Source organism: Lynx rufus, unplaced genomic scaffold (assembly GCF_022079265.1).
Source record: "Lynx rufus isolate CCGP_SWC_20201006 ecotype Redwood Valley unplaced genomic scaffold, mLynRuf1.p SCAF_22, whole genome shotgun sequence".
NCBI classification, from domain to species: domain Eukaryota; kingdom Metazoa; phylum Chordata; class Mammalia; order Carnivora; family Felidae; genus Lynx; species Lynx rufus.
This window is the reverse complement of record NW_025814837.1, coordinates 5,303,054-5,735,114: the sequence shown is the minus strand read 5'-3', so window position 1 is coordinate 5,735,114 and position 432,061 is coordinate 5,303,054. Positions and strand designations below refer to the sequence as shown.

Genomic DNA, 432,061 nt, shown 5'->3' with positions numbered 1-432,061 from the left:
TTTAAAAAAAGTTTTAAAATGTTTTATTTTTGAGAAAGAATGAGAATGGCAGGGTGGGGGGGGTGGCGCAGAGAAAGAGAGGGAGACACAGAATCCAAAGTAGGCTCCAGGCTCTGGGCTGCCAGAACAGAGCCCGACACGGGGCTCGAACCAATAGCAGGATCATGACCTGAGTCGAAGTTGGAAGCTTAACTGACTGAGCCATCTGAAATTGGCACCCCGAGATCGACAGCTTCCTAAACCAACCAAGGATTGGGTTAAATTAAACTTTATAAGGTTATATTTATGAAAAAATGATGTATTAAGACAAATTTTTAAATGTCTTGTACTTGACTGAATTCTTCCTGCTTTTAATGGATTAATACTTTTCCCCATTAAAAAAAATGGTCTAAAATATAATTTGTGGAGATAATAATTAAGGCCACAGTAGTGTTTTAGAATCAGTAAAGGAAAATAGTTCTTAGTAAAGTTGCTCAATAAGGCTATATTCTGGAATCCCAATACTCTGTTCTAGAACCTGTGTGTGGCCATGGTCTAGAGCTATCCATGGGAGATGTGCCTCAGGAACCTCCAGACACATAAATGCAATCTATGCCTCCACCTCTATCCCAAGGGATAACCTTATTTACAAAGTTTAAAAGTGGACAGTTGGGAACTGGAGCTGTGGTAAAGGTAAGCAGTTTTTCCAGAGGTTTAATCTTGTCCCGAATAGATGATCCCTCATTTGCAACTTTTGATCCCTTGGTTGGACTTGAACTAAGAATTCTGAGGGCTGTCTGTGTCCCTGCTCTGGTTGGTCTCCAAGCTATCCTTTGCCAGGCTTTCTGCTGTGAAGAGGTAACCGATCTCCAAAATAATGGCAGGTACTTTGAGAAACGTTTCTTATTTCTGGGCTCAGGAGAGTGTTCTCAAATCAGGCCCACCTGTTCCCTGTAAGGGCAGAGATGAGCTGTTCAAAGATGCAGAAACCTGCTCTTTCGTTTCCATCCGCTTTCGGGGACAGACGCTGTGTAGACGCTGAGAGGCTGAGCTGCCCTGGGCCCTTTGACCAGCACGTGAGGCAAAGCCCAGAAGGTGCACAGTCCACTGTGCAGCCAGGGCAACAGCCCCCTTTCCAGGGTGTGCAGTGGCATGCTGGCGCATCCCTGGTGTTCACCGTGAGCCAGGAGTTATAAAAAGAGCATACAAAGTAGGAAAGGATGTGAGGATGCTGTGTCTTAAAGTGTCTCCAGGTAATGTGCGCAGAGCAGAGTACGGTATAAAGGGGCTTTGCGGCAAAATCATTCTGTGAATCGTAAGGTGAAAATAAGTCATGCGTGGTCTAGGACAGGGCTGCTCTGGAGAACTTCCTGTGGTGGCAGAAATTTCTATACCCCATTCTGTGTGGTAGCCACTAGACGAACGTGGTTACTCAACCTATGTGGGTAGAGACATGAGGAGTGGAATTTTAAATTTAAATGGCTACATGTGGTTAATCACTAGTGTATTAAAGAGCACGGATATGAGAGAAAACACATTTGTATATATATACTCTATATACTCATTTTATATAAAGGAGAATTTTTGTAAAATTTACGTGTAAAACTGCTTTGGACTATGTTTACTCCAAAAACTTCAAACAGCGTCTACAGATCTAGGTCTACCCACTGCCCACGTTGTGTTCCAAGCCTTGGGATTTCTTGTCCTCAGAGAATGCCATGTGATTGGTATTCAGTGTGGTCCCCTGACAGATCTGCCTAGATGCACACTCTCCTCTGAGTCTACATCGGAGCTGTATGAACTTGTCATACATGCTGTGGCCCAACACACCCATCTCTGACAACTGCTAAACCCACTTTTGCAATAAAGCTTTATAAAGCACCGCTTCAGTTCCTGTGGTGCCTGTCTTCACCCTGTCGCCCTCTGGCTGGTCCTCACTACTGCATCTCACCCGTATCATCTGGAAGTCTGCTCACAACAGGTTTTATCCATGTCAAACTAGCCGGTTGGATACTGAAGACCACCAGTTAGATGGTCTTTCATTCTGTGTGCTACATGTACCAAGGGAAGGTACTGGGCAAGGCCTGGGGACTAGGTGATGTAAAAAAAAACTTAAGAATGGGTAATCACAAAGACTACATTTCTGAAACTACAAACCAAGGCACATTGGTAAAAGATTTTCAGCCACAGCCAGTGAGTGGCAAGAGGCAGTCTGGGAGATACTGTTTGGATGCCAAAACCTTTGCAGTGTATCAGCAACAGACTTCGTGATGGCCAGGTCTTCTGACAGAAGCGGTCTATGAGCTGAACTGGAGTGTCCGGCCTCTAAAGTAGTAGCTGCCTTTTCACAATTTGCATAAGCATTGAAATAAATTAGCATTTGCACTTTTTTTTTTAACTTGCTTTGCTTGGTTGTCTGTTCCCACTGGTCTATCCTGATTTAAATATGAGGTAACTCAATATTTTAGCACAAAATCATGTATTAACTGAAGTTCAATCCTTTTTAATGGTTCACGGAGTTGCACACCAAGCAGCATGGCTTCCCTCAGTAACACAGTCCCTGTCTCAACAACCACCAAAGACAGGAAACGAGGCAAGATGACCTGAGATTACTTGAGTGGTACTGGCATGTGGCGTTCCACTCCGGAGAGGGCTCTCCTGGTGGACTAGGGCTTCATGGAGAGCTCCGACGTGGAGGAGACTGGAACAGAGCCTTGGGAGGAAGAGCAGGGACATCTGGCCAGCACTGGCAGGTAGGAAACTATATAGTCATGGAAGGAGAACCATGGTAGTGTTTTAGAAGGAAAGTGAGTGGATCAGGAGGCAGAGCCAGATGGTGCATGTAGAAAGTTAATGGCTGGGAAGAAAGGTTGGAGTCATATTATAAAGGAAGAAGGGAAAAAGACTATTCTGAGTTCTCATCTATTGTCTGATTTAATCTTCACAATAGCTCCATAATGGAGGCTGTGGACTAGCCAGGGAATGCTTAGCTAGAAAAACAATGCAGTCTGGGTTAGCTTAAACCAAAGAAGAAAATGCATCACAAGACCCCAAGGGTTAGAGTGTAGTCAATTTAAATTGGTATCTACCCACTGTCCAGTCACCTGTGATCAAGGGTGGGGGAGGGGGACCGAATTCTACACAAATACGGCTACTAGGGATGCCATGTGAGTGGATACCGTATTGAATAGAAAACAATATATATCATAATCCTTAGAGGAATTGTGAAAATGTAATGCAAAAAACTGTAACTTAGAATTATGTAAAAAAATTAAAATTGGAAGGGTAAAGACTAGATATATAGATAAACATGCTTGGTCATAAGAATTGTTGAGACCAAGTGATGTGTACATGGGATTCATTATTCTGCATATCTTGGTAAATGTTTACAATTCTCCTTAATAAAAAGTTAAAAAAATACATAGTTCACACAGGGTCCCTTGGTCCTTCTGTTCTAATCATTGTACATGCTTTACTAGATTAAAAACAGACTTGAAGTTCTTTTCCATGCAAGGAAGACACAACCACCTAGACTCATTAAGTAGAAAGTTTCAGACTCGGTAAGCATTATTGTCAGAATTCCAGCTGACTACAAGTCCTGATGTCTGTATTTCCTTGCAATTTTGATTTAGTGGGTCTGGAAAGGGATTTGAGTGTCTTCTCTCCTAGTGACTCCTTCCAACTCCAGTGACACTGATGCATGTTCAAGTTTGGGGAGCACAGCTTCAAGGGATTCTATGGATTATTATATGCAAGTCATAATATCCTTGGTTTGGGTCCTTCCCTGCTATAGGACTCAAGCAGTGTGATGATGTGGTACTTTAAGCACAATCTTAACTACATCAATGCATTATATGGCATCCTGCCATTCATTCTCATTTTGTGATTCCAGCATAGTGTCTTTTTCTTGGGCAACTGATTTATAGAGCCTACTGCCATTTTATCTCCCATGTAGCACACTCAGCTTACATGTTGTCTGAAGTCTTTCCCCAGGAATGCTCCTACCTTCCTTTACCAGGGCAGCAGCACAGAGGGCCCTGCACTCAATGGGCCACACCCTTGGTTTAATGCTCTCCTGTTGTCTGAAGTTCTTAATGTTGTTTCTGAACTTGTGTTTTGTAAGGGCAGTATGTGCCCACTGTTCCTCACCAACCCACTCAGAGCCTTCGTGATGTCTGTATGCACAAAATTCCAGCAGACCCGTGATGCAGGAGTTGAGAGGAGATGCAAAGTAAATATAAGCAAGTCATTCCTACAACTAAGTGGGGCCCCGAGAGCCCTAAGAGGCCACACTATTTAAACCAGACTTTGATTTGAACGCAAAAAGAAGGTAATAGCATTCTAAGCAGCATGAATGACCATGGAACCCTGTCATATCCTTTTTTACTCATGTTACTTTTTTTTTAAAGTTTTTATTGTACTCATGTCATTAGCCATTTACTCACTTCATTAGCCATCCACTTATGCTGAGTATGATGACAAGAAAAAACGAAAAACAAAAGGCAGCCCATAGTTCTTTCAGTCCTTCCTTACTCATTAGTAAGCTGAAAGAATAAGAATGTGTACATACGGAGAAGTGAATAATTGAGATAGGTTTTTTTGTTTTGTTTTGTTTTGGCAGTGTTTCCAGTGTTCTAGTAAGGACAAAATACATATACGTACAATATGTGCACATAAACTATGAAATGCAAATTATCTAATTTTGATGATTCTACATGAGTTCACTGCCCTTCTAGTTGTAGTTTAAAACTGGAATTGCATAATACAAAGATGAATAAAGTTAATGCTAATAATTTAGAATTTAAATTTTTTGTTACTTAGAACAGTATTAAGTAGAAAATAAAAATCCACCATAACAAGATGTGAGAGACCATGGAAGAAAGGGAGAACATTTCAGTGCCTTTAATGGTACTATTTTCCTAATTTCTGGACATCTTCTGTGCTGGGTCCTACACATCAGCTAGCTGCCCAAGTCTTCATGCTCTCCTTTCCTCACCAGAACCCCCATCCTCTGCTATATCCTAAGAGGGCTCCTGCTGATGTGAAGGGCTCTGCTGCCCTCCTGGGTCTTCTGCTGCCTCACCTGTGGAAAGCAGAACGGGGCCAGGCCTGACTTCAAAGTACCTCAGGGGACTCAACAAGCACTAGAGGAAGGGTGCTTGCCACAGGAGAGGATGACAGGACTTCTCAATCCCCTTCTGACCCTGACTTGTTTTGGAGTAGCAGCCACAGGCTGGAATCACTTATCTGGTGCTATTGGTTCTCCCTTTGGTTTGATCGGTTTTGGAAGAAAAATATTTCTAAAAGACTAAGACTTCAGCTCTCATCCTTGACAGCTTGGTCCCTCTTTGTCCCTTTCTGCCACTCCATGAATTGTTGGAAGCAGTTAGAAGGCAGAGCAGGTGGAAAGCTCTTGTCAACAGTGGTTTTACCAAAATTCTTTATGAAGAGTCCTGTAGACAATACTTGGGAGTTTTTGTTTTTAAACGGTTCAAGTACAGCAGATCACTTCCTCTTAAAAAAAAATTATAGCAATCTGAAAAGGGAGCAGAGAATTACTTATGAAAAATAAAAAGAACATGTACAATTGTATCCTCAAGAATTTTCATGGACCATTATGACCCATCAAATTAAGGTATCCACATTTTCTAACAAAAATGAACCAAGAAAGGGCAGCATGAAAATATTCTAACGCAGTGCTGCCCAACAGAACTTTCTGTGATGATGGAAATGTTCCATTATCTCTGTGTTGTCTAATACGGAATCTACTAGTCATATGAATACTCACAACATGGCTAATGCAATTGAGGAACTGAATTTTTCATATAAACAGCCACATGTGGCTAGTGGTTACTAACTGAAGAATACAGTTCTAATGTCTCATGGGTCAAAACCAGCGATTTCCTCAGGGGGCCTTCTCTAATCACGGCTGAGGGATGCAGAGGAGTGGGGGTGGGGAGAGGGGAAAGCCCTGAACAGATTATTTAGCTACTTAGTAAGTTCTGAAGCTCTCCACAGCTTTTGGAGGCTGGGGGTGAGGAAAGGACTCTGGGGGAGACCTGAGAATGCCCTTGAACTCCTGGCTAATGCCAACAGGAGTAAAAAGACTAGGATTTGGCTCACTTAGACGACAAAGAGGCCTGTGGTGCCACACACAGAATCGGAGGCTTGGGCCATCTGTGCATGGAAATCATCGCTGTGGGGCTGGCAGGGATGTGGAGGTGCTCATTTGCGGACAGGGTTTCCAGGACTAAAAGAGGATTTAGAGGTGGAAGGAGGACCTGAGGGCCCTTTCTGGCCACCTGCAGGCTGGACAGGCCCTTTCTTTTTGGGGCTTAAGGTCTTGTTCTTGCTCTTGAACACTTTGCTGGGATCCAGCTTGTTCACGAAGGAGTTGGTCTCTTCTGCGAGTAGGTTTGTGTTGTAGGTGATGGGTTTATACATGTTGAACCATTGCTGTAAGGCAGAATTGGGAAAGCGGTCACAATTCAAAGGAGAAATGCCACTGTTTATGCTTTTTAGTGGGGACCCAGGGGACAGAGGGCTGGGGAGATGGGGCAAAGAGAGCAAATGGCTTTCTGAAAAACTGCCTTGAAAATCTGTTAGTACTTCCTTTAAGTGAAAGTGATGGCACACACATTGCTTCAGGAGGTCTCATAACCTTTACAATAAATGCAGCGCGAGGACTAAGAATGTAAGTAAACATCCTTCCTTCTGATCTAGTGAGCCCTGAGTGTGGGATGTTAGGTCCCAGATCATCAGTGTTCTTCTAATTGTTCTGTCCTCAAACCAGCCACTGCCCATCAGGTAGACTGGGCAGTGCCTTCCTCACACGGAAGGTGCATAACAGAGGCCAGTAGCAGGCCTTGGCTGAAGGCAGGTGCCTGTTGGTACTGTCTTCCCCTTCTGGGCAAAGAGCATCACATTTATTGATGTCACAGGGTTGACTGGATGATGCTGTTATGCGACATTTGAGCAAAGTGGGGCCCACCAGATGAATACATACATGGAGCTGAATCCCTCATTTATTGCCACCCAGCCTAAGTTCTTCCGGGCACACCAGGCGGCATATGAGCATTACCTGGCGATCATATGTTTGAAGTGTTGCCCAGATGTGTAATATAAACGAGGCACATCCATACAGTGGAATATTCTGTATCACTAAAAAGGACAGCTCTGTATGTACTGTAGGAAGTGAGCTCCAAGATGGAATGTTAAGTGAAAAGAAGGTTGCAGAACGATGTGAAAGGTGTATTATTGCAGTTGTGATTTAGAAAAAAAGGAACCAAAAATCGTATGCATGCATGCATACTTTCTAGGCAGTAAAGTGTCCTGTGAAAGGCACAAGAAAAGGGGAACAGTGGCTGCCTCTGGGGAAGGCTGGGAGGCTGGAGAATCTGGGAGTAAGAGACTGACTTTTCACTTTTCCTGTATCTACATACTATGCAAAACAACTTGACCTAAGCCCTCAATAAAATTTAATTAGAAAGTAAACTCCCAGGTGATCCTGAGGATCAATCAAGTTTGGGAACCACTTAGTTCAGTATAAAGTGAGGCTGTCTACCTACACTGGAATCATCTGCCTTGCATTATGAAGATGCAGGTTCTTGGGCTCCATCCCGGGTCTTCTGAATCAGACAGGGAAACTGAGAATCTACAACGTAAGCATCTCAGTAGATTCTGATAGTCCAGTTTGAGATGATAGGTGTCCCTCCCTTACCTTGGCCTGTGGGCTAATGCCGTAGCTGGTGAAGGCGTACTGCCACTGTGGCAGGCCCAGGTGTGTGATGAGCAGGCGATAGTAAGCGGTAAAGGTATCTGTGAGAAAATGCCAGTATAACGCTCTGTCCAGGAACCAAATCTCAGCGTCTTGCGCCAATGCTGAAATAGCAGACAAAAGAAACGAATGCATGGTGTAACACTTTTCTCCTTTTTTTTTTTTTTTTTAAATCTTTTATTTTTGAGAGAGAGAGACAGAGCGTGAGCAGGGGAGGGGCAGAGAGAGAGGGGAGACACAGAATCCGAAGCAGGCTCTAGGTTCCGAGCTGTCAACACAGAGCCCCATGTGGGGCTCGAAGTCACGGACTGCAAGATCATGACCTGAGCTGTAGTCGGACGCCCAACCGACTGAGCCACCCAGGCACCCCACACTTTTCTCCTTTTATCTGTAACGTCAAAAAAAAAAAAAAAATTCCAATACTTCAAGGATGTAAAATTAAAGTTCCCTCCCCCCAACCTCCCAGGCCTATGCTCCAGTGGCCACTGTTAGGCATTTCATCGGTATTGTTTTTTACAGATTCCTGATCAGTCAGCCGACTGCCCTGTGTGCTTGGCACTGGCCTTCTGTGCACTCAGGCTCTCCATTCAGCCACCCCTGCTCCAGTGGGACATACTGTGATCTCAGCTTTCCTGATGGAAGCAGACTCTGAATGGCTCTGGTCTTCTGAAGAGGTCTCCATCAGGAATCTGAGGGGCTGTGAGCAGCCACTACGGAGGAGCCCAACTAGCACCCGTCCTGGATCCCACCTGTGCTGCTGCGAGAGGTCCCGGCTGAACTGAAGCAGGCACTATCGCACCAGCTCCCACCTCATTTGCTTCTGACACTCCACTCTTCCTACTGCAGACCTCTAATCTAGTGCATCTCCTGTCTAATGGACTTAATGTCTCCCTAAGTGGCCCCAACCCTCCAGCCTCTTCCTTTTCCAAGACTGCTTGTGGTCACATACACTTGCATCTCAATTCTGCCATTCTTCTATTGAACAACCTTGACTTCACACTGTCAAACTCCTGCCAAGCTCTGCATGAAGGGGAACAACTGGCCTCTGGCTTCATCTCCTCCCCATCCACAAGATGAACCAGGCAGCCCAATGAACTGAAGTTATCTGTCACTCCTTCCAAATCAGTTGCACTTTCCCATGGTGTAACTTTACTGTGTGTCTTTGCCTGGATGCTTCCTTTACCTCACAACTCCTCTTGTACCACACCTTCCCATAACCCAATATGTAGATGGAAGGCTACTTTGCAAAGATGGCCCCTCTTTTCTCCAGGGGCAAAATCCTGACGTCTGTATCTTCTCACCCCTACCAGGCAGAGAGCTACTAGAAGAGGGCTCGGCCTTGTCTACAGTCCCTAAGCCAGGGCCTGAACTGCTGTTGGGGGCAGGGGCAGATAATAGCTGCTTCAACAGAGGCTGGAGGCTTTTACTCTGGATTTCTCATCTGAGGTCTTTAGCTTGAGGTTTACTAATTCAGGTTTTTAGTGCTGTCAACTTGCCTATGTATAGAAGTATACTAGAAGGATAATGCTTTTCCTGGATGCTTTCCTAATGTGTGAGCCTGCTAGAGGAGCCTATAAACAGAATGACCATTTCTTTTACTTTTTACTTGCTTAGTATCCTACTCCCACTATTTTGTAGTAACTCACAAATGATGACAGCTTAAAAAGACTCTAGTGATTGGCCTAGAAGGAGATGCTCAGGGAGGAACAAAGGGGATTTCTCAGTCTTGGCATCTCCAAGAGACCCAGTGGTATCTCATTTGTCCAGAGAGGAGTGTGCCTTTTGTGTGAGGACTGGAGAGCAGGGTCATCCATGCCACACCCAACGGCAGCCCCATGCTTCTCGCTGATTCTTACCTGGCTTCCCTCTTTTGTAGACAAGGCAAACTTTCCCATTCCCATCGCAAGGATCCAGCTCAAATATCACACTTCGAGAATCAAAGTGAGGCTTCTCTGGCTGGTTCTCATTGGCTGCAAATCCAGAAGTTAATGGTCATGTTCAAACATACTCAACTCAAATACATACTTACTTGTCCAGTTTTGCTAGGGTGAGGAAAAAAAAAAAAACAAAAATGGAAAAAACCTTATCTCAGACATAGTCTTTAAAAAAAAATATTACAGAAAAAGAGAAAGCAGGTGTGCATATGTGGAGGGGAGGGGCAGAGAGACAGGGAGAGAGAACCCCAAGCAGGCTCTGCGTTCACAGAGCAGGGCCCAACATGGGGCTTGATCCCACAAACCAGTGAGATCATGACCTGAGCTGAAATCAAGAGTCAGATGTTTAACCGACTGAGCCACCCAGATGCTCCTCTCAGACATATTCTTAACGACTGTTTCCAATGTGGGCCAAATGAATTCTATACTCTAAATGCCCAGGATTGTATCCATGGTTCAAGCCTTCTGTCTGGGCTTCTCCATCACCAAAAGACAGTATCACGCAATCTGGGGGAAGGTGGCACAAGGAAAACAACCTGAACTTGCTGAGAATGGGAATACATAAAGCCTAAGTAATCTGGCCTGATGTTGACACAACTGTTCTTTTCCCCAGATAACTGCTTTCTCCTCATTTATAGCACTTTTTAAAAAAATTTTTTTAATTTTAGAGCAAGTGCATGTGAGCAGGGGGCAGAGAGAGAGAATTTTTAAAAAATTTTTTGAAGTTTATTAAGAGAGCGAGCAGGGAGGAGCAGAGGGAGAGAGAAAGAATCTCAAGCAGGCTCTGAGGTGTCAGCAAAGAGCCTGACATAGGGCTCAAACCCACAAACCGTGAGATGACCTGAGCTGAAATCAAGAGTTGAACGCTCAACTGATTAAACTACCCAGGCGCCCCTCTATGATCTTTTGATTAGAATCTCCTTTCCTCTGTCTAAAATGCATGTTTATAATATTTAATGTTATTTTGTAATTAGTGCTAAGTCTGGCTCAATTAGAAATACTATTTTTTTACTTATACATATAGCCATACATATAATTTTATTTTATTTTATTTTATTATTTTTTTTTTTTAATTTTTTTTTTTCAACGTTTATTGATTTTTGGGACAGAGAGAGACAGAGCATGAACGGGGGAGGGGCAGAGAGAGAGGGAGACACAGAATCGGAAACAGGCTCCAGGCTCTGAGCCATCAGCCCAGAGCCTGACGCGGGGCTCGAACTCCCGGACCGCGAGATCGTGACCTGGCTGAAGTCGGACGCTTAACCGACTGCGCCACCCAGGCGCCCCACATATAATTTTATACAAATGTGTTTATATTGCTAACTAAAAATTTTTTAATAATTAAAAATTTTTTAATAATTAAAAATTATTTCTTAAAAAATTTTTAAATTTACATCCAAGTTAGTTGGCATATAGTGCAACAATAATTTCAGGAGCAGATTCCTTAATGCCCCTTATCCATTTAGTCCATCCCCCATCCCACAACCCCTCCAGTAACCCTCTGTTCTCCATATTTATGAGTCTCTTATGTTTTGTCCCCCTCCCTGTTTTTATATTATTTTTCTTTCCCTTCCCTTATGTTCATCTGTTTTGTATCTTAAAGTCCTCACATGGGTGAAGTCATATGATATTTGTCTTTCACTGATTTTGCTTAGCATAATATCCTCTAGTTCCATCCTTGTAATTGCAAATGGCAAGATTTCATTCTTTTTGATTGCCAAGTAATACTCCATTCTATATATATGCCACATCTTCTTTATTCATCCATCGATGGACATCGGGCTCTTTCCATACTTTGGCTATTGTTGATAGTGCTGCTATAAACATTAGGGTGCATGTGTCCCTTTGAAACAGCATACCTGTATCCCTTGATTAAATACCTACTAGTGCAATTGCTGTAGTTCTATTTTTAGTTCTATTTTTAATTTTTTGAGGAACCTCCATACTGTTTTCCAGAGTGGCTGCACCAGTTTGCATTCCCACCAGCAGTGCGAAAGAGATCCTCTTTCTCCACATCCTCGCCAACATCTGTTGTTGCCTGAGTTATTAATGTTAGCCATTCTGACAGGTGTGAGGTGGTTTCTCATTGTGGTTTTGATTTGTATTTCCCTGATGCTGACAGTGATTTGATCATTTTTTCATGTGACGGTTGGCCATCTGGATATCTTCTTTGGAGAAGTACCTATTCATGTCTTTTGCCCATTTCTTCACTGGATTATTTGTTTTTGGGTGTTGAGTTTGGTAAGTTCTTTACAGATTTTGGATACTAACCCTTTATCTGATATGTCGTTTGCAAATATCTTCTCCCATTCCATCAGTTGCCTTTTGGTTTTGCTGATTGTTTCCTTCACTGTGCAGAAGTTTTTATTTTGATGAGGTCCCAATAGTTCATTTTTGCTTTTGTTTCCCTTGCCTCTGGAGATGTGTTGAGTAAGAAGTTGCTGCGGCCAAGGTCAAAGAGGTTTTTGCCTGCTTTCTCTTCGAGGATTTTGATGGCTTCCTGTCTTACATTTAGGTCTTTCATCCACTTTGAGTTTATTTTTGTGTATGGGGTAAGAAAGTGATCCAGGTTCATTTTTCTGCATGTTGCTGTCCAGTTTTCCCAGCATCACTTGCTGAAGAGACTATCTTTATTCCATTGGATATTCTTTCCTGCTTTGTCAAAGATTAGTTGGCCATGTGTTTGTGGGTCCATTTCTGGGTTCTCTATTATGTCCCATTGATCTGAGTGTCTTTTTTTGTGCCAAAACTAAAAAAATTTTAAACATGGCTTTCCTCTCTCCTAGAGGTTATACTTTCATACTCTTTTTGATCAATTCACGGAGTACAACAAGTTCTGCCTGGCTTCCCCTCTCTATGCTGTAGGCTGGAAAACTCTCTTGAAGTAATAAGCTGAGGTTCCCTTTCTTTATTTCCATCTTTCAGGCTCATTGTCCTCCACTGCCTGATGGTCAGTGTCTTGAAATCCATTTTTATATATCTATGTATCTCCAGGTTGGAGGATAAATCAGGTCTGTTACTCCATCTTGGGTGAAATCTAAAGTCCAGATTGTAGGGTCCCACCAAGTTTCAGCAGCCCTGACTGATGATGATCAAGGTCTGTCCTCTGGAGAAAAGTAATAAAAATACGAAACTCACTCAGTGTGGTTCCCTTCTGCCATTTATAGATGCCACTCCAGTTTTTAAAGCTTTCCCAGAGGAGGGGTGCCTCCTGGGCGGCTGAGCGTCTGACTTTGGCTCAGGTCATGATCTCCTGGTTCATGAATTCGAGCCCTGCATCAGGCTCACTGCTGTTGGCACCAGAACTGTCAGCGCAGAGCCTGCTTTGGATCTTCTGTCCCCCTCGCCTTCTGCCCACTCCCGCTTGTGTGTGTGTGTGTGTTTTTTTTTTTTTAAAAAAGGGGCACCTGGGTGGCTCAGCTGGTTGAACGTCTGGCTTTGGCTCAGGTCATGATCTCCTGGTTCTTGAGTTCAAGACCCACATTGGGCTCCATGCTGACAGCTCAGAGCCTGGAGCCTGCTTTGGATTCTGTGTATCCTTCTCTCCCTGCCCCTCCCCCATTTGTGTTCTGTCTCTCTCTCTCTCAAAAATAAACAAATGTTAAAGAAAAAAAAAAAGAAAAAGCTTTCGCAGAGTAGTCTTGGTATGGTAAAATGTACTCTGCCATTACCAAGAGGTCAATATTTGAGTCTTGCTTCCTTTTTTGCCAAATAAACAGTGTCACCTATTTTCAGTTCCTCACCGAAATTTTAGTTCGGTTTTATCTTCGTGTGTACATTAGCATATTGTTGTGCCCAATAATTTCACTCTTGGGAGTACCAGTGGATCTCTTTTTTGTTACCTGTTATCTGTGCTAGTTCTTGTTCATGGCGTTGTGTTTCTTCATGTGTGTATTTTTTAAAGTAATTATTTTTTGAAAAATTATGTATAAAACAGTTTGAGGTCTAAGGTAATGTTATCTTCCTCTAGGGTAGAATTTTCTTTTTATGTAAGAGCTTTACTGAGATATAATTCACGTACCATACCACTTATTTAAACTATACAATTCAATGGTTTTTTTAGTATATTTACAGTTATGCAACCATTAAGACAATCCATTGTAGAACATTTCTCTAGAGTGAATTTGTTTGTTTCTGCTAGGCCCCTGAGGAGCTTAGTAATCTGGAATCAATTTAGTCTAGTTTTGGGATTTAACATGTTCTGGGACACACATAGGACTTACACGTGAGCTTCAGTCCATGTGAAAAATGGTTACTTTCAGTTCATTCAGTCTCCTCTGGTACTGCTCCTCATGGTGCCAACCTGAAAAGCAGGGTAGTTTTTATGGGTGCCAACTTTTCTAAGTCTTGGACTCTGTTTTATTCCCCTGGCTTCAAGACGAGTCCAATTCACAGCTTTCCAGCATCCTTAGTGCCTGTTTGAAAAGGGCAATGTACCCCAGGCAAAAGCAACTCCAAATGCTGCATCTCTTCCCTGGATTTCTGTCTTCTGGATGTTGATCTGATATTACCTCATCATCTTGTTAGCTCTCTGGTAAACATTTTAGGAAGATGGTTTTTGTATTTTGGTCTGACTTCTCAGTTTTCTTTAGCAGGAAGGCTCTCGTTAATTACCTGTCTGCCATTACCAGAAGAGGAAGTCTTTTCATCAGTTTAGCTCTGCTCCTAAAAATAACATAGATGAGCTTTGCTTTTTATATTGACAGTCTTTGGTTTTCAAAAGAGAAATTTAGGGGCACCTGGGTGGCTCAGTTGGTTAAGTATCTGACTTCGGCTCAGGTCATGATCTCACAGTTTGTGAATTTAAGCCCTGTGTCGGGCTCTGTGCTGACATCTCAGAGCCTGGAGCCTGTTTCGGATTCTGTGTCTCCCAATCTCTCTCTGCCCCCCTCCTCACCCCCACTTGTGCTCTCTCTTGCTCAAAAATAAATAAATGAACATTAAAAAAAAAAAGGGAAACTTAATCCCAGAACATTTAATATCGTGATTGATCTGTCTTTATTTCTCTTAATGTTTTGTTTCCTAATTTATGTTTCTTCTTTTCCCTCATTTTTACTCATGTGATTCAATATTATTAGGTTGGTGATACTACTATACATTTTTATTTCTATATTAGTTACTTTCCTTATTTTCACTTGTTTGTATTATTAGATTCATAGGACTCTACCCTTATTTGAAAATAGACCATTATCTCCCCTAATCAAGTGTGGTATGCAGAATTCCAAGATGGCTCCCAGGATTCCTGCTCCTTAATATACAGACCTTTCATGACCTCCTGCCCTTGAGTATAGTCAGGACCTGTGACTATGTTGTAGACGTTCCCTTGATTATGTTACAAGATAGGAGACTGTTGTAGCAGACTGGAGAGACATTTTCCTGCTAGCTGAGAAGTACTCTGCCATGTTTTGAGAGGGTCATGTGGCTATAATCTGAGGGCAGCCTAACAGAGTTGAGACTGATCCCTGGCTAACAGCCAGCAACAAACAGGGACCTGAGTCCCACAGCTGTAAGAAACTGAGTACGGCCAACCACTAGTGGGCTTGGAAGAGGTCACTGTGCCATAAATGAGATCACAGCACCAGCTGACACCTTGATTTTAGCCTGGTAAGTAAGACCCTAAGTAGAGAACTCTACTTATGTGTTCTCTTATGAATTCTTGATTCATGAAACTGTTAGATAATAATCTATTATACAAAAATAGAAAATTCAAACACCAAGACACTCTTGTTTTCCCCAGCAAGGTGTACTATTTCTTCCCTATACTAGGAGGATACCGTCTACTTTCTGCTTCTTTTCCTCCTTTGTCCTACATTTTCTACTAGTAGGGACCCCAGGAACATTCTCTATATTAATTGCTAGGGCTGCTGTAACTAAGTACCAAAGTGAATGGCTTTAACAACAGATATTTGTAGTCTCACAATTCTGAAGGCCACAAGTTCAAGATCAAGGTGTTGGCAGAGTTGGTTCCTTTTGATGGCTATGGGGGAAGAATCTGTTCCATGTTTCTCCCCTAGCTTATGGTAGTTTACTGGCAATTTAGCTTTCCTTAGTGTGTGGAAATACTACCCCAACTCTGCCTTCATCTTCAAATGGCATTCTTCCTATGTCTTCAAGGACACCAGTCGTATTGAATTGGGGTCCACCCTACTCCCATACAACCTCATCTTAACTACTTAGATCTGTAATAACCCTATTTCCAAACAATGTCACGTTCTGAGCTAGGAGTTAGGAATTCAGTATCAATTTGGGGGGGCATAATTTAACCCGTAACACTGTTACATCTTCCCTCTTTCCTTTCTTTTAGGTTTAGCTGAGACAGTACACAGTTGACCCTTGAAAACGATCTGAACTTCATGCGTCCACCTATATATGGATTTTTTACAGTACTATAAATGTATTTTCTCTTCCTTGTGATTTCCTTAATATTTACTCTTCTCTAGCTTAATTTATTATAGGAGTACATTTACAAATAACATACAAAACATGTATTTATTGATTGTTATTGGTAAGGCTTCCAGTCAACAGTAGACTATTAGTAATTAAGTTTTGGGGGAGTCAAAAGTTATAAGGGGAGTTTTGACTATATGGAGGGTCACGGCCCCTAAGTTTCTGCATTGCTCAAATATCAACTATAGGTTTTATAATATTCCTTGCACTGCGTCTGTCCCCTTTTCCAAGAGTTCTTACGTAAGAGCTATGGAACACATTCCTAGACATTAAGATTCCTAGACACCTCTTTCAGAGGAGGTTTGCTGATCCCTTGTTTCCTTCCCTTTTTATATCCATATCTTGGGACCTCCAGTCAGTTGCATTTGTCTTTTGGTTAGAGTACTGATGTCCCTGAAGTTTTACACATCCTTACATGTTTGGTCTATATATGTGGGCCTTTTGATGTTTACTCCTTGTCTCTCTGTAACCCGTATATGCTTTCTCTACTTTCCACTGCTGCAAGAAGTCTGATGTCAGTCTGATTATTATTTCTTCATAAGTACCTTAAATTTTTTGCCTAGAAGCCTATAATTCTTTCCCATATTATGTAACGCCTAGGTGTCTCTTTTCTCATGAATTCAATTTCACTCTCAGAGAGCCCTTTCAATCTGCAGAGAAATTTTCTTGTATCAGTGTTTACTGGCTTTCTATCTAGTGTTTTTCTCTTTCTTGAGCATCTGTAATACCAATGGAAGGTCTTCTGGAGCTATTTTCTACTTCTCTTACCCTTCCACCGTTTTCTTCATAATTTTCCCCTTTTAAATACATCTTGCACTCGGTTTATCATGCTATTAACTCAAATCTCAATAATGTTTATATTCTTCAATTCATCAATTGTTTGAGAATCTTTACTGTTCTTCTATAGGAATCCTTTGTGCTGTCTTAATGTCTTTATTCTGATTCTTGTTTTTACTTAGGTTTTCATCTGTATCCTCTAGCAGTTTTATTTCTCTGGTTGTGTTTCCCGATACATCTTTCTTTCTGACTGGCCTCTTTCTGAATACTAAGTACCCTGAAAAGAGTCAGTATTTTTCCAATTAGGTTTTTTGTTTTTCTAATCTTACCTCATTGTAAGTATGTATGTATGTATGTATGTATTTATTTATTTATTTATTTATTTATGAATGAGAGTGAGTGAGAGAACGCACACATGAGTGAGCACAAGCAAGGGAGAAGAGGGAGAGAAAGAATCTTAAGAAATCTCCACAGCTCAGCACAGAGCCTGATGTGTGGCTCGAGCTCATGGTCATGAGATCATGATCTGAGCTGAGAGAAAGAATCTTAAGAAATCTCCACAGCTCAGCACAGAGCCTGATGTGGGGCTCGAGCTCATGGTCATGAGATCATGATCTGAGCTGAAATCACAAGTTGGATTTTAACTGACTGAGCCACCCAGGCACTTCTCCAATTAGACTTAGGTCTAGGGGAGCCTGGTAGCTCAGTCAGTTAAGCATCTGACTTTGGCTCAGGTCATGATCTCATGGCTCATGAGTTCAAGCCCCACATTCTGCTGTCAACATGAAGCCCATTTGGGATCCTCTGTCTCCCTCTCTTTGACCCTCCCCCACATGTTCTCCAGCTCTGTCTCAAAAGTAATAAATATTAATTTTGTTTGTTTTAAATAAGACTTGGCTCTAACTGCTGGACTATCCTAAAAGGCGTGAACCTAGAAGGTGCCCCAACGCCAACTAGGTATGTAGGACATACCCTATCTCTATGGGTATGTAGGACAATGTGGTCTCTCTCCCTAGCTGTGTCCTTTGCTGAGGGCTCTTGAGATCCTCTCTGGTATCCAGTTCACCTCTATTCTTCCAACTTCAAAGGCGGGGAAGACTCAGTCTACTTATTTAACAACTTCTTTGCCTTCAGGGGTTCAAAAGCCCCAGCACACATAAGAAGGAGATGTGACCTTTCCTCTCTTGAGAACTACATACATCTCTTGAGTGGCAGGCTCTTCCCAGTTTTTGCTTCTGAATTCCTCTAGTACAGGCATAAATTGCTTTGTTGTGCTTTGAACGTTTGTGGCAACCTGTTGAGCAAGTCTACTGTTATCATTTTTCAAACAGCATTTGTTCACTTTGTGTCTGTGTTACATTTTGGTAATTTGTGCGATATTTCAATCTTTTGTATTATTATATTTGTTATGATGATCTTTGATCAGTGACTTTTAAAGTCTGAACCCATTCTTACTCCTTCCTCCCCGCACATTCTAGGTATATGGGGTCATATTTTACATTGTTTTATTCTGCGAATCCTTGACTGATTTTTATGGGTATGTTACTTTTATTGCTATTGTGTTTTTACTTCTCATATTTTTTACTTATTCTTTCCTTCCCAAAGAGTGTCCTTTAATATTTCTTGTAGGGCTGGTTTAACGGTCACGAACGCCTTTTGTTTTTGTCTATGTGAGAAAGTCTTTTTCTCTCCTTCTATTCTGAATGATAGCCTTGCTGGTGAGAGTATTCTTGGCTGCACATTTTATCCTTTCAGCACTTTGAATATACGATGCCACTCCATACTGGTCTGCAAAGTGTCTGCTGAATAATCTGCATATAGCATTGTGGGGTTTTTCTTATATGGAACTGTTTTCTTTTCTCTTGCTGCTTTTAAAATATTTTCTTTATCGGGATGGCTAGGTGGCTCAGATGCATAAGCGAACGACTCTTGATTTTGGTCAGGTCATGATCTCACGGTCATGACACTGAGCCCCACGTTGGGCTCCATGCTGGGCGGGAAGCCTGCTTAAGATTTTTTCTCTTTCCTTCTCTGCCCCTTTCCTGCTCATGCTCTCTCTCTCTCTCTCAAAAAATTGTTTTTTCTTTATAACTACTTTTGCCATTTTAATTACTATGTGTCTTGGTGTGGATCTCCTTGGGTTGATTTCTGGGGGAGATCTTTGTGCTTCCTGGATCTGAATATCTGTTTCCTTCCCTAGACAAGGGAAGTTTTCAGCTACAATTTCTTCAAATAAATTTTCTGCTCCCTTTTCTCTCTCTCCTTCTTGTTGGATCTCTATAACATGAATGTTCTTACAACTTGATGGAGTCACTGAGTTCCCTAAGTCTATTCTCACTTTGCATAATTCTTTTTTATACCATTGTTTAGCCTGATGGCTTTCCTTTACTCTGTCTTCCAGGTCATTAATTAATTCCTTTGCTTCCTCTAGTCTATTCATTCCATTAAGTGCATTTTAAATTTCACTGTGTTCTTCATCTCTGATTCTTTTTTATCTTTGTGTTAAGGGTCTCACTGTTGTTCTTCACTCCTTTCTCAAGTCCAGTAAGTATCTTTATGACCATTACTTTAAATTCTCTATTAGGCATACTACTTATATCTGTTTCAATTTGGTCTCTTTCACTGGGGACATATTCCTCGGTCTCATTTTGTCTAACTCTGTATCTGTTTCTGTGTGTTAGGAAAGTCAGCTATGTCTCTTGCTCTTCAAAGTAATGGCATTATGAAGAAGCATTCCTGCAGTGCCCTACAGTACAGTGTCCCCTGTTCACCAGGACCTGGCGCTTCAGGTATGTTTCTTATATGTGTTGTGTGTGTCCTGTTGTGTCCTAGGTACCTTTTCCTTCAGTGCAGTCATCTGCAGAAGCTCTCTTGGCCTACTGTGGGCAGTGTTTGGTCTCCAGCCAGGGTAGAGGTGTGTTTTAACAAGGTATGCACCAGTCTGCTTGCAAAATGAGACCTGCTGCCACTGCTTCTCTGCCAAGTGTGCATGGGCAGGGCACTCAGCCTTAACAAGGCACCCCTCAGCCTTCTGCAGGGCCTGCTACAGCTGCTGTCATAGTCGCTGCTGCAGAGACAGAGGCCCTGCAAAATGCAGGGATGGGGAGATACAGTGCTGGTGAGGTTTGCACTGATTTTGATGTTATTATTGTAATTGTTATGAAACACACCTGCAGAAGGCAGCAAACGATTAACGTATGTGTTCTGACTGTACCACTGGCTATTATTCCCCCATCTCTCTTCCTCTCCTCAGGCTTCTCTGTTCTGTGAGACACAACAATAATGAAATTAGACCAATCAGTAACCCTACAATGAATGGCCTTTGAAGGTTCAAGTGAAAGGAAGAGTCGCATGACTCTCACTTTAAATCAAATGCTAGAAATGATTAAGCTTTGTGAGGAAGGCATGTTGAAAGCCAAGACAGGCCGAATGCTAGGCTTCTTGTGCCAAACAGCCCAGTCATAAGTGCGAAGGAAATTAAAAGTGCTACTCTGGTGAACACCTGAATGATAAGGAAGTAAAACAGCTTATTGCTGATACGGAGAAAGTTTTAGTGATCTAGATAGAAGATCAAACCAGCCATCACATTCTCTTCAGGCAAAGTCTAATCCAGATCAAGACGTTAACTCTCTTTAATTCTATGGCTGACAGGTGAGGAAGCTGCAGAAGAAAAGTCTGAAGCTAGCAGAGGTTAGTTCATGAGGTCTGAGGAAAGAAGCTGTCTCTATAACATAAAAGTGCAAGGCAAAATAGCAAGTTATCCAGAAGATCTAGCTAAGATAATTAATGAAGGTGCTGGCTAAATAGCAGGTTTTCAACGTAGACCAAACATCCTTCTATTAGAAGAAGACACCACCTAGGACCTTCAAAGCCTCAAAGGACAGGCTTACTCTCTTTGAAAGGACTACTGTAGCTGGTGACTTGGTGGAAGCCAATGCTCACTGACCATTCTGAAAATCCTAGGGCCCTTAAGAATTATGCTAAATCATCTCTGCCTTGCTCTAAAAATAGAACAACAAAGCTTGGATGAAAGTACATATTGAATATTTTAACCCCATTGTTGAGACCAACTGTTCAGAAAAAAAGATTACTCTCAAAATATCACTGTTTATGGACAATGCACTTGGTCCATCTGATGGAGATGTACCATGAGATTGATGTTCTCATGCTTGCTAACACAACATCCATACTGCAACGCATGGATCAAGAAGTCATTTCAAGTTTTAATGTTTAAGAAACTGAAACAGTCTGGAACTGTGCACCCGTGGGATCTCCTAGGGATGCCTATGCTAGTGTCCAACTGCCAATGCAGTTGTTGCAGAAAGCCTTGCATCGGTTTTCCAGTGAGAGAATGGCCTTAAATGCACCCAAGGCCTTGGCATTGGAGACACTAGTTACCTGCTCAATATTCATTCTCCCTCTCTTTCTTAAACTCCAATTCTGTTTGAGGAGACAATGCTGAACAGGTAAACATACTCACTTCCTCAGATTCCCTTGCAACTATGGATAACATTTTGACTCTCTTCTAGCCAGTGGCTTCAGGAGATTGAGAAAACTACTGTTTTCCTGATAAAACGGGAGAGATTCTGCCAAAAGACAGTTTTAGTTGTTGCTTTGCTTTTTACTCTTTTTTTTCCTGTCTGGAACATAGACTGGAAGCTAGGAAGTAGAGCCCACATTCCTCAATGATGAGGATGAAAGCCATATCCAAAGGTGGGTGGAAGAAGCCAGAGGGAGACTTTATCATTGACTTTCTCAAACAGCTGCACCAGCCTAGTTCCAGATTTCTTGTTATGAAAAAAATAAACTCCTATTTAGTTTAGATGTTGTAAGGGGTCTCTGATACATGCAGCCAAATCGATTCTGACAAAGTTCTCACTTATGCCCAGTTGCTCCTAGCTTTTAGCAGCAATTTAAATCAGGAATGGCAAAGAGCCTGGGGAGGAAGGGAGCTGCATTTAGATTCCATGTTCCCTGAAAGCTCCTGACACAGAAATGTTGAGTGAAGTTGATCTTTAACATTCATTCATTTACTAGGCATACATTAAGTGCCAACTCTGTGCCAGTCACTGAAGCGAGTGCTGGAAACAAAACAAAAATCTCAACCCTGGCATTTCTTCATGAAAATTTCCTTTGTTGATACAGGCTGTTTTCTTACCTCACTCCCATGGTCCTAAGAAGTCATACAGGGGAAAGGTTTTGGTTTGGGGAGAGTACTATAATGCCACAGCGTCTTCCTACCGTTTTCAACATTACAGAAGGAAACAAACACGTTAATTTCTAACTCAGAGCAGAGGTTCCTTCAGGTACCTTCAAGTGCATCATCCTCCAGGTCTGCCAGAGTTGGTGCATTAGGGAGTGAATACACAGAAGACTGGTTGAGTTGAGTCAGTTTTGAGATGCTGTTAATAACCATACTGCCCAGTGGAATGGTGTGCTCTAGGGAAACATTAGCAAAGAGAAAAAGCCTTGTTACCGTATCATCATAAGGACTTCTGCTTGAGTAACTTAAGCCCAACTGTTGTTTGATTCCAGGGCTGAGGAATCTGATGGAAAGGAAGGAAGAGGATCAGTGGACTATATGCCCCAGAGCAACAACCTTTCATGCAAAAAAAAAAAAAAAAAAAAAAAAAAAAAAAAAAAAGGGCAACAAATCATGGGTGAAGAGACCCCCCCACTCCACACATTGGAACAGAGTATTAAAGGACTTTACAAAGGGGATGCTCAAAAGAACTCGGAAATCTGGGCTAGGGACCCTGTTTGAAGAGCAAAGGACCTAAAAAGGTTTTTGCTCTCTTTCCCTTGCATGAAGGGTTATACTTCTCTTCTTCTAAGCTTTCCACAATGGAAGATAGCTCTCTATGTGTCATTTTTCCTTACTTATTGCAGAGAACTTGGTGGCGTTCTTGCCTGATTCTAGTCTTCTGGGATTAGGCTGTAAATAAGAAACAGGCAAACACATATCTTCCTTAACAATTATACAGCATCCTCGTCATATAGGATACTAGACACTGGATGGCACACGAAGACCTAGAAATCTGACTGCTGAAAAAACTGAAGGCAGTAAAACAGCTGGTATACAGACCACGGGAAGTCCAAGCAGGACAGACCAAGAGGTAAACCTCAGAAGCTGCCTCTGCTGCCTTCTCTGTTGTTGACTTTAGCTCTCCAGGAAAGGACGGAAATGGGGACAGAACTGGGGATTGCATAAGACGACTAGGATTAGGAGAATTAAATTAGATATTAGAATAATGAACAGGGACTTGTTCATGAAAACTTCATGAAACTTTTGTCCGAGGGCACTTGTGAAGGGGCTAGTCTGTCTTCATGATGTGGGCAAGGGAAAATCTGTCCGTCGGTCTAGTCTCTGTCCATTCTCTCTCTCACTCCAGACTGCAAAGGCCATGGCCATGCTACAAAGAAGGGCTCTGATGCTGGTGACAAGAATGGTTTCAGGCCAATGGAGGAAATAATTCAAAGCTAAAAGTTCATGTTAACTGCTCAATAATAAGCTATAAAAAGTGCCTCTGGTCAGGTGAGAGAGAGAGAAAGAGAGAGAGACGACTTTGAGAATCACCAAAAGGAACTCAGGAGGTGGAGGAAACGAAGGACAGAAGTCAGGTCTGCAGATCCGCTGTGCAATAAAAATTCTGCATTCTTAGTGACAGCACGGGGAGGTGCAGGATGCTTCCTGAGGATGAAAGTAGATATGGGGAGGTGGTTGGAGTCCAGAGGCAATAAAGGCCTCTTCTGGCCAGGAAAGTCTGTGGAAGGAATGGCTAGAACAGGGTTTCCTGGCTTATGAAATTTTACAGGAGTCGTCACTTAATGTGCGTCATCGCCTTTCATGTGTACGTAGTATCTGTACTACTAAGTTATGAGTTCCCACATCTACAACACGAATGTCTGTCCTAGACACATTTAATACTTAGGATGACAACTAGAGAAGTAAGGTGGTTGGTAACTTATGCTGGGGAGATGTGGAGAGAAGTTTAAGATCTGGTGTGAGGGACACAGTTCTTGAGATCATTGCCAATCTGGGAATGAAGGAAATTGCCCCTCTTATTTCATCTTTTTTTTTTGAGAGGGAAGAAGGAGGGAGAGAATCTTAAGTAACATGCTGAGATCATTACCTGAGCTGAGATTTAAAGTTGGACATTTAACCGACTGAGCCACCCATGTGCCCCAGGGAGTTGCCCATCTTAGGACCATCAGTGGCTGTTCCTTCCCTCACTCTGGAGGAGACTGCTCTGAGGTGCAGCCTTCAGAGACCTTAAGTTTGAAGTAGTACAAGAATTTTGTGTAGTGATTAATGTTTTTCACCTGCTCGTACCAAAAGGAAGCCTCTAGATTGAGTTTCCAGTTAAGTACCAGCTAGACTCTGGCATAGTGGGTGGTGGGTAAAACGATGATATGTATTGGCTTTGGGAGAGAATCACACTTTCAGAGAACTCCCGAAAACTATCGAGATACCCAATCTCTCAGCCAGGGAAATGTTACCCTATAGCAAGAAGGTTGTCTCACCATCCAGCTTTACACTCCATGTCATGTGGAAGCCGTTGGTCATCAGGTAAAAATTCTTCACATCCTCAGGTAGCGTGCAGTTATTTTTCTAGAATCACAAAGCAGCTGAGTGTTAGGGCAGAAAAAGGGCACAAGGCTATGCCCCAAAGCAAATGGGGATACTACTTACCATGTTTCAGATACCCCAAATAGGAAGATTCTGATAATTATCTACAAACTTGATTACTGAGTTCAAGATGGCAACACCAGAGGCCCTGAACTCACCTTCTCCCACAGACACACCAAACCCACAGCTACTTATTGAACAACTTCTTCTGAAAGAAAATCAGAAATTGACTTAGCAACTCCTACACACTGGGTGAATGAGAAAAACCCCACATGGAAATGCGTAAGAGGCTGAGACACAATTCACCATAAACCCCACCACTGGTGCAGCAACACACAATCAGGAGAGAACCCGATCTACCCTCTAAAGAGTGACAGGTTTGAACTCCGTATCTGGCACACCAACTTTTAAGGTCTGCATGTGAGAGGTGAACTCCCCAACATCTAGCTTTGTAAGCCAAAGGGCTTGCTCCACAAGACCCACAAGGCTACAGAAACTGAAGAATAGTTGTCCAAGGGCTCATGCATGCGGGTTTACCAGCCCAGGGTCTAGCGCAGAGGCAGTCGACTGAAAAGTACCCAGACTTCCAGTCTTTCTGTGTAAGAGGCTTATTTGCTTATCTGACAGCATCAGCCTGAGTGGCAGTTACCTAATTTAGCACACATCTAGGGGCTGACAAAAATACTCTCTAGAGAATGGGGTGGCTGGCTGTCACCATCTTCATGTTCTCTGCCTTGCTCCAGGTCAGCAGTATCTCCCAGAAAGAGCTTATGCATCCAACTGATGCAGTGGCTTTTGCACTGACTGCCCAAGGGACACATCCCTTGATTACTTGGCTCTGGCGGCCAACAGGCTTAGGTTTCCAGGTCTCACAGGACCGCAACAAAGAAACCGTTCTGAATCGGCTATCCCACCATGGTACGGTATAGAGGCAGCACACTGAAAAGCTCAGTCTTTCCATGAAAGACGCTGATTTGTCGATCTCCAAAAACCGTGGCCTAAGGGTCTCTCCTCTGCACAGACTTGGGAGGCCAGCGGGCACCATGTTCGCATGCACTACCCCTCTGCCATGCTCCAGGTCACCAGTGTCTCCGTGAAAGCACCTATGTATATGTATGGCACCCCAGCTATTTTGGCTGTCGCCCAAAGGACACAGTACTCAATAGCCTGGCTCTGGTAGCCAGCAGGGCTTGTGCTTATGGGTTCAATGGGATGGTAAGCAAACAGTTTATGACTGGCTATCCACCCGGGGCGCAGTGTAGAGGGAACAGAGAAAAACAGCCAGTTTATACTCTTTCCCTGAAGGATGTATACAGTTGACCCTTAAACACAGGTTTCAAATGTGCAGGTCCACGTATATAGACTTTTTTCCCCGATACAGTACTGTAAATGTATTTTCTAATTTCTTAAATATGATTTTTTTTTCTTTAGCTTTATTGTAGGAATACAGTGTATAATACATAAAACACACAAAAATATATGTTAATTGACTGTATGTTTTCAATAAGGCTTCTTCTCAACAGTTTTGGGGAGTCAAGTTATATGTAGATTTTCCACTTTGCAGACAGGTTGGTACTCTTAACCCCCTCATTGTTCAAGGGTCAACTGTATTTACATACTTTAAAAGCTGCTGCCTGAGGGCCCAGCTTCCAATCAGCTTTATCTAGGTGTTGAGAGAGATCCTCCCCTTTGGAACACTACAAGTCTGGGCAAACCCTTAACCATTGGGAGTTATTAAGGACAAAGAAGCCTGCCTACACAATCACATCAGGTTTGGGAGACAACAAAGAACAAGGGCACAGTAGAACAAAGTTCATCTCCTACATTAGACCTTGCCTTTAAGACTGGAAGAGGTGGCTGTTTTACCTAATACACAGAAACCAAGGAAGAAAAAAAGAAGAGAGTAATAGTACATTCCAAACAAAAGAACATAAGACCTCAGAAAGACCATAATGAAATGGAGATAAGCGATTTACCTAACAGTTCAAAATAACACTCATAAATATGTTCACTTTGAGCTCAAAAGAGGAATGCATGAACAAAGTGAAAATTTCAACAAAGAGTTGTACAATATAAAAGTAACACATGATGGGGCGCCTGGGTGGCTCAGTCGGTTAAGCATCCGACTTTGGCTCGGGTCATGATCTCACAGTTCATGGGTTCGAGCCCCGCATTGGGCTCTGTGTTGACAGCTCAGAGCTTGGAACCTGTTTCAGATTCTGTGTCTTCCTCTCTCTCTGCCCCTCCCCCACTCGCGCTCTGTCTCCCTCTGTCTCAAAAATAAACAAACATTAAAAAAAAAATTAGAAAAAAAAAGTAACACATGAAATCACAGAGCTGAGGAATACAATGATTGAACCAAAAAATACACTAGTGAGGTTCCACAGCAGACTAAGTGAAGTGCAAGAAGGGACAGTGAGCTCAAAGACAGAGTAGTGGAACTCATTTAATCAGAGCAGCAAAAGGGTGGGGGGTGGGGAGAAAGAAAGAAAGAAAAAAAAACATTTAAAAGAGGTGAAGATACCTTAAAGGACTTATGAAAGAACACAGAGCAGACTAGTATTAGACAAAAGGGTCCTGGAAGGAGGAGAGAGAGAGAATGCGGAAGAAAAATTACTTGAAGAAATAATGGCTGAAAACTTCTCCAACCTGGAGAAGGAAACACATCATAAATCCAGGAAGTGCAGAGTTCCAAATAAGTTGAATCCAGAGCCCCACCCCAAGACAAATAATTGTCTAAGGAAAAGCAGCATCTTAAAGGTAGCAAGAGAAGGGGCACCTGGGTAGCTCAGTTGGTTAAGCTTCTGACTTTAGCTCAGGTCATGATCTCATCATAGTTCATGGTTCGAGCCCTGTGTTGGGCTCTCTGCTATGAGCACAGAGCCTGCTTCAGATCTTCTGTCCCCCTCTTTCTCTGCCCCTCCCTCGCTGGGGCAAAAAAAAAAAAAAAAAAAGGCACCAAGAGAAAAATAAGTTTTTAACATACAAGGGAACCCTACAAAAGACTATGAGATTTTCTCAGCAAAAACTTTGCAGGCCAGAATGGAATGGCACAATACATTCTAAGTGCTGAAAGAAAGAAACTGCCTACCAAGAATACTCTATCCAGCAAAACTATTCTTCAGAATTTAAGTAGAGATAAAAAATTTTCCTGACTAGCAAAAGCTATAGGCATTCACCACCACCACACTGGCCTTACAAGAAACGTTAAAGAGATGGGGTGCCTGGGTGGCTCAATCGGTTGAGTGTCCGACTTCAGCTCAGGTCACGATCTCACAGTTTGTGAGTTCAAGCCCCGTTGTCGGGCTCTTTGCTGACAGCTTGGAGTCTAGAGCCTGTTTCAGATTCTGTGTCTCCCTCTCTCTCCGCCCCTCTCCCACTCATGCTCTGTCTCTCTCTCAAAAATAAATAAACATTTAAAAAAAAAAAAAGAAATTTTAAAGAGACATCCTTAAGTGGAAAAGCCACAATGAGAAGTATGAAAGAAAAAAAATCTCACTGGTATCAGCAACCATATACTGAAGATAGTACATCAACTACTTATAAAGCTAGTATGAAGGCTAAAAAGCAACAGTAGTAAAAGCAACTATATCTACAATAACTAAAGGATAAACAAAATATTGTGAAATATGACATAAAAAATATACAACGTGGGGGGAGATTGTAAAGATGCAATGCTTGTAGAATGTGTCTGAATTTAAGTAACCATCAACTTAAAACAGACTGCTAGATACAGAGGGTATTAAACAGGAGCCTCACGATAACCACAAACTAAAAACCTTTGATATATAAAAATAAAGAGATAGAAATCCAAACATAATACTGAAGAAAATCATCATATCACAAGAACAGGAAAGGAACAAAATAGAATTATAAAACAATCAGAAAAGTGTGGCAATAAGTAAACACCTATCAACAATTACTGTAGAGGAACTTGGGAAGATGGTGGAGTAGGAGGACCCTGAGCTCACCCTTCCCACGTTTACAACTAGGTATCATCCACATGTAAGTCATTAAACTAGAGAGCAATTCAAAGGCTGGCAGAACAAACTCCAAAACAAAAAAAGCTGCATCTGAAAGGTTAGGAAGGTGAGATAGGCAAGGGATGTTGACAAGGGAGAGGGAGCTGTGGGCCCTTGTACCAGGGAGCTCATACGGGAAGACAAATCCTCTTAACATTTATTTGGCTTTGAAAACCAGAGAGGCTGAATTGTGTGAGTTTGTATAACCAGTAGGACTTGGAGCCTGGAGCTTTAGAAATCAGCTGACTCAGCATTGGGGGAGTGGAGACACAAAGGCAAGTGACAGCTGGGTTCCTGCCCTTAAAGACACAGCAGCCAGCACAGACAGGCAATATAAAGACAGCAGTTTATGCAACACCAGGGGAAAATGGGAGACATATCTGTTCATAGGGATTTCAGAGTGCGTTGGGGGACTTCTCTGAAAATGAGGGAACTGGCAGGTGCCATTTTTCTCCCCCCTTCCCCAGCATAAACACAGGGCCATCTGTGGGAGGCAGGGCTGCACAGACACTAGCTACACACTAGCTACCTAACGTGTAAGCGGTGCACCATGCCAATGAGTTCTCCTGAGGACTTGCCCACTCTAAGCCTGCTACCGTTGGCCCTGTGCTCAGGGCAAAGTTTGTAAAACTTGTTCATGCCCCACCAAGCTGCTGGGTTCACAGCTGCCACCATACACCCTACCCAGTTCTGCACACCCCCAGCTAGTGTCACTCACCAGGCTGCACCCAGCCATCCTCAGGCACTGCGCCCAGCTTCTGGCCCCAAGCTGACCAGGCATGCAGGTCCTAGCTGCCACAGTGCTTGTACAAATCTGGTGTAAAACTAGTGGCCCAGCGCAAACTTTGGTAACACCACAGTGACCCCAGCGCAGCCCACAACAGGCAGAGAGTCAGTGTAGATGACTGTACTGTAAGGAAAAGTGATGAAGACACAACTGCAGGAGATAAGCAACACACATAGGACGCTCTCTTGAAGTGCCAAGATCAGATGAACAGCACAGAGAACACTGCAGGACACTCCAGGACCTCTTCTTCATAAAGTCACTACTTTCAAAAGCAGAAGACATAGCTGACCTTCTTAATACACAGAAACAGACACAGAAAAGCAGATAAAATGAGGAGAAAGAGAAATGTAACCCAAATGAAAGAACAACACAAGGCCATGGCCAGAGATCTAAGTGAAATAGATATAAGTATCATTCTGTGATATAGTGAAATAGATATAAGTATCAGAGAATTTAAAGCAATGGTCATAAGGATTCTCACTGGACTTGGGAAAAGAGTGGAGGATATAAGTGAGACCCTTAACACAGAGATAAGGAACAACATTGCAGAGATAAAGGGCTCGATAAACAAAATGAGAAATATACTTGACAAATGAACAGCAGGCTGGAAGAAGCAGAGAAATAAATTAATGACCGAGGACACAGAGTAATGAAAAGTAACCTAAACAAATGAGAAAAAAACGCAAAACAAGAACAGAGAGCTCTGTGACTCAATCACAAGTAATAACATTAGTATTACAGGAGTCCTTGAAGAAGACAGAGAAAAAGGGGAAGATAATTTTTTTTGAAGAAATAACATCTAAAAACTTCCCTAATCTGGGGAAGGAAACAAATATCCAGATCCAGGAGGCAGAGAAAACCCCCATCAAGATCAACAAAAACAGTTACCCAACAAGACATAATTAAATTAGCAAAACATAGTGATAAAGAAAGAAAAAAAAAAAAGCGTATTAGTCCACAAAAGACAGTTAACATATAAGGGAAAACACATAAGTCTAGGAGGGAAGTTTTCAGCAGAAATTTTCCAAGAAGGAAAGGAGTGGCATTGGAAGTGCTGAATAGGAAAAATCTGCAGCCAAGAATAGTTGGTCCAGTGAGGCTATTATTCAGAATAGAAGCACAGTTTCCCAGACAAATAAAAACTAAAGGAGTTCCTGACCACCAAACCAGCCCTGCAAGAAATATTAAAGGGGACTCTTTGAGTGGAAAGGAGAGACCAAAGTGACAGTATAAAGGTAGAAAACACAGCAGTAAAAATGAATATTGCTATAAAAAAAATCATTCAAGGAATTCACAAGATAAAATACAATGACATATACCTAAAACATGGGGAGGAGAAGAGTAAAGAATGGGTTCAAACGTAAACAACCATCAACTTAATATACACTGGTATATGCAGAAGAGGTTACATATAAACCCAATGGTAACCATGTATCAAAGCACAAAGACAAAGAATGCAAAGCACAAAGAGAAAGATATCCAAATATATCAGTAAAGAAAATGAACAAAACACAAAAGAAAGACAAGGATCAGAGAAAATCTTCAGAAACCACAAAACAAGTTAAGGGGATAATCCAATAAGAAGCTAAAACAGTTGCAAATATGCATCCACTACTGGAACACACAGTTAAGAACAAACATAAAGGAACTAATCAATAATAATACAACAATTGTAGAGGATTTTAACACCCTACTTACATCAATGGACAGATCATCTAAACAGAAAATCAACAAGGAAACAATGGCTTTGAATGACACTCTAGAACAGATGGATTTAGCACATATAGTCAGAACATTCCATCGAAAAACAGCAGAAAACACATACTTTTCAAATGCACATGGATCATTCTCCAGAATAGATCACATATTAGTCCACAAAACGACCTCAACAAATTCAAGAAGATCGAAATCATACCATGCATATTTTCTGACCACAACGCTATGAATACAGAGGTCAATCACAAAAAAAAAAAAAAAAAAAAAGGAAAGACCACAGATATATGTAGGTTAAAAACATGCTACTAAACAACGAATGGGTCAACAAAGAAATCAAGAAGAAATGAAAAAATACATGGAAATAAATGAAAATGAAAACACAACAGTCCAAAACCCCTGGATGCAGCAAAAGCAATTCCAAGAGGGAAGCTTATAGCAATACAGGTCTACCTCACGAGGCAAGAAAAATCCCAAATAAACACCCTAACCCTACACCTAAAGGAACTAGAAAAAGAACAAACAAAACCTAAAACCAGCAGAAGCAAATAATAAAGACTAGAGAAGAAATAAATGATATAGAAATTAAAAATAACAGAACAAAGAAACCAGGAGCTGTTTCTTTGAAAAACATCAATATAATTGACAAACCCATCAAAAAAGAAAGACTCAAATAAATAAAATCACAAATGAGAGAAGAGAAATTAACAACCCAATCATAATAGAATATTATGAAAAAGTACATGCCAACAAACTGGACAACCCAGAAGAAATGGATAATCTTCTAGAAACACATAAACTATCAAAACTAACATGGGAAGGAACAGAAAATTTAAACAGACCAATAACCAGCAAAGCAATTGAATCAGTAATCAAAAAAATTTCCAATAATCAAAAGTCCAGGACCAGAGGGCTTCACATTGAATTCTACCAAACATTTAAAACATTTAAAGAACAGTTAATACCTATTCTATTCAAACCATACCAAAAAACAGAAAAGAAAGAAAACTTCTTTTTAAAAAAAAAATTTTTTTTTCAACGTTTATTTATTTTTTTTGGGACAGAGAGAGACAGAGCATGAACGGGGGAGGGGCAGAGAGAGAGGGAGACACAGAATCGGAAACAGGCTCCAGGCTCTGAGCCATCAGCCCAGAGCCTGACGCGGGGCTTGAACTCACAGACCGCGAGATCGTGACCTGGCTAAAGTCGGACGCTTAACCGACTGCGCCACCCAGGCGCCCCAGAAAACTTCTAAATTCATTCTCAAAGCCAACATTACCCTCATATCAAAACCAAATAAAGACATCACTAAAAAAAAGAACTACAGGTCAACATCCCTGATGAACATAGATGCAAAAATCCTCAATAAAATAGTAGCAAACCAAATCCAACAAAATATTTAAAAAAAAAAAAAAAGTGAGGGGTGCCGGGTAGCTCAGCTGGTTGAGCGTCTGACTTCAGCTCAGGTCATGATCTCACAGCTTGTGAGTTCGAGCCCTGCATCAGGCTCTGTGCTGACAGCTCGGAGCCTGGAGCCTGCTTCAGATTCTGTGCCTCCCTCTCTCTCTGCCCCAACCCACTCGCATTCTGTCTCTCTCTCAAAAATAAACACTAAAAAGAATTAAAAAAAAAAAGTGATACACCATCTCAAATAAGATTTAACCTGGGCTAAAAAGGTGGTTCAATATTTGCACATCAATCAACCTGATATATCAGTCAGAGAAAGGATAAGAACCATATGGTCATTTCAAAAGACACAGAAAAAGGATTTGACAAAGTAAAACATCCAATCATATGATAAAAACACTCAACAAAGCAGATTTAGAGAGAACATACCTCAATATAATAAAGAGCATATATGAAAACTCCACAGCTAACATCATCCTTAATGGGAAAACTGAGAGCTTTCCCCCTAAGGTCAGGAACAAGACAAGATGTCCACTTTCACCACTTTTATTCAGCATAGTACTGGAAGTCCTAGCCACAGCAATCAGACAACAAAAATAAATAAAGGTCATCCAAATTGGTAAGGAAGAAGTAAAACTTTCACTATTTGCAGATAACATGATACTCCATAGAGAAAACCTGAACGACTCCATCAAAAAAACTGCTAGAACTCATAAATGAATTCAATAAAGTCACAGGATACAAAATCAACGCATAGAATTCTGTTGCATTTCTGTACACCAATAATGAAGCAGCAGAAAGAGAAATTAAGAAAACAATCTTATTTCCAATTGCACCAAAAAATAGCAAGATACTGGAGTAAACCTAACCAATGAAGTGAATAACCTGTACTCTGAAAACTAAAAACACTGATGAAAGAAACTGCAGGCAACACAAAGAAATGGAAAAAGATTCCATGCTCACAGATTGGAGGAACAAATATTGTTAATACCTCTATCACCCCGAACAATCTACACATTTAATGCAATCCGTATCAAAATACCAGCAGCATTTTTCACAGAACTAGAACAAACAATCCTAAGATTTGAACATAGCTACAAAAGGCCCCGAAGAGCCAAACAATCCTGAAAAAGAAAAAGCAAACCTGGAGGCATCATAATTCCAGACCTCAAGTGTTATTATTACAAAGCTGTAGGGTTCAAAACAGCATGGTAGTGTTATGGAAATAGACACATAGATCAATAGAACAGAGAATCCAGAAATAAATCTACAACTATACAGTCAATAAATCTTCAACAAAGCAGGAAAAAATATCCAATGAGAAAAAGTCTCTTCAACAAATGGTGATGGGAAAATTGGACAGCAACATGTGAAAGGAAAAAAAAAAACAAAACTGGACCACTTTCTTACACCATACACAAGAACAAATTCAAAATGGATTAAAGACCTAAAAGTGAGATCTGAAACCATAAAAAAAAAAATCCTAGAAGAGAACAAAGGCAGTAATCTCTCTGACATAGGCCATAGCAATTTTTATTGTCTCCCGAGGCAAGGGAAATAAAAACAAAAACAAATTATTGGGACTGCATCAGAGTAAAAAGCATCTGCACAGCAAAGGAAACAATCAACAAAACTAAAAGGCTACCTACAGAATGGGAGAAAATATTTGCAAATGATATATTCAATAATGGGTTAGTATCCCTAATATATAAAGAATTTATAAAACTTAACACCCAAAAAACACTACAAGGAGATCAGCACCTAAGTGGCTTAGTCATTTCAGCTCAGGTCTTGATCTCAGGGTCATGAGTTCAAGTCCCACGTTGGGCTGTGTGCTGGGCATGAAGCCTACTTTCAAAACAAACAAACAAACAAACAAACAAACGAAACCCCAAAAAACCCCACAAGGACATATCACCTTATAAGCGTCAGAATAGCTAAAATCAACAACACAAGAAACAAGAAGTGTTGGCGAGGAAAAAGGAACCCTTGTGCACTTGGAAATGCAAACTGGTACAGCCACTGTGGACTGTGGAAAATAGTATGGAGGTTCGTCAAAAAGTTAAAACAGAACTAACCTACAATCTAGCAATCATACTACCTAAAGAATACAAAAACACTAACTCAAAGGGATACATGCACCCCTATGTTTAAAGCAGCATTATTATAATAGCTAAGACATAGCAGCCCCAAGTGTCCATCAGTTGATGAATGGATAAAGATGTAGTGTACAGTAATATTATTCAGCCATAAAAAAACACAAAATCTTTCCATATGCAACAACATAAGTAGAGTTAGAGAACAGAAAGTATCATGCTAAGCCAAATGAGTCCAAGAAAGACAAACACCATATAATTTCACTTATATGTGGAATTTAACAAACAAAACAAATGAGCAAAGGGGGAAAAAAGAGACAAATCAAGAAAAAGATTCTTATTTATAGAACAAACTGATGGTTACCAGAGGGGAGGGAGATGGGATGATGGGTTAAACAGGTGATGAGGATTAAGGAGTGCACCTGTGAGGAACAATGGGTGATGTATGCAATTGTTCAACCACTATATTATACACTTGAAACTAATGTAACACCGTATGTTAACTAACTGGATTTAAAATAAAACCTTTACAAAATAATTACTTTAAATATAAATGAACTAAATGTTTTAAGTAAAAGACACGGTAGCTGAAAGGATTAAAAAAAAAAAAAAGGACTCATGTATATGCTGCCTACACGAGACTTATTTCAGACCTAAGGACACCCACAGGCTGAAAGTGAAGGGATGGGAAAAGATATTCCAAATCAATGGAAGTGACAATAAAAGTTGAGGTAGCAATACTTGTATGAGAGAAAACAGACTTTAAAACAGACTGGAAAAAGAGACAAAGAAGGATTACGTAATGATAAAGGGGTCAATACAACATGAAGATCTAACAATCGTAAATACCATGTGCCCAGAATAGGAGCAACTAAACATGTCAAGCAAATATTAACACAGCTAAAAGGAAAAATGGACAAAAATACAGTAATATTAGGGATTTTAACACCCACATATATCAGTGGATACATCATCCAGACAGAAAATCAATAAAACAGTGGCCTTCAATGACACATTAGACCCGATTGATTTAATAGATATATATACAGAACATTCCATCTAAAAACAGGAGAATACACATTCTTTTCAATGCATATGGACCATTCTTCAGGACAGATCACATGTTAAGCCATGAAACAAATCTCAATAAATTTAGGAAGGCTGAAATCCTATCGAGCATCTTTTCAAACAACTGTGGTATGAAACTAGTAATAGTAAGGAAAAAAAACTGGAAAAAAAACCCCACAAACATGAGGAAGGCTAAACAACAAGCTACTAAACAACCAATGGGTCAATAAAGAACTCAAAGAGGAAATCAAAAAATACTGTGACTAATAAAAATGAATACACAACATTCCAAAATATATGATGTAGCTAAAGTTGCTCTTAGAAGGCAGTTTATAGTGATATAGACCTAACTCAGGAAACAAGAAAAAAATCTCTAATAAACAGTCTAACTTTACACCTAAAGGAACTAGAATAAGCAGAACAAATGAAGGCCAAAGTTAGTAGAAGGAAGGAAATAATGAAGATCAAAGCTGAAATTAATGAAATAGGCTAAAAAGAAAAAAAATAAAAAAGATAAATGAAACTAAGACCTAATTCTTTGAAAAGATAAATAAAATTGATAAACTTTTAGTGAGACTCATCAAGAAAAAAGAGAGAGGGCTCAAATAAAAACAACAATGAAAAAAATTACAACTGACACCACAGAAATGCAAAGGATTATAAAATACTGCTACAAAAAATTATATGCCAGCAAATTGGACAATGTAGAAGAAATGGATATATTCCTAGGAACATACAATCTTCCTAGACTGAATCAGGATGACAGAAAATCTAACAATTACTAGCAATAAAATTGAATCAGTAACAAAAATCCTCACCATAAACAAAAATCCCAGACCAGATGGCTTTGCAGGTGAATGAGAACACTCAAAGAAGAGTTAATACTTAATACCTATCCTTCTCAAACTATTCCAAAAACATGAAAAAGAACACTTCCTAACTCATTCTACAAGACCCTGACACCTAAATCATATAAAATCCCTGATGAACATAGATGCAAAAATCCTTGACAAAATATAAGCAAACTGAATTCAACGATATATTTAAAGGATCATATACCACGATCGTGTAAAGGATCATATACCACCATCATATAGAATTTACTCCAGGGATGAAAGGATAGTTTGGTATCCATAAATCAACCAATGAGTTATATATACCACATTAACAAAATGAAGGATAAAACTCATATGATCATCTCAATATTTGCAGAAGCAGCCCTTGACATAATTCAATATTCATTTATGATACAAATTCTCAATGAAATGGCCATATATAACAAATGCACAGCAAATATCATACTAAGGAGGAAAAAGCTGAAAGCTTTTCCTCTAAACTCAGGAATGAGACAAGAATGCCAATTCTTGCCACTTTTATTCAACATAATTCTTGAAATCTGACAACAGAAGAAATAAAAAGCATCTAAATTGGTTAAGAACTAAGTAAAACTGAACTATTTGCAAATGACATGATACTCCATACAAAACCCCAAAGACTGCACCTAAAAAACTATTAGAAACAATTAATTCAGTAAGATTACAAAATACAAAATTAACAAAAAAAAAATGTGTTGTTTTTCTATACACTACTACCAATCTATCAGAAAGAGAAATTGAGAAAACAATCCCATCTACAATTATGTCAAAAAGAATACCTAAAAATAAATTTAACAAAGGAGGTGAAAGATCTGTACTCTGAAAACTATGTAACACTGATTTAAAAAACTGAAGATGACACAAATTAATGGAAAGACATACGAGGCTAATGGATTAGAAGAATTAATATTGTTAAAATGTCCATACTACCCAAAGAAACCTACAGATTCAGTGCAATCTCTATAAAAACACCAATGGCATTTTACAGAACTAAAACAAACAATCCTAAAATTTGTATGGAACCACAAAAGACCCCAAAGAGCCACAGCAATCTTGAGAAATAACAAAGTTGGAGGTATCACACTCCTTGATTTCAAACTATGCTACAAAGCTACAGTAATCAAAACAATATTGTACAGTCAAGAAACACACATATAGACCAACAGAACAGAAAGCCCAGAAATAGACCAATTCCTGTATGGTCAATTAATCTACAACAAAGGAGGCAAGAATATACAATGGGGAAAAGACAGTCTCTTCAATAAATGGTGCTGGGAAAACTAACAGCTATAGGCAAAAGAATGAAACTGAACCACTTTCTTACACCATACAAAAAATTTACCTCAAAATGGATTAAAGACTTAAATATAAGACCTGAAGCCATAAAACTCCTAAAAGAAAACACATGTAGTAAACTCTTGGACATCGTTCTCAGCCATAATTTTTTGGATCTGTCTCCTCAGGCAAGAGCAGAAAGAGCAAAAATAAACAAGACTCCATCAAACTAAAAAGCATTTGCACAACAAGGGAAAACATCAGCAAAAAAAGGCAACATACTGACTAGGAGATAATATTTGCATACGATACATCTAAAAAGGGGTTAATATCCAAAATCTATTAAAAAAATTTCACACAATAAACACCAAAACCTCCCAAATAATCCAATTAAAAATGGGCAGAAGACCTAAATAGACATTTCTCCAAAGTAGACATACAGATGGCCAACAGACACATAAAAAGATGCTCAACATCACTAATCATCAGAGAACTGCAAATCGAAACCACAATGAGATCACCTCACACTAATCAGAATGGCCAGTATAAAAAAGATAAAACATGTTGGTGAGGACGTGGAAAAAAAAGAGCCCTGTGCAGTGTTCGTGAAAATGAACACTAGCGTAGTCGGAAAACAGTATGAAGGTTCCTCAAAAAATTAAAAACAGAACTATAATATGATCCAGCAATTCCTCTTCTGGGTATTTAGCTGAAGAAAATGAAGACCCTAATGCAAAACTCGTAAGTTCACAGCAGCATTGTTTACAACAGTCAACACATAGAAGCACCCTAAGTGTTAATCAGTAGACGAATGGATAAAGAAGATGTGGTGTGTGTGTGTGTGTACACACACACACACACACACACACACACCACGCACAATGGAATACTTTTTTTAATGTTTATTTTTGAGAGAGAGAGAGAGTGTGAGCGGGGTAGGGACAGGGAAAGAGCCAGACAGAGGATCTGAAGCGGGCTCTGTGCTGACAGATGGTGCAGGGCTCGAACTCACAAACCATGAGATCATGACATGTGCCAAAGTCAGATGTCTAACAGACTGAGCCACGCAGGCGCCCCTATACAATGGAATATTATTGAGCCACAGCAAAGAATGAAATCTTACCATTTTGAAGAAAATAGACAGACCTAGAGGGTAATTATATTAAGTGAAAATAAATCAGAGAAAGACAAATGCCATATGATTTCACTTACATATGGAATCTAAAAAAATAAAACAAAATGAACAAACAAAACAGAAACAGATCCTAAATACAGAGAACAACTGGTAGTTGCCAGAGGGAAGGGAAGTGAGGGATGTATAAAACAGGTGAGAGAGATTAAGAAGTACAACTTCCAGGTGTAACATAAATAAATCACAGGGATGTAAAACACAGCAAGAGAATATAGTCAGTAACACTGTAGTAACTTTTTATGGTGACAGATGGTAAAAGGACTTATTGTGGTGATCATCTCGTAAATGTATATAAATTTCAAATCACTGCATTGTACACCTTAAACTAACATAATGCTGTTTGTCAGCTATTAAAGAAAAAAAAAATGGCTGAGTGGGTTAAGAAACAAGACCCAACTATATGCTGCTTATATGAGACTAACTTCAGCTTTAAGGACACATACAGACTGAAACTGAAGGGATGGAAAAAGACAGTTCATGAAAATGGGAACCAAAAAAAGCAGGAGTAGCTGTATCAGACAAAAACACACTTTAAGACAGAGATTGTAATAGGAGACAAAGAAGATCATTATTTTTGTTTTTATTACAAAAAAAATTTTTTTAATGTTTATTCATTTTTGAGAGAGAGAGAGAGAGCGAGCGAGCGAGCATGAGCGGGGAAGGGCAGAGAGAGGGAGACACCGAATCTGAAGCAAGCTCCAGGCTCCAAGCTGTCAGCACAGAGCCTGCTGCAGGGCTTGAACTCACGAGCCATGAGATCATGACCTGAGCTGAAGTCAGATGCTCAACCGACTGAGCCACCCAGGCACCCCAAAGAAGATCATTATTTAATGACAAAGGGGTCAATCCAACAAGAGGATATCACATTTATAAATATTTATGCACCAAATAAAGGAGCACTTAAATATATGAATCAAATTATTAACAGAACTAAAGGGAGTAGACAGAAATACAAATAATAATATGGGGGCTTCAATACCCTACTTTTATTGATGGATAGATTATGCAGACAGAAAATCAATAAAGACAATGAATTTAAATGAACATTAGACCAGATGAACAACAGACACAGAAAATTCCATCCAAAAGCAGAATACACATTTTTCTCAAGCACACATGGAACATTCTTCAGGACAGATCATATGTTAGCCCCAAAACAAGTCTTAATAAATTTAAGAAGATTGAAATCATATCAAGTATCTTTCTAATCACAATGGTATGAAACTAGAAATCAATTAGAAAAAGAAAACTGGAAAATTCACAAATATGTAGAGATTAAACAACTTAGAACCACCAATAGCTCAAAAGGGATACTCAAAAGAGAAATAAAAAATAGCTTAAGACAAATGAAATTGGAAATACAAGATGCCCAAATTTAGGGATTTAGCACAAAAAGTTCTTTTTTTTTTAAAGTTTTATTTATTTTTGAGAGACGAGAGAGCACGTACAATGGGGGGAGGGGCAGAGAGAGGAGAGAGAGAGAATCCCACTATCAGTGCAGAAACTGATGTGGGGCTCAAACCCACGAACCGTGAGATCATGGCCTGAGGTGAAGTTCAGCGCTTAACCAACTAGGCCACCCAGGTGCCCCTACTTAGCACAAGAGGTACTATGAGGGAAGTTCATAGTGATAAATCCCTACATTATGAAATAAGAAAGTCCTCAAATAGGCAATCAAACTTTACATCTCAAGGTACTGGAAAAATAAGAACTAAACCAAAATTAAAAGAAGGAAATAACACAGATCAGAGCAGAAATAAATGAAATAAAGACTAAAAAGACACAAGATCAGTGAAACTAAGAGCTATTTTTTTTAAAGTAAACAAAATAGATAAGCCTTTAGCTAGATTCCCCAAGAAAAAGAGAGAACTCAAATCAGAATTGAAAAAGAAGACGTTACAAGAGATACCACAGAAATTAGAAAAACTAATGCAAACAATTATACACCAACAAATTGGAAAACGTAGAAGAAATGAACAAATTGCTAGAAACATACAACCTACCAAGACTGAATCATGAAGAAATAGAAAATCTGAATAAGCAAATTACTAGTATGGAAATTGAATCAGCAATCAAAAACTTCGAAACAAAAGTCTGGGGCCAGATGGCTTCATAATTGAGTTCTACCAAACATTTAACTAATTATTAATACGAATCTTTCTCAAACTCTTCCAAAACATATGAGAAAGAAACACTTCAAAACTCATATTATGAGGCTGGAATTACCTTGATACCAAAACTAGACACAAGCACTATAAGAAAAGAAAATTATAGGTGCCCCTCGGTGGCTCAGTTGATTAAGCATCCAGCTCTCGATTTTGGCTCAGGTCATGATCTCATGGTTTGTGAGTTCAACCCCATGTAGGGCTCCACACTGACAGCACAGAGCCTGCTTGGGATTCTCTCTCTCCCTCTCTCTATCCCTCCCCCGCTCACTCACACTCTCTCAAAATAAATAAACTTAAAAAAAATTACAGGCCAATAACCATGATGAACATTGATGCAAAAATCCTCAACAAAATATTAGCAAATTGAAATTAACAATACATGAAAATGACCATACACCATGATGAAGTGGGATTATTCCAGTGATGCAAGGATGGTTCAACATTCTTGAAATGACCATACACCATGATGAAGTGGGATTATTCCACTGATGCAAGGATGGTTCAACATTCACCACTCAATGTGATACACCATATTAACAAAATGAGGATAAAAATCATACAACCACCTCAAAGGATGCAGAAAAGGCATTTGACAAAATTTAATATATACTCATGGCAAAAACTTTCAACAAACTGGATACCCACAGCAAATATCATACTCAAAGAGAAGCTAAAAGCTTTCCCTTTAAGATCAGGAACAAGATAATGATGGCCACTCTTGATACAGTGCTCGAAGTCACAGCCAGAAAAATCAGGCAAGAAAAAGCAATAAAAGGCATCCAAATCAGAAAGGCAGAAACAAAAGTCTCTATTTACAGATGACCTATTATTTAGAGAAAACTCTAAAGACTCCACCAAAAAAACCTCTTTGAACTAAAAAACAAATTCAGTAAACTTGCAGGATGCAAAATCAATATACAAAAACCTGTTGTGTTTCTATACACTAATAACCAACTATCAGAAAGAGAAATTAAAACAAACTTATTTACAACTATATCAAAAAGAATACAATACCTAGGATAAATTTAACCAAGGAGGTGAGACCTATACACTGAAAATTTTAAGACACTGATGAAAGAAACAAAAGAAAATGCAAACAAATGAAAAGATATTGTGTTCATGGATTGGAAGAACAGTATTAAAATGTCTATACTATTCACAGAAATCTACAGATTCAATGTAATCCCTACCAAATTCCAATGGTGTTTTCCACAGAAACAGTAAAAAACAATCAAACCTAAAGTCTGAGTAGAATCACAGAAGACCCCAAGGAGCCAAAGCAATCTTAAGAAGAACAAAGCTAAAGGCATTACAATTCCTGATTTGAAGCTGCACTACAAAGCTATTATAATTAAAACTGTGTGGTATTAGCATGAAAACAAACACATAGATTGAGCACAATAGCCCAGAAATAAACCCATGCATACATGGTCAATTAATTTCTGACAAAGGAGCCAAGAAAATACAATGCAGAAAGGATAGTTTCTTCAATAAATGGTGTTAGGAAAACTGGTTAATTCTTTCTTTTTAATATTTATTTACTAAGAGAAAGAGCACTCATGAGCTAGCAGGGGAGGAACACACACACACACACACACACACACACACACACACACACAGAGAGAGAGAGAGAGAGAGAGAGAGAGAGAGAGAGAGAGAGAATCAGAGAGAATTCCAAACAGGTTCCATGCTGTCAGCACAGAGCCCAATGGGGGCTCAATCTCATGAACTGCGACATCATGACCTGAGCCAAAATCAAGAGTCGGATGCTTAACTGACTGAGCAACACAGATGCCCCAAAATTCGGCCACTATCTTAAAACATACACAATAATCAACTCAACAAAGATTACAGAGTTGAATGTAAGACCTGAAAACCATAAAACTCCTAGAACAAACCATATAGGGTGAACCCCTTGACATTAGTGTTAGCAATTTTTTTTTTCCTCTTTGGCACCAGAATCAAAGGCAAGAAAAGCAAAAATAAACAAATAAGTGGGATAGATCACTTGTTATGTACAGCAAAGAAAACCACCAACACAATGAAAAGGTAACCTAGTAAATGGGAGAAAATATTTGCAAATCACTTACCTGATAAGCGGTCAAAATCTAAAATCTATAAAGAACTCATAAAACTCAACAGAAAAAACAATCCAATTTACAAATGGGTTTAGAAATTACATAGACATTTTCCCAAAAAACACAAATGAGCAAAAGTATATGAAAAGGTGCTCAACATCATTAATCATGAGGGAAATGCAAATTGAAACCACAATGAGGTATCACCTCATACCTGTTAGAATGGCCATTATCAAAAAAGACAAGAGGCACATGGGTGGCTCAGTCTGTTAAGCATCTTCAGCTCAGGTCATGATCTCATGGCTCATGAGTTCAAGCCCCACATCAGGCTCATTGCTGTCAGCACACAGCCCACTTCAGATCCTGTCTCCCTCTCTCTGCCCCTCCCCAGGTCTCACTCGCTCTCTCTCTCAAAAATAAATAAACATTAAAAAAAAAAAAAAAGACAAGTGTTGGTGAGGATGTGGGGAAAAGGGGATGCTTGTGCACTGCTGGTGGAAATATAAATTGGTGCAGTCACTACGGAAAACCGTGGAGGCTCCTCAAAAAATTAAAAATAGGAACTACCATATGATGCAGCAATTCCATTTCTGGGTATTTAAATAAAGAAAACAAAAACACTAATTCAAAAAGATCTATGTATCCCTGTTTCACTATAGCACTATTTACACTAGCCAAGATATGGAAAAAACCCAAGTGTCCCCCAATGGATGAATAAAGAATGTATGGTAAACACACACATGCACACACATGCACACACACACACACACACACATAATGGAATACTATTTGTCCATAAAAAGAATGAAATTTTGCCATCTGTGACAACATGGATGGACCTCAAGGACATTATGATAAGTGAAATAAGCCAAATACTGTATGATTTCACTTTTATGTGGAATCTAAACAACCAACCAACCAAGCTCAGAGCTACAAAGTACAGACTGGTGGTTGCCAGAGGCAGGGGTTAGGAGTGGGCAAAAGTGGGTTCAAAAGTACAAATTCCCAGTTATAAATAAGTCTTGGGGATATAATATACAGCAAGGTGACTATAACAATACTGTACTGTGTATTTGCAAGTTGCTCATAGAGTAAATCTTAAAAGTTCTCATCGTAAGAAAATAAAACTTAAAATTATGTATGGTGATGGATGTTAAGTAAATTTGCTGCGGCAATCATTCAAAACATACACATATATCAAACCATTATATTATACACCTAAAACCAATACAATGTCGTATGTCAATTATATCTCAATAACACTGAAAACAAAAACAATTCTATTAGAGAGGCAGAGTCTGCAGAGCAGAGTTACCAGTTTGATCTCTTTTTTGCCTCACCAGATAAGGCAGAGTAGTGTCTGCTCTGCTGTGACTGCCTTGGTGGAGAGGGAGGGGGAAGGGGCAGAAGAAGCTGAGGCGGCGGCTTAGGGAAACAAAGTGTGAGAGGAGGTTCTAAGCAAAGTTCTGATGATGCTGGAGGAAAATAATCCCTGGCATAAATTCCAGACCCATTCTCATAAATTATTTTCTGAAACAAATCATTGGATAAATGAGAACATCTTCAAAGTGAAGAGTATATACTTCTAGAACATTTAATGTAATGAACCAAATGATTCTGAAAGTTCTTAGAAAGTAAAAATGTATAACAAGACATGAACAAGTACTTCATATGGACAGCAAATCATCTAGTCTGGTGGTGGAAAGAACAAAGGAATAGCTTAGTATCTTTTCAGGAGGTACTAGGAACATGCCCTAAATTCTAAGTAACTCACATCTGTGCACATGACAGACCAGTCTTCTCTAGCCAATCAAGCCCTCGGAGTGTACAGAAGGATGGGTTCAGTTCCTTTCCTGGCACCCTCAGGCAGACTTCTCGTCATCACATAGAGGGGCAATATATTAGCAACTCTATCCAAAACTTTTTGCTTTTTAGACCCCTCTGAGATGTGATACTGAACACTTCTTATAAGTCATGTTGCTGGTTACTTTAGGCAGGTGATGTGTGGGCAAATTAGAGTCTAGCAGGACAATCTGAGTTTACTTCCCAATTCTGCCACTAGCTGAGTAACTCTGAGTGTCACTTAAACTCTGTGAACCCAGGTTCAAGAATAAGCTCCAAGAGAGTCTAAAAGACACCAGAGGCAGGAGAGGGTGTAAGCTTGGCAGGAAGAGAGAAGACTAGGTAATTAAAATTTTAGGACATAACATCTTCAAGAACCATAGGTGAGGAGCAAATTTCAACCTTGCCGGTAATTTTAAGCAGTACTTTTAAATTATTAAATGCACAACAGCTGTCATTTTAATGAAATGGGTTTTTCATTTTCCTGATCTAACAACTAAAATATGCATTGTGATCAGTTTTTGTTTGATCTCTTCACCATCTAGTTCCCAGTCTCACAGATGTGTAACCTAAGGGATTCTCTGACTCCTTGGCTAACTTACTTATTTTCATACTTAGTAAGCTGTCTGGAATTAGGGCTTCCTCCCAGTGCCTCCTGAATGGCACATCCTATGTGCTCTCAGGAAAAGCATGCACACAGAATGCCTTTCTTCCATCCCCAGAACCCTAGCCCAGGAAGTCTACAGTTGTCGGTGTTCTGACAAAATCCTTGTTCCTTCTGTCACCCCCAAAGTCCAGCATCTACTCTGAGATTTTGGTCACTAGTGCCATCTAGTGGTGGAAACGTGGAAACTACTGTCTATCTGACCTAACGGGGATCCCAAGAAATCCAAGCCCATCTTTAAGTTAGGCTGGAGAATTCCACTAGTAATGATTATAACATTTATTATAATATCTATTTTGCTCAAGGAAGAAATTTTGGTATTATTTTATACCATCATTTAAAAAATTATTCAGGATTCATAAACATAAAAATCAGTGAAATCAAAATCAAATATTTACTACATTCAGATATTAACATAAACCTACAAAATGTCAAGTAGTGTTCATGAAAATCTTAAGCCCACACTGACATTCGTCCATGAATCACCGTGGGTCCTGGCTCTGCTGCGTCCTTGCTGCAGATGTCACCACCAGGAAGCCTGCACTGTAGCTGGTCCTGAAGCTCTTCACTCCCTTCCTTCTGAGCGGGGCTGTCAGGGTGCCACTTTTATGTGGATCCTCTACCCTGACCAGCAACTCAGAGCTACTGACATTTCCATTTCTCTCCTGACCAATCTGGAAAGAGATGGCTCTTCTTTAGGTAACAATCTGCCAACTTCAGAGGGCTTCTCCACACCAGGTTCATGTGTCTTATTTTGCGGGGCGCAGCAGGGAGGAAGAAGATTGGCAGAAAGTGAATGTAAAAGGGGAAGGTATGAGGATTGGAAGGATTTGGGGAGAAAGTCAAGAAAGGAGAATCATACTGCTGATCAGTGTCTGAAATTATCAGGTTGCATCAGTGTGGTACTGCTACTCTGTGTAGCCCAAGGCTGATTCTGTCACATGGTTCCTGGTTTTCATTCTTTTCTTCTCCAGAGGAGGCTATCTGCAGTAGCCTCTTTAGGCTATGCCAGAAAGAGGCTACCACAAGCGGTATCACTGCTTTATCAGTTGAAGGACTTGAGGCACTCCGCTATTTGGGGAACTATCAGCTTCTTTCCCAGACCTTCATTTTCGTTCCTGAGCACTGCCTGAGCCTTGAGGGAAGGGCTAGTAAGAGCTGTCCACTTTCTCCTGCTCACCTTCTCTACTGTGGGAATCTTGTACCCCTCTGCTCCCTCCCTTTCAGAGGCCACTTTACCGGGGAAGCGGGCTGGGCAGCAGATGCAGGATGAGGCAGGCAAAGGGGCGAGGGCCAGAAATTAATGTTTCTGCAGGTGCCTGTCCATCCTGGGCAGGCTCTCCGTGCCCGTCTGCAACCTCAGCAGAGGAAGAATTGCCCGGGAGGTCCATCGTGCTAAAATCAAACTGGAAACCTGAGGCAATGAGGACAGCTGCATCTAACAGAAACTCTTCTCAGGAAGGATGTCCCATGTAGTCAAAGGAGTATCTGTTGGGGTTGTGGAGGGATAGGGAGAGGCCTGCAGGAGAATTCTCAAATATATTCTCAACACCCTGCCTAAAGAGAGTGGGAGGGCCTGGTGAACTGGAATCTTTTGTCTTGGTGGGTGGTGTATGAAAAGTTGGGTCTGAGTTGCTTAAAACTCAGAGGAGAAGCAACATATTCTTCCCCAAACCCTTTCCACATACAACCATCAAGTGTTCCTCTAAAGACATGTGATGAAAAAGATACCTAAATATCAACCTGTCTGGGGCACCACGTTTTGGTGAACCTCTGTATAAGGTAAGACATCAGCCAACACAACTTTCAAATGGCAATGCCCCCAGCTTAACAAGTCAGCAGGTTTCTACAGATGGAGGCATTTGTGGGGGAAGCCCCTGCACCTGAGGCCTCCTTGCTTCTGAGATGTTGGCTGCAGCAGCTGGACTCTCAGGGCTTATGGAAAAGGCGACAGGTCACCTTGGGGAGGCTCTATAGTCTTTGTAACCTTTTTTTTTTTTTTTAATCTAATTCACTCATTCCGCACTTTTATTAAGTGTTATGGAATAAATACTGTGCTGGGCACTAAAAACAGAAAGGAATAAGGCCAGGTACAGAGGCGGCTGTGGCAGATACATAGGCTGCTGATTCAAATCCATCTTCCTCTGTGACAAGCCCTGACTTTGTCTAAGATGGCCACGTGCCCGGCTCAGTACTTAAGGCCCTCCTCCACAACAAGTGTGGGGCATTAACTGTAAGCCCAAGTCCAATGAGGGAGGTTCTAGGAAAACTTTCCTTCCCCTGTTAAAAGGTGACAGATGTGGCTGGAACCTCCCTTACCTCATCTTCCTGCCCTGAGCCTACAGGTGGCAGGTGTGGCTGCAGCAGTCATTTGGCTGCATAAAGGAACAGGCTGAATTAGTGATAATGGCTTAACATGTTAAGGCTGATGAGGGGCGCCTGGGTGGCGCAGTCGGTTAAGCGTCCGACTTCAGCCAGGTCACGATCTCGCGGTCCGTGAGTTCGAGCCCCGCGTCGGGCTCTGGGCTGATGGCTCAGAGCCTGGAGCCTGTTTCCGATTCTGTGTCTCCCTCTCTCTCTGCCCCTCCCCCGTTCATGCTCTGTCTCTCTCTGTCCCCTAAAAAATAAACTTTAAAAAAAAAAAATAAGGCTGATGAACCTACTGTAACTGTCCATCTAAGTCCTGTTATGGAAGAAATATTAATTCCTATGTGTTTAAGCTGTTCTTAGTTTAGTATTATATTTCCGTGAGCCAAACACATTTCTTTTTTTTTTTTATTTTTTTTAAAAATTTTTTTTTTCAACGTTTATTTATTTTTGGGACAGAGAGAGACAGAGCATGAACGGGCGAGGGGCAGAGAGAGAGGGAGACACAGAATCGGAAACAGGCTCCAGGCTCTGAGCCAAACACATTTCTAATTTCTGCAGAGACAAATATGTAACAGGTAAGTGTTGTGGAGACAGGGGTAGAGGGTGGTGCCACAGACTCTACAGAGACAGCTGGGTAGACAAAGGACTGGTGGATGGACAGAAATGCAGGAGATGTCACATGAGAGGAATATGGGTTTAGCAGCGCAGGGGTCCCTGGTGATTTGTGAGAGCGGTGTCCAGGGAATGGTGGTGGAGAAATACAGGCTGTGGAAGTGAGAAGACTGACTGGAAAGTGAAGGACGGGGATAGTAATTTAGACCAGGGGTTAGCAAATTGTGGCCCCCTGAATATCTCCACCCTGCCACCCGTTTTTGTAAATGTTTTATTGGGACCCAGTCACACCTGTGCATTTCAGCACTGCCCATGGCTGCTTTTAGTGCTACCATGGCAAAGATGAATAGTTGAGGCAGAATACAGCCCCAGAATCTAAAATAGTTACTATTAGATCCTTAAACACACACACACACACACACACACACACACACACACACACACACACGCTGACCCCTGATTTAGACAATTTTTCTACATGCTTGGCTGTGCAAACAAAGGAACAAATGGTCAAGTAGCCAGAGGGAGACACAAGGTTACAGGTTTTGTTTTTAATTTTAAAGAGATGGGAAGGCCCTCTAGGAGAGCTGCCAGTGCAGCGGGAAGAAGTGAAGCACTGGAGAGGGACAGACTAACCCACAGAGAAAACAGAGGGGCTCCCAGGGCGGAGAGGGGGCATGAGGTGAGGGGCTCCCTGGTGACAAGGTGTCACAGCCTGCTCCCTCCCACCAGGGATGCTTACAATAGATTCATAGCAGGGCATGTGAGGGACAGATCCGCAAGAAGGTTCAGAACCCACTCTCTGTAGACTGTAGAAAAAGCGAGCCTAAAAGGAGAGGAGATATTCTGCCAAATCATTTGGTCTCTGCGGGCCATAGTTTCACCACCAGTAAATTGAATTTTTATCTGGGGATTGGAAAGTATAACCAATCAAGAATTGTAAAGCACTCTGCAGCCATGAAATGTCACTGGAATACTTAATAATAGAAGTCTCCTGACACCAGGATGCTGTGAGTATCAGGAGGCAGGTGCTTTCACAGGCCTGAGAGATGAAAAGCCCAGTACAGACATTAGGTCTTACTAACTACCATCATTACAGAAGGCAGGCAGCACACACAGTGAACATGAATCATATAACTACACAAACCAGGCAGACTGAAACTGCTTTTTAAGGAACAAAAACGGGTGCAATACATTAAAACAGAAAGAGGTGGTTTTCCTATTCCTCTAACCTGAGGAGACTGCCACAGGTATGTGGTCATTTAAGTTTTAGTTTTCAGCCTTTTCCTCCTGTGTTTTCACCAAAGAATCACAAAATATTAGAACTGGATGAGTCCTTCAATAACACTTATTTCAAAACACTTATACATGATGAATATGAGACCCAGAGAAAGTGTATTATCTAGCCAAGGGCCTAGTGCGGCTATGAGACTCCTTTCTACTTCAGGCTGTTTTTGCCTAGTCAGTGCCTCCACAGCCTTACTCCTGTATCTTATCTCCATGGGCTTCCCCCAGGACTGCATTTGCCCAGAGGGGCAGGGCAGCTGTAGGGAGCCTCTTCTTGGAGGGCCTCTACAGCCCCGGTATATTCACGCAGCTATGGACAGCAGGTCTACTGCGTGGCAGTTGGGCCCTGGCTGGGGTGTCTCTAAGCAGGTAAGTCTCTAGAGTCAGTCCCCCAGAGAAGTGGAAACTATCAGCCCTTGAGGGCCCTCCCACTCCTCGGGTATAGGCACTTTCTGGAACAGGCACAAGTCAGGGGGCCCTGCCAAGCCTGATCCTATGGAAAAATGCTCTTCAGTAACCACTTGGGTAAATAAGTGGGGTAAGGGAGTTTCAGATCCGCTCAAGACTTCTGCCCTCCAATGCTTAAATGACAAAAGTAGGTATCAACAACACATAAAGCACTGTGTCTATTTTGAATGAATAAATTATTACATTTCTAGATATGTCGCCTCAGACAAGGGAAACAAAAGCGAAAATAAACTATCATCTACACCAGCATAAAATGGTTTTGCACAGCAAAGAAAGCCATCAACAAAACAAAAAGGCAACCTACTGAATGGGAGAGCTTATTCGTAAATGGTATACCAAATAAGGGGTTAACATCCAAAATATATAAAGTACTTATACAACATCAAAAACACAAACAATCCAATTACAAAACAGGCAAAGAACCTGAAAAGACACTTTCCCAAAGATGTACGGTTGGCCAACAGACATGAAAAGATGCCCAACATCACTAACCATCAGAGAAATGCAAATCAACACTATGATCAGATAATCACCTCACACCTGTCAGAATGGCTAGAACCAAAAACACAAGAAACAACAAGTGTTGGTGAGGATGTGGAGAAAAAGGAACCCTCCCTTGGTGCCCTGTTGGTAGGAATGTAAATTGGTACAGCCACTGTGGAACAGTATGGAGAGTCCTCACAAAATTAAAAATGGAACCACCCAACAATCCACTAAACCCACAACTGGGTATTTACCCAAAGAAAATGAAAACACTAATTCAAAAAGATATAGGCACCCATGTTTGCTGAAGGATTATTTAAAATAGCCAAGATATGAAAGCCAAGATGAATGAAGGGGTGCCTGGGTGGCTCAGTTGGTTAAGTGTCCAAATCTCGATTTTGGTTCAGGTCATGATAGCATGGTTTGTGAGACTGAACCCCCTTTTAGGTTCTCTGCTGATGGCACAGAGCCTGCTTGGGATTCTCTTTCTCCTCTCTCTGTCCCTCCCCCACTTGCACATGCGTGCTATCTCTCTCAAAATAAATAAACATTAAAAAAATGAACGGATGAAGAAGATGTAGTATATATGCACAATGGAGTATGACTCAGCCATATAAAAAGAATGAAAAAAGAATGAGATCACGCCACTTGCGACAACACACATGGACCTTGAAGGTTATTGTATTAAGTGAAATAAGTCAGAGAAAGATAAATACCATATCATTTCACTTATATGGGGAATCTAAAAAATAAAACAAGCAAAGAAAAAGTAAAAACAGACCCATAAACGCGAAGAACAAACTGATGGTTTCTGGGAGTGGGCAAGGTATGAGCAAAAGTGGTTATGGGGAGAGGGAGGTACAGACTCCCAGTTATGGAATGAGTAAGTCATGGGGATGAAAAGTACAGCAGAGAATACAGTCAGTGGTATTGTAATAGCGTTGTATGGTGACAGATAGTAGGTACATGTGTGGTGAGCATAGCCTAACGTACCAATTTGTCGAATCACTATGTTGTACACCTGAAACTAATGTACATTGTATGTCAACTATGCTTCAAAAAAAAAATTATTACAAAAACCTGTTCTTACACTTTTTAGGGTTATGAATCCCTTTCAGAATTGGAAGACACAGCTCTGCAGAAAAAGGTACACATTAGTAAATTTGACATACATTTCAAGAAGTCCCAATTCCCATTTTTGGACTCTTAGGGGGTCCCTAGACCATGCTATTCATTGCTCACCTCCACCCACCCACACAACTAAAAGTATAGTAATAGTGATTATCTCTACGTGGTAAAGTCGTAGAGGATTTTTCATTTTTTATCTTTTTTTAATTTCCAAATGTTCTATAGTGACTATGTTTTGTCCAGCACAACCAGAAAAAAAAATGTGCTAGACAAAAACAGAATCTTAAAAACAAAAGCACATACCCAAAACTCTTCTATTGTCTGTGTCCATACATTAGCTTTTAAGTATCTATCCAACAAGCCTCCAGAAAGCTCAGCCATGGAACTGCACAAGTGAATTTCTATGCTGCTGATCCTAATACTGTTTGTACTTTAAATATGGCATATTTTACTGTAATTAAGTCTAGGATATTTCAAGTAAAGCACTCAATGGAAAATTCCAAATCACTGTATCTTATTATTCCAGGTGCTTTCACAGAAATTACCCCAATTGAGTATGTTTGAAGAAAATGTTCCATTGACTGTCTCAGTTAGCTAAAAATCTCTTTCTCTCATGCTTACCCATTATGCCTTTCAGATCTCTGAGGGCGATTTATCCATTCCCCTTAATGTCACTCTAAGCTCAAGGGAACCCAATAAAGATGCATTGTCCAGGGGGGGCAAATTAAATCTAAATGAGATCAGCTATAGACTCCAGACCTAAAAAGCAGCCATGGAAGGCATGCTCCCAATGAATAAAGTACAGCATAAGTTAAACTAGGACAAATGAATAGTCGTCTTAGAGAGTTCTGAAGAATATCTGGTATAAGACACAAAGAAGAATATGCCTCAGAAATTACTTCATTAAATAAGTGACACAATATGATACCACCTCAATGGTGTTCCACCTAGGACAAGGCATTCCTGCCCTCTCATCCTCCCATCCAGGTCAACGAACTCAGGCTTCCAAGCCAGGAATCTCCTTCTCTTTGGCAGACAGGAAAACACCAGGATCTCACTCACAAAAAAGCACTCTGAAGCACTCCCTAAAGGGCTGCCTTAGGCCTATAAAGGATCAGAGGGCTGAAACAATGTCAACAAGGCCAGGCTGGCACAGTTGCACCAGAAGCAGGCTCTCCCTGATCAGCCAGCAAGAGTTCAGCAGATATACACTGTTCTAAATTTCCTTTTCTATTGTGAACTATGAGTGGAAATGGGGGCTGGGGCTAAGCGAGCCCATGAGAAGTTGGGAGTGCTGACTGAGCGGAGGTCCTAGAAACTTTAACTACCAGTTACTGAGCTGCCAAAGAAGGTGCCACTGGCTCAGTCCATGGAGGGTGAGCCCTGCTGGCAGGGACTGAACATGCACACATACCGTGGGATGCTTTGCTGCCCAGGGGAAGGCTGCCATAGTGGTGCCCTCCATTATGAGGGCAGTCTGCCAGAGCAGACATGGTCATGCTTAGATAAGGCAGGTAACTCTAAGTTCAAATTCAGGCTCTGCCACTTGGTAGCTCTGTGATCCAGGACAAACTCTTTAGCCTGCACGGACCTCACTTTCTTCATTGGTAACATGAAGATATCAATATCTACCCTGCAGGGTTATTATGAGGATTAACTAAAATAAATTATATGATGTGTGTTAGTAGGCACTTATTAAATGGTAGGTTAATTTTTCTCCCTGGTCAAATCCATTTGCTATTCCTCAGACACAGTGACTTTTCCAAAGCAGAAATCTGAACTTCCCAGTTCCGTACTTAAAACATTTCAATGGCTCTCCTTTGCTCTCTTAATAAAGAGCAAACTCCTTTGAATGGAAAGACCAAAAGTGATAGTATAGAAGTAGGAAATAAAAAAGCAGTAAAAATGGATATTGCTATAAAAAAATCAGTCAAGGAACTCACAAAAAAGGTTATAAAATATAATAATATGTATTGAAAATGTAGGGAGGAGAGGAGAAAAGAATGGGTTCAAACTTGAACGACCATCAACTTAAAACAGACTGCTATAGGCAGAAGAGGTTATATATAAACCCCATGGTAATCATCTATAAAAAAAAACCACTGATAAATCTGCAAAGAATAAAGACAAAGAAATCCAAATATATCATTAAAGAAAATCATCAAACGATGAAAGAAAGAAAGGATAAGAGAAAATCTTCAGAAACACAGAAAATCTTCAGAAAATGTCAATAAATACATTTCTATCAATAATTACTTTGAATGTAAATTGACTAAACACTCCAATCAAAAGACACAGGGCGACAGAATGGATTAAAAACCAAGATCCATCTATATGCTATCTGCAAGAGACTCGTTTTAGACTTAAAGACACTTGCAGATTGAAAGTGAGGATATGGAAAAACATCTATCATGCAAGTGGATGTCAAAAGATAGCCACACTAGCAATACTTACATCGGACAAAATAGACTTTAAAACAAAGACTGTAACAAGAGACAAAGAAAGACACTATATAATCATAAAGATTACAACCCAACAAGAAGATATAACAATTGTAAATATTTATGCACCCAACAGAGAAACACCCAAATACATAAAAGAGCTAATTACAAACTTAAAGGAAGTAATCAATAATAATATAATAACAGTAGCAGACTTTCACGTCCCACTTACAACAATGGACAGATCATCTAAACATAAAATCAACAAGGAAACAATGGCTTTGAATGACACACTAGAACAGATGGATTTAACAGATACATTCAGAACATTCCATCCTAAAACAGCAGAATACACATTCTTTTCAAGTGCACACAGATCATTCTCCAGAATAGAGCACATTAGTCTAGGAAACAAACCTCAACAAATTCAAGAAGATGAAAATCATACCATGCATATTTCCTGACCACAATGCTATGAAACTAGAAGTCGACCACAAAAAAAAATCTGGAGAAACCACAAATACATAAAGGTTAAAAGACATGCTACTGAACAATGAATTGGTCAACCAGGAAATGAAAGAAGAGATAAGTACATGGAAACAAATGAAAATGAAAACATAATGGTCCAAAACCTCTGGATGCAGCAAAAGTGGTTCTAAGAGGGAAGTTTATAGCAATACAGGCTTACCTCAAGAAGCAGGAAAAAGCCCAAATAAACACTCTAACTTTATATGAAAGTGTTTATATTAAACACTCTAACAAAACCTAAAACTAGCAGAAAGAAATAAATACTAGAGCAGAAATAAATGATACAGAAGGTAAACAAACAAACTAAAAAAAAAAAAAAAAACCCCAGTAAGACAGATCAAAGAAATCAAGAGCTATTTCTTTGAAGAAAATCAATAAAACTGACAAACCTGTATTCAGGTTTATCAGGAAAAAAAAAGAGAAAGAACTCAAATCACAAACAAGGGAGGGGAAATAACAACCAATCCCACAGAAATACAATAAGAGAATAAAATGAAAAACCATATACTAACAAATTGGATGACCTAAAAGAAGTGGATAAATTTCTAGAAACATATAAACTACCAACACTGAAACAGGAATAGAAAATTTGAACAGACCAGCAAAGAAACTGAATTATTAATCAAAGAACTCCCAATAATCAAAATTCCAGGACCAGAGGGTTTCACAAGTGAATTCTACCATTTAAACACTTAATACCCATTCCTCTCAAACTATTGCAAAAAACAGAAAAGAAAGGAAAACTTCCAAATTCATCCTGTGAGGCCAGCATTACCCTGACATCCAAACCAGATAGAGACACCACTGAAAAAGAGAACTACAGGCCAACATCCCTGATTAACATAGATGCAAAAATCCTCAAAAAAATATTAGCAAAGCAATCCAGCAATACATTAAAAAAATCATTCACTAGGATCAGGTAGAATTTATTCCTGGATTGCAAGAGTAGTTTGCAATGTTTACAAATCAATCAACCTGATACATTACATCATTAACAGAAAGGATAAGAACCATATGATCATTTTGAAAGACACAGAAGCAGTATTTGACAACGCCAAACATCCATTCACGATAAAAACCCTCAACAAAGTGAGGGAATATACCTCAACATAAAAAAAGGTCACATATGAAAACTCCACAGCTAACATCATCCTTAATGGGAAAAAAGATTTTTCCCCTAAGGTCAGGAAGAAGACAAAGATGTCTACTCTCACCACTTTTATTCTACATAGTACTGGAAGTTCTAGCCAAGTAATCTGACAACAAAAAGAAATACAAGGCATCCAAATTGGTAAAGTAGTAAAATCACTATTTGCAGATAACCTGATACTCCATATATAAAACCCAAAAGATGACAGCAAAAAAACTTCTACAACTGATAATTCAGTAAAGCCACAGGACACAAAATCAATGCACAGAATTCTGTTGCATTTCTATATACCAATAATGATGCAGCAGAAAGAGAAATTAATTAAAAAATACCATTTCCAACTGCACCCAAAATAATAAGATACCTAGGAACAAACCTAACCAAAGAGGTGAAAAAACCTGTACTCCAAAAAGTATAAAACACTAATAAAAGAAATGAAGACAACACAAAGAAATAGAAAGACAGTCCATGCTCATGGATTGGAAAAACAAATATTGTTAAAATGTCTATACTACCCAAAGCAATCTACAGATTTAATGCAATCATATCAAAATACCAACAGCATTTTTCACAGAACTAGAACAAACAATCCTAAAATTCATAGAGAACTACAAAAGACCCTAAGTAGTCAAAGCAGTCTTAAAAAAGAGTGAAGCTGGAGGCATCATAATTCTGGTCTTCAAGTTATATTGCAAAGCTGTAGTAATCAAAACAGTATGGTACTGGCACAAAAATAGGCACATATATCAACAGAACAGAGAACCCAGAAATAAACACACAACTGTATGGTGAATAAATCTTCAACAAAGTAGGAAAGAATATCCGATGCAAAAAAGACAGTCTCTTCAACGAATGGTTCTGAAAAAACTGGTTGGCAATGTGTCAAAGAAAAAACTGCACCACTTTCTTATAGTATACACAAAAATAAATTCAAAATGTATTAAAGACCTAAGTGTGAGATGTGAAACCTAAAAATCTCAGAAGAGAACATAGTAAGTAAAGTAACATCTTTGACATCAGTCATAGCAACTTTTTTCTAGATATGTCTCTTGAAGCAAGGGAAATAAAAGAAAAATAACCTATCGGATAGACTACATGAAAATAAAATGCTTCCTACACCGCAAAGGAAACGATCACCAAACTAAAAGGCAATTGACAAAATGGGAGAAAATATTTGTAAATGATGTATCTAATAAAAGGTTAATATCCCAAATATATAAAGAACTTATAAAATTCAATACCCAAAAAACCAATAATCCAATTAGAAAAATGGGTAGAAGACATGTACAGACATGGTCACCAAAACATGAAAAGATACTCAAATCATCACTATGACAGTCTCACTCCTCAGTATGGCTAAAATCAATAACACAACACAAGAAACGAAGAGGTGCAGGGGAGGGTGTGGAGAGAAAGGAACACTTGGGTACTGGTGGTGGGAATGTATACTGGTGCAGCCATGGTGGAAAACAGTACGGAAGTTCCTCAAAAAGTTAAAAATAGCACTAGCCTGTGATCCAGCCATCGCACTACTGGGTATTTACTCAAAGAATGCACAAACACTAATTCAAAGGGACACATGCAACCCTATGTTTATACAGCAGCATTATTTACAACAGCCAAGATATGGAAGCAGTCCAAGTCTCCATGGACTGATGAATGGATAAAGAAGATGTGGTATATAAATACAATGGAATATTATTTGGCCATAAAAAAGATGAAATCTTGCCATTTGCAAGGACATGGATGTAGCTAGAGTATCATGCGAAGTGAAATAAGTGAGTCAGAGAAAGACAAATACCATATGATTTCACTCATATATGGAATTCAAGAAACAAAACAAAGAAGCAAAGGGAAATATGAGGGAGGAGGGAGGGAGGGAGGGAGGGAGGGAGAGGGAGAGGGAGAGGGAGAGGGAGAGGGAGAGGGAGAGGGAGAGGGAGAGGGAGAGAGAAAGAAATAGTCTTAATTATAGAGAACTGATAGCTACCAGAGGGGAGGGAGCTGGGGAATGGGTTAAATAGGTGATGAGGATTAAAAAGTGCACTTGTCATGATGAGCAGGGTGATGATGTATGGAACTGTTCAATTACTACATTGTACACCTGCAATTAATATAACATTGTATGTCAACTAACTGGAATTAAAATTAAAACTTAAAAAGAAAAATAAAGCACAAACTCATGATGATTTAAGAAGCCTGCATGTCCTGGTCCTTACCAATCTCTCTCCCTTGCTCTCTTGTGCACCAGCCACAGGGACCTTCTTTATGCTCTTAGAAAACTTAATCCTTCCCATTTCAAAGCCTTCCCACAGGTTGAAAGTCCCTTCTCAGAGCCCATCTGTCTGGTTAACAACTCCACATAACTTCTTTAGGAAAAACCTTTCTTAACCTCAAACTAGGTCAGTCCTCCTGACAATGCTCCCTTTACCTCTCTCTCACTGTGCTAAGTCTGCTTGGTAATTATATTCATAACGATCTACACTATGTCTTACACAGTAACATTAAGAGGTAAGGAACCGTTTTTTGATTACCACTGAATCCCCAGGAATCAACACCAACCACAATGCCTGGCCCAGTTTAGGAGCTTAAAACTTCTACTGAACAAATGAATAAAAGTTCAGAGGAGCGTTGGAGAAGCAGTAGCTATTAATCTGGTTAAGTACTTCCCTGTAACACTTATCCACATTCTGCTCAGCATGCTTATTAATATTTAATTTTTCCTTTCCTTCCTGAATTTTTAGCTTTGTTGTATACAACTATGAATGTTCCACTGCCTCCAAATGATAGTGAGGCTCACAGGAGATGCTCCAGGCTGAGGAAATGGTATGGAACTGAAAGGAATGTTAAATGGCCTGAACATAAAAGAGAAAATTGAACTCTTCCTTGAAGGCAGCTGTGGCCTGAGATAAGAACAGGTTTCCTGCCCTAATTTTTCCTTCTTTAGGGTCACTGAAGTTGACCTCTCTTTGTGGGGATGTAAGGATTCAAAAGGGCAACACTTACTTGTTCCCATGAGGAAATCATATGACGTTCAGCAGGAGGCTTTTCTATGATAGTCACGTCTGTCACACCTGGGGAAGATTCTGGAAGAGGAAAAAGAGTCTGTAGAGCTGCAATAGGCCCGCTCTTATATATTTCAATACTAGAGGCTGACTAACTGTTGATGAGTACTCTAGGAATATCAGATTCCTCTGAGCAGCATTTATTACCCATGTGATAAAAACAGGAAGAGGGGTGCTTGGGTGGCTTAGTCGGTTAAGCATTTGACTCTTGGTTTCAGCTTAGGTCATGATCTCACAGTTCATGTGTTTGAGCACCACATTGGACTCCGCGCTGTCAGCATGGGATTCTCTCTCCCTCTCTCTCTGCCCCTCTTGGGTTCTCTCTCTCTCTCTCTCTCTCAAAATAAATAAATAAACTTAAGAACACAAAAAACAAAACAGGAAGAATTGCTCAGTCTTTTGAAGGCACTCAGTCCCACAACCTAGGACCATGGAGTCAACCTGGCCGAAAGGACATCATCGAATACCCCCTACACCCAGTCACAGCTTAGTAATTCAGCTGTTGAACAAAAATCAGAGATTCTATGTTCCTAGTGATTTCATACTGAACATCTCAGTGAGCTGAATTTATGCACTTATGACATGGTCAAAAGGAATAAGGAAAAGCACCCCAATAAACTTTTACAAGATACAACACTTGTTTGCTAATTTTTCTTCCAAATAAAACTCATCTTCTACTCTATGAGATCCAGGGTTTAGTAGGCTAACATTATGGAAAATGGACTCTATCCAGAAATATACTGAAAACCAAATAAATCATGTCTCTAAATCTTTAAAGCAGGAAAAGGTCTTTAAATCTCTTTGTGGAGATATGTTCCATCATTCATTCTGAGGTAAAAGAGAAGCCACCTGAGTTGGAATACAACAGATTTTAAGACCTCCTACATTCTCCACTTGTCTGTATTTACCCATACTCAGGATCTTTAAGTCCTTAATCTCAGACACAAAATCTTTTATCAGTGGAACTGTGTTCCTTACAAAAAAATACACTTTTGAAGTCCTAATCGCCAGTACCTCAGACCATGACTTTATTTGCATATGAGGTCATTGACTACGTGATTAGTTAAGATGAGGTCCCACTGGAGTAGGGTGGATCCCAAATCCAGTATGACGATGTCCTTATAAAAAGAATGCTTTGTGGAGAGACGCACAGAGGGAAGAGGGCCACATGAAGGTGGAGAATTGGAGTGACACATCCATAATACACGGAACACTGAGAACTGCCAGCAAACCAGCAGAAGCTAGAAAGAGGCAAAACGAGTTCTTCCCCTCCAGGCTTCAGAATGAGCATGACACTGCCAACTCTTTGGGTTCAGGCTTTTGGCCTCCAGAATTGTGAGAATTTATTGTTCTAAGCTACCTGCTTTGTGGTACTTTTATGACAGCCCTAGCGAACAAAGCCTCTGCTCTTTTCTCTTTGCCATACTGCACACACTGTCCCCAATGTCACCACTATTTTAGGCCACGGACACTGCAAGTGTCGACGCAATCAAAGCCACAAACTCTGTGTGCCTGAGCCACCCTCAGCATACCACCAAAGGACCTTGTCCATACCTCGGCTTGCTTCTTATCTGATCTTTTCAGTTCTCCCTGTGATCTGGAGGATAAGGCCCTTACTATACTGGTCTGGTCTTATCTCCTTCCACCCTCTAGTCCAAACTCTCTGTTCCAGTGGGTCAGTTCCCTCATTGCCTCCACCCCTCTGTCCCCCACCCCCCAAACTAAATCTGCACTCATCTTTGATTATGCTGTATCCCTTTCCTATTATACACACCCAAATATGTCCATGTGTCTCTCCACCTACGCAAGTCCTACTCACACTCCAAGGCCATGCTGAAGTTCCACCTTCTCCATGAAACCATTTTGGATGTTTTTTTTTCCCTGATATCCTAACCCATCACATGCAGGGTTGGGGTCACATATGTTTATACTTAAGTATATTCTATTTTGAACCATATCTTGGTTATTTACTAGGAGTAAATACTGTAATCAGGGAATGTATTCAAATGAATTTTTAAAATTTCTTAGAATATGACAGAGACTTCTAAACTAGTTTAATGTGTAAAATGGTTCCTGGGCCCAATCCCTCCGACATTTTTGTGGGGAGATTTTCTCATACCAAGAAGCAATTCTCGGATACCCCGATGTCCCACAAGGAGATGGCATCAGATCCCAATGTTTATGGGTTCAGTCTGTAAGACCTTCCCCACTTCAGACACCAGACACAAGTTCACGTTGTCACCTGTGCTTCTGACTGATCTGCAAAAGACTGGGGGTTCTCATGACCCCCTCTTCTCATACTTCAGACACCAGTCAAAAGCCCAGACTAGCTATAAATCAGGAGGTTCCTCAGACCCCCTCCTCAAGTTGCATTAATTTGCTACAGTGGCTCACAGAACTCAGAGAAACATTTTCCTTACTAGATTCCTGGTTTATTATAAAAGGATATAACCCAGGTACAGCCAGATGAAGAGATGCTTAGGACAAGGTATGTGGGAAGGGTCACAGAGTTCCATGCCTTCTCCAGGCAGGCCACTGTCTCCAAATCTCCAGGTGTTCACCAACCTGGAAGTTTCGGGTTTTTATGGAGGCTTCATTACACAGGCATGATTAAATCATTGGCTGTTGCTGTATCCCAAGATATGAACTTTGTGACAACTTAGAGGAAACTATGATGCATAGAAAGGGTACTAGCATAATTACAGAATCAGTGAACCACACTGTGATATTCTGACCTCTAAGAAATATATATTTGCTCACTCAGATAACAGCTGACCCTTGAACAAAGCAGGATTAGGGCTGCTCACTGCCTGAAGGTCAGGGGATGGGACTGAAAATGCCAATCCTCTAATTCCATGTTTGGATCCACTGGTAACTAGTGCTCATCCTTAAGTGCTTTCCAAAAATCACCTCATTAACATAATGAAAAATCTTTACCACTCTTAACACTTATGAAATTACAAGGGTTTTAAGAGCTGTAAACCAGGAACTGTGGACTAAGACAAAATATACAGGTGACCCTGGACCAATATGGGTTTGAACTGCATCGGTCCACCTGAACACTTACTTTTTTGAATAAATACAATATGGTACTATAAATGTATTTTCTTTTCCTTATGGTTTTGTTAACTTTTTTTTCTAGCTTACTTTAAAGTACAGAATACAATACACACAACATACAAAATACGTGTTAATTGACTGTTTATGTTATCGGTAAGATTTCTGGTGAACTGTAGGCTACTAGTTACATTTTTTGTGGAGTTAAAAAGTTATATGCTGATGTTTTACTGCACTGTTGGGGGTGGAGGACTGAGGAGCCCTAATCCCGCTTTGTTCAAGCTTTCACCTGAGTGAGCAAATATATATTTCTTATAAGTCAGCATATCACAATGTGGTTCACTGATTCTGTAATTATGCTAGTGCCCTTTCTACGCATCAGAGTTTCCTCCAAGTTGTCACAAAGTTCAAATCTTGGGATACAGCAACAGCCCAATAAAGGAGGCTGAGAATGCTGGACTCCACATATTCTAGTCTTGCTTTATACATTCACCACTTGTGTGACCTTAGATGAGTCTTCACTTGTCTTAGCATTCAGAGAGACAAGACTTATAAGAATATTTCCCTTGATAATGGAAGCTGAAGAAGCAGAGATAACGGTGCTTTGGAAACATAAAAACTACCATATACACAATTTTTTTTTCTGCTTTCCGGTCAATGTTCTTTCTAAGATACTGTGAAGCACAGTACTAAGGTGGAAAAACACTGTGAGCTTTAAGCCGTCACACTTGGGGTAAGTCCTTGCTATGCCCCTGACTGATTAGGATGGAAGATGCTGTCTCGCCCTTCAGGGGTGGCCCATTTGGTAAATGTTCCCACCAAAGGTAAGACAGTGAATAATAAATGTTATTACTGACACTTTATAGCGAGGACAAGAGGGTGAGGATAGGCCACTCCAAGTGGCTAGGCTGACTTCATGTATGGGTCTAGTTAAGAGTTTATGTACAAACCTCATTGTGTGCCCCTTAGCAAAGCCCTTTAGCAATTAACCTATGCAAATGCAGACTCTAGCTTTAATCAGTCTTAGCAGACTATTACTCCAACTGCAGTAAAACAGCACAATACAGAATTCTTTGTCAACAATCCACTGGTTGCATAATGATGTCATCTAACTACACCCAGGAGGCAGTCTAGTGGGTAGGGTTGCTGGAGGACACATATTTCATATAAACCAGTATAAGCACCTGACATTAAGCTTTTGATTGCCAACCCACCCATTTCAAATACATTCATCTTACATAAATAAATTGCCAGCTATATGACACAGCTACAATCTAAACAATCAGGAACCAGGGCACCCCACTCATTAAGTTCCCCTTTTAAAAAGCCCTGAGTAACTGGGGTAACTGATGGTTTGACTGACCTTGCCTTTCTCCTCCCATGCCCAAATTCCCACACCTAAATTTTAAATTCACCAATAAAGAGTGATTCTGTGAAACCCTGGCCTCCCCACCCTTGGGCCCCAATAAAAGATACAGGTCTGCTCCTCATCCCCGCCATCGGGCTGTGTGGCCCTCAGGCCTGGCATGTGCCCTCTAGGACCTGTGCACAATAAATCCTTTCTTCAAAGTTCCCTAACTGTTGTCGCTGAGGTGCAGCTTGCAAGCATAGTAAGAACCACAGGTGCCAGTCCAGGTGCAACATTAACACTGGCTCCAGTCAGGAAAATGTGGGGGCTCATCACCAATCCTACATGCCCAGGTGAGTGCCTGAGGCATTCCTAGCCGATAGCATCACTATGAATAGGCTGAGACAGACAAGCACACAATGATTCAGTGGGTAACAGGTTCAGGTTCAGGGTCTACAAGGCTTAGACAGAACTGCTGTGATGCTATTACAGATGAGGGTATGAAACTGAATAAAAGAAACTTCATTTAAAATGGAGTCAGGAGGCCAAAAGAGGGAGCCTGCAAGGTCTACCACTCTGTCAACTTCACACTTCAACAGGAAGAGAAGTACCCTGCATTCCCAAGAAGCCTTTGTTACTCTAGTAGGAGGAAAGAATTTCTCCTTGCCCAGCAACAACCCAGCCAATGAAAAACCATCACTACTCTGAACTCTCACTGTCCGCCAATGAACTACCTTCAAAGCAGCCCCTTCAATTCCTTCCTTTTTCTCTGTTTCTCGTCTTTCATTTCTATACTTGCCTCCTGTTTGCCACAGCTTGTATGTCTAGAATTGCAATTCTCTGCTATTCCCCCTCCCTCCCAAAAAATCATTTTGCTGATAAAATAACTGGCTGTTTTACTTTTAGGGCCAAAAAGGACATATGATACTTTAAACACCTCCAGGATAGGCCAATTGGTCAATATGCTGGCTTTAGAAACCATCCTATAATAAATTGTTTAAGATGTACCCACTGTAGGGACTTCGTTATACAATACAAACAGCACTGGTGGGGAGGAGGTGCTGAGGATGGAGAAGAGAGGGATATAAAATAAATTTCATTTGTACAATGCTCTATTTCAGGGAAGTAGTATAAATTATCGTTTAATCTTTCAATGATCTTGTAAAGCAGGTATCATTACTCTCATTTTTTAAAAATGCTTTTATTCCTTTTTTTTTTTTTTTTGAGAGAGAGTGAGTGAGTGGGGAGTGGGGTGCAGAGAGAGGGAGAGATCCCAATCAGGCTCCACACTGACAGTGCAGAACCTGATGTGGTTCTTGAACCCACAAACCATAAGATCATGACCTGAGCCAAAACTAAGAGTTGGACACTTAACTGACTGAGCCACCCAGGTGCCCCTACTCTTATTATTATGTTTTTTAAAGATAAGGAAACAGGATGAGAAACATTAAATAATTTCATAGAACTAAATCTCTAACCACAACTGCAACATGAAGCCTAATGCTTTTTCTACCATGTTGTCTTAGCTAATTCCGACATGGGATGGGAGGGAGCTTTCCCCAAACCACCAAGCAATTCTCAGACATCAGCTTGGTTTCCTACAATTCAACTCAATTCTGACATCATCTACCTAGAGACAGCATCCACAGGCTAAGGGCTCAGTCCCACAAAACTGCCTTCTACTTCAGATGCCAGTTCCAAAGCCAAGTTGTTATTTGTGCTTCTGACTGACTATAAATAAGAGGTTCCCCCTTATTGAATCTCTTCTTTGGTTCAATTAGTTTTGCTAGAGCGACTCACAGAACTTAAGAAACCTATTTTCTTAACAGATTACAAAGGATGTTATAAATCAACAGTGAGATAAAGAAATGCATAAGGCAAGGTCCCAAACACAGGAGCTTCTGTCCTCATGTGTCTGGGGCCCGACACAATGGCAAGTGGAAGACTTCTGGGTCATTAACCCGGAAGCTCTGCAAGCCTGCTCCTTTTGGACTTTTATGGAGGCTTCATTACATGGGCATGATTGAGGAAATCCCTGACCACTAGCAATTCATTCAATCTCTAGCCCCTCACCCTTCCCTGGAAATCAGGGACCAGAACCAAAAGTTCTAACCCTCTAATCATAGTTGGTTGTCCAGGCCACCAGCCCCCATCCTTATTAGGTTACCTAGGGGCTTTCCAGAAGGTACATTAACATAACAAAGGACAGCTTTTTATCACTCTCCTCACTTAGAAAATTCTAAAGGTCTTAGAAAGTCTGCTAGAACCAGGAAGACTAAATATGTATTTCTTATTATAAATGACAATATCACAGATAGCCGAAAGCATTATGAAGATGTTTAGAAAGCAATAGCAATAACAAGCTGTCCTTGGTCTATTAAGATGTGACAGGATAAGTACTATCTGATGAGACATAGTTATCCCCACTCTCCGGCCTTTGTGATCAATGGCAAGCATTTGTGAGCAGCCTGGCTAGAATAACCTGTATGGCAGAGTAAGGAAATATTAAACAGCATGCATATGAAACTCAGGTCTTTAGACCCAATAGTCCACTCCAGGTAACTATGTGACATGCCACAGATGAAAACTCTCTGTGGTAGCTTATTCCAAAGACAGGTGTTATCAGTTCCTTCCTTTCCTGCCAGCCCATACCAGGAGAAGTCTATTTCTCCACCTTCTTGAATTTGGGGTTGGCCTGTGACGGCTTTGAGCAATAAAATACAGCAAAGAGATGCTGTGCCAGTTTGGACTTAGATAGGACTGGCAGTTTTCCTCTTCCTCTCTGTGCCCTGAGGGACCACACAATGAATCCAAGCTACTCTTTCGAAGAGAGAATGTTGAGAAGCACTGAGAGGCCAGAAATGAGTGCAAAAGCCATCTTGGACTTCCAGCCTAGCCGAACTTTCAAATAATTCCAGTCCCAGCTGCCATCTAATTGCAACCACTGGAGAAACCCAAAATGAGAACTATCTCAGCTGAGCCCAGTCAACTGGGAGAAACAGTAAATTGCTTATTCCAAGCCACTATGTTTTGGGGTGGTTTGCCACCCAGCAATAGATAACTGGGACACACACCCTAACAGAAAACAAATCTCTAAGCCAACATCTCTGATGTAATTAATGAGGACCTGCTATGTCCTCAGCTTGGGAGACTTACTGCCAGAGATTAGGAATTTAAGTAGAAGACACTGTCTCAAGAAATACTGCCTAAACATTACAAACATGAAACGGAAGTGAAAACTTTAAGACAATATATATGTTAAACTGAGTGATACAGACCCTAAGGGCCTCAGGAGTTAAAGACAGAGAGGGAGGTAGATAAAGACTGAAAAAGTGACTGGCTCACTGAACACCTACTCCTGCTCCCTCCTAGTGTGCTTTCCTGTATTTTAGAGATTTGACAGCTAAAGGCTAGATTTCTCAGATTCCCCTGCAGCTAGGCTCCCTCAGGAGACCCATATTCCTGCATGGAAACTCACTCTCCTACAGATTGGGAGGAGGAGAGGCAGAAGGCAAATGTGAGATTGGATCTTCTCACAAACAGAGCTGCAAAAGGCACTTCTCAAGTCTGCAGCTTCGTTAGCACACTAGCTGTAGGTACTTCCCTCTTAGCACCCCCCTTCTGCAGGATGGTTCTCAACCTGGAGTCCACTCCCGTTAGCTCTCCCAGTGATTTTGTGAGCTAATGTCCCTTCATCGATCCACTGCTGCCTGACTAGCTAAAGGGTTTTTCTAGCCTTAAATTAGCTAGAGTGTATTCCATGGTCTGCGACCAAGAACTCTGACACACAGTCTGCATTTGTGGATTCAGAGGTGACTTTTCAGGAGAGGCAAAGGTGTACAGGTCAGAGAAAGTGGTCATTTACATGACTTAAAAATTGTGGCCACAGAGCTGAAGTATGAGAGATTCTGGAATCCAAGATGTGATGATAAAGGTCTTTTATTTTTTAGACATTAAAGGTCTTTAGAGCCAGAAGAGAAAAAATAATGCAGAAATCTCTCTGACTAAATACGAATATTCAAAGGGAATAACTGAAGAGTGTTAATCTATTATGCAAATCAAAGAATAAGGTAAGGATGTACCTGAAACCACGGCTTGAAGGTAGGGTGTGTGGAGCACGGGGAAGTGGGGTGGGGTTAATTGCACAGAAAAAAATTAACAGCCAACGTGATGTAAATGTCTTTAGAAGGATCAGCTTGCAGGGTTCAACTTTGGTCGTACCTGGGAATTTGGCCTTTGGATGTATTCAATATTGACAAGGCTAGTTTGCCCACCTTTGGCTAACCTACTAAACGTCGCTATCTTTCTAGGAGTCTACAATTTCACTAGCTGTGGCTGATTGTTTTGCCTATGTGACCAGCCCCAACAAAAATCCCTGGAATTTGAGTCTTTAGTTTGTCATAATCATCATTGGTACCTTAATCTTTCACTCTCATCCCACTTTTGTTTTATCTTTGTATGTATTTATGTATGTCTGCACGTGTATGAAAATGCTGCTCACCATCAGTCATTTTGCTTAGGTTTTCCTTATCTATGTGTGATTTCATAAAAGTCACCCTCTAGTAACTTCCTCTGAAAGGGCACATGGGTACAGAAACCTAAGTTCTTTTATCTGAAAGATAGTTCGGCTGGTTATAAAATCCTTGGTTCACATCTTCTTTCATTGAATTTTCTAAAAACACTGTTTTATTCTTACCTTGCTTGGTATGCTGGTTTTTGAGGTCTGATGCTGGTCTAATTCTTTTGACTTTGTAAGTTATTTGTGTTTTTGCTTTGAGGCCTTGAGGATTTCATCTTTATTTCTGATCTTACTTTTACTAGTGTATTCTTAAAGTTGATAGTTCTTGGGGCGCCTGGGTGGCTCAGTCGGTTAAGCATCCGACTTCGGCTCAGGTCACAATCTCACGGTCCGTGAGTTCGAGCCCCGCATTGGGCTCTGGGCTGATGGCCCAGAGCCTGGGGCCTGCTTCTGATTCTGTGTCTCCCTCTCTCTCTGCCCCTCCCCCGTTCATGCTCTGTCTCTCTCTGTCTCAAAAATAAATAAACGTTAAAAAAAAAATTAAAAAAAAAAAGTTGATAGTTCTTGGTTAATTTTTTCCAGGTATTCAGGAAGCCCTTTCAGAATCAGATCTTTTCCCATTTTTGGAAAGTTTTTAATATAATTTTAAATATTATTTCTGTTCCACTATTTTGTTTTTGCTCTTCACAGACTCTAATAATATGAATAGCATTCCTTATTTGCATATCTTCCATTTCCCCTTCCTACTTGACCCTTTTACTTTTTTATGTCACTTTCTTGGTTGTTTTCCTATTTTTCTTCAATGCTCTAGACTAAATTCATTTCAATCTAGTCTCCTTATGATACCTTATAATTTACCCTTTATTTAGAACTTTGTTTCCTTCAAATTATAGTCTGAGTTTATTCAACTCTTTTTTCATTTTCCCTCCTTTTTTCCCCCTCTATTTCTGTTCTTAGTTTTTGAGTGTCTGATTCTGGGTAGTTTTTCATATCCTCAGATGCTTGTTTATGTATTTTAATTCTGTCTGGAGTTTAGACTTGCTGTTTTCTTCTGCTTCATACTTGTTTTTTGGGAAAAAGTATCAGTTGAAAGAGAACAGAAAACCCAGAAATAAATGCACAATTAAATGGTCAATTAATCTTTGACAAAGGAGGAATGAATATACAATGGGAAAAAGACAGTTTCTTGAACAAATGGTGTTGGGAAAACTGGACAACATGCAAAAGAATGAAACCGGACCACTTTCTTTCACCACATAAAAGAATAAACTCAAAGTGGATTAAAGATCTAAATGTAACACCCGTGGGCACCTGGGTGGCTCAGTCAGTTAAGTGTCCAACTTCGGCTCAGGTCATAATTTCACAGTTCGTGGGTTTGAGCCCCACATCACACTCTGTGCTGACAGCTCAGGGCCTGGAACCCGCTTCCAGATTCTGTGTCTCCCTCTTTCTCTGCCCCTCTCCCACTCGCACTTTCTCTCTCTCTCAAAAATAAACAAACATTAAAAAAAATAAATGTGAGACCTGAAACTATAAAATCCTTGAAGAAAGCACAGGCTGTAATCTCTCTGGCATAGGCTGTGGCAACATTTTTATAGATATGTCTCCTGAGGTAAGGGAAATAAAAGCAAAAGCAAACTACTGGGACTACATCAAAATAAAAAGTTTCTGCACAATGAAGGAATCAATCAGTCCCAACCTATGGACTAGAAGACGATATTTGCAAATGACACCAGATAAAGGATCAATATCCAAAATATGTAAATAACTTATATAACTCAATACTCAGAAACAATCCAATCATGGGCAGAAGACATGAATAGAGATTTCGCTAAAGACAACAGACAAATGGCCAACAGACACATGAAAAGATGCTCATTATTACTTATCATCAGGGAAATGCAAATCAAAACTATAATCAGGTATCACCTTATACCTGTCAGAATGGCTAAAATCAACAACAAAGAAAGAAGGTGTGGGTGAAGCTGTGGATAAAAAAGATCCCTCTTCCACTGTTTGTGGGAATGCAATCTGGTACAGACAGTATGGAAAACAGTATGTTCCTTAAAAAATTAAAAATTGAACTACCCTGCAATCCAGTAATTGCACTACTGGGCATTTACCCAAAGAATACAAAAATGCTAATTCAAAGAGATACATGCACCTCCACGTTTACTGAAGCATTATTTACGATAGCCAAGACACGGAAGCAGCCCAAGTGATTGTCCATCCATTGATGAATGGATAGAGATGACATGACATACATATGTGTATATATATATGTGTGTATATATATGTGTATATATATACACATATATATGTGTATATATATTTACATACATATATATGTATACATATAAAACACCTAATGGAATGTTCAGCCATAAAAAATGAAACGCTGCCATTTGCAATAACATGGATAGAAGAAAATAAGTTTGTCAGAGACAGACAAATGCTCTATGATTTCACCCATGTGTGGAATTTAAGAAACAAACAAGCAAAAGGGAAAAATAAGAGAGGCAAACCAACAGACTGTTAGCTATAGAGAAATAACTTATGGTTGCCAGGTGGGAGGTGGATAGCGGAATGGGGGAAATTGGCATGGGGATTAAAGAGTACACTTATCATGATGAACATAAGTAAATAAATGAATTAAATAAAATGATAAAAAAAGAATTACAAAAAAAAGTAGAGAAGTTTAGGATGGAGAAATATAGATTATATAGATGAACCTTGAGTAACACAGAGGTTAGGTGTTGGGATGCTGACCACCCCCCCCCCCACGAAGTTGAAAATCTGTGTATAACCTTTGACTCTAAAAACTTAACTACTAATAGCCTACTATGGGAAACCTTACTGATAACATAAAGTCAATTAACACATATTTTGTATGTTATATGTATTATATACTGTATTCTTAAAATAAACTAGGAAAAAGAAAATGTTAAGAAAATCATAAGAAAGAGAAAATACATTTAAACTACTGTACTATAGAAAATCCAGGTATAAATGAACCACATAGTTCAAATCTGTGTTGTTCAAAGGTCAGCTGTAATTGATCTTGTTGCATCTCATGCAGATCATTTTTCACACTGTATGTATAATCATCTGTTATCAAATGTAACATTTGCCTACTCCAGGTTCCACTGAGTAGGAAAACATTTTGTCATCATAAAAAAAAATTTTTTTCCCTCAGTTGATTGTTTACCATTTCATTTCCTGACTTCAGCATTAATTCTCTACGGGTTCTACTTTTCTCTTGTCCATTTTGTGAAACTGTGGTGTTTAACAAGATGTCTACTTTAATGACACTGTTTCCAGTCAGTTGAAGCAAAGTCCAGATATTTTAGCAGGTTTTTTGTGTATAGGGGAGTGATGTGAGCTTTCCTTCTTCTTTGTCCTCTTATTATCAATTGTCAAAAAAACTCTTCCATTTTGCACATATTCTTCTCTAGAATACATGCACTTGGAATACGGTCCCTTTAAATTGTATGGCCGACCCTTTAGACAGCGCCTACTTTGAAGTCACTTTACTGCAGCCCTACTCTGTTCTACCACTTGTTACTGTTGCACTTTCAGATTGGGGCGGGTTTTAATCTTTCTGTCGTTCCAACTAGCCTCTTTTGCTGGCATCCTTTCTGGGTCTGCCTTTGCTTGCCACAGAATCTTCTAGCAATGAGCAACTGGTACTGGAACAGTGCTGGGATTTGTTGTTGTTTTCTGTTTTTACTCATAGTTATTTTGCACTTTTGGCATTCTCTATCTTTAAATAATGTTGGGTTTGGAACTGGATAGAATTGTCATAGTTATGGACATTTCACACAACATTTAGGGAGCAGATTTTGGTATGGTACTTTGCTTACCTCACACCCACCACGGATGTCAGCCAGCTTGTTTTTTTAAAATCCTCTTAATATGTTTTTAAAACAAAAGCCAAATGTGAAAAAATAAAAATATAATTGATATTTGACTTATGATTAACCGAAATTATGAGGTTGTGGTTAAATTTACAAAGAGCATTACACTGTTGATGGGAGACCAGCTTCACTATAAATTTAATTACCAGAGTAGTTTAATTCCTTAGGTAGGTTTTGCCTTGTGTTACCAGATGTGTCAGACATCTGAAATGCTTAATAACAGATAGAATATACTAAATGTAGAAATTAAACTTGAAATGTTGACAGTTACTTCATTATTTAGGGCTTTAAACTGAACTGACAGCTTAAGGGAAATTTAGCCGGCCTGACTTGAATAGATTAATCAAAAGAAAGTAACTTTTTAAATGAGGAGATAGGATATGGTTGTGCTTGAAGATTAGATTTCTCCTTGCCCAATTCTACAACTTCATTCCTAAAGCTCACCATTTCTCCCAAACATATGATAGTGTTTCATGTCTCACTGCGCATTTACCGTAGACACTGGGGAACCCCAGGGAGAACAAGACAAAGTTCCTAGACTTGTGGACTTCTATTAAAGAAGAGACCAGCAAATGAAAAAAGCAACCAAGTAAGCAGTTCCAAGTAGTGACAAAGCCACAAGGATTAAAAATATATATATAAAAGATAAGGGAAGACAATGATAGAGAAGGGCGTTACTAGAATTACATTCAGGGAAGGCCTCTCTGAGGTACTGATATTTGATGCGATTTGAATGAAGTGAGGGAAAGGCATTTAGAAGAAGATGGGGGGGGGTGCGGGAGGCAGGAGGGAGAAGGGGAGGGTCTAGAAGAGGCCTTGAAGCAGGAACAAGCTTGGTGAGTTTAAGATACACACAAGGAGGCCACTGCGGCTGAAAGAGTAAAAATAAAGTCAGAAAGAGAGGAGAGTAGCTCAAAAACAGACTTGTGGGTCACAGTACAGAATTTGAATTTTATTAAAGCTGAGATGGGAAGGCATCAAAGCATGACATTTGGCCTGCATCGGCTTTTTCCTCCTTGGTTATCTGGCCAGCTTCAATTTGTCTTTCAAAATCTAGCATCATCTCCTGTAGGCCATATTTCTTAACTCCCCAGGTAAGGTCAATCACCTCCTCCTGTGTGCTACTTCTGAGCAATAATAGATTACTACTGGCCGCCTCTCACATTTCTAGTGGTACCTAGGCTGTTGATTTTTACCTAGGTTGTGTTTTGCTTCCCCTCCCCCCCACCCCATCTTTGTAATCCTTGAGTCTAACACAGTGGCGGGTGCTAAGTAAAGGTTCCATAAAGGAAAAACTAACCCTTTCAGTGGCACAAGCCTGGACTCCTTCCAACCACTTGGGGTGCGGTACCCGGCGGCGCATGGGAGTTGTTGCCCTGGAAGGCTGCACGCACAGTTCCCCAGCTCTCTGCTACCAGAGGAAGGGCTTGCGTTTCAAGGATACTTCCTTGGCCAAGAATGCCTCTCCGGAAACCCAACGGCCCCTCAGTCAGGTGCCTGCTGTCTCCCTTTGCACGCCTTTGCTCGTCCTTCCCGGGCCCTGGGTTGGGGAGTGGGAGGGGGGTGGAACCTTCAAGCTTCCCAGCTCTGCGTCCTCACACTACCGGCAAACGCTCCGTTGGCCTAGTCACGCACCGGGACCCCTCTCTTCCTTAACAACGGAAGTTACAGCAGCGGTGCCCACTGGCACACAGGGTCCGCGTCGCGCCGCCCCTCCTTGCTTCTAGTGTACATCCTCTGGTCCCGCAGTCGCCCCCCACGGAACCCAGCCCCACTCACCTAGAATGCGGGTGATGCCCAGGGTCAGCTTCTCCAGGTGCGGCTTGCTGCAGCCTGGGGGCGGCGTCTCCTCCATGACTCGCGTCCCGGCTCCGCGCGCTGCGGGGGCAGCAGCGGGGACGCAGCGGGCGAGCGGGGTGGGCGGGACGGCTGGACGCCGCCCCAGAAGCTCGGCAGTCCAGTTCACGGCACGCCGGGAGTTGTAGTGCTCGGCTCCTGAGAGCGCGGCGAGGCGGAGATGGGGGGCCCCGGCTGCTCTGGGAGTGGTGGTTCCGTGCGGCGCTCGTACCCGTGGCCCCGGCGGTCGCGCCACACCACGCCGCCTGGACAGAGCGACTCCTCCGCCCGGGCCCTTCCGCCCCGCCGGGGCCGGTCGCGCAAGCGGGGGCGGGCCTCTGTGCCGTGCGGCCAATCCGGCCTGGGCCTGGAGGCTGGGGCGGGGCGGCCCCGGCGCGACGCCCCGAGTGGCGGTTGTTTCAAGATGGCGGACGTGGCGGGCCCCTCCCGCCCCGGCGCGGCGGCGTTCTGGAGCCGGGACTGTATCCTTTGCCCGCCTGGCAGGGGGCGCCGGCGCCCTCCACCGCGCGGCGAGAGGTCGCGTGGGACTGAGTGGAGGGGCGACGCTCGATGCTACCTCTGGGGGCGGGGCCGTCCTTTCCGGCCGTCGTGTAGGTGCCGGGCTTTCCCCTGACTTGGGTGTTAGGTAGCTGGGAGCCAGATTCTGTCTCCAGGCTGGAGACTCAGCACTGAGGTTTTCCAGCCCTCCTTGGCGGTGAGCTTTGGAAAGATGGCCTAGAATCTTGGTCCAGCCAGGGGCTGGGAGGGTCCCTCTGACCGTGGTGACCTCGGGCCGGCTGAATCTCTGCGGAGGAGGGGTAGGGTGTGGGCTGGACAGGGAGCCTTTTTGTCTTGGTTTAGGACTGTCCTTGGTCTGCGTTGTTAGGAGCAAGTCAGGACCTTGTCGGACTTCGAAGGCCTGTCAGTGATGATTTACTTTGTTGCTGGGATTTTCGGAGAGGTTGGGGCTGGACGTGGTCTGGTGGTACTGGTTACGTTGCAAGTCTTTGCTGCTGGAAGTAGTGTTGATTTTCTTGTGGACTGTGAGTCCCCACTGGCAGGATTGAAGTTTTTGAGTTGTTTTGGGGTGGAGAAGCTGTGGAGCTTTACCGCTGTGGTGGTGTTCCCAGTTAAGTAACTGATGAGACGTGTGACAGACTGATTCTTTCTTGGGTTTGGATAGACGGTGCCCGCCTGATTTTTGGTCCTAGTAAGTTACATCACGTTAGAGAAGTGTTACATGAAGAGAGGGCAGTCCGTGTACTGAGTGCCTGCAGAGGCAAGTCTTTTTGTCTGTTTGCTAGGATTGATGATAGAGCATTGTTTGAGGCATTGCTGTTAACTTTGGCAGAATCATTTTCTGCACGTTCTACTTAGCTCCCTGTGAAACTTACAAAATTATATTATCAGTTTTACTGATTGAGTTATAGAACTAGGATTACAGTGTCATGTGTAGAGAGGGATATTTTTGCATTCCTTGCTCAGTGTTTAATACTTTGTAAACATAATTACCACTTGTCTCTGATAGGTGGGTGACAAGTAAAATCATGCACGTATCCTGTGGATGAAAACACACTAGTGCACTGTGCAAATTAAATATTTTTTTTTTTCTTATCAGGAAGGATGCAAAGAGAATATGTGCATTGGGAACTGGGCTGAATTAGGAAGTCAGGAAATTGGGATGAGTCTTTCTCATGGAACACTATGCCTGCAATGGATACTTGAAGGTTAGCAGCTTCTAAGGTGCTTTTTTTAGTGTAGTCATTTTCATAACTACTTATGTGGTTTCAGTGGTTATTCCTTAACTTTCTCTATGACCAAGGGAATTGTTCTCATCGGTATAAGTGGTGTGTGTGTGGGGGGGGGGGGGGGGCAGTGTATTGCTGTTCCACTAAGTTAATAGGTAAATAAACAAACTGTATTCTTGGTCTAAGCAGCCCTGTATGCTCACTTAGTCATATAGTTATTATTCCTTATTTCACATAGAAGTCCTATATTCTCTCTTTTCTCTCTTTTCACCCTTACTCTGAAAATTAATGTAAAATACTTATCTTCTCATTGAAAGTGAGTAGTAGAAATCAAATGGGGAAGATAGTGGTGATTAAATTTGATAGAAATTCCGTAATTTGAAATGAATTGCAAGGTTACTAGTATTACCTATTTCCCTCACCTATTGCATAAAATTCCCAGTTATCATCCAGCCTCAGATGTTTTCATTTTAAATCTCCATAGGACACAAAAGCAATGTCAAATATAAATTTGCTACTGAATCTTTGCTAAAAAGTATAAGGATAGTTATGAATCATTTGGTTTAATCATGTGTCTGTGGATCTTTATTACACTAATGACTTCCTAGACCACCTCATAGGCTTTATATAGAAGTTTCAATAGAAAAAAACAAAAAGAATGTATGTATAATCTGGTATTCTTTTCACACTGTTAAAAGAAAGTTTTTCAATGCTTTGCCTAAACAATTAGAGAAATGTGACTAGGAAATTTCCTGGTCCTAGATGTTTCTGTCATGTGAGGACAGATCATCTGTGACTGAACATCACCTTTTTTTTTTTTTTTTTTTTTTTTTTTTTTTTTACTGTTCTTATGAGTTCTGCATCTCCTGCACAGTATGATTCAGCAGTAATGTTTGGCACAAGGTATGTCTTTATACCTACTGTGTAAACAGTGAGTATCCCATGTTGTCATTTTATGGGTTAAATCTACAAGTAAAATATGCCCCTTCAGCCATAAACTGTTTTTCTTCAGTATAGTTCCTGGTAGTGTCAAAAGAAATTAATGTTTCTGCAGTATCTAAATTTGATTGGGTAATACACTCCAATGTTTTATCATTAACTGTATTTTTTTTTTAACATTTATTTATTTTTGAGACAGAGAGAGACAGAGCATGAACGGGGGAGGGTCAGAGAGAGAGAGGGAGACACAGAATCTGAAACAGACTCCAGGCTCTGAGCTGTCAGCACAGAGCCCGATGCGGGGCTTGAACTCACGGACAGCGAGATCACGACCTGAGCTGAAGTCGGACGCTTAACCGACTGAGCCACCCAGGCGCCCCTCATTAACTGTATTTTTAACTTGATATTAACAAATATGAACTGTAAGGGACTTGGTCAAAACATTGCAGTAGCTATAATCTCTGCCATTGAATATTCAATTACAGATAGAGACTTTATGTTGATGTTAAGAGAATATACTAGCCAGGAAAGTCATTTGGGTCAATGATAATTACATACATATACGTGTGTTGCTGGTAAGTGAAACTAAAAAAGGTTAGATTAGGCTGTGCAACACCAAGTTTATTTTCTTCAGCTTTTGTTGATCTGAGATAGATATGCTCCTTCCTCTGTACTTTTGGTTTCTAATTACTGCTTTAATTCTGGGGATTTGGAGTTTGGTACTAGCATTAAGGATGCTTTATAATTTGCTGTACTTGTCTTAGTAAAGAACTTCCAAAGAAGCTGAAGTAGAACTGAGGTGGCACATAGAACCCAGTAAGAGGTCCAGTAGACATTTGGTATATACTGTGTCTCTTTGACTTTTCCTGTGAAATATGTTTGTATATTTTTCAGACTTTGTATTTGAAGAAAGTAAGTTATATGGGTTCTTGAATGAAGATAGATTACCAATGATTACAAAGGATAGGTTGGATGGAGGCAATTTCAAATATTTTTATGTTTATTTTTTTAAAACCCATGTTAAGGTTAATTTAGCATTTTTATATTTGAAAAGATATTTAGCATGAATGTGGCTAATGGGTTTTGCCTGCATATTTTGACATTTTCCTCTACCCTTCAAGGTAATTCTGGCTGGTCTAAGAATTAAAATGACATGAGATAGATTAAGAGGAGAAAATCAAATTTAATTACGTATATATGGGGAATCTATATATCTGTGTGAGGTTCCAAAGACAAGCGAAATGAGGTATATATGTCATCCCAAACTAAGGGGAAGGGAATAGGGATCTGGGACTTTAAAGGCAAGGAAAGCAATTCACAGGAAGGTGAAAAGGGATAAATGTTTGGTAAACAAATGTTTCCTGGGCCATATAGAAACAATGGGACATAGAAAGGAATTTAACAAACAGACTGCTAAATTCCTTCCTATCTACCACTCCTAGTTTATGTTATACATAGTTATTTATGGTGATTCTCTCTTCTGGGAGCAGGTCCTACATCTAAATTCTTTTAGGCAATTAGTGGCAGGGACAAGGATTCTTCATGAGTCTTTTGGGCCTTGATTGTTTTCTGGTCAAAATAATCCACATGCCAAAGTGGACATTTGGGGTGATCAGTTCTGAATCCCTACAGGATAGAAAGACAACACGGAAAAGTTGTTAGTTCTTTATAGAATTAAATATCACTTTAATTCTTTCATAGATGGTTCACTACGAGCTGGGCATTTGACATTAGGGGATATAACATTGAACAAAACCAGGGGAAAAATCCTCCTCCACTTGGTGCTTACGTTTTTGTGAGATGAGATGAGGTCATGAATAAGTAAAACATGTTGTATGCCCAATGATTATAGGTGACATATAAAGAAAAAGCAGGAAAAGGGTAGCTATCATGGGCGTCTTTTGTTTGATTTTATTCCAGTACCACATTGTTTTGATTACTATAGCTTTGTAATATAGTTTGAAATCATAAAGCATGATATCCGTAGCTTTGTTTTTCTTAAGATTGGTTTCGCTGTTTAGGGCCTTTTGTGGTTCCATAGAAATTTTAGGATTGTTTGTTCTATTCCTATGAAAAATCACATTGGAATTTTGATAGAGATTGCACCGAATCTGTAGATTGCTTTGGTATAGACATTTTTAACAATATTAATTATTACACTTTATAACCATGGAATACGTTTCTGTTTGTGTCTTCAATTTCTTTAATGTCTTACAGTGTTCAGTGTATAGGTCTTTCACCTGCTTGTTTAAATTTTAAATTCTTAGGTATTGTATTCTTTTTGGATGCAGTTGTAAATGGGATTGTTTTCTTCTTTTTCTGTTTCTATTCATGTAGAGAAACATGACAGATTTTTTATACTGATTTTGCATCTTGCAACTTTGTCGAATTCATTTATTCTTATGGTTTTATTTGTAGTCTTTAGGGTTTTCTATATGTAATATGTCATCTGCAAATAAAGCTTATGAAAGATCTCTACAGTTTGCTTTTCCTAAAAAGGAAACAGTTATTAGCTCAGAGTAAGGATGTGGGAGGTGGCATCAGGTTTGAGAGAAGATACTTGATGAGCTTCCAAATCATGATGCAGCTGACTTGGTTCCTCAGTGGCTGGTCTGTTCCAGCTGTGAGCAGTCTTCTTCATGAATGTTCTAGGGAAGTCTAGTGTGTTTCCCAGGATTCAGTTATGTTAGTCTTTCCATAGGTTGTCTTTGGAGAATATTCTGCAAATTCATCATTACTGTATCTTCTAATTGAAGACGTTGCCAAATGGAGCTTGTCCTGAATCATCTTGAATATTTTTCCCTTGGGTACCTTCCCATGTGGGTATCTCTAACAGCAGATTATTTATTGAGAACCTATGTGCACTAGTCCCAAGGGATATAAAAAAAACGACTTGGTTTTTGCTGTTGAAGAGGCTGCATAATTTAATTTTGTAAGGCTTTTTTTAGATTGGGTGTCAGTAATTTGTAAATTTTCTCTCTGTGCCCGTGTTAGCTGCTGTCAATTTCCTTAGACTAGTGGGGTCTGATTTTGTTTGTTTACTTGTCTTCTGTGCCCCTTAACATTTCTGAGCTCCATACCTGATGTCTGAGAGGATTTGAAGTGTAGAGGCACTAGTTATCAGCGCAAATCTTGAATCTGTGGCAGTATTTGTGTGCTGCTGCAGAGAGCTGTTGGAAATCACCTGGCGGCTCACATAGTAGCACCCCCTTTGTATTCCTAAATTCCTATGGGGATTCTGAGCACTTAACAATCAGCCTCCTTGAAAAGATTCCATAGCTAGGAGTGACCCTGAACTGATGTATATTGACTTTTTTTAACATGTTGTTAAATCTACTATTTTACTCCAGCCTTTGCCTGGAAGGAAATTTTTAATAATTGATTTGTCTAGAAATCTCGGAGAAGAAAGCATTTTATGAAAGAACAGAAAACAGGAATTTTGTAGGTCATTTGGAAAAAATTGTTTACACACTTACTTCCCGGAAGTGTAATCGAAGGTTATCAAATTGTGGACTTATCTGGATTTAGATATAGTTCTGAATAAGATTTTGTTTCTTAAAGAAAGCTTTCTTATTATATTGGTTCTATAACACTATTATGATCTTAGCCTTTCTAAATTTTTCCTTTTGAAATTCAAAATAGTTCTTTTTGTCTTCAATTTCTTCCACTTGTTAAATCATAGGGCTTCTGGGACATTTCATGAATGCACTGCAGAAGAATAAAACCTTTTTGTGTTTGCATGATGGACTTGCCCTCAAACAGTGTTTGTTCTTCAGAGCTAAAGCTCATTTTGAAATTATTTATTCATGCCTAAAATAACTTGTCCGTTCTCCAATAATAAGCAAACTGGTGCATTTAACTCCTTGCTTACAAAAGGAAAGGTAATGAAAGGAACTTCACAGCAGAATTTATTATTCCAAGATATCTCACTTGGAAATAAGCATGGGTGAAAGTTTTATGGAAGAAGACCTCCCAAAAATTTCACAAAACATATAGTGGGACTATGTAAAGACGAACTTTAAAAGATTAAGTTTACTACATTTTATTTCAGTTGCATTGCTTTCTAATTTTGTTTTTAAAAGCTAGTTATAAATTCCCAGGTCAAAAGAAATTAGAAATTATAACAGAAATACAGAACAGAGGCAGCATTTGGATATTGGACGATCTTTTTTTAGTATTTTCCTTCATGTCCTTCTTCACAGTTTCTGATGAAGAGCAATCAGTAGTGTATGTTCCAGGTATGGTTTTCTGTACTAATTTCGTAAGCTTCCTTTGCTTCTTAAGTGTTAGGAGAAAATAAAACAGTAGGACCATTTTGCCGATATAACTAGATGCAGAACAATTCATTGGAAAGTAATTAAAAAAAAACACAACTTGGTTTGACCTATAGGTTTCAAACCTATAAGGTTTGAAATACTGCCTTATTTTATGGGCTGGTCAGGCAAGTAAGCTTTAGATGAACTTGTAGAACATTTCATTTCATCTCTTAAAAAGCAAGAGATTCTTATTTTTTTATATTACAAATAATAGACTAAATTTTATAGTTCAAAGAAAAATGTGAAAACTTCTTGATACAGGGTTTATGTGATAGACTCCTTAAAGCTTACCGGTTATTACTAAATGAGTGTTAAACTGAACCACTGAAGGTACTCTGACTATGTGAAAAATCAGATTTTTAATTTCCCCTACATTAAGGTATATATTGACTGTATCTTAAGATTTATAAGTTTTAATGTGACTTATGAATTTCCACATCACCTTTTAAAAATATTTAAATTGAACCTTAAATGTATTCAAAACATAATCTTTCCATGGTTCATTATTTATTAAGAGGTTTAAAATGAAGTTTATAAAGTAGAATTTTCCCTGTGGGGTCCCATAAGGAGGGATATTGGAGAAGTGCTTACTGGGGGGGCGAGTTTAAGAGAATAAGGTATAATTTTAGTATCTTGTTTGATGGAAATCCTTAGGAATTTCTACGGAAGGAAATGCCAGATCAAGACACAAGTTGAGTCCAAAAGCTGATGTCAAACTTAAGACTTCCAAGGTTACTGCTGCTTCAGTCTCCATAGAGTCTTTAAAAGGTGCAGGAGACTCGGTAGATGAACAGGTCAGTAATTTCCCTTTTTTTCCCTTACTCTTCAATCTTTATAAATGCTGACCAATATCTGATAGATATATAAATGCTGACCAATATCTGATAGATAAGGGTAGAAGAGTCCTTGAAAGAACGTTAGATAATCTACAAGCAATCTTAAAAGGTACAGAGGATTCTGGGATACTTTACATGGTATGAATATAAAGTATGTAGATTACTCAAAGGTTTTGATGTAAAATGTTTAGGTTTGCCTTCAGGCTTAGTTAAGTAAAATTTATTATCTTGGTATGTCTCAAAAGACCTACATCCTGATATATGTGAAGTTAGTAAATCAAATTGACAATGAATTTTTCTTTTATTAAGTGTCCTTTATATTTTTGTTCATGTGAATTTGTTAGGTGATGGTAGATAAACCTCTATATATAAGAAAGAAATTTTGTTAAAAGAAAATTTCCCCTACATTATTATTATTTCCTTTACTTTAAAAATATCATAAAGACTCTTTACAGCCCAGTCATTGATTCCTCCTTCATTGTTGCCTTTGTAATAGTATCTGTACATTCCTTTGCTGTAGACTCTTACCTGATAGGTTTATTTTATTTTACTTTTTGTTACATTTTGTCTCCCCAGCCAGAGGGTAAGTCAGGGTTTGGCAATGTATCACCTATAGGCCTAATTTCCTTGCTGCCTATTTTGTGAGTAAAGGTGTATTGGAATACACGCACACTTATTCTTTCAATATTATTGCTCCTTTTGTATTATAATGATAGAGTTGCTACCATAGTGTCTACCCACAAAGCCAAAATATTTACTATCGAACCCCTTTAGAGAAGGGGTTCCCAGTTCAGTTCTTGAGTACATTTCCAATATCTAGTTTGTTGCTGATCGTTATGTTTAGAAATCTATAGGATTTACCTGGGATGAGCCCAAAAGCCCTACTTGTGTTACTTGTATCCTCATTGTACCCACTCTACAATGAGATGTGAATAGTAGTTGAATTTGCAAGTTCTTATTAAAAGTTGAAAGTGTTTTTTTCATGTGATGATTTGTGCATTTTATACTGAACAATTGCCTGCTTTTGGATTAAGTCCATATTTTGGGAGGGCTTATTAACTATAATTCTTTTTTGGGCTATTTCACTGGCTTTGGGAATTATAGTATACATCTTTAGCTTAGCACAGCCTATTTTTTTTGATGTTTATTTATTTATGTTGTGTGTGCACATGTGTAAGTGGGGGAGGGCAGAGAGAGAGGGCAAGAGAATCCCAAGCAGGCTCCATACTGTCGGCATGGAGCCCTATGCAGGGCTCCATCTCTTGAACTGTGAGATCATGACCTGACCCAAAATCAAGAGTCAGACACTTAACCCACTGAGCCACCCAGGTGCCCCTATCACAGCCTATTTTAAGTTATAGTTTCCACTTCACCTAGAATTTTGAGGACCTTTCAGCAGTCTATGTCCTGACTTTTGTGATATTGTCATACATTTTACTTCTATAGGTAAAACCCCCCGATACATTGTTATTCCTTTTGCTTAGTCAGCGGTCTTTTTTTTTTTTATATTGATATATAATTTACATATCATAAAATTTACCCTTTCAAAATGTATAATTCATTGGGTTTTTGGGTGTTTTGTTGTTGTTGTTGTTTTGTTTCATTTTTGTATATTTACAGAGTTGTGGATCCATCACCTCAGTCTAATTCTGGAACATTTTCATCATCCCAGAAAGAAACTCCATTATGTATTAGCAGTCACTTCCCATTCCCTATTCATCTTAGCCCCTAGCAACCACTAATCTACTTTAGTCTCTATAGATTTGTCTATTCTGGGCATTTCATGTAAATGGAATCCTATAATATGTGACCTTTTGTGGCTGGCTACATTCACTTAGCATAATGATTTCAAGGTTTATCTATGCTGTATCATGTATTATTACTTCATTACTTTTTATGGCTGAATATATATTTTGTTTATCCATTCACCAGTTGAAGGACTTTTGGGCTGTTAGGCTTTTTGGCTATATGAATAACATTACTATGAACATTCACATACAAGGTTTTGTGTGGATATATGTTTTCACTTCTCTTGGATATTTACCTAGAAGTAAAATTGCTGGGTCAAATCGTAATTCTATGTTTAACCTTTGCATGAACTGCCAAAGTGGCTATACCATTTTACATTCTACCAACGATGTTTGGGGATTACAGTCTCTTCACATTCTTGCCAACATTTTATAGCTATTCTTTTTATTACAACCCTCCTAGTGAGTATGAAGTGGTATCTCATTGTGGTTTTGATTTGTATTTCCCTAATGACTAATAATAATCATTTCTTTATGCTTCTTGGCCATTTGTGTATGTTCTTTAGAGAGATGTCCATTCAGAAACTTTTCATTTGGGCTGTCATCTTACTGAGGAAGTTAAAAGAGTTCTTTATAAATTCCATCTTCGAGTCCCTATTTGTACATCTATGAACTACAAATAGTTTCTCCCATTCTGTGCATTCTTTCACTTTCTTATTGGTGACCTTTGAAGCATGAAAGTTTTAATTTTGAAGTCCAGTTTATCATTTGTTTTCATTTGTTGTCTGTGCTTTCCTGTCATATCTAAAAAATCAATACCTAATCCAAGTTCTCAAGGATTTACAACAATATTTTCTTCTAAGAGTTTTATTATTTGAGATGCTACATTTAGTCTTTGATCCATTTTGATTTAATTTTTGTATATAGTGACCCACATTCATTCTGTTGCATATGGATATCCAGTTGCCCCAGCATCATTTGTTGAAAAGATTATTCTTTTCCCTCTGATCATCCTGGCACCCTTGTGAAAATCTCCTACCATGTAATGTAAGTGTTTATTTGTGGGCTCTCAATTCTATTCCATTGCTTTACATTTCTATTTTTCTGCCAATACAAGCTAATTACTGTTTGGAATTATGTATTGGAATCAGGAAATGTAAGTCCTCTGAGTTCTTCTTTTTTAAGATTTTAGCTATTCTGGGCCCTTGAATTTCTGTAGGGATCATAGAATCAATTTGGCAATTTCTGCACTAAGGTCAGCCTGAATTTTGATAGCAATTGCAATGAATCTTTAGATAAATTTGGAGAGTACTCTCAACTTAATATCAAGTCTTCTAGTACTTGAATATGGTATGTGAGATACCTTTTCATTTATTTAGTTCTTCAGTGTCTTTCAGCAATGTTTTACAGTTTTAAAGTGTACATATCTTTTGTTAAATTGTTAAATTTATTTCTAAAGATCCCTTCTGTTAAATTTATTTCTAAAGATTAAGTGTTTAATACTTTTTGATGCTATTTTTTGGGGGGAGTTGGGGAGAGCGGCGGGAGGGGCAGAGGGAGAGGGAGAATCTTAAACCGGCTCCACACCCAGCACAGGAGCCTGACACAGGGCTCAGTCTTACAAACCGTGAGTTCACGACCTGAGCTGAAATCAAGAGTCAGGCGTTCAACTGACTGAGCCACTCAGGCGCCCCTTGATTCTAGTATTAATGGAATTATTTTCTTAATTTCATTTTTGGATTATTTGTCGCTAGTGTATGGAAATAGAATTGATTTTGTCTCTTGGTTTTGTATCCTGCAACCTTTCTAAATTCACTTACTAGTTTCGATCTAATAGTTCTTAAGGTGAATTTCTTACAGTTTTTTATATGTGTGATTATGCCATCTGTGAACAGAGATAGTTTGACATCTCCCTTTCCAGTTTGGATTTCTTTTATTTCAATTGTGTTTCACTTTCGTTTTTACTGGTTATAGAATTTGAGTTGACAGTTTTTTTTCTTTCAGTACTTTAATAATATTATTGCATATATTTACTGGTTTGCACTGTTTTTGAGGGGGAAGTCTGCCGTCACCCTTGCTTCTGTTCTTCTGCATTTAATATGTGTGAGTTTAAACTCTGGCTACTTTTAAGATTTTTGTTTTCTCCCTGGTTTCAAGCAATTTGATTATAGTATACCTTGACTAATTTTCTAAATATGTCTTTTGGTTGTGGTTTGTTGGGCCTTTTCGATTTGACAGTTTATAGTTTTCATAAAATTGGGAAAATTTTCAGCCATTACATATTAAGATATTACTGTGTCTCCCCTGCCCCCCCCCCACCCCCCCCCGCCTTATGAGGACCTCAGTTACACAGAGGACTCCAGTAGGCCACTTAAGCTTACCCCACAGCTTTCTGCTCATTTTTTCCTTCAGTTTGTTGTTGCTATTGTTCTGTGTTTATCTATGGATAGTTTATATTGCTTTGTCTTCAAATTTATTAATCAACTTCTGAAGTGTCTAATCTACCACTTATCTCATTCAGTGTATTTTTTATATAAGCCCATGTTTTTATCTCTAGAAATTCAATCTGAGTCTTTTGTTTTTATTTATGTATTTCATGTCTACTTAACAGGCTTGGTCTTCTAGTTGCTTGAGCATATGGAATATAGTAACTTTTAAAGTTCTTGTTTATAGTTCTGTCATCTGAGTCCTTTATGGGGAGATTTCAACTGAGTCCATTTTCGAATTCTGTATTGTATTTTTCTGCCTCATTACCTGCCTGCTTGTTTTTTATTGGATACCACCAAACAAAGTGAAGCATACCTTTTTTTGAGTTTTGAATATTTTGTGTTTCTATAAATAATCTTGAGCTGTTTTTCTGGGACTGAGTTAAGTTATTTAGAAGTAGTTTGATCTTTCTGAAGCTTGGGTTTAAGATTTTAAAGATGACACCAGAGCAGCTTTTAATATAGGGCTAATTTTGCCTACTGTAGGCAGTACCTTTCTGAGTATTCTTGCTTTTGCCCCTTGAATTATAAGATTTTCCACTCTGGCTGGTGGGAGCATGAGCTATTCCTGGCACTGTATTAGCTGCAAAAATTATTCTCACATTGAGTTGTTCTTTCCCTGGATTTTGGTGGGTCCCCTCATAAACGTATGCTGATCAGTACTCAGTGGTTGATGTGCAGGGACCCCTCTGCAGATCCCTGGAGCTCACTTTCTGTGCAGCTCTGTCTTCTCCAGTACTCGGCCCTGCAAACGCTAGACACCTTGGCCTTCGTGGATGCCTAGCTCTGTCTTCTCAACTTGGGGAGATTGCTGGGCTTCGTTTGCGTTTCCCACATTGCACATTGGAAACTCCAGAGGCAGTTGAGTTAAGATAATGGTATGCCTCATCTTATTTGGTTCCCCTCTTTCAGAGATCACTTTCCTGTGCTGCCTGCTAGCCAGTGTTTGAGAACTGCTTTTTGATATATTTGGTCAGATTTTTTGGTTGTTTTAGGCATTGGAATAAGTTGGTTCCTGTCACTCCTTTTTGCCTGGAAGGTGGAATGTAGGTGTATGGGATGTATTTTGTCTCAAAACTAGAAATGATGTGTGTGTGTGTGTGTGTGTGTGTGTGTGTGTGTATGTATGTGTGTGTATGCATTTTTTTTTCCCCTCAAAACTAGGAAGATGTGTGCATTTTTCCTTGGAGAACATGACGGCTTGTGGTTTTTCTATATGTGTTCTCGTGATCTTTGGTGTCCAAAAGCTAGGCCCTTAATTCATTAACAGTTTCAAAATGGCAATGGTGTCAGTTCAAGTTTTCTGGGAAGTAGGTGCTATGATGAAAGTAGAAGTGGCAGAGATTCAGTGGAGGAAAAGCTGATATAGAATAGAGAGTAAAGCGAACAGGGATACACAAGGAGAGCCTTAGGATTTTACTCTACATCTGGCATCAGTGAGAGAACAAAGAAAGAAGAAATATTGACTAGGAAAAACCTCAGACTTCGTAATGCTTTGCAGTGTGAGGCAGTGTCTGACAGGCTAATGGGGAACCCCAGAGCACATGTTGTTCTTTAAGGATGCCCTGGCAGGCAGAAATGGTTCAGTTCTAGCATCTCTGCCATTCCCAGTCATTGGCATTGGCGTGAACACCACAGTGGATCTGAAGGTGTGGCAGGAGTTAGGTGAGGCACTTAGCCAACTATACTGTTTGCAGCAGGTTCTCTCTCTCTTTGAGAAGCCACATTGTTTTACTCTTCACAGTAAAATCCACTACTCATCGGCAGTTATTACGTGTATCGTGTTAAGGTCAGTTCATTTTTCCATACCGACAGTCTATTGGTCTGCACCCGTGAGTGAGAAGACCATTCTTCTCCCCACTGCATTGCAGTGATGCCTTTGTAAACCACGCGGCTGTAGAGGTATGTCCTTCCCGTATTCTGTCATCTTCTTTGGTAATACCTATTCTGGACTTTGTGTTTATCATTCTTTTCTTTTCTTTTCTTTTCTTTTCCTTTCTTTTCTTTTCTTTTCTTTTCTTTTCTTTTCTTTTCTTTTCTTTTCAAGTTTACTTATTTATTTTTGAGAGAGGGAGAGTGAGCAGGGGAGGGCAGAGAGACAGGGAGAGAATCCCAACCTGGTTCCCTTGAGGTGAAATCAAGAGTTGGACATTTAACTGACTGATTGACCCAGGTGCCCCATCATTCTTTTGTTTTTCTATGTCAGGAGTTGACAAACTTTTTCTGTAAAGGGCCAGATGGTAAATATTTAGCCTCTGTGAGCCATGTGGTCTCTGTCTCACTTACTGAACTCTGCCACTGTAGTGTGAAGAGAGTCAATGTGTAAATTAACATACATGGCTATGTTCTAATAAACCCTTATTTACAAAAATAGGCAGTGAACCAGATTTGGCTTGCAGCTGTAGTTTACCAACCCTTGTCCTATATAGTCTAATACATAATTGTTTTTTAAACAATGTTCAGTGTTATATGTATTTGGAACTTTATATAAATGAGCTAATACTATGTTGCATCATTTGCTTTTTTTGCTTAATATTAATGTTCATGAAATTTACTTATGTTATATAATTATGTCATTTATTTTCACTGATATTTCAATCAGAGTTTAGTCAGTTATTTTAACTGAGCATGTTTAATATAAAGACCCGCTGAATTGGTGCTGGAAAATTGCAAAGGCAAACAGACCTCATCAAGATTTCATGTAGGCAGTAACTGCAAGAAACAGTTCCCATCTCTCGGGCTAGGAAAACAGCCAGAGCAAGTTGCAGTTATTAACACCTAGAAGCTTGACGGAGGGGCCCGTGAGAGCTGGAACCTGGACTTCGGATGAGGGGGAACCAGCCTCAGTGGTACTGCTGTCCCTGAGGAGACATGCTAAAGGCTGGTTCTGCCAGGGCTGGCAAAATTGTGAACCGCAGCCTGCTGTGCCTGCCAGGGTACACACTGGGCCCGGGGCAGGGCAGAACATGGGTGGGAACAGGACGCCAATAGGGACGACAGTGTCTTTTCTTCTGACAACCTCTGGTCTCCCTCTCATTCTTCCTGTTCGCAGATTTTAACAGAGAGCCATGTGGCAAAGAAGTAAGGTTTCTGACTCTCAGCCTCAGCATCACAAAGCAGAGCCTGGAAGGGTGGGTTTGAAGATGGAAGCCAATTAATAGTATAACAACCCGTGCCTATGGAATTCCATTGTATACATATGCTACAGTTTGTTCTTTAGTTGACAACATTTGTGTTTTCAAGTGCGTTAAACACAATGCTGCTGAGGTTCTTGCCCACGTGCAGGGGTTTCTCTTGTTTATTCTACTCACAGCACCGCTACTCAGATGTCTTCCCAGATGTCTTCTCATGTGTTTTCAGCAACTTCTTCCATTGCCAAATGGAGTGACTTCTTTCACATTCTGTGTAGTTTTTTTGTTCCTTACCACTCTTATCCCCAAACTCTTCTTGAAACGTTTCTTTTTCTCCCACAATATTATATCCTTCTGATTCTCATCTTGTCCTTTCAAATACCAATTTTAATTTATTATCTTGGATTTGTAGATAATTTTAAAAAACTAATATTTTTTCTTAATTTTAAGGAAAATTTAGAACATAGAAAAGTATAAAGAAAATAATAAAAATCTAAACATCATCCATGATACAGTATGGCTGAAGTTTTTTAAAAAAAATTTTAACGTTTATTAATTTTTGAGAGAGAGAAAGAGAGTGCGTGAGCAAGCATGGGAGGGGCAGAGAGAGAGGGAGACACAGAATCTGAAGCAGGCTCCAGGCTCTGAGCTGTCAGCGCAGAGCCTGACATAGGGCTCACCCTCAGGGACTGCGAGATCACGACCTGGGCCGAAGTTGGACACTTAATCAACTGAGCCACCCAGGCGCCCCCACAGTATGGCTGAAGTTTAAATCTTTTATATTTGTCTCTGACTTGGGAGCCAGACCCACATTTCCAACTTCTTGCCTAAACATTTCTGTATGACTGTCCTCCTGGCATCTTGAGTTGACCAAAACCAAACTCATTTCATTTTTTTTTACCATCTCCTTGATCTAATTTCCTTTTTCTCCCCATCTATGACTATCAGTATTTCCCATCTGAGACTATGAGTATTTCCAGGATTCATTTTAGAGGTCTTGGATTACCCTTGGCTACCTGAAGAAATTGGACTAATCTACTTTGTGGTTGTCCAAATGCCAAAGTTTCCTTCCATTTACATGTTACCTCTAGTTTCCTTGTGGTTCCCTAAGTTTCATTGCTTTAAAGATGTTCACGTGCAAGTACTTGATGTTCAAGTACTGGGAGAACTTCTTATAGCGCAAGAGAGGGAGGAGATAGTTCAGTGGTTGAGAGCACATACTCATTCTGCTACTTTAACTGTTGGTATCCTAGGCAAGATATGTACCCTCGCTGTTAATAGAAATAATACCTACCTAATAGCACTGTTGTGAAAGTGAGATGGATTAGTAAGTGTAAAATACTTACAGTGTTCCTGACATGCAGTAAGCACGAGGTATGTGTTAGCTACTTTTATTATTCTTTGGTCTAGTACCCAGTGCAATGAACTTTAGGATATACTGAGAGGTTAGAAACTGGTGCCTCTGCTGCCAACCTTAGTGTGCTTTCAAGCAGCCTAGGGGCTGTGATGTAGGAAAGGTTCTCAGTAACTTCCAGTAGGTGTTTGTTTTGTGACATTCACCAAGGGAACATTGTTTCCTTAATATTCCCTAATATTTAAGCAGGGAAATTTCTGCCTTTTGAGTTCTTCCTGTGTGCTTTTCTGTGTAAACATTATGATGTCCCCTGCTGGACAGACAGTTCCTTAGCCTGTTTTGAGTTCATAGTAGGTTTGAATGAAACAGGTAATGAGTGTACCACCAGAGAAAAGATATCTGAGAAATTTTTTACCTCCTGGGCTAATTTTAAGAGACTTCTCATAGAGTCTTAAAAATTGTTTTTAGCCAAAGTTTAACCAAAAGATTTTTCTGTTTTGTATTAGAATTTCTGCAAGGGAGGAATAAAGAGTGCATCATTGAAGGATTTATGTCTCGAAGACAAAAGACGCATTGCAAATTTAATTAAAGAACTGGCCAGGTGAGATAAAATCTTATATGAAATGTATTATTATATAAGACAATTTTTTGAAAATAGAAACCGAAAATATGGTTTGATGTCATTGTATCATTGATCTTATGAAAGCAAAGACTTAGAAAAAAAGGTATTCTGTGGCCCCAAAAAAAGAAAAGTAGGAAAAAAGTAAAGAAAGAAAAACCAGAACAAACCACTTTCCAATTTACGTTTTCTTGTGTATTTAATTTCCCAAATTGTTTGGTGCACATATGTGCAGTGGTCCTCTATCACAAGGGAAAATGTAGGAGTTTAGCGCTGCTGTTGATATAGGTTGGTATGTTGTAATCAGTGTCATAGCAACTACCTTTGGTTTTGGTTTAGCATCTGACCAGAAATGAGCATTGACTTTACTGTAGTTCATCACAAGAATATCTATGGTCATTCTGCTAACTCCTGATGCTTTCAGGATTCAAAGTAAGGGATTTTGAATTTCGAGAATGATAGTTTGTAACTATTCGGTTTTAATATTTCAGTTTATTAATGATATGTATGAAGCATATCTACTTGGAGTGACTTAGTTGTCAACACACACATCCAGTTTTGGGGTCTTAAAATACTTAATAAATGAAAATGTATATAGAGGAATGTATTAATACAAATTGTAGAAGTCAAATTTAAGGAAAGGCCATACCTAAAAATTGATTAAAATAGTACTATTTTTGTCTTTGAATTGCATGTTTGGAAATAGATCTTTTCCGTCTTTACTTTTAATTAAAGATGACTGTATGAAGTGTTTCAAAATGTCAAGGCCATAAAATAATGTTTGTGGAAGCTTTTCTAAAAAGACTGAAGTTAAAAAATTACCTTACTAGGAGTGCCTGGCTGGCTCGTTGGTTGAGCATCTGACTCTTGGTTTTGATTCAGGTCATGATTTTGTGTTTTGTGGTATCAAGTCCTGCATCGGGCTCTGTGCTGACAGTGCAGAGCCTGCTTGGGATTCTCTCTCCCTCTGTGCCCCTCCCCCACTTGGCTGTCTGTCTCTCTCTTTCTCTCTCTCTCTCTCTCTCAAAATAAATAAGTAAACTTAAAAAAATAATTACCTTATCAAATCATGTAATTGCAGTTATAAAGGATAACATCAGTGATGTTTTGGGGGCTAGGATATAGGGTGTGAGAATTCAGAGTACATACCTTACTCTGAATTTGATGTCCCACCTGAGATAAGCGGTAATTTTTTTCACTAGAGTTCTTTGGCTGTTTTAGTCCCCCAAGTAGAGTTTTCATCAACTTCAAATAGTGTTCTTTGTGTTGGGAAAACATTAGTTAACCCTCCATACTTGCAGATGACCTTTTCACAAAACTTTTTACCACTTAGATGGCTGTGGCTATCCTTACATACACTTGATGGCGCTGAAAACTATTACCATTAGTTTGATTCCATGTATTAATGGTCCTGAGTTGCCATTGTTGTCCTAAGTGATCCATTTTAACATTTATTTATTTTTGAGAGACAGAGACAGAGCGCGAGTGGGAGAGGGGCAGGGAGAGAGAGACACACAGAATCCGAAGCAGGCTCCAGGCTCCGAGCTGTCAGCACAGAGCCTGACACGGGGCTCGAACCCATGAACCATGAGATCATGACCTGAGCCGAAGCCAGAAGCTTAACTGACAGAGCCACTCAGGCGCACCCTTAGTGATCCATTTTATTTCAGTTGCCAGGCTTGGAGAATACCTGAAATATTAGAGCATATTGTTTTGGTTTCAGCAACCTTCTGCTTTCCAGGAAAATGCTGGTTTCTTGGTAGAGGGTCAGTATGTTACTACAGGGTATTAGTATAAATTTGCTTATATTGCTAGAAAACTCCATTATTACTGTATTTACCATTAATGTACAGATACGTGGGAATAACGTGTTCTAGGTTTCTTGAGTTTGCTACGTTTCCTCTATTGGATATTTCAGTCTACTTGTTTCTACTCATACTGCCCAAACCATTTTCACTTGCTTTTACAAGACTCATTTATATTGAAGTGGGGAAGTGCCATATTCCTTAAACACTGGCAACAAAACATTCCTACCTTTTGTATTCTTTTATCTTTGGATTTTTAGCTTGGTTTCAAATAGCTGGTTTCCTGTTGTCATTAAATACAATCATTTGTCTTTCATCTTGAGAAATAAAATACTCCTCTGACCGCATATTTCCTTTCAGCTACTACCTTCTTTGTACACCACAACATAGCCTCCTTCCTAGAGTCTATAGTATTATTTTCTTTTATTGATTTATTTATTTATTATTTATTTATTTTTAATGTTTATTTTTGAGAGAGAGAGAGTGAAAGACTGTGAGTGGGGGAGGGGCAGAGAGAACCAGAGACACAGAATTCAAAGCAGACGTCAGGCTCTGAACTGTCAGCACTGAGCCCTGCGTGGGGCTTGAACTTGTGAACTGTGAGATCATGACCTGAGTGGAAGTTGGATGCTTAACTGACTGAGCCACCTAGGTACCCCTAGTCTATAGTATAATTTTCTACCTGTTGCATTTCATTCCCTCCTCAAGCTTATTTATTTATTTTAAAATGTATAGAAGTGCAACTTATATTCAATAATATGTATGCATTTTTTGATACATATACGTTTTAAGTGTATATTTCAGTGAGTTTTAGCAAATGTAAGGTCATTTTTAAAAGTTACGTTGAGACCTTTTACAGTCTGTTTCTTCCTTCCAGACAGCCATTAATGTGATTTCTGTCATCATTGCTTAGTTTTACTTGTTCTGACATGCCACGTAAATGGCCAGACAGTATGTACCCTCTTGTGTCTGGCTTTTTTTTCCTTCTGCGAGATGATTTTGTGTGTATAGTAAAATGTACATAAAATTTATCAGCTTAACCATTTTTAAGTCTGTAGTGGTATTAAGTACATTCATATTGTTGTGCAGTCATCTCCACAATCCCATTTCCAGAACTTTTTCATCATTCAAACCCTGTATCCATTAAAAATAACTCCTCACCCTCCCTTCACCCCAACTGTTTGGTAACCACTGTTCCATGTGTGTCTGTGAATTTGACTCTACGAGTGGAATCATAGAATATTTGTCCTTTTATATCTGGCTTATTTCAGAGGGTGATATTTTTGAGGTTTTTTTTTTTTTCAATTTGTTGTGTGCAGGAGTAGTACTTTTTTTTTTTTTTTTTTTTATTGAGTAGTCTTCATTGCTGGCCTGTACTTTAATTTGCTTAGCTATTCATCTGTTAATACACATTTGAGTGGTTTGAGTTTTTGCCTTTTATGAATGAAGCTTCTATGACATTCACGTACAAGTGTTTGTGTGGATATGATGTTTTAACTTTTCTTCTGTGAATAATTACATACAGAATTGCCCAGTTATATCTTAAGTGTACATTTAGCCTTATAAGAAATTGTCAAACTGTTTTCTAATGTGGTTGTGTTATTTCAACACTTCCACTAGCAACTGATGAGAATTCCATCATTCAGCATATTTACTAACTGTTGGTATCGTCATTTCTTTCAATTTTAGCCATTCTAATGGGTATAGTGATCTCTCCTTGTGGAGTTAATTTGTGTTGTCCTAAGATTAATAGTATTCTATTAATGGCTATTCTTCTTTCAGGTGTCTGTTAAAATCTTCGCCTGTTTTTTTTGACCCACCCCATTCTCTTCTTGATACTGATATGTTCTTTATATACTGTGGATGCAAGTTGTCAAATATGTGGTTTTCTCCCCAACCTGCTTTCTGGTTTTCTTAGTGTTTTCTTTTGTAAAGGAAGAGTTTTTATTTCATCAATTTTTTCTTTTGTTGTTCATGTCTTTAGTGTTCTATCTAAAAGATCTTGCCCGTCCCAAGATGATTTTTTTCCTTTGTTAGAAAAGACTACCCTTTCTGCAGGATTACCTTTGCCTCCTTGTCAAAAATCAGTTGACCATACATGCATGATCTGTTCTGGGCTTTTCATTCCATTCCATTGATCTTTGTGTTGCCCTTATGCCAATACCGAATTGACTTGATTACTGTAATTTTATAGTAAGTCTTGAAATCAGGTAAGTCCTACAGTTTTGTTCTTTTTGAAAACTAGTTTGGCTTTTTGAAGTCCTTTGCATTTCACTGTAAATTTTAGAATTAGCTTTTCAATTTTTAAAAGAAAGTTGCCTCCTAAATTTTGTTTAGAGCGTATTTATTTGTAGATCAAATTGAGGAAAATTGACATCTTTACGTTATTGAGACTTTCGGTCTGTGATAGGTCATATTTCTCCATTAATTTGGATTTTCTTAATTTTTTTCTGTAGTGATTTGTAGTTTTCATGGTACAGGTTATAATATATGCACATATGTTGTTCTTAGGTATTTTATGTTTTTGATACTATTGGAGATGTTGTAATTAAAAATTTTTATTTTACATTTAATTTTTAATTTTATATAATTTCTTATATGATAACACAGAATCTTTTAAAGTTTATTCATTCTGAGAGAGAGAAAGAGAGAGAGCACACATGCACAGGAGCAGACACAGAGAGAGAGGAGAGAGAATCCTAAGCAGGCTCTGCTGTTAGCACAGAGCCCCATGTGGAGCCGGAACCGAGGAACCTTGAGATCATGACCTGAGCCAAAATCAAGAATTGGATGTGTAAAGATCAATTGAACCACCCAGGCACACCAGAATTAGTGTTTTAAATATTGACTTGGTCTCCTTCAAAAATTTTTTAAATGTTTATTTTGAAAAAGAGAGCAAGTGAGCAAGTGCACACATGCAAGCAAGGTAGGGGCGAAAAGAGAGAGGCTCTGTGCTGTTCAGTGCAGAGCCAGACGCAGGGGGCTCCATCTCACAAACTGTGATCGTAACCTGAGACGAAATCCAGAGTTAGATGCCTAACTGACTGAGCCACCCAGGTGCCCCCTCCTTCAGACTTTTTAATTTATTTTTTATGATAGTTTTTTTTGGCATAAGACTTTGGATTTTCTATATTCAGGATCATGTCATCTACAAATAAAAACAATTTTATTTTTTCCTTTCTATTTGTAGATACTTTGTTTCTTTTTCTTGCCCTTTTGCATTGGCTAGAACCTGTGCTACAATGTTGAATGAAAATGGATGTCTTTGTCTTCTTGTTCCTGATCTTAAGTCTTTCATCATTAATTTCAATGTAAGCTGTAGGATTTAAAAAAAAAAAATTTAAGTATTTATTTATTTTTTCTGATAGACAAAGTGCGAGTGAGGGAGGGGCAGAGAGAGAGAGGGAGACACAGAATCTGAAGCAGGTTCCAGGCTCTGAGCTGTCAGCACAGAGCCCTACCTGGGGCTTGAAACCCATGAACCTCAAGAACATGAACTGAGCCCAAGTTGGACACTCAACTGACTGAGTCACCCAGGCGCCCCCAAGCTGTAGGATTTTTGTAGATGTTCTTTATCAGGCCCAAGAAATTTATTTTTGTTCCTAGTTTGCTGAGAGTTGTTTTTTTAATCATAAATAGGAGTAGAACTTTGTCAAATGATTTTTCTTTATTAGCTAATAGTATGATATTTTTTTTCTTTAACTGTTAATGTAGTAAATTACATTGATTGTTTTTTTGAATGTTTAATTTACTTTAATTAACAGATGTATGATTTGCATATAATTTCGCCTTATGTGGGTGTTTTGTTTTTTTTTTTACTTCTTGGTTGTGTCCTCTGAAGCACAAAAGATATTACTACCGATGAAGTCTAAATTCTCTATTTTTTTTCTTGTCAGTTGTGCTTTCAGTGTCATATCTAAGTATTATTGCTGTATCAAAGATCATGAAGATTTAACCCTATGTTTTCTTCTATGCATTTTATGGTTTTAGCTCTTATATTTGGGCCTTTGGTCCATTTTTATTTAATTTTTGTGTATGGTAAGGGGTAGTGTTTCGACTTTTTTTTTTCTTTCTTTTTTTGCATATGGAAATCCATTTGTCCCAGCATTATTTGTTGGAGAGACTGTTCTTTTCCCATTTGATGGTCTTGGCACAACTGTCAAAATTTGATTGACCAAAAGTACACCAGTTTATTTCTGGACTCTGAGTACTTTTTCACTGCTCTATATGTCTATTCTAATGCTAATACCACACTGTTTCAATTAGTGTATCTTTGTAGTAAGCATGAAATACAAGACCTCCAACTTTGTTCTTCCTTTTGAAGATGACTTGAGCTGTCCTGGGTCCTTTGCAATTCCATATGAATTACAAGATCAGCATTTCCACTTCTGGGAAAAAAAAAAGGCACTTGAGATTTTGATAGCATTATATTAAATCTGTAGATCACTTTGGGGAATATTGCCATGTTAACAATATTAAGTGTTCCAGTCCACAAACGTGAAATGTCTTTCAATATTTAAGTCTTTAATTTCTTTTAGCAATGCTTTGTAGTTTTCACTGTACAAGCCTTTCACTTTTTTATTTAAATTTATTTTTAAGAATTTTGTTTTAGGTGTTCTTATAAATAGAATTGTTCTCTTAATATTCCTTTCAGATTGTTTGTTGCTGTGTATAGAAATACAAGAGGTTTACATGTTAATCTTGTACCCTGAAACAGTTACATTTGTTTATTAGCTCTAATAGGTTTTTTTGTGGGTTCTCTGTGGATTTTCTTTTTTTTTTAATTTTTTTTTTTTTCAACGTTTATTTATTTTTGGGACAGAGAGAGACAGAGCATGAACGGGGGAGGGGCAGAGAGAGAGGGAGACACAGAATCGGAAACAGGCTCCAGGCTCTGAGCCATCAGCCCAGAGCCCGACGCGGGGCTCAAACTCACAGACCGCGAGATCGTGACCTGGCTGAAGTCGGACGCTTAACCGACTGCGCCACCCAGGCGCCCCTCTGTGGATTTTCTGTATATAGAATCAATCATGTCATCCACAAACAGAGATGGTTCTACTTCTTTTCCAGTTTGGGTGCCTCTTATTTCTTTTTCCTCTGGCTTGAAGCCAGCATATTGTTGAATAGAGCGGTAGAAGCAGGCATTCTTGTCTTGTTCCTGAACTTAGTGGGAAAGCTTTCATTTTTTCATCATTGGGATAACATGTTAGCTGTGAGTTTTTCCTAGATTGCCTTTATCATGTTAAGGAAATTTCCTTCCATTCCTAGTTTGAGTTTTGGGGGAATTTTTTCAAATGCTTTTTCTGTGTCAGTTGATATGAACACATATTTTTGTAGGTTTGTTTGTCAAATATGTGTTGATTGATTTTCTTTTCTTTTTTAAGTTTATTTATTTATTTTGAGAGAGATAGAGACAGCATGAGTGGGGGAGGGACCGAGAGAGAGGGAGACAGAGAATCCCAAGCAGGTTCCACACTGTCAGTGCAGTGACTAATGCAGGGCTTGAACCCATGAAACCACAAGATCATGACCTGAGCCAAAACCAAGAGTTGGCCACTTAACTGACTGAGCCACCCAGTTGGTAGATTTGTGTTAAACCTGATTGATAGTCTTAGGTTAAAACATCCTCGCATTTTTGGGATAAACGTCAGTTAGTTGGTCATGTTTATAAACCTTTTAATATATTTTTGGATTTGGTTTGCTGACTTTTTTTTTTTTTTTGAGCATTTTTTTTTTAATTTTTTATTTTTTTCAACATTTATTTATTTTTGGGACAGAGAGAGACAGAGCATGAACGGGGGAGGGGCAGAGAGAGAGGGAGACACAGAATCGGAAACAGGCTCCAGGCTCTGAGCCATCAGCCCAGAGCCCGACGCGGGGCTCGAACTCACGGACCGCGAGATCGTGACCTGGCTGAAGTCGGACGCTTAACCGACTGCGCCACCCAGGCGCCCCTTTTTTGAGCATTTTTGAATCTCTATTCATAGGGGATCTTGGTCTGTAGTTTTATTTTCTCATAGTTTCCTTGTCTAGCTTAGGTTATCAGGTACTACTTACCTCATTCTCTGAGACCAGTGGTTCTTTGGATGAATTTGAGAAGGATTGGTATTAATTCTTCTTTAAATATTGACTAGGAAGGGCACCTGGGTGGCTCATTTGGTTGAGCATCTGACTTTGGCCCAGGTCATGATTTCACGGTTCATGAATTCAAGCCCCATGTTGGGCTCTTTGCTGACAACTTGGAGCCTGAAGCCTGCTTCGGGTTCTGTGTCTCCCTCTCTCTCTGCCCCTCCCTGACTCCTTCTCTGTCTCTATCTCTCTCAAAAATAAAATAAAACATTAAAAGAATTAAAAATAAATAAATATTGGGTAGGAAAAAAATAAATATTTGGTAGAGTTCATCCTCGAAGCCATCTGGTTCTTAGCTTGTCTTTGTAGAGTAGTTTTTGATTACTGTTTATATCTCCTTACTTGTTAAAGGTTTATTTAGATCCTACATTTATTCTTGAGTAAGTGCTGGTAATTTTTGTGTTTTTAGAAATGTTAATTTTATATAGGTTGTCCAATGCCTAGGACATAAAATTGTTTGTACTGTTCTCTTACAATCCTTTTTACTTCTGTATAGTTAGAAGTAATGTCCCTATTTCATTTCTAATTTTATTTACATCATCTTTCATTTATCAGTCTAAGCTAAAAATTTTTAAATTTTGTTGATCTTTTCAAAGAACCAACTTTTGGTTTTATAGATACTCTATTATATTTCTATTCTCTATTATATTTATCTTTGCTCTTTATTATTTTCTGCCTTTTGCTAGGTTTTGGTTTTAGTTTCTAGTCCTTAAGGTGTAAAGTTAAGTTACTGACTTGAAATCTCTCTCGTTTTTTAATGTAGGCATTTGTGCTATAATTTATAGCACAAATTTGTATGAGCACTGCTTTTGATGGACCCCATAGATTTTGATATGTTGTATTTTCATTTTCATTCAAGTACTTTCTAATTTTCCTTATGATTTTTCCTTTTATCCATTTAAAAGAGTGTGTTGTTTGATTTCCATGTATTTATGAATTTTCCACTTTTCTTTCCCTTATTGACTTTGGGCTTTATTCCATTGTGGTGAAAAAGGTACTTTGCATGCTTTGAGTATTTTTAAATATTTTGAGAGTTGTTTTGTGAGCTAATGTATGATTTATTCTGGAGAATGTTCCATGTGCACTCGAGAAGAATGTTGATTCAACTGTTGTTTGGTGGAATGTTCTTTATATGTCTTTTAAGTCTAGTTGACTTATAGTGTTGTTCAAGTTCCTCTTTTTATTATTGATCATCTTGCATCTAGATGTTCTATTTGTTATTGATAGTGGGTTATTGAAGTCTCCAACTATTAGTGAACTGTATTCCTCATCAGTTGTGTCAGTACTTTCTTCATATATTTGGTAACTCTGGTGTGTTCATTTTTATAATTTTAATATATTCTTGAGGACTTGACCCTTTTATGAGTATATGACATCTATCTCTTTGTCTTGTAACATTTTTTGTTTTGAACTCTTATTTTGTTTGATATTAGTATAGCCAACTCAGCTCTCTTTCTATTTGAAAGATACTTGCATGGAATATCTTTTTCCATATTTTAGCTTTCAATCTTTATGTCTTTTAATTTAAAATGAGTCTCTTAGAGGCAACTTATAGTTACATTGTGTGTGTGTGTGTGTGTGTGTGTGTGTGTGTGTGTGTAAGTTTATTTATTTATTTTGAGAGAGAGAGAGTGCAAGCAGGGTAGGGGCAGAGAGAGGGAGAGAGAGAATCCCAAGCAGGCTATGCACTGTCAGCATGCGGTCCAGTGTGGGGCTTGAGCTCACAAACCATGAGATCATGACCTGAGCTGAAATCAAGACTTGGTCACTTAACAAGCTGAGCCCCCCAGGTGCCCCTGTTGGATTTTAAAAATCCATTTTCTAGGGGTGCCTGGGTGGCTCAGTCAGTTGAGCATCCAGCTTCGGCTCAGGTCATGATTTCATGGTTCATGTGTTCAAACCCAACGTCAGGCTTTGCACTGACAGTGTGGAACCTGTTTCAGATTCTGTCTCCCTCTCTCTCTGTCCCTCTCCTGCTCACACTCATTCTGTCTCAAAAATAAATATTAAAAATAATTGTTTTTAAATCCATCTTCCCAATTGCTTTCATTGGTGAGCATAATCCATGTACATTTGAAGTAATTTCTTATAATGAAGTACCATTTTGCCATTATGTACATATATGTTTTATATGTAATACGAATGTGAAAAATGCTTCCTGTTTTTGGTTTCTTTGTTACTCCATTGGTGCTTTTTTTGTTTTGTTTGATCGTGTGTGTGTGTGTGTGTGTGTGTGTGCGCGCGCGCACCATTTTGACTGGGTCTTTTGTTTCTTTTTTTTGTAAAATTTTTAATTATTTTCTTAATGGTTACCTTGGGGATTACAGTTAACACCCTAAATTTGTAACAATTTAATTTGAATTCATCTAACTTAGCTTAAGTGATACATAAAAATTCTATCTCTATACAACTGTGTTACCCAATATTTAAGTTGTTACTTTTAGCAATTACATCTTTATGCATTGTATGCTTCTTTTGGGCTAAATTGTGACACCCCCCCACCCAAATTCATATTGAAATGAATATTGAAATGAGAACCCCCAGTTTTCAGAGTGTGACTGTATTTGAAGGTGGGGCCTTTAAAAGTGGTAGTTAAGGTAAAATGAGGTCACACTGTGATTGGGAACTTATGCATTTCACTACTTAAGTTTTGTCAATTTTTTCCTTATATATTTGATGCTGTGGTTATTAGTTGTACTCAGTTATAGTTTGCATTTTCCTGTTTAAATGAACCTGTGGTCATTCTGGGGATTTGTAATATGCATTCTTGACTAATCACAATCTAATATTAATTGGTATTTTTAGCTATTCTAAACAGTTCAAGAACTTTAGAACTTAAGAACTTTAATATCATTTTCCTCTCTTGATTATGTGCCATTTGTAATGTGTCATAATCCTGTACATGTTTATATATATGTTTTTATATATTTAATTTATATACATTTTAATTCAATGTAATATGATCATTATTCTTTTGTATTATTTTGAAATAATTTTAGGCCTACAGAAAACTTGCCTAAATAGTACAGTATTGGAGGAATGAGAAACGGGTGGTGACTGCTAACGAATGCAAGGTTTCTTATGGCAAAGTTGAAAATGTTTTAAAATTAGATTATGGTGATAGTTGTAGAAACTCTGTAAATATATGAAAAGCCATTGAATTGTACACTGTAAGTGGGTTACCTTGTTATATGTAACTTATATTCAGTAAAGCTCTTCAAAAAAATCTATGATGGGTTCTAATACATTTCATCTAGATAGCTTTAAAGTTAACCTGGGTGGCTGAGTCAGTTGAGCATCTGACTCTTGATTTTCACTTAGGTCTTGATCCTGAAGTCGTGGGATTGAGCCCCACATCAGGCTCCATGCTCAGTATGGAGCCTGCTTAAGATTATCTCTCTCTCTTACTCTGCCTCTCTCCCCTGCTTGCACTTGCTCTCTCTCTGGAAAAAAATAAATAAATTATAAAAAAATAAACTTAATATCTTGAATAACTATATTGCTATGATCACAAATTAACATTGGTACAATAGTATTAATTAACTGTAGTTTATTCAGATTTCTTAAGCTTGCCTACTAATTTTTTCTTCCTGTTCCAGTATCACATTTTATATTCAGTTTTCATGTTTCCTTATTCTCCTCCCATTTGTGGCAATACGTTAGTTTTTCTTTGCTTCCCATGACCTCAGATATTTTGTAGGATTTCAGGGTTTTTTTTTTTCATGTTTTCTCATAATAGATTGCATTATGATTTATTATAGTGTGGGTATATGATGTTGATGTGTTGGTGCTGGTGCTGGTGCTTTTAACTATGGTAATGTCGTTGATGTAGCGTGTACTAGGTTTCTCTGAAAAGTTGCATTGTTTTCTGTAATTAATGAATAAATTGGAGGAGGTCAATGGGGACTATTGAAATCCACTGTTTTTTGGGTTTTTTTGTTTTTTGTTTTTTCCTGAAACTTTTACCCACTATTATAAGCACCCATCAAAGGGACTTCACTGCAACAATCATTGCTGTGATGTTCTAATGATTACTTCATGTTTAACCTATTTGTTTTTCATTTATTACTTGGAATAATTCTTCTTTTTTTTTTTAAATTTTTTTTTTTCAACGTTTATTTATTTTTGGGACAGAGAGAGACAGAGCATGAACGGGGGAGGGGCAGAGAGAGAGGGAGACACAGCATCGGAAACCAGGCTCCAGGCTCTGAGCCATCAGCCCAGAGCCCGACGCGGGGCTCGAACTCACGGACCGCGAGATCGTGACCTGGCTGAAGTCGGACGCTTAACCGACTGCGCCACCCAGGCACCCCATGGAATAATTCTTCTTTAAGGATGAGCTGTCACTTCTCCTATATTTATTTATTTACTTACTTCAGTATTTATTTTGTTGTTTATTTTTATCAGTATCAGATTCATGGACATTTATTTTATTCTAGTCCAGGACTCACAGAAACAAAAATAGAATAGCAAGGTGATGCATTTTCTAAAAGAAACAAAGAGTTTTTTGGAGGTAATTGTGGATTCACCTGTAGTAGTAAGAAATAATACAGACTGAAAGCCCATGTCCCCTCTCCAGTTTTCACCAATGGTAGTATTTTGATTAACCATAGCACAATATTACAACCAAGAAATTGACATTGACAGGATCCATCAATCTTGTATAGGTTTCACATGTGCTCACTTGTGTGTGTAGTTAGGTTTATGTAATTTTATCACATGTAGGTTTGTGTACCATCATCAGAGTAAGGATACAAAATGGTTTGTTTACAAAAACCACTCATGTTGTCTTTTTATAGACATAGCTAATTTGTCTTCCCACCACCCTTCCCTAATCCTTAGCAACCACTAATTTACTCTCCATCTCTATAATGTTGTCATTTCAAGAATGCTATAAAAATGGGATCATACAGTATGCTACCTTTTGAGATTAGCTTCCCCCCCACCCCCCGCACTTAAGCGTAATTCCTTTTAGATCCATCCACATTCTTGCATGTATCAATAGTTTGTTCCTTTTATTGCTAAATATATTCCATGGGGGATGTACCACAGTTTAACCATTTGCCTGTTGAAGGATATTTGGTTTCTTTCCAGTTTCTGGGTTTTTTTATTTTTGTTGTTTTTTGAAGATTTTAATTTTTTGTAAATAATCTCTACACCCCACCTGGGACTCAAATTTACAACCCTGAGATCAGGAGTCTCATGCTCCACCCACTGAGCCAGCCAGGAGCCCCTTCTTTCTAGTTTTTGACTGTTACAAATGAAGTTGCTATGAATTAGATTTTTGTGTGAGTATAACATTTTCATTTCTTTGGGATTTTGTGTAATAAATGCATATTTAGTTTTGTAAGAAACTGTCTTCAAAAGTGGTTTACCATCGTACTTTCCCACCAGCAATGCAAGAGACATCTAAGTCCTCAGCATTCTTGCCAGCATTTGTTATAATTATTTTTATTTTAGTCATTCTTAGAGGTATTTAATGTTATCTCATTGTGGTTTTAATTTGTATTCCTCTAATGACCATTGATGACCACTTATGTTGGACATTGCAGTGCTATGTATATAGGAGTGATAAGAGCAGACATCCTTCCTGATTTTAGGTGGAAAGCGTTCAGTCTGTCATTAAGTATAATGTTAAGTGTAGAATTTTTGTAGGTATTCTTTATAAATTTGAGGAAATTCCCCTCTATTCCTCATTTTATAAGAATTTTTGTTATGATTGCATGCTAGATTTTTGTCAAACATTTAATTTCCTATGAATTTTCTTGAAGAGTTAGCTGTTGATAGGGTGGATCTTATTAATTGATATTTGAATGTGAACCTGTTTTGCATACCTGTAATAAATCTTACTTGTTATCCTTGTTTTTATCCAGTTCTAGTTTGTTTTTCTATTATTTTGTTTGGAATTTTTACATCAAGGTTCATGAGACGCATTGGGCTGTAGCTTTCTTTCCTTTCTTTTTTTCTCTTTCTTTCTTTCTTTCTTTTTTTTTTTTTTTACTGGCATAGTCTGGCTTTAGTATCATGGTAACACTATCCTTATAAAATGAGTTAAGTATTCTCTCCCTTTCTGTTTTCCAGAAGAAACTATAAAATTGATGTTAATTATTCTTTAAATATTTGATTGAATTCTCCATTGAAACTTTCCAGGCTGGGAGGTGTAGTTTTAAAGAGTTTTTTAATTACAAATTTAATTTCTTTAATGGTTACAAGATTATTTAGGTTGTCTGTTTCATCTTAGTTGAGTTTTAGGGGCTTGTAGTTTTCCAGAATTGTTCCATTTCTTTGGAGTTGCCAAATTTATGAACATAAAGTTGTTTGTAGTATTCTATTCTATTATCCTTTTAATGACTGCATAGTGCTTCACTTATGATAGTGCTGATTTGTACCTTCTCTTTTAGTCGGTCAGGCCAGCTTTATCAGTTTTACTGATATTTGTCTAGATAATCAGCATTATGTTTCATTGAGTTTATCTATTTTTTGTGTTTTCAATTTTATTGATTTTTGCTCTTATTTCCTTCTCTCTTGTTGCTTTGGATCTATTTTGTTCTTTTTCTAGGTTCTTAAACTAGAAACATAGGAATATAGAGACCATTCCTCTTTTACTGTCAGCATGTAGTTCTATAATCTTCCCTCTCATTACAGAATATGCATTCTACATAGATTTTGTTTTCATTTGCATTCAGTATGTATATATTTTAAAAATTACCTTTGAGACTTCCTTTTTGACCCATGGCTTTATTTAGAACAGGATTTTATAATTTCCAAGTGTTCCAAGTGGAGATTTTCCTCTTATCTTTCTATTATTGATTTCTAGTTTGGTCCTATTCTGGCCAGAACTTTAAATTAGAAAAAAAAATTATTTCATGACCCAAGGTATGGTTGATATTCATAAATGTTTGTGAGTACTTGAGAAAATGTTATTATAACTTTCCTAGCTGACATTGGGCAATCTGGTTTCATATTTAATATGTTTAATTTCTTGTTGTTGTTTAATTACCTCCATGTAACTAATCCTCCCCCTCTGCTGCTACTCATTCTGGACAGAAGCCTTCTTTATCCTGCTTGAGCTCTTACTCCCCATTCTAGTTCACCAGTCCCCCTCTCATGGATGCCCTCTTCTCCCTGCTTATATTTTAGCACACCAGTCTGCCTTAATGCCTTCCTCACTCCATTCTGGTTCTGAGTCTTCATGTTGGGCTGTCCCCACTATTTAGATATCCTGTTTCATCTGCTTAGGCCTTGACACCCACACCAGGCTCCCCCTTTGCAGTTGTGTTCTTCTAACCCTTCTCTGGCTCTGACCTCCATGTTGGTCTTCTCCCTTGTGTAGATACCCTCCTCACCCACCCTCAGGCTCTGACATTCTACCAGCTTGCCCCTTCTTGAGGATAACCCTTCTCGTTCTGCCTGAGCTCCGATACTATAAGTGTATGTCTTCCTCATCTTCCTTGGACCCTGATAATCTACTAAAAGTTAACCGTTTTTGTGTGTTCTCTTCACTCTTTGTGGGCTATTCTATACTAACACCTACTCTCAAGCCCTGCATAGACCCTTCCTCACCACACTTGGGCTCTGAATCTCCATGGGGGTCCTTCCTACCGTCTTACAAGGATACGCACCTCAAATGCTTATACCCATGCCTGGCAGCTCTTCCACATAGATGCTCTTCTCATTTCACTGAGGCTATAACACCCATGCTGGATTACCTGTCATGTGTTGACGCCCTTCTCAATCTGCTTGGCCACTGACATCCTACTGGGCAGACCTTGTGCACAGTGTGTCCTCCTTGTGCACAGTGTGTCCTTGTGTCCTCCGGATCTCACTCTGATTCTGACTCTGCCCCACGTCAATTAATTGTTCAGGAAGAAGAAGGAAAGTGGAAAATGAAGAAGAAAAAGGGAAAATTAAAGCTCAACCTTCATTTGAGAAGAGAAAAAAGTTTTCTCTTTGAGTAAAGGATAGTTAGATATATTTCCTTGTTCATAAATAAACACACTGTTTTAAATTTGTTGTATACTTTGCTTTCCAAATCATGTCATATAAGGTTAAGACATCTGTTTCTTTTCTGTCCTATGTACCTTCTCTGGTACATGGCTTTTTTAACTAAGAGACTTTTGAATAAATAGAAAATGATTTAAAGAGTATTAATAGGGGATTATTAGGAGGCTGAAGTTTTAAAAGTTGTTTTCATTCAAGGTTTTCCAGTAAAAATTAGGTATAAAGAATGAAGATTGCTTCAGTTGTGATAAAGGTCAAACCAAATGCAGAAAGTGTCATAAGATTTGGAAAACCTTATGTAGTCCTATGATCTATTTAAGTATAGCATATTTAAAGAATTTCAGATATTACGCAGATCTATTAACATTAACTTAGGGGAGAAGTCACTGAGAGTGTTTTAGCACCTCAAACTGATCATTAACAGCATATTTTCAAAATCACGTTCACTAGCTCTCAGCACAATATACAAAACGAATAGCATGTTTTTCAATTACAAGGTGACATACAATATAAAGGTAAAATGATACTGTAGCTTCTTTAAAGTGGTGCCTTTGAGGTGAAAAGCACCCTTTAAAAAGCATAGGCTTTTTTTTTTTTTTTTTTAAATAAACACATGGCCTCAACTTTAAAAATGTTAGTGGAAAATCCTATGTGTTTAAATTCCAAGACTGGCTTATCGATATCTTGGAGGGATCCATTAAACATCTAGCTGTGAGGTCCTTTATAGTCAATATCTTTGTTGGTGCTATGGATGAAAGAATCAAGAAGATGCCTATAAGATTTATTGATATTTTTAAACAAGAATAAATGTTAATAGAAGATATAAATAAAATTCAGAGTTGGCATAATAGGTTGGAAAATGGATTCATTCAAACAGGATAAAAGACAGTAGTGACAAGTACAGGTTATTATATGTCTAAGGATAAAAATAAATTAGAAATTCATTTTAGAGACAGACTCACTGGTTAGGCCCAGTACATAAAGAAAAATACATGGTTCATAGTTAAATTTAACCTGAACATGAACAAGCAATATTGTGCTACTTGGCAAGGAAACAAGTAGATTAAAAAAGAGAAAAAACTGGTGTAAGTTTTTAATAATCTTTAGATGTGTCCTTAATAATCTGTATATGCACAGGGAACTTTTTCACTTGTGTTAAGTACACTGATAAAAGAATAGAATAAAAATACAAATCCAAATTTACAAGCTATTGGAAAATAGATACCACAGAGATAAATTAGGAGTGTTATGAATTATTTAGTTTGTGGAGGAGAGCGTAAGACATGACTTGATATATGGGTTTCAAGTAAATGAAGGGGTTTCCCTGAGGTGTCCGGCATTGATTTACATTTGCAGAAGGATAAGTGGAATATTGATTGATCTTTCTAGGAGGTATTAGGATAAGAGAGAATTTTTTTTGGTTCAAGATTGCTGAATTAAGTGACCTCAGAAAGTCTTTTACAGTAGAATTAATGAATTGTTTGCATAGATGGGAAAAGGAGTGTCATTTTATGGGGACTTGAAAAATGAATGGCTTTGCAAAATATTGTAGTTTCTGCTGAAAGATGGTGACAGTTCTTTATATATGGATATGCATTTTTTTATTGAAACTTTTTAAGATGGGGAGGGGTACCATAGACTAATGCAGAAACTACACTGTCCCATAGTCTTTAAAGGAAAAAAAAGTTTAAAAATAATCTTGGCTACAATTGCAGTTTTTGATGTATATGAGCCATGTTCTAAGAAGCCTAAAAAACCCCCCTCTATTTCATGTCCTATGCCTACAGTGTCGAATAATGCATGGTTCCCCAGTGCATACTTGTGCACTAACTCATTTGAGGACAGGGTTCTTTTTTAAGCTCAGATACTTTGATTTTTCCCAGAGGACAGTTTGCTATTTCTACTTGACATTTCTTAGAAGAAAAATAGAAAGTGTAGCGCCATTAGTTTCCCATTGTAAAATGAGTAGATCATTATTATTTTATATTTATTCTGGTCTTTTATTTTTTGAAACTAATCATAATTTTTTGGTCGTAATTAAATGTACATTGCAGTATAATAAGAAAATTAGACTTTAATTTTTCAGGGGCTTTTATGCTTTCCTGTTTGAAGCCTCTGTGAATTTTTTTTTTTTTTTTGCATAAATAGTATTTATGTTGGATGGTATAATGTTTCAAGACGAGATAAGGAACTTTTCACTTTAGGTAGAAAGGCAGTCTTTGAACTTCAATGTATCGTGACCCTGCATAACAGTTAGTATGCCAAAATTCATTTTCACATTGTCTATTCTGAACTCTACAATTCAAAGAATGTTTTTTAAGTGACTAGCATACACTCGACAGTCTTTTTAATGGTTCTTCTGGCCAGATACTGCTTCCTAAAAGAGGTTAATTTTTCTATAGCATTCTTTCCCCTTATGCATGGCATAATGTTATATGCATCAGTTTATCTTTTAACATTAATAAATATTATAGTTCTGTGGGTTATAATTTAATACTGTGGTCATTTATGTTGTTAAAGTTTTTCCATCTTTGAAAATTGGGAGGGCATGTTAGTAAAATAAGAGCATTAAAAAATAAACTGAGGCATACTACATTTTTAAGACTCAGTTTTAGCAAAAATCAATTCAAATCAGGCAGCCTAGAACCAGAAGTATTAGGAACCCTCCACCAATAGGAGCTAGGGGAGAGACTTTTACAGAGAACAGGTGGAAGCAGTCAGGGAAAGTATTTGCCAGGCGTTAAGACGAGCCATTGCCTTATTTGGGAATGGCTAGGTGGCTGTTCCATCCAGATGGATTGTTCTTAGGTTTTGATTTCTTAACCTTGAGGCATTATAGGTGTAAGTTTTGGTTTGCTTACTTAGGCCGGTAAGGCATTAAAGCCACCTCAGTCTAACTGCCTCCTGTTGAATAAAAGCAAAATGAAATAAATATGTAAGTACATATAAATGATTATGTAGGTAGGTCTAAGTGACTGTAGAGGATGTTGCTCCTAACCTTATATTATAAATGGAAAAAAAGAAGAGGCAAGGAAAGAAAGCAAGAAAGGTGAAACCAATGTGAAACAAACTCAGGACATTTCTTGAAACAATCAAAGAGCTCAATTTGCAAAGCAACCATAACCTGAAATCTCAAGAGAGACATGTGCGTACAGGGAAAGATGAAGTGTGAGCACTAGCTTACCTGGGACAGACACAGCTGGCAGTGGGTAAGGACACTTCAGCTGCAATAGGTAACAAATTGATGGAGAGCAAATGTGGGCAGGAGAGAGTGGGGAGCCCTCTGGAGCAGCAAATATAGATGGAGCTTGAACTGTCTTGCAGACGTTTTCTCCATAAGCCCTACTTGATGAGCGCCCTGATAAAGCATTTCTCTTGGTGTCGGCCTGGGAGAGGGGAACAACGGTTGCTATGGAAAGGACACAAATGTGTCCTAGGTCCTGCTTTTGTATCTCTCCTATGTAGCAAAACCGATAAGGTCAGAAAGGGGGAGTACCATAAACTGTAGTCCTTAGGGCACTTGTAGAAACCACTGAAGCTGGGGGTGGGGGAAAATAACCTCAGGGGATTACAGGGTTACATCTCAGAATTGCAGTTTCAGAACTACAATATAGAGGAGAGAGAGGAACACTTTAAAACCGGCTAACATTCCTATTAGCACAGCTCTAATTAGAATAATGGAGAACTCCACCCCAACCCAGATCCCCACCAACAGGCTAACCAGTGTCTAGTAACTAGTTGAATAGTGATGAGAAAGAAACTCACAAAACACAAACCCCCTAGGATGGAAGACACAGAGCCGAGGGTACAGCAGACACTGAGAAAAACATCTGGTCCACGTGAAAAGAAGTTATACCTAGGGGAATTTGAAGCCTCTGCTGCTTGGAGGGTAGCCATTGCAACAGTAAACATCAAAACTGCCTAACTTCTGATTAAATAAACAATTCCTGCACTGAAAACCTAACCAAAGGGAAGGTCTGCCCATTTTCAAGTATAGAAATTATTTGCCTCAGTCTTTACTGACCTCTCCAAGATATCCAGATGTCAATAAAATTATGAGCATTTGAAAAGACCAGGGAAAATGTGAAAAGAGGCAAAGCAACAGAAGCAGATGCAGTTGGAATGATCTGATGAGGAATTTAAAATAACTGATTAATATGTTAAAATCTGTATTGTCTATGGCTGCCTAACATTATCACAAAATATTAGCCATTTAAAATACTAGAGATCTTTTTTCTTTCTTTCTTTCTTTTTTTTTTAAATAGAGACCCTATTGTTTGAGAGGTTTGGCGAGGCCCAGTCTTAATCTTTTCAAAGTGCCTTTTGTATGACTCTCTTGCATCAATTTTGATCTTTCTAAAGTCTTAACAAGTTACACCCCTGACTTTATCTCTACAGCTTGTTTTTCCAGGTAGTGTCTTGGATTTGAAATTTATTTTGAATACGTGTCTTACTTTTAGCATGTTTGCTATTTGGAAAGGTTGAGAAATCCTGATTCATTTTGGTTTAATATTGTTTTGCCTTGAATTTATCTTTTCTCCTTCCAATTCACCATAAGCACCAGGAAGAAACTAGGCAGCACCTTCAATACTTGGAAATCTCCTTGGATATTTTTGTGGCCCACTTCATTAGGCCCATTTCCTGCTTTCCACATTACTAAAAATGTCGGTACACTCCCTGCTACCATATGCAATGCTTCCCCTTTCTTCAATTTCCAGTAATATCTTTCTGACACTGTTTTTTTCAGTTCCTTACTGGCTGTTGGCCGAAGGCCTCCCTCCATTCCTTGTTTCAAAGGCTTCTCCATGTGGTAGTTTATGACTAGGCAACTGGCTTCTACCAGAGTGAGCAAGAGTAATCAAGACAGAAGTCCCTATCTTTTGTAATCTAATCTCAGAAGTGACATCCAGTCAGAGAGTCACTAGGTCCATTCAAGGGGAAGGGATTAAACAAGGATATGAATACCAGGAGATGGGATCACTGGGACCCATTTTACAGGCTAGCTACCATAATAACATTGTGATTTTCCTAAATTTACTTGTGCTAATATATTTTCCATAGATTCCTTAATATTTTCTACACACACACACACACATACATACATACATACATATTATCTGCACATAAAAATTTACTTCTTTCTTTCTTTGCATTTTACTTTCTTTTCTTAACCTTATTGGACTGGCTAAGAGCTCCAGTCAGTATTAAATAGAAGGAGTAATAGCTGACATTCTTGTTTTAAGTACAAGGTTAGGGATAGCGTTCTTTTTTCCATCCTTATAGCTATAATAACTATAGGTTTTTATAGATGCTCTTTATTAGATTGAAGAAATTCCGTCAGTCCCTAGATTGTAGAGGTTTTTATTGTGAATAGGTTGAATTTTGACAAGTGCTTCCCTGCATTTATAGATGAGCATTTAAGATTTCTCCTTTATTCTCTTAACATGGTGAATTACATCAATTTTCAACTCTTACAGAAGTCTTGCTTTCCTGGGACAAACTCTACTTGGATGTATTATCTTTCTGGATCTTTGGATTTGCTTTGCTAATAATTGTTTTGGGTTTTTTTTCCAGCTATATTTATTAGATAGATTGGACCCTAATTTTTGTTTTCTATGTCTTTGCCAGATTTTAGTATTAAGATTAGAGCCACTTCATGAAATGAGTATATACTTGAACTAAAAAGAAGTGACTAGTGAGTGGCGGGCCTGGGTAGCTGTTGGTTAAGCTGTCTCTTGATTTCAGCTCAGGTCATGGTCTCATGGTTTGTGAGATAGGCCCCCACTTGGGCTCTGCGCTGACAGTGCAGGGCCTGCTTGGGATTCTCTCTCTCCTTCTCTCTGCCCCTCCCTAGCTCACATGTGTATGTGCACGCACGTGTGTATGTGTGTGTGTGTGTGTGTGTGCGAGTGTTCTCTCAAAATAAATGAATAAAGATTAAAAAAAAGTAACAAATGACTATTAGAATGCTAACTTTTTTGAGGTGCACATTTAAACATGAATATAAATGATCAGATATCCCACCATTTCAGGCATTATATAATTATACCATCTTTTATGCTTTGTTCCTTGGAAAATGTGTTTTATTCTTAGCATTTTAAAAACAATATGCATTTTTATTATTTAGCTGACCCATTTATCACTTGATGTAGACATTTGGGTTGTTTCTATTTTTTGGCTCTTATGAATAATAGCTATAAACATTTGTATAAAAGTTTTATGTGAACATGTATTTTCATTTCTCTTGGGTGTATTAGGAGCGGAATTGCTGAGTCATATGGTAACTCTATGTTTAACTTTTTGAGGAGCTGCCAGACTACTTTCCAAAGTGGCTGCATCATTTTACATTCCTACCTGCAATCTATGAGGGTTCCAGTTTCTCCACAGCTTTGTCAACATTTGTTATTATCTGTCTTTTCAATTATGTTTTCGTAGTGGTTTTGAAGTGCTGTCTAATTGTTTTGATTTGCATTTATCTAACGGCTAATGATGTTGAACAACTTTTCATGTCCTTTTTGGCTATTTGTGTTTCTTCTTTGAAGCAGTGTCTATTCAGATGCTTTAAATTGGGTTGTCTTTTGGGGTGCCTGGGTGGCTCAGTCAGTTAAGCATCCGACTTCAGCTCAGGTCATGATATCATGGTTCGTGGGTTCAAGCCCTGTGTCAGGCTCTGTGCTGACAGCTCAGAGCCTGGAACCTGCTTTGGATTCTGTGTCTCCGTCTCTCTCTCTCCTCCTCCCCCACTCATGCTCTGTCTCTCTCTGAAAAATAAATAAACATTAAAAGTTTTTTTCAAAATAAATTGGGTTGTCTTTTTAGTGTTGAGGTTTTGGAGTTTTTTATGTACTGTATTCAGGTCCCTTATCAGATATATTATTTTGAAAATTTTTATCCATTCTGTGCATTGTTTTTCACTTTTTTGATGGGGTCATTTGAAACACAAAAGTTTTTAATTTTGATGAAGTCTGTTTTTCTTTTGTAGATTGTTTTTTGATGTCCTACATATCTTAGAAGCCATTGCCTAATCCAAGATCACAAAGATGTATACATTTTTTTCTTCCAGGAGTTTATAGTTTTAGCTCTTACATTTTAGTCTTTGATTCAGGAAGTGTTAATTTTTTTATGTGGCATGAGGTAAAGGCCCAATTTTATTCTTTTGCGTGTGGATAGGAAGTTGTACCAGCGCCATTTGTTGAAAAGACTATTCTTTCTCTTCGATTTTGTTGGTATCCTGGTTGAAAAATCAAGGTACCATATTGAAGGTGAATATTTATTTATATTCCATTGTTCTCTGCGTCCATCTTCATGCAAGTACTACACTGTCATGATTACTACAGTTTTGTACTAAGTTTTAAATTTGGAAAGTATGGGTTCTCCGTGTTTTTCTCCTTTTTCAGGAATATTTTAGATATTCTGGGTCCCTTTCATTTCCAGATGACTTCTGTAGTTGGGTCAGCTTGTCAATTTTTGCAAGTAAGCCAGCTGAGATTTTGAAAAAGATGGAGTTGAATCTGAAGGTTAATCCTAACAATATTGTCTTCTAGTCATGAACATGGAATGTCTTTCCATTTATTTAGGTCTTTAATTATTTTAATAATGTTTTTTAGTTTTCAGTGAACAAGTATTGAAAAATCCTGCTGAATTTATTCCTTTATACTTGATTTTTCTTGACGCAAATGTAGACGGAATTGTTTCCTTGATTTCTTTTGGGAGTTACTTACTTCTAGTATATAAACATATATTTGATTTTTGTACATTGATCATGTATCCTGTAACCCTGCTGAACTCCTTCATTAATTTTTGTAGTGTTTTAGTGGACTTCTTAGATTTTCTATATATAGAAGCATGTCATGTGCAATAGAGATGGTTTTACTACTTTTAGGATATAGATGCTTTTTATTTCTTTTTTCCTAATTAATTTCCCTAGCTATAATCTCTAGTACAACATGAACTGAAGTGGTGAGAGCAGACATCTTTGTCTTATTCGTGATCATAGAGGGAAAGCATTCAGTCTTTTCCAATTAGATATGGTATATTAGATGTGGGCTTTTCATAAATAGTATATTTTTAGGTTGAGGAAGTTCCCTTGTCTTTCTGTTTTTTTGAGTATTTTTTTAATCATGAATCATGGTTGGATTTTTTCGAGCACTTTTCCACATCTACTTAGATAATCATATGGGTTTTGTTTAATGTATTGATATGGTGTATTAAATTAATTGATATTTGAGTGTTAAACCAACTTTTAATTCCTGGGATCAATCCCATTTGGCCATGATGTATAATCTTTTTGTTATGTTTCTGGATTCTGTTTGCTAGTATTTTGTTGAGGATTTGTGCATCTATGTTCATTTGATATTACTCGTTGTTCTCAGAGCCCTTTTGACATAGCTTGGTATGTCTCTGATTTCTTAAAGCACCTGTGTTCCTTCAGACGGTACATTTAAAATAACAGCCAACGTACCTGAGTGGCTCAGTCAGTTAAGTGTCCACTTTCTGCTCAGGCCATGATCTCATGGTTCATGAGTTCGAGCCCCACATCAAGCTCTGCACTGACAGTGCGGAGCCTGCTTTGGATCTTCTATCCTCCTCTCTCTCAACCCCTCCTCACCCATCCCTCTCAAAAGTAAACAAACATTTAAAAATTACTTTAATAAATAAAAAAATAAAATAACAGCCAAATGTTAAAATTTGTAAAGATGGCCTTAAGGTAATTGCACTGAAATATGTTTAATGATGATAGCTTTTTTCCCCACTCTGTGTTTACTTCAGTTTGAAAACAGTATGTCTCTTTCTGTTTGCCAGATGTCCTATGAAATCTGTTCTTTCCTTCTCTAAAGCTTACCAGGTTGATATACAGAATTTATAAATTAGAACCCACATCCCCAGCTTCCAAACACAAGACATTAAACAGGGCAAGAAATTTATCTGGTTGACCATTCGATGAGCTGTAATTCTCTTTAAAATAGGAGCTTTGTTGCCTTGACCTTGTCTTTCACATTAGTGTAAAAGTACCCATTCCTGGAGAATACGGAAGAACACCAAGGTTATGCAAAACCATAAAATAAATCTTTTACTAAAAAATCAGCTTTTAGAAAATGAGGAATAGATGAGTGTGGGAAAACTTTTTATATTAAAACAGAAAATATTGTTTTATATGGGAAAATACAAAATATGCAGCGATGTTTAAGCTAAAATGTAAGACTTCGAAGAAATTAAGTACTTTTGGCACAATTTTCAGTTCAACCGTGAAGAATATGAAGGGTAATGAATATCCTTCATTATCTAAGGATATAAATTATTTTCTATTGATAAAAGTACATTTTGTGGAGGTTTAAAAAAATTTTTTTAATGTTTATTTATTTGTGAGAGAGAGAGATAGAGTGTGAACAGGGGAGGGGCAGAGAGAGAGGGAGAGAGAGGGAGACATAGAAGCCAAAACAGGCTCCAGGCTCTGGCTGTCAGCACAGCCTGATGTGGGGCTGGAACTCAGGAATAGTGAGATCACGACCTGAGCTGAAGTTGGACTCTTAACCAACTGAGCCACCCAGGTGCCCCTATTTTGTGGAAGTTTTTAAGGAATACTCTGAGGTGTTAAATAAATGCCAAAAATGGTGATTTCTTCATGAACAGACTGTTGTCCTCCTTGTTAATAATTAACAAACCACACTGGGACTATTCTCTTGTCCAGTTGTAACTTTTTAATCCTATTAGTCAAATATTTCCCTTCCCTATGTTTAGATTCACATTTTCTTAATTAACTTATTGCTATACTCCACATGAGATAAAGGATTAGGTCTTTTTATGTTACTTTGTGGTCTGTGAATGCTTTGATGAAAAATGTAGATCATGATACCAGATGTTTTCTTGTATGTATTCCTCAAGGGAAATATTATTGAACATAAATTAAACAAGAAGACAGATTTCAGAGTGGGTATCAAATCTGGAGGCTGTTTTATTGGTAATTCCTCTGCATTTAAAGGTTGTATTAATATATGTGCTCATATTAACTAGGCTAATAGGCCACAAAGAAGCCATACATATCTTTAGATAGGCCTAGAGAAGAAGTGTTGTCCTTTGTGCTTAACACAGCTTAAGTTTATAGTCTTCCAGAGCATAATAATTGCTAAAGAGTAGTCTTATCATAGCAGCAAACAGAAAAGATTAAAATGAAAAAGCCCTGTTTAAGTAGTATAGAAACACATTTTATCAAACATACTCCTACATTTCGAAGAGTGATTTTTCTGCATAGAGTACCTTAAGTTTTGGGGAAAGCTTATTGTGGACTCTGGCATTATGAGACATATGTATAAGCATTTCTGCCTTTACTGATCCTTAGACTTTTCATGGATCTCCTTCAGATCTGACAAAGGAAGTAAGTAAATGTTGGTAAATACCTATATGTTCTGACCTGGCAGGCTCTAGAGATAATGTCTTTGTTTAGTTTAATGTTAAGGTAAATTTGGCATTCTACCTTTTTTTTTTTTAAACTGTTTTTATGACTCTCGTACATTACTTGCTGAAAAGACAAATCTTTGGGCTGTTCTTTATATTTGTATGACTTTTATGAATAGTCTTGAAATGATAGAGAACCATTGTTAGGTTTCTTTTGGGTACCCTGTAACTGACTAAAGTTACTTTGATTATTTTTTTTTCTATAGTAGGCTTTGAGTAAATTTTTAATAAGTAAAAAAATAAATATTTGCTTATCTACTTATGAATTTTCCTCTTTAGTCTTGTTTAAGATTTTACCAATCTAAATAGGGAGAGATTTTGCTACATATTTTCTCACCTTGACAGTTTTTGTTCTCTCCTTACAATATATAGCATCACTTAATCCATCTTTTTTTTCTTAAGTTTATTTATTTTTTAATCTCTACACCCAGTGTGGGGCTCAAACTCATGATCCTGAGATCAAGAGTTGCATGCTCTTCCAACTGAGCCAGCCAGGTGCCCCTGATCTTTATCTTATGCATAATCCTACAGTTTCATCAGTTCTTATGTTTTGCACTATCCTTATGCCAAATTTTGCATGTTTATACTTTTTAATATTTCTCTTAATCTACTTTCTCTCATCCTATGGCTATAACTTTTGCCTAGATTATAGTATTGTATTCCTTGTACCTTGACCAAATGTTTGAGAACTTCTTTCTTATTCCTTTACAAATGCTCTCCATGTTTATGAAGGACACATATACAGTATCAGGATATTTAGAGTATAGCGAAGGAAATAATAGAACTTTAGCTCAAGAGAATTTTAAAAAATGCCTGATCTAGTCTAGCTTTTTTTCTTTATGAGGAAGAATAATGATGTTCAGAGAAATAAGCACAGTTTTCCAATGTCTCATGTATACATGATTTTCTACTTTATACCTTGGGAGTTTACCTGATTTGGAACCGTTTTTTGTCAAAAATGTTTCAGAACCTGGTTGACAGATTGAAAATTTGGGTGGTAGAAATAGTTAATGGTTCAAATGTTTGACAATTCTAGAAAAACTGAGAGGTGGCGGGGTTACTGTGAAAGATAGTGCAAGTGTGCTTGACAGTGACGACAACAAAGGGGAAGGCCCTGGAAAGGGATGGCAACAATGGAGGCAAGTTAACCTGAGACCAGAGGATAAATCATCATCTTGTGTATATTTGTTTAGTTGTCTGGATTCCTTGTACTTGTAATCAATTTTAGAGATTACCCTCATAGAAGGAAGGGCCTGAATCCCATTCATGGGCCCAATAGTATGCTGAGCATGAATAATAGGAGTTGGGAAAATGATTTTAATGTCATGATGAGGAAAAAGAAATAAACCTATTTTTTTGTACACTATTGTGTGTCGTGCACTTTCACACAAATTATTCAAAGATGAGATGCAATCAACTCAAACATTCAAAATTCTAATTTTCATTCTGTTATCTCATTGATTTCAAGTAGAGCAGGGGTCTAGAAGGAAGTAAATTTAGGAGCTCAAAGGAATCCCTGTGGATCTCACTTACACATATTGCTGTATGATCTTGTAGGATAAATGTTTTGGAGGAATAAGCACCAGTAGCAGAACTCAGGGCTAACATCTCTGTGCACAGAGTAACATGAAAATTAGGGCTGTCGTTTTAAGATAAGTTTTCACTGCCCCTCCCCCACACCTGCTGTGTGTGTCTCTCTCAAAAATGAATAAACATTTAAAAAAATTTTTTTAAAAAGGGGGTGGGGGCGGTTCCTGGGTGGCTCAGTCGGTTAAGCATCCAACTTCTGCTCAGGTCATGATCTCAAGGTTTGTGGGTGCGAGCCCTGTGCTCGAGCTCTGTGCTGACAGCTCAAAGCCTGGAGCCCACTTCAGATTCTGTGTCTCTCTCTTTCCCTCTGCCCCTATGCCACTCCTGCTCTGTTTCTCTCTCTCTCTCTCTCTCTCTCTCTCTCAAAAATAAACAAACATTAAAAAAAAACTAAGATAAGTTTTAATGTTGTTGCTGATTAATTGGGGTTTTTAAATGATTTCCTCCCTCTGCTCTTGTCAGAAACCATCACCTCTTTCTGGTAGCATTGAGTTGGAATACTTTTCAGTTAAACATTAAGGATACAGATTTTTTTTGGTCAGTTTTTTTTTTAACACTTTTTAATTCTTTTTGTACTAAGAATAATTGTAATGTAAACCTTTTTTTTAAGTTAATACCCTCTTTTTATTCCAGTCTACTTATTTATATGCTACTGAGGAATGCAAGGTATCAGTTCCAAGGAAAAGAGTAAAATTGCCTATGTATATTTAATGAAGTGTTTAAGAGATATATAGATTGTTTATTTCATTGACAGGATTTATATAAAAATATTAAAAAGATCCGAATCAAAATAAAGTGATTGTGCCTGTTTTGATAAGAAATGAAACTGTGTTTTAAAAATTGAATATTTTTCTGTCCTGGTTGCAACTGGGAGCCTATTTTCTATTTAGGACTTTCCACATTTAAGATACTTCTGATGACTGGGAACATTTTTGATATAAAAAATCATGTTCATATTTTATTACAAAGGTATGCACGATTGCCTCATGAAAGGTTAATTTAAAAAAACAAAAAAGAAAAAGCAAAGAGTATCCCTGAAGATACTGAAGAGTATCCCTGAAGAGTATCCCTGAAGAAATCAGCACACTTCTGGAAGAAATCTAGTTTTGGTAAATGACAGCTATATGCACATATTTTATCTCATCCTCACAGGCATTTTCTTTCCATTTTTGTATTTCTTTCAGAGTAAGTGAAGAAAAGGAAGTGACAGAAGAACGACTCCGAGCTGAGCAGGAATCATTTGAGAAGAAGATCAGGCAGTTGGAGGAACAGAATGAACTGATCATCAAAGAAAGGGAAGATATCCTTTTTGAAAGTCCTCTTTTTTAATGTGCAGAGAGTTTGACTCTTTCATGAAGAAAACGTAAAACTCCAGAGAAATAATTGTTCTAATTTATAACAGGGAATAAATCTGCATGGGCTGCCATTTTTAGGCAATCAAAATGACACTTAACAGCATGTGCTGTTGCTTCCTTTGTGCTTGATACGGCCACCCAGCTGTTCTGCTGCTGCTGTTACACTGCGGAGCACAGATTTGTCAACTAAAAAAGACAATAAGATGTTTGGGCTTTAAAATGTAGTGTTGGAACTTTCCTAAATTCTGTTCCACTACTGCAGTTGAGCCTGAAACCTCTTTGTGTTTGGTATTCTTTCCAGCTAAAGCTTTGGCAGCCCTAAGGAATTCTACTCTGAAATCATAAAAATAATAAATAATGATAAAAAAATCCATTGTAATTTGTAGGTGTTATAATTGATAGGTGTTTACACTATAGCATAACATCACCAAAATTCTCATGGAGGAGAAGACTATCGGGTCTAGAACTAGAGAGAGGTGTGTGTGTGTGTGTGTGTGTGTGTATGTGTGTGTGTGTGTGTGTGTGTGTGTGTGTGTGTGTGTGTGTAATATAAATACTGCATTATTTGTAAGATACTAAAATAACTTTCAACTTAAGAATTGTACTTTAGGGAATATGTGAGTTAAAATAAGCATATTTCTGAAGTTTCTTTCGACTGGGTGGAATTACTTATCTTTAGGTGTTTTTGCAGTGGCGTTGATATATAAGAGAAGTGACTGTCCCTAAAACTAGGCTGATGGATCAGCCAGCTAACCTAGTATATGACTACTTGAAGGGACCAGTGTCCTTCCTGTCAATATCATCAGTAACTTGATCATTAATAATTATTTCAAAGACTCTTCAAGTGTCAAAAATAATCATATATGGACAGTAACTGTACCCTTGTGAATAGCAGGGAAATAGAAGTGTGAAGATAAATTAATTCACTGGGGGAAAAGCATAAAAATGTAACTGTAAAAGCTGAGTTCTTAACTTCTGTTCTTCTAACAGTGGGAATACATCATTAGAAATTAATCAGAATTATCAGATTTGATTTGCTGAGTAGAGCATTTTTAAGTTTATTTCCCCACAATCTAGTGGTATACTTTTTCCAGTTATTTATTTTCTGTTTCTTTAGCATTTGCATAATCATCTTGGCTTTTCTCTTTTCTTTGCCTTCATTGACTTTATTGTACCTAGGCTGTCAACTCAGGCTCGACCCTCTTTTGTGATTTTCCTCCTGCTACTTTTCTCTCCCTGGTTAAAGTTAGTGCCATTTGGTCAGAATTTATAACAAACTGTGCTCAGCCACTTTGGGTCCTTCACTTCTTGCAAGGAGTAGTGACTCAGGACTTCCAAGAAAAGGTAGATTAGGAATATTTTCATTTGTAACAAAAATTCACTTTACAGGGTCTGTTTTTTCCCATGTAACCACTCTGGAGATAAGTGGCTTCTGGCATTGTTTCAGTGGCTTAAAATTTTCAGCACTGGATCTCTACAGTTCTCTTAGCTTCTTCTAATGGTTGCAGAATGTCAGCTTGTAGAATGTTTGCTCTAATTCCAGATATCAGAGTTGCTCTAAGGCAGGGAGAAAGTGAGGAGGAAGGAATTCTGGCAGTTGTGACTCCAGCTCCTTTTTTAAAAAAATGTAAAATCTTTCTCAGGGTACTGCCCCTGGTGCCCCCTCACCTCCCCTCCCTCCCGCCCCCACCACCGGCAGTCTTTCATGAGATATTTATTGTCCTGAACTTTATTATATGGCCATGCTAAGCTGCGAGAAGGGCTGAGAAAGTAAGCATTTAACCTGTCCAGTTTATAGAGTGAAAGGCAGCAAGGGAGAAGGGGAATTGGGCATGAAGTCAGCCTTCAACTCTATCTGGTAACGGAATAAGGGAAACAGAAACCACTTTATATCTAGTAGGGGGGAGATGATGATGCCTTGGCCTTCCTGGAACAACAACAACAACAAAATCAGTATTGTGTCCAGTGGAATTGGGGTGAGTTGGGGAAATAAGGTGAGAAAGGGAATCAAGGTGAGAAGGTTTGAAAGCCTGACCTCAGTTAGGGCCTCATTTATCTGGTAATATGCTTAACCAAATGTGTGGCTTTCTGAAAAGTAAAATCTAATTTTGGTGGACTATTATATTTTAGCACTCTTTGGATCAAGATTAATTTAGTGCTTAAGTCTAAACTCAGCATGGCTATGAGTGTTTTTTTTTCGTCAGCCTAAGTAGTAAGATACCTCAGGTGATTGTAGTAGCACAATATGTCCTATTTTTCCCATGACTTAGCTCAGGGGTCAGTTAACTACTGCCATGGGCCAAATCCAGTAGGTGCCAGCTAAATCCAGCCCTGCCCATTCATTTATGTATTATGTATGGCTGCTCTTACGGCTCCAGCTGCAAGCTGGGTGGGTGCAACGAAGACCCTGTGGCCCGCATAGCCTAAAATATTTATTTCTGGTTCTCTACAGAAAAGCTTGCTGGGGCACCTGGGTAGCTCAGTCGGTTGAGTGTCTGACTCTTGACTTCAGCCCAGGTCATGATCTTGGGGTTGCTGAGTTTGAGCCCAGTGTCAGTGCAGAGACTGCTAGGAATTCTCTTTCTCTCCCTCTTTCTCTGCCCCTCCCCTGCTCACTCTCTTTCTCTCAAAATAAATAAATAAACCTAAAAAATTTTTTTGCTGACCTCTGATCTGTCTGATAACCTAAAAAGGAAAGGAAAAGGCATGTAAATAAGTCCAAGACTTAGACAGATGTCATAGTTGGATCTATAAAAAGGATTTGACTTGAGCATTTATTATTGCGAATGAAGATTGGAGCAAATGTTAGACCATTATCAAAAATCAGAATGGTTTAGTTAATATAATTGGTTTAAGATTTTTTGAATCACCAAAAGATAAGGTGGTATTTGTAGTTGTCAAAGAAGGGAGAAAGGAAGACATGATTGTTTTGTTTTGTTTTGTTTTGTTTTAATACAAATTGATGGAAGAATTACAGGAAACATCATATACATGGTAATTCAGTATGAAAAGTTGAGATAATTTAAGACCTTGAAAGTTTTGACCTTCATATATCCTGAGGTTTTATGTTATTTACTAATACTCTTTGTTTTTAAAATTTTTTTATTTTTTATTTTTTATAATTTACATCCAAATTAGTTAGCATTTGGTGCAATAATGATTTCAGGAGTAGATTCCTTAGTGCCCCTTACCCATTTAGCCCGTCCCCCCTCCCACAACCCCTCCAGTAACCCTCAGTTTGTTCTCCATATTTATGAGTCTCTTCTGTTTTGTCCCCCTCCCTGTTTTTATATTATTTTTGTTTCCCTTCCCTTATGTTCATCTGTTTGTCTCTTAAAGTCCTCATATGAGTGAAGTCATATGATTTTTGTCTTTCTCTGACTGACTAACTTGGGAAGATATGATTTAAAAACAGCGACACCCATGGTTTTTATTCCAAGTAGATTGCTCAGGTGCCAAATCTCCTTTACCAGCATAAACCTGTCAAAGGTTAATATGGACAATTTTACAGTACATAAAACCCTATGAAACTTAGAAACATAAAACAAGGTTATAACTTAAAACAATATAACTTTAACTACAGATACATTTACCTATCATACATGAATAATTCAGACTCTTTCATATACATGAAATCATATAATTTTAGATCATTTTGCAGTCTGTTTCTGTGTTAGGAACTATATGAATTCTTATTTTTGGAATTTTAAAATGTGTTCTACTAAATTTATAGGGCTTTTGTCTTAAAAGTTCTAATAACTTGATTTATGGCATTATATGAACACAGACCCTTAGTGAAAAAGAGAAAAGATATTTTACATTGTTTGCATTTGGACCAGGCTTTTGAAGGATTTGCTCTTATAGTAAATAGAGAATTTATTACTAAAACATAAAAATTTTTGTAATTTTTAGTCTTTGAACAAAGCTTATTTCCTGAGAACTTATCTGTGTAAATGAATATGCCATTTACAAAGTCAAGCAGCCTGATGAACCTAGTAGATTCCTGCCTCACTAAATGGGTATGAAGGGAGAGATAAATCTGAAATTCAGAGAGAAATATGTCCGGTAGGAATAGTTCTGACGCATGTTAACACATAATAGTATAAGACATAGAGAATGTAGGCATTAGAAAAGTTGATTAATATCTGAGCTAATTATATTTTCAGAACATATGTCTCAGGTCAGGATGATATCAAAAGCTTACAGAAGGAAAGTCAAATCTGATGTTTGCTGTTTTAACTGGTGTAGCGAGGGAAGTGATAGAGAAGAAAGCACAGTGGCTTTAGAGACAAAATCCTGCTTTAGTGTTGGTTAGCTGTCTGACCTTGGGAAAGCTACTGAACTCAGTTCTGAGTCTCTGTTTCCTTCTATAATATGTGCATAGCTAATAATGCTTTCTCATTTCTTTGTCCTTCTTCACTGAGGTTCTGATGGCTTTCATCAGGTTATGCAAGTGTCTAGGCTGTTTCGAGGCCTATTAGCAGAGTGACAGTGATTTGTTCTCTCCTTTATCTTCTAATGTCTGTGAAAGATGTAATGTCTCTGTACCACTTAGACCTGTCGGGTCCTCATTGGGAGGAAACCAGGTTTGATTTTCCTCTCCCAGAAACCAGACAGAAATTTTTTTCTCTTCCTGACCTGTTACCGTTATCTCTCCGATTAGGACTTAGTAAATTGAAGAGGTCTTTAGAGGTCTTTATAGCTCAGATCCTTGAGCCCATTGCATGGGTGATCATTTTAGAAACCTTGCTCTAGGAAGAAGTAATTTTTTTTAACTTTTTTTTTAATGTTTATTTTAGAGAGAGAGCGCGTGTGCGCAAGCGAGTGGGGGAAGGGCAGAGAGAGAGGGAGACAGAATCCCAAGCAGGCGACAGGCTCTGAGCTGTCAGCACAGAGCCTGACATAGAGCTCAAATCCACAAACCATGAGATCTCGACCTGAGTCGCAGTTGGATGCCCAACCGACTGAGCTACCCAGGCATCCTGTAGGAAAAAAGATTTTTAAATAACTAACCTTAACTTTTTTGAGGAATGTTTTAGAATGAACCAAGGGTCTTAGTATGTGTGCGCTGAAAATAGATTGGAGAAAATTCATAAGAATTTTATCTAATTATTTAAAAAGAAATCGCTGGTTTGAATAATGGTAATACTTGAGAGGTACCCAAAGCTTCCTATTTAATTATACATCTCCGCTACAGGAGCCAGACTAGCATGATCTGCCATGGTGATCTGTTGGATTTTGCCAAGGATAGGAAATGTACTGTAGGAAGCTCTATCCTAGATCTGGGTGCAGTGCTGTTGGGTGGGTAGGGAGGGTAGGGAAGGATAGTAGAAAGAAGTTTCATGAGAAAGGAAATACGTTTCAAAAGAAAGATAAGTTTCTCCTTTCAAATTGACTTTTCTGGCCCATTATAAGAGAAGACAGAAGATGCTTTAGTCTTAGAAATGGTTTTGGGAGGATAAAAATTCTAACCTTAAAATGAGGATTATAGCAGAGGAGGGGGTGCTGGTGTTTGGTAGTGTCATATACAAATACAGCTAAAGTACATTGCCATACACCTTATCAGCTCTGGTGAATCTTGGCCTTTCTGTTTTCAATAAGTTGTGGGTTTTTGTTTTTTATGTTTACAAATTGAATTCTCTGATGACAGAATATATTCTGTGTACTTGGATAAAGTCAGTGTATTCAAGTTAACAATTCCTAGACAGTATTATTTTACTAATCTAATAATTATCTCTAATACTGTGGAAGTTGTGCTTCTTGAGGCCATTTTATTTTCTCCCTGATGCTGTATAAAGTTAACAGGTTTTGGACCATTATTATTGTATATTGCCCTGGAATGTCATTAAAATCATGATAACAGATTAAATAACTCTTTCTATTTGTATTATAGAAAAATAAGCATGCTTAAGGAAAGAACTGATTATTACTAGCATTGTTGTTGCCTAAACTGCTCTTAAAGATTATTTTGTTCTCTTAAAAATACTTGGATATTAATGTAGACTACAGAGAGGAATTGAGGATAAATGTTTACAGAATGTTTAAAATTTATAAAACTTTATCCATATATTTAAATTTCATTCCAGTAAGCCTTTAGGTGTTAAGTTACTGTGTGGTAGTGAGTTGTATTTACACTTTACTTGTCTGGAACTCATCCAAGAATAAAAATAATAAGTACTCCTCACCTGCTGTGGTCCCCTTTGTATGCACTTCTCTTGTATGAGCTGTCATGTGGATAATAATAAACTCATTATCTGGTGTCTAGTTTATAAGTCCAGTGCAGATTAAAAGCAGAAAATTAGAAGTAAGGTTTGGAGCTACAGTGAGAATCTTTAAGCTGACAGGGGACTCCACGGGAAAACTATTAAAAACCACCTAAGAACTGAAAATGCGTATCAGTCCAGAACTCTTTCCACCTCGATATATCGCAAGGCCTTCATAAATTAAGTGCAGGGCAGTAGTTAACATTCATAGTGATGATCCTGAGGCATCGAAACAATAACATTAAATTACTTTTATCCCCTGTTACTTTTTAGTACTTCTAGTACTTCTTTTAGTAAGACCTCTAACTTTTATATATTGGTTTCCTATTTACAGAGCACTTTCTTGTATACTTTTTAATCTTTACAATAACACAGTTAGGTGAGGCAGATACTCTTATTCTCATTTTACAGGTAAAGATACTGGTCTGGAGAGGTAATTGAAACAGCCCATTGCAGTTATGAGTGAAATCTTTTGGCATCCCGTGGCTTTCCCTTACACCAAATCATTTCTGCAGCAATGAATGATACAAATATCAATAAACCTTGTTTTTCTAGCCTGCTTTGCAGTTAAAGCACAGTTTTACAAAAATTTGTAATACATTTTACAGTGCTTTGCTCTTCAAAGTTGGTTAAATTTTTTTTTTGTTTTTTGGTACTTAACCTAAAATTATCCAGAAATCCAGAAATGTAGAATGTTCCTGAGATTTTCTTGTGTCTTGGTTTTTCTGTTCAGTCACCAAGCCTTTATCATTTCCTTCTGAAATTCTGAGCCCATTGTTTTTTGCTGTTGTTTTGAACGCTTCACTGCGTGCCTCCTCCATTACTCTATAGTATCCTTTCATCTCTGTCTCTGTTCTCCAGCCCTTTACCTAACTTCATCCCATCATGGCTGCTGGGCTAGTCTTTCTTAAGGACTATTTTTATTGCATCACTTGCCTTCAAATCCCTTTCCATGGCTTCTTATGGCCCAAAGTATCAAAGGCACGCTCTTAATTTTAACGTTTAAACACTCAGTTACTGATATCACATAATATATGTGACCTTCATTTTTATGACTCCCTTCCTTGTGTGGTCCATACATATTAGGAAAGCCTCATTGGGTTTTTTTTTTTTCTTTATTTCAGTTATTTCTATTTCTGTGTCATTGTTCCTTTTAGTCAGATTCTTCTTCAATAACTCTTTAAGACATTTTCTCTGACAATTTTTTAATAGTATTTGGCTTTTAGAATTCTTTAAGAATTCCTACCTGTACTAACTGCCCTAACTTGTGTATCTTATCCTTCTTTGAGCAACTGTGGTGTTCTTGCAGTGCTACTGGATTTTGAATAAGAAAGCTTACATCAGAGTCTTGGATCAGCTACTTTATACCTTTGTGTCTTTATACAAGTCATTGAACGCAGGAGCATTTCAATGGCATTTTATGGGAATCAGGCACTTTACAATGACTTTAAGTCTAAGACTTAAGTCTGAGTAGGGGTGAGAAAGTAAAAGTTGTGAATAAAAGGAGATGTTGTCCAGCCAAAGGGGTATCTAAATTTGAAGGAATGTTTTTTAGTTTGTTTTAAGGCTGGAAGAGAATTTTGAGCATATTTATGTGTCAAAACAAATGTGCCAGCAAATGATTAAGACCTGCTTTCCATCTTATAGTACCTTTTCTGATTTTTAGTTCTGTGAAAATGAAACAAATCTTAAATTCTGATAAATTTATCCAGTTGCTAAATTTACATGCTTTGGGGTATTGAGATATGAGATTGTGCTTTTCAGTCTCTTTGCCCTCTATTCTGGGTTTAGCAAGGTTCATTTGTTTATGTATGTATATATTTTAGTATTAGCTGTGGACAGAATTGTGTCCCTCCAACATTCATATATGTAAGTCCTAACCCCATCAATGGGACTGTGTCTGGAGATGGGGTTTTTAGGAGGTAATTAAAGTTAAATGAGGTCATACGGGTCAGGCCTAATCCAATAGGACTATGGCCTTATAAGAAGAGGAGGAGAGATCTCTCTCTTTCTCTCTGGCCCCCTCACCCCCACCCTGCACCTTATGAGGATACAGCAAGAAGGTGGCCAAGAAGAGAGCTGTCACCAAAAACCAAACCCTGCAGGGCCTTATTGGACTTGCCAGGCTCTCAAACTGTGAGAAAGTAAAGCTCTATTGTTTAAGCCACTTAGTTTGTGATATTTTGTCATTCCAGCCTAAGCAGATTTAGACAGTATTTAACATGTACTTAGTTCTCTGTTAATTTTATTCTTTATTCTATAAAGTATAAGGTGAAAAGGCCTTTCAGTGTATCTGTACAAGAGTAGTGTTTCTAAACATTATTATGTTTTCAGATATCATTCTCTAATCATTCTCCCTTATTTTTATTCCCCTGGTTGGGCGTTAATGCACTTTGAAAAATAATTTTTAAAATATTATTTTGTATTATTTTTTAATGATATTTGCTTTTAGGGATTTCTTTACCTTATTATTGTCTGAGATCCTTTTAGTATCTGTAGTGTACCAATTTTATAATGAAACAAAAGCTTTACTTTCCCAGTTAGATTTTGATAGTGTTTTTATTTCCTTGGCATGTTGAAGGCTCCAGATGTGGAGCCTTAGGACCCTGGAGAGCAACTGCTTTGTTGCTTTATAGTGAGTAACACTATGATTCAAACAAGTGTGTACTGGGGCTTGAAAGCTGCCCTTGAGACTAAGGGATTCATTTGTTTTTGATGCCCACAGGTAAATAAGCTCAGCGGACTGAAATACAATATACAAATATACAAATATATGTATAAATATAAATATACATACAAATATACAAATATAAATACAAATATATGTATTTACATCTCTTTAATTAAAAAAGTTTTTTCGGTGATAGTTCTGCACTGGATGAATAGTACTAAATCTAGCATCATTTAAAATTACTTTGGGAAGTTTCAGTAGTTCTTGAATGAAGAATAGACTTTCAGTAAATCAATCTCATAATTATTATTATTTGGAAGAGTTCATTATTTTGTTTAGTCTTTTACATTACTGATCTTTGAAGGGCTATTCTGACGTAATCTCTTCAGCTAGATCCATTTGCCATACTACAGTTAGTAATTGCCTTAGACTTGAAGAATGTAATTAATGACTTTATTATTAAGGAGTAGCAAATGTGTCTTAGCGTTCTTTAGTGTGGCCTTCATTTATGAATGCTTAAATGATTCAGATGGAAATATCCTCACTTCGGTTAGAGACTTATACAGTAACATTTCCTTTTTTATTTTGATAGTTATGCCTAAGATTCTGCATTTCCAGCTCTAAGTTTTCAGAAGTAATAGCAGTAATTATTGTATAATCATGTAATGATCAGAAGTTAACTGAGTATCTGAAATAGATCTCCCTATAGATAAGATGGTGAGGATTGATGCTTTCTCTCAATTTTATTATCTTTTGCTAATACAGAAATACCAATCTGTTGATCTATTTTTTTGAATCCTCAGGCTTGTGAAGAGCACAGCCAAATGGAGAAATAGTTCTTTGTGTCCAGTCTTAATTAGTCCTCGAATTTCTAAATAAATGTAGCCTAGAAAATCCAAATATCTAAAGATAATATTTGTTGTGTTCCTGTTGATCAGGTTTTTTTTTTTAATTACTTTTTTTTTTTTTTTTTTTTTACTTTAGAGAGAGCATGCTTCAGTGGAGGGGAGGGGAAGGGAGGGAGGCAGGGGGAGAGAGAGAGAGAGAGAGAGAGAGAGAGAATGAATCTTAAGCAGGCTCCTTGCTCAGCACAGAGCTGGACACAGGGCTCAATCCCACAACCCTGGGATCATGACCTGAGCCAAAATCAAGAGTCAGATGCTCAACAGAGTGAACCACCCAGGTGCCCCATGTTGGTTAGTTTTTCAAATAGTTTTTATGATATGTGTATTTTATTTTGGGGCCATAGCCTATAAAACCTTTTTCCATACAAAAACTGATAAACACAGGAAAAGTGGCCAGAGGAAAAGGAGAAAATAAGAGCTGAAACAAACAAAAGGTTAGACATAGTAATTGCCCTAGAGAAAATTTGCGATAGAGACAGTTTGACAATAGAGAAAAGAACCTATGGCTATGGTGACAGAATAGCTATTAGTCTAATGCAGGGAAAAGTTGCCAAATAGCCACCTCTATCTCACCTTAATAACTCCAAGGCATCAGTGTTAAAAGCACAAGAACTAGTTAAGCAGTCTATAGAGGCAAAGGAAATAAGAGGAAGTTTCCATATGATGGTGAGTATAATCATTGGGTGATAGCACAGCATATTCTTCATATGGTACTATATAGTAATTTGAGATAGCTGAGAAGTGCTTTATGCTCCTATGGCAGCTTTTTTTCTTAAAAAATATCATATGAAAAGTCCTTTTTGTAAACTCTCAGTTAATTAGAGACCAGAAGTCTCAAATATGACTTATCTCAATGTGTATATCAGGAACACTGTAGTATTTTGGAAAGAGCACTAGAATCCTACAACTTGAAATCTTGACTTAATTTTGCCTTAAAGTAGTTGTTTGGCCTTGGATAAACCTCTGCAAGTCTTAATTTCATCAGATATAACATGTGAATAATATCTGAACTATTTACCACATGAAGTGATCATATTTTAGCAAATTTTTTTCAAAATTTTTTTTTCAAAACTATAAATGTTCTATAAAAATATAAGGTCTACAAAAATATTTCCTTGCCCTGAAAAAGTTTACAACATAAATGGATATAAAGCCATGGTTGACAAATCTTTCAAATACTATCTTTTATTTCAGATATTATTTTCTATTTGAAGATTTTTTTTTTCCTTTCAGAGTCCATATTCAAACTTCTGTTGCCCAGAGAGTAACTAGGTTTCTAATTTTTGAAGAGACGATATATATTTTGAAGCAAAATGTTTTTGGCTATATGAGGGAATATCCTTTAAAAATTTTAAAGCACTTTTAAGAAAGCTTATTGCCAAGAGAAATCAGGTAGGAATTGCTAAGGAATCTCCAAGGCATAGGAGAGATCTCAAGGAAAAGAAATCAGAAGCAAAGCTGAAAAGGCTAGGACTGGATGGAGCGTAGTTAAGGGTGTTTTATGAATCTGGGTCAGTATTAAGCTTTTTTGTCTATAACAGAAAATGCCAGGGGCGTCTGGGTGGCTCAGTCAGTTAAGTGTCCAACTTCTGCTCAGATCATGATCTTGCAGTTGGTGGGTTCAAGCCCGGTGTTGGGCTGTGTGCTGACAGCTCAGAGCTTGGAGCCTGCTTCAGATTCTCTGTCTCCCTCTCTCTCTAACCCTTCCCTGCTTGTGCTCTCTGTCTCTCTATCTCTCAAAGATAAATAAACATTAAAAAAATTTAAAATGCCAGGGGCTCTTGGGTGGCTCATTCAGTTAAGCATCATGATCTCACGGTTTGTGAATTTGAGCCCTGCGTTGGGCTCTGTGCTGACAGCTATGAGCCTGGAGCCTCCTTCAGATTCTGTGTGTGTCTCTCAGTCCCTCCCCCGCTCACGTTCTGTCTCTCTCAAAAAGACGAATAAACATTTTTTAAAAAATTCAAAGTAAGGTAATCAAAACAAGATATGTATTTGTTTATTTTTCATGTAAAAGAACATCTGAGTTTGGGCAATTTTAGACAGGTACAACAACTCCGTACGTTTTAGGGAGCCACACTTGTTAACTTGATGTTCCAAGTTCAGCTCTCATGTAGGCATTCTAGTCAGCATGAAGGAGTCCACTAGTTTTGAAAAGTTCGTACTCAATTTAGTTTTAGTTTTAATTTTCAGTTGTTGGAGTTAGAAATACAATTGCTTTTTGTATATCGATTTTGTATCCTTTGACCTTGTTAAATTGTCACTTGTTCATTTTAATAATTGTTTTACAGATTCCTTAGGGTTTTTTAATTCAAACAATGTGCCATCTGCAAATAAAAACAATTTTAGTTCTTTCTAATCTTCATGCCTTTTATTCTTTTTCTTGCTTTATAGCAGTACCTCTGGTTAGGTATTTAATAGAAGTGATGACCAAGAACATTCTTGCTTTGTTTTATATCTTAGGGGGAAATATATATTTCATCCTTAAGATTGATATTAGCTATAGATTTTTAATAAATGCCTTTTACCACAAGGAATAATTTTTGTTTTCTTCCTAGTTTGCTAAGAGGTTGTTTTTTGTCTTTTTTTAGTCGTGAATGGGCATTGATTATACCTAGCACTCGAACAGTCTCACATATTTATTTATTTTCTATTTCCCTTATGGGACATCATTTCTGTCTTGTGCACTATTTTTATTTTTTTATTTGAGAGAGGCACATGAGTGGGAGAGAGGGTCAGAGGGAGAGAGAAAGAGAGAGAGAGAGAGAGAGAGAGAGAGAGAGAATATCTTAAGCAGGCTCCATGCTTAGTGTGGCGCCCAGCATGGGACTCAATCCCATGACCCTGGGATCATGACCAGAGCCAAAATCGAGAGTCAGACACTCAACCAACTGAGGCACCCAGGCGCCCCTGTCTTGTACACTATTGTACACTGAGAATCTAGTACAATACCTGGTACTCAGTCTGTACTCACAAAATAATGGTTACATGAATGAGTTGTTATTCCTGAGTTACTGGATCAGACTCTTGAGAGAAAACTTCTACTTCATTGCTGGAGCAGCACAGTCATAGCACTCTACCACCACCTAGTGATACTGTATCTAAATTGTAGTAAAAGCTTCTTAGGAGATGAATAAACATGTGAGAGCCGAAACCACAAACGCTTGGACTGATGTGACTCTTACACTGTTGAAATAAACATATGCTCACTGTATATACCAAGACTGTGTCTGAGAGTTAGCAAATCTTTTCACATGTAGGAGGTACCAAAGTGTTTTATGTTTTTCTGGATGCTAGAAAAGGACGAAGGATCACTCTAATTACATATGTTAAAGAAATAGAATAAATTCTGAAAGTTGACACAAGTAGAGTGAGAGCAAAGGCATTTCCAAATTTGTATTCCTGCCCTGTCAGCATTTACTTGCTGTTAGGTGCTAGCTAAACTTGAATTTTAAACTACAAGGCTTTTCCAGTTTCTTAATTTCTTGTACTAAATATTTAATATATCGCCAGAAAGTCCATCTTGTGGCCAAAAAGGAAATTTTAGGTTTGTTCTTAAAAATCCAATACCTTAGTTCCACAGAATTCACTGAGGCATAAATGTCGAACTGATTTATCTGCTTCATCAGAGAGCATCTTGGAATGAAACCATCTGTCCACTCTACTGGTATGACTACCCCTGTGTATTTTCATCTCTTAACCTCCCTTTAAAAAAATGGACCAGGTGCCACAATTTAAGTATTAAAAATTTTCTTATTGATGTTTAATGATCAGTCTTTTAAAACATTGATATTTTTACATACAGGTTAGCTCTTCTTATCAAAATACCCTAGGGTGGTGATGTTGGGAGTACTGTTTCAGTAATAAAGATTATAGTGTGGATAAGTTCCCCACAAGGCCCCATGATGGTAATACCCCTAGATTTTGTCTTTAAAGAAAACTGCTGAGAGGCAATAATTTTTTTTTTGTATGTGTCCCATTTTCATTAATGCATGGTAATTGATGGAGTTGCAGTGACTTGTAGCAGTAATGAGTTCTAAACATAATAATGCACTCTTTTCTAATAAGTGAGCACTGCTGGGGTTTAAAAGCATACTAAATCAGTTGCTTTAGTATGAATTTATTAGTTTTTTTCAGCATTAGCTTTAATAGTAGTTATTTACATAAGCGTACATCCCATTAACCGCCATCAGGGCTGGAAAACATGCTGAACTGTTCATATTTTCATATAATTATTGAACATAATGGTTTCATTTGCATTTCTAAACAGTGATGTTTCTGTCAGCCTTGGAAATAGTGTCTTTACGCAGTCCCTATTTCACATCCACTTATTTGACATCGTTAAATTTTATGCTAATGTGCTTCCCTAGAATATCATCAGTAGGACAGATGCTTGTGCTTTAATATACAAATCAGGGATGCTTTTCCATCCCCCAAATGGTGAAGGAAATTTAAAAAAAATCTGCACTTTTAGATATAGAGTCTGTCTCCATATAAATAGGTTTACGAAATAAAACTTTCAGGATTAAATGTTATAATCTGGTTTTCTCTTCAAAATGCGTCGTTCATTACAAATAGCTATCTACCTGACTAGGGTTAGTTTTGTTGTCTTGACTGAGGAGATGATTCTTAGTAAAGATCTTGTTGCTTATGAATATTTAGAATTCTGCTTCTGCAGTGTTGATCTTGAGATGCACGTTTTTCGGTGCCTTTGAATTTATCAGACCACAGTGTTAGCTCTGAAAGTATTCTCTACAATTTTGTTCCTTTAGTTTCTTAACTTGGATCATAATACCAATGGTGGAAACTGTTACATTAATGCTCTTGGGTATCTAAGCTTTTGTATGCATTTAGGAAATGTCCAGTGTGAAAAAAAATGAGTCACTTGATGGGGAAGGGTACAGGATGGGAGGCCAAGAGCATGTCATTGAGGTAACATAACTAATAGGGAAGGATAGGTTTTATGGAAAAAAACAAAAATAAAAAAACCTTGCCTTTTGGACTATGTGTACTGTCGGCTTTTGTTTCTGCAGCATTTGTGGATGGTTTTGTGAATGTTGTCAATCAGATGGCGGGAAAATTTGAAATCATCAATAAAGCAAAGAATTGTTTTGGGAGTTGACTCAGGTCTTTTTGGTGCCCACTACGAAGGTACCGCCACTTTTTGGTCTTTTGGAGCCCCTATTTTTCTTGTGTTCTGACAGCTCGCAGCAGCAGTTTGCTGTGGACTCTTAGTGGACCTGCTATGCCAGAGCTGACTTTGCAAAGTTCAAAATGCAAGGCTGGCAATCTGGCAAGATAGGGTATAGAAACAGCTTTAAGAGTATTCTTGCCCCAAATTACTTGCTAAAAATATATTAGAACTGATATAGCATAAAACTGATACAGCATAAAAGGATTTTTTGCATAGAAATGTTATTTGGCTTAACAGGTCAAGAGGCAACTGAAATTTTTGCAAGGACTTCTGTTCTTTGGGGGATTGCCAGGAAGAAATATGGTAAGGATTGTGAAGAAACTACAACAGAGGTGAAGTTTCATAGCCATTCATTTTTACCCCAACTTCTTCATGAATTTTCTATACCATCTCTTAAATAGTCTGAGATTAGTACTTCTCACCGTGATGGGATCTTCTGAACTATCGTATTGAAAACATTGGCCATACCCTTCTATCCAGGGGAAATGTAGCCTTCATTGTTGCTAGATGGACGTATGTGAAAATTTGTTTAAAATGCTGAAAATTTAGCCTCACTTATTATAAGCAAGGCAATAGTTTCAGCTATTCATAAAACTATTTGTGATTACATTCTTCAGTGACAGATTTTTTTGGTTGGGTGCAGTTTGCCATAAAACTAGAAATACATTCCCTGTTGCCAAAACATACCATTTATCTTTTCCTCTTTGTCCCCATTTCTTTCTTTTCTGGAAAGAGGTTTAATGTTGAGATGAAAATTTCATCTGCCTTTTCAGTTTTAAAGTGCCATAATATTTAATCTGACAACTAGTAGAACTTCTACTACCTTCAAGGCAGCAAAAGAAGTGTGTTTTAAGTGCCTTGTGATTGGTTTCCAACCCCTACTTAGAGGATAAAATAATTCTAAATTTTGGTTTTGGACAGGTTTTTGGTAGGTTTCTTGTAAAGTTAAAAATTTGAGAAAATTCAGGTATCTTCCATAAAGTGTCAAGTGGTTGGGAAGACATTATATGTTTGTTTATACTTATTTTCTCCTTTGTGGCTGGGGAACACCATTACCACCTCTCTTTTAGAGATGATGAAAGTGCTTAGAAATAACCCCCAAGCATGTGAGACACCTGAGCACCACCTGTCCTGCAAAGCTGCAGGGACTCTCGGGCATTCACTGCGGGACACCTGTTCAAAGAAACTTTAGGGTGTTTGATTTCTCACTACATAGATTTTCTGTATTTTTTCATCATTAGCTAGGACAGCACTTTTAGAATTTTCTAGCCTCTGGATATAGTTACAAATATGTATCTGTTAATCTTTCCTCAACTCTATGACTAGTGCTAGCATTTGAGGAACTAGGGAGAGCCAAGGGAATAGTTGGTAATTAATGCCTTATTCAATTATAGATGTCTACCTTATTTTTTCCTGGTTTTAAAAACAGTACATGTGCTTTATAAAACATTTTGGAAGATTCAGAATATTGCTTGCTCCTTGAAACCATCAGTATACATCCCATTTGTCTCTTTGCAGGTCACCATTTCCTCATGGCTTGAGGAGCGACCTGGGTGCAAGTAGGTCTAATTTGACATCACCATCACCATGAACCGCTAGCATTTTCAGCTCTCTTGCCTTTAATTTTGTATCAATTAATTATACTCTTTAAAAGTGAAAATATTAAACATCTCTTTTAGACACAACAGAAAAGTAGCCAGAAGATGTTGAATGGCATCTATTTATAGTAATAACTTGCCAGTTTGGTTGTCTAATGGTATTTGAGAAAGTTCTCTGCTCAGTTTTGTGATTATGCTTAGGTCTTTCCAGTGAGGAAGGGGAGAGAGGACTCAAAAGAAATAGAAATCTGGAATTTATGTGATTTTAGATGAAATGTTGGGAAAATAAAATTTTCATGGAGCTCATTTAGTGCTTAGAACACCTCTGCTTTGCTAAGCCAGGTAGTTAGTTAGATAGCCCTGGGATGTGTGTAAATGACCGACCTCTCAAAACTTCAAGTTCCATCTCTGAAAAATTAAAAATTAAGATAATTATAGTATTTACTTCAAAAAGTTATTTTGAAGATTAAATGAAATAAGGTGTATTGTATGCTTTGTATACCATGACTGACCACATTAGAATCACTAGAAACAGTGTTATGTTTTTATCTGTTATTGACTTTGTAGAAGCAGGCAAAACTAAGGAGACCCTCGCTTCCTTTACTCACTTTATTCCCATCTTCTAGTCCCTTGCCATTTCGAGGGCACCCCATTGTTTTGTATTGTCAACATCACTAGGAACACCCAGGAGGACTTGTCAGAAATGCAGAGTCTTGGGCTTTGTGCCAGACTTTATTTTTTCAGAATCTGCATTTTAATAAGATCTCTGTATATTACACACTGTTTGTACTAATTCCTTGCAAAACGAGTGTTTTGTGTAAGAGAGATGGGCAGTGGAGCTTTTATTCTCTCATCTAGGTTCTCACTTCTGAATATATAGCTTCAGATAGGATGGAAGGTGTATGTGAGAGGAGTGTATTCGGTAAACCTGTCTTCTTCTATAAGATGGATTTCCTACAGTGTCATATGTGTGATGCAAAGCTTCTGTATCCATATTGATTTTTCATCTGCCTGTTCTATCAGTTATTGAGAAAAGGAAATTGAAATCTCTGAGTAAAATTGTGGATCTGTCTCTCCTTGGAATTCTTTTAGCTGTTGTATTGTGTATTTGGAAGATCTGTTTTTAAGTGTATAAAAATGTGAGATTGTTATCTCTTTCTGATGAATTGACCCCTTTATAGTTATGAAATGACTTTTTTTTTTTTTTAATCCCTGGTGGTAGTGTTTGCTCTAAACTCTACATTGCCTAATGTTTATTGAGCTACTCCAGCTTCTTTTGATTAGTGTTAGCATGGCATATCTTTCTGTATATTTTAACTTTTACCCCAATTGTTTCTTTTTATTTAAAGCACATTTCTTGTAGCCAGCATATAGGTGAATCCTGCTTTTTTATCCAATTTAAAATCCATATCTCTTCATTGGGGTATTTAGACAGTCTACATTTTGTGTGATTCTTGACTCAGTTAAGTGTGAGTTTATCATTTTGCAGTTTGTCCCATTTGATCTTTGCTCCTCTTTTCCCTTTTTCTGCCTTCTTTGGGATTAATTGAATCTTTAAAAACTTATCTTCTATCTCTTTTGTTGGCTTATTAGCTATCACTCTAGTTTTATTTTGGTATGTAATGGTTGCTGCAAGGTGTTTATATTCACCTTTAATAATAGTCAACCTTAGAGCGATATTTATAATACCACTTCAGCTGACTTAGAATAGTATAGTCTTATTTCTTCCTGATGTTTGTTTACTTATCAAGATACATCTTAATTTTATACCCACACCTTACTATTTTTGTTAAATAACCAGTTATCTTTAAGGGAGATTTAAATAGCAAGAAAAATATCTTACATATTTACCATGTGGTTACCACTTTCAATGCTCTTCATGAAGTCTGTATTTCTGTTACCACATCCGTTTGTCCGTCAGACTTCCAGTAACAGTTGTGGTTATGAATTCTTTGTTTTTGTTTTAATTTTTTTTTAATTAAGTAGGCTTCATGCCCAACATGGGGCTTGAACTCACAACCCTGAGATCAAGAGTCACATGCCCTACTGACTTAGCCAGCCAAGTGCCCCTGGATTCTTTGTTTTTGAACTTATGAAAAAGTTTTTGAAGTTTTTTTTTTCCCTTCAGTAACTTAGAAATGTCACTCTACTGTCATCACACTGTCATTTCTGCTTGAGAACAATGGTTGCCTTTAGTCTTCACACCTTACTTTTCACCTATAGGCATAGCTTACTCACTGTATCTCATATATGCAAACCATGAGGTGAGAGGTGAGATAACATCTCATCATTGTTGATAAGTATTCATCTATGTTTTCACAGGGCTTAATACTCCATTACTCTTTATCAGTTAACAGCACTCTATTATATGGATGTACCACAGTTTGTTAATCTACTCATTTATTAAAGGATATCTTGGTTGCTTCTGGTTTGGGGAAATTCTGAAAAAAACCATTATAAACATTCACATGCAAAGGTTTTGGGTGGACATAAGTTTCAAATCATTTAGGTAAATACCCGGGAAAATGATTGCTGGGTTGTATGGTAAAACTGTGTTTAGATTTGCAAGGTGCTGCTAAATCCTCTCCCAAAGTGGCTACAAGATTTTACATTCCCACCAGGAGTGAATAAGAGTCCTTCTTGCTCTGCATTCTCACCAGCAGTAATCATTATCAATTTTTTGGATTTTAGCCAATCTAATAGGTATGTAGTAATGGTTTATTGTGATTTTTAATTTGCCTTTCTCTAATGACATTTGATTTTGGTCATATTTTCATATGCTAATTGACCACCTGTCTTATGTTCTTTGGTGAAATATCTGTTCATATCTTTTGCCTATTTTTAAATTGGATTATTTGTTTTCTTATTGTTGAGTTTAGAACATTTTATATATATTCTGGATACAAGTCTTTTATCAGATATTTGATTTGATTTGCAAATGTTTTCTCCCAGTCCAGTCTATGGCTGTCTTTTCATTCCCTTAATAGTGGCTTTCACAGAACAAATGTTTCTAATTATGCTAAAATCCATTGTTACCAATTTTTTTTTCTTTCATGGTTCATGCTGTTGATGTATCTAGAAATTCATCATCAGATCCATGGTTATGCATATTTTCTCCTATGTTTTCTTTGAAAAGTTTTGCCACTTTGTTTTACAGTTAGGTTTATAATCCCCCTTGAGTTAATTTTTTAAGGTTTAAAGTCTGTCTTGACTCAGTTTTGTGTTTTTGAATTTTTTTTTTTTTTGCATATGGATATTCATTTGTTTCAGTGCCATTTGTTGAGATCTCAAAGCTATCTTTTTACTAGTGAGTTACATTTGCCCCTTTGCTAAAAATTAGTTGAATGTAGGGACACCTGGGTGGCTCAGTTGGTTGAGAGTCCAGCTTCAGCTCAGGTCATGATCTTGCAGTTGGTAAGTTCGAGCCTCGCATTGGGCCCTGTGCTGACAGCTTGGAACCTGAAGCCTGCTTCAAATCCTATGTCTCCTCCTCTCTCTGCCCTTCCCCCACTTGTGCTCTGTCTGTCTGTCTCTCTCTCTTAATAAATAAACTTTAAAAAAAAGTAGTTGACTGTATTTGTGTCATTCTGTTTGTAGGCTCTCTGTTCTGTTGATTTATGGGTTGATTCTTTCACCAATTCACAGTTTTGATTACTGAAGCTTTATAATATTAAAATCTTATGATGAGTCCTCCAACTTTGTTATTTTTCAGAATTGTTTTGGCCATTCTAGTTCCCTTTTTTCCACATCAGTTTAGAATCATCTTATTGATACTTACAAAAAAAGTTTACTGGGATTTTGATGGGATTGTGTTGAATGTATATATCAGACTGGAAAGGATACGCATCTTAACAATATTGAATTTTCCAATTTATGAACATGGTACATCTCTCAATTCATTTAGATCTGATTTTCTTTTTTTTCCTCTTAGTGTTTTGTAGTTTTCATCTATGGATCTTGCACATGTTTTGTCAGACTTTACTTAAGTAATTTTTTGGTACTAATTTGTATTAACTTTTAAAATATTTTCAGATTATACATTTTCATTGCTAGTATAAAGGAATGTGATGGACTTCAGTATGTTGATCTTGTGTCCTGTAACTACTAAACTTACTGACCAGTTTTATGAATTTTTTTTTTTTTTGGTAGAGTCTTTGGAATTTTTCACATTGGCAATCATATTGTCTAAAAAGAAGGATATGTTGACTTTCTCTTGATACACTTTTTATTTCTTTTACCTGCTTTACTGCACTAACTAGTTTACTGGGTTTACTGCACTAATATGATGTTAAATAAAAGTGGTGCTGGAGGACATTATTACATTCTCCAGATCTTAGTGGGAAAACTTTTAGTTTTTCACCATTAATTATGATTTAACCTATAGCACTTTTTTCTTTTCTTTTTTTTTTTTTATTGAGGTGGAGTTGACACAGAATGTTACATTAGTTTTGGATGTACAACATAGTGATGTGACAAGTCTATGTGCTATGTTCACTGCAAGTGTAGCTACCTTCTGTCACCATACAACACTATTACAGTACTATTGACTATATTCCTTTATGCAGTGCCTTTTATTTTTAAGTAGGCTGCACGACCAGCATGGAACCAAACATGGGGATTGAACTCATCGTCCTGCTTAATCAGCTGAGCCACCCAGGCATCCCTATGCTCTACTTTTTATCCCATGACTTCTTCATGCCTTAAGGGAAGCCTGTATCTCCCACTCCTCCTCTCCCATTTTTCCCATCTCTCTACTTCTCTCCCTCTTAAAACCATTAGTTTTCTGTGTTTATGAGTCTCTTTCTGCTTTTTGTCTGGTTGGTTGGTTTTGTTTTTTAGATTCCACATGTAAGTGGAATCATATGGTATTTGCCTTTCTCTGATTTATCTCACTTAGCATAACACCCTCTAGGTTCATCCATGTGGTTGCAAATGGCAAGATCTCATATGTTTTTGTGGCTGAGTAATATTCCCCTGTGTGTGTGTGTGTGTGTGTGTGTGTGTGTGTGTGTGTGTACCACATTTCTATCTGTTCATTTATTGATGGATACTTAGGTTGCTTCAATACATGGCTTTTGTAAATAATGCTGCAATAAACATAAAGATGCATATGTCTTTTCAAGTTAGTGCTTTCCTTTTTTGTTGGGGGGGGCGGTGGGGAGTGGGTAAATACCCAGTAGTGGAATTACTAGGTCATATTGTATGTCTATTTTTAGTTTTTTGAGGAACCTCCTTACTGTTTTCCAGAGTGGCTGCACCAATTTACATTCCCACCAAGAGTACACAAGGGTTCTTTTTGCTCCATATCCCTGCCAGCGTTTGTTATTTCCTATCTTTTTGATTCTAGCCATTCTGACAGGTGTGAGGTGATATCTCATCATGATTTTGATTTGTATTTCCCTGATGATTAGTGATGTTAAGCATCTTTTCATGTGTCTGTTGGCCATCTTTATGTCTTCTTTGGAGAAATGTTTATTCAAGTCCAAGGAATTACTGTCCAAAAAATTACTGGCTATGTTTTCTTCTACAATTTTTATGGTTTCAGGTTGTACATTTAGGTCCTTAATCCATTTTGAGGTTATTTTTCTGTATGATGTAAGAAAGTGGTCCAGTTTTCATTCTTCTGCATGTAGCTGTCCAGTTTTTTCCCAGCATCAGTTATTGAAGTGATTGTCTTTCCCCCATTGATTATTCTTGTCTCCTTTGTTGTAGATTAATTGACCATATAAGCATGGGTTTAATTTTGGGCTTTTTATCCTGTTCTATTCATCTATATGTCATTTTTTTTTTGTGCCAGTACCATACTATTTTGATTATTACAGCTTTGTAGTATACTTTGCAATCTGAGATTGTGATACCTCTGGCTTTATTCTTTTTTCTCAAGAAAACTTCGGCTATTTGAGGTCTTTTGTGGTTCCATACAAATCTTAGGATTATTTGTTCTAGTTCTTTGAAAAATGCTGTTGAAATTTTGACAAGGATTGCATTGAATCTATACATTGCTTTAGGTAGCATCGACATTTTAATAATATTCTTCCATTCCATGAGTATGGAATTTCTTTCCATTTGTTTGTGTGGTCTTCAATTTCTTTCATAAGCTATAGGTTTAACATATACACCCTTCATTAGGTTAAAGCAGTTTCCCTCTATTTCTAGTTTGCTGATAGTTCTTATCACAAATGGATGTTGCATTTTGTAGGAGGCTCTTTCTATGTCAAGCGATATGATCATATAGTGTTTCTTATTTACTATATGGTGAGTTATATTGATTTTTGAATGTTGAAGCAGTTTTGGATTTTTGGGCTGAACCCCATGTGGTGTGATGTATTATACTTTTATATGTTGCTGGATTTTATTAGCTAATATATTATTCAAGATTTTTGTTTATAAGAGATACTGGTCTGCAGTTATTTGTTTTTGTCTTGTAATGTCTTCATCTGGCTTAGTATCAGTGTGATACTGGTCTTAAAGAATGAACTGGAAACACTTCTGTTCCTCACTTTAGTTCCTGCAACAGTGTATAGAATGAGTTTTACTCTTTTTCCCCTTAAATTTCTGTTAGAATTCACTCATTAAGTTATCTGAGCTTGAAGTGGTTTTTGTTTGTTTGGTGCTGGATGTTGTTGTTGTTGTTGTTTTTCCTTTCTGATAGGAACATTTTAACTACAAATTCAAGTTTTATCAACGTGGGACCATTCAGGTTATCTATTTCTTTTTGAGTAAGCTTTGATGGTTTGTGTTTTTCAAGGATTTTGTCCATCTCATCTATGTTTTCAAATTTATATGCATGAATTTGGAGTATTACAGTACTGAGTATCAATGGTTTTTTGAATTATGTTCATTTTAATTTGGAATAAAGTCAGCAAATTTCTTTCCTCCTCTTTGGAATATACTTAAAAAGGGATGTGCAAAAAAATATGGTTGTTTCCTCCTTATGGAGAAATTGCTGTTTGTCATTTCTTGAACTTGAGCCTAATAGCTTAACTTAAGAGTGACAGTTGTTCTTAAGACAGCAAAGTAATTTGTTTTCATTTATTGTATCAATTTACAAACAATTTGTGTGGAAACCATAGATACTTTTTTATAGCCGATTCTGACCATATTTTTGCAGACTTGGGAGAGTGTATGTCAGTTGTGAATATATTAAATGAGATTACAAGACAGAATTTGCATCTGTATGAATCCAGGATAGTGGGTTAATTATTATTTATGTATAAAAATTGCCAATTATTTATAATAGTATATTAGATTTAAATTGAGCAGCTTCTCCCTTTTTATACAGTATCGTGACATCAACTTTATTGCCAGTGTAAGTTCAAAAAAGTATCCCTATTTCTAAAGCTAAATTGAAGTAGACTTTATTATCCACATAGACTGAACCAGAGTCTGTGTGTGTGGTAGATTTGGCCCTAGTTCTTTACCCATTTCTAAATCCACTTTCCATGTGACTTTACAGTTATATATATTTACCTTCCTGTTGATTTGGGATATAATCATATTATTATGATCAAATAGAATGAGTCAAAAGTGAAAGATAGTATGCCATTTTCAAACCTGGTCATTGAAAAAAACGGCCTTGAGGGGCACCAGGCTGGCTTAGTTGGTAGAGCGTGTGACTCTTGATCTCAGGGTTGTGAGTTCGAGCCCCACATTGGGTATAGAGATTGCTTAATAAAATATTTCTTTTCTTTTTTTCTTTTAATTTTTTTTAATTGTTTTAATGTTTATTTAATTTGGGGAGACGGTGAGACAGAGTGAGGGAGGGGCAGAGAGAGAGGGAGACACAGAATCTGAAACAGGCTCCAGGCTCTGAGCTGTCAGCACAGAGTCCGACGTGAGGCTTGAACCCATGAAGTGTGGGATCATGACCTGGGCCGAAGTCAGGAGCTTAACCAACTGAGCCCCCCAGGCGCCCTCTTTTTTTTTTTTTTTTTAAATGGGCCTTGAATGTTTTCTCTTATCTTACTGCATTTCTGTCACTGGCATGAGAAACATTCTCAGGAGGATGAAAAGTCTTTGGAAGCAGTCTACCCTTTATTGCCCAGGGTGAATATATCACGCGTTATCAGTACCCCAGAAGAGTCCCCTCGTGGCTCCTTCCAATTACTACCACCTCCCCCCACCAGTGGTGGCTTTTATAAACCGTAGCTTACTTTTTACCCTCTTGCCTTGCAGATTCCCAGTTGTTTGGCAGAAATCTTGAGGGAAAATCAACAACATGTTGAGGCTTCAGAAATCTACCAAAAGCTCCACTGGTTTTGTATTCTATTTTATATTCAAAAAATGCTTTCTATAATAGTTTAGTTTATAAAAATTGCTAGAATCAATTTACAGTATAATTCCCGGGACTCCTGGGTAGCTCAGTCAGTTAAGTGTTCAACTTCGGCTCAGGTCACGATCTCACGGTTCGTGAGTTTGAGCCCCACGTTGGGCTCTGTGCTGACAACTTGGAGCCTGGAGCCTGCTTCGGATTCTGTGTCTCCCTCTCTCTCTGCCCCTCCCCTGCTCACGCTCTGTCTCTCTCTCTCAAAAATAAGTAAATGTTAAAAGAAAATTTACAGTGTAAGTCCCAAAATCTTGGCATTTTTAGCCTGTTTTCCTACCTCTTTCAAGACAATGTTGTATTTAGGAATTAGAATTGTGGCCGTGAATCCTTGTTAGCCATTAAGGAGATATGGCATTCTTCTTTCAAAATACTTAGCTTACCAAGGCAGAAGAGAAGAGTTAGACTTTCTATTAAAACTGGTAGTGAGTGTTTAAACCAAAAATGGCTTTGGTCATTTGTCAACCAGAATTCCTATTTTCTTTTTAATTCTCTATTATTTTATTGTGACCTTGTACAAAAACCTTACACGTATTTTATCTACTGTTTAAAATTGCTCTATTTTTTTGCAAAGCAAGCCATCTGCTCTTAAAGCATCTAGGCAAGAAACACAGACTCAAAGAAAGAAATTGCATGAAACTGTGTAGTATAGTGGTTGAAAAGAGAAGTAAGACCTATTTGGATTCAACATTAGGATATGTTCCAATTAAGCTGCATGAATTTGGTCAAATTATTTTTTAAGCCTCATATACCCCCTATGTGGTATGTGTATCTGTGTAACAGATTTTACCTCATGTGATTATTAAGAAGGTTATATGTGATAACAAATGCATTTAAAGACTTAATATAGTGCCTGTGCATAGTAAACACTCACAAAGAGCTCTTTGATGATATTATTATTGTTAATTACTCCTATTACTGTTACTAAATATTTCACTGGAAATAGGAAAATCTAAGCAATTTTAAGGCTTTATTAAAAATACTCTTTCTATGCTTTATGAATTTTAGAATTTAATATCTTATAGATTACTACTATGACCTTGTGAAACAGTTTTTTTCCCTTCACATCTCTGTTAATCTTTTAGTTAAATGTGTCTGTTTATATGAATTTTTTCGAAGTATTCATTTTCTATAGCTACTGCAACAAGTTGTCATGGACTTAGCAATGTAACACGGCACAGATTTATTATCTTATAGTTCTGGAGGTCAGTTCAAAAATCAGTCTCAGTGGGCTAAAATTACGGTGTCAGCAGTGCTGAGATCCTTTGGAGGTTCTAGGAGAGAACCCTCCCCCACCTTTCTTAGTTTCTAGAGTCTGCCAGTATTCCTTGGCTTCTGGCCCAGTGATAATTCAACCTCTTTTTCTGTCATCATAGATCTTTCTCTGGCTCTGACTCCTTTCCATGAGGACGCCTGTGGATATATTGGGCATGCCCAAATAATCCAGGGTAATCTTACTATTTCAAGATCCTTAATTTAATCATATATACAAAGTCACTTTTTCTAGGTAATGTGACATATTCACAGGAATTTGGGATAAGGACATAGAAATCTTTGAGTGTACCATTATTCTGCCTACCACCAACCTTCCTGCAGCCCCCAGAACTTCATTCCTGTCCCACATGTAAAATACATTCACCCCATCCCAACATTCTAAAAGTCTAAACCCATTACAATATCAACTTTAAAAATTTTTTCTAAATCCTTTCAGCTCAAAAATTCAAATCTCATCATCTAGATGAGGTATGGGTGAGGTTCTGTGTATGATTTGTCTTCAAGCACAAATCCTATCCATCTGTGAACTTGTGGAATTGAAGAAACAAATTATCTGCTCCCAAAAGACAGTGGTGGGACAGGAGTAAGATACAAGTTACAAACATTCTCATTCAAAAAGGGAGAAAAATGGAGTTACCAGTTCCTGGCAGGCAATTTTGAAACCCAGCCTGGCCAGCTCCATTAGGTTTCAGTACCTGGGAAAGATACTCTCTGATGTGAGGTTCTGCTCTTGCAGACTCATGGCTCTTTAAATCATTCTTCCTTTTTCATGAAGCCTAGTACGTGTTCACAGTTGAGTAGTTTCATCAGCCTGATTCCAGCTTATGGTATTTGTCCTCTTTTATTTTGTCCTCTCTCTGTCCCTAGCTGGAACAGAGCTAACAGTGTTTCTGTTTTTTGGTTTTTTTGTTTTGTTTTGTTTTTTTAACATTCTCCAGAACCTTGTGGTTTTCCTATGTATGTCTTGGGGATTCCTTCTGTTATCTAGGGGCTCCTTCATAAATCTTTCCTGAATGATCCCATCTCTGTATCTGGGTTCTGCCTCAATGGCTGGAGTCTGTGAGTCACATGCCTAATCTATTCCAAGATCCTTCTGTGTGTTTGAGTATTCTGACTTTTTGATCTTCCCAAGGCACTATGGAAAGGTTGCCTAGCATGTTTTAGGGCAAAGTCCCCTTTGCTATTTAATGTAACATAGTCACAGGTTTTTGGGATTAAGATATGGTCATCTTTGTGGAGATGGGCATTATTAGGCCTACCATAGTATTGTTCTTGTTTCTCAAAGAATTTTTTTTTTTTTTTAATTTCAGGTACATCCCTAATAATACACTCCTTCCCCCCCCCCACACACACATATGTATGTATATAGGTATTTGCAACCAAATAGTGTTGCAGTAACTGTTATTCATTAGGGAAATACACATATTTTGGATATATCATCTTGGGCTTCTGACCAATTATAATTTGTTTTTAACACAGTAGAAATGACTTCTGTCAGGCCATCTGTACTTCTAATCTAAATTAAATGGTATATTTCTCATTTCCTATGTCATTTATGCATGCATTTGCATTATCTGGTTTTAAAATATTTTTATAAGTTACATGAGGTACATGTGATTTATTTAACTACATTTTAGGCTCTTCAGTTTAAAATGTCATTTTGACATGTCTCAGTTTAACTTTCTTTTTGTTTTATCTGGTACTGTACTCAGTAGAATGAATTCTCATTGACAGACTCACTTTTATATTTTGTTTTAATTTATCTATTTTCATCTAATATTACTTTCCAAAATCTTATTAGATAGTACAAAATTACTGTCAAATGTTCTGAAGCTTCCCATTGGTCTCTTCAAATCCATCTTATTTTATAAATATCTGGCAGAATATTTTTTCTTTTGTATTTTTGTGCTTCAGCATTGGTTATTCTAGGAAGTTTATAGATATTTTTTGACATTTTTTCCATTGTTGATTATCAACACTGAAATACCTTTTTAAAACTCAATACCATTTCAGTATCTAATGCATTTTCAGTCTTTAATCTTATTTTGAAGTTGTAAGTTGTTATTCAGTAGTGGATGTTCACTGCAATGATTTTAGGGAGAGTTGTTACAATTTTTAAGGGGCACAGTAAAGTTGTATCATCAATTATTTTTTTATATTTTTTTAATTATTATTTTTTAGAAACATACATTAATGCTAAAAACTTTAAGAACAGTTTCTTAGTTTTGTATGCACTGAATTGGGAAACAATTTGTCATTTTTATAGTTGTAAACACTGTGTCACCTCTGTTAGTAGTTTCCGCCAAAGATTGATGATATATATTTAGTTATCTCTATGATGTGATTTTGAGAAAAGAAGGAAGTATAATAAGGCTCTTTTATTTTTTTTATTTTTATTGTTTTTCATGTTTATTTATATTTGAGTGAGAGAGAGTACGCATGTGCAAGCAGGGGAGGGGCAGAGAGAGAGAGAGAGAGAGAGAGAGAGACAGACAGACAGACAAACAGACAGACAGAATCCGAAGCAAGCTCCAGGCTGTGAGCTGTCAGCACAGAGCCTGAAACGGGGCCCAAATTCACGAGCTGTGAGATCATGACCTGAGTCCAAATCGGATGCTTAACCGACTGAGCCACCCAGGTGCTCCTAATAAGGCTCTTTTAATAGCCATGTATCAAGATGATCTGTAATGATAAGAATAAATAATGGTGAAGTAGAAAAGAATAGTGACTTATTATATTCATGTTTATAGGTCAGAAAGCTGCAATTCACGGAGGTTGTGTAACTTGGTCCATCAATTAGTAAGTAGTCCCAACAGTTTGGATACAACTGTCCCTGAAGTTCTAGCTATCCCTGAAGTTCTAGCTCTTGCTATCCCTGAAGTTCTAGCTCTATTCAATTACTGGTGACACTTTTATGCTAGAGAAGCAGTTGGTTTTGAGACGAAAACTAAAATAAGTTACATAAATTATGTATTGTATTGAAATAGGGTGGCCTAACTGATTTATAAATATATATAGTTTTTCACGCCTCAGGTAATTTGCTTATATGCTTAAGTTTCCTCTAATTTCCAGTATCATTGCAGAGATTAATGTTTAAGTGGCAGTCTTTGCCATATCGACAGCACCATATATAATCTTTCCAACTTGTACAAATAGTCACTTCATATATTTAAGAGGTTAAAAGTCAGTTGACACAGTTTCAAATACTTTATTGGCTTATTTTTATTTACGCACAACCTGGCTATTTGTCTTTGCATTAGCTGACTCCGTGTTATACAGCCATCTTATCCTAAAACAAGTCTTGTCTTCAGTTCAATCATTCCATTTCCTTTTATTTGTTCATGTTGTTGTCTATCTTCAGTGCTACAGCAGTCTTCACTATCAAGCTAAGTTCCTCCAATGCTAGCTAAGGAAATTAATCTTTTGTAACTCACCCTATTCGGAGATGTCCTTTACCTTATTTTAAAATTCTTTATTAATTACTTATAAATATTTATACTATATAGTGTGTACTTTTAAATAGCTTTACCTGAGAAAACTTCTCTACTTTGTTTTTAAGTGTATATTTTTCTTTTACTGGTTACTCAGTAAATTTTCACATAGGTGTTTAACCGAAGTCTAAAGTTAGTATCTTTACTCTTCATGCATAGAACACATTAATTCTATTAACTGCACTACTCCAATTTATATGTTGCCATTGTTTTGTATTTAAGTTAGGGGTTTTTAAAAGAGCTCTTTGAGTATAGCTTAAAAAAAGAAACACCACAGATTATTTCTTGTATCTCAGACCTTCTACCTGGCATCACTTACCTTCTTTTTCAAGTATATTCTTTAGCATTTCTTTTTGTGAGGATTTCCGGGTTTCATCTATACTTCTTTTTGTCTAAAAATGTTTGTGTTTTCGCTTCATTCTTAAGATTCTAAGTCGGTGGTTACATTTTGCCAGCTCATTGAAGACATACCATTCTACTCTCTTCTGGCTTTCATTTTTGTTCTCTAGAGCCATCTGTTTGCATACTTCTCAGTCCTCTTCTTTATATGTGTTTTGTTCTGTGGTTTAATTCTGATGATTCTAGTTATGAATTTCTTTCTGTTTACCCTGCTTAGGAGTCATCTGTTATCTTGAGTCTGTAGATTTGTGTTTCATTGCTAGTGAGAAATTTTTAGTTATTATGTATTGCTGTTGCCCCTTTCTCTCATTCGTTGCCTTCAGGAAACTCAGAGTAGATATATTTTTGATCACTTTATTTTATCCTTTATAACTTTTCATCTCTTTTCATATTATCTTTGTTTCTCAATGCAACATTATGGCTTTTTCAAGTCTCCTTTAAAATCTCTCTTTTCATTTCTGTCTAAGCTACTGTGTTAAATGCTTCCCTTGAAATTTTAAATTTCAGCCATATTTTTGGGGCGCCTGAGTGACTCATTTGGCTAGGCATCCGACTTCAGCTCAGGTCATGATCTCACAGTTAGTGGGTTAAAGCCCCGCACCGGGCCTTCTGCTGTCAGTGCGGAGCCTGCTTCAGATTCTTTGTCTTTCTCTCTCTCTCTCCGTCAAAAATAAGTAAACATTTGGGGGCCTGGGTGGCTCAGTCGGATGAATGTCCGATTCAGCTCAGGTCATGATCTCACCGTTCGTGGGTTCAATCCCCACATCAGGCTCTATGCTGACAGCTCAGAGCCTGGATCCTGCTTCAGATTCTGTGCCTCCCTCTCTCTCTGCCCCTCCCCTGCTCATGCTCTGTCTCTGTCTCTCAAAATAAATAAATGTTAAAAAAATTGTTTTAAATAAGTAAACATTAAAAAAAATTAAAAATAAATTTGAGCCATATTTTTATATAGCTAAAAAGTTATAGTTGGATCTTCAAATCTATTTGGGCATTCTTTATTGTTTTCTACCCTCTGTTCATGTTTTCATCCTTCTGTTTTCTTTTATTGGGCATATTAAATATAATTATTTTATATTCCATGACAGATGATTCCAAAATGTGAAACCTTTGTAGGTCTGTATCTGCTGTGTGTCGTCTAACTGATTCTCACTTATGGTATTTGTTGCTATCTAGATACTGATTTTTTTTTTCTGTGAATTGCTTATTTGCTTTGTAGTTTTGTCTCTGGGAATTCTTTGAGGTTTGTGATAGAGGTAGGTTTTTCCAAAGTAGGTTTGGGTTTTTTCCCAAAGCGCTGTCATATAGTGTGATCTCTATAATTTAGATTATCATTTTGCACCACCTGGGTAGTATAAATTTTAGATGAAAATGTATATGAAGGCAATTTCGTGGTCGCAGATTCTTAGGATGATTTGTGTAGTCACTTGAGCTTTTCATTTTCCTACTATAATATCTTCATAGTACAGATGTAGGAAAGGAATGTAAGAAACAAAGACTGCTCAGTTGAGTCTGTTTCTTTTGTGTGTGTGCCAAAGCACATCAGCACGTGCTCTACAGGGGAAGATCTTTTGATGAGACAGCAAAACTCCTGAATGTGGTGGAAGAGAGGATTAGATACTAACTTTAAGCTCTAATACTTTATGTTCATAAAAATCCCAAGGAATCTTAAAAAACAAACAAACAAAACTCCCAGAGCTATTAAATGAGTTTAAAATGTTACAGGATAGAAGATCAAGGTACAAAAAAAAGAAAAAAAAAGATCAATGTACAAATATTTATCACAATGAAGAACTAGAAACTGAAATTTAAAAAATTGCTGTTTACATTGTCTCCCCCACAAGTGAAACAATAAGGTATTAAATACATACGGAATCTGAAGGCTAAACGCCACAAAATGTTGACAAAAGAAATTAGAGAAAACCTAAGTAAATGAACAGACCAGCCATGTTCATAGAGTGGAAGATTCAACATAGTGAAGATGTTAATTACCCTGGAATTGTAAATCCCTATCAAAGTTCCAGCAAGATTCTTTGAAGATATAGTCAAGGCGATTCTAAAATTTATATGTAAAGGTAAGGAAGCCAGAATATCTAAAACAGTTATTTAAAGGAAATAAAAAGTTGGAGGACTCCCACTACTCAGTTTCACTAGAGTAATCCAATGCAGTATTGGCAAAAGGACAGATCCATAGATTCATGGAACAGAATAGAGATTACCGAACTGGAGCCACACAAGTTTGTCTACTGGTTTTTGGTTTTGGCTTCTGGTTTTTGACAAAGGTGCAATAGTGTCCTCAATTAGAGATAGAGTTCTTTGATATGACACCAAAATAATGATCCATAAAAGAAAATTAACAACTAATTAGACAGTATCAGAATAAAAGTTTCATATGTGCAAGAAAGACTCCATTAAAGACAACGAAAAAAATATACCACAGACTGGGAATAAACATTTGCAAATTACATATCCAACAAAGGATGTAAACTTGGAGTATATAAAGAAGCCTCAAAACAAGAAAACATCCTGATTTCAAAAAGGGAAAATATTAGAACTGACATATAGGAGAAGATTAATATCTTCTTCCTCTACCCTTTTGAGTTCTCAACTGGGACCCCTGTAGCAAAGGCTAGATTAACAACAGAAGAGCATACAAATTTAATTAGTGTAAGTTTTATGTGATGCTGGAGCCTTCATAAGAAATGAAGACCTGAAGAAATGGTTCAACCTGAGTGTTTGTATGCTAGGTTTGATGAAAAGTGGAAAGTCATGGAAAGGTATGATAGGACAAACCTGAACAAAGTGTAGTAAACTGGGAGAAATTTGTACCAAAGCCTGTTTGTTCAGATTCCACTGTGTCCCTTCATCTTTGGAGATAAAGATGTTCTTTTCCTCTGGATATAGGAAAGTCACCTCTCATATAAGGGTTTTATAACCTGCTTCAGAGGAAGGTCCAGAAAGTCCTTTGTGCACATTCCATATTTCATTTTCCTTCCCCTTGAAATATTCAGCATGCCAAGGTGCCAGCCATGTTTGGGAGTAGTGTGTCCTGAAGCCTATCAGACACTTCACGAAAAGACAGTATACAAATGGCAAGTAAACATGAAAAGCTGCTCAACATTTTTACTCATTTCGAAAATGCAGATTAAAGCCATAATGAAATACCATTTCACACGTATGATGGGTAAAGCCTTAAAAAATACAATAGTGTTGTCAATGATGTGGAAAAACTGGAATTCTCATACATTTCTGGGGGCTATGAAAATGGCATATCCATGTTAGAAAAAAATTTGGCAGTTTCTTATAAAGTTAAGCATTCATTTATTGTATGACTCAGCAATTCCACTTCTAGGCATTTATGAGAAATTAAATGAAACAAGAGAAATGAAAACTTACACACAAAATCCTGAATGTAAATGAGTATGGCAGCACTATGCCTAATCGCCAAAAATCAGAAACAACTCAAATGTCTTTCAATGAGTGAATGAATACACAAACTGGTAAATCCATTTGATATAATACTGCTTACTGTGCACTAAAAAGGATCAAACTGTTGTTATACCCAACAACACGGCTAAGTCTCAAGTGCAGGATTAATCCATGATATTTTCATGATCCAAACAAAGTTCAAGGACATGGGGGCACCTGGGTGGCTCAGTCGGTTAAGTGTCTGACTTTGACTCAGGTCATGATCTTGAGGTTTGTGGGTTCAAGCCCTGTGTTGGGGGTTCTGTGCTGACAGCTCAGAGCCTGGAGCCTGCTTTGGATTCTGTGTCTTCTCTCTCTGCCCCTCCCCTGCTTGTCCTCTCTCTCTCTCTCTCTCTCTCTCTCTTTCTCATTTTAAGAATAAATAAACATTAAAAAAAATTTTTTTTAAGTTCAAGGACATGGAGTTTTGCATAACAAAGAACATTCATGTACTGAATAAAGGTTCCCCCTTCCTAGATGAGCTATTAGTTTAGATAAATCTTCAGATGAGTATGGAATTGCTCAATCCTTTCACCGTAGCAAAGGATAAAAAAAAAAAAAAAGCAGCAGCAAATGACTTTAAATAGGGAGCTCTGGACTTGATATGTGAAATGTTTGAACATATCTATATATGTTCTATGAATATAGTTTATAACAATGATGTTAGGCAACTTCAGGCATCACATTTCTATTACTAGTTCTTGTTTTTCATGGACTATATTGAGAATTTATATTTTTAGTAATGTCTTCAACATCAGGATCAAAGTGATCTTTGAAAATTTTTATGAATTGGGCAATCGATTTTTCAATTATGTGAAAAATAATTGTGGATTTTAAATTTTACTTAGTCCTATTATGTAATCGGGCTGCATCTTTTGGTTTGTTTCAGTTGGGAAACTTAACGTACCCTTTTATTTTGTGGACCCTGTGAGATACATAGGATCAGGCATACTTGCTACTGATATAGAACCTAGTTTCTACACAAAGAAATGTTTACCTACCTTTGGTCACAGAAATATTCTCCTGTGTTTTCCCCTAAAAGTTTTAAAGCTTTGGCTTTTATGTTTTAGGTTTTGTTTTTTACCTTGATTTAAAATTATATATATTGTGAGGTAGGGGTTGAAGTAGTTTTTTCCGTGTAACTATTTGTTTCAGCACCATCTGTTGACCGGCTTTTCTTTACCCATTGTTGCTGTGTCATCTTTGTTGATAATATCTATTTCTAGACTCTTTGTGACTCATTTCTCAACTTTTATGCCAATGTAATGCTGTCTTGATTACTGTGGTTTTATCATAAATGTCTAATTCAGATAAATCCTCCATCATTGTTCATATTTGTCCAGATTGTTTTGGCTATTCTAGTTTTTGGCTTTTCTATGTAAATTAAGAAATAGGGTGTCAGTTTCTATTTAAAAAAGAAAAAAACACTTCCTGGGATTATGACTAAGAGGTTATTGAATCCATAAATTAATCTGTAGAACATTGACATCTTAATAATAAGGAGTCTTCCAATCCCTGAAAATGTTACATCTCTCTATTTAGTTATTTGTTGATTTTTCTTGGCAGTGTTTTAAAGTTTTCAGTGTAGAAGTTTTGTGTACTTTTTGTTAGATATATTTCCAAGTACTTTGTTTTTTGACATTACTTTACATGGTTTAAAATTTCATTTTTCAATTTGCCTCTAGCATATAGCAACATAATTTTTTTAAATGTTGATTTATTTTTGAGAGAGAGAGATAGAGTGTGAGCAGGGGAGGGGCAGAGAGAGAGGGAGACACAGAATCTGAAGCAGGCTCCAGGCACTGAGCTGTCAGCACAGAGCCCGACGCGGGGCTTGAACTCACGAACTGTGAGATCATGACCTGAGCCGAAGTTGGATGCTTAAGTGACTGAGCCAGCCAGGCATCCCTCATATATAGCAACATAATTAATATTTGTCCACTGATTTTGTACACTGAGATGTTCCTCAGCTTACTTAATAGTTCTAACAGATTTTTTGTTGTTGTTGATTCCTTGCTGTTTTCTATTTAAATGATCATGTATTTGCAAATAGAAGCAATTCTGCCTTTCTCATCTGTATACCTTTAGTTTTTCTCATAATTTTTTTTTCCTGGTAGGACCTTCAGTACAACTGAATATTATAGACCTCTTGGCCTTTTTCTTCATCTTAAGGAAAACATTCAGTCTTCCATATCGTATATGATGTTAGCTTTAAGCTTTTCATAGATTTCCTTATCAGGTTAAACCACCTTGCAATTCTAGTTTTCTGAATATTCTTATTGGGAATGGATACTGAAACATGTCAAGTGCCTTTTTGCATTTATTTGAAAGTATCATACAGTCTTCTTTATGTGGTTAATATGGTAGATTTCATTGACTTTCAAATATTAACCTTTTATTTCTGGGAAAATCCTTATCTGATTGTGGTGTAGTATCTTTTTATATATGGCTGGATTCAGTTTACCCAGGCTTATTTTATTACTATTTATGGGGTATGTTGTTCTATAATTTTCCTTTCTTGTAGTATCTTTTTCAAGTCTTGATATTAGGGGTTATGGAGGTCTAATAAAATGGGTACAGAAAGTTTCTTCATTCTGTTTCCCCCCAAAATTTGTGTAAGATTGGTTCATTTATTGCATTACTGATAGAATTCACCAGTGAAGCTTTTTAGACTGAAGTTGTCTTTGTTAATAACAAATTTATATTTTCTATTTCATCATTTCAGCTTTTGTTGGTTGTGTTTTTCAAGGAGTTTCCTATTTATCCAAGTTGTTGAATATTTTGGCATAAGAAGTTCATAATACTCCATTATTCTTTTGTTTCAGTACTTTAAAGATGTTATTCTACTTTCTTCTTACCTACATAGTTTCTGGTAAGAAGTAACTTCTAATTCATATAATTTTTTACTTGGGTATAGTAAGTTGTTTTTCTTTTTCTTTTCAAAGTAATTTTGTTACAATGTGTCTAGGTGTGATTTTCTTTCCTGCATGGGGTTCACTAAAGTTCTTGAACATTTACATTTATTATCTTTCAACTCTGTGGGAAAATTTCAGCCATCATTTTTTCAAATATTTTATCTAAACTTTTCTTATCCTAGGACTTCACTTGCATGTATGTATACCTCCTAATATTGTCTCAAAGTTCATTGAATCTGTTTAATTTTAAAATCTTTTTTCTTTCTGTTACTTAGATTAGATGATGCATACTGATCTGTTGTGAAACTCACTGACTCATCCTTCTGATACCTCCAATTTGCTTTGTAAAGCTCATTTAATGAAACTTTCATTTCACATATTGAATTTTTCAATTCTAAAATATCCATTTTGTAATTCTTATAGTTTCTCTTCCTCTGTATCGATAGATTTTTTCTGTTTATTCATTATGAGCATAGTTATAATAGATATTTATTTTTTTAAATGTTTATTTATTTTGAGAGCAGAGCGAGGGAGGGGCAGAGAGAGAGAGAGAGAGAGAGAGAGAGAGAGAGAAAATCACAGTCTCTGCCCTGTCAGCACAGAGTCAGATGTGGGGCTCGATCTCATGAATACTGAGGTCATGACCTGAGCCGAAATCGAGAGTTGGATGCCTAACTGACTGAGCCACCCAGGCACCCCATTAATAGATCTTTTAAATCTGTGTTGGATAAGTCCAGCATCTGGGTCATTTTAGTGTTAGTCTTCATTGCTTGACTTTATGGATCATTTATTGACTTTTGGGAATAACTTCTTTATGTCATGAATGACATGTTGTGGAGTGTTTGTAGTCTGTTGTATTTCTCTAAAGAGTTTTTTTTGAATTTTGTTTTGTTTTGCTTTCCTTGGATTCAGATACCAAATTCTCCTTTCCAAGATTGGATAGTAGCTGAACTCCTTGCTCAGTTCATTTAGTACTAGCTGGGCTGCTTGGAGACTGTGTCTATTTAGTTCGAGTGTCAGCCCAGAGATTTAAGCAGAGTTTAATACATAGGATTTGTCCTCTTCCTTTCTCCTTACTGGAATATTTCTCCTCAGTTTCCATCTGCCATTATCATCCTTTATTCCCTTCTCTGATTTAACAACAGGTAAGTCTTCCAAAATGTAGCCATTCTGCTCTACATCTATTGGAACCTACCCTTTGGTAAAAAGCCATAAGAACAGGAAGCTCACACAGTCTTCCAGTTAGTAACTCCCCTCCCATTTTTCCCTGTTTCTGGTCAACCTCTGATGCTTTGCGATTGTTGTTTTTTTATATCTGGAGTTTTTGTGTCTAGAGCTTTATACTGTGAGAAGGTTGGTTCCAAACAAACTAGTCACATTACAGGAAGTGCAATTCCCTGTATTTTCCTTTCGATTTGTGTCACAACTGTAGTGATACTTTCTCTTTCATTTTTTATATTTGTAATTAGTGTTTTTCCTCTTTTCTATTAGTTTTGCAAAGGTTCTATTAGTTTTATCAATTTTCAAAAAGTCAGCTTTTGGCATTCTTAACTCTTTTTCATGTCTGGTTTTTGTTTTCTTCATTTCTGCTCTTATATTCATTTTTTCCTTCCTCTTACTTTGGGCTTGATTTGCTAATCACTTTCTGTCATCTTATGGCAGAAACTGAGATTATTATTTTTAAACCCTTCTTCATTTTTACCATAAGCATTTAAAGATGTAAATATCCATCTAAGCTCTAATTTAGCAACCTTCCACAAATTGTGAAATACTGTATTTGCATTGTCATTCAGTTTGAAATATTTTTGAAATTTTTGAAATTTCTTTTTTGACACATGAACTATTTAGAAGGGTATTGTTGATTTCTAATTTAATTCCTTTATGCTTAGATAACATACTCTGTATAACTTTATCCTTTAAAATTTAATGAAAGTTGTATTACAGCCTAATATGTGGTATATCTTGATGAACATTCTGTGTGGAAATGTTGGAAAAAAATGTGTATTTTACAATTTGAGGGGTAATATTTTCTAAATTTAAATACTAATTGGATCAAGGTGTTTGATTGTATCATTTTATATTTACTCTTTTATTATTATGAAGTTTTCCTCTATATCTGTGATAAGGTTTATTTTATTTTATTTTATTTTATTTTATTTTATTTTATTTTATTGAGGTCTATTTTATATTAATATGGTCACAACAACTCTCTTATGCTTACTGTTTGTGTGATTCTTTCTGTTCTATTCTTTATACTGTTTGTGTGATTTTTTCATTCTGTTCTTTATACTTGCAACCTGTTACTTTTATTTCCAGTGCATCTCTTAAATACATCATATAGTTGGGTATTTTTTTAATCTAATGTGACATTATCTATATTTTAGTCATGAATGCTGAGTCTATTACATTTATTTAATTATTGGTATGGTTGAATTTAGGTCTTCCATTGTGCTCTTGGTTTACTGTTGGTCATATGTGTGCTTTGTCTCTGAGATTCTTTTCCTTCCTTATTTTGTGTTAGTTGAATATTCAGCATATTATATTGATTCCTCTATTGGAATTTTAGTTCTGCCAGTTTATTGTTTAGTGTTTGCTTTAGGGATTACCATATGCACTTTAAATTACTAAAATCTACTTAAAGTTAATATTATACTCCTTCTTGTTAAAGGAAACTTGTAAAAATAGACTAGCATTTACCCTCTACTTTGTGAACCTTAATTTGTTTACCTTCGTGTAGATTATAAAAAGTTTCGGTCTTTGTTCAGATGCTACAAATTATTTGGAACCATTTTTCATCTTTTGAATCTTGCTTTTAAGCTTTATTAGAATGTGTCTGTATCAATTTTTATTCTAGGGATTAGTTAGCCCCGTTATTAAGGTGCGACCTCTCTGAGGGCCCTATCAAATACCTTGTGTATTATGTAGTTTCTCTACTCTGATGGCAATGCTGTATTCATCCATGTGCAAGCTCCGGCAGTTACTCAGCCTTCTACTTTCTGGTGGTTCTTTCACTGACTTGATGGTGTTTTACTCCATGAGTATGCAGATTAATACTCAGCCAAAGACTATATCCCTCTGCAGATCTCCTGAACATTCTCTTTGTACAGCACCTTCCTGTGTGGTACTAGCCTTGAAAAGACTAGTGTCTGTGGCCTCCCTATATGTCAGTCTGTATCTGAATAACTCAGCAAGCCTACCAGCTCCCACTTGGATTACCTCTCACTGTGCTGCAGCCTAGCAACTTCCTGTAAGCAGTAAGCTGGAGTAATTGTAGGGCTCACCTAACTTTTTCTTCGCTTTTCTCTGCGTAATCTTGTGATATCTTTTATTCAGCATCTGAACACAGTTGTTTCATATGTTTTGTCCATTTTTCCAATTATGAATGACAGGAGGGCAGATTTTGCCCCAATTCATCCCCTATGAGCAGAAGCAGAAGCTTTTGAAAAGACAGTTTTTATGATCATGATTCCAAGAGGATTTTTTTGGTAGGGTTCAGGTTGAATGAAATTCTAGATACAGTTTTACTTTAGGTCATTTCTGCTCTTAAGTTTGACAGATATCCAACTTACAGGTTTAGTATGACTTAACCTGGTCCATTCTCATCACTATTAGAATCTTCCAAGATTCATATAAATTACTGGATTTTTACAAGCTCCTAGTTATGGTTGCATTATTATTCTAGGAACCCACTCCTAGTACTCATTTTACCTTTTTCACATTTTTGTCAAAGTAATTATTTATTTCATAAGTGGTTTGGAAATTTTTGAAAATACTTTTTTACAGTGAATTGTATCATTTAGCCAAGTCATAGTACTTCCTTTTTCTTTCCTTTTTTTTTTTTTTTTTTTTGATTACATAGATTTCAGCAAAATTGGGGTAGCATTTAATACCATTATCAGATTTTTCTGGGTATCAATGCCATTGTCTTTGTTTGCTATGTGTTGAATATAATTATCTACTTACCTTCTGATCATGTAGTTCTTAAGGAGGCAGGATCTGCTTTCTTTTCTTTTTATCCTGTGTGTGGTTCCATACTTTGATTTGGTTCAAACGTGTTTGTCCGCCTCCACCAATCCCATCTCTCAGTTGTCAACATGGCCTGCCTCTGTAAGTAAATCATGGAGTTGATGTGCTTGTTTTCAGTAATTGAAAATTTTCTATTTGGGGTCAGTATCATCATGGAAAATCATTCATTAAAAATACATCTTGTTACAGGTACTTCTGATTTGGGTATTGAGAAATTTTTATTTTGCCACAGTGGTTCTATGTGGTTCCATGTTAAGACTTAGGCTGCTCTTTGATTGGTTCGCATTTAGTAGGCTGGCCTGTGAATGCCCTTCAGAATTGGTTATATCTTAAAATGTTTACATTTGGGCCTCTAAAGGTAATATTTTTTTCCGTTTATGAGTGCCTTTATAAAAGAGAAAACTTTTTTTTTTTTTTAGCTCAACAGAAGTCTAAACAAAGTAAACTGGCATTTAATAGAGAAGAAAAATGTTAAGTTAATGAGCATATGAGGATACTCAGGTTTCATCCTTCAAGTTATTAGTTTGGGAATGTTTTTCTCATGACAGAGATTATTTGGGAGACATTTTACATACTGACGCAAGAAGTGTCTTGGTAGCTTTGGGTTTGTTATTGTACCATTTGTAATGTTTGCATAGTATTGCAGTTTTATTGGTATACTTTACTATATTTAACAGATTGATTGCTGGACATTTAGCTCATTCCCATTTTTATTCTTATACCTTTTATGTGACTTATTTGGGAAGAATATCCTTTTGTCATGTCCCTTCTTCCACCCCATGATGAGATGAGCACCTCATCTGATATTTTTGCACTTTTATCTCTTTCTTTTAGTCTGCAATGTTACCTGCTCAAACCATTTTCCCCCTATTATGAATTATTTACTTTTTAAGTGTTATTTAGTACAGGTGTTTTGATCACTCTTGGTTTAAAGTGTATGTATATTTGGATGTAGAAGCTTTGTTATAGTGGAAGAAACTATACCAAGCCTTGGAACATAATTCTTAGCCTTGTTTTTTAGGAGAAATAGTGCTGTCTCCATGTCAAGAAGTAATGACGGGGTGCCTGGGTGGCTCAGTCAGTTGGGCATCTGACTTTGGCCCAGGTCGTGATCTCGTGGTTCGTGAATTCGAGCCCCATGTTGGGCTCTGTGCTGACAGCTCGGAGCCTGGAGTCTGCTTTGGATTCTGTGTTTCCCTCTCTCTCTCTCTAACCCTCCCCTGCTCGCACTCTTTCTCTCTCTCAAAAATAAATAATAAACATTAAAATTGTTTTAAATATCTGAAAAAAAAGTAATGACATTTATGACCAAGTTCCTTTTATCTTTCCACTTCTAAGTACCCATGAGTCAGAGAAGAGATTCAAGTGGAAATTACGAAGTATTTTGAACTTAATGAAAATGAAAACCCAACATATTAAAATTACTTGGAAAACATATTAAAATTACTAAAGTAGTACTTAGAAGTTTTTAGGACTGAACACCTACATTAGAAAAGAAGGAAAGTTTCAAGCTAATAACCTCAGCTTTCACCTTGAGAAAGTAGAAAAAGAAAAACAAATGAAATATGAAGTGTTCAGGAAAAGAATATAATAAAGATCAGTTAAGTCAATGAAACATAAAACCAAAAAACAATAGAGAAAAATTTACAAAGCCAATCTGGTTCTTTGAAAAGGTAATAAAATTGATAAAACTCTAGGCATACTGATGATCAGGCAAAAAAAGAGAAGCCAAATAACCAAATCAGGAATGAGGTCTCATTTCTACAGATTTTATGTTAAAGGAACAATAAGAACAACTTCAGGTATGTAAATATGACAACTTAAATGAAAGGGATAGATTTTTTTGAAAGACATAGACTACCAAAGCTCACTCTGGAAGAAATAGGTATTTGAGTAGCTATATATGTATTTTTAAACTTGAATTTGTAGTTAAAAGCTGTTATGGAACATCCTAGTAAAAGTCCTATTAATGCAGTAAGACCAAAAAAAAAAAAAAAAAGGAATTGAAGGTATATATTGGGAAAGAAAGAATAAAGCTGTCTTTGTTCACAGCTGACACAACTGTCTCTGTAGAAAATCCTAAAGAATAACCAAAACCTCCTGGAACCTAGTAAATAATCCTGTCAAGGTTGCAGAATACAAGGTTAATATACAAAAGTTAGTTGCTTTCCTGTATACTAGGGATGAGAAACTGAATTTGAAATTAAAGACACAATATCATTTACATTCACAGCAACAGAGAGAGAGAGAGAGAAGAAGGGAGATACAGAACTAGGTATAAGTCTAGCAAAATATGGGTAAGATCTATATGAGGAAAACTACAAAACTCTGGTGAATGAAATCAAAGGATTAAATAAATGGGGAGATAGTCTGTGTTCATGGATATGAAGACTTAATATTTTGAAGTTGGCAGTTCTTCTTAGTTTGATCTGTAGATTTAATGCCATCCCAATCAGAACCCCAGCAAGTTACTTTGTCGTTATTGGTAAGCTGATTATAAGGTTTATATGAAAAGCCAAAGAGCCAGAAGGGCCAACAAAATAATGAACAAGGACAAAGTAGGAGAGATGATGCTACCCAACTTCAAGACTTACAATGAAGTTACAGTAATGAAGACAGTGCAATATTGGCAAAAAGAAAAATAGATCAGTAAAACTTGATTAGAGAGCCCAGAAATAGACCCACACAAATATAGTGAACTGATCTTTGAGAAAGGAGCAAATATAATTCAATGGAGAAAGGATACTCTTTTCAACAAATGGCACTGGAAAAACTGGATAATCCACATACAAAACAATGAATCTAGACACAGACTTTACACTTTCCTAAAAATTAACTGCAAATGGATCATAGACCTAAATATAAGATGCTAAACTATAACACTTCTAGAAGAGAGGAGAAAGTCTAGGTAACTTTGGGTTTGGTAGTGATTTTTGAGATAGAACACCAATAGCACAATCCATGAAAGAAAAATTAATAAGTAGGATTTTATTAAAATGGAAAAGTTCTCTATGCAAAACACTTAGGAGAAGGAAGAGCTAGGCCATAGACTGGGAGAAAAATCTTTGCAAAACACATTTTCTGGTAAGGGACTTATATCCAAAATATACAAAGAACTCTTAAAACTCAATAATAAGAAAACTAACAGCCCAATTCTTTAAAAATGAGCAAAAGATATGAACAGACACCTCACCAAAGATGATAATACTGATGGCAAATAAGCATATGGAAAGATGCTCAATATAACATGTTACTAGGAAATTGCAGGTTTAAACAACAATGAGATGCTGCTGTACACATTTTAATGACTAAAATAAAAAACACGGACAATGCCGTATGCTGATGAGGGTGTGGAGCAACAGGAACTCTAATTTTGCTGGTGGAGCGCAAACTGGTGCAGCCACTTTGGAAGACAGTTTGGCAGGTTCTTAAAAAGCTAAACAGTCTTAAAATATGATTCAACAATCCTACCGCTTGCTATTTATCTAAATGCACTGAGAATATATCTGTACAAAAACCTGTGCACAAATGTTTATAACAGCTTTATTCATAATTGCCACAATCTGAAAGCAATGAAGATGTCCTTTAATAGGTGAATGGATAAACAAATTGTCATGCATCCATACTGTGGAATTTATTCAGTGATAAAGGAGCTATCAGGCCTTAGACATTGAGGAACTTTAACTAAATACTGCTAAGTGAGAAGGCAATCTGTAGAGGCTTCATGTTGTCTGATTCCAAGTACATGAGTTCTGGAAAAGGCAAAACTATAGAGATAGTAAAAAGATTTGTGGTTGCCAGCAGACTTGGAGTGAGGGAAAGAGGAGAAGGTGAATAGGTAGAGCAAAGGGGATTTTTAAAAATCTTTATTTTGAGAGAGAGAGAGAGAACAGGGGAAAGGCAGAGAGAGGAGAGAGAGAATTCCAAGCAGGGTCCACACTGTCAGTGCAGAGCCCGATGCAGGACTCAGACTCACAAACCATGAGATCCTGACCTGAGCCAAAATCAAGAGATGCATGCTTAGCTGACTGAGCCACTAGGCGCTCTGAGCACATTTTTAGGGCAGTGAAAGAATTCTGTATGATATTGTAATGGTGGGTACTTGATGTTATGCATTTGTCAAATCCCACAGACAACACAGAGTGAACCCTAATGTAAACTATCAACCTTAGTGATAATGTTTCAAGATTCACTCATGAATTGTAAAAACTGTACCACACTAGTGCATGTTATTAACAATAGGGAGAGATGTTGGGGGGCAGTGCTATACAGGAGCTCTCTATGCTTTATGCTCAAATTTTCTATAAATGTAAAATTGCTCTAACAAATAAAGTCTGTTAATTAAGGGGGAAACAAAAAACTTTCCTCAAAGAAAATTTCAACCCCAGATGGCTCCATTGGTGAATAATGCCAAGCATTTAAGTAAAAATAATACTGGTCTTCACTGATGGTCCCCAGTGTCACACTGAATTGGGGCTCCCCAGGACTATCTCCAGGGATAGTGATTAGCTAGAAGGATCCACAGGACTCAGAAATCATTTTACTCATAGCTACATTTTTTTTTTAACAACAAAAGGATATGCAGCAAAATCAACAAAAGAGAAAGAGGTCCTATAGACAAAGTATGGAAAAAAACAGGTATCAGTTTCCAAGAGTCCTCACCCATTGGTGTCCCAGAGGATGCACTTAATTTACCAGCAGTGAATTACAGCAATACGTGTAAATGTTGTCTAACAGAGAAACTTTCTTGAGCCTAATAATTGAGGGTTTTTACTAGGGATCAGTCACATACTGCCTGCATGGCCAACTGTAGTTACCAAAAGCAGGTGTTCACCTTGCTTGCACAAAGTATGTAGACAGATAGATTGGTAAGTGCAGTTCACATGTGCAAAACAGTTTTTATTGGTACATTCTAATATTTCAGTTCCCAAGAGCTAGCTAAGGGCCAGTCAGAAAATCAGGCTCTTCTGGAAATGTGCGAGTTTTAAGTGCATCAGGCCTCCATCTTGCACATAGTCCTACACAAACTGTTTCTGAAAATTGAAAAGGAACAGATAACTCATTACGTGCATATCCTAATAGCAAAACTGCCAAAGATACTACAAGAAAAATAAATTGCAATCCAGTATCCCTTGTTAATATAGATGTAGTAATTCTCAACAGAATATTTGCAAATCAAATCCAAAAATATAAAAGTCCATCATATATCATGACCAAAATTTTTCTAAAATGCAAGATTGGTTTAACATTCAAAATCAGTTAGTGTAATTCACCATATTAACTGATACAAAAAAAAAAAACTATGCGATTATCTCAAAAGATGAAAAACAATGACAAAATGTAATATCCCTTCCTTACAACTTTCTCTAGCAACCAGAAATAGAATAGAATTTCATCAACCTGTTTTAGGGCATTTACAAAGTATTTACCCTCATGCTTAAATAGGAAGATTATACTTTTCCACTTAAAATTTGAAGCAAGATTACAAGTTAGAAGTAGAAGTCTAGGGGCACCTTGGTGGCTCAGTTGGTTAAGCATCCAACTCTTGATTTCAGCTCAGATCATGATCTCATGGTTCATGAGTTCAAGCCCCACATCGGGCTCCATGCTGACAGTGTGGAGCCTGCTTGGGATTCTCTCTCTCTCTCCTCTCTCTCTCTCCACCCCACCGCCACTCATGTTCTCTTTCTCTCTCAAAATAAATAAACTTAAAAAAAAACTTTTAGAAGTATAACTCTAAATCATTTTAGGCTGGTTTTAGGCTGATTTAGGATTCTTTATTTTCATGCATGTATAGAACTTTAATAGTTCAGTGCAACAAATCCTTTTTTTTTTTTTTTTTTTTTTTTTGGTGGGACACTTTTATTACCCCTATGGAATTTTTTCTGTTGTTTTGTTGTCATTTATTTTATTTTATTTCTAAATTATAAAATGCCCATCACATAATTCTTAAGTTGTTTAGTTTGATTTAAGAGGAGAGATAGTGCATGATTACTAGCAGTAGGGGATTATAGTGTTTTGAGTAAAAGTGAACCATGTGTAACATTATTCTACCTGGTTTCAAAATGTTTAAAACCTTTTTTTTCCTTGTAGGTATTGGTCCCCTGAAGAGGCAGGGACTCAGGACAAGGCTCAGGTAGTTTCTTGGATAAGTTAAATAAGGTTTAGATGTGCTCATTTTGACTTGCATATAGGTCTTTCAGAATATGAATTTGCTTATAAGGCTTAGGTAAAAAGTCACAGTTGTATGTATATTATTGACAGAAGTCAAAGGATAATGTTAATTGATAATCTCTATTGTTTATTATATAACACATATTTTGCAAACTGTTTTTGAGTGCCAGCTTTATACTAGGCACTGGCTTACACACTGTATGGGGGAACAAACCATATATTTATGATGCGGAATGATAAGTGTATGATAGAGATATTTGTAGGGTAAGAGTTCAGAGCACAGAGGAGAGGTTAACCAAGGATCAAGGAAGACTTCTCAGAGGAAGTGACTTTAGCTCTGAATCATAAACCACAGAAGAATTAATCAAGTACTGAAGGCAAATAAGGGAGTGCCAGACAAAAGGGAAAGCATGTGAAAAAGCATCAAGATATAAAACATTGTTCAGAGAACAGTCTAGGTAGATACTTCCAGGTAGCACCTCATGCACAATGGCTGTCCTAATAAGTAATAAATTTCTTATTACAAAATTGTGACTTCCTCTTTGTGAATCAGTGGCTTGGACAACATTTAATAGATAACAGACCCTCGGTAAATATTTCTTGAAAGAATGACCACAATATGATAAATGGTAACTTTTTTTTTCCTTATGTATAAGCTGTTGTAGGAGTTGATGGGGGCAAAGAAGACTTTATATAAAATAGTCATGAGTTGAGACTTGAAAGATGAATAGAAAATTCATTTACGTGACCCTTTTGTGCCCACCTCATATTAAACAATAGCTTTAGCATAAATTAGTCAAATCAGGGAGAGGAGATAATTCTTTCTTATAGAAGAATTTAAAGTAATAAATGTAGATACGCATGCCAGTGAGTAAAGGGTAAAGAAAGGAACATTCTAGACAGGGGGACATATTTCAAGATGCAGAGAGCATAGAGCTGCATTGTTTAATATGGTAGCCACTAGCGACTACATGTGACATTTTAAATTTAAATTTAAATTAATTAGAATTGAATAAAATAAAAACTTTAGTACCTTAGTCACATTTGCCAACTTTTAAGTTCCCAATTACCCACCTATGGTATCGTATAGAATGGGCATAGAACATTTACATCATCACAGAAAGTTCTGTTGGACAACACTGTCATAATGTGTTTAGGAAACTTCAGGAATCTGATTTACAGCGAGTGTAGGTTGCAGTGTTGACATGGAAGTTGCAAAGGCCAGGTGGAAGGAAATGATGCTGCAAGAGTAAGCTTAGTTCAAATCTTGGCAAAGAGGTTGGACTCACCCTGTGAGATTTGAGCCGGCTGCGGTTGGGGAGTGGGGGTAAGGAGTGTTTAGTTTTGATTGTTGAAGATAGGGGCTGATGAATTGATCTGATTAGTGTTTTTAAAGAATCTTTGTAGCAGCAAGACAAAAAGTGGATTGAAAGGGTGAAATTAGTGTTCAGAAGCTTATTGTATAGTAGATCGGCAGTCCAGATGAGAAAGATGCTGAAGACTGAGCTAAATCAGAGGTCATGAGGATAGAATGAAGGCAGACTTGAAAGCTATTTAGAGATAGGTCTGAGGATTTGTTGTGGGAGCTAACAGCATCTAGATGGCTGTCATTTCTGGATTGGTCATTTAAGTAGATGGTATAGGACATAAATGGGGAAACGCAGGTTTTAAAAAGAGAAAAGGATTGTGACTGGTTTTGGCTACATTCACTTTGGAGATAGGCTCAATTTAATAGAGTCTGGAGGTGAGAATAAAATTCAGGACCAAATATGTGTTTCTGAGAATCGCCGGAGTATAATTGGTTTGTGAAGCTTAAAGTTTGGATGAGATTGCCCGGGAAAAATGTGTAACACAGAAAGAGAAAAGCTACAGACAGACCCTAACATTTATTAAGTGTAGAAAGATAGGGCCTTAGAAGGAGGAGGAGGAGAAAGAATAGCTAGGAAAAAAGGTATAGTATTAATAAAGAATTGTGCCAAAAGAGCTGAAGGAAGATAATACTTCAAGGAAGTCACGGATCCGGAGAAGTCATATAAGAGGATCATAAAGTACATATTGGATTTGTGGAACAGAAGTCATTGGGAACCTTTAGGAACTGCGATTTGCTGAACTACCAGGTGAATTCAGACCTTCATTTGTGTTGAATCTGTAAAGGGTCCTCGGGAATGCCAGAACTGATATGGCCTTCAGTCATGTCAGTGACCCTTACTTAGTTGTAAAATGATAACACACCGTGGTGTTTTTATTATTATAAAAGTCAAGTGAGAGAATAAGAGAAAAATATTTTTTAAAATCTAAAGTTTTTCTTCAAGTTTAGAGACTTATGGTTACTTTTAAGTGAAATCTATAAGCAAACAGGAGAGAGGATTTTAAAGACAAAAGACATAAAGACATATCTTGGTAGAATATTGGGATTACAGAGGACACACTACAGTTGTATGAACAGTGGAGGTATGAGCCAAGAAAGAGGAGGAGCTGGGCCAGATGAGGGAAAGAAATAGAATACTGTGTTTTATAGGCCATTGGTTATATACCTTCTTCCTGCGTAGATCTAGAATACATTAAATAAGTTTGGGGCCTTTTTTGTACTGCACAAATAGATCTCTGTTCCTTAGATGTGTTCAAACTAATTAATGAGGTGAGCTCCCTGCTCAAGGGGTTCAGTTTCATGGGAGCTGATTGGATGGGGGACAGATTATCTGGGAAATGAGAAATTATTTATAGCCTAACCAAGAATAATTGGAAAGTCTTTTAACATATCTGGTTATCATGTCTTCCATGGCCCTTAGAGATGTTATTTCTAATAGCAGATGACAGTACCAGGCATCTTTGTGTTACTAATAGGAAAGGAGAACATTAATTTCACTCATTTTGTTTTCCTCCTTCCATACCACTCACCTTCTACCTCAGAGGGAGGTAGAAGGAGAGGGATGGAGAGAGAGACAGAGACAGAGACAGAGACAGAGAGAGAGAGACACTTTGGTTGAACATGCAAAGACCAAGTCCTGTTCCACGTTCCTCCATTCACAGTATACCTTGGATGAACTTTGCTTCTTTTCCTAAGGTTACTTTTATGCAGGTACGTTGGGCAAAATTGTTTACTCAACTGAGATGCTTTAAATTTGTTTCTTTTCAGTCAAGTGGGGCTGAAGAGTGGGCTAGGGACTTGTTTATTGTCTTTGAGAGAGTGAAATCTCAGCAACAAACATTTACGTGACCCTTTTGTGTCCACCTAATATTAAACAACAGCGTCAACATAAATTAGTTAAATCAGGGAGAAGAGACAACTCTTATGGAAGAAATTCAAGTAATAAACATACATATTTATCCTTTCAGAAGATGGAGTTTCACTCTCAATCTGTACTCCTGAGAGTGGGCCATATTTAGTTATTTACACTAAAAGAATAGCATGTGGAGAGGGAAAGATAATGACTTTACAGCAGAGAAACCTGGTACATGCCACCTTCACCGAGTGATCAGGCTTCGTGTCAGTGGCGTCTTGTGGCTGTCATGTGCCCCTGCTGTTAGGAGATGACAGTGGCACCTCCGTGGTGTTGTCTTCAAAAATCCACAGCCCGCTCTAGGCCTGAGAAAAACACCAGGCAAGCTTAAGTGGAGAAGCATGCTACAAAAATACTGGACGGTATTCCTCTAAATTATCAAGGTCATGAATAACAAGGAAAGACTGAGAAAGCGTCACAGGCCAGAGGACACTGACAGAGTAACTGAATGCGCTGCCAGCTGGATTGTGAAACAGAAAAGGGACCGTAATGGAAAATTCGTGAAATCTGAACCAAGTCTGGATTGGGTTAATAGCAGCGTAACGACGTTGGTGTCCTGGGTGTGACAAATGTACCATGGGAATGTAAAGTATTAGCAATAGGGAAAGCTGGATGAGAGGTCTGTGGGAGCTCTCTGTAGTAGCTTTGCAACTTCTCTGTAAATCTGAAGTTATTCTAAAATAAAACACTTATTAAAAATAAATTAATTAATCATAACACTGTGACAAAACTGTAGCCTGGAGACTGCCTGCTGTGAGCAGAGACCATTTAGAAGTAGTAATAACTTTTTCTGTAATGTGATTATGTTCACTGTGCTTTAAGGAGAGAAAGGAGAGAAGTGGTTCTCAGTGGGAGTGCCCTCGTAAGAACAATAGGTGTAATTCAGCACAAAAATATATTCACCTGATACAGTTAGATTTTTTGTTGCTTAGAAATATCTATCTAATTCAGAAAGAGTTGTAAAAACGACATACCATGCACTGCCAACCCAGTAGTGCCAGAGGAAGTTTCTATTCTTACAGTGGTGTTGCTTTCTCTTTTAGGAGCACAGATGGGGCAGGCCGAGTATGGTGATGGAGGTGGCATGTTAATTATTGTTGTTTGTGGTACCCTAATGCGATGGAAAAGAAGTCTTGACCAAAACAGAAGGGCGTAGGGATTAAGAGTAGGGACCATGGTGCCACACTCCTGGTTTGAACCCTGGTCCCACAGATTCTAACTGTGTGATCCTGAGCAATATACTTAACCTCTTTGTGTCTCAGCTTCTTCATCTGTAAAATAAAATGTTAATTGTACTTCATAAGGTTTTGTGATACTTAGGAACAGTGCCTCACATGTAACAAGTGCTCAGTAAGTGTTAGTTATACCTGTTTTTATTATTTGTAATTATCAGGTGACAAATGTGAAATTGTTGCTATTGTAATATGCTTTTGTTTCAGTACTTTAAAAAATGTTTTTGCTTTTTTTCCTGCTGTCTTTAAGATTTTCTCTTTGGCTTTCGCTTTCAGCAGTTTGACTATGATAAGTCTAGGAGTGTGTGTGTGTGTGTGTGTGTGTGTGTGTGTGTGTGTGTGTGTCCTGCTTGGAGTTCTTTGAGCTTCTTTGCCCATGGTTTGCTGTGTTTCATTAATTTTGCAAAATTCTTACTTGTTTTCTCTTCGGATATTCCTTCCATCTCCCTTCTCTCTCTTAATCTCTCTCTGGGATTCTGATCATACATGTTTGATGTGGCTCTACAGATAGGGGATGCTTTGTTCTTTTTATCTTCTTTGTGTTTCATTTCAGATAATTTCTGCTGCCTTATTTTCAAGTTGCTTGTTTCCTGTGCTGTATCCAGTCTGTTGGTAAGGTCATCAAAAGGGATTCTTTATTTCTTACTTAGACACTGTGTGTTAAAGAACAGTAGAGACTGAGATAAATAGTATTTACATCGGACTTGGGCACCTCTCTCCTCTGTCAGGCAGGCAACTAGTGTGCACTTTGAGTCATTCTCACCAGTAGTTGAATTGGATGTGGGTTTTATTTTTACTGTAGTTCTCCTTGCTGCACCACACTCTTCAGTGTCTCCAGTGGTGGCCTTCTGCTACCTTGTACTTGGTGTGGATTCTGGGGTACTGGCAGGCTTTTCCTAGTGTTCCTAGTCCCTGGGAATGTTTCCTGACCTTCTTTCTCGTAGAAGCTTCTAGCTTTTGCTTTCCATGAGAGAAGGATCCAAGAAGTGAGCAGTTTGCACCACTAATGGGATTCTCTTAGGTCTCTAGCTCTGTTATTATTTCTTATAAGTGAGTTAGTGCCTACTCTTCTTGTCTCTGATGTTCCCAGAAATGTGTAAACTATCACACTAGCCCACATGCAGCCTTTAATAATTTGCTACAATTGTTAGGTGTTTTCTTCTTCTCTGCCTTTTATGATGACCACTGCTTCCTCTGGGCTCTGTGTCTCTGTATCCTGTGTATCCTGTGTGTATCCTCTGTATCCTGTGTATCCTGTATCCTCTGTATCCTGTGTCTCCTTAGAGAGGTTTGTTACCTCTTAGAATTCAGTTCACCTGATTGTCTTGTGACCTAAACTTTTATGGGCCCACAAAAGCTATATCCTAGAGATTGTCTGGCTCTTTCTCATTGTTAGTGTGGGAGCGACATTCTCTAGAGACTTTCTACATTCTAGGCAGGGTGGATCTCCCTTCTAACCGTGATGTATCTTTTACACATGAGTTAAATAGTTCTAAGAAGAAATAATTCACCTGTAGAACTGCCTTTTCTCATTGTGAATCTAATAGTATTAGTTTAAAAATAATTTAAAGTAGGGGTGCCTGGGTGGCTCAGTCGGTTAAACTTCTGACTTCGGCTCAGATCATGATCTCACAGTTCGTGAGTTCGAGCCCCACGTCAGGCTCTGTGCTGACAGCTCAGAGCCTGGAGCCTGCTTCAGATTCTGTGCCTCCCTCTCTCTCTGCCCCTTCCCCGCTCACACTCTGTCTGTCTCTCTCTCACAAATAAATAAACATTAAAAAATTAAAAAAAAATTAAAGTAGTGGCAGTTTTAAAAACCATTTAAACTAATAGTTTTAAAAATAATTTAAAAAATAAAAGCAGCAATGCTGAAATGAGTGGAACATATTCTTTAATAGGCATTTTGCATACCACAGAGAGATGGTATAAAGTGTGCTGTGTGATGTAGTTAGTTGTGCATCAAGATGCTTTGATTCTGTAGTGTTAGAAAAATGGGTCTCCTGCCGCGCTCGGCACTTAGTTGTAGAATCCACTTTTTAATTAGTGTTCTACTTTTGGATTAAATCAGATCAAAGCAATGGCGACTCATTTTTGCCTTAATTCTTTTTCTACTTTAAATACAAGATGAATAAAGAGTATGCCATTCAAAATTAATCAGAATATTATGGTGTAGCTTAGATGCTATAACAATTCCACATAATTCCATAGCAACTCACAATAATTGTGAGTGTTAAAGTAAAAAAAAAAAAAATGAAAAAGAAAAATGTCCCAGGACAGTGCCCTACACTTTGCCATAGTTACCAGGCTCTGCTGCATAATAATGTCTTTATGTTTATGCCATTTAGTATATTTCTCCATTGGTAGCATGTATCCCCCAAGTTAGGGCTATCATGGAGGTTGGTACCATGGATTTCTCTTCCTTTGACCCAACATTTGAAAAAACAAATGGGCAAAATCTCCAAACAATAAAGAAGTCTTCAAGGAGGAGTTGTATTTACGAAGATAGTTCAAGGCATCCTGACCTTTGTCTTTGCAAGTGGTGAGGATTTCTCATTCTAGTTGCCTCACTCTTGAGATAACTCTGCCCTAGCACATATTTGAAGATTTGTTTTTTTCTGACTTTTAGAATTGTGAAATATTAATTTATTTTCCAGCTTTTATTTTAAGCCAGAAACAAAGTAGTCAGTAATTTGCTATTTTGTGATGTTTTTGCTGTTCTTTGCTCTAGGGAATATATGCTACAGTGTAAATTTTTGAGGATTACCAAAATAGTCTAGCTATTTTATTTTCTTAAATGTTAGTTTTGTTTTAACATTTAACATTTTATTTATACTTTTTATATATTCTCCTTAAGAATGTTTTTTGCTCCATAGAATTTCACCTTGCATATTATGTTACACAGAAAGTGTGATGTATAATTTAACAAAATCAGTTATAAAAGATTTAAGCCATGTGCACTTAAATGTAATAGCCTATTTTCCTACATTCTATCTGTGATTCAACCTCCTCTGTCAGTTTATTTTACATCTTCAATGGAGCATAGAGGAAAAAATATATAATATGAACAAAAGAAGTAAGTTTTTATTGAAAGTAAGCATATGATAATGTTTCTATTGTATTTATGACACAGACCACCTCAGTGACCATGAACATTTGCAGTGATCAATCCTTTGATTTGCATTGGAAGTTTGATATTTTATTTAAGTATTTCTGTAACTGGCATTTACTATAATTACCTAAAGCTCTGAAAGAGAAACAAAATTCAGCAGCACATATGGGAACAGCAAATTTGCCCTGAGGTAAGAAACAAAGAAACACAATTGAGGTTCTCCATATTTATGTGCTTTTTGCTTCTAGAATTAGAAGATGAAACCTTGCTATGAGATTGGAACTGGTTTCAAATTCCAAATATTTTCTTTCATTCCATAGGTGCCTTTTTATTTTGTTGATGATTTATTTTGCTGTGCAGAAGCTTTTTAGTTTGATGTAATCCCACTTGTTTATTTTTTGCTTTTATTACCATTGCTTTTAATGTTCAATCCAAAACATTATCACCAAGACTGGCTGTCAAGTTGCTCACCCCCTGTATTTTCTTGTGAGAGTTTTAGGGTCTTAGGTCTTATGTTCAAGTCTTTAATCCATTTTGAGTTGACTTTTGTGTAAGGTATAAGGTGGTGGTTCAGTTTCTTTCTTTTGCATGTGGCTATCCAGCTTCCCATCACCATTTATTGAAAAGGCTGTCCTTTCCCCATTGTATATCCTTATATCCTTGGCTCCTTTGTCATAAATTAATCAACCATATGTGTGTGGGTTTATTTCTGGGCTCTCTATTCTGTTTCATAGATCTATGTGTCTGTTTTTATGCCAATTCCATACTGTTTTGATTACTATAGCTTTGTAACACAGTTTGAAATCAGGGAATATGCTGCCTCCAGCTTTGTTCTTTTTCAAGATTGTTTTGGCTGTTAAGGGTATTTTCACAATATCTTTCCATTTATTTGTGTTCTCTTCAATTTCTTTCATCACTGTCTTACAGTTTTCAGTGTACATATTTTTCACCTTGGTTATATTTATTTCTAAATATTTAAATATTTTATTTTTGATGCTACAGAAATGAGACTGTTTTACTTATCTTCCTGATAGTTTCTTGTTGGTGTTTAGAAGTGCAACTGATTTTTATATATGACTTTTTTATTCTTCAACTTTACTGAATTTGTTTATTCAGACAGTGTTTTAGTGGAATTTATAGGCATATATATAACTACATATATATAGCTATGTATATAGTTATATATAGTTATATATGTTATCTGCAAATAGAGACAGTTTACTTCTTCCTTTCTTATTTGGATGCCTTTTATTTCTTTTTCTTGCTTAATTGCCCTGGGTAGCACTTCCAGTGGAGAATTGTTTCTTTGTTTAAAAATCAATGATAGTAACAAGGATGAAGCTTAGAGAGGAAAATTATATGTCATTGCAATATGATAAAATAAGCTGTGTAATAATATGAGCTTTTATTTAAAAATTAGTCAAGGTTAGTCTTCAAAGAGCTAATCTCTCTTAAAACCAGTCACAGTGCTCTTAGAGACCACTTTCTTGCTGAAGGTCAAGTGATTCTCACTCATCATCGTTTAAGTCTATTTTTCATAAAACCCCAGGAAAGGTACAGCCATAGTCTTTCTAGCTCTCAGCTAGGCTATAACAGAGGTTGCAAAGTACAGCCTAAAATCCAGTATACTGCCTACTTTTGTAAATAGAGTTTTACTGGAACACAGTCCTGCTTGTTTGGTTATATATTGTCTATGGCTACTTTTATATTGCAGTGACAGAGTTTGCAGGAGACTATATGACCCACAAGACTGAAACAGTATCTGGCACTTTAGAGGAAGAAGTTTGGCAAAGTTTGGGTGGAAATCATCTACCCAAAATAAGATCTCTAGATCAAAACAGGTCTCCCTTTTATGTCCTCATCTCTATTTTTGTGCTTTTATCACCCAACACAGTTGTTGATTTTGTTTTTCCTGTCTTGCTGATTCTGATCTTGAATACTTGTGTTCAGAATTTCAACATTTCACTTCAAGATTTTGTATTTTTAGCTTTCTGAGTAAAGGAAAAGTAGTGAAGTAAGAAATTTATTTTTGCATTTTTGTTTCTAATCTTTTCGGTCAGTCTTTTTACCTGAGGATACGTATTTTCTTCCTTGTTGTTATTTTCCTTTACTCTACACTTTTCTTCCCTTTTTTTCCTTTCCCCATTTACCCAGACCTGAAGTAATTTAATAAAACAGCAAATCTGGAGCTCTTTTGGTAAGGCTTTTCAGTTTATACCTTAAGGAAAAGGGTGTTTTCCTCTTTCATGAAAAGCTGCCCAGATAATGCCATCTTGGCCATCCCAGATAACATATGGCCATCTAATACCTGATGGTATCTGGAACCATGTAGTTCATTAGTGAGGATTTGGGGCTTGGTTTAGGTTGGGTTGGGTTGCTCTTAGACTTTGTTTCATTGGTTTTGTTGTTATTGTTGTATATGGGATTTTGGGGGGGGAGCGCTCATCCTTTCTAAGGATTCTGCAGCATACACAGAACCACTTGTAAGAAACAGACCAAAGAGATAGGAAAACTTAGAACTAGTAGATACATAAGTCCTGGAGATCTAATGAACAGTGAATATAGACAATAGCATGATATTATAATCACCAAACTTGCTAAGAAACTAGATCTTAATTATTCCCCCCACAAATTAGTAATGATAATTATGTGATGTGATAGAAGTGCAGTATATAAATGTATCAAGTTAACATGCTGTACACCTTAAACTGACAGAGCATAAGATGTCAAATATATTTCAATAAAAAATTTACACAGGGCTATACATCAAACATATTTTAATTATATAAAGCACACCCACAAAAAGGAGAGTGGAGGGTGTATCCCTCAGCACCTGTGCAGCTCCCTGTCCTAACAGAGCAGCCAGGCTAGTCTGTTAAGTAAATGCTCTGTGTGTGCATGTTAAGAGATCAGGGAAGATAGCTTGAGAGAATAAGGGTCATGTTACTAGGGAATTTCTAGTTTGGCATTTAAAATTTTATGACAATATGCATGTTCTAATGAGGTGTATAATAGTTTTTAGTAAAACTCTGTGATAGTCCCGTCATACCAAATCTTATAAAGCTGTCATCATTAAACCTTTTTTTCTATAATTTTTAATTCATTGTAACCAGGACACTCAGGTGTTATGTCCAATTGAAGAAGAAAATACCAACTCTCTCTAGTTTTTAAAAATGTTTCTTGAATTAATGAAATACGTCCTAGGCATGTAACATAAACATGAATTGCTAAGGTTTCTGTTGCACAGATGTCTGCTGTTTTGCATCTATATGTGAAAAAAACATGTTTTATATTTTATATATACTTATATATGAAATTTTTCCTTTTGAGGAATTAATATTTAGTCATATTTAATCAGTTTTATCCCACATACCTCTTGTGATCCATTTTATCCATCCTTATTTATTGTAATCCGAACAGATTGTGTTCTAACAAGGCTAGAAAAACTAACAAAATAGCAGCAAGTATTTAAAAAAAAAACATTCTGATTAATTTGCTATAAAAGAGCCATGACTTTGGTGGCAGGAAAGCTATTTTTCTTAACTCTGTAGAAGTGCAAGATGGGCAGAAATGGAGCCTGGAACTTCCTCGCAGTAGTTTAGATCAGTGGTTCTCAGACTTTAATATGTACATTCGTTACCTGGGCAGCTTAATAAAGTGTAGACCCTGATATCCGTATCTGGAAAGGGACCCAGGATTTTGCAATACTTGTAAGGTCCCAGGTGATTCTGATGCTGGTGTCCATGGACCACACTATTAGACTTCTTGCCTAACAGCAAGTTTTTCTCTATATACAGCAGGTTGATAAAGTGGAAAAGTGAAACCCAGTGTAGACCAACTGCAGCTGTTGCGATGTACTCTGATAAGGAAGGGATGCACTTGCTGAAACTTGCTGTGATTGTAAAATATTAGTCGTAAGCAAGAGTGTTAACTAAGTGAAGGATTGTGAATTCCTGAAGGTTTTATCCTGGCTTCCCCTTATCTAAACGCAGTGCTGGTATGGAAAACCTGTAAGAAAACTGCATTTATCTTGATGACAGCATCTCTCTGGGATGTTTGTGTTCCCTTGAACCCTGGGCTCTTTAATGGATTGCTTATTTTTCTTATGTAACTTTTTGGCTTATTCAAGTTTTGAATGACATGAATGCAAAACAAGGTGTTTTTTTGAGTCACTTGGACCTTTTCTCACCTCAGACTTCTGGGAAGAATTTGGTTGTCAGATTAGAGCAGGGGCACAAATTATTTGGTATGATTAATAGCTTGAATGGGAAAAGTAGCTATATATATATATATATTTTTTTTTTCCCTCCTGAATTTTTATAAAGGTCTATAACTGAGGGTGGAGTCGTTCTAAAAACAGAGTCAGTAATATTCTCATGGAAGTAGATACATAAAACATACTTTTAAGTTACAAAATTAGATAATTATTTATAATTACTCTTGCCTTATACACAAATATAGTAGAGAATTTTAGGTTTTACTATTTATTATACACTTAGTTCTGCTGTAGCAGTCCTATGCATTCTTAAAAGTCATCACACTATGCAAAATCATTCCCCAAAAAACCCCACAGGACTTATGGGAAAAATGACTGTACACTCAAAAACTTCATCAATGAAACATTTTTATAGAAATGGAACCAATAAAAATGATAGCACAGTTTTATATATATTAAGAAATTAAGATATGCATAAATACTACAATACAGTACTTTACCTTGAAAATACCTGCAATATGCTTGTGTAAGTAGACATGGAAAGGGTAGCAGCTTGTGAGTTACTATTAAATACAGGAGAAGGGTTGAGGAGATTGGATGGAAAGTTGTAACACTAGCTGCAGGGGGGTGTGGCCCCTAGCACCACCTAGCTAGTAGATGTCTGAGGTGTGTGGCTTTTGGGTGTGTTTTGTGTATTCATACTGGGCTGGGGTCAGCTGGGTGCTGTTTTTTGCCTGTATTTAGTGTTTCTCATGGGTAATATTCACCTTGTGCTCAGATTATTTCCAATATATCAAATGCACTTAAAATTTTATATGTTTTCAAAACAAACGTTGTAGCAGAACTGACCATATGTGAAATTTCCCACTTGGAGAAATGAAACTTTTTATTTTATTGCAATTCAGTTGCACAGGCACCAGGGGGAGTAGTAGGTTCATGTTTCGCAATAGCACTGACCAGTGCTTTTCTTAGTGTTGCAGCTGCACATATGGTAGATTATTATCATTTTATGGTTACAGTTATAAGCAATTTGGTAGAAAACGACAGCTAAATTATGCAGTGTTACTTTTATTTGTTTTAATTTTGTAATCTAAATATATTTTTTTAAATGAGAACACAAAAGGCAAAATCATTTTTAGGAGTAAGTAACTCTCCAGTGGCTTAGTCTTGTGCCACCCAGTGGAGCTTGCATTTCATTTCTAATCGATCTCTTGTGTACGATAGACATTGGGACATATAGCTGAGGGGTTATGTCTGTATTCTGGGGAATGAATGTTTTCAGCTACATCATCGTGACTCCTACTACTTATTAAAAGGGAGATTTCACTGGCATTTTGATTGATAAATCTGTGCATTTTTAAATCCTCTACCATTTCCTAGAAATATAACATTCCCAAATTTTATTCCAGGAGGCATCCCTAGAAATGCTGCCAAAACCAATTTACTTCCCTAAGTCCTGTCAGGATTTGGTGCAGTGCTGCACAGACTGCTCGCTGGGTACAGGCATCATGGCCCATTGGCATCTTTACATAAAGCCCTTTTTTGAGTTGAAGGAACTAATAACGTTTCAGGGAAAAGATGTGCAGAGTGCCTGCCTTGTTTGTTTGGAACTTGTATATTCAAAGAGAGTGTCAGGTCATTGGTACCTAACACATCTATGAAAGTTACTGTGATTCAACTCTGAATACATATCTATTATAAAAGAACAAATTTTCCTTGAGTAAAGGGACTAAATTTTTTTTTCCAATATTTAGTTACATAGCTATTTTCATTATTAAACCTTCCTTAGATATTTTCCTTGACTTGCTCAGCGTTAATACCTGTTGATACCTGTATGGTGATCTGCATATCTTCAAACACAGTCTGTCATTTCTATATGATCTATATATTTCAGAGCCATTACCTGAACTAGGTGAAAGATATTTATAAATTGCTTGATCTTTGAAAATATTAATCCAGTAAAGTAATGTAGTACTTATAATCTTTATTCTGTTGGTATAAATAGTTCATGTCAGTGATTTTACTAGTGTGGGGAGCTATTTAGCATTTTTCATTGCTTTTAAGTTTTATTTAAACAATTATACAAGTGATACAGATGGAACTAGAAAAAAATTTGGTTGGGTGTTAGAAAATTAAACCCTACTGTAATCTTTTTGATGCCACTTGGAAAAAGAGAAGAAATTTTATTTTGATGAATAACAAGTCCTTAATATATTCAATGTGATTACTTTTTTTATAGTATATAGGTAACCCTAACTTAATTCTTTTGTATTATACCATATGTCATTCTGGATTCACTTCAGAGGGTAATCAAGTCAGGAACTAATCATGCAATATTCTCTAGCAAAGTAAATTTTGTTTTCCTTCAAATGAAGCTGATGTGTATTAGCACTTTCTTCATAATACAGTGACATCATTCAACAATATGATGATGCTCTAAACAGTAATAGGATGTTAAAACTTTTTGGAACAGTAACTTTTGTTATTTAAGTGTAAAAATCCAACAGTTATGATTTGAAAATACTGAGAACAACTTGAGAAACTGGAGTTTTAACAATTGTCATATTGACATTTTATATGCTACATAAATGCCAAATATGTATATGTACTCTTCCGGGTAATGATCATGTTTGTTCTGGGACTGCTGTAGAACCTCACATTACACTGCTTTTCTTGAATATAAGGTCATGGGACGAGGAAGAGAAAACAGTAAGTTCTAGGACATTACCTTAGGGAATATCTGCATTTAATGCTGGGTAAAGGAAGGGGAAAGTCAGTAAAAGAGATTAAAAAAGGAGCAATCGGCGTGCCTGGGTGGCTCAATCGGTTGGGCATCCGACTTTGGCCTAGGTCATGATCTCATGGCTGGTGAGATCGAGCCCTGCATCGGGCTCTGTGCTGACAGCTCGGAGCCTCGAGCCTGCTTCTGTTTCTGTGTCTCCCTTTTTCTCTGCCCCTCCCCTGCTCATGCTCACTGTCTCTGTCTCTATCTCTGTCTCTCAAAAATAAATGAACATTAAAAAAATTTTTAAAAAACTGTTGAGAAAATAAAAAAGAAAAAATAAATAAAAAGGAGCAGTCAGTAAGAAGGTAGAATGAGCCAGTAACTCAAAAACCAGGAGAGGAGATCCTTCGAAGAGGGAGAAAATGGGCAGCAAAGAGGAGGAAACCCCAAATCAGGTTGTAATATTTAGTACCTAATAAAATTAGAGGATATTTGTCATGAATACAGTGAAAACTGTGACAGGACAGGAAAACATATTGTATTGTGTAGAGAGGTCATCCTAAAGGTGCAATGACGAGAGAATTGGAAAGCAGGGGTTTAGACTGTCCAGGAGCCAAAGCATTGGTCCCCTGGCTCAAGCCTCTTTTATTTTTGCAAATTGTCTGATAACAGCAGGCACATACAACATAGTATTTGGCGTCTTGACGGGCTGTGCACCTGCAGTGTATTCCATACTGGGTCATGAGTACATCTGGCACCAGACAAAACATTCTTATCCCCAGGCCTGGTGCCCATATGATGTCCTTTTGGAGAGAAAGAGCAGTCCTGGTGGCCTTCTGTCCTCGGAATGAAACTGATTTCAGTTTCTTGCTGCTCTGTCCCTTTCCTTCAGGACATTCTTATGGTGCCTCCAGCATCTTGTCCTCCAACAGTATTGGGCCAAAAATCAAATTGGAAATGAAGAGGCACCTGGGTGGCTCAATCGGTTAAGCATCTGACTCTTGCTTTCGGTTCAGGTCATGATCCCAGGGTTGTGGGATCAAGCCCTTTGTTGGGCTCTGCACTGAGCATGGAGTCTGCTTAAGATATTCTCTCTCTCTTTCTCTGCCCTCACCCACTTGCTTGCACACACTCTCTCTCTAAAAAAAATAAAAAATAAAAAAATTGGAAATGTTAGAAGTTGAGACAAAAAGTATAAATCTTTTAGAGTGTTGATAATGATGGGGAAGAGAGAGAAATGTTGGCAGCTTAAGAAGAAAATATTATTTGAAGTGGGCTTTTCTTTTTCTTTTTCTTTCTTTTTTTTTTTTTTTTGAGAGAGAGAGAGAGAGAGAAAGAGAGAGTCTTAAGTGGACTCCACGCTCAGCACAGAGCCCAACATGGGACTTGATCTCATGACTATGAGATCATGACCTGAGCCAATCGAGAGTCGGATTATTCAACCAACTGAGCCACCAGGCACTCTGAGAAGGGCTTTTTGTAGGATGCATTTAGTTTAAGGGTTATAAGAAGGAGCCAAGAGCTATTGAAATCATGAGAAAGATAAAATAATATCTATGACAATATCTGGATAACCTAGAAAGGAGTGAAGTCAGCAACACAGATGGAAAAATTTGTCTGAGAAAGCATCCACTCATTCACTCCTTTCACTCATTCATTCAACATTTGTTGAATGTTCAGACCTGAGGGAATGATTTATTGAGATGGGAGTTGTGAAGAAATTGTGGATATTTAACAAGGTCATGTTGGCCATCTGTCTTTTTAATGAAATAATTATGAAATACATGTTTTAGAGAAATACTTTCAGATTGTACTTAAAAATGGGTAAAATTTTTGCTGTTACTCCCTAATTATTCCATTTTAAGTTTCTTCTTTATCCCTATCAGACAATGTTACAACTTATGTTTCAGCTATCAAACATAATTTAGAAAATTGAAGAGAAGAAGGATCTATATTTGTACCTCGTTATGTTCTTTCTTCCTTCCTGATATTCCAACATCCCTACCTTCATTTCCTTCTTTTATAGAGAATCTTTTGTCATTCTTTTAAAATAGATCTACATTCCATTAGTTGTCCTTCTGAGAATTTCTTGATTTCTTCTGCATTTTTGAAGGATATTTTTGCTGGATATAGAATTCTGGGTTGATAGTTCTTTTAGCATTTGAATAATGTGCCACTTCCTTCTGGCCCCCATGTTCTGTGATGAAAATACATCATCATTCGATTTCCCTCCCTTTAAATAATAGTGCCACTTGTCTCTTGCTTTCAAGGTTTTTCTTCATCTTTAGTTTTCAAAAGTTTATGATGTGTCTTGGCATGGATTTCTTTGGGTTTATCCCATTTAGGGTTTTCTCAACTTCTTGACTCTTGCCAAATGTGGGAAATTTTCAGGCATTAGTTCTTCATATATTTTTTCCAGCTCTTACCTCTTTCTGCTCTCTTTCTGGGATTCCAGTGACATGAATGCTGCATCTTTTGTTATAGTCCCACATGTCCCGGAGGCTCTGTTCCTTTTCTTTTTCAGTCTGTTTTCTCTTTTGTTCTGATTGGATAATGTGTATTGTTCTCTCTTCAGCTTCTCTAATTCTTTTCTATGTCCTCTCCATTCTGTTGTTGTCTGTTTTTATCCTGACCATTGTGTTTTTCAGTTCTAAAACTCATTTGCTCATTCTTCATATTTTCTGTTTCTTTGATAAGACTTTTTTTCTTTTGATTCAAACATGTCTATAATTGTTTATTGAAGCATCTCATGATGGCTGCTTTAAAATCCACACATCTGTGTCATTTCAGTATTAGCATCTGTTGACTGTCTTTTCTCACTCAAATTGAGATTATCCTGGCTCTTGGTATGGCAAGTGATTTTTAATTGTATTCTAGACATTTTGGGTGTTATGTTCTAGTCTTATTTAAGCCATCCCTTTTAGCACACCTTTTCTGACATCACACCCGTGGGGAAAGATAAGTCCTCCCCTGTTTAATTTTAGGTGGAGATGAAAGTTCGTCACTAGACCTCTGCTGATACCACCCAGCTTTCCAAATGGCCTCTGCTGTTACTGCTGGTAGTGTCGTGAAAGTCTTGGCTTTCCACTCAGCTTCTTCACATCACCCCACTAGGGAGGGACACCTCATTAAAGCTAGTTGGGAGCTGAAATCCAGGCTCCCTATGAGGCCTGTACTGAAATCATAAATGAGGTGGAGGAAAAAGTCATTACTGTCAGATAGGAATTAAAATCCTGGCTCCTCACTCAGTCTTCTTGGATAACACCTCAGTGGAAAGGGAGTGTGTGGTAGAGGGACATCTAAGTCCAGACTTCTCATTTAGCTTTTGCTGATGGAGGTAGGGTTGGGGTTGCAGTGTTTTCTGTGCTGCTTGGCTAGAGTAAAGCAGTTCTTATCTAAAAGTTTTCCATTTTGGTAGGCATCCGTTTCCCTCTTTTTTGGGGGGACACATATGGGTCCATTGGCATTTCTGGTTTGTTGACTTCTCCAGCACCCAGTTCAAGGTATTTGAACCAAAAACAAAACTAGGCAACTTATCACTGTGTTCTCTAGGTTCTGAGGCCCCAGCCTCTGCCATCTTCTCTCCATTTTCAGTCTTCTTATGTTTTTTTTTTTTATATATATAAAGTCCAAAGTTTTAATTGTACTTAGTAAGAGGAATAGGGAAAATTATGTTTATTCCATCTTATCTGGAACCAGAAATCCCATTGTACTAACTTACTTTTTTCTTTAAAAGAATATTTTTGGTTGCTGACATTGACTCAATTTTCTGAAGACATCCTATTATAGTTAGATGTCTTACCTTAGTCCAGAAGAGGATATTTTCCATCCTCCCAGTGCAGACATGGGTGAATTGTTTTAGTAGACAGAGACTAACTGTAGAAAGTTTCTGCTTCCTAGTGGAACTGCTTAATATAGTAAAAACTATATAATGGAAATCATGGGCTTTAACTATTCTGTTCATTACTTTTAAATTTTATGATAGATCCAATTCTCTATTGTTAAGCATATATAGATAAAAACTTAGGTCTCAGAGATTGTTCTTTTAAATGTGGCCTCTTGGTTGATTTATTTAGTAGTCAATAGTGTTAAAATAGTTGAGTCAAAACCTAACTCCATGATTTTAATGACATTGTAAAACTTTTCTCCTTGAATGTTTTGAGCTACTTCTCTGTAACATTTCTGGAATGGAGGGTCAAGCAAATAATCTGGTTCTTTACCAGTGTTTAAAATATCATTCTGCTAAACAGTCCACATAAGCTCAATTATATTAGGAACCAGTGAAGTAAAGTTGTTCATAAAATGCTTTATTACCTTCAGTCTTTGCAGCATTTGCTGAGTTTAGATAATAAACCTGCACATAGAAGTTACTTAATTTTTCTCTGAGCAATAATTTACATTTGTGAGCAGTAGCCTCAGTCATTTTCAAAGAGGCCAGAAATGAGATATATTCCTACTACTTTTTCCCATTTAACCTTAAAATGTTAGATATGATTCCATTCTATAAGAAATCTCCTTTTTCACTCTAGTTATGAATACTATTTTATGGACATTGTTTGGTTTTTACTTAGAATTATTATACTAGGTCATGTTTTCATCCTTCATGGAAAAGCGTATGCAACTGTGGCAAAAGTGCTGTCCCCCAAGGCCATAGAGAATGGTGTAGCAACAATTAGACTGAATTCAGAAACCATACTGCACACATAGGCTTAACAGTGTGCTTGGACAAGGTAAGAGGCTGAATATCTTTTTGAAAGTAGAAGAGAAAAATGTGGTTGTTTACTTTTCCCATGGACTCTTCCCCCAGCATAAATTTTCTAGCCCTACAGGTAATGTTTGCTAATTGTTATTACTTCAGCAGCCAGTCACAATAGAAATGGTATAGTGCTTAAAAATCTAGAATACTGCTTCCTTCTAAAGAAGAAAATGGGTTATTTCACTCTCCTATTTTATTTTCTATATACTTCTTTCCAAAACAAAAACAGTTGATCAAAAGAGAGGAAAAACACCCATCATATTCTAAAGATGGATTAAAGAGAAGAAGCAAAGGAGTCTGATAATGTGTTATATGCCTCAGTATAAAGGAGGAGAACAGGCTTCCTTCCCACTGATACCAAGGAAGAGGGAGGGGACTTAGATATGCATACTCAGAGTGGGGTCCCCAGATCAGCCATCAGGATCATTTGGAAGGAAGCTTATTAGAAACGTAGACAGAATCTTGGGCCCTACCTCAGATCTACTGAATCAGTATCTGCTTTCTAGCAAGAATTACAGGTGATTCCTATATACATTACTTTCTAGAACACACTGAGCTAGTGGTTCTATGACTTTACTCCAAATCCCAGCTCAATGGCAGAGTGACCTTAGGTAAATTGTTAACCATTCTGTGCAGCAAATTTATTTGTAAAATGAGAGTAATAATAGTATCTAATGGTTTTTTTTTTTCCTTTCGAGGAGAACTAAGTACAATAATGTCTTTAAAGTACTTAGAAGTGCCCTGCCCCAAAGTACAGCCATGCACAGATGCTCTAATTCAGGTACCTATTCCTGGTAAGAAGCATTTAGTTTCGTGCTGGGTAATGCTGGTATCTGACTCTATACAAGAACTCCAATGAGGAATCTAAAGAGGTGAGAGATGACAAACACAAAACTTAGGAGAGCTAGAAGAGGAACTGTATGAGGAAAGTATAATGCCACTGGATTACTCAGTTTAGAGAAGAAGAATAAGGGATCTCTTAAACTGAGTACATTTCTACTTGGAAATGAATGGTCTTACACAGCAGCATAAATAGTTCAAGTAAACAAATAGAAGGATATGAAGAAAGGGAAGTATCATGTATATTGAGACTGATAGTTTGTGGAAGGTTTTAATTTAATGACAAGAATGAAACTCTCCTGTTTGAAGATAGGAAACAGAATGAGACAAGTTCTTTCTAAGGAGTTTTTAATCTGTTCCTCATGGCTGAGCTAGTAGACCCCACCCAGCTTGATGTTTAGCTCAGCTTCACAAAGCATTATACGTACAACTTCACTTATTGGCCTTTCAGAGTCTAGAAAACTTAGTGTGCAGTTTTCAGTGGTCTGTATTGTCAGGAATATACCCTCTCTAAAACTGGAAATTTTCAAGTGTTAAATCATTGTTACCACAGTTCACCTTATAAATGGTTGGGGGAGGGGTGAGATAACAACCTTCTTTTTCTCCGTTTCTAGACTGGTTCCTGTAACTCAAGAAAGGCTGAATGATTTAAAGCAGCCTTCCAAATGGTGAAAATACTTCTTCTTTGGGTCTGGCTGATACATGGAACCTTTAAACCAAAAATACATTTTTAAGCAAGTTAGAAGCAAGAGAAAATGCATGGCTTTCAATAGAAATGTTTTTGCAACCTTGTCTTTAATATCTACCATGAATGTAAATGTATATCATTAGAGTGTTACATGAACAGAAAATCATAAAGAAATAAAAACTCTGGTCAATCTGGCACATTAATTGCCTGTTTTTTAGGATATCTGTATGTGAACTTTTAATTGTGAATACATGTCCTTGCTTTAAGGTTGGAGAAATAAACCTTGGGTCTCCATTGTGTGATTAGTTTCCTCAAAACCTCAGGGTCTGATGATCTGAGCAAAGACAGAATCTCAAGTGTCTTAGTGCCAAGTTTGTTGTGCCCCATCCTGTTTTGCAACTCTGCAGAAAATAAGGTAGAAACTGTGATGCTTCAAAAACTCTAAAAAAGCTAGTTAATTACTCTAATTAGATCTCTTTACATGTCTCCTGTTTTTGTTGCCATTGTTCAAACAGAGTAAGTAGAATCCAGAAGAAACTGGGTGAAGCGTTTCTCTTCTTTTGTAAACGTCCAGAGTGTTGAGTTTTCCCCTGTTTGTTTTGGAGATATGTTCCTTTCCTCCAACAGATTAGTATCATCAGGAAATTGGAAAATACTGTGGTCTTGCACTGAATTTGCCATAAAATAATTAAAGGGAAAATTTCAGACTTGTATCAGTAGGTTGTACTCCAGCACAGATCACAACTTAATATAAGGATGTAAAGTTATTGTCATGTGAAGTTCTTGTCTAGCTCTGCTAATTAATTCGTCTTGGTATCACTTTTTCTTTTACGAACAATCCATTTTTAATTGTATATATTGTCATTGGGTACCAAACTAGTTACATAATTTGGACCTCTGTTTATCTCTGACAATGTATGTGTACTGTTTTTTGAAGGGGGGAGGGGTAGGAAATGATTGTGAGAAATATGACATGGTCAAAAGCCATTTGCTTCAAGGTGGGAAAATATTATGAAGTTAGAACAATTTAAAATTTTAATGAATCAGTATTTTTAGCCATCCTCTTGACTAATTTAAAGAATATATGGTCTATCTATAGTTTTTCAATTGCCAATCCAAAGCTAACCCGAAATTCAGTAAACACTTCTTTACTTTTATTCTTTTATTCATTTCTCTAACATTTTTGAAGTGCCTGCTGTGTACTAGAGAGATACCCAGATTAATATACTATTATTTCCAGGAACACATAGCCCACTTCAGGTGATAGTGATACAAAATAATTTTAGCAGTATGCTACTTACTATAATAAAGGTGCTTAACTCTGCTTAGGAATTCAAAGATGGAGGAAGAAATGACATAAGGGCAAATTTGAAGGGATAAACAGGAATTTTGTAGGTATAAGGATAGGCAAAACATTCTAAGTACAATACACGGTATGTGCTATCTTTATATGTATACATTATGCACTGTGTCGGTGTTCAGAGTGAAGGGCGTACCTGCTCTAGTGAACATCTTTGAGTTCCCATATTTCCTTGGGAGTCTTGTGACTAATGGATGGCATCAGAGTTGGAGCCTCACGGTCACTTGTTTTTATCTCAAAGTGACCCTGAGTAAAACATCTCTTATTATCCAGAAGCTTCTCTCTTTGATGTGGAAAAATAACATAACTGTCATCCACCAAAACAGTGGGAGAAATGGTGAATAACCAAGCAGTGTCAAACTTGTGTTCTGGCAAGGGTCACCAGCCTTCTCAGCCCTCTGTCTTTAACTGGCATGGCCTCTGCTGCTTCGGATACAGTCAACTGTATTGATTCTTCTTCCTTTGATTGATTATTGATTCCTCTTCCTTTGCCTGCCCTTTCTATGTTATTGTTACATTGGCCCTCTTCTCTCAGTTTGAAAATATCTTTCTCCAAGTGGCTTTCCCTTGTTCCTCAGTCACTTGTTTCCTTAGGGCATGCTAGCAGAGCCCGACACAATGTTCTTGCCATTATTTCCATCATTCGTTATTGTATGTGCTTGATTACCTGCCTGCCTTGCTGGATGATAAGCTCCCTGCAGGAGACAGTGTTGCTGTTGTTCATCACTGTATGTCTAGCGTCTGGCACAGTCTCAAATGCTAATGTACTCAGTAAATTGTGTTTATTCAGTAAATATTTGTTGAGTACCTATTATGTAGGCTAAGGAATTTGGCAATAAACACAACATGAATATTCCTGCTCTGTGGAGCTTTTTATTGAATGGGTGAAAGAATGAACAAATGAATGAATGAAGCTACACATTCCCTGGACAATGTTACACACTCTTGTGTTCAGCCAGCACATATAAAGTGATTAACTCCCAAATTCTCTATTTCTACTGAGACCTCTTTTCTGAATTCCAGGCCCAGGATCCAAGTGTCATGTATTAGCCATCTTGAGTGAACGCTCCCCAAGCATCCCCACTCAGTGTGTCTAAAGTGTGCTTTCCCTTCCCCCAAACCTTTTCTTTACTGTGCACTCTGTGTCCTGGTAAAGGCAACTGTGCATCTGGTCATACATCTTGTCTTCCAGTTCATAAGCTGACAGTGTCTTAAATCTTCCTCCCTACCCCAGTCCCCCTAATTTCCACCATTGTTCAATTCAGACCCCTTGTGTCTCTCATTTAGACTATTGTAGCAATTTTCTAATCAGTTGTTTTGATTCTGGTCTTAAGCTTCCCAATCCATCCTTCATATGCCTACCAAAGGTATCTTTATAAAACGCAAATTGATTTTAAGACATCCGTCAGTGAGTTGTACGGAAATAAAGTCTGGGGCACCTGGGTGACTCAGTTGGTTAAGCATTTGACTCTTGGTCTCAGTTCAAGTCATGATCTCACTGTTCCTGGGATTGAGCCCATGTCAGGCTCCTGCTTAGGATTCTCTCTCTCTCCCTCTCTCCCTGCTCCTCCCCCGTTCTTGCTCTGTCTCTCTCTCTCTCTCTCTCTCTCTCTCAAAAATAAATAAATAAACATTTAAAATTTTTTTAAAAAGAAATAAGGTCCAGCAACTTAGTGTAACATTCCTGATCTGGCCCCTGTTTGCCCCTACCACCTCGTCACACCTCCCTACCTATGACCAGTTTCCCATCCGTGCTGTACCACTTGCAGTTCCATTAGGGTGCATATCAGTTTCATTCTCCATGCCTTTGCTCCTGATGATCTTTCAGCTGACGGACCTCCCCCATCCTGCCTATCCAGTGCATCAGTATACTCCTTTTCCAAAATTCATTTCTGGGGTCACAGCTGCTCTGGAGTCTTTCCTGACTGTCCCTCTTCAGTGTTGTTAAAGTGAACACTTACCCCCACTTAAAAAAAAAAGTCTCCACTGTATCCTATGTTTAAATGCCTCTCCTAGAACATGGTATTCTTATTTATTTAAATCTCTTTCTCTAAGCCCCTTGATATCATATATATTTGACATATAACACTGTAAGTTTAAGGTGTACAACGTGATGATTTCATATACGTGTATATTGCAGAGTGATTACACCATAATGTTAGTTTGCACATCCATTACCTCCCTGTGTGTGTGTGTGTGTATGAACATTTAAGATCTATTCTTATAGTAACTTTCAAGCATACAATATGTACCTATCGTTAACTATTGCTACCATGCTGTCCCTCAGGGTTCCCCAGAATTTATTCATCTTAAAACTGAAAGTTTATATCCTTTGACCACCACCGTCATTTCCCCAAACCCTCAGCCATTAGCAACCACCAATCTACCCTCTGTTTTTATGAGTTCAGCTTTGTAGACCCCACATATAATTAAGAGAATATAGTATTTATCTTTCTCAGTCTGATTTTTTTCACTTAGCAGAGTGCCCTTAAGTTTCATCCATACTGTTGCCAATGGGAAGATTCTTTTCTTTTTTAAGGCTAAATAATATTCCTGTGTGTGTTTGTGTGTGTTACATTTTTAACTCCCATCTTTTGACAGACACTTAGGTTGCTTCCATGTCTTGGCTGTTGTAAATAATGCTGCAATGAACATAGGGGTGTACATATCCCTTCATGATAGTGATTTCATTTCCTTCAGATATGTACCCAGAAATAGGATTGCTAAACCATATAGTAGTCTAGTTTTAGATTTTTGAGGAACTTCCATACTGTTTTTCATAGTGGCTGTACCAATTTACATTCCCATCAGCAGTGTACCAGGATTCCCTTTTCTCTACATCCTTGCCAGCACTTTTTATCTCTTGTGCCCTTGATCTCTTTTCAGAAAATCTATTGAATGTATGCTCTGTGTGCTGCACTATGCTAAGCGCTTTTCATTTATTAGCTCATTTTATAGTCATAGTTGCCCTGTAAGGTGAGGTAGGAATCATCATCTCCAGATGAGGATGTCAGAGAAGTTACTCATCCAGAGGCACATTATTACTGAATACCAGAATTAAGATTTCAGCCAAGAATGTTGGGTGACACCTAAGCCTGCGCGCTAATCACTCTACATTACTGCCTTCATTACATGACTGGAAGAAAACTCGACAGGCTTTTAAAAAGTGATCTTTTGCTACCTTTCATATGCCTATCTTTGGTTCAAGGGATGGGTTTCTGTTGGTGTATCATCAGATCATACTAACAGTTTATCATCTGATTTAATGACCACGGATACACGTAGTTAGAGCTCTCGGGAGTCTGACCTAATGCTACCAGTTCTGCTTATCCCCAGATAATTTATGGTGGAAGTAGGAAGACAAGAAGAGACTAGCTAATAGTAGAAAGAAGACACAAAAAAATACAACCAAAAACAAGTTTTTGCAACTATTTATTATGGCAATTTTCAAATATATAGAAAAGTTGATAGAATAAAGCAAAGAACCACCATATATATGCTACCTAGATTTCATAGTTTACATTTTACTCTATTTGCTGTGTCCTCTCACATATTTGCTTTTATTTTTGTTACATATTTACATAAATATATATGTATATAATTATAGATATAAATAAATGTATTTTCTTACATATATAAACATTTATTCACTTATTTTTTTCCTTGAGCCAAGTGTCATATGTCACCCTAAATACTTCACATTCATCTCCTAAGACTAAGAACATTTCTCTTTATAAACCACATTATGATATTTAATAAAATTAGCAGTAATTTCATAAGATCAACTTTTGAGTCAATATTCCAGTTTCTCTAGTTGTCCCGAGAATGTCTTTTATAGCTATTTTTCTCCCTGAGCAAGGGTCCAATCATGGTCCATTCATGGTCCATGGGTTGCGTTTCTTTGGGTCTTCAATCTCTTAAACTAGGATAGACCTCTGACCCCACTCTCCCTCCATGACATGAACTTTTTGATGAGTTCAGGCCAAGTGCTTTGCAAAATCTCCCACACTGTCTGATTTGTTTCTTTGTGCTGTAATTTAGCTTGTTCTTTTACTCTAATTTCTGTGAAATGGGAGTTAGGTTTACATATTTTATTAAATGCAAGTAAAGCATTTGGCAAGAATATCTCATAGGTAAGTTGCCTACTTTATACATTAGGGGGTGTATAATTACTGGGTTTTTCTTTTCACTGTTAGTGATCTTAAATTCACTTTGGGAAATGACTACCAGGTTTTACCATTTAAAGGTACATTTTCTTCTTTGCTCTAAGTAACTAATCTTGACACTTTATGCATATCTTATTTATTAATCTTTCACTTACTGGTTTCAGTCTCCATTGATGATTCTTGCCTGGATTTGTTATTTCATTGGGGGTTATAAAATGGCAATTTAAAAAATTTGACCATTCCTTCTAAATAGTTAGCTAGGATTCTTCTATAAAGATGGGCTTTACTTTTTTTTCCCCTTTCACTCTTTTTTGTCGTTTTGAAGTATCACCATGAACTGGTAAATATTTACTCAATTTGCTATTAGAGTCACTCCTTCCAGTGCTCAAATTGTCCTAAATTTGACTGAGAGTCTCCTTCAGGGTTGCTTTTATTCATTTGGCAACACCCCCCCCCCCATCTACTTCTCTTTGCACACTTTTTTGCATTAGAGCATAGCTTACTTTGTACTTTCCATATGCCAGAATGGGAATCAGCCATTTTTCCAAGGAGTCTTTGTTCAAAAAATAGAGAATTTTTTTTTTTTAGTTTAATGATTCTCCCTTTTCTCCTCCCATAGAGACCTTCCTTCACTGAGTTCCGTATTAAATCAGGATTACTAAGTACCAGATCCCAGTATCCCAAATATCCAAGGCAAGGGTGAGATGGGGTAAGAGGGTAGTCTTTGCTATGCCAGATGAAATCTTCCAGCTCAAGGCAATCACTTTCTACTTTGGCAGCATACTAACAATATATCCTGTCTCTGGTCAGGAGACTCACATGATTTTTTTTTTCTTTCTCCCTATATCCCTATTCATTCTGCTTTGACCTTTACTTTTATTTTTCTGAATTAATGCATTTTGAAGTTAAGGCTTTAAGCTTTGCAAAATGACCATTTTCCACAGCCATTTCGGCTAATTAATGTTTAGGTTTTAATATGATCTTGCTTGATATTACTTTATACTTGTTTATGTTATCTTATGAAGATTTCTTTCTTTAATGAGGTTGTGACGACTGCCGTTCCTTTCAGTTCTTGAATGGTGGTTGGACAGATTACCTGTGTGTTAGATTCCGGTCATGGTTGGATGTACACCTTCCCTTAGATTGGATATTGTACATCTGTTGCATTCTTTTCTGTCATTTGGCCAGGACTGAGTTAAATGTGTCTTTTTTTTTCCTCACTATACTCCCTCCCCCAGATCAGTGAAGAAAGCATTTTACCCACATTTTCCTTACATAAATCTCTCTCTCCAGATGGAGGGTTGAAGTCTCATTGTGTTAGGGAGGAAGGAAAATTACTGTGTTTCCTGGACATACATTTTGGATTTTCCAGGAAAAGGGGAGCATTGCAAAATCTGGTGAATCAAGACAGATATAAAAAATTGATAAAGATAGGACTACCTGTTTTTATATTCTGCCGAATAGCGTGGGTTTAAATGAATTTGCCTATAATTTGTCTTCAAATGCTGACATTTACCTCTTAGGCTGTATAATTGTGCTGGCTTTCTCCAGAGTACAATTCATATTCTGCATCCAGGCTAATACGTCCACCTACTATAAACATTACTGCCTATGGTAACAACCAGTATCAAACATTCTTTTTATATACGTCATAGCTGGCAGGGACTCTTGGGACCACCACACATCATTCTCGTCTTTTGAAGCTTACTGCCAAAAAGCATGGCAATGTAAAAACCAGCCTGGTCTGACATATAGTGACTTTGAAATGATATTAGCTTATTTAGAACACTTCATTCTATCTTTACTGTTTTTAAGATACTGAGGATTCAATAAGCTCTTCTAATTAATGTATTCTTTAAGCTTAGTAACCTATCCTTTTATTATGAACCGTTCCCCTTCTATAAAACATCTGTGGCTCCTTTCTTTTTGTTAAAGGTTAATAATGAGAATAATGAAGCAATTGGTTATTTATGCAGTCATGATTGGCAAAAGTTATTAGAGCAAGAACCTGCCCTGAGGCAATGATTAGGTTATGAAAATGTTAAGGAATACTGAAACCAGTCACCATTTTTGACATTTACGAAATACTATTCCCACCCTTAATCATGATGACCAGTTGTAAAAGTATTTATATAGGATAATCTTATTGGACAGTAATTTTTATACCAACAGCATACATAATTAAGTGAGGGGGGAGATTCAGAAATGATCCGAGAGAAAAGTGGGCCTGGGAGGAAATGAGAAGGAATAGAACTTTCTCTTGGATAGAGCTGTCTCCCATACACCTGATCTATGCAGTTAGGTGACTTTTCCACTTTAGGGTTTTCGTCTTGAGCACTTTGCAAGTTCGAGGAGCTGTGGGAGAGGGTACCCCTGGTTAGATTGCTATGTTCTCCATATTGGACTGTGAAAAATGTAGAGAAGTATATGGGCAGAAAATTTCCTGATGACTGTTTTATTAATGAAACATTGACTTAACTGACATTATAGAAAAACAAGACAAAAATCTAATATAATTCCTTTATGTTTGATATGGTTAGAACTTTCTTCCTAAATTAGGCAGTAATTAGAAGTGTTATCACTTCTACTCTGCATTTTTTGTAGCAGTTTTATTGAGATATAACTCACATACAATAAAATTTACCCATTTGAAGAGTGCGATTCAGTGGTTTTGAGAATATTCCCAAAGCTATGCAAGCACAACTATCTAATTCCAGATCATGTTCATTACCTACCCACCCCCTGCCCCCCTGCCGAAATGATACCCATTAGTACTTGTTCCCTATTTCCCTCCCCCAGCTGCTGGCACACACTAGTAATGTACTTTCTCTCTGTATGGATCTGAAGTAATTTTTCAGAAAATTGGAGTATGGGAAGTGAACATGAATGAATGTAACTTTTATTTGTGATCCCGTGTACTTAGAACTGAGTATTCTTTCCCCTAGTTCATTAGACTAGTATTTAAAATAATTAACAAAAAAAACACCACAGCGGTGTTATATAAATAAAATCATACGTGTGGCCGTTTGTGTCTGGTTTTATGAGCATAATGTATTCAAGGCTCATCCATATTATATCATATAGCAATACTTTATTTCTTTTTATGGCTGAGTAGTATACTGTGTATAGATATACCACATTTAGTTTATCCATTTATCACTTGGTGACATTTGGGTTGTTTTTACTTTTTCACTGTTATGAAGAATGTTACTCTGAATATTCATGTACGAGTTTTTGTGTGGACATATATTTTTTATTCTCTTGGGATTATTGCTAAGAATGGAATTGCTGAGTCTTGTAACTCAATGTCTAACTTTTGGGAGCACTGAATATGCTCAATGTCTAACTTTTGGGAGCACAAAATATTATTATTTCCAAAGCAACAGTGTCGTGTCACATTCCCCTTGGCTATATAGGAGGGTTGTAATTTTTCTATATTTTTATCAAAGCTTTTCGTTGTTAGTCTTTTTGATTATAGCCATCCTAGTGGATGCAAAGTGGCATCTCATATTGTGGTCTTGATCTGTATTTTCCAAATGTTTAATGATGTTGGGCATATTTTCTTGTGCTGCTTGGACATATGTATATTTTCTTTTGAGAAATGTCTATTCAAGTTCATTGCTCATGTTTAACTAGGTTAGATATTTCCTTACTGTTGAATCATACAAGGTATTTATGTATTCTGAATATCAGTCCCTTATCATCTGTATGATTTGCAAATATTTTCTCTCAACCTGGAGGTTGTTTTTTTAATTTCCTAATAGTTTCCTTTGAAGCAAAAGTTGTTCTGTGTGTATGCTTTTTCAAAAATTTAAGTCCAATTTATTTATTTATTCTGTGTTTTCTGTGCTTTCAGGTGACCATTGCCTAATCCAAGGTCATAAAGATTTGCTTTTGTGAGTTTTACCATTTTAGCTCTTATATTTAGATCAGTGATCCATATCCAGTTAGTTTTTGTGTATGGGGTGAGATAGGAGTCTAACTTACTTCTTTTGCATGTTTTTTTTTTTTCATTCAGATTTAAAGAAGATTTGAGAGAGAAATTTCTCCTCAAATAGGATGACCATTGCTACTCTCTTTGTGAATTATTGTTTTCATTATTTTTTTTTTTTTTGGTGGATATATGTACTGTGTTGGTCTACTTGCACTCTCACCAAATATGGTTGCATTTTTGGCTCTCTTTTGTTTACTGGAATCTGAAAAGCAGCACTGATAGATGCAGTTTGAATCAGTTTATTCATTTTTTTTCCCTTAATTTGCAATCTCACCTCTTCAGCTACAATATAGAGAATGCCAAGAACTTCTCAGTCTCTATCAGAAATACCTATCAGAACAGCAGGAGAAGCTCACCATGTCCCTCTCAGAACTTGGTGCTGCTGGAATGCAGGAACCACAGGTAAGCAGCTTTATTCTTACCTTTTCTTGTCTTGAATGGATCAGCAAGATGTCATAAGTCATTTGCCTTTATTGTATCGAGTCCCAGTATATACCGTTGTCTTAAAACATGCAAATATAGCATGGGATTGAGTTAGTGTCCTTTACTTCTTTTTTGTTTTTTCACCTCCTGTTCCTGGGGCCCAGAGGTCAGGAATGGTTACTTGAAGCAGGCTATGGGTCAGTGAGAAGCTCCTAGTTATGTGAAAGTACAGCAGGAATAGTAAAGAAACCCCATTGCTCTGTTGCTTAATGAAGATCAGGTGGGCTGTTACGCCTTGTCCTTACAGAAAACACTAATGAGCCTTTCCTAACTCATGTTTACGTTTTTAGAATAATAGAAGTGACTTGGTGACTCATAAAATCTTAAATTGTAGAAAATTGAAATATTTTGCATGATTTCATGTTTGTATGTATGTATAAATCACATAAATATAGATGAGACTTTATATATAAACATCTATATATACATATATACATATCCTCAAATGGTGTATATTGTGTAATTAAATGACTTTTCAGAACCCTACCAGTTGTGATGTGAAACAAGCTCTCAGCCTCTCGCCAGTGATACTTGTTGTCTTTTCATATCCAAGTGAGTTTAAACCTTCAAGTGAAGAGGACAATAAATCTTACACACTGAAACATCGCAGAAAAAACTGCAGTAGGGTCCAGGCCATTGCTATTAAGTATTAAAGCCTGGGTAATGTGCTAACATGTTACCTTCCCCTTTGAATACTATCAGATCCTGTGAATGGTTTCTTACAACCCTTTTAAGGAACATCATTGCTGGTCAGCCTAGAGACAGTGATCTCAGATAGGTTCGGAACTGGACCAAGAATTTGCAACAATGTGGATGCAATCATGGAGGGGAAAGGAATGAAAAGAACAACAACAAACAAATAAAAATACTTACAGAGAGGGAGGCAAACCATAAGAGACTCTTAAATACAGAGAACAAACTGAGGATTGATGGGGTGGGAGGCAGAGGGGCAGGGAAAATGGATGATGGGCATTGAGGAGGGCACTTGTTGGGATGAGCACTGGGTGTTGTATGTAAGCAATGAATCATGGGAATCTACTCCTGGAGCCAAGAGCATACCATATACACTGTATGCTGGCTAACTGGATGATAAAATATATACACAAAAAAAATTGGGGTCAAGAAAATTTCAGTTATGAACTTAAGTTTAGACATATGGAAAGGTTAAAATAATATAATAGTAATAACTTGCTGGAATGTTGTGTAGCTCAGACTTTCGGCATATCCTTTTTTTTGAAGTCACAACATTTATAAGAAATGGCCTTGCTCGGTTGGCTCAGTCAGTAGAGCATTGATCTTGGGATTGTGAGTTTGAACCCCACATTGGGCCTAGAGATTACTAAAAACAGATAAATAAACTTAAAAAAAAGGAAATGGCCAAAGTATGAATGGTTTATTTGTATTCTAATTTGAAATATTTTCTTCTGTTCTGTTTTCTAAAAAACCTACAGTGTAAAATGAGGCAGAGGAAAGTGGCAGCTAATCTTGATATCTGGATCCTATCTGGAAAATCCTATCTGGATTTTCCCTGCCACTTGGAAAACAGGGCAGACAGGAATTTTTGTTTGTTTGTTTGTTTGTTTGTTAGGCAGGGAAGAGGGGCAGAGGAAGAGAGAGAGAGAGAGAGAGAGAGAGAGAGAGAGAGAGAATCATAAGCAGGCTCCACTCACGGTACGGAGCTGGCAGGATGGGTGATCCCAGAACCCTGGGATCAGGACCAAAGCCTAAATCAAGAGTCTGACACTCTGCCTGCTCAACCCACTGAGCCACCCAGGCATCCAGGGAGGGCAGTTTTAAAGGTGGTCCTTGTCTATTGTTTTTGGGTGGGCTAGAGAAAATTGTAGCATAAAGTATCAGATTTCTGACCTTTGCTTTTGTATTTCCACTCCTTCCCGCTGCATGGCATAGTGTCAGGGGCCACAAAAGTGAAGGGCAACCTATTTGGCAGGCGTGTTAGAGGGGAGGGAAGGTTTTTTAATTGCCAGTTTAGAGTCTTAGGACCTTAAGGAAATAGACTGAGTTTAAGGTCTTAGGACCTTGAGGAAATAGACTGAGAGTGAAGAAATAGTCACTAGAGGGCTCTAAAGACATGTATGGAGCTCTAAAGACTTCTAGATAAGGAGGGCTCACTCTTTTTATCTACTTCTGAAATTGGGGGAAAATAAAACTTTCTTAGGTATTACTGTTCTAGTGTTTTATGTTTATGCTAGTGATTCTTGGAGGTTTCACTAGAGACCCATCATAATTAACACTGACTCTCTAACCTAAACTTTGAGGAACAAAACTGAAAAAATCACTAATACTAGAATGAAGATGTTGGCCAAGTATTTACAGAGAGCATCCTAAAAAGAGAAATTTTGACTTTTCATTTAGACTTACTCATGAGAAAATTTTAAAACCATGTTTTCTGGAAGTGCCTGGTAGTTAAGTCATTATGTCTTATATGCAACGAAAATGAAATTGAGGCCACTTATAGGCTCTGCCATTTGACTTTAGAGAGAAAATAAGTTTCTTTTTGGATGCTGAGTAGAGATTATCATCTTGCTTCTTACGGTATCTGCTTTGTTCTTTGTGATAAGCTTCTCTTACCCGAATGAAGGTAAACACCTTGTCATTCCCTCTCATGGGAATTGGGTAACTTTGGTCAACAGTTTTATTTTCTGTCAGGAGGGGCATCATTGTGATGACTCTGAGCCTGAATGAAGATGTGGTAAAGTTAAATGTCCCCTTGATGTGCTCACAAATAGGCTTTGCTCATCTTTATCACAGCACCTTTTCTTGTTCTTTTGTAATCATTGTTTAGTTACCCTTCTCCTTCATCAGGCTTTTTAAAAAAAAAAAAAAAACAGGCATCCTATTGGATTGGTCTTTATATATTCAGAACCTATCACAGCATTTGGTTTAACATTTAATTTTTATTTAACAAATACCTATATGGTACATATTGGGTGCCAGTTCTCAGCTCAGAACACATAGTAAATCATGTAGCCCTCATAATAAACCAGTGAAATGAGCCCCACTTTACAGAGGAAGAAGCTCAGACTCATTCAGAGAAGAGAATGATGACTTACCAGGTCAGGCAGGTGACAAGTTGGCAAATCAAGGTGTGAACCTAACTAGTCTGAATCCATAGTTTCTTGAAGAAAGACAAGAAAAACTTGAGATACCTAAAAAAAAAAAAAATGTTGAAAATTCCCTTTAGATGCCCCTGTTTCCATGATTAAATCTTGTTTGGTTTTTTTTTCTAATGTTTATTTATTTTTGAGAGAGAGTGCTGGGGGTGGGGGAGAAGCAGAGAGAGGGAGAGGGAGACACAGAATCTGAAGCAGGCTCCAGGCTCCAAGCTGTCAGCACAGAGCCCAACACAGGGCTTGAACTCACAAACTGTGAGATCCTGACCTGAGCCGAAGTCAGACACTTAACCCACTGAGCCACCCAGGTGCCCCTGACATTCGTTTTTTTAATATCAGAGCACTAATATACTAGAAATGGTAGGAAACTCTTTATTTGCTTTTACTGTGAACAGCCACAATATCAGGGAAACATTAAATTTTATTTGTTCTGAAAATAAGGGTTTTTTTTTATTTAACTAATCTCCAGATTTTGTGATGGAGATGGCAGAAGTTCATTTTGCATGAGGCATTTACATGACTTTAAGAGACTTATTCTGTTTCTTCTTTCATTGTTTGCCATCTGGCTCAGGTTGCATATTATAGGTTTTGCTTATAGTTTTATTAAATCCACAGTTCTCAGAAGAATGCCCTAGCTTGTGATTTTCTTCATTGATTTCTACCATTTCCTTGAAAAGAGATTACTCCATTTACAAGGTGACTTTTTCCCTTGTTTTTCCCTCATTCTCTTTCTTGCTGTGCCTCAAAGATGAATTTTCTAATTCATTCAGCCTGGATTCATTATGGATTCTAGAAATGTTTTTCACTTGCTCTGTTGAGATTAAGATATTTCACTGATGTGTGTCCGTTATTCCATTTCCCTATCTTAAGAAATAATACTTACCCACAATATAACCTTGGTCTTGGATGTGGAAGGATCTAGTAACCATAGTTTTGACCAATGTACATTTTAGAATATAGCTTTTCTTAGCACAATTGAGTGTTTGACAGGCTCTACCATTTTTGAAGTGTTACATAGCAGTATTTCTAAAGTATTCTTTAAAGTAAGAGAAAGCCTAGGCAGCATTTTGAGTAGCTTCTCCCACTGTCATTCAAAAGTGTTGGTATGCAAGCCTACCTTACTATTTTTTTTTTACCTCTCCTTTTTTTGTCAAAAAGATAAAAAGGAAGATTTGGTACCTTTTTGAGATTTCCCCTTTTCGATAAAATGGATAAATTCATCATTACTTTTCAGCCAAGGGCAATAGGTATTAATGAATCTCTGCTGATCTGATCTGGTAAAAGGCCTTTTATAACTTTTCCATTTTGTCCATGATGACTTGTTCCATGTTTCTTAGTTTGAATCTGGGTCGTGTACTAAACAGAATTTGAAATATATGAAAGATAAATCATTACTGAGTACATGTTTAATGTTTTTTGGTAGTTCCTATTGTTGTCAATATAGTTTTGTTAAAAGAGTTTTTGTTGTGCATAGGGCATAGAACTACTTCCTGTTCTGTGATTATTTTCAGGCACTTTTTGTTTGTTTGTTTCTTTAGGTTCAGTGTTTTTTATGCATATTTTACGCACCTGAACTTTTGAACACTGGCACAATATATCATTTAGTCTTATGTAATGAATAGTAAGCAGAAGTATTGTCTTTAAATGAGGATAAAAGTATTATTTTTATGGTGCATAAATCCTTAACAAGAAAGAAAAAATCTAGCAGATATTCTGAGATTCAAGTGACTACAGAATCAAGAGATCCTAGAATAGTACCTAGAGCTGTGCTTTTCAGAGCCATATTAAGACCATTTCAAAATGTCTGGGTGTCTTGCTGGTAAATGCAGTGTGCCTCTAGAGCTGCTTCCCAAATCCACCTTAACAGTAGTAACCTTAAGTCAAGAAATAATGCTCATCAATAAAATATATACTTTTAATAGCCAAGGAAAAATATAAGAAATGCTACCCTTGACAGATAGGTGAACTTCATAATTCATTATGTTGCAATTAATCTATTATTATATGTTGCAAAGAATCTCTCTTCGAGGGGAATTAATATTAAAGTGTGGTCCAATGGTATGAATCATAATGATAATGAAGGTCTCAAGTCCAGGCAAACTTTGTTGACTGCATATGGCCTACTGTGCATGAATTTTGAATCCTAAGATGACTGTGCGTATTGAATTTTGGTGCCACTGTGAACAATATTTTACTTTTCAGTATGTTTTGCCCATTATTTATTATGGTCTTTTTATTATTTATTCAGACAACTATACAAATTATTATAGACCATTTCCTACCATTTTGAGAGGAGAGATCAGTCTTTATATACTCCATTGAAAGTCCTGCATACCTAAATCAGATCTTCAAATCAGGCTAAATTGAATAATAATAAATAATTACTTGGTGATATACTATAAGTCTCTTAAACACTGAAAACCAAATCAACATGAAAGACATATATTTACTATTGTGTTAATTTTTTCAAATCAAATTGCTTTATAATTGGTACTGAGTATACAGTCTTTCACATACTTGGATATTACACAATTAGTTTCAAACCAGAAAGTCTATTTTTCAGTGCAATCTAGACATTAATACTTGGCTATTAACTTGAATAAATAGGCTTTCTACTGGTAGGTTATAGATTCAAAATTAAATCTCAAAAGTATTTAAACTGATAATGTAGTCTTAAAAATGTTAAACTTTGTATGTTCTCTATATTAGATATGATTGGGATACATGGTCAAAATATGTTGAACAACTTAGGTTTATGATCAATCTTTTTGGAGTCAATTTTTACTTTGTATCTGACTTTTTGACATTATTTCTCAGTCCTACATCTCAGAAGTCTATTTAATTTCTTTCAAGTGGCTCTAAGACTGTGCTAGCTGTCATAGGGCATGTAATAGGAAAGAGAATCTAATACTAAACAGATTGTCTCATTACTACATGATTCCACTTATATGAAGTGTTTAAAATAGCCAAATTCTTGGGGTGCCTGCGTGGCTCAGTCGGTTAAGTGTCCAACTCTTGGTTTTGGTTCAGGTCATAATCTTGTGGTTCGTGGAATCAAGCTTTGCATTGGGCTCCACGCTCAGTGTGGAGCCTGCTTGGGAATCCCTCTCTCTCTCCGTCTCTCTTTCAAAAATAAACTTTAAAATAAAAAAATCAAACTATTGTAAACAGAAAGTAGAATAATGGATGCGCTGGGGGGTGAGGTGGGGAGAAGGGGAGTTAGTTTTCAATGGATACGGAGTTTTACTTTTCCAACATGAAAAGGTTCCAGAGTTCTGTTTTACAACAATGTATATGATAAACACTAGTGTGTTGTACCCTTAGAAATGGTTAAGATGGTTAAATTTTGTTTGTGGTTTGACTACAATTAAACATAGATTGTCTCAGCCCAAGTTTGAATGAATTTTTACTCATGGAACAGAAAGTCTTGATCTGCAACCAGTTCCATTGACTGCAGAATAGAAGTACTTGATTTTGCAGAGTTAGCATCAACACGTTCAGATACGACGTCTAAGTGCAGGAGAGAGGCAACTGGGTCACATTTTATTACTACACTGATAATCAGTCTACTATCTATCTGCACTCTGCCAGAGCTAGGCTTTTGTTCAAAGGACCAAGGTACCAGCTGGAAGAAATCCTAAATACCCTTTCCCCCATTTTGGATGGGAATACTGACATTTATATATCAAATGTTACTGACAAAGATATTTGACACACCCTCCAGGTAAACAGATAATACTTCAAAAAGTATAGTATTTGGCTGTCCTTCTCTTTATGGACTCAGACCTTCGCATAACTTATCTTCCTGCACGTGCCTGTTAACTAAGCTATATTTCAAACACCCTGCTGCCTGATTTTTATAGTTTTTTATTATTCAGTGAACATTAAATTATTTCTTCCCTTGTTAACTTTTTAGTTGAACCCTTGCTAACCTGTTTTCTGCTTCTTTCAAATTAATGTGATTTTGAGCCTTAGTACATTATTTGATTGGTTAATCTTGTCATTATAGTAATAACATTCATTATCTGATTGAAATGTTAAGACTCATGTCAATGTGTAAAGATTAACTTTCTCATATCAAAAAAAAAATAAGTGGAACAGATAGGTAAAGGTGGAATTATTGATTTGGCAGATGTCTATTGAATGCCTATGTGCTTACTGTTTTGAGTGTTCTGGGTATAGATCCTGCCCTCATGCATCATATAATCTCAAAAGACAATTTAACAAGGAAAAGGAAATTAAAATTTCAGAAAATAACAAGGCTATGTGATAGAGTGGATAGGGCATACATGGATGAGCCCTTTGAGAATATTATAATATAAAAAGAAAAATAGAGGTACAACATGCTTGTTGAAAGAATAAAACTCAGTAAGAGGAAAGGCACATAAACAGGTCATGAGAACAGTTTATGAGACCAGCTTGGCATCTCCAAATAATGATTAATGCATAAGTATGAGAAAACTTAATGTGTCGGGAAAAAGAACCACCAAAAGAGGAAAAATCCTTGGAACTTACTGCATAAGGCTGTGAATTGATATTGTTTCTACCAGCCAAAATGACATCAGTACTCAGGAAGGTATTTTCTCAGTAGAGGGCAAAAGTAGCCCTAGACTAAAGGATGCTGTGGTTTTCCCTAAAAAAAGCTGAAAAACAATATTTGGCAGGACATATTTCCAAGTTAACTACACAGAAAATAAAGCATAAAGCGTATTTATCACTCAAGAATAAATACCGAAATATCTAGCAACCAAAAAGTTAAAATTCACAATGCTTAACCTCCAGTCAAAAATTACTGAAAAAAACAACAACAACAATTACCAGCCCTATAACGGGGGAAAGTATAACCCCAGGTGAGACAAAATCCACGAAAACCAACCCAGAAATGACACAGATTATACAATTAATAGACAACAACCCTAAGGTTATTTTTACTGTATTGCAACACATATTTTCAAGAAGTTAAGGAAACATGAGCTTGTTAACTAGAAGCAATACATATTGTTAAAGTCTTAAATCAGACTTGTAGAGACTAACTGCAATGAAAAATAAACGGGAAGGCATTAACAGGGAATTTAACATTGCAGAGGAAAAGATTAGTAAAATAAGGACACAGTAATGGAAACTACTGAGAATTAAACAGAGATAGAAGAAGAAGAAGAAGAAGAAGAAGAAGAACAATAACAACAACAACAACAACGAGAACAAGAAGAACAAGAAGAAGAGACTGAAAGAAAAGGAACAGAGGCTAAGTTAGCTGTAGAACTTCAGACAGCCAAATATATGTGTGATTGAGTTCCCAAATGGGCTCCGGGAGAGGGGCAGAGTAGAAAAGAAATATTTGAACAAACAATGACCCCCAATTTTTCCAGTATTATGAAAACTATAAACCCACAGATCTAAGAGGATCAGTCAATTAAAAGCACAAAATAGATGGAGAAGACTCTATGAAGTCACATCATAATCAAATTACTTAAAACCAAACCAGTGATAAAGAAAAATTCTTAAAAGCAGTAAGAGGAAAAAAAAACATGGCACATAAAGAGAAAGATGAAAATGAAAGCAGTTTTTGTTTGTTTGTTTGTTTTTGGTCAAATAATACAAACCAGAAGACAGTGGAATGAAATCTTGAAATTACTGAAAGAAAAAAAAATTGTCATTAGAATTCTATACTGAACAAAAAGTATCTTTCAAAACTGAAAGTGAAATAAAGACTTTTTGGACAATGAAAGCTCAAAAAAATTCTTCATCCACAAACCTGCATTACATGAAATGTTAAAAGAAGTCTTTCAAACCACAAGAAATAATATTAGATAGAAATATAGATTTATATAAAATAATCCTAGAAATGCTAATTATGTGAGTAAATATAAAATAACATTCTTTGTATTATTAAGGGTAAGTTTGTATAAGAATTCTTTGTTTTATTATGTTTAAGGGTAAAATATATATTTTTAAGAAAGGTAATATACCATGGAGTTTATAATATGTAGAAGCAAAATGTGTAACAGTAGTACAAAGACTAGGTGAGGATAATTAACATACTATTGGAAGGTTTCTTATACAATATCTGTAAAGACAAATATCCTTTCAAAGTAGACTATGATAAGTTAAAGGTACTTGCTATAAACTCTAAATTAGTCCCAAAAATAATATGACAAAAATTATAGCTATTAACAGAGTAGATTGAATGGAATCAAAAAGAGTAATCCAAAAGGAGTCAGAAGAAGAGGGAAAAGGGAACAAAAAATCTAAGGGACAAATAGGAAACAAATAGCAAAATTAAAAGTAAAAATTGGGGAAAAAAGGTGTACCATACTAATATTAATAAAAAGAAAGTTGCACTCACTAAGTTAATATCAGATGATTTACATTTCAGAGCAAAGAATATTTCAGAAAAAAGGTCATTTCATAATGCTAAAGTATTCAATTCATCAAGGCAATATAATAATACTAAATGTTCATGTACTTAATAACAGTTTCAAAATATGTGAAGCAAAAAATGATAAAACTGCAAGGAGAAATGGATACATTGACAATTTTAGTCACATATTTTATACCCTTCTTTCAATAATTGGTAGAACAATTTAGCAGAAAATTATTAAAGGATGTAAAGAACAAATTACATTAGCCAATTTGATGTGACTTTTAAAGAAAACACCCAATAGTCTAATGCAGTTTTTTCCAGTATACACAGATGTTTGATAAGATAATTTGTATTCTGCATCATAGAACAAGTCACAATAAGTTTAAAATAATTCAATTTATTCAGGGTACTTCTGTGACCACAATGGGATTAAATTAGAAATTCACAACAGAAATTTGTCTCTGATATCACCAAGTATTTGTAAACTAAATGACAAATGTCTAAATAACCCATGGGTCCTAGAAGAAATAAAAGGAGAATTATAATGTATATTGAATCAAAGTGAAAACACAAATATCAAAATTTGTGGGATACAGATAAAGCAGTACTTAGAAGCATATAAGATTGTCTATATCAGAAAAAAACGTTTCAAATAAATTATCTCAGCTTCTGCCTTAAGAAAGTACAAAAAGAGAAACTAAGTCCAAAGTAAGCAGAAAATAAGAAAAAAGTGAAGCAGAAATCAAGGAAATAAAAAACTAAAAAGACAGAAAGTCATTGAAACCAAAACATGGTTCTTTGAGAAGATCCATACAGTTGGTAAACCTCTAAGCAGACTGGTCAAGAAAAAAAAAAAAGAGAGAAGCCACCAATTATCAAAATTGAGAATGGAATATATAGCATTACTACAGTTTCTACAGATGTTGAAAGGAAAACAAGGTCGTTTAATGGACATCTTTATGTTGGTAAATTTGCCAATTCATATAAAGGACAAATTCCTTGAAAAACACAAACTACCAAAGTTTACTTAACTAGAAATAGATAACCTGTATAGCCCTATAATAGTAATTGATTTGAGGCTAAAGTCTTCCCACAAATAAAACATTAGGCTCAGATGGCCTCACTGGTAAATGCTACCAAATGTTACTATTCATTTAAGAAATAAATACTATGAAAAGAAAACTACAGGCCAATATCCCTGATGGACATAGATGCAGAAATCCTCAGCAAAATATCAGCAAACTGAATTCAACAATACATTAAAATTATCATTCACCATGATCAAGTGGGATTTATTCCAGGGATACAAGGGTAGTTCAGGTTTGCAAATCCATGTGATAGATTAACAAGAGGAAGGGTAAAAAGCATCTGACAAAATACAACATCCATTCATGATAAAAACTCAAGAAAGTGGGTTTAGAAGGAACATACCTCAACATAATAAAGGCCATATATAAAAACATAGGAACAATACTTTTATTCAGCACAATACTGGAAGTCCTAGCTGGAGTGGTCAGACAAGAAAAAGAAAAGGCATTCAAATTGGTAAGAAAGAAGTAAAATTGTCACTATTTCCAGATGACATGCTGAATATAGAAAACCCTAAAGACTCCATTAAAAACAAACAAACAAACAAACAAACTATTAGAACTGATAAGTGATTTCAGTAAAGTTGTAAGATACAAAAGTAATATACAGAAATCTGTTGTGTTTCTATGCACTAATAAAATATAAGAAAGAAAAATTAAAACAATCTCATTGTCATTTACAATCGCACCAAAAAGAATAAAATACCTAGGGATACATTCAACCAAGGAGGTGAAACACCCACACTCTGAAAACTGTAAGACATTGATGACAGAAACTGAAGTTGATACAAACAAATGGAAAAATATACTATGCTCATGGATTGGAAGAATTAATACTGTTAAAATGTTTCTACTACCAAAATCAATCTACAGATTCAATGCAGTCCCTATCAAAATTCCAACAACATTTTTCACAATACTAAAATTTGTATGAAACCACAAAAGACCTTGAATAGCCAATGTAATCTTGAGAAAGAAGAGCAAAGCTGGCGTTATCACAATCTCAGATAGCAAGATAGGCTACAAAGCTCTAATAATCAAAACAGTATGGTACTGGCACACATAGATCAGTGGAACAGGATAGGGAAATATACCCATGCTTATGGTCAATTAATCTATGACAAAGCAAGAATATACAATGTGGGAAAAGTCTTTTCAATAAATGGGGCTGAGAAAACTGGACAGCTACATGCAAAAGAATGAAGACTTTCTTACACCGTTCACAAAAATAAACTCAAAATGGATTAAAGACCTATGTGAGACCTAAAACCGTAAAACTCCTTAAAGAATACGTAGGCAATAATTTCTCGGAATTGGTCTTAGCAACGTATTTGTCTCAGGCAAGGGAAACAAAAGCAAAAATAAACTACTGGGCCTACAAAAATAAAAAGCTTTTGCACAGCAAAGGGAACCATCAGCAAACAAAAAGGCAGCCTACTGAATGAGAGAAGATATTTGCAATGATAAGGGATTAATATCCAAGATATGTAAGGAATTTATGCAACTCAACATTAAAAAAAAATCCAATTGAAAAATAGGCAGAGGACCTGAATAGATATTTTTTCAAAGAACACGTACAAGTGGCCAACAGATACATGAAAAGATGCTCAATATCACAAATCATCAGGGAATTACAAATCAAAACCACAATGAGATATCTACGTAACACCAGCCAGAATGATGTCAAAAAGACAAAAAATAACAAGTATTGGTAGGACGTGGAGGAAAAAGAACCTTTGTGCACTGTTGGTGGGAATGTAAATTGATGCAGTCACTCTGGAAAACAGTATGGATTTTCCTCAAAGAATTAAAAATAGAAATACCATATGATCCAATAATTCCTCTACTGAGTATTTACCCAAAGAAAATGAAAACACTAGTTCAAAAAGATCTATGCACCCCTCTTTATTGCAGCATTGTTTACAATAGTCAAGATATGGAAGCAGCCCAAATGTCCATAGATACACAGATGGGCAAAGAAGGTGTGGTACACACACACACGATGGAATATTACTTAGCCATAAAAAAGAATGAGATCTTGCCATTTGGATCTATAGGATATTATGTTAAGTGAAATAAGTCAGAGAGACAAATATTATATGATTTCACTTACATATAGAATCTAACAAAACAAACAAAAGAACAACAACAAAAAGTACTCCTTTTTAATGTTTATTTATTTTTGAGGGAGAGCACACATGAGAGTGGTGGAGGTAAAAAGAGAGAGGGAGTCAGAGGATTTGAAATGGGCTCTGCAATGACAGCAGAGAGCCTGGTACGGGGCTCGAACTCATGAACTGCGAGATCATGACCTGTGCAGAAGTCAGATGCCTAACTGACTGAGCCACCCAGGTGCCTCTCAAAATATTCTTAAATACAAAGAATAAACTGGTGATTGCCAGAGGCAAAGTGAGAGGGGGTGAGCTAAATAAGTAAAAGGGATTAAGCGGTATAAACTTCTAGTTATAAATAATTCATGGAAATGAAAAGTACAGCATAGGGAATATGGTTAATATTGTAATAATGTAATAATGTTGTATGATGATAGGTGGCGCCTACACTTACTATGATGAGCACTGAGTAATGTAAAGAATTATAGGGGCTCCTAGGTGGCTCAGTTGGTTAAGCATCCGACTTCGGCTTAGGTCATGATATTGCAGTTCATGATTTCGAGCTCTGCATTGGGCTCTGTGCTGACAGCTCAAAGCTTGGAGCCTGCTTCAGATTCTGTGTCTCCCTCTCTCTGACCCTCCCCTGCTTACATTCTATCACTCTCTCAAAAATAAACACACACAAAAAAAAAGAATTACAAAATTACTGCGTTGTTATCTCTGATAAGTATATGCTTGTCAAAAGAACGTCAAATTACTTGAGGCAACAAATGATAGAACTGTAAGGAGAAATAGATGAAACACTAAGTTACAGATTGAATGTTGGTGTACTTCCAAAATTCGCAAGTAGAAACTGATCCTCAATGTGATATTATTTGGAGATGAGGCCTTTTTTTTTTTCAATATGTGAAGTTTATTGTCAAATTGGTTTCCATACGACACCCAGTGCTCATCCCAAAAGGTTCCCTCCTCAATACCCATCACCCACCCTCCACTCCCTCCCACCCCCCATCAACCCTGTTTGTTCTCAGTTTTTAAGAGTCTCTTATGCTTTTGCTCTCTCCCACTCTAACCTTTTTTTTTTCCTTCCCCTCCCCCATGGGTTTCTGTTAGGTTTCTCAGGATCCACATAAAAGTGAAAACATATGGTATCTATCTTTCTTTGTATGGCTTATTTCACTTAGCATAACACTCTCCAGTTCCATCCATGTTGCTACAAAGGGCCATATTTCATTCTTTCTCATTGCCATGTAGTACTCCATTGTGTATATAAACCACAATTTCTTTATCCATTCATCAGTTGATGGACATTTAGGCTCTTTCCATAATTTGGCTATTGTTGAGAGTGCTGCTATAAACATTGGGGTACAAGTGCCCCTATGCATCAGTACTCCTGTATCCCTTGGGTAAATTCTTAGCAGTGCTACTGCTGGGTCATAGGGTAGGTCTATTTTTAATTTTTTGAGGAACCTCCACACTGTTTTCCAGAGTGGCTGCACCAGTTTGCATTCCCACCAACAGTGCAAGAGGCTTCCCATTTCTCCACATCCTCTCCAGCATCTATAGTCTCCTGATTTGTTCATTTTGGCCACTCTGACTGGCGTGAGGTGATACCTGAGTGTGGTTTTGATTTGTATTTCCCTGATGAGGAGCGACGCTGAGCATCTTTTCATGGGTCTGTTGGCCATCCGGATGTCTTCTTTAGAGAAGTGTCTATTCGTGTTTTCTGCCCATTTCTTCACTGGGTTATTTGTTTTTCGGGTGTGGAGTTTGGTGAGCTCTTTATAGATGTTGGATACTGGCCCTTTGTCTGATATGTCATTTGCAAATATCTTTTCCCATTCCATTGGTTGCCTTTTAGTTTTGTTGGTTGTTTCCTTTGCTGTGCAGAAGCTTTTTATCTTCCTAAGGTCCCAGTAGTTCATTTTTGCTTTTAATTCCCTTGCCTTTGGGTATGTGTCAAGTAAGAAATTGCTACGGCTGAGGTCAGAGAGGTCTTTTCCTGCTTTCTCCTCTAGGGTTTTGATGGTTTCCTGTCTCACATTCAGGTCCTTTATCCATTTTGAGTTTATTTTTGTGAATGGTGTGAGAAAGTGGTCTAGTTTCAATCTTCTGCATGTTGCTGTCCAGTTCTCCGAGCACCAATTGTTAAAGAGACTGTCTTTTTTTCCATTGGATGTTCTTTCCTGCTTTGTCAAAGATTAGTTGGCCATACTTTTGTGGGTCTACTTCTGGAGTTTCTATTCTATTCCATTTGTCTATGTGTCTGTTTTTGTGCCAATACCATGCTGTCTTGATGATTACAGCTTTGTAGTAGAGGCTAAAGTCTGGGATTGTGATGCATCCTGCTTTGGTCTTCTTCAAAATTACTTTGGCTATTCGGGGCCTTTTGTGGTTCCATATGAATTTTAGGATTGCTTGTTCTAGTTTTGAGAAGAATGCTGGTGTAATTTTGATTGGGATTGCATTGAATGTGTAGATAGCTTTGGGTAGTATTGACATTTTGACAATATTTATTCTTCCAATCCATGAGCACAGAATGTTTTTCCATTTCTTTATATCTTCTTCAATTTCCTTCATAAGCTTTCTATAGTTTTCAGCATACAGATCTTTTACATCTTTGGTTGGATTTATTCCTAGGTGTTTTATGCTTCCTAATGCAATTGTGAATGGGATCAGTTTCTTTATTTGTCTTTCTGTTGCTTCATTATTAGTGTATAAGAATGCACCTGATTTCTGTACATTGATTTTGTATCCTGCAACTTTGCTGAATTCATGTATCAGTTCTAGCAGACTTTTGGTGGAGTCTATCAGATTTTCCATGTATAATATCATGTCATCTGCAAAAAGTGATAGCTTAGCTTCATCTTTGCCAATTTTGATGCCTTTGATTTCCTTTTGTTGTCTGATTGCTGATGCTAGCACTTCCAACACTATGTTAAACAACAGTGGTGAGAGTGGGCATCCCTGTTGTGTTCCTGATCTCAGGGAAAAAGCTCTCAGTTTTTCCCCATTGAGGATGATGTTAGCTGTGGGCTTTTCATAAATGGCTTTTATGATGTTTAAGTATGTTCCTTCTATGCCGACTTTCTCGAGGGTTTTTATTAAGAAACATTGCTGAATTTTGTCAAATGCCTTTTCTGCATTGATTAACAGGATCATATGGTTCTTATCTTTCCTCTTATTAATGTGATGTATCACGTTGATTGATTTGCGAATGTTGAACCAGCCCTGCATCCCAGGAATGAATCCCACTTGATCATGGTGAATAATTCTTTTTATATGCTGTTGAATTCGATTTGCTAGTATCTTATTGAGAATTTTTGCATCCATATTCATCAGGGATATTGGCCTGTAGTTCTCTTTTTTTACTGGGTCTCAATCTGGTTTAGGAATCAAAGTAATACTGGCTTCATAGAATGAGTCTGGAAGTTTTCCTTCCCTTTCTATTTTTTGGAATAGCTTGAGAAGGATAGGTATTATCTCTGCTTTAAACGTCTGGTCGAATTCCCCTGGGAAGCCATCTGGTCCTGGACTCCTATTTGTTGGGAGATTTTTGATGACTGATTCAATTTCTTCACTGGTTATAGGTCTGTTAAAGCTTTCTGTTTCCTCCTGATTGAGTTTTGGAAGTGTGTGGGTGTTTAGGAATTTGTCCATTTCTTCCAGGTTGTCCAGTTTGTTGGAATATAGTTTTTCATAGTATTCCCTGATAATTGCTTGTATTTCTGAGGGATTGGTTGTAATAATTCCATTTTCATTCATGATTTTATCCATTTGGGTCATCTCCCTTTTCTTTTTGAGAAGCCTGGCTAGAGGTTTATCAATTTTGTTTATTTTTTCAAAAAACCAACTCTTGGTTTCGTTGATCTGCTCTACAGTTTTTTTAGATTCTATATTGTTTATTTCTGCTCTGATCTTTATTATTTCTCTTCTTTTGCTGGGTTTAGGCTGTCTTTGCTGTTCTGCTTCTACTTCCTTTAGGTGTGCTGTTAGATTTTGTATTTGGGATTTTTCTTGTTTCTTGAGATAGGCCTGGATTGCAATGTATTTTCCTCTCAGGACTGCCTTCGCTGCATCCCAAAGTGTTTGGATTGTTGTATTTTCATTTTCGTTTGTTTCCATATATTTTTCAATTTCTTCTCTAATTGCCTGGTTCACCCATTCATTCTTTAGTAGGGTGTTCTTTAACCTCCATGCTTTTGGAGGTTTTCCAGACTTTTTCCTGTGGTTGATTTCAAGCTTCATAGCATTGTGGTCTGAAAGTATGCATGGGATGATTTCAATTCTTGTATACTTATGAAGGGCTGTTTTGTGACACAGTATGTGATCTATCTTGGAGAATGTTCCATGTGCACTCGAGAAGAAAGTATATTCTGTTGCTTTGGGATGCAGAGTTCTAAATATATCTGTCAAGTCCATCTGATCCAACGTATCATTCAGGGCCCTTGTTTCTTTATTGACCGTGTGTGTAGATGACCTATCCATTTCTGTAAGTAGAGTGTTAAAGTCCCCTGCAATTACCACATTCTTATGAAAAGGTTGCTTATGTTTGTGAGTAATTGTTTTATATATTTGGGGGCTCCTGTATTTGGCGCATAGACATTTATAATTGTTAGCTCTTCCTGATGGATAGACCCTGTGATTATTATATAATGCCCTTCTTCATCTCTTGTTACAGCCTTTAATTTTTTTTTTATTAAATTTTTTTTTCAACGTTTTATTTTATTTTTGGGACAGAGAGAGACAGAGCATGAACGGGGGAGGGGCAGAGAGAGAGGGAGACACAGAATCGGAAACAGGCTCCAGGCTCTGAGCCATCAGCCCAGAGCCCGACGCGGGGCTCGAACTCACGAACCACGAGATCGTGACCTGTACAGCCTTTAATTTAAAGTCTAGTTTGTCTGATATAAGTATGGCTACTCCAGCTTTCTTTTGACTTCCAGTGGCATGATAAATAGTTCTCCATCCCCTCACTCTCAATCTGAAGGTGTCCCCAGGTCTAAAAGGAGTCTCTTTTAGACAGCAAATAGATGGGTCTTGTTTTTTTTATCCATTTTGATACCCTATGTCTTTTGGTTGGTGCATTTAGTCCATTTACATTCAGTGTTATTATAGAAAGATATGGGTTTAGAGTCATTGTGATGTCTGTAGGTTTCATGCTTGTAGCGATGTCTCTGGTACTTTGTCTCACAGGATGCCCCTTAGGATCTCTTGTAGGGCTGGTTTAGTGTGACGAATTCCTTCAGTTTTTGTTTGTTTGGGAAGACCTTTATCTCTCCTTCTATTCTAAATGACAGACCTGCTGGATAAAGGATTCTCGGCTGCATATTTTTTCTGTTCATCACATTGAAGATCTCCTGCCATTCCTTTTCTGGCCTGCCAAGTTTCAGTAGAGAGATTTGGTCACAAGTCTTATAGGTCTCCCTTTATATGTTAGAGCACGTTTATCTCTAGCTGCTTTCAGAATTTTCTCTTTATCCTTGTATTTTGCCAGTTTCACTATGATATGTCATGTAGAAGATCGATTCAAGTTACGTCTGAAGGGAGTTCTCTGTGCCTCTTGGATTTCAATGCCTTTTTCCTTCCCTAGATCAGGGAAGTTCTCAGCTATTATTTCTTCAAGTACACCTTCAGCACCTTTCCTTCTCTCTTCCTCCTCTGGAATACCAATTATGCGTATATTATTTCTCTTTAGTGCATCACTTAGTTCTCTAATTTTCCCCTCATACTCCTGGATTTTTTTTATCTTTTTCTCAGCTTCTTCTTTTTCCATAATTTTATCTTCTAGTTCACCTATTCTCTCCTCTGCTTCTTCAATCCGAGTCGTGGTTGTCTCCATTTTATTTTGCAGCTCATTGATAGCATTTTTTAGCTCCTCCTGGCTGTTCCTTAGTCCCTTGATCTCTGTAGCAGTAGATTCTCTGCTGTCCTTTATACTGTTTTCAAGCCCAGCGATTAATTTTATGACTATTATTCTAAATTCACTTTCTGCTATATTGTTTAAATCGTTTTTGATCAGTTCGTTAGCTGTTGTTATTTCCTGGATGTTTTTTTGAGGGGAATTCTTCCGTTTTGTCATTTTGGATGGTCTCTGGAGTGGTGTGGAACTTCGGGGCACTTCCCCTGTGTGTCTTGAATAACTTGAGTTGGTGGGCGGGGCCGCAGTGGGACCTGATGTCTGCCCCCAGCCCACCGCTGGGGGCCACAGTCAGACTGGTGTGTGCCTTCTGGTGTGTGGCAGTGTGTGTGGCGGGATTCACTGTGGGGTGGCGTGGCCCGTCTGGGCTACTTGCACACTGCCAGGCTTGTGGTGCTGGGGATCTGGCGTATTAGCTGGGGTGGATTGGCAAGGTGCATAGGGGCGGGAGGGGCAGGCTCAGCTCGCTTTTCCTTTGGTGATCTGCTTTGGGAGGGGCCCTGCGGCCCCGGGAGGGAGTCAGACCCACCGATGGGATGGATCTGCAGAAGCACAGCATTGGGTGTTTTCGTGGTGCAAAGAAGTTTCCTGGCAGGAACTGGTTCCCTTTGGGATTTTGGCTGGGGGATGGGCGAGGGAGATGGTGCTGGCGAGCGCCTTTGTTCCCCACCAAGCTGAACTCTGTCTTCCGGGGCTCAACAACTCTCCCTCCTGTTGTCCTCCAGCCCTCCCGTTCTCCAAGCAGAGCTGTTAGCTTATAACCTTCCAGATGTCAACTCCCGTTTGCTGTCAGAACACACCCCGTCTGGCCCCTCCACTTTTGCCAGCCAGACTCGGGGGCTCTGCTTGGCCAGCGGGCCGCCCCTCCGCCCCGGCTCCTTCCCGCCAGTCCCGTGGAGCGCGCACTGCCTCTCCGCCCTTCCTACCCTCTTCTATGGGCCTCTCGTCTGCGCTTGGCTCCGGAGACTCCGTTCTGCTAGTCTTCTGGCGGTTTTCTGGGTTATTTAGGCAGGTGTAGGTGGAATCTAAGTGATCAGCAGGACGCTCGGTGAGCCCAGCGTCGTCCTACGCCACCATCTTCCCAGGATCCAAGATGAGGCCTTTGGAATGGTGATTAGGTCCTGAGATAGAGCCCTCAGGAATGGGATTAAGTGTCCTTATAAAAGAGGCCCCTACACCATCAATCCACTAGGCACCTGAAGGAAGGCAAGGCACAGAATTGGCATCTGCAGAACTCTGACTTCTGTTTGGAGACTAACACATTGGACATAATATTCTTTTGTGGCCATTAGTAGCCATTACCAGCATTTTAAAAAAAAAGGCATACTAAAGGGGAATACTAAATGGGGAATAAATTTATACTTGGTCATGAGTATTATGTATTGGTTTCTGCTACATATATATGTATGTTTGTACTAAGTCAAGATGTAAAGTACATTTTGTTGAATTCTAGTCCAATATAAACCCGAAGAAGTCGTCTACAGTAGCTAGTAAAAGTCTCTGCTATGACCATTAACATTACACAAGTACAAAACAATCTATTAATTTTTTCATTATGTATGTAAAAATTTACATTTATTAGCCCATACACATGCAAGAAATTATATCTAAAGTTATGTATTACATGATATACCTATAATATATCTTTCCAAAATAAAAAATACCAATGTGACCATAAAAATAATTAGTGTGTTGTTTACCTGACTATATAACATTATATGTCAACTGTACTTCAATAATAACTAAAAAGACAGAAATAGTACTAAGTCTACATACATTTCCCAAAAAATTCAAGAGATAATATTTATAAATTCATTATATGAGGCCTCCATTACTCTGATACAAGCCCAAAGACATTACAAGAACATTGCAGACAAGTATTCCTCATAAATTAGATGCAAGAATTAACACAATTTTAATAATTTCAATCCAACAATATAAAAAATAATACATTATAACTAAGTTGTTTATCTCAAAAATCAATTCGTGTAACTCACCCTATTAGTCAAAAAATGAAAAGTACACTCATCTCCAATGAGGTAAAAAATAAAAACTGGAGAAAACTCAATTCCATTCATGACAAAATTCCAAAAACTTAGAAGAGAATGCCTTTAACCCAATTAAGGGCATCTCACAAAAACTTATAGATAATATTATACTTTTAATGGTGAAAGATCAGGAATAAGCCATAGTTATTTTCTCCCACTTCTTCTATTTAACATTGTATGGTAAGTTCTAGCCAATACAAAAAGAAATAAAAAGTCATACAGATTGGAAAAGCACTAAAACTTACTATAAAGTAAGGTAACATGATCAAAATGTAAGTCTACATAAAGTGTAAGTGTACACAGAGACTTTTTACTAATTAACAAAAGTGCTACTAGAAGTTGTATGAGTTTAGGAAGATTGCAAGGTACAAGATCAATTTACAAAAATTAATTGTATAACAGTTGTATGAGTTACTTAGAATAATCAAAATCATAGAGACAGAAAGTAAAATTGTTGCCAGTAGCTGCAGGGTGGGGAATGAGGGCTGTTGTTTAATGGGTGTAGAGTTACAGTTTTACAAAATGAAAAGAGTTAGGAAGATGGATGATGGTACTGGTTGCACAGTATTATTAATTTAATATCACTGAACTGCATACTTAAAAACAGTTAAGACAGTAAATTTTATGTGTATTTTTCCACAGTAAAATTTTTTACAATCAATTATATATATGTTAGCAATAAAGTAGAACATGGAAACTTTAAAACATTTTAAGTTGTTAAATAAAAACAATACCATTTGGTAATTGAATCAAAATATATGAAACATTCAGAGATATATGTGACCTATACTCTGACAACTGCTTTGCAAAAGAACTTGCAAATTTCTATGGAAAGATATACCATGTCTTTGGATATCTATGGAAAGATATATCATGTCTATGGATAAGAAAACCAATATTAATATGTCAGTCCTCCTCAAACCTATAGATTTGACCAGCTGAAACTCCAGAAGGCTTTTTTTTTGTAGAAATTGATTTTGATATTCATGTTGAAATGTGAAGGATCTTATTTTTAAAGTACAGTAATTGGGGCGCCTGGGTGGCGCAGTCGGTTAAGCGTCCGACTTCAGCCAGGTCACGATCTCGCGGTCCGTGAGTTCGAGCCCCGCGTCGGGCTCTGGGCTGATGGCTCAGAGCCTGGAGCCTGTTTCCGATTCTGTGTCTCCCTCTCTCTCTTCCCCTCCCCCGTTCATGCTCTGTCTCTCTCTGTCCCAAAAATAAATAAACGTTGAAAAAAAAAATTAAAAAAAAATAATAAAGTACAGTAATAAAGGTATTGTAGTAATGTAAGCTAAACAAATAGATCAGTGGAACAGAGTATAGCATTCATAATTAGACCTGATATATAGTCAGTTGTACCTAAACTTAAACATAAAACAATAAAAGCTATAAAACTTCTAGAAGAAAACATTAAAGAAAAAACTTTTCACTTTGGGCTAAGGAAAAATTCTTAGAGTCAATACCATAAGCATGATTCATAAAAGGAAAACTGATAAATTGTACTTCATCAAAATTAATAACTAGTTTTTTAAAGACACTGATGTGAGAATGAAAATTCAAATCACAAACTCCGGGAAAATATTCATAAAATGCATGTCTGATAAAATTGTATCTAAGTATTTGGATCAGGTCATGATCTCATAGTTTGTGAGTTTGAGCTTCACATCAGCACTGCCAGCATGGAGCCTGCTTGAGATTCTCCATCCGCCCTCCTCTCTCTGTCTCTGTCTCTCTGTCTCTGTCTCTCAAAATAAATAAACTTAAAAAAATGTATCTAAAGTAAATGAAGAACTCTCAAAACTCTACCTGAAGAGTCTAGTCCCTTAATACTTCTAGACTTTTATTGTTGGGTTTCAAAGACTCTGGGGCAGAGAGAACAGGGAAGATAATGCAAATGTATTTTTTTCTGTATATTTACTCTGTTTATATCCTCAGTATTATTTGAAATGTTATCCCTCATGGACAATGAGGTAATAAGTTCTCTCTGGTTTCTATAGGTCTTACCACTTACATTTTAGAATTCTACTTTAGGGACCTCTTAACATTAACTTACAGCCATTAATGCTAACCTAGTCTCTACTCACAGAAAGCTCTGGTAATTCAGTTTTCTTAGACTGCCAGTGAGTTTCTTTCAAAGTGTTAATAAAGTGCCATGACTTGCCCAGTCCCATTGAATGAGCCAGTGGTAGTGAAGATTCAAACCCAGATTTTGTGATCTCAAGGTTGGTGTTCTTGCCGTTATACTTCAGCTACCTGGTTGAAAATTAGTTTGGGGTCATAATTTTTGCTCTTTCTGTAATTCAACTGTGTACACTTGGGTAAATCATTTAACTACTTTGGTCTTTCATTTTCTTTGATAGAAGATAAGAAGTAGAGGGGAAAAGGAAGACCTCTGAGGTTGTTTCCATTCCAACTTCTGTTTTCTTATCCTTCAATTCTCCTTCATTTCTCTGTCCCTAGTGCAGTCCTCCCCTCTACTTTGTTTTCGTTTGACCACCGGTGAACTCCCCTTATGTGTCAGGGTTTGTTGTGTGAAGGTTGTGTCTGCAGAGTGACACATGTGCCTCACATACTCAGAAGACCACCTGGTGAGCTTTCCTTGCTGACAGCAGCTCTGTTTTCCGGTCTTCCAGGCAATGGGATTGTCGGTCTGATTCTACTTTTTCTGTCTTTAAAGCACACCATCCTCTGAAACTGAAATTAATTTCTTTTTTTTTTTTTTTTAATTTTTTTTTTCAACGTTTATTTATTTTTGACAGAGAGAGACAGAGCATGAACGGGGGAGGGGCAGAGAGAGAGGGAGACACAGAATCGGAAACAGGCTCCAGGCTCTGAGCCATCAGCCCAGAGCCTGACGCGGGGCTCGAACTCACGGACCGCGAGATCGTGACCTGGCTGAAGTCGGACGCTTAACCGACTGCGCCACCCAGGCGCCCCTGAAATTAATTTCTATGAGTGTCATCTTGAATATACCTAACTAGAAATTTTACCTCTAAATTTTCACCTGCAGAAACCAGTCTTTACTTCATGAGATTTTTCGTTTTTGAGGGTAGTTCTTTCATGACAAGTCTGCCCTTTCCCGCGGCTCTGAATTAACTGTCGAAAAAAATCACATTTCTTTAGAACCTTTGAGCACTGATTGAATTGGATGGTGAAGGGGAGCATGCAAGACAACCCCACATAGTTCTTAGTTTGGGTGAGGAAAAAAGTAAGTCACGGTGGAGTTGAGACACTACTATGACATATCTTTGTGTTGAACTGTAGTCCTGATTCTATTCATATGCAATTAATGCTGCCACTTTTGTTATTCTTTCACATTTATTTTTGCCCCATTTTGCTTTGCATCGTAATTTCTTAGGAATTTTCTTGCACAGAAACTTAGCTCATTAACCATATGTTGTCCCTTAAATAGAAGCCAGTTTTCAAAACATAAATTAGGACATTTCCCTTTGTGGCTAACAGCTATAGCTGGAAAGCATGTGGCTGCATTCATTCCAGGTCCTTTCTTTTCACGAGTCTGATGTTCATGTGAGAACACATCCACACCATCCAGTCTTCCACATTCCTTGTCCCCTTCTCTGCCTGTCCCCCATTTTCTTGTCGTTAGGGACCAGGCCTTACATTTCCAGCCAGTTGGGGATTATGTTAATAACACAGTCATCACCTCATTTTTAAACAATATCACCTAATATAGGAACTGTCTTACATAATAACTTAAATAAGCTAAATAATTAATAACAGAAGAACAGAAGTGAATTATACACTATTGGGGGGAATAGACATCATGGGTCCATACCCATGATAGATAGATAGATAGATAGATAGATAGATAGATAGATAGATAGATAAAAACATACATACGAACATACAAACATACATACACATACATGGATGGGGGAGGAAGGAGGGTTTTTATTTACAGTATAGTGTGAACTGGTAAATGTGGATGAAGTGCTAAAGTTGAAAACTTATTATTATGAAATCATCATGAAAAAACTGAATCAAGCAAGAGTCATCAATGGCTGCTCAGTCTAGGGGCAAATGAGAAGGAAGATCAGGATATTTGCATGGTCTTTAAATATCTCCCTTTACATTGCTTATTAATTGTAAGGGTAAAATCACTTGGTAATTATACAGTGTGGAAAAATTGTCCAAGTAGTCAAAATTAACATATCCCAAGAATGCCTGGTGGACTCTTGTGTTAAACCATGAAAACACATCATCTATTCAGTGTTCCCACTGAGAACACATAACCTGAATCTAAATCTCAAAGAAACATCAAACACAAAATGATGAGCCTTTTTACTAAATGGGGGACTATCTACTTCAAAAATGGAAATGTCATAAAAGACAAAAGCTGTGGAAATATTTCAGATAAAAGGAGAATTAAGAGATCTGACAATTGAGGGTACCTGGGTGGCTCAGTTGGTTGAGCATCCGACTTTGGCTCAGATCATGATCTCATGGTTCGTGGATTAGAGCCCCATGTCGGGCTTTGCACTGACAGCACAGAGCCTGCTTCAGATTCTGTCTCCCTCTCTTTCTGTCCCTCTCTCTCTCTCTCTCTCTCTCTCTCTCTCTCTCTCTCAAAAATAACTAAACATTAAAAAAATTTTTTTAACTTTTTTATTAATGTTTATTCATTTTTGAGAGAGAGAGAGAGAGAGAGAGAGAGAGAGAGAGAGACATATAGCATGAGTGGGAGAGGGACAGAGAGAGAGGGAGACACAGAATCCGAAGCAGGCTCCAGACTCTGAGCTGTCAGCACAGAGCCCGACATGGGGCTTGAAGTCATGAGCTATGAGATCATGACCTGAGCCAAAGTCAGACGCTTAACTGATTGAGCCACCCACGCGCCCGCCAAAAAAGTTTTTTAATGAGTATGACAAATGCAGTATCTGACCCTAGACTGTATCTTCTAATGTTGGTGGAAATATCAGAAATTCAGAATGTTGTTGGTAGATTACATAAAATTTATGGAATTAATAACTGTACTGTGGTTATGTAAGAGAATATTCCTATTCATAAGAAATGGTCACTGAAGTATTTCAGGATACAGAGTCATGATGTATGTAAGTTATTCTCAAGTAATTCAGAAAAATGTTGCATATGTGTGTGTTCACAAATGTCTAAATATGCAAATGGTGAAGAAAATGGGGTATAATGTGATAATATATAAATCTGGGTAAAGGGCATGTGAATTTTGATGTACTTTGTTTTTAGAATTTTTTATTGTTTGGTATTCTTTTTTTTCTCTTACTCATTTTTTCACTTACTCATATTCTTTTTCTAGTGTTATTGAGATATAACTGACATAAAACATTACATAAGTTTAAGATGTGCAACATAATGATTTGATATGTATATGCTGCAAAATTATTACTCTAAGTTTAGTTATTGTGCATCACCTCACATACTTACAAATGTTTTTTTTCTTTGGGATGAGAACTTTTAGGATCTACTCTCTTAGCAACTTTCAAATATATAATACTGCATTGATGACTATAGTCATCATGTTGTACATTATATCTTCAGGATTTAATTTTCTTATAACTGGAAGTTAAACCTTTTGACCATCTTCACCCAGTTGATCTTGTTTCTAAATAACTTTTACAAATAAAAAATAATAATTTAAAAAATAATAAAGCTTTTTTCCCCCTTCAGTTAGAATTAAGGGCCAAATCTATGTCTTTTCGAGAAATAATTTTTAAAGTCCTACTACATGGCTACTTTAAAAACTCTGTTGTTTATCTTTTATACCTATAATTTTCTATATGTGTCTTAGATATACGCTTACTGTTTGTCTTCACAGAAAGCCCCTGGATTAGGCACATCATGGAATATAAGCAAAACAGTTGTGAATCTAAGTACCTTATTAGTGGAATATCACCTGGAGCAGTGGTGTCCAGTAGAGGTATCTGTGACTATGGCACTCTTCTCTGTGTGCATTGTCCAATGTGGGAACACATGAGCGCTCGAAATGGGGCTAATGAGACTGAATTTTTCATTTAATTTTAATTAATTTTAACTTTAATAGCCACACATGGCTACTGACTACCAGATTGGACAGTGGTCTTCTGAAGTGATGACTAATGCCCAAATAGGAGAAGTTTATAAGTTCCCATAATCAGTAAGTTTCCTATTTAAAGAGATGAACTAGTCATAGCTGTGCTTGTTAGCTTGAGTAGGATCGGTCCTTTTTAGAAAGAATCTGTGGTATATTGCATATGTTTTTACCTTTCCATTCGTAGCAGATTTCATAGTTAAATAATAGTGAATCAAACTCAATGAAATTTCCAGTGTCACAATTAAATATAATTACTGCAAGACTAATTTTTATGGGTTGCAACATTAGCTACTGAAAACCCAAATTAGATACAGGACTTCTCTTTTAATGACTTATTCTGATTAAAGAGACAGAATGGATATAAGGACAGGAAAAGGAGGAAAGAAAGGAAGGAAGGATGGGTAGTTGGATAGATGGATAGAAAAGAAAATAATCCAAGATATTCTATTTTAACTGCCATAGGAGGGATACATTAAGTCTCTTTTGTCAAACATTGGAATAGATTTGATGGTACCTAAGGTTCCTTCCAGCTCTAAATCTTGTTATGCTAAATCTTAAGAATACTGAACTGGAGGAAATCTCTGAGTGGAACAGTCAGGTAAATTTAGGGACTGGAGTTTAACGTTTGACTTTTGTTGTTATATGATGTTAATCTCCCAGGCCATCGAGTGATCTCTGCTTTTCTAAGTCAATTTATTTCATTTGAAATAGAATATTGATTTAGAAAAAAAACCCTGATAAACAGTCCTTAGAGTGTTGTGCCTTCCTGGTTACTTTAATAGCATTTTTAAGAGTGAGAATCATGCTTTTTAATCAGTCACATATAAATATACTACTTATGGAGGCAGCATGTTAAGAGAATAGGCTAGAAGGAAGTATAAACATAAAAGGTAACGTGTGTGTCTCCCTGAATACAGCACTTTTTAGCATTGAAGCGTCAGTCCATTGTTCCTCCAATAAAGCCTTTTACTGATATTGGGAGGTAATACTATTCTCATTGGTTAGCTAACCATGTTGATAACTTCAGTTCTTCCAGATTGAGTCAAGTCACTAACTTTTTCAGTTTAATGCTCTGTTGATTCATAAATCTGTTTCTTTGTTTGACTTATACCTTTGTGCAGCGTTAAGAGTTCTCAAAAGATGTTTAGGCTTAAGCATTCTGCTCTACTTTGGGCATGAAATAAGTGCTTGATGAAAGCCTGCATGCTTGACAGGTTGAGTGCCTGCTGTTTTTTCTCTATCCTCACTCTGCTACATAAATGAATCTTGCTTGCTTGGTGCCTCTTCTTTCAGAGCATTTGCCCGAATACTGAGAGCACTGGCTCATAGAGGTGAACACCCAGCTGGAACTGATGCCACCTTGACTTCACATTTTTTTTAAACAAGGGACCATATTAATCTGTTAAACCCAGAAACTGAGTGTATCGGCATTCCCATGACCACCCCACTAGGGAGTGGTTTGGTGACTCACTAAGAGAATCCCTAAGACTCAGCATATAGTCATATTCACAGCTAATTTTTTACAGTGAAAGGATGTAAAGCAAAATCAACAAAAGGAAAAGGTACATGGGGTGAAATTTGGAGTAAATCAGATACAATCTTGTAAGAATATTGTCCAAGTGGAGTTAATAGGATGCTTAATTTCTCTGCATTTAACATATAGGAAGTGCTCTCTATGAGGGAAGCTCATAAGAGACTCGGTGCTTGAGGTTTTTATTGAGGGCTGGTCACTCAGGCTCCCTTTGCTGAGCATGTACTGATTTCCAGACTTGTAGAAGGAAAGCGAATGGTCAGCATAAGCGATATTGTTTATGTAAGCCATGTGGGCATGGTAAAATACCATTATCAGTTAGGGAATGGTGAAAATCCTCCCCAAATCCAAGGTCTCATAGTGGCAGTCAAGGGCCAGCCTTGCCAGCAGGGTTTTCTAAGGATAGCAGTCTTGGGCCTGCTGTGTTAATAACTCTTTTCTGCATCTGGATATGCCTCAATCAACATTCAGACTTGGTAATTTTAACCTATTTTAACTTTCCTTTTGTCTAGTCTATTTACTCTCTTTTCGTTGAACATTAGTGTTCCTTAGAGATTACTAGAAATATCCTGTACTGCACATCTACTCTTTTGCCTAATGGGGCTATGTCAACTTCTTGTAGGATAGAGCAGCAAATCTTTCTTCTTAATCCTTCCTGCTGTTGTTTCTTTTATCAAGTGACCAACAATGGATATTCTCTTCCTTAGAGGTCAGTCTAGAACCTTGTCACTGTTTTTTATTTTTGGATTTACTTTCATCAGTTCTCCAAGAGTGTGGTATCACAGCTGCATCTGAGCCTTTAACCACAGATTTCTTCCTCCCTCAGCTCCACGCTAGTAATGCCTTGAAAGAAGATAGCGTGGATGCTATCTCAGAAACCTTAGAGGTGAACTATAGCACCTTCGAGAAGCTCTTATGCCTATCATAGATATAAACTGTAGGCATTATATAAGCCAAATGAGAAATAAATTGGGCCTTTAAATCAGGTCTAAATGTCAACTCGCACTTACAACTGATTTAAGAATTTGAGAATGAAGAAACTTTTTTATTTTGTAAGCAGAATCACAGTTAAAAGCATTTGGGTAAAGGGAATAGGAAAAAGATGGGGCAGTAATATTACTGTGGGAGTCTACAGAATAGGAAGTAGATGATGCTACCCTAAAAACCGAGTAACGGTTGCCATGGAAATGAGACAGTAACAGGGACTCCAAATATGCTGGTCATATGCTAGAAGACTTATTGTTATAAATTTGAAATATCTAATGATGTTTGGCCTAAATGAAGGTAAAGAGGTGGTAGGAAGTACTGTTATTTTGGAGTTCATTCCGACTAACAAGGAAAACCTAATTGGTGAGGATCAAGGGATGGGAACTTTTCAAAGAAAGCATGTTTCATTTCAGAATTAGTATCAGTAAAGTAACAATTAGGAATAGTGCCTTCTCCTATCAGCCAGAGGGTTAAAATTAACTCATGGGGCATTCGAGTATCCCGGCTAGATCTTCTCTTATGGATCATCATAGACATAAATGTAAAACCAAAAACTATAAAACTTCCAGGGGAAAATCTTTGCAACTTTGGGTTAGTCATAGATTCATTAGCTACAACGTCAGACGCACTATCCGTAAAACAACAACAACAAAAACAATTGAGAAATTGGATTTCATCAAAATTAAAAACTTCTGTTTTTAAAAAACCTGTTAAAAGAAAGAAAAGACAAGCTGCGGGCTGAGAGAAAACATTTGGAATACAAAGGTCTGATAAAGAATTCCTCCAGAATATAAAAAGATCTTAAAAACAAACAAACAAACAAACAAACAAAAAACAACCAAAAAACAAACCTCAGTAACAAGAAAACAAACCACTGAATTAAAACAACAGGCAAAAGATTAAGACAGGTGCTTCACAAGAGAAGATGCATAGATGGCAAATAGGCACCAAAAAAGATGCTCAACATCATTAATAATTAGGGAAATGAACATGAAAACTACAATAATGTACTACTACACAACTATAAGAAACATGGCTATTGGTCAAAATTTTAAAAGCTTACCCCATGAAACAAAGATGTGGAGGAACTGGAAGCCTCCTGCACCGCTGATCGGAATGCAAAATGTGTGTGACAACTTTGCAAAAACACACACCTACTGTATGATCCATCCATTTTACTATTTACTATTTCCCAAGAGAAATAGAAGTATACATCCACATACTATTGTTCCCAGCAGCTTTATTTTTTATAGCCCCAAACTTGAAACAACCCACATATTATTAGCAAGTGCACTGATAAATTGTGGCACATCCATATAATGGAATACTACTCAGCAATAAAAAGGAACTACTAATACATGCAAAAACATGGATAAAGGTCAAAATAATTAAGCTGAGTTAAAGAATTCAGACTTAAAAATTACAAACTGTGTAATTCCATTAATATAAAACTCTAGAAAAAGCCAAATAATCTCTAACGACAGAAAGTAGATTAGTGTTCGCCCAGTTAGGCAGGTGCAGGAGTAACGGAGTAAGTACAAGAGGTTACAAAGGGACACAAAGAGACTTTTGGAGAGTATAGAGTTCATTATCTTGATTGTGGTGGTGGTTCCTGGATATATACAGATGCCAACACTGATCAACTTGTACAATTTAAATATGTACAGTTTATTACATGTCAGTTATACCTCAATAAAACTGTCTTTTAAAAAAAGAACTGCATGATTTTCCTTTCAAGTTCTAGTTGCCTGGCCTTGTTATGATCCAAGTAAATTCTCCAGCCCTGGTTCAGCTTTATCTCTTCCCACGGTACGTGATATATTTAGTACTCATAAAAGAAACTTGTAAGCAGTTACTATAGTCATTACCCTAACAAACTGTGTATTCCTGACAAGTAGAAATGCTCTCATTTTAATTTCTTTGTAATGACACATTATACACTTTTTAAATGTCAGTCTTTTTATTTTCAGCCTGGCAGAAACTTGACTGAAGTTTACATATAAGAGCAATCAGCTCTGATGGCAATAGGCTGAATCAGTTCTGAAAGTAAATTTTATATGACTCTTTTCTCCAGATAATTTGACTTTTAAATGTATAACTATGACACCTTTATATAAGGGAATATAGACTGAAGAAACAGCTATAAAACCTGAAACTTCCATGTTTTAATTCTTCTTTTTTGCCTTGCCTGTTAACAGGATATGGCTAGACATTGTGCACATTCATTGGTTTACTCTGCAATAAATTACTACTCTCCTGACTAGTGAATAGACAGCCGTCACCATGAGTTAGAAATGTTAGGCATTCGGCTATAGCCTAGATTACAATTCATGGTTTTTAAATATTGTGTGTGTGAAAGATTTTATAAGTGACCATTTGACAAGCTACAGCATTGTACTTCCTTAAGCTATATTTGGGGGTATTGATTTATAGTTATAGTCTTGCTGTAGGGCTTGCTTTTTGGTAGACAAGAATTTTTCTGCTCATTCCTCAAGGATTCCTTCTGAATGCCTGCAAAGAGCATGAACTTTGGAGCTAGAATGTTTAGGTTTTTATACAGTAAGCTCTGTCACTTACTGTGACCTTGGGCAAGTTACTTAACATCAGCAAGCATCAATTTCCTCATCTGTAAAATGCAGAAAATGAAGGGAATATAACTTATAGGGTATCTGTCAAGATTGAATGAATTAATGAATGGAAAACAAATACATTTTTACCTTGCATGCACTACATGCTATCCAGCCCCTTCCCAACTGTTATCACTGTTATTGTAAGAATGGATTTTTTTCTGAGATTGTGGAGTAGATTCTGGTGAAAACGAAAAACATCATCTCTTTGGGAATGTCCCTATGCTTAATTATTCACCTTTTGTGCTTATAGCATTCACCCTGAAGTACTGTCAGTTTAGGGATTGATTATCACATCTCATTTTCATTTCTGTCAGTCCTGAGGTCCTGTAGTCACCAGCACTGTGTGCTTTGAGAAATGAGATTGAGATTGGTGAATAAAGGGTTTTTCATCTTCTAAGAATAAAATTTTTGTAACCACCAGTGTTCATTTGGTTTAGAGCACAAGGAAAAAGGGCATTCTATAAAATAGATTGCTGGGTTCATCAGAATTGCTGCCTAAGCTCCGATCTGTGGTCCATCCAGACTAGCATTTGCTCTTAGATGGGGCACCAGGGAGGGAACGTGGGTAAGTTTGGAGGGACTGACAGAAGCCCCCACTCAGCTTTTTTTTCCCAATTTTTTTCTGCTTTTATTCCCATCTAAACATGGCTTTTTGGTTTCTTTAAATCATTAAGAAGAGAGGTTCAGCCCCAGGAACTCTAGAAAAAGCTGAGGAATTATTATTTCATCATTGTGAACACATGCCAGGAAAGACAGGGTTTTTTTAAGATAGTTTATTATTTCTGTGTAATTGTTATACTAACATATTTTGGTCTTAGAATATTCAAGCAATTCAAAAATATATGGGATATTAATTCCAAGTCCTCTGTATTCTCCTTCCTCAGCAGTAACTACCGTTAACTTTAATGTATACTATTCCAGATTTTTTTTCTCTGCAGATCTAATACTGTAATTTTAGAAAAGTAGGTTAATTCTATACATGCAATTTTTGTCATTTTATTTCCTTAATAATATGTTTCATATGCTTTCAAGGGGAGTACATATATGTATTCATGGCATTCTTTTTAAAGTCCATTCAGTATTTTAGTGTATAGATGTATCATAATTTAATTAATCAGTCTTGTTGATATATATTTGGGTTCTAATTTGCTACTATTACAAAAAATACTGCAGTGAACATTCCTTGTACATATAGTTTTGAATATGTTTCTGAGTGTTTCTATTGGGTAAATTCCCTGAAGTGGAAATATGTGTTCAAAGAATATAAAAATGTTTTCAAATGATAGATATTGACAAATCACGGGTGCTTACTGAAAGAACAAAGTAACTCATATGTTAATAGTAGATATGTTGAAGAATGGTAGCCTTTGCTTTGCCCTCAATTGAGGTAGCTCCTTGTGTTAACAGTTAATAGTGATTTCTAGATCTTCAAAAAATTAATAGCTCCCCTTACTCCTCATTCTTATCTGTTCTATCCATTCATTCATTGATCCTTAATTTATTTAAAAAATATAGGGTTTTAATTATAAAAGTAATTTCACTATATTAGAGTAAATTTGGAAAACAGCTTAAGAAAAAATTCATAATCCTTATGATTTCCCTGTGTATTTTATCTGTGTATTTGAAAAATATAATTCTAATTGTTGTGTACTTACAACTTTGGATTCTTAACATTATATTTTGGCATTTTCCATAATGTCTTCATAGTGTTCTATTGACTGTAACATGGTTGAATCATTTCATTATAGTTGGCAATTAAGATTTACAATCTGTCTTTTATTATTTTGAATCTTGACATTTTTTTCTTCCATGTAAATTCTTCTCTATACCAAAGGCATCTAATAAGTATTTGGAAATTTAGTTAACTAACCACAACTGTTTATTAGTATATGCTCTCAAAAAGTGTTATGACTACTGAATGGATTCCTTTCCTCAGGATATTTGACAGCTTTTTTAGCTTTCAGGTTGTTGGAAGATGAAAACAGTCAAATGACTTTTTGTTTTAGCCATCTATTGCAGCTTAACATACCACCCCAAACTTAGACAATTTGAGCTAGGTTCAGCTGTATATTTATTCTGCCAGCCTTGTCTGCGGTCACCTACGAGGCTGAATGCCAGTGGCCTAGTGGCTGTGATGCTGGCACGGCTGGGTCTCTCTTCCTCTTCCCGGGTAGCCTCTCCCTGTGGTTCATCAGCAAAGTGGCTAGACTTCTTACCGCAGGTTCGGGGCTTCTTGCGGGAATGGAAGCTGTCAAGTCTTTTTACAGATTTGGTCCACAGCAACTGGCATATTGCTGTTGGGTAAAGTGAGTGACTGGGCCAGATCAGGGTCGGCTGGAGGGGACTGCTGGGAGGGATGGTTTTTCTGGGGCCACCTGTGGAATAGACTAGCGCAAAGGGTACCTCATAGTCACCTTCGTTTGTATTTCTCAGACTTCTAGGGGAGTCGAGCATCTTTCTACACGTATACTATTGCTTTCCTTTTCAGTGAAATACCCTTTCAGGTTTTGCCCACTTTTCTTTTGGGTAGTTTGTCTTCTCATATTGATTTGTAGAAGTTCTTCACATACTCTGGATGTTTTCCTCTGTTGGCTGTATGTGTTAACAAACATGTTTGGCCAGTTTGTGGCTTATCGTTCACTGTCTTTCTGGTGTTTGTGCTAAATAGAAGTTCCTAATTTTAAAATTGTTGAATTTAACATCTTTTATGATTTGTGCTTTTAGGGTCCTTCTCTTCTCCAAGGCATAAAATACTCTTGTACATCATCTTCTAAATGTTTTATAGTTCTGCCTTTGATATGCAGCTTTATAATTCACCTGGAATTGATTTTGGGGATTGGTGTGAGGCAAGAGTCCACTTGCATTTTTTTCCACATGTGACCTTTCTTCACTTTTTACTTTTGGATTAGTTCCAGTGTTTCTTACACGCTGTATGTTCATCTTTCCTGGATCCTTTTTTTTTTTTTTTTTTTTTTTTGCTGGAGCACAGCCATGCAGCAGTTCGGAAAAGAAGCAACTTAAGAGCAAATCGGTATTTAATTGAGCATTTCTACAAATAATATGATTAAACAGCTGCACTCCTTTGGTGAGGAGATAGCACTTGAGCTGGGACCTCAAATATTACAAGCCAGCATATAGAGCCTAGGAAGAATGTTTTAGGCAAAAGGAACAGCAAGTATTCTTACCAACTGGGAGAAGGAGTTACTTAGAAATGTAGTAAAAATGAAAAACTGAGCAGGAAAGTCATGGTTCAAAATGAGGCGTAATTCTGAGGAGTTGAATGTTAGCAAGGCAATGCCATTGACCTCTACACTTACAACACTCCTTTTCAAGTATCTGGTTTAGTGACCATATGCTGACATCTTACTTCTGATTAATCGTATTACATATGCTGTCTCTGCTGTGACAGGTCTTTACCTATGTTTTGTTTGTAGACTTTCCATTTTCATAATAAGTCTGTAAACAAAGTGTGGAAGATCCAATCATTGTTTCTGAGAATTACAGGTGCTAAAACCTGGATGATGTGAAAGAGATGGCTTTGTGTTAAAAGCTGGATAGTGATGGGGAGGCATAGAGGTAGAAGGAAATATGGATACGAACTTTCTCATCTTATAGACTGGGGAGTCAGGAGATACAGTCTAAAGGAATGGCCAAGTCGAGCTCATAATTATCATTCCAAGTTAGAAAGGTAATGTAGAGAACTGAAGATAAAAACATGGCTAGCAAAAATTTTAAAGAATGTAGTAGTATAAGTGAGCTAAATTCTACCTCTTTCATGGTGAGGAAATGCTGAATCTCCTTAATGAATATATAACTGTAATTGATGAAATAGAGGCCTGTATATAGTAAAGTTGTGGAGGCTACACAAGAATAACTAAAGTCAGAAATGGAAAAGGGTTTACCTCTGTTAATGGATTGGGAGTAGGGGAAAGAGAAGCTTTTGCTTTTCATGATGCTTCCTCCTCTAACTGCATTTTTACTTCTCTGTTCATTTATTACCTTTCAAATAATATAAAAAGAAGAGTAAACAAAGAAAAGCTAAGGCTGGGATTCTCTGACAGAAGAATTAAAACAATTGTGGGAAACAGCAATATCAAAGCAGTCAGTTAGCTGGACATCTAGGATAGACTTATGAATATTAGTTATATCGTTTATGAACCCATTTATAAACTTTCCACATCAAGAAGGCTTGTATCCTATAGGAGTTTATTGGAAATGAACATATTTAATTGAAGTTATAAAATTAAACTCATGACAATACTACCGTGGATACATTCATTCATTTGACAAGTGATCATTAGTGGAGTGAATTCATATTGTTAGTCTTCTATGCCTGTCCCTGGTGTGCTTCAAGACTGTGGAAAGGAAAGCTCACAGTAGGTTTCTGTTGAGTGAGCTTAATTATAGTTATGCTTCTTCATTATTTTGAAGTTTAAAGTGTTGACATTAGAAATGAGTTTTTGAGAGCACCTTCTTCTGTGATGGGGGGGGGGGGGCTTTTCCTATAACATACATAGCCAGAAACCAATTTCAGTGGATGGGACTCCAGACATGATTTTTGAGAAGGTATTCTGTCCTCAGGTGATACTGTTGTGAACCCTGGGTCCTTCATTCACAGAAGTGGAAACTCAGGTACCGTGGTTCACGTCGCTCATTAGTGGCAGAGCATAGATTGACTCCTAGTATCTTGTGATTTTTAATGCTCTACTTTTGAAAAAAATTTCATCTCTCTTTATTTCTGCTGCTGCATGTGGTTTCCATAGTCTAGAGTGCTTTCCTGACTTCTCACTCTGCTTATTTTAGCTTATATGCTTTCTTTCTTTCAAAAACTCATCTCCTCTAAAACCTCTTGTCTCCTTAAAGAGACTTAGAATCAACACTTCTCTTTTCAGCCTCACTACCACCCTCATTTTTAGTAATGATCAGTGTTTCCCATTCCTGGGATAATACCAGTCAGTCTGCTTCTGAATTAGGACTCTGTTTTGTTCGTGCTAACTCAGTTACCGATTCATCTACCTACTTTCCAAAATCCAAAGTTTTGTTAGGATTATATTTTCTATGTTTTTAATGCTGTGTGTCTGTACCTTTTTATATTCCTTTCCTACCATTCCTTTACTGTTCAGTCCACCACTTTTAATCAAAGCTCTGATTTTATTTTTACAAGTCTCAAAAACTATTTTAGTACAGACAAATCACTGATACATTAGTAAAGCAACAAAGTGAGGTGATTGCTCTTAACATGAACAGTACATATATAATAAAACTGCCTTGTTAATGTGTTCTTACATAGACCTCTAACAAGATCATCATTCCAAGTGCTTTTGTCCAGGGATTTGATTTGGAAAAATGCTAGATAAATGTACCTTTCTCCTATTTCTCCTTTTCATGGATATGGGAAAGTTCTCCTTTGACTAGTGGTTTGCAGTGAAATTAAATTTGCATTTTTCTGGCTTCCCTCAAAGAACTCAAATTAAAATGTATGACTTCTTCAGAGGGCAGAAGAATTCCTTATTGTTTGGAGAGAAGCTGGGTGATGGTGTTGATAATAATCATGGTTATTTATTATTTATTGATTACTTCTCTCTGTGTAATTTGTTTTATAAACACTATCTTTTATTAGTCCTCAAAATTCCATAAGTAGGTATTCTTGTCTCCTTTTCACAAATGATGAGATAGCTTTTCTAAGGCGAAGGAACTTATACAAGGTTACATTGTTAGTGTTAGGCACGCTATCAAACCTTCTGTCTGACTCTAAAATATATTTTTTTTCTACTTTTCTACCTTGTTAGCCTCATAGCTATTTTAATAATAACAGCAGCAACAATGATAGGTGATATTTACATAGCCCTTACTCTGTGCCAGATACTATTTTAAACTCTTCATATATATATTGACGTATTTAATTATTTTCTTTAAATTTTTTTAATGTTTATTCATTTTTGAGAGACAGTGAGAGACAGAGCATGAGCGGGGAAGGGACAGAGAGAGAGGGAGACACAGAATCAGAAGCAGGCTCCAGGCTCTGAGCTGTCAGCCCCGATGTGGGGCTTGAACTCATGAACTGCGAGATCATGACCTGAGCCGAAGTCGGACGCTCAACCGACTCAGCCACCCAGGCGCCCCTATATTGACATATTTAATTCTTACCCCTTAACCTGAGGAGGTAGACACCATGGTTACCCTCTTTTATGGAGGTCAGGTAGATTAAGTTGCTCAACATCAATTATTTACGGCTAGAATAGACCTGGGATCCTAACATAGTTGTTTAGTTATCAGAGTAGATGAGAATGTTTATGTGTTCTCATTGATTATGGAGTCTGTTAAAGGGGCTCTAAACTTAAAAAACAGAAAGTAAATACACACTTGGGAAGCTATGAGAAGATAGTATGAGGGAGAATCATCTTACCCCCCTTAGTATACCAGCCCTTATCAAGAAGGAGTGACTAAATGAGAGGAGGGTGGGGAGCAGAACGGGGAAGGAGGAGTGCTCTGTGTTTCTGGACTGGAGTTCTGACATTAGCATTTGCAGACTGAGGAAAGCTGAAGAATTTTCTCTGAAGTGCCCTTTTTATTTTGCTTTACCCTTTAATGTTGTTTCTAATTCCAGGAGAGATCATAATATGTATTTCATCTAGCCTTCACTGTTTCAGGAGACTGAAGATAAGGTACAGTATCTTGGCAAGGTTTTAGGAGAAAATCCTTTATGTGCAGGGCTAGACATTTGGATCTGTCAGAATGCTGACTGTGTCTCACTTGGACACACACGTTGGATTTGCTTTCCTGTCTGTGTCTGTGACACTGCAAGATGTTCACATGGAAGGAAATCGCCCCGAGGCTCCTGGTTGATGCTTTGACTTTCCAGTATTAAACTCCTCGCTGCTTCTTATGTTTGTTCCCTTCTTTCTTCACTCCTCACTCAAAAAGTTACTTAAAAAAAAAAAGAATAGTAAAAAATTCTTCAGGAATTATTTTGGTCTTTTTCTCTATAACAGCATGGCCAATTGGCAGTCTGACTTCATTACTTCAGACACTTGGCTATGAAAAATCCCTTTTTCATCTTGATGATGGCTTTATATTAACACTTACGATTTAGGAAGGGATATGTTTTCTTCTCTGTTGGGGGGGCGGTTTTCTTCTTAAGATTTTATGGTTTGGTTTGTACAGGTAGTTTCTAGGATTTCCATAGAAGTTTAAAGTTCTAAGACTTTCATAAAAGATAATTTAGAAAGTTTATACTTCTGTCATGGATTAAAACCTTATAGCTTACCTTTTCTGCTAATTAGAACTAAGAGCTCTGGACAAAATGCAAGAGCAGCTACTATATAAGTAAGCAGAGGAAAAAGACGATGAGAAGTCCGAGCTTGGAGAGGCATTTTGGGGATGTTTCCTACTTTTTGGTTTTTTATTTGTTTCTTCTCTCAAGGCTTGGCACTGGCAACTAAAACTCTGATAGAACCCTCATTTTTCTGGCGAGAAGATCCAAGGAAATGGGCCCAGCTGTCTAAGGAACATGGAGGGAATTCCTTGTTTTTTTCCCCCTTTCCCCGCTTTGTCCCAAAGAAAGATCCAGTTGCTAAGCTGCAGGGGAAACGCTGCCTTTGTTGACAGAAGAACTAGGAGAAATGGTGGGTCCCTGTGAGCCAAAGAGCATGACAGACACCTCAGAAAAGAGAGATCTGGGTAAGGGTGCCCCCTCATTTTGTATATGATCAGCGTAAGAACTAGACTGTGCATGCATAAGGCAGACCCAAAGCAGCATACCAAAGACTCCAAGAACTGATCTTAAATTAGAACCACTGCTCAGAGAAGGTCAGAAAGAACCTGTGGTCTGAACCTAACTGATTTGCCTACTTGATTGCCTACTAAAACAAATTCTCTAGCGGATTATAGCAGATCACAGGACTCAGAGCCAACACAACATAACATTTTAAATGTCCATGATATAATTCAAAATAATGCTACCTACAAAAAAAAAAAAAAGAAGAAGAAGAAGAAAATTATAACCATTTCTCAGGGAAGAAGACAGTTAACAGATGTCAACCCAATTATTGAAATTACCAGGTGAAGACTGTAACAAAACTATTCTAGCAATTCTCCATAGCGTAAAGGTAAACATGCTTGGAATGAATGGATGGGAGGTCTCAGTGGAGAAATAGAAACTATTAAATAGAACTGAATAGAAATTTTAGAGCCTAAAAGTACAGTATCTAAAATAAAAAAATTTGCTGGGTGGGCTCATCAGCATAATGGAGTGACAGGAAAAGTCACTAAACTTGAAGATAGATCAGTAAAAATTAGTCAATCTTAAGAGAAAGGAAAAAAAAAGTTGGTAAAAAAAAAAAATGAACAGAGATTTAAGGACCTAACTTTTATATCATCAGAGTCCCAGAAGGAAGAATAAGAGATTACATACAAAGAACGAGGAAAGAATAACTAATTCATAAGGGGAAAAACAGCCTCTACCAAAAAGAATAAGTCTTTCATAAGACCCAAATCAGAGTAAAATTTGTTTTTAAAATCTTAAGAGCCTTTGCAAGAGTATACTTAAGACTATTAGTTTCAAGAGCACGTCTTAGGGGGCCCCTGGCTGGCTCAGTCGGTAGAGCAGATGACTCTTGGTCTTGAGGTTGTGAGTTTGAGCCCCATTTTGGGTGTAGAGATTACTTAAAAATAATTTTTTTTTAAAGAGAAGATCTTAGTCCTTGAAAAGAATAAGGAAAAACTTACCATGTTATATCTGGGCAAAGAGACATTTGGAAGGAAGTATACTTGGTGTGTAGAGGAGTATAAAATCGGCAGACATCAGAATTACTAGGCTATTCTCATACATTTGCCAATTGTTGGAAGACTAAAGATATCTTAAAAGAAGTTGATACCATTTTGTGGGTTTCCTTAATGAAGCACTTTTCAGCCACTACCATAATGTATTTCATTCTGGCACCTGGATTTGGTCACATTAACTTCCACTAGTTCTACGTTTACCTTGGATCACATAGGATGTAACTGCTTTAGTCTCCATTGCCTAGGGTTGCAGATCCACTAAAGAGAAAGTGATAGAGGTCAGCAGTGTGTACTCTGTGGAAGAATAAGAGGTACTGTTGGTAGAGCTCTTTGGGATACTTTTCTGATTATGGGGCAACATCAAAGCTAAAACACTGTGTCCAGACTTGGAACTCAATTAAAATGATGCTGTCTTTAGAGATTATGCCACAGAAAGAGCTCAAGAACTAAAACTTTTTGTTCTGACCTAAAAGGGCAGAGGCATAGCAATAATTGACAGAAACAATAAAAGGAAAATTCAACATAAAAAGATCCCTAACCATGAAATTGCCTCATGTTCTCACAAAACTGGTATTGCTTTGCTATATACATGCTCACCCTAGCTCTCGCAGAGCAATGCCATATTCATCGAAATTATGGGGACCCTACAAATAGCCTTTTGTGGAATACAGGAAGCTTAGTACACCTGTACATTCGCACCTGTGGCAGCCTGATTGTCACTCCAGAATTTTAGGGGTGAAAAACACCCCTAAATCTTCTAATCTATTCCCTTATGATCATAGGAAATCACGTATTAGTAAGATATAATAGATTCTGCCTTAAAAGGTTTCAGTGTAATGCAGCTAACAGTAGGCATATACTTGATCTGTCCACTAACATCTCAAATTTAGTATGACTAAAACTGAACTCTTGATTTCTCTTCGAAACTGTAGCTTCCTCATCTATCCAGCTCAGTAAATGGCACTCCCATTCTTTCTGTCCCACAGGAATACCTCTTCGGAGTCATTGACATTTCTCTCTCTCTGTCTCTTATTCCCAGATCCAATCCATTACCAAATCCAGCCCATTACTTACTTCTACCCTTTCTTACAATCTTCACTGCTTTCACTCTGGGCCAGATCCATATTTTACCTGTATTGCCTTCTAGATTTTTACCCAAGGGAAATGTGAATTTATATTCACATGGACACTTATATGTGAATGCTTACAGTGTCTTTTTTCCTATTCATTAAAAACCAGCAGCAATCTAAATAAGCTTACTTGGCAAAAAAAAAAAAAAAAAAGAGAGAGAGAGAAAGAGAGAGAGAGAGAGAAAAGAAAGGAACAGACTATTGATGTATACACTACCTACATGAACCTCAAATGCATTATGCTAAGTGAAAGAAGCCAGACTCAAAAGACTACATAGTATATGAGTCCATTACTGTGACATTCTAGGAAAGGAAAACTAGAGTCAGAAATAAATCAGGGTCTGAGGGTGGGGGAAAGCTTGACTCTGATCATGGAGAATTTTGTGGTATGATAGAACTATCTTGATTATTATGATTTTTACCCAACTGCATTCATTTCTCAAAATTTGAAGAGCTGTATACTTAAGAAGGGTGATTCATATTGTATATAAATTGTAATAATTTTTAAAAGGAAAAAAATACATTGTCAGTATAACTGACTCTTAAACAATGTGGCGGTTAGGGGTGTCAACACTCTGCACAGTTGGAAATCTGCAGTGTCACTTTTGAGTCCCCCCCCCAAACTTAATTACGAATAGCCTACTCCTGACCAGAAGCCTTACAAATAACAGAAATGATTAGCACATCCTTTTTATGTTATATGTATTACATACTGTATTCCTAGAATAAAGTAAGCTAGAGAGAACATGTTATTAAGAAAATCAGAAGAGAAAATACATTTACTGTGCTGTGTTGTATTTATTGGAAAAAATATCCACATATAAGTGGACCCACATGGTTCAAACACATGTTGTTCAAGGGTCAGCTATAATAGCAAAAAACTCTGTGGAGAAGAGAAACCACTCTAGGTATTTTAAGCAAGAAGAAATTTAATACCAGGAATAAAAGCTTTGAAAGGGCTGAAGAAGCAGGTTTTGTGTTGGAATTCCAGCAGTGACTTCACAGCAATATAGAATTAATACATTTGGGGAGTCATACTCTGAGATCATCACTGGAGCTATGCTTCCGAGGTCGGTGGACAGCCAGAAAACTACAGAATAGGCCCCCATCATTGAGATCTAGAGGTTAGGAAGACAGATCAGCAGATCCTTGGTGCTTCTGCTGCTGCCACAACTGCTGCTGCTTACCCAGAAAACCAAAAATTATTCCCTGAGATGCTATTGCTGGGGAGAATTCTCATGTTTTCTCCTTTGTCCTTGCCAGCAGAGACAAACAAAAGGAGGCCTCCAAAATCATGTGGAGTAGGCAGAACGTCAAAGATACCGAGAGCCATGGCTGCAAAGGAGTGCGGAATATGATTTGTAGCTTCCCAGATCTTACAATTAGGTGGAGGGTAGAGTGAGCCATGCCTCATTAATCGGCACAATATGGAAATTTCCACCAATAAGAGACTGCTGAATAAATTAGGGTTTGTTATGCAGTAGGTGAAGGGTTTACCCAGGTAGTGAGTATTCAGTAAACTGGGATATAATTGCACTCTTGAGTGTTGGTTAATAAATTTGGGTTATTTAAATGTTGAACTCTTAAATCTAGTTTATACCTGAGCCAGTATCTATCTTATGGTTTCTGTAATACTGCTTTTAAATGTGTGCTACAAACATTGCTATTTCTTGAAAACAGTTAAATTGCTTCTCTTTTGCAAAATTAGCCCGAAAGATTACAGCACTAGACTTCGTCATATCCAGAATGCCATACGTAAATTTAGAAAAGAATTTTTCTAAATGGTAGATAATATAAAAGAGATCTTTAACAGTTTTCTGTGTCTGGGAAATCAGCTACAGATAAACAACCACGGGCAAATATATGGTAGAACGTAACCTTACCGCTTGGCCATGAAGTCCAAACATTGCCTTCCAAATGGTATTTGGGTCACCTCTCCAAGACGAATGACCTTACAGCATCCTTTCCTGTATCATCCGCCGGAAATAGTTGGTGCATTTCTATGCCCCTGTATGTACGTACTCACATAGAAATGAGTTTGGGTAAAACGGAAGCTGTGAGAAGTATTGTAGTGTATGAACACAAGTCTTGTGTGAAGTTCTGTCCCCTCTCAGCCCCACAAAATGAAGTTCACCTTAAAAGTATTTTGAAATAAAAACTATTTGAAAATGTACAAACAATGAGATTACAGCGAATTGCCTCAGAAGCTAAATGGCCAGACTTCCTCCAACAGATTTTAATTATTTCTGTAGTTTTCCCCACAGGAAGACTCACAATGGCCACTTGAAGTAACCACCGTAGCTGCTTCATCTTCTTCTCAAGCTTCACACCCTAAACAAAGCATGAAGCTGAGCGGTGCACTGTTTAATTTTCCAATTGGATTTTTCATTATGTTTTATGATAACTTTTTATTTTTATCAAGTCGCATCTCAGCGTTGTGTTTAGACTCAAGAAGATTTATGGCAAATGATCTGGGTGCTTATGTGGACAAACAAATGCAATAAATCAGTTTACCGTTTCAATAAAATGTTATTAATAGAACACATTATTCTGTTCAATATTATGTTATCTTTAAAATTAAGCAGAACATTAGTGGCAATGAAACTAGTTTCAATCAATACATCCCTGTAATGAAACCTATTGTATAAAAACTTTTCTTTTTAAGGAGGAAAAATGTCTTTAGCACAACTACCAACTTCTGACTGCAGAGATGGCGTCTCACAGCTTCAAAAATGTATTGGTAGGATTTCTTTGTGTTTGTTTTGGTGTTAAGAAGATAGTTTCTTGAAAGTTACCTTGCGGCAGTTAGAACATGAATGTTCCTGGGGCTCCTGGGTGGCTCAGTCATGATCTCGCAGTTCGTGAGTTCGAGCCCCACATCAGGCTGTGTGCTGACAGCTCAGAGCCTGGAGCCTGCTTGGGATTCTGTGTCTGTCTCTCTCTCTCTGCCCCTCCCCCGCTGACGTTCTGTTTCTCTCTCCCTCTCTCAAAAAATGAATAAACGTTAAAAAAATTTAAGAAAAAAAATGACTGTTCCTTAAATGATTTTTTAATGAAGAATTTAGTTGGCACTTGACCTGGCAGAGACCCAAGCATGTGCCTCACTGCAATTGAAGTCAGAGAGGATTTTAAAAAGGCAGAGCTCTGGTGACACCAGCAGTATTAGAATTGCCTATTTGTCTTCTGATCGTACAGAGTTTTTGATTGTATAGAATGAAAAATGTGTAGTGGATGAAAAATGAGGAATATTCAGATGAGTTTATAGATGTTAATGTTTCAAAACTCGCATAATGAGAATTTACTGGGATTAGAGCCCTGATGTAGACCCTCGATTACCCACTATACACCCAAATTTTAGAATGATGGTTTTAAAATTCAAGGTGGCCGAAGTCTCAGAATTGTAGTCTAGGACGCCTACAGACAGGCTGGCAGTTTGTTTCAGTGCTGTTTTAGATAGCAATGTGCCTTTAGACAGGCTGCTATTTAATAATACACCATGGAGATTAAAGACTTTGGGATGTTAAATTGCATACACTTTCGAGTGAAAAACTCTTAAAAAAGACTTTATGGATACTTCTGCTTGGTCCCTTGTATTGTCATGTAGCCATTTAAGGAATCTGGAGATGAGTCAGAGTCCCAAATTTACTCCTTTATTTCTGCCACTTCATATTTCTAATCTGAATGTAAGAAATAGAGACATTATCTTACTATGGCTTTATTCTCATTAAATTGTTAAGAAATTGTTGTTTGGGGAGATGAGAGCTATGTTAAGATGAACAACTATGTATGAACCTAAGCCATCATATATATTCTGTTGGCTTAGGATAAAATTTCCATAGCCTATCAGGCAAATGATTTGAGTATATTGAATAGGAAACAGAGAGCTTTGCACTCACTGAATACTACTGCTAAATTTTATAGTCACACTCTCCTCCTGTAGTTTAAATAAAGATGATTCTCATATTTTTTTTCACACCAGTAGGAGACTACTTAAAATCTGCATTGGAGGGAGGCATAAGATAGCAGCAAACTTGATTCTAGTTTTTTTCTTATTTCTACCTCAAAACTTTTAAATGTTACCTTTCCGAAGGAAGATTCATTTTTGTGTTATGTCTGTGAACACCTATGAAGCATTGTGTGTAATTGGTCTACAGTTGACAATGATTGAATGTGGACACCTTGGCAGCAGGTAACAAGAAGCAACTGACCATTTTGTTATTGCTGTGATTTTTTTTTCTTTTTTTTAAATTTTTTCCCAATATCTTAAAATTGTGCATGTTCATAAGGGATATTTATATGTCATTTTCTTTTCTAGTAATAGTTTTGTCTGATCTTGGTATTAGAGTAATTCTGGCTTCATTAAGTAACTGAAAGTTTTTTCTTTTCTTTCTTCTATTTTTGCATTATTGTTGTTTAATCATTGGATGGAGTTTTCATTGTGGTGATGTTTTTAATTACTATTTCAATTTCATTGTCCATTTCATTGACATTGAGGTGTTAAGATTTTCTCTTTTGCCTTCAGTGAGTTTTGGTAATTTCTGTATTTCAAGGAATTTGTCTATTTCAGCTAAATTGTCATATATATAGCATAAGGTTGTTTATAATATTACTTTATTAACTTGCTAATGTCTGTGGCATTGTATCCATGTGCTCCTTTTTCATTTTCTATTTTGATGATTGTCTCTTTATGATCAATTTTATAGATTTCTTTAACAAAGCAACTTTTGGGGTGCTGGGGTGGCTCAGTCGGTTAAGCATCGGACTTCGGCTCAGGTCATGATCTCACAGTTCGTGAGTTTGATCCCCATGTTGGGCTCTGTGCTGACAGCTCAGAGCCTGGAGCCTGCTTCCGATTCTGTGTCTCCCTCTCTCTCTGCTCTTCCCTGCTCATGCTCTGTCTCTGTCTCTCTCTCTCCCTCTAAAATAAACATTAAAAAAATTAAAAATCAAAGCAACTTTTATTAGATTTTCTTTATTGTTTGTGTTCAGTATTATTTATTTCTCACCTTCTGTTTATTTTTCCTTCCTTCTACTTACTTCAGTTTTATTTTGCATTTTTTTCTAACTTCCTAAGAATGGTATTTAGCTCATTGGTTTGGAATTTTGTATAGCCATTTAAAGTTGTAAATTTCCCTCTGAGAACTCCTTTATCTGCATCCCATAAATTTTTATGTTGTTTTTGTTTTTATTCATTTGAAAATGTCTTCTAATTTGTTATTTCCTCTTTGAATAGTTTATAAACATTTATAAGATTCTTTCTTAATTTCAAATGTTTGCATTCTCAGATTGCTTTCTGTCACTTTTTTTTTTCAAAATTTTATTTAAATTCTAGTTAGTTAACATGTAGTATAATATTGGTTTCAGTAGTAGACTTTAGTGATTCATCATTTACATATATCACCCAGTGCTCAGCACAAGTACCCTCCTTAATACCCATCACTATTTAGCCCATCCCCCAACACCTTCCCTCCATCCAACCCTCAGTTTGTTCTCTATAGCTAAGAGTCTGTTGTGATTTGCTTCCCTCTCTTTTTTTTCCCCTTCCTCTATGTTCATCTGTTTTGTGTCTTAAATTCCACATGTGAGTGAAATCATATATTTGTCTTTCTCTGACTGACTTATTTCACTTATTACCACTCTAGTTCCATCCGTGTTTTTGCACATGGCAAGATTTCATTCTTTTTTTTATAGGTATTTTTAAAGTTTTTTATGCTTATTTATTTATTTTGAAAGAGAGAGTGCAAGCAGTAAAGGGATAGAGAGAGAGGGAGAGAGAGACTCTCAAGCAGGCTCCATGTTGTCAGCACAGAGCCAAATACAGGGCTGGATCTGACAATCGTGAGATCATGACCTGAGCCAAAATCAAGAGTCAGATGCTTAACGGGCTGAGTCACACAGGTGTCCCAAGATTTCATTCTTTTCGATGGCTGAGTAATATTCCATTGTACATTCCATACCACATTTTCCTTATCCATTCATTAGTCGATGACATGTGGATTCTTAGTATGATTGGGCTATTGTTGATAATGCTGTTTTAAACATTAGGGTGCGTATGTCCCTTTGAATCAGTATTTTTATATCCTTTGGGTAAATACCTAGTAGTGCCATTGCTGTGTCGTAGGGTAATTCTATTTTTAACTTTTTGAGGAACCTCCATACTGTTTTCCATAGTGGCCGTGCCAGTTTGCATTCCCACCAGCAATGCAAAAGAGATCCTCTCTCTCTGCATCCTCAGCAACATCTGTTGTTGCCTGAGTTGTTAATGTTAGCCATTCTGACAGGTGTGAGGTGGTGCCTCATCATGGTTTTGATTTGTATTTCTCTGATGATGAGTGATGTAGAGCATCTTTTCATGTCTCTGTTGGCCCTCTGGAGTCCTTCTATGGAAAAGTGTCTATTCATATCTTTTGCCCATTTCTTAACTGGATTATTTGTTTTTTGCATGTTGAGTTTGATAAGTTCTTTATAGATTTTGGATACCAACCCTTTATCAGATATCCCATTTGCAAATATCTTCTCCTGTTCTGTAGGCTACCTTTTAGTTTTGTTGATTGTTCCTTTGCTGTGCAGAAGGTTTTTATCTTGATGAGGTACTAATAGTTCATGTTTGCTCTTATTTTCCTTGCCTCCAGAGATATGTCTAGTAAGAAGTTGCTACAGCCAATGTCAAAGAGGTTGCTGCCTGTGTTCTCTAGGAGTTTGATGGTTTCATGTGTCACATTTAGGTCTCTCATCCATTTTAAATTTATCTTTGTGTATGGTTTAAGAAAGTCTCTCATCCATTTTAAATTTATCTTTGTGTATGGTTTAAGAAAGTAGTCCAGTTTCATTCTTCTGCATGCTGCTGTTCAGTTTTCTAGTACCACTTGTTTTAGAGACTATCTTTTTTCCATTGGATATTCTTTCCTTCTTTGTCAAAGATTAGCTGACCATACAGTTGTTGGTCCATTTCTGAGTTTTCTTTTCTGTTCCATTGATCTGTGTGTTTTGTGCCAGTGCCATACTGTCTTGATGTCTGTTATTTATTTCTATTTTAATTCCCTTGAGTCAGAAAATGTACTCTCCACAATTTTAACACCTTAAAATTATTGAGACTTGTTCTACATCCTGTGATATGGCCTATGTTGGTAAATTTTTCAACTACATGTAGTAATAATGTAATCTACAAGTATTGAATGAAGTGTTCCATATATATCAATAGGGTCAATATGTTTATAATTTTGTCTTCTACATAGCTGTTGATTTTTTGGCCTACTTTTTCAATCAGTTACTAAAAGTGAACCTTAAAAGTTCCAAATATGGGGGTGCCTGGGTGGCTCGGTCGGTTAAACGTCCGACTTCGGCCTAGCTCATGATCTCGCGATTCCGGAGTTGGAGCCCCGCGTCGGGCTTGGTGCTGACAGCTTGGAACCTGGAGCCTGCTTCCATATTCTGTGTCTCCCTCTCTTTCTCTGCCCCTCTCCTGCTCATGCTCTGTCTCTCAAAAATAAATAAATGTTAACAACAACAAAAAATTTTTAAGTTCCAAATATGATTATAGGTTTATTTTTCCTATCATTTCTGTCCATCTTTCCTTTGTGTATTTTGAATTCCAGTTATTAGATGCCTTTACATTTGGGATTGTAATGTCTTCTTGGTGCATTAACTTCTTTTATTTTGAAATATGCCTCTTTATCCCTGATATTATCACTTGTTCTGAAGTATACATTATATGATATTAATATGGCCACTCCAACTTTCTTATAATTTGTATTTTTAAATTTAATTATTTATTTTGAGGGAGCAAGAGAGAGGCAGAGAGAGAGGGAGAGAGAGAATTTCAAGCCAGCTCTGCACTGTTAGTTCAGAGCCCAATGTGGGGCTTGAACCCACGAACTGTGAGATCATGACCTGAGCCAAAATCAAGAGTTGGAGGCTCAACTGACTGAGCCACCCAGGCGCTCCTGTAATTTGTATTTTTAGAGTATATCCTATTTTCATCCTTTTTTACCCTATCTTTGTCTTTATAATTTAATTATAGTTCTCAAAAATAGCATATATTTGGGTTTTCATTTAAAAGCCTATCTGACAATCTCTGGCTGTTTACTGGGGTATTTGGATCCTTTACACTTGGTACAGTTATAACCATGGTTGGGTTTAACCTGCTCTCATTTCATTTTTTTTGTAGTTTTCAACAGTTTTTCAGTTTTTCCTGCCTTTGGATTAATTAAATAGTTTTAGTGTTTATTACCTCTATTTAGGGCTCTTTGTTTTATTGTTTTGTAGTTTCTCTAGGGTTTTCAGTATGCATCTTTACAAGTCTGTTTTCAAATGATAATTTACCATGTATAATCTCACAACAAAAATGCTTCCATTTCTCCGTTCCATCCTGCTATTGCTGTCATACCTTTAACATACATTTTAACATATGTTAGGAAGTCCACATTTTTGTTATTATTGCATTAAACAGTTTATTATATGTCAAGTAAAATTTAATATGAAAAAACATTACTTACATTTCTGTTTCTGGAAGTGTACATTTGTTTGTATAAACTTAAGTTTCCATCTAGTATCATTCTGTTTATCCCTGATTCTTTATGGTCATACAGGTTTTCTGGCAATGAATTATTTTTTTTTTTGTTTTCATGAAAATATCTATCTCCCTTTCAATTTTTCAATTGAAAATTTTAATTGTTTCAGTTGTTTTATTTAAAAATTTCATTGTTTTTCTGCATAGGTGTCTATTCTCTGAGACTCTGTACTGAAACTTCTGGCTGCCTCAACCTCCCTGAACTCTGATCTCTGTCTCCATAATCCCCCAAGACTTTTGTGTTCTGCTTAGGACTACTTTCTCTGCACCATAGTCTGGAATGTTTGTCCAAATGGAATCTAGGGCTAATGTAGGCTCATTTGTTTACTTTATTCGTATACCTGCACCAGTTGTTGTCCAGTGTCTGAAAATGGCTATATTATATATTTGTCTGTTTTTCTAATTTATGGTAGGCAGGTGAATGTATTAAATACCCTCAAATGCAAATTCTTATTGAAAGTGTATTTTAAATGTGGTTGTTAGGTTTTAGCATACAAATTTAGTGATATTCTTAGGAAAACAAAGAGGTTTTATGGAGGGAGAAGGTGTATCATGAGCTTGATAAATTCACAGTAAAAAAAAAAAAAACTTACAGAAGATACAGTAATGAATGTGTTTTTGCTCTTCTAAAGCAGGTAAAATAGGGGCGCCTGGGTGGCTCAGTTGGTAAGTGTTCGATTTCAGCTCAGGTCATGATCACACGGTTCGTGAGTTCAAGCCCCGCATTGGGTTCTGTGCTGACAGCTCAGAGCCTGGAGCCTGCTTCAGATTCTGTGTCTCCCTCTCTCTCTGCTCCTACCCCACTCACATTCTGTCTCTCTCTCAAAAGTAAATAAACATAAAAAAAAATTTAAAGCGGGGTGCCTGGGTGGCGCAGCCGGTTAAGCGTCCGACTTCAGCCAGGTCACGATCTCGCGGTCCGTGAGTTCGAGCCCCGCGTCAGGCTCTGGGCTGATGGCTCAGAGCCTGGAGCCTGTTTCCGATTCTGTGTCTCCCTCTCTCTCTGCCCCTCCCCCATTCATGCTTTGTCTCTCTCTGTCCCAAAATAAATAAACGTTGAAAAAAAAAATTAAAAAAAAAAAATTTAAAGCAAGTAAAAATAACACCTCATGGGCCAAAAAAAAAAAAAAAAAAAAAAAACTCAATGGGAAAATTTAAGGGAAGAGAAGCTGAATTTTTGTCAGATTTATTGTAACTTGTAATTAAAGGAAGTCCAAATTGATGTATAATAGGAATCTTATAAAGAGCACTTATATTGAGGACCCAAAGTAATAAAAGGGGAATAAAGATTTAAATAAGAACTGCAGAAATGGAGACATTTCCTTAAGTCTTGGCTTTCAGGCTGAGAAGCAAACACCATGATTTTGTCCCTAGCTTCAGTTACTTTGGGCAAGTCTTTTAGGTTCATGCACATTTCCTTACATAAATTAGATTTAACTCTTAATAAAAATAAACCTTTACTTCATCCAATAAAAGGTGCCCTCAGGTATATCTCATGTACCTTCTTTATGATGCAGTGCTTTGTAAAAATCTGTTAATACCCTGAAAAGACAGAGAAGTGAAATGTAGTTACTGATAGGTTAATAATCCCCAGCATCCCAAAGGTTTATGTGTGCTCTTGTCATAAATACATTTGGTTTTAAAATAAAAGCAAGTTCACATAAACTGGGAAGCAGAAAATTTAATCAGCATTGTTGAACAAAATTGCTGAGTGAGGTACATCTGGTACTGTGCAGGACTAAAAGATACTTTGAAAAGTAAAGGATATAAAATGTGAATAGAGGGGAAAGCAAAAGAAGTAAAAGAACTCCAAATGTTTTTTTTTTTTTTAGTTCCGTAGAGACCCACCATCAGAGACCTTTAAGGAATAGATAACTGGTGGGCAGGAGATCCTTACTATAATGGGAAATAATTATTTGTTTCAGTATTCACAAAAGGAGGATCAGTGGTAGGTGTTTAGATATAGACCAGACTTAAGGGAGGAAGCTGGAGAGGGAAAGGAAATTGTATGCAGCCCGTCGTGTGAGATAAGGAAATGAAAACATCTGAACTGAACACTATCCACAGCCAGACAGAACCTATCTGTGAATCAAGAGGCATTTGCAGTGCAGTGATTCTCTAAATATGTTCCCTAGATCAGTGGCATCATCATTGCCTGGGCACTTTTTAAAAAATGCAAATCCTCAGGCCCCGACTCAAGCCTACTGAATTAGAAATCCCAGCATGGGGGCCCAGAAATCTGTATTTTAACAAGTCTTGCAGGTGATTCCTATGAACACTACAGTTAGAGAACCTTTGTGCTAGAGTAATGGAAATAAACATCATCTGTTGATCAGACTTCTGAGGAGTCCTATCCCGTGCAGCTTTATGAATACATTTCCCCAAATTATCTTCTTGGTATAGATAGCTTTGGCATATTTTGTATATGATCAGTGTGCTCAGTCACACAAGTGCTAGAAAACAAGAGTCTATGAGCTAGGAAATGAACAAAATCCATCCTCAGGTTTACAAGTCTCTTCTTTGTCATCAGTTTCATCCATTCTTATGTGATGTGTTTCTCTGCAATTTTTCTGTGTTATTGACGAAAGGATTTATATTAATGTCTGCTTAGAGATAACCCAATGCTATTTTTAGCACAAAAAATGAACCTTTAAGCTTAAAATCGTTTTTAAAAATCAGTTTGAAATGTACTGAAGTTAGGGTGGCACTTGAGTGGCTTAGTCATTTGAGTATCTGACTCTTGCTTCTGGCTCAGGTCATGATCTCATGGTTCATGAGTTCGACTGCACCGACATCACAGTCTACTTGGGATTCTTTCTTGCTCGCTCGCTCTCGCTCTTGCTCTTGCTCTCTCAAAACAAATAAATAAACACTGAAATGTACTGAAGTGATTTTTTTTTTCAATACAGCTTTTCCTGGTTGAAAAGTCTGCTCTTCCTTTCCTCCCTCCACTACTCCTCTGTCTCCTCTCTGTTCCTCTCTGCTTCTCCATGACACCACAGCTCTCTCCCCATGCCTTTTCCTCAGAGTGTACCTTCAGATTCTGTGTCAGATTTGAGCTCGCGAATATAAGGAAGGGCTAATGTTAATGGCTGCTTCTGTTTTCCCAACAATGCCAAAAACATCGTCACCCGGTTTTATAAGCATCTGATCGCACATGTGCTTGCGCTGCCTGGCAACTTTCCTCAGAAAGCTGCTCCATGAAGGAGACCACACTTGGCCAGAGTGGCTTCTGGAGAGCACTGAACGATAATCTTGTTTGTGACCATTAGGTGCAATGCCTTTCTTGTGCACTGAAGTAAGCTGATTTAGGAGACTTCCATAGCCAAGTCAGTAAGCATTTATAATTGTTGATTTATATTTCCAAGAAATGTAGTAAATCTCTGATGGATTCGCAACTGTAGTATACAGTGGACACTCACTGCACCAACCTAAAAAGGTATAATTACCTGGGAGAGGAATTCTAACTATGATTGTAGGATTAATATTATATTAGTGAGGCAAGATTTCCAGGTTCCAACACTTCTTGAGAAGAAGCGTATTGCCCTGTCCTCCTTTTTGTAAGAGAATGTTTTTGTTCACAGATTAATCAAATTCATGCTGACTTATCGTGTCATTTCAATCACTAGATGATTAGGATTCAGCTAATAAGCCTGACAGACTGGGTGCTGTCTATGCCTGTTGAAGTTGTGCCGAATCTTTCTAGGTGAGACCGACTGGTGAAAGTCTTTTACATACAATTCATTTGGACACATCGGCCATGTTGAACAGATGCTGACATCTTGGCATGCACAGATATTCCATACAATTTGAGTTGATGAGTTCTTGTTGAAACATGCAGAAACATGAAGACTGCTGCCAATATGCGAGTCCATGCTCACAGGCACCTGCTCTTTCTATTTGGAGTCGTTGCCTGGGCTGATCTCCAGTTTAAATGCCTGAGCCCACCCTCCTTCCCACAAGAAAAGTGCCATAACAATTTGGGTTTATGTTGTTGTTTCCGCACAAACCCCTTCCCTCTTTTTCACAGTAGCATTTTAGGACAGTCTCCTATGAACAAGGCTTCTCCTACTTTCTAGATTTCTGGATTAAAGAGCGAATTTATTTTTGTGTGCTCTTTAGGCCATTGCAAGTAGTAAAAAGCTTAAATAGTCATCCTAATCATGACCTCAACTAAAATATGTCCACAAATTATACAGTATACAACACCTCATAATGATTTCCAGACCCTAGTGAAACCATATAGTATGAATATTATTGTAGTGGTTTTTCATTTGAATTTCCATCATGCCTCCCTCTTAGCAGTGAAGAAAGCAACATCTGGCTCACTATTTGAAGTGCTAATATTGTCTGTTGCTATTATAGTTCATTTTACCTCTTTCTACCTGTTTCCTACAAACTGTATTGTTCTACTTATATATTGTCATAACAATACAGGGCTTTGTGCCATAAATCTCACCCCCAATCAAATTACTTTTCAGCCAATAGGCTCTAAAGGCTCATCTCAAACAAGACAAAGTGTGGATCTCCTATATTAATAACACTCTGCCTATCATAGAAGAAATCTTGAGGCAAGTAAAAGAGAGAGGAAGAAGGGATTCATTTGGTCTCTATCATTCACCCCAATTAGCAGTCAACAGATAGCCCTATTCTTACAGTCTTTATTCAACCTGCAAATGGCCTCATAACTTGTTTACTCGTCTTCCAATAGAATATCGGTTTTCATTAGAGCAGACTCTTAAAAATTTTAATTTTTTATTTTTTAAATTTCAGTATAATTAAGGTAGTCTTATATTAGTTTCAGGTGTACAATATAGTGATTTGACATTTCTATACATTACTCAGTGCTCATCATGATGAATGTACTCTTAATCCTCTTGACCTTTTCGTTTATCCTCCCCCTGCCCCCCGCCTCCTCTCTGGTAACCACCAATTTGTTCTCTGTATGTAAGAATCTGGGTTTTTTGTTTGTTTGTCTTTTTTTCCTTTGTTCATTTGTTTTGTTTCTTAAATTCCACATATGAGTGAAATCATATGGTATTTCTCTTTCTCTGACTGACTTATTTCACTTAGCATGATACCCTCACATTCCATCCATGTTATTGCAAATGGTAAGTTTTCATTCTTTTTTATGGCTGAGTAGTATTCCAGTGTGTGTGTGTGTGTGTGCGTGCGCGTGCGCGCACGCCACCTCTTTTTGCATTCATCTATTGATAGACATGGGTTCTTTCCATAATTTGGCTATTATAAATAATGCTGCAGTAAACATAGGAGTGCATATATCTTTTCAAATTGGTGTTTTTTGTATTCTTTGGGGCAAATCCCCAGTAGTGGAATTACTGGATCATATGGTAATTCTATTTTTTTTTTTTGATTTATTTTTTTTTTAATTTTTTTTTTAACGTTTATTTATTTTTGAGACAGAGAGAGACAGAGCATGAACGGGGGAGGGGCAGAGAGAGAGGGAGACACAGAATCGGAAGCAGGCTCCAGGCTCTGAGCCATCAGCCCAGAGCCCGACGTGGGGCTCGAACTCACGGGCCGCGAGATCGTGACCTGGCTGAAGTCGGACACTTAACCGACTGCGCCACCCAGGCGCCCCTGGTAATTCTATTTTTAATATTTTGAGGAACCTCCATACTGTTTTCCACGGGGCTGCACCACTCCAGTGGCTGCACCAGTTTGCATTACCAGCAAGAGTGAACAAAGGTTCCTTTTTTCCACATCCTCACCAACATTTGTTTTTTGTATTTTTGATTTTAGCCGTTCTCACAGGTGTGAGGTGATAGCTCATTGTGGTTTTGATTTGCATTTCCCTGATGGTGAGTCATGTTGAGCATCTTGTCATATGCCTGTTAGCCATCTGTATGTCCTCTTTGGAGAAATGTCTGTTCATGTCTTCTGCCCATTTTTAATTGCATTATTTGTTTTCCGGTATTGAGTTATATAAATTCTTTATATATTATGGTTCTAACCTCTTATCAGATAAGTCATTTGCAACTATCTTCTCCGATTCAGTAAGTCATCTCGTTTTGTTGGTTGCTTTCTTTGCTGTGCAGAAGCTTCTTATTTTGATATAGTCTGAAGAGTTTGTTTTTGCTTTTGTTTCCCTAGACATATCTAGAAAAAACGTTACTACAGCCAATGTTAGAGAGATTACTACCTGTGCTCTCTTCTGGGATTTTTATGGTCTTTAATCCTTTTTGAGTTTATTTTTGTGTTTGGTGTAAAAGAGTGGTCTAGTTTCATTCTTCTGCATGTAGCTACCCAGCTTTCCCAACACCATTTGTTGAAGAGACTTTCTTTTTCCTCTTGCATATCCTTATACCTTTCGTATAGATTTATTGACTGTATAAATATTTCTGGGCTCTGTTTTCTATTCCATTGATCTTATGTGCCATACTGTTTTGATTACAGCTTTGTAGTTTATCTTGAAAACTGGGACTGTGATACCTGCAGATTTGTTCTTTTTCAAGATCGCTTTGGCTATTTGGGGTCTTCTGGGGTTCCATACAAATTTTAGAATTATTTGTTCTGGTTATGTGAAAAATGCTGTTGGTATTTTGATAGGGATTACATTAAATCTGTAGAATGCTTTGGGCAGTGTGGATGTTTTAACTATATTTGTTCTTCTGATCCATGAGAATGGAATATCTTTCTATTTGTGTCATCTTCAGTTTCTTTCACCAATATCTTATAGTTTTTAGAGTACAGGTCTTTCACCATTTGGTTAAGTTTATTTCTAGGTATTTTATTATTTTGGGTGCAATTGTAAATGGGAATGTTTTCTTAATTTCTCCTTGTGCTACTTCATTAGTAATGTATAGAAATGCAACTGATTTCTGTATGTTGATGTTGTGTCCTGCGATCTTACTGAATTCATGGATCAGTTCTTATAAGTATTTTGCTGCAGTCTTTGAGGTTTTCTCTGTATAGTATCATGTCATCCTCAAATAGTAGGAGTTTTAGTCCTTCTTTACCAATTTGGATGTCTTTTATTTCTTTTTCCTGTCTGATTGCTGTGGTTACGACTTCCAATAATGTGTTGAAAGAAAGTGAGAGTGGCATCTTTGTCTTGTTCCTGACCTTAGTGGAAAAGCTCTTAGTTTTTCCCCATTAAGGTTGATGTTAGCTATGGGTGTTTTATATATGGCCTTTATTATGTTGAGGTATCTTCCCTCTAAACCTACTTTGTGGAGAGTTTTCTCATGGATGGATGTTGTGCATTGTCAAATGCTTCTTCTGCATCTATTGAAATGATCATATAGTTTTTATCCTTTCTCTTGATGATTGATGTATTATGTTTATTGATATGTGAATATTGAACCATGCTTGCATCCCAAGAATATATCCCACTTGATCGTGGCAAATTATTTTTTTAATGTATTGTTGGATTCAGTTTGCTAATATTTTCTTGAGAATTTTGCATCCATGTTCATCAGAGATGGCCTGTAGTTCTCTCTCCCTCTCCCTCTCCCTCTCCCTCTCCCTCTCACTCTTCCTCCCTCTCTCTCTCTCTCTCTCTCTCTCTCTCTCTCTGTGTTGTATCTTTATCTAGTTTTTGGTATCAGAGTAATTCTGACCTCACAGAGTGAATTTGGAAGGTTTCCTTCCTCCTCTATTTTTTGTATTACTTTGAGAAGAATAGGTATTAATTCTTCTTTAAATGTTTGATAGAATTCACCTGTGAAGCTGTCTAGTCCTGGACTTTTGTTTGTTGGAAGTTTTTGACTTCTCACTCAACTTCATTGCTGGCAATCAGTCTATAAAATTTTTCTATTTCTTCTTGGTTCAGTTTTGGGAGATTATATGTTTCTAGGCATTTGTGCATTTCTTCTAGGTTGTCCAATTTGTATTTTTCATAATATTATTTCATGATCCTTTGTATTTCTGTGGTATCAATTATTTTTCCTCTTTTATTTCTGATTTTTTCTCTTTTTAAGTTTATTTTTATTTATTTTGAGAAAGATATAGAGAGCAAGTGGGGGAGAAGCAGAGAAAAAGGGAGACAAAATACCAAGCAGGCTCCGTGCTGTCAGCACAGAGCCCAACATAGGGCTCAAAATCACAAACTGGATATCATGACCTGAGCCAAAATCAAGAGTCAGATGCTTAAGCAACTGAGCCACCCAGGCACCCCTCTGATTTTTTTAAACTTTTTTTAAAAATGTTTATTTATTTTTGAGAGGCGGGGAGAGGCAGAGAGAGAGGGAGGCACAGAATGCAAAGCAGGCTCCAGGCTCTGAGCTGTCAGCACAGAGCCCTATTTGGGGACCGACCTCACAAACAATGAGATCATGACCTGAGCCAAAGTTGGCCCCTCAACCAACTAAGCCACCCAGGTGCCCCTAGGATCCTTGTAATATGAATGTTATTATGCTTAATGGTGTCACTGAGTTCCCTTCATCTGTTGTTTTTTCTTTCTTCTATTCAGCTAGATTACTTTACATTACTCTATCCTGCAAATAGCCAATCCTGAGGCGCCTGGGTGACTCAGTCGGTTAAGCGGCCGACTTCACCTCAGGTCATGATCTCACTCTCCGTGAGTTCGAGCCCCGTGTCGGGCTGTGTGCTGACAGCTCAGAGCCTGGAGCCTGTTTCAGATTCTGTGTCTCCCTCTCTCTGACCCTCCCCCGTTCATGCTCTGTCTCTCTCTGTCTCAAAAATAAATAAATGTTAAAAAAAAAATTTTACAAATAGCCAATCCATTCTTCTGCTTCCTTGAATGTACTATGTATTCCTTTTAGTGAATTTTTAATTTCAGTGATTCAGTTCATCATCTCTAATCTTTTTGTTAATGGTTTTTTTCTGTCTCTCTTGATGGTCTCACTGAGATTCTCCACTCTTTTCTCAAGTTCAGTGGATATCTTTATGACCATTACCGTAAGTTTTCTATCAGGCAAATTATTTATCTCCATTTTGTTTAGTGCTCTTGCTATGCTTTTTGTCCTATTCTTCCATTTGAGAGGTATTCCTCCATCTCCTCATTCTGCCTAACTCACTGTGTCTGTTTCTATGTGTTAGGAAAGTCGGCTATATCTTCTGCTTTTGAAGATAGTGGCCTTATGAAGAAGAGGTCCTGCAGTGTGCTACAGTGCAGTGTCCCCTCGTGCTCCAGAACCTGGTGCTTCAGGAGCATCTCCTGTGTGTGTCCTGTGCGCCCTGCTGTTGTGGCTGAGCTGCATTGGCTTTCAGTCCAGTCTTCTGCAATGGCTCTCTTGGCCTGTTGTGGGCAGGGTTTGGTTCCGGTGTTATTAAGGAGCCAGTCTTGGGCTGCCTTGGGCACGGGTTGGTTCAGACCAGTTGTTTGCCAGAGATGTAGTCGCACTAAACTGCAGGGTGCCCTCCCTGTATGGTCCCCTGAAAAGGTTTCATTGGTGGTTGGGACCTGCAGTCACACCAGTTGGCTGCTCCTAGCCCTCTGCTAGGGCTGCTGTCGAACTGGTGTGTGCGGTTATCGTTACCTCTCCCTGGTGTAGAGGTCACTGTGGAGTGGTGCTGGTTCCCGGTGGGCTGCTTGAGCACTGCCATGCTTTTGACACTGCCTTGGATGCACTCCTACCGAGGGTGTGTTGGATGAGGCAGATCTTCAGGAAAATGAAGAGGTGGGGTGCCCAGTATTGTCAAGGAGAGCAGACTTTCTATTCACTGACAATTCCACAGTAACTAGAACAGTACTTTCTATATGGTATGCATTCGATAGGTAATAGTAAATGAATGAATGGTGCCTTTTTTTTTTTAAATAAAATTTACCCACTTTAAGTATCCAATTAGATGAATTTTGGTAAATTTATTGAGTTAGGTGAAAATCATCACTGTCCAGTTTCATAACATTTTGATAACCCCAGAAGGACCCTCATGCCCAGTTGCAGTCATTCCTATTACTACTGCCAGCCCTAGACAACCACTAATCTGTTGTCTCTACAGATTTGCATGTTCTGGACATTTCATAGAAATGGGATCGTGTAATAGCCATTTGCCTTTGGTTTTCTTCCCTTTAGCATAATGTTTTTAAGGTCCATCCACATTGTAGCATATATCTATAGTCTGTTCCTTCTGATTGCTGAATAGTATTGTATTTTATAGATATACCACTTCTTATTTCACACTTTACCCATTAATAGATATTTGGATTGTTTCTAGGTTTTGACTACTATGAATAATGATGCTGTGAACACTTGCATACAATTGTTTTTGTGGAGATAGGTTTTAAATTCTCTTGGATAGATACCTAGGAGAGAAATTGCTGAGTAGTATGGTAATTTTATGTTTGTTTTTTTAAGAAGTTGCTGAACATTTTCCCAAATGGCCATACCATTTTACATTTTCTTTTCTTTTTTTCTTTTTTTTAATGTTTATTTATTTTTGAGAGAAAAACAGAGCATGAGCAGGGGAGGGGCAGAGAGAGGGGGAGACACAGAATCTGAAGCAGGCTTCAGGCTCTGAGCTGTCAGCACAGAGCCTGACGTGGGGCTCGAACCCACGAACTGTGAGATCATGACCTGAGCCGAAGTCAGATGTTCAACCAACTGAGCCACCCAGGTGCCCCCATTTTACATTTTCAACATCAGTGCATGGGAATTCTAATTTCTCCAAATCCTCATTGTCTATATTTTTTATTATTGCCATTTTAGCAGGTGTCAAGTGCTTTTTCCTTTTAATTTTAACATGCTAATCATTTTATGCTTCCTAATGATTAATGATGCTAAGTAACTTTTCATGTGGTTATCATCAGTTTATATGTCTTCACTCATGAAATGTCTATATCTTTTGCCTGTTTATTGGCCCATTTTTAAACTGGGTTATTTTTCTTCTTATTATTGAATTATAAGAGTTTTTTATATACTTTAAATACAGGTTCCTTAATCAGAAAAATAATTTGCATATATTTTCTCCTAGGCTGTAGCTTATTTTTTCACATTTTTTTAAATATACATTTTCTTTTATGTTTTTATTTTTGACAGAGAGAGACAGAGCATGAGCAGGGGAGGGGCAGAGAGAGAGGGAAACATAGAATCCGAAGCAGGCTCTAGGCTTCGAGCTGTCAGCACAGAGTCTGATGCGGGGCTCGAACTCACAAACCGTGAGATCATGACCTGAGCAGAAGTTGAACGCTCAACCGACTGAGCCACTCAGGCGCCCCCCCCCCTTTTTTTGTCATGTTTTAATGGTATCTTTTGAAGTGTGAACGATTTTAAAGTAGATGAGCTAAAGTTCATCAATATTTTCTTTTATGGATTGTACTTTTGATATTATATCTGAAAAATCTATGAAACCCAAAATCACAAAAATTTTCTCCTGTGTTTTTTTTCTAGATGTTTAATAGAATTTTTGTAATTTTAGTTTTTATGTTTAGGCTTTGATCTAATTTGTTATCTTTTGTGTATGGTATAAATAAGGGTCTTAATTCCTTTTTTGGGGTTTTTTTGTGAGGGTTCGTTTTTATTAGTGTTGAGTTTTTTTGGCTTTTTTGCTTTGTTTTGTTTTTTTGTTTTTATTTTGGTTTTTTGGGCATGTGGACACCCAATAATCCTGACACCATTTTTTGCTGTAGGGACCATTCTTATGCCCATTGAATTGCCTTGGTGCTTTTGTCAAATACCAGTTGATCATGAATGTCTGACTGTATCTTTGTAAGTTTCTAAATTAAAAACTGTAAGTTCTCCAACATTATTGTTGTTTCTCAGAATTGTTTTGGTTATTGTGGGGCTTTTGCATTTCTATATAAAATTTAGTTTTGTCTTGTCACTTTCTCCAAAAAAAGGTGCTAAGATTTTGAGAGGGATTGCATTGAATCTTAGTCTAATTGGGGAGAATTGCCATAAATTAAACTTAGTTCTTCAGCTCATTTTATCATGAAACGTCCCTCTTCATCTCTAGTTATCTTTTTGGCTTAAAGTGTGATATTAGTATAACTCCTTCAGTTCCCATATGTTTATTATTTGCATGGTATATCTTTTTCCTTCTTTTGACTTTGAAGCTATTTAAATGTGACTCTAAAGTATGGCACTTATAGACAGCATTCATTTGGATCTTGTTGTTATATGTAGTTTGACAATCTTTGCCTTTTAGTTAGAAGGATTAATCCATTTGCATTAAATATAATTGTGATGTGGTTCGATTTGTGTTCCATTTTCTCTTATTTTTTGTATATTTCATGTTTTTTGTTCTTTGCTCCTTCCTTGCTGTCTTTTTTTGTGTGTGTGTGTTAAATATCTTCCAGGGAAACATTTGATTCCTTGGTTTTCTTTTCAATGTTTTTTTTAATCATTGCCTTAGGAATTACAATACATATTTTAACTTATCACAATATCCTTAAGATGTATATAATAATAGTATTCTAGTGAAATATAAACTTTGCTCCATTATATTTCTGCCCATTCCACTCTGCTATTGTTGTCATATATATAATTTTTTATGTTGTAAGCCCAGCAATATTGTTTTATAATTATGATTTATGTAACTGTCTTACAAAGTGTTTAAGAATGCACATACAAATGCGTACACACACAAGTTCTTTCATATTTGTCTAAAATTATGTTTTCTGCTGTTTATTTCTGTAGATTCAAGTAACCGGTTTAATTTCCTTTTAGCTTAAAGATTTTCATTAATGTTGCTTATAAGTCAGGTCACCAGCAACTATTCTTTTAGTCTTTTCATTTTGTTTTGCCTCAGTTTTAAATATGGGAATATCTTCATGCCTTCATTTTTTGAAAGATAAGTTAGCTGGATATCGAATTCTTGGCTAGCAATTTCTTTCTTTTAAGACATTGATTATGCTACCCACTTCCTTTGGGCTCCACTTTTCCTGATGTTAGTTGTTAAATGTATTGTTGTTTCCTACATGTTATGAGTCATTTCCTGTGCTCCTTTCAGGATTTTTGACCGTTACTTGTCCAAGTGTGGATCTCTTATATTTATCCTTCTTGGGATTTATTGAGCTTCTTGAGTGTATGGATTAATATTTTCCATCAAAATATATTTTTAGTTATTATTTGTTCAAATACTTTTCTGCCCCTTTGTCCCTTTCCTTTCCTCTGGCACTCTCATTTTATGTATGTGGATATGCCTGGTGTCCCACAGGTCTCTGAGAATGTTGGATTTTCCTCTTTTTTTTTTTTTCCTGCTCTTCAGATTAGATCATCTCCATTGATCTCATTTTAAGTTTACTGATCTTTTACTATTTCACATCTGCTGAGGAGTCACTCAACTAAATTTTTATTTTCATTTACTGTGCTTTAATTCCACTATTTCCATTTGGGTCTGTAGATACAGATAGGGATGATATAGATAAGGATATAGATATAAGTATAGGTAGAGCTATAACTATAGATATAGATGATATAGAATATATATATGTGTATATATATTTCCTCTCTATTAAGCTTCTCCATTTGTTGTCAATATTGTACTTTAAAAAAATTCTTTAAATATATTTTTCTTTAGGTCTTTCAGCATATTTATAATAGCTTCTTTGAGGCCTTTTTAAGGCCAATACAGTAAAACCTTGGACTGTGAGTAACTTGTTTTGCAAGTGTTCTGCAAGATGAGCAAACATTTCTAATAAATTTTAGCTTGATAAACAAGCAATGTCTTGTAATACGAGTAGTACGTGACGCTGAGCATCACATGATCACAACTGAGCCAACGGCCCTTCTCTCTCTTGCTGCAAGATTGTGGATGATCATCTCCCATTCTCAGATGCTTGGTCTCAGGCTGCAGCGTTTGGCAGAAAACAGTGATTTTTCAGAACATTAGAAGGTGCCCACAGCTGGCACTAGTGTATTTTTTGTCATTTCAAAGCATCTGTGGATCATCTTTGGCTTTTCCATACAAGAGTAAGCTTAGGAATGCTTTGCTTCACTCTAGGTCAGGCTGCCTGCAGATATAGACCCTTTCCTCTGCTGCTTTATTGCCACTTACATTAAATATAGTATATGACAAGAGTTAATTAATACTGTACTGTATCAACATCCGTGTGAGTATATACAATGGCCCCCATACAGAAAAAGATTCCATTGAGCCAATAGATAGCAGTGATTCCATTAGTGATAGCGAAAGTCATCCCACATAATAACCCTCCTTTTTCTTGTCTCCCTCACACCAGCCATGAAGGTTTTCAAGGGTAAGTGCAGGTTAATTTATTTTTTTCTTTATATTTTGTATTTTCTTTATTATTTTGTATTATGTTACAGTATTATAATCATTTTTATAGGAATATTTTTGGGTTGTGGAATGAATTATCTGATTTTCGGTTATTTCTTATGGGGAGATTTGCTTTGGTATACAAGTGCTTTGGATTATAAGCATGTTTCCAGAATGAATTATGCTCACAAAGCAAGGTTTTCCTGTGTTTGGTACACCTTGAAGACTGTCAGTTGTTCTTCTTAATTTGGGTCACTCTCTCCTGTTTCTTTGCACTTCTTGTAATTTTTACTGAAAAATGGATATTTTATGTAATATAGCAACTCTGGTTTCTGATCCCTTCTCTGGAAGGCTATTGTTGTTGCTTGCTTTCTTTTGTTTGTTTAAATACTTGCTTGGCTTAATTCTGTAGAATTTATCTCCCCTGCAATGTGTGTCCGCAGATATACTCTACTCAACATATTTTCTTTTGTTTTTTTTTTTTTCTTTTTTGTATGTGTTTAAATCTAGCTTCAGGAAGACATGCACTTCTGAGTCAGCATCACTTAACTAGCAAACAGCTAACAATTGGTAGTAGGTTGTGCTCAAATACTTTGAGTTAGTCTGGCTGCCATCCTTTACCAATGGATCTGTTCACGAGCTGAGGAATGCCTTTACTTTCTGCCATGCTTTTCCGTGTCTTCTCCACATGAGTGTAAAATCTCGAGTTCAGACAGAGGTAAATAAATAGTTAAAGCCCTGTCTAGTCTCTGTTGAGTGTGCACACAGCATACTGCCTTCCTTACTACCTGGTATATGGGGAATTTATCAAGACTCTCTCTTGCTGTCGCATTCTCCTGTTTTCTTGTTAAATTTATGACCGCTCTACCAGGCAGTGGTTTGCCCCAACCGGGCTTGCACCCTGAGGCTAGCTACCACATTGGTTATCCTCGTTGCCACAAAGGTCAGTATTGTTTCCACAGCTCTCAGAGACCTTCAGATCAAGTCAGCACCGTCCAGTTACCCTGGTAGTTTTCAGGGCTTGCTTTTTCCCCTTGTAGATTTACCTTTCCTAGCTAGCCGGGAACTGGCCCAAGAGCAGAGCCTCAGGCTAAAATGTCACCATCTCTCCCTGTTCTTTCTCAAGGCTCAGTTTAATAAATGCTTCTTGATTTGTTGTATGACTTTATTCAGCCCCCACTGTCCTGAAATGTTTTGTTCTTTTTTCACAAGTTAATATGGTTTTCTTATTGTTTTTAGTGGGAGAGGATTTACTGAGCTCTGCACTCTGCCATTCTAAAATTCCTACCCTCAAGTCTTGTGATTTTGATTATTGTCCTATATCAAATGCTGGGTGTTTTTTCTAGGAACGTATATTAATAAAACAATCAAGAGCCACTATAGTTATTATAAAATAAAAGGAGAAAGGAAGTTATTATATCCCTAAAATATTATTTTAAAGCCAAGCTAGTTTGCTGAAATTATGCTATGGCTATTTTTCTTTTAACTCTTTCAAAAACATCTCTTAGTTTTTAACTTATTTCTTTATGTGTGTATGTAAATGCTACTTAAGTGTGATAATTTCATTGCTTCTTTAGCCAGAATGTCTGAATAAATAACACACTGGAGTTATGGCACTCACCCATCACTTATGAACACAAAACTGAACTCAGTTTATATGAGGGATCACACTTTAAGTAAAACTGGTATGAAATAGAACTAGTATGAACCCTTGGCCTTCATTTCTTCAGAATCACTTCCATTGTCATCATTTGGCTTATAGTAATAAGCTACTTCTGTGTTGAACAAAGGGGTGTCTTTTCTTTTCTTTTCTTTTCTTTTCTTTTCTTTTCTTTTCTTTTCTTTTCTTTTCTTTTTTTTGGTTTTGTTTTGTTTATTTTGAGAGAGAGAGTAAGCATGAGCAGGGAAGGGGCAGAGAGTGAGAGAAAATCTCAAGCAGTTGCCACACTGTCATCACAGAGCCCAGCGTGGGGCTCCATCTCACAAACCATGAGATCATGACCTGAGCCAAAATTAAGAGTAGGCACTTAACCGACTCAGCCACCCAGGTGCCGCAGGGATATCTTTTCTTGACCAAACATCTAGTGAAGTTTGTTTCCCCACATACAAATAGAGATACAAAATAAATAAGTAAACTATTGCTAACTTGGGGCACCCTGGTGGCTCAGTCAGTTAAGCGTCCTACTTTGGCTCAGGCCATGATCTCTCTGTCTGTATGTTGGAGCCCCACGTCAGGCTCTGTGCTGACACCTCAGAGCCTGGAGCCTGCTTCAGATTCTGTGTTTCCCTGTCTCTGCTCCTTCCCCACTTGTGCTCTGTCTCTCTCTCAAAAATAAATAAACATTAAAAAAATTTTTTTTAAATATTGCTGACTAACATACTTAACATTAAATCACAAATTTAAAATAGGCTTGATTAAGAGGCGTCTGAGTGGCTCAGTTAAGTGCCCGACTTCAGCTCAGGTCATGATCTCCTGGTTGCTGAGTTTGAGCCCCATGTCAGGCTGTGTGCTGACAGCTTAGAGCCTGGAGCCTTTTTCAGATTCTATGTCTCCCTCTCTCTCTGCCCCCTCCCCACTTGCACTCTGTCTCTCTCTCTCAAAAATAAACATTAAAATATTTTTTTAAAAAATTTTAAAAAATAGGCTCGATTAATAATCTCAAGTGTTAATACAGTAACACAGTTATTACATGTGAACATAATGTAATTTTTAAAAAAAATTTTCTCAGATTTTAGTGTAATTTTAGGATACAAATAACAAGCTATTCTTAAAATATCCCGCATTGTATCATGGTTCCAGTACAAGATTAGTTTGCAGCTCATGGACTCACTGTATGATTTCAGCATCACTTGAAAGAGTCTGTATCTTTAACCAGACAAGTCCACTGATAACATATCCATGAATTTTTAAAAATACTGGTATGTTCTATGAAATATTTAGGACATATTTATGCCAAAAAGTTATTAATTGTTTATCTGAATTTTAAATTTAACTGGAATCCTGTATTTTTCTTTGCTAAATTTGGAAACCCTACTTTGCCTACCATACAGTTGCAAAGATTCTTGTATTTTCTTCTAGGATTGTAGAGTTTTAGTTTTTATGTTTAGATCCATAATTCCTTTTGAGTTATTTTTTTGTGTGTAGTGACATAAGGGTTAAAGATTTATTTTTTCCTTATGGCTATACAGTTGTCCAGGATCATTTGTTGAACAGACTATCTTTTCCCCCATTGAATTACTTCCTACCTTTAGCAGACATACAGTAAGGTGACCCCCAATGTGTTACGCCCTTGTGTAATTCTCTTCCTTGAATGGGAGCAGAACTTGTGACTTGCACCTAGCCAGTAGGATATGACAAAGGTAAAGGAATTTTACAAATGTAATTCACGTCCCACATCAGTTGAGTTTGAGTTAATTAAAAAGGGGATCCTGAATAAACCTGACTTAATCAAGGAAAAGCATTACAACAAGAGCACGTGGGGCCCTCTCTGGAGATCTCTTACTAGACTTGAAGAAATAAGGCTTCATGAGTTCTACAACTACAAGGAAATGAATTCTGCCAACTAAGTAAGAGAGGGCCCTAAGCCTCAGATTTGATGATGGTCAGTATTTTGATTTCAGCCTTTGTAAGATCCTGAGCAGGATCATGGATATTTATCCTGATCCATAAACAACAATTTATGTTTTAAGCTTCTAAGTTTGTGGTATTCTGTTGCACGGCATTAGAAAGCTAATGTATTACCTTTGTCAAGAAACAATTGATCACATATATATGTGAGTCCATTTCTGGACTCTATTCTCTTCCAGTTATCTCTTTCTGTAATCCTAATGCCAGGGAAATAATGTCTTCATTATACAGCTTTATAATATTCTGAAATTAGACAGTGTTAAGTCCTTTAACTTCATTCTTTGTCTTCAAAATTATTTTTGCTATTCTAGTTCCATTGAATTTTCATATAGATTTCAAATTGAGCTTGCCAACTTCTACAAAAGAATATAATGGGATTTCATTGAAACTATAAATCAATTTGGTGGAAACGGACATCTTAACAATATTGAGTCCTTTGATCCATGGGCACAGTATCTCTCTCCATATATTCAGGTCTTCTTCAGTTTCTCTCCATAGTACTTTTTAATTTTCATCGTACAATTATGCACATATTTTGTTGAATTTATCTCTAAATATTTCATGTTTGGGGATGCTATTGTAAACAGTATTTTTGTTTCAACTTCTAATTGCTCTTTACCAATATACAAATATACCTTATTTGTATATATAAAGCTTCTGTGACTTGTAATGGAATTATGTCCCAATAAAACCATCATAAATTGAAAATACCATAAGTCAGAAATACATGTGATACACCTAACCTCGACATCTTAATGATATTGAGCCCTTTGATCCATGGGCACAGTATCTCTCTATATATATTCAGGTCTTCTTTAGTTTCTCTTCATAGTACTTTTTAACTTTCATTGTACAATTGTGCACATATTTTGTTGAATTTATCTCTAAATATTTCATGTTTGGGGATGCTATTGTAAACAGTATTTTTGTTTCAACTTCTAATTGCTCTTTACCAATACAAAAATATACCTTATTTGTATATACAGAGCTTCTGTGACTTGTAATGGAATTATGTCACAATAAAACCATCATAAATTGAAAATATCATAAGTCAGAAATACATGTAATACACCTAACCTACCAAACATCATAGGTTAACCAAGCCTACCTTAACTTTTTTCAGAACACTTACATTAGACTACAGTTAGGCAAAATTATATAACACAAAACCTATTTTATAATCAGGTGTTGACTATTTTATGTAGTTGACTGAATACCGTACTGAAAGTGACAAACACAGTGGCTGTGTGGGTACAAAATGATTGTGATTCGGTTGTCCCCCTTATCATGTGGCTGACTGGGAGCTGTGGCTTGCTGTCACTGCCCAGCATTATGAAAGAATATTGTACTGCATATCACTAGCCCAGGAAAAGATCAAAATTCAAAGAGCTATAGCTCTTTGAGCTATAGCTCAACTGAGCTATAGTTTCTACTGAATATGTATCACTTTTGCACCACTGTAAGTGAAAGAAGTGTTGGTTGAACTATCCTAGGTCAGGAGCTATCTGTATTGTCCTTATATCCTGTGACCTTGCTAAATTTAATAAGTAATTTTGATATTCTAAATTCCTTATGATTTTCTACACATATGATCACATTATCTGTATATAATGGCAGTTTTATATCTCAGTTTCCACATTTTGTGCCTTTTATTTCTTTCTTTCTTTCTTTCTTTCTTTCTTTCTTTCTTTCTTTCTTTCTTTCTTTCTTTCTTTCTTATTGCACTGGCTAGGATCTCAAATATAATGCTGAAGAGATGTGCTGAGAGTGGATTTTTGTCTCTTTTTCAATTTCACATGCAATGCATTGTCTTTTCACCATTAAGTCTGATGGTGGTTATAGGTTTTGCATAAATACCCATTATCTAGTTGAGGAATCTTCTTACTATTTATAATTTGTTGACTAGTTATTGAGTTTTTGTCAAAGGCTTATTTTTCTTCTATCAATATGACATAATTATATTTTATTCTGGTAAGATAGTGTATTACACGGATTGATTTTCAGTTGTTAGATCAACTTACCTTTTCTGGGATAAACCCCATTTGTCCATTTTATCTTTTCCTTTTTCTATATTGCTGTATATAATTTGCTAATATTGTGGTGAGAATTTTTACATCCATGTTTATGAAGGATATTGGTTTGTTGTTTTTTTGTAATGTCTTTGGTTTTTCTATCAGGGTGATGCTAGCCATATAAATTAAGTTACAGGTATTTCTGTTCCCTCTATTTCATGAAAAAAAGCTGTGTGCTTGTTATTATTTTTTAATATTTCACAAGATTACCAATATTATTTTTCTCTTTCTTTTTTCATGTTTCCTCTCGCTGTCTCTCTTTTACTTCACTTTGGATAATTTGTCATTCTATATCTTCATAAAAACTTGTCTTTCCTTCCGCAGTTATCGAATGTGTTGTTAATCTCATAAAGTGAAATTTTCATTTCAGACATTGTATTTCCCTTCTCTAGAAGTGCCATGTTTAAAAATGTATATTTTGCATCTCTTTCATCATGTTTTACACGTTTTTGAACATATTTTTAATCACCCACTCATTTTAGGTTTTTGTCTGATAATTCCATCATTTCTGTTATTTTTGTATGTCTGTTGATTGATTTTTCTCCTGGTTATAGGTCACATTTTTGTTTCTAACTTTGCCTAGTAAGTAAATGCCATACATTGTGAATTTTCCATTGTCAGGTGCTGGATTTTGTTGTGTTTCTTTACAAAATATCAGGGTTTGTTTTGGCCAGCAGTAAAGTTGCTTTTGGATTAGTTTGATACATTCAAAGTCTATTTCTAAACTGTTTTCGAGTGATTCTAATTTAGCCTTTACTGTAGGGGTAATTTTGCCACATACCTAAGGTGTGACTCTTTTGCGATCTATCTTGGATGCTCCTTATATTCAATGAAACCTCTCTACTATGGCTGGAGTGACCTCCCTGTCTTGAACTTTGTGAATTTTTCTTTCTGGAGCTTCCCTGTAATTGATGCTACCCTGGAGTTACTCATGAGTTTTCATCCTATATATGTACAGATTGGTAGTCAGCCAAACAATCAGGGAGACCCTCATGCTCCCTTCCCTTGGATACTTAGTCCTTCAAATTCTACCCATTTCAGCTTCCGCCAACTCTAATCTCTGACTTCTCAGTTCAGTTGAAAATGTTGGGCTCTATCTGTGTTCCTTCTCCTCTGTGCTACCATTCAGAAGTTGCCTTCAGGCAGAAAGCTTATGCTATCATAGGATTTACTGGATTTTCTTTTTTTCTTTCGGACATCAAAATCTCTGCTCCCTGTTTCCTACCATCTGAAATAGGTTTTTCCTACATTTTGTCAGCTTCTCTTGTTTAAGATTGGAGGTTAATTTTTGACCCACTTACTCCCTTGGGTCTGGAAGCAAAATCTGTCACATTTACTTTTAAGCAATATTTTCAGTAGGTAATAGAATTACTTTCAGTTGAAAATAAGTCTATTTATTGTCTCCTGGAAGGTAAGATGCTTGTTTTATCGGTTGGCTTTTGAGCATGTTTTGTCCTTGGGTGGCTTTCTTTACATTTAATCTCCTTTAGAATCACACAGCTTCTTAAATCTGTGGCTTGATAACAGTTTTAAAAAATTCTCTACATAATCTTTTCAAATATTACTTCCCCATTCCCTCTTTTCCCTCCTCCTTCTATATTATATTTATTTTAGGCTTTTGTCATCAGGTACCATACATTCTTTTGTAAATTTCCATCCTTTTACATCCTTCTCTCTATGTTGGTCTGGGTATTTTCTTCTGACGTTTACTCCAATTCACTAATTGTCTCCTCAGATACATCTAATCTGCTATTAAATTTTTAACTATATTTGTTATAGGTACAACTATATTATTATGTTTTCAGTCCTAAAATTTCCATTTGATTTTTTTTCTAGTTGACAGTTCTCTGCAGTATTTTCTATGATATTATTTAATTTCTTAACTGTAAATAACAATTACTCTAAAGTCCATGTTTGATAATGCCAACACGTAAATCTCTTGTGGTTCTATTTCTATTGTCTTTTTTCTCTTGCAGGTTTATTATTTTTATCTTTTTGCATGCTTGCTTATTTTTTATTGAATGCCAGACAGTGTCTATGAATATATTATTTATAATATAGGTCTCTGATGTTATCTTTACCCAAAGAGAATTTGCTTTTGCTTCTTTCAGGCAGTTTGCTTTGATTCAAATTACTTTAACCCAGTCTGGGACTGAGTGGATTTTGAAGTTCAACTTAAGTATGTACATGGGCTTTTCTATTTCTTTTTCATTTTTACTACCAGCTTTTCAGGGGTCTCAATGGAAAGCCTGGATTTTTTGACAGGACCTCTTTCTTGGCAGGCTCTGAAATCCAAATTTTGTTTCCTGCCCTGTGAGACGCTTACAGCTCTTCTCAGCTTCCCAGCCAGCATCCTAATTTAGAATGTCTTGAACAGAAAAGTGACAACTAATGTCAAGCTATCTTTTCTTGTTTACCTTCACTCTGGGATCCTGGCCTCTTCATGTCCTCACTACCTTGGTAACACATCAGTGCCTTCAAACAGATTTTTTAAAACAGTTTGTCCTCATACTTATTCATGACGGGAGACTGACTGAAAGAAACTAATCCACAATGGATTTTGCCCAACCTTTTTGAGAATTTGGAAGTACTAGACCCTGAAGAAATTCTATAGAGTTACTTAATCAACAAATTGTAGAAAGTTCATTGCTGCCTTCCTTCTACTATAATTCCTTTTTATGCCTTCGCTAGGCATCCACCCTCTACCTAGATCTACCTACCCTTACTCTCCAAAGATCATTCAGTATAGTGTATAGATCTGAACACTTTAATTTTATTATTTCAATTTAATTCTTTTAGTGTTTTCATCTGACATAGGCCTGCCTTCTTTCTGTGTCTTTTTCTGTCTCCCCATATAAACTTTATGTCTTGGTTCCTTCAGGTACTGAGTAGATTATCTTGCATTTTATTATTTTATTTCCTTCCAGCTACCCACCAGTTGGCTCATTGGTCATCTCCTATATTAGGTGGGCATAGAAAATTTAAAGTGAAACTTCTTTAGCATGGCATTCACACCATTTATATCTGGCATCTCCCTGTCTTCATCCATTCCCCATCCCCCTGTCCACCATGCTCTAGACTACTTAGAGTTTACCATACATACTCATCTTCATAATCCTTGTTTTGTCCGAAAGGTCTTATCCTACACACACTACACACCCTCACACATACCTTTATCGTTAATAAACTCTATTCTGTCTTCCAAAATTTAAATGTCTTCTCTACTGTGAAAACTTCCCAACTTTCCCCACCCCCACTAGAAGCAAATCTAATCTTACCAATGCTTTTCAACTCTGCATATAACATTCTTAGTAGACCTTATCACATAAAATGTTTTTGTTTTTTTTTTTTTCCCTTAGCTAAAATTCAAGGGTCATGAAGGTTGGGACTTTCTTATCAAGCTTTGTATTCTTGCCTCCTAGCATAGCATCTGGCAGGTACTGCCAGATCCCTATCCTGCCTGTTCATTCCAAGGTGGGAGCCTATACCTTTGGGTAAATTACAGAACAGGAGGAGGATTATAATACTGAATCTGTTTATCCATAGTATTTTATTTATATACATGCTTCCCTTATATTTTAGACAAATATAGAAGAACTTGGCTTTTAGATGCACAAGTTTTATCCATTCCCAAGTATCTTACACTCCATGGCTTTATTAAAAAATTAATCATTCCTCCCCAATCTCTAGCATCCTAACCATGTCTTCTCACATTTAGCACCTGAGCAGCACCCAAAAGCAGGGAACAGAAGGGAAACAAGTTTATATTTTAAAAATAGTTTTAGGATTGTATTCAAAGTAGGAAACTTTGTAGCAGTTGCCTTTTATTTCAGATATTACATTTTTGAGCTTGTTTGCCTATTCTTATCAATGTTGATATAGCACGCATGTTTTTCAGTCTTTCAATATAGTGTCTTGTTTGAAAACCTTTCCATGGAGCATTCTAGAAAATAATATAAAGTTCTGCTTTAAGTTTAAATTCTCATCTCAGAAGGAGACAGTGCCCTTGTATTTTACTATTTCACAGATCCAAACTAAATAGGCATTGAGACTCCTGAAAGGTATAGTTGGAATTTTTCTTGAATTTATGGAATCTCTTATTAACCTTTAAACACTCTGAGAAAAGGTACTTGTAGAAAAAGTGTCTCCTGAAAAAAGTAAAATACATTTTGCTGTAAATTACCATCAAGCTCCTTAGGATACAAGCTAGGCCATTTAGTTGTTGATACTCCTGCTTCCTGTTTATTGGTTCATTTAACACATGTTCATTAATTTAAGTATTTTTTATTTATAAAGACCAGTATCATTGTAATATGAAGTTGAAAGTAACATTGCCTCTCTCCTGAAGTTCCACCTGGTATTTCCTGGAGTGGGACCAAACTGTATGCAAAAAAACCTCATTATTTATTAAGCACCTACTATCTCTTATCGAGATACAACAATAAACAAAAGTAACTGTATCTTTTGATATCTCCGCTCTCAAACAGTTTATAGTTTCCATAAGAAGTGTAAATACTGGGGCGCCTGGGTGGCTCAGTCGGTTGAGCGTCCGACTTCAGCTCAGGTCATGATCTCACGGTCCCTGAGTTCAAGAGCCGTGTCCAGCTCTGTGCTGACAGCTTGGAGCCTGGAGCCTGCTTCGGATTCTGTGTCTCCCTCTCTGTCTGACCCTCCCCCCTTCATGCTGTTTCTCTCCATCTCAAAAATAAACATTAAGAAAAATTAAAAAAAAAAGTGTAAATACTTACACATCACAGGGAAACTTCGAGATGTGAAAACAGCTAACGTTGAACTGTTACGGAGCAGGATGAAATGAATACAACAATAAAGGGCGGAACAAAATCCTCCTGGGGAAGGCAAAACCAAGGTGAGCTGGGGGGTGGGGAAGCCACAATAGCAGGAAGTGGTGCTAAACCAGGCCAAACCAGCCTGGAAGCATTTCGGAGTTGCATTTGGAAGACTAAAAAGGAGCCAGGGCATTTGAGCACATGGGAATTGCATCACTTATTTTTTTATTAAGTTCTAAATGAAGTCTCTTCTCTTGATTTTTTTGTAGTACTCTAAACTAGCTAATAAGTAATGTCCTAAATTTTTTAAAGTCAGGACTTAGCTGTATGCATTTAAAGGACTAAGATTTCTAAAATAAATCTTGAGTCCCCAAGGAAGGGCTAGCCCTTTAAGGTTGGTTACCTTAAATCTTTCTGGTTTGCTAGTTCCCTGTGCTTTCAGAAATGTTTCTCATTAGATCTCTTCAATATCCCTGGTCTGCAACCACTTATATAGGGGAAGAAAGGATATAGCAGACTCTAATCTTTAGTAAAAGGGCTGTGATTCATTTCAGGAAATCTTGGTGTAATGAACAACAGGCTGGTTCTCCCTCCCTCCTGTTTCCTACAAGTACACCAGGGGTTATATTTCTTGGTATTTCTTAAATATTCTTTTTCAGCAGACTTTATTTTTACTTGCTAGTTTCAAAGATACAACACAGATACTTTTTTCCCTCAGCCAACAACATAAACATAGTTCTAACCCTGACCTCCCCTTCAGGGACAGTTGGTTATGTTCACATGGTGTTAACTTTATGTTTTCTAGAAAGTATATTAAGAATTCCTTTCATTTGACACAAACTAATCTTGCTTGCTTCCTTTAAAACGAACTACATTGAACTGCCTTCGTTCACTTCTTATTTCCATTCTTGAGGCTGTCACTGGAGCTACAGAAGAGAGGACCATAAACAGACCAGGGGGAGCTCTGCTTGGAGCCCCAGGATACACCCTATAAACATAAAGCCAAGAGGGTGCACGGGAAAATGAGTTTGAACTTTTAAGGATGATTTTCTTGTGCTGCATCCATAACCAAATCTAAGTACAGTTGGCTTTAATATCCAGTATGTTTTCTTTTCATGTTTATGCATGTGAAGTTTGTCCTCACCACTTCTAATTTGTCTTTGTTTCATTTTCTCTATAACATTATTTCATCTTCTTTCTGATCTTCATTGAGTTAAAACTAGCCTTGTGCATCTGTTTCCTTTGGTAGATTTAGAAAACCATGTATAAATATGCTTTTTTTCTTTCTTTTACCATTTATAATCATGTATGGTAAAGCAATTTGAATCAGTATCACTTGTATATTTCTGTGGTGAATGGTTATCCTATCCCTTCAAAATATTTAAATCTCATCCAAGTATCTGGGACTATCTTCACAACTATACATTTGTCTTATTCAATCTTCATTTGTATCTCTTTCAAATTTAATGACCAGATAAGAGGCTGATTTAAGTTTTCTAGTGTGTAAATCACATAAGGCAGTAGTGTTAAAACACAGAATTTGCAGGGCACCGTAGTGGCTCAGTCGGTTAAGCATCCCACTCTTGATTTCGGCTCAGGCATGATCTCACCATTTATGGGTTCAAACCCAGTATCATGCTTTGCACTGACAGTGCAGAGCCTGCTTGGGATTCTCTCTCTCTCCCTCTCTCTGCACCTCCTCTGCTCACTTTCTCGAAATAAATAAATAAGCATTTTAAAAATTGCTAAAACAACCCACAGAATTTGTCAGGGGAAATAGAATCAAGGGACATCCAGTATTTTGCAGTAATTCTGTTAGTTGATAGCTGAAGCTTTATTGACTGGTATAATTTTTCATCTAACCCTTTTCTTTTCTTTCATCTCCTTGGGGTATAACAATCCAATCCCTGGGTTTCTTAGCTCTTAAAGATAGCATAAGCTTTAGAAATTGTCAAACCCAGCCCCTTATTTTACAAACATCTAAACTGCCTAAGAGATGTAAAGTGACTTTCCAAAAATAACAGAACTCCTAAGTGGCATACTAGAATTCTAATCAAGGTCTTTTGACCTCACCTCAAGTATGCTGTCAGTTCTTCCGTGCTCTCATTCATTTTTACAGCAAATCAACACATTCCAACTTTCAAGAAAGGTAGAAATGATTAAATGTTATGAGGTTTAGCCTTTTCTGAGTCTGGTAGTTACAGTTGGAAATTTTGGCACACTTCTGGTGTACACATCCTAAAAGTTGGTAGTGCATTTGGTATGTGCTGCTAGTATTCTGTCATCTGTACATTATTATGTGTCTATATCTATATCCTTTTAAATCTCATAATTATTGACTTTAATGTCTTTTAGATTCAATAATCCTAGGTTGTGCCACAATCCCTGTGGGAACTAGAATAAGTCATTAGAGCCTTGCAAATGCATTTGACTGCTGCATTCTGTTATTTTTCTCTTCCATTGATAGCCTACAGCTTCAGCTGCTGAGCAGCAGAGAAGCTTAAACCTCTAGGGCCCATTAGATTTAACTTGTTTACTGCATTGATATCTATATGTTAAATGACAAGAGAGTTCAGGTTATTGAATAATTTAAAATTCAGCTCTAATTGGTGTCATATGACCTGGAAAAGGCCATGGATGATGCCAGGAGCATGCTGTGAATTTCTTATAAATAATTCATAAATTAGATGATTCATTTGCCTGGATGTCTTCCTAAATGCAAAAGTTTGTAAGTTATAACTGATGATACAACACCTGTAAGTATTTAGTTCATAACGCTGGAAGGTAATCTACCTTGATGATCTTCTAGCGAAATCTGCCAGTATAGGAGAGTTAATTGCACTGGGGAGAACGAACATTTATTTGGGATGAGACTTTGGCAAACCACACAGTGCAGCTGTTGCATTACACAGCTTCTGTCAGCTTGACAACTGGTCCATGGAAGGCCAACTTTAAAAATGCAGCATGTCGTTCTATGCCTTATTTCACATTCATTCCAAATGTTCTGGGTAATGCAATGACCTGTCCCACACACAGTAATTTAGGTTTAGAAATATTTAATATAGGTCTTGAATTTCTGACTCCTCATTAAATAAAGAGCACAGGGGGAAATTTTGAAGTTATAAATTTGAGATTTTCATTCTTATAAGGCTATCTGTGGGAATGTGAGGATTGTTAATAGGGTGTTTGCCAGGATAGTAAATTATTATTATTTGCCATTAGAGACATGAATATCATAAATAGATCAATAATATTTATTGATATTGTTAACCACTAATTCTGTGGTTAACAATTCACAAATGCATTATAAATAATCACTTCCTAATCATGCAAAATAACTAACTACCTGTTGCAAGAAATAATTACTGCAGTTTAATTCACCTCTTTTCTTATGGCTTCATAGCAAAGAGATTGGCCAGGCCTGTAAAAATGATTTGCAGAAACTTACAAAATATACTTGTTGATTGTATTTCACAAAGCAATACTGCAGATTTTTTTTTAACATGTGAGAACACTGAAAAGCTTTGTATCACCATAGGAATAGTATGTGATTGTGTGTGTTCGTGTATATGCTTGTGCATACATGACAGCTGTACGTGTGAATGTGTATACAAGATGACACATCATAGTGTTTAGAGACATCTTTGTTTCCTATGACGTCTTTTTAATGGCATATTTAAGAAAGTATCTTAAAGATTCAGAAAACCCTCTTCCAGCTCATAAGTTTACTAACTTCCTCTCTCAGAAAATTCTTCATTGTGTCCAAGCTAAGTCTCTCCCATTTTTTAAACATTTTTTAATACTCTTCTCATGTTTTGTTTGTCTCCTGTTACTTATTTTTTTATGTTGTCATAAGTATGTATCTACCCAAGTTAAAAGACATTGTACTCCAATTATGTCATAAGCCAAAAATGCCTGCATTTTCTCCTTATCTTTCTTTTGTGCTATGGATCCCATATCATATCCCATCAAAGACTTTATTGGCTTTATTTGTGCCACTTGTAGAGTCTTAAAGTGTAGTCACAGTTTGTGGTACCTTTTATATAATACAAATCCTAACATGCTACCATTTTGAACTCAATTTTTTTAATAGAATAATTTTTTGTTTGTTTGTTTTGAGAGATAGTGAGTGGGGCAGGACCAGAGAGAGAAGTAGAATCTTAAGCAGGCTCCACGCTTAGAGCAGAGCCCAACGCAGGACTTGATCCCATGACTCTGATATCATGACCTGAGCTGAAATCAAGAGTTGGATGTTCAACCAACTAAGCCACCGGGTGCCCTTTGAACTCAACTTCTTTATTTGTTGTGATCTACAGATCATTATCCTGTCTAAACTTATTTTTTCATTTATACCATTTGTTTTCCTGCCTCTTCTGCATGCTTTTCTTTTCTCCTGAATATCATTTTGTTCATCTCTGATTAAGCACTCCATTCAACTAATTTTCATCACACAGATAATTCTTGACAGCCCTTTACAAGTCATTGTGATAGGTTTTAAGCGTATCTTAGTATATTCATGGAATCCTTTAATGGGAGGAGCACTCAATGTAATCATCAGGTTCAAATGGCAAAATATAGCAAGACAAATCCAATCTCATGAGTTAAGAATGGTTTTTAACTTTTTTAATGGTTGGGGGGATGAAGAATATTTCATAAAATGGGAAAACTACCTGGAATTCAGATTTCAGTGTCTGTAAATAAGGTTTTACTGGACCAGTCTTTCATTTATGTATTGTCTCTTGCTTTCACACTACAAAAGCAGAACTGAGTAGTTATGACAAAGACCATATGGACTGCAAACTAAAAGGTCTATTAACTGGCCCTTTACAGAAGTTTGCTAACCTTTGCAAATCTTTGATGAAAACAAACAAATTACAGCCACATTCTATATCATGTATGAACTTCATAATTATAATGCTGGGTAAAGAAGTCAGACACAAAATGTATTTCATGTTATTCCATTTATACTTTAAAAATAAACAGGTAAAACCAAATTCCGGTATGGACTTTTAAGCAGGGAAGTATGAAGCAGAGAAGTTATTCCCATAAAAGTCAAGACGGTAATTCCCTTGGACAGGAGAGGTAGAGAGTAGAGATTGTGCAGGGTCTTCTGCATACAGACGGCTTTCCGTTTCTTGGATAGTGGTTATGTGGGTGGACATTGTCTTCTTATTCACTTATTATTATTCACTGAAATGATTAAACTTTTCTATGCTTAATAGCATTTCATATTAACGAATTTTTTTTAAAAAGCTACATTATGGAGAAATGGAAGACAGATTTGGAGTGATTCATATTCCCATTTATCTCAAATATAGTGTTGATGGGATCTTGGGAAAGTTGTGTTGCTTCAGTGCATTTCATTATCTCATATGCAAATTGGTAACTCTAATAACTACCTTATAGAGTTGTTAAGAATTACAGGCTGAGGGGCACCTGGGTGGCTCCGTTAGTTAAGCACCCAACTCTTGATTTTTGCTCAGGTTGTGATCAAGAATTATAGGTTGAGTATGTAAAACATTTAGTATAGTACATAGTAAACTCTATGTTTAGTTCAGTTCAATGGTCAGTGAAGGTGAATATTTAGAACCCAGTTCTCTCATCAGTAAAAATTTGCATAAAGGTATCTTCTCTGACCTTCATTTTCCATTTCCCATCTCAGTCCTTTAAAAGTTATTTTGGGTTGTCTGGGTGGCTCAGTCAGTTTAGCATCCAACTTCAGCTCAGGTCACGATCTCACGGTTCATGGGTTTGAGCCCCAAGTTGGATTTTGTGCTGATAGCTCAGAGCCTTCTTTGGATTCTCTCTCCCTCACTCTCTGTCCCTCCCCCACTCACATTCTTTCTCTCTCAAAAATAAATAAACATTTATTTTTCAATTTTTAAAAATTATTTTGAATTATTTAAGGGTATTGGTTTCAACAAGCACTCCACAAAACAAGATATCCAAATGGCCAATAAGCATATGTTAATTAATTATCATTACATATCAGGGAAATGAAAAATAAAATCACAATAAGATTTCACTACACACCAGATTGGCTAAAAATAAAAACATAGTATCAAATGTAAGTGTGAATGAGAAGCAACTGGGACTCTTTTACTTTGCTGATGGAGATGTAAAACAGATGGACCACTCTGACTGTTTCTAATAAAGTCAAACATATGCCTACCTGGCACCCAAGAAAAATAAATATGTATATCAAAAAAAGACTTTGTGTAAGAATATTGCTAGCAGTTTTATTCGCAGTAGCCCTAAACCAGAAACAACCTAATCCAATATGAGAATGAATAAACAAATTTTGGTATATTCGTACAATGAAATACTATGCAGCAATATAAAAGAATGAACTATTGATACACACAGAAACATAAAAGAAATTCAAAATTATGTTGAACTTAATGAGGCTCCTGGGTGGCTCAGTTGGTTAAGTGACCGACTTCGGCTCAGGTCATGATCTCCGGGTTGGTGAGTTGGAGCCCCACAACATTCTCTCTGCTGTCAGTGCAGAGCCCACTTCGGATCCTTTGTGCTCTCTCTCTGCCCCACCCCCTTCTCTTTCTCTCTCTCTCTCTTTCTCAAAAATAAACATGCAAAATTATGTTGAGCTTAAGAAGCCAGCCACAAAAGAGTAGTGTGCCATATGATTCCATTTATGTGAAGCTAAACATAGGCAAAACTAATCTATGGTCATAGAAGTGAGAATAATGGTTACCTCTGGGAGTATGAGGAGGTTGGTTTGACTAGAAAGGGCACAGGGATCTTTTCTGGGGTAATGATGATTACATGGGTATATGCAAATGTAAAAATTCATCAAGCTGTACACTTAAGATGTGTGCATTTTAGTATATGTAAATTATGCCTCCATTAAAAAAATTATTGGTTCCTAAATTAGTGTGATGTATCTGAAAAATTCATATCAAACCCATATGCCAGAGACAGCGGTTTGGGATTTGTTAGTTTAAGCCTTAGTTAAAAGAGGTTACAATTGTAAACATCTCATAGAAAGCATGGTGCAGCAGCTCCAGAAAGAAAAACACATCTGTTTCATTGGGCCCGTTGTGACTTCCATGTGTCCCAGAGGCAATATTTGTCTTCACTTCACTAATAAAATAACTTAATTTCTTATATTCAGATCCTAACAGGCAGTTTTCTATTTCTCCTCTCTTCATTTTCCTTAGTAGCACATAATTCAGCCTAATCATGGATTCTGATTTTCATTTCTAATTTTCTGGGACGCATACCCCAACTTGACTTTTCTTCTTATCTGATACAGTCAGCCCCTTGTTATTGAGAATGTAGTATATGCAAGCCTCAGTGCTATACATACAGCGGAAGTAAATAGAACCCTGACTGCAAAAGTTGTTGGGGCAGAGAAGTCAATGCTAGTAACAGTAGTAATAATTATAATAGGAAACATTGTTTGAATACTGACTGTAGATTGGCAATATCCAAAGCACTTTGTGTGAATGATCTCATCCAGTCGTCACAATAGCCCTAAGAGGCAAGGCAAGATGTCAGGGTAAGACATTTTGTAATGAGGACAAACATGAAGAACCTGTCTATTATCTAAAGCATTTCAACACTGACCCAACTTGCAAGCCTCACTGTAGCAAAATAAAGCTGGATAACCAAACTCATTTGTTTTAGAAGACAATTTAAGGTAATCATTGTAACTGTACATGTCCCTTGGAGATCTCACTTCCCCCCTGCCCCTCCCCGGCACATACCCCATAAGGTTCTCCTTGAAAAACGTTTGGGTAAATATAAGGATTTTTTTTTTCCTTTTTGTAAATCAGTACCCTTATGAAATGGCAACCTTGATAAGTGCCCATCTGTCTGTCCACCATGTTCAGTTTTAAGGTAGATGCTGTTTTTGATCCCTGTTTTACTGATGAGAAAACTGAGGGTCAGGCAAGTTGAAAAAGGTGCTTTATTCATTTTTTTTATTGCTGTGCAACAAAATACTACAAATTTACTAGTTTAATACAACACACATTTATTATCTCACCATTTCTATGGGTCATGAGTCAGGTGCAGGTTGGTTGGGTCCTCTGCTTGGGGTCTTAGAAAGCTGCAGTCTGGGTAACAGCTGGGCTGCATTCTCATCTGGAGCTCTAGGTCCCCTTCCAAGCTCACGTGCTTGTTGGCAGAATTTAGTTTCCTGATGTCTCATTTTTTGCTAGCTGTTGGCTGGAAACTGCCTTCTGCTCCAGAGGTCATTGCCACATGACCCCCTTCATTGGTCCTCCCATAACATGTTAGCTTGTTTCTTCAAAGCCAATCTCTGATCTTAGGGAGGGCACCAGACCCTTTTATAAAGGACTTACTTGATTAGGTGTGGCCCATAAAAGATAATCTCCTTTTTATTAATTCAAACTCTACTGATTAGGAGGAGCCTGAGTTAATCTGTAATGTCCCTTTGGTCATATACTCTAACGTAATAATGGGATTAATATCTCATCACGTTCACAAGTTATACCCACATTCAAGGGGAAGAGATAATACCACATGGGCACACAAAGAGGACAGGAATCTTGGGGACCATCTTAGAATTCTGCCTACCAACATGCACAGTCACCCATCAGTAACTGGCAAAGGAGTGTTCTCTTTAAGCAAAGTGTGCATCAAAATCATTAAGTTGAACTGCTTCTCATAAACATAAAAAGTTAACTACCAACAAAAGTATTTTTTTAATATTCCAAATATCTGACACTTCCAAAAAAACATTTTTAAATATTCCAAATATGTGACATTTTTGAGCAATTTAATAATCAGTACCATTAACATAAGTATCAGCTATATCAGTATCTAAAGATGCGCATATGTAAATAATGCTGAGGAACAAAAATAAGAATATAAAATAATACATACATGCCATTGTTAAGTTGCCAACACATGGATTAGGAAATATAGGACAATGTAAAAGAGTGGATTTAAGTTTCCAGGCCTTTAAAAAATTCACCTGTCATTTTTAAATATAATTCTATGAAAAGATAGCTTACCATACAGAGTAGCAGATGATAAATGTTAAATATTTGTTTTGACAGTAAGTGCTACAGAAGTTCAGAGTAGGGGAGATTAATGTGGACTGGAGTTTCCCTTTAGTTGTAAAATGAGGTTAATTTTTTTTATGAGGTAGTTTATCATAAATTTTGCCCTAGGACTAGTTTCTTCTCCGTAGCTTGCAATCTACTCCGTGTCACCTGCTCAGTGTAAAGGATTGTGTGTCTTCTTTGAAGAGGACCAAGTCTCCTTCCTAGATATGGGTCATTCTCATTTGAATAGAACTCCTTTAGTATTGTTTTAGAAACTCAAAGTCTTAAGAATCATTATTATAATATAATATATTATAATAATATAATAATTCTGATAATCCTCTTTTATCGGAAAATAGGAAACAAGGATGCCTGGGTGGCTCAGTTGGTTAAGTATCTTGGTTTTGGCTTGGGTCATGATCTCACAGTCGTGGGATTGAACCCGAGTTGGGCCCTGAGCCAAGCTTGGGGCCTGCTCGAGATTCTCTCTCTCTCTCTCTCTCTTTCTCTCTCAAAATAAATAAATAAACATTTTAAAAATGTATTTAAAAAAGAATATAGGAAACATGGTGTTGCTGTATATCTGTTGACATTTTTTTCCAATCAGATCATCTCAACTATTACAAGGTAAATTGGTGGGATTTTTTTTTTCTCCCTTCTGCTAGGGATCTCAATTATTCATTTATTCCATGTCTCTAGAATAAGGTAGAATAACCATCTCAACTGTTTATGATTTAGTTCTAATTTAAAAAGAAGTTGTGGCAGACTGAATAATGCCCCCCAAGTATGTCCATGTCCTAATTCCTGGAACCTGTGAAAGTCTCTTTATATGACACAAAGGATTTTGTATGACAAGAGACTTTATAGATGTGATTAACTTAAGGATTTTGAGATGAGGGAATTATCTAGGATTACCTGGATGAGGCCAGTGTTACCAAAACAGTCCTATAAGAGGGACACAGGAGGAGTCAGATGTCCCGTGACACCAGTGGTTCTCAAAGTGTGGTGCCAGATTAGCAACATCAGCATCATCTGGCAACTTGTTAAAAACACAGCTTCACTTAACTCTGCTCCATACTTACTGAATTGGAAACCCTAAGAATGAAGCCCAGAAATTCACATTTGACAATTCCTCCAGGTGATTCTGATATATGCTAAAGTTAGAGAATCACTGATAGAAGCTAAGTTTTGCTCTCCCTGATAGAACAGGCGTGAGGCTAAAATGCTGGGAAAGCTCATGCTATTGGCCTGCCAAAGGTAATTTGCAACTGCTTCCTTTCTGCCTGAGTTCTATCAGGCTATGATCACTCGAATAGCTCAACTGAAAAATCACTTATGTTTATAGCTGAAATTAAATATGTTTTGTATTTAAATAACCGCTTTTGATTAGAATCATATTTTTTGGAAAGTGCTTGGTTTTATCTGTGTGCTCTAAAGATACTTATAAAAACTCATCAAATTTCTGGCGGTAACTAACATCCTATTCAGTATAAGATGAACTGTTTTACATCAAATCTCATTGTGTGTAATGGACAAACAAAGGACATTTCAAAGGGTATTTAAGGTGGCTGAGTGGATTTCTTGGCTTAGTATTTAAAAGTAAACATTTTAAGACCTTAGCATTTAATGCTTTTGCCTCTTCTCAAAGTTGATTCTATGTAAAACTCATTATTTCCAACTCCTGGAATCTTGCTTAAACAGCAAATAGAAGTACCTTCTTTTTCTTTTACTTCTGGATTTACTGAAATGTAGATTGTTTGAAAATGGGTTTGGCTTTGTGGCACATGTCTGTTTAGCTATGTGAATACTATCATTTATTAAGAAGACAGAACAAGAGCTTTGTTTTGAGAAACATGTATCACTGATTTCTGAAAAGTCAAAAGAACTCCTTTCAGTGTGCTCTTATTTGACAAATGATCTTGTGGTTCCTTTTAGGTATCCAATAGGAAGAGCACTCTTCGGTCTTCAGCTCTGGAACTGGATGGCTCCTACTTGAGTGTAGCCAAATCACAAACCTGCTATCAAACCAAGCAGAGGCCTATGTCTGGAATCCAAGCCTCCGCTTCAGAATCCCTTGTGGAGTTTAAGAATAATTCTTTGAAGCCAGCAGATTTTCATTGTCCTAAAGAGGACCAAGACAGGGTGCCATTAGAGACCAGAACATGTGATTATGGATCCCCAGGGAGAAAACTAGTAGACGCAGTCCCTACAGAGAAAGCCCCACCAGCGGAATTGAAGATGAAACAATGCCAACACCTGAAGCCTTCTCCATCCAGTCAGTGTTGTGGTCATAGACTTTCTGAAAATGAAGATCATGTTCATGAAAGTCATCCTACGCACATGGCCCCTCAATATTCCAAAACACATCTGGAATCATGCAATAATTGTGGGCTTTCCTGGGCATCCCTGCTGCATGGTCAAGGAACACAGCAGGCTAGTGAAACTGATGTCAGAAAGCAACTCTCGGAAAATAGAAGGCAGCAACTTATGCTTCAGAAAATGGAGCTGGAAATTGAAAAAGAGCGCCTTCAGCATCTGCTGACCCAGCAGGAGACAAAGCTTCTCCTGAAACAGCAGCAGCTTCATCAGTCTCAACTGGATTATAATTGGTGAGTCTTACCTGTTCTCTCAGCAATGTCTAGCTTGGAAAACTCCGTGTAAAATGACTCTTGTACTAATATAAAGTTGCAAAGGCACAGAGGTTCCTTGGGGTCTTGGCTTCCTCAAGATGCATACTAACTATGATGACTAAGTAAATTCTATGATCTTCTTTGGAAGACTTAGAACATTACCCCATCTTCCCAAATGTTAGCCTAGAATATCTACCTCTGAGCAGTCCATTGTAACTTTCGCTGGATTCTAAAGAGAATATTTTTAAAAGATATTGTTACATAAAATCTTCTGCTATTTGAGGTCATTATGGAGACTATTAGGCATTAAGTAAAAATTTGAGACTTCAGGATGTGGAATCCGATTGTGAAGCAGAGTGATTAACTGTCATCATACCATATTTATGTCTATCCACCATAATATAAAATGTAACAAATGATAAGAGCCTTCTAAATTCAACCTTTTCTTGTCATGAAACATAACCTGTTCAATAACCAATTCCTATAAACGTACCCACATTTGAACTCTTCCCTCTCTCTCTCTCAAAATAAATAAATAAACTTAAATAAATAAATAAATAAATAAATAAATAAATAATAAATTACAAGTTTTCAGAGAGAAGTGCTTGTATATATATCCCTGCCATTTCCTTCTTGATCAAACTTACCATTTCCCCTTTGTACACATTCATACATTCTATGCAGACACATACATCCTATACAGACACACTTAGTACAAATGTCATTGTCTTTTAGTTCTTAGAGTTAATTGTCTCTCACTCACAGATTCTGCCAATATTTTTTAGATTCTAATATCTTTGAGACTTCTTTCTTGGAATTTTTCCTTTAGTGTAATGCTTTGCTTGGAACCAGAAGTGCTCTGCCACTTTCTCTTTATTCATGATCGGACAGTTCTGTTCTTCACTGTTGAAAGCTGGAGGCTCTTAACATAACTGAAAATGAAGGCTCTTATAACAAGATTTTCACCAAAGGCCAAAAGATTGCTTCAGTTTGATGACCCCAATCTCTAATCCTCCAGTTAATGTCTAATCTCTCTCGAGAACTTTATTTAACTAACATTTATTGAATGCCTATGATATGTAAGAAATGGTTCTAGGCACTTAGGATAGAGAAATGAATCCAATGTGGTCATTAAAGAGGGCATAGTCCAGCAGACTGCATAATTTTAAAACAGGTTTCATGTTCACTTGGACAGCACTGTTTACTGAAATAATGCTATGTAATGACAATAAATAGACATTGTGTTCATTTGAACAGCTCTATTTATTAAAATAATACTGCATAATGACAATAAAGTCTTTATTGTTATCTTGATCATCCTAGCTTAGATGAGAGAGCTATGAAATACAGTTTTTCAGCAAGTTTTGTGTATGCATAAATTGTAAAAGCTTATACATATTTATAGATATTTATAAACTTTTCAATAAATAATTATAGATTAACAGGAAGTTGCATAAATAGTACAGAGAGGTCCTCCCAGTTTCTCCCAATGGCTATGTCTTACATAACTAGAACACAATATCAAAATTAATAAATCAATTTTGGTACAATGTGTCTAGTTCCATGCATTTTACCACGTGTGGACTTGTGTAACCATCACAACAATCAAACTATAGAACTATTTCAGCAACACCAGGGTTTCCTGTTTACTACCCCATTTGAGTTGTCCACCCTCTTCTGCCCCCACCATCCTTAACCCTTAGAAATCTGTTGTCTATTTCTATAATTTTGGCATTTTGAGATTGTTATATAAATGGGATTATACAGTGTATGAACTTTCGATGTTGGCTTTTTTTTCACGCAGTATAATGCTCTTGAGATTCATCTAGGTTGTAACATATGTTGTGCCTTTTGATTGTGGAGTAGTAGTCCATGATATGGTTATACCATGATCTGTTTAACCAATTATCTATTGAAGGACAACTTGGTTCTTTGCCTATTATGAGGAGAGCTGCTACATACATCTTTATACAAGTTTCTGTGTAGACTAAGGTTTTCATTTCTACAAATAAAAGTTAAGAATGTGATTGCTAGATCATATGATAAGTATATATTTAGTTTTAAAAATTAAATGTATACTTAGCTTATACTATATTTAGTATAAAATATGTCTTCACCACCAATGTATAAGAAATTGTTTCTCCACATCCTTACCAGCGTTTGGAATTGTCACAAATTTCTATTTTGCCTATTCTAATCTCTGTATAGTGATATTTCACTGTGGTCTTAACTTGCATTTCCCTAATGGCTAGTGATGTTGAAAATCTTTTCATTTGCTTGTTTGTTTTTCTTCCATCTTTTTGGGTAAATTGTCTCTGTAGTATCTTTTGTCTATATTCTATTTGGATTTCTTGAGATTTATTGAATTTTGAGAGCTTTTTATATATGCTAGACATGTCTTTTCTCATATAGGTGGATTGCAAACATTTTCTCCTATTCTGTGGATTGTCTGTTTCATCTTACTTAAAAGGATCCTTCACAGAGAAAAAGTTTTTTTTTTTTTTAATTTTGATAAAGTTTAATTTATCAAATTTTCTCCTTATAGGTTATATAAAGTTTTTATCATGAATGTTTGTTAAATTTCCTCAAATCCTGTTTATACATCAGTTAATGTGATCATGTGATTTTTTTTTAATTTAGCCTGCTAATATGGTGGATTGTATTTATTAATTTTTATTTTTTAAATTTTTTTTTCAACGTTTATTTATTTTTGGGACAGAGAGAGACAGAGCATGAACGGGGGAGGGGCAGAGAGAGAGGGAGACACAGAATCGGAAACAGGCTCCAGGCTCTGAGCCATCAGCCCAGAGCCCGACGCGGGGCTCGAACTCACGGACCGCGAGATCGTGACCTGGCTGAAGTCGGACGCTTAACCAACTGCGCCACCCAGGCGCCCCTATTTATTAATTTTTAAATATTGACCTAGTGTTGCATTCCTGGAATAAGTCCCATTTGGTCATAGTGTAAAATACTTTTTATATATTACCAAATTCCATCTACTAAGACTTTGTTAAGGGCATTGCATCAGTATTGATGAGGAATTTTGGTCTGTGTGTGTGTGTGTGTGTGTGTGTGTGTGTGTGTGTGTGTGTGTGTACTGTCTTTGTCTAACTTTGGTATCTAGGGAATCCTGGTCTCATTTATTAGTTTCATTCATTTCTTAATATTTTCTTCCTTCTGCTTGTGTAGGATTTGTCTTGCTCTTGTATTTTTAAATTTCTTAAGGTGGGAGCTTAGATCATTACTTGGAGACTTTTTTCTTTTCTGGTGGGAGCATTTAGTGCTATAAATTTCCCTCTCAGCATGGTTTTAACTATGACTCACATATTTTGGTGTGTTGGTGTGTTCACTTCGTGTAATGTTCCTCTAGGTTCATCCATGGTGTTGCAAAAGTCAGGATTTCCTTCTTTCTCCTGGCTGAATAATATATATTTTTATATATCTTTTTACCCATTCATGTGTTAGCAGACACTTAGGTTGTTTCCATTATGAGTAATGCGACAATGAACATGGGAGTGCAGATACCCAGAAGTAGGATTGTGGGATCATATGGTGGTTCTGTTTTTAAGGTTTGTTTGAGAAACCTCCATACCGTTTTTCATAATGGCTGTACCAATTTGCATTTGCACCACCTGTGTATAGGAATTCCCTTTTCTCCATATCCTGCCCAACATTTGTTATCTTTTTATCTTTTTGATCGAAGCCAATCTAACAGGTGTGAGGCAATATCTCACTGTAGTTTTGATTTGCATGTCACTGACAATTAGTGATGTCAAGTAACTTTTCGTGTACCTGTGAGTCAACTTGTATGTCTTCTTTGGAAAAATGTCTTCTCAGTGCCTCTGCCAGTTTTTTAATTGGATTATTTAGGCGTTTTTTGCTATTAAGTTGTGTAAGTCCCTTATATATTTTGAATATTAACCCTTTATCGTGTGTGTGTGTGTGTGTGTGAGAGAGAGAGAGAGAGATTATATGTATGTATATATATATATATATATATATATATTTCATTTTTATAATTTATTTCCTTTGCTGTGCAGAAGCCTTTTATCTTGATGTGGTCCCACTTATTTTTACTAGTTTTGCCTGATCTTTTGGTGTCAAATCCAAAAAATAATTTCCAAGACTAATGTCAAGGAGTTTTTTTCTACGTTTCCTTCTTGTAGTTTTACAGTTTTAGGTCTTATATTTAAGTCTTTAATCCAGTTCAAGTTAATTTTTCATTCTTTTGCATGTGGATATCCAATTTTCCCAACACCATTTATTGAAAGAGACTATCCCTTCCGCATTGTGTATTCTCGGTATGCTGAACAAAGAGTAACAAACCGTATATGCTCAAGTCTATTTCTGGGCTTTCTATTCTGTTCTGTTTGTCTTTATATCTGTTTGTATACCTTCACTGTTTTGATTGCTATAGCTTTGTATTGTTTGAAACTAGGAAGTGTGGAGCCTCCAGCTTTGTTCTTTCTCAGGATTACTTTGGCTATTTGGGGTCTTTTTGGTTCCATATAAATCTTAGAATTGTTTTTTCTAATTCTGTGAAAAATTCCAATGGAATATTGATAAGGATTGCATTCAACCTGTAGATTACTGTTGGTAGTATGGACATTTTAACAATACTGATTCTTCTAATCCATGAACACAAGACATTTTTCCATTATTTGTGTTTTCCTCAATTTCCTCAGTGTCTTATAGCTTTAGTGTACACATCTTTTACCTCCTTGGTTAACTTTATTCTAAGTGTATTGTTTTTGATGCAACTGTAAATGGGATTGATTTATTAATTTATTTTTTAAGTAGTTCATTGTTAGTGTATAGAAATGCATCCGATTTTTGTATGTTGATTTTTGTACCCTGCAATTTTAGTGAATTTCTTCTTTAGTTCTAACAGTTGTTTGATGGCATCTTCATTGTTTTTTATACATAAGGTTATGCCATCTGCAAACAGAGAAAATTTTACTTTTCTTTCTGATTGGGATATCTTTTATTTGCTTTTCTTGCCTAATTGCTCGGGCTGGTACTTTCAGTATTATGTAGAAGAGTGACAAGAGTAGACATCCTTGTCTTGTCCCTGATCTTAAAGGAAAAGTTTTCAACCTTTCACCTTTGAATATGATGTTAGTAGTGGGCTTGTGATATATGGCCCTTGATTATGTTATGTTCTTTCTATACTCAATTTCTTGAGAGCTATTATCATGAAAGGATGTTGGATTGTGTCAAATGCTTTTTCTGCATTTTATTGAAATGATCATATGATTTTTGTTTTTTATTCTATTAATGTAGTAAATCCCCTTTGACAGTATTTTGTTGAGATTTCTTTTCATCTATATTAATTGGAATTATTGACCTATTTTTTTTTCTTGTGGTGTCCTTACCTGGCTTTGGTATCAGTATAATGCTGCCTTATACAATGAATTTGGGTGTGTTCCTGCCTATTCAATCTTTTGGAAGAGTTTTAGAAAGATTTGTATTAATTCGTCTTAAAATGTTTGGTAGAATTCACCAGTGAAACTATCCAGTCCTGGATTTTTCTGTGTCGTAAGATTTTTACTCACTGATTTAATCTAATCCTTAGTCATTTTGGGTCTGTTAAGATTTTCTGTTTCTTCATGATTCCGTTTTGGAAGGTTGTATATTTCTAGGAATTTATCATTTCTTCTGGATTATCCAATATTTTGGCATGTAACTGTTTATAGTAGCCTCTTATGATCCTTTGTGTTTCTGTGGTATCAGTTATAATGGCTTCTCTTTCATTTCTGCTTTTTTTTTGGGAGTCCTTTCTTTCTTCTAACAAACAAAAGTTTGTTAATTTTGTTTATCCTTTCAAAAAACCAGCTTTTCGTTTCAGTAATCCTTTCTATTATTTTTCTAGTCTCTTATTTTTGCTCTGGCCATTGTTATTTCCTCCCTTCAGCTAACTTTGGCCCTGGTTTGTTTTTCTTTTTATAGTTCCTTGAGGTGTAATTATAGGTTGTTTATTAGAGATCTTAATTTTTTTCTTTTTAAAACATTTTTTTAATGTTTATTTATTTTTGATATGTATAGATAGACTGTGAGTGGGGGAGGGTCAGAGAGAGAGGGAGACACAGAATCCCAAGCAGACTCCAGACTCTGACTGTCAGCACAGAGCCTGATGCAGGGCTCAAATTCACGAACCACGAGATCATGACCTGAGCCAAAGTCAGATGCTTAACCCACTGAGTCACCCAGGCACCCTGAGATCTTTCTTTTTCCTTAATATAGACATTTAAAACTATAAACTTACCTCTTAGAACTGTTTTTGCTGCATTTCATAAATTTTGATATGTTTCAATTTTAATTTGTTTCAAGATATTTTTTAGTGTCCCTGTTGATTTCTTCTTTGACTCACTGGTTGTTCAGGAGTGTGTTGTTTAATTTACACTTATTGTGAGTTTTCCCATTTCCTCCTGTTACTGACTTCTAGTTTTATAACATTATGTTTGGAAAAGGTATGATTTCAGTCTTATTCAATTTGCTAAGAATTGTTTTGTGACCTAACATGATCTGTCCTGAAAAATGTTCTGTTTATACCTGAAAAGAATATGTGTTCTGCTGCTGTTTGATGGTATGTTCTGTATATGTCTATTAGGTCTATTTTATATAAAGCATAGTTCAAGTCCAGTGTTTCTTTAACATCTGGATGATCTATCCATTGTTGAAAGTAGGGTATTGAAGCTGTTATTGAATTATCTGTTTCTCCCTTCAGATATGTTAGTATTTGCTTAATAAATTTAGGTGTTGCTGTGTTAGATACACATATATGTACAATTGCTAACATTCTCTTGATGAATCAACCTTTTTATTATTATATAGTGATTTTCTTTGTGTCTTTTTACAATTTTTGATTTGTCTATTTTGTCTGGTAGAAGTATAGCTTCCCTGCTCTCTGCATTTACCTACCCATGTATGTGTCACTACCAAATATTATTATAAAATTCTAAGTTCCTAGAGGGTAATTAATCTAATTTTTTTTTGGTAAATGATTATTTATTTTTGAGACAGAGAGAGTGAGGGAGGGACAGAGAGAGAGGGAGAGAGAGAGAATCCCAAGCAGGCTCCATGCTGTCAGCTCAGAGCCCCTGGCGGGGCTCAATCTCACAAACTGAGATCATAACCTGAGCTAAAACCCAGAGTTGGACACTTGGCCAACTGAGCCATCCAGGCGCCCCCTACATATTTTTCTTTGCTTATTACTGTGCATAATTAGTTGCAGTTATAAGAATGTCTTTGACAATGATGGAAATGATAATGCCGTTTTAATAATATTTTCCCCTCTTCCTGGTTTTATTTCATAGTTAAAGAATATACTTCTACAGATTTCATTTCTAAAAATGATCCAGAGAATATTTCTAAAAAAACTTAGAAAATGGGTAGAAAAGGTCACATATGGGTAGAAAAAGTGCCAGTGGTTAATTGCCATCCAGACTCTGGTAGAACATGCTAATTTCTTTCTCTGCCTTCCCTCCTCAGCACATCGAGGATGGGGCTAGTTAGCATTGCTGGATAGAATTTCTTTCAGTTTCTATGATCTTAAGAAAACACATTGGTCAGTGAGACATAGCCCCAGCTCTTTGAATTGACAATATGAGAAATATTTGCCTTTTATGGATATATTGGGCATGGTCAGTGATACTTAGTGTTACTAGAATTCCCATTAAGACTCTGATAATCAGAATACACTTGCTTAGGAGTGAATAGAAAGAAACTTGAAATTTCTAATGAAGAAACTTAAAGTACTCCTAAAGCATCTATAGTGTTGAGGTTTTAAATGATATTTTGACCAACTCAGTGTTCTCCAACTCCTCTGTAAATAAAGAAAATTGAAATTCCTGTAAAACTGATTTGTGTTTATTTTATTTACATCCTGTGTGTATTTAGGAAGTGCCCATTTATTTTGACAGATCGAGGTTGTTGGGTTTTTTAAATGTTTTTTTTATTTTTGAGAGAGAGACAGAGTCAGAGACAGAGACAGAGCATAAGCTGAGAAGGGGCAGAGAGAGAGGGAGACACAGAATCCCAAGCAGGCTCCAGGCTCTGAGCTGTCAGCAAAGAGCTCAAACTCATGACCTGAGCCACAGTTGGACTCTCAACCAACTGAGCCACGCTGGCGCTCTGACAGATCAAGTTTTAATTGGAAAACAATTGTTTGAGGTCTAGCTGGAAGCATATGGTCTGCAAGGTTTACCATTCAGTTGCTTAGGTTCCAAGGATTAGAAAGCCTCTAATTTTTTTTTTTCCAGGTTAAGAAATCAAGCTGTATTTAAGTCAAGAGAACTCGTTGCTGCTAAAGAGTTTACTAAACCCCGAGAACTCAATCTGGATATGAATGGGGATGACTCTGGACCAAGGTAAACCTGAGTTATGGGTGGGTGAAAGCAAGAACATGTAGGATACAGATATTAAGGCAAAGATATTAAGGATATGTTTGGTATGTTTTTACAGCTTTATATAGGTCCAGTTTTCTGATAATATAAATAAATACATTCTCACTATAAAATTTTTAACAATACAGAAATGTGTAAAAAATAAAAATCATTCATGATCCTACCATTCAGAGATGATCCTTTGAGCCCTCTCCCTCTTTCTTTTATAATAATATATTCTATTTTGAGTAATAGAGATTATACTTATGCTGAATTTTAATTTTTGCTTTTTCACTGTAACATATTTTCTGATGTCATAATTTATTTTATGAAAACTTGATATTCATTCAACAAATATTTATTGTATGACAAGTATTGCTCAATATTCATCTATTAGCCTATTATTGGATAATATAAGGTTTTGCTATTATAAATTATGCCTTGAAGAGCATTGCTAGAATAAATTTCTTACTTTATCTCTACCCATGTCTTTGGTATGGATTCCTATAAATGGAACTACAAACTCAAAGTGCATATTAATACTTTTAAGATTCTTGATTCACATGGCCCAGTTGCTTTCCATAAAAGTTAAATCAGTTTTCACCATCAAAGCTATGTTTGAGAATTCTCTTTTCATGAAATTTGAAGAATTTTTGGCCATTATTTGTTCAAAAAAAATTTTTTTTACCTTTTCTCTTTCTTCTTTCCTTCTGGATTTCATTTACAGGTATATTAGATCTTTACTGAAGTCCCTGACTCTGCTAATTTTTTAGAATCTTTTTTTTTCCTTTTTCTTCATTGTGGATAATTTCTATTGATCTGTTCTCAAGTTCATCAACTCTTCTGTTATTTCCAATCTGCTGTTAAGCCCATAGAATAATTTTTTTAAATTAGATATTGGATTTTTCAGTTTTAGAATTTCTATTTGTATCTTTGTTAAAATTTCTATTTCTCTACTGAAATTTCCTATTTTATTCATTACAATTCCTTTATTCATTATTTTTCCTTTAAAATGCTTTTCTCTAACACCTGGTTTATCTTGGGGCTTCTCTCCATTGGTCAGCTTTAATCTTGAGTATTGGTCATGGTTTCCTTTGTACACTTAGCAGTTTTTTATTGTTTCCTGGTACTGGGAATGACTCTAGAATTCACTTTTAGTCCTCTAAACAATGTTAATTTTTGTGTGTGTTAGCAGGCATTTAACTTGACTGAATTCACATTCCAAGCCCTATCTCCCATGCGAGTAACAGTGAAAATCACTGCCGAGCCCTATGAACTTTAACTCGGATGGATGCTTGAGTCAGCCTCATTCATGTGTAGTTCAGCGGTCAGCCCAAACTGGCAGGGTTGTTACACAGAATTTGAGGCGCTCTCTCTCTCTCTCTCTCTCTCTCTCTCTCTGCCCTCTCCAGGGTTTTTTCCCTTTTCAAGTGCTTTGGTCAGCTCAGATTCTATTCTCTGGGTCTTTAAGACCGGCCTTCAGCTGAAAGCCATTAAAAAAGAAATTGAGAACCCTCCCAGTGCCACTGCATTCAAGTGCTGATCTTCTTCCAGTTTCTGCTTGTTTTCCGTGACTGTTCAGTGCTTCAGTTCTGTTTGTTTGTTTTCTCCCCAAGTTTGTATTGGGGAGAAATATGTAACTATGGGAGTAACTATGGGAGTTTGGGACCTATAGAACTCTTCAGCTGTTATTAGAAGCAGAACCAAAGAATTCTCATTTCAGACAATTTTGCCATCTTTTAATTGTGATAAAATACACATAATATAAAATTTACCATCTAAACCATTTTTAAGTATATTTACATTGTTATGTAACCAGTCTCCAGAACTTTTTTATCTTGCAAAACTGAAACTCTATACCCATCAAACTACTGCACATTTCCTCTCCCTGCCAGCACCTGGCAACCACCTTTCTGCTGTTTCTGTAAGTTTGATTACTCTAGTTACCTCACATACTGGAATCACATAGTATTGGCCTCTTTGTGACATGCCATAATCTATTTTTTATTTAATTTTTATTGTTTTTGATAGCAAGCATACACATACTTTAAAAAGTCAACCAGTAGGGGGCGCCTGGGTGGCTCAGTCGGTTGGGTGTCCGATTTCGCTTAGGTCATGATCTCACAGTCTTTGAGTTCGAGCCCAGCGTCGGGCTCTGTGCAGACAGCTCAGAGCCTGGAGCCTGCTTCGGATTCTGTGTCTCCCTCTCTCTCTGCCCCTCCCCTGCTCATGCTTTGTCTCTGTCTCAAAAATAAATAAAAACATTTAAAAATTTTTTTAAAAAGTCAACCAGTTCAACAAGACTTCTGCAAAATAGCAACTGCCTGTACATTGGAGCAGCGGTACTCCCAACTTTCACTCCTTAGAAGAAGTTTTGACTGTTTTAGATGTTTCTTCTTATAACTGTTTCTTCTAGCATTATATCCTTATTTCTGAATAACAGACTTATGTGGGCCTTGGTTATTGACTGTCTGCTATGAAAGATGATGATTTAGCTCTCATAGTTAACCATCTATTTGCTGTCTCTCTCTTTTTTCACCATTCCCTCCATTGCTTCTCTCCACTCTTCTCCCTTTTCCCCTTCTGCCTCTAATGTACATACCCACACATATGCTTTTTCCTTCTGTCCTCTCAGTATAGCTATATCACAATATATTTACAATCAGACTGTATATATTTTATACACAGCAGGGTCATGTACTATATGATTACAATATTTAATTTTTATATAATTGTTTTCTCTAAAGCTTAGAAATGCCTTATTTAATTTTCTTTGTAATAATTCATTTGTTAGTTCACTCAAATATTTATAGTTTCCCATCAGGTGTTAGATACATCCTAAACTTTGGGGGATACAGCAGTGCACAAAACACAAAAATTTCTGACCTTGTGTAACTTAGATTCTCATGTCTTGTCATTCCCAAACCTAACCAGAAACTTTAATTCTCTGAATATGTTTAGACACATTAATTATTCTGTCATATTTTCATTGCATTCTTTTGTTGCTATATTCCCTTCTTTCTGCTTTCTTCCTTTCTTCCTTTTTTCTCTTTTTTTTTTTTTTTTTTTACGATATCCCTCCTGGGGTCCTCTGTAATTCTGCTTATATATTTACTTGCTTGCTTATGGTAGAAGAAAATATATAAAATGCTGATAAGCCAAAAGAAGAAATTAACACATACCCATAATCTTATCATCTAAAGACAATCTTAGTATATAACTTCTGGATCTCATTTCTTTATGAGTGAGTATGTGATGTGTTGATATTATACATTTTGTTTCATATTCTACTCTTTTTAAATTGAAGCATAATTAATATACAGTATTATATTCATTTTAGGTGTACAATATAATGATTCAACAATTTCATACATCACTCAGGGCTCATCAAATCAGAATACTCTTAATCCCCTTTATTTCACCCATCCCCCACCCACCTCCCCTCTGGTAACCATTAATTTGTTCTGTATATTTAAGAGCCTGGTTTTTTGGTTTGTTTGTCTCTTTTTTCCTTTGTTCATTTGGTTTATTTCTTTTTTTTTAATGTTTGTTTATTTTTGAGAGAGAGAGACAGAGCACAAGTGGGGGAGGGACAGAAAGAGACACAGAATCAGAAGCAGGCTCTAGGCTCTGAGCTGTTAGCACAGAGCCCGATGTGAGGCTCGAACCCACGACTGCCAGATCATGACGTGAGCCAAAGCTGGACGCTTAACCGACTGAGCCACCCAGGTGCCCCCTCCCCCCCCCCCGTTTGGTTTATTTCTTAAATTTCACATGTGAGTGAAATTATGTGGTATCTGTCTAGGTCCATTTGTGTTGTTCCAAATGGCAAGATCTCATTCTTATTCATGGCTGAGTAATATTCCATTGTGTATATATACTACATTACACACACACACACACACACATACATACATACATACATACTACATCTTTTTAAAAATTTTAATTCCCATATAGTTAACATGCAGTGTTATATTAGTTTCAGGTATACAATACAGTGATTCAACAATCCTATACAATATTCAGTGCTTGTCAAGATAAGTGTACTCTTAATCCTTTTCACCTATTTTACCCATCCTCCCACCCACTTCCCTTCTGGTAACCCTCTGTTTCTTCTCTATACTTAAGGGTCTCTTTGGGGGTTTCTTTATTTATTTTTCCTTTTCATTTGTTTTGTTTCTTAAATTCCACATATTAAGGAAATCATAAGGTATTTCTCTTTCTCTGCCTGACTTATTTCACTTAGCATGATACTCTCTAGATCCATCCATGTTGCTGCAGATGGCAAGATTTCATTCTTTTCTATGGCTGAGTAATATTCCACTGTATATATATATGTACCAAATCTTCTTTTCTATTCATCTATAGATGGACACTTGGGTTGCTTCTGTATCTTGGCTATTGTAAAAAATGCTGCAGTAAATAATGCTGTCTTTTTGAGCAGGTGTTTTTGTTTTCTTTGGGTAAATGCCCAGTAGTGGAATTACTAAATCATATGGTAATTCTATTTTTAATATCTTGAAATATTAAATACTATTTTCTACAGTGGCTGCACCAATTTGCATTCCCACCAATGGTGCATGAGGGTTCCTTTTTCTCCATTTAGCCAATACTTGTTATTTCTTGTGTTTTTGATATTAGCCATTATGATAGGTGTAAGGTGATATCTCCTTGTGGTTTTGATTTCCATTTCACTGATGGTTAGTGTTGTTGAACATCATGTATGTGTCTCTTGGCCATCTTTGGAAAAATGTCTATTCAGGTTCTCTAGTCCAAATTTTAATCAGATTATCTGGTTTTTTAGTGTTGAGTTCTGTAAGTTCTTTATATATTTTAGGTAGTGATCCTTTTAATAAAATGATTATATAGTTTTTATTCTCTCTCTTATTAATGTGATGTGTCATATTGATTTGTGAATATTGAACCACGCTTGCATCTCTGGAATAAATCATACTTGATAGTGGTGAATGATTTTTTTTTAATGTAGTGTTGTATTCAGTTTGGTAATATTTTGTTGAGGATTTTTGCATCTAAGTTTATCAGAGATATTGGCCTGTATTTTTTTGGTTTGGTTTTGGTTTTTGGTTTTCAGGGGACAATGGGTTGGTTTCTTGTAGTATCTTTATCTGGTTTTGGTATCGGGATAATGCTGGCCTCGTAGAATGAATTTGGAAGTTTTCCTTCCTCTTCTGTTGTTTGGAATAGTTCGAGAAGAATAGGTGTTAACTCTTTAAATGTTTGGTAGAATTCACCTGTGAAGCCATCTGGTCCTGGAGTTTGTTTTTTGGAAGTTTTTTGTTTACTGATTCAATTTCGTTGCTAGTAATCGGTCTCTTCAATTTTTCTGTTTCTTTCTGATTCAGTTTTGAAAGGTTATATGTTTCTAGGAATTTATCTATTTCTTTTAAATTGTCCAACTTGTTGGCATATAATTTTTCATAATAGTCTCTTATAATCCTTTGTATTTTTGTGGTGTTGGTTGTTACTTCTCTTTAATTTTTGATTTTATTTATTTGAGTCTTCCTTCTTTTTCTTGATGATTCTGACTAAAGGTTTATCAATTTTGTTTAACTTTTCAAAGAACCCGTTCCTGGTTTCACTCATCTGTTCTATTGTTTCTTTAGCCTCTATTTCAATTATTTATGTTCTAGCTTTATAGTTTCCTTCCTCCTACTGGCTTTGTGTTTTGTTTGTTCTTATTTTTCTAGCTCCAAAGGTGTAAGATTAGGTTGTTTATGTGAGATTTTTCTTGTTTCTTCAGGTTGGCCATAATTGCTACAAAATTCCCTCTTAGAACAGCTTTAGCTACATCCCAAAGCTTTTGGACTATTGTGGTTTCATTTTCATTTCTCTCCATGTATTTTTTGATTTCCTATTTGATTTCCTGGTTGACCCATTCATTGTTTAGTAGCATGTTATTTTTCCTCCATGTGTTTGTTTGTTTTGTGTTCTTTCCCAGTTTTTTCTTGTGACTGATTTTTAACTTCATACTGTTATGGTCAGAAAAGATGCAAGATATGATTTCAATTTTTTTTAATTTATTGAAACTTGTTTTTTGGTGTAACATTATCTATTCTGGAAAATGTTCCATGTGCACTTGAAAAGAATGTGAATTCTGCTGTTTTGGGATGGAATGTTCTGAATACATCTGTTATGTCCATCTGGTCCAATGTGTCATATTCCAGTTTATTTTTAGTTATCCTTTGCTAAATTTCAAAAGAAAAACATTTTTTCTCATAAAAAGTAAAACATCCAAAGAAACATCAGAAAAAATTAGTCATCTTTTATTCCTTATTCTGTTCCCTATCCTATCCTGGTTGAATTAGTGCTAGCACACTGATGTGTATCCTTCTATATCTTTCTTTATGCCTATCTATATTTATATCATATATATATATATATAACATCAATAAACATTTGAGATAAAACTGAACACATTGCTTGTTAATTACCCCCCAAACACACTTAACAGTACTTAATGGTTATCTATCAGATTTTTAGATATAGAACTGTAGAAAGCAGAATAATTGCTCTCCAAAGATGTCTGTGTTCTAATACCTGGAAACTCTCAGTATGACACCTTACATGGCAAAAGGACTTTGCAGATATGCTCAAGGGAACAGACTTTGAGATGGGGGGATTATCCTGGATTATGTGGTTGGGCCCAGTCTAATCACAAATCCTAAAAAGTGGAGAATATTTTCTTTCTGGGTCAGAAAGATGGGATGGAAGGAGAAGAGATTCCAAGCATAAGAGTAACTTAACTTGTCATTGCTAGCTTTGAAGATGGAGGAAGGAGGTCACAAGCCAAGAAATGTAAGTAGCTTCTAGAAACTTAGGACAGTCCTCAGCTGACAGCCAGCAAAGTAATGGGGGCCTCCAATTGCCAGGAAACTAATTCTGCCAACAACACAAATGAGCAATGGAACATTCTCCCCTAGAGCCTCCAAAAAGGAACATAGCCCGGCCTCTACCTCAGTGTTCGCCCAGTGAGACCTGTGTCAGACTCCTGACCTACAGAACTACAGAGTAACACATCTATGTTGTTGAAGCCACTAAATTTGTGATAATTCATTATAGCAGCAATAGAAAACTAATACAAACTTGTTTTTTATAAAGGCATAATAGTCTGTGGTTTCTGTATGTACTATAACTTATCTAGCACTTTTATTGTTGGACATTCAAGTTGTTTCAAGTTCTTTACTACTATGCATAAGGTTACAGCAGGCATGACTGTACTTATATTCTTCTGTTTTAGTACTTGTATATTTTAAGAATAAATTCCCCAAAATAAATAAGTCAAAGGCTATTTTTACATAAAGACATTTTGGTATAATTTATAGTTACAAATTATAATAGTCCCTGCCAATTTTATTTTCTAAAAGATTGTAGCAATTCATACCCCTGCTTGTAATTTATGAACGTTTTCATCGCTGCTGTTCAGGTAAGGGTAGTGAATGCTTTACAAACTAGTGCTGCAGTCTAAGAGATGGATGTACTTTTAAAGTTTAGGTGTGCTGGGCATGCATGTCCCACATTCCAATGACGACAAAAATAAGGTAAGATGATACACTACTTCCAAAAAATATTTCTTAATATGTCTTTTATAATACCATAGACCTTTTAAAATGTTAATCTACATTGTAAGAGTTTGAATAAACTCTGACAACTGCCTGCAAAGTCTGACTGTCTTTGGAAAGCCAAGAATTCTTATTCAACAGTGTTTAAATTATTTAATCTAATGTGAGATTCAAGGAAGTAAAGGTGATGAGTTCATCTGTCTCCTTGATTCAGTTGACTATGAAAATGATATTATCTCCACTAACCCCAGAAGGAGGTAGAGATGGGGCGAGGGAAAATACATACAGCTTGAGCAGCCTTCGAAGAATTGTTTAAACCAAAATGTCTGTTGATTTCACAAAATATAATCAAGAATTGTTGTGGGAAATGACCTTCTTTCTACATTGCAGGCTCTTTGATTTTTGCTGGTAGAACTCCCTAGGTAAAATTTAATTTTAAGCTAAATTTTGTTTATTTGGAAATTTAGATTATCTTAGTATTAAAAATGTGCATTTAAAATATTAAACTTACTCAAGTGAGGCATTAAGAATTTGAAACTAAAATAAATGAGATAATGAGGAAGTGAAAAACATCTTTTTTATAATTAACAACTCATTTTGAGTTAATTATATACAATTACCAAAATCTAATTGCAATTTATTTTCTATTATCTGTGGGAAGAATCACAGGCAAGGGAGCTTACATTGCTGCCTCCTGCATAAATGCTATAGAATGAAAATAAATAATACGTGAAACCTTAATGACAAATAAGAGCAAATAGTAGGGCACAAGCTGAGCCAAACCATTGGAAGATAATTATCACATGAAAGATGATAATGACTTAAAAAGTCACAAGAACTCTGATTGCTTATAGGTTCTCTGGTCTGTTTTTTAGTTAATTTGATGTCTGTTGGCTATGCAAAGATGACCCTTATGAAGTAACATTAGTTCTGTAATTATGCAGATTTCTAAAAATCTGACCATTTTTGTATTTTTACATAATACTGAGCAATAGTTTTTTATTGAACATCTATTATTATTTAAAAAAAAACTGGCTTACGAAGTACTACAGGAAATATACAGAATCCCCTACCAGCGGGTACTTTAATAGTAGAGTAAGGCAAATATACCAATATTTATCATCTATTAGATAATATAAGGGCTACACAAGAAATAGAAAGAAATTAAGAAAAGGGTTTTGGAAGTGGTAATATTTGAAATAAGTTATAAAACATAAGGTAGAATTTTAATTGGTTAGGGGTATCTATGGATGTGTGTGTGTATCTCAGGTGGGTGAAGACTTGGAGAGAGTCTGAGTGAAGGAAGAAAAGCACACAGTATGTGAGGGCACCGTAGCAAGTATGCTTTAGTTTTACCAGAAGAGTAAGGGAAAGTGAAACTAAAGATTAAATTTGTAAGTTAGGTTAGATTATGAAAAGGTTTAAATATCAAGCCAAAGGTTTTGGACCTGTGTGATTCGAACAATAAACAAGTCAGGAAAAAGAACTGAGTTGTGATAAAGATGATTAATTTGCTTTTAAAGACCATCGGAGTGAGGGTCCAGAATACCAGGTTTTAGTCTTTCTAGTAATTAACCATGTGACTTTACAGATAATGCTGTGCTCCTCCGTCTCCTTGCCTATGAATGGGAGAGTTCAACTGGATTTTTACTGGGTTTCTTCCATCTCTAACATTCTTTTCTCTAATTATTAAACAGGTTGGATTTCTAGGCCAAGCCTACCTAGTGTATAAGTAGAAATTTGAATCTAATCCTCCTAAGAGAAATTGAAGTTAGAGGTTTAGACTTAGGAGTCATCTAGATTGGTGTTGGCCCTGTAGGAATGGGTATTAATTTCTGAGAAAAAGTTCAAAGAAATGTAAACAGAACCTTAGAAAATGTGTAGATGGGAACCTGAGAAAAACCAAGAGTGGCAATGTGAAAAGTTTTCAAAAGCGGGCTGGTGCTGTTCATGGAAATAAAAGAGGAAAAGCAGAAATGTTACCTTGGAAAGAAATTTGGTTGAAAGAGTATAATTTTGAGGAGAGGAATGACCTAAAATTTTTATAATCCTGGGAAGTGGCTAGTGAAAGAAAAGATTGCAGGCAATGAATAATTGATGGAGCATAGTCCTGAATAAGATAGGGAGATCAATTTCTATCGCTGGTCAACTTCTCCCTTATTTGTTACAGACTTCTCTTTCTCTGCTTGTACCTGCACCCACCCCTTGTTTCTTTTTTCTACACATTCTTTCTATGTGACCTTATCTAAGCTCTTGGCTTTAAATATCCTCTGTATGCTGCTGACTCCCAAATGTTTCTACAGTCTGACCTTCCCCCCCACCCCCAACCGTTAAACCCTGTCCACTAAACTGTCTGATAGACATCTCCCAGATAACAAAGCTAAAACAGAAATCTTATTTCCCTTTTCCAATCCCCCCAGTCCACATTCACCCTATCCTAGACTCTATTTCAGTAAATGCTAGCTACTCAAGTCAAAAAGTGTCCTTCACTTCTCTCCTTCCTTCTTTCTCCCCTCCCAAGCAATCTGTAAGCATATTCTTTTATTTCTGTTCTACCTCCAAAATGTATGTACTCCTCCCACCATAGTACAAACCTTGGCTTCTGTAAAGAGTTCTGTTCTTACCCTCATACAATTTATTTTCCATAGCAGATGGAAAGATCATTCAAAAATAGCAGTCTACTGCTCCCTGGCCTAAAATTCTTCAAAGACTCCTTGATGCATATAGAATAAAATCTCAACTCCTTGGCTATCTTAGAATGTTCTACATGATCTGGCTTCTGCTTAGCTCATTTCATACCACTCTCCTTCTTAAACATTTAGTGAACCTTACTTAAAATTTAAACTTCTTACCATGGCCTTTATGCTTTTCTATCTTGACTTTGCACTTTCTTCCTTAAATCCTATGTTCCAACTGCATTGGTTTGGTCTTCTTTCAGTTTCTAGTACATGCTGCATCATACCTATAGCTGTTTTTAGCACTCTTAATTCTGTTCTTCCTTGTGTTAACTTTTTTAGATGAGAGCTTAAATTTTGTCTCCTGAGAGGGTACTTTCCTGGTCACCTTATGTGAAGCATGTGTCTGTCATTGTTCCCTATTCCAGAATTCCAAAGTCTCATTTACCACCACCCAACTTTAAGCTTCACGAGGGCAAGGATCACAACTGTCTTGTTATATATGATATATTATAACACATCTTCTATATGTTATGAATATTGTATATTCAGCCTATAGTATGTGGTCATAAAATATTGGTGCAATGAATTTTTTAAAATCTCAGTCTTCTCAGTAAAGTATGAAGTGAGTTCATCTACTACAAAAGGTGGCAGTAAAGACAGTGTCTGGGAAGAGGAAACAGATTCTTGGAATAATCTCAGGGGAAGGTTTAATAAGAAGTCATCAAAAGGTGATGAATGAGAAGTATTGTATCCATAATAGAAAAAAATAACTCAAAATGATCAGGTAAACTACCCTAAGATGCAACTCTCAGAAAAGTAAACACAGGCAGCCAATACATGTATCAAATCTTCTCACAACTAATCTTGGGAAAGTAAAAATTAAAAGCAACAAAAAGGTACCACTTTTTAAATTAATAAACAGGCAGAATCCAAAGACTTAATAATATCAAGAGTTAACAAGAGTACAGAAACAGATATTTTAATGCACTCCTGTTAGGGATGTGGATTGCTAGAACCATGTTGGTGGTCAATTTGGTGATATCATTTTACAGTCATTTTTAATTATCGATGATAATTGACAGTAACTCCCCTTCTAATTACCTACCCCTACCTTCTAACTTCATTTCTTTCCTCTTTTAAACTCACAACCTTTTGGCCTAAAGAATTGTTCATGTAAAAAGAGAACATTTCTCCAGTGTCTAGGTCAAAGTTCTTTAACAACCTGACTGATGCACATGGGTGGGGATCTCTGCTGTCTATCATAGATACCCTAGAAGTCATCAGTAAAATTGTACAATTGGGCTCAGAGACATCCCATTATAAAGCATAACTAAAGTAAAATGAAAAAAAATGTTTGCTATTAATTGAATGTCACACAGCTTCAATAATAGAGGAAATTTCAGGGATTGGACAGTGATCTTCCTATCATCTCTCAAATCCTTTTGAGCCATAACTAAAAAAACAAAACAAAACAAAACACAAAAAACAACTGTTTCCTTTTAGTACTTTCTTCTAGATCCACATTTCAGTCTTTTAATCATTTACCTTTTTGAAAAATAGGAAAATCATCACTTAAACATAGAATTACCATATGACCCAGCAATTCTACTCCTAGGCAACTTTCGTCTACACCAAGACTTCTGTGTGAAAATTCAGAGCAATATTATTCATACCAGCCAAAAAGTAGAAACAGCCCAAATGTCTGGCAACTGATGAATGGATAAGCAAAATATCATATATCCATACAATGGGATATTTGGCAATAAGAAGTACTAACACATGCTGTAATATGGATGAACCTTTAAAAAAAAAAAGCTAGCTGAAAGAAGGTCTCATGGAAGACCGTGAATTATATCCTCCATTTGTATGACATGTTCAGAAATGGCAAATCTATAGATACAAGCTGTGAATGAGTCATAGTCTAGTGCAGGGAGAGGGGAATGAGGGGCAACTGCAAATGAGCATGAGGTTCCTTTCGGGGGTGTTAGGATTATTCTAAAATTAGATTGTGGCGATGGTTGCACAAGTCTCAACTCACTAAGAATTACCATAAATGGGTGAATTCATGGTATATAAATTTATCTCACTATAATTTTTAATTTTTCCCTCTATTTTTGGTACTGTTCAATATTCAAAATGAATTAAATACAGCTAAGAACAAAAGAAATGTTACAAAGTGTCACATGCTCTTAGACCATATCAGCCTTCTTCTCTTCCTCCTCAAGGTTTTTTTGCCTACATACCCCTTCCTCTAGTTGCTAATTGCTTTTTTAAACTTAATTCTCCAACATAACATCCTATTATGTCTTCATAACAGATGTGATACTGAGACAAGTAATAGTAAATATTCAGATCCTTTTTATGAGAACTGTGTCCTGGTGAATGATAATTTGATTTTTTTTAATGTTTTTATTTATTTCTGAGACAGAGAGAGACAAAGCATGAGCAGGGGAGGGGCAGGGAGAGAGGGAAATACAGAATCCGAAGTAGGCTCCAGGCTCTGAGCTGTCAGCACAGAGCCTGATGCAGGACTCGAACTCACAGACCGTGAGATCATGACCTGAGCTGAAGTCTGACGCTTAATCGACTGAGCCACCCAGGCGCCCTGATAATTTGATTTTTAAAAGTCACATATAACCAACAATTTTGAAAAGATAAATTGGTGATAAATATAATTTATGGAATCAAGTTTTCTTCATTTTAAGCAATAAAGAAGGGAGCATTTCACTAGTCTGGTGCCTTGTCTGTCCATGCCTGAACTTGACCTTGTTTAGTCTTTAAGAGCAAAGCTTCATTCTTACATTCCATAGTAGGGTACATCCTTTCTCTACCCTTGCTACAAACACTGGTTTTTAAATAACTAATAGACTGAAACATAAGGCTACTTAAGGTTCTCCCAAGCTATTGTCTATGCATGCTTTGTTACTTTGCATATTGATGGCATTCAAATAGGAAAAGACAAACCTACTGTCCCCTTGTATGTGGTGTAGCATGTCCTTCGAATTAGCTTCTTTGTGGGTAATATCTACATGTTCTTGACTCTAAATAATTTTTTAATTATATTTGTCATCTTAATATGTAGTAAGTTTGTGGGATAAATATTTTCTAAAATGGTATTTCATAGATTCTCAGGATGTTAAATTAGTTGGCTGCATATCATTTTCCTAGGGTCTGATTTATAGGCATATGGGGTAGGGGGTAGCGAGAATCATCTACAGAAATTAGAGTAATTTCCTGAAGAATATTGCTGCTACCACTGGTTAAATACAAGGAGCTGGATAATAAATTGTATAATCATTTACATTTTATATGCTACACACAAATGGATAAAGTTGTGGTGGTTTTTACCCTTCACTTTAACAAATGTACACAAATCTTTGTAAAAGTAATTTTCTACCCAGACAACATTAGTAGGATTGGGGAATTGGAAGTTTCATTGCTACTCGAGTCAGCTTGCTTTGATAACCTCATTCCAAGATTTATTTGTAATAAGAGCAGTTTGATTTCTGTTAATACAGTGACTGCCTATCCTTTTCCAATCTGAAATATATGGGTTCTTGTCCCAACATGGAACAAGGGTGACATCTTGCATATTGAACATCTTGCATTGTTTCCTGGGAGATAGAGAAAAACAATAGTCTTGGAAGTTTAGCTGGTTAAAAAGTATCAGGGATGCCTAGGTGGCTCAGTTAGTGAAGTGTCCAACTCTTGGTTTCAGCTCAGGTCATGATCTCACAAACTGTGAGTTCCATATCAGGCTCTGCGCTGACAGCATGGAACCTGCTTGGGATTCCCTCTCTCTGCTCTTCCTTCTCTGCCTCTCTCTCACTTTCTCTCTCTCTCTCTCTCTCTCTCTCTCTCTAAATAAATAAATAAACTTTTAAAAAGTATCATTTATTTGTTAGCATCATTTTTACAAGCCCCAATAAATACAGATTAGTCTGAAGCCTAAAACTGCGATTTTAGTTGTCCTATCAAATCTTTGGTAGTATCCAAAGGACTGTTTCTGGACCTAATTGATAAGTCTAAGTCTTGATTCTTTTTTTCTTTCTACAAGTATGTAAGATTTTTCTTTGGAAGGAATCTGCAAACATTGCTGTGTTTCATTTATACAACTGAAGTAGTTGCACATAAGATATTTTGCAGTGGCAAGAGGGAGTAAAAACTAAGACAAAATGGATGGAAGCCAGAAACATTTACCAAAAATATCACATCGGCATATAAGACTTTTATATAACTATAAAAGGTAGAGGGAGCAAGGTTATGATTAGTAATTATTAAGTCAATTTTTTTTTATTCTTGTATTCAGAAGCCCTAAGAGTTCTCTCTAAAAGGATATACAGTTTTTCATTGCCTTGCCGTAAACGGTTTTTATTTTTAATTAGCAATAGCTTCGGCTGGCTTTTCTAACTGCCTGGATATAGTTAAAAAATTGATTTTTGGATTCAAGACAATTGAATACACAAAGGACGATCCCATACAAACACAAAGGTTTAAAAACAAGTGCATTCTTTTATTTGTAAAAGTATGTATGTAGGGACTTCCTGGGTAGATGGAGTAACTGGAGGTTTGTTTGAAGATCAGATGAAAAGAAACAATGACTGTGTTTCTGAGCATACATTTTGATCATAAAGTGTCTGAGGATATGGTTGTGATCTTGATTAGCCCATGGTTTGTTGTGGGTGGACGCCTGTCTCAGAAGGACTGTCTATTACATATGAAACAGTGCAAATTTTTGATAATCCTACAGAGAAAATTTCATATTGAACTCAACTCATTTGTTTTTCACATTGCTCCTGTGGTGAAGAGGGTTGATTTCTGTGTTGCTTTTGCTATTTGGCATTTTCTCCTTTGGTAAACAGTGTGTGCAAGCTTTAATCCTTTAACCTTGAATCTGAGCCCTGGGCTATTTGATGGAAAGAGAATCTTTCTTTGTTATATCATGTGACATGGTGAAGGACTTTATTAGTCAGGGTCAACCAGAAAATAGAACCAGTAGGAGATATATTGGAGATATATATTACGAGATATATTGGAAGGAATTAGCTTAACACTAAGCAAGTCTAAAGTCCATAAGGCAGGCTGTCAGGAAGATCAGGCTAGAACTCTCAGGTACAGGCCGAAGCTGCTGTCCACAGGAGGGATTTCTTCTTTTTCAGGAAAGCCTCAGCTCTGCCTTTATGACTTTTAAAAACATTGAATCAGGCCCACCCAAATTCTCTAAGATATTATGGATTTCAATCACATCTGCAAAATACCTTCATAGCAATCCCTACATTAGCGTTTGACTAGTTTTCTGGGTAACATAGCCTAGCCAAGTTGACACATCAAAAGGACCACCACCACAACCCACCTAGTGTCCACTTAGTACCCATACACATCTCCGTCAACTATACTTAATATCCAAATAAAGATAATTAGAAAGGCATACTTCTACCTAACATGATACAGTTATCACACATACAGCTTGAAAACATGCTAACCCCTCCCCTAGAGGAGGATGTGAAGTCTTTGGGTAATGGTCATTGTTCTTGACATCCTGTAATTTTAGTGCTGTGATGTAAAGTTAATTCTTATTTTTTCAATATTTTTTAAAAGTCTATTTAGCGAGAGAGTGTGTGCATGCATGAGCAGGGGGAGGGGCAGAGAGAGAGGAGAGAGAGAATCCCAAGTAGGAATTCTCACAGGGGGCTCGATGTGGGGCTCAATCTCATGAACCGTGACATCATGACCTGAGCCAAATCAGGAATGGGATGCCTACCCAACTAAGCCACCCAGGTACCCCAAAGGTAAATATTATTAATGCATCTTATGTTAGATGATAAAGGGATTACAGGAAAGAAAAAAGAATTTAATATACGTATACAAACATAACAAAGTAAGGGAGAAATACTCATAACTATTAGTCTTCATCTCTGCAACTAGCCACATGGCTGTAGCTGGTATTTATAACTATTTTTTTCTGTTACCCATTCTGTATTCCCTTTGCTATCAGGAAACACTTAAGCAGGTCATGGTTCTTTGTCCAGTAAGATGACCCATGCCTTCATTCCCGAGGGGGCAGGGCCATTACCATCATGCCTGAATTGGATTGTTGTAGCTTCCCATTGACTTTAATTATAGGACATAGTAACTAAGAGACACCTTAAGGGATTTCTTATATTGCTGACATACTCTTCCTTATCTCCATATGTAGTAGCAACCAACTTTCCTCTCAGATGGATCACCCCACCCTGTATAGTAACCCTCTTCTTTGGTTGTTAATTTAGAACCATGAAGAGCCCAAAGTGGCCACATGGCATATCAACTTTCAGTTCAGTGGAATCCATGCTACATCTCCTCACAGAAGTATTCCTCCTTTGGAACTAAGACCTCTAGAGCAAGAGATCCTAAGATCATGGGAAACAGAAGCAAAAATTTTGCTAATAAATCACTCGGGGTAATATGAGTAGAGCCACTCCCATTTCCAACCTTTATTTTTTGGACTTAGGAATCCTAGCTATGGGAGAAATAGCACCACATATTGGGCACTGATTTAGAGCACCCTGGCAGACATTTCCCCAGCCCTGCAAGGTATTCCTTCCTAGCTGGCACTATTGCTGAGACTTTAGGCTATTTTGCTGTACTACCAAGATAGCTGCTTCAGGATGATTGGGGATATGGCAACACCAATGACTTCCATTAGCATGGGCCCATTGCCATATTTCATTTGCTATCAAGTAAGTTCCTTGATCAGAGGTGATGCTGTGTAAAATGCCATCATGGTTGGTAAGACTTTTATAGGTCCATGGATAGTAATTTTGGTAGAAGCATTGTGTGCACGTAAAGAAAACCCATATCCAGAGTAAATGTTTATTCTAGGAACATATATCTGCAGCTCCATGACAGCTACGAATACCAGATACCTATAGTCTGTCAAGTGAACAAAAGAATGAATATATGGCTAGAATGAATGGTGTGGTGCTAGAATAACGTTGGAGAAATTAGTGTATATTCATTTACTTAATCCTCTCAGGCTGCCAGAACCAAATACCAAAGATCAGGTGGCTTAAACAACAGAAATTTGTTTTCTCACAGTTCTGAAGCCTGGGAATGTGAAATCAGAGTGCCAGAATGTTTGGGTTATGTTGAGAGCTCTCAGCTTGTAGATGGCCACCTTCTCCTGCATCCTTACATGGTGGAGACAGAGAACAAGCAAGCTCTCTGGTGTCTCTTCTCATAAGTACACTAATCCCATCATGATGGCCTCACTCTCATGACTCCTCAAAACCTAATTACCTTCCCCAAAGGCTCCATCTCCAAATACAAATACCATCACATTGGGAGTTAGGGCTTTAACATATGAATGGGGGGACATAATGCAGTCCATAGTATTTGTGTGTATGTATACACTTACGAATATATACAAAAATAAGTATAAATATAGGTTAGTACACATAACATGTATTCCCTACCTATGTCAGCCAAGAGGGCCTATGAACAGTGATCCCCAGTGGCAAAGCCCACTCAGTACCCAGATCTTAGTTTCTAAATACCATACTCCAATAAAAGAAACTAGGACTTCTGAGAGAAATGGCTAATTATTGGGATGGGGCTAAGAAAAAGAGAGATGAGCCTGGATGCCGAAAGGAAGAAGTGCTCAAAAATCAAAAGGATGAGGACATGTCAAAGGGGCAGAGAAGCCAACCTGAAAGAGCTTCCAATGGCCAAACCCACGACAATTTGAGCAACAAAATAATGGTGTGATCTGTTACAACCCAAAATATAAAATAAGTACAAATGAGTCCATATCAATATAAATAAATGATAGAATGAATAAACAAATAGAACAAAAGAGACAAATGTTCCTGCATAAGAATTCCAAGAAATACTTCTCCTTCTAGGAGGTAGAGCTTAGTACCCACTCCACTCGAGTGTGAGCTAGACTTAGTGGCTCAGACCCAAGGTATAGGATATGGAAAGGGAAAGTCACACTTTACAGTAGATAAATATGGTGAGCACTACCTTAATCACTGAGGTTAACATCACCAATGATTAGTCATGTTGATATCATGTAACCCTGGATATAATGTGATAAGGAGGGAACTTCACCTCGGCAGTATTCTTCCCAAACACTTACGTTGTACTAATCATGGGGAGAACAACAGGCAAATCCAAATTGAGGAACATTGTACAAAATACCTAACCAGGCCTCAAAACTGGTCAGGTATAGTCATGAAAGACAAACACTGAGCAATGGTAGCACACATGAGGAAACATGGTAACTAAATGCAGTGTGATAGATCAGATCCTGGAACAGATCCTGGAACAACAACAACTTAGGCATAAGTGTAAAAACAGATTAAACACTAATAGTCTAGAGTTTAATTAATAGTAATGTGTCCTCATGCACCCCCATGTTTCTAGCAGCACTGTCAACAATAGCCAAGGTATGGAAAGAGCCCAAATGTCCATCGATGGATGAATGGAGAAAGAATAGGTGGTGTATATATATACAATGGAGTATTACTCAGCAATCAAAAAGAATGAAATCTTGCCACTTGCAACTATGTGGATGGAACTGGAGGGTATTATGCTAAGTGAAATTAGTCAGAGAAAGACAAAAATCATATGACTTCACTCATATGAGGACTTTAAGAGACAAAACAGATGAACATAAGGGAAGGGAAACAAAAATAATATAAAAACAGGGAGGTGGACAAAACAGAAGAGACTCACAAATATGGAGAACAACCTGAGGGTTATTGGAGGGGTTGTGGGAGGGGGGATGGGCTAAATGGGTAAGGGGCATTAAGGAATTCTACTCCTGAAATCATTGTTGCATTATATGCTAACTAATTTGGATGTAAATTTTAAAAAAAATTAAAAATAAAATTAAAAAAAAATAGTAATGTGTCCCTGTCAGAATGGCTAACATTAACAACTCAGGCAACAACCATGTTGGTGAGGATGTGGAGATAGAGGAACATATTTGCTCTGCTGGTGGGAATGCAAACTGCTGCAGCCACTCTGGAAAACAGTATGGTGGTTCCTCAAAAAATTAACAATAGAACTACCCTACAACCCAGCAATTGCACCACTAGATATTTACCCAAAGGATACAAAAATGCTGATTCAAAGGAGGTACATCACCCCAATGTTTATAGCAGCACTATCGACAATATCCGAAGTATGGATCGAGCCCAAATGTCCATCGACTGAAGAATGATAAAGAAGATGCGGTATATGTGTGTGTATAGATATATATATATATATAGATATAGATATAGATATAGATATAGATATAGATATAGATATAGATATAGATATATAGTGGAATATTACTCAGCAATCAAAAAGAATGATGTCTTGCCATTTGCAACAACATAGATGGACCTTGAGTGTATTATGCTAGACAAAGTAAGTCAGTCAGAGAAAAATATCATATGATTTCACTCATATGTAGAATTTAAGAAATAAAACAGATGAACATGGGGAAAGGGAAGCAAAAAATAAGATAAAAACGGGGGAGTCAAACCATGAGACTCTTTTTTTTTTTTTAATGTTTATTTTTGAGAGAGAGAAAGAGAGCGTAAGTGGAGGAGGGGCAAAGAGAGAGAGGGAAACACAGAATGTGAAGCAGTCTCTAGTCTCCAAGCTGTCAGCACAGAGCCCGATGTGGGACTTGAGCTCACGAACCATGAGATCATGACCTGAGCTGAAGTCAGATGCTTAACCGACTGAACCACCCAGGTGCCCCAAGAGACTCTTAAATACAGAGAACAAACTGAGGGTTGCTGGCAGGCTGTTGGGTGGGAAGATGGGCTAAATGGGTGATGGGCATTAAGGAGGGCACTTGTTGGGATGAACACTGGGTGTTATATATAAGTGATGAATCACTTAATTCTATTCCTGAAATCATTATTACACTCTTTGTTAACTAACTTGGATTCAAATTTTTAAAAAAGAAAAGAAAAAAAAAAGGGAGAGCGCCAAATCATAAGAGACTCTTAAAAACTGAGAACAAACTGAGGGCTGATGGGGGGTGGGAGGGAGGGGAGGGTGGGTGATGGGCATTGAGGAGGGCGCCTGTTGGGATGAGCACTGAGTGTTGTATGGAAACCAATTTGACAATAAATTTCATATTAAAGAAATAATAATAAAAATAAAGAAAAAAAAGAAAAGAAAAAAAATTGTGAAAAAAAAGTAGTAATGTACCAATGTTTTCTTACTTTTGACAAATGTATCATACTATTTATTATAAAATGTTAATTTTAGGGGAAGCTTGATGAAGAGTATGAGGAAGGTCTCTGTAATATCTTTGCAACTTTCCTGGAAATCTAAAATTATTCCAAAATAGAAACTATATTTTCAAAAACAAAAAGGTATAGAGTATTATGCAAATGAATCAGAGAAATCATAGGTTTTTAAAAAATACATCATGATTTTACAACATTAATTATTCAATATCTGTACAGTGTGATCTAAAGGGAGCTGTACTACTTTAGCAAAAAGATGGGATTTTAAGCAGAATTTAGTCGCACTGAATCCCACTGACACTTAAATGTCAGGTGTTTTGGTTTTTATTTGCTTATTTATTTCCTTATAAAATGATGCACGGGTTTGTTAGCAGGTAGTTGAAGGTGTCCCTATGTAGTATTCTCAATTTTCCATCTGAGGCAAGAACTTAGATGATCTGCTTGAATGTGGTAGGAGCATGAGGAAGGTACAGGGCTGAGTGGCAGTGGGATGGAAGGTTTGAAGAGTAAAAGAGGCTTGAAATTGCTGCCACCAAGAGCTTAAAAGAGGGAAAGAAAGCTAACCAGGAAAACAAAAGATATCTGGGGGCCCTGCATGTTCAACTGATTTTAGAAATGTAAAATTCAACTTAAGATTTTCTTTTTTATGGTGTGAAAGCCATATGAATTCAGTAGAAAATGTACTTTGAATTTTGAATTTGGATCTTTTCCCAGGCTACCGATACATCCTACGATCCTCTCTTGTGGTGCTGGACAAGGGCAGCAAGCCGCAGCCCCCAGTCCGCCATGCAGTCACAAGGGTAAACAACGGACACCCTCACAACCATTCTGTTTTTCACTTTCAGTACAGAAATCAATAAATTACATGAAATATTCATAACTTTATTATTTTAGGATTTGTTTTAGATAATTTGGCCCTACTGCAGGCTAATGGAAACATTCTGAGCTTGTTAAGGCAGGCTAGGCTAAGCTATGATGTTCAATAGGTAAAGTGTATTAAATGCTTTTTGACGTACTATATTTTCAACTTATGATGAGTTTATCAAAACATAACCCCATCATAAGTTGAGGAAGATCTGTACGGAATTTATACTGCCTTTGTGAAAAGTTAAGTCTCGGGGCACCTGGGTGGTTTCAGTTGGTTAAGTGTCCGACTTCAGCTCAGGTCATGATCTCATGGGTCATGAGTTGAATCCCTGGGTTAGGCTCTGTGCTAACTGCTCAGAGCCTGGAGCCTGCTTTCAATTCTGTGTCTCTGTCTCTCTCCACCCCTCCCCTGCTCGTGCTCTGTCTCTGTCTCTCTCTCAAAAATAAATAAACATTAAAAAAAGAAGTCTCTTAGGACATTGAAGGGGTGATATATGTAGGGAAAATATACACAAGTGTGGAATTTCATAATTCTGGAAATGGATTACAAGGCAGTGTAGTACAATAATTTAATATCTCTAGCTCTGCAAAGAGACCTGAGATCACATCTCAGCTCTCCCACTTATGAGTTGTAGGGACTTGGGTAATCATTTAACCTTGCTAAGCTTTGGTTTCCCCAGCCTTTCTTAAGAAAACATAAGGTGGTTGTCAGACTTAAGAGAGGAATCATTCTCACGTATTATTGCTCTACTGGAGAGCATTTGTAAAAAATCAAAGAGAAAGGGAAACTGGAAATCTTATTCCACTCTAAGAATTTTTGACTGCCTATTGTTAGCTTCATATCCTAAAAGGAGATGAAGGAAACCAGTAGAGTTGTCATGTTCAGCCTAGTTCATCACAAATGAAAATTGGTGGTAATCAGATGTGTGACCGAAACTTAAGAAAGGCAGAGGAGCACCTGGGTGTCTCATTAGATTGAGCATCCAACTCTTCATTTTGACTTAAGTCATGATCCCAGGGTGGTGGGATCAAGCCTTGTGTTGGGCTTTGTGCTGAGTGTGGAGCCTGCTTGAGATTCATTCTCTCTCTCTCTCTCTCTCTCTCTCTCTCTCTCTCCCTCTCTCCCCTCACCCTCCCCCTCCCTCTCTCCCTCCCTTCCTTCATAAGCCCCTGCTGCTCTCCCCCTTACACTCTCTACATAAAATGAAAGAAAGAAAGAAAGAAAGAAAGAAAGAAAGAAAGAAAGAAAGAAAGAAAGAAAGAAAGAAAGGCAGAAAAAGAAGAAGCATAATTTTCTGATCTGAGACCCAAAAGGGTAAAAGTCCAAAGAGCTAGGAAACTATCAAGAGTATAATTCTGAGCATGTAAACATAAATTAATTGAGGACTTAAGAAAGGATTTTGGGGGGGCACCTTGGTGGCTCAGTTGGTTAAGTGTCCACGCAGGCGTCCTTTGTTTGATTTTGTTTAAAGGATTAAGAGCAAACCAAGAGTAAGTTTATTATTTAGAAAATGTGATTTGTTAACACATGGCAAAGAGAATGAAACACTACCCAGTTATTTTTCCTCCCAACATGAATGACCTTTGGTCTAGAAAGAGTGGAACACCATTGGTATAAGAAAACTGAAGCAAAAGATAGGTGAGTTTATTTTTTTTTAATGTACATACACACACATCTAGGGGTGCCTGAGAGTCTTGGTCAGTTAAGCATCCAACCTTTGATCTCAGCTTTGTTCTTAATCTTAGGGTCATGAGTTTAAGCCCCACACTGGGCTCCGCGCTGAGCATGAAGCCTACTTTAAAATACACACACACACACACACACACACACACACACACATCTACACACATGCAGATATACACATGTATATACATATATACATAGATATAGATATACAAATTCAGTTCTTACAGCTTACTTCATTTGTGTCTCAGGGAAGTCAGAGTTCCTATAGATAAGACTTAAAATTTTATTGATAAAATTGAGGATTTGTGGGAAACTGTGGAGGTACTGGGGAGCTAAAGATGGATAAGTTGCATGTAAAATGTTTTAAAAAGGAGAGAGAGAGAGAGAGAGAGAGAGAGAGAGAGAGAGAGGAAATCTCAAGCAGGCTCCATGCCCTGAGTGGAGCCCAATGCATGGTTTGATTTCATGACCGTGAGATCATGACCTGAGCCAAAATCAAGAGTTGGACGCTTAACCAACTGAACCACCCAGGCACCCCCAGGTGATTCATGTTAGAATCATGTTTAAAACCTCTGCACAAAACTCTCTAATGGCTTCTTGGAACACAAATCTAAACTCTACCCCAGTTTATAAGACCCTACATGATGTGGTCCATGCATACCTCTCTGACATCCTTGTGCAGTGCTATCACTCTTTCTCAGGATATTTCAGCCACAATCGCCTTTTAATTTCTCGAATATGCTAAACTTATTTCATCCCAGTCTCTGTACTTGTAGTTTCTTTTGCCTGGAATGGTCTATCCCTAGATTCTTACATGACTGACTTCTTATTCATTAAGGAAAAGCAATCAACTGTCACTTCTCATTCTTCATATTGGCAAGAGTTAAAGAGTGATAACACCATTATTATAGGGCTGCAGGGAAAATATTAAAATGCATAATCTGGTGAAAATATAAATTATTTTGTAGAGCAAGCTGATTCTACAGTTAAAGTTGAAAGTATAGAACTGAATCAAACTGAAGACACAACATATAAAAACTTGTGGGATGCAGCTAAGTCAGGGTTTAGAGAGGAGTGTATAGAGATTAGATTAGAGTCCCTTCATGGAGCTATGGAAACTGAAATCCATGTTATAGGAGAAATAATGGGAGAAACCCAGAACATTTAACCTCCACCTTTTCAATCACAGTTTCTGTGGATGAGGCCCAGAAATCTTATTTTTAGAAAGCTCCCACATGATTCTGATAATGTCTAGTTTGGGGATCAACTAGACAAGATCCCTTCTATGCTCAGGCTGTGCATGTAGAGTTAATTTATAAGTCTTACATATCCCACTATAATGTAACTGATGCTTGGTAAGCCTTTTATTATAATGCCATTGTCATTATCTTTAGCAGATAGTTTTTGCATATTTTTATGGTCAGTGGAGATTCAAAGTAGTACCAAAATCGCCATTGCTTTCCAGAGTAGGTATGTGCCAAAGGTGGCAGAGAAGTGCTGTTCAGAACCCCATGGTTTCTGATTCCTCGCTTCTGTGTTTGCAGAATCTTTGAGGAATGTGAAAGGAGCTTGCATCTCTAAATGAAGGAACTAATAGCCATAATATGCTGTCATGATTTGTTTTTCACAGCCAGGTGGTTATTATATACTTAGTCACTCTCTGCTCCTACCTCTCACTTTTCTCCAAGAAGCAATCCAGCGTGACACCTCGCAGTGAAATTTTTGATGAAACACACTTACTGCACAGAAGCCTTTTTGTAAAACAGCACAACTCAAAAGAGACCAATTTTAAATTGCAGATTTTTAAACACTATGGTTCATTTGGTAACTATACAGTAATGTCAATAGCAACAAATGTTATATGAGAAAAACATGCAAAGGGCTGTCTTTGTGTAAATTATATATAACTATTAACATTAAGGTAGCATGATTGATTTCCTTTAAACTACTCACACTGGAGTAATTAAAGGCTTTCATTTTATCCTTATACTCTGGAGCTTTTCATACTGTTGGAGAGTTCTGGGTCAAATGGGTGCCAGGGCATGGCCCTTACAAACTGTAAGAAATACACAGTTTTATAGCTCAAAGCTGACTGCTCTAATTATGGGTTCTTTTAAGTGTTTTTCTTTGAATCCCTCTTAAATGTTGTGTTTTCTTTTTGCCCAGTTTTCTATTACATTCTCATTTACTTCAGTGGATGATGGTTTTATGAAAAGGACCTATTGGCAGGAAAAAAAAAGATTTCAAAATTGCTGTTCATTTCCTCCAAAGCTATGTGCTCTCAATGGCTGTGAGCTGGTTCTGAGGCCTCTGTGGTGGAGAATGATGCATGTATACCTATGGTCATATTGAGTATATGAAAATATGAAAGATCTTATAGCATGCTGTTGTGCCCAGGATTTTTATAGAAGGCTCATTGATTCTAAGTCTCATGTTACCAGCTTGGTTGTCCCTTGTATAATAATCAGAGCCCTAGAGGGGGATTCTTTGCTCTGTTTGGTCCCAGAAGACAAGGAAGGTTCTTGATGGTCTCTTTTTATTTTTTTAGGCTTTTATTTAAATTCCAGTTAACATACAGTGTAATGGTAGTTTCAGGTGTATAATATAGTGATTCAACACTTCCAAATAACACCCAACATTCATCACAAGTGCTGTCCTTAATCCCCATCACCTATTTAACCCATCCCCTCACCCACATCCTCTCTGGTAACCATCAATTTGTTCTCTATACTTACAAGTCTGTTTCTTGGTTTGCATCTCTCTCTCTCTTTTTTCCCCCTTTGCTCATTTGTTTTGTTTCTTAAATTCCACATATGAGTGAAATCATATGGCATTTGTCTATCTCTGACTGACTTATTTCACTTACATAATACTCTCTAGGTCTATCCATGTTGTTGCAAATGGTAAGATTTCGTTCTTTTGATGGCTGAATAATATTCCACTGTATATGTATACCACATCTTTTTCCATTCATTTATAGATGGACACTTACACTTTTTCCATAATTTGGCTATTGTAGATAATGCTGCTATAAATATAAACATTGAGTGCACGTATCCCTTTGAATTAGTATTTTTGTGTTCTTTGGGTAAATACCTAGTAGTGCAATTGCTAGATTGTAAGGTAGTTCTATTTTTAACTTTTTGAGTAACCTCCATATTGTTTTCCAGAGTGGCTACATCAGTTGGCATTCCCACCAACAATGTAACAGAGTTTCCTTTTCTCCACATTGTTGCTAACACCTGTTGTTTCTTATATTGTTGATTTTAGCCATTTTTACAGGTGTGAGGTGTTAACTCAATGTAGTTTTGACCTGTATTTCCCTGATGATGAGTGATGTTGAACAGCTTTGCATGTCTGTTGGCCATCCGGATATCTTCTTTGGAAAAATGTCTCTTCATATCTTCCACCCATGTTTTAGATTATTCAGTTGAGTTTTATAAGTTCTATGTGTATTTTGGATACTAACCCTTCGTCAGATATGTCATTTACAAATATCTCCTCCCATTCTGTACGTTGGCTTTTAGTTTTGTTGATTGTTTCCTTCACTGTGTAGAAGCTTTCTGTTTTGATAAAGTCCCAGTAATTAATTTTTGCTTTTGTTTCCCTTGCCTAAGGAGACATATCTGGAAAGAAGTTGCTGCAGCTGATGTCAAAGAGGCTACTGCCTGTGTTCTCCTTTAGGATCTTTTTTAAAGTTTATTTATTTTGAGAGACAGAGCACGATCAGGGGAAGGACAGAGAGAGAGAGAGAGAGAGAGAGAGAGAGAGAGAGAGAGAGAATCCTGAGCAGGCTCTGTGCTGTCAGTGCAGGGCTCAAACTCACGAACTGTGAGATCATGACCTAAGCTAAAATCAAGAGTTGGACACTTAACTGACTGAGCCACCCAGGTGCCCCTCCTGTAGGATTTTTATGGTTTCAGGTCTCACATTTAGGTCTTTAATCCATTTTGAATTTATTTTTGTGTTTGGCATAAGAAAGTTGTCCAGTTTCATTCTTTTGCATGTTGCTGTCCAGTTTTCCCAACACCATTTGTTGAAGGGAATTTTTCCCATTGGATATTCTTTCCTGCTTTGTCAAAGATTAATTGACCATATAGTTGTGGGTTCATTTCTGGGTTTTCTACTCTGTTCTGTTGATCTATGTATCTTTTCTTTTCTTTTTTTTGCCAGTACCATACTGTTTTAATCACTACAACTTTGTAACATAACTTGAAGTCCAGAATTCCAATGCCTCCAGCTTTGCTTCTCTTTTTCAAGATTGCTTTGGCTATTTGGGGTCTTTTTTGTTCCATACAAATTTTAGGATTGTTTGTTCTAGCTCTGTGAAAAATGTTGGTAATCTGACAGGGATTGCATTAAATCTGTAAAGTGCTTTGGGTAGTATGGGCATTTTAACAATATTTGTTTTTCCAATCCATGAGCATGGAATATTTTTCTATTTGTGTCATCTTCAATTTCTTTCAACAAAGTTTTATAGTTTTCTAGGTACAGGTCTTTCACCTTTTTGGTTAAGTTTATACATAGGTATATTAATGTTTTTGGTGCAATTATAAATGGGATTTTTTTCTTAATATCTCTTTCTGGTGTTTTATTATCAGTGTATAAAAATGCAACAGATTTCAGCATATTGATTTTATATCTTGTGATTTTACTGAATTCGTTAATCAGTTGTAGCACTTTTTTGGTGGGGTCTTTTGGGTTTTTTGTAGAGTTATCATGCCATCTGCAAAACAGTTTGACTTCTTCCTTCCTGATTTGGATGCCTTTTATATCTTGTGTCTGATTGCTGTGGCCAGAACTTCCAATTACTATGTTAAATTACAGTGGTGAGAGTGGACATCCCTGTCTTGTTCCTGACTGTAGAGGAAAAACTCTGTTTTTCCCCATTGAGGATGATATTAACTGTGGGCTTTTCATGTATGGGTTTTATTATGTTGAGGTATGTTCCCTCTCAACCTACTTCGTTGAGCATTTTTATCATGCATGGATGTTGTACTTTGTCAAATGCTTTTTTTTTGCATCTACTGAAGTGATCATATGGTTCTTATCCTTCCTTTTATTAATGTGGTATATCGTGTTGATTGGTTTGTGAATATTGAACCACCCTCACAATTGATGGCCTCTTGCTAATTGTTTTACTCAGCAATCAGATGCCAAAACACATGATTCTATAAACGCCAGAAAATAGATTATAGTTTTAATACTTGTTGATCACAGAGCGCCTGGGTGGCTCTGTCAGCTTACAACTCTTCATCTCAGGTCATGGTCTCATGGTTTGTGAGATTGAGCCCTGTGTTGGGCTCAGTGCTGAGCCTGCTTGGGATTCTCTCTCCCTCCCTCTTTGCTGCTCCCCCATGCTCTCCCTCTTTCTTTCTCTCTCTCTCAAAATAAATGAATAAACACTCTTAAAAATACTTGTTGATCATATGAGGTTAATGTGAGTTTCTTGGATGGGTATGAGAAGGGTGAATTGGAATTGTAACTTCTGATAAATCCTCATGAGTTTATTTGAAGGTTAGTTGACCTTTCTTAAATAAATGGGAAATATGCATTCCCTTAATGTAAATGATATAGTCTGATTTCAGAAACTTTGGGTGATATTTTTAAAGTTTGTCGCAAAACTTTTGTTGAGAATGTAGGAACAAGGCTCCTTTTGATACATGCTATTATCAGTGGTAAGAGCAAGAAGACTTCCTACTTTACACTCTGACTCAAATTTAGGAGCTTCCTTTATTTACTTGAAGGTTCATAGTAACTTCATTTGCAATAGCCCAAACCTGTAAACCATGCATGTGTCCTTCAGTAGCTGAATGGATAAATAAACTGTGGTAAGTCCACACAATGGAATACTATTCGGACATTAAAAGGAATGAACTATTGATACGTGCTACAACTTAGATGAATCTCAAAGACATTATGCTTAAAGAAGCCAGTTTCAAAAACAAATAAAAATTAAAAAAGAATCCTATTCGATTCCATTTACACAGCATTCTGGAAAAGACAGAGCTATCATGATGGAGAACATATCAGTGATTGCCAGGGGTTAGGTATGGGAGGAGGGTGTGACTACACAAGAAGAGTAGAAGCAGTTTTTTGGGTGATAGAACTATTTTGTGTCTTATTGTGGTATGGTTAAAATAATCTATAGATGTATTAAAATTCATAGAACTATATACCCCCCAAAAAAGTCAATTTTACTATATTCTGAATTTTTTTTTTAAGTTAAAATCTTGACATGAAAGTTTTCTCCTACCATTGATTCTCTGGAATCTTCCATATTGATGCCACATTAACTTTCCCAAAGAACATGTTGATAGTTATTCCCATGCACTCATCATTTATCATGCTATGTAGAGCAGCAGCAGTTCTCAAACATTCTTATCTCAGGACTCCTTTACTCTTAAATTTTATTGAGGACCCCAAAAAACTTTTATGTATATCTATTTAATGTAGGTTATATCTATTATATATATTAGGAATTAAAACAGAAATTTATAAATATTTATTTAAAAATAATAGTAAAATATTAAAATATTTATTTAAAAATAATAGTAAACCCATTACATATTGAAACAAATAACGTATTTTTATGAAAACTATATTTTCCAAAATAAAGAAAATTTAGCAAGAAGAACATCATTGCTTTACATTTTCGCAAATCTCTTTTATGTCTGGCTTAACAGAAGACAGCTATTTTCTCACAACTGCTCTGCATTCAGTCTGTTGTGATGCCACATGCTATGTACCTCCTAGAAAATTTCACTGTTCACTCCTGAGAGAATGAAAGTTAAAAAGACAACATGTTAGTGAGAACCACTGCTATAGAGATAGCAGCAGCAACATGGGCTGGTCCTCACCTCATATAGTCAGTGATACTCTAGCTGTGTGTTGATTTATCATTGGGCCTTGTTTTTTTTTTTTTTTAGGAAGATTTTCAACCACAGTCCTTAACTGACCACTACCTGGTTTTCTGAATTTCAAATGAACTTCTAGGTCTTTGGTACCTTGCATTGGATTAGTCTTGGTTCTAAAATTTTGTATTATATTCACAGTTCAGTTGCAAGATGTCTTTTGGCATATAAACATAACCTCATAAGGTCGTTCTTATCTTATGCCAGATTTCTGAAGCTTCACAAATGCTTGCTTCAATGAAATTGAAATATTGATTATACATCAAGGAATGGCCCTGAATGGTCCACAATGTAAGGAAGAGGTAATAGTTAACTAACTCAGAGTTCTGTGTTTTAATCCCACAAATGCTTCCTGAATTGTAATAATTTCTTCAGTAGATGTATATTAGGCCTTTTCTCTATGTACATCCACATGGAAGGCATTACTGGAGATTCAGAGAAGACAGGGCATGATATCTGCTCTTAGGAAACTGATTGGTGGATAATCTTCATACTTTGTTTACATTTGTATTTCTTAGTTTATATTTAACTAACATTTGCATCTTCCCAACTTCTTTTCCTAGGTTGCAACTTCCCAACCTTCTTTTAAAGTACTTATTCTACATTGAAATATACATTAATTGACTTAAAGAGCTATTTTCCCTGTTGAAGACATAGAAAAATTATGAAAGCATTTTTGGGATCAGAGCAACAGAACCCAAATTAGTGGTTTGGTTACAACTGCAGTGCAGTGTTTTATTTAGCACAGCTTCATCACCATTTTTTTGTTTGGTTTTGTTTTGTTTTTTTTGTTTGTTTGTTTGTTTGTTTGTTTTTATATATGAAATTTATTGACAAATTGGTTTCCATACAACACCCAGTGCTCATCCCAAAAGGTGCCCTCCTCAATACCCATCACCCACCCGCCCCTCCCTCCCACCCCCCATCAACCCTCAGTTTGTTCTCAGTTTTTAACAGTCTCTTATGCTTTGGCTCTCTCCCACTCTAACGTCCTTTTTTTTTTTTTTTTTTTTTTTTCCTTCCCCTCCCCCATGGGTTCCTGTTAAGTTTCTCAGGATCCACATAAGAGTGAAACCATATGGTATCTGTCTTTCTCTGTATGGCTTATTTCACTTAGCATCACACTCTCCAGTTCCATCCACGTTGCTACAAAAGGCCATATTTCATTTTTTCTCATTGCCACGTAGTATTCCATTGTGTATATAAACCACAATTTCTTTATCCATTCATCAGTTGATGGACATTTAGGCTCTTTCCATAATTTGGCTATTGTTGAGAGTGCTGCTATGAACATTGGTTTTGTTTTTTAATTTACATCCAAGTTAGTTAGCATATAGTGCAACAATGATTTCAGGAGTAGATTCTTTAATGCCTCTTACCCATTTAGCCCATCCCCCCGCTCCCATAATCCCTCCAGCAACCCTCTGTTTGTTCTATTTAAGACTCTTTTGTCCCGCTCTCTGTTTTTATATTATTTTTGCTTCCTTTCCCTTATATTCATCTGTTTGTCTCTTAAAGTCCTCATATGAGTGAAGTCACATGATATTTTTCTTTCTCTGACTGACTAATTTCACTTAGCATAATACCCTCCAGTTCCATCCACGAAGTTGCAAATGGCAAGATTTCATTCTTTTGGATTGCTGAGTAATACTCCATTGTACATATATACCACATCTTCTTTATCCATTCATCCATCGATGGACATTTGGGCTCTTTCCATACTTTGGCTATTGTTGATAGTGCTGCTAGAAACATGGGGATGCATGTGTCCCTTCAAAAGAGCACACCTGTATCCCTTGGATAAATACCTAGTAGTGCAATTGCTGGGTCGTAGGGTAGTTCTATTTTTAGATTTTTGAGGAACCTCCATACTGTTTTCCAGATTGGCTGCACCAGTTTGCATTCCCACCAAAAGTGCAAAAGAAATCCTTTTTCTCCACATCCTTGCCAACATCTGTTGTTGCCTGTGTTGTTAATGTTAGCCATTCTGACAGGTGTAAGGTGGTATCTCATTGTGATTTTGATTTGTATTTCCCTGATGATGAGTGATGTGGAGCATTTTTTCATGTGTCAGTTGGCCATCTTGATGTCTTTTATGGAGAAGTGTCTATTCATGTCTTTTGCCCATTTCTTCACTGGATTATTTGTGTTTTGGGTATTGAGCTTGATAAGTTCTTTATAGATTTTGGATACAAACCCTTTATCTGATATGTCTTTTGCAAATATCTTCTCCCATTCTGTCGGTTGTCTTTTAGTTTTGCTGATTGTTTCCTTCACTGTGCAGAAGCTTTTTATTTTTTAATTTTTTTTTCAACGTTTATTTATTTTTTTTGGGACAGAGAGAGACAGAGCATGAACGGGGGAGGGGCAGAGAGAGAGGGAGACACAGAATCGGAAACAGGCTCCAGGCTCTGAGCCATCAGCCCAGAGCCTGACGCGGGGCTCGAACTCACGGACCGCGAGATTGTGACCTGGCTGAAGTCGGACGCTTAACCGACTGCGCCACCCAGGCGCCCCCAGAAGCTTTTTATTTTGATGAGGTCCCAATAGTTCATTTTTGCTTTTGTTTCCCTTGCTTCTGGAGATGTGTTAAGTAAGAAGTTGCTGCAGCCAAGATCCAAGAGGTTTTCACCTGCTTTCTCCTTGAGGATTTTGATGGCTTCCTGCCTTATGTTTAGGTCTTTCATCCATTTTGAGTTTATTTTTATGTATGGTGTAAGAAAATGGTCCAGGTTCACTTTTCTGCAGGTCGCTGTCCAGTTTTCCCAGCACCACTTGCTGAAGAGACTTTCTTTGTTCCATTGGATATTCTTTCCTGCTTTGTCAAAGATTAGTTGGCCATGTGTTTGTGGGTCCACTTCTGGGTTCTCTATTCTTTTCCATTGATCTGAGCATCTGTTTTTGTGCTAGTACTATACTGTTTTGATGATTACAGCTTTGTAATACAGCTAAAAGTCTGGGATTGTGATGCCTCCAGGCTTGGTTTTCTTTTTCAAGATTGCTTTGGGTATTTGGGGTCTTTTCTGGTCTTACAAATTTTAGGATTGTTTGTTTCTAGCTCTGTGAAGAATGCTGGTATTATTTTGATAGCGATTGCCATCACCATTCTTTTTCTTAACACTCCCTCTGTTGTTTACTCATCTGGGAAGAAGTAAAATAAAAATATTTTAATTAATGAAATTATAACTACATTTCCTTTGCCGAGGGAGCAAAGTAAGATCTACTGACATCTTCAAGTATAAAATGCACCTTCACTAAATGAAGTCTGTGCTAATTTCTAATTACATGGGAGAGTCACATCTTTGCATAAAGCACTGACCTCTCTCTAGAGTTTATATTTCAAAGTGCCTGTCAGCACAGAAATAGATATATAGATCAATGGAACAGGATAGAGAGCCCAGAAATAAACCCACACTTATTTGGTCAGTTAATCTACAGCAAAGAAGCCACGCATATATGGTGGGTAAAAGACAGTCTCTTCAATAAATGGTATTGGAAAAACTGGACAGCTACACATGAAAGAATGAAACTGGACCACTTTCTGACGGCATACACAAAAATAAAAAATAAACTCAGAGTGGACCAAAGACCTAAATGTGAGACCTGAAAGCATTAAAATCCTAAAAGAAAACATAAGGAGTAATCTCTTGGACATAAGCCTTAGCAAACATGTTTATGGATATGTCTCCTCAGGCAAGGGAAGCAAAAGCAAAAATAAACTATTGAGACTACACCAAAATAAAATGCATTTGCACAGCAAAAGAAACCATCAACAATACAAAAAGGCAATGTACTAAATGGCAAAACATATTTATAAACGATGTATCCTATAAGGGATAATATCCAAAATACATAAAGAATTTCACAATCCAACAAAAAGAAAAACATAAATAATCTGATTAAAAGTGGGCAGAGGACCTAAGTAGCCGTTTTCCAAAGAAGACATACCAGTGGCCATCAGACATATGAAAAGATGCCCAATATCACTAAGCATCAGGGAAATGCAAAACAAAACCATGTGAGGTATCACCTCACAACTATCAGAATGGCAAAAAAAAAAAAGACAAGAAGTAACAAGCATTAGCAAGGATGTGGAGAAAAGGGAACCCTCGTGCACTGTTTGTGGAAATGTAAATTGGTATAGCCACTATGGAAAACAGTATGGAAGTTTCTCAAAAAATTAAAAGTAGAGCTACCATATGATACAGTAATTCCAATGCTGTGTATTTACTGCCAAGGAGGAAGAATTTTCTCTTTCAGTGTCTTCCTAATTGGACCAAGAATCAAATTGACATGAAACAGATTAACCAGAGAAAATTAAATGTAATATTGTACATATGGGGGATCCACACAGACATGGAAATTCCAAAGACAGCAAGTCAGTATGATTCTTATATGAGCTAAAGAGAGGTTAGGGCCTGAGGAAACAAAGGGGAGAAAGAGCATTAACAGGAAGGTGAGAGGAGATGTTTAGGAAACAAAGGTTACCCTATTATGCAAATAAATTTCTTAGATAAAGAGGAATCTCTGTTAATAGCTGTCTTCCTGGTATAGGCATGCAGTTGAGGGGAAAGTAAAGAGATTTTTCTGAATTTTCTGGGTTTTAATTGTGTTTAACTCAAAATAGTCTTCATACCAAAGTGACCCATCTTGGGGCAGCCTTCCCTTACCCAGTACATTATCCAAAGAAAACCAAAACATGAATTCAAAAAGATACATGAACTCCTATGTTTATTGCAGTCTTATTTACAATAGCCAATATCTGGAAGTTAAGATGAATGAATAAAGAAGATATCAATCATATCTATATATATCTAGCTAGAGATGGATATACATGATGAAATATTACTCAGCCATAAAAAGGAATGAAAAAAGAATGAAATCTTGTCATTTGTGAGAACATGGGTGGATCTAGATGGTATTCTGCTAAGTGAAATAAGTCAGATAAAGACAAATACCATATGATCTCTTATATATGGAATCTAAACAGAACAAATGAACAAATAAAAAACAGAAACAGACTCATCAATACAGAGAACAAACTAGTGTTTATCAAAATGGAGGGTGAAATAAATCAAGAGGATTAAGAGGCACCAACTTCGAGTTATAAAATAAGTAAGTGAAAGAGGCTATAAGTACAGCATAGGGAATATTGTAATAATATTATAAGGTTACAGATAGTGACTAATAATGGTGAGCATTGAGTCATGTATAGAATTGTCAAATCACTGTGTTGTACACCTGCAACCAATATAATAAGTATGTCAACTATACTTCAATAACAATATTCTTCAATCATAAATACAAAACATAAATGAATCAAATGCCTATCAGGCATTACTGCTTGGAGGTCCCATAAAGGTCTCAAGTCCAATGTCTCCTGTATCAGTACCTTGTTCATATTCCCTATTTTCCCAACGATTTCTTTGCATCCATATCTCTTCTCATGCATCTTCAGGCTCTTTCTCTACATGCTCAAAGATCCTTCTCCTTAAAAAACAACAACCAAAAACCCATATTGCCTTGCCATCAGATCGCTGCCCTTTCTTTTCTTTTTCCCAAACTTCAGAGCATAATCTATGCTCTCTGCTTCCACTTCCCCATCTTCTCTTCATTCCTCATCTACTGTATCACTCAACTAAAACCGTACTACCTATGGTCACAGGTATCCTCCTTATTGCTGAATCTTTCTCTTTCTTTTCATTACTCATCTTACTTGACTTCTCAGTTTACATGGCTAATCTTTCTGATATCTCTTTCATTTCCTTCGTTTTGTTTTTGTTTTTTGGGTTTTTTTTTTTTTGGCTTTTTGTTTTTTGTTTTTTTGTTTTTGTTTTTGTTTTTTACAATATTCTTTCTTCTTTCTCTGCTTATCTCCCTATTGGAAGATTCTCTTCCTGTTGCTTTTTGCTTCCCTTCCTCAAAGTATGTTACTGCTTCCTTTGCCTCTGCCTACTGTTTAAATATGAAAAATGCTTTTCCCTCTTTTTGATAGACTTCTCTCTGTGGGAAATTTAACTCATTCCAGTTGCTTTTGATCATATCTCTGCTGGAAACTCTAAAATCTTTATCTCAGGTCTCAGCTTTTCCTTACTGAGGTTTCCAGACCTGTCCTTATAACTTCATGATAATGGTATCTAGCCCAAATGATTTACAGGTTCCTCAGTTCAAGATTTTCAGATCCATACCAATGACCTCCCCCAAGCCCTTTGCCAATGACCCACTCTTTATAATTCTCAGAAATTATACCATCCATCTATTCAGCTAGTCTGTTACTACTTACTATGTATTACATATTGCCCTGTCTTTTAAATGTTGCGTCATTTAATGGTAATAAAAATAATGATAATAATAGAAGCTAACATTTAGATAGTATTTATGTGTTGGACACTCTTACATATCTTACATATGTTAATTCATTTATTTCTTACAACAACCCTATGAGTTACATACTACTATTAACCTGACTTTGTAAGTGAAGAAATGAGGCCCAGTGAGGTTGAGTAACTTGCTTAAGAAATCACATCTATTGGGGCGCCTGGGTGGCTCAGTCAGTTAAGCATCTGACCTCAGCTCAGGTCATGATCTCACAGTTTACAAGTTCAAGCCCTGTATCAGGCTCTGTGCTGACAGCTCAGAGCCTGGAACCTGCTTCAGACTCTGTGTCTCCCTCTCTCTCTGCTGTGTCTCTCTATATCTTTTAAAAACAAATAAAAATTAAAAAAATTTTTTAATAAAAAAAAATCACATCTATGAGAATTTATAAATAGCTATACAGTGCCCAGTTCTGTATGACACTAAAGCTAATATTCTAAACTACTACAACTGCCCTAACTACCCCTCAGGGTTAGACTACTCTCTTCCTTGTGCCATGCCCATGTAAATTATGTCTTTTCTGCCTCTGAAGTACCTATTGTCTTCCCAGGACCATTATTCTACCTAGCACACCTAAGGGGTTTGGCATACTCCCATAGGTCAATTCTTCACTAGGATGGTCACATCTTTTGGAGCCAGGGACTATGCCAGTGCCTTTTGCATACTATATGCTTGTAAATTATCATTCTTTTTTACTGATTTCCTTACTTCATTCCCTTCATGATCTTCCATTCTCTTCTTGCAAGCTTCCTGTTATATTTATCAACTTCTTATAGCACTTTGCATATACTGTCATCATAACACCTGTCACATTATGTATTCACTGTTGGGCTGGCTATCTCTTCTGGTTTACCTGTAACTATTCGAAGACAGTCACTTATTTGTTTGTGTGCTCTTATTACCAAACACAGAATTGATGCATAGTAGGCTCTCAGATCATATTTATGGAATATATGGAAGTAAAATTTCTATTGATGATTTTGGAGCGGAAAACAAAAAGATCTAAGAGCATATGAAATATTTCATTTTTCAAATTTTACTCCTTACACTTTTTCAGAATATTTTGTTCATTAACAGGTCCATCTCTGGGGAATATAAAGATCTAGTTGGGACATTTAGAAAAATTATTTTTAAGAGTTCTAAGCAAAAGGGTTATGTGCCATCTGGCTTTACATTCATTGATAGCCAAATATGCACAGAAGTGAATATCACAACACAAGAAACCATAAATTCTTTCTTTCAAAATAGCAGGTGGAAAATAAATACTAGCTCATAGGACCTCCTTTTGCTACTTGAATTACTTAGCACATCAGTGAATCCATAATACCCCATTTACAGACCAAGCAGACCATTTTTGCTAGATTGATTCATTGAGATGAACAGCTAAAACAAGTTAAAATCCATCATCATATCCCTGCATTAATTTCAAAATGAATTTATTTGGTGTTAAATGGACATTGTTTTTATTGTCTCAAAGATTGGGCTTTTCCTCCAGTAAAGCAGAATAATGTATCTATATGGTATTCTAACTTGAACAGTACATAAAGATTAGTAAATAAGGCCCCATTAAAAATACTTATAATGTAAGTAACATGAGTCCCAGTAGCATTTCTAATGTCCATTAATGCTTATTCTGAGGATCAGAGCTCATTTTACTGAGCCATTTAGTCAAACCGTGTGATTATTTAGAAAGTTAATTCATGCATACTAAAATCTAGCTTAAGTAATGCAGAGGGTAGGAGGTAAAACTCTATGGAGACGGTAGTCCTTTTTGTTATTTAATGATCAGCCATAATTAACTTGCAAATTTGAAATAATTAGAACAAATTAAAGGTATTTAACTTTGCCTCCCTAAAGAAAAATTCAAATTGCACCAAATGCAGCTTTAAATTATTCAAATCTCAGAGGTCTGGGCTAGATTTTTTTTATAATGCCTTTTCTATGATGAGAATACCAATCTGCTTTTTGTCAGAAGGCATCCTATCAAGTAATTGTTCTTTGTGTTTAATAAATGACAGCTATTCTTCTTTGTAAAAGTATTCCAGTCTCCCAAGACTACATCAGCATTTCCGTGGCATTTTAATTCAATAAAACAAAAGGTTAATGTTTTTCTACTTTTTAAGGAATGCAAATACAAGTGGTATTCAGTTGGTCCTGAGTGACATTTAATATTTGCCATTCATGCTCAGACAGACTATCGCGATAGGAGGTTTGTGCAAAATAGCGCAGTTAAGGAAGCTTTGGATTATTAGAATTTTATTGAACTTGAAGAACTGAAAATGTTTTCCATTTCCCCATCCTAAGTCAGAGTTACTCAGCTTCCCATCTACTATTTTATAATAGTAAAATATGGAGATATAGTTCAATAAAATGTTAGTAACTTAAAAGTGACTTACATGGTGTGGCAGTCCTAAATGCCACGAGTTTAACCTCTTTTCTTCTGCTGTCTTGAATTTGATCATTTTACCATCACCTTAACAGCTCCAACAGATGCTAAATATGAATAACAGAAACTTTCATCATATCAGTGAATAATGTTGCCCTATATTAGTCGTAGCCCCTCAGTGAATTTTGTACACATCATCTGAACTGCATGAAGTGATAAGAAACAATGATCATCTAACAATTAGGTTTTGACTTTATGATGCCTCTCACACAGTTAATAAATGGTAGAAAGCAACAATCAGTGAATCTTTCTTCTTTTAGTAGCTGGGTCTATGTAGTTCTGGAAATAACATATAGTTATTAATTTTAATCTATCTCAGTATATCTAAAAGTTTATTTGGTAAAAATTTCTCTGCTGTTTCTTTCAATTTGATTTTTAATCAACTGTATTGAAATATAATTTACATTTAGCAACATGCACACATCAAGTTTGGTGTGTTTTAACAAATAGATACACTTGTGTAACTAACATCCCAATTAACATAGGAAGTATCCATCACCCAGGATGTACTTGGAACACGTTACGGTAAATCCCTGGACAAACCCCTGGCCCAGGCAACCAGTGTTCTGATTTCTATCACTTAAAATAGATTTGCATGTTCTAAATCTTCATGTAAATGAAATCATACTATATGCATGTATCTGACATCTTTTGCTCACCATATGTTTTATGTATTTTTGAATGTTGCTTCGTATTACATTAGTTCATTACTTTTTTATTACTGAGTAGTAGATCATTGTATAAATATACCGTAAATTGTTTATCAATTCATTTGTTGATGGACACTTAGATTGTTTCCAGATTTGACGGGGGTGGGGAGAGACTGAGCTGCTATAAACATTTCTATAGAAATCTCTTAGTAGGCTTGTTTTCTTTCTCTTAATATCTAGGAGTAAAATTACTATATCATATTGTAAGTTTACTTTTAACTGTACATGAAACTACCAAATTATTTTCCAAAATTATATAACTTCACAGTCCCACCAGAAAAATATCAGAGTCATTTTTGCTCCATGTCATTGCCAAGACTTGGTATAGTCAGATTTTTTCATTTTAATCATTTTAGTGAATATAAAATGGTATCTTGTGTATACTGGTAACTAATGATGATATACATCTTTTAATGTTGTTTATTGGCCTTTCATTCAAAAGTACCTGTTCAAATCTTTTGACTATTTTTAATTAGGTAAACAACCCAAGTATTGAACATACAATTATTTGTATATTTTGGATACATATCCTTTATCACTATATATTATGAATTTTCTCCCAGTGTATTACTTGCCTTTTTATTTCCTTAATGGTGTTTTTGAAGAACAGGACTTTTTATTAATGAAGGTTAAAAAGGTATTCTTCTGTGTTTTCTTATGGGGGTTGTACAGTTTTAATTTTTACATTTAAGTCTGTGACTTATTTCAAATACACTTTTATGTGTAGTGTAAGATAGGGCTCAAAGGTTCATTTTTTTTCCTATTCAGATATCCAATTATTCTAGCACCATTTGTGAAAAAACTAATTTTTCTTCATTGAATTGCCTGATGCCTTTTCAAAGGTCAGTTGGATATGTACACACACACACACACACACACACACACACACACTTGTGAGTTTCTATTCCATTGATCTATCATTCCATTGATAAGAATGTCCATTCTAGGACTCCTGGGTGTCTCAGTGAGTTAAGCATCTGATTCTTGATTTTAGCTCACATCATGATCTCAGAGTTGGTGAAATCAAGCCCCACTTTGGGCTCTGCACTGACACTGTGGAGCCTGCCTGAGATTTTCTCTCACCCTCTCTCTGCTCCTCCCCTACTTGCACTCTCTTGTTCCCAAAATAAATAAACATTAAAAAAATTTTTTTGATGTTTATTTATTATTGAGAGACAGAGAGAGAGAGAACATGAGCATGGGAGGGGCAGAGAGAGAGAGGGGCAGGCTCCAGGCTCTGAGCTGTCAGCACAGAGCCCAATGCAGGGCTCGAATCCACGAACCCGAGAGATGATGACCTGAGCTGAAGTCAGATGCTTAACCAACTGAGCCACCCAGGTGCCTCTATAAATAAACATTTTTAAGAAATTAAAATTAAAAATTAAAAAAACAAAGAATGCCCATTCTTATGTCAATGTCACACAGTCCATACTAATTTAGCTTTATAGTAAAAGCAATGAATCTTGAAATCAGATACTGTATGTCTTCAACTTTGCATTTCTATTAAAAATCCCTTTGGCTATTCTAGCTTCTTTTGTTTACATTTTAGGTTCAGTCTACCAATTTCTATTGATTAGATCAATTTGGGGGAGAATTGGCATCCGAAAAACATTGAATTTTCTAATCCATGAACATGGTTTATGTCTTCCATTTATTTAGGTATTTTTAAATTTAACTTAGTAATACTATGTAGTTTTCAGTGTGCCAGTCCTTTGCACCATTCATTGAACTTATTGGTGGTATGTAGAAAGAATATTGATTTTTGAATATTTACCTTATACTACAATCTTGCTAAATGCACATATTCTAGCAAAGTTTTTGTTTGGATTTGGATTTTTGGTTTTTGGTTTTTGGTTTTGTTTTGTTTTGTTTTGTTTTGTTTTGTTTTTTTGGTAGATTCCTTAGGATTTTCAAGTTCACTGACACGTTGTCTGAATAACTGCAGCTTTATGTGTGCCTTTCCAACCTTTATGCCTTTTATTTCCTATTCTTGCCTAATTGCATTGGCTGGAACTTCCAAAAAATACTGAATAGAAGTGTTTAAAGAAGACATCCTTGCTTTGTTCTCAAGGAAAAGGCATTCAATAATTCACCAATAAATATAATGTTAAATATAGATTTTTGGTAGATGCTCTTTATCAGATTTAAATAAGTTCCCTTTAATTCCTGATTTGCTGAGAGTTTTTATCAGAATTTTATCAAATGCTTTTTCTGCATTTATTGATATAATCATGTGGTTTTATGTGGATTTATTTTTGAAGCCAACATTGCATTTTAGAAAAATACTCATTTGGCCATGATGTATACCTTTTAATATATTGCTGGATATTATTTTCTATTCCTTTGTTGAGGATTCTTGCCTCTATCTTCTGGAGTGATAGTAGTTTGTAATATTCCTTTATCTTAATAATTTAATTACCTTTTGATATCACACAGTAATATAAAATGGGCTGAGTAGTTTTCCCTCCTATTTACAGAAAGCTTGTGTAATATTAGTAATATGTCTTCATTAAATATGATAAAATTTACAAGTGAAGCTATCTGGTCAGTTTTCTTTGTGGGAATGTTTGATTATGAATTTCATTTCTTTAATAAATAAAGGGCTATTCATATTTCCTGTTTCTTTTGAGTCAATTTTAACAAGTTATATTTTTCAAGAAAGGTGTGCATTTTATCCCATTTCAATTATTGAATATAGTAGCATAAAGTTGCTCATGAAATATCCTTAATATTCTGTTACTATCTGTAGAATCTATAGTAATATGCCCTTTCTGATTCCTAACATTCATAAACTGAGTTTTCTCTTTTTCATAGTTTGTCTTGGTAGAGATTTATAAATTTTATTAATATTTGCAAAGGGTCAACTATTTTATTTCTTCTATTTTTCTATTTCATGAACTTTTACTCTTTATTATTCCCTTTCTTCTACTTACTTTTATATCTAGTTTGCTCGTTTGTTTTTCTAGCTTTAAAAAATGGCTAATTATTTTATTGATTTTAAACTTTTCTTCCTATATAATATGGGCACTTAAGTGCCCTCTATGCACTGCTTCTGTATCCCTCAAATCTTGATATGTTATATTTTCATTTTCATTCGTTTCAAAATATTTATTAATTTCACTTGTGATTCTTTTTGACCTATGGATTATTTAGAAATATGTTACATAACTTCCAAATACTTGACATATTTCTAGATATCTTGGTTTTTATTTTAAAAATGCATATCCTGCTGCGGAGTATAATATTCTATACATGTCAGTTAAATCAAATTAATTAATGACGTTCAATTTTTCTTTACCCTACTGAATTTTTCTTTTTTCTATCAATTGGTAACAAGAGGATGTTGCAATATCCAAATATGATTGTGAATTCCTCTACTTTTTCCTCTGGCTTTATCAAATTTACTCTGGTATTTTGAAACTCTATTTTATTCTGTTATATATTTTTTCATTTCTTTAATGTTTTATTTATTTTTTATTTTTTAACTTCTTTTATTTTTTATTTTTTAAAATTTACATCCAAATTAGTTAGCATATAGTGCAACAATGATTTCAGGAGTAGATTCCTTAGTGCCCCTTACCCATTTAGCCCATCCCCCCTCCCACAACCCCTCCAGTAACCCTCAGTTTGTTCTCCATATTTATGAGTCTCTTCTGTTTTGTCCTCCTCCCTGTTTTTATATTATTTTTGCTTCCCTTCCCTTATGTTCATCTGTTTTGTCTCTTAAAGTCCTCATATGAGTGAAGTCATATGATTTTTGTCTTTCTCTGACTGACTAATTTCGCTTAGCATAATACCCTCCAGTTCCATCCACATAGTTGCAAATGGCAAGATTTCATTCTTTCTGATTGCCGAATAATACTCCATTGTATATATATATATACCACATCTTCTTTATCCATTCATCCATCGATGGACATTTGGGCTCTTTCCATACTTTGGCTATTGTTGATAGTGCTGCTAGAAACATGGGGATGCATGTGTCCCTTCAAAAGAGCACACCTGTATCCCTTGGATAAATACCTAGTAGTGCAATTGCTGGGTCGTAGGGTAGTTCTATTTTTAGATTTTTGAGGAACCTCCATACTGTTTTCCAGATTGGCTGCACCAGTTTGCATTCCCAACAACAGTGCAAAAGAAATCCTCTTTCTCCACATTCTTGCCAACATCTGTTGTTGCCTGAGTTGTTAATGTTAGCTATTCTGACAGATGTGAGGTGTTATCTCATTGTGGCTTTGATTTGTATTTCCCTGATGATGAGTGATGTGGAGCATTTTTTCATGTGTCAGTTGGCCATCTTGATGTCTTTTATGGAGAAGTGTCTATTCATGTCTTTTGCCCATTTCTTCACTGGATTATTTGTGTTTTGGGTATTGAGTTTGATAAGTTCTTTATAGATTTTGGATACAAACCCTTTATCTGCAAATATCTTCTCCCATTCTGTCGGTTGTCTTTTAGTTTTGCTGATTGTTTCCTTCGCTGTGCAGAAGGTTTTTACTTTGATGACGTCCCAGTAGTTCATTTTTGTTTTTGTTTCCCTTGCCTCCAGAAATGTGTTGAGTAAGAAGTTGCTGCGGCCAAGATCCAAGAGGTTTTCACCTGCTTTCTCCTCGAGGATTTTGATGGCTTCCTGTCTTACATTGAGGTCTTTCATCCATTTTGAATTTATTTTTGTGTATGCTGTAAGAAAGTGGTCCAGGTTCACTTTTCTGCATGTCACTGTCCAGTTTTCCCAGCACCACTTGCTGAAGAGACTTTCTTTATTCCATTGGATATTCTTTCCTGCTTTGTCAAAGATTAGTTGGCCTTGTGTTTGTGGGTCCACTTCTGGGTTCTCTATTCTTTTCCATTGATCTGAGGGTCTGTTTTTGTGCCAGTACCATACTGTCTTGATGATTACAGCTTTGTAGTATAGCTTAAAGTCTGGGATTGTGATGCCTCCTGCTTTGGTTTTCTTTTTCAAGATTGCTTTGGCTATTTGGGGTCTTTTCTGCTTCCATACAAATGTTAGGATTATTTGTTCTAGCTCTGTGAAGAATGCTGGTGTTATTTTGATAGGGATTGCATTGAATGTGTAGATTGCTTTGAGTAGAATGGACATTTTAACAATATTTGTTCTTCCTAATTAATTTAGATGCAAATTTAAAAAAATAAAAATTTTTTTTTAAAAAGGAGTATGGCGGGGAGGGGGGCGGAATAACCTGTCATCCAACTAGAAATCTGATAGAGGGTATGGACAAAGATCTCTCTCAGTTTTCTTGTTTAAAGTTTATTGACTTATTTTGAGAGAAAGAGAGCGAGAGTGCATGCATGTGCACACCTCAGCAGGGGAGTGGCAGAGAGAGAGAATCCCAAGCAGTCTCCATGCTGTAAGTACAGAACCAATGCAGGACTCAATCCTATGAACCATGAGATCATGACCTGAGCTGAAATCAAGAGTCAGATGCTCGACCAACTGAGCCACCCAGGAGCCTCAAAGATGTATCTGTTTAGTGATGAATTCTTTTAAGAATAAGGAAAGAATGTCCACACTTACCACTTATATTTACATGGTACTGGAGGTCCTAACTAGTGTGATCATGCATGAAAAATATTGGAAAAAAATAAGTAAAATGGTGTTTTTCTCAAATACCATGACTATCTACGTAGAAAGAAATATCCTAAAGAACCTACAGAAACAAGTACTAGAATTATTAAGTGGATTTAATACATTCATAGAATTTGAGCTCAACATACAAAAATCAATTTTATTTCTGTATGATGCAATTAGCTGTCATATAGAAATACATGTAAAGCAGCAAATAAAATATTAACTGAAATGAAGCATTTTTAGCAACATTAAAAGCCATCAAATACTATGAATAACTTAACAAAAAGTGTACAAAAACTCTATGTTGATCACTATAATATATGGCTGAGACAAATTCAGGAAAACTTAAATAAATGGAAAGAAAGATATACCATGTTCTTAGATTGTAACACTCAATATTGTTAAGATACCAATTTTTTCCCAAATTGAAGATTAGATTCAATACAAGTGAAATGACTAATTTTAGTCAAAATATCAGCTACTATTATAGAAATTGGCAAACATTCTGAAATGTATATGGAAATATGAATGGCCTAGAATAGCAAAAACAGTCTTTTCTATTTTTTTTATTTTTATTTTTATTTATTTATTTATTTTGAGGGAGAGAGAGAGCATGAGCAGGAGAGTGACAGAGACAGAGGGAGAGAGAATCCCAAGCAGGCTCCGTGCTGTCAGTGCAGAGCCCAATATGAGGTTCAAACTCATTGACCTGAGCTGAATTCAGACACTTAAACAACTGAGCCACCCAGGCACCCCTGTCTTTGCTGTTTTAGAAAAATTAATTGAAAAATTTGTGCTTCCTAATTTCACGTATGTTAATTAAAGTTACATAATCAATACAGGTTGGTATTCACATTAAGATAGATAAATAGGTCAGTGGAACAGAATAGAGTCCAGAAACAGACCCACACACTCATATGTTCAGTTGTTTTTTAACAAAGGTATCAATCAAGCCTGTGGAAAAAGGAGTCTTTTAAACAGATAATTCTGGATATACTGGATATAGATACAGGGAAAAAATGACCCTTCATTCCTACCTCACATCATACCTCAAAACTGATGTGATCATAGAGTGTTAGAGCATGATCTTCAGAGGAGGGCAGCTTGGCACAGAATATCAGAGCTTGTGCAGGGTAGGGAGGGCTTTCATACTGGGAATGGTATTAGTATTGGAGCTTGAACCTTGACCTTCAGTATGCTGCACTCTCCCAATAAAATCCTAACCCTGAATCAAGCTCAGAGGCTGCTTTCTCTTTTACTTCTGTACACCTGAGCCTTGGCACAAATATATGATTTCTAATTATTAGGCCTTCAACACTGCAGAATAGTTTTTCCCTTGTTCTTGATCATTTTTATCTTGAATTCCCTTAATACGTATATACTCCACATCCTCACTTCTCTCCTCAATACCCATTTCTTTCACTCACAAGAATGAATTTACCTCCTCCTTCTCAAGAGAATTAAAAATGAAGTCTACACTTGTTCAACTCTGTTTCAATCCCACCACCCTAACAACAGTCAGCCAGCTAGCAAAAAGCTATGGACTTATTGATCCAATTGCTTTCTTGAAATACCTTCCCAGATGTTTCATAAGTACCCTAGGCTACATTTAATTTCTCCCACACTCCCAGTCCTTTTCTCTGTATTGCTTATGCCCACAAATGCTGCCATTCCCACTCCCTTTTCTCCTCACTTTTCACATTCAAACACTTGTCAAGTTCTACCAATTAAAAAAAATTAATGCTATTTTTGAGAGAGAAAGAGACAGAGTGTGAGTGGGGAAGGGGCGGGGTGCGGGGGGAGACACAGAATCCAAAGCAGGCTCCAGGCTCTGAGCTGTCAGCACAGAGCCCGACGGGGCTTGAACCCATGAACTGTGAGATCATAACTGGGGCTGAAGTTGGACACTTAACCAGTAGAGCCACCCAGGTGCCCCTCTACCAATTTTAAATCCTAAATATGTTTTTAAAATTATCTCTCTTCACTTCCTATGATTGCTTCTCCATTCCAGACTCTCATCATCTCTCATCAGAGCTGTTACAACAGCTCTCTGACTCATCCAACTTCTTGCAGTCACTTTTGTAGGTCTACGTGGTGCCAGGATAATTTTTGATAAATTCAAGTTGGATAATGCCATTTTTTTCCCCTTAGCACCTTTCAGTGACTCTGCCTTGCCTACAAAATAGAGCTTAAGCCCCTTATATGAGAAAGCAAGCCTTTCATGATCTGAGCTGAGCCTATCTGTCTGGCTTTACTTGTTGGTATATGTGCTCATGCTGTTTTTTTCTACTTAGGATATCATTCCGTATACCCTGCTTATCCTCCAAAATTTAGTTTGGATGCTTCCGGAATTTCCCTTCAGTTATATAGATAGGTGTCCTGCCTTTATGCTCCCATTAACACCCTTGTATCTTGAATCATAGCATGTATCATATTGTATTAAAAATGATCTGTTTCAATGTCTCTTTCACCCCTAAAATCACTTTGAAAACAGAAGCCAGGTCTTGCTCATGTTTGTATACTTAGCACCTAGCATATTTCATATACTCAATAAATATTTATTTTTCAATTTTGTCCACTCTAGCTCCATAACACATTATCAGGCCTATAGAGTGTGTCCTCAACAAATATCTGATGAATATATAAAGGAATTATTGATTTAGTAATTTATTGAACAGGCACAAAGAAAGCAGAATTCGAGATAACTGATGTTTTTCATATAAGTGAGAGAATGGTAGTGTCATTAAATGGAAATGGAAGCATGGAAGAACTAGTTTCAAGATAAATGTAATGCCATTGCTTTCACATGAGTTGCTTTGGGAGGTATGGCAAGACCTCCCTTCACAACTTTCTAGTAGCTAATGGATCAGATCAGTAGTTTTAGAGAGCAATGGGGGCTAGATGAATCTGTTTAGAAATCATCATTGAAAATACAATGATGTGACAAGAATCACTAAGAAAGTGCTAAGTGAGGGAAGATTACAGACAAAGACAGAATCTTGAGGAATGTCTGCATTTAAGGGAAAGGAAGTAGAAGGCTCCTAAAACTAGAAAACCAGTCATGATAATATATTCTGAAGTCCCAGGTAAAAAATTTTCAGAAAGGAGTCAGCTACTGTGAAGTGTCCTGTAAAAAGACTGTTGAAAGAGGAAAGACCACTAGATTTGCTCTTTAAAAAGTAGTTTTGGGTCCTCTCTCTTTTCTTTTTTGGTAAGTCTGGCTAGGGGTTTTTCAGTTTTATTTACACTTTCAAGAAACCAGCTTTTAGTTTCATTGATCTGTTCTACTGGGTTTTTTTTGTTGTTGTTTCCATACTGTTTATTTCTACTCTAATCTTTATTATTTCCCTTCTTCTGCTGTCTTTAGGCTTTGTCACTCCTTTTCTAGCTCCTTTAAGTGTTAGGTTAGGTTGTATATTTGGGACCTTTCTTCTTGAGATAGGCCTGAATCGCAATGTACTTTCCTCTTAGGACTGCCTTTGCTGCATCCCAAAAGGTTTGGACTATTGTGTTTTCATTTTCACTTACTTCCATGTATTTTTTAATGTCTTCTTTAATTTCCTGGTTAACCCATTCATTCTGTAGTAGGATGTTCTTTAACCTCCATGTGTTTTAGGGCTTTCCAAATTTTTTCTTGTGGTTGATTTCAAGTTTCATAGCATTGTGATCTGAAAATATGCATGATATGATCTCAATCTTTTTGTACCTGTTGAGGACTGACTTGTGACCCAGTATGTGATCTATTCTATGGAGTGTTCCATGTGCACTGGAGAACAATGTGTATCCTGCTGCTTTAGGATGAAATGTTCTGAATACATTTGTTAAGTCCATCTGGTCCAGTGTGTCATTCAAAGCCATTGTTTCCTTGTTGATTTTCTGCTTAGATGATCTCTCCATTGCTATAAGTGGGATATTAAAGTCTCCTACTGTTATGGTATAATTATCAATAAGTTTTTTAATGTTTATTATTAATATATATGTATATATGTGCATATATATTGGTTCTCCCAAGTTGGGAGTGTAAATATTTATAGTTACACTTAGATCTTCTTGGTGGATGGACCCCTTAATTATGATATGCCCTTCTTCATCTATTGTTACAGTCTTTGTTTTGAAATCTAATTTGTCTGATATAAGTATGGTTATTCTGGCTTTCTTTTGACCTCCATTAGCATGGTAGATGGCTAGAACTATGAATATGTGAATTCAGCAAAGTTGCAGAATATAAGATCAACATGTAGAAATCAGTTGCATCTCTATATATCAATAATAAAGCAGCAGAAATAGAAATCAAGGAATCGAACACATTTGCAGTTGCACCAAAAACCATAAGATACCTAGGAATAAACCGAACCAAAGAGGTAAAAGATCTATATGCTGAAAACCAAAGGAAGCTTATGAAAGAAATTGAAGAAGACACAAAGAAATGGAAAAATATTCCATACTCATGGATTGGAAGAACAAATATTGTTAAAATGTCGATACTACCCAAAGCAATCTACACATTCAGTGCAATCCCTATCAAAATAACACCAGCATTCTTCACAGAGCTAGAACAATCAATCCTAAAATTTGTATGGAACCAAAAAAGACCCCAAATAGCCAAAGTAATGTTGAAAAAGACAACCAAAACTGGAAGCATCACAATTCTGGACTTCAAGTTGTATTACAAAGCTATAATCATCAAGATAGTATGGTACTGGTACAAAAACAGACACATAGATCAATGGAATAAAACAGAGAACCCAGGAATGGGCCCACAAGTGTCTGGCCAACAAACCTTCAGCAAAGTGGGAAAGAGTATCCAATGGAAAAAAGAAAGTCTCTTCAGTAAATGGTGCTGAGAGAACAGGCCAGTGACATGCAGAAGAATGAAACTGGGCCACTTTCTTACATCATCCACAAAAATAAATTTTAAATGGATGAAAGACCTAAATGTGTGACAGGAAACCATCAAAATCCTATGAGAAAAAACAGGCAGCAACCTCTCTGACCTCGGCTGCAGCAACTTCTTCCTAGACATGTCTCTGAAGGTAAGGGAAATAAAAACAGAAGTGAACTATTGGGACCTCATCAAGATAAAAACTTAGGCACAGCAAACAAAACAATCAACAAAACTAAAAAGCAACCAATGGAATGGAAGAAGATATTTGCAAATGACATATCAGATAAAGGGTTAGTATCCAAAATCTATAAAGAACTTACCAAACTCAACACCCAAAAACAAATAATCCAGTTAATAAATGGGCAGAAAACATGAAGAGACACTTTTCCAATGACAACATCCAGATGGCTAACAGACACATGAAAAGATGCTCAATATCACTCATCATCAGAGAAACACAACTCAAATCCAGACTGAGATACCACCTTACACGTGTCAGAATGGCTAAAATGAACAACTCAGGCAACAACGGATGTTAGCTAGGATTCAGAAAAAGGGGAACCCTTTGCACTGTTGGTGGGAATGCAAACTGGGTGGAAATTTTGAGTTTTCCTCAAAAACTTAAAAACAGAATTACTCTACAACCTAGAAATTGCACTACTAGATATTTATCCAAAGGATACAAAAATGCAGATTTGAAGGGGGCACATGCACTCCAATGTTTATAACAGTGCTATCAACAATAGCTAAATTATGAAAGGAGCCCAAATATTCATTGATTGATGAATGGATAAAGAAGATGTGGTATATATCCACAATGGAATATGACTCAGCAATCAAAAAGAATGAAATCTTGCCATTTGCAACAATGTGGATGGAAGTACAGTGTATTATGCTAAGCACAATAAGTCAGTCATATGTGGAATTTAAGAAACAAAACAGATGAACATAAGGTAAGGGAAGCAAAAATAAGATAAAAACAGAGGTGGCAAACCATTAAAAGACTCGTAAATACAGAGAATGAACTGAGGGTTTCTGGAGGGGTGTTGGGTGGTGGGATGAGCTAAATGTGTAATGGGCATTAAGGAGGACCCTTGTTGGGATGAGCACTAGGTATTATATGATTAATCACTGAGTTCAACTCCTGAAACCAATACCACACTGTATTTAGCTAACTTGAATTTAAATAAATACATTTTAAATTAGTTTTAGTAGGTATATCTTTAAAATTGATTATTGTTTTCTAGAGGTTTGGCAAAGAAGGAAAAGAGAGGAGATGGTACTTTTTATTTAAAAAGTACATGATTATTAGATGAAATGAAAATATGAAGAAATATATAAACTAAATTATAAAAGCTATTCCCTAAGTCACTCTATTTCTGCTTCTTTCCACAGGTTTGGTATCTATTCATCTAGAAGTTTAAAAATACTTTTTGTGTATTTGTGTTTTTACAAAAATTAGGTCACATTATATACCTTCTATTATTGCAAATTGCTTTTCTTTCTATTTCTTTCTTTCTTTTTTCCTTTTTCTTTCTTTCTTTCTTAATATTATGTCATGAAGTTTCTCCACAATAGTATAAAGAACTACTTCATTCCTTTTGATAACTGAATATTGTTCCTTATAATAGATGTATCATGGGTTTTTTTTTCACTCATTCTTCTATTGAATATTTGCCTTCAATTTTCTCCTATTACAAGTATTCTGCAGTGATCATCCTTGAACAAATATTCTCATACTGTTGTTTATGTAATTCTATAGAATAACTTCTTAAAAGCAAAATTGTTAGGAGGTAGGTGCATTTTTATTTTGTATTGACAAATCACCCACCAAAAGGCTACACCAATTTACAGTTCCTCCAGTAATGTATTAAAATGCTCTTGTCCCCTCACTGTCACTGACACTGAGTATTATACTTTCCCACTTATGGGAAGAGTTTCTGGTTTTAGATTTAGGGTTTGGTTTTTAATGGAAAGTCTGATCTTGTTTGTAATCCTCAGAAAGAATTAAGTTGAGAGGAGGAATTTGTAAATTATAAGAAAAGGAGAAAACTGATAGGCCATAGTCACAGAAGGCATAGGTCACTGATATCAAGAGTACGAATAAAAGGTGTGATTTTCTTTGGAGACATTAATGGAGGAATAGTAGATAGGTAAAGCTGGAAATAAATACAAAGGAAAGGAGAGATTTTTTTTTCTAGTCATCTTTATTTTAGAGAAATTAGAAGCCATGTCCCCTGTTGAGATAGTGGATTACCAGGATTGGGTTTGGAATAAAGGTATAGAAATGGAGTATGGAAAATGGGGTAAAGAAGCAGGAAGCAATCAACTTTGGGAGGGATAAACATTGGCTAGTATTGGGGACTCAGCTAGGTTGAGAATGAATGAATTTAGGGGAGTCAGTAGTCTTGGTCGCATTAACTTTCATATAAGAGCAAGCAAAGATATAGTCCTTGGATTTGCCTGCATTTGGAGCTTCTGGCTTAAGGTAAATTTATCTTACATTCACAGTGAGATAGTTTTATTCTCTTCTTTTTCCTGTCTCATGAATATAAGTTATATGAGCTAAGATATATAGCCACTGCTGAATCCACATGGGAAAGTGATCTCTGAATTCTGGTTAAAAAAAAATTTAAGAGTATAAATTTAATATGCTGCATTATGCTCATATAAAGCCATACTACTAATAATTTTTGTTTCTTTATATCACTCCAAACATAAAGCTATTTAATTTCTTGGTTTTAGTAATACATTTGATATGAGCAGACATTATTAAAAATTCTGATCAACGTAAACCAGAAACCCAATGACTTTGATAGGTTTACATGATTATAATCCTGGTCAAATTATTTCTGTCTAGGGATTACCTCTGTTTCTGGGGAGTTTGTTTAGTCTTAATATTTAGATTCTACTTTTTGAGTAAAAGTCTTCTCTCTCTCTCTCTCTTTTCACTTTAGTACTCACATTGTTCATGGGCATGGGGAAGACAATACCAAAGTGTCATGAGTCTGTGGTTAATTTAAGTGTGAAGGAAGAGGCTGGTGGAATAGTAATGAATATACATCATTCTAACACTTCTTTCTAAAAAATAAAATGTTGTAAGGAAATGTGTTAATGGTGAGAACACAGTTTATTAGAGAGAAAAACATATGTACATGTGTTTATTTTCATTAAAATTCCTTTTTCTCCATATTTGCCTTGTTGACTTTAGAATGAAATGATGTGGGGACAGAGACCAGTTATTCCACATGCACCATTGTACTGCTCCTTACATACTCTGGGCACATAATAAATACTGTAACAATTGAAAATGAGAAACACAAATGCATGTTGAAGCAAATTGGTGATATTTTAATCCCTAATGTTCAATTTTAGTACTTGGAAACATTTTAGTTATGCAAGTCTTGTTTTAGCATACTTTTTATTTCTACAGATATTCTGGTTCTTAGTCATACTCTGTGGCTTTATTAGCAGTTTCATGAGTCTGAGTCTCATTTCCCCAACTCCAAATATAAGCTTTTTGAGGATAAAGACCATTTCTTTTCCAAAATTATTGTGGAAAGTTACAAAACAGACCTTCTATAAATTATTCAAATTATATTTCAATAAAAAATAAGAAGAAAAAGAAAGTCCTTACTGCCATGAATTGCATTTTAACTCATGCTGAATTTATATGCCTTTATGTGATCGCACACCCCCATGTATGCTGTCTACATACAGCCCATTCTTGTTTATTCTTTTTAGTTTATTGAAGTCAAAATATTCTGACTGGCTGCTGGGAGCATCATCATCCATCAAAAAGTACCAGGAGTCCACTAACAGTGGTGAAAATAGAAGGGAGAAGAAGACAGTTGGGTTTCAATCACAAACAGAAGATAATGCCCTATGGACATGTCAAAAGAAAGATGCATATCGACCCCAAAGAGGTAAGCCTAGCATTTATAAGTAGCAAAAGAAGAAGCTGTTCCAGGGCTAGTGGTTGCTAGTGGGTGCTAGCCATGAACTCCTGGCTCCTCATTTCTACAACCCTGAGCAAGAGTTAAGTATGTTACAAACTGACATGTGCCTTCAAGGCCACAAGTAGTACATTTGCTAGATCACTGAATCACATCATCCTTTCTCTTAGAATACTCTTCTGAGAAACTGTCCAGTTTGTCTCTCTCTGCAAGCAGCAAACTATAAGGATGATTCAATAGTAAGTATGGTCATAGACACAAAATAATGTTCAAAGTGAGTAAAGAGGACAGGAAATTGAATATAAATTTCTTCTGGGAGAGTAAACTCTAACAATTACAGTTAATCCTCAATTAACTAGAAATATAGGAAGGGTGGAGGAGAGGTCATGGACAATTCTACATTGTGGCTAAAACAAAACCTCATAAGTCTGAAGCATATATTACCTAATAGTCTTTTAAGTGCCAGCAATTCTTCCTATTTTAGATGTCACAGATATTTTAAGATTTTATTTTTAAGTAATCTCTACACCCAATGTAGGGCCCTGACTTACAACCCCAAGATCAAGAGTCACATGCTCCACCAACTGAGCCAGGCAGGCACCCCAGATGTGACAGATATTTTTAAATAAATCAATTGTAAAGTAACAGTATGAAACGTTGAATGAAGCAGTCAAATTTAATTATGTTTCCCTATTGTTTCTGGAGCAGCTTTTTTCTTAATCTCTCCTAAAAAAAGTTTTTTTTAAGTTTATTTATTTTGAGCGAGAGAGTGTGTGAGCAGGGGAGAGGCAGAGAATTCCAAGCAGGCTCTGCACTGCCAGCACAGAGCCCGACGTGGGGCTCAAACCCATAACACATGATATCATGACCCAAGCTGAAATAGAGCCAGATGCTCAACCAACTGAGCCACCCAGGCGCCCCTCTCATGAAATTATTAAGGGAAGGACTTCATAGCAGAATGCAGTAAGTCTAAGCTTCATTGTAGAGGGAGATGTACAGGAAAGAAATGGCCACAAAAAGTCTTGGAGCCCCCTCTGCTCACACCTCTTTCCAAGATATCTCTTTTTCCTGCTCACAGCCATTAACCCTGACTTCTGTCTTATTTACCTCTTTTTTTTACTGAGCTGGTACTTTCCCATCTCTGCTAGTAAGCAACCAACTTTTGATGATCTCTCTAGCCGCTCTTACATTTATGTATTTGAAAACTGGGCAGTGCTTTATTAGATCTTGTATAGCGTGCCCTTATCACCTGCCACCTTTGTCATGATTTTTTGTTTTAATTATGATTAATCCAGGAATAGTTTAATCTTCTCCCAAATGATTGAGAGATGATAATTAGTACAAGCTTCAGAAGAAAAAGTATCCACATCTTGAAACAAAAACAAGTACATTTTCTTTGACATAAGGCAGAAGTTCTGCAGACCTCCATTGTGTTAGGACAACTTAGAACAACTTTTGTCTTGTTAGACTTTGCTACCAGAAACAGAAATGAAATTGAAGAGACTTCATATCAGAGATAGAATCTTCTTTACTTTCTCTGCTAGTCCTTGAGAGATGGGAAACCCTTCACTCTTTTCTTAGCCCTTGTACTTTGGAGAATAGAGAACCAATCAAAACTGGTGTGGTGGTTACACGGCAAAGCTTAACATAGTTTTCTGTTAACTTGTCAACAAATTTGTGTTGTGTGTCAGCACTAAAATAAAATGGCAAAATGAGAAAAATATAGTGTAATAGCAAAGGGACAAATGACTTGTGTTATTGGTTAAGACCACAGCCACATTCTAGGGCTGCAGTGGAAAAGGCACTTTGAGAAAGGTACCATCAGGCCAGCCCTACCAGTGGTGGAGGTTAATCTCTCCTGGGCCCAGCTACAGAAGCTGTAAGCCTGGAAAGGGCTTGTGTCCAAAAAAAATCAATTTCTAATTTGAAACAAAATCATTTTTGACTAACAGGGGTTCAGAACCCATTACTTTTTGCTGTATAGTCTGCTGACATTTCAGCACTTTCTGTGGTGCACAATGAATCCTAATAGTCATTTTATAATGTTGCTATACCAATCAATTTAACCAAGAGAAAGCTGTTACAATTCTGCAAAGTTTTCAGGAACAGTGTTCACTCATGGTTTTAGTTTTTTCATTAGCTTTTTTCCTTTTTTTTTTTTAAATGGGGAAAGGTTGTAGTGTTGCAGTGAAAAAAAAATAGAACCTTTTTCATCTTTTTAAGAGAGTTTGTTTTAAGGTATTCACAGGAATTAACCTTTTTTTTCCTTCTTATAAGAAGGACTGTTGTGTGTTTTTTGCTTCTTTTATTCTTATATGAAGCCATTGGCAAAATTACGGTACACCTGATCATTGAGGAGCTGACGTTGCCTCTTTGGGTCCTTCTGCTCATCGCGAAGCTCGTGCATAGATCACAGAGTAGGGCAGTTGGTATTTACGGTGGCTCCCAGCCAGATGGGAGACAGGCCTTTCACGATGTGTTGCCAGGGGTTTGGACACCCTGTTTATCATAAGGCCAGTGACCTAGCACTAATTGCTTAAGTTATACCGCTTGGTTTAATGTCTCTTTAATTGCTTTCCCCTCCTTAACGTGTCTAAATTTTTTAACAAACTTTTCTTCTTTGTTTCCTTTGTTGTCTTTAATCATTAATTACTACATGGGATGTTTATTTCAGGACCATTAATCTTTATTATCAGTCACTTATCCCTTTACCTTTTCTATCCTCCTCACCATTCCATCAACTTTTTTGATACTAAATACACCCACACACACACACACACACATACACACACATACACACACACACGCATACATATACATATATATGTATATGTATATGTATATGTATATGTATATGTATATAAGTATAGACCTCACTGTTGTCTCAAGAAACAGCCTGGGGATCACAACAATGTATACAGTATTGTCAGAATTACTTAAAATATAAATTGTTTTTCAATTGTCAATGCTTGGAATATTCTATTTTAGTTTTATTGAGCTATATGAAACAAGGAGACATTACTTGGGAAAATCTGAACTTGAGTCAAGAACTTTTCAGCCAAAGGCACAAATCTGGAAACACACACTGTTCTTTCCTCTTTTTTCCTCCCTAATCAGCAGTGTTTTTTTCCCTCTCCCAACTTGTCTCGAACCTCCCTTTTCTTACCAATCACTGATTCCCTTTCATAAAAGCCCTCCCAGCTGAGGGCATTTTCATTCTGTTATGTTGGCAGGCTATCAGAGGCCATGAGGCCACTGAGCAGACATGTTCCAGAATCAAAATGTTAGGCCTCAGGGCTTGGCATCACCCATTTCTAAGTGAGGCTGTAAAGCCATCCCAAAGCCCCCTACTGCATTTAGAGCTACCTCCTGTTTGTTCCTTTTTCATGGACCTCTGAATCTTCTTAAAACTTCAAGAAAGGCTGAACCTAAAGTAATTTGGATTTAACTGATGATATTGACTGTGCCCTTCATTTTATCTTTGGGCTTTTTTAGGCTCTATAATGTACAGCAGCTATCACTCGTTGACAGCCCCTGAGGGGCTCCCAAACATATTTTTCTTTTACTGAAAGAGAATTGTTATAGACTCATCTGAAGTGAGGAATAATCTCTGAAGCTCCTAGGTGTTCCTCTAAGTAAGCTTGTGCCTGCAATGATGTGAATGTTCTTTGTAGTCCATGATAGATGAATATAGGTGACATGATTAAAGAAATAAACAAGTTGGAGTATCCAAAGTATAGAAGCCATTTCCATTTTGCCTCTAAGGAACACTTACTTATATTTCTTTTATTATTAACATCATCATCATTATTGTATGTTTAATCATTAGAAGTGTATATCACAAGATACTGCTTCTGATTCCCAGAAGTCTGAGCTAAAAGATTTGTTAAAAGTTGAAGCCTTTATCAATAGAACACAGAAGACAACCATAATATAGGGGTATGAATAAACCCAGATATGTAGATTAAATTGTCCTGCTCAGTCCCTTTAAAAAAGGAATTCAACTGAGGCGCCTGGGGCGCTCAGTCGGTTAAGCATCTGACTTCGGCTCAAGTCACGATCTCTCAGTTTGTGAGTTCAAGCTCTGCATGGGGCTCTGTGATAACAGCTCAGAGCCTGGAGCCTGCTTCAGATTCTGTGTCTCCTCCTCTCTCTGCCCCTCCCATGCTCATGCTCTCTCTGTTTCTCGGTAATAAATAAACGTTAAAAAAAAAAAAAAAAGGAATTCAACTGCAAGAGACCAGGATTAAGAGTTGAAGTTGCTGTATATTGTCACTTAAAGCAGACACTCTACATTTCCCATTGTCCACAGCAGAAAGAAGTATCTCAGTACTATATAATTTACTTGTTTTTGAATATTGTACATCTTCTCCCACTAGAATATGAACACTCCATATTTTACAGTTGTGTCCGCATGAAAACATTGCTTAACATGTAGTAGGTGCTCACTATATATTTGTTGTATGAATTAATATAACATTAAGTAGGTAGGTAGGTAGATCTTTCTGTTTCTTTGCCCTGTTTCCCAGCCATTAAGATCTAATAAGTTAGCTTTTTCATCCTCAGTACCTACAGTGATTTAGTGATTTAAGAAATACATATTCTTCTCCCTTCAAAATCCTTATGATTGGCAATGTCAAAGAGATATCAATGGAGTGTGGTCTTAAAAACCTCACTGCTTTGGGGCGCCTGGATGGCTCAGTTGGTTAAGCATCAACTCTTGATTTCAGCTCAGGTCATGATCTCACGGTCCATGAGTTCAAGCCCTGCATTGGGCTCTTCACTGGCGGCATGGAGCCTGCATGGGATTCTCTATCTCCCTGTATCTCTGCCCCTCCCCATGTGTTGTCTTTCTCTCTCTCTCTCAAAAATATATATTAAAAAAAAAAAAACAGCACTGCCTTAAGAATCAAGAAAACTGTAGGGTTTTTAGTGTTTTCTTTTATTCTATTTCAGATTTATTTTTTTTTAATTTTTTTTTAATGCTTATTTATTTTTGAGACAGAGAGAGACAGAGCATGAATGAGGGAGGGGCAGAGAGAGAGGGAGACACAGAATCGGAAGCAGGCTCCAGTCTCTGAGCCATCAGCCCAGAGCCTGACGCGGGGCTCGAACTCATGAACCGTGAGATCATGACCTGAGCTGAAGTCGGACGCTCAACCGACTGAGCCACCCAGGCACCCCTCTATTTCAGATTTAATTTATATACTGTAAAATTGCATAGGTCTCAAATGTACAGTCTGATAAACTTTGACAACTGTATATATCCATACAATTAGGATATAGTAGTTTTCCATTCTTCATGAGAGCTCCATCATGGTCTTTTCCAGTCATTCCCCGCTGAAAACCTCTCTCCTTGGTCTTCACATGACTGCCTTCTGTATCCTCACATGGCCTTTCACTAGCAGCATGCATTCCTAGTGTATTTCTCTCTTCTTTTAAGGACAAAGGGTCGTATTGAATTAAAGGCGACCCATATGACCTCATTTAGCCTTAATTACATCTTTAAAGCTTCTATCTCCAAATACAGTCACATTCTGAGGTATACTAAAGGTTAGGACTTCAACACATGAATTTGGATGAAGTGGGGGAACACAATTCAGTCCATAACAACTACTTTCTTTCCAGTCTTTATGCTTTTTCTTTTTTTCTTAACTCATTATTCTTCCTAGGACTTCTTTTACAGTGTAAAATAAAATGGTTAATGTGAACTTCCATAGGGAAGTCCTGATCTTACAGGGAAAGCAGTCTTCCACCATTTAGTATGATTTTATTAGCTATAGCGGGTTTTTTTGTAAATGTTCTTTATCAGGTTAAGAAAGTTCCCTCCTCATTTGCTGGGAATTGTTATCATAATGAGCGTTGAATTTCATCAAGTTTTTTTCGTGTACCTATTGAGATGAATTTTCTTCTTTATTCTGTGAATTTGATTACTTACACTGATTGGAAGATATTGGTATATAATACCCTTTTTTGGTAATGATCTTGTCAGGGTTTGGTATCAGAATTATGCTAGTGAGTTATGCTTAATGAGTCAGGAAGATGTCAGAAAAATGGCAGAGAGGCTCCCCCAACCCCCAGAACTACTGAAAACCCTAGCAAAACTGCCAAAATCAGCATTATCAGAACTCTGGAAGATAGTGAAAGATTACCAAAAAGCAAGCAAATGCTTAGCCAGGAAAAAGGCCACTGAAACATGGTAGGAGAACTTTGTGAAGTTTCAATTTAGCATTGTCCCACCCCCACCCCCAGCATGGCAGCACACTTGAAGACAACATCCTGAGTTCCAGGAATGAGCACCTGGTCCCAGAGGAAGCAGAGCAGATCTGGTTCTCAAGGAATTGTGTTTGTCTGTTTGCACCTGTCTGTTTCCTAAAGGGTTCATCCAAGGGACTGTCTTTGTTTTTCCTAAGTCTGAACTTTCTCAGAACAGAAGAAACTACATGTAGGACATTCCTTGCAAACATTAAAAGCAAAGTGAACACACCATTGCTTCCTGGAGTAAAAAAGTAAGAGGTGAGACAAACAATAAACACACCAAAAGCCAACAAATTAGACAACCATAGATGAAATGGACAAATTCCTAAAAACACACAAATTACCGAAACTGACTCAAGAAAAATAGGAAATCTGAGTAGACCCATAACAAGTAAAGTGATTAAATCAGCAATCAAAAACCTCCCAAAAAGGACAAGCCCAGGATCTGATGACTTCACTGCTGAGTTCTATCAAATATTTAAAGAATTAGCACAAATCCTTTTGTAACTCTTCTAAAAAAAATAAATAAAAGAGAAGGAACACTACTTCACTCATTTCAAGAGGCCAGCATTATTCTGATGCCAAAGCCAGAGAAAGACATCACAAGAAAACTACATGCCAATATCGCTCATGAAAACAGATAAAAATATCCTCAATCAAAGAGTAGCAAAACTGAATGCAGCAGCATATTAAAAGAATTACATACCCTAACCAAATGGGATTCAGCCCAGGAATGCAAAGGTAGTTGAACATACAAAAACCAATCAGTGCAATATATCATATGAATAGAGTGAAGGGGAGGGGTGTCTGGCTGGCTCAGTTGGTAGAGCATGTGACTCTTAATCTGAGTGTCATGAGTTCAAGCCCCACCTTGGGCATGGAGGCTAATTCAAACAAAATTGAATGAAGGAATAAAAAAACATCAAACCAACATGGAAAAATCATTTGACAAAATCCAACACTCTTTCATAATAAAAACAATTAACAAAGTAAGAATAGAAGGGAACTTCCTCAACATGATAAAAGGCATATATGAAAAGCCCGCAGCTAATATCATACTCAATTGTAACAGACTGAAAGTTTACCCCCAAGATCAGAAATAAGACAAGTATCCCTGTTTTTGCCACTTCCGTTCAACCTTGTACTGGAAGTTCTAGCCAGAGCAGTTAGACCAGAAAAAGAAATAGGAATGCCTGGGTGGCTCAGTCAGTTAAGCGTCTGGCTCTTGTCTTCAGCTCAGGTCATTATCTCATAATCTGTGAGTTCAAGCCCCACATCAGTCTCTCTGCTGTCAGTGCAGAGCCTGGAATGGATCAGATCCTCTGTTGCCCTCTCTTTCTGTCCCTCCTCTGCACTCTCTCTCATGCTCTCTCTTAAAAATAAATAAACATTTTTTTAAAAAGAAAAGAAATAAAACATATCCAAATTGGAAAGGAAAAAGTTAAACTTTTAGCAAATGAGATTATTTTACATATAGAAAATCCTAGAGGATGCACAAAAAACTCTTACAGCTAATAAATGAATTCACGAAAGTGGCAGTCTAAAATTCAATACTCAAAAATCACTTATATTTCTACACACTAGTAATGAACTACTGAAATTAAAAAAAAAACAATTCCATTTATATTAGCATCAAAACAATAAAATACCTAGCAACAAATTTAACCAAGAGTATAAGACTTGTACACTGAACAGTACAAAACATTGCTGAAACGGTTCGTTGACTAGGAAGATGGCGGCGTAGGAGGACGCTGGGCTCACCGCGCGTCCTGCTGATCACTTAGATTCCACCTACACCTGCCTAAATAACCCAGAAAACCGCCAGAGGATTAGCAGAACAGAGTCACCGGACCCAAGTGCAGACGAGAGGCCCACGGAAGAGGGTAGGAAGGGCGGCGAGGCGGTGCGCGCTCCACGGACTGGCGGGAGGGAGCCGGGGCGGAGGGGCGGCTCGCCGGCCAAGCAGAGCCCCCGAGTCCGGCTTGCAAAAGCGGAGGGGCCTGACGGACTGTGTTCCGACAGCAAGCGCGACTTAGCGTCTGGGAGGTCATAAGTTAACAGCTCTGCTCAGAAAGCGGGAAGGCTGGAGGACAAAGGGAGGGTGAGCTGCGGAGCCCCCGGACGACAGAGCTCAGTTTGGCGGGGAACAAAGGCGCTCTCCAGCGCCATCTCCCCCGCCCATCCCCCAGCCAAAATCCCAAAGGGAACCGGCTCCGGCCAGGGAAATTGCTCGCTCCGCGCGAACACCCAACTCTGTGCTTCTGCGGAGCCAAACCTCCGGCAGCGATCTGACTCCCTCCGGCTGCACAGGGCCCCTCCTGAAGTGGATCACCTAAGGAGAAGCGAGCTAAGCCTGCCCCCCCTGCCGCCGTGCACCTTGCCTTCCCACCCCAGCTAATACGCCAGATCCCCAGCATCACAAGCCTGGCAGTGTGCAAGTAGCCCAGACGGGCCACGCCACCCCACAGTGAATCCCGCCCCTAGGAGAGGGGAAGAGAAGGCACACACCAGTCTGACTGTGGCCCCAGCGGTGGGCTGGGGGCAGACATCAGGTCGGACTGCGGCCCCGCCCACCAACTCCAGTTATACACCACAGCACAGGGGAAGTGCCCTGCAGGCCCTCACCACACCAGGGACTATCCAAAATGACCAAGCGGAAGAATTCCCCCCAGAAGAATCTCCAGGAAATAACAACAGCTAATGAGCTGATCAAAAAGGATTTAAATAATATAACAGAAAGTGAATTTAGAATAATAGTCATAAAATTAATCGCTGGGCTGGAAAACAGCATACAGGACAGCAGAGAATCTCTTGCTACAGACATCAGGGGACTAATGAACAGTCACGAGGAGCTGAAAAACGCTTTAAAGGAAATGGAAAACAAAATGCAAACCGCCACAGCTCGGATGGAAGAGGCAGAGGAGAGAATAGGTGAACTAGAAGATAAAGTTATGGAAAAAGAGGAAGCTGAGAAAAAGAGAGATAAAAAAATCCAGGAGTATGAGGGGAAAATTAGAGAACTAAGTGATACACTAAAAAGAAATAATTTACGCATAATTGGTATCCCAGAGGAGGAAGAGAGAGGGAAAGGTGCTGAAGGGGTACTTGAAGAAATCATAGCTGAGAACTTCCCTGAACTGGGGAAGGAAAAAGGCATTGAAATCCAAGAGGCACAGAGAACTCCCTTCAGACGTAACTTGAATCGATCTTCTGCACGACATATCATAGTGAAACTGGCAAAATACAAGGATAAAGAGAAAATTCTGAAAGCAGCAAGGGGTAAACGTGCCCTCACATATAAAGGGAGACCTATAAGACTCGTGACTGATCTCTCTTTTGAAACTTGGCAGGCCAGAAAGAATTGGCACGAGATTTTCAGGGTGCTAGACAGCAAAAATATGCAGCCAAGAATCCTTTATCCAGCAAGTCTGTCATTTAGAATAGAAGGAGAGATAAAGGTCTTCCCAAACAAACAAAAACTGAAGGAATTTGTCACCACTAAACCAGCCCTACAAGAGATCCTAAGGGGGACCCTGTGAGACAAAGTACCAGAGACATCACTACAAGCATAAAACATACAGACATCACAATGACTCTAAACCCGTATCTTTCTATAATAACACTGAATGTAAATGGATTAAATGCGCCAACCAAAAGACATAGGGTATCAGAATGGATAAAAAAACAAGACCCATCTATTTGCTGTCTACAAGAGACTCATTTTAGACCTGAGGACACCTTTAGATTGAGAGTGAGGGGATGGAGAACTATTTATCATGCTACTGGAAGCCAGAAGAAAGCTGGAGTAGCCATACTTATATCAGACAAACTAGACTTTAAATTAAAGGCTGTAACAAGAGATGAAGAAGGACATTATATAATAGTTACAGGGTCTATCCATCAGGAAGAGCTAACAATTATAAATGTCTATGCGCCGAATACCGGAGCCCCCAAATATATAAAACAATTACTCATAAACATAAGCAACCTTATTGATAAGAATGTGGTAATTGCTGGGGACTTTAACACCCCACTTACAGAAATGGATAGATCATCTAGACACACGGTCAATAAAGAAACAAGGGCCCTGAATGAGACACTGGATCAGATGGACTTGACAGATATATTTAGAACTCTGCATCCCAAAGCAACAGAATATACTTTCTTCTCGAGTGCACATGGAACATTCTCCAAGATAGATCATATACTGGGTCACAAATCAGCCCTTCATAAGTTTACAAGAATTGAAATTATACCATGCATACTTTCAGACCACAATGCTATGAAGCTTGAAGTCAACCACAGGAAAAAGTCTGGAAAACCTCCAAAAGCATGGAGGTTAAAGAACACCCTACTCACGAATGAGTGGGTCAACCAGACAATTAGAGAAGAAATCAAAAAATATATGGAAACAAACGAAAATGAAAATACAACAATCCAAACGCTTTGGGACGCAGCGAAGGCAGTCCTGAGAGGAAAATACATCGCAATCCAGGCCTATCTCAAGAAACAAGAAAAATCCCAAATACAAAATCTAACAGCACACCTAAAGGAAATAGAAGCAGAACAGCAAAGGCAGCCTAAACCCAGCAGAAGAAGAGAAATAATAAAGATCAGAGCAGAAATAAACAATATAGAATCTAAAAAAACTGTAGAGCAGATCAACGAAACCAAGAGTTGGTTTTTTGAAAAAATAAACAAAATTGACAAACCTCTAGCCAGGCTTCTCAAAAAGAAAAGGGAGATGACCCAAATAGATAAAATCATGAATGAAAATGGAATTATTACAACCAATCCCTCAGAGATACAAACAATTATCAGGGAATACTATGAAAAATTATATGCCAACAAATTGGACAACCTGGAAGAAATGGACAAATTCCTGAACACCCACACTCTTCCAAAACTCAATCAGGAGGAAATAGAAAGCTTGAACAGACCCATAACCAGCGAAGAAATTGAATCGGTTATCAAAAATCTCCCAACAAATAAGAGTCCAGGACCAGATGGCTTCCCAGGGGAGTTCTACCAGACGTTTAAAGCAGAGATAATACCTATCCTTCTCAAGCTATTCCAAGAAATAGAAAGGGAAGGAAAACTTCCAGACTCATTCTATGAAGCCAGTATTACTTTGATTCCTAAACCAGACAGAGACCCAGTAAAAAAAGAGAACTACAGGCCAATATCCCTGATGAATATGGATGCCAAAATTCTCAATAAGATACTAGCAAATCGAATTCAACAGCATATAAAAAGAATTATTCACCATGATCAAGTGGGATTCATTCCTGGGATGCAGGGCTGGTTCAACATTCGCAAATCAATCAACGTGATACATCACATTAACAAAAAAAAAGAGAAGAACCATATGATCCTGTCAATCGATGCAGAAAAGGCCTTTGATAAAATCCAGCACCCTTTCTTAATAAAAACCCTTGAGAAAGTCGGGATAGAAGGAACATACTTAAAGATCATAAAAGCCATTTATGAAAAGCCCACAGCTAACATCATCCTCAACGGGGAAAAACTGAGAGCTTTTTCCCTGAGATCAGGAACACGACAGGGATGCCCACTCTCACCGTTGTTATTTAACATAGTGCTGGAAGTTCTAGCATCAGCAATCAGACAACAAAAGGAAATCAAAGGCATCAAAATTGGCAAAGATGAAGTCAAGCTTTCGCTTTTTGCAGATGACATGATATTATACATGGAAAATCCGATAGACTCCACCAAAAGTCTGCTAGAACTGATACATGAATTCAGCAAAGTTGCAGGATACAAAATCAATGTACAGAAATCAGTTGCATTCTTATACACTAACAATGAAGCAACAGAAAGACAAATAAAGAAACTGATCCCATTCACAATTGCACCAAAAAGCATAAAATACCTAGGAATAAATCTAACCAAAGATGTAAAGGATCTGTATGCTGAAAATTATAGAAAGCTTATGAAGGTAATTGAAGAAGATTTAAAGAAATGGAAAGACATTCCCTGCTCACGGATTGGAAAAATAAATATTGTCAAAATGTCAATACTACCCAAAGCTATCTACACATTCAATGCAATCCCAATCAAAATTGCACCAGCATTCTTCTCGAAACTAGAACAAGCAATCCTAAAATTCATATGGAACCACAAAAGGCCCCGAATAGCCAAAGGAATTTTGAAGAAGAAGACCAAAGCAGGAGGCATCACAATCCCAGACTTCAGCCTCTACTACAAAGCTGTCATCATCAAGACAGCATGGTATTGGCACAAAAACAGACACACAGACCAATGGAATAGAATAGAAACCCCAGAACTAGACCCACAAACATATGGCCAACTCATCTTTGACAAAGCAGGAAAGAACATCCAATGGAAAAAAGACAGCCTCTTTAACAAATGGTGCTGGGAGAACTGGACAGCAACATGCAGAAGGTTGAAACTAGACCACTTTCTCACACCATTTACAAAAATAAACTCAAAATGGATAAAGGACCTAAATGTGAGACAGGAAACCATCAGAACCTTAGAGGAGAAAGCAGGAAAAGACCTCTCTGACCTCAGCCGTAGCAATCTCTTACTCGACACATCCCCAAAGGCAAGGGAATTAAAAGCAAAAGTGAATTACTGGGACCTTATGAAGATAAAAAGCTTCTGCACAGCAAAGGAAACAACCAACAAAACTAAAAGACAACCAACGGAATGGGAAAAGATATTTGCAAATGACATATCGGACAAAGGGCTAGTATCTAAAATCTATAAAGAGCTCACCAAACTCCACACCCGAAAAACAAATAACCCAGTGAAGAAATGGGCAGAAAACATGAATAGACACTTCTCTAAAGAAGACATCCAGATGGCCAACAGGCACATGAAAAGATGTTCAGCGTCGCTCCTTATCAGGGAAATACAAATCAAAACCACACTCAGGTATCACCTCACGCCAGTCAGAGTGGCCAAAATGAACAAATCAGGAGACTATAGATGCTGGAGAGGATGTGGAGAAACGGGAACCCTCTTGCACTGTTGGTGGGAATGCAAATTGGTGCAGCCGCTCTGGAAAACAGTGTGGAGGTTCCTCAGAAAATTAAAAATAGACCTACCCTATGACCCAGCAATAGCACTGCTAGGAATCTACCCAAGGGATACAGGAGTACTGATGCATAGGGGCACTTGTACCCCAATGTTCATAGCAGCACTCTCAACAATAGCCAAATTATGGAAAGAGCCTAAATGTCCATCAACTGATGAATGGATAAAGAAATTGTGGTTTATATACACAATGGAATACTACGTGGCAATGAGAAAAAATGAAATATGGCCTTTTGTAGCAACGTGGATGGAACTGGAGAGTGTGATGCTAAGTGAAATAAGCCATACAGAGAAAGACAGATACCATATGGTTTCACTCTTATGTGGATCCTGAGAAACTCAACAGGAACCCATGGGGGAGGGGAAGGGAGAAAAAAAAAAAGACGTTAGAGTGGGAGAGAGCCAAAGCATAAGAGACTGTTAAAAACTGAGAACAAACTGAGGGTTGATGGGGGGTGGGAGGGAGGGGCGGGTGGGTGATGGGTATTGAGGAGGGCACCTTTTGGGATGAGCACTGGGTGTTGTATGGAAACCAATTTGTCAATAAACTTCATAAAAAAAAAAAAAAAAAAAAAAAAAAAAACATTGCTGAAACAAATTAAAGAAGACCTAAATGGAAAGACATTTTGTGTTCATGGATTTGAGTATTTAATACTGTTGAGATGTCAATATTCCCCAAAGTGATCTGCAGATTGAATGCAATCCCTGTCAAACTCCCAATATCATTTTTTGCAGAAATGGAAAAATCAATTCCAAAATTCATACAGAATTTCAAGAGTCCCCAGATAGTCAACACAATCTTGAAAAAGAGGAGCAAAGTTGAAGTACTCATACTTCCTAATTTTGAAATTTACTACAAAGCTATAGTAATCAAAACTATATTGAAATTATACCTATACCTGGCATGAGGATATATATGTGTGTGTGTGTGTAGGACATGTACACACACACACACACACACACACACACACACACAGATCAATGGAATAGACTTGAGAATCCAGAAGTAAACCCATACATTTCTGGCCAATTGATTTTCAACAGGGGTTGCCAAGACAATTCAACAAATGAATAGTCTTTTCAACAAATAGTGCTGGGACAACTAATTGGATATTCACATGCAAAAAAGTGAAGCTGGACTCTTCATTTATATACCTCAGGCCATACACAAAAATTAACTCAAAATTAATCAAAGAGCTAAAAATAAGAATGAAAACTATAAAACTCTTAGGTGAAAACATCGGTGCAGATCTTCATTTTTCATAGATTAGACGGTGGTTTCTTAGATATGGCACCAAAAGCACAAACAACCAAAGAAAAAATACATTGGACTTTATGAAAATTATTTTAAAAATTGGGTCAAAGAACACTTTCTATAGAATGTAAAGACACCCCCACAAAATGGGATAAAAATTTGCAAGTCCTATATCCTATGTGTCTGGTATCCAGGGTATGTAAAGAACTTTTATAATGCAATAACAAACAACTAAATTAAAAACTGGGCAAAGGGTTTGAATAAATATTTCTCTAAAGAAGATATTCAAATAGCTAGTAGGCACATGAAAAGATGTGCAACATCACTAATTATTAGGAAATCCAAATCAAAACCACAATGAGACACTGCTTCACACCCACTAAGATTATTATAATTTAAAAAATGGAAAATAACAAGGTGGAGAGGATGTGGAGAAATCAGAACCCTCATTTAAAATAATAGAACCACTATGGAGAATGGTTTGGTAATTCCTGAATAAGTTAAACATAGAATTATCATATGACCTGTCAGTTGTACTCAGAAAAATAATCGACAACAGGTGTTTATTTTTTTTATTGTCTTTTATTTATTTTTAATGTTTTAAATGTCTATTCATTTTTGAGAGAGAGGGAGACAGAGTGAGAGTGGGGAAGGGGCAGAGAGAGAGGGAGACACAGAATCTGAAGCAGGCTCCAGGTTCAGATTGTCATTGCACAGCCCAATGCGGGGCTCCAACTCATGAACCACGAGATCATGACCTGAGCTGAAGCCGGACGCTTAACCGACTAAGCCACCCAGGTGCCTGACAACAGGTGTTTGAACAAAATTTTGTACACAAATGTTCATAGCAGCTTTATTTACAGTAACCAAAAGGCAGGGATACCCAAATGCCCATCAACAGATGAATGGATAAACAAAAAGCAGCATATCTGTACAATGGAATATAATTTAACCATAAGAAGGAATGAAGTTCTGATATGTGCTTAACATGAATGAACTTGAAAACATTATGCTAGGTGAAAGAAGCCAGGCGCAAAAGGCTATATGTTGTATGATTCTATTTATATGAACTATCCAGAAGGGACAAAGCAGGTTAGTGGTCACCAGGGCCTTAGGAGATGGGAAAATGGAAAATGACTGCTTAATTGTTACAGGTTTTTTGTTTGAAGTGATGAAAAAGTCCTGGAACTAGACAGTGTGATGGTTACCCAACATTGTGACTATACCTAATGCCTAATACTGTACACCTTAAAATGGTTAAAATGATAAATGTGTTATTTTACCACAATTTTTTAAAAAGTAAATGAGAAAATATTGTTTTCTCTCCTCTGTTTTCTGAAAGAAATGTATTTATAGCAAATATATATGTTCATAGCAGCTGTATTTAGTTGGGTAGTCTAAACTGTGGTAACCAATAGAAAAAATATCAATGGCTTAAGGAACAAGAAGTTTCTTCCAAGATCACCTTGAGTTTTATAGTAACACTGGTTAGCGGACTTTGTTCATGGCCACCTCTGCCCTGCTGCTTGTGTTCATAAATAAAGTTCTATTAGAATACGATTTCCATTTTTACATATTGTCTGTGGATGCTTTTGTACTACAGCAACAGAACTGAATATTTGCAACAGGAGCTCAATGGCCCACAAAGCCTGGTATATTTACTCTGTGGCCCCTTCCAGGAAACTGTTGGCCTTGCCATACCAGGTCAGCAAGGAAGAAGAAGGGTATGAAGAGTACATGTAGAACGTTTTTATAGGACAGGCCTAAAATGGCACAGAACACATCCATTGGTTTTCCACTCAACCACACATAATTATAAGGGGAAAGGAAATATAATCTACCGGGGCACCTGGGTGGCTTAGTAGGTTAAGCGTCGGACTTCAGCTCAGGTCATGATCTCACGGTTCATGAGTTCGAGCTCTGTGTCAGGCTCTGTGCTGACAGTTCAGGGCCTGGAGCCTGCTTCTGATTCTGTGTCTCCCTCCCCTCAGCTCCCCCTCTGCTCACACTCTGTCTCTCTCTCAAAATAAATAAAGATTAAAAAAAAATTTAAAAAAAAGGAAATATAATCTACCTGGTGCCCAGGAAGAAGGGAATTTTGGTGAGTAACTAGCAGCCTCTGCCACAGCAAGCATTCTCCATAATAGTCCCAAACCAGAAATACTCTAAATGTCCATCAATAGAATGAATAAAAAGTCATAATGCATAGAGTGGAATACTATATAGCAAAGAAAACAAACTGCAGCTACATAAATCATTAACATGGATAAATCTCATGGACTTAATATTGAGCAAAAGAAGTCTTCAAAAGAGTAGATATTAGTATATTTATATTTTTATAAAGTTCAAAAGCAGCAAAATTAAGTCACGTTTTTGAAATGCAGCCATAGTGGTAAAACTGTAAAGAATAGAAAGGGAATAATTATGACAATAGTAGCTGGCTCCTGGAAGTGAGAAGAGGTTGTAATCAGGGATGGACGTTAGTGATGCTTCCAGGTGGCAGTGCTGCCACTTTATTTCTTAATCTGCAAAGGGTTTGTTTTGGTATTTTCTTTATCATTTATTCTGTCTTTCTTTTTAAGTTTATTTTGAAAGAGAGAACACGCACCCATGCAAGTGGGGGAGGGACAGAGAGAGAGGGAAAGAGAAAGAATCCCAAGCAGGCTCCATGCTGTCAGTGTAGAGCCCAGTGTGGGGCTTGATCTCACAAACCATGAGATTATGACCTGACCTGAAACCAAGAGTTGGGTGCTTAGCCAACTGAGCCATGCAAGTGCCCCTATCATTTATTCTTTAAACGAAACTGAATATATACTATAACTCAGGGACTTTTAAAATGCGAAATAAAACAAAGAGCCCAGAAACAGTGTTTTCCTCAAAGTTGAACTCTAAGAAGTTATTTTACCATGAGATATTGACTGATGGATGGACATAGACCCCCCCTAGATGTAAATAAGATATGCTCCATTATGTTCAGTTCTGTGTGTGCAAAAATATATGTATGTGTTTATTTACATATTCAAACATATTTATGAAACTTATCAGCCTAATGGATAATATTCTTAACAGCACTTTTATTTTTTAAATGCGTATTGTCTTTGTGTGTGTGTATAAATTTAGAGATGTGTAGTTCTATGAATATGCATAACTATATGTAATTGTTGATATGCTTAATATTAAATAAAATTGTATAGAAGAAATGAATATAATTAAAAGCTGATATTTAGCTTCCCAGAAACTTAGTAAGGAATAGAATTTAGAGTATCAAGAAAAAGGAATAAGCTTGTCCTATGTCTTAGAGCAATCGTTCTTAACTTTTAGCAGTCTCATATCCTTTTAGAATTTGATGAAGACTATGGCTCTTTTCCTTAGAAAAATGAATGGGCACATATACACACATTATTGTGCCTGCAGTTATGACAGGGTCTCACATTCATGAAGTACAGTAAAACCTTGGTTTACAAGCATAAGTCATTCCAGGAACATGCTTTGTAATCCAAAGCATTCGTATATCAAAGTGAATTTCCCTATAAGAAATAATGGAAACTCCGATGATTCGCTCCACAACCCAAAAATATTCATATAAAAATGATTACAATATTGTAATATAATATAAAATAATAAAGAAAATATAAAGAAAAATAAACAAATTAACCTGCACTTACCTTTGAAAACCTTCGTGGCTGGTGTGAAGGAGACGAGAGAGAGGAGGGTTATTATGTAGAATGACTTTCATTATCACTAATGGATGTTGACTGTAGTACAGTATTAATAAATTCTTGTCAGATACTATGTTTAATGTTACTGGCAATAAGGCAGCAGAGGAAAAGGTCTATATCTGCAGGCAGCCTGACCTAGAATGAGGCAAAACATTCCTAAGCTTACTCTTGTATGGAAAAGCAAAGGACTGTCCATAGGTGCTTTGAAGTGACAAAAAAATACACTAGTGCCAGTTGTGGGCACCTTCCCACATTCTGAAAAATCACTGATTTTTGCCAAACACCACTGTTTGAGACTGAGTATCTGAGCATAGCAGATGATCACCCACAATCCTGAAGCGAGAGAGAGAAAAGAACCATTTGCTCAGTTGTGATCATGTGACATTGGGCATCACATACTACTTGTATTGCAAGACATCGCTCATTTATCAAGTGAAAATTTATTAGAAATGTTTGCTCATCTTGCAGAACAAGTTACTCACAATCCAAAGTGTATCCATGGATGCCATGCAAGTCCCTGGACCCTCTGTTACAATTCCTTCTTTAAATTGTCCCCATCAAATGTCACCCGTCTCCACTAAATTTTTGATAGAAATATCAAAACAGAATAAATAATGTTCAGGTCTTCTATAGTAGTGATTACAGAGATAATGATGTTCTTTCACTGCTGGGCATTTCTTCTTCCCTCTCACCTCACCCACAAATCCCTTTCTGTTGGTCGTATCCCTGTTTGCCCATTAATCTCCCCTCACCTTACCCAGGACTCTGTCCAGACAGTTGTAGGAGTTGTGAGCTGCTTTACCTCCCTCCCTTCTCTCTGTCCCACCTATTCCAGGTTCTGCCACGAAAATAATCTTTCCAAAGACCAGGTTGTTGTTGTTGTTGTTTTAATTGTGTTTGTTGCTGCTGTGTTTTACTTTTGAGCCACCTAGCACAATGTTTAAGATCAGTTTGCCATACAAAATCAAAACCCAGCCTTGTTCTTACTAGCTGTGTGATACTGGACCTGGGGCTTGACCTTCCTTATCTAGAAAATGAGGGCAATAATATAATTTAAGGACTGTTGTAAGGAATAGTGAGATAATGCATGTAAAGTGATTTAAAGTGATTAGCAAGGTACAAGGACGTAGTGATGCTCAATAAATACTTCCTGAATACATTAAATATTTAGCCTCGAGGTTTCTAATTTAATGCTTTTGCTGATTCCATGCTCCTTATTCCTTCCTATCACAATACCACCGCCTGCATTAAATCTTTTTAAATCCTATAGCGATATGTGATCTCTCCCACTTCTTAATTCCTCAGACTTTTCTGTTTATTATGGTGGAAGAGCTTAATGGTGAAAAACTCTGGGATCAGATTATCTGGACATGAATATTGGCTCCTTCACTTAGTAGCTTTGTGGCCTTGGGCAGGTCACGTAAGTCCCCTATGGCTTATTTTGCCTATCTGTAAATGAGATATAAAACTGAGTATCTATTGCAAAGGGTTTTTATGAGGATCAATATAACTAATTTGTAGAAACGGCAAAACTAGAGAGAGAGAGAGCTAGAGTGCGGATACAAACAGAACAGATAGGGAGAAGGGACTGGCCACAAATGCATGTAAGGGAACTTTTAGGGGTGACGAAATACTCAGTTTTATAAAATATGTGTTAGAAGTTCATTTTTTTAATGTTTATTTATTTTTTTGAGAGAGAGAGAGCACAAACAGGGGAGGAGCAGAGAGAGGGGGACAGAGGATCTGAAGCAGTCTCTGTGCTGTCAGCAGAGAGCCTGATGTGGGTCTTGAACTCACAAACTGTGAGTTCAGAACCTGAGCTGAAATCAAGAGTCGCCTGTCAACCAACTGAGCCACCCAGGCCCCCTTTGAGAAAATATTCTAACCCTGGATTGTAAAAAGAAACAAGTGAATCTCATGACAAATATTTTTAAAACTGGGTTGTGGCCATGCTTTCATAAGCTATAGAAATCTACTCTTTCTCAAACTGTATGCTTAAGATGGTTAAGTTTTATGGCATTCAAATTATAATGAAGCTTGTTTTAAGTGTATTTGTTTATTTATGCATGCATGCTGGAGCATGAGCAGGGGAGGGGCAGAGAGGGAGGGAGAGAGAGAGAATCACAAGCAGGTTCTGTGCTGTGGGTGCAGAGCCCAATGCGGAGCTCAAACCCAAGAACCGTGAGATCATGACCGGTGCTGAAACCAAGAATCGGATGCTCAACTGAGCCACCGAGGCACCCCATAAGGCTGTTTTTAAAAAAGATAAATGATATATGGCAAAGGCCTAGAGAAGTACCAGGCACACACTAAGCATATTGTTGTATCTGTTAGCTGTTATTACCTTATACTGCTTTGGGTTATTTATGATTACCAGATTGTTTAGAGTATCTCGTGTTCCTGCTCTCACACCTTCCTTCCCCTGCCCTAAACTAAGTCTGAGCTTAATCCTGGCAATAGCCCTTGCCCATGATTAGGTACTTGCTAAATATTTACTGACTGAATGCACTATAGGTAATGGTGGAGTTTATGTCTAGTATGAAAATGTATTGGTTTGGGTTGAGGGTCCCACAAACTTGTGTATACAAAGAGGACTGAATTGTGCATTTAGGTGTCTCATCCTTCACCTCTGTACATAATAAAGAACAGTTAGTATTGAGTATAGCTTTTGAATACCAAGGATCCCGGTGATTGTTTTGATGCTAATCTCTGTAGATAGAAGACTCTTGCTTTCTCTAGACCTGATTTTCTCTGGTCACACCTGAACGGTGCCATTCCCAGTATTATCATACTGTATTCTTGGCATTTGAGGGTCTGGTATTCCCTACACATCAAAGCTATCTTGGTCTTACTTGAATAGTTACGCTTCCCTCAAAGAAAAAGTACATCTTCCCATATAAGTTCTTTAAGCAGCCTACACAATTGTTACCCAGGAACCAGAAGAAAAACTGTGAATGAGATTCTAACAGTCTTCGAAGGAAAAGGAGAAGGAGAAAATTATTATTATTAGAAATAATATCATTAGAAATAATAATAATTAGAAAACAAACAGAAACGAAAAACCTTTCTGTCCATGCCATCTCATTGAGCACTCCAGAGGAGAAAACTAATTATCAACTCAACATTGTTTATTAGAAAGGAACAGAGACCAGATCAGCCCTAGAATGGTTAGGTAAGCATCTCTTCCAAGCAGGCATTTGTTTTAGCCCAGTGTCTAGTTCTTTGAAAGAAATACTTAAGATTTATGCCTACCTTGAATGTTTTGGGTTTAACTTAGGGGCCTAGGTGGTACAAAGTCCTGGGCTCAAAGAGAAGAAAGATCTCTTCTTAGGATAGGGAAAGGGAACAAAATAAAGCAATCTACCTTCTTGGGCATTTTCACAGTAAACTCAAATCAGCAGGAAGATGACAGGCCATCAGGTTTAAAAACAAAACCACTAGCCAGTCTGTTACTGCACAGATGTACTTTTTTTAAACAAGATACTGTGGATCTCTGATGTTTACAAAATCAAAACAACCCACTGAGTTTTTCCATCTGCCATTGTTTCACTTCAGAGAAAAGAAATAGCTTACTTTTCAAGCTTGGGGATTTTTGTAATGTTTAATATATTACTCAGAATGGATTTTTCCATTTCCTTTTAGTGAAAGCCCAAATTAATTCCTTTATTGTTCATACAGGGTCATTGGCAGGAATTAGAAAAGATGCGTCCACATCTCCTATGACAACAGGAAGCCAAAAGGAGCTTGTAATCACAACCACATCATCACTGCAGCATGACACTTCCCGGTAAGTTGTTTATTTTCTTTTAATATTTTTTTTTTTTTTTTTGAGAGAGAGAGAGCGCAAACAGGGGAGGAGCCGAGAGAGGGGGTTTAACATTCTTTAGGTAAGAGCATTTGGGAGGAGCTACTTAATACGGAGTGGAAAGTCTTGACAATTCTTAATAACCATTACTCAGAAGAAAGGCCTTATGTGGAGGCATCTGGATTTGGCCAGGTTGAACTCATGGAGCCCTTTCCTTTATACATGCCCTGCCTTGATTGAAACTGGTTATTGGCAAGGATTTCCAAAGAAATGCAAAGCTAATCCTATCATTCATCAGAAAATGTGCTTAGCAGTAGGTCTTTCCCAATTTATCACAGAATGGTTATATACTTTGACTATAAGTTTAACTAATTGAATTAATTGATACTGAAAATTATGGTGGGTTTTGTATTACAGTTTTAAAGGGTCTGTCAACATTTACTGATACTAGAAACATCTGAAGAGTTAGTAGTTTGATCAGCCTTTTCTGGAGTCAGGAAAGAAATAGGGTATTAAAATTTCTTACATCCAGTAAGCCGACTGCCATATTATTCATTTAAAGCTGAATATATAAAGATCAACACCAAAAAGGCATAGTTTAGGGTTTCTTGGTAATACTATTGTTTGAGCCTTAAATTCTCAGCATCTTACCAGATGAATATAGATTTTAAGACTTCATTTTAATTATAAAGAACTTTGGGGAAATAACTCTAATGTAGAAGACAGTAATAATGGTTGCCATCTATTAGCATCTATTATGTACCCAGCACTTTTTATGAATTATCTCATTTAATCTTCATCACTGCTTTATAAAGAGGTACTGCTATCATCCTCATTTCTAAAATTAGGAAACTAAGAGATTGAGTGACTTGTCTAAGGTCACCCAGCCAATAAGATGTAGAAGTCTCATTTCAGACTCCAAAGTCCATCATCTTAAATATTGTAATTGTTGACGACAGCCTCCTTATTTTGAAGGTGACCCTCAATTGACAGAAAATTTAACCAGTTTACCACATTCTTTGTCCATTACTCCTTTCTTTTATTTTTAATGCTGCCATTATTAGCATTTTCCAAGTACCCACAGAGAGCTGTCGTTCTGAAATGTTGCGAGGGCTCCCTCCTTGGACCACTTAGCAGTGTGGCTGAATGCTTGTACTCAAAGGTCCATCTCAGTTGCCTTGAGGGCTTCCTCTGGAGGAGGTACAGGTAAAGAGGAGAAATGATCCAGATTTTCTGGGACACCTGGGTGGCTCAGTTGGTTAAGTGTCCTACTTCGGCTCAGGTCATGATCTCACGGCTCAGGTCACGACCTCTCAGTTTGTGGGTTCGAGCCACCCATCGGGCTCTCTGCTGTCCGCACGGACACCACTTTGGATCCTCTGTCTCCCTTTCTCTCTCTGCCCCTCCCCTGCTTGTGCATGCATGCTCTCTCTCAGAAATAAAAATAAAAAAAGAAATGGTCTGGATTTTCAATCTTAGTGAATTTTCCTATTGAAGATTAAAGTGAGATCCTTAATGCTACTTTAATGTGTTTTTGATGATTGCATTTCAGTTTAGAGAGAAGCATGAAAAGGAAGAATAAAATATTTCCCCAGTAAGAATTTTGTAGAACATTCTCAGCACACGTTTTCTGAATGGACCATATCAACTTTGTACAATTTTACAAGCCCAGGTTAAATTTACTGTGAAGACTCATATTTACGCACCGAAAAAAAAGGATTCTCTGTTAGTTCTTAATACTGCAAATCAGCTGAATATAGTTTCTCAAAGGTTTCTTAAATAATGAGTACTTGGCTACATAAAAACGATGTGCAACACACTGGACTTCATCCTTAGAAGTGCATGATGGCATATCATAGGTCTATTATACAAAGCGCAGAGTTGAAAAAAAAGATCCAGTACTATGAAAATCAGTTACCAGGAAGGCACAGTGGTTGCTTTCCAGACTTCAGAATCAGGATTATTTGAATTATTTTTATTTCAAAGTGTAGAAAAGGAATTTTTTATAGACTACTTTTCAGTTACACACAAACTCTTAATATAAGACAAAACTCAGTTCTTCATCCTAACAAACCTTTGAAGGTACTGAGAACAAGAGTAAAAGCCTGTCCACCCTTAATTCTGGGAATTTTCAAAACTTGCAAAAGAGGATGAGGGTGGGACAGATGCTGGTGGGAAAAAGGTTCTTGTTTATTCTCTGATAAGCACTAACACCTAGAAGAGTCCCACATGGTTCCATGTGCAGGTGATAAAACCAGGCGTGCAAAGTCATCTTTCTCATTCACAATGTGGGCTGTTAATTGTTCTTTCTGCTGCCTGTCAATATAATGTGAAATTTTCATTCTCCATTCAAGATGGGAAAAGTTGTGGCTGAAAATGTTAACATTTGCATTTTTATTTGTTGATTTATTTAAAGGACAGCCTCTCCTGCAGCAATCCATCACTTGGTGACACCCCAAATATGAATAATGTATTGTAGACTTGCGGTTACAATGTGTAATAAGTGCTAGAGACAGTAAAGGAATGTTAACTATGTTGCAAATGTAATATTTATTGACTCATAAAGTTTATTGCTTTCAAGGTTCAATAATACTGACCATAGGACATTAATATCGCTTATCCTGATTTTAGCTGGGCACCTTTATATGTAGAAATATTCATCTATCTCATGCTAACAAAATAAATACGTAATTTACAGCACAAGCAAAGGAGGCTTTATAGTTTTCTGTGCTGAGGGCTGCGGTGCTTCTTTGTCTGGCCTTCAGCATTGGTCACACACCCCTGAGCTGTCCGAGAGAGTGAGCGCGGCAGTCATCTTGGCACAAGAGCGTGGTGCTGTGGCACCAAACAGTGCCATGCATTTCCGCCTCACTGGCACAGGTAACACCTCACAAACCCACTTCCCCTGGAGAGAGGGCTAGAGGGCTTTCCTCCCTGTCGTTCTGAACACCTGGTGGGGGGTGCATCTATGATCAGAAAGTTCAACAAATACTTCTCCTGCCATGACCCAGAGTCAGAGTTTACAGATTCCACTTGATTCTCTGGTCTCCAAGGTGAAACCAGAGCTGGTCAGGTTACCAACTAATTTGTTATGAGCACAACTGTTACTGATAATTAACCCTTTTGTGCCTTCCAGAATTAAGTATGCCCATTGCCACCAAGAAAGATCATTCAGGAAATATCTGACACCCAAAGCAAAAGAAGTCATGTTAATTAGCAACCATCAGCTGTAATTGTCATCCCCATTAAGATGCAGAATTATGTATTTCTTCGTTATAAATAACCTTTCTAATTGTACTTGATGTATGCCAATTTAATCAAAAAGTATACTTGCAACAGACAGATATTTGCATTAATGTAGCTTTGGATCTTCAAATTTTTTATTTCAAATTTAGTGAGAAAAAGCATATTAACAGCTGGATATTCTTTATATGTGGGTATATTTTTCTATCTAGGTATGGAGATCTAATATACTTTATATTAAAATGAAGACAGTATCTTGTGGGATTGTTCAGTGAAACAGAAATCTTGTTGCTTTTTAAAATGCCAGCGAAGTTTCTCTCTCTCAGTCATATGACAACTCTCATTGGTAATTGTTCCAAACTGATAAACAGAGGCATATACCAGGATTACATTCTCAGTCCCTGGTGTAAAAAGTAAAAGTGATGCAATTTGGGGAGTGTTGGTGGGGGTCCAGAGCCAAGAAAAAATTCTTGAAATGTCTTTGTTGCAAAAAGGTGATTTTATTAAAGCAGGGGGATAGGACCCTTGGGCAGAAAGAGCTGTACTGGGCTGGTAAGGAGGGACTGATTATATACTATGGAGTTGGGGGAGGTCAAGGCAAAAGGGAGTTTTCCAGAAGCACTTTCATATGCTAAAGAAGACTCCTAAAATACTGGAGGCCTAGCTATTGTCAGGCTAGGGTTGTTTTTCCCTCTAGTAAGGCATTAACATGAAGACAGTAGGGAATTTCTGGAGAAATGTTATACTCTGCCTGTCTCAAGTATTTGTCAATGGGCTGCAAGTTATAAGGAAATTTAATTTTACCTGCCATTTCCTTCTTGCCTTTGTTAACTTGGGGCTCCAGGAAACTGAGTCTATACATTTCTGGAGATTACGCTATTTATTGATTAGATTGCCTTTTTCTTGTAATTTACTAAAACGTTTGTAAACTGATGGAGACTCATATGTCTTGCATGACTGTGATCTCTATCAGTTAACCATTGTTTTCTCCCTTTCCTTTGGTCTTAGGCCACCAAGAGTGCCTGAGGAATGTCACACATATCCCACCTAGGGGAGCTGTGCGAGGTGTTAGCTTGCCTTATGCTCCATAATCAAAAGGCTTCTTTCTGTTGTGTCCTGATTCATAAGACTTAAGGCTGATACTATTGCCCTCGTGTGTGTGTGTGTGTGTGTGTGTGTGTGTGTGTGTGTGTGTGTGAGAGAGAGAGAGAGAGAGATGTGATGTGAAGAGAGAAAAGCAGATCTCACCAAACTATGCCCAATTACTGAATTTGGGGAGCTGGAGCTATAGTTGGCCTATTTCTAGGAAGTACTGTTCACCTCTCTACTCCAGCTTTTTTCAGAACATTTTTATTTTGTTTTGTTTGTGTTTTAGATATGTTGGAGAGGGGTGGTTTCGTGGAGCTTACTTTTTGTTGCGGGGGTAGGAATACATATTTGAGTACATATTTTCAAAGGTTTAATAGCGTCTTTGGGGGCTCTTAAAAAATAGCTCAAAAATAGCTAAACTTGTTCTTTTTTTTTATGACTGCGGTCCTTTGCTGTCAAACCCTATGCTTAATTGTCCTGAAAAATTTGCTGTGAGTTTATGGCTTGATAAGCTGTCTATAGTGTGCTTGCACACAATCATGCTCACAGACAACTATTTGTGCACAGCTGATTTGAAGCTTGTGGAGACTTTCTGCCCATTGAAGTTGAGACTGAGGAACCAGGCTGACAATACTGGAAAACTGGGACCTCATTACACTAAGCCCAGGCTGCAAGGGTTCAAATACCCTGCAATCTACAACTTAAACTTGTCTCTGTCTTAAAGACAGTATTTTCCTACGTCTTCTTTAGAAGAATGTCTATTCAGGTCCTTTGCCCATTTTTTATTCAGACTGTTTTTTGGTTTGATTTTGTTTTTGCTATTGAATTGTAGGAGTTCCTTATATTTTTTTGGATAATAACCTCTTCTCAGATATATAGTTTGCAAATATTTTCTTTCAGTTTGTGATTGTTTCCTATATACTTTGATGCAGTCCCATTTGTTTACTTCTGCCTTTGTTGCCTTTTGGTATCGGATCCAAAAGGCCAATGTCAAAGAGCTTTTTTTCCTGTTTTCTTCTCAGAACTTTACAATTCCAGATGGTACATTTAAGACTTTAATCCATTTTGAGTTTTTTTATTTTATACCATGTAAGATAAGAGTCCAAGATAAGAGTTCATTCTTCTGCATGTGAATATCCAGTTTTCACAGCCCCATTTATTGAAGACACTATCCTTTCCTACTTGTATATTCTTGGCATCCTTGTTGAAAATTCATTGACTACTTATGCTTTGGTTTATTTCAGGGTTTTAATTATGTTCCATTGCTTTGTCTATCTGTTTTCATGCCAGTAGCATACTGATTTGATTACTATAGCTTTGTAATATAATTTGAAAGCCAGAAATATGATGCCTCCAACTTTTTTTTTCTCAAGATTTTAGCTACTTACAGTCTTTTGTGTTTCCATATGAATTTTGAGATGGTTTTTTCTATTTCTGTGAAAAATGCCATTGGAATATTCGTAGGGATTGCTGAGTCTATACATTACTTTGGGTAGTATAGACATTTTAACAATATTAACTCTTTCAATCCATGAAGATGGGCTATGTTTCTATTTGTTTATGCCTTCTTCTGTTCTTTTCATCAGTGTTTTATAGTTTTCAGTGTACAAATCTTTCTCTGCCTTGATTAAATTTATTCCTAAGTATTTTATTCCTTTTGATGCTATTATAAATTCAAATTTTTCTTAATTTCCTTTTTTATTAGATCATTGTTAGTATAAAGAGATTCATCTGATTTTTGTATATTGATTTTGTATCCTAGAACTTTACTGAATTTGTTAGTTCTAACAGGATTTTTTGATAGTTTATAGCATCTGTAGGGTTGTCTACATATAGAATCATGCCATTTGCAGAGATAATTTTACTTCTTCATTAACTACTTGGATGGCTTTTCTTTTTCTTGACTCATTGCTCTTGCTTGCACTTCTAGTACTTTGTGGAACAGAAGTGGCAAGAGTGAGCCCCCTTGCCTTACACCAGATCATAGAGGAAAAGAAAAACCTTCAGTTTTTCCCCATTGATCATGATATTAGCTGTGGCTTTTCATAAATGGCCTTTATTGTGCTGAGGAAATTTTCTTCTCTATTTTGTTAAGAGTTTTTGTCAGGAATGGATGTTGAACTTGTCAAAGAAGACATACAGATTGCCAACAGGTAAATGAAAAGATGCTCAATGCCATTAATCATCGGGGAAATGCAAACTGAAACCACAATGAGGTATCACCTCACAAATGTTAGGATGGCTATTTTCAAAAAGATAAGCGATAACAAGTACATAATGGCAAGAATGTGGAGAAAAGGGAACCCTAGTATACTACTGGTGAGAATATAAATCGGTACAGCTATTGTGGAAAACAGTATGGAGATCCCTCAAAAAAAATTAAAATAGAACTACCCTATGATCCAATAGTCCCTCTTCTGGGTATATATTCAGAGGAAATAAGATCAGTGCCACAGTGAGATATCTGCACCCCCATGTTCACTGCAACATTATTCACAGTAGCCAAGATATGGAAACAATCTAAATGTCCATCAGTGGATGAATGTACTTTAGAATATTATTCAGCCTTTTAAAAAGGAGATCTGCCATTTATGACAACATGGATTAACCTGGGGGACATTATGCGAAATGAAATAAGCCAGACACGATGTATTGCATGATCTCACTTATATGTGTATCCTAAAAAGTTCAAAGCATAGAAGCACAGAGCAGAATGGTGGTGCCCAGGAGTGGGGAGGTGGAGGAAGTGAGGAGCTGTTGGTTAAAGGGTACAAAGTTGCAATATGTAGGGTGAATAAATCTAGAAATCTAATGTACAGCATGATGGCGATAGTTAACAACACTGTATTAAATATTGGAAATTTGCTAAAAGAATAGATTTCAAGTGTTCTCACCACACACACACACAAAATTGTAATTATATGAAGAGATGGATATGTTAATTGGTTTGATTTTAGTAATCATTTCACTATATATATAATTAATAATGTCCTAATATTGAACAAGTCTTCCAAAAAATCATGTTGTATACATTAAACAATTTTAACTTTCTTTTAAAAAGTGGGGGTTTTTAAATCTTTATTTACACCTTAAGTAACTTGACATGATAACCCAGTTGCTTCCAGCTCCAGATATGATATAGTCTTTAAAGTACTACAACTGGCATGTTGGTCCTTTGCTGTGCCGTGAAGAGAGACAAACATTTCTGCATTTGTCCCTCTTTATTCTCTGTGGGTCATAAACCAAGGCCTTAGCCCCTGGGCAGTTCAAGCATTGTTTAGTTTCCCATCTCTATTTGCCAGTAGCCATTTAGATTGCACAGAAGGAAAAATCGTGTCAATATGCTGCTCCCGATTGTAGCAATGATCTGTTTTATCTCTGGCAACAAAATTCTGGATTGGCGGCAGCCAGGGATTCAAGACCTACATAAGCAACATGTATCTATCATACTAGTAACAAAAATATAATGCTGAAAATTATAATTACCTGTTCACAGTCCCTGGCATAGTACCTTAGGGTTAACAGAATACTTTTCACCTGCATTGTCTCATTCAAATTACCCACACCCTGTGAAATAAGTCGTAGTAGTATCCCATTTTACAGTGAAGAGAGGGGAACTGAACAAGACTGGAAGACTGTCCATGGTCACACAGTCATGAAGCAGAAAAGAGGTCCTGAACATCGTTCTTCTGATCCCAAATTTCAGTGTTTTTTTGTTCTGCCTGAAACTTGAACTTAATTCAAGGTATGGGAACTAAGCTGATAAAATTCTGGTCTAGAGTAGGAATAAGACAAACTTGCTTTAAAGTATTTTATTTATTTATTTATTTATTTATTTATTTATTTATTTATTTTGAGAGAGAGAGAGAGAGAGAACCAGCAGGGGAGGGGCAGAAAGAGAGAGCAATAGAGGATCTGAAGCAGGCTCTGTGCTGAAAGCAGAGAGCCCAGTGAGGGACTTCAACTCACAGCTGAGATCATGACCTGAGCTGACGTCAGATGCTTAACATACTGAGCGACTCAGGTGCCCCGAGACAAACTTGCTTTTAAGAGTTAAAATCTGAGGGCGCCTGGGTGGCTGGGTTGAGCATCTGACTTTGGCTCAGGTCATGATCTTGCAGTTCATGAGTTTGAGCCCCGCTTCAGGGTCTGCATTGACAGTGCAAAGCCTACTTGGGATTATCTCTCTCTCTCTCTCCCTCTCTGCTCCTCTCCCACTTGCACGCACTCTCTCTCAAAACAAATAAACTTAAAAAAAAAGACTTAAAATTTGTTTTTATTCATATTTATTTTTTTTAAGTTTACTTATTTTGAGAGAGAGGGAAATAGAGAGCGAGTGGGGGAGGGGCAGAGAAAGAGAGAGAAACAGAGATTCCCAAGCAGGTTCTGTGTCATCAGAGCAGAGCACAATGTGGGGCTTGAACTCACGAACCATGAGATCATGACCTGAGCCAAAACCAGGAGTCGGACACAACCAACTGAGTCACCCAGGTGCCCCTAAAATTTGTTTTTATAACCTGATAGGAGAAAGCAGTCATTCAGAGAAAGGGAAGTGCTATGTTTCCATTGCACACAATAGCCAAATTGCAACAATTTCTTGCACTTGTGCCTAGAATCCTAACTGTAACCAAATATTATTTTTAATCAGAATTGTTTCTCACCTATACATTCACACAGCTATTATGTACTCAGCTAGATTCCCTCATGTGCCTGCATATAATAATGTGTTATTCTACCAGGGTAGAGAGAGGGAAGCTACGCTAAAATCCCAAACCCCAAAGTAGAGCAGACAGGCACTACTTGAGTTTATGTGGTAGGTTTGAAAAGCAGACTTTGTTGCTTTTATGTAGTTGGGTATATGAGTGATGACCATATGTGACAAAACTGGCCACTACTCACTGAATGTCTGTTATATATCAGGTAATGTGCTGGGCCTGTACAGGTATGTCCATTTCTACTGAATGTTCATATAAATTACATGTCATAAAACTCTCTTTAATAACTATTACAACTTGATTGCAAAGTATTAGATAGAATTTCATTTTAGGTTTTTTTAAAAATGACTTCCTAAAATGTGGTCTACTAGGCCAAGAACTATCATTTTAGTTTTACATGCCCTCAGAGTAATTTTGCACACTATACACAGAGTAGCATTTACTGTAACTTTTCCATTTTGAGTATATTGTAAATAAAATAAAAACAAACCTAATGAAATGATGCACATAAAATGATGACAGTAAAAAGGAATAATCTGAAAACTTCAGAAAAGAATGTGTTGAGTGCATAAAAGAAAACATGAAGTATGATGTGCCTGCCTTCCATCTTTACTAAAGAGGATGAAAATCCAGCCATTCTAGTGGTGTTTTGTTTAAGTTCAGTTGATGACTTGAAATTCCCTGCCAGCAGGTGCATTATTACCAAGAACAGTTGAACTCATGGAAATTCCTATGTGTTTGATGAAAAGATGTTGCTTTTAATTAAGCCATGATACTGTGTTGGAACTGTAATTCCCACTGTTAAAAGCCAGTAATATAATCATCCACATTCCTCTGACACACACTGTTTATACAGTGTATAAGTTTAAAGAAAAAAGCAGAAACAAATAGGCCAAGTAGAAATATTAAGATAGCATAATTCCAGAAAATGAGTTCAGCTTAAGGAAGCTTGTTAAGACATTTTTACCTTAGGAAAAACATACTGCACCAAGAAAATGTACATTAAAACAGCTGATCTTTACTAGTCACTTAGAATTCTATTCCTCAGCTTCAGGAATTATTTCTAAGTTCTGGGTGAAGGGATTGTAAGAGCTACTTCATCATTCATAGTTTTCTGTATTTCCCGAATGTTCTACAATGATGTATTATTTACATAATTTTAAAAACAATATTTAAAAAGAAAACAAAGGGCACACACTTATAGGAGGTAAACCCATTTCAAAATTTTTACTCTATAGTTCCAAGTAGTTCCAACAACCCTAAGGTTAACCTTGGAACATACATTAGATTTCTAGATTTATTCACCCTACATATTGCAACTTTGTACCCTTTAACCAACAGCTCCTCACTTCCTCCACCTCCCCACTCCTGGGCACCACCATTCTGCTCTGTGCTTCTATGCTTTGAACTTTTTAGGATACACATATAAGTGAGATCATGCAATACATCGTGTCTGGCTTATTTCATTTCGCATAATGTCCCCCAGGTTAATCCATGTTGTCATAAATGGCAGATCTCCTTTTTAAAAGGCTGAATAATATTCTAAAGTACATTCATCCACTGATGGACATTTAGATTGTTTCCATATCTTGGCTACTGTGAATAATGTTGCAGTGAACATGGGGGTGCAGATATCTCACTGTGGCACTGATCTTATTTCCTCTGAATATATACCCAGAAGAGGGACTATTGGATCATAGGGTAGTTCTATTTTAATTTTTTTTGAGGGATCTCCATACTGTTTTCCACAATAGCTGTACCGATTTATATTCTCACCAGTAGTATACTAGGGTTCCAAGGGTTCCCTTTTCTCCACATTCTTGCCATTATGTACTTGTTATCGCTTATCTTTTTGAAAATAGCCATCCTAACATTTGTGAGGTGATACCTCATTGTGGTTTCAGTTTGCATTTCCCCGATGATTAATGGCATTGAGCATCTTTTCATTTACCTGTTGGCAATCTGTATGTCTTCTTTGACAAGTTCAACATCCATTCCTGACAAAAACTCTTAACAAAATAGAGAAGAAATAAAGGAAATGAACATTTTAAAAAATAATTGATTTCACAATAACATGTTTAAAACTTTCCTTCAAAATCTTTGGGTTTTGCACTGATCAGTAGTTTAGAAACATTAAGTAGTCAAACTTGGTACAGCATCATTCACAGCATGGTGCAGAGCCGTTACTTGAGTATCTTCTGACCTTCCCAGTTGACAGGGGACTGGGTACAATTTACATTTCCTGAGATTATGCTGTGTGAGGATGTGTTTACTGAGGGGTTTTCTTTTTTAATGTTTAAATGTAACCATGTCTGGAAAACATCAGAAGATCTTACTTTAGGGAGGATGCCCAGAGAAAAACAGAAAAAAAGGTAACACCACCAAAGTCCAAATTAAGGTCATTAATAACATTGAAAGAGGTGACCATATTTTAGTGTAAGCTACATGCTTTGCCTTAGGGAAAGAATGGTCAGGATTGTGCATGATAGTGCCAAAAAATGCCACTGAGTAAATCAAAGACTTTATCAGCAAGAATACTTACAAAGGATGGGATGCCTGGGTGGTTCCGTCAGTTAAGCATCCGACTCTTGATTTCGATTTTGATTTTTACCCCGCATAGGGCATGGAGCCTGCCTAGGATTCTTTCTCTCCCTCTCCATCTACCCCTCCCTTGATTGTACTTTCTCTCTCTTAAAAACAAACAAAAAAAGAATACTTATAATGGAGAATACAGACAATAATGTAGGTAATGGTCATTGGTTACGGTATCTTAAGCTCAGATGGACATCTTTGTATACTATATATTTAAATACATGGATATTATCACTTTTGATATATTTAACTTTTTCTTTTTATTCTTTTATTTGAGTATAATCAACACACAGTGTTTCAGGTGTATAACACAGTGAATCAATTTCTCTGTATATAATGCTGTGCTTACCACAAGTCACTATGCAATGCTATTACAGTACCATTGGCTGTATTCCTTATTCTGTGCCTTTTATTCCCATGACTTATTCATTTCATAACTGGAAACCAGTTCTCCCATTCCCTTTCACCCATTTTGCCCATCCTCCTGCCCCTACCCCTTCCATCTGGAAACCATCAGTGTGTTCTCTGTATTTGTAGGTCTGATTTTGCTGTTTGTTTCTTTGTTTATTCATTTGTTTTGTTTTTAAGGTTCCACATATGAGTCATGTGGTATTTCTCTTAGTCTGACTTATTTCACTTAGTATAATATCCACTAGGTCCACCTATGTTGTTGCAAATGGCAAGATCTCGTCCTTTTTTATGGTCACATAATATTTGTGTGTGTGTGTGTGTGTGTGTGTGTGTGTGTGTACAAAACATCTTCTTTATTCATTCATCTATGAATGGACACTTAGGTTGCTTCCATATCTTGACTATTGTAAATAATGCTGCAATACACATTGTGGTGCCTATATCTTTTCCAACTGGTGTTTTCATTTTCTTTGAGTAAATAGCCAGTAGTGGAATTATTGGATCATATGGTATTTCTATTTTGAACTTTTTGAGGAACCTCCAGACTCTTTTCCACAGTGGCTGTACCAATTTACATTCCCACCAACAGTGCACAAGTGTTCCTTTTCTCCACATCCTCACCAATACTTGTTATTTCTTGTCTTTTTTATTTTAACCATTCTGACAGGTAAAAGGTGATCCCTCATTGTGGTTTTGATATTTAACACCTTTCATATTTTCATATTGATGGACTATGACCCCCCCCAAAAAAGATATCACAGTCCTCCTTTTTTCTTTCAGCCTACCTTTTCCTTATGTCTTGAGGAGAAATTCATTTTAATCTTTTATATTTTCTATAACATTTTATGAGCTTACAAAAATTAAGAGTTGGATATATATGAAAATTCTTTAGAAAGAGTAAAAGGGATATACATGAATATTGTTATTTTTATTAGCCTTAAGACTTGTGAATCTATTATCTTACCAAACATCCTTCTTATACCCTTTTAGAGCATATGAGGAAGGCATTTAGTCTACAAATCCTACTATTACCCAAGGAAGGAATATTCCAAGTTGATCTTGAAGCTCAAGAGTAATTGGCAAATGTACTACCTGTTTACTTATCAAGACATTTTTTTTTTGTCATGGGTGCCTACTGAAGTAAGACTGTTCCTGAGATTGAAAGCTCATCATCTTGGTTGGAACATCAAGTCTCCTAACAGGCAAGGGCAGAATGACTATTGTTTTATATGTGAGAGGCTGTTTCTTCCTTTGGGAGAGCTGGGAGATTCTGAGATGGGCTGTGGTTTGTATTAGAGTAGGGACCCTGCTTAACATTCTGTGTCACAGAACATGGGCTACAGAAAACCAGAACCCATTGTTAGAGCCTAGAAGAAAGTCTCTGACCCAGTATCAGAACAGCAAGGTAGAAAGCTGGCAAACCTTCTGTACAATAGCACATCTTATAAAACTCTTGTATACACTTGTGTTTCTTCACATCCATGAAGAATTCATCCTTTCTAAATGTTGACAATTTAAAAATATTCTGGATTTAAGTGTTTATGTTTATTAATAGTAATATATAAGGAAGATATGATAAAATGCATGTCTAGCGAGTGGGGATTATTTTATAGTGGGATTATTTGTAAATGTTATGCATTAAGTACATAAAAAGATGCTGAGTTGTACCTTGGGGATTTTCTTCTTTCTGGGACTCTGAGTAACCCTGCGGAGGCACTTTCAAGAGCCAGGATGAAAGCCAGAGCTGAGACACCAAGCCAATCCATACTGAGGGAGAGGACATTAAACTTATTTCTTGTTGAAGGCTGTCTCTTCCCTACACCCTGGAAGAAATCTGCCCATCAGAAGCCACCACGGTCATGTACTTAGTACTTGGTATAACCTGATGAGGGCTAGAAGTATGTTGCCTTGGGACACCTGCCCTACCAGATGCAGATTGGACTATTTCCCATAAATGGCATTCTATGTGGACTTTGATTAGGATGCTTCTGAATGTCCTCCATTAATGAAGCATACCCCCCCTGCATGGGTAGTTGGAAGTACTATGCCAGCTAGCTCAGAGGAGACTCCTCACTTAATGACCTTTCATTCCATTCAGCCCCATGTGTGCTGTCTTCACAATTTCATCTCATGACTGAGCAAGTTACTACTCCCAAAATAAAACTCCTCTGTAGACCAGTTGATACACCCCACAGCCAACTCCTTCCAGTCTTCTGAGTTTCGGAAAGAAATGGACTGTGGTGGAAGGACCAGATTCTGGGCAAAGCTGAGGCGTTACACCATCTTGGGTGGATCATAACAGAGACATAACCCACCGATTTACAAAGGAACCAGCTAAGTAGTGGCAGAACTAAGACTGGAACTGGCCCTGCAAGCCTGGGAACACTGACCGCTCTGGAGACCGCTAGGAGAGCTAGGAGCCAGTGGGGTTACTGTGGCGCTCCCCAGTAAGCCACCTCCTGCCAGGATTGCACTTGTTCAGGTGCTGCTGTAGCTGAGTAACTTTTCCAGAACCTCCCCCTCCTGAAAGTTTATGCTTCACCACATCTTGCCCCGATTCTTTTCTCTTCTCCCTTTGGATATACATATTTTTGTGAGTAGCAAAATATTTCTACTGATGTGCAACTGTAGATCACATGGCAATGACTCTTATTCAAACCAGGTTTCATGCTAAGATTGCAGCATTGTATCATTACTTCAGTGGAGGTTTTTGCATCAGCGTGAAAACTTTAATTTCATGCCCTGCAGACCTCATAGTCTTGTGTGCTCTCTCTGGTTCCATTGTTGCACAAAGGGTGAATCCCTGTGTCACGTTCATTTTAGATTGAAAAAAAGTAAAGTTGATCCATTTGAGATCTCCAAACAAAGACAGGTAAAAATCTGTTGGCAAAAGCTGTTATATAAGAGAGAGGAGAAAAGAATTCTTATCAGCTAATATGGCTTTCCATATGGGTGAGTATGGCCTCAAGGCACAAAAAAAGGGGGGGAGGAACCTCTCTGTTTCATTAGTACAGATTATCATGAATTTTCTGATTGAAACACAAGATATCCTCAACCATTTGGGTAAAAAACAATCAGACTGGGGGCAACTTCTTTTTTTAATCAGTTATTGCTGGCAAAAAAAAATCAAAATTTCTCCTTCACACAACTGTTTATTTGAAAGACAGAAGGAAACATTATAGTAGAGAAAACTGTCAGTATAAAGATAAGTCTGGAATTTGGCTAAAGCAAACATGGTGGAAACAAATCCGAACTTAGTATTTAAATTGGATATTTGATTAAAACTAATATTTTAAGGATGAAATAAAAAGCTTATATAGGGAAGTTTTCATATCAGAGGTGTAAGATAAAAAACACCACAGAATTAGAATTAGAATTTAATACCATAAGCTATTTAACATTAACTTCTAAGAAATATACGCATTTAGCCTGTACAGAATTATGAAATACTGTGCGGCCTATGAACTATTTCCTTTCTTGCCATCACATCTCCAGCCTTTGGTCTCAAAATCAGGTTTATACTGCTGAGTAAGATCAATTGGCTATTAGATAGGCACCCAGCTTTCACCCCCTGATAATACCAACTGTAACTCTTCTTAGAGGGCTGTGTATAGGGGTCAGCAGAGTTACCACAGATCCATTCAAGAATGTGTTTGCTTATAGGTTTTTAAAGAAACTGACACCAGTGATTTGGCCGCAACCACCTAAGCAAGCACTTATGCTTATTTGGGACAATTGCCGTGGTGACATAGATTTTTAAAGTAACATTTATATTACCTATAATCCTATCATCCACTGTATATACTTTAACACTGTATATAATACTGTTAATATTTCCTTCCAATCTTTTTTCTTTGGCTTTTTATACTTCTCTTTCTTTAGACTGTTTTCCTAAATTCTGACATATGTGGAAGAAAAAAAAAACCCAAAAACTTCTCTTATGTTAGCCATACATAAATAAGAAAGAGATAAGTGGGAATTAGTGCTAAATAAAACTGCCTAGATTGGCCTGTTGGCGAGGTTGACTGTTGGAACAAGAATAAGTTACCTCTCTTATAAGTTACTTTAGGAATGCTACAATGTGATTGTGTTTCCAATAAAACTTCTCCCTTTTTTTCTTCTCTATTGGATCTATACACAAATGTAATCTGTAGTATAAATCACTGCTATAAAGGGTATGGTATATTCTAAATGTAACTCCTACATCTGCCTTTGAGATGAGAGAAATATGCGTTAAAGTTTAAGTCATGCAATTAGAATATATTTCTTTGTAGAGGAAAACATGACTAAATCAAGTCTTCCTGGTTAGGAGTAAGGTGTTTACTGGAGATTGCCCCTCGAATTTGCTGGTTGCCATTCTACTTTGTCAGTTTTCAGGAACAGAGATGGCTTTAATAAGCCATATTGCTTCACCTTTTTGGCACTTCAGTTTGCACTAAGAAATAATATTATTCTCTTGCTCTGAGCCTCTCATAAGACACCGAAATAGTGTCGCATTTTCACCTCAGTATATTCCATTTATTTATTCTTTTACCTCCTTCCTTCCACTTATCATTGATCTTGACCCAAACAAGGGATATCAGATTCAATTACTATGCTGGCCCGGTGCCAACTACAATGAACCAGAAGGAGATCCTGGCCTCCCTGTCAATTTTCATCAGATTCAGTCTTTCTTATTGACACCTCTTGTATTTCAGTATCAAATTCATTGGGCTTTTCCCTATCATCCAATTTTCTAAATTCTTCCAAACTGAGATAGATCATTGATCTTTCTGGGTTTTTTTTATGGCCAGAGCACTGGGAGAAACCTCAGTGGTTCCCCAATCTAGGTAATGCCCTATAAAAAGTCTGGTTTCTTTCCCATCAATTTCTGATTTTCCATTCTATTTGTTTATGATTGAAATATTTTCACCTTATGTGGCTCCCTTGTTTTCTCTGTTGACTCCCCTTCCTTTCCTTCCTTTCTACTGAATTGTTCTAATTTTCCTACTATCAGCAAAGCTCATCAAAGGAAGTTGAAACAGTAAATCAGATAGTTTCTTGCACTATTTCTTATCCTCCTAGCCCCACCCCTGGAACAAAGTAACATGAGACGAACATTAGGTACATTTTAATCACATCTTTTGACATGACCTAGGTCAGAGGTGTATTCATTGGAAGAACACCCTGGTTACCATAATGGCAACCAGACATGGCTTGCATTCACAGCATATCAATTACTTTATCTGTGGTGGTCCATTTTGCATTTAATGGGGAAGCTGGGCAATTGCCTTTTTTAGGATAGAGTGTACTGTTTTGCTTATCTACCCCAAAAGTTTGGATATTCACCCATCTCTAGTTTTCATCCATGGTGTCATAGAATGGCTGGTTGGGAGGCATATTACCCAAACATGCCTCTCCATGAAGCCACATCCAGAATTAGGGAAACAGTCTCTGAGTTCACAATCCCAACAAACCATTTAAGTAATGACCCTTCTGGAGCTATCTATACCTGTCAATAAACTGGGTGAGCTCTTTAACCAGATATTCACTGGTTTCTATTATTTCATGATTTTGCCCTCTGCCAACCTAGAACATCTTTGTGACCAGAGGTTGGAGGAGTATAATCTATCTGAAATTGGAAGAGTCTCAAGTCCTCTCCTTGCAACAACCTCCTGCTGCAGCTTGCTCACAGTTTGTCTACCAGCTTCAGCTGTGGCCCTGAAAGCAAGAAGACATTCCTCTTCAGTTCATTCCATCCCCTCTCTAGCAGCCCTTAACACTTGCTTTCTCTTAAGCTAAAGAGAACAGCCTGTGGCACACACAGAGAAATTGTGTGTGTGTGTGTGTGTGTGTGTGTGTGTGTGTGTGTGTGTGTGTGTAAGAGGAGGGAGTTACTTCTTTTCTGCTAGGTTGTTCTCCCCAATAGGTTCATATAAAGGTTATAATGTCCATCAATTCATATTGCCTTTCCCTTTGAAAGTACACATGGTCAGAGAACACTGTCATTCAGTTTGTAATCTTAAATTTCAAACAACGCAGTGATGAATTATTTATGTTATGGAATGTGTTTTCAATAATGTGTAGTATAAAATGGAATGAATGCACATCCATACGTGCCCTGAACTTTTCTAAAGTGCATGCTAATAAACAGGGTAACCTAGCATCACTTTGGCCTGATAGAATTTATAAGGAAAGCACTTCTCTTGCTTTTGGTTTCTATATTATGTTCTCTGACAATCAGCTTACTGCTTTTCCTGCTGGAGCCCAGCAGGTAACATTTTTCAACTCCAAGCTTAACAGTGCTTTTCTCTCAAGAGAACCAAGGTTGAGGTCTATACATTTCACTTGTCATTGTGGCTTCCAGCCATACTAAATTAGGCTTTAATTCATAATTAGTAGGAAGTTACAAATCCATAGAAAATAGAATATTTTATATTAAATGAACATTACCTAATCTCTTGATTTCATAATGTAATTAAGATGCTAAAAATAATTAAGATTTTTTAAAAAGTTTCTCAATACTTAAAAGCACAGGCATGGATATCAGGAGTGGTGATTTTTTTAAATCTGTATATAGTTCCTGCTACAATGACGGACAGAAAAATTCTGCTTAAATAATTTCATTTTTATAGTTGCACAGATTATCAGATTTTCCAAAATTTGCTTTCCATATCAGAATCTGAGATCAAGTACATTGCTTGCATAGCACAACACATTCCTGTTTCAGCTTGGTCACAATCAGTTCTAGTCTCCCAGCTTCAGTTTGGGGGTCTTTTACCCAAACTCCCAAAGAACAAAAACAAAAAGCCAGGAGTAGGCATCTCATGAACTTTGGATTGTGGGCATTATTAAAGAAGATTTGGTGGCCTTCAGAAGACTGTTGCTGTTCATGATGATATCTTTGCATGAAGACTTAACTCAAGACTGACAGCCAGAAGAGAAATGATACAGGGCCACAGTCTCTCACACACAAGTATTGGAGCCAAATGTATTTCAGAATTCACAACTTTTTAAGGTAGCATGGTGTACGTACCATGTGAGTAACAGCATAATGTAGGATCATTCATATTAAATGGAATAAATGACAAGTATAAATAGCCTCATATCAGCTCAAGTCAGATTTTGCAACCAAATAAGTTGCTACCAAAAAAGTTGAAAAAACTTTCAATTTTCAGTACTCTTAAGATTTCAGAATTACAGGTAAGGATTGTAAGCCCACATCACCACTCTTGGACCGTTTATTTATTCCTAATCCAGGAATCTCTACAAAAGGTAGTGTCTCTGCCATCCTCTAAATCATCTTCTCATATTGTTCTCCTAGAAGCTAGGCTATACATATTACAAGGAGGTACCGATTAAGGTATTTCAGATCCTGATGGGTTCAATATCCACTTGTCAGAGACAGAATTGAACTAAATTGTTTTTATAATTATTGTCTTATTCAAGAAGCACAAACTCATAGGGATATTATCTCCTAGCCAACCAAGTACCCCCCTTTGTTTGATGTAACCACTACCAGGTTCGTGTGTGTCCTTTCAGGGATAATTATACATGTGCAGTTTGGGCTACGTATATTAACGTGTCCTGTAGAACTGCCTTATTCTTTTAAATCCATACAGTATGCCATTATATGGATGTACCATAATGCATTTAACCAGCCCACTAGTCAATGGATATTGGGTCATTTGGAGTCTTTTGTGATTGTAAACAAGGCTGCAATAAATAATCTTATACATGTCATTTATATATGTGTGAGGATATCTATAGGATAAATTCCTAGAAATTCAATTATTGGTCACACATAAGTTCATTATGAATTTTGAAAGATATCACTAAATAGTTTCAATAGAGATTGTACAACTTCTGCTTCCACTAGCAATGTTTGAAAGTACCTATTTTATTACATCTTCAAGAGCATAAGAAAAAGTTTGTTCTTTGCCAGACTGAGATGTGAAAATTCCTGCAATACCAATGGCTTTGTTGGAGCCTCTGAAACTAAAATTTTTTTCTTAGACATGTTATCTTTCAAAGAGATCCCTCAAAGCTGTCTAATCTCTTTGATGAAAAGATAAATCAATAATTTGTTCCACTTTATTTTTCTGTGTTTTCTCTCTTTCTTCCTGAGATCTCAACTTGATTCTCAACAAAGAAGGATTCTCTTTCCAAATTGGCATATTGGATAATCATGCCCTTTTTTGCTCTGCTCTTATTAACCTGCCATTTGCATGTCTGCTATGGAGATCTCTCTTAAGGAGACAATATAAATCAAGCATGAAGGTAGAATTTGGTCTAAAATTTATGCTTACTGACATGTAAGGACAAAATAGGATTACTGGCATTTCAGATGTAAATACTATGTCTTATACAAATGATGCCTCTTCTGTCTTTCTTATTAGTTAATCCTTGATGTGTATTTGAATCACAATGATACACACTTTTTTAAATTCGATTATTTGCCTCTGAGATCTGTTTCATCCTACACATGTCTTACTTGTCCTTTTTCTCCCCAAGAAACTATAAGTATGCATTGCATTACATGAATAGCATGCAGCTTTCTTCTTGTAGCTTTAATCTGGATATTTGGGGAAATAAATGTGTTATTTTCTGGCACCTCCAGAATGCAAATCCTAAGTCTATTTCCAGAACTTTTACTAAACCCTAAGCAAAATAATTAACATTTTCAAACAAAGTTAAATACCTCCAGTGGCAAAATTGGAACACCATAAGGAAGTAGGATACCTTCTTAAAACATATTCTTTTTTTTTTTTTTTTGAGAGAGAGAGAGGGAGGGAGAGAGGGAGAGAGAACGAGAGGGGGGAGACAGAGAATCTTAAGCAGGCTCCATGCCAAGAGCAAAGCCCCAATCAGGGCTCGATCTCACCACCAGGCTCCATCTCACAACTGACAGATCATGACCTGAGCTGAAACCAGGAGTTGGACACTTAAGCAACTGAGCCACCCAGGAACCACTCTTACAGCATGCTTTTGAAAGTAAAGTCAAGATCCTATCAGGGTGCTTCCCCTTCCAACCAAGATGGAGGAACAGGGATAGGATTTTCCTCCCACTTGAAACAACTAAACACACAAAATATATGAAATAATTGTTTTCAAATATTGTACACCAAGGACATTTATCCCTGAAAGAGGAGAAATAAATGAGCTTATCCTAACAGTTACATTTCTGGACCATAATTCGGGAACCTTGGTGGAGCCCAACACGTTTACTGACTTGAGGAGGCAGCAGATGGAAATCTGAGGGAAGCCAAAGTAGCTAGTGTTTGCAAGGTAGAGTAGGAAACAGGATAGGAGAGAGTTGCAGGCATCTATAGAGTGTCTGAAGTTGCTTAAAGAGCTGACATTGGGAGGCACATCAATAGTCGATTTAAAAATAAAGCAAATGATTTCAGGTGGTTTTCCTTTACTCTTAATGAGCTGACTGATGTTACAAATACTGTTCAGTTGAAGTTAGCATCAAGTGCTGACTCAGTGACAGTAACTGAAGAATTACCGTCTGTGAATAGTGTGTGTAAAACAATTACAGGCAACAATATTTTCAAAGAAGTTGAGAAAATACTATTTCAGTACAACCTGAAGCGGAATCTGCTAAGATGTATTACAACTGATGGTGGTAAAATTATGTATGAAGCAGGAAAAGGCTTAATTAACCAAATTTACAAAGCTTAGAAGGTACTTAAAGCTTTTGGTTATTCATTGTGTTACTCAGCAACAGTTACTCTGAGGAAATTGTCATTTATTATTGAACCACTAGTGTCAATGGTAAACTACATTTGTTCTCATGGACTTAACCATCATCAGTCCCATGGATTTCTTTTGTCAGACATAAAGAATAAATATCCTGACTTGCTACACAATAGTTCAGTGGCTTAGAAGTGATTTTTGTGAGTTTTCTGAGTTTTGTGTTTTTTTTTTTTTGAGGACTGAGATTGAAATTTTTCCGAATAAGAAATATCCTCTTCAACCTCTATTATTGAACACTGAATCACTTTCAAAATTAGCCTTTGCTACATGTTTGATAATATTTCTTTTCTTTTCTTTTTTTTTTTTTTTTTTTGAGAGAGTGTGAGCTGGGGTGAGGGGCAGAGAGAGACAGAGAATCTTAAGCAGACTCCATGCTCAGCACAGAGCTGATACAGGGCTCCATCCGACAACCCTGGGATCATGACCTGAGCCAAAATCAAGAATCAGATGCTTAACCAACTGAGCCACCCAGATGCTCCGACAATATTTCTTAATGAATTCAACCAAAAATTACAAGACAAAACAGATATTTATATACAAACTTACACTATGATAGTAATTTCAGTAATAAGTAACCTTGTTTGAATCACAGGTAATATCAAGTTCTTTTATATACTTCCCATGCTGTCAAAAGTTAAATGAAGAAGTGAGACCTCGGGGCGCCTGGGTGGCTCAGTCAGTTAAGCGTCTGACTTCGGCTCAGGTCATGATCTCACAGTCCGTGAGTTCGAGCCCCACGTCGGGCTCTGTGCTGACAGCTCAGAGCCTGGAGCCCGTTTCAGATTCTGTGTCTCCCTCTCTCTCTGCCCCTCCCCTGTTCATGCTCTGTCTCTCTCTGTCTCAAAAATAAATAAACGTTAAAAAAAATTTAAAAAAAAAAAGAAGTGAGACCTCTGTTCTCACACAAATTTATGCTGGATATATTTTCTTTAAACATTGTGTGTGTGTGTGTGTGTGTGTGTGTGTGTGTGCGTGTGTTTTAATGTTTACTTATTTTTGAGAGAGATTAAGCTCTAATGGGGGAGGAGCAGAGAAAGAGGGGGACAGAGTATCCAAAGCAGGCTCTGTGCTGACAGCAGAGAGCATGATGTGGGGCCAAACTAATGAACCATGAGATCATCACCTGAGCCAAAGTTGGATGTTTCACCATCTGAGCTACCCAGGTGCTCCTCTAATGGATATATTTTCTAAGCTTAACCTACAGTTCCAGGAAAATTTTTCTTACTTAGATGCAAACGCAAAGGATATTTTTATATTGTCAAATCCATTTTAATTGTGCAAGTCTGCCTAACCATCAATTGGATTGATTAATCTTCAATGTAATGTAATGCTAAGAAGCAAATATTAAGAATCTAATAGAATTGTATATATTCTCAATTAAACTCACATGCTTATGGATTATTATCACTCTTTAACAATACCTGTCTGTGTAAAAATACATTTTTATAGATGAAATATATTTTTAAAATTCATTATAGATCAGCATTACAAGATGAATATTTTCAATTTAGATGATAGAGAATATTAACTTTGAACCCTAATTAAGTGAAATTATCTTTCCAGCATCTGCCCAAAAAGAATTCCATTCTTCTTATCAGTAGACCTGAATTTTTAAAAAAAGTTTACTCAATTACTATTCCACTTAAAATTTTGTCAATAATAAGCATTGTAGAATTTATTTTCTTCCTTGCTATGTAAAAGTACCTTCTCATGGATGTTGCCTCTTGGCCAACAAAGCCTAAAATATGGCCCTTTACAGAAGAACTTTTCTGACCCCTTCCCTTGATAGCAGACCACAGGCTTTGTACTGTAGGATTGACCATTGCCCAGGCCCTACTCTGTCTACTGGGTAGTGTACATGTGGTACTGATCCAAATAGCACTGCAAATACTTTGGAAACTTGACTGACATTATAACAACACTTCACAAAAACCAGGTTGGGACTATGTGCTGAACTAATCCTGGTTGAATGCTTGCTACAACAGAACAAAACAAAATTGAAAATCTCTTTAGAATTTAAATAAAACCCGGAGTCTCATAGCATTCAAAATGTCCTGGATACAGTCCAGAATTACTTAGCATATGAAGAACGTTGAAAATCTCAACCCACAAGAAAAAAGACAGTCAATAGATGCCAAACCAGAGATGACACAGATGTTGGGTTAATCAACTTTAGAGCATATAACTGTGTTTCATGAAGGAAGGGGAAACTCTCTTCAAATAGAAAGATAAATGTCTCAGCATTGAAATAGAAGATATGAAGAACCAAATGCATATTTTAGCACTGAAAGAGTGAAATACAGTAACTGAAACTTTTAAATCCACTGGATGGGCTCAATAACAGGATAAAAGATGAAAGGAAAGTCAGTAGGCTTGTGGATAAATCAGTAGAATTTATTCAGTCTGGACAATGGAAAGAAAAAAAAGATTGAAAAATGTAAACAGAGCCTCATGAGAACACCCGAAAGGGGAGAAAGAACATAAAGTAGAAAAACATTAGAAGAAAATTTCTCACATTTGGTAAAAGACACAAGAAGACTTAAGAATAAGCTCAGCAAATCCCAAGCAAGAGAAACACTTAAGAAATCCTCTTCCAAACACATCACAATTAGACTTCTGAAAACTAGCAGCTAGAAAAAAATACTGGAAGTTGCCACAGAAATTTGATGTATATTATGTAGGGGAACAACAATTCTAATGAATATGCATCTCTTATCAGAAACCAAGGACATAGAAGGAAAGGCCACAATATTTTTTAAATGCTGATGGAAAGGAACTGTCAACGCAGAACTGCATATCCAATGAAAATATCTTTGAGGAATTAAGGTGAAGTGAACACATTCTCCAATGAAGGAAAATTGAATTCATCACTAGCAGAGCTTATCTAAGAGAAAAGTTAAAACTCAACAAATGAAGGATTGGAAAAGGGTAAATAAAACTGTCCCTATTGACAGGCAAAATGATTGTCTACATAAAAAAATCTCATGGAGTCTGCAGAAAGTTCCTAGAACTAAATGAGTTTATAAGGGTTGTAGGATAAAAGGCAAAACACAAAATTTATTACTACTTCTGTACACTAACAATAAACAATTAGAACCCAAAATTAATAAAAGTGCCATTTATAGTAGTTCCAAATAATTACAACAGTCTACATTTAATATTAATGCACTTCATATATGGTATAAATCCCATACAACAGTATACTTCTACTTTCCCCTTCCCTGCCCTGATGCTGTTATTATCGTACATTTAACTCATACATATGTTATGAACTCCACTTTGTGTCCATCCAGATTTCCATCTCGTATCATTTTGAGACTTCTTTACGTATGCTGGATAGAAGTCCTTTGTTAGACATGTGATTTTGAAAATATTCTCTTCTAGTGTAGAACTTGTCTTTTCATTCTCTTAAAATGTCTTTCACAGATAAATGTTTTTAATTTTGAGGAAGTCTAATTAATCAATTTTTTATTTTATTCATTGGGCTCTTGATATCATATCTAAAAATTCTTTGCCTAACTCCAAGCCACAGTTGTTTTTTCCTACATTTTCTTCTAAAAGTTTTACAGTTGATGTTTCACACTTAGTCTATGATCCATTTAGAGTTAGATTTTTTTAATATGAAATTTATTGTCAAATTGGTTTCCATACAACACCCAGTGCTCATCCCAACAGGTGCCCTCCTCAATACCCATCACCCACCCACCCCTCCCTCCCACCTCCCATAAACCCTCAGTTTGTTCTCAGTTTTTAGCAGTCTCTTATGTTTTGGCTCCCTCCCTCTCTAACCATTTTTTTTCCTTCCCCTCCCCCACGATCTTCTGTTAAGTTTCTCAGGAAGAACATAGGAGTGAAAACATGTGGAATCTGTCCTTCTCTGTATGACTTATTTCACTTAGCATAACACTCTCCAGTTCCATCCACATTGCTACAAAAGGCCATATTTCATTCTTTCTCATTGCCACGTAGTATTCCATTGTGTATATAAACCACAATTTCTTTATCCATTCGTCAGTTGATGGACATTTAGGCTCTTTCCATAATTTAGCTATTGTTGAGAGTGCTGCTATAAACATTCGACTACACGTGCCCCTATGCATCAGTACTCCTGTATCCCTTGGGTAAATTCCTAGCAGTGCTACTGCTGGGTCATAGGGTAGGTCTATTTTTAATTTTTTGAGGAACCTCCACACTGTTTTCCAGAGCAGCTGCACCAATTTGCATTCCCAACAACAGTGCAAGAGGGTTGCCGTTTCTCCACATCCTCTCCAGCATCTATAGTCTCCTGATTTGTTCATTTTGGCCACTCTGACTGGCGTGAGGTGATATCTGAGTGTGGTTTTGATTTGTATTTCCCTGATGAGGAGCGACGTTGAGCATCTTTTCATGTGCCTGTTGGCCATCCGGATGTCTTCTTTAGAGAAGTGTCTATTCGTGTTTTCTGCCCATTTCTTCACTGGGTTATTTGTTTTTCGGGTGTGGAGTTTGGTGAGCTCTTTATAGATTTTGGATACTGGCCCTTTGTCTGATATGTCATTTGCAAATATCTTTTCCTATTCCATTGGTTGCCTTTTAGTTTTGTTGGTTGTTTCCTTTGCTGTGCAGAAGCTTTTTATCTTCCTAAGGTCCCAGTAGTTCATTTTTGCTTTTAATTCCCTTGCCTTTGGGGATGTGTCAAGTAAGAAATTGCTGCGGCTGAGTTCAGAGAGGTTTCTCCCTGCTTTCTCCTCTAGGGTTTTGATGGTTTCCTGTCTCACATTCAGGTCCTTTATCCATTTTGAGTTTGTTTTTGTGAATGGTGTAAGAAAGTGGTCTAGTTTCATCCTTCTGCATGTTGCTGTCCAGTTTTCCCGGCACCATTTGTTATAGAGACTGTCTTTTTTCCATTGGATGTCCTTTCCTGCTTTGTCAAAGATTAGTTGGCCATACTTTTGTGGGTCTAGTTCTGGGGTTTCTATTCTATTCCATTTGTCTATGTGTCTGTTTTTGTGCCAATACCATGCTGTCTTGATGATTACAGCTTTGTACTAGAGGCTAAAGTCTGGGATTGTGATGCCTCCGGCTTTGGTCTTCTTCTTCAAAATTACTTTGGGTATTTGGGGCCTTTTGTGATTCCATATGAATTTTAGGATTGCTTGTTCTAGGTTTGAGAAGAATGCTGGTGCAATTTTGATTGGGATTGCATTGAATGTGTAGATAGCTTTGGGTAGTATTGACATTTTGACAATATTTATTCTTCCAACCCATGAGCACGGAATGTTTTTCCATTTCTTTATATCTTCTTCAATTTCCTTCATAAGCTTTCTATAGTTTTCAGCATACAAATCTTTTACATCTTTGGTTAGGTTTATTCCTAGGTATTTTATGCTTCTTGGTGCAATTGTGAATGGGATCAGTTTCTTTATTTGTCTTTCTGTTGCTTCGTTGTTAGTGTATAAGAATGCACCTGATTTCTGTACATTGATTTTGTATCCTGCGACTTTGCTGAATTCATGTATCAGTTCTAGCAGACTTTTGGTGGAGTCTATCGGATTTTCCATGTATAATATAATGTCATCTGCAAAAAGTGAAAGCTTAGCTTCATCTTTGCCAATTTTGATGCTTTGATTTCCTTTTGTTGTCTGATTGCTGATGCTAGCACTTCCAACACTATGTTAAACAACAGCGGTGAGAGTGGACATCCCTGTTGTGTTCCTGATCTCGGGGAGAAAGCTCTCAGTTTTTCCCCATTGAGGATGATATTAGCTGTGGGCTTTTCATAAATGGCTTTTATGATGTTTAAGTATGTTCCTTCTTTTTTTTTTTAACATTTATTTATTTTTGAGACAGAGAGAGACAGAGCATGAATGGGGGAGGGGCAGAGAGAGAGGGAGACACAGAATCGAAGCAGGCTCCAGGCTCTGGGCCATCAGCCCAGAGCCTGACGCGGGGCTCGAACTCACGGACCGCAAGATCGTGACCTGAGCCGAAGTCGGACGCTCAACCGACTGAGCCACCCAGGCACCCCTTAAGTATGTTCCTTCTCGGGCGCCTGGGTGGCACAGTCGGTTAAGCGTCCGACTTCAGCCAGGTCACGATCTCGCGGTCCGTGAGTTCGAGCCCCGCGTCGGGCTCTGGGCTGAAGGCTCAGAGCCTGGAACCTGTTTCCGATTCTGTGTCTCCCTCTCTCTCTGCCCCTCCCCCGTTCATGCTCTGTCTCTCTCTGTCCCAAAAATAAATAAACGTTGAAAAAAAAATTAAAAAAAAAAAAAAGTATGTTCCTTCTATCCTGACTTTCTCGAGGGTTTTTATTAAGAAATGATGCTTTGGGGCACCTGGGTGGCTCAGTCGGTTAAGCGTCCGACTTCAGCCAGGTCACGATCTCGCGGTCCGTGAGTTCGAGCCCCGCGTCAGGCTCTGGGCTGATGGCTCGGAGCCTGGAGCCTGTTTCCGATTCTGTGTCTCCCTCTCTCTCTGCCCCTCCCCCGTTCATGCTCTGTCTCTCTCTGTCCCAAAAATAAATAAAAAAACGTTGAAAAAAAATTAAAAAAAAAAAAAGAAATGATGCTGAATTTTGTCAAATGCTTTTTCTGCATCGATTGACAGGATCATATGGTTCTTATCTTTTCTTTTATTAATGTGATGTATCACATTGATTGATTTGTGAATGTTGAACCAGCCCTGTATCCCAGGAATGAATCCCACTTGATCATGGTGAATAATTCTTTTTATATGCTGTTGAATTCGATTTGCTAGTATCTTATTGAGAATTTTTGCATACATATTCATCAGGGATATTGGCCTGTAGTTCTCTTTTTTTACTGGGTCTCTGTCTGGTTTAGGAATTAAAGTAATGCTGGCTTCATAAAATGAGTCTGGAAGTTTTCCTTCCCTTTCTATTTTTTGGAATAGCTTGAGAAGGATAGGTATTATCTGTGCTTTAAATGTCTGGTAGAATTCCCCTGGGAAGCCATCTGGTCCTGGGCTCTTTATTTGTTGGGAGATTTTTGATAACTGATTCAATTTCTTCGCTGGTTATGGGTCTGTTCAAGCTTTCTATTTCTTCCTGTTTGAGTTTTGGAAGTGTGTGAGTGTTTAGGAATTTGTCCATTTCTTCCGGGTTGTCCAGTTTGTTGGCATATAATTTTTCATAGTATTCCCTGATAATTGCTTGTATTTCTGAGGGATTGGTTGTAAAAATTCCATTTTCATTCATGATTTTATCTATTTGGGTCATCTCCCTTTTCTTTTTGAGAAGCCTGGCTAAAGGTTTGTCAATTTTGTTTATTTTTTCAAAAAACCAACTCTTGGTTTCATTGATCTGCTCTACAGTTTTTTTCAATTCTATATTGTTTATTTCTGCTCTGATCTTCATTATTTCTCTTCTTCTGCTGGGTTTGGGGTGTCTTTGCTGTTCTGCTTCTATTTCCTTTAGGTGTGCTCTTAGATTTTTTATTTGGGATTTTTCTTGTGTCTTGAGATAGGCCTGGATTGCAGTGTATTTTCCTCTCAGGACTGCCTTCGCTGCATCCCAAAGTGTTTGGATTGTTGTATTTTCATTTTCATTTGTTTCCGTATATTTTTTAATTTCTTCTCTAATTGCCTGGTTGACCCATTTGTTCTTTAGTAGGGTGTTCTTTAACCTCCATGCTTTTGGAGGTTTTCCAGACTTTTTCTTGTGTTTGATTTCAAGCTTCATCGCATTGTGGTCTGAAACTATGCATGGTATGATCTCAATTCTTATATACTTATGAAGGGCTGTTTTATGACCCCATATGTGATCTATCTTGGAGAAGGTTCCATGTGCACTCGAGAAGAAAGTATATTCTGTTGCTTTGGGATGCAGAGTTCTAAATATATCTGTCAAGTCCATCTGATCCAGTGTATCATTCAAGGCCTTTGTTTCTTTATTGATCCTGTGTCTAGATGATCTATCCAGTGTTGTAAGTGGAGAATTAAAGTCCCCTGCAATTACTACATTCTTATCAATAAGGTTGCTTACGTTTGTGATTAATTGTTTTATATATTTGGGGGCTCCCGTATTCGGCGCATAGACATTTATAATTGTTAGCTCTTCCTGATGGATAGACCCTGTAATTATTATGTAAAGCCTTCTTCATCTCTTGTTACAGCCTTTAATTTAAAGTCTAGTTTGTCTGATATAAGTATGGCTATAGAGTTAGATTTTTTTAAAGACTTTTTTTTAGAGCAGTTCTAGGTTCATAGTAAAATTAAGAGGAAGATACAGAAATTTTTCTTATATCCCCTACCTTCACAGATGCATAGGCTTCCTCATTATCAACACACCCCACCAGAGAGGTACATTTTATTACAATTGATGAATCTACATTGACACATCATAATCAGCCAAAGTCCATAGTTTACATGGTATACTCATGATGTTTTACATTCTATAAGTTTTGACAGATTTATAATGACACATATCCACCAATTACATTGTCATACAGAGTGTTTGCACTGCCCCTCTGCTAGCCCCCAGCACCAGTGATCTTTTTTTTGTCTCCATAGTTTTGCCTTTTCCAGAATGTCATATGGTTGGAATCATACAGTATGTAGCCTTTCCAGCTTGGCTTCTTTATCTTAGTAATATGTATGTAAGTTCCCTCCATGTATTTCATGGCTTGATTTTTTTTTTTAGTGCTGAATAATATTCCATTGTCTTTATGTACCACAGTTCACTTATCCATTCACCTACTGAAAGACATCTTGGTTGCTGTCAAGTTTTGGCTATTATGAATAAAGGAGCTATAAGTATCCATGTACAGGTTTTTGTATAGAAATGTTCTTAACTCTTTTGGGTAAATATCAAGGAGCACAATTACTGGATCATATGGTAAGAATGTGCTTAGTCTTGTAAGAAATTGCCAAACTGTTCTCCAAAGTGATACCATTTTGCCTTCCCCCTAGCAATGTATGAAAGCTCCTATGCTCCATATCTCACCAGCATTTAGTGTTTTCAGTGTTCCAGATTTTGGCCATTCTGTTAAGTGTGTTGTGGTATCTTATTATTGTTTTAGTTTGCATTTCCCTGACGACATAAAATGTGGAGCATCTTTTCATATGCTTATTTTCCATCTGTATTTCTTCACACTAGTAAGGTATCTGATATGGTCTTTGGTCCATTTTTTACCTGGGTTGTTTGGTTTTTTTATTATTGGGTTTTTTTTTTAATTTTTATTTATTTATTATTTTTGAGAGAGAGGGAGAGACAGCATGAGTGAGGAAGGGGCAGAGAGAGAGGAGACACAGAACTCGAAGCAGCCTTCAGGCTCCAGGCTGTCAGCACAGAGCCCGATGCGGGGCTCTGCAGGATCATGACCTGAGCTGAAGTCAGACACTTAACCAACTGAGCCACCCAGATTCCCCTTTATTATTGGGTTTTAAGTGTACTTTATGTATTTTGGATAAGAGTCCTTATCAGATGTGTCCTTTGCAAATATTTTCTCCCAGTCTGTGGCTTGCCTTCTCATTCTCTTGACATTTTCTTTTGCAAAGCTGAAGTTTTTGATTTTAATGAAGTTCATCATATCAATTATTACTTTTATGGATAGTGCCTTTGGTGTTGTATCTAATAAGTAATCACCATACTCAACGTTCTCTGGCTTTTCTCCTGTTTATCTTCAGGGATTTTCTAGTTTTGTATTTTACCTTTAGGTCTGTGGCCCATTTTTATTATTTTATTCTTTTTAATTTTTAAAGATTTATTTATTTATTTTTGAGAGAAAGAAAGTGTGAATGGAAGAGGGGCAGAGAGATAGGGAGAGAAAGAGAATCCCAAGCAGGCTCCACATTGTCAGTGCGGGGCCCAACCTAGGGCTTGAACCCACAAACCATGAGATCATGACCTGAGCTGAAGTCAGATGCTTAACCAACTGAGCCACACAGGCATACCAAGTCTATAGCCCATTTTCAGTTAATTTGTATGAAAGTTGAAAGGTCTGTGTCCAGAATTATTTTCTTAAATATGGATGTCCATTTGTCCCAGACGATGTTTGAACATTTGTTAAAAAGGCTGTCTTTGCTCCAGTATATTGCCTTTTTTCTTTTGTCAAAAGATCAGTTGATTTTACTTAATGTGGGTCTAATTCAGGGCTTTCTATTTTGTTCCATTGATTTATCTGTCTGTTATTTTACCAATACCACACTGCCTTGAGTACTGTAGCTTTATAGTAAGTCTTAAAGTTAGGTAGTGTCAGTCCTCTCCAACTTTATTCTTCAATATTGTGTTGGTTATTCTTGATCTTTTTTCTCTCCATATAAGCTTTAGAATCAGTTTGTCAGTATCCACAAAATAACATGCTGGGATTTTCATTGGATTGATTGCATTGAATCTATAGATCATCTGCAAAGAACTGACATCTTGACAATATTGAGTCTTCCTATCCATGAATGTGGAATATCTCTCTATTTACTTAGTTCTTTGATTTTGTTCATCAGAGTTTTGTAGTTTTCCTCATGTAGATCTTGTATATATTTTTGTTATATTTATAATGAAGTATTTCACTTAGAGGGATGCTGGCATAAATAGTATTGTATTTTTTTATTTCAAATTGTACTCGTTCATTACAGTATATAGTGATTGACTTTTGTATATGAACCTTGTATCCTGTAACCTTGGCTGTAATCACTTATGAGTTCCAGGAGTTTTTGTTGATTCTTTTGGATTCTCTATATAGACAGTGATGTCATCGGTGAACAAAAACAGTTTTATTTCCTTATTCCCACCTTTTATTTCCTCTTTCTGTCTTATTACAGTAGCTAGGTTTGTCAGTATGAAGTGGTGAGAAAATATCCATGTGTCATACCTGCAAGTTTCTCAACTTATTAAGTATAGCATGATGGTAGCTTTGGGTTTTTTGTAGATATTCTTTATCAGTTGAAGAAGTTCCCTTTATTCCTAGTTTACTGAGAATTTTTATCATTAATGGGTTATTGATATGATCATGTGTTTTTCTTTTTCAGCCTGTGGATGTGATAGTTACATTAATTGATTTTTCTAATGTTGAATCAACCTTGCATATCTGGGATAAATACCAATTGGTTGAGGATTTTTGCATCTATGTTTATGAAAGATATTGGTCTGTAGTTTTCTTGTAGTTTCTTTGTCTGGTTTTGGTGTTAGGGTAATGCTGGCCTCATAAAATGTGTTAGGAATAATTCCCTCTCGTTCCATCTTCTGAAAGAGATTATAGAGAATTGGTCTAATTTATTCCTTAAATGTTGGTGGAATTCACCAGTGAACCCCTCTGGGCCTTGAGCTTTCTGTTTTGTAACATTATTAATTATCAATTCAATTTCTTAAGTAGATATAGGCCTATTCAGATTATCTATTTCTTCTTGTGGGATTTTTGGCCATTGTGTCTTTCAAGGAGTTGGTTCATTTCATCTGCGTTATCACATTTGTGGCAATAGCTGTTCATAGTATTTTTCAATTATCCTTTCAATGTTCATGGGCTCTTTGGTGACATCTCCTCTTTTATTTCTGATATTAGTAATATCTGTCATATCTCTCTGGTTTTTTTTTCTTAGTTAGCCTGGCTAAAAGCTTATCAATTTTATTATTGATCTTTTCAAAGAACTAGCTTTTGGTTTCATTGATTCTCTATTGATTTCTTATTTTCATTACATTGGTTTCTGCTCTTCTTGTTTATTTTCTTCTTACTGTAGATTTAATCTGCTTTCTTCTAGTTTCATAAGGTGGATACTCAGGTGACTGGTTTTACACTTCTTTTTTTCTGATATATGCATTTATTGCTATAAATTTCCCTCTAAGCACTACTTTTGCTGTATCTCACAAACTTTCTTAAGTTGTATTTTCATTTTTCTTTAGTTAAAAATATTTTTTAGTTTATCTTTAGATTTATTCCTTGCTTCATATATTATTTAGAAGTAATGTTGTTCAATCTCCATGTACTTTGGGATTTCCCAAGTATCTTTCCATTTTTGATTTGTAACTTAATTCCACTATGAGGTAAGAGTAGACATTCTATTCTTTTCAATCAGTATGATTTATATTCTTTTCAGTTTGTTAAGGTGTGTGTTACAGCCCCAAATGTGACCTATCTAGTGAATGTAAAGTTAATTTTTGTATAAAGTATGAGGTTTATACTGAAATAATTCTGCTTCTTCTCTTTCTTCTCCTTCTCCTTCCTCTCCTTCTCCTCCTTCTTCTCCTTCTCCTCCTTCTTCTCCTTCTCCTCCTTCTCCTTCTTTCTCTCCTTCCTCTCCCCCTTTTCTTCTTCCTCTTCTCCTTCCTCTCCTTCCTCTCCTTCCTCTTCTTCCTCTTCTCCTTCCTCTTCTTCCACTCCTCTCCTTCCTCTCCTTCTTCCTCTCTTTCCTCTCCTTCTTCTTCTCTTTCCTCTCCTCCTTCTCCTTCTCCTTCTTCCTCCTCTCCCCCTTCCTCCTTCACCTCCTCCTCCTGTTCTTCTTTTCCTCTTCCTCCTCTTTTTCTCCACTTCCTCCTATTCTCCTCCTCCTCCTCCTCTTTCTTCATATGGGTGTCCAATTATTGCAACATTATTTGTTGAAAAGATTATATTTCTCTACTGAATTGGCTTAACACATCTGTAAAAACCTCAATTGCTAATATTTGTGTTGGTATATTTCTGGACTCTTATTTTTTCTATTGATCTGTGTCTATCTATTCTTTATTGACACCACATTGTTTGATTAATATAGCTTTACAGTAAGTCTTAAAACCATGTTATGTGAGCTTTCCAACTTTATTTTCTTCTTCATAATTGTTGTGGCTGTTCTAGTTCCTTTTCCTTCTCATATAAGAAACTGAGTCTTAAGCTCAGAGCCTGGATCCTGTTTCAGATTCTGGGTCTCCCTCTCTCTCTCTGCCCTTCCCCTGCTTGCTCTTTGTCTCTCTCTCAAAAAAGAAATAAACATTTCAAAATTTTTTTAAAAAAAGAAACTGAGCCTTAGATGAAAAAGTAAAGATTACAGAAAAATATAAATTATAACATGAGTAATACTCTGTTAGCTGTGTCTTTTAATGTGTTATATTAAAATTGTTCTTTATTGCCTCCATACACTCATTGACTTTCTGGTAAATTCTTTAAGCTCCTTTCAAGGTACACTGACTTGGTATAGTATTCATTCTACAGCTTATTAGCACCTTAAGAAGAAATATGTTAAATTAGAGTTAATAAAGTCCTGTTATGATAGCACCTCTGTTGATTGGAGAGCAAGACACAGGTTCTGAGTAGTACCCTCAATCCAATGTCTGCACACATCTGAATTTCTCTCTATCAATATGAGTAGTTCTTCTATAAGATCTGTAGTTTCCTAGGCAGGTTCAAGACCACCCTGTTATTCTAACTAGCCTTTTTGCTGATGTTCGACAAGTGATTGCGAAGCACTTATAAAATACGTCATATCTTCTGTAAGTGCTTTAGAAATCTGAATGGCAGCCTAGGTTTGCTTTAGCAATTAAAGGACTTTTGAGAAAAGCTGTTTAGGATTCCTGAGAAGACCTATGTGAGGACTCCAGGCCCAGTATGGTAATTGGTTATCCTTCTACTTTCTTTATAAAGCCATTCTTTCTTGAAATGGTACCATTACTTTTCTTCCATCCAGGTAAGGATAATATATAGGGATATAAAGAACCATAAGAAAGACTATAAACACGGGTGCCTGGGTGGGCCAGTCATTTACACTTCTGGCTTCGGCTCAGGTCGTGATCTTGTATTTATTGAGCTCAAGCCCTGCATTGGGCTCTGTGCTGACAGCTCAGAGCCTGGAGCCTGCTTCAGGGATTCTGTATCTCCCTCTCTCTCTGCCCCTCCCCCCTCACGCTTTGTCTCTCTCTCTCTCTCTCTCTCTCTCTCTCTCTCTAAAATAAACATTGAAAAAATATTTTAAAGGAAGACTATAAACAAATGTTCTCTATAAATAGAGATTTTTTAAACCCTAAAATAATTGTGATGAATCTAATTTAATAGTACATGTAAAGAATAATACTATATAACCAAGTAGAATATATTCTAGGAACTAGAATGTGGTTTCTATTTTGGAAGCCAAAACCAGAATATTGCTTAACAATATATCAAAGAAGAAAAAGTTTATTATCACCTCAATATATACTGAAAAGTTACTAAGTAAAATTAATTTTTCATTCTTGAATTTAGTAAGCCAAAAGAGGAAATACCTAACATAATAAAGAATATCTGGATGGCAGATACTTAATTGTGAAACAATAGATAATTCCTGTTAGATCAGCATTATACAAAGGTGCCTACAAAACCAACAGTTTTAGGGGCCCTTGGGTGACTCAGTCAGTTAAGTATCCAACTCTTGGCTGCGGCTTAGGTCATGATCTCACAGTTCATGATTTTGAGCCCTGCATCTGGCTCTGTGCTAACAGCATGGAGCCTGCTTGGGATTCTCTGTCTCCCACTCTCTCTGCCCTTCCCCCACTTGCACTCACTCTCTCATAAATAAATAAACATTTTTAAAAGTCTTTAAAAAAAACCCTATAGTTGTAGCATTTCCCTAAAAGTGTTAGCCAGTACAATAATATAAGAATAAATAATGCAAATAATAGAAAACTCGTAAACCCTGTCATTATTTATATTCAATATAATTGCTCACCAGTAAAACCCATAGGAAATCAACTGAAACAATAACCTAAGGAAATTGAGAGAGTTCAATAATGTACAAAACTTAATTACTATAAATCTCCATACCAGCATATTTATAATTTTTTAAGTTTATTTATTTATTTTGAGAGTGAAAGAGAGAGAGAGAGAGAGCATGTGCACATGGACACATGAGTGGAGAAGGGGTAGAAAGAGAGGGAGACAGAGAATCCCAAGCAGGCTCCATGCTGTCAGTGCAGAGCCTGACACAAGGGTCAGACCCACAAACCATGAGATCCTGACCTGAGCCTAAACCAAGAAGTGGGTGCTCAACCAACTGAGCCACCCAGGTGCCCCAGCATTAGCTATTTTAAAAAATATTAGGGAATTCCTGATAATAAACCTAAAAGAAATTTATGTAACCTCTCTGAAAATGTATTTCCTAGCTAATTAATTGCAAAATAATATTTATCTTTTCTATTTCTTGAGATACCAATAAGATGACAGTAAGTAAATGTTTTTAAAGGTATAAAGTCACAAAAATAAGTGCAATAGAGAAGTCATCAATATATCAGAGATTTATGTACACTTTTGGAAAATGGAAAATGAATGGAGGATTAATAACTTACTAAATAGAATAGAAGAAGCTACCACATAGAAAGCACTGACAAAGGTATTCACACAAAAAGAGATTGATGTCAGAACTTTGGAAAGGTTTGGCAATTAGAAGCAATGTGCACAATGGAAAATAGTGATTTGAGGTGGGACTAAAAATATTATGGAATGGACATTTGAAGTAATAATTTAAAAACCCAGTACCTCTGCCACAGTACCATCCATATATGGAATATTAGTCCCAAAGAGAAGACTGGAGATTAACTATGGAGAGATTCAACAGAGAAGAGACATTAAGGAATGTCATACTTTGGAAGGTGAGATGGCAGAAAGGGCTGAAAATAGGATAGATTCAAAGTCTACAAATGGGAAAGTTGGCTCCCTCCCTGCCCCAGAAGTATACCACACATCCTTCCCATGTAGAATATTGGAAGATTCTTCTCTGAAGAAGCTTTATAATCCCAGAAAAAAAGACCTCCACATACTGATAGGAGTGGGATTGCAAACTCTACATTTAACCTTTTAAAGAACTGCCATACTGCTTTCCAAAAAGGTTAAATGTAGAGTTTGCAATCCCACTCCTATTTATCTACCTAAGACAAATGAAAACATATGTCCCTGCTAAAATTTGCACATGACTGTACAATGAGGCACTATTCACACTAGCCACAAGGTGGAAACAACCCAATGTCTATCATGTGATGCATGGATAAACAAAATGTGGTATATCCATACTGTGGAATATTATTTGGCAACAAAGAGGAATGAAGTAGTAATACATGGTACAACATGACTGAACCTTGAAAACATATGCTAAATGAAAAAGACAGTCACAAAAGGCCATATATTGTATGGTTTTATTTATATGAAATGTCCAGGTAAATTTATGGAAATAGATAGTGGTTGTCTAGGGCTGGGAGAGGGGGTAGAAATAGAAAGTGACTGCTAATAGGTATAGGGTTTCTTTGGCAGGGACAATGAAAATGTTTTCAAATTAAATTATAATAGTTGCCTATTTCTTAATAAACTAAAAACCACTGAGCTATATGCTTTAAATACGTGTAACTTCTGCATGTATTTTTTATTTCAATAAAACAGTTTAAAGTTTATAAAGAAGCTATCAGCCACATTGAATGCTGCAAAGACATTATGTAAAATAAGAGCTACAAAAATTCCATTTGATTTAACAATACGGAGGTCTTTGATGAATTTGGCAATTTCAATTTCAGCGGTGTGGTAGAAGATGAAAGCCAGATTGTAATAAATTGAGAAATGGTTTGGTTATGAAAGGAGAGATCTTCTTAAGCACTCTTGATTAACCAGTAAGCAGGAAAAGATTGAAGGTTCTAGAGTGGATAGTCAATACAAAAACGTTCCTAAGAAACATAAATGGAGTGGTTAGTCTTATCTAAAAGAAGGATCACTTCCTTCAGTGTGAAAGGAAGAAATGATGAGTGCTGAAAGACTTGTAAACTTGATAGAGTAAAGACAATTTCTCTTTAATGACCTCTGTTTTCTCTGAAATGGGAAGCGAGGCCATCTGTTTAAGAAACTAGTGAGAAAGGGGGAAATGAGAACAAAACAACTGATGAGAGAAATACAGTAGCTTTGTCAGAAAATGTTTAGCACCTACATAAGATTAGTGACTATGAATTTATATTGGATCTGCTCTTTGCTTGTTTCTCTGAACATTGTTTTATTTACACTAAGTTGCCCAGCTATTAACTCATAGAAAAGGCAGACATTCATGCACTGTTGTGCTTTTGCCAGGTTTAGGGGAGAGGACAGAAAGACAGTGGACACATTATTAAGAGCATTGTTAAATAAGTGATTGGAATGCCGGACCATGAAATTGAAGTTGAATAAGGGATAAAGGGCTGGGAAGAAAGTATGCTGTTAATGGTCCCACCAGGACAGAGAATTCTAGTGATCTTGTTCACCACTTTAATCTTCATTCTTAGAACAAAAATTGTTTGAATTAATGGTCTGATGAGATCAATGGGCAGAGACAGTGGAAGTAGTTGAAAAAGTAAGCTTGTGGTTAAGATGTGGGCATCAGGAAGTAGTGGGATGTTTGAATTACTGAATTCAGAAAAGATGCCATGTTAGTTGATGGCAAGTTACAGGATATGAAGAGTTGGGCTTGCTGAGAGAGTCTTTGACCTGAGATATCAAAGAACCAAGAAGTCAGAGTGTTGGTCCAATGTCATCCATGTGATGTTGACATTAGCAGGAATGATGGTAAGAGGTGAATTGAAAGAAAAGACTGATCCAAGCGTTAACATCTTCAGTGGCTGAGATTGAGTGGGTAAATAGATGATATAGATGAAGAAAGGTTGAGAGTGGTAGAGCAGATGACAGGATACTCAGAGCAATAGGAACTTAATGTACTGGGGGAATAGTGATCAAAAAACAATAATGGAAGCAGTGATGATTCCAGTACTGCCCTTTGACCATGAAATACATAGGGTATGTTGAGTGTAAACAATGCCCACTGAGAAGAATGGAGGGAAAGCATTGACCTCAGCAAGAGAGCCAGGTTTCAGTTAAAATAAAAGTTGAAGGAGGTTCTCTAAGAAGAGTACCAAATATAGCCAAGTATATCATGAAGCAAAAGCTCCAGAAGTGTTGAAGGCCATAGGAAGGGGTGGGAATAAAGAGAGAAAATACAGAATATAATAAAGGTAGCAGTAGTTTGCTAACCTATGATGGATTAGAGTGGGGAATACCTTTGGGCATTGATCAATTGAGAGAAGGAATAGGAAACATTAGTTGATTTCATCTCAAAAAACCTTGCAACTAACCGAAGTGCTCTTCGTTAAAAATAATGTTGTAAAAAAATTAGTATGGAAAAAAATGTTCCAGTATACCAAATGAAAAAGTAGTTTACACAAACCATATGTGTAGTAACCTTTTTTGTAAGATGAGAAGAAGAGTATGTGGGTGGGTAATACTTTTGAGAATGTTTGAAATATATGGTGATTTTTTAAAAGACTAGCTGTCAAAAAAATGCCTATGGAGGAAGGCACTAAGATTTAAAATTTAAGCCACTGGCCCATTCATTTTCTTTTTTTCCAACAATATTTAACACCTACCTACCTTGTGTCAGATACCATTCTTGACACTGGAGATAATATCAGTTAACACAATAATGACCCTACCCTCACAGAGCCCATGACTGGTGAAAGAGATAAACAATAAATCATGTATTTTAGGTAGTATTGAGTGATATAAAGAAAATAAAACACCATAATGAGATAAAGTGACCATGGTATGATGGCTATTTCAGATAGAGCGTTTAGGGAAGGGCTCTTTGAAGACGTGACATTAATGAATAGAGTGGGCAAGCGAGATCGGACAGCAGAGCATCCTAAGCGGGGGATACAGCACATGCTCAGGCCCAGAGGTAGCTGGATTGATGGAGAGGACCAGGATTTAAAGAAAAAAAATGAATTCTGTTTAGGATAATTTGACATGCCAATCAGGCAGCGGTTGGGCATGTGAGTCTGGGACTCGAGAACAAGCTTCATATTGGAGCTATACATTTAGGAGTTGTTGACATATGGATATTAAAAGTCATACGAATGAGTGGAACTACCTAAGATATGACAACTAAGGATTGAGCCCTGGGACATGCCATCATTTAAAAGGCAAGAGAAGAGGAGAGTAATCAGGAAAGGTCTGAAATCACAAAAGATGAAAACCAGTAATGCGAGGGAAAAGCTCCAGAGGCTGCATCCTCCCCTGGGCTTTGTCTCAGTATCCTGCTAGGTCAGGAGGCAGCCAACACTGGAACGAGAGTTCTAGAGGGACGCAATTAATGCCAGTACAGCCAAGTTCAAATTGCTTCCTGGATGGGAGTGGCAGAATAAACCAAATAAGCCTTCTCACCTTATCGCCTCTCCATAAGGAAGCTAGTTAAGTCAGCCTGTGTGCCAGGGTAACTCCTGACTACCAACTCGGTGAGGTACAGAGGCAAGAAAGGCCCACATAGTCGATGCCTATGGCTAAAAATAGAGTCTGAGTTTTTCGAGGGATGGTATTTTATGGATGTGAATTAGTTACTTATCCGTTTAAATTAACTGCATACCAAACTCCCATCAGGGCCAGGCCAAACTAATCAACTTTTTAATCTCCTGTCATATGTCACCTCAGCACACTTAAGACACACTGCTCACAGAACACAGTTTGATAACTAAACAGTGCTCTTTGCTGTATTTAGTGTAAAATGCTATAGGAATTCATTTTGTATTTTGCTTTACTGCTATATAATTCTGGTATAAAATTGAGTGATTTCTCAAGCTGTGGTATTTAAAACGATCTTTATTTTTTTTTTTTTTAATTTTTTTTTCAACGTTTATTTATTTTTGGGACAGAGAGAGACAGAGCATGAACGGGGGAGGGGCAGAGAGAGAGGGAGACACAGAATCGGAAGCAGGCTCCAGGCTCTGAGCCATCAGCCCAGAGCCCGACGCGGGGCTCGAACTCACGGACCGCGAGATCGTGACCTGGCTGAAGTCGGACGCTTAACCGACTGCGCCACCCAGGTGCCCCTAAAACGATCTTTATTAATTTGTTGCTTTTTAATCTGCAAATTATGCGGTCTTTCCTGATGGAAAAAGTACTGTTAAAAACACTTGTTGAATGAAATTAGCTATGAGGTGCCACTGAAATCCGAGGCCCTTGTCTACCACAGCCTTTCTGATTTCTCTGCCACAGTGTAATCCGTGATTAAGTATGGCTTCTAGAGAAACGGAGTCTATATGATAACAGCAGAACCATGAAGATAAGCATTTATACTTTAGGGTAAATTAAATTATTGGCAAAAAGATAGCCCAGTTGATTAGAAATGTGGATATGTTCACACTGAGTTACAACTAATCATACTATACTTTTCAAATAAAATGTAATTGGAAACAGCAACCATTTTCTTCACTTTTCCTTTAGTTATACATCTTCTTTATCTTGGCAGAGAGACTAAAGAACACAAGTCTAGGAAGTCAAGTTGCCTGGATTAAAAACCCTTTGGCTCTGCCACTCACTTGCTGTGTGACCCTAATCAGTTCACATATAGCTCTCTGGACCTCAGTTTCCTCATCAGTAAAATAAGAGAATTATTCCAAATGATGCCTAAGACCCAGTCCTCCATGACTAAGCATTATTAGTGTTTGCCAATATCCAGTTCCCCTCCCCTTCTGGAGCCACATGACTAGTTCTGGCCAATCATATATAAGGATAAGTGTTTGCCATTTCCCGGCTATAGCAACCTATATACAATTCTTCAGCTTCCCTGCCTGCCAAGACAATAGGGAAGCTTCCGTGTTCCAGGTGGTGCAGCCAGAAGATAGTGAACCCACTCTCTGCCTGGACCTCCTTTAAGCATATGGCATAAGCATAAAATAGATTTGAGTCATGTTAAGCCATTGGAGTTTTGAGGCTAATTTGTCCTGGTGCATAACCTAACTTATCCTAACACATCAGATCTAACTTTCTATGGTTTTGTGGGTCACTCTTTCCATGTTCTAGAGATTTTTTTTTACTCTATTATATGTGGATAAGAGTACTATGAAGGAATTTGAAGCCCACAACTTTTTTTCCAATGGTTAAATAAGTTGGTACCTATTAAATCAGTCTTTAAACACAAATCCCTATCATTACTCTCTGTTTCAGCTTGTTTCTCTGAAAGATTGATTTCTGACACACTTTCTGATTCCCAATTATTTTGGCTCTAATTTTTTAATGGAGAAAGTAGCTGGTTTATTTCCTCATTCAGAGTATCTCTCCCTAGCTGTTTTAAGCATGAAATTGTATAGAAAAGTACAGCTTTCCATTGTTTCTAACTTTTAAAAAAAGTCTTGGCAGTCCGTATAAAGAGATGAATGTTACCATTGCCAGGTGTCTCCAAGGAAGATTCAAACAAAGCCCGTGCCTTGAGCATGAAGTAGATCTGTCTTTATGATAAACTTTCTTGGAAGCAGTACCCAACTCATTGGCTTACACTTTAAGATGTTTTGGTTGAACACAGAAACCACTGTGTTGAATGACAGATATAATTGTATTGAAACAGTGTCTTAATGCTGTGAGAATAAAAACTGCAAAAAAAAAAAAATCTGCTAAAAGGAATTTCAGTTTACAGTTTTTCATATCATAGAAAATGATGACATTTCCATGCATGAAATATAATCTGATTTTGCCTGGGACTTGAGGGCAGGGCGAGCTACATAACTTATGAAACCAACGCAAAGTGAAAATGTGGGGTCCGTTGTTCAAAAAGTAGGATGAAAATGTGCAGTTAAAGGTCCTAAAATGCAAAGCTTTTTCTTTTCAGAAGAAACTTATAAAGCATAACCAGTAATGGTGATTCGTGAGTAATAACATACACTTGCAGATAGCAAAAAAATGTATATTTTTGTGGTCATAATTTTATATAACAAATAATAATACTTTGTTAATGTGATAACTTGACTGATCCTAAGATTTTTCTGGCTGGCTTTTCTTTAAATTCATTTATTAGATCATCAAAATTGATTCATTTAGCAAGTTTATTTTAAATGATACAATTAAAAGCAAATCAGTCACTCTCGGCAAATGAAATAGCGCACATAATTTCTGGCAATTTTTAATTTTGAGAAGAATATTTCTGCTGATACTACTGACACTGGAAGTGTTAGGGATATATTAAAGGCTCTGACAAAACTGGGATAGATTTCTGATAAATGATTTAAAAATATAAACTTCAGTATCTCTTGAGCTGATGACACAGAGCAATTTTTCTAAAAAGATTCGTTTCTTTATACACATTAGCTTTATGTGTGTCAGAAAATCTAATTTTAAGTATAAGTTTGTACTGTGTTGTTTTTCCCTGGCTTTTCCTATAACTTGTAGAGGTCATACAAGAAACCAAAAGTCACTTAATGATTTGTATATAATTCTAAACTCCTACTTTTGCTTTCTATTGCTGTATCTTTCATGATGTAGGAAAATTAATTTTAAAACTGTCTTCCTCACTAGTTCATTTGAAGCTGCATGTGAAAATAGTGTTCTTTTCCATCAGATGCGACAGTCTTTAACATTTAATTGCTATTTCTGAACCTGTGGATATTTGCTTTGCAATGATGCAGCAGTTTTTAAGACCAGATTCTAAACTCCTCAAAGAATTCTGATATTTCTTCGATATGCTTTATTGCAATGTCCATGTATATACTTTTATTTTATAATAATTTACTAACGTGTTATTGCCTAAACACCACCATTCCCATCTCTGCGCTCAGGCCAGAGAGCTAATGTTTCGCCTTGGGGACAGGATCTGGGAAAAGACAGGCAAGCCAGCCTCTCACCGCTGCTGCCGCTGCTTGCCTTCACCATAACCGTAACCAATCTGGGCCCAGGTCCTAGCCCAGCCACACCCCTGGCTCCCTGCAGTGCCCCAGGCTGCTTCTGGTATGAATGTGCACACCAGGAAGGCAGGCCAGCTGTTTGGCATAGGCACTGCCCATTGCCCACTGTGCCTGTGGGTCCAAACCCACATATGCATACCCAGCACATCTCCTCTGCTAACACACCTGCTCCCTGGTCTCATCAGACTTCAAAAACACAAGGTCAAAGATAAAATCAAGAGTTTCAAGACCACAACAGAAGAGCATTAAGCCAAGTCCAGGGCCCTGTGCAGATGCACAGGTCACACATGCCCTGCTTGAGGCTTCATGACGTATCTGTAGAAATTACTTGCCCCTCATATGAATGAATGTGGAGGCAGATACATTTATGCCTTTGACGTTCCATACTGGACATACATACAAATAGGCCGTGGATGAGGATACATATTATTGGCCACCACTAGTTTCTCTGCCTCTATGCTGCCCTAAGCTTACCTTTGTTTTGTTTTGTTTTGTTTTATTTTTATTTAGAGAGAGAGAGCGTGCGCACATGAGCAGGAGAGGGGCAGAGAGAGAGGAAAAGAGAATCCCAAGCAGGTTCCTAGCTGTCGGCATAGAGCCTGATGCGGGGCTCAATCTCATGTACCATGAGATCAAGACCTGAGCCAAAATCGAGAGTCAGACACTTAACCGACTGAATCATCCAGGTGCCCCTAAACTTACCCTTTCTGATGAAAATGCTAGACACCAAGGCAGCCTTTCTTTGGAGGGGGCTCTTTATAGATTCACATGAGAGTGTCTTTTCCCAAGGTTCTAGAGAGAGTGGGAGTAAGATAGCAGGAAGGGAACTAGTATTTACTGAGTACTTATTATGTTATTTTGTACCAACCGATTAATTTAATTGTAACAGCAGTTCTGTTAGCCTTTTATGCATGAGAAACTGAACTGAGAGGTTGAAGAACTTTCCCAAGATCATACAGCCTGCAAATGGTAGAGCAGAGATCTAAACCAGGTCTGGCTGGCTGCAAAGACTTGGAGAGGCAGCTTTAGTGTCCTGGATGTGAGCACTGGAGACAAACTACCTGGGTCCAAATCCTGACTTGGTCATATAATGGCTTCATGTTGGATGAGTTACTTCCTGAGCCTCAGGATGTGAGCACTGGAGACAAACTACCTGGGTCCAAATCCTGACTTGGTCATATAATGGCTTCATGCTGGATGAGTTACTTCCTGAGCCTCAGGATGTGAGCACTGGAGACAAACTACCTGGGTCCAAATCCTGACTTGGTCATATAATGGCTTCATGTTGGATGAGTTACTTCCTGAGCCTCAGTTTCCTTGTGTATATAGTGGAGATCAGACTAGTATAATACCTACTTCACTGGGTTGTTTAGAGGGTTAAGTGAAGGTTGAATATATATAAAGCGTTAAGAACAGTGCCTGACACTTAGTAAGCTTGCAATAAATGTTACTATGTCTGTCATTACTATTGTCAAATTCCTTTGCCCACTCCACAGTCTCCCTTCACAGGTTAGAAAAGAATGTTAACGATCAGCAAAAGAGAAGAGCTTACAGACAGACAGCAGGAGCCTTCTGCTGTTTCCCTTCTCTAAAGTTCCCCTAGAAGGCCCTCTTGGAAATGATGTGAGCGGTGATCCGATTCTCACCCCAGGCAGCCCAACTCTGTAGGCTTCTTGGATTCTAATGTTCCATCAGTCTGATCATTTTCTGTCTGGGTTGTGTGTGTGTTGCAGGTATGAGACCTCTCTGTTGGATTTGGTTCAATCTCTGAGTCCAAAGTCTGCTCCCAAACCTCAGCCCCATCCCTCCAGAGAAGCTGGGGCCTGGAATCACAGTACTTGCCGATTTAGTCCTCGAAAATCAATCTGGAACAAGGTGGGGGCAGGCAGGACCCCTGAAGACCTGGAGGAGAATCAAATTCTGGAAGATATCTTTTTCATTTGACATTGAAACACATGCTACAAAATTTCCATCAGAAATGTGTGGGCTTCTTTATGTACTGATCTAGGGTGTTAAATTATTTGATAGCAAAGTAACCGTGTCTCTCCCATACTAGCATCCTGTTGTGTATTGAACACAGAAATCGTTCTACGAACCCGGAGTGGTTTTGGTCAGACCAATCAGTAGGTAACACATTAAGGGGTTATGGGGGTGGAGGGTAGGATCTTTTCTAGGCCAAGCCTTGTCATATTCGGCCTGATTTCAAGAGTGTTTCCTTCTCAATACTTTATTGGAAAAGGTTGGCTTTCTTTCGTATACAAGGAAAATGTTTTCACTGAAAGATCCCTCTGATTTCAAAGTAGCCCCTTTGTAACATAAGCAGTTTCAGAAAGACCCTTTACCTCTCCTTTACCTCTGTTCCCTCACTGCCTGCCTCTTTGTACGCGTAGCCATTGAATCCCAAAGTTGGCGCTCCTGTGCCTATGCTCACAAGCAACCCTGGGGACTAATTGTGAGCCAGTATCAGTAGTCATCAGCCCAGCAGCTGCCCATCCCTCAACCAAGGGGCACAATGGGCTAGGGGGAGGGACCCACCCAACCCTTGGAAACCAGCATTAAATCACACAGCAGAGTGACTACCCTCAGGAAACAAAATGGAGGCACAGGCCTAAAGTGCTTTTCCTGCCGTCCACCCATTTCCCAGGATAAATAAGAGCAATATCTCAGTACGTCTTATTGGCCCAAGTGTCTATATTCTTCACTCTTCGGAACTGCCCATGGCTGTATCTGGGGAAGATGGCAGAGCTAGAGAGGGGCATCAGCTACCACAGGCTGATAGGCTCTCCCCGGGCCTCCCTCCTACCTAATGAGGACCAAAGGCCCTGGTGACCAGGCCTTTTATGTGCTCTGCTCAGGATCACTGTCCCACTGTCTCATGACCTCAAAGAACCATCTCTACTTGCCAGATTCTCCTTCACCACCCCAGGCAGAGTCTCTCCATCTTTCCCACTGGGCCTCCATTTGACCCGAGAAGGCCTGTGGAAGAAGTACACTTGAGGCCTCGTTTTCTCTCTGTTCTCCTATTCAGCAGAGCTCTTGAGATGGGTCCTTCAGCTTACAATGGGCTCTGGTGGGCACTCATGCTGATCGGCAGCATGATGAGCCCGGTAGAGCCAGTGAGTTTATTTTTTTTTTTTTAATTTTTTTTTTTCAACGTTTATTTATTTTTGGGACAGAGAGAGACAGAGCATGAACGGGGGAGGGGCAGAGAGAGAGGGAGACACAGAATCGGAAACAGCCTCCAGGCTCTGAGCCATCAGCCCAGAGCCTGACGCGGGGCTCGAACTCACGGACCGCGAGATCGTGACCTGGCTGAAGTCGGACGCTTAACCGACTGCGCCACCCAGGCGCCCCTTTTTTTTTTTTTTTTTTTTTTTTTTTTTAATTTTTTTTTTTTTTTTTTTTTTTTTTTTTTTTTTGAGCCAGTGAGTTTAAAACCTCTCGGTCATTGGAAGCAAGGGGAAAATGTGTCCCCAGATGTGTATGCTCAATGACTTTATTTGATCTGGAAAGTGTTGCTTTTTTTCTCTCCCTTTCACCAGTCCCAGGCTTGAAGTAGGACCAAGAGTCTTTGTCAGTTAGTGAGCGTTGGTAGGCAAAGTCAGGCCACCCAGTGCAAACTGCATTTAGTGAGCCTGCATGGCCTTATCAAAACTAGATTATTTAAGCCTACAAAAGCCTTGTTACGCAGATTCCTCATCTGAATGGATCTCAATTTCACTGTCTCTTCAGGCTGAGGCCCTATCATCTCTACTCAGCCTTCCTTTACTTGGGTCTTTTTGCTCTTTGGAAAAAAGAATGGAACTTACCAATACCATATCCTTAATTCGAGGTCAAGATTAACTAGGTTTAGGCATTCAACTGAAAGGTTGAAAAAATACTGCCAATTACAATGTCCTTTTAAAATTCACCCCTGTGAGAGTAACTGAGTCCATTTCATCCCATTTCAACAAGTGTTTGGAGTTTCTTTTGGTGTGGCAGAAGGGGTAGAAGCTGAGAGCCTTCAGCCATTTTCTCAATTAAATTTAAGTTTCCAGAACTTTCTTTTCCTTGCCCCAGGTGTCATGAGTACCTTAAGTACATCCCCCCTTGGATCAGCCATAACGACACTCTCCCGTTTGGACGCCGGTGTCTTTACAGCTCTCCAGAGTAAGAGGGTGCCAGAAGGACCAAGAAAAGGATTATGATTTCTTTAAGAAGCTTGTTTGCCTTTAGAAGAATCATAAGTGAGATTTAAGCTGAGGTCTTTTCGGGTGAGTCTATCACATGCCACAGATTGGAGTTTAATTGCTTCTTTACCTCCCCCTGCATGAGCAATTTGGAAGAGCCAAGATGAATTTTCAGCAGAGCATCAATCAACGTATTTTTCATATGCTACATTCCCCCACCAGTTGCCTTTCTGTATCCTGTGGGCATTTCCTGTGTGTCAGGGCAGTAGGATGTGAATTTGTGTCTAATCCAGTATCTTCCTTATGAATTGAACAGTGTATGTTAACATCTTACTCTGTCTTGGAGATACATATGTGGAGATACATATATATATGAAAAGGTTCTTGTAGGACCTCGAGGCTGTTGTAGAGCCTGGACCCTTGACCTAATTGCAGATATCGTATGAAAAGAGGAGCAGACACAGAGGGGTCAGGCTTTCTTCCTGGTAAAGTACTCCCAAAGTAACTGCCTCCAGCTGCTTCCTCAAAGCAAGACTGGATACGTATTAGGAGAGCTGCACATAGGGCCACAACATTGCCTACCCTGCTACCCACTATTCTGTGAGAGAAAAAACAACCAGTGTTTGCAAAATGGGAAAAGGCAAAGTATGTCCACCAAAGCTCCCTACAAGGGCCCAAAGTGCCTGATTTAGGAAACTAAGGTTAATCAAGGAAAAGCTTTTGCTGACAGTCATCCTTCCTGGAGGCACACTTGTGTTCATCCAAACAGACCCCATGGTGGGGACTTCTCTAGAAAACCCCAAACGTCACGAGGAAGGAGGGGCCCTCTCCTTCAGAGCTGCCCTTGGCTGTTGGCCCAGCTCCCAGCACCTGGCTCCTACGAGAGATTTGCTAGCCAGAGACTCTGGGAAGCAATAGGCCTAAAGGAGAGAGCCGGATGAAGTCTGCGGTCATTAATGAGGTGGAGAGGCTACAGCAGACTCCTCCCAGCTCGTGCTTTAGCCTCCCCTCAGTGCATATTGTTTCTAATGTGGGCAACTGTTCATATACATGAGAGATTGTAAGTTAATCAGTTAGCTCCATGGCTATTCTCCTCATGTGGTTGTGGTATCGAATCATCCCTTCGACACCCGTCCTCAGATCTGTGAGGCGTAGCTTGGAAGCAAGAGCAGCACCACAAGTTATCAAAATGTTGTTTTCCTCAGTATGTGTTAAACATCAGGAGCGTGGGTCAGCTCAGAGAGAGGAAACGGTTTGCCACAAACTGTTAGGTTTTCCTGGTTGACTCCAACCCACTCCCATCACGTGGACCCCAAGTCTCCTCTAGGCTGTGTGGTTGCTGGAAAGGAAGTTTCAATGTACGTGCACCCCTGAGTCCCTTCCACGTGCCTGTCACCCAAATTGTTCAGCAAGGAAGAACTATCACAGCACTCGGACACAGGAAAAATGGTCCTGTCTAGGTGGCTTTAGGTGCTAAGAGATGCTGGGCAGGGCTTGTGTGCCTGAAATGCCCAGTTTTGAGATCAGACTCGTGGATCCAATTAACAGCCAGAGACTCTATCCTGCCCCTTTTTCCCCAGGTCAATCTGGCACCTCCCCCTGATCAAGGGGACTGCAGGTATCCCTCAGAGGAGGAGGTGGCAAGACCACCGTCCTCACTCAACCAGCTCCGAGCCCTGTGCGCCATCTTGTTCAATGCTTATGATATTTGTACTTTTAAAAAATCATTTCAGGGGGGCGCTTGGGTGGCTCAGTCGGTTAAGCATCCGACTCTTGATTTCGACTCAGGTCACCATCCCACAGTAAGGGAGTTCAAGCTCCATGTCAGGCTCCGCGCCGACGGGGCGGAGCCTGCTTGGGATTCTCTCTGTGCTTCTCCCCCGCTCGCTCGCTCTCTCTCTAAAAATAAATAAACTTTAAAAAAATAATAAAAATACAAAACCATTTCAGTATATAAGTGTCTCTTGTAAGCCACCTTTAATTCTTTGTGGAACGAGGACAGGGAAACATGTACACGTGCCTAGTGTTCAGCATGTTATCTTGTGCACCGATAACGAACATGAGGCCTGACCGACCCTAACTGAGGCCATCGGCCAGTAAAGAATAGAATTCCAACTCAGAATCTGGGGTGGGAGGGCCATTACTCCCTTCTCCCCCCTCTGTCTTCCGGTCAAACCCGAGTAGTAACGAGTCCACCTCCTACTCCTCAATCTGCCCCCTCCGCCCTCTCTGCTGACACGTCTCTAGGACAACAGTCTCTGTGTTGGGCTCCCTGCTAGATGGCCTGCACTCATCCTTGAAAGAGTGACTTAACCCTCTTTGCCTCGCTCTTATCTTTAAATGGGGATCGTAACAGAGTCTACCTCGGAATTGTCGTGAAGGTGCAGCGAGCATGTCGAGCACTCAGCACAGGTAAATAAGCACTCCTAAGGGTTACCTGTTAATTTTTCTCCGTGAAGCGACCACGGTCATCTTGCCATGTCACGCCCTGGCTTAAAGCATTGGAAACTTCCAGTACTTCATTTCCTATTGCACTTAAGTGGGAGCGTGGCCTTCTGAGCATTAATGCATGAGGCTCTTCATGGTTTGGCCCCTTCGTTTCCCTGCTGTTTCTTTCTCTTGACTTCTGTGCTGCAACCACTGTGAGCTTCCTTAGTTACTGAAGGCAGTGTGATATCCTTCTCGTGAGCTTCTCATGAGCTTTCTTAGCTCTCTGTATATCCTCTATCACAACACTTACTGTGCTAGGACTGTCTGTTTATCTGTTCCCTCCTTTAGATGGTAGGCCCCATGGTGGCCAGAATAAGATGTTGGTCTTAGCCATCACTCAGTCCCAAGAAAGGAGCATGATTCCTGGCACGTTACAGACTCTCATCATTATCAGTTAGATGGATAGGTAGTGTACGGGTGGAAGGGAGGAAAGGAGAGAAGGAAGAAATTAAACAGATGTGTGCCTCCAAAGTTCAGTACCCTGAATACTCCAGGCTGCTTACACCTCTCTCACAGGGAGAAAGATAGGGCTGTACTGAGGGGTCTGGGGACATTCTATTGCTCCCTCTCTATTCCCACACTGACTCACATTTTCTCTCCAAACAAATCTAAGACTTAACAACTTTTCCTGTTTAAAAACCCAAAGGACTCCACGATGCTTACAGGGCAAGGAGCATGCACTTTAGAGTGACCTACCAGGCAGGACTCAGCATCTGACCCCACCTCCCTCATCCACCTCACCTCCCTCCTCTCTCTGCTCTATTCACCTTTCCAACTCACAGCTATTGGCCACCTCCCAAAGACACGCTGCTCTTTGCCATCTGTGTGGCTCTTCCACATCTCTGTCTCACGGATGACTTTCCCAGACCTAGCTCAGCTGTCACCGCTTCCATATTCTCCTGATCCCTCCGGGCATCCTTATAGACTCTCTGCTTCTGCTAATGCTCCAGAGAACCTTCTGTCCTATCCCACCTCAAACTGTGCTGTATTGTCTTGTGTACTGTTTGTCTCCCTATTAGCATGCTGAGTGTCCAAAGATGACAAATATTGACCTTGGAATCAACTCAGCCCTACCACTTGTGAGATGTACACATTTAGGCAAGTTATACTTTATAAATTTAAACTTTATTATAAAGTTAAACCTTACAGGGGCACGTGGATGGCTCAGTCCATTGAGCATCTGACTCTTCATATCGGCTCAGGTCATGATCCCAGGGTTGTGGGATTGAGCCCCACGTAGGGACTCTGTGGTGAACCTGGAGCCTGCTTAGAATTCTCTCTCCTTCTGCCCCTCTCCCCCACTTGCACTCGCTAGTTGCCTCTCTTTCAAATAAAAAAATAAAGTTAAACTTTATCAATTATACTTTCTAAGCCTCAAATACAGTAATTTATAAAATCATTTATAAAAAGGGGGTGGTAATTCCTACCCTATGAGTTGGTGCCTCGAATGCTGACCTAGCCCAGGAAAACTAGCCCAGAGGAAAACTAGAATGATTAGGCAAAGATGCCCATGCAAGGAGGCTGAGGCAGGGTGTCCAGTGGAGGCAGAGGGGGCTCCCTGGAATGTAGGGACCAGAAGTCCCAGGAACAAAGAGCAGTGTTGGGGTGCGGGAGACAAGAGGCGTTCGGCCGGAAGACCAGGTCCCATCCCGTCTGAGATCTGCACAAGGCATGGGCGCCGGGCCCTCCCTCCCCTTCCTCTGCGGTCCATAGCTGGGCGGCCTTGGCCCGCACCTCACTGGCACCACCGCACAGACAACAGCCCCGGCCTGACCACCACCAGGATGTCCAAGGCCCACGGTCCTTCACCTGTGCTGCAGTTATAAACCCTGGTATCCCTGCTCTTTGTCCTTCTCTTCCCCTGTGCTGAGACGAGGGGCTGGAAGAAGGGAAGGCCAGCTGTCCCGCCTCTTGTTGCTGCCAGCCGAGACTCCATGAACCCCCCCAGCCCTGGCTTTCAGTGTCCTCCTCCCAGCTGGAGGTGATTTAAGCTTGTTGGATTTATATAACATTGGGAAATGGTAAACTGTGTAAATTTGCTATGTTTTCCAGGGACAGTTATTTATGGAGAGGCATTTTTAACTCAAGTGCAGAAGTGTTAAATCATTATAATAAATTCATGCTATTCAGACTTTCTTACATTGTAATAAATTTTTTCTAAGCATGAATGAGGAGATCCATGATTCCTCTAATATACTATTATGTATTTCTTCTCAAAATGACACAACTTACTATATCAACGTGGAGAATAAGAGAAGGAGATTTACTGCGATGGAGGGGAAAAGGTTGAGTAACAATGAGTGTGAGAAGGGTCTCGGGAGCAGTGACCCCAGGCAGAACTTCTCCCTGCCTCTCTGCTTGCCGCGCACCTGCTGGGAGGAAAAGCAGGTGCAGCCCCAGCAGAGGAGGGCCAGCTAGGGCTGTGACCCCCAAATCTCCCAGCTGAGCTTAGGAAAAGAGCAGAGAAATGGGTAGGGGCCCCGGGGCTTCCGTCCCACCCTATGCAGGGGGAGGTGCCGGAGTGGGCGGTCTCCGAAAGGAAAAGCCCCCTGGTCTTCCAAAACCTTCAGTCCCGGGTGGAGAGCGGCCCTGCACACGGCCGTCTCCTCACCTGTCTCCCACCTCTCTCCTCACCTGGATGCTCACCTGGACCAGAGGGTTCATACCTTTCATCAGATCCCCAAAGTTCAGGACACATTGGTCTTCAGTAAGCTCTGAGGCCTTTTGTGATCGTCCACTATGCACTGGGCAAAGTCCAACGACATGGGTTCTGACCACCAGCAGCACACAGGCGCTCCTTCGAGCTGCAGTTAAGAGCTCCCAGAGGCCAGAACAACAGCCCCTGGGAGGGAGACTTCCATCAGGATCTTCCCAGAGATAGGGCACTTTTGCTGGGCGAGGGCAAGGACAGGAGGGTGTTCCAGGCAGAGGAGGAGCAGTGTGTCAAAGGCATGGAGACAGAGCCCCCCAAAGTAAGCTCATGCGGACAGTGTTGAACGCTAGGCCTGGTGTTCAAAGTCAGAGGAGTGGTGGGGTCCAGCGGAAAGACACCCATATAGGTTCCAACTATCGCTGCTTCCCTGCTGCCTGTCACCTCCCCAGCTGGGGCTCCCAGATCCCTCCTTAATAGGGAAGGAAGAGGGGAATTGGCCCCTCCAATGTCTGGTCCAAGTGGCTGACAGCTATCTTCAGGCTGACCCAGCTAATTCCAAACTGGCCACCTGTTTTGGTTTTTTTTTTTTTTTCCATTTTATTTTGAAGTCAGACTTACAGAGAAGTTTTGGAAATACCGCAAAGAATTCCTGTATACCCTTCACCCATATTCCCCAAGTGTTAACATGGTAACTCATTTGCTTCATCATTCACTCTTTCCCACACATAAATAAACACATCTATTATTACCTTTTTCCTGAAGTATTTGAGAGTAAGTTGCACACATAATCCTCTCTAATAGTTTGGCATGTATTTCCTAAAAACAAGGACATTCTCTTACATAACCACAGTACAGTGATCAAAATCGGGAAGTTAACATTAACACAGTGCCGTTATCTAATCTACAGACCTTAATTGACATGTTGCCAGATTTCCTTATTAACTTTCTCAGTTTCCTTTCCTTAAATATCTTTTTAACAAAGGAAAAACAATGCTGGCTCAGAATCATACGTTGCATTTAGCTATTGTGTCTAAGATGAGTACGATCCACTTGTTTGGTTTTTTTTAAGCTTATTTATTTATTTTTGAGAGAAATTGCAAGCAGGGTAGGGGCAGAGAGAGGTGGAGAGAGAATCCCAAGCAGCCTCCACCCTGTCAGCGCAGAGCCCAACTCGGGGCTCGAACTCGTGAACGGTGAGATCATGACCTGAGCCGAAATCAAGAGTTAGCCACTTAACCGACTGAGCCCCCAGGCATCCCTACAATCCACTTGTTTTATAAAATGTTCCCCAATTTGGGTTTGTCTGATGTTTTCGTAAGATTAAATTCAGGTGACGCGTTTTCAGCAGGAGTAGGTAATGCTGTGTCCTTCTCAGCACATCGTACCAGGAGTTCCATGACAGCTATTTCCTTCATTCCAGGGCATATTAATGTTAATCACACGGTTAAGGTACAACTGTACAGTTATTAACCTTTCCTTTGTAACGTATTAGTCTGGGAAGGCGGGGGTACTTTGAGACTGTGTAGATATTGTTTCCCTTCTACCTTTTACCCACGAGTTTCAGCATCCTCTGATGATTTGGCACATTCCATTTAAATCCTAGTCTTCTGCTGGGTTCTGACTACCCTCTCTGACCAGCCCAGTCCTAGACAAGAGATTGGAAAAGGAGACAACTCATTTCTCTTCATCATGGACTTCAGCTAGGGAGGGAGCCACATACACAGAGCAGCACAGAACAGCGTGGGAACAGGGCCCGGTGACGTGGTCCCCACTCTGAGGTCAACAGGAGGTCACAGAAGAGGTGCTCAGCCTGATCTAGAGCCCCCTGGGGCAATGGACCCTGAACCAAGGTCAGGGAGAATGTGAATGGTTAGAAACCTGGAACAACATGAGAATCTGTGTCCATAAGACATCTGTGAGGGCCCCAACAAGAACTTTTCCCAAATGCGTATCATCCCCCCAGCTCCCAGTAATGAGAAGACCAGAACCATCGGGCTATCTTCTAATCCCTGTGCAGAGCTGGGGCAAGATGAAGCCGAGGGGCCTTGCTGGGAGTGTGCCAGGCCTGGGCTGCTTCAGAAGGGGTGCATGGGAGGCATCCTCCCTACACCACTCTGCTTCTCATTCATTTGGCAACCATTGTCGAGCTCCTTCTATGTGCCAGACCTTGCACAAATGTCGAGCTCCTTCTATGTGCCAGACCTTGCAATGCCAAAGGCCCTAATACCTCAAGTAGTTCTTGATTAAAGGGGATACCTTGAGCCCAGAGGCATCTTAAGGTTGCCCAGCGCTCAGGACAAGGTGGCAAGTGTCAAGACTTGCTTCAACTTCCGCCCAGAGCGGAGAGCAGGATAAAGTGGCAGGGAAAACACTGTTCTTCTCTCTCATTCGGGTGGCTGGCTCTTATCTCAAGAGCTAGGCTGAGGGCTTTCACAGCCTCCCTCCTCTGCCCTCTCTCTTCTCCAGGGCCCTTCCCAGCACTTAGCAGAGAGCTGGACCAAATCCTTGAGACCCAGGCACTGGCTCACTTCTGCAGAGGAGGAAACTGAGGCAGAGGCCTGAAGCCTTTCCAGGACAATCCTGCTTCCACCCTTCCCGTGGTTAGGTTGTGTGTCTGTGTGAGTCTTGGGAATACAGTCAGCAAAGAGGCTTCTGAGTGAAGAGTCGTGATGCAAGTGCCTGGAATAGGTAGCCTCTTCCAAAGTAATACAGCGATTACAAGCACAGAATCGGCCAGCAGGGGACCAGGGCTCACACCCCAGCTCTGCCGTACCGGTGACTTTCAGTACACGGCTGAAGCTCCTCTGTAAAACCGGGTCCAGGGTTATCGGGAAGACAGCTGGGATGGCATCAGTGAAGTAGCCAGGACAGTGTCTGGGTCATCAGTGGTGGGGGGAGGTTGTTTTTAAACAAGGCCCTGCATCTTCCCCAGCATATTCCCCGCCTACCTAAGACATCTGACAGTTCTTCAGAATGTCTGCCCATGGGCCCCTCCCTTGGGGCTCACCCTCCAGCGCCCAGCCCAAGTGTCTCCTCCCTAGACTTGGCCCCTTGCCTTCCATCCTCAGGGTCACCCTGAGCCCCGCACCACACTATTCCGCAGTTGTCTTTGTCAGGGAACCTCATATGGGGGAATGAGTGCAGCTGATTTTTATTCTGGGCCCCATTACTTTCTTGCAGTGGCATTTTGGGCAAGTTACTTACCTTCCCCAAGCCTCTTACTGTGATTCACGTGGAGACTCTGGAAACTACAAGAATCCTCATACCTCAATTAGTGGAGTACGGGGCCCTCAGAAATGGTTACATTTTCCCCCTTGATTTTGAGTGGTGGAGAACCAGTTTGCATCGATCTTGAGTTTGTTTATAGTTTTCTGCAGAGTTCAGTGTGCTGGGGTAAACAAAGCTGTCACGAACTCAAAAGGTTTTGAACCTCAAGTGACTACATCAACTATTAATAAATATTCCATTTATGAATTTCCTCTCCTTGTTAAGAATAAAAGCTAACTGGGTCTTTGGGTTTTCTATCTCCCTCCAGGCTCCCCCTCTGTCCCCACCACCAGCAAGTGCTCCTAGGCAGGGAGAACTAAGGATTCGTTAGCAACACGCTCAGTAATGTGTCACTCATTCATTCATCTCTAAGAACCCCAGCTCCAGCCCCGCTGATGAAGGAGGGGAGGAAAGGAAAGGACTGGTACCTGAGTCAACATAGATGACGCTATTTCCTAAAGGTGAAATTGGGTTGTTGAGAAAACCTCAAGAAGAAGCAGGGAGGTGGGAGGCAGGACACAAGCGTTGGAGGAAGTTGCTGTGAGGAGGATTCACAGCCCCGGGAGGCGGGATGCAGAGATTAAGTGCATCGCATCACAGACAGACGGCCCTGGGCCTGAACCCTGACTCTGGGTCATCTGGGCAAGGGACCGCCCCTCGCTGAGCCTGTTTCCTCATCTGTAAAATAGGGACAAGAACACTCACCTCAGAGAATTATGGGAGATTCTAATTAAGTAACTCCACACAGGGGCTGGCTCAGAGCAGCACCCATAAGTGGTAGCTACAGCCATGGCTCAAAGAGCCCAACTGATGAGGGTGACCTCTTCCCAACCAGTGGGGGTCCTGAGCAGCCCCCGGCCTGCTGGGAATCCCACAGGCCAGCTGCTGGAGCCCGGGCCCATCACTGCCTGGCTCTGGATGTCCCCACTGAAAATGGGCTGAGTCCCTTATACCAAAGCACATGTACCCACGTGTACACATTTAAACAGGGTAACAGAAACAACTGATCACACTGGCCGGAAGGGGTGGCTGGATTCAGGGGTGGGAAGGCTTTTCATGGTATACTTCTTCATACTTTTTGAATTTTGAAATATATGAATGTTAACTTTCCAAAAAAAAAAAAAAAAAACAGGTAACACTTAAAAAATGCAAAGACCAAATTAACATGCAGCCTGAGGCCATACGAACCCAGAGGAGATCGGCTGTAGACAATAACAGCCACGGTGGCGCCAGGAGCGCTCCTGGGAGAAAGGGCAAAGAAAGGAAGGGGCATAGGAGCAGCAGCTAATTGGGGTCCCTGGAAAAGAGTGTGAACAGCGAGAGACAGAGGTGTGTGCCCTCGGCATGACAGCAATTCTCTGGGAGTGTCGCAGGGCTGACTGGACCATGAGAAGATGGCTTACAGTGGTCTGATGTCAAGTTCAAGCTGGCCTCAGTTGAGACACGAATTGTCAATGGAATGGAACTACAGAAAGGGAAGAAGAGGACCGGAGCCTGAACTACTCGTTCTGAGTATCTGTAGTGTGCTGTAGAAGAATTTCTAACTCAGACTCCTTGGGGTAGGGTGTAGCTGTGCATGGCTGTGTCCCATTCACTCCTCACAACTCTTGTGGTGGTGGTAGTATTATCCCCAGTTTAGAGAGAAGGAGATTGAGGCTCAGAGAGGTTAGGTGACTTTTCCAAAGTGACACAGAAGATATCTGAGTGAACTGGAATTTGCATCTGGTCAGACGTCAAAGCCCATGCCTTCTTCACCTTGATACACGGGTCTCTAAGCCTCCTCCTGGTCTGGGCAAATCTTGGGTGGACCCCCACAAAGGGTGCAAGCCCAGAGGGGGGCGTTGGGAGCTCCCGAAGGGATGAGGAGTTAGGCTAGCATGAGGGAAGAGGAGATGGGGTGATAAGGAAGGGCCTGGGGTGCTGGGGCTGGCTGTCAGGATCCCCAGCGCTCACCAGCCAGGCCTGAAGGCCAGACGCTGAGGGGATGGCAGAGAAGGCAGGTAACCAAAGGGAGGACTCGCAGGGAGAAGGGAAGGCAGCTTGGAGAAACAGACAGAGGGGCAGACAGAGGGAAGTCTCAAGTAAAAAGCCTATACTTGCAAACACTCATCTGAGGGGAAGGGAGTGTTGGCCACACACTCATTCCAAATGTGCTATTATTGCTTAAAAAGCATTTCCAGGACACCCACCACTTTGGAACATGCCTTCAGTTGTCTGAAGTCTGTGCTTTCCTCCCCCCCTCCCTTCCTTCCTCCCTTCCTTCCTTCCCTCGTTCGTTCTTGCAGGCAGTGAATCAACAGCGACTCAAAGCCCAACTGCCAGCAACGAATGGTCTACGAAGGTGCGATGTCAATGGCCGCTAATAATTTTTGCACGGGGGTGGATTCCATTTTGTGAGATAGACAGATGGCATTCACAGCCAAGTCTGGTATGTCACCTTGGGCAGGGCTGGGTTCCTGAGCTCACTGCCCAGATGTCCCATAACTGCCTTACCCTTGTGGAGAATGCTCCTTTGGGCTCAACCGGGTATAATTCCAACACTGGCCCAGCAGACCTCATGCCAGAGGGAGCATAGAGTCACCCGGCCCGGCGACAGCAGAGCTTGGAAGGCAGGTGGAAGGAGGACCCGGAGGCACTCGTGTGGGTGGGGAAGCTCTGCTGTGTCTGTGTCTCACTGTACTCGGTGTGCGGGAGTGCGTGGGATCCAGCTCAGAATAGGAAAAATGTCAGATCTTTATAAAAACCCAGAAGGAGACGGGAGCTATTAACTACGAGTTCTCAGTAAACATATTCTTTTCATATTAGCCTCACAGAGAACGAAAGGGGGAAGGGAGAGAAGAGAAAAGTGAGCACAAAGAGTGGATGAAGAGCTGAAGGCTTTAGAAAGTCACCAGGAACAGGGGCTGGAGGGGGGCCTGGGGAGTCTAACCAGGAGCCAGCACCTACCCTTGGGTAAGGCTGGGGGAGGCCACGGGTTCCCCCAACAGCTGCAGCAAGGGTGCAGCCGTCCCACAGGCCACGGCCGGCCTCTAGACATCAGTGCTGCCTCAGAAAGGTTGAGGGCAAGCCAAGATATCTACCGATGAAATGACTTGATATCTGGGATTTGCTTCAAAATAATTCATTAGTTGATGTATGTTAAAGACAGGTGGTACATGGAAGTTCTTTATGCAAATACCTCTACTTTTCATTATACCTGAAATAACAAAATGGTGATAACAAGCAAAAAAATCTTTCATTTATTTATTTATTTTGAGAGAGAAAGAGGTGGAGGGAGGGGCAGAGAAAGAGAGGGAGAGAGAGAGCCCCAAGCGGGCTCCTTGCTGTCAGCGCAGAGCGTGACGCAGGGCTCGATCCCACAAACCGTAAGATCATGACCTGAGCCAAGCGCAAGAGTCAGACGCTTAACTGACTGAGCCACCCAGGCACCCCAGCAAAAGTCTTAACTGGAGGAGCTAAGAAGAGATCACAAACTGCAGGTAGAATGCTAGCAGAGGAATATAAGCCATAGAATACAGGCAGAAATTAATGAGATTTGTGTCTTGGGTTTTCTTAAATAACACTGCAAAACAGAGGTTCTTAGCCAAGAAACGATGTGGGTCCCTGAACTCCCTGTAATTGTGGGCAAAGTGACCTGATAGTTTTCGGCAAGTTTTCAAAGAATCTGTGACTTTCCCCCAGAGGTTAATAAACTGTATTCTCTCTCAAATATTCTATGCATTCATTAGTCACTTGGTGTGTGGTTTTAAGTAGAGGATTATTTTCTAGAACTGGCATATTCACATCTGGGCCCTGTGTTTTCGTCTCTTCTCTCAGTCAACCACACCTGGAACAGAGCAAAACTGGCCAACCCCCTTCACAGCCCAGCTCCCTGGGGGCAGCTCCCAGGGCCCCCACTGTCCCTGAGCCTCAGCAGTGGAGGTTGGGGGAAAGTTATGCCCGAGAGAAGGGCAGTCAGGGGGAGGGGAGGCCAGTGAGGCCTTCTGGGGTCTGAGAGAGGCAGGGGGAAGTGGTGTGAAGGCCATTATCCTCTGACAGACTCACTGGCTTTCGGCTGCGAATGTCCAACAGAAAGCATGGTTTCGAATAGTCTGAGGCACAAAAGGCCAGAGAATTCCTTAGGAAACACCTTCCCGGTCCTCACAGGGTAGCACAACACCCGGTGTGACGTGACTCATCCCCCTTGCCATGAATTCTTTCAAGGAGTCCAGCTCCCCACAAGCTCCCCAGAATGGGCCAAGCAGCCCATCCATCACCCGTCCTCGTAGCCTGGTGGGCAGGGAAAGTGGGGTTAGTTTAGGGGACACTGAGGGTCTCATCTTGGAGCCATCTCCACAGTTAAGTCAAGGCTTGAAGGCCTGCCCCATTTCCTGATACATTCAGGCGAACATTTCACAAGCTCGTGTGAGAAACGGGGACTTGGCCCTTGGCCTTGGGAACAGAGGTGGGAACAGAGGATGGAACACGGGGTCCAGGTATGACTCTGGAGCTGGGGCTCTGATCTCTGCTATCAACTCACTTCAGAGAAGACATCTGAGGGCTGAAGCCATTCCCCACTCTCCCACAGGAGGGCACAGACAGACCTACAAGGACTCTTGTCTCCCAGCGCTCCTGCCTTCTCCCCCGGGCCAGGCACCGAAGCCAGGAGGCTTGCCTGCCCCCTCAGGTGGAAAGAGATGGAGAAGCTCGGTGGACTCTGCCCATTCCCAGAGCAGGCTGCAGGACCGAGGGTAGTGAGACAGGCTAGAGAAGTTCTGTCCCAGGACACAGCCTGATGAAGGCTTGTGGCTGACGTGCCTCTTTCTGAGCTCTCACCTCAGAAAGACCTGCTCCCTCCTTGCCACCTCTCCACCCCAAGTCCTGGTTCCCATCCTTCTTCCTTTGGAAACCCCACCCCAAGCCCCACCCCCCTCAACACACACATTTCTTCTCAACCCTCCTCTGGCTTTCAGGGTTCGGACGTCTCTCTCAAGGGAGAGAGGTGGGAGCACTCCAGGAAGCTCCTCCCACTACACCCCCTTCCACCAGAACCGTGACTCTGAGGGCGTCCTCCAGAACTCAGTTTTCTCCATCTATGCAAACTGTCAACACAGTGGAAGGTGCAGGGCCAAGAGAAAATGCTTGCTGGGAAGTTTAGGGCTGTGTCCTCATCTTTCCTTTACTGTGGTCCCTGCCTCCACTGCCTCCTTCCCAAACTCCTCACAGTGCTTCACACTCTCCCCCCCCCCCGCCCCCCCCCAAACTCAGGTCAGGTGGCCTCAGTTTCCTCTTGTCAGGGAGGAAAGAGGGACTTTGTTGTGTCTGGGCACTGTGGCGTTTCCTGCCCAGGAACCAAAAGAATGGGGCTGCAATGGAGACTTCCAGAGACACCCCACCAGTTGAGAGATGTTTCATAGTGTGCAACAGGGCCTCCTTTTCTTGCCCCCATTGCCTCCCAGAAAGCACTCCAACCGTGGGCCAGGAGAGCACACAGACTCCATGGGGAGCAGGACCAGGCTACTTCCAGTGGGTCAGCCTTGGGGTTTCAAGACACAGCTGGCCAGATTCCAAGAAGCACAGACCATCGAAGAGTCTCGTTTTGATTTTTTTCTTTTAAACTGTGCTTTATTTAGGGCTAAGCTGGAGAAAGCGTCATCCAATAGTTACAGAAGGTTACAAGGAGTTTTAGGGAGTTGAGTGTGAAAAGAGCAGTTGTACTGAACTGCGGCTGTTTTTTTTTTTTTTTTTACAACATCTGGACATCCTAAAAGGAGGAGCCAAGAGAAAGAAAAAGAAAATTTAAAAAATAATAATTAACTAACAAAATAGACAGAAAGAAAGGAAGGGCAGGAGGCCTAAGAGGAACCAGACATTTGTTCTTCTAAAGCAAAAAAAGGGGAAAATGGTAGGTCCATGAGCCTCCTGGCCTCCAGATGACCCGGACATCAATGAGAGGAGGGTATCAAGGCAGAATGCCAAAGCAAGTCTTCCCAACGGTGCAAATAAATTATAATAAATATGTTATACTTT

At 37.7% G+C, this 432,061-nt stretch overlaps 2 protein-coding genes across 4 annotated transcripts; one reads left to right on the top strand and one right to left on the bottom strand.

Annotated features, from left to right (window-relative positions):
* Positions 1 to 4,355: 4,355 nt before the first annotated feature.
* On the bottom strand, positions 4,356 to 74,232 carry TPGS2 (tubulin polyglutamylase complex subunit 2). Of its 2 annotated transcripts, XM_047086943.1 has the most exons (7): positions 73,884 to 74,232; positions 59,205 to 59,284; positions 24,439 to 24,526; positions 22,225 to 22,353; positions 9,613 to 9,726; positions 7,700 to 7,860; positions 4,356 to 6,435 (listed from the first exon to the last, which is right to left on the bottom strand). In XM_047086943.1, the coding sequence occupies exons 1-7, from the start codon at positions 73,957 to 73,959 to the stop codon at positions 6,205 to 6,207; spliced, it is 879 nt and encodes a 292-aa protein (XP_046942899.1). In that variant the 5' UTR covers positions 73,960 to 74,232; the 3' UTR covers positions 4,356 to 6,204. The 2 variants fall into 2 exon arrangements, with proteins under 2 accessions (XP_046942899.1, XP_046942898.1); XM_047086942.1 differs by lacking the exon at positions 22,225 to 22,353 and having other exon boundaries at positions 73,884 to 74,227.
* Positions 74,233 to 74,349: 117 nt separating this feature from the next.
* On the top strand, positions 74,350 to 416,559 carry KIAA1328 (KIAA1328 ortholog). 2 transcript variants are annotated; one of them, XM_047086944.1, is made up of 11 exons: positions 74,350 to 74,422; positions 80,830 to 80,865; positions 81,598 to 81,737; positions 91,005 to 91,099; positions 120,279 to 120,394; positions 197,790 to 197,917; positions 283,961 to 284,634; positions 292,917 to 293,024; positions 346,757 to 346,938; positions 368,959 to 369,067; positions 415,207 to 416,559. In XM_047086944.1, the coding sequence occupies exons 1-11, from the start codon at positions 74,365 to 74,367 to the stop codon at positions 415,415 to 415,417; spliced, it is 1,857 nt and encodes a 618-aa protein (XP_046942900.1). In that variant the 5' UTR covers positions 74,350 to 74,364; the 3' UTR covers positions 415,418 to 416,559. The 2 variants fall into 2 exon arrangements, with proteins under 2 accessions (XP_046942900.1, XP_046942901.1); XM_047086945.1 differs by lacking the exon at positions 292,917 to 293,024.
* Positions 416,560 to 432,061: the final 15,502 nt, after the last annotated feature.

Bases quoted from the DNA above. Each gene is read 5' to 3' on its own strand.
- TPGS2 (XM_047086943.1), bottom strand. From the start codon at position 73,959: ATGGAGGAGACGCCGCCCCCAGGCTGCAGCAAGCCGCACCTGGAGAAG. The intron at 9,727-22,224 runs GTACCTGAAGGA...CTGGATTTGCAG, and splicing joins GGAGGATGATGCACTTGAAG to CCAATGAGAACCAGCCAGAG. The intron at 7,861-9,612 runs GTAAGAATCAGC...CTGCTATTTCAG, and splicing joins CTACAAAAGAGGGAAGCCAG to CATTGGCGCAAGACGCTGAG.
- KIAA1328 (XM_047086944.1), top strand. From the start codon at position 74,365: ATGGCGGACGTGGCGGGCCCCTCCCGCCCCGGCGCGGCGGCGTTCTGG. The intron at 80,866-81,597 runs GTATGGTTTTCT...GGAAATCCTTAG, and splicing joins ATCAGTAGTGTATGTTCCAG to GAATTTCTACGGAAGGAAAT. The intron at 197,918-283,960 runs GTAAGCAGCTTT...GGTTCCTTTTAG, and splicing joins CTGGAATGCAGGAACCACAG to GTATCCAATAGGAAGAGCAC.